This window comes from Barbus barbus (genome assembly GCF_936440315.1).
Source record: "Barbus barbus genome assembly, chromosome: 17".
Lineage (NCBI taxonomy): Eukaryota > Metazoa > Chordata > Actinopteri > Cypriniformes > Cyprinidae > Barbus > Barbus barbus.
Genome location: NC_136745.1, coordinates 13,485,802 through 14,062,517, shown reverse-complemented (window position 1 = coordinate 14,062,517; position 576,716 = coordinate 13,485,802). Strand labels below are relative to the sequence as shown.

Below are 576,716 nucleotides of genomic sequence, written 5' to 3'. Positions count from 1 at the left end.
TGAACATTGATGTTAGCCGATTGCAAAGCTCCCCTTAATCTGAAGCAGGTTATTAACTGTTAAAAACGGGATTTGTTGAGTTATCTGTATTTTATGTAACCCTGGGTTAATTTCTATTTCTGTAGAATAATATTTTATTATTATTTATTTGCATTTATTTATTTTTATTCTTCCTTGTGACTAAAGTGTTTCTATTGTGGAAAATAATGTTATTTTTATTTAATGTTATTGGTTAAAAAGTGACTTAATCCCGCCTAATGTCAAGTAGGGCAACTGCGATTGGCCAGCGAGGTTTTCAGTCAGGATACAATGAGAAACGAGTTGGGGAAAAAAAGTGCTTAGGTGATGTTGTTGGCATAAGAACAGAGAATGCGCCACTTTATTTGTGAATAACTTAAGTCAGAACGCTATTGTTTGAGTGTTACTCAGAATCTTATTCTGTTGTGAAGTCAACACGACGCCACAAAGAAGTCAACGAGACGCGATTTGGGAGAAATGCTGTTTTAACGCTTGATCGCCATTGCAGTAAACGGTACTAACGTGGATCACCGGTGAGAAACTTAAGTCAGGTTTAGTATTTAAATCAGCGCCTGTAAAAGAGTTATAGTTGATCAGAGTAATCGCCAAAGACCGTTACTGTATCGAATGAGAAGTGCCTTGAGGAAATCCAGATAGCGCTCCTAATCGCCGAGTGGTTAGGGGTAGAGGGCTGCATTGGGTTTGGGCTCCCGCGGGACCCGACGCAAATCTCGCGGGAGCGGGCGATTTTACCTTTGCTGCGGGCGGGAATGGGCGGTCAGAAAATTTTGCGGGAGACCCACGGGAATCGGTGGGATTTGGCGTGCAATAAAAATGGAGTCAACACATGAAGTTGAGAAGAAAATTAAAGCGGCTGTTTACATGACAAAAGCAAAGCAAGGCAAGTCAGACATCTGGATTAAACTTCGTTAGTTGCGATAAATGTGCAAAAGTGTTCGTTTATAACGGACATAAATCTGGCACCTCTGCCCTGAGGCGACATACCTGCACAGTTCTCTCTGGTCAAAGCAAGCTCTCATTCCCCAATACAGCACTTCCTGCTCACGTTAAGCAAGAAACTACAGAAAAATGTGTTGCACTTTGCTGTAAAGATATCAGACCGTTTGACTTTGTTGCCGGGAAAGGCTTTGTTGACATTGTTCGTGGGAGCGGGCGGTAGTGGACACAAACATTGCGGGCGCGGGCGGGAGTGGAACTCGCAGGTTGCGGGAGCGGGCGGTCCTGGTCAGAAATTCAGCGGGAGCGGGCGGGTGCAGGTTTAAGAAAACAGTCCCGCGCAGGGTTCTAAAGTACAGTTCTTGGAGAGTGGGGAGGGTTGTACCAATGAGTCGCTTAGCAGTCCGGACTACTCTCTGTAGTCTTCTGAGGTCAGATTTGGTAGCTGAGCTGAACCTGGATGGATTCAATGATGGCAGAGTAGAACTGTTTCAGCAGCTCCTGTGGCAGGTTGAACTTCCTCAGCTCCTGAAGAAAGTACAACCTCTGCTGGGCCTTTCTGACAATGGAGTCTATGTGAATATCCCACTTCAGGTCCTGGGAGATGGTGGTGCCCAGGAATTTGAATGACTCCACTGCAGTCACAGTGCTGTTCATGATGGTGAGTGGGGGGAGAGCAGGGGGGTTTCTCCTGAAGTCCACAATCATCTACACAGTTTTGAGCGTGTTAAGCTCCAGGTCGTTAAGACTGCACCAGACAGCCAGCTCCTTAACCTCCTGTCTGTAAGCAGACTCGTCACCATCCTGGATGAGGCCGATAAGTGTGGTGTCATCTGCAAACTTCAGGAGCTTGACAGTGGGGTCTTTAGAGGTGCAGTCGTTGGTGTAGAGGGAGAAGAGCAGTGGGGAGTGTACGCAGCCCTGAGGAGCTCCAGTGCTGATGGTACGAGTGTTGGATGTGAATTTACCAAGCTTTACTAACTGCTGTCTGTCTGTCAGGAAGCTGTTGATCCACTGACAGACGGAGGTGGGGACAGAGAGCTGGGTTAGTTTATTTTGAAGGGTTTCCGTGATGATGGTGTTAAAAGCGGAGCTGAAATCCACAAACAGGATCCTCACATAAGTCCCTGGTCTGTCCAGATGCTTCAGGATGAAGTGCAGTCCCATGTTGACTGCATCATCCACAGACCTGTTTGCTCTGTAGGCAAACTGCAGGGGGTCCATTAAGGGACCAATGATGTCCTTCATATAAGCCAAAACCAGTCTTTCAAATGATTTCATGGCTACAGACGTTAGGGCCACAGGTCTGTAGTCATTAAGTCCAGTAATTTGGGGTTTCTTTGGGACGGTGATGATGGTGGAGCGTTTGAAGCATGAGGGGACTTCACATAGCTCCAGTGATCTTTTGAAGATCTGTGTGAAGATGGGGGCCAGCTGGTCAGCACAGATTTTCAGACAGGCTGGTGACACACCGTCTGGGCCTGGTGCTTTCCTTCTTTTGTTCTTCCTGAAGACCTGGCACACATCTTCTTCGCTGATTTGAATTGTAGGTGTGGGGGTGAGGAGGGTTGCTGGAGGTGTTAATGGTTGTGTGGAGAGGTGTTCAGGGCGGGTGTGGGGTGATTTTTCAAAATGACAATAAAACTTGTTGAAGTAGTCTGCCATCTGTTGATTCTCCAGAGTGCTGGGGGATGGTTTCTTGTAACTGGTGATATCCTTCATTCCTTTCCACACTGAAGCAGGGTCACTGGAAGATAATTTTTTCCTTAGCTTGTCAGAATATATCCTCTTTGCCACTCTGATCTCCTTTTCCAGTGTGTATTTGGCCTGTTTGTACAAGACTTTATCCCCTTTTCTGTAAGCATCTACTTTGGCCTGACGGAGCTGTCTGAGTTTTGCAGTGAACCATGGTTTGTCATTGTTGTAGATTAGATGAGTCCTGTTAGGAATGCACATATCCTCGAAGAAACTGGTTTAAGATGTTACAGTCTCTGTGAGCTCTTCCAGATCAGTGGCAAGCCGGAGTTCTGCTCGTTCATTCTCGTGAGTGTCTACATTCCACCGCAAGCGCACGTGAGCACAGCTCTACAGAAACTCGCTGATCTGATCAAAGAGAGTGAGCAACAACACCCGGACTCTGTTTTAATCATTCTCGGGGACTTTAATAAAGCTAATCTCTCCCGTGAACTGCCAAAATACAGACAGCACATCACATGTCGCACCAGAGACAGTAATATATTGGATCACTGTAACACAACAATAAAGGATGCATATCACTTGGTTCCACGAGCATATAAATGAAGCGCTTCTATTCAGCCTTATAATGAAACTTTCCAAGTTATAAACCAGATGTCTCTTGACTTATATGCTAAGGCCTGTAGTTTTTGCCAATCTCAATGCATTATAAAATATGACAAATTACTTTTTCAGCATGCTGGAAGACTAAAATAGACTACCGTCACACTTCCCTCTGCTTTCAATTAATATGGCAACCTGCGAGCAGCTGAGGAAGCAGATGAACCCACAAGCTTTCTGAAGGAGAGAATGAAGCAAAGGACTTTAATGATTAGTTGTTTGGTCAATGAGCATCCGCTCTGATTTGAGAGTAGAAATTTGAAAGTGTTTTGGAATTCTTCCAGAATGTTCCCTGCATCAGCATTCCTCTCAATCAATGATTATCGACGCAGGTAAGTAGGTGCTTAATCATTTTTAATTAGTGATAATCAGACATCTTGTCTGTTTCGGTAAAGGGGCCGCAATCCAGGCTTGTTAGGTCAAGTTTTCTATTCAAATGGCTTAATTGTGATTCATTTTATCTGGTTTCTGGAAAAGAGGGTGAATACTTTACCATTGGCTTATGTTATTTTCTCCTACAGCCAGGATATACACCTCAGCTTACTTGAGCATTTCTTATTTACACAGTATTCTCTTCATTTGCAGATCTCACTTCAACATTTTATTTCTGTAATGTGACATATTTCCAGGTGAAATAGCTTAATACATGTAAAAATGGAGGACAATATAATTGTACCTACCTGGAACTGATTTGCATATGAAAAGTGAGCATTCCATGCCAAAATGGAGCCAAACTAAAACAATTTGGCTATTAGTTAAAGGGATGAAAAAATTTAAATGTTGTCATTTACTCACCCTCATGTCGACTTATTTTCTTCTGTGCAACACAAAAGACAATATCTAAAAATAAATGTTCACAGTTCATGCAATGAAAATCAAAGGGGTCTTCAAAATATCATCAAGAAAGGAATGCTTAGAATGCATTCAAAATCAAAAAAAAAAAAAAAAAAAAAAAATCATTTGTGGGTGAACTTGCTCTTGACATCATGAAACAGCCTGCACTGCCTAGATGACATCATCTAAAAAAAGGGATGTCGTTCCAAAGTATTAATGGGTGGATCAATCTTGAAATATTGGCATTTCAGATACAGATGTGTCATTGAGAGGACTGATCTTCACATTAAAACACTGGTGGCATTTTTAAAATGACAAAGATTTCAAATACTAATGCTTTTGATGTGAAAAAAAAACTATCAAAACTTTCTTCCGCTCATCTGCACAAAAAGAAGTGCTGAAAGCTGTCAGAGAAAGAAGTGTATATTAAAATATTTAATGTAATTAAATAATGACTAAGCTAAATGTTACATTCATTATGGCTAATATAGAATAATAATAGGATATAATTATAAGTACAGAAGTAGCTAAATGATTGATCATGTTCTATAATTGTTATTAATAAATGGGGGGGGGGATAAGTGTCTAATTTTTGTCTATTTAATTAAACTATATAATGGCTCTTTAAATGTTAAATTGTTATAACTACCTGTTTTATCCTCAGAAATTACTTTATTTGTATTAATATCAGCAGTATTAGCTTTGATAATACCTGGTATCAAAGGAAATGAAAATGATACCTCATCCCTAATTCAGAGGTAAAGCAAATTGTTAAATTTAAATGAAAGATTACAAAGACACTTTGGAAATGTGCATTAAGCAAACGAGGCAATTCTGATTGTCAGGTTGACTTTAAACTTTCTAAGCAGGTTGCGTCCTCAAGTACAACAAAGCAGGGTTAACTCTTTTAGTTTCCTCCAGATAAGGAGGTCTTGAAATTCCAGACTCCCTGCCTCCCTCCAACCTCCCACTGAACGTTCATACATCATTAATGCTCACACATCATAGCAGTGATAATTGCAGAGGACGTGAATGTCACACGAGTCACGCCTCCCAGACACCGACTGACAATTCTCCGGCCCTTGGTGCCCCGGCTGCCTGGCATCATGTGAGTGTGCAACATTCACTCCCTGTCCTCTAACACTCCCCGTCGTGAACGTGAACTCGCTTCAACCTCTGCCAGTGAAAATCGCAACCTAGATTTGGATCATTACCACAGTCAAAGCCTACATAAGCTACTCGACAAAAAGACAAGCTGTTATTATTAAAGTTTTTTGGACAGTTGCCTACAGCATATGCCTGTTTTTATTTTTTGCCTTTTTTAATCAATTTCAGCATAACTTAACCCAAGTAACACGGTATTAAACAAGCAGAGATCGATTCGGAGAGTACGCTAGCTAAGCGAGCTTCATTGATCCCTGAGCTTAAGGATCAAGCCTTTCTAAGCATCCAAGGATGATTATACCATAAACCAGAGCATGTCTACAACTTTTCACAGATAGCTCAGTATTCATTGAACTGCAAGCATCACATGGATCTGTCCCTAATTAAAGTACACCCCCACAGCTGTACTGGCAGGTAACACATCTGAACATATTTATTGCCTGATTTTCCTCCTCCAACACATCTCTATCAAGTTGCTCTGTGCGTTGTACTTTTTAACAAGCCTGGCATAGACTGTATTGTCTCTAGCAGTCATCAACTTGACAACCCGGCCCTCCCTTTGCCCCCTGAGCTCCTCTTAAAGGTGCAGCTGACATTTCCAACAAGTGCCCACGCTGCCACCTGCTGCAGAAACGCTCCCTAAAGAATTAATTTAAGGTTTTCTGAAGCAATTCAGTCTTTACTTTGTTTACTAACAGAATAAAAGGCTGCATATAGTGCTAATTTTACACAAAAACTTATTTCTGGTTTATTTCGTCATGCACTAAATTTTAGAAGTGCACCACCGTCAAATTATCAAATTTTTTCCAGGAACCCTCACAAGCACAAGCACTGTCTTCATTTGCGCAGTTATCCTCTTGAGCACAGACATAATTTGCCATGCCAGAGTCGCGGCGTGACAAAAACGATGCACAACTCAAACCACAGACTCATCTCCCCTTCATCGACCACCATTTCTTACACCCTGAGCACATCACAAATCCCTCCACTTGAGATTTCAGCTGCGGTCGAATCTGCATTATTCATCTGAGGAGCATATTTACTTGGAGTCTGCAGTGATTGAGGCCACCGGCCTCAAATTAACCTTCTCATCTCAGAACGCATCCTCCCTGTGGAGCTGCACTCCGACTGGGGGGTTCATATCGATCAGCGGACTCTCGTGAGGTGGGTGCTTGCATGTGTGTGTGTGTGTATACATACGTGCAGGTTTCTACAGAGCTCTGCGGAGGTGCTGGGCAGCAGGTGGTGCTTGGCTGACGGTGAGCCTGCTGGCTTCTCTGTTTGAGTTATGCCAGCAGTGAGTATAAGGCCCCTGCAGTCTGTCTGACGAGGCTTGTTAGACGCTGCTTAAAATAGAGAGAAACATCTCTACCTGCCACTCAGCTCCTGGCAGAAGGTTACCTGGCGCCCAAAGTACAGCGAAAAGACAGAGCAAGGGAGGATCTGGATTGTTTATCGGAGTTCTCCCTCTGCACATGTTCTTATTGGAGACAGCCTGCCGAGATTTCCCCCAGGACGTGGGGCGCTACGCTACAGGGGAGTTGGGGAGGAGAGAGGGCACCGCACCAACCTTCACTTCATCACACAACAACACCTCTGACTGGAAAGCTCCCCTGCTAGTTACCTGCTCCTTTTGTTTTGTGCCTTTCCGGCTGATTTACTCAGCCCTTTTTCTCTTCTAGCAAGCCGCCTGCAGGTAACGCAGCACAGATATGGCAGATTATTCCAAGATGTGCGAGAAAGATTTGTCCCAAAACATTCCTGTAAAAGACACCTTTGTGTTGTGCGCAAATGTGCAAAACAGATATGGCGAGCACTAATATCAATTAGCGTGCAGCATCAATTAGCATGCAATCTCACAGCACATTAAGGAGGGTAATGGCTTGACCCCAAATTCTACAAGCTCTAAAACATTCCAGAAAGTCCTTCTACAACTTGCGTGAAAGTCATTTGCGCGCTATCAGATCTTTCCATAAATGTGACGTAAAAGCAATAATTACATTCGGCCGACTATAACGTGCGCAACTCATTCCAATCATAAAAATTGTACACAATGATTTTTTTTTTTTCTGTTTCAGAACTATATTTTAAATATCTGATGTTCATTTTCAAACAGTAATTAAGTCCAAGAGGCACTCGAAACCACTTGAGATAGCTTGAGTTAACTGTCAATGGTGTGATTTATTCATTCTCCAGATGTGATTAAGGCATTCGCTTGTTATTAGACCTTTCCATAAACGTGACGTAAAAAGCAATAATTTGTCCAACTTATTTTGCCCGCCATTACTCCAGTCTGTCATTCCAATGTCACATGATCCTTCAAAAATCATTCTAATATGTTGATTCAGTGTTCAACAAATATTTATTTTTATTATTGATGTTGAAAAGAGTTGTGACTTTTAAAGATCTTATGTTAAATGTGCAATAGGTGATTGCCTTCAGAACATTTTTTGTTATTCTGGTTGAAAGTCTCTTCACATCCCGATAGCAATCATTAAGTTAAGTGGTCTAAATGTATTTATCTGTATTTATATATTGTGTGGAAGGTGTAGGACCAACCAATGTTCGTCCAATCAAAACGCTCGGTCCGACATCAACAACCCAATCTTCCTTCCTGGTATTGTAGTACTTTTACTCACTGTGCTATAAAGTTTTCTCACCGGTGAATGACACATGATGTAGCCCAGCGGTTCCCAATTCCAGCCCCCCCCCCCCGCTCTGCAAATTTTGCATGTCTCGCTTAGTTAACACACCCGATTCACATAACCAGCTCGTTAGAAGAGAGCTACGTGATTGAACTGTGTTCCGATTGACATGCTCCCTACACAGTGTTCATTGCTCCCTACTCCCTGAACAGGGGAAATCCTTTGAAGTTTATTTCACTTCGGAACATTCATTCACGGATTTGCGCTGCGCAGCGTCTTCACACACAGACGAAACTTGCTTGAGAAGTGTGAAGTGTGACATTATATACCTCTGTAAATAAATTGAATTTAAATTCACATCTCGCACACTTTAATGCCCTTTGTATAAAGCATATACGCTCGCTTTGAACTGGAATCATGGCGGAATATCTGGTGATGTCCACTTCTAGAATATCAAAATCAACTGCGGGCGGGAGAACGTTTTCCTATTTAGCGCCCAAACTCTGGAACAATCTACCTAACACTGTTCGGGAAGCAGACACACTCTGCCAGTTTAAATCTAGATTAAAGACCCATCTCTTTAACCTGGCTTACACATAATACACTATCACATTTCTATAATTCAAATCCATTAAAGGATTGTTAGGCTGCATTAATTAGGTCAACCGGAACCGGGAACACTTCCCAAAACACCCGATGTACTTGTTACATCGTTAAAAGAATGGCATCTACGCTAATATTAGTCTGTTTCTTTTTTGTTCCGAGGTCACCGTATCCACCCAGATCCAGACTGTATCCAGATCAGATGGTCACTGCAGCCACCCGGATCCAGTCCGTATCCAGATCAGATGGTGGATCAGCACCCAGAGATGACCTCTACAGCCCTGAACGTCAGCGGAGACCAGGACAAGTAGATGAGCCCCAGGGACTGATCTCCAGTGAAGACCCTGTCTCCTAGACGGCCATAGGGACAAGACCACAGGAAACAGATGAGTCCTTTGCACAATCTGAATCCGCTTTAGCCTAGATTTAAATTGCTTTTTTTGTCTGGCCAGAGGAGAATGACACTATTTTGACAAACTATTATTTCCCCATCTAAATACTGTAAAGCTGATATAAAGCCACCCAGCTTTATATCAAGCTGATGTAAAGCTACTTTGACACAATTTGCATTGTTAAAAGCGCTATACAAATAATAGTGACTTGACTTCGCAGAGCACTTATGACTTACGGTCGAATAGAACAAAAGTCAGACGTGATAAGATATACATAAGAAATGTGCCGAGTGGGGAGGGTGTGAGGACTGTAATTGGGAACTGCTGATGTAGCCTATTGTAGTAATTTAATGTTGTCTCTGGTATTCTGCTCTGTGAGCGTATGTGCGTTCAGGGGGCGTGGCTTTGGACGGCGATTGCAGGGAGGGTGGGACAGCTTTCAGTGCTATCAGGCTAAAGTTAGCATTTTCCAAGATCTCCTACTGCACCTTTAATTTTCGGTAACTGCAACAAACTCAAACACTCGTCATAACTATGAATTAACAGTGTCAATGGTGTGATTTGTTCCTTCTCCAGATGTGAAAGGCATTCGTTTGCTATCATCTATGTCCATTCATGTGACATATTAATTTAAAACTATAATTACATTTGTCTGGCTAAAGCATATGCAACTTGTTCTAAACATAAAATTAGCAATGATTTTTCACAGTTTCAAAACTGTCTTTTAAAGATTTGATGTTCATTTTCAGACTGTAATAAAATTAGAGAGGCACTTCAAACCACTTAAGATAATTATGAATAAACATGGTCAATGGCGTGACTCCTTTCTTGTCCAGATGTGATAAAAGAAGCTGCTCGCTATCAGATCTTTCCAAAATGTGACATAAAAGCAATAATTACATTTGTCCGGCTAAAGCATGTGCAACTCATTCTAAGCATAAAATTAGCAATGATTTTTCACAGTTTCAGAACTGTCTCTTAAAGATGCTATGTTCATTTCCGGACTGTTATAAAGTCAAAGAGGCATTCGAAACCACTCGAGATAACTATGAATTAACAGTGTCAATGGTGTGACTCGTTCCTTCTCCAGATGTGATAAAGGAGTGTATGAGGGTGTGAAACAGACGAAAATGCAGCGAACGCACCTCGCCTTGATTTTCATGAGTTATACTGTATTATACCATAATAACCCATCCCATTAAAGTTTATGAGAGGTTAGAGAAGAACAATTTCTTGCTGCCACCTGAATGTGATCTACAATCACATCCATTCTTGTTTCTCTGCAATATTATTGTCCATATACATATTACTCAGTCTGTGGTCATAAAGAAAGTATGCTGTTTGATATGAAACATGTTTGCTGCACTACACACTGCATTTGGAGACCAAGGATGGATTATGGACCAAGCCAATGGAGCATCTACATTCACCAGAGAGACTAGTAGTGGATGGAAACCTGGGAACAAGCCACTGCACATTTAAAATTTATATATAGACAAACATCCAGTGCCACAATGTGAAATACACAAAGAAATGACCTTATAATGTTGTATACTAGCCGTGATACATTGTCACCTCTTTTGCAGTGTATTACTCCCATGGTGGGTTCAATGTAATTTCTTGTTATTTGGACATTAATTGCGACAAGAGGAGCCTCCAGAGAACCTCGTGCCCTGGGGCCTTGCAAGACCATAATCAGTCCTTGTTAAGCGCAGCTTCAATAAAAGTTCACCACAACAGAGCAGACCACAATGCAATAATGGTGTCATCTAAAGAGCTGCAGTAATAGAGCGCAACAGGGTTCCAGAAGTAAAAATACCATTCATTTTCTGCTTAGAAAATTTGATTTTTAGAAATAATGTGTATGAACCTTTCAAGATGCACCTACTGTGAGCTTAGTTACTAAGTTACCATCTCTGAAAAGATACTATTTCAAGTTTATTGCAAAAACAATTTAATAAAATTAAAATAAAAACTAATATATATTAATATTTTAAATTGTTTGGGGTAAATGTGATTTTGTGTTTTTGAAAAAAGTTGCTTATGCTCACCAAGGCTGTTTTTATTTGATGAAAAATACAGTAAAACAGGGATATTGTGAAATATTATTACAGTTTAAAATAAGTGTTTTCGATCTGAATATATTTTTAAAAAATAATTTATTCCTGTGATGGCAAAGATGAATTTTCAGCTGCCATTACTCCAGTTTTCAGTGTCACATGATCTTTCACAAATAATTCTAAAATGTTGAATTTTCAATATCAAGCAGCAAAACAAACCGTTTTGTCCAGCTAAAAATAGCTGGACGCGGATAAGACCGGAAGCTAGACCCATAGAATTTACAAATAGCTGCACCCATTTTTACGGCAAGAAAAAGGTGGATAAATGTCTTTACTGTAACAGCAAGAACAATTTAATGTGTCCTTTTGGCCCAAATTGACAGTGACTTATTCACAATACAGCACCTCAAGTACCTACTCGAGTACCTTTTATAAAACAGTTATCACACAATACAAATACTTTTTTTTTTAAGTAAGTTCATTAAATGCTTAAACAAAAATAAATAAATAAAAACCTTCCTGATAGTGACAGTAAATAACAAGAGAATGTTTAGATGTAACATGCCTCATCTTACAGCACTCAAATAAAATAGTCTTTTTTTTTTTTTTTTCAACAATGTTATATTTTCTCACACACATACATCTGCTAATCCCTCAGCATAAGAAAGCATCCGGTCTTCCTTTTTTAGTTAAAAGCACAGTGCAAGTTTGCAAGTATCATTACGGTGTAAATGGATGGACATTCAGTACGTCACAGAACGGCCAGGCTCCAACGTCACCCTGATCACTTGCACCTGTCACTATCCAATCATCTCATTACCAACACACTACAAAACCACACACCTCACCTCAATCTGACGTCCGGTCTCGGTCGTATGAAGTGGACTCCTTCATGTTAATACTGATACCTACCTGTGCACTTAACTCTTGTTCTCTATCTGAGTGTTGTCATCCGTGTCTTGGATCCCTGTTTGTCCTTCCTGGAGTTTCACGACGCAGCGTTGAGGTGTGTGGTTCCCATTCATCCACGAGCTCATGTCAGAAAACACCACGGTTCAGTGAAAGTCTCATCCCTATCATTCTACATCTCTGCATCTGATACTTTCCATTGATATCTCCTGCCTTTGCTCATCTGTCCAATAAACCTTAGCTTTTTATATCCCGAGTGTACAGTCTGCTTCTGTAACAGTACCTTACCGAAAACAAAAAATTAAGAAATACGGTAATATTCCTTCCACACTTTGGACTGTGCTTCCACACAGATACACACACACATCAATGTATCTCCCATATGAGAAGAGTTGCTTTAACAGAAGGAAATGCCTCAAAATTAAAGGTGAAGGATGTAACATAGAGGTCACAACAGGGGTCACTCATAATTCATTACATAAATCATGAAGAAAAGTTAATTTTGCTAAAATAGATGGAACAATTTTGACGCCATATTGATCAGAATCAAGAACTGGAACTAATTGCTTTATAATATAGGTTTTGCAGTAAGCTTTTAGTATCTTAGAGAGATTGAGTTTATAAACAAACTATTTTTTATTGCATTTATTCTATGTTAAAGAAAGTGTCTTCATATATTAGTACATTTTCACAATTTCAAGATGCACAAATTAGCATTATTATAATATGAGATGAACCTAGATGAACAAATGTAAAATTCATTGTTAGTTTATGATACTAAATACATTTTGGGGAAGTCGTGGCCTAATGGTTAGAGAGTCGGACTTGTAATCCGAAGGTTGCGGGTTCGAGTCTCCGGCCGGCAGGAATTGTAGTTGGGGGGAGTGAATGTCCAGCGCTCTCTCTCCACCCTCAGTACCACGACTGAGGTACCCTTGAGCAAGGCACCGAACCCTCAACTGCTCCCCGGGCACCGCAGAATAAATGGCTGCCCACTGCTCCGGGTGTGTGTTCACGGTGTGTGTGTGTTCACTGCTGTGTGTGTGCACGTTGGATGGGTTAAATGCAGAGCACGAATTCAGAGTATGGGTCACCATACTTGGCTGAATGTCACTTCACTTCATTTCAACAAATTGAAGATGAATAAATTTGGGAAATCTATGTGGTAAAAACAAAAGAGTCAAATTATTTGTGGAAGCAAGGTGACTTAAATGTGGTCAGTCACTGTTACGTGCACATTCTGTTACTGTTTCTTTTTGGCATGCTGTTGAGAAAAACACATGGGTGATGTAGGCAGAATCGGGCCCGAGCGCAGGCCAAGGGCGAAGGATGATATATGATTGAATGTGCATCTCTCCCAGGGGAACTTCCCTCCAGTCGGCTGAAAGGAGGCTATTTACTCGGTCACAGTGCTGCAAAGGTGCGAGACAGACAGGGACTGAAAGTGCCGTTAATCCAACCCGTTTAGGCAGGCCTGTGACTCCATCTCGAGCCAAATAGCTCTGCAAGCGGCAGATATACTGCTTTTGCAGACGAGTGACAGTGACATATGAAGATTAAGGGGGGGTCTGGCATTCACTGCCTCCTTTGCGGGCTCAGACTGAAGGAATATCAGAGAAGTTCTCAGGTACGGAGATGCTTTTCCCCAACACGGCCTCCACACGCGTTACTGCGGATGGTTGATAATGCCAGCCAGCAAACAGTCATGTGCAGATTAAGACATAAGGCTGTTATAATTGGCGTCTCTCTTCGTAACGAGGTGGGAAGTGGCTCTTTGATATCCTCTTATCTATACGTGTGTCAAGTCTGCACTCGCTATTTTATGCCATATCCTGCTATCGTATTAACTGTATTCAGTAAAGATGCATTAAATTTATCAAAATTGACATTAAAGACACTGATATGTCAAAAATAATCCATTTTAAATACACATTGTTTTGAACTTTTAATTCTTCAAAGAATCCTAAAAAATGTATCATGGTTTCCACAAAAATATGCCGTTTTCAACATTGATAATAATAAGAAATGTTTCTTGAGCAGCAAATCAGCATATTAGATTGATTTCTGAAGGATCATGTGACACTGAAGACTGGAGTAATGATGCTGAAAATTCAGCTTTGCTATCACAGGAATAAATTACATTTTAAAATATATTAAAATAGAAAACAGTTATTATAACTTGTTATAATATTTCACAGTATATTTGATCAAATAAATGTAGCCTAGGTGAGCAAAATAAACGTATTTTCAAAACATTAAAAGAATCTTACTGACTCAAACTTTTTTTTTAAATCACACATGATCACTTTTAAAGTGATAAACATCTTTCAAGTACAGTATGTGAAACATACAGGAGTGCCATGCACATGTCCCCCATTTCTATGCAAGTGATTATGTTGAACCTTTACTGTAGGTGAAAAAACATCTAACACATTATGGCAGAAAATTACCATTCAGATGCACCTTTCGCAGATCATTTACTTTAACGATTTGCATCATCCATCCTCCCTTATGTAGCTCAAAACTCATAGACTGACAAATAGGGAGTTAGTGTTGTCTCAAATCTGCTGTTTTCAATACAAAAAAAAACACATGCTGATCATATTTGTTGGGTACTGAGATATGTTTGACTCTACGCCATTTTTTCATGAATGACTTTTGGGACTTCACCTTGTACATCCAACAAAGATCTTTACTGTTAGCTGCTCTCACAGCAGCAAAAAAATTGCTAGTCAACCGTTGGAATCCTCCTCACACAATGGACAGACGAACCTGGACTGTGTATTTGTTGGACATTATCTCCATGAAACTTTCAGCTTCTCGTATACATGGATCTAACGTGAAAACTGTATATTCATGGCATTCAGCTTTTAACGTCGTGTCATCTTTTGTAAAGTCTACCAGGAGGTGGGATGTGTTGGGGTGGGCTCTAAATTTCTACAGCTGCTTTTTGTTTTATACTACTGTTCCCAGAAGAAAATTCAATAAACAGTTGTTAACAGAAAAAAACAAAAAAAAAAACACATGCTGATCACTGTTCAGTGACATTTGCTTGGTTTAAAAAGAAATACATCATTTGAACATGGGTCTCCTTGTACGCTAAACAAAAATTGCACCATTGGACTGATACTTAAACCAGGAACTATTTTTCCCTTTGGTCTTTTCTTGCCAAGGGCACCAAGTGAGCCAGAACTGCCACTGGTGCCCCCTGAAGAAAAATAGGTGCATGACGCCCCTGGAAACGTAGTATATGAATCCTGATGAGGATGCGGGGTTAATTACACTCCCGGGCAGCTGGTGCATAGTTTAAAGATACCACATTACTGCCTTTGGCAATGCATTACTGTAATGAGGATGTCAAGAATGTCAAGATTATTATTTAAAGGTCAAACAATTGCTAGAAACGCTCTACGGCACTCTCTAGAGAACATCAGACGTAGGAAATACAAGATGTCACAATACTCTTACGCATTATTTTATGATGACTAAGAGGCTGGATATAAATTAATTCATATTTTAAAATAATTTTTCTAAATTTTATAAAAGGTAAAATTATATATGCAAAATGCAATACATATTTTATATTTATTTTTATATTACAATTATTATTATACTTGTATATTATATTATTATTATTATAAATATTTTATATGTATTATTATATTACAATATTTTTATATAATGTAATTTTAATAGAATACTGCTTCAACTTGTCAAATGTAACAATCAATTAAATAAAATTAAAATTTAATTATATTATAAAAAATATATATAATGTGACCTTCACTCAACAAAGTGAAAAAAGAAATCTGTAAGATATAATGAATGGAACATAAAACCACATGTACTTGAAGAAACACCTTTCTATATGATCACAATTTCAGAATTGTGTTAGAATGACAGCTGAACCCGTCTGTTCTCACAGACCATCTGAAAGACTGAGACGCACATGAAATTCAATTGTTTCCGGCCCACGTTAGCCATCATTTGTATTAGTGCGGCAGTGAAATAAGACTTAGTTATCTTTTCAGGGAATCCATTTGCTCCACTTGAGTAATGTCAAACGAAAGAGAAAATCTCGATCCGGGGCTAACGGCACCACAGCTCGTGGGACACGCATCCCTGTCATTGATTAGAAACAGTTAAAGTGAGACGTGTTTGGGTCAGGTGGGGGAGGTGGTTTGGTATGTATGTTATTTCAGCATCATCAGATTAGAGTCGCATTCAGCGGGCTGTTACTTAAGCATTTTGCCAAAAAAAAAAAAATGCTATGACGGATTGAGATGAATGGGGAGCCAAATGAGCTGACAACAAAACGCCCCAGGCAATGCTTTACTATTCAATTAGTCTTTAAAAGGGCTATGGGGAGAATGGCTTCCTTCCATCAGTCCACATGAAAGAGAACTGGTTTCATGCAGTATTCTCATTAGGGAAAGCTTTAGGGGGAATTCTCATTCATTTATCTCAACCCATCAGCCCACCCAGGTGTGCATTATCTTCAGACTTAATGAAGAAGGTCTCCCTCAACAGGTGATAAATGTGTTGAGCCATGGTGTGCATATGGACAATGCAGGTTCAAGTCTAACTAAAATCAAAACTAAAATGTACCACAAAAAAGGCTCACGTGCAGGAACTAAGTGCATAATTTATTTAAACACGTTGATTAACCACCCTGGTCTTATTGTTTATACGTAGGTATTATTACATAACATTTATTAAGCGCAGCATTAGTTCTGGCAAGTCACGTGAGTCAAGCTTGCATGAGCTGACTCTCAGCTGATCACATCTACCTATAGGGATATGACACATATCGCGGCATTCCTATATAAGCAATATTCAGTATTATTCAGCAGCTTGCTTGCTCAGGAGCAAATTACCCTCCTCCATCCCCAACTCCTCCTTTCGCCACAGTCAGGACTTGGCTTCTGACATTCCTGTTGAATCAGTTTCTCTAATCTTGAATAATGTGTTACACTAAATGTAATTAAGTACAATAATGATAGCTGCTTGGTTCTGTTCTGTTAACCCTTGGGGGGTTATTATTATTGCTGCTCTCCCTGCTCATTCATGACAGGCTGCATGGATGGGCAGGGAGTTTTTGCCCAGAACAGAACCATACCGCCAAACCAAACTGTATGCTAAGTGTCTATCATTGACGATAGTGGTCCTGATAGAAACAAGTAATTTACTGAAATGTACAGTTTGGAGGTATTACATTTAAAACGTAAAATTACTATGTATTTGCAGCTAAAACAAAGTAAGATATTTACAAATCTTTTGTATCATTAAGATTTAGGGTTGTGCCGACAGACAATAGTATCGTGTATAGACAACAGTCAGAGATATTCCTTTGATAACAAGATTATTATTAGTAGTAGTAGTATTATCATCAGGCTAATATTGTCTAATATTAGGGCTTATTTTTTCCATCATACTACTTTTTACGTGTTTTTACAGTGTTGCGTATTATAACCAATCAAACATGATTCAGTTAAGTTTATGAATGCAATAGCCAATCAGAGGCGGTCAGATGAGTCAACGCTGAAACACCGGAGTTTTGAATTCTGCTCACTCGTGAAATCTCTCATCATAAACAACAAAGTGCAGATGTATGTGCAATCTAAGTATAAGAGATTTATTCATCATACAGTGTAGACAGCTTCACTGATGATGTTCTTTGATCATGAAAATTTTCTTTGCTTTTCTGTAGCTGCTGTTTGAATAACTGAGGAAATGTAAGCATTATAAATAGTAACTTTCAATGTTTTTATTAAATTGTTATAATTTTAAATACAAATTCAGTCATACAGTATAAAAAAAATATCCATATGCTGTAATATAATATGCTGCTTGACACAAGGCTATTAGCACGATAGGACAATATGACTGTGGAGCACATCGCCCAACACTATTAAGATATGTGTATCAATGCATTTTTATTATTTTATTGAGAAACAATTTAGATTTTTAGACTTTTTAACCTATCTCCAAACCTAAATATACTCATTTGATGGCAAATACAAAACTCAATAGACCAAAATATGGAGGGAAATTACCATTTAAGTAATAATATAGCATAAAAAAATATTGAGTCTCTAATCCTACATCTAAACCTAACCAGAACCATTCCTTAAAAATATGTACAGTATAAATAAAAACTGAATTCTCATGAGATCATGTTGGATTAACATGAACCATTCAAACAAACTGGTTTACTAAAATTAATCAACCTTTCCAATGTTACCAAAATTGAGCAATTAAAGTTATTAGCATCATTAATTTTAGTCAGTTACTCTAAAAAAAAAAAAAAAAAAGAATTGGTGCACTATTATATAAATACAGTCCATATTGAGTTACAAGCATGTAAACTTTAGGGAACTGTCATAATTGATATAATGCAACAAGGATTTCTAAAGTCAATAAACGTTGCATATGACGCTGCCTTCTTCATTTTTAACCCCCTGTAATTTGACTCCAAATCTCAGGTTAAATTTGTCATTTTGAGCCTCCTATACAAAACAGTGGACTACTCAGTAAATATTCATCAATTGCTTTTAAAATTTCAGCTTTTTTCACAAGGCAAAAATGCATTTTCAGCTTAGGATCTCTGGTTGAGTTTATATTTATATTTATATTTATAAATACATTATATAGCAATGTAAAACCCTGTCAGTCTAACAGCACACCTTTACTGCCTTTATAAAGCCATTTATGAGCACACAGGGAGACAAAATCTAGTACAAATCCATCATAAAATCTGATAAACAAACAAGACCTATGCTACGTCCATAAAAATCACATTAATGCATTGTGGCATGGTTTGGCTATGTTCTGTTTTAACCTGGGGGTTATAAACGACTCGGGAGACTGATAAGGATACATGTCGCCTTGGGCCCGCATTCTCCCACCGCTAACGGCAAAGATGGGAAAAGTCAACAGCAAAAGGCCAGACTCTGAAACTAATGACAGTCAGCAGCACCTGCCGAGCACAGCACCACCTTTTCCCATTTCTACTATGAATCAATTGAGGTTTTTTTTTTTTTTTTTTTTTTTTAATTATGCCAAGATGATGATGTATGCCCCCCTAATAAGACATGAATGGGAAATGAAAGGTCGGTGTTAGCTAGATAAATGACCACCATTATTTCACCAATCGCAGAGAAGCCCTCTATATGTTCTAATTTGAATGATAATAAAATTCTGAAATGCTTTGTCCTAGCAGGCCACTTTCTCCATGATAAGCAGCTTGGCAAGGTAACCTTGTCCGGTAACCCAGGCTATTATGGGCTTCTGAGAGCCGCTGTGCTTCCAAATTAGAATACCAAAAATAAATCACAGTTCCCCACCAAGCGACAATAGTTACATGTCAATACAAACACTAGCTTTAGAGTTTATAGATCTTTAACTTCAGACTGTGCTGCTTAACCCTGGGTCTTTTTAAGCTTCAAACTAAGGCCCTTGGCAAAGCCACATTTCAAACTTGAAATTCAGTGGTGGACAAAGTACACAGATCAAGTTCTTGAGTAAAAGTACAGATACGTATAATAAAATATTACTCCAGTAAAAGTCAAAGTACTGCTTTTTAAATTTTACTCAAGTAAAAGTACAAAAGTACTATTTTTTTTATGTACTTAAGTAAAAAAGTACTGATAGATAGATTTTATGTAGACTACTTAATTTAATTTTATATTAGCACATTTTTATAATCCTACTGCCCAAAATACCTGTAATTTTCCCAAAATTACCACTATATGGAGTCAAGATATATATATTTGTTGTTGATATGGACTACGTCGATAAGAGTGATGTAGTGATGTTCACTGTGAAGCTTACACTGCGATGTACCTGAAAGAAAACAGATTTGACCGTCTAATTTTCCCCAGTAAGACAAAAAGTGTTTTAAAACTTCTTGTTTTGCAGAACGTCAGTTATATATGACATGAGAATTAGGCCTGAAGTTAGGAAGAACATTTTAAGGAAAATATAATTATATTTTCATGATTTTTTTCTTCTCAAACCTTGTCTGTGGTGTAAAAACACCCCTGGCCAAATGCCCCAAGAGGGCATCACTTCACACTTTGATAATTACTGTAGTTACTGTGTTCTGAACATCACATCCTTTCTTTTTACATCAGATGGAATCTATCTAGGTGGCTGAATAAAAATATTTGGACTTTATATCAAAACATTTCCTCAATTTAGCACCCGCAAGCTTGTTAGCTAGACAGTTAGCATTAGCTAACAATATTTACTTATTTTCAGTATGGTTATGAATAAACACTCATATCTGTCTGCTCGGCTCGATGATCTAAACAATATAAAAATTTGTACTGTTGATAAACAATATAAAAACAGACACATAGGGCTAAATGCATAGCAATTTAATAAAACTGCTAACTTTACAGCAGCGAGGAATATGAACGTGCATGAGTTATTTTATTTAATCTGTGTTATTTTAATGTTTTGTTTTTTGACCTAAAACATAGAGACACTGACATTGATCTGCATTCAAGCATTTCAGTGGGCTTAAATAGATCACCCTTTATAGCAGATTTAGTTCACAAACAACTGACAGTTTTGACTTAAATATGATTTTCAGTTACAATAATTAATCCTAAAATTCGACATTAGTAACTTACTTTTAGCAGCATCAGTTGCGCGCGCGGGCGCTCACAAGATCTCCAGTGTTTACTTTTGAGTTCAGTTCACTGGAGACTCGCTCTAAACGCATCGTTTGAATCAGTGAGTTGTCGACTCGAGAACAGCTCGTGAATGAATCGTTTGTTGCCATTTGCGAACCGATTTCACTGAAAAATTGGTTCATTGAAAAGAATATTATAGTATTATAATCATTGAAAATATTATAAGGAGTAATTAAGGAGTATATATTATAAGGAGTAACGATATGTTTTATGAAATAGTGAAGTAAAAAGTACGATTTTATGCTTTGGAATGTAGTGAAGTAAAAGTAAAAGTTACTCAAAATAATATACTCCAGTAAAGTACAGATACTTGAAAAATGTACTTAAGTACAGTAACGAAGAAGATTCACTTCGTTGCTGACCACCACTGTTGAAATTTTGAAAGAGGGTTAGCAGTAAATGGACAAAGAAAAACACGGTTAACTTGAGCATTACCTAAACTTAAAACAGCCAGAGTAAACTTCGATGGCATTATTTTTAAATATGGAAAAGCAATTCAGAAAACAGGTCACATGTTCATCAGAGCTGAATTGACAAAAAAATAATATATCGAATTCCTGAATTTTAATTAAAGCAGACAAGATGCAAAATTGCAATATGAATGTAAGGAAGTTAAATTAAAAGTGGTTGTTATTGTTAACTAAAACAATTTCATAACCATTTTGAAATAGAGCTGAAATTAAATAAAATATAAACAAATGAAATACTTAACTAAAACCTGAGGTAAAATTGGAAGTGTTGTATTCGCGACTAACTGAAATATATATATTAGCCTATATAAAACATAAATAAATTTTATATATATATATATATATATATATATATATGTGTGTGTGTGTGTGCTACAATTACTAAAAACTGAAATAAAAGCTACAGTTGAGAATTAAAAAATAAAATTATAATGAAAAAATATTACTAAATAGGCCTACTATAGATGTAAATAAAAAAAATACTAAGATACACTGAAAACAAATTGGTGTAGAAACTATTTTTCACTCAGAAACTGCAAGAAAATCTCACAATTAATTACAAAAAATAGCAAGAAATACACTGAATTATACATGATTTTTTAAAGTAGAAAGACTGAACAGCATTTTCTTGGAAAACATACTTCAATAATCTTTATTTACAACTTTAAACATTCAAACAACTTTGATCATTTTTAAAAGTGTATATAGACAGATGAAAGAGAACCAATTCTGAAAATTACCCAACCGCTGTCATGAGCTGTTTTTATCCAATCAATGCCTTGACCTCATATATATGCAAATAAGAACATTAACCCAGGGTTTTTTACAAATGTATAGTGTGAAATCTCCAAACCTGCCCACCCACTATCATAGGAAAAAGTATGAACAGCATGAAATGTGAAACAAGATAACCCAGAGGTTGCAATGGCCCTCGGTTAACAATTTCATGTGTGAAAAGCTCCAAAAAGTAAGGTCGCTATTTAAGCTATCAAGAAAGAGTTTTATCTCATATCCCTGATGTTTGATGTCTCATCTGACATTTGAAGTCTTGGCTAATGTAGATGACACACAAATCTCTGATTAACCTCTTTCACAAAAGACGTTTCGGAGAAACTTCCTCCCTCTGTGATTACATAAGAGGATTTCGCAGAGCAGATATTCCTCATTCAGCTTTATTTCACAGTGTCTAATGGCAGTTAGAACAAATGAGGTGTCTACAAGCCGTCCGGTTGGGACAGAGAACCAAAAGTGTTGCATTTCCCATGAGCACAGCTGTGCATCAATGAAAACAATCTTCAAAGCCAATTTATTTTGCACTAATGTGTTGTTTCAGCCGCATGCGAACCATCATTAGTGTTTGGGATCCTAAATAAATAGTGTATTTTAAGTCTGTTGGAAGAACGGTATAGGATGGCCATGCAAACATAAATAATAAATCACATTGTCCTTGTCTTAAAATACATCTGAAAAGCAATGAAATGTGATAAACTGTTTCATCCGGATAGCCTGATATTTGTGGCAGTCACTTTCAAGCCGATAGCACGACTATATAAGTTACTGATAGCACTGAAGACTGTGTCTCTGTGGGTCTACAGCTCAGGAAGAAAGAGGCCAAACAAGTCGATCCCGTATTGTAACTCAGCAGCAGTCCTAGCCGAAGATAAGTACACGTCTGGTGCAAGATTGTCAGGAACTGCTCCACAAAAACACAACCTTCTGACCAGCAGTATTTCCTTCCCTTATGTCCTCTTAAAACCAGCTCCATGTCCGTTCTCAGCACTGTGGTTTTTACTGTGTTTCTGAGAGCCGCCACACACATCCTGCTCAAGTTCAATCCAGTTAATTCTCTTATTAGTGGTGCTTGCTTATGCTCATTCTTGGGGTTAGGGATTTTAACAATCCTTAACCCTGAGTGTTAAGCGTTGGCATATAACTCACTGCACTCACTGAGCTACAGACATGAACAATACTTTTAAATAATACAGCTTGTTTAGGAGAGACGTGCTGTTTTTTTTTGTTTGTTTGTTTTAACTGGAAATCAAATTGACTTAAATAGTTTACCTGGCAGTCAACAAAATAGCTGAAAAAATTCCCAGAAAGTTTGTGAATGAGCATCTTTTGACTTGGAGTCTATAATAATAATTAAAAACAAATCAAATAAATATTTTATGTATGTATGTACAGTTGTGCTCATAAGTTTACATACCCCTTGCAGAATATGCAAATACGTTAATAATTTTAACAAAATAATAGAGCTCATGAAAATTGCATGTTATTTTTTTTTTTTATTTAGTAATGTTCTGAATAAGCTATTTCAAATAACAGATGTTTATATATACTCCACAAGAAAAAAATAATAGCTGAATTTAAAAAAATTACCCCGTTCAAAAGTTTACATACCCTTGAATCTTTATACTGTGTGTCGTTTCCTGGATGATCCATGACTGTTTTTCTGTTTTGTGATAGTTGTTCATGAGCCCTGCGTTGGTCCTGAGCAGTTAAACTGTCTGCTGTTCTTCAGAAAAATCCTTCAAATCCCACAAATTCTTTGGTTTTCCAGCATTTTTGTGTATTTGAACCCTTTCCAACAATGACTGTATTATTTTGAGATCTATCTTTTCACACTGAGGACAACTGAGGGACTCATTTGCAACTATTTCAGAAGGTTCAAACGCTCACTGATGCTCCAGAAGGAAAAGCCATGCATTAAGAGCCTTAAAAACTTTTGAACAGAATGAAGATGAGTACATTTTTCTTGTTTTGCCTATCATATTTTTTCATTTAGTACTGCCTTCAGAAGCAACAGAAGATACTTACATGTTTTCCAGAAGACAAATTAAGTTACATTTACCTTGATCTTCAAATTCAAAAAGTTTTGAAGTTTAATTCTCTGTGGCAGCACAAGACAAAAATACACAACGAAAAAAAACTACATTTAGGGCTGCATGATTTGGGGAAAGAATCGAAATGAATCTAACTGCAATTTAAAGTGCAGTTTTTAAAAATTACAGGCTTGCTGTACTTGTTTGTAGGGCTGCAGAATTTGGCCAAAATATTGATATATATATATAAATATGTATACACACAAAACACACATCTAATTAATTGCAGTCTTTGTGATTTACTGTTATATTAAGCCATAGTGCGATTTCGGGTTTATTTCGATTAATAGTGCATCCCTAATTTACACACTGTTACGGTCTGGTGGTTGTGGCAAAAAGGCGCACGACGAAAAGTATAAACAAAAGGAATCTTTTAATTAACAGCTTCAACGCACTTAAGACATTAAGTAAACTCAAGATCAGACAAACACAAAGGCAGAACTGAGGACTTATAAAGGGGCTGGAACAAACGAGGAAACAAGGTAATTAATTAAACACAGGTGATGACGATCATTAATTAACAAAACTATGACACAAACTAAAACAGGAAGAACCAAATAAGGACAAAAAGGAAACTAAACAAACAGTTCTGTTACAGATATCGCCCCCCTCCCGGAAGGTGCGTCCCGCACTGTAACAGTAACATCGGGGAGGGGGGGCGGGCGTCCTGGAGGCTGGAGCAGAACCAGGCTAGGACAGTGAAGCCTCCAGGACGGATCAGGAGCCTTGGGAGACCATGTCAGGACTGGAGATTCGGGAGACCATGGCGGATCTGGGGCCTTGGAAGGCCATGGCGGGTCGGGGTCCTCGGGCGGCCTTGGCGGGTCGGGGTCCTCGGGCGGCCTTGTCGGATCGGGGTCCTCGGGCGGCCTTGGCGGATCGGGATCCTCGGACGGCCATGGTGGATCGGGGTCCTCGGGAGGCCATGATGGATCGGGGTCCTTTGTGGCCTTGGCCTTTGGCCTGGCCACAAAAACTGCGGATATATGGCCCCCCCCCAAAAAATTTATTTGGGAAAGTTCCCCTCTGGGGCCCACATTGGAGGAGCGGGTTCTTGGGGGCGCCCTGGAGGAGCGGGCGCTTGGGGGCGCTCTGGAGGAGCGGACTCTTGGGGGCGCTCGGGAGGAGCGGGCACTTGAGGGCGCTCGGGAGGAGCGGACACTTGAGGGCGCTCTGGAGGAGCGGGCACTTGAGGGCGCTCTGGAGGAGCGGGCACTTGAGGGCGCTCTGGAGGCGGGGAGCTGGACGGGACCAGCGGAGACGAAGGAGAGCTGGACGGGACCAGCGTAGATGCAGGAGGGCGCTCTTGCAGCGCAGACTCGTGAGGGCGCTCTTGCGGCGCAGACACTTGAGGGCGCTCTTGCGGCACGGACATTTGAGGGCGCACGGGAGGCGCGAAGCTGGATAGAACCAGCGGAGACGAAGGAGAGCTGGACGGGACCAGCGGAGACGCAGGAGGGCGCTCTTGCAGTGCGGACACTTGGGGGCGCTCTTGCAGCGCGGATTCAAAGGGGCGCTCTTGCAGCGCGGACATTAGAGGGCGCTCTTGCAGCGCGGACATTAGAGGGCGCGCTTGCAGCGCGGACATTAGAGGGCGCACGGGAGGCGCGGGGCTGGACCGGACCAGCGGGAACTCAGGTGGGCTGGACGGGACCAGCGGGAACTCAGGTGGGCTGGACGGGACCAGCGGGAACTCAGGTGGGCTGGACGGGACCAGCGGGAACTCAGGTGGGCTGGACGGGACCAGCGGGAACTCAGGTGGGCTGGACGGGACCAGCGGGAACTCAGGTGGGCTGGACGGGACCAGCGGGAACTCAGGTGAGCACTTGCGAGGTGCAGGAATTGGTGGGCGCAGACGAGAAGCAGGCAATGGAAGGCGCTGGCGAGGAGCGGGCACTGGAGTGCGCTTGCGAGGAGCAGGCACTGGTAGGCACTGATGAGAAGACATTGGAGAAAGAACGGGAGCCGAGAACTCCTGGGGAAGAGCCTCATCCATTAGCCCCTCGTTCTGCGTTGGAGGAGCCTGAGTGTGAGTGGGCAGTGGAAATATCCCCATCTCCAACGGCGCAACGTTCATCGCCGGTTGCGGCGGATTCCTCATCGCCGGGGATGGCGGAACTTTCTCCGTTGTGGGTGGCGGAATCATCCCCATCCCCAACGGCGCAACGGATTCCTCATCACCGCTGACGGAACATACTTCGCCGTGGGTGGTGGAAACATCCTCGCCGCGGGCGGAGGAAGCAGGTGGATCGGCACCAACCCTCCGTTGCAGGGAACCAAAACCAACCGCCTCCTCATTTTCGGTTATGGTCTGAGCTTCTGTTACGGTCTGGTGGTTGTGGCAAAAAGGCACACGACGAAAAGTATAAACAAAAGGAATCTTTTAATTAACAGCTTCAACGCACTTAAGACATTAAGTAAACTCAAGATCAGACAAACACAAAGGCAGAACTGAGGACTTATAAAGGGGCTGGAACAAACGAGGAAACAAGGTAATTAATTAAACACAGGTGATGACGATCATTAATTAACAAAACTATGACACAAACTAAAACAGGAAGAACCAAATAAGGACAAAAAGGAAACTAAACAAACAGTTCTGTTACACACACCTAATGTGCATTTTTTTCTCTTTATTACTGCATTAACCTAACAACCAACTTGAACCAGAAAAGCAAATAATTGATGTATAATTATGTAGTTTATTAAATGTACAGAATAAACTACATATTGTTTATTGCGCCACAGAAATCATCCTAGTTCTGTGTGCTATATTAAACTATATTGAAATATGTGTGGTACAGAAATAGTGTTAGATAGAAAAATAATAAAAAAACTAAAGGCTTGAGAGGCAGAAAATGCATGCGTGTTGTGTGCATGCGAGCACACCTGGGAACAGTGTGAGAGATGATGGAGTGGATGAGAAAATGGAGGCTGGCGCTGAGGGCACAGTTTTAGCTCAGAAGAATAAAATTGGTGTCCGGTGAGCCAGATCTTCCCTCCAAGCACCGATCAAACCGTCAGCTAATCCCTCACAGCTAACCATCACTCGACTACAAACACATTTACCACAGAAAACAAGCACCATTCAAGAATATCCACTTCAAGTAAGCCCTATAATAATGAATAATACATTAATATTTATGCAAGTTTGAGCATCTGATGAAATTGGTTGTTTACTGTTTACCTGATAAAAAGGTTTAGGCCAGGTATAGTTCATCCAAAAATAAAAATTATGCTACGATTCACTCTACCAAAACATCTATGGTTTTCTTTCTTCAGAAGATGGTTTGCAGACGAAACATCTCAAAGTACCATGCATCTGAAACAAAAATCAGCTTAACCGCAGGAAATGTTCATCTAAAACCAGTTAAGACCATGAATGTTTATAAATGTTGCGAATGTAGCCGTGTAAGGTATAGCCCAGGTATGATTGGCTGATGTCATGCCAGCCTGTGAACCTATCAGTGTCCTTACTGCACCATTTGGCGTAGTCGGCAGGGTCAGCCATAGTTCAGGGTGAGCTTGTATGCATTTTATAAGGTTTATTTTATTTTTATTTTTTTCTTTGGAGATGTGGGCAGAGGGTTTTGGATTTATTTTGTATGGAATTGTCCTGTTTGTTTTTCTTTTCTTTTTCTTTTAGAGAAGGCAAACGTGCAGGTCAATTTTGGGGTAGGCCTCCTTGATTTGAGTTCCCTTTACAGTTGGTAAGTAGTAGTGATGGGAAAGGAGTCCCTAAAGTGTCATTGGCCTTGAGCCCTCGGGACTGTTAAACTGTTATCTCAAATTTGGAAACCGCTGGATGTGGTTTGTTTGAACTGGAGGTAGTTACTTTTCGTGTGAAGTGCTGAAACTGTTTATTACTTGCCATCTGCCGGTTTGTTGGGAACCCATACTGAGGCCCTGAGATGAAAGTGGGAGGGAATTCTGGGGGTGGGTAGAATCAAAATAGCTCCCTTAAATTCTTGTAAGGTAGTAGGGGAGACTATTGTTAGAGACCTGTGTCACCTTTTTAGAGCTGGGTGAGTAAAGGGACCTGTTGAATTTAAAGTAAGTAAATTCACAGGTCATTCCTGTGGTTGGGAGTGACCTGCCTTTTATACCATAGTTATTGGGGGAAAACTGTGCCCACCGGGCTGGGGAGTTACAGCTTGGTTGCGAATGGTGGTTCTAGTAGTTTTAGTCCCAGCATCGCATTGTCATTAGTGTCATTGTACCCTCCACTGTTGAGTGAGCCTCTTTATTGTGGGTGTTGAATTCTGTACCCCAGTTGCCCCTAATACTGCCCTGAAGTTTGTGTCCAGCCTTGCTCCTTCTGTAAGGTTCCATCAAGGTGTGCAGTTGTAGGATATGGTGGATTGTAGGTGGCATATTCCATTAGTAACTGTAAATTGGTCAGAGCGAGTTTTGCATGACTTTATGCTTTTTGAGCCTCCTAAATCTGGCCTATTAGTGAGATTGGTGGCCTCACCATCATTGGTGTAGGTAAGCTGGGGTACTTTTAATGCCAGTAAATGTGGGTTTCACTGTGGTGCAGAATTTATGCTTTTATCCAGGTCATTTAATTCGCATCCATGTAAGTTCCCTTCCAGGGCTCTAGAGGTTCAAACAGCTTGTGTGCCGCCTGGGGTTTTGGATAGGTATAACCATCCTTGTAATGTGGAGGGGTAGGCCAAGGGATGATTCTTAAGGTTTGAAATTCGTTGTCGGGGCAAAGACGCCTGATGTGGGGGTGGAATGTAGCTGGGTAAGGTATAGCCCAGGTATGATTGGCTGAAGTCATGCCAGCCTGTGAACCTATCAGTGTCCTCACTCCTTTGTGATTGGTTAACATGGTTTAAATCTTATGAACCTATCAGTGTGGTTGTTGCAGGCCCCGCCTTCAGAGACCCCGCAGGCAGATTACTGTTACCTGTAAAACAGGAATAATGTCAGAAGAACGGGAGAGTCGCATCTGCTCTTTCACAGCTCCTCTGCTGATCTATTTATTTATTTAGTGCACAACCAGTAAAATTCCAGTACAAACAATTGCTTTTAAAGCATTACTTTACATTCTTTCGTCTGTGTTGTTCTTATTACATCACTTAAGTGCCACCAACATCAAAATAAATCACATTCTGACACTCTCGTCTCCTTTCTTCATTTTACCATTTTTAGTTAACAACTAAATATTCAACAGACATTTTAATAAACCTCAATAATGATATTCATAACCACAAAGTGATTTTATATGAATTTACTCATCATATTAACTGTGAACTTGAGTATTTCAAACTACTCTTGCTTCTTAAAACCAATGTGAAATGCAATTCATTCCTTTTCTCCCCATAGGAGCACATTTATAATGCATCACACACAGATCCAGCTGCTTTCTATGCCTTCTTCAGTGAGTGGTCACATCACATGACTATAATGCACACCAAACACGACCACAGGGTGCAAGTAGGGCTTGCTGCAGTCCACAAGATCCAGGGGTTGGATCCACATCTAGGGGGTGGAGATTGGTAGGTTTAGGGGTGGAGATGGATAGGTTTAGGGGTGGAGATGGGGTGGGTTTAGGGGTGGAGATGGGGTGGGTTTAGGTAAATGTAAGGTGGGAGGAGTTGGATCTGGATCTAACCACACCCCCTGGATCTTGTGGGCTGCAGCGAGACGCTCCTCACAGAGTGAGCCTCCCAGAGATACTTAACGCTATTAATTAACTCATTAGCATGAACAAACAAACATTTTGTGACTTGAACCAAGCAATACAACTCTGTAATCAGATATAATGATCACTGGAGCATACTTAAATTTATTTTTTTCAGTTAGTGTGAACATCACATCTTACACGGACAACAAATTCTTAACCTGCATCACAATTAACACTTTACATTCGCAATACATTGTAATAATGCAACCACGGTACTATTAATATAGGTTTCTCTTTTAATCTGAGTCTTTACCTGTAAAACAGGAATAATGTCAGAAGAATGGGGGAGTCGTGCCTGCTCTTTCACTGCTGATCTGTGGACACATGCTCAGTTCCTAGTTCTATCCACGACTCTCCAATCATAATGTCAAAATAAGAGTCTCTTTTTTCTCTCCATGTAGATCAATATACAATTGTTGATTTGCACATAAACACTGCATTAGGAAATAATGCAATCAATGAACTTAAAACAATACAAATAATCAGAGTAAAATAAAGCAAACATAACACAATTGTGTAGCCTACATACTTTGTGTCTGTATCGCATTGGCATTGATAATATAAAAAGGGAAGGGTTTGATTGCTCAGGATATGCATCATTCTTGCTACTAGACCTTTGTGGAAGTACGTCATTATAAACATGGGAGAGGGCTTGGTGCATCCTCCTGTTGTGCTTTAGCAGTTATGCCTTTTTCAACATGCTAGTGACCATGGTCTTGCGTGGTGAGCGACCATGCATTTTTCTACATAGTACACCTCTCTTGGTGTAACTGCACATGATCCAGGGGTTTCCAGTAACTTGGTTGGAGACTAATGTCAATCAGTGATGTGACTGCACCGCTGCTTTGTTTTTAGTGTTTGTTTGGGGGTGACCATTTTAACTTTTGTTTTGTCTTGGTCTTATTTTGGTTAACTTTGTTTATATCTGTTTTCGTTCTTTTTTTCATTTATGAGCAGTGATTTGTCAATTTGTGTATGCGTTAACTGGGAGACAAGCTATTTGGCCTTGGTCAGCCATTTTGTTCCTCCTGTTGTGTATATGACTGCTCATTTTTATAGTTTTGGTTTTTTTCATTTGATTTAAGTAATTGTTGAATTTCTGTGTGTGTGCGCTCCTTTTGGAGTAGATTGTTCTGTTGTGGTATGAAAGTGAGAATTCTTTTATATTTTTGGATGTTTACTGTTTTGAAGTCTGTACCAGTTAACCATTTTATCATTTAGGAGTAGAAGCTTATGCGGGGGTTGCAGTCTTGTAGTGTGTCCACATGGAGTGCTGTGCTTAACTAATTGTATTGCTTTCACAACTGTGTGGTGTGGGTATGGTGTGAGGTGAAAATCCAAAAGGCCCCCGCTGTCCATTTCTCTCCTACTGGTCATTTCTGTAACTGGTAGATTTGTGTGTCTGGTTTGATTAAGATCTTGTGTACAAAAACCAATGTGTTAAATTAATGTTTCATTTTTGTGTATAAATAAATTGCTTAATTTGTCTATGTCTCCATGCTCACCCTGCCTTTGGCAACAAACCTGTGTGCCCTTGTATAGGGCTGTTATGTCCTGGTATATTCTGGGTGGCGTAGTCGACCGTTGTGTCCGTTGTTATTAGTAACATTCCCTACCTGACCACTCTGCCACACTAAGGAAAATATCTAAATTGAAACATATACCGTTTTGTGATCAAATATATCTGCATCCTAAAGATTTTCTCATTAGAAATTCTCATTAGGTAGGCTTATATGCATGATCATTTTCGTCTCAAAGTTGAGTGAAATTGTCCATGTCCTCCCTCACTTTCTTTTGAAAGTGCTTCAGTTCCCCCCACTGAACATCATTCTCAATTGAAAGGAATGAAAAGCCTTTAAAAAGCTGAAGGCAGCAGAACATAAATTGGTTCACATCATCAAGATTGATTTGTCACTCAAAAAAAGGTGCATTCCCAGCCAACAATGGTTCCTTTTGAGCACATCAAAGCTGAGTTCCCCCCAGGACACAATAGTGTGGCGCACCTGTTTTAATCTCAAAATTGCTGTTCTGATGTTTTCAAAAAGCTATCTAGCTTTGTCACAAACTTCACACTTCAATCCATACCTTCCAGTCTTTTACACCTCCTATGAACCACAAATACACTCTCAGCTTTACACAAAGCACACAGAATATTTATAACTCCACTTCTCAGCTATAATAAAATAGACTACGTCAGACAGGCAGATAAATTAATTGTTAACTAGTATCTTTTCTATTCTGGTTGCTACATAAATTTGACTACAAATGTGTAACATTGGACATTAATGTTTAACATGCCAAAAAATACTGCATTTACTTTGGGACTTCCACCATAATACAATTTCTCCCAGTCGCTTAAACAGATTTCCTGAAACCAGCGGTACATTTCTCAATATTATATTCACCAAAGCAAAACTAGAAACTCAATTGTAACCCAATTTAAGCTTAAAACAATGTGAAACTATTTAAAAGCATATTAATAATTTAATCTTACTTAAATGTTTCATTCTAATGACAAACAAATGTGATTTAGTACGGTATCCTGCACTGTATAAGTCTCCAGAAGTGATGCAATAGCTTTGTGTGAAGATCAAAATTTAAGTTGTTATTGGCACATAACAACTTAAACACTGCTCCATTGTATTACAGACAATAATAACAGCTTAAATAATGCAGCTTGTTTAGGAGAGATGTGCTGTTTTTTTTTTTTTTATATGCAATGAATTTTAGATTTTTCAACTGGCTAAAATGACTGAGAAAAAAAGAATAATACCAGATAATTTTGGGTTGGGATGGGTGTGGATGGATGGAAAATAATGTGTACTATTGGTGATAAATAGCTATAAAATTCTCAGAAATACTCATTTATGGGGAGACATTTTATTGACCAAACTTTTTATTATGCCACATAATAAACAGCCAAACTTTTAAATGTGTAAATGTACTACTACAAAAGACAGATAAATTAAGCATTAACTAGCACCATTAGTGATTTGGTTGCTACATGAAATTGACAATGTGAAACTATGGATGCGTTTCATTCTAATTGCTGAAAATATGATATATACACTGTCTCCTAAGTGATACAAAAGCTTTGTGTGAGAAACAGATTCAAATTTAAGTTGTCATTCACTCTGAAAATCAATCTAATCCGGTCCTTGAGTCAAACTCACTATAACTCTACCTGGTCACAACAGTTAACGGTTCACTGGAGGGGGAAATTATGAATATGAATTAATAAAAACTTTCAAAACTATCCTATGAATTTTGGAGACTTAACATATGGACCACTTTTATGGTACTTTTATTATGTCTTTGGGTCCTTTTTTGAACCTTGATAGCCTCAGTCCTCATTCATTTGCATGATGTTAAAAAGAGTAGCCAGCAAATTCTTTGAAGAAAAAAAAATCACCTTACGAGCTCCACAAAAGAAAGAAAGTGAGATTGAGAAAATGACAGAATTTTCATTTCTGGCTGAACCATTCCTTTAAAATATTAACCAAAAGCAGTAAGAGAAAAAACGACTTATATAGAGAAAGTGAATCAGCATCTTCAATGTCAGGCAAAAGATCCTCATCTGCAACACAGGCAATATTACAGAACTGCAGCTCTGGCCAGACAGCGGGAGGAAAAGCCTCCTGTTTGCCTCGTGAACTTCAGGCAAGACTCCAAGGTAATGTTCTCACAAGACTCCTCCACAGCCTTCAAAAGATTTTACTGCTCAGTATGCGGATTTCTGTCACATACTTTCCAGCCTTCCATAAAGAAGATCAACTAGTAGAACAGATCTCATCACAGACAAACATTATCCTTGACCTTCTTCTCACTCATCCTCCTCTTCTAATTTGAGCACTTGCTGCATTGCTTTGATTCAGAGCCAATGACCTCACTCATCTGTAAACCTTTTTATAAAGTTCTGCCTGAACAATTTTGCTTACTATAGCATTCACATGGTGAAAACTGAGTTAAGTGTACTTACGTTGTGATGGTTTTTGAATACTAGTGCTTTCTACATGAGCACCTGGTGTCAAATTGTAAATAGTTTGAAAATTAAAAAAGGTTTGCAACGTGTGAAAGAGAACAATAATGTTTGTAGTTTTGATAATGATTTATTCTTTTGGTTTGTCCGATTTTATTGCATAAGCAATTGAGAAAAATTTCACTGGACTGCAAAAGCATTATCTTGGTAAAACTCTAGCACATTACAACATCTCAAAGGTTAATGGTTAAAAAGAGCTATGCCAGCAATTCCAAAAGTATTACGAAGTATTTATGGTTGGATTAAATCATGAGAGATGATTATGTAAATTTTCCCATACTACAAAAAGGTAATAAATAAACTGGAGGCGTTCATTAGCGCTTTGGCGATGTAATGTATGGACCTCGCATCTGATAGGAGGGTTAGTTAGCCAGCTATCAGCATGATGCATCCGACCAGGCCTCCGCGCTCAGCGCTAGATTTGAAATGTGTCAGAGGTAATGGGAAATATCATCTTATGTTTTTGCTATCATGACTTGCAGTGAGTTTAACTCCATCAAAGGTGCAGTGCAGTGTGAAGAAAGAAAATGCTCTCTGTCTAAGATTCACGATGAGGCAATTCCCATCGCATTTCATATCGAATAATATTATGTTCCAGTTGCACGGAGTACATGATGCTTTATATCTTGCACTCAAGATTTAGAACACCAGCTGCATGAAAATACATTACAATGACAGTAAATATCTAAACAGGGTTTTACAGAACGTATCTATTTACAACAAAAGACTTACACATGGGACACGATTCATCCCATCATTCATGCCAGCTATATGCTGATCCACTTCATTTATTTTCATTCATTTTTAATGGAAACACAAGAACGGCTTTTCGTGTTGCAGCAAGCTGAAGCGTGTGCATCTCTCCCCAGAGGAGGCAAACAAAGTCATCTCAGCAGGGTGCTGAAATTTATTTCACCCTGTCCTTTTTCTGTGGCCCTAAACCGCAGCTCTGCACACAGCAGGGGCGTTTTTGCCGAGGATCAGAGAGAGCGCCTCCCCCAAAAATTCGGATGAGAAAATAATTGGCAATACAAATATAATGATGATGAAAACACTTGAAAGTAACACTGTTTAACAGTGACACCAGAGGATTTAAGACTCACGAGACTCATAAACCAAGACCGCAGTGCACTATATTTACTATCTTAACTTATGTAGTAATTTACGTCTAGGGACGCATCAATATTTAGATTCTGTCTAATAAGCAGATGATTATTGCCATGTTATGCCCGATAACTGAAGGGCCAACAGTAGAATTTTGTGTAATTTTGTCTAAAAATTAAGAACTAAAAATCTAAAATCAATTGTTTTAAAATGCTCCAAATTAATTTAGTCATAAAATTACAGCGAAAGAGTATGAAAATTACATTTAAAGTCGGCATGAAATGAAAATTCAATCTGTTTTCTAAATTAATTTAATTGATCTTTTTGAACAATTGTTCGAAACTGAATTATTCATCCATGCATGTTCTGTTTTGACCAATTTCAATCTCAGTCCCATGGTGATTTGGTGAAATTTCTCCAATCACTTAGTTCCTTTTTTTCCCTTTTCTTCAATAATTCATTTCACTAGGATGTACATCACAATATGGAAAAAACAGCTGTCGCTACAGTAATTCTTTCTCATCACGATTTTAAAAAGGTTATTATTGTTTTTAAATTATTAGTATTAAAGATTAAGTAAGTGTGACAGCTAAGGCAATTTAAATGTAAATAGAAAAAAGGAGCACACTTAAGGAATAGTTCAACCAAAAATAAAAAATGTGTCATCATTTACTCACCCTCATGTCATTCCAAACATGTATAAGTTTCTTTCTTATGTTGAACACATGCGCGCACACACACACACACACACACACACAATATTTTGAAGAATTTTATAGAACCAAACAATTGTTGGTTGCCATTGACTTCCAAAGTAGGGAAATAAATACTATGCAAGTCAATGGGGACCATCAACTGTTTGATTTTTTTTTTTCCGCGCAACTATATTTACATATCTGATGACTCAATATGTGCAATGCATCATTTTTTCCTAATGGTGGCACTTTTTGATACACAATGAGGACTTGGTGTTTCACTCATAATTACACAGGCATAAAACAAAACAAATATCATCAGCAAAAATGTAATTGGTTTGAATGGCTTTACTGCAGAGCATTACTATACGCAATGAAATATACAGTATCTCACAGAAGTGAGTACACCCCTCACATTTTTGTAAATATTTTATTATATATTTTCATGTGACAACACTGAAGAAATGACACTTTGCTACAATGTAAAGTAGTGAGTGTACAGCTTGTATAACAGTATAAATTTTCTGTCCCCTCAAAATAACTCAACACACAGACATTAATGTCTAAACCGCTGGCCACAAAAGTGAGTAAACCCCTAAGTGAAAATGTCCAAATTGGGCCCAATTTGCCATTTTCTCTCCCCGGTGTCATGTGACCCATTAGTGTTACAAGGTCTCAGGTGTGAATGGGGAGCAGGTGTGTTAAATTAGGTGTTATCCCTCTCACTCTCTCATACTGGTCACTGGAAGTTCAACGTGGCACCTCATGGCAAAGAACTCTCTGAGGATCTGAAAAAAAGTATTGTTGCTCTACATAAAGATGGCGTAGGCTATAAGAAGATTGCCAAGACCCTGAAGCTGAGCTGCAGCACGGTGTCCAAGACCATACAGCGGTTTAATAGGACAGGTTCCACTCAGAACAGGCCTCGCCATGGTCGACCAAGGAAGTTGAGTGCAAGTGCTCAGCGTCATATCCAGAGGTTGTGTTTGGGAAATAGACGTATGAGTGCTGCCAGCATTGCTACAGAGGTTGAAGGTGTGGGGGGTCAGCCTGTCAGTGCTCAGATCATACGCCGCACACTGCATCAAATTGGTCTGCATGGCTGTCGTCCCAGAAGGAAGCCTCTTCTAAAGATGATGCACAAGAAAGCCCGTAAACTGTTTGCTGAAGACAAGCAGACTAAGGACATTACTGGAACCATGTCCTGTGGTATGATGAGACCAAGATAAACTTATTTGGTTCAGATGGTGTCAAGCGTGTTTGGCGGCAACCAGGTGAGGAGTACAAAGACAAGTGTGTCTTGCCCACAGTCAAGCATGTTGGGGGGAGTGTCATGGTCTGGGGCTGCATGAGTGCTGCCGGCACTGGGAAGCTACAGTTCATTGAGAGAACCATGAATGCCAACATGTACTGTGACATACTGAAGCAGAGACTGGGCCACAGGGCAGTATTCCAACATGATAACGACCCCAAACACACCTCCAAGACGACCAATGCCTTGCTAAAGAAGCTGAGGGTAAAGGTAATGGACTGGCCAAGCATGTCTCCAGACTTAAACCCTATTGAGCATCTGTGGGGCATCCTCAAACGGAAGGACATCCACCAGCTCAGTGATGTTGTCATGGAGAAGTGGAAGAGGACTCCATTGGCAACCTGTGAAGCTCTGGTGAACTCCATGCCCAAGAGGGTTAAGGCAGTATTGGAAAATAATGGTGGCCACACAAAATATTGACACTTTGGGCCCAATTTGGACATTTTCACTTAGGGGTGTACTCACTTTTGTGGCCAGCGGTTTAGACATAATGGCTGTGTGTTGAGTTATTTTGAGGGGACAGCAAATTTACACTGTTATACAAGCTGTACACTCACTACTTTACATTGTAGCAAAGTGTCATTTCTTCAGTGTTGTCACATGAAAAGATATAATAAAATATTTACAAAAATGTGAGGGGTGTACTCACTTCTGTGAGATACTGTAAATATCACTGCCATATGATGCTGTCAGTGATCAAAAATTGAATATGAAGTCATTGAAAACGATCGTTTTGAGAATATCAATCAAATATCGCCAATATGAGGCAGATGCTGAATGTACTGTGGAAGTGCGCTCTGACGATGACAGCGATCGTAAAATCATCTGCTCAAATTTATCCTTTTTAAGTTTCAAAAGGTAACGAAATATGCTTTATTTTATTCTTCTGTAATTGTTCTTAAAATATCAAGAGAGTTTTTAGCTATTGCAGCAGTTAGAGATCCATCCGTGATGGATATATAGGTCCGGGTCTCTAAAGACCTGAATATGTAATAATGGTTGGCGAAGCATTAAAGCATTTAAGGGTTAAATATCCAATATAATAATAAATAACTATACATTAAAAATAACAAACTTTAAAAAGCTGATAATAGATGTATCGTAATGCTTCCCTAATAAAGATAATCGTGGAGTTCTAAAGATGCTGAACACATAGGCTAGATCTGAAAAAGATTTTTGCAGTTTCACCAGCTCTGCCAAAACAAACACCCAGTTTTGGTATAAAAGAGGAACCAGAGAGGATAACTTTACCTCCTAACTTCAGAAGTCCAGCACACAGGCTGCAGCAGTGTGCATTTACACTGTGTATGAAGAGTGACAACAGAAAGAGTGTGACTAAAGATGACCCACAGAATCAGTGCATGGCCCCATTTCTGCATCTCACTTTTAACTTTCTGTCCAGCAAATAGAAAGGGAAAGCAACCAGAGGAAGGGGTCGCGACCCCGGCTCCTCTGGTTTTGAGTGGCGTTGGTTACTCCAGTGAATATCAAGGGCAGAACTTCCTGTCCTCTCTCTCGCTGTAATATTGCCTTGCTCAGAGGTTTGTTATTGTGGGATCTTCACAAAACCTGGCACCCCAGAGGCGTTGTGTGCATTTGTGGGTGAAAGAAGATTTATAAACATAGGACAGCCAGATCACATTTACCCGCTGAATTATTGAACAGGGATTTTATGAGTTTCTCCTCTCTCTCCATCACATTTTCTGTTTGGCAATGTCATTCAGAGTTTACCGAGTTGCCAGCTGCCTAAATGATCTCAATATACTGAAAGATGATGAAATCTGTGAGGACTAAGCACTACAGTGCACAAATCACTACAAACTCAGCCCATAATCCATAGTTACTGGGTTGATGATGTCAAACATCTGAGTTTCCATTAGAGCGCTTTCAGAACTGCTTACCTTACTTGTCATTCTGTAGCCAACTGCTGCCGTGTGACGTCAGGTGTTTGTGTTGTGGAACAGCATGTGCAGGATTTTTTTCTCAGCGTCATGCCGAATCCTACACCCAGTCAGTAGCCTGATCAAAATGCCAGTCGTTTTAGGGACATATTTTATTCCAGCTTATCAAAATGTTCTTGTTAGCATTCTGCTAAATTGCATAGCAGTTTGTTAGTAGACTTACCTGGTTAACTGGTTAGCTGGCTAACTGTAAACAATATAGGTAACATTTTAATGTTTTTGAAAGAAATATCTTATGCTTATCCAATGCTCATTTATTTGACCAAAAATACAGTAAAAACTGTAATACTTTGAAATATTATTACTATTTAAAATAAATGTTTTCTACTTGAATATATTTTAAAATGCAATTTATTTATAAGAAGGCAAATCTGAATTTTCAGAATCCTTACTCCAGTCTTCAGTGTCACATGATTCTTCAAAAAACATTCTGACATGCTTCTCAAAAAACATATTTTTATTATCAAACCATGATACATTTATTTTTTCATGACTCTTTGGTGAATAGTAAGTGAACACATTTTCATACAAACTTGCCATAAATATGCAAAATAAACACAATTATTTTTGAGATGAACAAACACCACATGGTAGAAGCAAACATGCAGAGTGATGACGACAAACGTTTCACTCACTATTTTTATAACATAGTATACAGCATATACTTCAATCTAAACACTAGTCCAGCATTTCATGCTGAACATAGCCATGATTTTAATCATTTCGGACATGCAATTATAGGATGGTAAAACATATAAATAAAGAATAAATGCATTAACACACATACAGAACAAAACCAATTCCATCAACCTGACGAACAAATTACCAGGCATACTAATGACCCGGCTTCTCACCCCCCCCAGGCAGAGTTCATCAGCCCAGGTGTTTACAGCTCTTAACATACTGAGCGGAGCATGCAATTGACATTCATTTGAATAACAATAGCACCTGTGTGTTTGATTATATGGACACCAGCCTTCACTCCCGGCACTTTGAAGCCATCTAACCTCTTACAAGACCATTCCAATCCCTTATCGAAACCAAGTGATGTAGCGGCCGCTAATACGGCAGCAGCTCAGGCCTAATGGAAGATAGCTTGAAGCCTGTTGACAAAGCATTTGAGAGCAGGCCCTAATGCTGTGCCTCATTAGGATTACCCGGGGCCTGAGCCCCAGCAACATCACTCACCACGGCCGTCATGACAACAGGAGACTGCCGAGCTGTCACGGAGCCCCGGCTACAGCCAAACAAATACTTCAGGAGGAGCTAGAAAATGAAGCGTGCGACAAAGGAGAGAGAGAGAGAAGGAGGGGGGAAAAAGAGAACAAGGGTTGATATACAGTCTATCACTTTCCCCTAAATAAATTCTCACAAGGGCAGACCGGCAGTGTCTCTTACCGTGAGGCGGTCCAGATAGCTGCACAATACATAGGCAGGACTTGAACTGTCCCCAATGGCTAATAAATCTCCGCATCAAGACAACGCTGCAACATGAGCTAGTTTATCCAAGCACTGGTCAGTTCAGCAAAGACCTGGTTATCGTCTCAGGGCTTTTCATCGCACGACCCAAGGGGAATCGAGATTGCCAGATGCCGATGACAGGATGTAGTTACGGCCTGCATATCTTATTCATGTGGTCAGATTCCTCCTGGGACTTGAGGTCGTCTAGAAACATCTATTTGCCATCATTGTTTTTTTTTTAATTTACTGTGTACCTCAGGGGACGAACCAGACCAGACAACCATTACAGGAAGAGTAAATACATTTCAGCGCTATCCCAAATGATATCCCAAGCGAAAATGATCTGTACACCGTTTATACTTCGACACCGTTTAGTGTTGCTTGCTAGCGTCCATAACAATCAATTTCAGAAGTTGTCTATTTTGAAGCAAAATAATAATTATATAATTGCACGGTGCTCTATATAAAGTTGAATATACTGTTTAACTTTATCCACATGCATACAGTATACTCACGTATATGCAGCACATCTCAGCTGCTTGATTGCTTGTATTTATTGCAAAATATAACTTTATTATCGCCCAGCTCTAATCTACTAAATGCAAATATAAAGGGTTTTTCCTCTCCGTCTCCAACAAGCAACAGACCAGAAGCTATTCGTTTTGAATGAATAGTAGTATGGGAGCTGCGTGAAGCTCCAATTATATGGCAATGTGAAAATTTTGGATCTGATTTTAGCTTTGAAGATAAATTAATTTATTTATTCAAATTACTCATTAAACCATGGTGAATAAGTTGCTCCACAACCAATTTGAAAGTTCCATGCTTCTGCCACTAGGGGCAAAATTTCACAATTGTTTGGCAATGTCAGAGATGGTGGAAAGGTGGCTTGAAGCATTAAGATATTGAGATATAATAAACATTAAAATTATAATTTTCTGTAAAGCTGCCTTAAGTATATTGTGAAAAGTGATATACAAACCACGACACGAATAGCTGTGTCCCAAATGATGCACTATACACTATGTACTTATACTATGTGAACCCATGTTTTCTAACATCTAATTCTGAGGTTATTTCGTCATCCAACACTGGAGTCTGAAATTCCACACATTGTTTTTCAGCTAATTAAGAAGACTAATTAAATTGCACCTCTTCTTTTTTGGAATTTTCACACTACCTAAAATGGCATAGAATAGTGACCAAGTACACAAATTGCCAAGCACAATACATCTTTCCTCCAGGTGCACTAATCACATGATTGAGATTCAGAAATGTCTGTGTTGCTGAACACAGTTTTACATTCTCAAGCGGCAACAATAGCTAGCAGAAATCAGAAGCTGCGGTCATACACGGATTCAAGGTTGGCTTGTCAACACTTTTTGTCCACGGGACGGGAGGCACTCCAGAGAGGGCATTTGCATGACTTCATTGTTTTCCACCATGAGTCATTTGAATGGCGCAGGGGGAAGCGTTAGAACAGACACTCAACGAGAACGAGTGCCGGGGCAACAGCTGCCTTTTCTTCTCTCCATCGCTTTTTTTTTTGTGAGCAAAACCATAATGGCTGTGGCACGGTAAAGGAGATGTCATCGGAATGGAAACGAATTTGACAGTTGCGAATTAAATGAGGTGAAAAATCAAAGTCACATTCTATTTGGACTGTGTGCAGCTGTCTGGTCTAGTCTGAAATCAGACTGTGCACATATATGTGTGTGTGTGTGTGTGTGTGTGTGTGTGTGTGTGTTACCAAACACTTGTGCCCCTGCCCGTTCATATTATCGGCAACACACTAATAATTCACAACTAATCCCGGCCGTATCAAATCACAGATGAAATGCAATTTACAGCAGTAATCACTGGCGATCATTGAATTCCTGGCTTCAAAATTGATTTGCCCAATACACTCAAAACATTCCCCTTACAGGCTGGAAATGGAATTTCACACAAAATGTCTGTTCTCGGGATTAATCTGTATTTTCCAAGCCCACCATGATGTATATTCTGCAAACCGTGTTTGTATGCATGCACGTGCGTCTGCATAAACTCAAAGAATCACTGTAGTCTGTTCAAGTGGCCTGTGTTCTGCTCCGAGAACAGTCTGCATCTAAAGAGCCCTAAAAGCGGAGAGAGGCACGGCAGTTACTTCTGACATGGTGCCGGTCAGGGAAAACAAACAGGACGGATGAGTCTATTCACAAGCTGCCCATTAGTTTTCATTAGTCTGTTCTGGGAACCTGTTGATTTATTGGCCACATTTGCCTCACACTAAGTCCTGGGGGCTTCCGTCTGATTGCAGCACTGCACAAAAGAGAGATCAGCTCCCATACATTTCAGCTCAAACGCTTCATTTTTAATCCCTCCCAATTCCACGTCAGGGAGAAAAGCCTGCCAGATGAGGCCTAGCATTACCCTTGATCTGATTCATGTGATTTGGATTCAAAAAATTTGAATCACTCTACACTCTTGTAATGTGTCCTTAACTACTCAAAAGTTGCATGCTTGAGTAAGCGTCCTTGATGGGCTCCTCAAAGATTCTCCTGAGATATGAATTTTCTTTGGCTTGGGTTGAGAATCACAACTCATGGCCTGAATTGACCGGTGCGGCTAGTTGAGAATCGCTAAAGATGAATTGCTTTTATTGATTACGCAAGTATCGATATAGAGGAGGACATAAAAGAAAGTGCAATCTTGACTAATAATACCCTCCATTCATATACCCACTTTGCGCAAGCTGACAAAACCCTCATAATATTCATTTCTCGCCATGCCTGCGTTTGTTGTGACATTGAAGCATTATGTTCTTGTTTATGCCGGGTGAGGTGACAGAAAATCGGGCGTTTCATGTATCAAAGATATGATATTCTTGACCGCATCCACCCAATATTTAAAGTGCAAACAGAAATGATTAATCTGATCACCATGGAGATATTGGATTCCTCCAGCAGTCTCCAATCGATATGCTCTTTTTCTCAAAGGGGAAACTTGGAGATTTCATTAACCCACTGTGAAGCTCTTGACTGTGGTGGCTGAACCATTACATGAGGTGAGGAAGGGCAAGTTCATTCTTTTGGCCTAATCAAACATATTTCCTTCCGCATGTCTACACTACTTTTTTTGGGGCTGTACTTTGGCAAAGCAGCGACCAGGATTTATGGTGCAATAAACTGAAATGTATTCAAAAAAAATGAAGGGCCATTTTTACAGCTTCCCACTGGTGATATATACTGTTTTGCTATTTGTTTCCACATTTCTTCTTTCTCGTCAATAGTATTTTGTCATTAATATCGGTTTATGTTTGCCGACCACATGGCCTGCAAACATCTCTGCAGTATTGCATGGTTTATTCATATAGAATGTGTTGAATATGCTTGCAAGCCATGCAGATCAATTCTTAACGTACCATTGTACGCCAAACATCTGAAAGCTTTGACTTACTGTCTCCAAGGAAACCCCCAGTTTACTGAGTCACTTCAGTAATCAGTCATTAGTTATTTAATGGTCCATTCATCAACTAGCCTTGTGATTCATATAACACCCAAAGCATCGCTGTGAATGAGTGCTTTAAATCAACATTGAAACAAATTTTACAAATCTCCTTTTTCATTTGCTTTTCCATCTGTACAATCTCATGCGGGAAAATGTGTGGGCTTCTGCACTGGAGCTCATCCCAAATCCTCCTGAATTTGTATTCGGAAGGACCCCTTTTCCTCTGAAATGATCACAGCTTCCAAAGAAACTCCAAAGACAAAAGCCTCATTAGCAAAATTTGTCAAACTTGCGTCTGTCAAACAAGCTCCTCTGTTTTATTTCTTTTAATTTTACGGCTTGGGAGGCACAACTCTTAAAGCTGAAGTGTGCAGAGACTGGCTAACATGCTCAAACTTTAATCTTTGCAATGGACAGGATGGCCAAAGCGTTTTATTGTAGTTTTATAAATTGCTGTCGAGTGCTACTTAAACCCTTTCCAAATCATGCATACTACAGACAGTACAGTCCCTCACAATGTCACTGTGTTTTGGCTTAACCTTGCAGCCAGTATTTCCGTTCCTCTTGTCTTTCATTGATTGATTATACTCTGTCCTCACCACAAACCCACCAGACGGGGATAAAACATGAATTATTTTTCTGCTCTGCCACAATGAGGATCTGTTCAGCAGAACCTTGTCATTACGTTGAGCTATTTTAATCAAGAAGAATGCCCTCAAATCAATGAAATTACATTCAATTTATTCTCCATATATTCTTTAAAAAGTTCTATCAGTGCAATCTGTCAGTGTTCATTTTAAAAGCTTCATCCCAAAGGTACTGAAATGCGATAAAAACAGTGGTTTTATCTCCATGTTTATTCAGTATTCTGCTCTATATTGCATTATAAAACTGACTCTGGTACTGAATTTTCATAGGTCAATACAGCGCTCCAGCCATGCTAAAATAATTCTGGGGAAAAAAACTATATGCTGTCATTTTTTCCCTGGTGGTATACCAAAAAATAAATAAATAAATAAACAATAAAAGAAATCAATAAAAAGCAAACTCCAAAACTGACAATATAACACCATAAAAATGTTCATACAACTCAGTGTAATCTACAAGACATGCAACTGCTGAAATGTTATATATATATATATATATATATATAGACAAAGAACAAAGAGAGAGAGAGAGAATTTAGAATATATATTTAATTATAAACACTTTTAAAACTGCTTTGCTATTCTTATTTAAATTGATAGCATTACACACACAAAGAAATATCTAAAATTCCAAGCTTAAGTCACTCTACAAAGAGTTTTTAACCAGAAAAGAAACAACAAGAAATGTTCCCGCTACAGGCCACAAATGTTGTTGAAGTAATTTTGTCTCCTCTCCTAGTGGAGAGATGGAATTACCCATCCTTATATGCTCATACATCTTTTCTTCTCTAGATGACCAGTCCCCCCTTTGGGATTGACATCTACCATTTATTCTCATTTTATGCTTTCTTCAAGACGTACAGAGCTCCTTAGTGAGGTATAACCAGACTGGCCATCAGCAGACTGTGTTGTCCGAGCTATCCGGGAGCTCTGAAGCTCCCACTGTGCCAAGCCATCAGCGACGGCCAGCATCAAAAGACTGATGCTATCCCATCATGCTGTGGGAATAAGCGGCAACACATCAATCCATCCTCGGTGAGGAGGGTAGAGAGGAGCCATTTGTCATTATCAAATGCGGTTTAATTTCATCATCTGATTTATGAGTTTCATCTCTCAAAGTAAAACGTTCATTGGCAATGTTTTTCTATTCTGTGGCATTTAGTTTTCATTAATGTGCGATTCATGACCATTCTAGGACCACTGACGTTATAATTTACGTAAAAAAAGCTTTTTTGTGCTATTCAGAATTGAATTAAGAATTGTATTCAATTTTAAGTGAAGTAGTAAATCTTATGCAGAATTGTAATTCAAATTTAAATTTAACAAAGTAGAATGAAAGAAGGAAAAAAACATAAACATGGACTAGTTCCAGAATAGTATTACTCTTTACACTCAGTTTTGATGACTACATGGATTGCCTTATTTGTTTTGCAACAACATACAATAACTGCCATTTGGTTTTCAACTTAACCATATAAAAGTCTTAGGACATACTATATAAAACAACCACACTATGTCAATTCAACACAAATATGTCAACTTACAGATCATAGGTCAACTAACCACTTTAGAATTAAATCGCGCACAATGGTTTGTTTATCCAAAAGCATACAGCCATCGTGCGCAAAAAAATAACTACAGCGATCTTATTGAATGGAACGCCAACGCGTGCATCTGCGTCACCGGTACCCGCCAACTTTCCTAAGTTTTTCAGCGCTAGATTTCAATAGAGCGCCTCCTTCCCAAGCTCACAGGATGTGCATTTATTTTCACCCAAGTCTCCTCAGTTTTGAGTTTATTGAGATGGTTATTAATTTACATGGAGGCCTATATGTATGTATTTTGGCTAGTTAATACATATATTTCAACTCATGATTAAAAAAAGAGGCAAAATCTTAAACTATAACTGCCAGTTCTACTTGAATTATGTGCAGTAAAACCTCTGTTTTAAAAAGTGAATGAGATAGTAGGCATTCACAATAAATATTTTAAATAGTATGCTGCATTGTGATATGATCACACCAAGCTGCAAATAAAATAATAAAAAAAAGTTATTTAGCATTTTATTTGGGATGGTAATATACGTAATTTAGTATGCTACTCCACATATATGCTACTATTATACTCCGCATGTATGCTACTATTCACCCCGCCCCCCTCTGAAACCACATGCAATCCCCTACCTCCTGAAACATGGACCACCCCCCACCCCAAACACCCCTCCCCCCCAACTTTTTTTTGTGCAATTTGAAGTGTGCTACACACAGGTGAGTGGGCCTGTACAAACCACCTGTAGTAACACACTCTCCTCTATGTGCACTAGACACTTTACACAAACTGCTGCGTGTACACAATCCCACAAAAGACTCAGCAATATATGCATGTTTACATGCTCAGGCACTACAAATCATCCTGCTCTGTTCCCCAACCAGCTGCTTGACTCAAAATGTCTCTCTTTGCACATGTACAGTATTTGTGAAGCATTCGTATAGTTTGTATTTTTTATCCTTTATTCTTTTAGTTTGTATAGGGTAAATACTTATATATAGTATACTTATAGTTAAATCTGTCAGTAGGTTAGTTGTGTATAGGTTTATAGTGTTTTTTAGGTTTATAGTGTTTTTTTACTTCATTGTTGTATGTCTGTATTTATGTAGCACCGTGGTCCTGCGAGGCACGACATTTCGTTCCACTGTATGTCCCCACATGTAGCGGAATGACAATAAAGCTCAACTTGACTTGACTTGACTTGATATAGTCTTAAATTATGAATATTGTCCAAATATGTGCACACCCATACAACTAAGCAGTAGCGTTGATATGGTAATGTAGAATGATGATAATGTACTATTTCCTTTCATGTTTTATGTATACCTTCACAGACTTCAGCAGAGGTCTCTGCAGTTTCCAACAGGCGTAGTCTCCAAATTCTCATATCTATACAAACATGCCTTGGGCCACATTGAATATGCAAGTCGTATTAAACAGGCCCCTTTAGCTTTGTAATGCATGGCTTCACTTGCTCTTTGCTTGTCTTTGGAGACAGTGTTTTGGTTTTAAAACTTTTCTCTTTTCTGCACTCTTTTGTGCTGCTTAATTCATTATAGTGATTTACAATGGGACTCCAAACCAAAAACTAAAAAAAAAGAACACTTGTACACTTGCTCCAGCATCCTTGAATTAATCCAGCCCTTTTAATGTTGTCTTTTAATATCTTAATGAATGTATTAATTCGTTTGACATTAATATTAAATATTGGTCTTTGCTGAATTAATTAATTCCCCCAAGAAAGTAATATGCGATTCTCGCAGATGGAGGCAGCGCGTAAGTACCGCTGTTTTACAAAGTGAGCAAAACTCTTTGTTCTGTGCAAAACAAACAGGCCAGGAATCCGCTATCTTGGGCCAAGGTTATACAGAAACTTATTAGGTTTTCAATAGAACATAAGGGAAATTACAATGCACCAACAGCTGAGCAATGACCAACTACTAACCTAAAAAGCTAATTTGATTCATTTTCCAAACAGCTGAATTGAATCTCTTTCTGTGACTCATTTGTTTACCGTCCGTGACTGAAGATCCACAATCACTGGAAACCACATCTAGAATAAGAATAGGTGAAAAAAGCATCGCTGGTGAAATAGACTGTGATTCAGATTGCTCTTAAAGCCTGCTGATTGTGTAGAGAGACCTCGTCTCCACTCAGGAACAATCTCGGCAGCACAGGAGCGTTCCAGTCTGGGGGTGGCATCTAAATTGCAAACAACAGACACAATCAGCAAGGAAATGGCCATTTCCTGTGAGTCAGTCACCGTGACAATTCTCCTCTGATAGCTACTGTTACAGTACAATGAGCAGGCATTGATGGAGATGCGGGCAGGGAAAACAAACCCTCAGTAAGTCAACAAGCTCGTGCGGTTTGGGATGGTCAGTCGAGGGGAAAGGGGTCCGGATTACCTGTGGGGTTAGCAGGGCCAATGCAGGACCAATTGCGGCTCTGATTGGGCCAATTTGACGTGTTTCTAGGCAGCGGGAAGGTAAACAACCCCTGAGACACGGTCAAGGATGCAGACACACAATCCCACGTGCTATAACTCATTAAAGACTGTAGTAACTTTAAACTGTATTTTATCAATCTCTTTGATTTTCCCAATCTCGCATTCCATCGGTGTGATCGGAAGCATATGCTATTCGCATTTGCGTTCATTAAGTCAAATGGGTGAAGTTTGAGAATTCTATTGCACGAGACGCATTGATGTCGCTTTCTCGCTGATGGCTTGTTTATAGTTTAATTTGGGTTCAGCGAGAGCTCCTGCCCAAGTGCTCTAGCCCTCAGTCACAGAGCAAAACAAGCATGTCTTTTCACTGATGGCTTTAATGATCGTCTTTCGGGCTTGTTGTCCGGGTAACCATTCCTTGTTTAGACGTGTTGTCAAGGCAACAAAGATGGAAAAATCAGTGGATTGAAATTATATTTTTAGAAAATCACCAAGATGCTGCTCGAGGTTGATCTAAGGGGCTGTTAATTCTCAAGATCTGTATGTGTGAAAAACACGAGAACGTTTCATTTTCTGCCACTCTGTAACCCCGAAATGTCTTTTTGAATGGACCATTTAAATGAAACAGAGATCAAGACTTTGACTTTTGTATGAACTCTTTACAATAAATGCTCTTAAATGAACTTCTGTTCACAATTATTGATTTTTCACCTTGATTATTTATTACTCGCATGCCTGAGGCTTGGATTAATTTGTTCTTTGTTTTCAGCAGTTTTCATCGGAAAGCTTTGAGCACTGCAAAAAAAAAAAATGCGATTGGAGATTAGACAGATTTGTTGTGTTCCTATATAATTGCTCTTTCTGCATGAGAGGCTCACACTGCTGAAGTTTTACTGCTGCGGTCTTGAGAGAATAGTCAGGCAGTATGGCACTGTATAGTTCTTGCCTTAAACTAAACCTGGCCCAAATCTCTTCCCACATAGCTCTTTTGTTTTCTGTCAACACACCCACTGCATCTGTCATGTTAAGCATTCTCCTCTCACTTCACTTTTTTCTTCTTTTCTCTGCAATTCACACTCTCTGCAAAAGTGATGCATATTTGAGTTTATCACCTTGCAGTCAACATGGAACAGTTCACAACCCATTTTACTTTTGCAAAAAATGTGATATTCTGTCCTTTGTATTTTACTGTGTCTTCCAATTCAATACAATTCTTATAGTCTTAATATGACAGATGGTTTGGTGACATCAGCCAAAAAAGGAAGCAATTTATTATACATTTTGCAAAGACAAGTTGCTTTCTTCATAAAAATGAGCACTGATTAATTACAGTAATACCAAAAAAAAAGTCATTCAAGTTGACTTTTAAAAAGGTCTTTCAAGCAGCATCTTAGGTGATGACTCCCTGTATTTTGTAGAAATGCTTGTTTATATTGCGGTGAACAGTACATTTAGTATGTAATTATTTTAAAACCTTGCTTGTCATACTATTGGCACTTTCCCTCTAAGAATTTCTCTGTGCAAAAATGTTCATTTAGCTGTAAGCGATCATCTTCCTTCACGTAGCATTAGTCACAAAGATGAGAATTATGACAACTTCACAAAAACATCTCGAGGGGCCTGTCCTGGAGCTGACGGAGAGGCTTTGCAAAACTTCATTTAGAGGATAATTGGTGTGCAGACATTGTTAGATTACAACCTTTCAATGGCAGTTCACTGAAGGCAGGTGATTATAACGTCTGATGTTCGTGGTGAGGACAAAGCCGAGTGCACTGCATGACAAGAACTCCTTCTGCTGCTATTCCTTTGCCCGACCCTCCAGAAAACACCTGCCATGTGAGACAAGGTTGTCTACTTTAATGGGACGGTGGGCTGCTTATGGGGAAGGGTGCGCTGGGACCTGTAAGAACAAAAAAGAAAAGAATCGTAAATGTGATGTCTTCCAAATCTCAATTATTTCTTCTACACAGCAAAAGATTAAATGAAGAGTAACTTTTCCTTAAGTCTCCTGCTTCCTAAAAACAGACCTTAGTTATCGCACATGCGTCACCTTTATTTTCAGACGTGATCTCAGCAATGCCTTAAAATGTGCTCAGATTTGACAAGGCAAGTCTGCAATTAAAAGTTAAGAGATTTCAATAAGAATCAATGTTCATTCATTTTTTTATCCAAGTCCAAATTATATAAACCTTTAATATCCACATTCATTTTATGCCTATACTCTCCGTTTGGCAACAATTTTCTCATTTGTTTTGTCTTAAGAATTAACATCAGAACATCGGAACTTCAGAACATTTGATCAATAAATGACACATGACTGTATCTCAAGGGTCCTAAACAAAGAAAAAGCTACCAATTTTATGGAAAGCATGGGCTAATTTTACTTATTACAGGACTCCCTGGAATACTTCATTTTGTTCAGTCAACTGCAACATACAGCGGTCATATATTTCCTAATATTCATAGTTGTGGAGGGCTGTTTTCTCCATACCAAAATAAAAAAGGTAATTACGAATTTTTAGATATGAACTCAGAATTCTGACTTTTTCTTACAATTCTAAGTTTAAATCTTGCGATTCTGACTTTTTTTTTTAAAAAGATCTCGCAATTTTGGTTTTTGTTTCCGCCATGGAATTTTTATGTCACAAAAAAACTCTGGACTCTTCTTCTCACAATTGAGTTAACATTGCACAGTACTGATTTTTTTTTCTTATAATTGCAATTTTATATCTCACAGTTCAGCATATCTCACAATTCTGAGTTTATATCTTGCAATTCTGCATTTATGTCTCGCATTTCTGAGTTTATATCTCACAATCTTGCAATTAAAGTCAGAAAAAAAGGCTGAATTTTTATTTATTTGGTGAACAGCTAGCTGTGTAATAATCCAAAAAATAAATAAATAAATCTCTGGCGGACTTTACTTTATCCCTTATTTACATTAGACTTCAAACTGTTCAGACTAACTCAGCTTCAAGCGCTAGTTTCATCGGTGGGTTAAACTAAATTTCCATGTGAGCACCAATGTTCTCAATCTGATTTGTCAGTCTGCAGGGCAAGCTTTGGTATTTGCTACAATTCATCTACAGAGCCTCATTACTGAGAAGGAGGGACTTTTCTGTACTGGCTCACTCACCTTATTAGCAGTCTTTATTACTTTCCATTTTAATGAACCATAGAGCAGAGGATCAGTTTGTCTGTCTGTGTTTATTTGAGTTGCTAATGGACCAATCTAATGCAGCTCAAGGCTAGAAATTCATATCTAAGAGCTGGGAACAGGCCCTCAAGAGATGACGGAATTTTTATGAGTTTGGGGACAAAATGGAAGAAAATGGATTTGGGTGAAGTAAAGAACATTTTTATTTAGGCGAAGTCTGCTTTTGTCTATTCGTGCCTGATGCCTCAACCGATTAGACAGTTCAGCACTGTCAAAACAATTAACAAAGCTGATTTCAATTTTGCTGCATAGCGCCACAAAAAGTCAAATATATCATTACTGTTTCTTTGTTATATATAAATATATGATAATGAAATGCATAAGAATGTTTGTTTTTTTCCCTTCTTCATACAATCTGCATACAATCTGGCACCCACTAGAGGTGAAAATGACATATTCCTTGATTACTATTTTTTTATCTTTTAGATTCTTTTTAATCTCTATTTCCATCTCCTCTCTAATACCTTCTTGTAAAGGAATAGTTCAACCAAATATAAAAATTCTGCTGTTATTTACTCGCATATGTTGTATGTGTATGATTTTTATGGAGCAAAAAAGATACATTTTTAATAATGTGCCAACTGATTTTTTTTTTTATTAATGGGCATTGAAGCAGTGAGTTTAACTCTAGAACCACTTTTTTATTCAGGAATGAATCATTCAGATTAGCTCATAAACTGGATCAATTCATTTACTGAAATTATCTGACTCAAACGAAAGATTTGTTTGCAGGGAAAGGTCAGGTCAGAATTTGAGCTATTGTGTGATTTGGAATATAGTGAAATCAAAGCTTGAATGAAATTACTATTTTTTTTTTTTTTATAAAGAATTTGCTTTTTTACCTATTTTGTATAACAGTATATATATAACAGTTATATAACAGTATAACAGTTCCAGTTCACTTTTATTATATAAAGAAAAGGGTGAGTAATCGTTCAGTTTTGGGTTGTTCTTTAATACTGTATGTGTACTTTGCAAATAATAAAAAAGGAAATTTACCAGCTCACACTACCCAACAAGGTTGAGATCACGGATTATGGAACCGCATGAAAGCAAGTGTCATACAAGTGCCAAGCATGAGATATTCACTGCGCTAAAGCCCACCTTGAATGGAAAGGCACAAGGACGGGGTCTCTTTAAAGAGGAGAAATATCTACTTAGCCCTTTTCATCTACAGCCCACAGTGGGAAGGTGAAGACCAATCAAATGCATTTTCAGAAATGTCAACTCCCTGTCTTCCTCCAGCCCACTGTACTGTAAACAGAAGGGCCTCATTCACTGAAAATTGCTGCTGTTAATTATAAAGCCCATTAGGTTGGGACGCAGTCGATAGAATCCCTCTATAACAAACTAGAGCTTGTTTTTTCTGAAACTCATTCCAGCAACCCTTCACAAACAATCTCTGTCCGTGTGCTGTTAATCACCTCCACGTTGCCACGGCGACATTAGTTCTGAAGACAGTTCTGTAAATTAAACAGCATTCAACAGCAAACAAACAGCCAATCAGGGATAGTGTGCAGCGTGGCCATTATGTTTGTGGCAATAATATTAATCTAGAATATGGAGATGTCGAATGTGGAGAAAAAATGACAGAAACAGCAACTGAACGCATCCAGGTGATACATGGATCTGGTATATATATATGGAAATTAAAGGACTGGAGGCATTTCTTTATTTTTTTATATAAAAAAAAACTTTCTACAAAAGAGTCCAAGATATTATTAATGGATTATAAAATAAAGTATTCATTAGGTGATAGTGAGACTTTTATTCTGTCTTGGAAAAGTGGGAACAATGTTCATATAGATATGGGTAACAGTAAATCAAAACTAGATTTGTCAATCCATTAAAAATATATGATATGTGAATTTATTCATATAATTAATTGTAATAAAATATTAATATGTTGTTGAGATAAGAACCTAAATGAAAATAACTCAGAGTAGCAAGATTTTTTTTTTTTTTTACAATTACAAAAAGTTGCTATAAATGTCATTATATTGTATAATATAACTTTGTAATATTATATATAATATATGCTTTATTTGTCATTGCATATAGATCTATCACTGGCTTACAGTCTACAGAATTCCATTTTGCAGTTGTTTATTTGTTTTCTATTTCACCTACACTATTTAAGGGTCAGGGCATAATTAATTGTATACACTTTCTATTATTTTCTTTAAAAGTAATTCCGCTAATTTAACATGCTAAATTGTCATCTCAAATCAAAACATGTGGACTTAAAGCAACTACAGTATATGTAAGTTTTTACCTTGAAAAATCAGTTTCAAAATCATTCTGATGGTAAACTGACTTCTAATAAGACAAATGTCTTTTGTTGCTTTCCCATAGTCCAAACGTCTGTTCTGGGAGTAAGTGAGCAAGTAACAAATGCACATGTACAGCTATGTCAGTGAATTCCAACGCTATCTCACGACCAATTCGTACGTATTTTATGAGGTGGCTAAAACATACGACCTCACTCGTACGATTTTGTACGATTTGTCTAAACCCCAGTGACGGGTAGGTCTAGGGGCGGGGTTAGGTGTAGGTCATTCGTACTGTGCAACTCGTAAAATACGTATGATTTGGCAATACATTTCATACGAAGTCATGTGAATTCGTACAAATTAGCCACCTCGTAAAATATGTACGAATTGCCGTGAGATCGGGCTGTGAATTCCAGACACTTAACTCTAGAGGGCTTCAAAGTCACACAAATGCACAAAACTACAAACACTGTGGTGAGTTAAGAGTTTGCTGGATGCATCATTATCCTAACTCTATTAAAAGCATAGCATTACATTCTCTGGGATATATGTGATTTTGTGTTTTATAGTTATAGATCTGAGGTATTTAGCCCAGTTGTGTCATGAACCAGCCTCAAAAGGATTTATTGAGGTAGCACTGTAAGCCAAATTTCATGACATTAATAGTAAATCCATAATACTTGGAGACTTCCTGATGTTAAACTGAGAAACACTGAGAAACAGTAAATGTGTCTAAGGAGAGGCTGAAATCTGTTGCATAATGGCACAATTATGCCAAGGAAGAGTTCCTGGATCAATCTCATATGAACCAATAAGATTTTAGTATTAGGTTACCAGTTCAAAATATTCTTATTGTAAAACTGTAGGAATTGTTCATTGTTTGGTCAAGGTTGAGATGGTTAGCAATGCACCAGTTGGCTATTTGACTAATGTATATTTACAAAAAATATTTAGAAATTAATTAATAATTGGTTAATTTATAATTAATTTTATTATGCATAAATTAATTTATAATTAATTTTTTGAAGAAAAAAAAAGCACCTTTATAAGTATTTATTTATTTACTTGTAGTTAGTGTGATTCCATGATCAAAAGCTGCATGCATGTTGAAGTCATGTTTTCACATCCAACAGAAATTACTATGGATGTGCATCTACTCTCTTACCTTTTAAACTGATCTTAACCAGGGCCTAAAAATAGCACAGCTGTCTGTTCCAAACTAAAGCTGCCACCACAGATTCTCTCTAAAAACAGACCTGTAGGCAAAAGAACTGAAAAGATACATGATTTATAAGCACCTTTAATCTATAAGTGACTTCCTCATGAATCATTTCATTGTATTCTGTGTGTTTCCCCATTCTGTCCCAGTGGGGAGGCAGCAGTAATCAACAGAGCCATATAGAGCAGCAGTGCTCTTACCTCCCGTGTGGAAAACAAAGTGCCAATCCTAATAAGTAATGGTGCAGCTATGGCAACTGCATTTGGCTGCTGGTGCTCGGACTCCATTCCTTCAAGTGCTCACAGCAAGGAGGTACATTATGGGATGTGTTTTCTTCAATGTCTGGACCGCCTATGAATTAAAGGCTTCCACAGTGATTGCTGCACAACCGCCCAAGCCCTGTGTGTTGATGTTGCAAGCGCAGTGTAGGCAGCCAGTCACGCTGGGGACTATAGAGGTGGTCAATGTCAGGCCAGGCTGAATAATGGGCCCTGCATTAGCCTCAGCTCTCAGCATATGCCAAAAAAACACACTCCCCTTAGCTATTCCCTCTCATGTTTTTGGAGCACCTCTCGCCAGTCTGCTAACTGGACATGGATGAAAGCAGTAAGGGAAAGTAGAGACTTATATTTAGTTTTCTGGTATGAGGAAAAAGGGAAGGCTTTCTTATTCCTCAGAGATGTGTCACTGTCATCCATTCTCTCTCTCTCCATCAGTCTTGTTCCTACATTCACAAAATGTATTACACAACAGTAGTTGAAGGGATTTGATTGAAGCTGCTCTTGATGCTGAGCGTGAAGGACTGTGGATCCTGTGTATTTAGACTCTGAAGGGAAGGAAGGCACTTAGCATTTATAGTTACATACCTTAACTTACATTTCGCTAGATAAAGACCTTATTCCTCAACTGGGATTGTGTAGATTGTGGGATTATGCCCTTTGAAACTGCATTGAAACTGCAATTTGGACCTTAAACCCATTTGGTCCCTTTGAAGTCCACTATATGGAGAAAACCCCCTGAATGTTTTCCTCAGAAACCTTAATTTCTTTTCGACTGAAGAAAGAAAACATGAACATCTTGGATGACATGGGGGCGAATAAATTATCAGGAAATGTTTAATCTGGAAGGGAATTTATCTTTTAAAGGCACACATTCTAAACATTTCACATAAAGGACTTTTTTCTGATAAATGCTGTGAATGTTTTTAACATCAGGTGGAACTGAAGCATGAATTTATACTGGACAAAAAAAAACACATGCAGAGATGAAATTTAGCCTCTTCAATTCAGAAGACCAACAAACACCACTGCTTAAGCTGATGTCAGGTTTTAACAGTAGCCTCTCTCCCAACCCACAATCACAACTGCACGGAAGGGTTTTACATATGACTCAAAACACAAGCACACAGGGGTCTCTTTCTCCACTGAGCTGAGGTTTCTGAATTTGAATACTTCTCTCCCTGCAGTGATGACTGTGGCCCTATGCAAAGGCCAGACAAAATATCTTCAAAGTGGTTTCGCCGAATTTACCACAGAGCACGATCTCCGTTTACCTGCGCTCTACATTCATCAAGAAGCTTTCAGCACCTTCGGATTTCAAAAGGAGTGATTCAACAGTGCTGCGTAATATGAAATCCTGTTGAAAAACAATGCTGCATTCAGCAGGAAACATATTTATGCATGCACTGATGCAATGCTTAAAGTTGAATGAGACACACAGTGAGGCGATATGCGATATGAGGCGATAAAATGGAACAAAGAGTAATATAAAATAGAACAAAGTTATATTTGATGCTCAAACTTCTTATTGTCATGTTGAAATCTGAGAGAACTTCAAAATGATAGCAAAGACCCCTTGACTCCTGCGAAGCCTTAAATATGTATGTATCCTATTTAAGAATTTAACAGCACCATTCAAAAAAAGCCCAGACTCCTGCACTCACTGTCTCACTAACATTCCTCCTCACCCTTGACACCACTGATACACACGCAGACTTTATTCTACAAGTCCATTACCACTAAAACTTGCAGCGATGTCTCACTCCCCTAATGCGGCCCTGCTCATCCATAAAATTATGTTTTACATAAAGGACCGTAACTGAATGTGTGGCCGACCCGAAATATCCACAACAGCCACTCTCTCAAATGCTACTAGTTAACTAATGCTCCCCCTGGTTTAATTATTCTATTTAAAGCCACCGACTTTAAGGAGGACTGTTTTTTGGGGATCTTGTCTGCGTGCATGTGCGCTTGAGACAGCCAATTAATTCAGCTCGTGGAGAGCGGGTGAGGAGACATAGTGACTTCCAGGCAGTATTAGTCATGCGGCGTGGCACAGAATGCCAGTCATTGGAGAAGCTCTCATGCATTTTAAAGGTGATGGTGGAGATGTGCTCCTTCTTGTTTCTTTGCCTCCTGGCTGCGGTCCTGTCCTGTCCATGCCTCCTCTCGTAGTAACACATCAGGGCCCGGCATGCTAGCTCCTCACTGCTTAGATTTGTGCAACTGCAGTTATGTTTGAAAAGTTCCGAGAAAATTTAAGTATTTTCTTTCAACTCCACTATCAGAAGAATATATTTTGAGAAATTATAATTCACTATTTACTTATCCTCACTGTTGTTCTATTAGGGATTTGCACAATTCTGAATATAATTGACATTGCTATTTCAATTCCCGAATTTCAATTGAAATTTGAGGTAAGAAAACAGGATACAATACAATACAAGATTGCAATTCAAACCTGAAAGTAAAATTAACTGAAATTCAGATACATTCATTTAATGACAATAAGTGTAATTTCTAATTGAAAAGGTAAGGTTGTTCTATCTATCTATCTATCTATCTATCTATCTATCTATCTATCTGTCTATACACACACACATATATATATATATATATATAAATAAAAGTAGCACGGGTATATTTGTAGCAATAGCGAACAATACATTATATGGGTCAAAATTATGGATTTTTAATTTTAAGGATATAAAGTATATAAGTAAAGATCATGCTCCATGAAGATATTTTGTAAATTTACTACTGTAAATATGCAATGCTAAGAACTTCACTTGGACATCTTTAAAGGCGATTTTCTCAATATTTAGATTTTTTTGCACCCTCAGATTCCAGATTTTCAAATAGTTGCATCTCGGCCAAATATTGTCCGATCCTAACAAACCATACATCAATAGTTTGTGGTCCAGGGTCACATATACTGTACAGAATAATATATATATATATATATATATATATATATATATATATATATATATATATATATATAAATAGAGAGAGAGAGAGAGAGAGATGGATGGATGGATGGATGGATGGATGGATGGATAGAATTTTCCAAGTTTTAAGCCATATGATAGCTTTGTGTGAAAAGAGTGAAATTTAGGTAAATGTTAGATCCTTTTGTGTTCCTTAGAATAAAAACGACAAGAGGGTGGGTAAATAATTCATCAACATGTGCCATCACCGGGTAGTCATACACAATAACACATACACAAACACCGTGCAATCACAACCATGCCATGTGTAATTTCACTACTACTATGGGGAACATAAAGCAAACAGCTGAGTTAAAATAAAATTTCCAATCACTCAGGCTTGTTGTGTTTCGGCAGCAGCATGCGCTGCCCTTAAGGATGAAAACATCGCTAGTTAAATAAGACGGAAGGAGCGCTAAGAGACAACAGCTACACTGAGCTGTCTTTGGGCTTGCAGAAGTGTTATGAGTAATTAAGACTCGGTTGGAAGCGGTTTTGGACCACTAGAGGACTGTAACTGTACACTTATTGTTATCGACGTCTCTGCGGCAGCCAAAAGGTTATGCACGTTACACAATACAGAAGATGATCAAGAGCAATAAGACACTTGAAGATGAGTTCAGCATTTCTCAGCATAAGCCTCATAAATAAAGATTAATGAAAAAATGTGAGGCACCTTCTCATCATATATTCATTTTTAAGGAGGGTTTTAGAATAGGCCCATCACTTATGAATCAAATATGTCTCTCGTTTCTTACAAATATCACTGAGTGCTTCATTGTAATGCCTACGCACACTTTATTAACACACTGTGCGCTTTATGAACACAAATGAAGCAGGGTATTCACTAGGCAATCAGTTGTTGTCGGTGCTCTTAAAAGTGTTTCGTAAGCTAGTAGATTTATTGCAATTTAACACATTTAATGAGCATATAGTTGTCTTGATTTACTGGTTGTGACAAACAACAAAGTAGCAAATCATGAGTTAAAAATATTAAATATCTTTTTTCTATGTCTATATATATATATGACTATAGCCACCTTATTTTTCAAAGTTGAAGAAAGCTATTTTCTGTGAATGTGCGAGACTTCTGATTTATTAGTCACTATAAATAACTAGAAGAATAACAAAGTGCAATAAATTGTAAAAACGATTGTGCTACAAGTTTGCAAATAGTTTGCGAATATCATCCAGCATAAAGGCCAGCTTTTGTGCAGCTGGAATAATTGGAAACAGATATCACCTGAAGCCTGGCACATTTTAGTTACATATGGCCGCACCTGCCTTTACCTTAAAAATATGGTAGATAATCACATAATTGCAATATATTTAATATATTTCATTCTGAGATGTGTTCATTCCATTTTAAAATATTATTGGTGCTTTGTTGCAATTCCTGTGCTCACTTTATAAACACTCTTGTGCGCTTTATGAACACAATTGAGTTGCATATTCACCAGGCACTCAACTGCTTTGGCTCGTTTGTTTTATATTTATTTATTTTTTACTCAAATTAATTCAGTTCTCTTAACAATTAATTTCTATTTCTTTTTTTCTAAACAAAAAAGTAGCACAAAAACATTTCAAGGGGTGACATGGTAAAAAAGCTCAATAATAATAATAATCTAAACATTTTGACCAGTGCAGCTCACATAAAAATAAAGAAATAAAAAAATCTGGCACTGGGCAATTTACACAATAACTAGGTTTTGAAACAAATGTTTTTGGTGAGTTACTACCATTGCAGACATGCAACACAGTTGTGTAAAACAGTTGCACTTAAAGTTTAAAGAAAGCTAACACTGTTTTTAAAAATGAGCCAAAGCAATTGAGAAAACCTATACATTTAAGTCTGTAGTATGATCTCATCCATCGTGCACAGGGGCGGATCCTGGCACAAGCAGCATGTTTTCCCGCACACAGGTCTAAGACACCCACTCCACTTTTCTTTTGCTCATTCGCAGGAGTTTAATGGGATTGAGCCCACTCTCCGTTCCGCCTCCAACTTTCATTGGAAATGAATTGTGTCCCAGCGGGTGACATCTTCCAAACAGCACCTTGCGCTATACTATACTGCCACCTCACCCCCATTTACACTGCTATCTGTTTGCCCGCTAAACATTTTCCTTAAAGTCACATGAAACAGAAGTTGTGACTGTCTTTTCTTCCCTAATGTGCATATTCGAGTGAAACAGCTTCTCGAACAAGAACAAATGTAAGGCAGGACTTGATTTTGTCCATCAAGAAATGATTAGATTGTTGTCATTGACAATTGTGATTTCATGGTACAAATTGTGTTTTTAAGTAACTAAGTACTTTTTTATAAAAGTTTCAATTTAAAGTGCAAATAGGCTTGTTAGTTAGTCAAGTGCTCAGATTTTGCAGCTTGAGTGAAGGTTGGGAGTTCTTTCTACCATGGGACAGTGAGTTGTGGCCTTGTAGCCTTGTAGCTTACTGTGATTTCACCACCAAACAATGAGAGAACATAAATCTGTAAGGTAGGAATTGTATTGTTTCATGTTAATGTATGTTCATTTGAAAGTTAATTCTAAATAAATAAATAATAAATTGGTAGACATAGAGTTCACTCCTATCAAACCTTCTAATCATGCCATTAGCAACAATCAAGGTCATGGAAAGCTTTGTGTGAACGTCCAGGGATGCAGTCTCCTATTTACACTCATCAAATATGTACTTAACCTGGGTCAACTGATCTAAGACTCATGAGTCAAAGTCTGCAGTTGATGCATGACGGCTCCCCATAGATATAATGGCCATGTTATGATTTACAGTGTCTGTATTTAACGGGGGATATTAATTACCAGGAGCGGAGTGACAGGAACAATGGGATGAGGAGTGGGACGTCTCTGCTCTGGTGTTCTTCAACATCTCCCCCTGCAGCATGGCTGACAGCAGCTCACTGGGCTTTATATTTGCCCTTCAGAAGCCCTCTCCTAGCCAGGAGCATCTGCAGAGAGAGAGAGAGAGGAATAGAGATGGAAACAAGAGATCAGAAAGATAAAGGGGATGATCCATGAAAGCAAAAAAGAATCTGGTTAAAAACAAAAAGGCCTTTTGAGGAACTAAAGCACCAAAACAAGAGGGGAAAAAACAAAGGATAGAATTAAAGAGGGAACCCAAACAGTAAAGGCGGATTGAGTCAGTGCTCATGAAAGCCTTTATGAGTCCCCGTGATCCATTTTGCCATAACTCACATAAGCAATGGCTCAATGATCAGAGCATGGTGGCAAAATCATCTCTCTTGAACCAGAACCTTTCCCAAGGGGAGCACAGCCTGCCTTACTCTCCTTACAGCTGTTTGCAGCAAACTAAGACAGCTTAGGACAAGACCGCACTCACGGAGGATGTAAACATGGTATTGAAACAAATTGAAAAACCAAGAGCCAGTCTGAAACATTCATATCCCTACAACAACCTGCAATGTTTATTCCTGTTGATTCATGCAGCCCAAGTTTACAGGATATGAAGTTTACAGGATATTCGGGAAAGAATATACAGACATTGTGCATCCAGCTTCCTGTGTTTTCTCATCCCATCAGGACCTTGAAAGGAGTCAATCGCTGATTTAATCAGGAGCCTTTTTGTTGACTTTTTCTCAGAACAGGAGTTATTGATTGGTGATGTCACCGCGATAAGCAAAAATGCCAGATAAATGGCAGTGAAAGACATGCGGTCCGCAGACGCGTCACCTTCCTCTCAATCAAATACAGTGTGCCGTGAGAGAAGCTTTCGTGCAAACTGTGAATGTCACTTTTATTCTCATTATAGAGATTTCCCAAAGGACATGCAGGTGACAGCAGTTAATATACAATCAACAACCGCCAGTTAATAAACAATTAAAAGAATGCTTGGAATAATTAAAACCTCCTCTGATGATGTTACTGATTAGATTGTTAAATCTATTCTTATAATGTCTCAATTATGAGAAACGTATATATTGTTGCATGACTTAAATGAAATACATTCTCCCTTAAGTAAATCACTGTCAGCGAACCAAACATAGAATCAAGCTTCATTTGATATTGAATTAGTTCACATTACAGCTAATTGCACCTCCTGTGAAATTCCACAGCAGAGCAGGTGATGTAATGAGGTTACTAAATAAACCGATGGTGAACAGAAATGAAGACAAAATCAGGAAAAATTGAACAGACAGGGACATGTTTGAAACACTAAAGGGGTATGACATGGGGGCATTTTTGAGAGTCTTCACTGATCAGGAACCTAAGTTTGAAACACTAGGACGCCATGACATTTCTCTCACCATGAATTTAATTACTGGGGTTACTAAGGGCAATGGCAAAAAGGAAAAAAGACAGAAAGAAAGAAACTTGCCATACAACAACAAATTGGAGCACTACTGCCCTCTGTTGATCTGAAACATAAGCCATGTGATCTCATATTTGTCAGCACATGTATATTACACTTTGAATAGATAAAAAAAATGCAAACTGTACTTTTAAAGTTTCAAAAAAGTAAATTAAAATTATGTTTTATTTCTTTAACCTATATAGCAAAGTATAACTGTTCTACTAAAATATTTTACTGTCAATGGGAATGATGAATCGTGAATCCTTGTTGGGTTTATGTCATGTATTTATTAAATGTAGGCCTATTCTGAATGCATATTATAATATAAGTTGATTGACAGAAAGATGTCACTTTGATTTTAAGCAACTGAACAGTGTGGTGTTCTCGACTTTTCTCAGCCACAGAAGCGCGCACGCGCACAAGCCCGATTGATTGGATTGTTTTACGCATGCGTGTTGCTCAGTGTTGATGTCACTGAAGGGACAGAGTCCACTTATGCCAGATCATTTTCCTCTTCGCCGAATAACGAGTGGGCACAGTTCAATGAAATGCCAGCTGTTGGACCTGGCAAGAATTTATAATCCTCTGAATAAATGGTTGGGCCTTTTGAGTGTCTTCTGTTTGGATTATGTTGGGTCTGTTGAACTAATTAGCCTGCAGAATAAACAACTTTGGGGCAGAATGTTTTATATGGTCTTTAGTTAATCTAATAAATAAAAAAATAGAAAACAGATCATTCAGACACATTAGGACTTGAATGTTTTTTTGTTTTGTTTTTTTCTTAATGGCCCAGCTGCTTAATAAAATCAAATATGTTAAACGTCTCTGAAGCATGTTCACAATGTAAAGTTCATCATTTTTTTTTTTTTTTTTTTATGTAAAGTTCATCATGTCCAAACTAAAATTCCGATCTCTCTGCTCTGTCTAGACAGTACATTACTGCCATCTGTAGGAATGTGGAGAAAACACCATGACCGTATGAACCCTCAACACCAGAGGCGATCCATCCATATTAGGCTAGTTTAAGAAAATAAATAAATACAAATAGACAAACTCTAATTTGTTCTATTTTTTGATTGCTAATACCTAAAATGTATACCAAAAGCAAACAAAACTAAACATAAACCAATGTACTTCCTATGATAAACAGGCAGGTGTTTTCTTGTTAGTACAAGATTATCTAGGCTACTACCTGTATTCGTATTATTAGTTTTATAGTCAGTATATAGCTAATATATTTCAAGAGAACACCTGCCGTGTCTTGTTTTTAAAACAAGCCCCCCTCTGTTGTTTGCCACATGTCATATAAAAAAGACAGACTCATTGATTATATAAAACTCTTCAGGTGTGGATTGTGTGCAGACCTCTCTGACAGTCACATGACACAGAATGTGTTGTGAGAGCAAAGTTATTTGGAGTTATTAAATTATGGGTGTCACTGCTGAATTGTTTGCCCAGGGTCATGAGTGTGCCACGTGCCTCTCGTTGTCCATATGCCATCATGACACGTCATGTAAGCAACTGTACATCTTTACTGACCATCAAGCAGAATTATAGTTGACTTTCAGACTACCATAACGCTGTATAATAACTTTCAGTAATCCATCTTCAACATCTATTCCACCAAAGGGACTTTTTTTAAAGAAATAAATATTTTTATTTAAGGATGCATCAAATTGATCAAAAGTGACAGTGCAGACGTTTTACATTGTTACAAAAAATGTTCTTTTAAACAATTTTATTCATCACCAAATTCTGTAAGAGTGTATCGTGGTTTTCACAAAGATATGAAGCAGTATAACTGTTTTCAACACTGAGAAAAAAAATATTTCTTGAGCACCAAATTGATTTCTGAAGCATTACAACCGGAGTAGGCCTAATGACTGCTGAAAATTCAGCTTTGTCATCACAGGAATAAATCACATTTTAAAAATATTAAAATAAGAAACAGTTACAGTTGTAATACAGTTGTAATAATACTTCATAATATTACTGTTTTTGCTTTTTTATTAAATAAATGCTGCCTTTGTAAGCATAAGAGACTTATTTCAAAAGTTTATCATAATAATAATAACAATAAATCTTACTGACACCAAAATTTTGAAAGATTGCACCTTTATTGACAAAAATTATAGGCTAATTAATCTGCTATAAGAAAACACACATTTGTGTAATACAACTTTTGACTCGAAAGTTAAAAATATACTACCAGACAGCAAGCAGTGTCGGCCCAGATCCGGCCCACATCTGGCCCGCATGGATTTCACACGGGCCAGATGTGGGCCGGATCTGGGCCAAAACTTTGTTGCTGTCTGGTGACAATACCATTTTATGTCACCAACTATCTGTCTCCAGTTTTTATGAAAATAGCAACGTTTCAAATTGCGAAGACTATTCTTTGTTGACATCAAAGATCTGATCAATGGAACCACTGCATTGAACAAATGGTTACTGTAGCCTAATCATTGATTGCATTGATCCATCTTAATATACTGTGGATTTTAATGAGCCCTTAGGCTCAACACAATATTACTTCCCTTCCCAAAATTAATTAGGCCTCTAATTTGCTTAATTTGCGGGTAAACCCCTAAATTAGACTCAGAGTGACAAATCAGTATCTAAAGAAGCACGTCCGTACCTCGGGCTGAATTGGAATAATTACATGGGGCTGAGATCAAGGGCGGTGTAGAGATAGGCCGAGCGATTTTCACTGTTTCCCTGTGATATTGTCTATTGTGAGGAAAAGTGGAAGCGTTCGATCTCGGCAGGTCTTTAATTAACTAGAGAAAAACAGGCGATGCACGCGCACCGCTGGTCAAACGCGCTTGACTGAGCTTCGAAGAATGGATCTACGCTCTCCCACTAGCATACTCCTGGAGTTGTGTTGCCTGTACTAAGATATATGCGCCTGTGCTATATTTACAGGCTTTCAAGTTTGTCTTAGCGCATATTTTCACCGTAAAAAGATGCTCATGAACAAACATCTCATGCCTGAGGAGGAAACCAATCGCGTTGACAAAATAGCCTAGGGCTATTATATAATGCCCTTATTTAATATTTGAATTAATTATGTAGCCTACCAAAAACCAAACTTATAAAAAGTCCGTAAGCTGATGTTTGGCGATGTAGGCAACGGGGTATTCTGCGTTTGCACCTCAAAAAGTTCACTTATTCGAATTCTTATTGGAATAATGAATTTTCAACATTTAGAGGGGGGAAAAATCTGTTTTTCATTAGGCGCTCATCAAGTTTGACGTTTTTCTCCCAAAACGTGACTAAACACTGCATCAATAACCATGACACCATGGGGGCTCATAAACTGACCTTTGATATGCTCCCAACACCTTCCGCTGTCCTCCACCGCCACCCCCGTCTCAGGGCCTACAGCAGATGGGGAGTGTGTCCCTGTCTGCTCAGGGCTGCAGGCTGTTGCGCTGGCAGTAGGGTAGCGAGAATTAAATATTCATGTAAAAAATGAATGGAGAACCCCTGGACTGAGAGCGTGCCCATTTATTCAGCTCGCGCAAGCCTCATTAACCCGATGACTGGCTAGCAGGTCACGCTGATTTCCTTACCAACATTTAACATCTACCGCCTGTCTCCAAACACATACACCAACAGAGCGGCTGAGAGGAATTCCAGACCTTTCCTTTAGAGTTTCAGAAAATAATTGGCCTATTTAGATTAAACACAGTATAGTTCTACCATGTTTTACCTCTTATTGTGCATCTGTTTTGATGTTTCTTTGCTTAGCAAATGTAGGCCTACTTTTTGGTGGCCTATTTACCGTCTTCTCTCTTATAAATATTTAACCAGAATGCAATTGTTAATTATTTTCCGCCACTGTCACCAAAAAGAACAAATTACAGATATTAAACAAAATGTATCTAATTAAACTTAGAAAAAAACAGTAGCCTAGATGTTGCTATGAGGTACATTTTAGGTACAAAACAGTGCACTCGTTTAAAAAACAAAACAAAAGAGATTTCCTGCCATTGTCACCAAAAAGGACATAGGCCTAATTAAGAAACAAATAAGCTATGAAATTAAACTAAATGTAGCCTACTTATTTTCCAAATTAAACTTAGATTCTGCTACATGAGGCAGGCTATTTAGGTTAATACACAAAATATAGCCTACAGTGCACTCTTTAAAATAATAATAATAGGCTACAAGGTAAGCTATAAGGATCGTTCACACCAAGAACGAAAACTATAACATAACATTTTTCTTTTAACAAAAAAGTCTTTGCGAATAAGGAAATCCTCATCACTATATTGATAACGACATCGTTGGGATCGTAGCTTATAATTAACAGAACCATTTATTGTTGGTGTCGACTCTAATAACTAGCCTATCTTTATAGCTTTAAAGTTACGGTTCTTGCTGTGAAAGTAGCTACATTGCATTTGGAATTTTGGCAGAAACTTAATTATTGTTTCCACGCATCAAATAAGGACTGCGCGTGAGTCGGGAAGATGAGTGCTGGCCCCTGTAAATTAAAACGATGATGCTGTAGTGCTCAGTGATTAACACTGTCATGGCTGGGAGGGAAAGTGTGAAAGTTAAACTATCCCTGGACGCATCGCAGCATATGGGAGACGTTAGTGTCGGCCTCTGACTGTGAGACGGGTGCCAGGGGACAACAGCTGACTGGGCTGAAGTTTGCTACTCTATTCAACCCTCATGACGAGCAGCCTCAGAGGGGCCGCCACTGTCATCACGCGCTCTCTCTCCATCACCTCATTTGACGTTATATTTCTGTTGTTGTTGTTTGAGCAAGAAGTATAGGCTACATAGCTGTTAAAAAATAGGTTATAATAGCCTACACACATACTGCTGACAGTGTTTTTGGAAAGGCGTCTAAATGCATTTTAAATGTTTCAGTAACCACAAAATTAGATAACAAGTAGGCTATCTAAATATGCAGCCGCGAACAGAAGTCCTTCGCCTGAGGAGGTAGCAACAGAGTTGAGCAGATTCCGTTAAGTCCAAGATTAGACTTCGACAGGACGTACATGCTGCTGTGTATCACTTTTATGTAGCCTATATGTTTTGTTTTGTTTGTTATAATTTTTTTTTTTTTTGGGGGGGGGGGGGGGGGGGGTGTATTTTGTTTTGTTTTATATATATATATTTTAATATATTAGCGAATTTAAAAATAAAATAAAAAATGGTGTTTTTGTTTAAAAGTTTAGATAAGCTATAACTGTTAGCTGATGATAATATAAAGCAGCAATAATTGCATTAAATTATTTATTTTTCTATGGCCGTTTCGTTAATTGATGTGTCCAAAAATATTTGTATTTTTTTCCTTCATTGCTAAATGATTTATGATGAGTCTGAAGACACTTATCAGTTTGCCTGGACTTCTCTGACGACAGGTGCGCCTCCCGATATGCTTTGCACCTGCTCGTTTTATTGCTGCAGATTTTACAGTTTATTTGAGAAGAAATATGACGCTGCTATGCAAGTTTCTTGCTGGATTTTATTGGATGCCAATTCCGTTGCTTATCTTGAATAAAGTGGATAAGGATTTGGGTTTTATTTATAACTTTTAAAAATAAAATAATTAAAAACGCTGATGTTTTGTTCATTTAAGTGCCAAATATTTTAATTAAAAAAATAAAAATAATAATCAATCCAGACATCACAAAATATACCGACTGTTTAGGCTAAAAGTAGGCCTAAAATAAATGTATTTTTAATATATATATATATATATATATATATATATATATATATATATATATATATATATATATATATATATATATATAGCCTGTATTTAAATTCACGTATCTACAGACATTTATGTAAATAGGCTATAAAATAAATGACAATTGGGTAAATTCTAATCGGTGTTGTGATCATTCTTTGGAAAAGATCCATCACTCCACAACTGACATGTGAGGAGGAAAAATACAACTCTTTATTCTATGGAAGTTTGAGGAGCTTTTCTATTGGCTGTGTGCACTCAAGATGAGCACTGAGGGGAGGAGAGAGAGGAGGTGATGCCACTATAAGGCATCCTGTCTGAAGGTAAAGGGCCCATTCAAGACAGTCAGCTCGAGTTCAGCTTTCTCCATATTTTATTTTAGCACATTATAACAGCAATGACAGCAAAAGCCAAACTTTTGCACTGGTCAGATGAAAAATTTCGCGAACGACCAGAGGAGTTTACCCTCTCTGAACATCCGAGGTTGACCCGCAGTGACCCACGGGCTTGGATGCCCTCCGCGTCCCCTGCGTACTCACCCTCAGGTGACCACTACGCACACACGTCAGTGGATACCGCCATGGACAAGTACATGTCTGGAGCCAGCAGTCCTTTGACAGCGGAATCTGATCTGGAAGGATCTAAAGCACATGGTGGGGCCAAGCAAAATCTCCCTGGACCTCAGAGACACAGACGTGTGGCCGCTAATGCCAGAGAAAGGCGGCGGATGCATGGACTGAACCGAGCATTTGATAAACTGAGGAGCGTCATTCCTTCGTTGGAGAACGAGAAGAAACTGTCTAAATACGACACCCTTCAGATGGCGCAGATTTACATCACAGAGCTGTCCGAGTTGTTGGAAGGTGTCGTGCAGTCGGAGTGCAGAGGTCTGCGGGAGGGATGCGGCGCGTCTGGTAACCATGGTAACCTTGGACCCAGGAGTTCAGCTCAGACTTTGAGGACCAGCATCCCTTACGCAATGGACGCACCTTCTTCTAATTTTGTTCCCGAGAAAAATGATATCACGTCCAATGCGAGTGATGGCGAATCGTCCCATTTCAGTGACATGGAAGAAGGACAGACTGGAGGACGCTGATAGCTTTGCTGGATTGACTTTGAGACTGTGGCACTCTGCTTAATCAATTTATTTGTCTGTGTTTTAGTAGACACTGAAAAAACCAAATAGATATAGGCCCTGTGGATGATGGTTAGTTCTAGACAATGCTTCATTACTTGATTGACAAAACTACTGAAAACTCACAAGAAAGGGAAGAAAAAATTAAAACATCTATACAAGCCCTTTAGTTGCACTTTATGACTTCTACATATGGATTTTTCCACTTCACATGTACAAAACCTCCATCAGTAATGACAAAATGTTATTTATGTATCTTTGTGATTTTTTTATTACCTCAAAGGTTTAATAAAGAATTTTTTTCTTATATTTATTCGATTCATTTGTTCATTATAACAATCAACCGCAAGTGTTAAGTGAAGTTATGAACAACACAGATTTATTTGATCCATAATCATATTCCACTAACTAACACCACTATTATCTTTTGAAACTGTTTACCTGAAAATGATTTATATATAGTTACACAAGGTGGCGACAAAGAAAGTATATTTTTGTGTGCTGCACGAGTTATTTAAATCATACACTCAACCGATTCGAGTTCTCCACAATTGAAAACAAATTCATAATTTTTCCTCCATTTTGTATGGTATGGAAATATGTCTTTTATTGAACCTTAAAAGCAACAATAGTCCAATAAGTCACAATTCTTCGGTTGTTTTGTACTAGACTAACTCATGACTCGTTCAAACAGATCCTCACCATAGACATAATAAGTTAGGTAGTCTAACCAATGAAATGCTCATTCATGGTCCGCAATCAAATTCTATTGGCTCGTGCTGTAGTCAGGGTTTGAAGGCAGGAAAGAGCTTCAAATGGGATTGCACTGAATAAAAAAATTAAAATAAAGGAATAGTTCACCTAAAAATGAAAATTCGATCATGATTTACTCGCCCTGTTCCAAACCTGTATGAGTTATATTGTTTGAACATAAAATACGATATTTTGGAGAATGTGGGTAAGTTGCTGGTCGCCAGGGCTGCCAACTTTTGAGTTCATCTAACTGTGCATTCACACCGCCGGCGGCGAGAGCGTCAAAATTCGCCCTGGCCGCCCTGACTGAGACGCTGTAGAAAAGATTCGTGGACGCGCTGACGCTCTGACGTAGATCGTATGCTCGACTTGTATTTAAAGGAGCCGCAAAAGAAACAAGTAGGTTGAGCCAATGAAAAGCCATTTGTGTGGTGTGGATTTGTGTTCATGGTTAAGTGCTAGTCTAATATCAACATTATAGGAGACATTTACTAGCCTTGGTCTTTAATTAACATTAATTTGTGTGCAGCCTACATTACAAACTGTCCAGATTGAAGTGTAGCCTTAATGTAATTGGTCAAATCGGTGTTGTTTTGAGCAAATAAATTGCATTCCCGCTGAAAAACAAACGTTGTAGCGGGAAAATGTACCCTATAATTTTTATTTATTTATCTCCCTGTACACAAACAGGGACACGTCAAATATTATCGGGAAACCCGCCACAGCAATAACTAATCTCTCTTCCATTTTGCATGGGAACTAATGTGGTCGGAACCAAAGTTTACAGAACTGCGTTCTCTGGAACCCTCTCAAGTGGAGGACTTCTACATTCCGATTGGTTGCCGCCCAACCGCGTCATAGCTCATTACCATAAAGTTGACCTGATTTCAACTCTCCTCGACGCTCTCACCGCCCAAGACTCGCCGCGCCGCTCTCGCCGGAGCTCGCCAAGTACACCCGGCTGCAGCCTGCAGATCGAGGCGGGGCTGCACCTGGGGCGGGGCTGCACGTGTCACCCCGCCCACAATGCTTCTCATTGGTTAGTGTTAAAGTAATGACGTCGACGCCGCGGTTGAAACATAATTGCTAGAATACATAATTATATAAAACAAACCTGTGAACCCGTTAATTACTTATACCTGGTAAATTTATATAATATTAAACAATACATTGCAAATTTGTTAATCTTTGGAAAACATTTCATTATACATTTCCAAGCAAGAATCCAGCTTTTGACTTGTCACATTGCAGTCGCAATGTCAACGAATATAGTTTATTTACAACTTAAGTTTTAAGTTATTTCTATTCATGTGTATTGGTCATTTACCACTTACAAGTTATTTATGGTCGTTTTTTATTTTTTACTTTTACATGTATTATTAACATCTAAATAAAAGTTAAATATTCTCAGCAAGTGTCATGCCTTAAGATGCTATTAAAATTAATGGCAACACTTTACAATAAGGTTCATTAAACACTAATGTATTAACTAACATGAACTATAACCATGAGCAATGCAATTGTTATTGTATTTACTAATCTTTGTTTACATGTTATTGAAAATACAGTAGTTTATTGTTTGTTCATTTTAGTTAACTGTATAAGTGCAGTTCACTATTAGTTCATGTTAACTAATGAACCATATTGTTACCAAATTAATAATTTATGGATTTACTTGATAATGAAAAGCTTATGGTAAAAATAGCAGCATTGTTTGTATATGAATAACATGCCAAGACAATTATTTGCTTGTTATTTATTTAGGTATGAAACAGTTTAATTCTGATAAAGAAAGGTGAAATTTGTACATCTCTATATAACACATGTTTTTGTACATATAAATGTCTGGTTAAACATGAACATCCTTTACACACTTTCTTCCTTTATTACTTAATCTCCTTTAATCATTAAACCTTCCTTCTTTATACACTTTACTGGCCCATGAAACAGCAGTCTGGGTCCTCTATGCTGTCGTAGCATCCTCTCAGGTAACCACGCTTCCCATTACCGTAAAAACCTGAGCAGGATTTGAACAAGGTTTTACATGTGTTACACTCTTTAATTTCAAAAGGCACCCGCAATTCAGCCTTTGATGTTTCACTCCATTTTCCCCAGTTCACAACACCTGTATCCAAAAACACACGCAAAACAGAACTCTTTCATATGCACATCTAAGATTATGTTAGCCATGCCAGTGCTTTAGAAAAAGCAAGAAGCAAGATTACTTAAAGCCAACCTTAAACTCATGAGGCCTTATGCATACTTCATTGCACAAATTTAAACTTTAACACACTTACTGTCAAGCCATGCATTGTGTGCCTTCTGTCTGAACCGGGCCTTGTTTACAATTGCCCTAAAGCAACTGCAAGTAAGAGACCGATTCATGTAGGCAGCATCTCCATCCTGTAGCACTACTTCAAGGAATATCATCTCCAAGACCTCCATGGGTAACTGGAAAGTATTTATAAAATGATTAATCCATTTGCTTAAATGGAATATTACAGTATTCCAGCACAAAATAAAAAAGACTACATCCAAAAGTTGCAACTCAGCAGTCATGCTTGCCTTTTGTGCCTAAAAGTATAGCAGAGAATACAAGTCAGTCTATATATGGTAAGAGAAGAAAAAGTCTAATTAAATGTATCATACATTCTTTTCAGTATGCCTCATTTGTCTTTTTGTTGCCCGTCTTTCTCCATCAGACCTGCAGTGAAAAGTAGTACAGGACAGGTGTGTAATGCAATTATTTTATATTATGTAATAAAACATTCTCTCAAACTCAAAGGAAAAGTTAAGTAATTGATCATTGAAGCTTCAATGGATTTTATAATGCGATTGTGACAGCACACCAAAAATTAGAGTGTAAGTTCAAAAATGTAAAATAAAAAAAAAAGAAAGAAAACAAACCTCAAGGGGAAATTCTCCAAAAGCAGCAGACACCACCACCTTCTGATGCAAGGCACGTCAAGCTAAAATAAACATAAATACTCAGTTACATTTTAATATTATGGGGGTTTGCCATTGCATATTTCACTGACCTCCTGTAAAATCAAAGGCCCCTGCAGTCACAAAGTTCAGTGAATACTGAAATGGTAAACATTACAAATACATTTGCTAAGGTACATATACTGGATAAACATCTAGCAAGCAACACATCAGCTTTATAAACTTACCATCAGGATAAAGACACCACAGCTGTTGCTGAGATGTTGTAGTGGAAGGCCCTGTTGATGTTGTCATGCACACTGTCAAGCTACTTTGGAAAAGTAAAACCATTTCCAATGCTTTTACAGTTATTAATTTAAATGAATATTGGTACCGTAATATCGTTGACACAGTATGCATGCCAAGGCCCAGGAGACAAGATTTGTGCAATGTTTCTGCACTACAGCAAACAAAACAATACAAGAGAACTGAAATGTGTGGCAGAACCTGAACTTCCCATGAGTATTATATAAACATTTTCATTGACAGTTTACGAAAAGTGATCTGTAAAAATAATTTGATCCTAACTCCAAAACCACTTAAATAAAAAATTAAGTCAGATGAACAAATCCCCAGCTGATAAACCAACATGTGGTTAATAACAGCCACATTTTTATTAAAATGTGGTTAGGAACAACCACAATCTTATCAAAATGTGGTTAGGAACGACCACAATCTCTGAACTCCGAACAGTGCACTATAAAACCTGTAGATGAGCATGTATTCTTCCTGACTGAATGTTTGGCAGTGCAGAGGATCAAGGGAAAAAATGTCATGCTCTCCTGGGTTCATAATCTGTTGATATGTCACAACATATATATATACACACAAAGATGACTGCAGTTTATAGATCTAAAAGTATCTCACAATTATGCAGACATAAGTTATCGGCTAGAACCGCTAGAATCGACATAATGACTTGACGCCACTAACCAATGAGAAGCATTGTGGGCGGGGCGACACGTGCAGCCCCGCCCCAGGTGCAGCCCCGCCTCGATCTGCAGGCTGCAGCCGGCTCTCATTGAAAATGAATGACTTCCGGCCGCTTTGTGAACGCACAGTTAGAGTGAGATTTTGGGGGCGGGGCTTGGTTATGGGGGAGGGGCTTGTGGAGGGGCGTGGCTTGGTGTGGAAAAAATACAAACACAAAATCATTGCAGTAGCAGAAGTGTATTAGGTATATATTGATTGTCAAAGTATTTGGTATCTGTACAAAATTTCTTGGGAGATTTACATTACATTTAATTTTCACAAACATTTTACAGAAGTAGGATTAACATGTGATTAACATGTTCACAGATTAACATGTGCTCTATTGTAAGACTAGGCATATCCAGATATTTGTCATGTTTTTTTTATGATAAAGTTATGTAAAATAACTGCTCAGTGCTGCAAAACAAACAACTCTGCTAATGCTAACTTAATTCTATATAAACTATAACAGCATATTAGCTACTAGCCTAAACTGGACAGAGACACGGGGTGCCCTGTAACTCACTGACCTGCCTGTGTTCACAATTCACACGGTGCAGATGGGAGGGAGAACGGCTGACTACACAGTTTATGGGAATAAATTGTGTATTTCCCTCACAATTGTCACAAAAAACTCACTACACTGTCTGTCTGGGGGCTGTTCCATAAACCAAGATTAAAGTATAAGCCAGGCTTATTTCGGTTAGTCAGGCTTATTTTTGGTAGATTCGGTTTCATAAATCAAACTTAAAAAAGTTCAAACTCAGTTACCCCGGCAACTTATGCTGGCAAACTAACCTGGTCCGGAGCAGGCTAACTGTCAGGCTAAGCTGAGCTCCTCTAACACTGACCGATAGGAACGCATCCATATTACCACTGAATCTCTCACATACAGTCAGTTTTTGAAAAATACACCTTAAATAATCAAATAAATAAAAAATAGGCTACAACCAACTGTATTTAATGTATTGTGCCCAAAATGTAGGCGAATTACATTTTAACATAGTTGCTACTTGTGCATTCAGTTGATCAGAAGTTTCTAGCCATGCAGCCTTTCTCTCTGAATTTATGACAGCTGTGCCTTTTATGGTTATTAGAACATTAAAACATTACAATCTAAAATGGCTCTTTAAAGCATTAAAGCATAAAAACACAATCAAAAGTTAAAATCACTGAATTAAAAATGTAAATTTATAATAGAAATCAGAGTACATTTTAACTGATAAGAGGAACACACATTTAACTCATTTGAGCTAGTGATTAACAGTTGCTGCTATCATAAAAATACACTTATATGTAGGAAATTAAAATTCTATGTGTCACATTTAATGTGCAACAACAAATATTTTAGCAGAATGTATATTTTACTCAGAATTCTTGCGCTAGTATTCTATTCTGCGCTGTCTGTGTAGCGCGCATGCGCACCGCAGCGCTCGTTCTCTCGCATAAGCCCCGCCCACTCCTGACAGCTAAATGGATATATTTGCATGGCTTTCTGACATTTACAGATGTAAACAAATATACCTGTGACGTATCAGTTATGCACTGAGGAAATCACAATGTTTCAAATGCGTTAAACAGCACAAATATTCGCTGTTTACTACGGTGGATTGATTTGATCCATGATCGACATTAAGGGCTGCTTCAGAATAAGCGTGTACGTCACATTATCCTGACTCACTGAACCTGGATAGCATTAGTCAGATTGCGTGAACTTGAGTTGCCGTTTATGGAACCGCTTTAGTCCCGATTGATTTGTTAGATTATTTCAAGTCAGGTTTTGGACTTTAATCCCCGCTTTTCTTAGCGTCTTTTATGGAACAGCCCCCAGGTCTCTCTGCGCGTTGCTTTGAGAGATCATGCGGCGCGATTTTTTTTTTCTCACTGCTGCACGAGTCTGCGTGAGAAAAGGGGGGTGTGGCGTGAGAGCGTGAGAATTGGGTCAATTGCGTGAGTCTCACGCTGAATGCGTGAGAGTTGGCAGCCTTGCCTGGTCGCCAGTGTGTGGAGAACAAAACAAAACTATTAAATTCAGTGGGGACCATCATCTTTTGGGGTAAACTATTCCTTTACCTTAAAGGATTTGTTAAAAGACACGGTCAACAAAACAGCACTAACTTGTGTTTGAAGTTAGAGCTTGCGCTGATGTTTCATGCCAGAGACCAAGTCACAACCAAACTGTTTTAAATAACTTGTGATATAGTGCTTAAATATACACACTTTTACAATATATCTTACATCATTTCAGTCAAGATCATTTACATTCAAAACACACAATTTCCTTATATTTAATCATCTCCATATATTCTGTGCATTATTAAAAGTTTCATGTTTCAAAACCTATCGCACACTATACTATCTATAACACTATATTAACTCACATCAGTCAGGCTAGTAATGACACTGACCTCAACTGTAGACAATAAAAACCTCAATCAGTCATCTGCTCATCTATTCGATCTAACTGATCACTACTACCCCCACGTGACCTGGACGGAAATGGGGGTGGGATTTTAGACAGATCTTTAAACAGAATGCTAGAAAGGGTGTCTTTGAAGTCGACAGGGATTTCACTGGAAGCGATAACAGTAGTATGTTGTTCAGTGTTAGGCTGCTCTTGATCATCACTATCCTTAGTCTGTCTGTTTTTACGTTTAGCTGCAAAATTCACTGTGCTATATAGGTCCTCAATATTCGTCTGATCCTGCTCAGCAATGGTCTTTGCGGTCCAGTTAGTGTAGGGAGCTTCTTCATTGTTGGCCTCAGAAGGTTCTGGTGTTTTCCTCTCCTCCTCTTTATCTATGTTTACATCTGTTTCCGTGTTTGGTTGTTGAGTGGGAGGCGTTGGAACTTTTGGGAGATTAATTTTTGATCTTGGTTTTGGTTGTGAAAAAACCACTGAATACAAAACTTCATCCGGGCTATGTACAGGGCTTTTGACGCAAGGTGGTGGATTTGGTAAGGAGATGTATCTGCGTGGTACTGTTGGACAGGGTCTATTTTGATTTGTATTGGCTGGAGGAAGCTTTTTAACATTGGGCCTGCCCTGTGGTTTGGTTTTAGGCAAGGGTGGTGGTAGTGGAGGAGCTTGTTGAGGAGAAGTGGATGATGCCTTTTGGACATTCTGGTGGGTGAGAACCCCTTCAATGACCTTGTGTATTGGCTGCCCAGGTTTTTTTAGAATAGGTGGGCAAGGTCTTTCCTGATTCTTATTGCCTTGAAGTTGCTTATTGAACTTAGTTTTGTCCCTGCCCTGTGGTTTGGATTTTGGTAAAGGTGGTAGGGGTGGAATGGTTTGTGGAAGGGGTGTGGATGGTGGCAGCAGCTCTGGGAGACTCTGGTGTGCGAGTGCCTCCTCAATGGCTTTGTGTATTTGCTGGCCGTGTTTGCATTGCAATGCTCGGTGCGGTTGATCTTGATACACACTGATTGGAGGAAGATTTTTCCCCTTAGGCCTGTCCTGTGGTTTGCTTTTAGGCGAGGGAGGCGAGGGAGGCTTGGAGGCGAACTCTTGTGGAAGAGCGGTGGCTTGTGCCAGCAGTTCTTGGACACTCTGGTGCATGATGGCCTCCTCAATGGCCCTCTTTATTTGCACCCCCTGTTTTGACAAGAAAATGAACTGACCCTCCCCAGTGTGACAGCGTCGACCTGCCTCAATCATAATTCCCCCCTGAAAAAAAACAAATATTGAATAAATAGAGCAAATGTGAACTAATGTTTAAAAGAATCAAGGGGGAAAAAAATCTGTATTTTTAAAAATTAAAAATCCTACACATGCTATTTTACCACAAACATATACACACTACCATTCAAACGTTTGTGGTCAGTAAGAATCCTTTTATTCAGGAAGGACATATTTAACTTATAAGTAACAGTAAATACATTTGAACTGTTACAAAAATTTCAGTTTCAAATAAATTCTGTTCTTTTGAACTTTCTATTCATCATAAAATCCTTAAAAACAAAATGCCTCACTGTTTCCACAAAAGCAGCGCGACTGTTTTCAACACTGATACTACTACTAATAAATGTTTCTTAAGCAGCAAATCTGCATATTAGAATGATTTCTGAAGGATCATGTGACACTGAAGACTAGAGAAATTGCTGCTGAAAATTCAGCTTTGCCATCACAGGAATAAATTTTACATTTTAAAATATATTAAAATATTATTAATATATAGATTAGTGTTTTACTGTATTTTCAGCTTATTAGCATGCAACCTCGGTCATCACAAGAGACAAAAACATTTTAAAAAAACAAATCTATCCCAAACTTTTGAACAGTAGTGTGTGTATATATAGTTTAACATTAGTTGAGCAAACATGTTGAGTCAGAGGGTTGCATAAATTTTATTTCTCATGAAGCACCTTGACTTGGCCAAATCTCCTGAGGAGCCTATAGGGCCAATGGTAGATGGCCTTTCCGGTCTTAAGGTCCAGCAGACAAATATTCTCTTTCTCAGAAGACAGCAGGTATGACCCAGACATCCTGCACTTTTGAGACGCATCTGTGCTCTGCACTGTCACCTGGAACTGGCCTGTGGGATGGAATTCATAAAACATCAAACCGAAGTCTCTCTAGACAAACCCTCAATCGCTGAGGTCAGACCTCTTGAATTTAAAATAAAGACAGAACAAAATATATTTTACAGCAGTGGCCAAAAATTATGAAGCATGTGAAACTGATTACACGAATGGTTGATCTAGAAACAAGCTTGATTTAATATGAGAATATTAAAAATGTAAATAAATACATAAGGCTGTATACCCAATTTTCCCCAAAACATCTTGAAACAGAGCTTGAAAATACTTCTTTTTTTTTTTTTCATCTGGCTAAACTACTTTTTACTACTTGCATAGTATACTACTTACTTAATAAATAAGCACAGTACATAGGCATGAAATATTGATTTGAACCTAGAAATAATTTATTGTTTTATTTATAGACTAACTAAAAAGTCTATAAACAATCAGCCAGTAAATTGATCACTTCAACAATTATAAAGTATTTATTACTTTTAATCTGCATTCCAAGTTTGGTTCTAGTTACATATTTCCCACATAGATTTTAGTATTTATATATGTATGAATACCAAAGTCCTTCTAGTCTATATAGATTTTTTTTAGTTTATTCGAATAAAACTACTAAAAACTGTTTAGTAAGGTACAGTGATGTGACTGTACTAAATGTACCAAGGGTTCTTAGTTCCTAAAACCTTGCATACTTATGCACACACACATTTATTGCCTCACAGCAGTACATCTGTGTGGCTCAAAAACACATTTCAGATAAGAACAAAATTTGTTCTTACGCAGTGACCAGAATGATACAAATAATTTCCCAAGTTACTTTGTGTTATCAGTGTTACAAATCAGCTTGAGAATCATACTAAAAAAAAAGTAACTTTGCAAAAGAGCATCTGTTATTTAACACTTCTGGCTGAGCATAGTAATAATAATAATAATATTATTAAAAACTAAGTATGTGCTACCTGATAGACCCTCAAACCACTTTCTTCTAAATAAGATTAAAATACAGAAGCTGAAAAAGCAAACCTTAAGATATAATGCAACACCAAAGATGTCTGTCATATGAGTACAGAAAACCAGCAATGGAAGAAAAGAAAAAAAGACAAAAACTTAAACTAAACAAACTTGAATCTAAACACTATAAATTGAATCAATATGAAATAGTAATCTAAACTGAGAAACTAGCCTATTTACTTTCTTAATTGTAGAATGACTAAAAGCTTTCAGTATGTATATTGATATGCCATTTTTCTGAAGAATTTAATTAAATTATGTTTTAATCGATTGACAGTTGACTGATTATCGCATAATATGTTTGAGAGAGACCATTTTTGTGCACTTATTCTTTTAGATCTATGTAGATAAAGGTCCACAAACATGTCTGACCTCAATAAAACACTGAGTAGACGCACCCTCTTGCTCAACTGCAACAAACGGTTTGATAACACCTAGTTTATAACAACAGATAATCGTTATTGTAGTTCTGGATCAGCTATGCTGGTAGTGTATTTCAGAGCACATTCTCACCTGCTCCCCAGGTGGAGTAGAGTTCATTATCAGCCGGTGCCGTGTATTTATCTTTCTTGGCATCTTCGGTTCTTTGGGTCTTCTAAAAATGTAAGACAGTTGATAATATGTGCACATTAGTAATTCCTCTTTTTTTATCGCATCATTCTTTGCAAAAAAAAAAAAAAAAAAAGTCTATGAAAACACTTGTGCAATCACAGACTCAAAGGTGTTGTTATCAGCACTTCCTTTGAGACGGTTTAGCTGTTGTGTGAAGCTGTACTTTAGTAGAGGGAAAATGTCCTGCAATATGACTTGTTTCTTTTATGTTACGAGAAAGATGCAACATTATTCAATAAACTTGTTTCACCAAAACCTTTGTCTTTTGCTTTCTGCTCTTTCTTGGCAGATTGAATATGAGACAAAATATAGTGCTAACTAGTTTATGGTATCAGGCAAACTTGCTGTTGACTGGTTTTGGATATCAGAATGGATCAAAATGGACTGGCGGGATCTAGAAAAGAGTCTGGATCCAACATATTGGCAGAATTTGACAGGGACAATGCTTTCTTTACCCCCATCTTCCATGTTCCTGAATCAACATTTTTGTTTTTACCTGGCTTCGTTTCTTGAACTATTAATTTCATTCTTTTTAATTAATTTCACTTTAACACATGTAGTTCAAATGGTAGAGCAAAGTCCTAGCAATACCAAGGTCATGGGTCTGATTCCCAAGGGATGCATGCATTGATTAAATGTATTCCTTGAATGCAATGCAAGTTGATTCAAATAAAAGTCTACCAAACATGGGTTTGTCCATATCTATCTCCACCTGGATTGCTTAGTTGGGGTTTAAAAGAGACTTAATATTCAGTAATATTAATTATTTGACTGCACTTACACCACAGGGTGAGAACAAACTCAAGCTGAATAAATCTGAATGATGACATTGTTTTCTGAATTAAAGAAATTTGCAAACCCTGATACCAAATTGAATCAACATTAAACCGATTCGAGCTGAATACGGACACTACTGTCTTCTGTAGAGCTGCTTATAGTTGAATAGAACTTGTTGAATTTTACACTTATAGAACTGAACCAACACTGAACAGATTCGAGCTGAATAATGACACTATTGTCTTTGTAAAGCTGCTTTGCAGCAGAATTTGTCTCATATTTGATGAAGTATGCATCGATTCAGTTATTTCCCTGTTTAGTACTGTGAAGCTGTATTGTATAAAGCGCATTGTAAATAAAGACTTGAATTGTTTGACAGGCCATCACCCAACCTCCATACCTGAAATGCTAGCTGGCACAGAACAGTTATCCAGTCCTCCTGGGTGGGAGCAGCGATGGTGTAGGTGCATGAGGTGGTGTTTAAAAAGAAGGCAGAGCAAGCTGTGGGACAGCTTTCTCCAGGGGCTGGAGTGATGCTCAGACAGTCTGTCAGGCGGATTACCCGTTTGTCCATCTTCCTGAGCCCTGAAGGCCTCGCAGTGGCGGACCCCATCAGTCCCCATCTATCACGTATTTCATACAGCTCCATACGGCCGATACCTGCAGGGCTGGGCTCGAACAGAATCAGCCAGGATTTCCGCCATATCTTCTGCAGGGACAAGGGGAGATGTTACTTTTAATTGAGGCTATGACAGAGTAAAGAAAATGAATTATTTGGGTGCATAACTCGAAGGGTTTAACATCAAACTCTCTGGTTCAGCACTCCTCCATTGGGATCGGTTAGATATTTGGGAGAACATGCCAGAGGGAGCAAAGTTCTGAAAAGGTTCTTCATTTTATCTCCCATGCATCATTCATGGCCATTAAATGCTACCATGAAGATGGAAGCACCTCAGGTGGTTAACCAGCTGCCGCTTCCCTTCTCTATTAATAATGTACAGTTGAAGATTTCTGACCACCTATAATTCCCAAGGCTTGTTGTAAATAATTAAAGGGATGTTTTAATACTGTTATAACTGTGATTATCAATGGTATATCCCACATTGTGCCTACCAAAATATCATTACTCCACATCCTTTATAAATTCTGATTACATTACAGTGATGGTTCATATGAACATTCTGTCAGCCTCGTGTCGATCTAAATCTATGACTTTTTTCTTCTGCGGAACACAAAAGATGATACTTTGAAGAATGGTGGTAACCAAACAGCACTGGAGCCCATTGGCTTCTGTTGCATGGACATATCTCAAAATATCGTTTTTGTTCCACTGAACACTGAACGACATGCCGGTTCTGAACGACATGAAGGTAAGAGAAAATGAAAAAGTCTCATCACTTGGTGAAATTTTATCTTTAAATTCACTGACTTTTATTCCCGCACAAGTAGATCTCATGACATGACCTGGCTAATAAATTCAGCTAGTTGAGCATGAAAAAGTATAAAATATACTATTAATATAAGCAATTTAAAAAGCATAAGAACTAACACATCAAATAGCAGTACTAGAATTAAATATAGCAAATTAAAAAAAGACATAAAAATGCCCTCTTGAATTAAACGTAAAATGAGTTTTCAGTGAACAACCTCACCTTCCCAAACTTGACCCCCTGCAAAAAGAGCAGACCCTCTTTAGAGATTACATCCATTGTGTTTGTTTGCCTCGAAGTGTTCCAGTTCCTCTATTTTCTACAGAAGGTGACAAAAGAGAGAGAGAGAGAGAGAGAGAGAGAGAGACGGTGTATGATGCTAAACTTGATATTAAGCAAGCACTTCCGTGAGGTTAAGGGGCCACGTCAATCACCAGCAAGTGGTTAAAAATGGTCCCCACTCATTTCCTCCAAAGTTGAAAACTTTTACCGTGACGTGTTCATTTATTAACAATCACCCAAGCTTGGTTGCAAACAGGATATAGCAAAGAGATGTAACCAGAGCTACAATGTCAGAAGAATTTTATTGCAGTTTGCATCATAAAATAAAGAGGGGGCATAAGCTGACCATCATTTATTTACACTGGATGTGTAAAACATGCCTGAGCGGGTTTCAGATAAATACTGTAATAATTCAGCTGTTACATTATAACATGACAATGTCATTATGAAGCAAAACCTACTGAAAACTCTTGGAAAACCTAACTTTAACATGTTTTTTCCTACACAAAGCTTTTTCACTGCATTTTGCAACAAACAAGAAATAGTTTCACTGAAATGAATAAACATATACAGTTCCAAGAATAATACATTTTGCACAAAATGACGCAAGACATGACACTGGAGCCTCTCTCAAGGAAAGATTTGATGGCAAAGTAACAAACAGCATTAAAAATCCATGGAGCTGTTTGCCAGATAGTCCTTGCGGCCGATGTTGGTGACCTGTTTTGTCTGCATGGCCTCCAGTTTGGGACAGTCTGTGATCCTGTGGCCCAAACCACCACAAAATGTACAGCCTCTCTCTCCTAGGATGGAAAAATAAAATGTAAATATCTTTGGGCATGTGCTCAACTGGCTACATAAGCTTGTTTCAGCAATAAGTACATAATTTGTACCTCCAATATCCAGCATCGTCTCGTCTCCCGTTTGGAGAACCTGCAGCACAGGAGGAACCTTCTGCTTGGCTTCGACCAACAAAGCTTTCAGATCCATTAGTACAGACTCATCTATAAAAAAATAAGGATTTTGATGCTCAATTCTCAAATCTATATACTACATTCTCTGAAATAATAATTCATTGTATGTGGTAATTTAATCTTGGAAGGTATGATAAGATGACAAGAATTGAAAACGGAAAGACAAACGCCAAAGATAATCTATATATCATAAAAGAAAGAAAAAAAAAAAACACTTACCACATCCTTTGTTGATAAATGTTGTGGCTATTCCCGTCTTTCCAGATCGACCTGTTCTGCCTATTCTGTGGACTGTGAAATAAACATGTTACATACATTTCAAACATGCATATATTTAAAACAAAAAACTATGCAAACCAAGTGGCATCTGCAGTTAAATTATGCAGTTAAGTTTTTCTTAGAACTAACTTCACTTTTCGGAACCATTTTTGCAATGACGCTTAACAAGTTGGTTTAGTGGTTGTATAAACCTGTCAAATGTTTTGCCTGAAAAAAGTGCTTGTACTATCATTGCTCAAAATAAACGCCAATTTCTTTTTAAAATGCAGATACTTTTTGAACTGTCCAGCGAGTTTTTTAATTATGTAATTAATTACATGATGTGCCAATTAATTCATCTAATTTAATTAGTCATATTAATGAATAATTAATCATAAATCACATCAATTTGAGTTGAGACATCAGTGTTAAATCCACAGCCCTAACTGTGAATTCTATTCTAATGCATTTTAAAATGTGATTTATTCCTGAATCTGAATTTTCAGCATCATTACTCCAGTCTTCAGTGCCACATAATCCTTCAGAAATTATTGTAATTTGCTGCTCAAGTTTTCAACATGTCTTCCTATTAATGCTGAAAACAGTTGTATTCCTTAATGTTTTTGATGAACAGAAAGCTCAAAACAACAGCATCCATTTGAAACAGAACTCTTTTGTAGCATTATAAAGGCACTTTTTTGTGTCCTGCTGAATGAAAGTAAATAAATTCATAAATCTTACTGACCTCAAACATTTGAACGGTAGTGTATACAAATCAATAAGCTTTAACAATAAACCAGTAATGCCAAAAAACAATCGTCTGAAAACCTACCATAGTTCTCAATCTCCTCTGGCATGTCATAATTCACTACATGCTGGATAGCAGGAAAATCCAAACCCTTTGAAGCAACATCAGTAGCCACTAAAACATCTTTCTTTTCCTCTTTGAATGCCTCAATGGCTTTTGTTCTCTCCTCCTGGTCTGAAAAACACACGTAAAGTTTATTGAGGAGTGTGTGGTTGAACTGTATGTCCTGTTTACCTTGGTGCTAAACAGTCACATTCATAACTATTACATATTAGGGTAACACAAAAAACTGTTGTTAGTGCATGATCATGGTCAAGTGAAGCCACAGACACTTTGCTGCTTTGAGGTTAAGCGAGATCAAAACTTTTGACTAGTTTGAACACTTGTTTAGCATGCTCATCACACAGTGCTATAATAGGAGCAAGACCACAGCAGAAGCTGACACCCGGTGGAGAGCACATGTAGCTGCAGGAAACAGCACGCATTAAGCTGATTGATGGCGTTTGTGCTACAAGCAGATTGAGATGGATGAAGTCATACCTTTTCCTCCGTGAATAGCCACCGCCTCAACACCTTTCAGCAGAAGATACTCGTGTATGGCATCTACATCTGCTTTCTTCTCAGCAAATATTAATACCTAAAAACAATATAGGAAGTATGATTGTTAGAAGAAGAGATTATATAGGGTTCTCAGATATGGTTTAAAAAGAGCAAGAAGCTACGTACTGGCGGTGGGGTCTTCTGGAGACACTCCAGGAGATAAACCATTTTGGCCTCCTCTTTGACATATTCCACTTCCTAAAAGTGGCAGGATGCATATATAAGTGAAACGTCCTGTTCTGAATGACTAATGTACACTACTAGAACTAAACAATTCCAGATAAATTGAGATTAGAGAATAATGATTTGTTTTGTTTCAAACAGAGATCACGATTCTCCCATGATTTTGAACTAAGCAAAATAACATGTAATTTACTAGAGGCTGTGACAAAATATAAATCGCCTCATTCTATTCAAAAATGTTTTATTAATTTGAATGATTTATTTTAAAAAAGGTTTGAATTGTTCCAATTGAATGAATCAGCGTTTTTGAACGAATCTCTTGAATGAATGATTCAATGACAATTTGTTTTTTTACAGTCTCCTAGTGGCGAAACAGTGTAATCACCATTGTAAACAACAAACATTATTTGAAGCGAAAATTATTTGCTCCATTTTTATAATTTGTATCTGAACTATAACATTTGATCCCAGTACTTCTGTGATAATATGAATGATTGTAAGACACAAATGATACTGTGTGGTTGAAAAGACCTAAACATTTCACAATTCTAATATACCGGTTTAGTGCTAAAAAACATTTCTTATGATTATAAGTGTTGAAAACAGTTGTGCTGCTTAATATTTCTATGGAAACAGGGATTCATTTTTTCATGATTTTTATTTAATAGAAAGAAAAAGAACAGCACGTGTTTGAAATATAAATCTTTTGTAACATAATAAATGTCTTTACAATGGCATTTGATTTGAAATAATGCATCTTTGCTGAATAAAATTTATTCATTTCTCAAAAAAAAAAACAATCTTGCTGACCCCAAACTTTTAAAACAGTGTGTTTCACAACACTCAAAAAATAAAAAAAAATAGGCAAAGCTCACAAAACGACTAAAAGGATCGAAAGGAACATGAGGAAAAATAATGCTGGGAATAATGCATGAATCTTAATGTTTTACCTGGATGACGTCCAAGCTTGCAGCTCCAGCTCTGCCCACATTAATGGTGATAGGTTTCACTAAAGCACTTTTGGCAAAGTTCTGGATCTTCTTGGGCATAGTGGCACTGAAAAGCAGCGTTTGTCTCTGACCCTAAAGCAAATCATAATGAGCAAAAAAAATTCAAAATCACTGGTTATATATATAAAAAAAATAATAATAATAATTACTTAAAACAGTATTATTCTAGTTGTAAAACCACTACATATTCAAGAAAACACTGAAAAAGGGAGGGGAACATTGTTCTATATTTACTGACTAACTGCTATATTATTGGATGACCTAAACAGTCCCATGAGATTTGCACAAAGGTACCTTAAAGTAAGAGAAGATGGTCCTGATGTCCTCCTCAAAACCCATGTCAATCATCCTATCAGCCTCGTCCAGTGCCAGATAGCGGCAGATATCCAGACTCACCATCTTCTTGTTCAGCAGGTCCATCAGTCTGCCTGGAGTGGCCACCATCATGTGCACCCCCCTACAATCACACAATCATTCACAAGTTTATAAAGGATTTCAAAAGCAATCGGCATCCAAATAAAGAGCCAGTATGATATCCCAGTCCTTTTGACCTTTTCCTTTTTAAAAGTCATGAGGTGTAAATTTAAACTCTTTAAACAATGTGACTTAACTGTTTTACCACCTCCATCTGTTCTTTGACAGACATGCCCCCAATACACAGAGCACAGCGCAACTGAGGAGCCCCTTCATCTTCTAAGAGTTTACTGTAGTATTCAATGACACCATGTGTCTGTCTCGCCAGCTCCCTCTACAGATGGAGAGAAAGACACGCAATAAATAAATGACCATACTGTGTTGCTGTCTGGTGCCTGTACTGTCTGCCTCTTGACTTGTGATTTTGTATGACGAAATATGGTGAAATATTTTTGTTACATATAGGTAATCAGCTTCTCATTTTTCAGGCAGATCATGACACAGGATGTGCCAGAGACAGAGTGGGCTTACAGAAGGACAGATGATGAGGCCGTAGGGTCCCTCTCTCTTACAGAAGGGGAGCCGTTTCTCCTGCTCCAGACAAAACATAATGATGGGCAACGTGAAAACCAGGGTTTTCCCTGAGCCGGTGAAAGCAATGCCAATCATGTCCCTGCCAGAGAGACTAAACAAACAAAAAATTGTAATAAATATAAAATTGAAATATATATGACCACCTGATACTGATAATGGCTGAATATTGCTTCAAGCAAAATAGTTCCACATGCAACTCACATGGTTGGTATTCCCTGAATCTGAATGGGTGTCGGGTGAATGATTCCTTTTTTCTTCAGTCCTTTCAGGATGGCTGCAAAGACCATTAAAGTTGAGAGCGGGCCATTAGCGTGAAGCTGTGAGCGAGGTGCTGCATGTAAAATAGGTGAGCTAGATCTTACCCTGAGTAAACTTCATCTCTCTGAAGCTCTTAATGGGTGGTGGAATGCCTTCACCTTCAACAAGAATATGGTACTTCTTCCGTACACGTTCGTGCCGCGCTGCCGGCATACCAAGAATGTAACGGGGCGCATTCCAGCTGAAGAGAAAATCAGAAGTTAATTGCATTGTGATTATTTGCAAAAAAACTGACAAATTAATGGAGTTAAAGGCAGCTCACCTTGTTTTTATTGGGTCTTCGTACGTGATACCTTTGGCCATTTCCTTCACAGACATTAGAGCTGATAAAGATATTAAAAGATGCATGTTTATGATGATAAATACTTCTAACCAATAAATGTATTAATCTGGTAAATGATTCTGTTTTCGCTTACCTCTGCCTTCAGCTACGCTCTCCAGAATCTTTTCTTCCTCTTTCAACTGTTTCTCTTTGGCAGACTCTTTTCGAGCTAAAAAAATGTAATACAAGATTTGAGAATCAATAACAAATGGGAAAAAAAAAACATACTGAAACCACTTACGAATGATTCTTACCACCTACGAAAAAAATCTGTGTATTTACAAAACAAAAAAAAAAATTCGTATATTTTTTCTTATTTAATTAGTAGCCAAGAATCTTTGTGCAAGAATCTTTAATATTTTCTCACTTACATCATAAAATTTCTGTTGATTTTTCAAAATACTAGATCTTTATTCCAGGTTTAGATTTCATTTTGACTCCTTGATTTTCACACATAGGTTGGATAAACTATAACATCTGAATAATGTGATAACATACATTTCCAAAGAGAACTCACTAAAAATAATCAATTTACAAATATTAAAAACTGAATATCCCAACAGAAAGATTGAAATGACTCTGAGACAATAATTACTGTCCAAACTCTGTCGAGTGGATCTCAACCAAGTGGCCTTGGTAAACTTCCAAGGTGGCTGCAGCATGACTTAATTACTTAAATTATTAATCAAATTATTAACTGAATGCTAAAAAATAAACATCAAAATTATGTGAACTGAAACCTATTTCTTTCTCCCCGCAAAAACTTTTTTTTTTAAGTTTATTGAAACTTCTAGAATCCTAAATTGAATTGTGGTTGCTTAACTGGCCTATATTGACACTCTGATTGAGACCCACTGCATTAGACACTAATTAAGTAATGAAGCACAGGGGAGGGAGTAAAGACCTTCAGCTTTCTCCTTGAGGTGTTGGTGCTGGTCCAGCAGACTGACATTGGATCGGGGACCCAGACCCTCATCCTCATCTTTCTGTTCTCCACCACTGTCTTTCTGTTCCTCCTCTGTGAGCCCTTTCCCACGAAAGCGCATCACCTTCTGGAGCTTAGAGTCACATCAAATAAACAGACAATTAGGATGCTGAGACATATAACGGCAAAAGCATGAAATATCGTTCTTCCACGTTGTGACATCCAGCAACAACAAAGACAGTGAACCATAGAACCACCACAGAAGAAAAACAAAACAAAAACATTCTCACGAAAATGAATGGCCATGCTGTAATCTTAGTAGCAGTTACTTACCACCTGCTGTTTTCTGATCTTAACAGGAACATACGGCACATAGTCATCATCATCTGAGCCCTCTGATCCAGACTTCTCGGAATAGTTTCTCTAACAATTACAAGTCACAAAGCGTTACATATAATACAAACTGCATACATGTTATACAGCAGTGTTCAGAACCACATATTCTCTTCTTTTATATTAGTTACACTAAATAAATTTTATTATCTGTATAAAATGCTAAAACGTCATTTTACATCATATAACCTGCACAGAAAAAATATTTACCATATAATTAATCGCATGCTTTATACAGTGAATGCGGTTAAATATGTTGCTTGAATCTATTTAACGTTACTAATCAAGGTGCGTTTATTATAACGTTACGCATTAATAAAACTCACCTTTTTGGGTCGGTTTTCCGTTTCCATGATGCTCGATGGTACAAGCTTTAAGGCTATAATTTAGCGAAGATATTTAGTACAATAATGTGAGATAAATGTTACATTACACTCAAACAAGCATTGTTTATACTAGCTAGCATGTTACGCTGCTAATGCTCAGCGGAAGCTTGACGTACACTACGGTGGCCCAAAAGGGACTAAATGGAACCAAAGCATTTGGGAAATGTAAAAAAAAAAACTTCACCTAAACATATTGACATATTTCACCATGATGTTGTTGCAAACCTGTATGACTTCCTGTGAGACAAACTAGGAGATGCAAGGCAGTATCAATGTGCCTTCAGTCACTATCGACTTCCATTGAAAAATAAATTATAGTGAATAGTGACCAAAGCAGTCAATCATTTTTAAATTGTAACATCTCTTAAGTCACACGGTTTAACGATGGGAAATTATTCACTCACGAAGGTAAGTAAATAATGGCTGATAAAAAAAAAATTAAAAAAAGTGGTTTCTTATATTACCACATTTGCATGGTACCAAAACATAGTTTAGAAAGCAAACACAACACGTTTCTTTTCTCAAAACTGTCATGTTTTAATCTTTCGGCATGAAAGATTTTCACAGTATCAAAAGTGAATAATAATAATAATAATAATAATAATAAACAAAATAAAACAGAAAGCCAACATACACTTGGCCATTAATGGTATAGTATAAATCTACATTCCAAATGTTTAAGATAATGTCTTCTAGTTTAATATAACCTGGATAGAGTCAAAGATGTCGGAAAAATATGAAAAGAAGAGATCTCAATCCTTCAAAGGGGATTTTGTCTATCATAAACCCAGAGACCCTAATTTCACAACAAAAAAAACAATGTCATATCTGTATTTGGGATTTTACCAGAAGGGGCTCAGCTTCAGGGATACAGGTGTAAAAAAAAAACATGACGCAGACGTACAAAGCTATGGAAAGGGCCACCAGATGTTACAAGCGCCGTACCACTGAAGGGAATCTTAAAGCCCCTTTAAATCATAAAATGCAAATGTAACAAACGAAAACGGGTATGAACTTGTTACGCACCAGTGGACTGAAATTACACCAGCAGAACTACTGCAAGTGCCATTCAGGTCTGATCCCATCATGCAGCCAAAACAAGGGTGCACTGCTGGAGAACCAACTACAAACTCAAACTTACAACAACAGCATTGAGAACGTGGTCACAGCACAGAACTATATCCAAACCACCACATGGGAGGATCAGCAGGGACACTACCATAAGATTTCGGTCAGGGGATTTTGCCAACAGTCAGTTTGGAACAGCATTCCATACAGAGTTGAGGGACAAGGGAGAGATTTGTAGTTGCCTATACTTGTCAGTTTTTACGCATCATGCAAAGGAAACAGCTCATCTGCTCAACCTTAGATTTCATGTATAAAAGTGACACAGTCAACAGATACAGGTCTTTAAAATCCGTTTCTTTTTAGTGTTGATACCTTTTTTCTTTTCTCAAAAATGTCCGAAGTAATAAAACAAAACAGTTTCACACATCATACATTGTAAGCATAGGTACGGATGTTTTCATTGTTCTAAAAGACAACAAAGTCCATGTGCACGGTTCACTTTTTGTGCATATAAACGGTCACAGCTGCACTTGGCCTTACAAAGTCGACTGTGAAATGACACGGGTCTTTGTATCTCACATGGACAGTACTACAAACTAAAACATCAGTGAACACAACAGTCTTTGCTGCCTTTTTTAACCTCCATTATGACAATCAGACATGATACAGCAATTTGAATTTTGTATGATCAAAAACCCACATTTTTCTTATCTATACTAAAACTACAGTATATTTGCAGGGTGAGTGGCGTCTGCAAAAATGCATGATGCTGCAACCGTAGAAGTACCTTTTAAAACACATGAACAGCTGAAAAAAGCGTGATGGGCCAAACTGCACCATTGCTGCGAATTTAAAATATTTTTATTGTAAAACAACTGTGTACATACGACATAAAGCATGAAGATGCACTGGATCAGTACCCAAACGTGTTTTAGCGATAACAAGATGCAAGTTTTCGGACTGAGGTCAGGATGCAGTGTGATGCCCCGTGAACAACAGATCAAATGAAAACGTGTTTGATGACGGGTGGTCAAATCAAGGTCCCGTGGCATAGAGGCAGAAAGGGCTGTGAGAGGGAGAAACCTTAGGCCCATCAGGTGTTAAGTACAGTAACCAAAGGCCAAACTGGTTTTTAGTACAGTCTTGCTGGGAGGGAAGGAGGGTCTGTTTACCATCACCCATCTGTTACTGAGCTGCATTTGAGGGCATCTTTTTGAGGCTGAAGTTGGACCAGTTCACGGCCACCTTCTGTCGGGTTTGTTTAGCAGAGTCAAGGCAAAACCTAAAAAAAAAAAAAAAGAGCAAAGATTTAGATTTTCTACATTTCTATGTCATTCTTGTTCCAAGAATGACCTGTAATATGATAAAAGGACAATTAATATCTCTTTCATGTAAATCCAAGATATTCTTCTAGCGATATCTACACTTGGTAAGCCCCACAAACATGGGTCGATTTCATGGGTCAACCCAATGTTCCTGCAATACTGGAGGCTGCAGTTCTAGGACTGCATAGGACCCTGCTTTTTGGGACAGCCCCATCTATTCCAACAGAGGAGACCTGATTCAAACATCAATCAAACTGATGCAAACAAACAGCACATCAGACGTGAAGCACTGTGCGGCTAATTAAGTGAAGTCTCGCACAGACAAGTCTTCTTTCCAAGAAAACTGAATTTTAAACCAGAATATATTGAAATAAATTAGGTTAAATATTTCAAGAGGGTTACCAACGGGTATGTTTAGAGTTAGGAGTTGGTTAGGACAATAATTAAGTGTATACAATTAAATAACTACATAATTCCTTAAAAACAATAATATACAGAATTGAATAGCAAGTGCTATAAAATAGTATGAGCCACTAATATTTAGTCATTTAGCAGACACTTTTATCCAAAGCGACTTATAAATGAGGCCAATGGAAGCAATCAAAATCAACAAAACAGCAACGATATGCAAGTGCTATAACAAGTCTCATTTAGCCTAACGCACGTAGCAAGAGATTTTTTTTATTATATAATAAATAGAAAGAAAACAATAGAAATAGAATACAGCAAGTTAGTGTTAAAGGCAAGTTTGTTTGTTTTTGTTTTTTTTAAAGGGGTCATATGACGTTGCTAAAAAGAACAATATTTTGTATATTTGGTGTAATGCAATGTGTTTATGTGGTTTAAGGTTAAAAAAAACACATTATTTTCCACATACTGTACATTATTGTTGCTCCTCTAAGCCCCGCCTTTCTGAAACATGTTGATTTTTACAAAGCTCATCGTTCTGAGAAGCGAGGCATGCTCTCATTGGCCAGCTATCCAGTGCGTTGTGATTGGCCGAATACCTCAAGCGTGAGACGGAAATGTTACGCCCCTCACCAGGCTACTCTTCTGCCAGGTTCAGGAAATAGTCCTCCGTAAAATGTGCTGCACACACTCTAATATTTGCGTTGTTCTGCTCTGGAACAGTGTTGTAAATACAACTTAACCGCTAATTTCTAGTTGTGTCCTCTTTTGGAAGCCCAAACAAAGTAGTTTCACTTTCACAACAAAACACAGCGTCTCCAGGACATGGCGCCGGCGGCAGCAACAATACTACAGCCAGAATAAAAATCACGCCCTCTTTCATTGGGTATACATTTGGGCGGTGTTATGAAAATCTCCCCATATCATGACATAAATATGTGGGGGCGTGTTTGAAGGAGCCGTTTTAGGGGGGCGTGGACAAGTCTTAACTTTTATAAAGAATATCTCTTTGATTGAGACTTTAGTCTTTGCAACTTCCGGGATCTTATGCATGAACAGCTTGTAACACTCCAAAGAGAAAGGAAACTTGAAATCGCATCAAATGACCCCTTTAAGAATAGAATTAGAATAGAGAGAGGTGTGACGTTCTTCATTCTCTCTTCTTTTTGGCTCATTAAAAATTAATCTTGCTGCCACGTTCTGGATTAATTGTAAAGGTTTGATATAACTGTCTGGGAGACCTGACATAATACATACATACAAAAAATAAATAAATAAAATAAAACAATTAAAAAACAAACTATAGGGTCCTAGAAATCCAGTTCTGAAACTAAAGCCTCCAGTATTGCAGGAATGCCCTGCTCACAACAACAGCCTTATTGAACATGCACATTCATTCATGGCCATGAATACAATATGCAAACTTTCACTTGTCCTCTCATACAGCAAAACGCTTATTGTGGCATAATGGACTAAATTTAATAATAATAAAGGACTTAAGGGTATTCTGTAGTCTTTGACTAAGATGATAAAGACAATTCATTAGCCTACAAATCTTGTTGACACAAAGATACAGACCAGCAGATATGAACGTGCATTATGAAATGCATTAAGTGATATTAAAAGGACGCAATGCGTTAAATTTTCAGGTTCAGGACAATATCCCATGTTTTGCGGTATGGGAGGAAAATACTATATACATATTCATTATATTGGGAAGTCGTGGGAAGTCTTCCCAAGACTTGGGAAGTCGTGGCCTAATGGTTAGAGAGTCGGATTCGTAATCCAAAGGTTGTGGGTTCGAGTCTCAGGCCGGCAGGGATTGTAGGTGGGGGGAGTGAATGTCCAGCGCTCTCTCCACCCTCAATACCACGACTGAGGTGCCCTTGAGCAATACCTAATATGTCTGAGAGTGCAAGTACTGAGAGTGCAAGTCTGCAGCCAGACCCTTCTCGTTTCACAGCACAGCACTGGACTTGCAGCTCTCATATTTATTTATAGCCTTTTGAAGTTTAATCGTCACATTAAGCTGTATCAAGATTCTGGTCTGCACCGAAGCCCCAACTGCTCCCCGGGCGCCGCAGCATAAATGGCTGCCCACTGCTCCGGGTGTGTGTTCACAGTGTGTGTGTGTGTGTGTGTGTGTGTTCACTGCTGTGTGTGTGCACGTTGGATGGGTTAAATGCAGAGCACGAATTCCGAGTATGGGTCACTATAGTTGGCAGTTTGTCACTTCACTTCAATATTAATAAACTGTATATTGAATTTGATATTTTAATAGATTAAGCCGTATTAAGTGTTTATGGTTTTTTCTGCAGGAGGAAAATGCTTAATGAGAAACTTTGCGCATTGCGTTCATATTCTGCTGTTCTGTAGCCACGGATTTGCGGGTCTTGTCTTTTTCTGTTACAGATAGATGACTTGCAGGACCCTGTTCGTTATTGTACTAAATTAGTTTTAATCGTTTAACCACCACAGCGTCTTGTCTCCATTGGCAACGCATACGATTCATGTCGAATGCAAGTGATATCGCAGGTAGCGGAAAGAGCAAGCGGTGATTGCAAGGGACATTGTAATTTAGTTTCTTTTTTCTTGTCTTCAACTGGCTACTGTTGTAAAATGTTGAGCGATTCAAACAAAAAATAATCAATAAATAGAACTAAATAAAAAAAGACTGCAAGTGACGTCACTCGCGGAAGCACAAGTGTCTGAGAGTGCAAGTCTGCAGCCAGACCCTTCTCGTTTCAGAGCACAGCACTGGACTTTGAAACTTGCAGCTCTCATATTTATTTATAGCCTTTTGAAGTTTAATCGTCGCATTAAGCTGTATCAAGATTCTGGTCTGTACCCAAATTTAAGACCTCTTGAAATCATAATTAAGACTTTCTTGTACAATTTAAGACTTTTTATGACCTTAAATTTGATGGACCCGTGGGAACCCTGCAGAAGTAAGCTCCATGCTGCTTCACAGAAGATACACGCTTACGTGTCCTTCGATTTAAAATAATGGTTAGTGCGGTGGTTGTGATATAGGTTACACATATTTTCTTTAATGTACTATAACCTTCAAGAAACACCTCATACATGGCCGTTCTCAAGTGTAAGAGGCCTACCAACATCCGTAACCATGTCTTATCGAGAGAAGAAAAAAGTTAAGTTTTAGTCACATAACATTGGTTAATGGAAATGCCATCATTTTGCAATAGTTTTTTATCATATTTATAAAATATTGCAAATGTTTTGCGCAAATCTATAATGGAAACGTAGCTAGTGAAATCTCACAGGAACAAAATCTTATACTCATTAAAATAATACTGATATTTATTAAATTTAACTAAAAAAGTAACTACTGTAACAATAATAATAATTATAGTAGTAATGTTTGTCAAATGCCACTAATTAACAGAGCAGTTTGATTTGGACTTTACCTCTTGAAATATTCAACCTCACGATCAATCTCATCCATTTCCGTAGGGTCGACGTCTTTGGGAAGGAACACATCATCTATCAGGGAGAAAGGGGAAGAAAAAAAAGTGATGAAGAGCTGTAAATTGGTCTGATGCAACAGACCAAAAAGATCAGACCAACTGGCTTTTGCCCAAAAGTCACTTACCGATTGCGGTATTCGATTTTTCCGTCTTGTTTTTGTTCTTATTTTTAGTCTTTCCCTTCAGTTGCTGTGCTTGCTGCTGTGAACTGGGAGTGTTGGAGGTGGTTTTAGTGTCTACGTCATGCTCTGACCTGTTTGCCCGTGCCTCCGAGAGGTCGTTCTTCCCCCTCTGTATGTTTGACCCTGTATTATGGTGACCATTTGAGGCTCCATTGGATGACTGCTTGCAAGCTTTGACCTCTTCTGCTCTCTTATTTCCTGTTTTTTGTGAGTCTGCCTGCTGCTGAGTATGGTGGTTCTGTTTCGAGCCACCTTTGGTGCTTTTATCTGAATCAGCTGCCCTTGTTTCCTGCACTTTGTGCGCTTCAGTTTTTGCTGTTTTTGTACTGGTCACCTGCTCCTGAGTCACCTGCTCCTGGTGCCTCTGATTCTGCTGTTTCTTACCCTTCTTTGTCTTGGATCCGGCTCCAGTTGTGGGTTTGGTTTCAAGGACCACATCATTGGGTTTGGTCACAGATGCGGTGCCAGGCTGGATAGACTCTGAACCCGCGGCTGGGCTTCGTTCTGGTGACCGCACACGGATGAGCTTGGAAAGACTTGGCGTGGAGTGGAGCCTCTGGATGTCTTTGGCTGCAGTGGTGGTGTCCTCCCAACCATTTACTATATCCAGGTCTCTCTTGAAATTCCTCAGTGAGAGAGGTGCCAGATCCAAGTCTATCTGCTGCAAATCAGAAGATCCGTTGAGGTGAGACAGCAGATGGTTTCCTTCCAGTGTCGCCGCCTTTTTCGGGAAGTCGTTGACATCCAGGTTGAGGTCGTACATGCTGAAGGAGGCACGGATGGAGTCTTTTATGGTGTTTTTGATCTCCTCCAAACGGCTGGTCAGGAAACTGTTAACTCGCTCTAGCTCCAGCTGAGGCCACTCCAACAGTCTGTTCTCTTCCCCATCCGGAGTCGAATCTTCTATGGGGTCGGGGGGAGATGCTGAGCGGGGTTCGCTGCTGGCTGCATCGCCACTGCCCTGATGAGCCCTCTCCTTCTCCTGATCAAGATAGTTGAGAAATCAGTAACAATCATGTAAAAAAAAAATTTTAAGTTGGAAGAGTACATGCTGCATTTGCATACAGAATCCAATAGGCAAGTTGGCTTCAAAAACTATTTCTGGAAATCAAAAGGCAGCAGAGGTTCAAAAAGCTCAAATATTGAAACAGATGCCTGGTAGAAATCCTTACAACATTAAAAGAAATTCAAAATAGTATTTTAAGCACACTATTCATTTATTTATTTATTTTTTGTTGGTCATATCACCCACAGTTAGTCTCTTGTGCTAACCCAGGCTATAAATATTACTACAACATTACAAAAAACTGTTTTATATTTTAATCTATCTTAAAATGTATTTTAATATTTTCAACATTTTTGTAATTAATGATCAGCTGCCATTACTCTAGTCTCCATTGTCACCTGATCCTTTAGAAATCATTCTAATATGCTGATTTGGTGCTTATTTTATTTTTTCAGTTTTCTTATTTTTCCAGAACTTAGGATCTTTCACTTAAAATGTAACAACTGAACCAGAAATAATGGCAGCTGTAATTATCTCTTTTCCAGATATAGACGGTTTCATCTGGTTTCATTCAGACGAGTTAACTTCCGGTCTGTGTTTGTTTATCGGTCTAGCTAGTGGCGCCGACTACAAAAGCATTTCAAGTTAAAAGTGATGAGTAGACTTAAGCTGGGCTCAGATTGTTGTGCTATGGGATGTGTTTCCTACGTTTATTTATTTGTGGTGACCCGCTACAATATCAAAACGAACCATCTCAAATTGATTTTCCAAAAGGCTTTGACTTTGTTGAATAAACATGAGCACAGCACATTTCAAAATCGAAACCCGATGCGGGTGTTTTTATATCACTGTATTTCTGAAGGAAACCGACTGTCTTCAGAAAATTTTCAATGTCATTTTCATTTCATCTTGCCTGTAATGCCTGATAAAGCAGCATTTGTGAGCTCAGCGCTGCTTTGTCTACAGCCGTTACTGGGGAAACCTCTATTTCTCCCGCTCCAAAAGCACCTCCTGCTGGCAGAGAATGAATTTGCATTTTCAATAAGCTGGTCTGATTTACGCAGCAAACATATTTTGCTTGTTATAAAGATATACTCTACTTTAGAAGGACTTTGCTGTTGTTATTGATTCTTTGTGGAAGTCTACCGGAAGTTAAGTTTAGGGCCACAAAAGCGTGCATGCGCAGTAACGTTTGTTTATGTTGTTGCCGTTGAAACCATCCATACACAAAACTGAATTGGAAAACAAACACTGTACCTTTTTCTTCTGTTTGTGCCGTGCCCGTTTTGCAGCCTTGGCGCTGTTGACAGGCTTGGGCTCTGTGCTGTTGATGAAGTCTAATAGTTCATCCACATCTCGATGGTCTATGGCACTCGGTGCTGCCGGGTCTAGATCCTGCCTCGGAGGAAGCTCCTCTTTACGGCGGGTCAGCCTAGATCGAAGCTTCTCCCTGATCTCAGCATAGTTCCGACTGGTGGGGGCGGCCGGAGGCTATACAGAGGAAAACAAATAATTTTAGTCATAGCTAGGCAGACAAGACTGCAGACAACATAATGTGTTAGTACAATGATTAAACATTAAAGATGGAGCATTAGGACAGGGTTTCTGCAGGTTTAAATAAAAGAATAGTAAGAATTGAAAGGCCTTTTTAAGACCAAGTAAAGAAAAATTACGACATAATTTGCAGGGGCCACAATATGTCAATATGTTTTCAAAATGTAAATGTCTAGGGAGCACAAAATTTGTTGTATTAGCATCATTTCAAAGTTTTAAAATACATTCTCCATTACTTTTTCATTCATTTCACAAAAATAGCTTAAGGTTTGAATACCTCTGCTTCCAACCAACAGAATGATGATTTATTTATTTTTACACTGCAAATTTTATTCAGCATGTACAGGTGCTGGTCATAAAAATTAGAATATCATGAAAAAGTTGATTTATTTCAGTAATACCATTCAAAAAGTGAAACTTGTATATTAGATTCATTCATTACACACAGACTGATATATTTCAAATGTTTATTTCCTTTAATTTTGATGATTATAACTGACAACTAATGAAAGTCCCAAATTCATTATCTCAGAAAATTAGAATATTGTGAAAATGTTCAATATTGAAGACACCTGGTGCCACACTTTAATCAGCTAATCAACTCAAAACACCTGCAAAAGCCTTTAAATGGTCTCTCAGTCTAGTTCTGTAGGCTACACAATCATGGGGAAGACTGCTGACTTGACAGTTGTCCAAAAGAAACCTTGGATAACCGCACTCTGGAGAGGATTGTGAAACAAAACCCATTCAAAAATGTGGGGGAGATTCCCAAAGAGTGGACTGCAGCTGGAGTCAGTGCTTCAAGAACCACCACGCACAGACGTATGCAAGACATGGGTTTCAGCTGTCGCATTCCTTGTGTCAAGCCACTCTTGAACAAGAGACAGCGTCTTGTCTGGGCTAAAGACAAAAAGGACTGGACTGCTGCTGAGTGGTCCAAATTTATGTTATCTGATGAAAGTAAATTTTGCATTTCCTTTGGAAATCAAGGTCCCAGAGTCTGGAGGAAGAGAGGAGAGGCACATAATCCACGTTGCTTGAGGTCCAGTGTAAAGTTTCCACGGTGATTGATGGTTTGGGGTGCCATGATGTCATCTGCTGGTGTTGGTCCATTGTGTTTTCTGAGGTCCAAAGTCAACGCAGCCGTCTACCAGGAAGTTTTAGAGCACTTCATGCTTCCTGCTGCTGACCAACTTTATGGAGATGCAGATTTCATTTTCCAACAGGACTTGGCACCTGCACACACTGCCAAAGCTACCAGTACCTGGTTTAAGGACCATGGTATCCCTGTTCTTGATTGGCCAGCAAACTCGCCTGGTCTTAACCCCATAGAAAACCTATGGGGTATTGTGAAGAGGAAGATGCAATACGCCAGACCCAACAATTCAGAAGAGCTGAAGGCCACTATCAGAGTAACATGGGCTCTCATAACACCTGAGCAGTGCCACAGACTGATCGACTCCATGCCACGCCGCATTGCTGCAGTAATCCAGGCCAAAGGAGCCCCAACTAAATATTGAGTGCTGTACATGCTCATACTTTTCAGTTGGCCAACATTTCTAAAAATATTTTAAAATATTTTTGCATTGGTCTTAATTGATAATCTAATTTTCTGAGATATTGAATTTGGAACTTTAATTAGTTGTCAGTTATAATCATCAAAATTAAAGGAAATAAACATTTGAAATATATCAGTCTGTGTGTAATGAATGAATCTAATATACAAGTTTCACTTTTTGAATGGTATTACTGAAATAAATCAACTTTTTCATGATATTCTAATTTTATGACCAGCACCTGTATATTGTTTTCTAGCACAAATATATAAAGAATCTAAAAATCAAGATAAATTAGAAACAAAATGACATAAGATTAGACGTATGGTTTGGTGGGAAATTCATTCAAATGAAGTGTTTATTAAAACAAAAACATATCTTCCAGTTGTCTCAGACAAATGAAAATAATGTAAAAAGAAGAACAGTTTTCATTCCTTACTGACAGATATTTATTCTTGTTTTAAGCATAAGCTCCTTTAATTCTGTAAATTTTCTCAGAAAACAAGACTACACTTCATTTTGTATCTCAAGTAAATATATATCTTGATTTAGGGATGCCAAGATATTTGCATCGAAAAACAAGACAAAAACACTGAAGAAATTATTTATTTTTAGCAGTGCATGCAACATTTAATGTCATAACTTGAATTTAAGACTTTCTGCTCAGATTTAAGACCTTTTTAAAGGCCTTTATTTGTGAAATGGCGAACTAAGACCTTTTAAGACCCACAAAAACGTAAAAAAAAAAACATACCGCGTTGTGGCCAAAGAACTCGCAGTAACAACAGTCACAGTATTTCCCGTCCTTCTGATTGGTGGAGGAGGAAGCACAAGAGCTGCGCTCCGAGCTGCTGTCTTCATCATCTCCTTCTTCAAGCTCACATGGCGGAGCGTGACACAATGACCCGTTGGGCAACTTGTGCCCTTTACATGCCTGGTCCCTGCTCAAACGGAACACAACAACTTAACACACAGAAATATTAAGCAATAAAAACAACCGATGCTCAGTGTACATCCACCGATGCTCACCTGCATGCCCCAGACGTTAGATGGCCAGCATTGGAGGAGGCTACAGAGCTGCCATTACTGTGTCCGTTGCATGGGTGACTGCATCCTATGAGCGAGTTGCTGAGTTTGCTGTGTTGTGAGTTAACAGCGGGAATGTGGGAGTTCTTGCAGGCGCTGGGCTTGTGTAGGGCTACCGGACTGTCCGCCCCACTTGAGTGCTTGGTTGCGGGAGCGTGAATGTTTGGTACCAGCGGGGAGAAGGGAGCGTGCGAAGGCAGCCCCGAACTAGCGGATTTGACGTGAACATGCTGACTGGAGTTTTGCTTGGGAGGCAGCAGCGAGGAATGCTGGGATGAGAGACCCGTTGGACTGTTGGGCGGCACTGACAGGTCTGCAGCTTGGTGGTGGTCATTGGGGTGGAACGCCTCACCTGTAAAAAATTGCATGTTTTAAAGTTCCCCTATTATGGATTTTTGAAAATGACCTTTCATGCAGTGTGTAACACAGCTGTAAGTGAATAAAAACATCCTGCAAAGTTAACTATGAAAATGCACCGTGTATAAAGTTATTAAAACAAATTTCGATCTATTTCATGTTGACGTCAACATGAAACATTAGCATATTGCCGCCCACTTGTTGCCACTAAGAGCCCTTTTGGAGCGTTAAAAATAGCTGTTTCCCTGGTACCGGCTGTACACAAAGCAGCACTGCACACTGCTTTAAATGAAATCAACCAATCGGACCAATCACCGCAGATTAGCTTCACGCAAAGGAGGCGTTTGGAAAAATTAATCATTGAGTCATTGAGCAAAGTGTTTTTGACCTTGCATGCATGTCAACCTGTTGTTGGGGACTCCCAAAACCAAAATATGAACCTTTCATAACCCATAGGGGCACTTTAATTCTTACTTATTTATAGGTGTGTGTGATATGACGATTTTTGATCGTGGACGATAAAAATGTCTCCACGATCTGCTTTTGAAGAAATATCGTAGTATCGTGCTACAGCACACATTGTCAAATACAGTTCTGGCGCCTCCGTCTCTATATACTGTACAACACGACATACAGCAGTAGAGTTACTCTGACAGGACACTGCACTTATTCGCGATCGCAAAAGTACATTATTTGCATCCAAGCCTTGCTGGTTAAATGTTTAATTCGTGTGCTGGTCTGACGTGCGCTTTTTCTGAGCGCATACACCTGAAGCACGCGCACTTATTTTTTGCGCTAATACTGTCAAAACACACAAGGTTTACATACAGACTCAGTTGGCTATCTCTAAAATGAAAGTAAATAGTTAAGAGAGAAACGGATGCGTGTCTGTATATTAGATGCGTGCAGCTCTTAAAGGGACAGGACACTAAACATGCTGTCGACTGTCATTAAAGGGATAGTTCACCCTAAAATTTTATTTGTCATTATTTACTCATGTTCTCCCAAACCTCTATTAATTTCTTGTGCTGAACCCAAAAGAAGATATTTTGAAGAATGAGGGTAACCAAACAGTTGCTGGTCTACATTGACTTTGATAGTAGGAAAGAAAAACCCTATGGAAGTCACTGTGGACCAGCAACTGATTGGTTTTCCACCTTCTTCAAAATAGCATTTATGTTCAGCAGAAGAAAGAAACTCATTCAGGTTTAAAACAACTTTTGAGTAAATGAGGGTATAAAAATAAAACATTATGGCAGAATATTTATTTTTGGGGGAACTATTCATTTAACGTTAACAAAACGCAAGAGAAAAATCACTCACTATTCTTGACTGAAAAACTTTAATACAGGTGCTTTAGGAATCAGTCTATGTAGTGTTTTATTTATTTAATTTGTTCATACGGTTTCTTGAATGCTCTGCTAAATACACCTATTGTACCTGAAAATAAAGCACTGTTGTTTTATTTGTATGTGTATCTTTGTTCTTATTTTTTAATAAGAAAGATAAAATAATGACAAAGACTTTTATCTGCGCCCACTTTGACCGAAATATCTGCCATGTCTTTTTTTATTTTACCTTGAAAGGCTTTGTCTTTCTAGTTTGGCTGTAATGCTCAGACAACTTGTAAAACCAAAATAGTAACCAACATGACAAAGAATCGTGATATGATATTTTTTTCCCATATCACCCACCCCTACATATTTAGTAGTTAAGCGATGTCTATTTAGTTTAAAGTTTGCACATACTGTATCCTGGCCAGACACAAGTGATAAATCGTATCTCTTTCATGCTGATTTGAGTGACAGCAACAAGCAACAGGACATTTTAGCAGTCGCTTGGTTTCTATTTTTGCTGCGACCGGTGGTACTGCCCACTGAAACTTCATTGGTTCATAATATCACCTTACATAACAGTTTATTAGTCATAAAAATGTGTCACAGCAAAATTTCCTTTTTAATGTAGTCTGACACTTACTTGTCACAATGGGTATGGTTAGGGCATGGTGTAAAGTTAAAAGCTTTGCAGTTCACAAAGTAAATGGTAAAAGTATATAAATTAAAATGCATTAAAATGTCACCATTTACATTAAAGCTGTTGTGTATGCATACATATTCTCCCACATCATTTCCTTTAGTCCTTCTACTGTGACACTGCGCTAAAATTAGAACCACTTCAACCCCTTAATCTATTATCTTCTATACCTAAACACAACGTCAATGGAAGCATTAGGATTAAAAACAACTTCTGATACCGTATGTAAATATGTCTAAACCAAGAGGTAAATTACATTAGATAATGCATAAGGTATCATGAACCAACAATGAAATTTACAGTGTTTTTGTACTTTTACTCAGCAAGAATGCATTAAATTTAAAGGTGCCATAGAATGGAAAACTGTATTTACCTTGGCATAGTAGAATAATAAGAGTTCTGTACATGGAAATGACATACAGTGAGCCTCTAACACCAATGTTTCCTCCTTCTTATGTAAATCTCGTGAATAAAAAAAGACCACTGAAAAACAGGCGAATCACAACATAATGCAGACGGTGGCGTAACAGTCGGGATCACTAATAGTTACGCCCCCAACATTTGCATATACCCACCCATGTTCTAGATCAGCCGCCAGCCGAACCATCAGAAGTTCTGCAGGTATTGTGAAGAAACAAGCGAGGACAACAGCGAAAATGGGAGATCATGGAAATAAATGTATGTTCCAGGCTGTGCAGGGGATGTGAAGTGCAGGGATGGGTTGGTGTCTGTATTCAGAAAGGCACGGAAAGCAAATAACGCATTCTAATAAAATAACGCAAGCCACTAAAGGGACATGGTTAGCTCCTTGCTAGAGGTAGCTGGTTACATTACAGCATATAAGATTTCACTTACAACAGAGTACGGAGATATGACTGAGGATAATGGTGAATGATTTACAGATCCTGAGCACCACTGACGAGCATCTGATCTTGTAAAATGTGTGGTAAGTACTGCCGCTCCATAGTATAAACAGAGTACGAGCGATCGCGAATCTCGAAAGTGAAAGTAAAAACTATCATGCATTTGAAAGCAGTTTCAGTGCCCATCATATTAATAGTGGCTCCCTGATGCCCGCATTTTATATACAGTATAATTACCCGACGATATAACTGCGAGAGAAAGTATTGAAATATATATTTTGCTCCCTGTGTTTCCTTCCTGCTGTATGAGCTACTGAAATGAGCCACACTGTGAAACAGCCAATCAGAGCAGAGCTCAACATTATTATTCATGAGCCTTCCAAATAAGCCAATAACAGACCATTTCGTTCAAGGGAGAAATCCTAGGGTTGTAAATGCACATGTAAAACCGTTTCTGGAGAATTTTTGCCCTTATATAAGCCACATACCTTCTGTGTAGATATCAGAGAACAAATTTAAAATATTGTATCAATGCATTCTATGGCACCTTTATCAAATGTGGCAGTAAAGCAATATAATGTTACAAAAGACTTATTTGATAATAATAAGAAATGTTTCTTGAGCACCAAATGTGCATATTAGAATGATTTCTGAAGTATCGTGTGACACTAAAGACTGAAGTAATAAATGTAGTAAATTCAGCTATGCGTCACAGGAATAAATTACATTAAAATCATATGAAAATAAAACTTTTTTTTAATTGCAATAATATTTCACTGTATTATTGCTTTACTGTAATTTTGATCAATAAATGCAGCCTTGGTGAGCATAAGAGAAATCTTTTAAAAACTCGTAGCGACCCCAAACTTTTGAATGATAGTGTATACCAATACATTTTTCACATTTGTTATTGTATAAATAAAAATTAGTAAATGTGTTATAAAAGCACATGAATTAAAAAAATATACATTTATAAATGAATAATAAGTTCATAATGCATCTAACGCATTAACTAAAAATTTAAACCTAACAAAGTGTTACCCATATTTCATGTCGCAGCCTGAATTGTGTTCTTACCTGGAGGAGTTGGTCGTCGACACATTGTCTTGAAGTGCTTGGGGTTGGTCTTACATAGATCAGTGGAGGCAGACAGTGTCCCAGGAGAAGCCGCATTGGAATTCTGGGATGAGGGATGACTGTAGGGACAGACTTTAGTCCCAAATGTTTTGGCAGCCTTCCCAGGAGCGTCATGAGAGGATCTCTTCTCATGACAAGCTGGTCCCAACGTTCCGCCTATCAGGACAAGAAATAACAGTCAGTCTGTTTTACTTCCACAGCCAAATTTGATTAGATACGTTTTGTACATCTGTTCAAGAAAACCACTCAGCAGAATACAAGAAAAGTTTGATCGGGTCTTAGATCAACCCTGCAGGGTTTTATTTTGCCACAAATACTGTACATTATCCCACTTATTACACAGCTACACACCAAATAAATAAATAAACGAGCATGACATATTGATTCGAGCTCATAATCCGAGAAGAAAGAAGAAAATATGGAGTGATGTGAAAGCTGAAACTAGCACTGTTATGTAGGAAATCATTCAGTGGTCATCATACAAAAATATCAGGCCGCATATCATGCTGCAACTGAACAACCAGAATCAAGTGTTCCAGAGCATCGTGCAATGAAATAAAAGAGACGTACTCTGTGAAAGCGTAGGTGTGCTGTGGTTGCATTGAGATCCTCCGTTAGAATGAGCCGAATTCCACAGGCCAGACAGTTTGCGCGCGGAAAGGAAGGAGCTGGGGTCCCAATCCACTGAGCTATGCTCTGGAAAACCGTTCCCACAGCTCTGAGACTTACACGAGGACGAGTGGGACAGCGGCACCTGGATAACAACACATTCATCTTTTAAACAAATGACAGAAAACATCTCAAAACGCGTGTCTACAGAAACAGTTAGGGATCTACAGGATGCATGGGGGGTTGTTTTTTGTGTGTTGTGTACACAGGATTGTCCTCAATGACATAATAAGCTTTCCGGTCTAAAGAAAAGGACAGTTTTGGTCACAGTTGTAACACAGTGTTCTTCGTCCATAAAGAATGGAAGCAAACATAACATCAGAAAACCTGAATGAACATTAAGTCAGCTAGTGCAATCTTCCAATAAAACTAAGCCCAAAAAATGGATCACTTGACACAGTACCAACATAAAAAATAAATTACTTGGACGCACTTAATATATGAACGTCATTGCATTAGATAATAAAATATGAAAATATATATTTTTTTTTTCAATTAATATTGAAAATGCTTAACGAAAAAAAAAAATATTTTTTTGTATTTTCAATTGTTTTTTTTATATTTATAATTTTTTAACGTTATTTTACTAAAATCTATTTAATTTCAAGGAAGACAGCATAAGAAAATTATTGACAAAAAAGATTGCTAGGTATAAAATGAAGTATCTGGAAACATTCTGGATGTTATCTTAAGATTTTTTAACTCTTACAAAATGGTGTAGAAACAATTTTCACAATTACAAGTAGTAAATTTAGTAAATTTCACAATTACAAAAAATGTGAAGCAACACGTTGAATTAAATGTGATATTTTCTTGTAATACGCACCACAATATTTTTGTTTTATACACTACTTCGAAAAACATTTTTACAATATACGTTTTTGAACACTAAACAGGAACTGCGATATTGGTTGGTTAAAAGTCACAAATGGCCAAGAATGGTTCAAGCGAAGTCAGTTTTCAGAAAAGTTTGAGCATGATTTGGTTTACCACTGTTTCATATTTTGTATAAAATCCAATGAAATCTAGTATCAAAATGCTACAGCTTATAGATTACGTAGTACACCTTATTTCTTCTCACAAAATTCAACAACATTTACCATATTCTAAACTCAGAAAAATAATGCATTTTCACTGTGTCTATAAACACTAGTCCATAAAATCTGAATTCCTATGAATTACCCAGAGCTAATCTCAATTACCTGCGCAGTTTGCTCCTGAATCGTTCTCCTCTCCTCCTCTTCCACACTCTTCCTGCAGCTCTGGCAGATCCACAGCGGCACCTCACCCAACAGCGACTGGGAGAGCGAAGGCACAGCGTCTGCCAGCTTGCGGCCTGGAACCTCCCTCAGCAGGGCCTGGGAGAGCGCGGGTACAGCCTCTGCCAGTTTGGACCCGTGACTGGGGAGCCCGTTCACCTGGCCTGCCCCCCAGTCTTTAAACTCCCGATGGCACAGCAAGCAGCAGGTGTGCATGGACTGTGGGACGAGAGGAAATTAGTTAAAAATAACAACAGACTGAGTAGTTTAGCTAGCTACATCCATAACCCAGTAAATAAGAATTATTTGACAAAAAAAAAAAAAACCTACTAGGTTTTCATAAATTTTCAACTCCTGAAGATCAATAATTAAAAACAGTAGAAACCGCAGATTTAAGTGGTTCAGTGGTTGATAGAAAAACTAAAAAAGGCATCCAGGAGTAAAATTAAGTTAAATGAGCTCATGAATTACATTTTTGCTCATATTACGATTAATTTTCTACAAGGAAATGAGCACTGCAGACATTAAATATTTGCTTGCTTATGTCTAAAGCTCATTTTAATTTGTTCTAGACCATTAGAGATAATGTTATGGTGCTTTGGAGGCCTGTCTGAAACAAGTGTATAAAAAAGCCTTTACACAAAAACACTCTGTCAAGTCAATGACTGACCGGTCAGCGGGACAAGCTTTTTATAGCAGGAACTCAGTAAATAAAGCATGATTCTTTAAAAAAAAATAGCTGTTATATTGCAAAACAGACTTAAATCACATCACAAACATACATTTTCTACATAGAGCTGTTCCAACATTAAAATTATTATAGAAAACTGAAAGGGTTCAGAAAGGCTACTAGAACACATCAAAAACAAACACAAAACAGTGAAGAGGTGAGAGACAATACAATCTGTGCAAAATCATAACGTTAAATACATCAGCTCAAATATTACTCATGTTGTTGTGCATCGGAAAGTATTGTTGAAAGTATTAATGATCATATTAGCAGGTTGGTAACCATGAAAGGCTACCAGAGCTGAACCGTATGACAATAACACAACTCTTTGGCACGTAGTAAATATGCCTCCATAGTAATTTAATGTAAAGATACATGATAATTATGTTAGAATATAAAGTGAGACTCCGTGGCTGGGTTAGTAGCACCGCGTTAGCCTGATCTCTGCAGGAATAATTTAGTAGCCACAGCAGGAACGAAAGCAACATAACAGTTAGCTTTGTGCTTCACGTACTTTTGTTCAGCTTTCTTTAACCAGCTATACATAAACAATCAGTTACGTATAAGACATTCAGATGTAAAGTACTGCACTGCTTGGAGCTATTAGACTGATTTGAAGGCAGTATATTTATTTATTTATTTATATCTTTTCATAGGTGGCGAGCGAGCTAGTGCTGCTCCGCCCGTGCAGAGCAAGCGTAGTGATGGGAAATCCGACTCGGTTCATTCGAACTGTTCGTTTCAAAGAACCGGTTCAAAAACAGATTCAGAGATTCTCGTAAATACGACCTCAAATCGTCCTGACATCCCAGAGCGGCGTAATTTGCACATACTGCTGTCAAGCATTTCTTTTTTTTTTGTTAAGTTTTTAATAAGCGTGTTTAGTGTAATTCCATGTGTCTTATTTATGTTCGCTTTAAACGTGCTTTAGCGCTCTAAAATCATTTATAATGTAAATACAATCTACATTAAGGATTACAAACTTAATCTACACATTTGAGATGATGTTAACCAAACGTTGTCATTAATATAAACACTTTTCATTAGAATTAACTATTTTGTTTTGTCGTCGACATATTTACAGCACGTTTTTGTACCATATTTGCTCATAAAAAAAAATACTTTTAACTCCATCTATCAAAATGTTATCAGTCAGTTGTTTTGATTCTGACAGATTCAGTCCACTTCGCAAACAAATCCTTTAGACCGATTTGGTGAACCGATTCACATGATGATCCGAGTCGTTCATGAATCGGACATCGCTAATCAGGCGCTACAAAACGCAAAATAAGCGCGAAAACACAAATAACTGCACGTGCAGAAATAGCCCTAGACATAGCGCTCGTTAAAATAATTCAAAATCAAATCGCCAACCGCGCAAACCGGCTCAAGGAGGTGTGTTGTTGGATGTACGTGTTAGCATTAGCTACCTGATTGGTCCTGCTCGCTCCTGCATCTCCTCCACCGCCTGCCGCCGCCGCTGCTCCCGCATCGCCGGGCTTCTTCGACTGCTGCTGTCCCGACACTAAATCCTTGGCCCCCACGCCCTGCTGCTTGCTTTTTTTCTTCGCCATCGCTTTAGTCCGTATTATGCCCGTCGGCTGGTCTCCAGGTTCGGTGTAAAAACACAGTTTCGGTTCTTGTAGGCAGTCGCGTATGCTCCTGTTCTTTCTCAAGGCAAGACAACAGTGAATATGGCGGAGGGCTGGCACTCACACACACTCGAGCAGGTTCAGGGGTCACACGCACTGATGGCAAACGGCTTCAGTAGACTTGGGGAAAACAGAGGACTCCATGTTTATTGAGGGCAACATTTCCAGGTGACAGACTACAGTAGCGCAGGATTGAGAGAAATATCAACATAGTAAACACGTGCAGCTTTAATACTTAATAAATACATGCAAATACGCTGCTTGATTGGAGGCAACACTGGTAAAATTATCCATTAAAATAAAATATCCCTTTTATGCGCCTATATTGTGTGTTTTAGAATATTTTACAAACACTTGAATGATTGTTTGTTTTCACTAATATTTTCTACTGGATCTACCAAGAAAAAACTGTGCCACCCCAGAATTATCGCAGAATAAAATATAAATGTACAAATTAACAAATGACTCTCATGAACCGGTTCTTTTTGAGTCAAAAACACAAAGCGCAGCCCGTTCACTAACGAATTGTATTTACATTTGTTCGTGAATCAGATGCTGCTGCTCGGTTTATTCAGAAGCAGGGGCGGATCTAGAAAATATTTTTTAGGGTGGCATGGGGTCTATGATGGGTGGCAACACCAAAGCAAGCCCCCATGCATTTTTTTGGGGTATTTATTGTCTGAAATGCACAGTTGTGTTCACAAATATTGCATTACCATTAAGTAATACTGTTTAAAATGAAAAATAAATAACATTTCAATATCCATCATGGCACCGAGTCAATACCAAAAACTTCAACAGGTTATAAATGCTTGTATAATTAAAGACGACATGCGGTTCTATTAATATTACATAGGCTACTTAGATGGTATAAATCACATTTTAGTGCAAGTTTAAGAGTAACACTTGAATTTCAATACAATAATATCAAAGTCGTGGCCTAATGGTTAGAGAGTCGGACTTGTAATCCAAAGGTTGCGGGTTCGAGTCTCCGGCCGGCAGGAATTGTAGGTGGGGGGAGTGAATGTCCAGCGCTCTCTCCACCCTCAATACCACGACTGAGGTGCCCTTGAGCAAGGCACCGAACCCCCAACTGCTCCCTGGGCGCTGCAGCATAAAATGGCTGCCCACTGCTCCGGGTGTATGTTCACGGTGTGTGTGTGTGTTCACTGCTGTGTGTGTGCATGTTGGATGGGTTAAATGCAGAGCACGAATTCCGAGTATGGGTCACCATACTTGGCTGAATGTCACTTCACAAAGCTTTGAAAACAATGTTTGATTTTCTAATTTTCTGTTATTATCAGAGGTGGGAATGTCTGTAATCACCCAGAACACAATATCAGTAGTCTAGCAACACCCCAGCAACTGCATAGCAAGAGTCTAGCAACCACCCAGAATATCCTAGCAACACTTTAGCAAACATCTAGAATATCTAACCAAAGTCTCTTTAAGACAAGTCATGCCACTCGGCGGCCATCTTTGAAATGCCTCTCGGGCATGCAAGTGCAGCTCCTATCACTTTGTATGGGGAAACATCAAATTCTCCAAAACGGTTCACTAAGCTTACCATTAAATTTTATATTTGAAATCACCAAAGAAATCTGACAACAACTGTATCAAATGTTGTTTCTTTTGCTCAAATAGCGTTATAAAAAGCTTATTTCTCAGGCTAGATCAGCCAGTGCGCATGCGCTGACTGTTTCTATAGCAACCGGGACTTCTAACAGCAGCTGACTTTACCTATTAGCCATTGGCTCTTTTTCTTTCAGAAGGCGGGCTTCCTACGATTGAGCGGCCATATTGAGCGTTGCATTTTTCCCCATTCAAAACTATACGAGTGGCATTTATTGGGTATTCTATAGTCTTTGATCTAACTGACCAAACGATTTATGTTTCTTAAACAAGACTTTAAGACAAGCCAGCATAACATCTCGGTTATGTATGCAACCATGGTTCCCCGAGTAGGGAGCCAGATGGTGCGACGACGTCATTGCTTTGGGAACATCCTCGGTGTGATGAATGTCTGAAGCCCTAGTGATACACCATCACGCCAATTTATTGGCCAAATAGCACTTGGCAACGCCCCCCACACATACGTACCATATGCTATATCAGCATGCCACGCGCCATTTCATCAGATTTCCAAAATGACGAAGGAAGCACTATAAAGGTACAGAACGGCTCTCATCGCAGCATCTCGTTCCCTACTCGGGGAACCATGGTTATATAGGTAACCGAGATGTTCCCCTTCCTAGATTCACTTCAATGCTGCGATGACGTCATCGCTTTGGGAACGCTATACCATAACGCCTGGCATACCTTAGATAGCTGGAGACCAAGGAAAGCATCTGCTCAAGTGCAAGAAGAGGACCATCCTGCCGCCGCACAAACATCTTCCATTGACGATCCTTTCAGAAAGGCCTGAGAAGAAGCCACTGCTCTCGTGGAGTGAGCACGTAGTCCTAGAGACACTATTGCAAAGACACTATTTAAACTGAACTAAGCTGGATGACATCACTGAATTCAATAATGAAATCCCTTTAACTAACAATCTTTTTTTAATCTTTTCATTTTACATTATTGACACACCATTTTCCTTATTTGATATTGTGCAGTTGCTTTGACACAATTTACATTGTTAAAAGCGCTATATAAATAAAGGTGACTTGACTGGACTTGACTAGAGGCGAAGTCAAGCCACGCGCCTCGTAGTCTAAAGAGATAGCCTCAACTATCCAATGCGACATTTGCTGTTAGGTGACAGCGGAGCCTTTGCTCTTGCCACCAAAACACACGAACAGCTGGTCAGATCCACGCCACTGAGCTGTGCGGTCTAAATAGATTCTTAATGCCCTCACCGGACAAAGATCCATGTTACCTGATGCCGCATCAGCGTGGGAGAAAGCCTCGAAGACCACTTGCTGAAAACGAAATGGATTCGAAGCAACCTTAGAAAAATAATCCGGCCTGATTCGCAATAAGACCGTTACCAGCCCTGGGACGAAGTCCATACATGAAGGGCTGATAAATAGAGCCTGTAAGTCCCCTACTCTCTTGAGGGAGGATAAAGCCATCAAAAGAACTGTCTTGAGAGTTAACAACTTTACTGACACGGACTCCAACGGCTCAAAGGGATGGCCCGACAGACCTTCCAAAACAATTGAAAGATCCCAAGAAGGAACTCGTGTCGGGCGGAAAGGCTTAAGCGGTCTCGCACCCTGCATAAAACGTGATACCAAAAGATGACGACCCACTGAAACATCTCCTACAAGTGCATGTCCCATAGATATGGCCGCTACATACACTTTGAGAGCAGCGGGGGTCACTCCCTCAGAAAAACAACTCTGAAGAAACTCCAGCACTGAACCAATGGGGCAATGAACTAGATCCAGGCCACGTTGTCTACACCACGAAGCAAAGAGTCTCCACTTGAAAGCATATAAGCGTCTCGTGGAGAGAGCTCTAGAATTAACAATAGTGTCGTAGTCTCAGCTGAGAGACCAGAACACACTAACACATTCCGCTCAGGGGCCACACCCATAGCTTCCATAAATCTGGCCGAGGGTGCCAAATCGTGCCCCGAGCTTGAGTCAACAGATCGTGTCTGAGGGGAATCTCCCAAGGAGGGCCGACCGACAGACTGACCAGGTCCAAAAACCACAAAACCACTGTCTGATCGTATCCGGAGTAGAACAATTGGGAAGCGGCCGAATATGGGGAAAAGTGTACAGACTGGTTCTGGGCCATTCGTAGCGACGGGGGAGACAGGGAAAAGCAGAGCGGGCAGTGCGTAGTCATGCTCGAAGCAAATAGATCCACTTCCGCTCGTCTGAACCTCTGCCATATGAGATTCACCACTTGAGGGTGAAGTCTCCATTCCCCGTCCTTCAGCCTCTGCCTCGAGAGCAGGTCTGCTCCTGAGTTCAGGTGACCTGGGATATGGGCCGTTCTGACTGACAGGAATTTGGTCTGAGCCCAAAGAAGAACACTCCTCGCCAGCCTGTACAGGGGACGAGAATGTAATCCTCCTTGACGATTCAGGTATGAAACTACAGTCATGTTGTCCGTCCTGACTAACACATGACAGCCCGTCAACTGCGGTAAGATCTGCCCGAGAGCCAGGAAGACTGCTAGTAGTTCCAAATGATTTATGTGCCAACTCCGCTGCTCCTCTGACCAGATTCCCCGAACTGGGCATCCTTGATGGACCGCCCCTCAGTTCGTCATGATAGTTTTGCGACGAAGACACGCTCCCAGCTGGACTCCTTTCTGAAGGAACTGGGGTCTTTTCCACGGTTTTACAGCACGAAAACCTCTGCGTGTCACCGTAATTCTGCAAAACGGATGACAACGAGGTGAAACATTCTGGCTCTTGGTCCACCACTGAAACAGTCGCATATGGAGCAGGCCCAACTGAAGTACAGGGGACGCTGCCGCCATCAGACCCAACAACCTGAGACACAAGCCTACGTGGACTAGACGTCCTGTCTTGAACTGACTGAGACAGGCCTGTAATGACTGCACACGTGCGGGAGACAGATGTGCCCACATCGTGCAAGAATCCTTGTCTACCCCCAAAAACGTTGTTTACTGGCGAGGCAGCAGAACACTCTTTCGTGGGTACGTTCGTAGTCCCAGACTCCATAGATGATCGAGCACTAAGTCTCGATGTCTCAGTGCCTGATCCTGGGATTGAGCTAATATCAGCCAATCATCTAAGTAGTTCAAAATTCAGATGCCCTGGAGCCGTAACGGGGCCAGATCTGCGTCCATACACTTTGTAAATGTTCGGGGGACCAGAGCCAGTCCAAACGGAAGAACACAGTACTGGTAAGCTTTGCCCTTGAAAGGAAACCTGAGGAACTTCCTGTGTCTCTTGACGATCTGGATGTGAAAGTATGCATCCTTTAGATCGATGGTCACAAACCAGTCTCGGGGTTGGATCTGAGACAAAATGGACTTTACTGTTAGTATCTTGAACTTGCTCACTCTGAGCACAAGATTCAAACGACGCAAGTCCAGAATCGGACACAAACCACCATCTTTTTGGGTACAGCAAAATACCGACTGTAAAAACCCAACTCCTGAGTGGGGTGTAATTCTTCTATAGCCCCTTTCTCTAGGAGTAACACGATTTCCTGACGTAACCTGCCCAGGACGTACTGTTGTGGGAAGAATCCAGCTGAAAGGGGGTGGCCCTTTCCGAAATTGTATGGTATAACCGTGTCGAATGGTGCTCGCATGGCCCTTGGGTTTTCACTCGAACTCTGAAGGCTGTGGCCTGCCTTGAGAACCCGGTCTAAAACCACCCGAGGTGCAGTAAGCGGCGGGACAGTTAAGATCTGAGTCGGGAGGCCACATTGAGAGAGCCAGAGTTGCCACTGACCTTCCCACTGCTCAAGCTGTATGTTTGGTAGCTATAAGCACGAAATCTGTAGCTCTCCTGAGCTCCTTAACAGCCTCAGGAATGAGGCCTTCCCCTTCATCCAGCTCCTTGAGGAGCTCTGCCTGATAGGCTTGAAGCATACCCATAGAATATAGCATGGCCGCAGCCTGTCCAGCGGCCATGTAAGATTTCCCGATTAAATTGGAGGTTATCCTACATGGCTTGGACAGTAACATAGGGCGCGCCTTCCAAGACGGAGTCGAATTAGGCGCGAGGTGTGTCGCGAGGGTCTCGTCGACGGCCGGCATTACCCTATAACTGTGATCCGCCATTTTGGACACAGTGGCGAAATCAGCGGCAGCGGCGTTAGTAATCCGCACCGAAAAAGGCTGCTTGCAAGACCTTGAAACCTCTTGGTGGAGGTCTTGAAAGAAGGGAAGAGGCCTACGGGGCTGGGATGGAGTACGACTAGTGAAAAACCGGTCATCCAGTTTAGATTGGGCCTGGTTTTGCGTCGTCTCACAGTCCCATTCTAGTCCCAACTTGTTGACCACGCGCATCACAACGTCTAACAGCTCACTGTAAGAAGGGGGGTTGCGTTTCTCCTGTCCGCTCGGAGGGAGAGAACTGCAGGATTCTGTCATTAAATCCGCTGAGTCAGAGGCTGCGGTGGACAACAACTCATCGTCATACGGACCACAACAAAAGGAAACCGCGCTGCGGGCCTCCAGGGTAGGCCACAAATCGTCATTGACGAAAACAATCGGCTCGCCTTAATGCTCTTCTAACTCTTGAACATGGCCGGGCGAGAGCACGAGGAAAGGAGAATACTCCGTCATCTCGCTCTCCATAGGCTCTAACTCGCACACGTCACCCCAAGCGATCGTCTCATGCGGCGCCTCAGCAACCGCAGAAACGGATTGGCGGGTCTTAGACGCAGGGCCTTTCGAAAAGGCCACGAACCCCGAGCGTAATACTTTAAGCTGCATGCTATCGCAGTGTTGACAATTGGATAGGCCGCTAAGCGCAGCTTGGGCGTGATTATGGCATGATGCACTTCCTATGACTCATCGTGTCCGCTAAGAGGAGTAAACTGCTCTTCTTTTCTGAGGAAATAGCTGAGAACACAAAGAAATATGCTTTCCAACGGGTGACAGATGATTCGCTGATATAGCATACGTACCGTGCGTGGGGGGTGTTGCCAAGCACTATTTGGCCAATAAATTGGCATGATGGTATAAGGGCTTCAGACATTGGTCACACCGAGATTGTTCCCAAAACGTTAACATCACAGCACTGAAGTGAACCTAGGAAGGGGAACTTTGTCTTTCAAACTTTTCTTTTCAATCTAGATTACAGGTATTCTTAAATGCTTACACACAATTCAAATACACAGATGACTTTCCTGAACAGTGAACACTCATGAGATCAATAACACTTAACACAAAACTCTTAAGATTCAGGAATTATTTTTGCAGCTCAATGTCTATTACAGTATACAACATAAATTAAATTACAGATAATAATAATAATAATTCAGCAATGAACTTTTGTGAACAGATAATTTTCATTTTACTACTGTAAAGTAATCTTGCAGTAGATGGAAAAACACTAGAAAAGTTGAAATACCAAAGAACTGTATATGAACTTGGTATGCACCACAATAGAGTCCAGTAAAAAATGCAATAAAAAAAAAAGTAAATTCAGCATCCTCTGCACATTTGGTCAAATTTCATTACAGTATACAGCACTATAGCAGTTTCCTGGCCTCCTGACACAAGACTAGCTTTGTCTCTAGGCAGTCATTTCTCAGTTCTGCAAACATGCAGTACACATAAAAAATGGTTACAGATCAAATTTGACAAGTCACACGTTTGAAGGTGTACAACTTGTGCTACAGGTTACTGTACATATAGAATAGTGACATGTCCATCATCTAATGTACTGTACTTTATACTGAATGTGTAAGTATAAAACCCATGTATATTATTCGTTCAGCTCTCTCCTCTCGCCGTTGTTAGGATGCAATGATTCTGATTGGTGTCATTGGTTTTGCTACCTAATGTTTAATACTCATTGCTAAACTTTTTGAGAAATGTGTATTTGTTTTGAGAACTGAATTAATGGTTTGGAAAAATGGGCCAACTAAAATCAGTTATATTATGTTAACAATTGAGAAAACTGCAATACAATACTCTTACCTAACTCTGCTATTAGTGTTCGCGATCGTCATCTTCTTATTAATTTCATGTTATTGTTTCGTCCGATATGGCAGAAGGGCTTATCCATGATGAAAGTGGAGCAAGCGGTCGGAGAATTGGATCACCAAACAATTACAGGATCATGAATCTCAGACATATCCGGACGGGATTAGATTTCTCAGAAGACTTCTGTAGTTTATACAAAACTGTAAGTTTGTTAAAACAGTAAATGTACATGTAAATCTCTCAGATAACCATATTTTTACTTAATATCAGCTTCCATATCTTATATTTCTCTAGCTGTTTTCTTACATTATTTATTATGGGTGATTGTATGTTAATAGGTCCACCATTGTATTTTTCCATTAATTTTCCTCATTTATTAACATTATTAATACTATTGTCTGTTTATACAGATATAGAATATAATAGTGTGTTTTTTATAACCTCTTATTGACTTGTTATACACCCAAATAACTATATTTTACATAGTACTGTGTTGCCTATATTATATCCCTTATATTAGTTTGGTACCTGATCTCATATTGTCATTATTAAAATTCAATCAGCATTAATTAATTGCAGAGAGTGAATTTTAATAATGTCAATATATCATCACAAATTGTGTGACTTAATTTTTTCAATAAAAAAAATGACAAATACTTTGATTTGTCTTTTTATTTTTAGAGTGGAGAAATATAGGAATGGTTCATGGTGAATACAGTGAATATTGAAAGTGATAGATCAGACAAAGTGACAGTAGTAATACATAAAACATTTCAGTCTATCAAAACACTAGAATTGTTATCTGTTACTGTAGTATTTGGATTAGGATTTAAGGGATTGAAATACATGCAGCAGTTCACATAAAATGTATATTTTGAATTGTGGTCATATTTATTTCTTGCCATCAATACCCGAGTTCTGCACCAGTCATTGCTAAAGACATGTACTGGAAACGTATGATGTGATCAGTTCTCAAACAAGTCACCTCAATTTGTTAAACATTAATAATAATAATGTTTTTTTTTTAATGAGATATATCTATATATAGCAACATTAAAATGTGCCTATGACAAGGCCATTTTTCTGATGCATAATTTTATAAAAACAGGCCAAAAGAAAATTCTCTAAAAATTTGCATATTCTCTGTTGGTAAAACAAAAATACTGAATGCATATCAAATACATTCATTTGCCATACAATCCAAAATACTGTATTTTCAGATATCTGCTTCATGAAGAGGTTTAAAGACCTTGATGTGAAAGTGAATTATGGTTTGGAGGCACATCTTTGTTTCATTTGGTGAAATGTTTTTCAGTCATGATGATTTAAAGGCAGTGAGGTCAGGAAGACAAGGTTTTGTATGGGTTGAGCGCATGCAAGTTGGCTACAGATCACTCTGAGTTTTGAGATGTATCACACAGAGGAACACACTTCTGCCACTGACTCCCTTTAGTAGCACCAGGTTTAGTTCCAATTACATATTCTTCTGTAAGAATCACAGTCAGCATATTCATGTTCTACATCTCCACATCATACTTTCAAAATCCAAAAATTATTGTCAGTACTGAGTACCAAACAAATCCGTGGCTATAGGCTGGAATACTTCTGAAGAAACCGGTCATAGGCGTCATAAATTGCTTGCCTAGAGGTCAACAATAATGGATGGAATTGAAATATTAATGCATACATTTCAAACTGACGAACCATACAGTTCATTCACTTAATAACAAGCAATGAGCTATAATTTAACCAAATAATTAGCATTAATAATTGTGTTGGGAAGAAGTCTCTAATGCTCACCAAAACTGCATTTATTTTATCAAAAATATAGTAAAAACAATAATATGGTAAAATATTACTACAATTAGAAAAACTCTTTCCTGTTTTCTACATTTTTAAATTCAATATATTTCTGTGATGCAAAGTTGAATTTTCAGCAGCCATTACAAAACATTTCAATTTATTATCAATGAAAATAGTTGTGCTGCTTAATATTTATGTATTAATATTTCTTTTTAATGCAATTACTATGAATCTGGGGTGCGTTTCCCAAAAGCATTAGAACCAAGTTGATCGTAGCTCCATTGGTTTCAATGGATCTATGATGTACTTAAGCTTACGATGCTTTTGGGAAATGCAGCCCTGGACTAAAAAAATTTAAAAAACACCATAAAGAATGAGGTTTTTAGTGCATATTATTAGTGTATATTCAAATATTCTGAAACTTGCGAGAAGCCTTTTGTTATTCACTAATAAGCTTGACATCCCCACCAATCACATTCAAAAGAGAAGCAGAGATTCATAAATGAATCATTCTTTTGAAGAATGGACATTTTCAATAAATCTGTTGAGCTGGGCATATGACTTTAGAAGACTTGGAGTACAATGCATGAAACATGGACTACTTTTATGGTAAATTTATGATGCTTCTATGTTTTTTTTGTTTGTTGTTTTTTTAAGTCTGACTTACCGAAACAGTCCTTGTTTGAAGAGGTAGGCACTGACGTGGCCGCCATTGAGGTAGCGGACCTCACAGCCAGGCCAGATTTCCGGTAAGCTGCGAACTCCAGTGCGTGGAATATAAGCATCTTCCTTTGCCTGGACTATTATGATCAGACTGGGATCTACAGGCACTGGAGACAAAACAAAGTATGCAAGAAAGAGAAAGGATCAAACACAGGAACCCAATCCAAACCATGTTAACAAAACAAACAGATCTGTACCTGAAAAATTGGCAATGTGTGTGCATTCGTCCATAACGCCCTTCATGAAGCAGAGAGACTCCTGCTGCAGCGAATGCCGTTGAGCAGCCCCGCAGGTGATGTTTTTAACATGTAGCATGTCCAAATGAGGCCCGCTGCTGCTCACAGCGGACAGTATCTGGTCCAGCCCGTCTCTCTCTCTTCGTCCCATCAGTAGAGCCGAGTCTGAGGTGTGACCTCCAGTCCCAGGCTGAGAACAAGAGGAGCGCAGACCCATCTGGTGGTCCCTTTCTGGCGAGTGGAGGTCAAGAAGGTCATGGGTAAGATCCAGGTCAGAGAGACTGTCAAAGCTGCCTGGGGCATTTTTTACGAATTCCTGGCCCATCCGGAAAGAGTCAGTCTGAAAATCATGGGTGTGTCAGTGAGTGATTCGTCAAAAATGTTGCACCTTCAACATGAGTCATGTGATACATTACATAAGGAACAAATCGTATATTCCTCTGTGATCTTTTTTGGTGTCCTTCATATAAAACCAAGCTAAGCTACAACAAAACAGATTAAACTACCAACCCCACAATACTCCAGCATATTGATGATTTCCTCCTCATAGACTGGGTGTGCGCAATACTGCTTTTCCAGTTCTTTCCAATTCACAGCTCGACTTAAAACACCCTGCAGAAAAGCAGATCAATTTTTAACAGACTTAAAGCAAAAAAGGAGATAATTTCATGTATTTTAGGTCAACCTAAAATACCTAAAATTATTAAACTGAGAAGATGAAATACTCCAAGGCACTCATAAAAAAGCCTTTAATTAACTGAGCTAAATTGACTAGTTACCTAAGTTACCTACATTTATTACCTTTTATTTAAGGTCAATTGAATCAATCAATGAACAACTGAACATGAACAACTGTAAATGGGAGTCCGAGTGAGTGACACTTGGTGACGTCTATATTACCATGTCCTGACGGCTGACGCTGTTGATTCACTGACACAGGAATGAAGACAGAAAGGTATTCACAGCTATGAAGTTCAGTAGCTAAGTGACTAATGCTGCCTTTAAGTCCTGGGAAATTCCTGCTACATACTATCAATTTTCATTTTCTGACAAATATACTGTAAGTTCAAAGGTATAAGCTCCTCAGAGATAATGCCATAAAATGAAGGGCAAAAGCTATGCATTAGGTGTGTAATCGCTTAAATTGTTGTGCTATCACAGTGTCTTACATTTCATAAACTCGCTAAATAAGCAACAATTATAGTTATTGTTCATTAAAAGATCACAAAATATATTGGCAATAAAAACCTCCAGTCAATTTTCACATTTAAAACTCAATTTTGATAAATTAACTTGATAAATCTGAGCTAAAAAGAAGTTTGAGTTTCTCACTGGTAATTATGACTTTGTAGCATCTTATAAATATGACCAATCTGAAATGACTTGTAGGCAACATTAATACAACTTAAATCTTACTGTGGTAAAAACACTTGAAGCAGTCGTCCAGGATAAACAAGGTATGAGTGGAATTGGTTTGGGCCAGTTTGTTACAGCTAATGATGCCATCTAGGATGAAAATGAACAATAGATATTGGATATGTTACACAGGATCTGGATTCTTCAGAACACATTTGATTAGCAACAACATGAACTAATTAAGTCAAATGTAAATGAGGAACACAGAACTTACATGTCCACCCATAGAAATGCCAGTCATGCCTAGAGGCCAGAAACCCTCTCGCTCCAGCCAGTGTAACAGTGCAGCGGACTCCAGGATCAACGCTCCACCCATCACAAACAGATCTGAGACGTTCTTCAGACTGGAGCGACTGCATCAAAAACACAAATCATATGCAAGCATGCATTGTTCATTCTAAAGACATGGACAACAATAGCTGCTGCAGGTAAACAAACACTCACAGCTGGTCTTTAGGTTTCCTGTATCCGTGTACGGCGCAGTCAAGGAGGTGTCAGATAAGATCTAGTAATACTTGATACTAGGGTTTACATGGCAAACTAATGTGATCTGTAGTTTAACATTTCAAAAGGATATAATAAGGATTCTCCAACAGTAGAGATGCCATCCCTGATTCTTTAATCATTGGTCTGGCCATTAGTGTTCGTCTTCTCCAGAAAAACTGCAACATACACACACAAAAAAACAGATGCATCAAATTCAGATAAAATCCTAGATACTGACAAGCCAATAATTAACCATTTTGCACAATATTAAATATTTGTCTAAAATAAACACGAATACATCAAATAAACACAAATTAAATAAAACTCTAGGCTAAATCATTTTAAATGTGCTACAGCTGCACTTTATAATGTACAGCATAAAAACGGATGTTCATTTTGAGACTTGTTGAAATTACATTTAGCAGTGTTATTAACCTTTAAAACAGTAATAATTTAATGTAGTAAAAATAGGTCAAATAAAAATGAACTATTATTAAATAACCAATATTGACTAATATCAATAAATAAATAAAAATTATTATATCAGCTGAATCATATGATACTGATGCACAACTTTTCAAAAGTTTCAAATTGGTAAGATGTTTAAACATTTGTACAATAAAAGTGTATATTGCGCAAACAATCCCAGTTTTTGCACACTCACATGGTCTCCTGTTCCAGCCAGGTGAATACAGACTGGTCTGTGCCTTTTCCATTTCTTAGGTACAATAAACTGGAATCTAGTGGGAAAGTTGAAACAAAATGTCTTCATTTGAAAGAACTTTGAATACAAGCCACACAATAAATCAGATTAATCCTTCACATTTGCATTCAGTGTTTGTGGGCGATTTGTTTTGGTTTACCGGGCTTTGACGGACTCAGCTGGCAAGATGCCCGGGACAAAGTGCTCCAGCGGCGATATGAAATGACCATTGTGAATTTTGCAATCTGTGTGATCTTCTACCTTTGGGCACAGCGGTAACACACAGTTAATGGGTCATAATGCAATTATGCTGAATAGGTGTTTATTAAAAAAAAAACAAATGTAGATTTAAAAAAATTTGAATACAGTGTGAATATATTTTTATATGTAGATAGATAGATAGATAGATAGATAGATAGATAGATAGATAGATAGATAGATCTACCTTGTCATTAGATTTACCTTGTCAATAAATACTGGGTAGTCCCTCTGTACTAGATCCCTGCATCTCTCCCTGTTGCCAATAATCTTCCGGAACGCAAATATTCTGAAATATCCATAAAATAATTATATAATAAATAAATAAATTAACTAAACAATTAAATAAATATTATAAATAAATAATTGGGATCACTCATTGTTTTTTGCTCATGCCAAGCTGCTTGATAATGACACACCTGCCATTACTGAGATAAAAATCTTTTTATGCATATTGGTTTTACATAAATTTTCTTCAACAAATATTTCCTTTTTTCACGTCAGACTATGGATTATTTAGTATTATGTGGCCAATTGTGTAGTATGTACTCAGTACAGACATCATTTTTATTTTTACAAATCATTTGCACTTTGGGTTTTATACTGTATAGGCTATATTTGTTGGGTTTGGTCCTACATCCATATCTGTCTTCTTTGGAAGAGTCTTTTGGAACAATAATCTTTAAATGAACTATGAACATAATTCATAACACTCATGCCACCACTAATTATTATTTACTCATACCGTAAGTGAAGTCACTGAAGATTCATGGTTTAATATTTTAGTTAGTTAGTAATTTACCTTTTCATGTCCTCTGGCTTTCCCCATCCTTGAATGAAGAGTTTGGTGAGGAGAAGCCTTCTATACAAAACATCAAGCCGACTCACACCCATTGACAAAAAAACATTCTTCTGCAAACAACAAAATACACTTAATCAGAACTTGACACAAGTCATAATCCATCAGTCAGTCAGCCTTATGGCTTTACACATTCTCCAGTATTTAAGAACTGAGCAGCTGAGTGGGTTTAGGAGCACAACACACAACAAACCTGCAGAACTCCTGATAGACAGTGCAAATGACATATCATTGGTTATCACACTTTACAGGGCGCTTTAATTCCCTTAGTTTATTAATGAGAACATAACCTCTCGTTCATGATAGTAACGTTACTGAACAAGCCCTAACCGGACATTGACACTTCAATGAGTTCTTCTTCTTATTATGACCTTCAAATGATTATCTGATTTGTGGTATCGTCCCTAAAAGAAGAAATTGTCCCACACTGACCGTTTGTTGTACATCTAATGAGCTTTCAGTAGAGTTGCATATAACGTTATGGTTTGACAAACTGCTTGCTTTTCCAAGCCCACAAAAGAATTTAAAACAAACTGCGTACGAATGAACGTTAAGAAGTAAGTATATACCTCAAGCTAAAAGGACGTAGATGTGGGTGTCTTTGAAGAAACCGGATCAAAACACATGACCGAGGGCGAATTACAGCGTTCACTCCCCTCCGGAAGTAACTCTTCTTCTACGCTCATGATCGGCGGTGCTTTATTCAGTTGCACCAGTAGACGGTGGTACAGGAGAATTTAACACATTGCAGTCGAGCTCTACAAACACTCCTCTCCAGGATTTCTTTCAGACTTTACAAGTGTAATTTAAATCCAATACTGTAGGTCCTGTATTTATAGGATTCCAATATAAACTAAACATCTAAATGCTCCATTAGAACTAACTATTGGACATCCAATTATTGCCCCAGCTGCAGTTTCCCTATCCTTTTAAGTTAAGAATATCCTTAAAAATATATATATTTTAGGGATGTATTTACTTCATGGCCGATTTTATCTTTAGCATCACTGCAGAGCAGAGTTAACTTGGTTCAATAACCAGACATGTTCACGAGTCTTTTCTTCTTCTTCTTTAATTAAACACATCAAATACAAATTCAAGAAAACATATGTCAAGGAAAAGAGCCAGAGGATGGCCAAACAATAGGCTACATAGAAATTCAAATTAAAAAAAGATAGAGTGAAAGTTGTATTTTCCAAGCAAAAAAAAATTATAATAATTAATGAATAAATAATAACACTCTTCCTCAAAACATAAATGATCAAATAGAACTTAGCCTACCCAAAAACATCAAAAAGTGAGCATACATTCAAAGTTTTAGTTGCCCTTTTGTTACAGAAGCTATAAAGATTTAGATGTTAATATCTTCTTGAAAGTAAGGTGTTCACAAATCTCTGAAGTCAAGTCACACACTCGAGTTTCCATCTCTGTTAATAACATAATTAAACATTATATGCTACTTGAATTAGGGGAACTTTTCTGTCCTCTAAGATGATTTTAAAGAAAACAAATGCTCTAAAAAGTAAACAGTGTTAACGGATGTAACTTTAGCCTACTATTTATTATACACTTTAAAAACTAGTGTTGAAATGTTCAAATTGAATGAGCACATGTATAAAACACAGTTTATGTATTTTTTTCAAGTTTCAAGTAGGTAATTAATTGAAATATATTTGCTCCCAGTGTCTGTTATAGGCCCTGGCTGAATTCGTATTAGGCCTATTGTCAGTGAAATTGAAAATGAATCAAATAAATGTACATCATATACAGGCTCCGCCTATCAATAAAGGATCCAATGTTTGCAGGCTGTTCAAAACTAACGGTATGTTTGCCTGGATTGGTGTCTTGCAAAAGCTACTTTAGTGTTACTCTATCTCGTATCAGAATAACTGGATGGTTTTGATGAAGCCATTTATTCTGCTGGATGTTTTGACCGCAGGAGGCACTGGAAATAATTAACTCTTTTAATTGTTCTTATCTTTATTCTTAAAATGCAACTTTGCTTGCTGGTGTGTTGTGTTAGATTCAGTCCTGCTCCCGGGATAATCTCCAGACTGGACGTTTAAATCTCTCGCTGCTTTCTCTTCAGACTGAAACGTGTGGTCTGTAAGCATGGCAGGCATTCCCAAATCTTTCATTCATGTGTTCATAGGCTTTCTAATAACTGTAATCTCAGGATTAAGAGCCAGCTCTCTGCAGCAGGTTTTCGTGAACGATATTGTGTCTGTTTACGGAGAAAACGGTTCACTGGATCTCAATGGCATTAACAGTTTATTGGAGACAATTGTGCAAGACAAATTGGATCCGAACATTCCTTTGCATGCTCAGGTAATCTGCTCACTTTAGTTACTGGAAGTTGTTTACTAAAATATTTCTTATTTTATATAGGCATTTGACTATGTGCCACATATTACTGTATATAATTGGACTTGTTTTGTCATTCTTAGCTTTATTTCATTGACTTGACATTGTCCCTGTTTATCAGTGTGTGTCCGGAGAAGATATTCTGGTGCACTATGGGCTTCAGAACCTCTCTCATCTGACAGAGGAACATCTGGTCACTGTCTGCCCAGCTCTGCTCAACCAAGCTGTACTGCCACCCTGTTCAACTGAACCTCCAGTACACAGCAACACTGATCTGCGTGGTGAGTCTCCACTGAATATATAGTAGTCAAAGAACTTTCTCCTGATGTACAAGGATACAATTCAATTTCATATCCTCTAGTGTGAAGAATGGTAGAGAACGATGGGAAGTTTGCCATCTGAAATAAGTTCAAGTTAATAATGAAAATCTCAGAAGATACCAAAAAAAATTATGATTGAAATTTGTATTTTTTTGTATTATTACTATTTTGGAACGGCTTTTAGTAAATATTAAAATAACACTGTATAACATAATAGTAAACATACTGTATTACAGTAACGAAAATCACAGCTGAGAATAATAGCAATTACAGACCATTGTGTTTGTTACAAAGCTGTAATCTTTAAGTAAAATAAAATCTTATCAAGTTAATGCAAAACAATATCAGTAGACAAAAATATTAATAATAATATATAATTTCTATTAGTATTTTTTGTATTAGTGCTACTTTGTACTGCTTTTATGCTTATTTAATAAAAAATAACACTGTACATGTTTTACTATAATGAAAAATCACTTTATGCAAAAAAGCAAAAGCCTTCTTTTATGCAAAACACAACTTTTGTATTAGTGCTATATTTAAATAGTGTTTTTTTTATTTCAAATCAATAAAAAACCTAAACTTATTAAAACATACTATATATAATTATTTAATATATAAGAAATTATAGATGATTGTTTAATTTTCTCAATAACTCTCAGAGTTATAGTTAACTAAAATCATTAGTCACATAATTAAAAACGAGTTACTTGAAATAAACATTAACTGAAATAAAGTGAATAAAAACTCCAACTTGTTTTTTTTAGCTAGTTCGCCAAGGTGAAATGTATCATTTTCATTTAGTTTAACAATGTACTCATTTCACTAAATGTAAACTAAAAACTTTTTAAAACTACAGTACGGACATATTTATATATATATATATTAAAAATGTCAAAACCACAAAAAAAAAAAAAACTTTCAATAAAAACGAAAAATATGAAAAAACCTATTCAAACTATTTATAAAAACTATAATAGTGTCTCAATGATACTAAAATAACACTTATCTTAATGCAAAACAAAACGATCTTTTACTGTAGTAGACTAAAAATTATACTGTTTTACATTAGTGAAAATGTCACGAAGCAAAAATCTTTATGCAAAACACAATTTTCTTTATTTAAACCTAAAAGATGAAAAGACGTATTAAACTGAGATTAGGAGCAGTCCCTTTAAGACAGTGCTCCTAATCTCAGCTCCTTACCTGTATAAAAGACACCTGGGAGCCAGAAATCTTGCTGAGTGATAGGAGATCAAATACTAATTTGAAATGTGTTTTTCTGGATTTTTTTGTTGTTATTCTGTCTCTCACTGTTCAAATAAACCTACTATTAAAATTAAAGACTGATCATTTCTTTGTCAGTGGGCAAACATACAAAATCAGCAGGGGATCAAATAGTTTTTCCCCCACTGTATAATTTTAGCTGCGTGAGCTTTCCCCTCTCTTTCTGCACACAGTATGGGGATTTGGCTTCTTGGCTGTTACCATCATTAATCTGGCCTCACTGCTGGGTCTGGCTCTTATTCCCGTAACTAAAAAGCCCTACTTCCCCAAAGTGCTCACCTACTTCATTGGTCTAGCTGTTGGCACGCTCTTCTCCAATGCTGCTCTCCAACTTATACCTGAGGTGAAATGCTTTTCCATTTCTCAGTTTATCACATTCACATAGTTCAAAGTTTGCATTAGTCCCCTGGAAGCTTTCTTCAAGTCATCTAGGTCAGTTTAGGACAGTCTTCTAAGAGGTTGCTGAAGGTCACATTGGTGGCACAACAGGATTATGAACCCAGTAACCTGCACTGGTTCATTCTTGCTTCATAGAAACCCTGAAATCAACCTCCAACCGACAAGCTACCATCTTTAATTGCCTTCTTATCAGCACCATGATGCTGATGCAGATTATTTATGCTTAAAAATGATTGCATAATAAAATGCAAATGCTCTTTGAACTTGACTCATTCATTCTTATTTTCTAGAAGAGTTCAAAAGCTGCAGATGTTTCTTGATATGTGATGACATGATGGTTACATGACGTGATGCTCGTTTTGCAATGGTTACATGCTGTAATATTTATTTTGGGTTTGCAGTTTAACAAACTAATAATGTGCATGTGTACACAGGGGACTCTGTTTTAACTTGCTCAAAGACACATGATTGCTTCCTCTAATTGAACAGGCCTTTGGGTTTGACCCAAAAGCAGACGGTTACGTTTTCCAAGCTGTTGGGATCTTTGGTGGATTCTATGCACTGTACGTCACTGAAAAAATCCTGAGGATAGTCCTGAAACCAGAACATGAGGTGGGTTTATCTCAGAATTACAAAGACTGAACATTTTAATGTTATATTCATGTGATATCTTCATTAATTTTGTAAACTTTACATCATTTAAAACTAATCAACAATAGCAAAAGACATAATTGCATGGCTCTCTGGAATACTTGATTCTGATCAGTCACAGCATTCTGCTGTCAAAAAAAAAAAAAAAAGTGATATTTCACTTTGCATTATTTTTCATATGCAATAAAATATTTACACAAACTAATATACCATATTTCATAAATACAGTAGTTGCATAATAAGTAGGATAGTGCACAGTCAGCAGGTCATTATTGCTAAACCAATTCCTTCAGCGTGATAAAAAGTTAATTTTGTGATAAACTATTGACTCTATATTATCTCATACTTATAGTTCCAATTAACTACAAGCAAATAACAGAGCTTCCTTAATGGTAAATGTCAGGTATGTTTTATTTTAGCATGCATGTTCTTTAAAACCATATGCAGTAATCATATGATTCATTTTCGAACCCCAGCCGGGCCACAGTCACTTCCTGCCCTCAGAGGGCATCCAACAGAACGGCGCCATCAATACGGTGGACTCTGACTTCAACTTTGCCGGTAGCGACAAAGCAAGCATAACCTCTGATTCTCCAGTGGAGCAGGTACAACTGGTCAGATCTCACAAAAATTACACATAATGCCAAGAGATATGCAAATGCCATAAGTTACATAAACAGTATAAAAATAGCTAACAGTTTGAGAAAAAAATAATGATTTGTTCCCACATGAAATAAAGCTACAACATGAAATGGTAAATGTACTATAGTAAAACTATTTTTTTTTTCATTTTCAGTGTGAGTGGTGCTTGCGTACGATAATTGCTTACTGATCCAAGTATAATATTAAAAGTAAAGTATAATATAAAATAAATACACAACTGTTCACAAGTTTGGGGTCAGTAGGATTTTTTTTTATTTTATTTTTTAAAGAAATTAAAACTTATATTCAGCAAGGACATTTATAATGTTACTAAATATTTCCATTTTAAAAATGTTAACTTTCTTTTCATTAAACCTAAAAAAATGTGTCATTGTTTACTGAGTTTTTTTTTTTTTTTTGAGCAGCAAATCAGTTTCTGAAGGCTGGAGTAAATACTACTGAAAGTTCTGAAAGTGTACTGAAAGATTATTTTAAATAGCAATAATATTTCACAATGTCAATGTTTTAATATTTTTGGCTAAATAAATGCAGCCTTGGTAAACATGAGAGACTTCTTTCTAAAACACCTTATCAAAAAAAATTATACCAACCCCCAACTTTAGAAGGGTAGTATAAATCATAAAAATAAATATATGATATAAATATAATATTTATATAAGCCATTCCCACTTGAAATGAAGCTAATACTACTTGTGAACTACGTGGTGAATTTGTTGTAGTAAAACTAGATTTTTACATTTTCTGTGGTGCTTGTCCATACAAAAAACAGGATGCCAAGGAATTGCTTTGTGGTTGCTAAGGTGTTCTGGGTGGTTACACTCTTAAAGAGCCCACCTCCTCTCTCTATGATAGTCTGCTCTCTATAAAGGGCCCAGGAAATTCCTCGAATAGAAGTCTGCAGGATTTTAAGCTTACTTTTGTGCAGCCTTGTCTGCAGCACAAACTGTGCAGGAAAAGTTATGCACCAAATTTGAATACTAATAGTTCAATTTATCATCGTATATTGATTTATTCAAATCCCCATTATTATATTAGTGATGCTTGGATTAGCAAACACCTCTAATTTTATGATATCTATAAAGGCTGTTTGATTATCACAGCACTTTAAGATTACTTGAAAGTGTCTGTCATTATCAAACAGAGATAAATAATAATTATTTGTCATGACGACCAGGCTGTTACACTATTAAGTGTAACATCCGACTGTGGTCAATGGTTAAACCAGAATCTTGGATCATGTGATAACAGTTCTCCTTCAGCAAGACCAATAAAAGCCCCCAATCAGCTGTTTAAGTGTCATTAGCATGTAACACAACATGATTGGAGTTTTAAAAAGCAGTTTTTTGGTACAGCATTAAGAAGTTGATAGCATACAGGTCCGTGGACTTACAGTCCAGACGTTGAGGCACACACAGCTGTGTTTGCTTTCATCTGTCACAGCTGCTAGCAGAAACAAGATTGCCTTCTGCCCTTTGACCTACATCACAAGCACCATGCATTTGGGATCATCATTTCACCCCTGCAACAATACAAAAATTTAGACCTCGGGGCTAAAAGTAAATAGTATTTGTAATATGAACCTAGGGTTGAAGCGAGAGAGATGATGTTATAGTACAAAATGAAGTTTTAATTTAGATGTGATCGTCATTGCAGGGGTATTGCAGATGGCTCAGAGGAAGACGGCTGGCCAGCGTGAAGACGGTGGCATGGATGATTTCCCTCAGCGATGCTCTCCACAACTTCATTGACGGACTGGCCATCGGCGCTTCGTTCACCGTGTCTATTCTCAGCGGCTCTAGCACTTCTATCGCTATTGTCTGTGAGGAATTCCCTCATGAGCTGGGTAAGAAAATTCCTGACTCATTTGCCCAACCGGAAATGTTGTCAGCTCTGACCTTTAACCACTGTGCCAAACCCCCTCTGCGATTGCTGCCCTTTGAATGTTGACCTTCATGAAAAAAACAAAAAAACATGAAGCACATTTGCGTTCTGTCTCCCCCTGTAGGCGACTTCATTATCCTGCTGAATGCAGGGTTGAGCGTTCCACAGGCCGTCTTCTTCAACCTGCTGTCTGCTATGTCCTGCTATGTGGGCCTGGTCCTGGGCATCTTGTTGGGTAGCGCTTTTGCCCCCAGCATCATCTTTGCCTTTGCTGGTGGCATGTTCCTTTACATCGCCTTGGCTGATATGGTAAGAGCAGCGTGGGTTAGAAAGCACATTATTAAGAAATTCATATTTTTATTCTATATCGACACACTATTATGCCCCTTTTTACAAGATGTAAAATACGTTTCTGATGTCCCCAGAGCGTATATGTGAAGTTTTAGCTCAATATACCCCACAGATAAATTTTTGCAGCTTGTTAAAATTGCCACTTTTAGGGTGTGAGCCAAAACACGCTGTTTTGAGTATGTTGCTTTAAATGTGATTGAGCTGTTGCTCCCGAAGAAGAGGACGGAGCTTCAAGAGCTCCAGCTCTGCATTAGCTGTGCTAGCCTTTGCAAATAAAAATTCCCCTATTAATACAAGCCTGTTATCTTTACAGAAAACTACTCGGTTTCAAAGTCAGTCATCGGATTATAATGTGCATAATAAATTCACGTTTATGAATCACACAGACGGGGAGCACGGTGGGATAAAAATAACAACATAGCTGGTCTCATGCTATCACAAACTTTATAAGTCCCACTTCTGATTATGAGATCGACAACTTCAAGCAATCGACTCACATTGCTTTCATGTGCAACTTTTAACTACCACATTCCTATTCACGATCATTCTGGCAGCAGCAGTGAAAACAGGCAGAGACAATGATAGCTTTAGCAATTAGCCTTACAGAGTGCCAAGAAGCTCTTTCATAAAAGCAATTTCGAAAACAAACGTGTGATACTTAAGGTCTCTGCACACTGAGTCCGAAATTTTCGCATGCGTTTTTTCGCATTTGCAATCTTAAAAATTCGTCACGCACAGAGACCTTGCACACTGAGTCCGATGCGTTTTAATTAATCCGTTGCGAAAAAAATCGCAAAACTATACAAAATGTCTTCAAGCAGTGAGGATGATTTTGTTGTCCTCTCTCTTTTTAAAAAAAGAAAAAGGAAATATTGGGTCCATCCAATCCTTAGATTGCGCAGAGAGGAAGGAGAGTTCCACCTCCTTATCAAAGAGCTGCGGGATTATCCCGAGAGATTCAAAGTTTATTTCAGGATGTCAATGCCTCAGTTTGATACTTTGCTAGCGATACTGAATCCACATATTAAAAAGAAGACCACCAATTTCCGTTAACCAATTTATCCTGAACAGAGACTGTCTGGATACACCCACAGACACACACACACACACACCGAACTGCGGTATCGGAAAGGTGCGCGCCAGGCATAAAAAAATAGGCTACAGTAGTTCTTTATATTCTGTATCTTTGTATTCCGCAATTTGTTTGTCATAAAGTGCTCTGTGCTGCAAGACGAAGTGTATTAATTTGTCTGACACTATTTTGGCTTTTGGCTTTCGCTTGTACGGTGGCTCTGAATTGTCAAAACACCTTCTCAAAGCATCTCAAAATGCTTTATACGGATGCGAAAAACGCAAAACAATCGAACCCGATCCAAATTTCCTGAGACTCGAACCCAAAACCTTTGGATTACGAGTCCGACTCTCTAACCATTAGGCCACGACTTCCCACTAAAGCCTCTTTGGTGCTGATATTGTATATATCTCCAGTAATGGCGGACCACAGCTTCTCACTCAGGGCTGTGTTTATGCTAATAGGGTAGAGAGCGTCACAAATGGGCGGGACTTTTTCCCCTCGGTGACGTGAACAGAGGGAGAATCTGAAACAGCTCTTTTGCAGAGACTGTTTATGATTTATTGGTTTTATAAAAAAATTAGTTGGTGGATTTTTAACATTATAGGCTGGTTGTTTTCACACACTGTGGCCACACAACTGTGTTCAAACACCTTATAAAAGTGATTTTTGAATAATAGGTCCCCTTTAAATTGATCAAAAGTTGGCAGTAAAGACATTTAGAATGTTAGAAAAGATTTATATTTGAACACCGCAAAAATGCGTTTTTTAGTTGTCATTTTCCAGTGCACATTAAAAAAAACAAAAAACAATCTCAACTTACATTTAATTGAGAAACAAAATGATGTGAGATATTAAGTCTTATTTTCTAAAAAAGAAAAGATCAAAATTAAGTGAGATTATGACGATTATGATTATGATAAGAACAAGACTTAATATCTTCTCATTTTATTTTTTCAAGTAACTCAAAAAGTAAACAAGTAATCTTGATTTAAGATAGGAAAATAGGATTGGAAAAAAAATCTTTCTTTTTTTGCAGTGAAATAAATGTTCTTTTGAAAATAATTTTTCAAGAATACTGGAAAAAAGTATTCCATTAAAATATCATGCAGCACAACCGTTTTCAACATTCATAATCACAGGAAATGTTTCTTGAGTGGCAAATCAGTACATTAGAATGATTTTGAAAGAATCATGTGACAGTAAAGACTAGAGTAATGGTTGCTTTGCCATCACAGAAATAAATTATATTTTTTAAATCTATTAAAATAGTAAACACTTATTTGAATATTTCATTTTTACTGTATTTTTGATCAAATAAATACAGCTTTGTTGAGCATAGAAAACTTATTTTAAAAACTTTTTTTTTTAAACCTTAAAACCCTTAAATTTGTGAATGGAACAACATTTCAATAATTTTTGTTAATCGTTTTTACTAATAACAATTAGTGTTTTTTTCCCCTCATGACTTAAGCTAAATAAGAAATATGTTACCATTTTTGGCAGAATTTATTGCTGCTTTGTTACAATCCTGACCAATCATTCTGGTCCTATACTGTCACCTAGAGGTGTGGAGACAACATAAAAAAAATTATAATTTACAGATGCATTATCCACCTTATTCTTCAACGCGGAAGTAAGCGGTTTTCTGCAAATGTGCGAGATTTACAGTTCGTTAGCTGCCGTAGGGAATAACGAGAAGAATAAATTGCAGTAAAAGGTAAAACTGTTTGCACTACAACCCTGTGTGTTCATAATTAAGATAATACATTCAAATAATATGGAAAGACACCAATTTGCAATATCAAGCAGCAAAAAGAGCTGTTTTGCACAGCTAAAAATAGCTGGATGCAGATGCGACCGGAAGCCAGACACATTCAAATGGCCTCGACCACTCTAGGGGAAAAATCATATATCTATGGGGAAAAATAAGGTGGATAGAAACATTGTTTGCCGCAGTAATACATTCTGAGATAAATAACAGGAATTTAAATGGAGCATGTTTTTTGAAAATATTTTTCAAATGTATTATTCATTTATTTAGAGTTCAAATGAGGAGAAAATAACTTTGGCTCCAGTTTTAATGACTAAATGTAACATAAATCTGTGTTACGGAGCAAATACTGACTATCTTTCTCTCTCACACCTAGCTGCCTGAAATGAACATGATTGCCAGTGAACAAGTGCAGAGCACGAAGGCCGATATCATTCTTTTTGCCATCCAGAATGCAGGTATTCTGACGGGATTTGCCATGATTCTTCTTATCACATTGTATGGTGGGAACATTAGCCTGGGCTGAGCCCTCGCTTCAAACTGCCCTTAAATTGTGCCCATTCCAGATCATACTCTCATTTAAGCTATTTATTTGAGAAGAAACTACTTCATTCTATTATTAATCATTTCTACTGAGGAAACTTGAAAATCATTAGGTGTAAAATAATTAGATTTCTCAATATGTATAATTTTAGCCATTTTATACTGTTGTAAATAACCGACTGGCCTACTAATCATGTTTTGTAGAAAAGAAGGCCCAGTATGATTTATGGCTCACATTTGGCGCTATTTAAATGATCACGTTTGTTACCTTGTACAATAGGAACTTCGAAAATCATGCAAAATAAAAAAAAAGCAACTGTATTTAAAATTAATCCAAATTTATGTATTTTTTTTCCATTTGACACATCCATCTGTTATACAGTTAGTTATTTAATATTCATTAAATACAATGTACACTTAAAAGCATCTTTAAAACAGTACAGTCAGTGCAATATCTTTATAGCATCAAATTAAAAACATTTTCTCTCCAAAAATATACATCTATATAGATCTCAGAACATTAATTCTAACCCACTTTACAAGAAGTAATCAGAAAACTTCAGGAGGATCACACCAGGAGGTAAAATAACTTAAACAGTTTTGACCGAACAAAGTTATTGGGTGAATCTCACAAAAGAAGGTCATATTTCATCCTAAAATCAAAAGAAATAAGAAATTATACTTTGCTTTTTTCATAATTTTCGAGATACTGTCAAGTGTTTATATAGAATTGTAGTAACTGTTGTACTCCCTTAAATGTAAACATATATATATATATATATATATATATATATATATATATATATATATATATATATATATATATATATATATATATATATATATATATATATATATATATATATATATATATACACACATATATATATATACACATATATATATATATATATATATTTTTTTTTTTTTTTTTTTTTAATTTGTATGAAAAAAATAAATAAAATACATATGGATGCATTACTGTGTCATGAGAATTTTTGGTGAAAATGTGCTTAATTTTCATGAAAAGAATGTCAAAATTTTTTACTGTTGAATTTTTTGGGTGAAATGTGACACGTTTTCATGCAATTCACCCTATTAGGAGGCACATCAGCTCTAAAAGACCTAGAACAGCACGGTTCTACTTCAGTCACTGAACCAGCAAAACAAACAGAATGGCATGGAGTTAAACGCACACGTACGGCAATACCGCGGTAGTTCTAGAAGCACTTATATGAGGCACTAAACGCAGAGCTCGGGCCAAACCACACCACAGAACAGCACGTTAGCCTGAGGGGTTGTCCTCGCAACAGGCACGACTAATGCAGAAATCACCACTGTACACATCACTGGCAAATGATTGACACGAGAGAGGGCGAATCGGCGAGAGAAGACTGCAGCTTCATCTTGGATCTGCCACTGAGAGCTAAGCCATCAGTCATATTATGGTATATAACACTTGTCTGCATTATATTAGCTGAATGAAATTCAATACTTTTTTCTTACTAATTTAGGGCCATATGAAATCCATTAGATTTTTTTTCCAAAGTTCTGTTTTTTCCATTTTATTTTTTCTGGATTCCGTTTTTCCGTTGACATTTTTCTAGACTCTGTTTTAATGGTTAAATGAAATTTTCCTCATCAACAAGCATGTCTTATTAATTGAAATCATGAAACGTAGAATATTAAACAGCAATTTATTAAACGTTTAACTGTTTTGTTTTTTCTCAAATTCAATTGTATTTTTTCCATTCATTTTCTGGATTCCGTTTTAATAGTTTCATTAAATATTAAGAATCAAAAACATTGATTTTATAAAAATAAAGTATTATTTTATTTATTTCATTTTTCCAGAAATACTGTGTTGTGTATTTACAATTTTCTGCTAAATATTTTTTTTTTCTTGTAAATATTCCTTTAAAAATAATGTTTCAATAATTGTATTATTAATATTAGTACTGTCATTACATTAAGTAATTTTTCTGTCACAGTTTCTTCAAGTTAAACCAAACTTTTATTTTGACGGGTTTCTGTTTGTATATGATATGACGATAGCTTAAGTTTGTAAACTGTAGAGATTATATTCATGTGCTCATATATTGAGGCTGGAAACACCGCGAGCGTCACAAGCACTTCAGTATGTGTAGTAAATTAAACCGCAGATGAAGCAGGATTCATATTTAAGTGGTATTTTTGCAGCTTAATATTCACACACTAGTACATATCATGTTTAATTTCGTGTACTTGACCTATTTTTGATTTATTAATCCAAAATTTGGCAAATTCCGTGACATTCCATGATATACAGTAAATTCCGTTTTTATGACTGGATTCTGTGATCCCATTCGCATTTTCCGCATCACAGAAATCATAGGGCCCCACTAATTTTCTGGTGCTGATTCCAAAAATAGTGTCTGTTTTGCTCTAGCACGTCACACTATCTCACAAAAGGCATGCATTTTGTGGCATCTGTGTTAAATTCAATATGGCATCCAACCTGATTATGGTCGATTCCGAATATTTCTACAATCTATGAAATGCAGAATGAAAAGCAGGCACAACAAGTCTTTGGGCAAGCTTGGCAGAACTTGATTCTCAGGGGTGATGTGTGTCGGTGAGACGAGGTAGATGAAGTCAGACAGTCGTCCCGTAGGTGGCTGAGGCTGCACCCTGCATCCAGCACGTTTACTGGGCAACAGCCTGCCAATAATGCAAGCCTGATGGGGAGTGAAGTGTCTAATCGATCATACATACAATATCTAAGGCCAGCCTCATGAATCCAGGGCTGACCAGTCACTGTACAGAAACCACATATACACCAGCCAATATATTACAGCACTGCGCTCGCCTCTAGTTTTAGCTTTACAATAGGACGAGTAGCTTTACACGACTGTCTACTATGTCAGGTAACAGTAACATATTTATTTACTTACAAATCAATGCTTTCACTAGAACATGATAAAGCTATGTTGGCTTAAAGGTTCATATGCCCAGTTACTGGCACCACGTTAAATACCGCATATGCTACGTGATCTTGCATGGAATGTTTTATCAAGTATCGTACAGCATTATATTACTATTAACACCAAAAGTGGTGCATATGTACACAAACACTGTAGGGAATGTACAAACATTCATCCTTTGTAAATCAACAACTCTTTTAAGCGTTTCACAGTATTTTTCGGTACCACACACATTCAAAAAGCTATTGATATTCATCCGTCTTTCACAAAACGGCTGTGATGATGCCACATTGTGTCTCGCTCATGATTACGCCTCCAGTCTCACAGCTGAGAAAGCTACAAAATTGATATACAAAGACAATTATCTCTCCCCGATCCACTTATACAATCAAATGTGCTCTTAATGAAGAAGAACTAGAGTTGTTTGTACATTTATACTGCATTATTTGGTTTTCAGATTCAGCTTGTGGTAAGCTACTAGGGGGCTGCTATTGCAAATAAACCTCAAGTAAGACATTAATCATTATGAAAGACGAAAACTGACCAGGTAAGTCACAGTATGTGCCATAAACCAAAAAGGCCATCGTCACATACGAACTTGGCAAACTTGGCGAGGTTCACAAAATGGTATTTTTTGGCATTTGTAATGAGCGTAATGTGATTAAATACTGGTTGCTTATTAATATCTGCCGTCGCATTTCAGTGATGGACTACTTTAAGACAATATTCCCTTTGAAAAGAATAAGCAGTTTGGCAATCAAAATAAAACCAACAAAAATATCTACACCAGCATGAATCTAAGGCAAAAACAGGCCGGAAACAGGCCGAGGGCAGCTAGAGTCCTGAGAAACAGACGGCAGTGCTATCATCAGACGGGGCGTTTGGACACTACAGACTATGAGATGATCGAGATGTCTGTGTAACACATTCTAGTTCAGCTAAACTAACGTTGATACCCACCCAGAGTGGAACAAAGAACAGAGGACAGACTAAACGAAAAGTTGTCAAGGCGACAGTAAAGGGCTGTCAATGAACTGTTTGTGTGGTTTGTCACTGCCCACCATCACTGGGCGCTGGACTGTCGGAACGGCCTTCCTTCAAACTGCCTGATTGTTTCTTCTGTTTGGTCTTGGACTTCCTCAGCATGCAAACCTAAAAATGAAAACAAAGCCTTTTTAAATACACAGAACTTTATATTAGAACTGAAGGCTAACAGATGGTGAGAAAGCAAAATTCTGGAACGGAATGACCTTTGGTTCTATTAACAATTCTGGAACATCTGCATTCTTCCACCGGAGAAGAAACACTTTTGCAATTAATTGTGAAAAGACAAAAGAGACCACAATGTGAATTACAAATCAAACTGTGGGGAACACCTGTCTCATGAATGTTAATGAGACCTACTTGGTGACCTTTCTTGAGTGTTAAATTCAGATCTAGGATATTCCACCTCATAATGTTGTGTTGTCTTTATACTGCCAAGCAGCTAAAGTGAACCAACCAGGCAAAGGGGGGGGTGAATGAGTTAAAAGTATATATAAGCACCTTTGGTCCGGCAGCAGAGATGATGATATGTCCAGGTGATTGTATCCAGGGTTCTCCATCCACCTGCACTGGAATGGGTTTGTTCACAGTGATACGAATGTAGCTGCCCTGAGCGATACGAATCCCAGAACGCATCCCACCCTGAACCTGACCCTAAAAAAAATAAACAATTAAAAAATGTATTCATCAATCAGTGTGAAAACAGAATAAGCAACATAATTCAAATCCATCCCAATAAATCAATTCGGTTTAATAAACAATATACAGTAAACAATTTTTATTAAACAAATTTTGGCAATTTTGGCAATACTTAACACTTGTATTCGGCAATGACGCCTTAAATTGATCAAAAGTGACAGTAAACGTGACAGATTTCTATTTTAAATAAATGCTGTTGTTTTGAGCTGAAAGAAAAGTGTCACCGATTCCACAAGAATATTAAGCAGCACAACTGTTTACAACATAGATAATAATAATAATAAATGTTTCATAAGCACCAAATTAGTACATTAAAGTGATTTTTGAAAGATCATGTGACACAGAAGGCTGCTGAAAATTCAGCTTATGAATTCAACTTATGAATTTTATTGTAATATATTACAATAAAAAAAGTTATTATAAATTGTAATAATATTTTATATCACCACAATATTATAATTTTTTTACAGTGTTTTTAATCAAATAAACACAGAATCTTGTCAAAAACATGACAAAACCTTGCCAAACTAAAATGTTTGAACAGTTCTTAAAGGTGAAGTGTCCAAAAAAAAAAAAAAAAAAGCATCAGAATTCACCATGTGCACCACACCAGTAACTCCCACCACCTCCAGCATCCCGTCATCTATCCTTGGGCGCCCAAACCGAGACTCGCTGTCTGAGCCCCACAGGTCAGCACCAGAACCCCAGCTAGACACACATACAGCAGCTTTAGTCTTCAACAGCAAACTCAGGTGTGTGGAAGCGTCACAAAAGAAGTGACTTTACAAACATTGTGTGAAACCGATACCTGGGAATATTGAGGAATATCAGTCCCTCTATACTAGGCAGTTCCACATCCTGTTTGTCCACTTGCAGTCTGATGTCTTTATGAAGGTTTCGTGTGTGACTCAACTTCTGCAGGCCCACCTTTACATACACACCTTTATTGTGGAACCTGCAAGAACAATGACAAAATCAAATCCCCGATACACAGACCACCCTAACACTAAATGTGAGCCACATGGCCACAGTTTTGAGGTGAAATAACAACACTCACCTGCTATTAAACTTGTCTGGGTCCTCCTCACGTGCATGATGAAAGTCCAGACTCAATTCAGCATCAATTCCCAGTCCAAAATAATTATTCATGTGCACAATCTATAACACAGACAGGCACAACCCTGTTATTTATAGACAGATAGGCAGACAGACACGTGTGTGAATATATATATATATATATACACACACACACACACACACACACACACACACACACACACACATGCAATCATGGCCAAAAAATATCGGCATCCTTGGTAAATATGATCAAAGGCAGCTGTGAAAATTAATCTGCATTGTTAATCCTTTTGATCTTATATTTTGTTTTATTCAGAAAAATCTAACCTTTCATTGATAAGAATTTAAAATGGGGGGAAATGTCATTATGAAATAAATGTTTTTCTCAAATACACGGATACAATTATTGGCACCCCTAGAAATTCTTATGAGTAAAATATCTCTGAAGTATACTCCCATTCATATTCACAATTTTGAGCACTCCAGAGTGATTATGAACATGAAATTATCCAGCCATGGCTTCCTGTTTCACAGAAATATAAATAGGAGGGAAAAAAAGCCCAAATTCCCTTAATCATCCATCACAATGAGAAAAACCAAAGAATATATTTCTGATGTGCAGCAAAACATCATAGAGCTTCACAAATTAGTGAAATGGCTTTAAGTAAAGAGCAGTGAAAATGACCATTTCCACCATCAGGGCAATAATTAAGAATTTCCAATCAACAGAAAATGTTACAAATCTGCCTGGAAGAGGACGTGTGTCTATATCGTCCTAATGCATGGTGAGAAGGAGAGTTTGAGTGGCTAAAGACTCTCCAAGGACCACAGCTGAAGAACTGCAGAAAATAGAGTCTCGGGGTCAGAAAACCTTAGAAAAAAAATAAATAATAAAATTGTCAAACAGCACCTACATCACCACGTGTTGTTTGGGAGGGTTTCAAGAAAAATTCTCCTAGCTCATCCAAAAACAAACTCCAGCATACTCAATTATCAGACACGACTAGAACTTCAAATGGGACTGGCTTCTATGGTCAGATGAAACTAAAAAATTAGCTTTTTAGCAGCAAACACTCAAGATGGGTTTGGTGAGCACAGGGATAAAAAGTACCCCATGTGTACAATGAAATTTACTGCTGTATTTTTTATGTTGTGGGCCTATATTTCTGCTGGAAGTCATGGACATCTTGTTTAGACACATGGCATCATGGATTCTATCAAATACTGTTATGACCCTGAGTATCGTCTTCATCTATTGGTGGCAAATTGTGGGAGTTTTGAGTCACTTTTTCCCTCCCTCCCTCCCTCCCTCCCTCCCCCTTGTTAAGTGATAATTAGGGGAGTAGACTATAGAAGGACTGAGAGTTCTGCTGGCCATTCCAGTCCTCTGACCTGAACCCTGTAGAAAATGAGTGAGGTGAACTGAAGATAAGAAGCACCAACATGGAGCTGTGAATCTGAAGAGATTCTGGATGAAGGAATGGTCTCTGATCTCTTGTCAGGTGTTCTCTAACCTCATCAGGCATTATAGGAGAAAATTTAAAGCTGTTAAACTGGCAAATGGAGGTTTCAAAAAGTATTGAATAAAAGGGTGCCATTAATTGTGGCCAATGTGTATTAGAAAAAAACATTTATTTCATAATTATATTCTTATTCTCCAATGAAAGGATAGATTTTTGTGAATTTTTTAAATATAAAATCAGAAGGATTAACAATGCAGATTAATTTTCACAGCTGCCTTTGATCATATTTACCAAGACTGTATATACACATACATACACACATATACATATATATATATATATATATATATATATATATATATATATATATATATATATATATATATATACACATATACATACACACACATTTATTTATAGTTATATCTATATTTATAGTTATATCTATATTTATAGTTTTATATATATAAGGAGTTTTATATATATATATATATATATATATATATATATATATATATATATATATATATATATATATATATATATATATATATATATATATATATATATATATATATATATATATATATATATATATATATATATATATATATATATATATATATATATATATGTATGTGTACATACCATACCTACATATTTTAGTGCCTACATATACCTACATATTTTAGTATATATATATATATATATATATGTATGTATGTGTACATACCATACCTACATATTTTAGTGCCGTCAAACGATTAATCACATCCAAAATAAATGTTTGTTTACATAATTTATGTATGTGTATTATGTATATATATATATATATATATATATATATATATATATATATATATATATATATATATATATATATATACTTTTCTTAAATATATACATGCATGTGTTTGTATTTATATACATTATTATTATTTATTTCGATTAATAATTTCGATTAAAAACAATTATACAAAAAATAATAATAATCATATTTATTGTTATTTGGGGACTGATGATTTACCTTGGGTGGCTCTAGGAAGCCATTCTCTTTGCCATCCTCTGTCATTTCCTGTGCATCTAGAAGAATTGTCCAGCGGTCCATTCGCACTTCCTCCGCCTCATCCACAGACAGAAGGATATTGTAGGGGTCCTCGCCGCTGTATCCCGGCCCCCATCGCAACACCCGAGCCAGATCGTTTCCTGACAAACACATGCAACAGAACGGAGCACAAATAATAATGCTAACAATGCATCAACAAACACTAAAATATACAGCATTAAACACTAGAATTAAATGAGGAACATTCCCCCCCATCACTCACCGGTGCCCAATGGTATGATGCCAATCGCTGGCTCAGGACAGGCGATTTTGTGCCGAATGGACTCCAGAACCCCCAGCACCCATCCCACTGTGCCGTCTCCTCCACACACCAGGATCCGAAAGTGAGTGATGTCCCTGAACGTGTGCAGCCTGTACAACACACAAGCTCTTATATGTGAGAAGAGAAATGACAGCATTTATCCTTTTTTCAACAAATAGATAAAAAAAATAGATAGAAATCTTCTTGCTTCATGCGTGTAGAGCTCTTTACAAATGAACAGTTGCAACTGCACATTGAATTCAATACAGACTAAAAAGTCTAGCAAAACATTTTAATTATATAAACTGCATACATACTGCAAAAAGGTGCAGAGTGCAGGTGATTTAAAAGCTATTCATCCATCTGTCAAGCACAATATCCATACATCTGGCATCATTCAAAAGGAAATTTGGTCTAACCCAGGAAGTGGTCCTCCGCTGGTCAGCTCGAACACTTGGTGAGGGTTTAGAAGTTTCCGGAAACTGTATAAGATCTCTCTGCCCTTTAATCCACCACTTTTAGGGTTGACAAAGACTAGCAGGGGGCAACTTCCTTTGGCCAGCTTGCTTTGCTGTGGGGTGAGAAAATAACATTGGTTACAACCGTCGGTGAAATGACTGTTGAATTGTACTGTAGTTTCTCTGTTGGTCACTAGAGGGCAGATGCATCTAATGATTGGGCCAACATGATGAAGTGAAGTGAAGTGACATTCAGCCAAGTATGGTGACCCATACTCGGAATTCGTGCTCTGCATTTAACCCATCACGCGTGCACACACACAGCAGTGAACACACACACACCGTGAACATACACCCGGAGCAGTGGGCAGCCATTTTATGCTGCGGCGCCCGGGGAGCAGTTGGGGGTTCGGTGCCTGGCTCAAGGGCACCTCAGTCGTGGTATTGAGGGTGGAGAGAGCGCTGGACATTCACTCCCCCCACCTACAATTCCTGCCGGCCAGAGACTCGAACCCGCAACCTTTGGATCACGAGTCCAACTCTCTAACCATTAGGCCACGACTTCCCCAAACGGATGAGCTCTATTGTTGCAATGAACAGCATGTGACAAACGGATCACATTTAAATCAATACAGGTGATTATTTTGAATCAGCTGTTGCTATATCCAATATATGGACACCTAAAAGGGATAGTTCATAAAAAAATAAAGAGATAGTTCAGTCCTTTTTGTCATTTTTCAGAAGAAAGTTTTGGAATGATTTAGTAAAAAATGAAAAGGATGTTCATTTTTTATTTGTTAAAAAAGAGAGCATATAAAATAAGTCTGCTGCAACCACAGAGTGTCAAATGTACAGTATGGCTTTGCAAAAAGGTGGTGTACCATGATCTCAGGTATGACAAGTGAGTAGAGCTGTTTGCCGTTGATGCTGGTGTCTTTGGCCAGCATGTAAATCCTCTCCGCCTCCGAGAAACAGCTGATCTGCAGAACCACAGCACCTGAAAACAGCACAGCAGCTCAATTATACAAACACTCATTAACACCTGTTCACACCTGGGACACAATTATTTTTTACCACCTATCATGACATGATGGAATAAGACAAAGAGACACAAATCCAAATGCAATATCACTACTGTTCAAAGGTTGGGGTCCAGTAAGCTTTTTTTTTAAAGAAAGAAAGAAAACTTGTTTCAAATGCAGTCCTTTTGAGCTTCCTATTTAAATATGAATTTAAAAAAAATGTCATGGTTTCCACAGTGATAATAATAATAATAATGTTTCTAACATTTCTTTTGTTCATTTGTTTCTTGACTTAATCAGCATATAGAATGATTTCTGAAGTATCATGTGGCATTAACTGGACTAATGGCTGCTAAACATTCTGCTTTGCCAAGAGGATATATTTCAAAATACATTAAAATAGACTTTTAAATTGTAAAAATATTTCATAATATTACGGTTTACTCTATTTTTGATAAATAAATGCAGTCTTGGTGATCATCTTTCAAAAGCAATTATATATATATATATATATATATATATATATATATATATATATATATATATATATACACACACATACATACATATTTTACATATATACTGTAAATATTAAGTTAATATTATTATGTTAACATACCACAAAAGTAAACGAAATTGCTGTAAATATTTATAGTTGAAATGTTTTATTCTTTATTGAAATATTTATTTTTGAAACATTTATTTAGCATAATATTTACTCACAATTCATAAAAACATAACACTTCTATATGTATCAGTCAAGCACAATGGTCTGTTTTGCAAATTTAAACAGCCTTTGTTCCATTTTTCACAAGTATAGCACAGTAGCGAACGACAGGAAATCATACAGAGAAGTAAAGAGAATAATAACTCTAGGTGTCAAAGGCTGTGTGCTAACTGCTATATATGTTATGATCACCACACAAACCAACACACTGCTGCAACAACAATATGAAATTACACTGAAAGCATCAAGGCTAAAGGAGGAATGCATTTCCTGTGACGAGGAAACAGGCTGTTCTCCCACAGAACCCTCTGATTTATGAATGCAGTTTCTCTTACCTTGTTCAGAGTATACGTGAATGATGGTGACCAAATGACCTGGGTGGGGAAAAAAAATTAAAATACAAACACAAAATAAGTTTCTTTCTTCATCAAGCCAAATTTGGAGAAATTTATCATTACATCACTTGCTCACAAATGGATGCCCTGCAGTGAATGAGTGCCGTGCACCCATTCACTGCAGAGGATCTATTGGTGAGAAAATAATGTAATGCTAAATTTCTCCAAATCTATTCTGATAAAGAAACATAGTCATCTATATCTTGGATGGCCTGAGGGCAAGTACATTTCTAGCAAATTTTCATTTTTGGGTGAACTATTCCTTTAACCCTCAGATCCAATCACAATAAATTCCCAGCAGTCACTTTATCATCCGTTTTAATCTCTCCCAGCAGAGAGGAGACAGGCATATTTACGATGAGTACACAAGATGCCTTATGTCAGACTTATAGGTCAGCATTGTTTAAGGACAATTTCATGGAAAGATTAATAAAATCCTAAGATACTGACGAGATGAATGGCTACAATCCAAAGGATTTGAACCATTTAAATCGTGAGCTTACACATCATATGACTCACTTTTGACTGAGAGGTGTTCGGATAGCAGGTGTGTGTATTCCTCTTTTTCAAGCTGTGTCGGAAAGCCTCCCAAGAGCAGATTGACTTGTGCCACTCGATTCCTGCTTTCCTCAATGTAAAACCGTGTCTGGTTCATCTGTCGCAACGACGTCTGAAAGTCACAAGCTCAGAGTTTGAGACAACCAAGAAGCTCTCATCTATTCCATAACAAGCACACACACAGTAAGGTATGTGTGATGTAGCTTGAGTGTTTTCCAAATGGTAAGCAAAATCATCATGGCCCGCCTAACATACCCTCCGTATCTCCTGCAGTTTTTCCAGTAAAATCTCCTGACCGCTGAGGACTTGCCGTTGCACTGAAGACGGATAAGAAATGAAAGGTTAAGATATTATAAAACCCTTCCACATTTTTCAAAGCTTTGGGGGTTTGCAGAACAATTGTCTTTAATATCAATCAGATTTCTTAAAGATACTTGGAGACATTGACACAAAACCCAAGCAAATCATATTCATAATTACTATATCATTACTACTCTGTGCGTTACAGAGTAGCTTTTAAAATTTTACTTATTGTCTAAGTCACTAAATGGTATGTGTAACAGACGTAGGCCAGTAAGTGCTGATGCGTGTAAACCTCACTCCCCTGATCTCAAAAAGAGGCGCTCTAGCGACTGATGCTAGGGGCCGTGGCCTTTAGCCTCCTTGTCCTATAACCAGAGACTCTTGTTTATCCCCAAGACGAGGCAGAAATACGTGTTCTTAAGTGAATTAAATTTCAGCCGATTTCCCGTGTGCAGGGAGTAGAGAGCAGTGAACATTGTGTAGTAGGGTGGGCATACGTGCCATTTTTATTACCGTTTTCCTGTTGTTATACTAGCTGAAGGTAATGATCAACCAATAACGTGCAGGCATTGTACATTATCAACCAATCGTGGCGCATGAGAAGGTGGGATCTACAGAGAATGGTCAAAGCAATATTAGGTGTGTTCGGTCGTTTGTTCGACTTGAAACACCACTGCGCAGACCGATTGTTGTATGACATCAAAATACAGGCAAGAGCAATTGGAAAGCATAAGGAGCCGTCTGCTCTCTATAGCTCGCAGATTTCATACAAAGGGGTCATGAACTGAGAAACCAAAATTCCCTTGATCTTTTGACATATAAGACGTCATTGTACTATAAAAAACATCCTGTAAGTTTAAGAACTCAAAACTTTGTTGTTAGTCTAAAATCAGTTTACATTGAAGCCAGTCTGCCAAAATGACAGCTTGTGGAATGTACAACTGGCTAAACACAGCCTCCGTTGAAGAAGATCAACACCTGCTTCTACATCGCTGCCTGTTTAGCCCTGCCCACCGATTCATGTAGTGTAAATAACGAGAGGCGAACGCAACACAGGTCTACATTGAAGCCAAGCAATAAAGATGCCCCGAAGACAAGAAACTGTGCAGTGCCACGTTGCGAAAAAACAGTCATTGCAATCATAGCAGTGGCCCCAGAATTGCCTTGCACCAGAAATCTTTTCATTTAGTTTTATTTTGTAGCTTTATGGAAGGCATAGGAACACATCATTTTAACACTTTGTCAAGAAAATCTTTTTTGCTTAATATTTACATGCTTGGCAATTGATCAACCAGACTGGAACATACACAACCCATGTAAGAGATCTTACCTTGTTTGCTGCTCATGAAAACTTCTACAAGGATGAAGTCAGCAGGGTTTTCATTCTATAGACATTTGCAGAAAGCATGTGCATTAACATACAAATTGTGCATTAAGTAAAAATAACTAGATTTTTGCATTTTCTGAAAAATATATTGTGGCGTTTGCCTGTGCAAATATTTCCACTAGGATACAAGGGTGTTTCAGGTGACTGTGGTAGGCAAAAATATTTTGCTGGTTTATGATACAGATTTCCACACGATACTAATACATAGGTTAAAGGGTTTGTTTAAATAAAGTTATGCTTTTGAGAATTAAATTCCAAGTTACCTGTTTTTTTATTCGTGGGAGCACTTCCTTTAAGATTGAGTCTACTGTGCTGCTTTTCCCAGCAGTAACTGAGGTGACTTCAACCCTGAAACACAGTGAAAGAACTTTCCTCATTACGACAACATTTGAAAATGTTAAGCATTGAAAACATTCCATCCCTTGATTCACCAGTGGTCTGGCACCGTATCATACGCTGGTCTGCCACTGAAACTTCAGACAATGTTTTGATTTACTGTGGTCAAATATTGCATAAGAACATTAACGTTTGATTGTGGAGCTAAGTGGCAGCATGTGTTAAGTCTGACTCAATCCCTCCCTGACTCATAACTGTTAACAAAACACAAAATGCTTAATTAGTTCCAGACCCGCGTTAACAAAACAACACGCCTGATCTAATGGAAACATCAAGCACATGAGTGGCACTGCTATTCTTTTCATGAACTCTAAAGGTTTCCTGTTGAGTTTCTGTAGGCGACGAGGTTCCATCAGCATTTGTGATCCATTTCCTACTGGCATGGCAACAACATCTAAGGTAAACCATGGATGCTGTGTCACTTCATTTCCGTGGCAACCAGACACACAACAGAAAGCTTGTCATCAGTCAGGCCATGTGCGTTTTGATCGGTTTCATATACACTTGCCCTCGCTGAGTGGTACATGACACAGCTATTGTCTATTTCCTTGCGATGTCTGGAGATGATTTATGGTTTGTTTGGAGAAGCAAGAGGACTGATGTTCCATAAAACCCTTAGATAAGTAAACTCCAAGCTAGAACTCCCCTATTTACAAAAAGAACTGCATATCTTTACCATGTGTTAGCATCTAAAATTTATAGTATTGTATGTAAAATTAATTTTCCATTGTGTTCTGCTTTGCCATGTAAAGTAACTATTAAACAGTGGTACCGTATGTGATATGTATCGCCTACAAATAATAACGAAGTGCAAGCTGCAATACTATTAAAATGACCCCAGAATTCAAGAAATGGGGATATAAATGCTGTTCTATGTGTTTGTTTTATTTATATCATATGATACAGTTTAGCGATATCACACAAGAAACAGTGCGGTTTTCTTCGAATGCCAGCACAATTGCAAATATAATACTTATTTTATACAACAGTTCCATAAGCAAGAAGTTACTATTGTGTGTTATATTTCAGACATATTAATGTCTGTTGTTTGCTTTATTTCCCCAAAGAAAATAGTTGCAATAGTGTTTTGGAATAAATCAGGTGAGTCAGTGATTCAACGACCCATTCATAAAGACAATTGAACGAATCGTTTGAATAGATGACTCAACGAATTTAACCAGTATATTCCATATGAATCTATTTATTTAAGACAGCTGGACAACACAAAACAGAAAAGCACATATGCAGAAGTCGAGCTCACTTGTGCGAACTGGAATAAATCTTCACCACTTCCGTTTCTTTAGGTTTTGATCTGAGCACCCAGGAATCAGACACGGTATCCTTAAATATGGGCTTGTTGTCCGGTGTGCCATTACGGTTGATTATGTCGTCTGTAAACAGTCCCTGTTGGCTGTAACTCTGTAGCTCGTAATCCTGCGTTTCATCTGGGATGTAGAATGCTCTGAGCGATGCTGCCTGTCAGGACAGGAAGTACAGAAATCAGCATAACACTGACAAAAATGTTTGTGTGTTATTCAAACATGGATTTATAATAACAATTTTGAGGTATACAATGTAAAAGTTGAATTCAGGTGAAACCCGATTAGGTAAAAAACATCTCACCACTACTTCCTCATTCTTGATTATTCGAGGGATTGAAACCAAACGAAACTGATTCCGCTTAGCTGCATCGTCACCATCGAAAACTTTCAGCGTCTGTTTACCTGTAGGCCAAAAGGAAGGAGATTAATTTGGGCACGAGGGTGATTAGTATTTTCCATTTCATTTTTGGCCAGGTTTGTACTTGTGTCAGGTGATCCCGTAGACTGAGTTTCCTTAGAAGTTACTGGACTTGGAGTATCAACATCATCCAGGTTATCTGGAGAAAACACACTTCTCTATGAGCATTTACAGACATGTGATCTTGTTATTTGATAATTGGAGGTGAATATGACACTCTTAACATTTATTAAGAGGAATTAAAGGTGCAATTTCCCACCATTTCCAACCAGGCTTACACATTTTAAATCGCAAGCGAACAGTAATTAAAGCAGAACAGAATTATTGTGCCCACTGTGACTGAAGAACTGTTCCGGGTTCAATACATCTGTGACAAGCTGTCGAGTACCACAGAAAACAATTGTGACATGTCTCCCAGTTTGTAAAAACAAGAATATATATAATATATATATAAATATATATATTTGTATTTTTGTGTGTCTCTCTCGCTCTCTATATATATATTCTTGTTTTTATAAACTGGGATTAACATATATATATATATATATATCTATTATGTAGAAAATATATATATTTAATTCGTCCTTGCTGAATAAATGTATTCATTTCTTTCATAAATTGCAAACTGCAAACCTATAATTATTTGTGACCCTGGACCAACTAGTCATATGGGTCAATTTTTTTTAATTCAGATTTGTGCATCTTCTGAAAGCTGAATAAATAAGCTTTCCATTGATGTATGGTTTGTTAGGATAAGACAATATTTGGCTGACATAAAACTTTGAAAATTTGGAATCTGAGGGTGCAAAAAACATCGAAATATAGAGAAAATCACCCTTAAAGTCATCCAAATGAAGTTCTTAGCAATGCATTTTACTAATCAAAAATTAAGTTTTGATATATTAACGGTACAAAATTTAAATTTAATGGAACATGAAACATTTAATATCCTAATGATTTTTGGCATAAAAGAAAAATCAATAATTTTTACCCATACAATGTATTGTTGGCTATTGCTACAAATATACCCGTGCAATTTATGACTGGTTTTGTGGTACAGGGTCACATTTTAAATGCATTACCATAAAGTTGTTCACTCAGATTTCAGTGTCAATGTGAACGTGTACAGGCATTACCCATCTCGCTGTGGTGGGAATTTTCTGAGATTCTGTAACAGTGCATCTTGCTGAAGTTCCGCGAGCAGATCTGCACGCAGCTGGGGTGAAGAATCATGTTCTGCAACCGTCCCATGTTGCACTCTGGGGGGATGATTATGTAACATGACGCATGTGCCTGCAAACATATAAACACAGATAAGTAGTTGAGCCAAGAGATTACGAGTTACAGTACAACTTTAAGACAACTGCAGTTTGCCTAATAACGTCAACAGATTCTACAATCATTTAGCCAAAGCAATATATAGGAGGACTGTCCCTATAATAAGTGTGCTGTATTAATCAGAGGTTAGGTGGTTTGCCAAAGAGCACAATGAACTGACCTTTGCAGGGTTTCAACCAACAACCTTTTGGATACCAGTCCTAATGTTTGAACACAAGCAACTCGCCAACCCGTATCAAATAAAAGTCCAGCTACAGTGAGTGTGTGCTTGAATCCTTATGTCTTTGTTCTCAGATCCCTCTAAATCCTAGAGGTTTGTGCTTTCAAATGCATTTGCGTTGCAAATAGCCATTTCAGATATGTTCCCTGCAGTCTCTGTCCTCGAAAAACCTTTTGCTCCGGCACTAGTGCTTACATCATCTACTAACCTACATGCTGAAAAACTGGGGAGAGGATAAAATGCACGCTAGTGTTCAGAGGGACATGGTCTGATAGCAGGAGTGCAGTAGAATAGAGCTTTTAATATCACCCGGAGCTAAATAAAACAATGCAGGAAAAAGTGGGGAGTGAGTCAGTGGAACGGCATGCTATATTATGGCGCCCAAACCTGCTTCACTGCTTACATAGGGAGGTGAATTCTAAGTAAGCATTGATAGTGAAATGGAAACTTGTGAGTGATTTGCAACACAATCATTCAATTAATACCAAAAATGCAGAATGTAAATTGAATATCTTGACAACTAATTTGGAAACAGGCATCATGACGACAAACACATAAGATTATTATTATTATTATTTTTTAATAAATTAAAATTTTATTCAGCAAGGATGCAATAAATGGATCTAAAAAGTTACAGTAAATGACAATTATAATGTTACAAAATATTTCCATTTCAAATTAATGATGTTATTTTGAACTAATTTTCATAAAAGGAAGACTGTACCACAGTTTCCACAATAACAACGGTTTTCAACACTGATAATAATAAGAAATGTTTCTTGAGAAATAAACCAACACACTGTATTAGAATGATTTCTGAAATATCATGTGCCCCTGAAGACTGGAGTACTGACAACTCATAATTCAGCTTTCCATTGCATGATAAACTACATTTAAGGCATATTAACATAAAAAAACAGTTCATGTTAATTGTAATAATATAACCACAATATTACTGTTTCACTGAATTTTTGCTAAAAAAAAAAAAGCATCCCTGCATTAAGAGACTTCTTACAAAAACAAACAAACAAAAAAATGACTAACTCCACATTTTTTTATGGTATATGTACATTCACATTCAACCACCTGTCCACCTCGGAATTATTTTTCCATTTCAGGCCATAGTAATGGTTTTGGAAGTTGATATATTTAATGTAGCCACTACCTACAGTACATTGAAACCAAGAAACCAGGTCATGCAATAGAAAAAATATACACTGCCAAGATGACAAAGAAATAAAGAAACACAGCAAGCTATTCAACTTCAACAGAGTGCACTTTCGTGAGTGCTGACAGGAGCTGCATCCTACATTGCACCTGTTAAATAATAAATTGATTCATTGTGAGACATGACAGCCTGAGAGCCCACCTATAACTAAATAATGAAGCCTTTTGAGTGATGAACAACAGGCAAACTGAAAGCGCTGAATGATAAGACTAGTATGGGTTGGGTGGACTTAAAAACGCAAAAAAAATAAACACACTTACCGTAATGCCACACCATTCGCATCTCATGCCAGCCAGGACATCCGAAGAACTGCAGGTGCGACGACAGACCTCACAGCGGGCACCTGACGACATGTTCCCCTCCCGCCAGTGGTGCTGGTACGTGTCCTATTAGAGCAGGAGGGCATGATGGGTTAGGAGAAACCATGTGGCCAATAACACAATCTAGAGCAATTATAAAGCTAGGGAATGTGATTTACCCAGGACAGGCTCCTGGATCAACATCCGTGCTACGCTTTATGCTGTCGTTAAACAACATTCTTATCAACCTATCATTTCCCATCAATAGTTGGAGGATAGTTTAATCTATAATTAGAAGTTATCCAATTATATAATTATATTTATAAGTAAATCTAATTAAGACAAAATCATGTTCTAATAAGGCAAATTATTTTGAGTGCTAGGGAACATCAACAGTCTTAAAAATTGTTGACTAATCAAGTGAATTGTTTCCCTTATGCAAGGACAAAAATATTTACATTTAGAAATTAAGGACACTTGGAAATGTAGAAATTCATACTTTTACATTGCCTGTGTAAAAGTACAGTTGCATTAGTGTAATTTGTGAACAAAAAAGGCTCATTGTCCATTCTCAATAGTGTAGCAATTTATGAAGCAAAGCTCACATAGAAGTCGCTTTAAGTAAGGGATCACGTGATGCTTTCATGAGCCAAGACGCACAATAGCTGAGCTCCGTGTATATAACCCGTCTTTTACGTTTGTTCGTCTTCTTTTCTTACATTTGGGGTAGTTTTTTCGTTTGGCGGTTATCTGAAGATGTCACATAGTCGGAAACTCACTTATCTTTCACCATCATCCTCGCCAAGTAAGAAGAAAACAAAATGAGCCGCCACGGCAGGCCGAGCCGACATTGAAGACAATATGGCAATCACTCTAAAGCGATTTGAGGACATTTTGAAGGCTGAATTAGCAGCAATGAGCACTGAATTCGCCTCTCACATGACTACAATCCAGAATATATGCTCTAAAGTTGACTTTTTAATCAGGGAACAGAGAGAGCAGAAAAAAAATGATCGGCGAACACACTACGCGTTTGGATGCCCTCAAGCAGCAGGTGACTGATTTACAAGACCACAGCAGACGCAGTAATCTCCGGCTGTTGGGACTACCTGAAGGGGCCGAGAAGGATGACCCGATCGGCTTTCTGAAACGGTCACTGCCTGTAAAGTTTTATGGGGTGGGTTTTCTTTATGTTAATGGGTTTTTAAAGGCAGACTTGAGTTAATTCATTTGCAGTGGTATAACTTTCTCTCATTTGTTCAATTCACTTATTTGATAGTAATGACTGAAATTAATATACTAGGTTGTAATGTCAATGGTTTATATGGCCCCCATAAACGTTCAAGTTTTTTAGAACTATTGCGGCGAAAGAGGGTTGACATTGCTTTGGTCCAGGAGGCCCATTATTACGAGGTGGTCTCTTTTGCTGCGACTGATAGTGGAACTAGGGGTGTTTTGATAACTGTTTGAAGAGATTTGAATGTTCTCATTTTGGACAGAAATGGTGATAATGCTGACAGAATTGCCTGTACATTCCTTGTGAAAAGTAATTCTCCCCACTGATTATTCTGTTGTTTCTGCTTCAGTTGTTTGTCTCCGAACAATCATTCATACCATTGTCCATAACAACTATTTGGTCTTTTACTATCTTATTTCTTCTCTTTGATGTGTAGTTTTTGTATTTGTATTTTTTATTTTTTTATTTTTTTTTCGTGTATTTGATTTTGCCTTTAAATAAAATAAAAAAAAATTGTTCACAAAAAAAAGAAGTCACTTTAAGTAGCTTTCTGTTTTTTCAACACAATGAATTCACATAAAACTAGAACATGAGCAAAATTTACAAAAGGATCTTTTCTGCCCTCATGCAAAACTCCCAAAATGTAACACCTTTACACATCTCGAATATTATATAAGAGGATGCACTATAAATAATTATTCATCACATAGATTTTCCATTGAATTCTATCTTTTTCTGTCAGTACGATTTGTATTTGTGACATTTATAGCATAACTTCAGTGGCAAAAGCTCTTTTCGTTTAATCAGTCACTGTGCTGTGGGTGCTCGGTTATTATTCTGCTTCTTGTAATGTGAAAATGCAAAAGGAAACATGCGAACTTGCAATCTAGTCACCCATTTCAATAAACAACATCCTTGCCATGTCTGTTTTGGGTTTGGTTTCATGTTCTTGTTTTCATGTCTTTTATTTTGTAGTTTGATTAATGCTGTTAGTGTCATGCTTCCCTTGCGCTCGTGTATCTCTGCCTTGTGTCATGTTCTGATTGGTTGTCCTAGTCATGTGTCATTTTCTGATTGGTCGGTTCTTGTCATGTGAGCCTCTGTTTGCTATAAGTAGCCATGTCGTTGCCGTTGTTCCTTGTCGTGTATTGAACGTAATAATTCTGCTGTTGGTGAGTGTTTTAGTCTAGTCTGTTCAAGTCTCGTCTCGATTATGTTTGTATTTTGTATTTTACCGTTGTAAATAAACTGCACTTAGGTTCATCACGACGCTCGCCTTTAGTGGACTATTGTTCCAATCCTATGTATTATTTCACTAGAGTACACTTGGAGGTCAGTTTTATTCTCTGGTGTACGGGCTTTAAATGTCAGATTAATACATCAGTAGATGGTGCAGTCCTGGTTCTCATACTCACAATGTCTTGCCCTCCATCTTGGTGGCAAAAACGACAGTCGCTAACGCTGAACGGGGCACAGTCGCTGTGCACATGCAGCTCACACACTGAAAAACATGTGAGGACAGGTTACTGTCTTTGTGATTTATCCACCAAGCAAACATCATCTGAGGCAAAACAGTTTATAAATTAATTTTTATTTCCATAGGGCAGTGGAAATGTGATGAACTAGTACTGCCTGTGAGGTGATAGAGGTCTGATAGAGCAAAAAGCCACTTAATTCACGCTAGTGTAACAAATGTTTGAGTGGGTGTGGGAATTAAAGACAGACTTTTCTTCTGAGCTTCATTTGCGCCTTTTGTAAGCATTGAGAGAGAGGAAAAGAAATGAAAGAGAGAGTTGGAGTGCAATGTTTTTCTTTTCAGCTCGGTTCTTAGAATTCAGTCCACTGCAAAAGGCCATTCTGCCATTTCCATGGCAACAGCTGCTTTCCAAACAGGGACGATCAGCACAGACAAATGAGCAATAACTGAATTTAAAAAAAGACCAACAGGGTTTAGAGAAACAGGAAAAACAAAAAAAGGTTTTAGAGGAAACAATCTGATTCTGAATCTGATTATTAAAATAAGATGGAAAGGCTGTTGAGCAGAGAAGACAACAACTTTGTGGAATAAAAAAACAAAAAAAAACTGCTTTAATCTGCCTAGTTTCATCCATAATGCTTGTTTAAACTTGGGTTACTGACCTGGCTGAGCTGGTTTAGTTTGTCAGCCAAACTGACCAGCTGACAACTGTGCAAAACACCTCTAAAACCAGCAAAACAAACCAGCCTGAACAGCAAACAATCTTAATGTATATCAACTAGGAAGAATATCTGACCAACAGCAGCTGACAGACTTTCAATAGGCCACACCTACACCTTTCTATTTTAGTTAATTTCCCAAAAGACCACTTTGAGTCGAGACTCTAATTTAATTTAACACTGACATTTTCCACCCTTTCTCTGACCCTTGTAATTAAACTGGTTAGACTGCTTTTGCTACCACACTTTTAAAGAGACAGTTCACCCAAAAAAGGAAAATCTCTCATAATGTATTCACTCTCATGTCGTTCAAACTCTTCAAGATATTTTGAGGAATGATGGTAACCAAACAGTTTTAGTTTACTTCCATGGTATAGACAAAAAAAAAAACTGAAAAAAGTTGGTAATACAGGTTTGGAACAACAAGACTAAACCCTTAAGACTAAACGAAAATTATGCATTAATTCTGACAGAAAAATGGTCAGAATTGGTTGTTTGGTATTCTGTTTGTGGCAAAGTCAGCTCATGTCATGTGAACAATGCCCTTAAATTAAGTAATAGAAATCATTACTAGGGTGAAAACATCCTGATGCCATCATACTGTTGAAAACACACACACCTTCACAGCGCAAAGCTGAACTGCCTTCCAGATGCTTCCGACAAACACCACAGAACCTCTTCTTCTGACCGGCAGGACCAAAGCAGTGCGCTACAGGAACCTATACCACAAACAAGGAGAAGAATGATTAATAAAATAAAATCTGGGACTTGTGCTGCCTTTAAGTTCACCAGTGAAACTTGTACCTCTGAGTCAGACGTTCAGATTTAAGTCAGAATTGCATTTAAATCAGAAATATAACATGGAAGTATCTGAAAAACAAAACAAAATAATGATATTGTGAACAACATCTATTATCCACAATGACATTATTTTGTTTGTTTTCAGCTACTAATTACATCTGAATGCAAAAATAAAAATATTAATTTCTATCACTTAATACAGTACATGGCATCACAGCTGTATGTGAAGCAAACCGTGAATATTAAGTGATTAACGTCATGCGCAAAAGAGTTGGTTACCGCTAACAGATCTCTATATGGATTATAGATGCAATATCATCTATTTTATAGATCAGTGTTTCCGCCAGGTTTCAAATCGACACATCCCCTCCAACATCACAACTTGTGTAACATCTAGAATTCTGAATTTCCCATTTGCAAATACAACCTTGATTGGTCATTCATGTGTTTGAAATGACTCATCATTACAATATTTCCAACTCCACTTGAAGGACACATTGCGCTGGTCCAAATTGAAACTAACTCACAAGGTTATCTTCACATTGTCTAGGAGGTCTAATTTTTAAGAAATCATTAGATTTACAAAGAATGGGTTCAAAAATGATTCAGTGATCTGTTTGAGTCATTTCCAGGACCACAAGAAATCTACACCCTACTCGGTAGATTTGGAAAGTTTATACATGCCAAAGAATGCATCACTCTCGGCTCTTTAGTTTAACACATTGTATCATGATTTGAGATTTCATCTCAAAACCCACACAGTCAGCAGATTTCATCTGTGCCTAGTCATCTGCATACCACATAACTAAAGTTTTCAGTTTTGCAAATCAGTTTGACAGAGTCATTAAAAATAACTGGGTTATTTTAACTAGTCACAAATCAGACATGAATAACGGGCTGGTCGTGTGTCAGTGCGATCTGTATATACCTCTGTGACATCACTTCCTGTCTGAGTAGTGTGAATGGTGGGAAAGCGCGCAGATTCTCGCACTTCCTTCCTGTCTGGGGGAGGGGAGTAGAAATGCAGAGGGCATTTAGGATTTAAATAGCTGATGTCTTTTCTTTTTGATCTCATGTACCAGTAATAAACTGAAGATTCCCTATAGAAATGCATAATAGGATCTAATTATTGGCGCACTATTTTCCTATTTTGATATTGTGCAGTTGCTTTGACATCATTTGCATTGTTAAAAGCGCTATATAAATAAAGGTGACTTGACTTGACTAATTGTGTTGCAGACCATAAATAAACACCTCAGACAGGTTTATAAGAGAGGAAACGGCAATGCATGTGTAAAAATAACAGAATACAGAACGAGAAGTGCCGTATACCACATGCACCAAACATGGGCCATTCTTAGATGTCAAGTTTCAGATTACAGTAAATAATATTCAGATAACATAATACAACACTGAAACCTAATCCTTCCTCTGTTAGAGTGCATTCTTCAAGCTTTATATTTAAAAGCATTTAACCTGTTTAAAAAAAACATATGCAATTATATGCACTCAAAGAAAAGCCAAATAGTCTGAGTGGTTCTCCCTTTCCTTCCACACATTTACTTCCTATAGAGGCCCCCCTTTACATCTAACATGCAATTTTGGTTGATCGGTTCAGAATCAGGTAGGATCTGACCAATTCAAAATCTACATTTAAATGCACAGTGATCGGATCAAGGAAACCACATTTGAATCATTATTGCACACAACAAAGAATATGTAATAGTGCGGTTTTCCATTTTGCACCAATTCATCATTATTATTCATTTTCAAATGATTCTGGATGATACAGAAAATGTCAGCATTTGATTAAAAACAAAAAAAGAAAGTGTATTGACAAAATGCTATGTTTCTGGAGCTGCATGTATACTGTAAAACAATGCCTTTACACTGAAATCAAGAAAAAAATCAGATGCATTGCGAATCACGTTGGAATTGGATTGTGACGGAATGGAATCAATCATATTGATTCACAATGGAATCCAGCTAAATAACATCCAGATTCCAGAATACAACTTTTAACTTTTAATGTGAGCATAGCTTGAGCTTTCAAAGACCCAAAGCAAATTGTTCCGATATAGTGAAGAGATGCAGTGACAAATCCCAGCCGGGCTGTCTTGTTGCGTGTGCCCATCTGTAACGACTGATTTCACGGGAACACGTTCTGAATCACACAGCAGATTGTGACAGCACAGAAACAGGGGAGAAGTCAGGCTTTCTGCGCTCTCCTTCCCATTTCCTCGCTCTTGATGGGCAGCACTGTGTCTCCTCTGGATAAATATCTCCAGGTCTTTCGGCTGCTTGATGTGCAGGTTGGTAAATAATTCTACAAACACTTCAGTAGGCTGGTGAATTAGTGGTTAGAGGTGTGTTCTGTTACCAAACCAATTTGTCCAAGGCATTCTGGGTAAGTGAGACATGCTCTTGAGCTGATCTTCATTCGCCATGCTGCAAAAAAACATAATTCTCACACACTCCCTCTAATTGGCGGAAAACTCCCTTTAGGATGTCTATGCTCCTGAACATTTCCATTAAGCATTCTTAAAGGTGAAGGGTTTCATTTTTTCCCCATACCAGTTTCAGTTTTAAACCGTTCAGTTTAAAGGGATAGTTCACCCAAAAATTAAAATTCTGTCATTAATTACTCACCCTTATGTCGTTCCAAATCCATAAGACCTTTGTTCATCTTCGGAACACAAATTAAGACATTTTTGATGAAATATGAGAGCTTTCTGACTCTCCATAGACAGCAACACAACTGAAATATTCCCAGACCCAGAAATGTAGCCAGGACGTCGATAAAATAATCCATGTGGCATCAGTGGTTCAACTAATTTTATGAAGCTATGAGAATACTTTGTCCGCGCAAAGAAAACAAAAATAAATTTATTCAACAATTTCTTCTTTTCCCTGTCAGTCTTCGCGTGTTCACTATGGAAGGTCAGAAAGCTCTCAGATTTCATCATGAAGATTTTACGGGTTTGGAATGACATGAGGGTGAGCAATTAATGACAGAATTTTCATTTTTAGGTGAACTATCCCTTTAAGATACTAATATGTAATATACCAAAGGTGTCCCTTTGAGGGTACTGAGGGCCTGTGACAAGCTGCTATACCCCTAAAAGGTACCTTCTTTTTTTTTGCGCAGATTGTTCTCTGATAGTGAACATGCAAGTACTGCAAAAAGGCAAGGGATATTAACTCAGTTTCTGTGCTGCTAGGCAGAACCTGTCAACGTCAGTGAAAAAAACTAAGTGACATTTATGGGCAGACATTCTCATGACAGCACACAGCACAGTGTACGATGGGATAGATTAGGTGCCTTACTCAATATTTGGATATATGGCTTGGGAACAAAAAGAAAAATAGCTTGACATTTGCTCAGGTAAATCAGGCTATTTAGATGCTTGTGAGGGAGCCAGAAATCGAACTCTCTGATGTCTGTGAGCTCACAGACACGGAACAGCTGTTTAGAAGCCTGGACTGCCTACATTTTCATAATGCTGAGAAAATGTCATGAGCCAAAATACAGCTATTGCACAGAAAATACCTAAGCTCTAGGGACCAAAATATAATTCCATCTAATACAAAGGAAAATAAGGTGAGGTTTTGTGTTTAAGGTTGTGGAGGTACTCAAAATCTTTGATGATGAGGCCCCAAACAAACACACACACACCCTACGGCATGTGTCCTTGAGCTGTGGCCCACCTCTCCCTCCTGTAGTGGACACATCCTCACTGGCTCTTGGCCTCCCAGGGGAGCCTCTACAGTAGACTGCAGAGCATCCTACCGGACATGACCTCGTTTCCTGTCATTAGCCACCATCTCTCTGATCCTTTTTTTTTTTTTATGCAAACAAACATACTATTTACAAGTGACAAGTTAAATACATTTTAAAAATAACCAAGGTCAACAAAAAATACATGACAGCCAACATGATTTGAGTGAGTGAGCTTGTAAGTGTGACTGGAAGCATATAAACAAAGGAAAATGTAAAAAAATAAAATAAATAAAAGTACAACAGATATAATAGTAAAAAGCATAATAGTAATGATAACAGAAATAATAATAATAATAATAGCATTAATAACAAAAATGAGAAAATTAGAGGATGGAGTGTGAGGAAGATGATAAGTAATAATAGTAATAGCAGTAGCAATAATATTAATAAATAATAATAATAATAATAGTAATTAACTCAATCAGAAATGAGGGGAAAGTTGGAGGGTGAGGAGGATGACAAATATCAATAATAATAGTATTAAATAGTACCGGTAATAGTAGCAACAATAACGATAATAAACTTACAGACACAGGGGGGTGGTTGGAGGATAAGGAAGAGGACAAATAGTAATAAAAATAATAAAAATAACAAATGGTAGTAATAGTAATAGTCATGATGAAATAATAATAATAATAATAATAATAAAGCTATAAATAGTAAGATATTGTAAGGCTGCCTCTGGGCCCTCTGAGAGCAAGGCATAAATTAGGCCCACTACGAGCCATCAAGGAGAGGTGCTGGGGGCACAAGGCCCATCTCTCTGATCCTAAAGGCAGGGCTTAATTTGTGCCGGAACAAGCCGGATCCGGATCCACCGAAATCCGATCTGGCACCTCATTTTGTCGGATCCCCCTTCTCACAAGCGCCAATGAAAGACGTTTGTGCTGATCTATAATGTGCATAATATGAAAAATCCTCTGTAATGACCGCGTTTGCGGCACATCTACATTTGAAATAAAGAAACTGAGCACGCAAAAGACGCGACATGTGAACTGCTCTGCTCTCACAAGACATAATGCACGGATCCATGGCCTATACACATGCGTTTTCTTTCTCAGCTGTTCACATTTACTTAAGAAAAAACCTGGATACTGGCCAGGACGGCCATTTTTGCGTAATTGTGTGTGTATTTGGCCACTTAAACTCAACAATAAACTATGAAAAATAACTCAATATGATACTCACTAGGCGGCTTTGGATGTGACTGTGAGCGCTCAGCCTTGAAACCGCCTCTGGAGCGCGCCAGTACCAATTGGCTTAAAAAGACGTGCAAATTACACATTTTTGTGACGATGCAACAATGACTCGATTAAGCAAGTGACAATTTTGACATCTGTCCTGAAATGCGAGCACAAGCCTTGGATCAGCGACAGCGTGCAGCAGCTCGTATTGCAGAGGAGATGCGCTGATGTGAAGCCGCTTTGAGAGTGAAAGAGAGAAGACGTGCTCCAGCTGAATCAAATGACTTATTTAATCTGCTAGTTTGTGTGGATTTATTTACCCATACAGGGCTCTAGACTCATTCTTCCCACTGGTCGCACTTTTGCGACTAACTTTCACAATTTGTCGCACAAGCACATAATTTGGTTGCAATTTTTATTTTATTTTTTTTGACATTTGATTAATCAATGCATGCTGATGAACTGCAAGGTTTTCATACCCCATAGCAAACCCTATAATAAAATAACACTGGTCCCTTATTGTGAATGTTTCATCAGTGCTATAAGTTATTTTAAAGAAAATTGTTATTTCACAACTTCATAAAATTTTAAACTTGTCTATAACTGTCTATAAAATGTCAGGATAACATTTTATCCTGCCAAACTGATTTTGTTTCATATGGAAATCTGTTACATTTCAGAAGTGAAATGTGTTGCGTGATTTAAAAATGATTGAACAATTTATTTTATTTCCACTTCTTCACAAAAGGTAATACATGACTATTATAAACTTTTCCAAGTCTTAAAGGACTTATTCTTGTAAATTCTTGTAAATTTTTCAGTAATAACAGTGTCGAATGGCAGCAACTGTTCTGTTTGTATTTGCTCAGATGCGTTTCAGTGAGGTTGTTGAGTAAAGGTTAATGGTGCAGTTGGCTGGGAGACTGATTCACTCCTACACCACCCACCCACCCACATACACACACTCACACAAACACACACACACACACACACACACACACACACACACACACACACACACAGAGAGCTGAGAAAAGTCTTCAGCCAGTACAAAAAAAGAAAAAAAGTCACATCCATTTCCTTTTCAAACTGAACACATCAGTCTTACAGCTAAAGAAACTAGAAAAAGAGAATTAAAACACTGCATGCACTTTCTTGTTGTCTCTGCATGCATTATGTATGAAGGCAAACTTCCAGAAGAATCTCTGAGGGCCGTCTTTCATTCAGACCAGTGGTTTCTGTTCCACCTCATTATCTTTCGGTCTAAATTAAGTTTTGCTGCGGCATGGTGCTTGACTCGGCCTTCTGTCATGCCCTGCGGCTGCTCTGATGCGATTGACCAGTCTGTGTCACCTCTGTGCCGTTTGGCTAAAACAAGGCAGGTTTTTCTCGCTGTGAACACAGCCCTGATGCAGTGGCACATATGGCATCAGCACTTTGAGAGGATGCAGTTTCCAAGCAGCAAGCATCTCATGCGGTTACCTTATCACATGCTGTTAACCAGCAAGAAGTGTTCATTTTTTTTTATGTACATCCTGTTTTATATATAGCAGTTTTTCTTCGAGACCCAGCAACTGTTCAAAGCCTTTTTGTACATCCGATTGATATAATCAATAATGGACAGTTTACAGTCATTATTATGGGAAAAAACCCTGATAAAGCGCACTTATTACATTCCAATCCTAATTAATTAACATTTAAATGGCAAATAAATAAATAAGTGAATATGAATTCTTGACTTTAATCTAATTATTTCATTTTTGATCATCTAATTAGCAAAGTAAAAAATTGTCCATGTCAAAAACAACTGGTCTAAACAAACTAAACTGGGTGTTTAACTAAAACAAAACCAAGACAAAACCAAAAAACATTACATGAAAAAATAATGAAAATAAGAAACATTGCCTTGGGAGTTAACTGAAATAAAGTGCTAAAATGACTAAAAGTGAAATAAAAATAAATGTACGCTATATACAAATATAAAACAAAAAAACAAAATATCGAAAAATATATAATAATTAAATAAACTAAACTTATTTCTAAATATTCATAAATATAATAGTATACAAATAATACTAAAATAACACTGGAAAAAGATCGCAACTACATTACAATAAATAATATTAGTATTTGTTTTATTTCTTCTTCTATGGACTAATTAGCGACTATAAGACATTTATCCACAACGTCACATGTCAAGACCATGGATTGTTAGAAAATACATTGAAGCAGCACCAGCAAGTTAAAATGGTGAAACTAACAGTTTAGCAGCTATTATAAAAATATCTGACTCAAATGTGGCTAACCGAACAGAATCAAATATGCTAGAGCGAAGTGTAACCAACCAAATCAGCATGCCAACACAATATGTTCATATCACCAAGGCCACTGCTGAAATTTACAGGGATTGCGACAAAATTTGTATAAGTAGGCCCCTTCAGTAGGCCTGGGACAATGATGGCCCTGCATTATATCAGTACAATGAGGTTATCAACTGTAGATTGGGTTTATAATCAGTAGTGAGAGAGAAAAAACTTCCGGACAAGGCTGTTATAATAAAGCTCTTGATTGCCAGATGAGCTGCTATCAAAGGCACAAAGGCTGGCTGACACTTGGCATTCACGAAAGACCACAACACGGCAGGAAGTCATCAGTAATTCATTATGAAAGCTGGACAAAGGGACTACACTGACTGCTGTGTCACTGAGCAAAACAGCTCCAGTCAGTATGTGAGGACTAAATTATTCAATGTAGATTCAGGGCGTAATGCACTTCCTGCTTGTCATGCAACGCCACAGATGAGACAGGTAAAGCATCAACTGCTAATTATGATCTTTCTTGCATGATCATACCTTGCAATATAGCTTGATCATTCTTTATCAACAACATAATTGTTCAAGACTTTGTGTCCTTTATCATCAGAGCATCCATTCAGAGTTGTGATGCCTCAATAATGGTGTGTTAGTGAAATCAATCTGGTCTTGCCTTGTAAGTTTAATATCCAAGCTACATAAACAGACAAAAAAAATTGTATATAGGCCTATATATTTTTTCGTACAAAGACAATGAAGCACATTTTTATAAAACCATCAACAGAACCATTTTTTTCCATCCAGATGTTTGATTTTTGAAGAATAATTCTTAATTATTTCAAGTATTTATTTAGTTTTTATATTAAAAATTCTCAGATTCTCATGATTGTAATGGAGTGTTTTTACTGAAAAAGACAATAAAAAGCAACAATAATATAATATAATTTTGCAGTACAGGAATGGGAATGTGCTTAATTGTTATGAAAATGTCACATAAATGAAAAAAAAAATTGTTTTTGTTTGGCATAAAAAAAAAGATTATTTTTTTGTTTATTTTATATTTCATGAGATTTACCTATAAAACTAATGATGTTTGTCTGCCCTGTCATATGTGGCACGTTTCACTCACCCGAACATGTGTGGGAGCTATACAGGAACACACGGTCCTGACGTGCTTCAAACACTTCTCATGTGACATGAAGTTACACACTGCAAGGAAAAAAAGAGAGAGATTTAGTGTAGGCCACAGAATTATGGTGCATTATGTTGCCAAGATATGTGGGTATAGCAGCTTTAGCAAAAAGAAAACTTGCCATTCTTTCTGAGCAGTGAATATAAAGTCCGGTGTTCCATGTAGTGATTTTCACAATTTAGAACTCACTTTATAAATCAATCAATCTTTAATAGCACCAAAAGGAATAGCAGGCAACCTGATTGGGCAATATTTTATGAACAACACTTAAAAGAGAGCAATTTGCACCACAGACAAGAACACTGATCAGTTGTCTCTATGGTCGTGACCGCTGGATCGCTGTGTGCCCTATTTTCGCTGCTGTCAGAGCCCACTTTTGCCCTCAGTATAGCCTGAACTTCACTGATGCATTTGTTGCTTTTCATGCTTGCCAGAGACAGGAAGTGATCTCGCTGGTCAGGCTGAGCTCCTCTCACTATCAAAACCACAAGAGCAAGGAAAACATTTGAAAGTTTACCGTACCAAAGATGTGTTCTCACGCACACTGTATAGCCGACCACTCTTGAGAAATCGGAAACAGTTCGAAATTACATGCACACGCTGCTAAGAAAATCACAAAGACTGTTTTGTTTACACAGTCAACACAAGCCTTTGGCATATGATCCCATTAAACCATTTTAACAACATTTTTTTCAAGTCTAACATTGCAAAACACTAGTGACAGAAAGTCAGACTAGCCACGAGACTAGAAGCCAGTCAGTGGACAATGCTATGATGTACAGACATTTTGACCACTGGCAATTACAAAATAAATAAATAAATACTACTACTAATATTATATATATGACATACACTTTTACAGTAAATTGTCTAACTGCCTTACAGTAAATTTTTATTATTTTTTCTAAATTCTCTCAATTTAATTTTCAGTGAACAAAATTTATGTGAACTGTACTCTGCAACTGTTACTGTAAAGATTCATTTCTACCTGATTTAATGCATATGAATTAGTTTAGTTTATATAAATTAATGTAGATTGTTAGAGCCTATTGTAAAGCCAAAATTATTATTATATTTTTTAATCAGTGATTAAATATATTTCTGACCTGAATAAAGGGGAAGGGGGGAAGGGGGGAAGGGGGAAGTGGTGTGTGGCCAAGTATGGTGGCCCATACTCGGAATTTATGCTCTGCATTTAACCCATCCAAGTGTACACACAGTAGTGAACATACACCCGGAGCAGTGGGCAGCCAATGCTGCGGCGCCCAGGGAGCAGTTGGGGGTTCGGTGCCTTGCTCAAGGGTCTCACCTCAGTCGTGGTATTGAGGGTGGAGAGAGTGTTGGTTATTCACTCCCCCCACCTACAATCCCTGCCGGACCTGAGACTCAAACCCACGACCAAGTCCAACTCTCTATCCATTAACAAAGGGCTATAACCGTGTCTTGCATAATTTAATATGCATAAATTTGTTAGTCTGAGCCTGACATGGTAATAGTCTCTTCACAAATGCAATAAACACTAGGGCGGCAATAATTAATCGATAAAATCGGTTATTATCGATAATGAAAATCATCGACAACGATTCTCATTACCGATTAGTCGGGTCTGCCCACAGTGCACGTCCAACTTCAGCCGGCCACGTCAAATTACAGCACTGAATAACGCATTTCTATAGACAAAATGCATATAAAAATAGTGGAGGAAACAGAATCAGATGCATCGGGAGAAGTACGTGATCCAAGCTGCCCAATACATGAGAATTCTTTATTTTAAGCTTTAAGCTAACTTAATGCATTAGCGTAATGGCTTGCCCTGTCATGCGCTTTGACAGATGCGTGTGCGTCCTCAGCGCAAACACTTTCAGTTTACAGTCATACTCTTATCTGTAAATGTCTCATATTCACGCGAGCATTTCCATTTTTGCATAAAGGCCCGTCCTGACAGTCTGTGTTAAGTTTGAATTTTTACTGAATGAGCGTTGGCGCGTGCACTTGCGTCAGACGGAACATAGAGAGGGAGACGATTAATATTCAGCGCAAAAAACATTCATTGTGCTGAAATATCTGTTGTTGTACGCTAAATTAAGGTTTAAAAGTCAACATGTAGTGCACGTATTTTATGAGTAGGAACTGTAAAAGGGGTAACTGCCTGAATATAAATATCAGACGCTTCATAGGCGCCTTTTAAAGGATAAAGAAATGACAGTAAAGACGACTAAACTAGGCTATATTCACTGGATTATAAAGTGTTTAACAAATTTATTAAAACAAATTCATGTAAGGTTTTAAACAAATTATGTAAGGTTTGTCCCACTGCTGCTCTAAACTAACAGTATTGGTGATTACCAAAATCTTTTTTTTTTAGCTTTCTGTATTGGTTAGTCCTTCAATATACATAAGCTCTTTGTATTTTTATTTCTAATGCTATAATATAATTATTATTGCTGTTATCTAAGAAAGAATAGCAGAAAAAAGTTGAGCGCTTTTGTGTGTTTTTTTTTCCAGATACCCAATTACAGTCACAAAGTACATAAACAATACCAGCAAGAATTCAAGCTGTTATGAAAGACATAGGAGGCCATTTTTGTTATTATGTGAATAAATACTCTTTAGTTGTTTGTTTGTTATTTTCCCAATAAATCTTTATATTGAAATTTTTTTTTTGACAGATTCCGAAATATTTGTGTTTTCTCTTTATAATGACAGTTTGTCTAATAAATTGTTAAGCACTGTATGTTTTCATAGCATTCAGTTGGCACGTTTGTTTCAAGGACATTGGGCAGAATGTGCAAGTGTTTGTCAATAAAAGAAAAAGAAAAAAGAAAATTGGGCTTTTTTTTATCCGATTAATCGAAAAAAAAAAAAAAAACGGCCAACTAATCGATTATCGAAATAATCGTTAATTGCAGCCCTAATAAACACACAATGCTAATGACAACGTAGAGCATGTGTATATGTGTTTATGTTCTACTCTCTCTCGGTCAGTCTGGCTACAGCATAAAGCATGCCGCCTTGCTCCATTGGACTACGTGTTGCCATGCCAACCTGGAAGAGTCAATCACGACTTCACTGCAGCACATTACGTAACAGAAACATCTCATTTCTGCCCAACTCTGCCTGGTAACATCCACATTGTCAATCAACATCTGCTTTCCAGCCCTGCCAATCTCACGGCCACATAAATCCAGTCAACTTGACTCTAAAGTAATGCTGCTTGCTGCCAGAATCATTCATATAGGACCTGTAGTGAAACCCTGGTGAACAGCATAAAATAGTGGGTTAAAATCTACCTAAGCAAAAGCAACAGGCTTTAAAAGGGCAAGACCAGGCGAGATCTAGTTTACATTCACTCCATGTGCATAAGGAAAAACATCAGACATCAGATGGAAGGGGATATGGCTCCATCAATGATTATTTTGCAGTCATTTGCGGTGCATAAGTTTATACAGCTCAGCAGCATTGTGATGAATTCTCATAAAGCATCAAAAGAAATGAGTTCAGACTCAGGCTGGTCTTTAGAGTAGAGACTATCACAGATTCTGCAAGGCCAAGGGTTAATAAATCTGTACTGAATACAATGGAGATATAAACTGGTGCTTCTTCCAACATGCATTACAATAGATAAAAGCTTCACAAAAGCATCATAAATTCACAAATGACACAAAAGCATCATAGATTTGTTCATATGACTCGTGTACTACATTCCAAGTCTTCTGACGTCATACACTGTGTCGCAAGTTTAGGTTATTCACTGATAATATTGATATATGAGAGAAGAAGTGAATTATTCATTGACTAAATGGTCAATCGTCAAGTTCAATTCACCAATTCAATGATTTGTCTGCAGACATTTACAGCTCATTGGAGCAGAAGATTATCAGGGAACAAGAGATCAAATATTGATTTGCTTATTACACAAAGATACTGTTTGACTTCTGAAAACTTGAAATATACTCATATGGACCATAGCTATGGTTCTTTTGCATCTTAATTCATTGTAATCTGGGCTGTAGGCTTGAATCCAGCAAAAGGAAATCAATGAGCCATTACCACTGGGCATCACTGAGGTTTGTTCAGAAGAACTGCTTTGTCTAATCTAACATGCTGAAAAAACTACTTGCTTATTTGTTAACCAAATAAGCAGCTCTGTAAAGAAAAACATGTTTGGTAAACATCTAACTGAGTGAACTGAGAAAAGTACAGATCTTCTCACAGTCACTGGCCTCAATCAATTAGATGGATCTCATCAAAGTGTCCTCCAGCACATGACCATCCAATCACAGATTCCTGTCTAACAGAAGGAGTGTGCCGGATCGATCTGCATCTATCGGTCTTCCCCAGTTAGTAGACAAGCTATTCGATCATTCTGTCGAGAGAGAGAGAGATATGCTGGACATCCGCCATCTTTTTTAAACATTGCCGCCTTCATTCCTTTTCTTTCCAGGACGGCATGTGCACAGGTCGTAATCTGTCAATCAAAACTGTCAATCAAACTGGTTTGGGAAACTTCCATTTGAAACTAAATCAGAAACTTTCACTTTAAATGAAATCGTTAAGTGATCCAAAATGCATTAAAACTGTCAACTGGCAAATGTTTGAGAGAGTAATATTATTCCTCTATATATCTAATTACCATAGTATTGTCCTCTAATACCATCGCTTTACCATAACACCACCACCACAGCACTTTTGCGTAAAGGCATCTCTTTACACAGCTGAGTTAAGGCTGCTCTCTGCCTGTATTTGAAGCGGTGTAAATGCATTTGTCTACAGTCTGTAAAGACACATAAATGAAACTCAAGAAGCGCTTCTATGTCTCCTTTGCAGTGTAAATGTGGAATAAGAGAATTTAAAGACGATTTGTTGACATTGCTTTGCTGAATGGAATATGCCGATCAAATGAATCCATAAACCATCTTACCTTCACAAACAAACCCGACAATCCCCCATATGAAGTCGCTGCAGTGATGACAGAAGGTCGGTTTGGTCAAGGTGACTTTCCGAAAGCAGTGTCCGGGAGCGTTAACCGAGTACCGCGCCTTTGAACCGGGCGACTGCTGCGCATTTTTCCTCCCGGATTTGGGGCTCGAGCTCGGGCTGTCGTGCTTCACCCGACCGCTGTCTGCCATCTCTGTCACTTCCAATGTAAATCCAGTGCAAAACGCCGAGATAAAATTCTCCACTAGATTGGTTGTTGTGGAAGTTACATACGTGATTTAGCAGTTATGTTAAACCCAATCGGGTCATCGCTGAATTAAGTGAATGTTTCTTTTCTCCCGCTACAGCGTATCAACAAGAGTCGGAAACCCGCAGTCTGGCTACAATGTATCAATGTAACAGAATGTCTGAACGTTCCAATCAAAGCGCGCGTGTTAGTTACTGTGAGAGCTTCACTATCTGACCATCTAACCAGACATCAAACTCAATAAATATGCCAGTCTGCCTTTGCCGACGAAAACCAGCAGTCTGCCAATGCAGGAAGGGAAAATAAAGCAAACGCGTCCACATATATGATGTTAAAATCAGAAACGCCTGCTGTTTATCATTTACGCTGCTTTTCACTTTCTCACCACAGGAGATTTTCACCAACACAAGCGCCTGTAACTTCCGCCTGTAGTAGAGCTCCGGCCAGAGAGAGAAACACACATACACACGAGCTTCACAGCAGGAGCCTCAGCTATGGCAAGCCATTTTAATATGTATTCCAATGGAATAACATTGTCTATGTTACTAGTACTTGCTTTTAAAGTTAGCCTACTCTTAAACAATCCAGAAGTGACTACTTTTAAATGTCACTTTATTCATTAGATACTAGTATTTACTCCAGTAGTTAAGGGTGGGGTAAGTGATTTCTGGTAGCCAATGTTGAAATCACCAAAACAAACACGCCCCTACCCCAAAAGTGTCTCACCCCTATTTTGATAGCTCCGCCCCACACATACGAACGGGAACAATTATTTCTGTGAAACAATACAAAACCAATGTTACTCACCTATCGAGAAGAAAAGCAACCTCGGTGCCCGATCGCAGGCCTTCCCGCTCCTTGAGTTCTCTCCAGCGCTGGAAAGCTAAGCCGATATTTACACGGGTCCTTCTTCTTGCCTTATCGTAACACCGTGTCTACAGGTGTCCAGGTGGATGCGCACACTGGTGGTGGTTAAGGAGAGACCCCCCCCCCCCCCCCCCCCCCCACATGATTGTAAAGCGCTTTGGGTGTACAGCAATTCACAATAAATTCACAATTCACTCCCCTACTTAGCAGGGGAGACAGCACTGTCTAGGGTAAGGGCACATGGAGCTGTCACACAACTAATACAACACGGTTAGCCTAATAACTAGGTAAACCTTCCAGTGAAGCTGCCAGACCACATAAAGTGGACTATCTACTTAAGAACCTAGAAGGGGAGATAGCATTGTCTAGGCAAGGGCTCAAGGAGGAGACCACTACTTAAAGGCCCTAAGAAGGGGAGCAGTCACTGAGCTAGCACATAGATATTCTCAGATAGCTCTATGTGTAGGAAAGGCTACCAGAAGGGGACCGACTGAAAATACCCAGACCACAAAGAGTGGGCTGTCTACTTACAACCCAAAGAGGGGAGACAGCACTGTCTAGGTAAGGGTTCAATTAGACCGGTACTTAAAAACCCTAAGAAGGGGAGCAATCACAGAGCCATCAAACAGCTAGTCCCGCACAGCTAGCCTAAATAACCAGGTAAACCCTCCTATAAGGCTGCCCAGACCACAGAGTGGTCTATCTACTTACAACCCTAGCAAGGGAGATAGCACCGTTTAGGCGAGAGCTATCTCCCCTGCTAGGGTTGTAAGTAGATACCCTCTTAGATACCCTCCCTCTTTGGCAGACAGCACTGTCTAGGTAAGGGCTCAAGGAGACTGCTACTTAAAAAACCTAGGTAGGGGAGCAATCACTGAGCTAGCACATGGCTATCCTCAGATAGCTAGGATGTAGGAAAAGGGACCATTGCAATTGGCAAGACCACCAGCAATATCTAGGCAGGGCTCAAGGAGCTAGTACATAGTTATCCTCAGATAGCTATGTTTCCGGGAAGGCCAAGGTAAAACACAGCTAGCCTCAGATAGCCGTATTCAAGTAAGCCTGTCCTGCCATAACAATGGCTGAAATATAACCATCCTCAGATGACTATAGTAAGGAGGTCCCCAATCAGTGTCAGTCCCACAGTGGGCTAGCGAGCACTGTATATTGAGGCTCACAAGAGGGAGATCCAGACCATAGTAAATGATTTGCTAAAGAGCAAACACATAAAATACCATTAAGGCTGATTTATGATCTCAAAGCCTAATGTAAGCATGGCCATAACACTAGGTGGCTGGACACAGCTATCCTCAAATAGCATTTCCCTCAGATAAGGCTGAAGTTGCAAGGACTTCAGAGCTTACCCAAGAGAACTTGCGCTCAGTGGAAGCCAACCTAGTCATAGACGCCAGGCTAGAACATAGCTACCCTAAGACTGCTATATTTCATAGCAAAGCAAGCTTGAGCTCGAGCATAACCATCCGCAGACAGCTACACTCTGAGCAGAGTAACAGTCTACTCAGCCCAAACCTACTCACTGGGATTCAGAGGGACCGCCCACTTAAAAATGCCCAGAAGCCTGGGAAGGCAGCCACTCCTAAACCCATCCTGCTTAACACAGGAAGGAACATTCCCCATAACCACTCTAGGTCACTGAAACACCTTGGGAGAGAAGCTTGCCAACTCATTTTCAGGGGAAGTTGCTAAAGGAAGGTCGATTCGTTGCTAGAAGTTGCTAAATTGTTTTTTTTTTTTTTTAGAAGTTGCTAAATTACATTGTGAGGTCATTGTGCAATGATGTCATTGCGTAATTACGATGCAAAACTGCATCAAATCTCAGCAAAAATATATTTTATTTATGTTAATTTAGATTTGTTTGTAAAATAATATAACGTAATATAATATTAAAATTTAAATGTATTTTCAAATACATTGAATTATTGAACATTTACACATTTTATTTTATTAACAATTACAATTTAAGTTTTTTTTTTATTAGCTAGTAAACCAGTAAAACTACACATTCTGAACAGTTATAGTTATAAGCAGTGTATTAGTAGTTAGTGTGCTACACTCTAAGAAAAGTCTGTAAAAGTAGGGCACAATCTACTATGTTAATGTGAAGGAATTTTCTTTTACCTGTATTTTAAATTATGCATTGTATTTTGTGTTTTCAGGTTACAGAGTTACAACGGATAATGGATAACACATAATGTCCTGAAAAATTACTAGTACCTTTTCCATTTTTCTAGAATATTTTTTTTTTTTTTTACAGTGTACTAATTGATCAACAATCGCAGCTAAGGTGTATCATAAATGAACAATTATTCAATTATTATTATTAAATTTGAATAATTGCAAATAGCAGCTAACTTAATTCATGTGATGTGTGTACTGCTAGGCATCTTTGGTTTCCTCATTTTGTGTAATTTAGATGGAAATTGTTTGCCTTTTTATAGTTTAAATCACTTATTAAAAGTTGCCAAATAAATATTAAAAATATCTAAATTTGTTGCTAAGTGCCTTTGGAAGAAAAAGTTGCTAGGGTAGTGTGAAAAGTTGCTAAATTTAACAACAAAATTGCTAAATTGGCAACACTGGCTCCACACATGAACAAACAGAGACCACTAGGAGGCAGCGTTGAGTTCCCTAGAAGGCATTTATTATTCTAGAACAACTACAGAAGAATAAAATAAAGCATATTTCGTTACCTTTGGAAACCTAAAAAGGGTTCAATTTGAGCAGATGATTTTACCATTGCTGTCAGCATCTGGATCATATTCGCGATCTCAACCATATTCTCAAAATTATCATTTTCAATGGCTTCATAATATTCAATATTTTGACCACTGGCAGCTTATTCACCACATCCACCATCAAATGACAGTGACATTTATACATTGTGTACACTAAAGTAATTGCTCTACAGTAAAGCTATTCAAACCAGTTCAGTTTTTGCTGACAATATTCTTTTATGCATGCGGTAATTATGAGTATCAAACAGTGCCACCTCGAGGAATAAAGATGCATTGCACATATTGAGTCATCAGACATGTAAATATGGTTGCGGCAGGAAAAATATACTTGCACATTTACATACCTCGGGTCTCTAGCGACCCTATACACTTTTTACAAAAAAAAAATTAATCAGAAAACAGGAATTTTTTTTTTTGTTATATTGTTTATAATGGATAGATTGAGGAATACTAAGAAAGTTGATGTCTAACACACCATGTCCTAACTACACACGAAGCGAGTTGGACAAGCAAATTTGGGTATCCACACGGGACACGACAGGACAGAATAAATCAAATATCATAGCCAATCAGAAGCGCGTGTGGGCGGGCTCTCTCTGGAAGCCACTGCTCTCGCAACGAAATGGATACCTTTATAATCTAATTTATAAATATTAAACCTTTTTAACACCATTAAATGTATGTACTGAGTGACTGATACCATCTTTGTCATGGAACACACTTGGTTTGCAGTGAGTTCACAGTTTTAATGGTCATCTTTGCTTAAATTTAATTTCAAGATCTGAGTTAAACTAATGTTATCTGTTGTTGCTTTCAGTTTGGATATAAGGTCACGTAATAAGATATTTAAACTCATGTTAGACATGTTTAACTTTAAATAAAGCACAATCACCTGAGATTATCTACCGCCATATTGTTTGTATGTTGTTGTTCCAGCCGCGACGTCGCGGAAATAGAAACTGTTTCTAAATGAGAAATTTTGCGTGTCGCCGTCGTGGCTAGTTAAGACAAAAACTCTCATTAACATGGAAAAGGTACCTTTTATCGCATGTTGCGGCGTCGTGCCGCGTGTAGTTAGGACATGGTGTTACTTTAAAAAATGAAGGGAATGATGGCGCTAAAGACCCGAGGTATGCATTTAAGGGTTAATAGAAGTAAAAAATTATAATAATAAAATAAATAAATAAATAAAAAACAAAACCTAGTATCTCCTAATCTACTTAATGTTTAAACAGCTTGCCACACACACAAGAGCTTCAAGCAGGATCCACAGGCTGTTTTTAGAATGCGGAATTCCGTTGTGACGTCGACGTTCAGGACATTATGATGTTCTGCAGGGGCGAGAGTTCCACGCCCTCCTGGATGCTCACTTACAGTCATAAGTGTTTTTATGTCATAGAGTACAATGGAAAAAAAAAATATGAATCATTACTTTACTTGTGAGGACATCCCCAAAAAGTTTTGTCAGAATTAGCTCACTTCTGGAGGCAATTTTGTCCCCAAAGTGTAGCTAAAACAGTATCAGATAGATATAATGACCTACACACAGACTGTAAGTATATATATGCTTCCAGTGATGCTAAAACATGTCACCCAGATTGTTAAATACATTGATGACACGCCTTGGAACACACCTGGAACAATACAGGCCCAAGGATGTTACTTAAAGGAATAGTTCACTCAAAAATGAACTTAAACACCCTTAGGGTCATGCAAAATGTTGAGTTTGTTTCCTCATTCAGCTTTGGAAAATTTTAGCATTACGTCACTTGCTCACCAATGGATCCTCTTCAGTGAATGGGTGCCGTCACAACAAGAGTCTACAAGTAATCCACACAACTCTAGTCCATCAATTAACATTATGCAAAGTGAAAAGCTGCGTTTGAAATAAACAAATCCATCAAGATGTTTTAACTTTAAGCTGTTTCTAAAATATGATTCCTCTATCCATAATATTGCTTTCTTTAATCATCTTGTCTGAATCAAGAGAGAAATATGCACAGGACAACAAATGGACATTTTCACTGGAGGAAATGTTCTAATGGATTTAAAAATGCCTTGATGGATTTGTTTCAACATGCAGCGTTTTGCTTCACAATACATTAATTGGACTGGAGTCGTGTGGATTACTTGTGCATTATTGTGATGTTTTTATCAGCTGTTTGGACTCTCATTCTGACGGCACCCATTCACTGCAGAGGATCCAGTGGAGAGCAAGTGATGAAATGCTATATTTCTCCAAATCTGTTCTGATGAAGAAATAAACACTTTCGGGTGAACTATTCCATTAAATTCACAAAACCCAGGATGAAATTTGAATAGGTGGGATATATGAATCCAATGAGGATGCAATTCTATAGTGCACTGATTGTCAACCTGGACGATAAATTTGTAATTTAAAACATTTTGTGATTAATCCCATTTTTCATGTTCATTTTAATAGAAAGATAACTAACGTTTAAAATGGAAGTTGTTTTACTCTCGGTCTCAGGCACTAATGTGGATGAAAAAATGTATATATGCAAACATTAATGTATGTTTATGTGAAGCTATACTTATACTGCTAAACTGTTAACAATTGAAAGAATACTTTGAAATTAGGAAAATAAAAACGGTATATTAAATTCTATAAATGCTATTATAATAGCTATTGAAATAATTATCTTAAGAATACAATATACATGTGAAGACAGTTCAAAGAATTGGATGTTTAAAAAGGTAAGATTGGACACCATCTGCTGGTGGTTTTACAGAAGACAACACAAATATGGAACAATAAGAAATCAAAGCAGCAATACACAATGAATTGTTTTATTATAAAAGTATCATAAAACCAGTTACAAAGCACACATTTTCCCCTCTGTAGAACACTGCTTCACGGGGTACAGACATAAATACCAATTTACAGCAAAAAACACTTTATAGTGCCTGTCAAACCTTTAGTTTGGGGTTTCAGATGGTTTTGTTGCTTTTTAAACACTATTCATTATAGTATGAAAATATTACGGCAGCTAAACACATTTTGGTGACACGAGTCCCCAAGTCAATTCAAAGGTCAGAGGCCATGTTTAGAAAAATTCACAGAGCAAAAAAAACAAACAAACAAACAAAACACGCTAATCTAGGGTCAGTTCTAAATGATCCACGATCAGCATATTATCGGAGTGATATTTTGTCTTATACAGCCTGAGTTCACACACAGCAGAAGGGAATGAAATTAATTTTTCAACAGAAAGATACAAATGTAACTACAAATATTTCATAAAGGGCATTTGAGGCATCTGGTTATAAACAATCCTCATACACACATCCTGTAAAGCTCCTCAAAGTCACACACACGCACACACACAATCTAGTCAAACACACTCCAATCGCTGCACAGGACTGACCTTCCTGTTTTTTAATCAATCAAAAGTGTGGAAGAGAAGGATAATCTCTCAGAGCTTATAGATTTTTTTTTTTTAAAGGGGACATCGGTTGCCCATTTTCTACAAGTTGGTATGATTCTTTACTGTCTTTGTGAAATGTCTGTAACATATTTAAAATTCCTCAATGGTCAATCTACATAGAAACCGGCTACAAATTGAAACAGCTTACTGGATGACAGACTCAGACAGCCAATAACAAACTGGCTGTGTGTTTTCTTGTCAGCTTTTCTGCCAGAATCCTAACTAAATGCAAAAAAGGCACAAAAAAAAAAAAAAAAAAAGACAATTTCATCTGATGTCCCCTTTAACAGAACCCGTGAGCAAAAAATAGGAATTATAAGGTAGCACCACTAAATCCAAAATAAATTCTTGCGCCACCCCAAATAATTCTGTTCATCACAGCTGAAGGGGCGAGGGACAACAGTAGAATAGGTCTTTTATAAAGGGAAGAGCTTTTTCCATCATCCAACAGATCTGATTGGTCCAGAGGGTCATAAGAATCCAGTAGACCTTCTCTTCCTGTACATCATTGTATTGCCGCTCCAGATGAAAACTCTTTGTAAGCAAATGACTACAGAAGAAGGTTTGAATAATAAGTTATATAAATTGAGGGTGCTGTTGTTAAACAGGATTATTTATTAAAATATATTAACAAAAATAAAACGAATAGCTGAGGCCAGATTTATCAAACCAGACAAATTTTGTATTTATAAAAAAATGAGCAACAAACATTTTAGCAAATCAAGCTTGAGAACATAAAAATGTGAAGTCCAAGATATCATAAACCTAAATATTGAGTTTCTTAATGTAACTATAGGTGTTACATATGGGCTCTGGATGTCAACTGCTGCCTCAGATTAAGCACAATTGAAACTAGCCACTTGGAAATTAAAAATAACCAAGAAAATATAGTTCTTATAAAAAGGACAAAAAACGCTAAAATAAGTGCATTTTGTTTTTTCGTAATAAAAGCTAAAAAAAAAAAAAAAAAGAAGAAAATCCCTATGACCAGAAAGCTTAAGGACTCATCAAAGTTCCCTCATTTGCAATTATGGGTGGAGCATCCACAGTGGGCTGGTGGCCAATCAAAGAGTTTGGAGGTGTGTCCTGAGTGGTGCTGCTGCTGTAGTGAGGAGGGAGAAGCTGGTTTTTAGGGTCAGACCTCAATTTGTGAGATTGTGTTTGGAGTCGGCGAGACTGAGGCTGGGGCTCTAGAAAGAGGTCTCTACCCCGCTGTCGCATATCCCACTCTCCTCCTGATGATGGCCCAGTGTCAAAGCCTGAATGGACTTACAGAGTCCTGGACCTGAGAAATTGTTTGTTTTAAGGAAAAGAAGGGTGATTATTAATATTACCGTAAAAGCATTTCAAATATTTTTCCTAATTACATACACTCTATGGACAAAAGTATTGGGACACCCCCTTCTTTAGAACAGAAAAATGCACTCCCAAAACTGTGGCAACAAAGATGGAAACATAATTCATGTATTTAAAAACTGTATTACCATCTCTGTTGTAACAGTTTTGGAAGTGTCTAAAATGACTCTACCCATATGTACAAATCATTGGTGTTTGGTGATGAGTTTTTGGCTCAAGGTCTGCATTTAAAGTCACACCAGAGGTGTTCAGCTGAGATTAGGACATGCTTTCTGCAGACCAGTCAAGTTCTTCCACACTGACTGAATCAATCATGTCTTTTTGAACCTTGCCTTATACACAGAGGCACTGTCATGTTAGAAATAGAAAAGGGCCTGTCCAAACTGTTGCTATAAAATTAGAAGCACACAATTCCCTAAAATATCATTATATGCTTAAACATTTAAGATTTGTACTCATAGAAATGACTGAAGTTGTCAATGTTTATGAGAATAAACATTTATACAGAATAAAACTACATTTATACAGATCAAAAATGTGAATTTTCTTCATAAAAATAATATACATACACACGATGCACTAAGATTCTCTCTTTTTGATCATTGTGTTACAATTATACACTTTGTGAAAGCTGTTTAAATATAAATAAATAAATAAATATTATTTGTATGGTTTTTAATGGGAGTCTGTTCTGCTCATCAAGGCTGTATTTATTTGATCACATATACAGAAAAAACCCCCCAGTAATATTGTGAAATATTATTGCAGTTTCTAATATTGGATTCCTATTTTAATATACTTTAAAGTATAATTTATTTCTGCGACACAGCACTGAATTTTCATCAGGCATTACTCCAGTCTCAAGTGTCAAATGATCCTTCAGAAATCATTCTAATATGCTGATTTATTAAACAGTGTCGAAACTGTTGTGCTGCTTAATATTTTTTGGAAAACTGCGATAAATTTTTTCTATGAATAAAAAGTGAAAAAAGAACAGCATTTTAATAACAATATAAAACTTTACTATCATTTTGATCCATTTAACATCCTTGCTGAATAAAAGTATTAATATCTTAAAACAAAAAAGGAAAAATAATAATTTACAGATACCAAACTTTTAAAAAGTAGTGTATATTGTAACACAAAATGTATATTTTGAATAAACACTGTTATTTTTAACTTTTTATTTATCAAAGAATCCTGAGGTATCACAGGTCCCATAAAAATATTAAGCAGCACAACTGTTTCCAACATTGATTATAAATCAATATATTAGAATGATTTCTGAAGGATCATGTGACACTGAAGACTGGAGTAACGATGCTGCAAATTCAGCTTTGCTTCACAGGAATAAATTATATTTTAAAGTATATTAAAATAGTAAACTGTTATTTTAAATTGCAATAATATTTCGCAAAATTAGTTTTTTCTGTATTTATGATCAAACAGATACAGCCTTGATGATCCCAAACGTTTTACATCATAATATTTCCTAAGGTTTAAAACAGATTATGACTTTTGGATCCCACTATATTTCTAGAACATCGATGTGTTTTCATCAAACTGCTGTTATAGATGTGTATTCATCTCTAAAACATGGCACAACAATACTGATAACCACGAGAAGGAAACTGAGAAACAAAAACTGAACTTTCCCCTGGTGGCTCACACACATGCTCACCCGACCCTGAGTGTGACTATGTCAACTCAAATTAAACATCAAGGTGGAAATACTTGTTTCAAAGAAACTGCTCCAGAGTCAAAAACCAGAAGTGCCCTATCTTGCTTTCACTTCTGTTCCTGGGAATCCCCCTTTCGATTGTCCGCTTCCCCCTGAAACACGGCCATCACTGCAGAGTCTATATGTGACTCTGTGTGTGACGGGTCACCCTGAGACCGAGGGGAACTCCCTCAGAATGCAGTGGCTGTGCTGTTTTGTTGACATCATGCTCGAGTTCACATGAGGTAATGTCAGCGAGAACCACAACATCATACTATTTTTAAGGAGACTGGCAGTGATTTAATCTAGGGGTTTTACAAACCATATTGTGGGACAAAAAAAAAAAAAAAAATCCAACAGAACAGTACAGTACAATTCTCACTCATACTATGAAGTACCACAGTGATGATGTGCTCTTGGGAAAAGATAAAAAATGCTACACCAATGAGCAAAAAACATGTTTTGTGAAGATGGTTGAGGTTTACAGTGTGTTCTGGTGCTCAGAACAAAGGAAATATTAAAAACTGTCATCTAGCCTTAGAAATAAACAGCGAAAAGACACTCAAGACCATGCGTTACTGTGATTTTACCACAGTTTAATCTTTTATAAAATAGAAACTGTATTATAAAATAGTGACAACACAAATGCGATTCAAATATGATCCTAATAAAATGTAGGTCACATGTATTCCCAGGTTTAATAGCTTAACTATCATAATATGATACTAAAGACTGGAGTAATGGCTGCTGAAAATGTGCTTTTGCCATCACAGGAATAAAATACATTGCTATTTTAAATTGTATTAATATTTCTCAATATTACTGTTTTTATCATCAATTCAGTGGGCATAATTCAACTGAAGTTGTCACAGGGTTGTGTAAATGTTACAACGGCTTTGAACTCAATTGATCTAATCTGAAATAGCATTCAAATGATTTTTTAAAAACAATTTGACTACTTACTCCTTTACAGAATTTAAAGTGCACTTACTACTGGGAAAGTCCCTGTGATCAACCTGTGGTGATGTATACCAGAGCACAATGGCAATGTTTCATGGATCACTCTTTTTGGGGGGCTAGAACCAACAACTTTTTTGCTTTTGTTCAACCATCTAGGCCACATCACCCAGAAAAGCATGTATCAATTAATATTACCTGTGAGCTGAGTTGTGGTGTGGACAGCTTCAAGCTCCTTACACATGGCCTGGAGTAAACTGACAGCACTGCTGTTCCCAACATGCTTCAGTCCCTCCACCAGCTCACGCACCGTTCCTCCAGACACCTGCAGAGACAGATCATCAGCAGCTCAAACCAGAGCAACTACAGGATACACAAAACAAAATAAATGTTCAGCCTACTGATGTAGTAAATGTAATTCATCTCTTTAATGTCGTTCTGAGAAACATGGGTTGAACTAAACTAGATCCTGTAAATCTGGACATTTAAATAAAATATAATATAATACAGAATTTGTTTATTCTCTGGTGTTTATTTAAGATTCATGCAAAAATAATTTGTAGTGAAAAAGGCAGTAAATTCAGTGACCTCATAGCTGTCCAGCAGCTTTCCAGCCGGGCAGGAGCTAAGTCTGAAGGCACCGGTCAGGATGCCAAGCCCCAGAGCATGAGCCAGACTCTCCCAGCCTCCCGTCTGTCCTTCCAGTGCCTGGCACAGATCCTGCTTTGTGTCAGAGCTCAAGCTCTTCATGTCACCTGCCAACACAAGCCAAACATATTTAAATGCACACAAACACAAAATCGTTACCTGTTCTTCACACATTTATTGGTTAAAAAGTTTTATCAGGGTTTCTACACCTTTCAAAGAATTCCCATGAGTTTTCTAAGGGTTAAAAAAAGATTTATACAATGACCGGACTTATTAAGAGTAGTTCCTAGTTGATTAAATATTTAGAAAAGGGCATAACTTAAATTTATTTATTTCCAAGTTTTTCACAAAAGTGGAAACCCTGAACAATACAAAAAATGTATAATGTATAATTCAGAAGGAGGTTAAATATTACAAGAAAAAAATATTTTTTTGTAGCCTACTACATTCGTTTTGGGTCAGTAAGGTTTTTTAATGTTTTGAATTTATTGGATCAAAATGCATTAATATTGTGAAATATTATTACGATTTAAAATAACTGTTTTCTATTTTAATATATTTTAAAATGTGAACTATTTCTGTGATGCAAAGCTGAATTGTCAGCAACATTACTCCAGTCTTCAGTGTCACATGAACCTTCAGAAATCATTCTAATATGCTGATTTGTTGCTCAAGAAACTATTCTTTTTAATTATAACAACTTGAAAACATTTGTGCTGCTTAATATTTTAGTGGAAACTGAATTTATTTCAGGATTCTCTGATAAATAAAAAGTTCAAAAGAATAGCACTTATTTGAAAAATATGTATTTTTTTACATTATAAATGTCTTTGTCACGTTTCAAGTCAATATGAAGAGTTCAGATGTAAAAGCCTCAAAGTGCCATCTGAATTTTTCTTCTAAAATGTGCAATTTTCTCAGATTCTCATGTGTAGGTTCAGTCATTTCACTTTAATGTGAATGTATAGGTTCTTTTCACTGCCATTAAAGTGAAATGACTGAACCTACACATGAGAGCCTGAGAAAACTGCTCATTTTAGAAGAAAAATTCAGATGGCACTTTGAGGCTTTTACATCTGAACTCTTCATGTGTTCTTGTAAATAAAAGTATTTTTTTACTGAACCAAACTTTTGAATTGTAGTTTATATTCATCTCATTGTTCATACCTTGTGGTGGAATGACAATGGTGGTGGGTTGATACTCTTCTCCATTAAGAATATCATAAACCTGACAACACAGATAATGCATTATATACAGAACCAATCACAACCTGCGAAGCAATTACATTACATAACAATTATCCGAAGAAACGGCTCTCTATCCCTACCTCTGGGGAGGTTGCCATGTTCATAGGGGTTGTCCCAGGAATATAGCCTTCATCTTCCTCCTCTTCCTCTTCACATGTACCACATAACTCATCATCTTTGAAGAACAGTGGTTCAAAGTTTTCTTTATGAGGATCTGCTCCTAAAAGCAAATGTAAACAACACTAATTGTAACCTCAAGTCGAAGTAATTTAATCTACTACATATGGTCAGAAAAGTACTAATTATCACTTGGGAAGTAGTTAATTATCAACTCTCATTAGTGACGCCTGTAATAAACACACACTTCCTCACCTGCAGCCATCAGGAGAGCGCAAAGTTTGGTTGAGTCCCGTCCTGCAGCAATGTGCAGAGGAGTTGAACCATTATAGGTGACGCTGTCAACATATGCATTACCCTGCATAGACAAAATGTTATATAAAGTGTCATTTATCAAGAGATAATTACAATTAAGAACTTCATAAGAACATTATTTCAGCATTAAAATAAATGAATACTTTTATCCAGCAAGGATGCTTTAACCTGATCAAAAGTGATACATTTATAAATGTAAAAAAAAGTCTTTCCACAAAAATATTAATCCGCACAAACAATAATAATAAATGTTTCTTGAGCAAATCAGCATATTAGAATTATTTCTGAAGGATCATGAGACACCGAAGACTGGAATAATGAAGCTGAAAATTCAGCTTTGCATCAAAGGAAAAAATTACATTTTAAAATATATTAAAATAGAAAACAGTTATTTTAAATTGTAATAATATATGTTACAATATCACTGTTTTACTGTATTTTTGTTCAAATAAATGCAGCCTTTGTGAGCATAGAAGACAAAACAATAAGCGCAAACATGTATTCAGTACTTATCAGTTTGAAAGAGTTATTACTCGTTTCACATGAAACGTTTATCTATAGGCTAATATACAGAAGTCAACATTTGAAGTGGATCAAAAGTTCAAAGTTGTCCTAAGACAAGAACGCATTTTGTTTTAGGTTTTTAGTTTTAGGTTTAAGACGACTTTGATGAAGTTTTTGATCCACTTTAAATTTTGACTAGTGTAGTTTTTTAGCTGCAAAATCAATCAACCAACCAAGCAACCAACCAATCAATCAACCAACCCACCCCAATCGATCAATCAATCAATCAATCAATCAATCAATTTTTAATTCTCACAGTAAGAATGTGTAAAAAAAACATGAAAGATTAAATTACGATAAAAATGGTGGGCTTCATGCAAAAACAATTTAAGTAAAGGTTAAAAGCATGTGGAGCAAAACGTTACAATTTTAGTAGGGATGCACCGATACCGATATCGGGCCCGATACTGAGCTCCTGTACTCGTACTCGTTAAAATGCCCCGATACCAAACGCCGATACCACACAGCATGTGATAAGTGCCATATTCAGACAAAAAATACAGACAACAGAACAACAGACAGCAGAATGGAGTTATTAGAGATTAAGGATGTCTACGAAGTATATACATGCAATGAAATTAAAAGTTAAACATTCAGTATTGACGCCTGTATAGCTGATGTGCGCGAGCTGATGGGCTTAGCAAAGCACGCTGAGTGGATTGAGCGCGCGGCGGCGCAGATGCGCGAGCTCGTCGAGTGAATATCCCTCTCACAGACATCACTGCATAGTTTGTAGTTCGGTCAGATATGTCAAATACAAGTAAGTAAAACAATACACAAGTTACTTAACGGTAGAGAGGGAGGGAGGGAGAGAGGGGCAGAGAGAGAGAGAGAGCGCGCGCGTGTGCGCACTTCTGTTGTGTGATCTTTATTGATGTTCGCTCACTTGGCACACGCATCATTTGGCTTGAAACTAAATCATAAATATAAGACAATTTATAGGGGTATTCACTATAAACCATCATTTATTTTCAACCTTAAGCATACACGGCATTCTGGCGAAAGTGAAACTAACAGCCTATGCGCTATGTTCTGTGCTTGTCCCTCTCATTCTGCACCAGTACAGTGCTTGCTTCATGAGTGATTATGCAATATATGAGTGGCTTTGGAATATAAATTGCAGCACGTTTCAGATGAAAAAAGCTACTTTTATTTCTGAAAATATCACAGTTAGGAGATTTATAACGAGTGGTTCCCTGCATTATTACAGCAAAACGCGGAATTACAGCACTGAGCCGCTGCAATGGAGCAGCTCTTATGCTATTAAATTAAAGATGATGTACCATAGAGCAAAAAAATGAACAGTGAAAGTAACAAAAACTTGTAAAATACATTTTAATGGGCATAATTAAGTGTGAAAATAACCAAAGATATTATACAGTCAAATCAAAATAAACTGTGACATATTATAACCAAAAATTCTTCATACAGTGGACAACCAGTAAAATTGATACAAATTTGGGACAAAAAATTATTCAGACAGAGTCTGGGGGAAAAAAAAATGAAGTTCAGGTTTGCATGAACCTGGTTTACAGCATGCCCAGGAGACTACAGACTGTCATTAAGGCTAAGGGTGGCCCGACAGAGTATTGATAGTTGTGTAAATATTGTCATACTAACAGCTGTAATAATTTTTGGTTGATTGTAATCCATTATGTACCTTTCTATCAAAGTTATCTGACATTATCAAGATAAATTTGGTCAGACACAGTTTTACTCTGAGTTCTTGTCATACCATTTTCTAAACTATAGTAAATAAACTGTGATAATGTGAGAAATTTTAAAGGTGTTTGAATAAATTTTGGTTTGACTGTATTTATTTGATAAATGAATTTAACCAATTAACATTATACATACTCTTTTGGTTTCTGTGCCCAATATTTAAAAAAATGTACAAATGCAATGAATATATCAGTATCGGTACTCGGTATCGGGCAAGTACCAAAAATAAAAGTATCGTATTGGGCGAGTACTGTAAAAAGTGGTATCGGTGCATCCCTAAATTTTAGGAATATGTAATATTCACTAAAGCAACATCCTTCACACCCATCACTGTACCTCCAGCAACAGGCAGCCGGCGAGGGAAAGATTTCCCAGTTCTGTGGCCAGATGAAGTGCTGTACGGCCACATGTGAGCTCCTGGACCTCCACATCTGCCCCTCCATCCAGCAGGGCCCGCACACAACTCAAACTGTTTGCCTGAACAGCCAGGTGAAGCGGACAGAGACCTGAACACACCCACGTAAACACATCTGAGCATACAGGACAGCTTCAAATCAGCTTAAATGCATCTCACGTAGTCAGTTCGCCGTACCTGCTGTGTTGGGGATGCTGGTTAATTGCGGCACTGATTTGTGCTTCAGCAGCAATCGCAGCACGCTATCCTCTTTCTTCTGAGCCGCCAGGTGAAGTGCCGTGTTTCCATGGCGATCTGTGAGCGTGACCTCCACCTCGGCCTCCAACAAGGCCTCGACTGCCTCTTTTTGCTGCGTCAACACTGCTAGGTGCAAAGGAGTCTGGAACAGATGTATCCGTTTTTGGAAATTTCAAGTTTTGGTTGCAATGAAAAACAGAGATCACATTATAAGGTATAGTGTGAGATTGTAGTATACCTGGTAAAGATCATTCCTCATGTTAAGTAAATCCTCTCCGGGGAGAGCCGAGATGACTTGTGCTAGATTTCGCACAGCATCTGTCTGACTATGGATCACTCCCAGATGTAAACCCCTGAAAGTCAGATCCAAAACAGAACATTTAAGTAAACCTTTGATCTTTGGGAAACAAAGACAAAACATCTGAAATCGTTTATTCATACTGACGTGTTTTGGCGAGAAAAGGGAAGTTTATGAAAATGGAACTTCTACAGAAATATGAGGTTGGTTTTTCTGACTTACGTGTCTCCGTTCTCGTCTTGAGTGGTCATGAGGGGGCGCTGTGGAGCCAGAAGCATTCTAGCATCACCGCTTACTGCGTAATGAAACAGAGCTTGAGCCTGTCTTCCAGAAATCTCAGCCAAATGAGGCTCTAACACATAGCCTAAAAAGAGCAGACACACAAATACACACATTTACACAGAGATACAGTGGGGGAAAAAAGTATTTGATCCCTTGCTGATTTTGTACGTTTGCCCACCGACAAAGAAATGATCAGTCTATAATTTTAATGGTAGGTTTATTTGAACCGTGAGAGACAGAATAACAAAAAAAAAAGTACTCTTAAAGAGAGTACTCCTGATTTCAGCTTGTTACCTGTATAAAAGACAACCTGTCAACAGAAGCAATCAATCAATCAGATTCCAAACTCTCCACCATGGCCAAGACCAAAGAGCTGTCCAAGGATGTCAGGGACAAGATTGTAGACTGGAATGGGCTACAAGACCATCGCCAAGCAGCTTGGTGCGATTATTTCGCAAATGGAAGAAACACAAAATAACTGTCAATCTCCCTCGGACTGGGGCTCCATGCAAGATCTCACCTTGTGGAGATCAATAATCATGAGAACGGTGAGGAATCAGCCCAGAACTACACGGGAGGATCTTGTCAATGATCTCAAAGCAGCTGGGACCATAGTAACCAAGAAAACAATTGGTAACACACTACGCCGTGTAGGACTGAAATCCTGCAGCGCCCGCAAGGTCCCCCTGCTCAAGAAAGCACATGCACAGGCCCGTCTGAAGTTTGCCAATGATTCAGAGGAGAAAGTGGGTGAAAGTGTTGTGGTCAGATGAGACCAAAATCGAGCTCTTTGGCATCAACTCAACTCGCCGTGTTTGGAGGAGGAGGAATGCTGCCTATGACCCCAAGAACAGCATCCCCACCGTCAAACACGGAGGTGGAAACATGCTTTGGGGTGTTTTTCTGCTAAGGGGACAGGACAACCGCACTGCATCAAAGGGATAATGGACGGGGCCATGTACCGTCAGGGCCAGGGCACTGAAGCCAGCCTTGTGAATTCCAGCATGACAATGACCCAAAACACACGGCCAAGGCAACAAAGGAGTGGCTCAAGAAGAAGCACATTAAGGTCCTGGATCCCATAGAAAATCTGTGGAGGGAGCTGAAGGTTCGAGTTGCCAAATGTCAGCCTCAAAACCTTAATGACTTGGAGAGGATCTGCAAAGAGGAGTGGGACAAAATCCCTCCTGAGATGTGTGCAAACCTGCTGGTCAACTACAAGACACGTCTGACCTCTATGATTTCCAACAAGGGTTTTTCCACCAAGTACTAAGTCATGTTTTGCGAAGGGGTCAAATACTTATTTGACTCATTAAAATACAAATAAATGTATTACTTTTTTGAAATTAGTTTTTCTGGATTTTGTTTGTTGTTATTCTGTCTCTAACTGTTCAAATAAACCTACCATTAAAATTATAGACTGATCATTTCTTTGTCAGTGGGCAAACATACAAAATCAGCAAGGGATCAAATAACTTTTTTCCCCACTGTATCTACAAGCAATATGAAACTTGTCTGGGTTTTAGCCCAGCTTGACCAGAGCTGGAAAACTTTACATGAGGTCAAGTTTCAAATAAAGTCTAACCTGTGGTGTTTAACTCCAGATTTGATGTAGGATCTGTGTCCTCACTTGCCACTTCCAAACCAACAGGTTCAGGCTGGGCACAAATTCGCACCGCCCCACCTGCTGCCGGATCATCATCAGTATCATTGTCACTGTCCTCATCACTGTCTTCCACTGGTTCTTGATATGCTGTAAGATGAAGGAAAACTGAGAAACTGGCTTTACTGAAGAGGAAAATCATATTATGTTCAAGGTTCCCACAAAAAAGTAAGTGCCACATCCATTTTTAACATTTATAAAAAGAAATGCTTCTTCAACACAGAATCAGCATATTTAAATGATTTCTATTAGACCCATTTTATTACACCACAGGTCTAATAAAAAAGTACTGATGTGAAAGTGCTGACTCAAGTAATGACAGCCAAAAATTCTGGAATAAATTACCTTAATGGATAGTAATATGGATAGTAAAATAATGGTAGTATGTGTGATTATACAGTCAAAACTGCTGTAATGATAGCAGCTTGATTGACAGCTTGGAAACCCACTATGCTTGATGGTGGTCCCGCCTCCTCCCATGCCCGAGAAGTTGTATCCAGACCCGTAATTGTTATAGGTTTGATATCCCTGGAAGAAATGTCCTAGACGACAAAAGAATGTTTAACTTACATCACTGACATTTCATGCATGGTGGGATTTTCAGGCTTCTAATAAAAAAGTACTGATATGTGAAGTGTAATGCTATATTGATATACCTCCTCCTCCTCCTCCGCTGGGACCACCTCCTGCTGTAGACCCACCTCCTCCTCCTCTAAACATGCCCCCAGCTCCGCCACCTGCTCCACCGTAGTCCTGGAAGTTTGGCAGAGTCTTCTGTCTCTTTCTCTGGACTTCTTCTTTGTCTAAAAACAGTTTAAAAGAGAAATTCCATCACAAGAGTAAACACATGGTGTAGGGCTGTCACTAACGATTATTTCAGTAATTGAGTAATAGGTCAATAATTCTGGCAATGAATTTTTTGTGGTAATAAAAATAGAATTGCCTTTAAAATTACTTAAATTTATATGGGCAAAATGCAATCAAGTATTTTTTTTAAATCGAGTACTCTAAATGAATCGAGGAATCATGACAGCCTTAATATGGTATGTGGAGAGACTTTGGACCTTTCACTCAAAGGTTATGTAGTAAAAACAATATTTTAAACACACAGTAAATATACTAATATATATATATACAGTGTATATATGTGACCCTGGACCACAAAACCAGTCTTAAGTGTCAATTTTCAGAAATTGAGATTTATACATCATCTGAAAGCTGAATAAATAAACTTTCAGATGATGTATGGTTTGTTATGATAGGACAATATTTGGCCGAGATACGACTATTTGAAAATCTGGAATCTGAGGGTGCAAAAAATCTAAATATTGAGAAAATCGCCTTTAAAAGATGTCCAAGTGAAGTTCTTAGCTATGCATATTAATAATCAAAAATTAAGTTTTGATATATTTACGGTAAGAAATTTACAAAATATCTTCGTCGAACATGATCTTTATTTAATATCCTAATGATTTTTGGCATAAAATAAAAATTTATAATTTTGACCCATACAATGTGTTTTTGGCTATTGCTACAATTATACCCCAGCGACTTAAGACTGGCTTTGTGGTCCAGGGTCACATATATACACACACAGTATATATATTCTAATAAATATATATATAGTGTATATACTAATTAATAAATACATACATAAATACATATATATATATAAAAAAGTTTTCAAAATTAAACAAAAAAGTTAAAAAGGAAAGTTTATGTTGCACAGTCACAATCAAAGCTTTATGGAGTTGGTTAAAGGCTATACCTATAATCTGTGGATGGTAGGTGAAAGGCTTGGGTTCGCTTGTTTCATTGTCTGACTTTCTTTTTAGCTGCACAAACACTGAGATGGGCTTCTGGAGGTTCTGGTCCCGATATTTAGGCGTCTTGAAGACGATGGCAAACTAAAGGATGGAATTGAAAGGTGGATAATTCATTCCACCAGAACATTAAAAATATACATATAATCACAGTCAAGATGTAACAGACTTGTCTTGATGAATAAATATTTTTATTCAGCAATGATGCATTAAATTGATCAGAAGTATTAAATTGAATTATAAAAAGGCATTTATAATGTTACAAAATACTTATATTTCAAATTAATGGTAATCTTTTAAACTTTCTATTAATTTAAAAATTCTGAGAAATAAGTATTACAGTTTCCACAAAAATATTAAGAAGCACAACTATTTTCAACATTGGTAATGATAAGAAATTCTTGAAAAGCAAATCAGCATATTAGAATGATTTCTGTGGGTTCATGTGAAACTATAGACTGTAGCTTTGGCAACACAGAAGTAAATTACATTTTAAAATATATACAGATATACATAAATTATTACAAATTTGAATAATATTTCTGTTTGAACTGTATCTTAATCAAATAAATACAGCCTTGGTAAACCTAAGAGACTTCTTTAAAAATACTTAAACTTTTAAAAGGTAGCTTAAGAAGAAAGTAAATGGGGTCAGTTTTGATTTCATGTTGACTTAATAAATCCCCAGTCGCTGTGCTTTACCAACTATTTACCCAGAGAAGTTAGGATTTATCCATAAGAAAACAGACCAAAGAGATCATTCAACCACAAAGCAAGTGACAGAACATAAAGGATCATGTTTTGACCAGCAGGGTCAAATTGTGGCTGCAGAAGTACAGTGCAGGCGTATGTGGCGGCAGACAAGTTATTGTGCTGACCTGTCTGTGGACGTCAGTGGGGGAGAAATCCCCGTATGCCTCCCAGGTTAGACCTGACTCATCATCTTCATAAAACCGCACCTGGATATCATCTGTCACAACAACAAAAACAAACAATGACATGATCATATACAGTATGAAGAAAATAAGAAAATGAAATTATTGTGAACCAGTGGGGAAAGAAAGAGGAAATGACCGTCACCACACACACAAAGTACAATTTGACTATCTGTCATCAGCATGCAATACAATGTTACTTCCGCAAAAGTCATGATTTACCACAGTACAAACTTCATTTAGTGGCACAACTGATATGCACATTATGGACACATGATCTAAAAACATATCCAAACTAGGTATCAGATGGAAATACCCTGGTATTTTGATATATACCACGATACCAAATGCTTCAATAATCATGTAACACTGTATTTACAAATAATATCGTTGGCTGAGTATCGTCGCTATATGATTCCCACTATATGATTGTTAATGTGTTGCAATTTATAACAATATGATAGCTGGATCTAGGGATGTAACGATTACCGGTTTGACGATAAATCATGATAAAATTCCCCACGGTTAGTATTACCGTTTCATATTTTAATTATCATTAAAACCATATTCGATTACCGCGATCTGAACAACTCACGATAAATAAATACTGTCCAGCATAAAGCAGCGTGTAAGAGTGTCACGCGCGCACAACAGCAGAGTTTCATTCTGAGTGAAAACAGGGCGGAAAAGCTGGGAGGTTTTAAAAGGGTGCTGAGGGAATTATACAAATGAATATATCAGTGAATTAATTATATGAATGTACCTCTGAAGGAGGTGAGTGTCTTCAGAAACGATTCGATGGCATTTTGTTTTCATCTCAGCTCCATGTAATACCTAAAGGAAGTGTTCTTAAACAATACTGCTTTGTTCGCGGAGTTCAGGGGAATCAGCTGTAATTCAGCTGTTCCATATAAAGCGCCACCTGCTGTCAGAGAGTGGATTTACAGACACTTATTTACATTCAGCCTGTGTACAGTTTCTGTCTGGCCAAAAAACGGACCAAATTTGCATGGCCTGCTGTAAATTTTAACCAGTTGATGAAAAACAAGCTTATGTGGATTCTACACATTTAAACAATTCATATAAGCTATATAGAATTATTTATGGAGCAGATAACTGGATAGAGAGTTGGACTTGTAACCTGAAGGTCGTGGGTTTGAGTCTCAGGTCTGGCAGGGATTGTAGGTGGGGAGTGAATAACCAACACTCTCTCCACCCTCAATACCACGACTGAGGTGAGACCCTTGAGCAAGGCACCGAACCCCCAACTGCTCCCCGGGCGCCGCAGCATTGGCTGCCCACTGCTCCAGGTGTATGTTCACTACTGTGTGTATGTTCACTACTGTGTGTACACTTGGATGGGTTAAATGCAGAGCACAAATTTCCAGTATGGGCCACCATACATGGCCACACACCACTCCCCCCCTCCCCTTCCCCTTATTAATCAATTAACATTTTGACTTAACTCTTTTCTTTAAAGGCTGAAATGTGAGGTTTACCTTTATATGAAACTTTTTCAAAGCTTTATTTGAACATTTACATTATTTATTTGAACATGCTATTAAACTGTTGTCAGTCAAGTTGTCATTTAAAATCCAGAACTCATTGGTAATGTTATTGTTTTAGTGATTATGCAAAAAAAAAGTCATTTTATTTGCTATTTGTTGATTTTTAAGTATAAAACTTGGTGAAGTGATTTATGTATCGGTACTTTTTGAACATCTCCAGCACATTTTAACAATACCATGATAATACTGATAACCGTGATAATTTTGGTCACTATAATCGTGAAGAGAAATTTTCATACCATTACATCCCTAGCTGGATCACAAATGAAACTGTGATATGAATCTCATTCCTCATTTAAAAAAATGCTCAAGATCTTGGTGTAAATGTTTCAGAGGATTTAATGCATAGAAATGGTGAACGATGATCATTTTGTATTTCAAGATCATCTATTTATCCAACATGACTTGCCCATGAAGATCCAGTTTTCATCGTGAGCGAAGGGAGGAGAAAACAATATGATATAAGAGAAATGGCGTGCGAGTTGTTGAAAAACAGCCATATAGTGAACTTTCTTTTGCCACATAATAATTTGCATATGAAAAGGGGAATTCCCTATAGCTGGAAAACTCCAATGAAAACTTCCTTCAAGAGTGGCAATGCGTGTCCAGCACCTATCACACGAGAACAAGGTGGCTTATCAGCTGTAGGTTAAAGGGTAAACTGTTCAAAGGTGGCTTCATTCAGAAAAATGTATAACACGGCTTGTTCAAATTTTCCTGATCCCTAAATCATCTACACCAGGGGTGGCAAACTCCTGGAGAGCCGCAGCCCTGCAGAGTTCAGCTCCAACCTAATTAAAACTCACCTGCATGCAGCTTTCTAGTAACCCTTCAGACCTTTATTAGCTTGTCCAGGTGTGTTTGATTAGGGTTGAAGCAAAACTCTGCAGGGCTGCGGCTCTCCAGGACCGACGATCGCCACCCCTGATCTACACCATTATACCCTTTTCTCCTGAAATCAAGAATTCTTGTACCAAAAACAGTCACTCTTTAGTTTCAAAAGACCATTCTCCACACTCTCTTTCTGACCCTTAGCAAAGTCCTCTTTAAAACAATTCCGTTCCCTTTGGCGGCCATCTTTGTAATGCCCCCGGGCAGTTTTTTCCAGCCAAGCAGGTACAGCTCTAGCCTGCTTGAATGCTTAGAGACTGAAATCTCTGAAACTGTTGGTCAATATTATGCTTAAATACATTTACATTTAGTTATTTAGCAGACAATTTTATCCAAAGTGACTTACAAATGAGGACAGTAGAAGCAATCAAAACCAACAAAAGAGCAACAATATGCAAGCGCTATGACAAGTCTCAGTTAGCCTAAATAAAATAAATAATAATAATAATAATAATAATAAATAGCATATTTCAAATCAGAAATACAATTGGACAACAATAAGATCATAACATTACTCCTTTAATTGAAATCATGCACATTAATACCATTTTTCAAGCTGGTCCAGCTAATTTCAAGAATAAAACAAAAAGGTGACAGCTCTGTCAAAATGGGCGATTGGCCCATAAGTGGGTACCTGTTATTTACCAAAAAGGTGATTGGCTATGCAAAATCGAGCATTACAAGTTATCCAATTCACTTTTATGCATGGATTGGTAAGATTTTATAATGTTTTGAAAATAAGTCTCTTTTGCTTACCAAGACTGCATTTATTTGATTAAAAATGAGTAAAAACAGTCATATTGTAAATATTATAACAATTGAAAATATCCATTTTCTATATTAATGCATTTTAAAATGCAATTTATGCCTGTGATGGCAAAGCTGTTATTTCAAACATGTATTATTATTATTATCAATGTAAAACAGTCATGCTTTTTATTAATTTTGTGGAAACAGCAAAACTTTTTTTTATATTCTTTGAGTAGAAAGTACAAAATAACATTTCGCAACAGTTTAAAAAGTCTTTAATGCATCAATTCAATGCATCCTTTCTGGAAAAAAAATAAATAAATCTTACTGACCCCAAAATATTAAACTGTAGTGTATATGCAAATGATCTGTAAATCTAGGAATTTGTATGTTAATGTCATCATGGTTGTGACCTCACAACCATAGTAATTTCTGAATGACCCTTTAATATCTCCACTGTGAACATTATCAGACCCTTTATTTCAAAGCAGCATGGAAAATGAATGCTCTTCACTTGTGTCCTTCATTCTGTTCAGCAATAGCAGACAGGCAGAGCATGCAGTGACTGTTATGATATTGCTTTCTGACCTTTCTGGACTTTGTCACACAGCAGATAGACCTCCTCTCCTCCTGTCACACAGCCAGCAGTCCGATCCATCCGCACTATTTTCAGATTGGAGGCATTTGGGGCCTCTAAAAAGCCACAAGAGAGACAAAGGCGTTAGAAATGAAACATGTCTTTCTGTTTTTCATTTTTGTGGAGTTTCCTCATTTTTCCTTTCCTTTCTGTAGCAGTCTCGTTTTACAAACATGAACTCTGACAGTGCTAAGAAGAGAGGCAGAAATGGAAACAGATTATTAGAAAAGGGAGGGGAAATCGAAAGCGTAGGCCTAGTTTCAGAGAGGAAGCAAGACCTGATAGTTCTCTGTCAGAGAGTGAGAGTACGAGTGAGACAAATGGAAGAAGAAAATTAGAATAAAAATATCAATAATTAGCCCCAAAACTCAAAATCATGTGGAAACTCTGTTGACAAATTTCTCTTCCTCTTCTCAGTCACGGCAGTTTCTGTTGCTAAATTATACAGATTGGGCTAAAAACTATAATTTCTAAAGGCTATGAATTAGAATTGTCAAACTATAACTAAACCCATTAAATTAATCCATTTCATTACAAAAAATACAATAAAATAGTAAAAAACTATTAAAATGTTTATAAAAGCTATATTAGTATCTTAATTATACTAAAATAACACTGCTATGAATTCTTTTGATTGACATGGTTAGTACCAGGAGGATGACACTCACTGCTGTCAAAGATGGGGTCTGAAATGACCGGATCCAGTCGGCGGGAGAACCCTCCATCACTGTCGGGCAGGAAGGCTGTGAACATGAGCCGTACCACGCTCAGATCCATCTCCTTCGACTGATGAATAGATGCACTGCTAATCAGGTTCCTCTCAGCATCTAAAATACATGAACACAGAGTCACAATATGCTGAGGTTATTTATATTCAACACCTCAGGCATTCCCTTAAACCTTTCTGTTGACCAAAGCATTCTTAGGTCATCAGGAGAATTCTATACAGTACAGTTTTTATAGGGCCAGTGCCCATGGACCAAACTGTCTTGGCACAAAGTGAAAAGTGATTGCTCCTTGTATAGTTTGAACCAACAACCTATTGGTTACTATCCCAGATATTTAACTTTTAAGCTACAATGACCATAAGCTCATCAGGGCTCTACAATTAGGACGGTCACTTATAGTAATAGTAATGCATCCCATTGCATGCCATTATTTTCTTTGTGGTGAGGCAGGAAAAAATCTTGGAAGGGCAAGTAAATATCTGAACTACCATCCTGACTTGGCCAGCAGAAAAATGGATGGATATCCTGAATAGAGACACAATCTGTCAGGAAAATTTCAGGCAAGCTAAACGCACTTCTCCTACCTGTGATTTCTTTGGGCATTCGAACCTCTCCTTGTAGGGCATCTATGTCAGGATGGATAAATATACCGTTGTTATACCCCATCCTGTAGGCCTCGATCATCCTCTCTTCCAAAACTTTGCTTACGTTCTTCTTTGTCACATGCAAAATGCCCAAGTTAGGAAAACTGTAAAACATTTGCAAGTGAACATTTATTAGGAGCCTCACTGTTATCGTTGCATGTACCAAGAGTGCTGTTGCTAGAAAAAAGCATTCTGAATAACTGGAAGTTGAGGGACAAATTCAGACCTGATGCTTGAATCTTTGGGCTGCAAGTCGGCAATACAGATTCCTTTATCACACTGCTTGCCCACCAGGCTGTGAGCATGAAGATGGGGTCGGTCAGTGTTGGTCACCAGCTGAACTACCACTCGCGCTGCACCCTGGTAGTTACAGATCTGTTGCCCAAAAAACAAACACATTAAAAAAAGGCTAATACAACTTGTATATATATTATTTATTCCACAGTAAAAAAAAAAAAATACAATTCTTTATATCATTATAATAAACAATTTTATCATAATAATCATTAATAACAATCATCATCATGTATAAATAAAAAAGTATTATTTTTGAAAGATTGTCATTATTTTACAATAAATATTATATCATTAACTATTTATATAATTTACTGTTATATAATAACAACGATCATCATCTACCAATAAAAACAATTATTCTTGAAAAATTGTCTTTATAAATATATAATTTAATGTGAAAAAAATCTAAATCAAAAACAATTTATAGATTATCAATTTTATTTTGTGATAAATACTACATTAATTTATACAATTTACTGTGAAATAATAATATTTATTAACATTATTAAACATACACTTACATTTTTGTACATTGTTCAAGTAGGTAGACTATATACACAATTTGACGTATTTGTGTAGCAGTTCAGCAAATACTTTACATAAAGTCTAAAAGGCAAACCAGAAGACATTAATGGCAAAGGAATGTCACAGGTATGCTAATCTCATTTTGGTGGGGGGAAATCCCAGCATTCACAGGGAAAATGGGTGTGACTTTTCCACAACATAATTTGGCCATTCTTATCAACAACATCTTCAACACACAGAAGAGCTAAAATGAAAACAAAAAATGCCACAGTAGACTGAATTACAAGCAAATCCCAAACATTAATAAGAAAAGACTTAAAACTGTCTCTTCTTGACTCATATGACAAGGTGTGTGGTTTGACTGCTTCTATAGGTCAGCTTCAAATATGGCTCATAAGACACTTTCTCTCGGACGAAATGACTCATCCTCATAGCAATATCAACCCCCAGAAAAAAATACCCAGCGAATATATAAAGAATATGAACATGAGCTCTAGAAAAATCGTTTGATAACATGAAAGCAGTGATGCCATGCATGAAAACGCATGTGCGCCCATACGTGAATAACGATCCTCCATCTCACCCTTTCAGATCGGCTGAGAGTCAAACAACACTGCTGAACAGTTGACGTGCTGTATAGGCAACAGCTGAGCTAATTTCCTCCTACCGTGAGCAATGATATAAAAATTAATCAACCCGGAAATACCTACAATAAACCTGTATTATGTATATAGTAGAGTTATAAACAAATGCTCTTATAGTAGACCACAAGTTAAATACCAACATTAAAACATCGGGGATCCCAGCGCTTGTGTTGAAATAACCAATACTGACGATTTAAAACAATAGACTGCATTACTGATGTAAATGCAGTACAGGTTGTGGTTGCAGTGATAAATCCAAATACATCGTTGAGAAGTTTAAACAACTTTTTTTTCAATAATAGCACCACTAGCAATGGAAATTCATGAAATGTGTTATGTTTTCTCTTCCTCCATATTCAAATTAAACTGGTTTGCATTAAAGGGGATAGAAGAATTTAGGGAAACACTTTACAATAAAGGTTAATTAATATTTATTTTATGTTAATGAACAATAAACCAATTAATTAACGTTTAAATGTAAATTTATATTTGTTTATACAGTTTAATGCTGATCAAAGGGGGCATACATGTACTTACACAATTACATAATGTAAAAAGACTGCACTATATATAAATCATAACAAATTATAAACAAATTATCAAATAATAGGTGCAGCTGCAATATATATATATAAGAAAACTTCAGCAATTTCAGTGGTGATTAATATAAATGCCTCTGATTGGCCATTGCATTCAGAAGCTGAACAGAAACGGGTGTGATTGGTTATAATGCTCAACACTGCAAAGAAAAACAAACAAAATTGTAAAAAGAAATCTGATGCAACCTGAGTAGGTCTAAATTCAATGCTGCAATCAAAACTTTATTTAATTTTCACATTTAACTTTAATCGTTACAGCTTTAATAATTTTGTTTAATCGCACAGGGCCATTTTTTTCTCCTTTACCTTAAATTTGAAGAGCATTTATGCCCCAAGCCCCTGTTAATTTCTGACCCTGATCCGTTAATATTATTTGATGAAATTAAAGGTGCAGTAGGAGATCTTGAAAAATGCTAATTTTAGCCTGATAGCACTGATCACAAACGTCCCACCCTCCCTGCAAATTGCCATTCAAAGCCATGCCCCCTGAATGCATATACGCATGCAGATCAGATGATCAGAGACAACATTACTACAAAACATCATGTGTCATTAACCGGGGAGAAAACTTCATAGCACAGTTAGTAAAAGTACAACAATACCAGGAAGGAAGATCAGGTTGTTGATGTTTGCCTGCCATTTTTGCTCTGTCTGCAATAGTGTACGTGACCGCGCTGATGACGTATCCTGTCTGCACGAACCAGGTGTGCAGAGGTATGCAAATACACATGTTGACAGGCAGGTAGGCAAGTCGAACATTTCTTGGTCCTACACCTTCCATAGAATATATAAATACAGATAAATACATTTAGACCACTTAACAATGATTGCTATCGGGATGTGAAGAGACTTTCAACCAGCATAACAAAAAACGCTTCTGAAGACAATCACCTATTGCACCTTTAAGCTGACATGGACTAACAATGAACCATTGTATTTTTTTTAACTAACATTAACAAAGTTTAATAAAAATTCTAACAAATGTATTGCTCATTGTTATAGTTAATGTTAATGCATTAACTAATGCTAACAAAGAGGAGAGGAAACAACAAATAACTATAAAATCTGTAAACGAAATGGTTTTCAGCACCTTTAGTGCTTGGGGTTCTAAAGGAATACATTTTAATATAACATTGTTAGATATAATGCAACATTTACTTTTGATTAAACTCAAGTTTCAAAAATCAAGTTGAATTTTTGACCCTTTGTATTAAAAGGTTTGGGCAATTTGAGTTACACCAAATGAAAGACTCAAGAGCTTGGAGCCCTAGTAAAGCCCACACTTACTCGGAGGTGTATGTGCAATGTACACACACACATCTCTTTAATGTGTGTTTGTGTGTGCTGCATGTCAGAGTGTGTCGGTGCAAGAGGGGGCGAGCTACTGCACACTTCGTTTCCCATCTCTGACACTACATTACATAGAACGAGTCTTCCCACTAATTACCCCAGTGACACACTGAGGAAATTCCCAAACGGTCTGCAGTCATGAAGGGGAGCGTGGTAATAGAGAACAGAGTCCTTAGTTCATTTCTCTCCTTTCTTTCCTTGTTTTGTTTCACTCACTTTCTCAACCTTCAGCCACTGTGATCCTAAAATAAGTGACCTGGTACAGAACGGCAGTTGTAAGAGACAGCAGCTACTATTTTTAGTTGAGTGCTCCAGCAAATATTGCATCATTGGTATTTATCATCTGATGAAAGAGCTGCCATATCAGACAGCTCTCTCTCTAGATCTCAAAATTATCCAAACTAGTTTTCCTGAAGGAAATACCAGTGTTTGCAAGCTGGCAAAAATGTTATTTACTCATGAATGGTGACCACAGGCTAAATGAACCTTAAAAAAAAATTACAATTATTTCAAGTCTTCTGAAGCCATACAAGCTTTTTTTGTAAAACAAAAAAAGTCCAAAATGTAAGTGATTCTGAAGCTTGACAGCCTCTGGTTGACATTTACAGTCATTGTACAAAAAGTGGGAGCATGAACATTCTGCAAGACATCTTTTGTGTTCCACTTAAAGGTGCCATAGAATGCATTGATACAATATTTTAAATTGTTCTCTGATATCTACACAGAAGGTATGTGGCTTATATAAGGGCAAAAATTCTCCAGAAACGGTTTTACATGTGCATTTACAACCCTAGGATTTCTCCCTAGAATAAAATGGTTTGTTATTGGCTTAATTGGAAGGCTCATGAACAATAATATTGATCTCTGCTCTGATTGGCGGTTTCACAGTGCGGCTCATTTCAGTAGCTCACAGGAAGGAAACAGGGAAAATATATATATTTCAATACTTTCTCTCGCAGTTACATCGTCGGGTAATTATACTGTATATAAAATGCGGGCATCAGGGAGCCACTATTAATATGATGGGCTCTGAAACTGCTTTCAAATGCATGATCGTTTTTATTTTCACTTTCGAGATTCGCCATTGCACGAACTCCGTTTATACTATGGAGCGGCAGTACTTACCACACATTTTACAAGATCAGATGCTCGTCAGTGGTGCTCAGGATCTGTACATCATTCGCCATAATCCTCAGTCATCTCTCCTTACTTGGTTTATGTTGTAAGTGAAATCTTATATGCTGTAATGTAACCAGCTACCTCTAGCAAGGAGCTAACCGTGTCCCTTTAGTGGCTTGCGTTATTTTGTTAGAATGCGTTATTTGCTTTCCGTGCCTTTCTGAATACAGACACCAACCCATCCCTGCACTTCACATCCCCTGCACAGCCTGGAACATACATTTATTTCCATGATCTGCCATTTTGGCTCTTATCCTCGCTTGTTTCTTCAAAATACCTGCAGAACTTCTGATGGTTCGGCTGGCGGCTGATCTAGAACACGGGCGGTTATATGCAAATGTTGGGGGCGTAACTATTAGTGATCCCAACTGTTATGTCACAATCGGTGTTATGTTCTGATTCGCATATTTTTCAGTGGTCTTTTGTATTCATGAGATTTACATAAGGAGGAAACAATGATGTTTGAGGCTCACTGTATGTCATTTCCATGTACAGAACTCTTATTATTCTACTATGCCAAGGTAAATACAGTTTTCCATTCTATGGCACCTTTAAAGATAGATAAACAGGCTTAGAAAGCATCAAAATTAGGTAAACTATTTTTTTTAAAGCTTTAGGTTAGCATGTGTTTATACATTAGCAGACAGATCACAGTTCACTATGCTAAATATTAAAGAAAGAATTCGTAATTCAGGTTGCAAACACCATGAGAACATAATTTCTGTCAGTTACACAATGTGAAGTATCTCATGCTCACCAAGCCTGCATTTATTCGATCAAAAATACAGCAAAAACAGAAATATTTTGCAATATTATTATAATTTAAATGAACTGTTTTCTATTTTAACATATTTTAAAATGTAATTTAATCCCGTGATAGCAAAGCTGAATTTTCAGCCATCGCATGATCCTTATTATTATTTAATGCACCCTTGCTGATTATAAAAAAAAATAAAAAAAATAAAATTATATATATAAAAAATATGTACACTTTTGAATGGTAGTGTTAAGTAAAGGGGAGATTTTTAAGATTTATTTTTTAATTTCATTAAGAGGATAAAGTCTGCCAAGACCAAACAATAAATAATAGTGTTGTCACGATACTGGAATTTCTAACTTCGATACGATACCTTGAAAAATATCGATACTCGATACCATTTTCGATACCACGGAGAAAAAAACTGCCACAATATTAAGGGGGTAATTTTTTTAATTTAAAGATAAATGTAACAAGTCGAGAACATGCGGTATATTTTACATGAACAAAAAAATGCCTTGAGGTACTGCATTTGTTGATTTATTTATTAATCTTTTATTAATCTTAGTTAAATGTTAATTGAAACTAACGTTTACTAATACATGTACTAATTAAAATCCAAAGTTCTATTTGTTGATATTCTCATTTGCTTCATAACCAAAATATTTCCAGATATAGGGCCCTATGAAATCCGTTTTATTTTTCCCCAAATTCCGTAAAATATTTTTCTACATTAAATTTTTTCCATTTGAATTTTTCTGGACTGTTTTTTTTATGGTTAAATTAAATGCTATTAATCTAAAAGCATGTCTAATTCATTAAAATCATGAAAATTATACAATTTAACATTTAATTTATTAAAAGTGTAACAAAAATGACACGTTTAGGGCCGTATGAAATGTTTTATTTTTGTCTCACCTTATGTTTTATTGTTACCAAATTCTGTGTTTTAGCATGTCTATTATTTGAATGCATACAAACAATTTTTATTTATTCTTACAGTAGCCTTATGAAATGTGTTTTCCCCCTCAGAAATTCTGTGTTGTGTATTTTAAATTTTACTGGATATCAGATGAAGGCATAAAACAATTTTAATTCATTTATATTTTAATTAATGAAAATTAAACATTTACATTTTTGGCAAATGAAGGGGATTTACTATTAAAATATTTTGTGATTATTTCTTTAAAAAAAATTAACAGTAGTAGTATTATGTACATTCTACTAAATAATAGTAATATAGCCTATTTCTGGCACACGGTCTTTAATAGGCTGTTAAACCGAACTTTTATTTTGACGGGTTGCCGTGAATACTTCTAAAGTTCTGTGTGTGTATGATATGACACTAGTTTTACTCAAATTAAATGGTAAAATGCTCGTAAAGTGCCTTTCAGATCAGTTCTGGAGATATTGTTGATGTATTTATGTCCTCATTGAGACGGCAGACGCTGAAATCATCGCGAGCGCCACATTAGTAAACACAACCGCACGTGCAGCACATTCACACAGAGACGCGCAGAACATGCAGGATTCATATTTAAATTGACTTTTGCAGCTTAATATTTACAGATACTAGTCCATATCGCGATTTGATTTAAGTGTAATGACCTACTTTTGATTAATTCATCCAAACTTTGACAAATTCCGTGACATTCCGCGTTAAACTGTAAATTCCGTTTTTATGACTGGATTCCGCGATTCCGTGCGCGTTCTCTGCATCGCGGAGATCATAGATCCCTACAGATAGCGCTCCTGCTGTGTTCTTTAACAACCAGAGCAGTCATCTTTCTATTCACTTCACTTTTGCTATTTAACCAGAGCTAAGGAGACGAGTGCGGTCACGTGTGGTGCTTGTCCACGCGCCTTTGGAGAGAAGTGAAAGTGACAGCTCGGCTAGTATCGGTGTATCGATACTTCGGGAAATTAATATTGGTACCGTTCAGATATTTCAGTATCGATATTTATCGAAATATCGATATTTTTGACAACACTAATAAATAACAGCCTGTTCTGTTTGATTAGCACTTGGAAAGGAAACAGAAGAAAATATGTTTATCCTTTTAATCTAAATCTTATTGCCCAACCAGAAGCAAACTGTAAGAGAATGGTTTGTTTATCTCCAGGAATCAGCAGAGCTCTATCTGGTTGAACCTACCTTCACTTTTGGGTAAGACTTCCTGTTCTTCTCGCTGGAGGCCCCTGGGAGCCCTCCATGGGAGGGGCCTTCACATCCATAGCGGAACCTGAAGCCCCTCTGGAAATGACAATGCCAGACTTAAAGTTTGTTATTGTCGCTGCCAGAGTTACCAGTCTCTTCTGAGCCGTTGTGCTGTTACAGTGTGTTTAGCTTGGCACATTAGGGAATTTACTTGCAAAAGCAAGAGAACATTTCATTTCTGTCTTATTTAACTAGTTCAAATCATTTAACAAATATTATGTGCATTACCTGTTTTGGTTGTTCGACGATTCGTAGATAAGGTCCGTCGACTGCAAAAGAAGAGATGCAAAAAACTTGAATTCAACTGTTAAATGAATTTCCCTCGTCAGTTCTTCTGTTAATCTTCCACTCAGCAGTCTCTCTCAAGTATCAGTCACACTTCCACATCTTTACGCTTGCTAGATCATGATAGGTTTTGAAACAGAAAACCAATGACATCCAATGTCGCTTAGCATCATTTATGCCAAAATTGATCCGAAATGTTTGAATGTGTCATATTTTGAATGAAATATGAACGGCAGCGAATAACAACTCAAATCTGTTCTTCACACAAAGAAATCAAAAGGGCAGCATGAACATTGTGCCGAATATCTCCTTTTGTATTTAATGACAAAAAGGAACTTGTATGCTTAAAATGTCAGTGTCTGCATTGCAAATCGAAATAAGCAAGCATAACTAGCTGACCAGGTGTTGGAAAATCAGAAGAATTAGAATTCAATCTCTCCATGCAGACTTTCTGGCCATCAAGCATATCAGAGCATTCGCTGAGAGGCGGGTGTTCTGCAGATATTTCAGGGCCAAAGCTCTTGCTGCACCACGTGTTTCCACAGAAGCGCAAGCCTCTTCCTGTGCACTACAAGGACTGAGACCACATCCTTGGTGAAGCGCAGCTAAATCAATCAGCTGCTAAAATGGCAGAATTTAACCTCTTACAGCACAACTTCTATGGGTCCACTTCTCACATTACATGACATAATCAAAAGGTCCAGATCTATGAGCATAACAGGGACAGGTTATTTATTTTTTAAGATATAACTTGGTTGTACTTGCAACATTACTCATCGGTTCTTTACTCGATGAGGTGTCTCAGGTCTAAAGCAGATGTCAAAACCACAGGTGCAATGAAAACTCAAAATAGCAATACATTATTCAATTGTCAGATTGAACAAACCATATCAAAACACAGTAATAAGTGTATGGACTACTTGACCACAGTAGCTAACTGCATGTTTGAATAAAGATGAACTCTGTTCGAAAATTTTGTCTAACCGGTTTGGCTAACAGTGCTGTTGCTCATGTCACCTCACATTACCACCTCAAACTGAGAAAAAAAAATGATGCAAGTTGCTTTCTTGCTGCTAATGTGAAGACCCCCTACCCCATAATAATGAACAGTTCACCCAAAAATGGCACTGCTCACTGCTCAAGCTATTCAAGATGTAAATGAGTTTGTTTCTTCATCGGAACAGATTTGGAGAAATGTAGCATTACATCACATGCTGATCAGTGGATCATCTGCAGTGAATGGGTGCCGTCAGAATGAGAGTCCAAACAGCTGATAAAGCATCACAATAATCCACACGACTGCAGTCCATCGTTTAATGTCTTGTAAAGTGAAAAGCTGCATGTTTGTAATAAACAAATCCATCAAGATTTTAACTTCAAATCATTGTTTCCAGCTAAAATACAAGTCCTCTATCCATAATATTGCTTTCTTCAGAGAAAAAAAGTCATTTCGTCTGAATCAGGAGAGAAATGGACCATTCTGAACAAATACGTTAATGGATTTTGATGTGAAAGGACAACAGGGTACCTATAACAAGTGCTATTATGGACTCACATTTTAACCAGAAGGACCAATTTAATGTTCAAACACCTCATTTCTAACAAACACACAGCTGTTCACTTCACAAGATGTTGGACTGATTGATGGACTGTCATGTTGATTACTTGTGGATTATTGTGATGTATTAATCAGAGGTTTGCTCCGAGATCAATTGTTGAGAAAGTAATGTAATGCAAAAATTTTAATTAGCACAGTGACATTTTTTCAAAATATCTTCTGTGGAACACAGAAGAAAGAATGCCATACAGGTTTGGGATTTTTATTTTTGGGTGAACTATCCCTTTAAGTGTGCCCTTTTGATAGTCTTTCATTCAAAGTAGAGGCACATATTGATTTACACACTTTTACTCTGCTCAGGTAGATCAAGCACATGTGTTCAAAGATGGCAGCCCTAAAACTGCACTTATCTCAGAGAGGTTTCTCACGCAACCGCATGGCGGTGAAGAGCTGTTCATGGTTTCAGTCATGTCTCTGCAATCCAATGAGGAAGTGAAAAGTGTGGGAAAAAAATAGATCAGCTCCTGTAGTGCCTTCCCACACAATATACGAATGACTGTGTGTGACAAGGAATACAACCATGAACCAAGGAATGAGATGTTTCTGGGATTTTTTGTCTCCACTTCTTTAGTTTAGTTTATTGGATTTAGACCTCTTACTAAATCTTACTGCAGGGTGACTGTTTTCTTAAAGGAATAAAACAAGAAGAAAAAGGGAAACGAAGGCTAGTCTTACCGCATCCATTCTGCAATGTTCAGCAAGTTCTCATTGTCAAGACCTTGATTTAACGACAAATCAGAAAACTCAAAGAAGATTCTTACCTGTCCTCATAACATTATTGTTGTGGATGCCCGGAAACTGTGTCGGGTCCATGGTCATCCATATCGTGTCGTCTCTAAATGGGTCAATTTGTCCTATGTACTTCAGTGAGAGAATAAAAACAAAAACAATGAGACACAAGCAATTGCATGCAATTAAGACTATTTTGAACACTTTACATTTAACTTTAGCAACATTTAACTTTATAATCAGCTCCATGTCTTAAACACAGAGGGGTTTTTCAGTGTTGCAAAAAGACAAAGTTTGAATTTAGGAGTCCGATTACTAGCAGAGGTGTAAGATACATCACTGTAGTCAGTGTAGACAGACAGGCAGTAATATGATTTTGTGATTTATGTGGATACAAAACTGAACAAACAGTAATGTGTATAGCTTCATTTGGCGCTGTGTTAAGGGTGAATCGCAACCACAGAAGGCAGGAAAAAGGAAAACCTCCTCAGCTTTCTAAGAGACACTTCCTGTGTGATGCTGTGGTATTTACACAAATTAATATGTCCTGTTTCAAATGTAATAATTTACTATCAGGCTTATATGCCTTCAAAGGCCTACATCTGCTACAAGCAACACAAAAAAGAGCTCTGAGGTCTATGCTTATCTTGTGAAGATAATTACAAAGCATGAGCTTCAAGCTAGCTGTCTGCTATCAGCTATCACGATAATAAACATTTTCATAAATAAATTAGCAGCTAGCAACAGAAGCTCATAAATTCGATATGAAATCAAAACTGACCCGATTTACTTCATGGTCTTACAGTTGGCGCCAAAAACACTCAGAAATATGTAAAATTATTTAAGTAAAATTGGTTTCGAATGACAATTGTTACTTTAGACATTGTAGGAAACATTTCCTCACCTCTGCATGGTATGGATCCTCTCCAGCCATGATTCCTGTGGAGAATATTAAAACAAATTAAATCACATTTCATATTCATATTCTTATTCAGACAGTCTCCAAAAGTAGTCGAACACTGGAAATATAAAATATAAAATATGAAGGGAAGTGAAAAGCTAATTCGTTATTGGTTAAACAATTACTAGAGGTGTTTTTGTTCAGTTCCTTGTATGAATCAAGAAGGCGGCAAAAGCATTAAACGTGTAAATGTGAATAATGTCCATGTCTTTTTATAGCTATAAATTTTTAAAAAAAAATAATAAAAGCATCTGTTATGTTGTCATTTGTAGGGAATCGGTTGTATGAAAGATCAAGTGAATCACTCACAGCAGAACAACATCAACAACAACAAAAAATCGTATTGTCTCGCCACCTACTGGTCTTGAGACCTGCAGAAACGAATCAGTGAGCAAATTGCGTTATTGGAATGAATCAGAATCCCAACTACTTCTACACGTCTCAAACACTAAATGACAACAAACTCAGACATCTATTTAATAGATGCCCCGCTAATCTAAAATAAACTAGATGCATCACTTCGCGTTTGGAACATCAGAAATGTACTGTTCGAACAGAACTTCTATTTTAATCAACCCCGGATGTTCGAACCGAACGCGCCTTGATTCCCAATATACTGTATTTGTACATTTTGACACACAGCCAGCATAACACTTATCAGTCACTCAAACTTTCTAATGTCACATCCTAAACAAATTACACCATAAAACACAGTAATGTGCATCACGAGGTGTTAGTACTCACCCAAACCAGCTTATCAAAAGTCCTTGATTGCTGAAATGTGTATTTGGCCTCTGAGGCAGAAGTAGGAAGTTGATACAACGTATCACAACAACCTTTAGATGGCAACATGGGTAACTCACAGACAAGCATGGCTGGATCTACGAGGCTGCTTACCTTTCCTGATAGATATCCGAGATACAGAATCAACATCAAACAGCTGGGATTTGGGATTCAGAGTCAAGTTTTCTTATTCCTTACAACTTAATCCCCCATGCTGCGCTGAAGTCAACTAATGTAAGCTGATAGAAAGTCAGTTTAAGGCAGGTTCCTTATTCCGGATGATTGTTGCGTCTGCTAGACATGGATATGCAGAATATCCACTAAAGGTTATACGGCAGGAGGATCAATCGATTTTAATCGCCTGTCGCGAGTGGTCACAGTAAATCATGTCGAAATCAACGCGATCGTTTGAATAGACAGCTTGACTTCCTTACTGGAAATTCCCTGTAACGTAACATACGTTCAACATGTCTTGCTCTCAAAAACGTCCTCTTGCGCCCACTTCTGGACACCGGTGCAAGAACCCAGTACTATATTTCAACATGAAAACAGAGAGGCTAAAATGGTTTACAGGTCTGGCCAGCCGATTCTAAAGAGGCACATTTAAGATCAAGACCATCTAAGATCAGCAAATAAAAATGTATATAAAGCAGCAATGACTAGTAAATATACTCTAAAAAATATAGGATTGTGTAATCAGATTCCATAAAATATTTGTAATTAGATCATTTTAAAATACTTAAGATTACAGTTACTTTTTATGGATTACACAAACACATTTTCATGTACTACCATCAAGCCTTTTAGTATAAAGGTATACTGATAATATTATAATAGTTTTTTTAGTTTTAAAATAGTAAGGTAAAGTAAGGGAATTAAAAATATTAATAAACTGTGCTATTTGAACATAGGCACTCCTCTCTACATCTGACCACATATACATCAATGACTGCATCATTGGTAGTAGGGGGTTCAAGCTGCTATTCACCTCACAAATGGGGGTTCCTCCTTCAGAGAACTAATAAAAGTCCAGCAGTTGTTGGGAGATCTCAGCGAGATCCAGAAACATGTGTCGACCACTACCGTGTCAAATTCAGTTCATTCACTTAATGTTATGGTACCAGATTAATGTCCCAGACATTATGACATGCAATACATTTTAAGTTAAAATGGCTTGCCATAAGACGCTGAATATAGTGAACTGAATCAAGTACAATTGTGATGACAAGCAAGAACTTCTCTCAGTGGCATTGCAGAAGGAAACACCAAATGATAGTTTAGCAACTTTATTGAGCAAACAAAATGAACAGCTAGTAGAGCTATTAGTTGATCGGTCATCCATTGAGAGCTTCCAATCACATAAATTCAGTGCAATGAGAGAACAGGGTTTAGGAGGATAGACGAACTAATAGCTCCCCATTCTAAAAACATCAAAAAGAGGAGAGAAAAGGAGTAACAAAATAAGTTCTCAGACTCTAAAAGTGGACATGTATTCGCTTAACATTGTCTGCAGATATTCATTTTTGGCAGACCACAGACCAATTACTTTAATTGTTCCATTAACATGCAAAATATATATTTTTTCGTAACTGCTGATACAATGACGTGACTGATTTGGTAAGAAACAGTCAGTTATAAGCAAGAATATATTTCACAGACCATAGTTCTCATTGCTATTGTAAAAGCATATAAAAACATGAAGGCCAACCGAGCAACAGATCGACTTTGAGGTACGCTGGCACCTGCAGAATCGTTGTTTCTTTTTCTTAAGTAGCACCTCTAGCCAGTGGCGTGAGTCAGAAGCGTTCGATGGTTTCACGTTAGTTATGTTTTTTTTCTTTTTCTTATCTCAATAAAAAATGGGTGAGCTCGTAGTTAAAACATGCTTCTTTGACACGAGCATTTTTCTGAACATAAAGTTGGTGATCTTGGCAATATCGTGGTCTTTTTACAGCATGTGAATGAAGGTTGAAGGGGGTCAAAATAACCAAGCAGAACTGATATGGTCTGAATACACGGGGAATTGTCAATTCATTGAGGGGATGAGAAAAAAAGTTTTTTTTTCCAGCTATACTGCAGATTGGTCTGATGTTCTTCAGGTATCACATGGCATACTTTTGAGTCCATTCCCGAGCTATTCTGTTGTACCTGTGTGAGAGAAAGAGAATGAAAGAGAAATTAACGCTGTTGCAGAGGCAGTGTCACACATGCTGGGTAAGCGGACTGTCTGCCAACTTGGCTCACGCCAACATGAACACAGAGTGCAGAAACGGCTCAAGGTCAAACACAGTGGCATCCTCTTCATGTCTACACTGCAACTCCAAACATTACATCTGTTGTTTACTTTGGTGATAGTAAAAGCCTGAACTGTTTACCTCAACTAAACATTTGTCATTAAACCTATGATAAAACCATACAAAAAAAAAAATACATAAATGGACTATAACTGGCTGGTATGTGAGCCACAGAATTTCTATAGAACCTTTCCAGTGGACTTTTCATAGAAATGAAGTCATGGAAATGAATTAAATCACAACCAAATTAATAATGCAGAAATAAAGATTTTGCAGGAACAAAAATAATTTTTTGAGTTATGAATCACACCAGTTTATTTGCAAACATGTCCCATGCACAATATTAATTTTAGTAAACAGAAAAAATAAAATTTAAAAAATGACCAGTTATACACCACCATTCAAAAAATTTGGGGTCAGGGAGATTTTTTGTTTTGAGAGAAGTCAATTATGCTTGGTAAAACTGCATTTATTTCTGATAATACAATTTTAAAAAGCTGCATCCAGTTATGAAGACCATCAATAACAGTAGTGCATCCAGTAGTAGGAATGCCAACCAGTGACCAACAGTGCTGCAACCTGGTGACGTCTAGAGATTAGTAAACCTTTCATGCTCACACAAAGACACTCTCCCATGATACCTTGCTCACCTTAACCCCTATAACATGGCATATTTCTCTGTCCATTCCCTGGCTAGTTTATTATACCTGAGAGGAGACATAAAACTAGCAATTCACACTACTTAAAAGGTATCTCTATTATTCACACCAGCTAAAGAATAATCAGCCTAGATTAAAACTGTAAAACTGTCTTTGTTGTTTTTTAATATATCATTTTAAAGATTTTATTTATGAGGATATACTTACTTTTCATTGTCTGTTTTATAGATACGTGCTATCTCTGGCACTAATGGATCATCTGGGTTTGGATCACATAACAGTGAGCAGATGGACAATAGAACTGCAACAGAAAGAAGAGAGAGGTTGGCACATGACATAAACATTATCAGTGCACATCTTGGCGATCCCATAAAAAGACTCTTAAGAAAAAGGTACATTCAATGCTCTTGTTTTTTGTTGGCTCACCTTTAGAGATAGTTAACGCAGGAGACCACTGCGACCTTAGAATATCCAAACAGATGCTGCCATTACTGTTAATATTTGGGTGATAAATTCTTGTGGTGAATGCAACCTATAAATTAGAGGGTGAAACAGACTATCAGACCACATACATTTCAAACCTACCACTGATATTTTACAATACATCTTCAGAATATCAGCAGGTTTCGGTTGTGGCATCTGACTACAGTATGTGCAAAAAAAACTGCTGGGAATACAAAATATCATGAAACAATCTCAATCTTACAGCCATAATAACCCATAGGTTGTTTAAATAGTTAATTATTCTTGCCTTAGGTGGTTTGAAAGGGTAGTCTGTAGGAAAATGAATGGTCAAGAAAAACACCCCCCCTTGATATGGACTGTCATTCTGTAAGGAAACAACAAAACAAAATGACTTGATAGTGAATGCAGTGGTAAAACAATGCAGACATCACATGCAAATAAATGTCACAATTCATCATTAATATGTATATGCAAATAAGAACATATCCACTTACAGGTCCCATAATTGTTGCTTGCCAGTGAAACACTGCAAATAAAGAATCAGAAACGTCTCATTAAGTTGAGTTCAGTGACATGCTCTGAGGCAGGTAATGAAAACAAAGAGCAAAATAACTCACAGTCATCTCCAACCGGTCCTGCTGAGCACTGCGCTGGAGGGTCCCGGCCCAGATCAGTCAGTTCCTAAAGAGAGAAAGAAAGAGAGAGATGATGCATCAGTAGTGCACAGAATTTTTCAAAATAAATTCTGGGCATCCAATCAACTATGTTGTCTTTCATCCATCCATACAGTTTCTATACATTTCATTCTTGAAACAAAACATCAAAATGAAAAACCCTTTGCATTGCTTCTATAATCTGTTTTCTATAGGCCTATATCTTAATATATAAAAGATTTTAGTTACAGTCAAAAGACTGACATACAAATTATTGACAGCATTACATAAAGCTAGGTGACGTGAAATTACTTTTGGAATCTGATATATCCTGCATTGTGACATTTTATACTAAACTAAAACTATTTTAAAGGGAATTCTATCTTTAAAATTATCATGTGCTTTTATAATTCTTTTACATGTAGTTTCATAACCTTATATTATTTGAGAGACTACTTGGAACTTGCCAAAAAAAAAAAAAAAAGTCTAAATTGTGTGTCGCTACACTGGGCAATTGAAAACCTTGTATAACCAATTTTTCTTGAATAAATAATAAACTGCTTGGTTTTAAGAAATATATGTAAGCAATACACAAGACTATAGAAGCTTGTTTCTTGACTTAAAATAATAAAGAAAGAAATAAAAAGGTAATTGTTACCTTTTAATTGTTTTTTTAACTCCAAGTTTAAACATCACAATTCAGAATTTCAAGATTTAAAATCAGTATTGCAAAATAAAAATGCATAATTTTGAGATAAAAAGTCAAGAACTCAATTACATTTGTTACATTGTGGTGAAAAAAAAAACTGAATTGTGAGATGTAAACTCAAAATTTAGAGAAAAAAAAGAGAGATGTAAGCCTAGAATTTAGGGGAGGAAATGGACAGAACTGCAAGATACACACACACACATATATAATAAAAAAAACAGGCTTCTACAAGACATACTCAGTGCAAACATTCAGTCAAACAGCTGGTTCATAATGTTACGTAGAAAATGACTAATTTAAAAATGTAGGATTTTACAATAAGTCTTATGCCACTATTAGGGCATAAGTGAGACATGACACCAGTTATAATGCCCCAATTGTACCATACTCTGATGGATAGACTCTTTTAATTTGCTGGATGAACAATCTGATTTTGACTCAAAGTACATTATCAGTCATTGTGTCATTTAACTGGTTTTATTAAAATCCACATTTAGACACTTAAGCAGCTGAAATCTAGGATGTCTCTGTAGGAAATAGACTTGATGAGCCTTTCATTTTAATCCAGATTTTACACTGATCTCCCAGACATATAATGCAATTTATGACCTGTCACAAGATGGCTCGTCTGTCCCAGAGGCCCAAACTGTTGATTCTGGAGAACAATCAAAGTGTTGACTCATGTGTCATCAGGATTAGATGGGAACAGTGGACAGATTATCCTATAATTTCACTCACTCTCACCCTCACTGATCTGAATATTGACAGCTTTCTCCACTCTGGAAAAACCACAGGCAGGAAACGACAGTAGTGTCATCATGTTAATGCAACTTTACGAAGAACATCAGAGTTTGATTGAGCAAAATGTACTTTTGGTTTCCTCACAGTTACCTAAAAGCCACAAACATCTAGTATCCACTGAACTCAAACAGCATATGCTGTTCTGTGTCAGCCACACCACATGGATACGTTTTCTACGTTTATTTATGCTTTGATATGAATGAAAACAGCGTATCCGTGTGGTGCGGCTGACACAGAACAGCATACACTGTTTACGCTCAGTGGATACTTTCCAAAATGGCGCTACAGTGACGCGGAGGAGACGAATCGTTGAGATAAAGTCATTTTTTTGTCTTCTATGCATACAACAAGCATTCTCGTAGCTTCATAAAATTACGGTTGAACCCCTGATGTCACATGGATTATTTTACCAATCTCCTTCCTACGTTTCTGGATGTTGATCGTGTTAATTCCATTGCTGTCTATGGGAGGGTCAGACAGCTCTCAGAATGCATCAAAAATATCTTAATTTGTGTTCCGAAGATTAACAGAGGTCTTATGGGTTTGGAATGACATGAGGGCGAGTAATTAGTCATCAAGGTCTTCAGGCAGTAGTACAGGTTTCAATGTTTTTGCTTTGGCTACATATCGAGTTTGATACTTTTTAGGTACCGACCGAATTGCCTTGATACCATTGAGTATCGAAAAACGTCTTGTCGTTCTATACCAAAATTCGATACCTAAGGGGTTAATCTCGTCAACGTCAGTGTGCAAATAAGGCTGAAGCACTAGGTGTGTTCGACTATAAGCGGAGCCCTGTCATCCGCGAGAGTGATTTGAAAGAGTACGGAGCAGTCTGCTCTCTATAGCTCTCATAGTACTGTAATACACCGATCGGTCTGCACAGTCGGTCCACGTCAAGTCGAACACACCTACTAGTTTACACCGGTTACGCTCAAAGATGTGGCTCACATGTGAGGCTGTAGTGTGACAGCATCCCAACCCCCTTGCTACGTTTACACTGGTGTGTTTTTGTTTTAAAATGAAAGCAATCCTCGTCCATACTGGCGTTTCCACTGTTTCAGAAAAGATCTCCGTCTATACTACACCGAAAGCGTGCGTTACGTGACCATTCATGCACAGACACTGTAGCATCATGCTACATAAGACAATAAATAAGATTTATATCCTGCTTTTACTCAAAACTCACTTTAAACCACCATCGAGTGTTTGTAATAACTTCCGTTTGACGTCTAATGTGTGTTTTGGCCAAATAATGTTGCTGAATTATGGTATTTCCTCTGAGTCAGAACAGCCATTGCTGAAGAGAGATATATAACGAGTCATATAACGTTAGGCCTATATAGGTAGACAGCGCTAGAACGTGCTAATGTGCATCAGTAAATCAGTGGAAAATTAAATGATGAGTCTGTCTGAGGAGCTATGCGTTCTAAAACGAACACGAACTAGTGTAAACATAACAGATGTGTAAAGTGAAAACTATTTGAGCTTTATTAAAACTATTTGCACTGATTTATTGCGTTGGATATATTTTGTTCCTTTGTGCAGTGTCTCAGGAGATGAGTCTGAGTCTTTTTAAATGTCAGCAAGCTGAAAAAAATAAAAGCAAAGTTTTTTTTTTTGTAGATAATGTAATCTTGTTCAAATTGATATTAAAAAAAGTATCGTTCAGGAGCCGGTATCGAAGTCAAAGTATCGGAATCGGTATCTAAAATTTTTGAACGATACCCAGCCCTAGCTACATTTCTAGGTGAAATGGGTCTTCACAATAAGGTAAGTGCTGGTTTAGCACTGGTTTAGGTAATAATGACAAATGTTGGCATAATAAACCAGTTCTCTAATCTCTAGCCACACCTAGGCATTAAGACAACAAGGAAATAACTACCGTTCTAGAGCTTTTGGTCTCTCTTTATGAGAAAATACAGTGACTATATAAACCACTTCTGAGAAAATAGCACATTTCTGAGAATTCATGTAAGCGAAGTGCAGACAACCCTCTGGCGGCACTTGCCTGTGCATGTAAGCAGGCAGGAAATAGAGGTCAGAGGTTTCTTTGATGATGAGGGTGTCTAAGGTGGAAACATCAACACAAACACAGGTAGACTGTTTAGTTCATAATATTGTTGACTGACTGCGCATCTCTGAATATAAAACCAGTTGACACTACAAATTACTATTCTTTATAGCTGAATTGAATGTGTTGCATGATTAACATTTTGCAACATCGATTGAACTGAATTGAAACAACACTGAACTGACTCGAGCTGAAGAACAACAATATTGTCTTCTGTAGAGCTCTTATAAACAAATTAATTTTGATTAATAATAAAACACTATCATCTTGTTAGACCTGCTTTTCAAAATTAGTCATATTTGATTGTATCATTGACTGTTATTTTTTGTTTAATACTACAATCTGTATTGTATAAAGCGTTATATAAAAGTGACTTATAAGAACATCAGTTGCTCAAACCTGAGGGATTATTAAAAATTAAACCACAAATTTTTTCAGCTGATACCAGTACTGATTATTTTCCTCCAACAAAATGAAGAACCAAATGTATTTCTACTTTGTTATATTAGACTGCAAGAATAAAAACACTTTATTAAGAACAACAACAAAAAAAGATTATTGGTCTCACTCTAGTTTTAAGAAAACTGAATCTGAATTCTTCTAATTATAATAATTTAGCTTTATAAAGTGAAAAATCTGTATTAAAGTCTAAGATTCGCTTCGATCTCTGAGCTACTAATGAGGAACTAACCAAACTAGGAACTAAACAGTATCACAATCCACATAAGAACAACAGGGTTATAAAGTTAAATCAAGGCTATTCTTAATTTGTAAACATTTCAGATAATTGTTATATGGCAGAAAAAAATTAACAAAAAAATAACACACAGACATCCAAATTACAAGTGTTTCAAGGAGTACGGTTAATTTCATTCTCTGTCATCCTTAATGAGCAGCGTGGATGACGTGGAGGTGAGCCTTCTTGGGAATCAATGTACGACACCAATTCAGCTAACCAATATAGGACAGTGTGAACATCAGCACTAGTGGCAGCTATTTTTATGTCTGCATACTTCAGATGAGGGTGTGGGGAATAAACCAGCCCTGCCATCACTTTAGAGATACACGACTGGTATTTTCAACCAGACGTCTGTGTGCCCACTTGGCATAAATGCTGTCCTAAAATTCTCAGCTCAATTTTCAGTTTCTGCCATACTTCACATTTCCCTATTAAACAAGCCAAAGTCCTGAAAACTGCTTGACATGGGAGTAACAAGCCACACAAGTATTTGGCCATCAGCCCACAAACAATCTGCTGTCAGTCTAATTCATAGAAGCTCTCAAAGTCAGCGAAAAAGGGAAAAATCATCCAGTCGCCAAGCTCAAAAACTATTGTGCAACTACTTCACACTGGTATGGGCTGGATATTTCTAACTGGAGTATTGAGCGCTTGTAGTAGCTTTCCAGGAAGAACTTCTAGCAATGTCGCAAAGTTGTTGCCTTTACCAAAATGAAAAAACGTCACTAATACAAGGGATGATATTAGTAAGAACTAATAAGAATCAGTAGAAATTATAAGAAGCCAGTGTTATATGCCCATAATATTTACACTAAACCAGTTAATCCTGCAAATCCTGTCCCAACTAGTAATGTCTGTGACAGAGATGATTCATAAATTGTATTTATCTGAATCAACACCATGAGTTCAAGCATGAGAAATCACATAAGGTTTTGTTTAACTGGATGTGACTCACAGAGGAAACACATCCACATAAAATCCTCCTTATCCACCTTGTAATATCGGATTCCAGTATTTCCTCTTTCTTGATATAAGAAATGTTGTAAATAGCTATATTAGACTGAAATGCTGTAAAGCTATTTATTACAGTGTGGCACCTGTTATTACGGGGTATAAATGTAGATAGATAAGATAGATAGATAGATAGATAGATAGATAGATAGATAGATAGATAGATAGATAGATAATTGAATAACAATGTCAGCACTGAAATTAAAGAAACAATAATACAACAAACAACATTAAAACGAACAACAACAATACTAATAATAAAAACAAAAACAGCAAAGCTTCATATCAAAGCCTGCTATCCTCATAGCATTTGCTAACGTCTAAGTTATATCTTTTACACATCAAGCAAACCCCAAAACGGTTTATGTAGCGAATTTAAAACAAATAACATAAAATATAACGATTTACCTTGTGAATTCGTTTTAATGCCATTTTCTGTGTGTAATGGGCTCTTGAGGCCGAGGAAAGAGATTTATCCGGCTAGCTGCGGCTAGCTATGCTCGCTAGCCAGACACCCGACGAGTCCGAAGCGGAAACGAACGAAATAAGCCGTTAAAATGGACCAACAGAATCCCAGCTGTCCGACAGATAATAATCCTGACGAGAATGAAAGTTATATTGATAATGGACAGGAAGGCCTGCGCTCCACACTGAACACTTGTATAGGTATGTGTGTGTCTCCACCTCCTCTGATCTCTCTCTCTCTCTCTCTCTCTCTCTCGCTCGCTCGCTCTCTTTACAAAATGTCCTCTTTCTCACTCCCTCTATCCTGACGTCTATGCACAGCATCAGTTTACGGAAATGTTATGTTAAATGCTGGAAGCAGTGACTAACATTGAGGAAAAGACATTACGAAACAGTCCTACATGAGGATTTGTGCCAGGGTTACTTTCTCTTATTTTAGTAGGCGTCTCAAAACCTAGTGAGCTGCCTAGTTCCTACATAGAGAGGAAGTCAAAGTCACATGTTGTTCCAGGAACAATTTCATCTTGGGAATTTAAAATTGTTATGACCTAAATGATACGTTGTAACTCTTCTGAGCTATAAAAATATTACACATTAGGAATAGTTCACCCAAATTGTTTACCATCCAAGATGTAGGTAGACTGAGTACAGTAGAGACACTTTCTGCTTTTTTCATCACTACACAAAAACTAGATGCTGAAATGAAGTGATTTTTCACATGATATTTATTTTGTTTGTGTACTAAAATATCATAAATTGATAATAGTCATAAGTAGTTCATATTTTCCACAATTAGCTCATAAACATGAGGTGCATTTTTGTCCCATATGGTGTACAGTTGAAACAGTAGCATGGTACAGTTGAGACACCCATTCTTAATGCTCTAAAGCTGTCTAACCATTTATAGCAAATGTAATAAATGACAAAATTACAGTTTTAAATAATTACAGTTTAAAAATAAATGCATTTATTTGCTTTATTTAATTCAGATTCAGTTAAACAAAACAGGAGCAAATATTTAACACTACAAAAATATATGGCAAACAGTACAAATGTAAACATAACAGTAAAAATGACAATATACATACCTGTATATAATTTAACCCTACCCCTAAACCTACGCATCACTCGGATCTTTACACATTTTTACATTTTTCAATCATTCTGTATGATTTATAAGCTTGTTTCATCATGGGGACCTAAAAATATTCCCATAAGGTGAATTTACTGGTATTACTCTACTTGTGGGGACATTTGGTCCCCATACCAGTACACAAACACACACAGCCTCTGTATGCATTTTATTTTCTATGATTGAACTGTTACTGTATACAGTACATAGCAACCTATAAAGGGTGTCTCAACTGTACCCACTTTACCACCTTGTATATTTCTTAAATTGCTATGTTATCCTTTTAACATTCATGTTAGAAAATATGTACATTAATAATAGACATATCACAGAAATATCACAAATATAATTTTTTAACAGAATTTACATAGCATGTGTGTAAAAGTACAATACAACAATAGCACACCAATCCGGGTATAATTTATACAATGTGTCTCAACCGTACCCCACTGACATGCTCGTACATTTCTCTAGATTATGAAAAGACCTTGCATGGCACAATGTCCTAAAATATGTATATTTTTAGAGCACAAATTAATGTGTGCAATGATATATGTTGAGTTTAACAATCATGAAAGAATAATAAGCTATGCATTGTGGAAGGGACATATAGTGAAATGAAAATCCCACCTTGGAAAAAAAAACTTTTGGCAATATCTTTGGAGTGGAAAGAGGCACACATTTCAAATTTCCCACGATCAAAGAGAACACTAATACACATGTGTGGAGCATAAATCATGACTCTGGGTTCTTGTGTACACAAGTTATTTAAGGTGTTTCAACACTACACATGTCTCAAATGTACTCAGTCTACCCCTAATTGAGCTTTTGTTTCTTCACTGGAACAGATTTGGAGAAATGTGACATTACATCACTTGCTCATCAATGGATCCTCTGCAGTGAATAGGTGCCATCAGAAGTACAGTACGACTACTGTCCATCAATCAACGTATTTTAAAGCTGCGTGTTTGTTGGAAACAATCAAGACAAGTTCTAGTTCAAACTGTTGCTTGTAACTAAAATATGGGTCCTCTAATATTGCTTTCTTGTCTCGTCTGAATCAGGAGAGAAATATGCACAGATCAACCACCCTTTATAATGAAAACATTCAAAACAGTTTTAAACAAATATGTTGATGGATTTTAATGTGAAAGGACAACAAGGGATGGACTTTTCCACTGAGGAAGCGTTATTATGGATTAGTATTTTGGCCAGAAGTTGCGGTTTGAGTTAAAAATTTGTTTCAGACACGCAGCTTTTAACATCACAAGACATTAATTGATGGACTAATCATATAAATTTGATGTTTTAATCAGCCGTTTGCACTCTCATTCTGATGGCACCCATTCACAAAGAAATTGGATGTGCATCATTATAAAGGATGCAATGTCTCTTAAAGTGACCGTGCCTAATTTACTAGCTGCTGTCGGTGTCCTTAATGGTAATCCAAGAAAATGAAAGAAAGAATCACTGCTCTTGACTGAATTACTTCGTAGTTTTAATAATAATTAATTCACAGTCAAACCAAAAATTATTCAGACACCAGATCTAATTTTTTTAAATATTTTTTTTTACTAGTGGGTGCAGGACACTATAGTTAATTTATGTAAGTGAGTATAGCAAAATAAAGTAAACTGTGACATATTATACCCAAAAATTCTGCATACAGTGGACTACCAGTAAAATTGATTAAAAAAAATTGGGAGAAAAAATTATTCAGACACTTGAAAAATTATTCAGACACAGACCTGACCATGTTTTAAGTGTTTTTTCTTTAATTGCTAATGCAACCTTTTTACACCACAGACTGAACAAAATTAAGCATTGCTTGGTGGTCAACAAAGTATTGATAGTTGTGTAAATATTGTCATATCCATTTATCAAAGTTATCTGACATTATCAAGATTAATTTGTTCTGATGCAGTTTAACTCTGAATTCTTGTCTTATTTTATTACCATTTTCTAAACTATAGTGAATAAACTGATAATGTGAGAAATGCTGAAGGTGTCTGAATAAATTTTGGTTTGACTGTATATGTAATTTTTACAGTGAAGACTATGCAGTGCTATTTTACATTTGATTATTCGGTTTCTGTACCAGGACACCTACAAACTTGAAAAAACTTAAACATTGTGTAAATAGCACAAATGAATAAATAGAACGAACATACAAATTAAACAATTTCAAACAGGGCCCACTGGTACAACCTGCACCGGGGCCCCGCAAACCCCAGCTACGGCCCTGCATATTATTACCATATTATTAATATTATTATGAACCCATTAGGGGTAAAGAAGTTACAAAGGTGTTGCTTGATGGTACTTGTAAGGTAGAAATTATGCCCTTTTTTCCTTTTTTAAATAGCCTATACAGTGAAATTCAAAACCAATGGACCTGTGGTAAGGCCCCTGAAATAATCAGGCCATCACCTTAAGCTTTCATTTAGTGATGAGAGATTATTTACTAGAAAAAGAGCAAGAAAAATACCAAGCAAGTGTCTCAGAGCTGGCAAAAGCTTTGTTTATCTCACAGAGTAAGATGCATCCTGCAAAAGTGACATGCATGATTGTTGTATGTCCACACTGGAACTACCTACTGTAGCACAATAAATTAATTTAACCTTTTCCAAGGCCCGTTTTTACAAAATGTAGACTTTTGGGAATCCATACAATCCAAGTCAATCATTTCAGATCTAAAAGCATCCAATGGTGTTGCTAGAGGAGAAGTAGTGTCTGGTTCCCACAGTGAAGTTCAATGATGTATTAAAGCTCATTAGTGCTGAAGGTGTGAGGGAGTTGTGCTTTATCAGTGCTGTCATGAATTCACACACCACTGTGTGAAACAGAAGATGCTGTCCTCTCCTCATTACCTGCATTGTTGGCCATTTTTTCAACATGACAATGATGATATGCATTCTCTCAGGGTGAAAATCCTTCTGAGGACAATGTATTTCACCCAGTCTTAACACTTGAGCACCTCTTGGGGAATTGAGGAACACTCCCCATTGAAGACCAGGGCATTTAAGGAGGTCATCCTTCATGGGTTAAACAAGACAGATGTGACACTTTGTACACTCAGTGCCAAGAAGGGTCAGAGAAGTATTATGGAGGACATACTAAGTACTATGATACATCTGTTGAATTAAATGTAGGGTGTACTCATTTCTGCAATCCTTCATTTAAACTAAATTGGCTAATTTACAGATATTAATGACATATTTCTCTTTTTTAAGTGTATGTTTAATGAATTTCAATTTTGCCATCTTTCCATAAATTGTATTATTGATCATTAAGAAAATACATCTTTTGTATTCAGAGGGGGTGTTCTCATTTATGCTGTGCATTGTATGACTAAATTTGTAACTGCTTTTGAAATGTTTGAAATCCCTGTTGAACAAGCCTAAAATAAATAAATAAATACATCTACTTTAAAGATTCACAACCTTTGTTTTGACTTCCTTTCAGGTACAGACCAGACCCTCTCAAACTTGAGTCATCACGGTTTAGATAGTGAAAGAACGTCCTCTGCAGACAGCCTGTAGGCCACCTGCTGATTTATGTGCTGATTATGAAATCAAAGGTTGGAGGAAGGAGGTGTTGGGACAGACCACATCTATATTCAAACCTGTTATGCAGAGGTTTTAATCTACAGTAAAAACTATGGTTTAAATTCTTTTGGACCTAGAATTTTTTTTATTTCTAATTTGTTGGGGTTGTTATCTATTGTATTATATTATATAATTGCAGTCAATGCTGTCTTTCACTGTAAGACAGCTGTCCTTTTTTGCAATCAAAGATAAATAATTTTTAATTGATAAACAAGAAGTGTTTTTTACTGCTTGTGCTCACATATTAAAATATTTACTTGTTTTTGTTTAGTTTTTTTAGTCAAGTCTAAAAAAAGAACCAGAGACACTTGTTTAATTTTCTCTTAGGCCAAGCAGAAATATCAATATACCAAAAAAAATAAAATAATTGATTTTGGAATTAACTGAAAATATTTACAAGGCTTTTTACAATAAGAATACAATATGATTTCACTTATAATTTTTGAATGAAAAATGTATTGAAATTTTAAGAGATACATTTGACAAGGAATGTTAAAGTAAGAATACTGAATGATTTCGCTTATAATTTTTGAATGAAAAATTGATTGAAATTTGAATAGATACATTTAAAGCATAATGAACAAGTAAAGAAAGTGCAGAAATCAAGTTATTACACAAATTTGTTCTAGTATCACTTAAAACAGTTCTGTATCACTCAAGTCATCATTTTTGATATCATTATTAAGAAAATATCATGTATGGATTGCAGTTAGTTGATTATGCTTATCGGAGTAATCATATTATGGCTTATGGCTCCAACACCATAATCAAATTTGCAGATGACACCACGGTGGTAGGTCTGATCAAGGATGACGATGAGTCAGCCTACAGGGATGAGGTGCAGCACCTGGCTGTGTGGTGTGCCACCAATAATCTACAACTAAACACCCAGAAGACAAAGGAGATCATTGTGGACTTCAGGCGGACTAGGAGTCATGCACACACACCCATCTACATCAACGGAGCTGTAGTGGAGCGTGTGTCGAGTTTCAAGTTCCTTGGCATCCACATCTCTGATGACCTCACCTGGTCCCATAACACCTCCACTCTGGTCAAAAAGGCACAGCAGCGCCTTTACTTCTTAAGGAGCCTTAAGAAAGTTCACCTGAATCCCAGGATCCTTGTGGAATTCTACCGCTGTACCATTGAGAGCATACTCACGAACTGCATCTCAGTATGGTACAGCAATTGCTCCGCATCTGACCGCAAAGCACTCCAGCGGGTGGTGAAAACTGCTCAACGGATCACCGGCACCCAGTTAACTTCCATTGAGAACATTTATTATAAGCGCTGTCTGGGCAGGGCAAGAAACATCATCAAGAATGCCTCTCACCCTAACCATGGACTTTTCACCCTCCTTCCATCCGGCAGGCGTTACAGGTGCCTACGCTCTCGCACTAGTAGGCTCAGGAAGAGCTTCTTCCCCGAGGCTGTGACACTTCTGAACGCCACACCACCAATCTAACCTGCACCTGCTTATTACTGCACTGGTCACAGTACTTTACACACATGCATTTGCACTACTCATATTTTGCACAGACTGCACATTGTTAAAGTTATTACACTATAAACTGTCTAAAGTTGTTACTGTACAAGCACAGTAAACTATTTCTATAAAATATTGCACTACTGTTATTTTGCATAGAATACATTGTTCTATCAATACTTGCACATCATCCAGCTGTATTTATTTATTACCACTGTTCTAACGTTTCTGCTGTTCATAATGTGCATATATAATCCTACATTGCTCTGTTCATAATGTACATACAATCCCTACATTGCATTCCTATTTATATTCTGTATATACTCTGCTCAATACTGTATATAGCAATTCCACTGTACATTCTGTAAATCATATCTTCATTTACTCTGCACTTATATGTATATAAAACACTATATTCTTGCACTTCTGGTTAGATGCTAACTGCATTTCATTAGCTCTGTACTTGTACTCTGCATAAATGACAATAAAGTTGAATCTAATCTAATCTAATCTAATCTAATCTAATCTAATCTAATCTAATCTAATCTAATCTAATATATAAACTGGACAAAACTTCACAAACTGTGCATAAAATTGTTTGTCTTTTAATTACATATTTGCTTATGTCATGACCCAATAGACCAACACTTTATTTTTAGTTTTCAAGTGTGACATGTTAGATCTGTTTCTTTGCTCAGAGCGATTAAAACAGAACTCATTTTGATGAAACAAGTGACATCTTCACTGGTCTCAGACCTTCATTCGCAATGTTTGTGCAGACTTTATACATCACATTATTATTCTCTAGCTCTTTCTCTAGCTATTAAGCTGTTCAGAGGTGAAAATATCTGTGCGTTCATTACAGCTTAAATGAATCTTATTGACCTGTTTGTATTTATATTACTCTTATTCTGTTAACTAGGATACGGTTATTTTACAAAGTAGTATGTTTTCTTCAACAGGTGAAAATCGAAGGCAGCACTTTTTTTGACAGGAGTACATCTTTTTACTTCGGAACAGTTTGAAATATTGTTCTTATTTACAAAATGTATAAACATTTATTCTAAAACATTCAGCTAGTTTATGAATTGTATTTGTAATCAAGGAAACGTTTACAAGGTCAAAATGAACAGTAGCACAAACGTCTTCAGGTATATGCATTCTGTTTTTTTAGGAATTGCAGATGGAAACCAGACTTGCAATGAAGGACGAAGGTTTGTAACTTTCCTCTTAATGATTTCACATTCATGATCTTGCAACACATTAATTTTTTAACACTAGATGACGCAAGAACCTCATAGAAGTTCATGGCAATAAATGATTTGCCGCTGAATGTACAGCAGTAAATCAGTCCTCACGTTTAATCTGGTTTGAATGTACAGTGTAATGATTTTAATGTTTTGAAAGAGTTTACCAGCTAAACCAGTTTTGATTCCCTTGTGACCCTGGCTGTAAAAACTTTTTTTTTTACTTTCTACTGTTGCTTATAGGTAGATTTCTGTTTCTGTTTGTAAAACCCATATAAATATTAGACATTATACAGTAACCTAGTCAACATTTGAAGTGGCTCAAAAAAGTTGTCCTAAGACAAGAAGACATTTTGGTTTTAGGTTTTAGGACAACTTTGATGAAAGATTTTGATCCACTTCAAATGTTGACTAGTGTAGGCTATACTGCATAGGCTAGCTAAATAAACACAGCCAACATATCATGTTAAACTGTTGCAAGACTAAATTACAGAATATGATTTATGGGCTATACACACGCACAGAGATCAATTCATTTCCTTTTTTTTTCTTTGTATTTTAAATATATACTTTTTATTTAGTATATTGAATTCTGTCTAATTACACTAATGTCTGTTGCATAAAGAAGGTTGGATGCTTGCAAGACGCTTACATATTTACATTGTACATTACATTCTTTCATGTATTTCAGGTCAGATTTATCACCCTCATAGCAGCTGAAGACTGCCTCAGACTCTACTACGATATATTTCACTGGTTACAGGCGAATGTCTTTTTCAGTCGGTGATGAGACACAGGAAAACCAATGATGTTTCACAATTGGTTCCAGGTTTGAATGCACTCAATTTTTGAATAAACTATTTCTATTTCTATATAGTATTTCATATTTGTTTAATTTGGTTACATTAGTATATATAATATATATTTCAAACAGACTTTAAGATTTATTTTTAAACAGGTTGGTTTAGAGAAGCACAAACAGAAAATGATTAATAGTATGTAGACCTTTATTATTTTTTAAACGTCTATGATAATTAATACATACACTTAAAAACATTCTATACTTATACAATACTAACTAACACTAGCATATTTAATGTATCTCTACTTTTGATTTCAGAAAAAGCTTGCTGTGTTTACATTTACAGTCAGGAAGATAATTATGATTATGATACCTTTTATGTTATCTCAAAAGGTAAACGAGTTTTCATTCTAATTTCTTATTCAAATAATCATTTATTTTCTCCTTATTGATCTTAACTGTTGGAATTTCAAATTGTTGTGCAAACCTCTGCCTGTAAGAGTGAATAGTCATGTTACTTTTTAAAACATGTATGGTCTTACAAACATACAATGAATTATTGCAAAAAGACAGTTAAATTTTAAAAGTAAAATATTGGTAAGCTAACAGTTACAGCACAGTAATACAGTATATTGAATAATAATATGACAATAATAATATGAAAAGAGAGCGCATAAATGATGAATTTCCTGGCAATAAATATTGCTTGATTTATTTATTTTTTATTTTTTATCTCGATGGCCACTAGGTGGAAACGACCGCTTGAATCTGACGACAGAATAATGTATGGGTTGATAAATTAATTTAGAACTTCATTTAACCTGGAACTGTGAGCTTCTACTTTTTTTCCCCCCTTAAATATGTTCATTAATAGTTGCAGCCTAAATAAGAGTATACAAGAGGGTTTTTTTTGTTTTCTTTTGTGAAAATTGTAGCAAAATGATGATTGGATGTTCCCAATTTGAAAGGATGACAAAATCTTCTCGAGTGAGTGCTACAGGTGTGATGATCTATGGATTTCTAAGATATGTTGCCTCAGATATGTTGTCAGTTTTAACAGCATGTCTTCCTTAAGGTCATTGACAGACTTGCAGATCATTATTGGAACACTAGATGGAGCTCTTTACCTTGCAAACAATAGCATGACCCTGATCATGTTCAGCTGTTCTATACTTATTTTATTTACTGTTCACGTCATGAGTTCTGATACACTTTACAATCTTAATAATTTAAACCTCGTGATGATTCTGTTTGCTCAAATTATCACTTTTATTTCTGATGTCTAGTAGAGACTATGATCGCTTAGCCTGTTTCTTAAGTCAATTTTGTTTATTGTGTCAGTTTTTCCATAACAGAGTCTTGTGCATTTTATGAATGACCAGCTCATGTGGTATTGGGATCGTCTAAGACACATTTTCTGTTGTGCTTTATTTATTTAATTTATGACCCATATAAAGTGCTTGTGCAAGCCGCCTAATCTCTGATCTGAGAAAATACCAGTAATTTATATTTAAACTCTTGAGGTCCTAATTTAATATCAATCAATCATTTCACATTTAATGGTTCTGTGATCCGAAAGATTGCAGGAGACCATCTTTTGAAGGGAGTGAGATAAAAAATGAAATGGAAGAACACCAAAAAAACACCATCAAGAAAGTTATAAATGCTCAAACTAATTTCATGATTATTTGATATGATGAATTTCCTGTCAAGAAACATTGCTTGCTTTTTATTTTGATTTATTTTAATATATTTTATTTATTGATGGCCACTAGGTGGAAACAACCGCTTGAATATGACAGAAAGACTTATTATATATACTTAGAAGTTCAATTAACTTTGAAACTGTGTGCAAAGACAAGATATATACATAGTCCTATATATATCTATATATATATATATATATATATATATATTATTATTATTATCTTAAAGATAAATTTCAGTGGTAATATATTCCTTTATTAGACCTAATCCAAAATATCATTGCAGCCAACCCCCCTACCCCAAATATGTTCGGGAATATTTGATCATTTGTGTGCTCTAAACTACAATGCAAGTATATGCAAGTGTTTGTAGAAGTGTTATATTGGATCAATGAATATTATACTCCAATAGCAAGATACACGATGCTTTACAATGTTACGGCGTTCCTTTCCGCGGAATACTAAATATTATAGGGCTAAAAGAGTAAAAACAAAATACATGTTCTTGTCGCCATGGACATAAAGAACTGGCAAACAATTGAAAGTAACTGACCAAATACGGCTTTATATCGTTTTAAACATGTAGGGCTTCCGAGACATCAGACGCAGAAATATTATATCACGGTCCGGGAGAGTTGCGAAAAGCGCATCTTGAGACATTTTAGTGAATCTTTTTAGATGTTCTGGTCTTGTGTAACATAATGTGTTAGTTTGGAAGTTAACGTGATGTTGCAGATGCTGGGCTTTGGGAGTTGACCCTTCAGCCTCCTCTAAAACATATGGAAAGTATTTTAATAGGCATATGGACCTAAATTGGCTTGTATGTTTTAGTTTCAGCATGTTTCACAACGTACCAAGTTTCTAATGACTGTGACCAGTGCTCGAATTGAATCAAGTCTTATGGGGGGTCCCCACCATCAGACTTTTTTTTTTTTTTTGGTGGGGGTGGGGGTTAGTCTCGCAATATACAATTTATACAAAATAAACAATATATTTGATCATAATATGCATAACTATATACTATTTAATGTTGCACAACAAAGAGAGATAAGCTACTATTCTTCTTTTAAATGGCTTACTCCAAGTAAAAATGTCTGAGGGACCCCCCTAAGTCTATTTTTTACTTCTTATGGGGGGTCCCTAATGCCTTATGGGGGGTCCCGGATCCCCCCAGCCCCCCTTCAATTCGAGCAGTGACTGTGACTATTTACCGTCAACCTCCTCTCAAATACAGAACAAAATAGAATGTTTTATTAGTGGACTGGGGTCATGTTCCGTTTGTGTCAGTTCAGGGCAGACGGGGATCGTGTTGTTGTGGACTTGTCTTTCAAAAACACAGGCTGCTTTTGTGCCGCTTCGAGTAGTGTGAAGGGTGAACGCAAGATTTCGTTTTCAGCCTGTATAAGCAAGAAGAATATAGTGCGAATGCCTTTAAAGCAAAATAATTACAAACATAGGCCCACATCATTTATAATAATAATAAAGTAATAATGTGTGAATTTAAGAATCTGAGGGAAGCACTCTTGATAAAAAAAAATAATAATAGACGACTGCATTGTTGTTACAATAAGAGGACTGTTTGCTTTAGTCACCTCTTTTAATTTTAATATGAAATTTAGTTTTTTTTTTTTAGGTTTTTTTTCCTATCTCATGGGGTCGTTTTCACGTTCTGAAGTCTGGAGGGCTATCTGTAGCCTAATGCATGTTTAATCAGGCGTCATTGGTGGTATTCACAATAATGCCAAAGAACACTAGAAATCCCTAACAATGCGTTTGCCCAATTCAGATTTATTTGGTGGTTATATTGTGTATGAGCAATAACTCTAATTACTCGACACATTTCACTTAAATTATATAATATTTTTTTAAAAATATAATTTATTTGATGTAGCCTATTTTACATTTGTCAGGCAGGCTTTTAATAATAATAAATAATTCTTATTTATCATTTAATTATATTATCATTATTATTATCAGGTCATGCAGCTGCATATAACCCCGTGGTTTGTCAAATTTGAATATTTCTCAGTTGATCAATTGAGTATAACAGGCAACATATTCCCTAGTCAGGAGGACAACTTGATTCCTCACCGTTTAACTCAAAGAAGAGATGTTTGACAGTGTTATGGAATATTACTGCGCTTTGTCATCTATGGAAACACCATTGAGTAGCTACCAGGGAACGTATAGTATAGCACTTACTGTAAATGCTTTGGATTCGCGTTCAGTCATTGTTTAGAATCTCAAACCATACCCGGCTGAACATTTAGACAGATTTGACTTTTGGAAAACGACATGCTATAGTCGATTAGACTTTAATCACTGAAATGCATCGTGAATGTTCCTGGGTATTAATGGCATGTTTCAGGTTAAATCGGGAAAGCATGAGACGACTTCCACTGCCAGAGCGCTCAGTCCCTCTAACATAAACTGAGTTTTTGCGGCGAATTTTGAAAATGACGCAAGGGATGACCGTGACCAATCAGAGCTCAGAACGGAGATTGACATGTAAATGATTTTGCCTTTTAAGGGCAAGTCTCCGCCCTCGTCAAATCCACGCTTGTCCCCCCCGAGAGCGCTGTAGCCGCGGAACCCGAGAGAAGGTGCGCTCCGCTGGGACAGAGGAGGCATAAAGAGACGGGGAGGGAGGGAATGAGATTTCTTGCTACCCAATCCCTCTTTTCCCCAGGGACAGCAAGCCTTCCCTGGTCCATCCCTCCCTCTTGTTTGGTAATCATTTCATTTTACTCCTTTTTGAAGCAGTCGCCCGTTTTATCCCACTTTTCATTTCACAATCCCGTGCGCGTCTGTTCGCCTTCTTCTTCAGAGCAAGTTCGCGTTCTCCCCTCTTTCTCCCCGCGACGAGAAGGTCTGCTTGATCCCGGCTGATCGTTTCCTTTGAGATGCTCCACAGCTCTTGCCTTCTCTCCACCCTCTTTTAACTAGAGACCGGTTAATCTTGAGTGAACTGAACTTGGGTTTGGAATCTAAAAGAAAGAGGAACACCCAAAGGGATACGGCAGCGCGTCTTTGGATAAGGACCTCTTTCCCCTTGTTGCACTTTGGGGAAGATTTTTTCCCTTTCAGTTGGTTTTTGTTAATCCAGGTGGTGCAGGAGGATTATTCCACTCGAGCTGGTGTAGAGAGACATCCCCCAGAAGGCTATTTTCATGTTCTCCATCCAGGACGGTCTCCCACGGGGAGCCTTGACCATGAAAGAAGAGCCCCTTACGAGTGGCATGACGCCGGTGCGCTCTTGGATGCAGAGCGCGGGGATACTGGATGCCAACACAGCTGCGCAAAGGTAAACACCACCAACAAGATCCAAGCTGTTCATATTCCAAGTAGTTAGGTGCGTGAAACGAAGCGTCCGGTGCGAGTTAGAGGAAGCGCTTGGCCACAGTCAGAAGTGTTTCGAAATCAATTGTTTTGAATCTAGATGTGCTCGTACAGGGACGTCGTACGTAACACGGTCGTTTTTAAATCAGTTCGTCAGCTTTTAGTTAGTTGTAGACAGTTGTAAAACTGATTGTGCATCGTTACGCGCTGTAGAAAAAGCCACTCGCGCCGCTCCAGAAAGGCGTACTCTGGTTACACTGCCTGTCACACATAAGAAAACATTGTTCTACCTGATTTCTTTGTGGTTGAAAGAGAGATGGAGATCTTTCAGATTGTCTTGTGTGGGAATGTCCCGCTCATGCCATTTTGTTTACGCTGAAAATATTCATATTTCAAAATCTAATGATGATTCACATGCATCGCAGAGGACAGAGATGTCTAGTGAGAATCAACGACAAGCCTGAGTTTATAGTTTATGTTTGTAAATAAAACATGCAATAGCCTATTGAGCGCTTTTGCATGGTGATTCAAATTCATCGTAAATCATTTATTCTGATTAATCTCATTTATGTGATGTTAAGGCATGCTCACAGTGCAAAAGTGCAATTTGTGAGGTTATTGCGCAGTCACAGACAAAACTATTAGGCCTGTTTAAAAAAAAATAGAGAAAAGTTCAACTTACGTACCACAGCGTGTCTTTATACTTCACTATACTGTAATGCATACAAAATAAACCATTTGCGCTTGAAACAAAGTTGGACAGCGAGTTCCTCCGCATTTATTCTCCCCTAGGTTCCTAGAATGATGCTGAAACATTGAGGAAATGTGTGCTGTTCTGTCTCCCCCTTCAAATAGAGACCTGGGATTTTAAGAAATACGTGTAGGTTAGACTCAAGTTGGCTTGCAGAAGTTTTACGCAGAGGGACAAAAAATTGTTTGAGCATTTAATTTCCCCCAAACACCTCACAATTATTATTACATAGGCCGTGATATCATGTTATAATTGTTAAAAAAATATAGAAACAGAGAAAATGGGAGAGGAAAGAACAGGGAGCATCACACTAATTCTTTAAAAAGAACTGCATACTAATGGAATGATAAGTAAAGGACTTTTTTTCTTTTTCTTTTTTTAGAAAATACACGTGCTAAAATTTCCGATTTTTTGTCACATTATACACGCACAGAGAGAACTTGAGGAATATGGGATTTGCTCATTTTTAGTGTCTTTGTTTTTTGGGGATATTTGAGTTCAGTTAAAAACTGCATTTATTATATACATTTAATTTGCTACATCAAGCATTACCAAACGCGTGGTATAAAATAAATGAATAAATAATTGCGATTTTATGTTTATATGAATCCTATATATTTGTAGCCTACTAAAGTAAGCAAAAACACACTTAATGAGACGGGTTATTTTCTGCTAGTGTGTGAAAAAGGATGCCTGAAATCAAAACGTCTACAGGACATAAGCTTGCAAGGCGTTTTTTAATGTACAAATAACTTTACTCTTTATTAAAACATGTAAACGCAGCAGATCACCGTATTACATGTTTTCGCGATTCCCTTAAATACGCTCGGAGATAAATATTAATATTGCATATTGTGTAGGCTGTATAAAGGAGATGTTTCAAACTTACAGCGGAGGTCAGCTGCCATGTGCAAGTGGCCAAAATCACCTGCCCATTCGCAGCCTTTAGTATCGCTAACATTGAGCACCTTGTAGAGCACCAGTATTTGCAGACCAAACTGCTGATGTTTTATTGTGATATTAATTAGAGACAAAAATGCAAAGTCTTTGGGCATCTAATTACCCTACATGAGATAAAAACTCACATCCTGAATTATTTATTTGGTGGAGAAAAAAAGTCGCGTTGCATATAAGTTGCACTGCATAGTGCATACAAAAAGTCCCTAACATATAAGCAACGTGACAAAAAAAAAAAAAACGTGTATTTACATAATTATTAAAAAATAAAAAAATCGGTCAAAATGTCATGCGCATTTCATAGTCATTTCTCGTGCAGAAAGTTATACATGGAGTGTAATAAAGAGCAGTGTTTTTTTCATCATATGGCAGTGCTGAAAAAAAATCATTTGCAAAAGAGCTTCCCTCATAATAAATAATTTGCTCTAGCCAATTATCAGCCTCATACACAACACACAATTCTCCCGCGCTCCTTACAAACGCAAATCAAGCGAACGTGTCGTGATGCCATCTTAAACTAAGACTCAAATATTTAAAAAGGCGACTTAAATGATTAAAAAGTTTTCTTATTTATTTATATCATCATTATTATAATTTAAATTTTGCCTAACAAATAGTTGTTATAATCCTTCATTTGTTAGTATTTTGCTATATTGATTTAGTTAACTGTCAGGCAAAAACACATGCATATCTTCTGCTACCTTAAACATATCCTCTTCCTCAGTTTCCTTCTCTCCCCTTCACACTCGTTTTAATTCATCCTAGTGCATTTTTGCAACACATTTTTGCTCTATTTTAATCTCAAATATACACTGATGGCAGGATATGGGTTTTATAGGGGTGTGTTCTCTTAGAGTGAATCTGGACTAAAGAAGCAAAAGTGAGAGCTTAATTTGATTTGAAACTTTCATGTGATCCTGTAAATAATACCATGTTTTGGCTGTGGTGGTGATAGGCAGGTGTCCAGGGCTGAGCTTGGTGGAAAGTGCAACCTTTTTTTGGATTAGTGCTGTCAGTGTAGAGAAGGAAAATCATTATTCGTACACATGCATTAAATTTTAGCTCTTCAGAAATGAGGATTTGTGCATGATCCCATACTTGTTACCCAAATGATTGTAATATCTAATCACAATTCAGAAACACTGTGCATATTTGTATTAGATTTGAACTTGTTTGCATTCCTACACAAACTGGATTGATTTAGAGGGAGTTGGTTGAACAGGTTTGTGATGCTCAGGCAGCTCGGGGGTACGTTTGTGGGGTCCATCTCCCCCCGAGCATTTCTCTCTCTCTTTCGTTCTCTCCGGGCCTAGGGGTGAGTGAGAGGGCCGCACAGCTGGGGAACAGATTTCGATTGACCCTTTCACCGATTCCGTACCCCTACACTGTAAAACCTGGCAAAGTGAATTATGTCACCTCTGTTTTGTCCACTGGGGGGGAGGGGGGAGTGGTGAGAAGGGGGGGTCAGACTAATGAAGTCCAGACCCCTAAGCTTTAGGTAAAAAAATATAAATAAAAAAAATCTCTCCAAACCATCCCAAAATCCCTTGCGTGCAATGACGCGATACATTCTGTTTTTATATGTTGCAAATCTAACCAAATATGCAACGATCACATTGCACTTGGCCCCACAAAAAAGTGCAGGTTAAAAACATTTCCGCATTCGTAAATACACTAAAACACTCACCGTATCACAAAACACACCTGATTTACAGGGTCTCGCTCTGTTCTTTCTCAGTTGACGCCTGCATGCCGGAATGTAACACAGAGAAACAAGTGTTTTAGAAACAGCTGCCCCATAACATGCTAGCGATTAGCAGCCGGCTGCAGGGCCACCTCGGTAATGACCCCATTAGAAATGTACAGGTGACCAGCTAATGATTTCAGCTGTAGGCCACTAACAATTTTAGAAATTATTGTAAGTTTTTTTAGGACAGAGCGGTGAGAGTGTGAGCGAGAGAAAGGAACGAGTGCTATAATTTGGTGTGTGTGTGTGTGTGTGTGTGCAGGTCTGGCAGGTGCAGTTGGGGCTAAACCTACAGCAAACATGCACAAGTGCAATACTAATAAAACACACACAGACGCCACAGTGCAGGGGCAGCACTTCACACACACAACGCTGACTCTTATGTAGAGCTCAGCTGAGGAGAGACATGTGACCGGTGCATTGATCAAGGCGTCCAAAGGAGATCAGTTACAATGAGTCCATGACTAATTTTCACTCTCTTATGATGGAAAGCAAAACAAATATATAGCAATTTGGCAGGATGCAATAATCAAAAAGGAATTCACTGTGATGAAAGTATAAAGAATGAATGCAACCAATGTAAATATCTGTTTTGTCCACTTGATGCACTTTTGCGTTAGACAGGCTGCTCTATTCTTTGTCACATGTTCAATTAGAGTGTCCTAATCGCATGAAACATTTGCCTGTAATTTAGCCGTCCAGCTCCAGGAAATAACTTCTCACTGTGCAATGGTTTACTTGTCTCGGTGCAATTACGAACAAATTAGAAATTAGCTGGAAGCGTTTAGCACTGGCTGGTTGTACGCTTTTACGATTACTGAAGAAGTGTATTATGTTTCAGACGTGTTGCAGTGTCTGACAATGCCATCAGCTGTTTGAATTTGTTTGTGTGTGTGTGTGTGTGTGTGTGTTAATCTTCATTGTTAGTTAAAATGGCTTTATATCACGTTTACGATTGCAATCATTGTGTGAACAGTTGTTCTTTGCCATTATTTGCAAATAAGACATATTTTCTTAAAGTCAAATTCTAAGTTATAGGGACTTAAAACTAAATAATTTTTTTATCAACAACTAGGAAAACCTTATAAAACCTATATATCATGATATACATAGAACATTACTTTGCATTAAAAAAAAAGTCTGGGTTCATGAGCGTATGTGCTTTATGTGATGTGTTCTCATTTTGTCACAGCTGTGGAGCGTTCCACACTGACATCCACATAGTCAACGACAGCAAGCGATAAACACACAGGGCTGAATTTGATTAGATGTCTAATCTGTGAGTGAGCCGTGAGTCTATTGACTCAGATCCTCTCAATCAGTGAGACCCCCCTGACTACACGGGCCATTCATATATAGATATTCAGCTAAATTTAGATGGCAAACACAATGTTTTGTGTGTGTTAAAGGGAGTGTCTTTACTGTGGCTCATTGCTTTTTGTTAAAATTCAGATTTTGTTCAGTGTGTTTATCTGAAACATGTTTAAGTGCTTTTAATTGGTGTTATTTAAACCATTATTTCCATTTAGATTGAGATTATCCCAAATGAACAATGATAAAATATCTAATCGATTAAATGGATGATTAATGACATTTAAAATCCAAACAAATATCTGGTATTTTTGTATGTTTACTTATTTTTTGAGAACTAAGCGTTATACAAAAGTACATAACCAAACATGTGATGGGTGTATAGAAAAAAAAGTAAAGCAAACCATTGTATATCTTAAACAATTGCGTCGTTTTTAAGGTTTTACTTTTAAGTATTGTACTTTTACAGTTTTAAATAAAGTCAAATGTTTTTTTTTATATAATAATGAACAAATGAAGAGTTTATTTGCGAAAACAGAGATCTCAGTTGTTATTTTTTACAAATTTTCAAAAATCATGTTTTTTATTATGTTATCATGTTTTTATTGTGCGTTATTGTGTTAGTTAGCTGTATTTTTTTAGTTCTTTTTTAAACTAATCAAAATAACCCAATTGCAGTTTGATTGAGATTAATTGGAATGCACAATGAAAAAAACTTGATTTTTGAAAATTGTTAAAAACGGAGTTATCTGTTTTTGCAAATGAACACTTCAAGTATAATAATTCAAAATATAAATACGAAATTGTTATCACCATTCAACAAGAAACACCTTAACATCATTGTACTTTTAGAAATGAACACTCTGATGCATGAAGTCAAATAGCAGATTTTTTCAAAGTGTAAAGTTACGTGCAAACCAACTTAGGTATAACTTTTGACCCTTACCCATAATTCTACGTCTTCGTATGCCATTGTGTTTTTAAAAAAAAAACTTCTATTGCATTGCAAATGCATATTTCTACGAAAATGCATAATTTAGGGTTTATATATATTAATAAATAGAAGAAAATATTTTTTTAAGTAAAAAGAAACATTTATTTATTTATTTTTCTTTAATAATTCATGCACCAAAGGTTAAGGTAGCACAGTCAGGAAGAGAGAGGTATGGAAAGACACTGTCTACTTTTGGATGTCTGTAAAAGTGTTAGTATGTTTAAAGGTGTGTGTGTGTGTGTGTGTGAATAAACTGGCGAGCAGGCTGTGGCAGTGATGCAGGCAGCTGGTGATGTATGTGCCAGCTTATCGCTGGGAGACGTGACAGACAGGCCGTTTGTGTTTGTGTGGCAATAGAAATCATGGAGAAATGACAGGCCTTTCTTTATGCAAAGATCCTCTCCGACACGTTCGCTTTGACTTACGGCCACCCTTTACTGTGCAGCGGTGACAAATGCCTCTATTACACTCTGCACTCCGTCATTCCAGGAAGGTTTTCTTATGATTCCTCGTCGTAACATCCAATTAGCGATAAAGAAACAAAGATGCCGACTATCCATAAACGCAATCAGCACATCTGGCGCAGTGCTTTTACCTCAGATAACAACCATGTAAAATATGCATTTTTATACTTTAGGGGGATCTAACTGCCCATTTTGACAATTTACAATGCACAGGGCTAGTGTCGAACAATTAAATCACCACACACTTGAGTCGAGAGGGAACGAGAGCTACAGAGATGACAGACCAAGTCAACCAGAAAAAAAAAGACCTGGTTTGACCACAAGTGGGATTTGGGTTTCAAAACATCCTCATCTTCTCTCTCTCTTCCTCTTCTCGTTCTGTTTCTTCTCTCCACTAATCCCAATATGCTGCCCGTGCTCCTACAGCACTTTAGTCCTCAACTCATTAAATCTTATTACACAGCTAATAAGCGCTAACCAAACATACTGCTGCCATGCTGACTGCCCGATACCGCCCCCAACACCACACAGCACACACACACACACACATACACACACTCGTAAGCATGAGCAAATGTATGCCACAGTAATTGTATCTTTCTGCATAAATTACTCCCCACGTAAACATAGAGTATGTGCATATCTTAGTATCCGCCGTCTTCAAAATAGTTGAGCACAGGAAGGCAAGCATGCTCTGTTTCTCCCCTCCTCTGCTCTCATATGGTCATTTATTAGAGTAAAGGTCACATTAAATATGATTCCCTTATGATGGTTAATTTAGAGAATGATCTGCTATTGCAGATCTCTGATGAAAGCAGTTGCATTATCGACCAAATCTCAGCTGATACCATCCAGCCTTGTAACCTTTGTTTTCGACGAGACCTTTCTGAGAGGGAAACTGTCAGGATGGATGCAACAAATGAGAACAAGAAACTCTTAAAAAAGTGAAAATGAGGAAGGAAGAGCGTTAGAGAGAAAGAGAAAGGAGATTTACATTTACTTGTTGGATCAGCACGTTGGCTCTCAGCCAGGGCAGAGATGATTTTTCCGCATCACATTTGTATAAACAGAGCGCTGCTGTACGGCTCATTAGTTCGACAGTGAGAGAGAGAGACGAGCTGTAGTTAAAGACTTCCCTCTGTCACAGTCCATCACAGGCGTGATTAATGTCACGGAGATGTGGGGCTCGGTCCGTGATGCCATCCATATGCCACACACACACACTGCTTGTGTCATATATCTTTGTTTCGCAGGCATTTTAACAGACACCTCATGGAAAACTAGTTAGAATACTGGGTAATACAGTTAATAAAAAATTCATACACTGCTGTTTTTGAAAGAAATCAATGCTTTTATTCAGCAAGGATGTATTCAAGTGATCAAAAGTGACAGTAAAGTCATTTATAATGCTACAAAAGATTTCCATTTCATATAATTGTTGTTATTTGGAACTTTCTGTTGATCAGAGAATACTGAAAAAATATATATATTTCATGGTTGACACAAATATATTAAGCAGCACAACTGTTTTCAACATTGATAATAATGAGAAGTGTTTCTTGAACACCAAATCAGCATATTAAAATGATTTATGAAGGGTTGTGTAACTGAAGACTGGCGCAGTGATGCTGAAAATTCAGCTTTGCATCACAAGAATAAATAAATTTAAAAAATTTTAAATATTAAAATAGAAACAATTTTTAAATTATTATAATAATGATTTTTTTTTGTTGCATAAGAAAATACTTTTGAGAAAAAATTCTTGAAACGCCAGTGTACTTCAAGGATATTATGAAATCAGAATGACCCTATTCATTTTCTTTACTCTCATTGATGTCATTTTGGGGGCGGCAGAGACTCATAATTTATATTATATAAATAATAATATAAATTATTTTTTTTTATAAATCTTAATCTTATTCTTTTTATTTATTTAATACTGTCTCCTGACCTAATCAAAATCTATTTGACAGGTATTCAATTTGTATTATTATATTTTTCAACAACGCATTGAGAAGAGTTTCTTGTCCAGTACATTGTAGAAAAATGTAATAAAACATATTTAAAACATCAGTTTGCAAGAGTGAGTGTGGAAAATCCTAGTAATATCTGTGAAAATTAATTATCTTTTATAGCTTGGATTCGTCAGAGCTCAAAGTATTATGACATTTTTCATGCAAGACTTGCATTATAAACCTGATACTTCGATGTTAAGTATGCATCTTTTAATGATGGTTAATAACTTCATTGAGCTCTGAAACATTTTCTCGTTTTGCTGACGTAACCTAGGCCAGGTGGGTGGGAAACAATTGTTGTAATTAATAGTAATAAACAAATCCTGACAGCTGATATGAATTTTTTTGAAGACTAAATATTCTGTTTTACTCAAGTATGTCACGTTATGGGAGTTAAATGTGTTGTAAATGACATGTTTGCAATGCTTTCTGTAAAATGTCCAGATTTAACATTTTAATCAATCATTATGATCGATCATTATTTTTCACTGCGAGATGATTGTTTTATTGAGATGTACACGTGAAGGCATCTCTCACCTCACTTTTTTACTCACACACACGTCAGCTAACTCCCCAATATCTCAGCAGATCCTGCTGTGTCCTGTGTATTGGCAGTTCGTCTCCTCTGCATGTTCATTAGCAGATGATTTCAGAGTTTGAGTCTCTGTGCTTAGTATCTATTTCCCTCAAGTGTTCAGGCCCTTGAGCTGTGAGGATTTTAGCCTGGGGTTACTTTTTTCATTTAACATAATTAGACTTTGCTGTATCGCATTAGACCTGCAGTGTGCAAAGGGCCGCAGACTGAGCCACCGACTGGTGCTGCATAGAAAGACGGCGCTCTCGTATTCGGAAATGTCATCATTACAAACCCTTCAGCTCCTGCTACGAGTGGTTTATTGTTAAAGCAGTTCTGTGAGACTGTATTTATTGATTTAAATAAAAGTGGAGGGTGTTTTTACGTCCAGAATTGTGTCAGAACTAGGGTTGTTTCTGGCTTGCATGCTTTTTTCCTTTTATTTCTCTCCTCTCTGTGACGAGAACATGTCAAACAGTGTGTTTAAGAGAGACCGTTGTGAGACCGTGTGCTGTAGCTGTCCGTTAGCGACTGATTTACACAGCTCTTCTGTCTGTCTGTGTGTGTGTGTGTTTGTCACCTCGATAGCAGTTATTTCAATACAGAGCGAGTGAGAGCCGTCCAATCGTGCCTCTGCCTCTGACTCATAACTGCTGGAGTGGATATGGCAGCAATCAACATAATTAAAATAATAACACTAACAAGCTTTCCGAGTCGATCGTTTCCTGCACGTAAAGATCCGTGCCTTTGCGAGAGCGTGCGGGAACGCTGTCTCTCTCCCTCACCCCATCAGAAACATGACACCTGGCTTTGTAACCGAGCTGATGGGGTAATGGAGAGGAGCTCATGATGCAATACGTGTCTGTTTAAGTGTGATACTGTGTTTTTTTCCTCTTGCTCCCCCACAAATGTGTAATTTTGTAATTCTGTCTTCCTAAGCGAAGGTGATAATTTGTGTTTACATGTGCTTGTGCATTTCATGCAGTGCATACACAAGATTTGGGCCCAGACTGTTGATGTATCCTGCTGTATGGCATACTATATTTAATATGAAATTATTATATATGTAAAATTAGCTAAAATTGGCTTTTTTTTTTAAATATAATTTTTTGTAGTGCAATGCAATAATAGTAATATATATATATAAAAAATCTGAAAGTATATGAAAAATTTATTTTACATATATATATATATATATATATATATATATATATATATATGTATGTGTGTGTACAGTATATGTATGTATGTGTAATTTTTTTTAAAAATTATTTTGTAATTATTATGCTTGGTGCTAATTGTAAGGCTGTTTAAAAAACATCTGTAAATTTTACCCTGAAATCTTGATCTCTGTTTTAATATCTTATTTTGAATGCTTTTTTCTTATCACATTTAGAGGGCATCTGTCAGACTTAGCACCGCCCTGACCGGTCAGACTGCTAAAGATCTTCACTGCGAATCAATTACTACAGATGAAGAAGATCATATTTCCCATTTACGTTGAAGTCATCCGCTTTAAAAGTGCTCCTCCCTGAATCCCCCTCCCACAGCCTCTTCTGTGAAAGCTGTTTTTGCCTTCAGTGTAGTAACCTCAACTTCACAAATGAGATTTCACCAGGCTCGGATACAAATGAAGCATTAAGCCCTGGTAATAGTACTGGGGAGGGGTCAGGCTTTATTAATGTCCTATCAGGGGAATATCTCAACGAGCAGAGACAGAGAGCAGGCCGCTTTCCAAAACACTGGCTCCCCACCCCGAGCTCAGCAGATGAACAAATATTTATGTATGAGCATATTTTTGAGATTCAAATGCATTTCGGCCCACCTCATCAGAGTAACGAGTAAATAATGAACAGACTTAACAATGACAGCTGCAATTTATGTATGTGAACGTTACACACTTTTTCATTTAATGATTTAGGGAATTATAAGGGAATTATAAATATTACTGGCCACTTGATTTGACTGATGTCGTCATTTATTATTATTTTTCTATTAATTATTATTATTAATTATTATTAACTTTCTCCTGTCCCAGCCTAGTATGAAGAAACATACATACAGACCACTGCCGTCAAGTTTGGGGTTGGAATGATGTTTTAGTGATTTTGAAAGAAGTCTGTTATTCTTAATAAGGCTGTATTTATTTGAACAAAAAAATGTGAAATATTTTTACAATTTAAAACAGCTGTTTCTATATTAATATATTTTATTTTTAAGATGTTATTTATTCCATTGATGGCAAATCTGAGTTTTCAGCAGCCTTTATTCCAGTCTTTAGTGCTCAAGAAACATTTCTGATTATTATCAATGTTGAATACAGTTGTGCCGTTTAATATTTTTGTGGAGTCATGCTACCTTTTTTAAGTATTATAAAAGTAAAAAAAAGCATTTATTTGAAAAAGAAATCTTTTGTAACATTACAAGTATATTTACTGTCACTTTTGATCAATTTGCATCCGTGCAGAATAAAAGTACAAAATAAAAATAAACAAATAAATATTACTGGCCCCAAACTGTTGAATATTATTGCACATGAACCATTTGTAGGTTGATTTTATTTTTTTATTATATATATATATTATTATTTTATTATATATATATATATATATATATATATATATATATATATATATATATATATATATATATATATCTCAACATTGACTTGTTTGGGGCGGGACTATCTGTTTGGCATCCAATGGCAAATGTGTTCAAGAAACCTGTTTGAAAGTGTTATTTTTGGTGATTCTTGAACAACACCTTTAAATACATAAATATTTATTTAAAAATTACATTATATTAATATTATTATCATTTTATTTTTAAAAGTATTCCTTAAAATAAAGTGTCAGATTAAGTGCTTGACATGGGGTTTCTGCTCGAGGAAAGGGATGCATGAATTACCACCCTATTAAAAATAGACCACCTGCATTTTAATCTTCCTTCCCTTACTTCAGGCCTTCATCTCTCTCTGAGGCCCCTGCGTCCACTGATCCAGGTATGGAAAGATGATCGAGCGTTTGCGTCAGTGAGCCAGGGCTGACGGTTTGATTGATAGGTGGATGTGTAGGGTTGGCGTGGAGGTGCGGGCCTCCTCCTCTCGGGCTGCGTGAAGCTCCTCGGTCTCTGTCAGTCTGTCGTTTGCCACGCGCTCTAATCGATGCTCAAGTGTGAGAGTCAGGATGGAGGCTTCTATCGGATGAACCCTGGGGAGGCCCGAGCCGGTTTGACTGACAGGTCAGGGAAAGAGGAACGCAGCAGTTGCCAAGGCGAGCCGTACCCAGTAGCAATTGGCAGCTGCAAAAGCAGACGGTGACTTCTGGGGTCCCCCCCTCCGTGCCAGATTCCAATTGTTGAGGTGGCAGAGCAGAGAGGGGCAGACAATAGAGTTCATGGCACACACAGGGCATGAGAAAACAAGCCAAATATCTCTCTTCTAACACCTCTCTGTTATTGCCCCTTATCAGTCTTTGTAACAGCTCGAATTTCCTGATTGTATTTCCTGTAGTCTTTATAATTTAAAGTGTTTTATTTGGAATTATTATACTCTGTTTGTAGAAAAATGTTGTGATTCACATGCCGAACGTATAAAATTAGACACTGCGGTGACTTGTCAATGTTATGTATTTATATGCAATGTGATAAGTTCATGTGAAACTGCCATTTCATCTTTCTGCAAGCTCATATTTTTAATGATTATTTAGGTTACAGTACATTAATCTCTCCGTCTCTCTCTCTCTCTCTTTTTCTCTCTCTCTCTCTCTCTCTCTCTCTCTCTCTCTCTCTTCTCTCTCTCTCTCTCGTAGTGGTGTGGGTTTGGCAAGAGCCCATTATGAGAAACAGCCTCCCTCGAACCTGCGCAAGTCAAACTTCTTTCACTTTGTTCTGGCCCTGTATGACCGGCAGGGACAGCCTGTCGAGATCGAGAGAACCTCCTACGTGGACTTTGTGGAAAAAGACAAAGTAAGCACTCTGTCACTAATAGACGCCACTACACAACGCAACAGGGTTTGTGATATGCTGGGGTGTTGCATATTGAACTTAGAGAACATGCTAAGAATGTACCGTATAATGGTATAATTGTTTTTAGATGCATGTTTAGTAAATAAAAAAAATCATGCTGTGTTAGAATTAAGCTTAGAAATAATTCTGATGTAGCAGAAAAGTTTCCATAGGTCTTTCATTTAAAAAAACAAAAAGAGGGACATACAATTTTACTCCCAAGATTTTACCTCATCTCACATTTTGATTAGTTTTATTATTGTTGCACAGGTCAAATTTATTCTTTAGATATATTTTAAATGTGTATCTGATTCAAGTTTTGTAGGTTACAAAAGTAAAAAAAAAAAAAGATATATATATAATATTTTTTTATTAATACTCATTGATCACGCATACTGATTATTTGGGGGGAAAAAAATTTTTCAAACCCTCTGCAACAATGTTTAATGTTTACATTCAGATACATTTAAGATAAATTTAACAATATATCCGAATGTAGGTTTTTTTTTTAGGTTCAAAAAGTTGTTAAAAAAAAGAATTTTTGATCATACACACATTCTTTATTCTAAATATTTCTTAAAATAAATGATCCAAACCCTCTGCAACAGTTTTTAATGTGTGTGTGTGTGTTTTATTTCATCAATAAAAAAAAATGATGGTTAGAAATATTGGTAAGATATTCTATATTTTAAATCTGTTCTATATTACAATATATTTTGCCGTCTTTATGCAGATGCTTTGTGTATATGTGAGGTCTAGTTCAGGGTATCAAACTCGCATTGTCACACAGAGTTGTGATTCTCAGTAGTAGCAGTACCAAGTAATACATCTAGGGGGCACCGATGATGTAATAATTTGTTTAAATTTTTTTTTATTAAATATATTATAAAATACCCAACGTTTCTAACAGAGGATTGTTGTTTGGCTTATTTTTGCCCCACGTTATTTTATTCTTTGTTTATCCTTTGAGTGTGATTCTCAGGATCAGCATCATGGGAATAAATCTCGCTCTTTCCCAAAGTATTCCTCTAAAAATTGCCTTTTCACAGTACCATTCCATTCTGGAGTGTAGTCATGTGTTTGTACCTGCTAGCCCTGCGGTGTGTGTCGGAGGGTAGTCCTGCTCACCCTGCGGTGTGTGTGTCGGGGGGTTGTTCTCAGTAAAAGGTTACAGAGAACAGCTCCGCCCACGGTCATACGGAACGGGGTCCAGCTGGCATGGTCAGCGGTCTGTCCTCACTGTCCGCTCACCTCCGCCATACCCCCCCCCCCCACACACACACACTCCTCCACTCTACCCTGGGTCGCTGCCAAGACACTACCACTAAACTTGGCAGTGAGGAGATAGAGAAAGACTGACGACATGTGTGGGTGTGTCGTGTTCCTGCGTCTCATTGGATTGATGTCACATCAGGGTAAAATAACTCACCTGAAGCCTGGATGTGATGATGAAATGTAAACCTCACACTTAGTCCAAAGAGTGAAACCAAACTGGGTTCACATTTGGATGCAGTGCAGTTCTTTTACTGTGATTATTAGAAAGTGAATGATTTTGAATTTCTCACAGAAATTAGCTATTCAAATTTGTAAAAATTCAAATACTAATTGGATTTATAAGCACCCCTTTGGTAGCTATATATCAATTTACACTATTGTTCAAAAGTTAGGTGTCAGTTACATTTAAAAAAAATAAATTATTACTTTTATTCAGCAAGGATGCATTAAATTGATCAAATTGACAGTAAAGACATTTATAATGTCAGAAAATATTTTTATTTCAAATAAACGCTGTTCCCAAAGAATCCTAAAAATGTAACATGGTTTCCACAAAATATTAAGCAGCATATTTTATTCAACAATGATAATATGAAATGTTTCTTGAGCACCAAATCAGTGAATAAGAATGATTTCTGAAAGATCATGTAACACTAAAGACTTGAGTTATGATGCTGAAAATTCAGCTTTGCTGTCACAGGAATAAATTACATTTGAAAATATTTTAAGATAGAAAACAACTATTTTAATTTGTAATAATATTTCACAATATTACTGTTTTACTTTTCAAATTTACCATATTTTTGATCAAATAAGAGAAAAATATTACCAACCCCAAACTGTTGACCAGTCGTATATAGATGACGTATAGAAAAAGTATATAGAAAAATGGATAGTCAAACCTGAATAAATAAAACACATAGTTGTGAATGTCTTTAGTTGTAGTTTTTGCTAATATTGTCATCATTGTTGCCACAGGACACTGGTTCCATAATTAGAGTCATTATCAATAGTGAGTCACAATTCAGATCTGAAGGTCAACATGCTGAGATTACCTGTTTTGATGGTCAGTGTTTTAATAGATGACCATTTCTTTTTCATTCTCATGAATTGTCATACTTGCTTGTGCATTTTTTTAGGAGTACAATGGCGAGAAGACCAACAATGGCATCCACTACAGGTTACAGCTTCTCTACAGCAACGGTGAGACACATACTGCTCCTGCAAATCCTTTCCATATCCCATCAATAACAAAGACATATTGCGAGGCAGAGCAGGGCCAACTGTAAACGATATGTAACCACAATCATGCAACATGTCTCATCACATCTGGGAGAGTATTTGAGAGCTCCATCTGTTTATCCTGAGAGGAGTTCATGCTGTTGAACACATTTGCCATCCTTTCACAGTTTACGCTCATGTCTAATGTCATTCCCCGCTACTCATCCACACAGACACGTTAAACAAGGCCTCATTTGAGATCTTAGTTCTTAGTAAAGTACACATACACTGGCTACATTTAGAGCAGGTATGATGTTACACTCATCAATATTTGTGATTTAAATTGCTTATATATAAATTGTTTATAAACTGTTTATATATATATATATGTGTGTGTGTGTGTGTGTGAGTGTGCGTGTGTGTATGTGTGAGTATATATATATATATATATATATATATATATATGTGCCATTAATGAGAGACAATAAGTTGGATAACAAGAGTTGGAACCAAAGTCTCAGTACAAGACTGTTCTCTTCTCCTGCTCTAATGATAACAGCTAGTGGTGAGTGATTTGTCTGTAGATGTGGATTCTCTGTCATCCAACAGACAGCAGAGCAGGAGAAAAGTGAGCTCTCACACTTTAAGGCGGGAAAATCATAAATAATAGAAAAACTCTGAAGCTGAGCCGAGTTTGTTTTTGCTAAGAAGCGTTAACGGAATAGCTCAGTCAGCATGACAAGCATAACAGAATGTGCATAAACGTGCTGTAGGGAAAATAATAATAAAACAAATTAATTTCCAAGACTTTCCATAAGAAATGAGTCCCTTTATGTAGACTTTTCCAAACAATTGGGCTCTGCCTTTGGGACCAGCTTTCTGTTCTGTTTGCTCAAAGAGCCTTTTAATTTGAACACACACTTGATTCTACAAGTATTTGTGTTGAAATATGGCACATTAGATTTTTTTTTTATTATTATTATGCAACTGAGCAGGATTTTATTATACACAGAGCCTAAGAAAACATTTTGTTTACGAGATGCATGTTTTTGTGTCTAATATGTATTTATTCCATTTTAAACCTGCAGGAATCAGGACAGAACAGGATCTGTTTGTTCGATTAATAGACTCCATGACTAAACAGGTGAGTACACTTTGAGTTTTTTGTTCTTTTCATTGAAAATCATTCACTCAGAAAGCATGTAAAGTGGAAATATCACCACACAACATGTATAACTCGAATTAATTAACAAATTAATTAATAAAGTTTTATACACCTAATGTAGTATGTATATCTATACTATAATTATATACAGCATTACAAATCTCAACTGCTTGATTGTTATATTGTCAAAAATGAAAACTATATTATTGTCTAGCGATGTATTAATTTTTCTATATATTTATTTTGTCACAAAATGTAACTGTTGCCCTGCTATTTATATCAATTTGATATGCATGTACAACTTCATCCACATACACACATACAGTATACTCACATAAAACGAAATATAGATATAGCAAGTCTCAAATGCTTGTTTTTTTTTTTTGGTCGCAAAATGTAACTATATTGTCACCCAGCTCTTTATATTAAGGTGAATATATAGTACATCCTACTTAACTGCATGCTTACAGTATATTCATCTAAAGCAATGTATACTATATAGCAAATCTAAACTGCTTGATTGCTTGGATCATCTCGAAATGTAAAATATATAATCATCCAGCTCTAATCTGCTAAAAGGTATGAAGATATTAAGATGTTATATCTGTTAAAGGTGGTATACAAATAAATTTGACTTGACTAAAAGTGCATGTGATAAACCCTGCATGCAAATAAAAGTCCCATTAGAGATGCCTCTCATACTCTCAACTCAGTCTTGCTGCGTTCTTCGTTCCGTCATCAAATGGACCAGATTTCAACCCCCCCCGGTCTTCGTATGGCCTATCCTTTCCTCAGCCCAGCAGGTCCCACTGTCACTGTGTGTTAGCCTGTCTCAGATCAATATGGCAACCAGTTCCTCGACAAAGCATCAACCCCGGAGACCAATCAATAGGCCTTAATGTAGCTGCAGAGCCGACACGCTGGAGACAATAATCCGCCCGATGACAAAAAAAAGAGCTGTAGCTGTGTGCGCCCGTAAAATCCTTCCCCCCTACCCACGCATGCAGGCTTTACATACCGTATGTGCATCAACAGCGAAGCTGCGAATATCGATCAAGAACAACCCATTTTTTCTTCTAATTGAGAATACGAGAGAGAAGGATCTTGGTTGAGTTATGCCGCCTCCAATTTGAACGTTTACCCAAAATTTATTTAGCTAAATAGTTACTGTACTGCTAATCGAAATATTTCTTGTAAGGTGAGATGAATTAATTAAGGTACCAGGAAAGAGCGTGTTTGGAGTTCATGGAAGACTTGTAATACTATTCCATATTGCTGGAGTCAGACGCGCTTGAAGAACCAGGGTGGGGCCACTACTTTGGCGCCAGCGATGTGAATCAAGAACGATGATATATAAATATCGACCAGATCCACCTCCTGACCCCCTCCGATCCCAAATCCCCTCCCCCTTCTACAAAAATGGAGGATGGTGATGAAGAGGAAGAGACTTTCATAGGCAGTGAAGAGAAAGATCAATAATGTAGAAGTGGTCGTTATACTAAAAGTATTGTTCCCTAGGGTGTTGGGTCAACCCTGTCTGGCCGACTGACCAGAGTCGAGTAAGATGGAGCATAGTTTGAGGTGGATTGTGTTGTGCATTCCTTATGTGTGTGTGTTTATGATGGATTCGTCTTCACTGGTGATGGGGATTAGGTCTGGTAGGAAGGGGGGTGAGTCCTTTAACTTCCTTGATATGCACCGATCATCCGTCATTCAGGCCAGGCATGACAGCCCGATGACGGATGCCTGGGTGGAGGCCTGTCTTACGGGGCCTGGCTGACCATCTGGCTGCTCGGAGTGGATGCTGATGGGGAGAACGGGAAGATTGTTACTCCACATGAGCCCCAGCATAGTCTGGATCCCCCTCGGATCGCCGCATACGTCCAGCCACCGATGACCAGATTTAGCTTTTAGCATATGTTAAAGTTGTCAGCATGCTTCGAACCAAAAACATGACTAATGACCAGGTGTCAGCATCTTGAACATCTTGAGCAATCACTGGTTTCAGAATGAGCTAGAGGAGGAGTTCAGCCAAGTCACAAGACAAGAGGACTAAATAGCAAGGACTGAATAAACTGATCAAATGTGACAATAAAGACATTTATAAGGTTACAAATGATTTCCATTTCAAATAAATGTTCTCGCTATGAAATTTCTGCTCATCACCGTATCTGAAATGTAATAATTTCACCGTATATGAAATGATTTCCACAAAAATATTAAGCAGCACAACTATTTTAAACATTGATATGTTTCTTGATCACCAAATCAGCATATTAGAATGATTACTGAAGGATCATGTGACACTGGAGACTGGAGTTATGATGAAGAAAATTCAGCTTTGCCATCACATGAATAAATTACATTTTAAAATATATTTACATAGAAAACAATTGTTTTAATTTATTTATTTACAAATGTTTTTAATGTATTTTTAATCAAATAAATGCGGTCTTGGTGAAACTTCTTTTAAAAACATAAAAAAAAACATTTTGAGGTAAACCAGTAAACACATTTAAAGCACTACTTTTTACCCCCTAAACAATAATTGTGGAAGGTTTCATTAGTTTTGTTGTAGCCAACACACACACACACACATAACATGAATTTCTCTCTCTTTCTTCCTTTAGGCAATCCTTTATGAAGGCCAAGACAAAAACCCAGAGATGTGTCGTGTTCTCCTCACCCATGAGATCATGTGCAGGTCAGTTCATATTTACCTCTAATTTCTTATATAAAAACAACCTGAGACTTCTATAACAAACACAGCTCTGCTCATAACAGAAGCACTAACTTATTGAAGACAAAATAACATGCAGTTTTTGCAGTATCTTTTAATGCCTTATTAATTGCCTTTTTTATTATTTAACATGAAAAATTTTTATTACGCCTCGTATTACTGATCATGATTCAGTATCACTGTGTGAGAAAGGCTTTAGAAGAATATTACCATATGGTTTGGGAGTTCAGCTCACGGGTGTCCCGCAGGGCTGCATAGGTGGGCCTACACGATTCTTCCCGCTCCACTGTGAAGTCCTACAGGGCTTTCCTCATTACATTGACCTTAATGCAGTGTAATTATGGGTTCACAGTGGGCTCGTGTGGCTGTAGGCCTGGATAGAGGTGTACTGTCCATGAATTTTTGCCTGATGGCCATTGAAGGGTGGTAAGGATCTGTAGGGAAGCAGGGCTGGGGGGTCGAGGAAGTTAAAGGGGCTCAGATGCTGGTGTCTTGGGTAACGGGGGGAAAACTTAGAGTTAATAATGTAGTGAGGGGAAATGATGGGGCTTCGTTGGGCACCCGAGGGCCGGTGGGAGACGCAAATCCTCCAATAGAGTGCTGCAGTGATTATGCATTTTTTTAGGCCAACCCAAAAGGTATAGCATCACCCCATTCTTACATGTTTTGTTCATCATTATAATCTTCACAAATGAACACAACTTTTATGAATTTTTGAAGCCTAAATGCAGTTGCCTGAAGTACAAAGCCAAACATTGACTGAAAATGGGCTAGTCCATAGATGAGTTTTCTTGTTCGGTGTGATGGCGTTTATTGTCCCCAACAACCCATTTAGCCGCTTGCTAGCATCCACATTTTTTAACAAAAGTAAAATCACAAGGGGGGTAATACTGATATATTTCATCCTTGTAGAATAAAATGAGAAAATATCTTGAGCTTGTGTTAAACACAGACCTTATTTAAGGTATTTAACCAAAAATACATTCAAAAACCCATTGACTTTAGGACAGTGGACCTGGAAGTGTTAAAATGCCAACTCTTTTCTAGATTTGGCTTACGAAAATACATCATCCTTGCAGCACTCTGTCTGGAGAGAAGGAAAAAAAAAAAAAGACTACTGATGCACTTCACGTCTGATTTTTTTTTTATACATGTTCAATGCTAATGTTTTTTGCTTTGCTCTGACAGAGATTTGCCAAGAAAAGACACAGTCAATTATTATGGGGAGCCTGTCGAGTTATTAAAATGTTGATGGGAATTTCAACACATTCCGAATCATTAAGATGGACTTTGCTAATTATGTTCATTACAGAAGTGATTCCATCTGGCTGCTACCAGCACTACATAAATCTCACAAATGCTTCACCCTATAAAGTGGACATCATGACTTCTAGAAAATTCACCTGTTTTACACCACACAGCACTGGATGCTGGGTATTCTGTGCTATTTTCTCCCTCAAGGAACTGGACTTTCTCGGAGATGATTTCAACACAGGTTCCATTTCCATAATGATGGCTCAGTTTGAGTCGGTCATTATGTGATTGAGTGTGATTATTAACTGCCTCCCCTGATGAATGGTGTGTTTCCATTCGCTAATGAGAGCGAGATGAGAGATATTTCCCCTGTCTCTCACTCCCAGGTGATAGAACTCTTTATCAGGGCCCTGACTGAGTCTGCCTTACCTGCAACACCCATCAACAGACTGAAAGCACAGCAGCTGTTCATGGCAAACTTGATGTTATTGTCCCAGATGTGAGGATGAGTGTCCTATGGTCCCTTTCAGTTGTAATAAATAGCGCTTGTTTTGGAGATCATTTCCTTTGTGTGGTAAATGATCTCAGAAAACGACTGTGATAGATTAATTGGCATCTCTTGTAAGCAGAGTTACAATATTGCCACGTGAACATCATACTCGCAGTCACCAGGAACTTTAAGGAGAATTGTTTTCAGATTTAGCTGGTTAGCATGCCTTGTTTTGCCCCTGCTGGTAGACATTGTAACTACACTATCAGCTAACAGGCACCTCTATTGGAAATCATTAAATTTATACTATATTCAGGCAAAATGATATATATATATATATTACCAGTTTCTGATTATTTTGAGAGAATCTTAAATGGATTTATATTAATATTACAATTATTATTTATTACAATTTTCTTTTCAGCTGCTTTTGGCATCATATGTAAATTAAATCAATAAACAATAGATCGATAAATAAAATAAATTATAAATAATAATTATATCCAATGTGCCTGCTTATTTTTAATAGAGATTTATATAGATATATATATATTTTTTTTTAATAATTTTTATAGTTATTATCATTATTATTATTTTTTATTATATCTAGCTATACAGTCTATATTTATGTTATGTGTATATATACGTATATATATATATATATATATATATATATTTATATATACATACACATAAATACATAAATATAGATTTTGAAGATATGTTATAATGTTAAAGGATTAATTAAATATAATTTTTTAACATACAAATAGCAGTGTTCTCTTTCTTTCTTTCTTTCTTTCTTTCTTTTAGAAAAAAAAAAAATCAGGGTAGAATTTTGCCCCTGAATTAAAAAGTTTTGACTGTATAATGCATGTTCTCTATAATGTACTGAAGACATTTGTCATGGGAAAGGACTTGGTCTGCGTTTAACCATTCAAGGTCCTTCCTGCTCATCCCAATGACTTGAAACTGGCACTTCAGAGTCTCCAAATGAGGCATCGCAGCAGTTAGTTGGCATGGCGCATCTACAAAATCATGGCGCGCGGTGCACAGTGGGCACGCAATGGTCTCTGTCCGCCAGTCTGGATGAGGATGCTGAGTTGGAGAGCTCTGCCACCGGCACTCACCCTCCAGTCAGGCAGCCTGGTGCACATGATTAGCCCTGGCCCATCCTCTCTGTGCCTGGCTGGGTAATTACAACACTTGCCCTTTGAAAACAAGACCTCTATTGACATCCATTCTCTCCGTCCTTCTCTATCGTTTCATGTCTTATCTTACTCGTTCAGCATGTTCCACTCTATCTGATGTTAGTCTTAAGATTCCCCAGAGAAGCTTTGAAGGCTGTTTTTTTATTAGCTCCACTCTGATATTGTGCCCTCGTCTGATAAACCCACCTTTCTAGTTTTCAAGTGAATCTACTTCAGGATGCCGGTGGTCCGTCTGGTAGACTAGTGAGGGCTACGGAGGAGATAGCAAGCTGAGTAGGTAGCTCTTAAAGCATCTGTTCCTCAATCTATGACTAATCAGTAGAAGCGACCAGAGCTGGTGCCTCTTTACAGCAGCACAGCTTGTTCTGTGCTCATTTTAGGGGTTTGAGGTTGGAGGAGCCACATTTGTTTTCGTGGTTCTGGCCCTTCGTCATTAGCCAAGCCAGGGCTAGCCTGTTCAGACCCTGGAGGGAACACCATTAAGGCCACGTTACGGACGCTCCGCCAAGGTTTGTTTTTGCGAACGGGGGCCCGGGCCTCCCTCCGGACCTGGCTGTGCTCCTGGGGTCCAGTTTGTTTATAACACTTCTTTCGCAGTTTGAGGAGCTTGTCACCACAGCCTCACCATTGGGTTTCCAATGCTAATTGGTCTCCTGGAAGTTTGCTAATGGTTCCAAGTAGCTGGGGGAATAAATTATGGTGGCGTGCTCTATGGCAACAGTCACACACACACAGAGAACTGGAAAACAACGAACAGTTCATGTTTTTTCAGGTTCTTAAAGACCAAACAATGTGATAAATGATTCATAAAGTCAGATCGTTTTGCATTCAGTGGCTCTGAGTGAGGATTATTTGTCAAATGGCAATCTAATGCATGACAGCATGAAGCAAGTAGGATGAATATATTAGGAGTCTTAGTGGTCGGAAAAATCCATACAATATCATTTGAAGTTATTGCTTAGCTAATCTTAATCGAGGGTAATGATTTTTTGTTTCAGCATCTACTTCATCATTTCATCAAACTGTTTTAATTTAGAGAAAAATGGAGTAGATACCGCAACTCGGTGTCTCATTCTCTGAGCAGCACTGCTTCATGATTAATTTTGATTATGCTTAGTCATTATGCATAAAAATAATTTATTTTTTCTTTAAATATTATTATATTATACTGCATTATATAATATTATATTAATATAAACTATATATGTTTAAGAATATAAATGTAAAGATTATATATATATATAAATAAATAAATAAATATATATATATATATATATATATATATATATATATATATATATATATAAATAAAATAAATATGACATATTGATATTTCAGTAAAATAAATTACATTCACATTCTTAAAAAACAATTATAATTTAAATCCCTAAAATATAATATAATATAATATAATATAATATAATATAATATAATATAATATAATATCACAGTATATTTTTAGTAATAATATATTAGGGGAATATATTCTAATATATTATTACAAAAAAGTACACTGTGAATGTGATTATATTATATTATATTATATTAAGGGCTAAAAAAATTATATATGTTTTTAAGAATATAAATGTAAAGATTTTTTATTTAAATTTATATTATAAAAAAAGACATTGTGATTGTTTTTCTTATATTGATAGTCTGTGTCTCTTGCTGTTATAACTGTTATAATATTTCTCTTCTAACTGATGATCTCAAGCTGATGAGATTAAACTTAATTGGAACCATTTTCACAAAGCAGGCGGCACCAGTGGTCTCACCAGTTTGGTTGGCAAGGGGTGAATGGGCTAGGCGGGATGTATTTAGGGGGACCACATGCCACCAGATGAGGTGCCAGCCTGGGGCGAGGGCATGGGCAAGGGCAGAGGTGATGACAGTGTTGGAGAGGAGCATTTGGGAGAGAGCCGCTGCACCAGGACTTCTCTGGGTGCTGTCCAAACTGTCAGAGGCTGGCTGAGTGACCTTGGCGGGGGCCCAGCCCAGCTGGAGCACAGGGCGAGAGGAGAAAGAGGGCAACCTGTCAGGCAGCCACCAGCTTGAGAAAGACTTGCCGGTCACCACATAGCTCTATCCCTATCTCTAAAAGAACGCCGCAGAGCATTTCTTCTAAGCATGAAAGTGTTTTGTACACTCATACATAATTCTGTGGTCATTGAGCAGTTTTTTGTCCTTTTTCTTTGGTTCCAATTCAAGTCACTGCTCTAAAATACTGCATTTACAAAATATAACTGAACATCAAGCAGCTTGACTAAAGATACAGTCACTGTTGTATGTTGCTCTCTAAAACAATAGTAAATATTGATATCAGTGCTGAGGTAGAAATTCCTAACACATTCCACTATCGATCCAACCCTATTATCTAGACATGTAACTTATGTCTATTATCCATTTCAGCCGGTGTTGTGACAAGAAGAGCTGTGGGAACCGAAACGAGACGCCATCTGATCCTGTCATCATCGACAGGTAAGAGCATCTTTTGTCTTCCTCTTGCCCTCCAAAATGAAAAGACTCCTGCATCTACGGTCATCTGGATATTTTATTAATGTGCATTTTGGGGGGCAAATCCTGCATCCCACAGCAGGACACAGCCGCCAAGTGAGCGAAAGAGAGTTTGTGTAGACATGCTCCTCTTGACAAACGCATCTCTCGCAGCAACCACATTTGGGATTCTGAAACATTTAGAGATATTGAATATGATTCCAAACAATTTAGCTTTTTTTCCCAATGGGTTAATGTTTTTAGTTTTAGGTTTGCTAACTGCTTATTCTGTTCTGAATACCTTCTCTCAAACTCTTTACCCTGTTTACTGGACTTCTACCCTCTAAAAGCGTCTGTAGGGAGGTTCTGTAATGACTGGAATGGAGTGGATGCGATTGTGTGAGAGAGTGTGCACTTCCGAACAGGACAGCAGTGAGAGTGTCCTCCTAGGGCACAGGGGTCATTACCAAATCCATGTTGGCTCGTTAGACTGGCCTTGGAGCGTATCCAGCGGACAGAAGTGAAGGGAGCCGGAAATCAGTGACCCTCCCTCTTTCTCAACACACACACACACACTTACAAAAGCTCGTACGCGCAACCACACACAAAATCTTCTCACCTCTAGCTGCCATGGAGTGCATCTGATTGGTGTAAGGTCCGAACCTGCAGAGATGATGTCACCTTTTCATGCTCTCGGTGTCGTTTATGGAATGTACCATTATTTAGCCGCTCAGTAAATGACAAAATCCTGCAGCCATTATTGCGGCCGCACCAACAAACAAACTACCAATAATGCCAATTTACTAACAACCGACGGGGCGAGAGAACCATCAAAGGCGTGACAAAATACGACAAAAGTGTGCGCGAGAGCGTTTGAATTTTTCATCTCTCTACAATGAGGCTGATATTGCCATCTGAAATGTTTCCTCTGGGAGTAGTCGGAATGAATGGCACTATGTGGGGGCTGAATCGCTGACGTCTAGCGCGCGTGTGTGTGTGCCAGCCACATCCCAACTCCTCATTACGCTGACCAAAACCCATTCTAAAGTGTTTACGGGTGACAGTGGATGCGTGTGATTTAAGACAGACCGGTCCATACGACTGCATTTTAGCGCCCTATTAAGATGGGCAGTATTTATAGGAGCGCTGCCCTGAGCTCCTTAAACCAACAGATAAATCAGTTCAGCGCGAGGGACGGCTGCCGGCCCACCATGCAAATCAGCTGTAGCGCCCGTCACTGTAAAAGGCTTAATGATGGCCATTCATCCTGCCCTCCACAGTCTCTACCTTTGTTTCAAGCACAGATCTGCTCTGTAAATCAAGACCTGCTGCGCACGACTGTGTGGCCCCATGCATCACAAATAAGAGCCCTCGCATGTGCACGCTTGCATTAACACAACCAGACCTGGTGGCGTTCAAAGGAATCATTTTTCACGCCTGTCTCTCCGTTAGTTTGGTCTCATCAATTTTGCCCCATTGATCGTGATGTTTACTGCTAATGGGGGCAATAAACAACAACAAACAAAGAGCTTCACTTGATTCTTTTTGATTTCGGTCCATTATTGGCTGTCATGGGAAATAAGGCAATTACGGTGACACTGTCACTTCCTGTCCTGTTCCAGCTTCGTGAGTCTATTCTCGAGTCCACTTAGTTAGGGGTTAAGTATGGGTCAGAAAGGTCAGGGGTCGTATCTCACGACCCCTTTACTTACACAAACCGGGAAGCACTTGCATTACATGCCATTTGCAGATCAAGAAGTGCTCAAGCAATGATGGGCTGGGTGAAATATCGCTCTGCGAGCTTTAAAACAGGTGTTAGTACAAGCTAATATTGCAATTAGATCGTCCAGAGAGTTCTCTTAGTTGGACAATAAATTGTGCGGTGCTGTCAGTGCTTAGAGCAGGATGGGAAAGTTTCAGTTTTTGCTCTAATTACCTCCTTTTGCTTCCCACCTGTCCAGCCTTGAATGTGGTGGGCATAATTCGCTTCTATGCTTTTCATTTTGAGTCATGCACAAGGAGTGAAGCATTGAAATCAGACCATAGATAAGGGTTAACTTTCATTTTCTTGTGACCTTACTGACCTTTGCTCCATATCTGTGTTTACAAAGTGTCTCTCCTCTTGTCTTTATCAGGAAAGTTTTCATGAAGGTCCTGTATGGCACAGATTAGTAGATGTGTGAAAGTGAAGACAAAGACGATTCTTGAGACATGCGTGTTAAGTGTTATTTTTTTTTAAATATGCAGTCAGGCCCAAAAGTCTGGGACAGCATTGGAAATATTGGAGTAGAAAATACTTTTATGCATGTATCGGGTTTTAAATGTAAGCGTATTGATAAAATATTTTTGATATTGACCATATTAACTCTTTTGTACAGGTCAGTCTCTTTTACAGTTTAATGTTTACACAAATTGTTGAATTGATAATATGATTTGTTAAAAAATATATATATATATATATATTTTATTTACACCTTTTTAAAAATATACAGTATTAAATATATTTATTTTTATATTAAATACATATATAAATAAAAAAAAGAAAAGAAAAAGAAAATGTGTATGTGTGTGCCAGAACTTAACCCTATGTATGTTTGTCTGTACAGGATTGTGTCAACATGTACAGTCATGGCCAAAAATATCAGCACCCTTGGTAAATATGATCAAAGAAGGCTTTGAAAATTAGCCTGCATTGTTAATCCTTTTGATATTTTATTAAAAAAATTCTCAAAAATCTAACCTTTCATTGGAAAGGTATTCATTGAATTTAAAATGGGGGAAATATCATTATGAAATTAATATTTTTTTTATCAAATACAAGTTAGACATAACTATTGGCACCCCTAGAAATTCTTATGAGTAAAATATCTCTGAAGTATATTCCCATTCATATTCACAATTTTGAGCACTCCAGAGTGATTATGAACATGAAATTATACAGCCATGGCTTCCTGTTTCACAGAAATATAAATAGGAGGGAAAAAAGCCCAAATTCCCTTAATCATCCATCACAATGAGAAAAACCAAATAATATATTTCTGATGTGCAGCAAAAGATCATTGAGCTTCACAAATTAGTGAAGTGGCTTTAAGAAAAGAGCTAGAGCAGTGAAAATTCCCATTTCCACCATAATTTCCAATCAACAGAAAATGTTATGAAAGTTCCTGGAAGAGGACGTGTGTCTATATCGTCGTAATGCACGGTGAGAAGGAGCGTTTGAGTGGCTAAAGACTCTCCAAGGACCACAGTTGGAGAATTGCAGAAAATAGTTGAGTCTCAGGGTCAGAAAACCTTAGAAAAAAATTGTCAAACAGCCCCTACACCACCACGTGTTGTTCGGGAGGGTTTCAAGAAAAATTCTTCTAACTCATCCAAAAACAAACTCCAGCATATTCAGTTATCAGACACGACTGGAACTTCAAATGGGACTGGCTTTTATGGTCAGATGAAATTAAAAAAATTAGCCTTTTAGAAGCAAACACTAAAGATGGGTTTGGTGAACACATGGATAAAAAGTACCCCATGTGTACAATGAAATATACTGCTGTATTTTCAATGTTGTGGGCCTATATTTCTGCTGGAGGTCCTGGACATCTTGTTTAGACACATGGCATCATGTATTCTATCAAATACCAACAGATAAAAAATCAATAAGTGACTGACTCTGTTAGAAATCTTATAATGGGCCATGTCTGGATCTTCCAACCATACAATAATCCAAACACAAACCTCAAAAACAACACAAAAATGGGTCACTGAGCACAAAACCAAGATTCTGCTATGGCCATTCCAGTCCTCTGACCTGAACCCTGTAGAAAATGAGTGAGGTGAACTGAAGAGAAGAAGCACCGTCATGGAGCTGGGAATATAAAGGGTCTGGAGAGATTCTGGATGAAGGAATGGTCTCTGATCTCTTGTCAGGTGTTCTCTAACCTCATCAGGCATTATAGGAGAAAATTTAAAGCTGTTAAACTGGCAAATGGGAAAAAGTATTGAATAAAAGGGTGCCGTTAATTGTGGCCAATGTGTATTAGAGAAAAACAATTATTTCATAATGATATTTCCCCCATATTAAATTCTTATTATCCAATGAAAGGTTTGATTTTTGTGAATTTTTTAAATAAAAGATCAAAAGGATTAACAATGCAGATTAATTTTCACAGCCTTCTTTGATCATATTTACCAAGGGTATATATACTGTATATACAAATGTGCATGTGTGCAATTTAATATTAACCCTTAGTTTGACTGTTTGTATGCGTTAGAGCTGTGTGTGGTCTATGTCAGAACTTAACCCTGTGGGGGTGGCTGCTGGTTTTTGGTTATCAGCCTCTCTGGACTCTTCCCAGCAATCGCGTTCTATTGATCGAGCTGCGCGCCCATCGGTGCCGGCCAGATTAAGAGTATAGATTTGCAATAAAAGAAGGACATTACTGGGCAGCCTGGGTAAAATTGAAAAAAATGATGAGCTCTTGGAAGTGGAGATGAGTCAGAGGCAGAAGAGAAGGGTGTTAAAGAGGCATTTTATGTACGTTCGTGTTAGAGACACATTACAGGCGGATACTGTACATGTATGACATTATACACTCAGGACTGGGAAGTCTTTAATGTGCTTTAATGTGGAATATCAGAGGAGTGATGCAACTGTTTTATTGATTAATCATTTTTAGAGTAATAATTTGCAGTCACTTTTAGCCATCACAAAAGCATAATTTTATTATGACATTAAATGCTTCGTAAAGGCATAGTTCACCCAAAAATGTAAATTCTGTCATCAATTACTCACCCTCCACTTGTTCCAAACCTGTACGAGTTTCTTTCTTCCGTGGAATACAAAAGAAGATATTTTGAAGAATTTCAGCTGACGGTAGCCATTGACTTCCATAATATTTTTTTTCCATACTATGTAAGTCAATGGCTACCGTCAACTGCTTATAAAGAAACTCATCCAGGTTTGAAACAACTTTGTGGTGAGTAAATGATGACAGAATTTTCATTTTGAATAATTTTTAAGAGGTTTGCCATACTGTATATTGTTTTAGTTTGAATTCATATTAGGTCTGTCCATCATGCAGGTATGTTTTAGTGTTTTTGTATGTGTGTGTTTTATGTGTGAAATATGAATGATCATGGTGTGTTGTAGGGGCAGGTGACCCGTTTGGTTGGTTCAATAATTCAGTATATCCTGTCCCTCACATGGGGATCTGTCTTGCTCCCCATTCCGCTCTCATACACACTTCTGTGGAATAGAGAAGAAACCAGAGAATGAATAGAAAGCGAGATTGATTTTTGAGCATTCTGCAGTGGCACGGCTGTAGCCCTGGTGGTGGCACTCTGATAAAAACAGTGACAGATGTAGGTGAAATGAGGCCAGTCGCATGACGATGTGGAGCGTAAAGTTCCCATTGCGATTCTAGAACGGTCATCTCTCATTAACCCTGAGTCTATTGAGCCATTTTTACCCAAAGTACCCCTATCAACTGAACACAATCATTCCTGCGCTTTTAGCCTACACTCTAAAAGATATTATGTTTTTATGCAGTATGTCTTTTTTCGTATAGTAAATGTAGAAAGATGAAAGGATAATGGGATAATGACGTGTGCAGGCCTGATTCAAACCTATACCGCCACAGAAGCACCACAGCTGAGTGTGTCTTGGGAAATGACTCTGATACATATCATATGTGACCATTTCAACACTAATCTCGCAGCCACAACCTAATGTAAATGTGTGTTTTTATCTTAGCCGTAACGCGATGATGACCTTGAGTGGCCGACTGAGAGGATTGAAGGGAAATACGGCAGGTGCTGTTTGTGCTGTAGACCTCTCCTCTTTCATGCGGGCTATCTGTTTCAACTCTCGCTACACCAGCTACACAGCCAGGCCTGCAAATAGAAAGCCACACAACCACAAGCACCTTCCCTCTCGGTTCTGTTGTTACAGTCTCACCCTTTGCTGCACAGAAGCCTCCAACAGAAGGTTAACTCACTGTAACTTATCTGTAGCAACAACATCCTCATCGACTTGGATGTTTACTGGCTTGTTGTTGCAGTATCATCCATGTGTGCCGCATATGAAGACTAGCCTTTAAAGCTGCAGAATTGTTAGTTTGTTCAATCCTAAATGCATCCTATATTCATACCACCCTTATGTGTGAGCACCTTTTTAAAACATTTGTAGTTTGGCCAGACCATGACCTGCATATACAGCCATGCTTATCATGTCCTCTATGGGAAAACAAGACCCTTTTGTCACACTTTAATGTTTCAGATCAAACAAATTTAAATATTAATCAAAGATAACACAAGTAAACATAAACATGCAGTTTTTGAATGAAGTTTTTTATTATGAAGGGAAAACAAAATCCAAACCCACATGGCCCTGTGTGAAAAAGTGCTTGCCCCCTAAACCTAATAACTGGTTGGGCCACCCTTAGCAGCAACAACTGCAATCAAGCGTTTGCGATAACTTGCAATGAGCCTGCTACAGCGCTGTGGAGGAATTTTGGCCCACTCATCTTGGCAGAATTGCTGTAATTCAGCCACATTGGAGGTTTTTCGAGCATGAACTGCCTTTTAAGGTCATGCCACAGCATCTCAATAGGATTCAGGTCAGGACTTTGACTAGGCTACTCCAAAGTCTTCATTTTGTTTTCCTTCAGCTATTCAGAGGTGGATTTGCTGGTGTGTTTTGGATCATTGTCCTGCTGCAGAACCCAAGTTGGCTTCAGCTTGAGGTCACGAACAGATGGCCGGACATTGTCCTTCAGGATTTTTTGGTAGACAGCTGAATTCATGGTTCCATTTATCACAGCAAGTCTTCCAGGTCCTGAAGCAGCAAAACAGCTCCAGACCATCACACTACCACCACCATATTTTACTGTTGGTATGATGTTCTTTTTCTGAAATGCTGTGTTACTTTTACGCCAGATGTAATGGGACACACACCTTCCAAAAAGTTAAACTTTTGTCTCGTCAGTCCACACAGTATTTTCCCAAACGTCTTGGGGATCATCAAGATGTTTTCTGGCAAAACTGAGATGAGCCTTTATGTTCTTTTTGCTCAGCAGCGCTTCCCCGGCCATTCCTGGGAAGGTTCACCACTGTTCCATGTTTTTGCCATTTGTGGATAATGGCTCTCACTGTGGTTTTCTGGAGTCCCAAAGCTTTAGAAATGGCTTTATAACCTTTTCCAGGCTGATAGATCTCAATTACTTTCTTTCTCATTTGTTCCTGAATTTCTTTGGATCTCAACATGATGTGTAGCTTTTGAGGATCTGTTGGTCTACTTCACTTTGTCAGGCAGGTCCTAATTAAGTGATTTCTTGATTGTGAACAGGTGTGGCAGTAATCAGACCTCGGTGTGGCTAAAGAAACTGAACTCAGGTGTGATAAACCACAGTTATGTTTTAACAGTGGGGGGGGGGGGGGGGGGGGGAGCAAACACTTTTTCACACAGGGCCATGTGGGTTTGGATTTTGTTTTCCCTTCATAAAAAAACCCTTCATTTAAAAACTGCATGTTGTGTTTACTTGTGTTATCTTTGCTTAATATTTAAATTAGTTTGATGATCTGAAACATTAAAGTGTAAAAAACAAACAAAAAATCAGGAAGGGGAAACACTTTTTCACACCACTGTATAATAAAAAACAAGTATATATGTGACCCTGGACCTCAAAACCAGTCATAAGGGTACATTTTTTTAAAATAAATAAGCTTTCCATTGATGTATGGTTTCCTAGGATAGGATAATATTTGGCAGAGATACAACCATTTGAAAATCTGATATCTGAGGGTGCAAAAAAAAACAAATCATAATATTGAGAAAATTGCTCTTAAAGCTGTTCAAATTAAGTCCTTAGCATTGCATATTAATAATCAAAAATGAAGTTTTAATATATTAATATTTTAATATATTAAACATAATATTTAATATAATACTATATATATTAATCAATTAATTTATTTAAAATATTTTAAAACGTTTTAATTTTATGAAGTTTTGTAAGTAAATTTATTCGACTGAATCAGGTGTGTAGAAATTTTCTGAAAGCTGGAGAAAATATAAACCATATAATTCTGGTTAATACATGGCTCATGAATATTACCTTTAACAGCACTTTTAATTTGACAAAGCATCTTAAAATTATGGCTATCATGGCTTAAGCCAATGCCTAAAAAAGCCTTGAAGAAAGTTCCACCTCCTTGCTTATAAAGTTGTCATTTTGTACATCCAGATACAATTTTTTCTTCACACCGTGGTCACCTGAATTTAAACTATTCACTACATTAAATTACACCAACTAAAGTCATTTTAATGGTCAGATCATGTATAAATAGATAACAAGTGTTTATTTTTCAGTGTGCTTTTTTTGTAGTGAAACATACCTATATATGTTCTTCGTTGCTGCTATAACACACAAAAAGCTTTGTGCAAAAGGTCTGCAATTCTACTCAACTTAAAAACAGATGAAGCAGTCGGTGAGGCTGGCAGGAGTTACAGCAGAGCGAGGGGCATCTGTAGTGCCTGTTTACAGCTCTCTATGGGGAAAGTGTTGTGTTTGCATCCAGAGCCTGAGGTGAGATGTGTCTGAGAGCCTGTGGGGCCGACAACATTAGGCTCAGGCTTAGTCACAGCCTGCATAATGGCCCCGGGCCCTGCAGGGATGGATGTGCTCCTGAGGGCCCGCTCTGATGGAGAAAGAGAGAAGCAGAAAGGCAAGAATAGGGGGAGGAAAAACTCAAACAAAACAACAACTACGCATCTGTCAGTTCTTACACCATTATGTGGGGTTTTGTGCAACTTCTTTAGGGATGCTGATAGATGCTCGGAGCCAGATTCTCCAAACAGCCAGGTGAGTATCGCCTCCTTCCACTGAACGGCAGAGTGGATTTGGCGTCATGGGAATCTGATCGCCCCCCCTCCAGCAAGCGTGGAAGTGTTGCAGCTAAATCCACCCCTCCAGTGCCTGTCACTAATGCTAGCATTATCCCTCGCTACCCCTCTGCGAGGGAAAAGCTATCGATCGCTTCTTCCTCATCCCTCTGTCGACATATCGCTGCCTCCTGCGGGTCTCAAAGAAGGAACGGTGGGTGCTGTGTAATCTGGGAAAGTAAACACAGTCAGGGGCCCTCTTAGCCACGCCCCAGTATTGACTAAGATCATGTCGTCTTGTCTGGGATATTGCTGAACTGGGCCTGAACTCAGAATCTAACCCATATCCTGATGCCAGAGGAGTACGGTATATTATTTCAGACTAAAATCTGATAATTATGCTTTGTATTTTGCCTAAAACTGCCCCGTTACTGTGGTAAAATCACTGTAATGACTCATATAACATCTCTAGCAACAAATAGTTGATCAAATGTGAAAGATTTATTATCCAATATCTCCGGCCTGCTTTCTGTCTACTGTCTGATAAATTTACCCAAATGTATTTACTGTACTTATTTTTTATAAAGTTTTAGTTTTGTTCTCATTGAATGTCCAGATATTTTTGAATTGTCCGATGTCTTAAGCAACAAAAAAAAAATCGATAACATTTGTAAATTTTAATATCTATGTCCAGCTTTATATCTATTTTCTGATAGCTTTACCCAAATTTTTGTTCCAGTTTTTCTCACAGAATGTCTGTTTATTTATTTATACTAAAATAATGCAATGAACATAAGTTAACAACAGAAGATGCAACAAATAACTGATTAAAGAAACTCAGAAGGAACATAATTATTCAATTAAAAAAAAAAAAAAAACATCAAATGTGAAGTGTTACACAGGCAATTCTGGAAACAATAATTTATGGTTAATTTCCGAAAGTTTTCAGTTTAACAGTATTTTACAGTAAAATTAAGTGGAACACTATTAAATATTTAAGAGTTTTTTTTCCATTCTCTTTTTTCAGTAAAAAAAAAAAAAAAAACTATTATTGAATGTACAGTAATTATTTATTTTAGTAGCTAAATATATTCTTTTATTTTTTTTCTTACTGATTTTGTTTAGTAGTTTTTAATGATTAAAAATATTTTATTGTTTTTGCATTCCTTATTTAATCAGTTAATTTATTTAAAATATTTTAATAAAACTTTTGAAAAAATTTATAAATATTTTAAATTTCAGTATCTTATACATCCAGCTTTATATCTGCTTATGTCTTTATATCTACTCTCTGATTTTTACAAAATATAATAAGCAAACTGTTAACCAATTAACAGATGTTTTACCGTAGAATTTTTACAATCTTTTACTGTTAAAATTCAGATTTACATTTTTTTTTACAGTGTAACATCTCCAGCATCAAATAATCAAATTTGTTAATTTGAATATCCCATACGTCCACACCACTTTCTATCTACTCTCTGATAACTTTACCCCCCCTCTTACCTTAGTTACACGAACGTCTGTCCAATTAAAAATAGTCCTAACGAGGCCCTGCTGTTTTGCATCAGAGGGTACGGTGCCATGCTTCATTAAGGTGGCTCTATCCATGGTGCTGATTCTTGCTAGCATATGTGAAGGGGGTTTGCTTGCTCCTCCTTAAGCTGCTGAAAGTGTAGAGCAGTCATGTCGCCCCATGGAGATCCAGATCAGCGTGGGGCTTTGTGCAGGTCATGGTCTGTGCAGGTCAAACTGCAGATGTTCTCGAGAGGTTCTCACATATAAGAGTGGTTTTGAATACAGAATGCATATGCGGTTAAACATATCAAATTTAGTTCTGACTTAAATCTAAATCATAGTATATATATTCTATTAAGGTCTTGTCATTTTAGTAAGCATTTAGTGTATGTCATGCCCTGACCAGATGTAAAGTTTCTAGTACTGTAGTTTCTTTTTTTTTTGTCCAAACTAATCATTTTTCTGAATATTTTCCCCCTAATTTCACATTGAATGTTTGAATATATTAGCATTTAATAGTAAAATAGTATTTTAACCTCATTCAACATTCAATTATTTTCTCTCTCCTATTTTCATTTTTCTCAACGAATTTCTGTTTTTGCATTTTTTTTTAATCTTTTAATATTTACATCTTTTTCCCTCATTGAATATCTTTTTTTTTTCCTCTGTATTTTTTTTTTTCAAGTAAATAACTGGATATTTTGTTCTCTTTCCCTTTTTTGGCATTTTTTTTCTCGTTAAATAACTGAATATTTTAATTTCATTGAATCGTTTCATTGGATATCTGAATATTTTCTAATTTATTTGTTTATAATATGTATTCAGTATTCAGTTTTTTTCTTTCTTTTTTGCATTTTTCATCTTTCAATATTTACATCTTTTTTTCCTCATTTAATATCTGACTTTTTCTTTGTATTTGTTTTTTCGTTTTCAGTGATTAACTGTATGTTTTGTATTTAATTAAATATTTTCTTAATTTTAACAGTTAATTTGATAAAAAAAATGTAGTTTAATGGAAATATAATTATGTATTTTTTATTTTATATTATTTATTTCTATCATTATATATCTGAATATTTTTCTGATTTTTAGAATTTCCAGTTTCACTCTAAAATGTCACATTGTGAAAATACCATGTCTTGTGAACTTAGTTTAATGCTAATATAGAACTGTGTGCAGTGGGATTTTAGACCATTGAGAATATACTATAACCTAGCCAGAACAATGGGACAAAAAAAACCAATGGACTGACAGAACATATAATCCCTTGTTTTTTGGACAAAAACTTCAATTAACGTTGATGGGATTCACTATTCATCACTTTTTGTTTTGTCAGGTTGTCTATGATTAGGAAACAATGCTATGCAGTCGAACACAATAAACATACAGTAAACAGTAACGAAAGCAGAAGAAAGGTCATTCCACCTTTAGAGTTCCCAACTGGATCAGGGAGTGATTTGTGAGCTGAACTCTACAGGTCCAAATCTAGTCAACCTCACTTCTGAAATCCCACACAACTGAACAGCAGGAAAACACAGTGGTATAGAACGTCCTTGATGTGGTTTTGAATGAGTGCGATTTATCTTCCACCACTCCATCTATGCTTTCTTTTTCCTTTCCTCCCTACGTCCTATGGGTCTCTCACTGTCTCAGGGTGCAATCTGGCCTTGACATGCCCAGACCAGCATATAAACAGAGAAAGAAGCACAGACCAAGGGAGAGGGGTGTGGAGGACAGAAGTGATGGTGTGGATGAGGGTAGAGGTGGGGTGGAGAGCAAACGAGAGGGAAAGGCAGGGGCTGGATGGAGGCAGGTGGAGAAATGGAAACTGAGTGTGAATGGAAGAGCGGGAGGGATGGAGGCCAGAGGAGATTGGAGAGAGAAAGAGGAGCAGATTAAGAGGGTATTGATTTCTAAATAAATATCCATAAATCTGATGTAGGCGACCGTGGCAGCATAGCAGCCGGCCACTGGAGACTGCTTTAGGGAGTGACCGTTACATAATCACAAACATACAGACAAACACACACAGATCCTTCCATTGAGATGTTATATTGTTTCAATGAACTGCTGATTGACTTCTAATGTAATTCGAAACAGTCATGTTAAAATCAGCCAACTACAATGAAATTACAACACAAAAACACAGTTTCAGTACCATTCAAACGTTTGGGATATTTCAATAAGATATTTTTTTATGTTTTTGATAGAAGTTTCTTATGTTCCTCAAAGCTGCATTTATTTGATGAAAAAATACAGTAAAACAGTGATATGGTGAAATATTATTACAATTTAAATATAAAATAGAAATTTCAAAAGATAGAATGTAATAGAAGTAGGAATAGGAATATAAATATTTCCAAAAGAAAAGATAGAATAGAAGTAGGAATAGGAATAGACATATTTTGTAACAATTCAAAACTCTTTACTGTTACTTTTGATCAATGTAGTGCACCTTTGCTAAATAAAAAGTGTTAATAAATAAAAATAATGACATTAAAACAAAATTATAATAAAATAATCATTATAAAAAATGTCTTACTAGCTCAAACTTTTAAACAGTAGTGTTTAATATTTTATTGACAATAATTTACATGTGATGTTTTAAGGATTCAGTGAGTGATTCATGGTCGTTAAACTCCACAGTGTTTTATTTTTTAGTCTGCCTTGTGAAAACCCTAAATCTAAATGTTTTGAAAAATAAATAGCACACTCGTCCTCAAAAAAACCGCACATGATTTAAAGTGTTTATTGCACAAACACTACATTTAATACTTGGTTAGAAGTATTAAACCCTAAGTATGAGCAATTGTAATAGTGCTGTTTGATTAAGTGCCTTAGTAAACACCACTAATTAGTGTCCACCATTACATAGAGTGATGAAGCCTGGCTTGTGTCTGAGTTGTGGCGGTGGAGTTTATTGTGTTGGTGTTTGTCTGGTTTGGACTTTGTGTTATGTGCAACTGACATAGATCTCTAGAGCCGGAGGATCATGTATATTTGATGCTTTGTTGTTGTTAGTAAGACCCCATAGTTTAAACCTCACACACATGTACAGTATGTATGTGCACACTCACAAATGCACCTACTTATGTTTATAGTATTATATACAGACATTCTTGCATAGGCATGTCAATTCTTATTCATACTCACACACAAATCTGTGCACACACTCGTTTGCCCACCTGAAGCTATATACACCTCTTGTTAGAATTTTATCGGCCCCGTAAAAACACACCATCTCTCGCTTTCCAAACGAATACTGCCTCTACACGCAATTACACACACACTTTCCCTGTCTGTCTTTCTTACACACACACACCGTTTCTATATTTCTCAGTCTCTCCAACAACACACACACACACACACACACACACACACACACACACACACACACACACTCACACAAAACACAACACAAATCAATACCAATTTATAATTCAGGATTGCTGGAGTTTGGGTTTTAGGGCAGGCCAGCATCCAGCCTTCATAAATATTACAGTGTTATTGACTGGATCCGAATGAATTGGAGATTTTTTTTTCTTTCCCTCTCCCTCTCTCCTTGCCCCCTTTCTTGTTTCAGGGTGCTGAGCAGTAAAGCTTGCTTTTATTTATTCCCTTTGAGTTGGAGATGAGAGGCCTAACTGGACAACAAATTTGATCCCAGGAATGAAATAAAGTGGCTAATGGTGGGCAGAAGGGGATGCCCCCCCAAATCTGCGGAGAGTAATGTAGCGTGTGCTGGGATTGGGATAAGTGGGGCGATTTGTCTGAGCCGTGTCCCCTCTGGTAGCTAGAACCGGGTGCACTTTCACATAGATTTATGCCTTAAGTAAAAACACATTGTCTTGTAATACATTGATCATTCGGATCGGAGCCAGGGATGCAGTCTCCACCACCAGAACGGAACGAGTTAGTGGCCAGTCAGATTGGCTTTTGATAACTTCAGTTAACTGTAATTTATTTTTACAACTTTTTTACTTAAAAAAAATTCAACATATTAAAATTAAATTACATTTGAAAAGAAAAATCTTTTTTAATAAAATTGTTTTTAATAAAATTATGGTGCCACATTCTTTACCACTTTGAAAACTGTTTTTTAGAACTATTTTTTTTTTTTTTAGAAATTTTAGAAATGATTGTGACAAGGATTAAAAAAAAGTTATTCTGTAATGATGAAAACAATGTTTACAGTAAAATTCTACTTTAAAATCTGATTGGACATGCCATGTTCAAAGATGATGTAAAGTAGTACCATAATAAATATAAAACCATATGTGGCCTACAGTTATGCAAATGAGTTATACTGGTGGACAAAAATCCAGCAGTCATTTTCAACAGTCATTTTCAACAGTCTAACCCTCTTCTGCTAGTGTTCCCTGGCATGTTGAAGTGAAGTGACATTCAGCCAAGTATGGTGACCCATACTCGGAATTCGTGCTCTGCATTTAACCCATCCAACGTGCACACACACACCGTGAACATACACCCAGAGCAGTGGGCAGCCATTTTATGCTGCGGCGCCCGGGGAGCAGTTGAGCCTTGCTCAAGGGCACCTCAGTCGTGGTATTGAGGGTGGAGAGAGCGCTGGACATTCACTCCCCCCACCTACAATCCCTGCCGGCCCGAGACTCGAACCCGCAACCTTTGGGTTACAAGTCCGACTCTCTAACCGTTAGGCCACGACTTCCCACATGTTGTATCCAGACACAGTGTGAAGCACACAAGTTGTCCAACATACACGGAAAGAGCTGGTTGGTTAAGTCCGGTGAAAATGCACACACACACACACACACACACACACACACACACACATATACGCATCAGTTTTCCCTGACCTACCCCTCCACCCACCCCCACCTTGCACCTCCTGGGGAGTCTCGGCCGATGAAAGAAAATCAATCATGTCATAAAACAGGGAGCAAAAAAAAGAAAAGAAAAAGAAAAACCTGTTTTCACCTCTGCAAGTAAAACCAGCAGCAGCTATAAACTTTCCTGATAAAACCCCAATGCCACACGACACACATACACACACACAGTACAAATAAAGCACACGCAAATTTAAGTCAATGTGACTTAACCCTGTTTGCAACCCAGTTTACTTCTATAATTTGATTGATTTCAGAGAAAAAAATTAGGGCAGGAAATTTGTCCAATGGGAATTGATTGAATGTTAAAAGCCAAGCAGGTTTTAACATTTTGATTAGCGATTACAGGGTCAAATTATTTCTTTTTTTCTTTGAAATAACATGCACTAATGCATAGTTCACAATGAGACTGGGAATGGTATTTTGTTTTTCATATTATGTATATAAAATGTTTTTGATATTATAGAACCATTTTGATATATGTAATAAAATAATTTAATGCTTTTTCCCGTATGAAGCTTACACAGCTTTGAAACAACGTAAGTAAATGATCAATTTCCATTTTTCAATGAACTTTCTGTTTAAGACTTTAACACAAAACTTGCAGATTTGCATATTTTCACTTGCACGCATTCAGAAGCATGCATCTTCCACATACACACACACTCTCACACTAGTCCAGAGGCCAGGTTGCAGGGCTAGTGGCTCCAGAGAGATGGTGGGATTTAGGTTTGCTCGTTCTCTTCTAGCAGTCAACACCAAGCTCATCAACCGGCCCGTTTTAATCCCTTAATCAACCACAGCGACTGGCGCTTAATTGGGCCAGGAGTCCAGTAAAGATCCCTTCCTGCACCTCTGATCCTGTCAACACTTTACATAAGGGCCACCGCTCACCCCTCACGCATCTTAACCGTGCTGTGGATTCTACCGGTAAGACCTGTAGTCAGCTGAGAATAAGAGTTTCTCGATCAGGGCTTTACCGTCTGTGTGATTGACTGGAGTTTTAGACATTGGTGCAATACTAACAAGCTTAGTTAGAGATCTCCACATGAGTTAAGCTAGACCTTAGAGACATTTAAGCCAGGCTTGGTAAATGTACCTGCTGTTTTGTATCCCTCATTTAAGGGCAGGTTTTCTCAAAGTTCCTTAATGATAACGGATACATGTAGAAGCCCAAGTAAAAACATCTGTTTTTCACACACCATGGCTTGAGCTGTGAGGTACCATCTATGGCGCCTCCAGCACACATCCATACTGTACTCTTGCAAACTGCCCAACAAAAAATGAATTTATTGATTTCTTTCTGACCACACGCATGATTTTTCCTATTTTTCCCCCTCACCTGAGCCGAGTGATCTATATGTCCCCTGACGTGGGGTAATGGCCAGGCTGACCATACATACTGGCTCAGAAAATACCACCAGACAGGTTGCAGTTGCTGCTATTGATCATTCTATCTACAGTCAAACCAAAATTTAAATTTCTCACATTATCACAGTTTATTCCCTATAGTTTAGAAAATGGTAATAAAATATGACAAGAACTGTGTCAGAACAAATTCATCTTGATAATGTCAGAAAACTTTGATAGAAAGGTATGTAATGAATTAGGTTGATTAGCTGTTAGCTGTTAAATTTAAGTACACAATTAGATAACACCAATTTAGGTCAACCAATTACCAAGCAATGCAAAATTTTGTTCAGTCTGTGGTGTAAAAAGGTTGCATTAGCAATTAAAGCAAAACATGGTTAGGTCAAAGTGTCTGAATAATTTTTGGACCCACATTTTTATCAGCTTTACTGGTAGTCCACTGTATGAAGAATTTTTGGGTTTAATATGTCACAATTTACGTATTTTTCTATCCTCACTTATATAAATGAACTATTGTGTCCTGCACCCACTAATAAAAAAAAATATAAAAAATTATTTCTGGTGTCTGAATAATTTTTGGTTTGACTGTATCTATTGCTCTATATTTAAAACTAAAAGACTTTTAAAAACATTTTTAGTACATGAAAACACGTTTCTTTGTTCGGTCTAACTGTTCAAGTTAATGAGCCAAACCTTGACCCTGGAACATGCAGCTAAAAGCCATTCAAGCTAGCATTAGGTACCGATGCACTTTGGGAGATTTTTCATGTTTTAGAGATTGGCTTGATTTTGTCAGATGTTTTTGCTTATTTTCATTCTTCACCCCATTATACCTAATCATTTAAATGTGATCGCTTTGATAAGTTACGTTGGAGGGCCAGTAACACTTTTTAGCTTCGCCATGTGGGCCAACTGTGACCGACCATAAGCCATTGTGGGAAAACAAATCCAGTGCTTTATCAAGCAAATTCAGGGGTTGGTTCTCATCAGGCGCAGTCTGTAGGCAGTTAACAGCAGCTTTATGATGGGAGCAGAGAGATCAGTCTCTGTAGACGAGTCTGAGTAATGAAAGGCAGGCCGTTTGTCTCTCTCTTTTTCGTCTTTACGCTAAAGGCTCTGGCTGCATGGAGCTGTTCAGCAGGCCCTGGTGGATGCTAAAGGATTGTTTGTTGCCTGCTAATCATGACCGCCGTGTCTGCTGAAGGAGCATTTGGCAGTGGCAAACGAGGAAGAGAGAGAGAGAGTGGGCACTGCTGCTGCCCAGGCGTCTTTAGCGGCAGTAAAACCCTCTTAGTGGGTAGTGCCATCTGGCCGAGCCCCTTGTGGGGGCGTAATGTGCCCGAATCGCAGGGTCGAGATGCTTTACTACCCAAGCCTGCCGGCTGCAGATGGCACGGGCAGAGCCACTAGAAAACGCCAAGGTCGGGCACGCGCTGTGGTGTGGGATTCACGGCGCTAAATGGCATGGAAAGTATTTGATGGTGCGCTGGACAGACAGCGAGGCATCTGAGGGCCCAGAATGCATCTCCCAGCATCCATCAGCAGCATCTCCCAGCATCCATCAGCACAGAAGCTCAACGCCTCGGTGCGCAAAAGCAGACCTAAATGAACATCAGGGCCACTGCTGCTTTATTAGACAAAAATGAAGCACTGAAGTGTTGTTTAAATGCCGCTGATCGAGTGCAACACAGAAGTTTCAGGTCAGAAATTCTTAAAGATTTTAAAGTTATTTATGTCTGTTCTTTCTGGTTTATTAGACAGAATTTAAGCACAGAAGTGTTGTTTCTGAAATAAATCTGTCATGACAGCAACAGTTACTCACAATCAGAGTATGTGAGCAGAGCGGAGCGCTCTTGGAGCGGTGTGATTTTGAATGGAGCGAGGAGCGGAATTTTTAAAAGTCGGAGTGCCGTGGTTGTCACTCGCTCCAAGAGCGCTACATCACTGCTCCATCACGAGTACAATTCATGCCAACGACCCGTAATATAACTGCATATTTAGCAAGAATTCACATGTTAAACATATTTAGCTAGCTAGATAGAAAAGGATCACTCAAATCAGAAAGAATGTGAAGGCTATGATGACTGCAGTGGACATGAGCGGGAAGTTATATTTCTCAATGAATTTATTTGTTCCTTCTGAGTATTTTCAGCTGACAGCTGACTTTTTTTTCTCAGAATTGCGTGATATAAACTCGCACTTGCAAGTTAAAAAGTTATAATTCTGAGATATAAACTCACAATTCTGAGAACATATCAGTCTTCCCCCCCCCCTAAAAACTGGACTTTACCTCGCAATTCTGACTTTATAACTCGCAATTGCGAGTTTATATCTCACAATTCTGTGGAATAAATAGTCAGAATTGTAAGATAAAAAGTCGCAATATTTTTATTTTTTTTATTCAGAGGCGGAAACGGTCTTCCATAGAACTGTTATCAGGAAAAAATGCAAGTGATCGTTCAAGTTGCAGTTTTGGTACTTCTGTAATTTTTCAGTTAATGTTAAATTCCTGAAAGAACTGAGTTTCACTTTGTAGTGTATTTTTTAGGTTTGATCACTTGAAAAGTAAAGTAAATTTGAAAGTAACTGAAAGTAAATTAAGTTGTAATCTGATAACTTTTCAAATGCAGTAATCAGTAATGTAATCAAATTACAATTTTAAAGAAGTAATTAGTCATTTGTAGTGGATTACTTTTTTGGAGTAACTTACCCAGCACTGTTCAAATGCTGACTGATGAATGCAGCATGTAGATTTTAGGCCGCAGTGTGTCTTTGCCATAAAAATGTGATATATTGGCTGTGTGCATAAGTGTGTGTATTTAGGTATTTTTGCATGTGTGAGTGGGTTCTGGGCCCACTCCAGAAATCCCACGTCACCCGTGAGGTTCTTAGGGACTCTTTATGTTCTAGTGGGTGGCAGCTGGCAAAATGAATAGCCATTTTAAGAGCAGTGAGACAAGAACGGGCACAACGCACAAAGGAATTTAATAACTATGCAGTCACTATCAAACAGAAATGAAATACAGAGAAGAAAAGGTATTAGGAGGAATTATGTTTTTATTTATATGAGCCCTTTTTCCCTTCACCCTCCATCCAGACCTCCACAAATGGGCCGGGGGTCCCAGAACTCACTCTGCTCCCGGCCAGAGATGAGACTGAAAATTAATTTTGGGCAGGGTGGGGGTTTCATTAAATTCTTTTTTTGGCTCATTTCCCTGAGTGGTCCCTGAGCTGAACACCCTGGCATCAGTGGCGTCTGTACCAAACCAGCCCCCAACGCCCAGCACCCATAAGAGAATAACCAGGCCCACGGTGCACAACAAAGACAAGATGGAAAGTTGACGCTTAGATGTCCAGACACAAGTCTTAAAATGTTCCATTGAACAGTTTACACTGTTTATTAATACTAATTTAACATCAGTCTCTGTGTAGTATTTGGTACATATTATATAAACAGCATGATGTGGCTAATTCAAAGTTTAGAATAGTGTCTTTTGCCACTTTCCAGCACACTTGACTATTTCCTTTTATATTTTTATATTATGAAATGTAGCAGTATAAATTGACTGATTTTTGATATTTTATATCTTTATTACATTTTTAATATTTGCTCAGTGAGATACTTCTAAATATGTTTGACGTTTTGTTTTAATTCTTTCAAATTGTAATTGATTAATTACCCTTTTAAATAATAAAAAAAAAAAATTCAGTAATTTAATTTTTATATTTTAAACTTTAAAACAGTATTTTTGTTTACTTTTAGCTGATCAACAGGATATTGCTTATATCAGTTTGGAAATATTTTTCTTTAGTTAATGTTCTGTTATTCCAATAAATATGCTGTAGCAATAAATCATATTTTTGTGAATTTGTCTGAGAAAACAAATATTTACATCTCTCTAATAATGGCTAATTAGGTCATTTTAGTAAATAGATACTTCCGTGGCCTCTTGTGTGCGCGTTTGGTGTGTGAAGCCTCTTTTGTGCGCTTTATACTGTCACTTTCCGAAAAGCTATCAGAAACCATCTAGCCATGCTTTTGTTATATTTTGCAATATATTTTAGAGCAAATTCCTACCTTTTCTCTCAGTCGGACTCAGGAAAATTGAGTTTTCAAGGTGAACATCCCATTACTGGAGAAGGTTGACAAATTAATTTGGTGTGCGCCTTGTTGCAGTGTGGGTAGTGATAGAGACCAGCCTGTCAATTTGAGAAATGAGGGCCTGTTCAGGCAGCCAGATGGGAGTGAAATTGAACAGCACATTAGCTAATTACTTATGCAAATCACCCGGTCTTGCACCTTAACTTAAGCACGGTGGATGATACTCAGGGCGGCTGGAGAGTTTTAGATAATACTAATCCTACTCCCATCACCCACACGAGCACATCTTTACCTGCTGAGAAAGCTCTATGAGGAATTGCTCACAAATAGCTGAATGCACAAACATACGCACACACGCAGCATTCCCACTCTCGTGAGCGCACGTGCGCACACACATACACGCAAAAACAAAGAAACACTTGTGAACCCGAGAGAAAACAAAGAGCTTCTGGCATAAGGGGGAGAGAGTTTATTAAAACTGTTGAACTGGTCATATCTGCCCCGCTTGCCAACAATTACTGTTTGTGCAAGTGCTGTCTTTTGCTTTTTTAAGTGTTAAGGCTCTTTCAAGGCCCTATGTCAGCGTTGTCCAATGCATTGAACTCTATGGAGTGAAGCGTCAGCTCCGGCGATTATATGCAACTCATAAGCAATTTCATAAAAATTCTACTCATATTTGTCTTTGAAATGACTGGTCAAACTTTGCTTGAGAACAAAGCAGCAGGCCATAATGAAAGAATGATTTTTTTTAAAAATAATTTCATTTATCCTTTTTTTATTTAATACTTTCTCATCTTGGTTTTGCTGTTTGGTTTTTATGCTTTTATGTCAGTAACTTTTTTCATTCAGTAGCATTCAGTGGTACATTGAGTCACAATAAAGGGCCTTTAAGAAATAGTTCAGGTTCAGTACAAGCTCAGTTGACAGTTTTTATTATGGCATAATGTTGATTACCACAAAAATCATTTCTGCTTGTCCCTCCTTTTCTTTAAAAAAAGCAAACATCTGGATGTTATCGTGAGGCAATAACAATGGAAGTAAATGGGTCACTGTACAATCCTAAACCATATAAAAAATTGTTACCTGAACTAAAATAAAATAAAAAATATTTTTTTATATTTGATTTTACTTCAATTAACATTTATAATGTCCAAGGCAACATTTCTTGATGTACTAAAATAACTAAAACTAAACTGAAATAAAAATGAGTAAAAGTTAAGTACAACATACATGTAAAAAAATAAAAGTGATAGCAAAAATGTAAAATAAAACAGAAAATCTGATTAAAACTATAAATGCCAGCACCATTATGTGAATGATAATATATATACTGTATATATATATATATATATATATATGTATATATATATATATGCACGCACACAGACAAAGACACACACACACACACACATTTTCACTGTTTCAAAAGTTTAGCCACTACTGGAGCATGCGCTAGCCAAATAGTATGTGTGTTAATATGCTTTTAGTGCGGGAAAAAAATGCCTATTAACCTTTTTTCTGGAGTAAGGTTCCGTTTTTCAACTTTGTTGACACAAAATGATTATTCTTATTTTTATTACAGCTTTATAGCTTAAATAGCTGAATACATGCCAATTAATGTAAGTGCTTTTAGAAGATTGCATAAGCTTCACATTTCTGTTTTTACATTGTTCAAGGTCATGCCCTATTCACCTTCATTATACGTTTTTGCATTTTCTTAGTTAAAATTGTTTTGTTGTAATAAACATAATGCCAGAAAAACTGTTTATTGAGCTTAACTTGTACTAAGGCCAGAATATTCTTTTAAAAGTCCAAGAAGGCTGTTTAAAGTCAGGTGTTTCCCTAACACCTCTCATGACAACATTCAGACGGGACAGGTTGCAGAAGGGGCGAAATCTCAGCTTTTCAAGGTGTCAATCACAAATCACCCACCCCCTCCTCCTTCTCAAAACCAGCAGTGGGTTTTCAGGGGTCTGCATGCATTGCATCGCTCCTCGTGTCGGGATGGGCTTACGGAGGGCTTAACCGCTTCGCCGTGCCCTCTCCCCTAATCACAGTTTGCTAAGCCCACCTGTCAAAACACGCTGCCACACCAGCTACAGATCTGCCTCTGTCCCCCGTAATTAGCTAATCTAGCTTGGGCTGCGCACTGGGAAAACGGACTCGGAGGGAGAGAAAGAGACTGGCAGCAGTCGGAGACGTCCAGCCCAGTTCAGCCAGAACTCTCTCTAATGCCAAGCTGCATGTGTGTGTGTATGTTTAAATGGACGTCGACTTATTCTGTACAGTGGAAACTGTCGATCTATTGATTTGTGTGCGGCTGACAGGCCCAAGGCACAAGCTTAAGTATTATTAGCGATTTTGCAGTTTGGCAGCTGGTCATTAATTAATGCTCGATTTCTCTGACAAACAGACACTTTCTCAGGCCATTATTACTGTAGACCTTCTTCATCAGACCTCTGGGTTCTCTGAAATTCAAATACCGTCAAGTCTACAGTTATTCACATTTCTCTGATGTATCAGTACGTTTTGTTTTTCCAAAAGAAATGGAAGCGATAGCCTTTGTGACTCTTGGCTCCAGAGCTGGAAGTTTTGCGTCAGGGGTTCGTCCGCCCACAATCTTTGTTACTCGTGAGCCATATCCTGTTTGATTGAAAAAAATAAGAGTTTCTTTCAAAATTCATTTCAGTTTGATAGTGTTAACCACCCTAATGCTTTCCATGTTGCCATTGTAGATTGTTAGTACAAATCGTGGGTGTGTTTTGCTCATCTTTGCATAAGATTGCATGTCCAGATGTTTCAGGCTCTAGACTTGTGTCTTGTGTCTGTGCTAAATTGTAGGTTATGTTTTTGATTTAAACGTTGAGAGTTGTGCATTTATGTATGTGTTTCACCTTCACCTTTGGTGGAAGTCATAAAGCTGCAGTGTAGAAAAAGGATACATATAGTGCTAATTGTATTTCTTTGTGTTCTTTGTGTCGCAAATGTCATTTATATAATATAATATAATATTTTGTCAATATTTTGTAATTTATTAATTTTAGTCTATTTGATTGTTATATAATTGTAGTCAATGAATTATTCTTGATAATGTACAAACAGATAAAACTTTCCAACAAAAAAAATTCAAAAATATATTTTACATTTCTGTAAATCTTCATGCTTTATTAGATATTGTTATTAATTTAGATTTTTTTTTCATTGATTTTCATTGACAAGATTTATGGTACTTACATACATTTTCAGCCATTCTCAGAACTAGTAACATCCTTGTTTTATGTAGTTGGAAAAGTTTTTATGTGTAACTGTTACTGACGAGAGACACTCCCATTCCCAGAGGAAATACAAACAGAGAAATAGAAGAAGGAAGTGGCTGTTTTAGTGGAGTTTCATGGACACCCTGACGTTCACACAGTCAGAGCCAAGGCTGCTGTCTGATTCAGCAGTGATTTTCATCCCGGTACACTCAGCTAACCTCTGACCCCTTCTCTGTGCACTTTAACTCTCTCATGCCTGACAGACACTCGCCTCTTAAGAATCAGCCCTGAGAAACTCACTATAACTTCCTCCCCCAAACAAAACGTCTAAATTCCCATGCGTTTCACAATCATGACGAATCGAGAGCCTTAATTAAAAGCAGTTGTGTGAACAAATTTCAATCGTAAGTACAATAATAAGTTTGTAAATTTGACGTACAGAATATTCCCAGAGAGTGGTCATCAGTAACAGATACCAAGATGCTGGCAAAGTGTGGTGTTTCTTTTTTTCAGACTTTTCAACATGAAACAGACATTAGGAGAGAACGGCAGAAATATGAGGAGGGCAGCATCTGTGGCGCGCTGTCTAAAGCTTTAAAGACCATTTTGCTTGAAGTGAACTCCAACATAAATAATCCAAATGTGTGAGAAATAGGAGTGTGGAATAGGTGTGCAGATCCTGGGGGAAAACAAATCATTATTCAGAACGAAAGAAAACCATGATCAGTTTACAGCTCGGAGATCTGCTGTTGAGATTATCTTTTTTATTTCAAAGAAATTGTGTTTACTTTGAGAAATGTATGAGTGCGTCATACTAGAGTTTTGGTGCAGACCCAAATCATTTCTATGTTGTGAAAGTTGCACTTGAAAAGGAAGTTTATTCAATATATGTGAACGCTGGTCCGGTACTATTTTGCATCCACAACAAATGAACATGTGAATGCGATCTGTCCTAAGTCGTTGATAATGATCAGTTCCAACATGATATGGTTATTTTTTAATTTTTTAATTTTAATATTATTATTAATAATAATAATAATTATATATAATTGTTATTATTATTGTTATTGTTATTATTATTATTAATATTGTGCTTTTATGTGTGTGGAAGTAAAATATTTATAATTAATTAATTTATAATCAAAACATAATTCTGTATGTTAAAAATGGGGGTTAAAAACACTAAATTGACAAAAACATTAATTAATGCAGCGTGCGGATACTAATAATAACAACAACAAAATAATAACAATAATAATAATAATAATAACAGTTAATAAAGCAGTGACTGTCAGTGGTACTGATGATGCAATAATGCAAATATACAGTTCGGACCCAAAAGTGAAATGTGAAAATGTGAAAATGTGAAAAGAGACCAGTCGGGGAAGAGGGAATCTGATGAAATCGAGCTTGAATGCTGACCCAGCTTTTCAACCAAAATAATAGTGTTTCATTTGGATAAGAAGTGTTTCAGTCTCAGTTGATACAGAAATTCAGCCTATTAAATGTAAAACCTTATTATTCAGTGGAGGAGATCAGATTCTGATCAGTCTGTTTATGAATGTTGTCATATACCTATTAAGTATATTTATGGTGCAAACAAGCATAACATTGTCATTGGAAGTTGGCAGAAATGGAAATGGCAGTGAGCGAATGAGAAAATGCTTTTGGCAGAGCAGCGCAGCGACTGGGCAGCACACAAGAGCCTTGGCAGCGTTCTGTGTTTTCCTTCAGTGGTGAAGTTGCAGTGCCACCAGGGAGGGAAAGGAGTTTTACTGGCACTGAGTGCTCAGGTGCATCCACAACACAAACACACACCAACATCCATCTGGGCATCATTAGATATCATACCGGCACAGAGTATTATGTGTTGCATGCGGTGATATATGATTATTATTAAAATCCATACACACAACTGAGGGAAAACCGTGAAAAGAGAGCGGCTGTAAAGTGGAATGTCTTTATTTGAAATAACCATCAAAAGGGATTTTGATTAAATCTACAGGCTTGTACTATACTGATATTTTCCATTCTCAAGCGTTAGCAGCAAACGTACTGATAGAGACATCTATTTTTTTCATCCTGAGCTGCTTCACTTGCTCATAATTAGAATGGCATGTTTTATTGACTGTAATAAGGGATCATATTTGAGCACTAATTCAGAGCTGCTCTTATGGGAGGAAATAACTGTCATTAAGCAGGCTGAGAGCTGCCTCTAAATCACCCGGTCAGGCTACACGTACAGAAAAATGCCAAACAAATGGGTGTCGGGTAAACATCGGTAGCTTAACGACAATAAAGCAAAGCTGTTATGTGCTGCGCGCGCATTTGAATTAATATTTACTTGTTTTGAATGTCGAATGAACTACATGCGAGGGCTTTTTAGAAATGAGCAATATATGTCAAGTGTCCTCAGTTATAACTGACTAGAAAGTGAGCATAATGTTACCGTTGGCAAACAGTGAGCAATTCTGGCCTGACATCAGTGGTTAGTGTACACTTCTGAGATCCAGCCGCCCATCTGTCCAGGGTCCTTCTCCAGGAGCAATGTGTCCTTGGACGGACCCCCCGTCCTGGGCATGCTGCGGTAGTGGACTCCAGTATTCACAGACTAGCGGAGCCAAAGCTTCTCTCGGGCCTGCCAGCTCACACTTACCCATGGCTGGGCTTGAGTACGCTGCTGGCGGCCATGACGGTGGCGCCCTGAGGGACTGCTGGCTTTAATAGAGGAGAGATAGAAATTATTCCTGTGATGAAATGATTTCAAATGCAATATAGAGGATTTATGTATTCTTTGATTTAGGTTCAACATGTATACCTTTTTTTTTAGCTAAAGACAGGAAATGATGCCAGACTCAGCCTTGTGTTGCTAACTCTTTACTAAGTAAAAGTTTACATTTAGGCATTTAGCAGGTGCTTTTATTTAAAGTTAGCTGCATTTCCAAGTAGCAATGACAACACCAATATTTTTTTCCAGCAATAAACTACTTTATCCAACAAGTAACTGTTTTTATGTTATATTGTTTAGCTGATCAACGATTCAAGTAAATCAAATGGATCACAACATTGATTCTGTTTGTTCTTGTGCATGCAGTTTTAGGTTTTGTGCTGCATTTTTTGTCTTCTATGTAGCAAAATGTTTTATATTTCCTTTAATAGCTTCAGTGTAGTTATCGCTTTTAGTTTGCAAGCATTGTAATATACACTAGATTTTATTTTATTATTTTATTTATAATTTTTTTGAGAGAGAATTGAATACTTTCAGCGTGGAATCATTAAATTGATCAAAATGGGCAGTAAAGACTTTTACATTGTTACAAAAAATGTCTATTTCATATCAATTCTGTCCTCTTTAAGTTTCTATTTTTAAAGGAGTCTTGAAAAATTATAATTATTTCCAAAAATGCAAAACTGTTTTCAACATTTTAAATGTTCATCAGCTTATTAGAATGATTTTTGAAGGATCATGTGACACTGAAAACAGAAAACAGTAATAAGTAACATTTCACAATATTACTGTTCTAACTATTTGGTCAAATAACTGCATCTTTGATGAACAAGAGAACTTTCAAAAACATTAAAAAATCTAACCGACCCTGAAATTTTACACAGTAGTGTAGCTAAGTTTGACTTTAGATGGTAACTTTTAAAATGATCATAAGCTTTAAAGGGATAGTTCACCCAAAAATGAAAATTCTGTCATTAATTACTCACCCTCATGTCGTTCCAAACCAGACCTTTGTTCATCTTTGGAACACAAATTAAGATATTTTTGATGAATTCTGAGAGCTCTCTAACCCTCCATAGACAGCAAGGATATTACCACGATCAAGGTCCAGAAATGTAGCAAGGACAACGGTAAAATAGTCCATGTGACATCAGTGGTTCAATTGTAATTTTTACGAAGCTACGAGAATACTTTTTGTGCTCAAAGAAAACAATAATAATTGTTGAATAAATTATGTTATTATTGTTTTCTTTGCGCACAAAAAGTATTCTCGTAGCATCGTAAAATTACAATTGAACCACTGATGTCATATGGGCTATTTTACCGATGTCCTTGCTACGTTTCTGGACCTGGGAACATTACAGTTGCGTTGCTGTCTATGGAGGGTCAGAGAGCTCTCAGAAATCATCAAAAATATCTTAATTTGTGATCCGAAGATGAACAAAGGTCTTTTCCGCGTTTGGAACGACATGTTTCATTTTTAAGTGAACTATCCCTTTAAGCTTATGTAGCTACAGTTTTATGTACTTTCTCTAACACAACTCACCCTGGGAAGTCTTCCATTATTGTTCTAAACTTTAATACTTCAAGACTTGTCTTTATTTGTTGATGTCTTCTTTTGTTTGCGTGTTTAATTTATGTATGCAATCTGTTCTTCAGATTGAGGGTGTATCTGAATTGATAGATCAGCCTGATTTCTTAAAGCAGCATGTGCACTGTGTTGGACAGGTGAATATGCGCTGGTGTGAACATGTTTAAAGCCTGTGACAGCATAGTGTACGGCGCTTAATAAAGGCCGTCCTGTATAACGGAGATGGAATGCTGGGAACTGTGATCTCAGCTCATTAAGAGTGCTGTCATCATTCCTCACGCAGACACACACACGCGCTGTTCGTCACCTCACCTCAGCCTGTAATTAATCTTTACCTTTAAAGGGTCTTACCAGCCCCTCCTCTGCCAGTCCAAGGTGCATTAACACCTTCGCAACAGCTCTAAAGAACATGTCAGTTTGTGCCAAACTGTTTTAAAAGGTAAAAAACAGCTTGATGATGATAACACTTCAGAAAAATCAATAAGCGTTATACAAAAGACTTCAGACTGACACTTCGAATGGGGTCCGAGCCTATATCTCGTCTGTCTGTGAGTGTTGGTGTGTGTTCTCAGTGAAAGGAGAATGAAACTTGTACCTGAAACTACAGGGATGTAGTTTGTGATTCTCACAAATGCAATTCGGCTGAGTCTCCCTGTACGTGCAACTGGGTACTGTTGCGTCAAGTTCAAACAGCATAGAGTAATTTTAAATAAATGAAGTTCAATTTCCCGAACCACATCATTGTTCTGCTTTCTCCACGGCAAAAAAACGTTCCTTTCATCTCCTTTTGAAGAATCAGTCCTTTTTTCGTCAGAAAACTGACTTGGGACCGGGCCAGGTGGAAACACAGAAGCTGATACCCATTTACACGTCTATCTTGTTTTAAACTGATTCCAATAAAACAGCTTGCAAATTTAATGACAGTTGAGATGCAGCTTGGGCTCCTGGAGTCTTTGTATTCTGGTTCAACTGGAGCATCAGTTTTCACTCCTGCCTGTACCTGGATCCCCCACCTGAATCAGTTACACACTGTGGTTAGCAGTGGAGGGAAATGCTGTTTTTTTTTTAAGTTTTTTGAGTTACGTTGCATTACCCATTATAACTAAATTACCAATTATAACTGTAATTAAAATACCAGTAACTTTTGTAGTACTTCTTCCTCATCACGGTTTATTTTTTACTCTGAACGTTATATTTTTTTCAAAAATTGGAAGAGCATAACATAGGCTGTTAACCACACTAGAGTTAATAGTGTATTGTCCATATCACCAAGAAAAATGAACTTGAGAAGCAACATTAGATTTTAAGACTTGCTTTCAGAGTATGCATTTTTATTACCAGTATTATTATTATTTATTTTTATTTTATTTTTTTACTGCACTGGCAGATTTTTTACTTATAAATAAGTGGAAAAACAAGTGAAAAAATAAAAATAAAAATAGTAAGCCGAAACACGTATATTCAAGAAACAATCTATCTAAACAAATCTTAATATCTTATGCCATGTTGCTTCTCAAGTAAAGTTAGTATATTTCTTATGCAAATGTATTGTATTACATTGTATTGTATTTTACATCTTTATATGCTTTTTTATATAGATTTTTACTGGAAAAAATTAGTGTCAGTATGATTTAAAAAAAAAAATTAATACTTTTATTCCACAAGGGTGCATTAAATCGACCAAAACTGACAGTGAAGACCTTTACAGTGTATAAATGAATAAATATATAAATAAATGCTGTTCTTTTAATCTTTCTATAAATGAAAAAAAAAAAAAAAAAACGTATCAAGGTTTCCACAAACATATTCATGCTTTTATCATTGACAATAATAGGAAATGTGTCTTGAGCACCTAATCAGTATATTAGAAAAATTGCATTAATGTATTAAAATATAAAACAGTTATCTTAAATTGTAATAATATTTAAAACAAAAATATGTATATTGTTTTTGCTGTATCTTTGTTCAAATAAATGCAGGCTAGGTAAACATGAGTCTTTGTTTAAAAAAAAAAAAAGTACCAACCCCAAGACATTTGAACGCTATTGTATGTAGAGTTGCAGTGTTAAATATGACCCAGCATGAGGTTTCTAATTGTATTTTTAGTCAATAGAGTTATTTATTTGAGAACGTAACGCCTGTTACTCTCACTGTGAGAATTTAGTTTTGAAGTGTAGCTCATTATGGCTAGACTTGATCTGAAGAACTCTAAGCCGTTATAGTGGGTAATGCAATATTCTCTGAGCGCGTGGTTTGTGTCTGGCTCAGATTTTGCGTACGCTGCTCATTGTCTGGGATAATGCATACTGCCACGATGGCCACATGACAGGAGACGTCCACCCCTGGCAGGGCAGAACTGCTGACGGGGTGGCTCTAATATAGCCTAGAAGAGATGAATCGGACCCAGCAATAACAAAAGCCAAATGACACGAGAAGAGTCGGACGCATGGGAATTCCTGTTTCCTGTACGGGCGCATGTCGGAGTTTGTTTACCGGTGGCGGCGCTGCCGGCTGTAATCAAAAGAAGGGTCGGGAAAACAGAAAAAAAAACAAAGATTGACACCGACCATACAGCCCTTGACAAGCCGCCTCGACGCGTTTGTTCAGCAAAATTAAACACTCTGGACTTTTTTCACCTGCTCTGGCAAGCAGCGGCGCATATGGCCTGCAAGTTAAAAATAAAGACAATGCGCATATATTATCATACATAATGCAGAACGACCCCCATTTAATATGCAAATTCCCTGAAATATTACTGAACACCTTCTGTTCAGAGCGAATACATTTGAATTTGCAATTAGAATTATCCTGTATAATTAATGAAAAGCGTCAATTTTTGGCTGCTTACTAATTTGATTAAACATGTTGATGAGGCATTTAGCAGGCCGACTGAATGGAGACTGAAACCGGACTAAAGCGGAGGAGAGAGAAATCCAGAATCGGTCCAGTTCCCCCGCGACCTTTCTGACCTGGCTGCCTGGCTCGAATGTGCATGCATTTGCATGTGTGTTTGTTTATGTGTGTGAGGTGGCTTTGGAAAAGGGTGGGGGTTACAGGCAGAGCAATTAGTAGGGCTGCGTTTCGTCTGGCCATGTGTCGTAGATGGCAAAGAACAAATTGCTTCAATTGCGCCATGGCTTCCCCTACAAATCAGGGCTGTGTAAGTGTGTGTGTGCACTTCCCTCTCTCTCTTTCTGCTCACTTCACATGTTTCCTTTCTCTGCGAGAACATGGTGACATCATAAAACGCTGCGATAAGGAGAAACAGGCTACTTGAACAACAGCAACTCTGCTCTGAAAAAGGCCCGGTGACGTGTTTACAACAGAACGAGGGGTGCAGCTAAAACTTTAGCTTTCTACTTTAGATTGTATTCACAGTAAGCACAAATCGCAACTTTGAAAAGCATTCCACAGCGTTCCTAAAATATCATTGTCTATTTTTGCTGCTGAATAAAGTGTTTTATTTCTCTTTCAGGTAAATGTTTCCAACAATGGAAGATTATTTCCGCCATTATTCTGTATATAAAAAAATAGAATAAAAAAAAACAACAACTTTTTATCGCACAATTCTTTTTTCTTTTTTTTTTTTGCAAGTGTAAGTTTGCAATTAACAAGCTTGTTTTAGCCAACTATGATTTTTTTTTCTTTTGCAATTGTGAGTTTATGTTTATATCACACAATTCTGATTTACGAGATATAAGTCAAAATTGTGAGATAAAAAGTCACAATTCTTTTTTTAATTTTTAATTTCCTGGCAAAACCAAGCTTGTTAATTGTGACTTTTTAATCTCACAATTCTGACTTTTTTTACTTGAAACTGCGAGTTTAAAAGTTTTCTTTTCAGATTTGTGAGTTTATATCTTGTAAATCTGTGATTATGTCTCACAATTCTAAGTTTATATCTCAGAATTTGCGATTTTATTTAATATAATTTTTTCAAAAATCAGAACTCTGAATTGCGAGAAAAAAGTCAGAATTGTAAGATAAGTCGCAATTCCTTTTTTTTTATTTTTTATCCCATGTCGGAAGCTTCCATAGCCGGCAGTCCCTGATGAGTCACTTATTCCATTCGGAAGACCAAGAAATCTTAAAAACAAACAAAACTCTCTTATAATGCCATGGCAGTAAAATGACATTTACTCTCTGAAAGGCTCCAGAATTCCGAGATGTATAATTTCTCATGCGCTCTACTGCTTTTCAACCATCACATTCATCCAATATCCAAAATTCAGTCAATCAGATCGGGCGATAAGCCTGTTCCCAGGGAATTCTGATGTTGTGCGTGCGAGCGTGCGCGTGTTTGTTTATGCTGACCCTTTTGATCTCGACTCAGCCTCCTGTTGCTATTTGTTATGGCTCTGTTTGTTTTGCGCTGTATACAGTATCCGTATTATACATACACAAACTCAGTTGCTAAGATGACACTGGACTGGCTGAAGATCTTGAGAATGAGAGAATGAGAGAATGCGAGTGAGCACGCCCAGCAGCTGATGCTGAGATAATTCCTTTGTCATGAGAGGTATTTGGCGAGATCAGTGCAGTGGAGGGTGTGTTGGTTTGTGACCTGCGTGATTGAGTGCGTATGCACGAATGGAGTGTGTGGGGCTGGGACGCGTCCAAGCTTCACACCTGCACCGCTCTCTTTGGGCCCCTTCTTCCTGTTCTTTTTTGCTCTCCATCCCTCTCTGTCCCTCGGCACGCTGCCACGCTGAAATATCGGCTGTTTTTATAGCAGTTTGGTTATACTTACGCAGAACTTTTCCCTCCTTAGAGTTTCATTGATTATTTGAATATTGAAATGTAGGGCGTTTTCCCTCCTCAGCTGTTCTTTTAGGAAAGGAAAATCACAAATGCGAACTTAATATCTCAATAGTTTCTCATAGACAACAGTCAGGAGGGAAACTTTGTAGTGTCCTGCTTCTCAGATTTTTCTCCTGTGAAAAAAATATTTTCTAGAGTGAGTGGTTTTTGTGACATGAAAATTAGTTGCAGGTCTTTCAGCAATTTAAGTATGGAGCTTTTTCTTCAAATTAGCTGTGCAATTCACAATAAAAAAATTTAAAACTATTATTTATTTTTAATTTAATAAAAAAAAGTAATTTAAATTAATTGAATTTTACTTTTTAAATTAATGTTATGAGTACATTTATCTTTTACGGTTTTAAATATTATCTTAATTTGAGACACAATTGTATATATTTTAATCATTATTATTCTTTACATTTAATTCACAAAAAAAATTACATTTGAAATTCTAAACATTTAAATTTATTTATATATTTTTATTTAGATTTTTTAAAATATTTTTCATTTAATTAAGACTATTATAATTATTCTTTAGCTTTCTTACCATGTGTCAAAAACATGGTGCATCATAAAATGATTATATATATATACATACAATTTAATTCAAACTTTCTATAATTATTTTGTAATTTAATTTAATTTAAATTGCTTTCATTTAAATAGTTATTTAATTGCTTTTTTTTTTACCTTGTATGTTTTTTGTCTCTTTTAATTATTATTTTATTTTTGGAGATACAAAGTTTTAATGAAACATTAATGAGATCTACAATATGTCTCTTGAGCTTTGTAAGAGCAACGTCAGAGCAGTACAATTTTTCCTCTGGGTGATGAAGTCCTCCACAGGCATGTGGGCTCTGTTAGCTCCTCTCAGACTGTTGAGGAGGTGCTGTCACACCATAGGGCCTCGGGCCTCCTCGTCATTTTCCTCAGCTCCTCACTCTGTGTTATTAGTGCCAGAGAGACCAGCTGCTCCCACAGCTGTAAGGGAGGAGGTGATTTATTAATTGAGTGGCAGCTTTTTTTAATCTCACACATTCTGACGGGACGTGACAGGAGCTGTTCTCTCTGTTTGTCCTCCTTGGAAAGTGGCACCGTCCCCATGCTGCTCTTTTGTGATATTGGAACTTGTGTGGAACAGTCCTGAAAAGGAGATCCCAGCCGTTGTCCTCTTAATAACGCAATACATCACGCATGACGGGACGAAAGTCTAATAGACTATATAGGAGAGTGTAAATCTCACAGGACACCGCTAACATCACTTATCAGATCTTCCACAACTTATCAACACATCCGCTCAAATGAAATACGCTACAACCTGAATCCAGTGCCGCACCAGGATCAATATGTCGACTCGTGGCAATAACGGTCTGATCAAATTCATTCTCTGAGATCTTTTTATTTTCTATTTCCTCTCTAAATTACTCTGGCCACTTTTATCACACCAGATAAAAGAAAAAGTTTTGCTTGTGCCACAGTGATGAGAGTATGTACTCCTGACACATCTGATGGAAATTCATGTTTAAATCCTACGCATTCTCAGTATATTTCATTATAAAATAACCTATATTGTCTATTATTCATCAATTAATTCTTTGGATTTATTCATTCTATCTCATATAGATTTAGATTTTTTTTACTAATACAATTCAGTTTATTTAGTGTATTTGGGCAAGAAATAATATGCAGATTGCATTGATTTATTGGAGACCGGTTGCTTGGGATTGTAGATTAACTGATAAAATATTATATAAATATTATTAAATAATATAATAATAATAATAATAATTATTATTATTATTATCATCATGTTTAATAAATGCAAATTATTGTTTTTAAAAATTATATTTTGCTTCTGATAAGAATATGATCATTCAGCCAGTTTAAAATAATTACTTTTTATTAAATAACAATAATCACACAACAAATTAAAGTTAACACAGTTCTCCTTGGTGTCCTTTGCAAAATTTCATTGATTTTTTTTAATATGCACGATGAATTATTAACACCGTGAAAGCGTGACATCCTAAAATAATCATCTAATTTAGACTGAAACAAATTTTCCTGAAAAGCAGAGTTTTCCTGTTATTTCTTACTGTACATATAGTGGCTTCACCCTCTGACAGCATGTTTTCTTCTATAACCACTAATAAACACACAGCACCCATATGCCAGCACAGAGCAAAGGGTCTACTTCAGTCACGCTGGATTTAATGGCGTACAAATCACATGACCCCGAACCCCACAGCGCGCTACAGTTTAAATCTAGGATCCCAAGTGACCGGCCTCCGATAAATCAATACGCTATCTGAGCGTAACCGCCCGGCCGAGTACATAGAGTAAATCCATTCTGCTGTTTAACAAACAAGAACGTTTGTGTTCAGCAGGTGTAGGTTTGCAATCTGGAGGCAGCCGTGGATAAACGCTTGACCTCTCTCTTTCCCAGCATTGGCAGCTTTCTATCATTGTCACACTGATACTCATTCACGTCTGAGCTCACTCATCACTCAAGGCTTTTCTGGCAACTTTGAGCCTCACCAGACGAGATGCTGATTTGAGAACATGGGGAAAAAAGAGCGGCATTCATCAAATTTCCACAGAATGTAAATCAAAACATAAAGTCTTCACCTGCAGGCCTGGATTCTGAGCGGCACTGTTGAACAGATTCTCATTAAGTCAAACTCACCCCAGCTGTGTACACTCATAGTCCGCCTGAGCGAACAAGAACCCCAACTTTCCTCTCGCACACGTGCTTTCGAACCCTCTCCGGGGACGGAACCAACGACCTGTTTCTGATTGGCAAGCCGTACCCTGGTACGATGTGCTCCTCCAAACAAAGCCCCATCAGGAAGAAAAGAGGAAACTTGCGTACAATTACGAAAATATTCAGAGAAGATGTTGGCGACTGTGTGTGTGTGTGTTTCTCTGGAGTGTGTTACTGACCTCAGTTCTGTCCAGGCCAGCACACAGCCAGATGGTGATGCTGGGTTCACCTTGTCCATGACCGTCTCCTCAATGCAGCAGAGAATGAGGTGTGCCAAACAGATGGATAATATCTGCTCTGTGATTTTAAAACCTGCATCTGGATTTTTTTCTCTCTCTAACTCTTTCTCACTCGCACTCTTTTCACCCTGAATGAAGAGCGAACTTTCATCTTTTCTGGCAGCCCGGCCCTGTTCGTGGTAATTTGATTTTGTTTTCGGTGGTGTTCGCGTTCAGAATAAGTTCTCTCCCTCCATTATTTGTGTTCCCATCGTGTTTAATTAAACCCAGTGTCTGATGCTCCCCAAAATGGCTGCTGCTCTCAAAGCACTTCAAAGCTCGTGCAAATTACATTTACTATGTAAGCATTGCATCATGTGTGCATTTCAAATCAACGTACTGTATCTAGGGCTGATACATCGGGTCTTCTTCGTTTTGACTTTGGCTTTTCTTCTGCCCCACTTCAAAAACAAAGCAAAACACAGTCGAAAAACAGCCCGACTAACCTGGAGGTGTTTGTGTTCCTTGTTTACATGGTTGCGAATATATACAGTTTAGTAAAGCTGTTTGAGAACGGCTCAAGTTGCACGTGCATATGTGTTTGTGCGGATTTTTTTCGATTGACAAACAAATGACGGACGTGGTGCTTGAAAAGGTTAAAGTGGCATGAGTGATATTAAAATGAGGCGGATGAGAGGCAAGCCCTAGGCGTTATTCAAATGGAGGAGTTATTTTTAATTTTGGTTCAATAAAGCAAGACGTTCAGCCATCCCTACCCAGATACTTAATTAAATACTTCACACACTATATTAGTTTTGTGTTGCCTGCCACCGGTTTGGAATGGTAATAGCCATAAAGAGAAACATTTGTCTGACAGATAAAGTGAGGTATAAATCACTTTTCCCCCCGAAGAACGATTTTGGAATAATAAAATACTCCTGTTTGCTGGCGTGAGAGAAATTATATTAGTTTCTACTTAAAGAGGCAGAGGCTATTTCACTGGCTGACTCTTTTATTCTCCCGGTCTTAAAGGACTGTCACATGTATTGTGGTACACTCACTTAGCCCTCTGATTTACCTCGTGTTTGGCTTCGGTTCAAACGCTGGAACATCTGACAGTGGAACTGGATTTCAATCCAGCATATTTACGTTTTCACTGAACGTTAAAGGGGTCATATGATGCTTTTTTAAAGATCATTATTTTGTGTATTTGGTGTAACAGAATATGTTGTCAAAAAACACATTATTTTTCAAATACTGTACATTATTGTAGGTCCTCTATGAATGAGGCGTTTTAGGGGGGCGTGGCGGAGTTTTAACTTTGATAAAGAATATCTCTTTGGTTTTGAGACTTTATTCTTTGCAAATTCAGGGATCTTATCGATGCACAATCAGCTTGTAACACTCCAAAGAGAAAGGAAAACTTGAAATCCCATCATATGACCCCTTTAAGATTTTTGTGATTGTTTTAAAAGGGATGGGAATACTGACATCATTGGCTTTTTCATGTTGTTCCACACCCATGTGAATTTAGTTCTTTTGTGGATCACATAAGCTGATGTAGGGGCTTCATACTTCTTGGAATTTATTTATTTACTGTATTTGGAATCCTGTTTTTCTTTTTGGGCTTAATTTTGACAGTGAATTATCATCATTTACCCTTTATTATGATAGGATAGATCAGAGCTGACAGGAAGTGAAGGGAGAGAGAGGAGGGTGGGATTGGGAAAGGCCCTCGAGTCAGGATTCAAACTCGGGATGCCCGTAGCACAACGGTGCTGTATGTCGGCTCACTGCCTTTTTAACATGCATGCAATTATGAAATACATAAGTAGTATTTTATTTTATTTTTTATATTTTTATTTTATTTTATTTTATTTTCAAAAAGAGTGACTGGAGACAGAGACTGTCTAGAATCTAGATAAAAAATTATAAAAAGGCACCATAAAGTCCATTCATATGTCCTAGAACTTTGTTTTAAGAAATAATGCTAACACTTAGGTATAGGGACCAATTGTTACTAATAACTAGTAGCTTATTAGCATGCCTATTTTTTTTTTTTTTTAAATATTGGCTGTTTATTAGTACTTATAAAGCATGTATACTGCATGACAATATTCTACATCCCTAATCCTACCCAATACCTAAACGTAACAACTACCTTACTAACTATTAATAAGGAGCAAATTAGGAGCTTATTGAGCAAGAGTTGTAGTGTTAAGAGTGAGAATTGGACCTTGAAATAAAGTGTGACACAAATAATAAAAATGTGTTATGCTTTAAAATTCTTTCTTAATAGTTCTTATAGTTCTGTTATATTTAATCTAAATTATATAAAGAAATACTTTAATACTCTCTGCATTTGATCACTTATGGCCTATGATTAACGATTTTTTTTCAGCAAACACTGAGGATTTGATCTAACAGCTAGCAGTGAAAGCACTGACAGTCGTTGTAGTGTGCAGTGACCTCACAGCTTCATTCACTCCCTCCCCTGAGTAAGATATCTCCCCACGGACGGCTTCCACTAGCCGAGCGGTGTCAGATGTCCATATTTCTCACTCATTCTCCCATTCGGAGGGTTTTAACTGGTGGCATCTGGTTCACCGTTTCTCCCTCTGTTCCCCAATATGCTCCCAATCTGTCCACAGGGCCTTCTCGCACTCTAATCTACAACTTCATCTTCAGTGAATATATCTGTTCGCTCGCTAGGCTTTGAAAGGGCCGCTGCCGAGGATTAGTGCTGTCTGACAGTGCGGGATGTTCCGGATCCCTTGGACTTTAAAGGAGTAGTTCAGCCCAAAATGAAAATTCTGTCATTATTTACATATGATCTGTATGAATTTCTTTCTTATGTTTTTGAATAATATAACACTTTTCAATATAATAAAGGTGCATGAGGAAGCTCCAAAATGACCAAAACACACCATAAAAGTTTAATAAAATTGGCCTACAAAAAAAAAAAAAAGAAACAGTAAATAAAGACTATTGGAGCATGTTTTAATGCTTCAAAATTTAATGTTTAATTTAATGTGTTATTTGCTGTTCCTTTGTAATAGTTTGTGAAATATACTAGCAATTTCTGAAGATAAAAAAGTTTTATGCCTTCATTAAAGAAGTTGCTTAACAAATAATTCTTGCTTTGTTTGATCCAGTTCACACAATTTTTCTGAATGATTCATTCATGAATCAGACTTGTCCAGTGCTCATGTTCAAATCACTGACTCAATGATTCAGTCACTGGTTAACCCACTGAAAAAAAAGTGGAAAGACGTGGGTGAGTAAATAATGACAGAATTTTGGGTGAGCTAATTTTTTAGAACAATCTTTTTACATTATGCTGTTTATTTTCCCTCAGTCGTAATGATGCATGGGAAAGAATGCCACTAAGAAACCGCTCAGCATGCTGTACGCTGGTGTTTTGGCAGTGAGAGAGAGACTTACTGTAGGCTTCCAGGGAATATCTGTTTCTGTTGTGCTTTAATGAGGGAATATTCCCGAAATTAATACTGCATGACAAAAACTCTTTTTTAGTCTTTATGGCTCTTCCTGAGATTAAGTGGCCTCAGAAAACACCTACCATTTCTCCTCGTCTTTCCACCCACAAAAAATCCTTCCACGCTTCCTCCCGCTCTCCCTCCCCATCCATAGTGGTTCCCTCTGTCTGAGTAGAAAAATCCAGCAGGCCTGTGGGTGAAAAATGGGGCCATTTGGGCTTGTTTGTAAGTTCTGTCAAGAAGCAGCACCCCTGGCCTGGCCCGGTTAACAAATTGGATGTTTAATCTGGTGACATTCCTATCTGGGCCAAGGGCTAATGTATGTGTCTAAGAATAACTGGCCAGCAGGCCTGATAGATGGGAAGCTATTATAGGCGGTATTTAAATCTGAGCGCACAATTCTTCTGTTTCCATGGTGGAAGAGTGACAGCTTCATTTCAACACCGGGGGGCTTGGATAGAGCTGTCAGCCTACACACATCAAGGAGGGATTTTCTTTGTTTTCTTTTCTTTTCCTCCATCGTCTCTTCCTTCTTCAGCTTGATTGACTGGACAGGCTGTTAACCGTGATGGTTGAGATGGAAGACAGTGTTGTAACGGGATTCGGGAAGTAGATATACTGCTTACAGGCCTTCCACTTCAGTTCTTGACTCGTGGAAGGATGAGGAGATGGTCAATTGGATCAGAGATTCTGTTTCCATAGTTATTTTATGTGTGTGTGTGTGTGTATATATATATATATATATATATATAAATATGTGTGTGTGTGTGTGTGTGTGTGTGTGTGTATATATATATATATATATATATATATATATATATAAATATGTGTGTGTGTGTGTGTATGTATTAATGAAACACTATATTTATGAAATCTGATTTACCTTATTAACATACAGTATATTTGGCTGATTTGCCTTTTTTTTTTTTTATTATATGTTACAGATAATAATATTAATTAATAATTACATTTAGATATAAATATACAAAATACATATAAATATAATGCACGTATTACACACACACACACACACACACACACGTTCATGAGGAGATATGCTTATATAATACAATAAATGAATAAAGTCCATTAGTATTAAATCCATTATTATATTAATATAAATATTTTATACATCATATATGTTTATATAGTTATGTTATTTACATTTATTTATAAAATAAAAGTAATAACCTCTCCTCATAAATAAATAAATACAAAAAAAAAATATATATATATATATACATATATATATATATTTACAGTATCTCACAGAAGTGAGTACACCCCTCACATTTTTGTAAATATTTTATTATATCTTTTCATGTGACAACACTGAAGAAATGACACTTTGCTACAATGTAAAGTAGTGAGTGTACAGCTTGTATAACAGTGTAAATTTGCTGTCCCCTCAAAATAACTCAACACACAGCCATTATGTCTAAACCGCTGGCCACAAAAGTGAGTACACCCCTAAGTGAAAATGTCCAAATTGGGCCCAAAGTGTCAATATTTTGTGTGTGTGAGCGTAATACAAGTAATATTAATATGTAATTTAAAGAAATAGTTTAATTTAGCTCAAAGGGAATCATTTATGATTTTATAGGGATTTGAACAGAATCAGTGTTACGGCGATTCACTGAACGAGCCGTATAACAAACTCTGTACTGGATATTAAAATACAAAATATAGTGAAAACACTATTAAACAACATTGTAACTAGATCGGCAGATTAAGACATTAACTTGTGAGCAGAAAACACAAGATACCTCTCTTTCAATATAAATCAGATTTTATTTATATAAACCTAAGACATAAACTAATCTAACACATGAACACAAGCATTCACACATTCACACGTTGCAGAAAGAGAGAAAGTGAGGAAAGGATGAGTTTAAGAGAATGGAAATGTGAAATCCCAAGTTTACAGCAATATGTTCAATTGCATAGACCTGAACCAACATCAATCACTTATTTAACCCTCGCTTTGAGTTTCTCAATGAGGCTAAAATTTATATTAACTGCACCTGATTCAGTTAGAATCTGGAGGTACTTGCTTGCATTGCCTGTGTTACGGGTTTCCTTTGTGTCGTCATTGCAGACAGGGGGTTCCCCGAAGTGTCTGATTGGCTGGAAGTTCAATAGTCTTTGAAGTGAGGTCTTGGGCGTTGGCTGAGGATGCGGAGTTGGTCTGGTCGAAGTTTGAAGCGAGTGCAGTCGGAGCTGGACTTTGTAGCAAACTTACATTAGAACACGAAACTCCACGGAAAGAAAAGAAACTAAAGTAAAAGAATAAAAATAAAAGGATGTAACGAGACTAAGTTGGTTTTCTTTCCATCGCGGTAGCAGCTGGCATGTGGGCCAGAGCACACTCAAAGAGCAGCACGCGGTGGCAAAAGAGAAGAACAAAAGAGTTTTGAAAAGAGCATTTTTATGAAGAAGAGTGAGAGTGACAAGAGAGATAAAAGATGGTGTCCTGAGCTTTTAAACTCGGCTTTCAGACCGTCCCATCTGGATGTCTTGACCAATTAGATGCGGTCCTTTCTTGGGGAGTTGCTTTGTGTCTCTACCAAATCATAAATCAACTTGTTATCGGTTTAGTCAGAGGTCCGAACTTTACAAGCTCTTGCAAAGTATACTTTTGAACATGATTTCGATAACAAGACTATGATGCATTTGACAAAGAATTGATTGGAAGAAACATTTAAAGCATGATTTTACAAACTCATACATACTAAACATGAATTTGAATCCTTCAGCTATTCAATAATGATTAAAAAGACATACATATTATTTGATTAAAACATGATATGTGGGTACAACATAATATGGGGTTCTGCATAGAAATGTCCTTTTAGGATGATTTTATGTGCATATGAAAAAGAAAGTCTTTGTATAGTTCTATGGTGAACGAAGGCGTGTTCTTTAGAGAAAGGAATTCAAGTCTGTTTTGTCTTGTATGGGGGAAGTCTGTAGCTCGTGATTTTCTATCACAGGTTTACATGTGAACATCAGTCTTGATTACTTGCTTAATTTGACAGTCTCCTTCTTGAATTGGAATTATCAATAAGTGTTCTTTTGTCTCAATGTTGCAAGCTGTTTTGTGAAAGAGGCTTGCTGGTTAGATTGCTTGCTTCAAACTAGATTTATGACGTCCTGTTTCCTTAAGGCCTCTCTGCATTCCAGCTCCTCAGGTTTCAATGTTCTGATGCATCTTTAAATTGTCTGATTCAGTCTCTGATATCCTACATGTGGCCACCATTATTTTCCAGCACTGCCTTAACCCTCTTGGGCATGGAGTTCACCAGAGCTTCGCAGGTTGCCAATGGAGTCCTCTTCCACTCCTCCATGACAACATCACGGATCTCGTGGATGTCCTTCCGTTTGAGGATGCCCCACAGATGCTCAAGAGGGTTTAGGTCTGGAGACATGCTTGGCCAGTCCATCACCTTTACCCTCAGCTTCTTTAGCAAGGCAGTGGTCGTCTTGGAGGTGTGTTTGGGGTCATTATCATGTTGGAATACTGCCCTGCGGCCCAGTCTCCACTTCAGTATGTCAAAGTATATGTTGGCATTCATGGTTCCCTCAATGAACTGTAGCTTCCCAGTGCCGGCAGCACTCATGCAGCCCCAGACCATGACACTCCCACCACCATGCTTGACTGTAGGCAAGACACACTTGTCTTTGTACTCCTCACCTGGTTGCCGCCAAACACGCTTGACACCATCTGAACCAAATAAGTTTATCTTGGTGTCATCAGACCACAGGACATGGTTCCAGTAATCCATGTCCTTTGTCTGCTTGTCTTCAGCAAACTGTTTGCGGGCTTTCTTGTGCATCATCTTTAGAAGAGGCTTCCTTCTGGGACGACAGCCATGCAGACCAATTTGATGCAGTGTGCGGCGAATGGTCTGAGCACTGACAGGCTGACCCCCCACCACTTCAACCTCTGCAGCAATGCTGGCAGCACTCATACATCTATTTCCCAAACACAACCTCTGGATATGATGCTGAGCACGTGCACTCAACTTCTTTGGTCGACCATGGCGAGGCCTGTTCTGAATGGAACCTGTCCTGTTAAACCACTGTATGGTCTTGGCCACCGTGCTGCAGCTCAGCTTCAGGGTCTTGGCAATCTTCTTATAGCCTACGCCATCTTTATGTAGAGGAACAATTCTTTTTTTCAGATCCTCAGAGAGTCCTTTGCCATGAGGAGCCATGTTAAACTTCCAGTGACCAGTATGAGAGAGTGAGAGCGATAACACCAAATTTAACACACCTGATCCCCATTCACTCCTAAGACCCTGTAACACTAACAAGTCACATGACACCGGGGAGAGCAAATGGCTAATTGGGCCCAATTTGGGGTGTACTCACTTTTGTGGCCAGCGGTTTTTATTGTTCAGTGCTATTTATTGTTTGAATAATCAATTAATAGGACACACCCGGTAAACAAAACACAGCTGTCAGTCACATGTTCCAATACTTTTGGTAACATGAAAAATGGGTGAGTTTAAAACAAAAGGTGCTATCTTCTAAGTTGTGTATCAGATCCAGATGAAAATACCTGTAAATAAAAGCTGAAATGTTAATCTCTCATCTCATATTCATATTTTGATGTCAAACCCAAATGTTTTCAGTCTACAGCAGAAATAAAGGAATTGGCCTTAATGTTCCAATACTTTTGGAATATATATATATATATATTAGTGCTGTCAAACGATTAATCACATTTTGTTTACATAATAAATATGTGTATACTGTGTATATTTATTATGTATATATAAATACAAACACATGCATGTATAGGTTTAAGAAAAATGTAATATGTTTATATATTAAATAAATTTATATATAATATAACATATAAGAATATAAATATATAAATGTATATACATGTCAATATTTTCAAAATATATACTGTATGTGTGTGTCTTTACATATACCTGTACATAATAATATACAAATATATTATGTAAACAAAAACTTTTTTATTTTAGATGCGATTAATCTTGATTAATCGTTTGGCAGCACTATATATATATATAAAATTCGAATTAATTGTAATTATTATTATTCTAATTTTATATATATACTAATAATTTTATTATTATTTTATAGAAGATCAGACCAGATGAATGATGTTTACCTGGTGGTCAAGTTTTCATTATATATGAAAGTTCTTTCTTGGGAAACACAGGTTGGATCCCCTTTCTCACCAATAGTTTCCTTTTTCCTCTTCACTTGTTATTTGAAAAAGTGTTTACAAATTGTAAAAAGCATTTTACCCAAAATTAGAGTTTAGAGAATCTCTTTAACCAATTAGTAGCTTGATTTCTCAGTGTAAATCGGGTCTCAGACTCTCACACATGACACATTGTTCTCAGAGCACAACACACTGTGTCGTCTCCCCTGCTGATCTACTGTCAAATCTAATGTTTTGATGTAGAGCAAAATATTATCGTAACACATTCACCCAGTCCTTCCCACAAGGCTGACTGGGGCATCAGATGGTGACCAAATCATCTGTAAGATCTACTTCTGGTTCCCTGGAGTCTGTACAAAGTCGCTTTTGACATTTGACAGTCAATTAAGGAGTATGTTGTTTCATAAAATATATATTTATTGGGCTGAGTATAATGATTCAGACTTTACAAGGAAATGTGGTTTCTGTTCACATAATGGGCCATGTGAAAGTGTGGCAGGTTTCTGGGGTTTCGTTTATGAGCGTAATAAGTGACTGTGCTCTGTTCAGGAAGTGCAGCTTGCAGTAATTTCAGATCCATTCCTCTGTTGTGAGGTCAGCTGCACTCACGTGTTTTACGCGCTCTCTCTTTACTGCATTATGTCATGGATTGATTTCGATTGGAGGTACAAATTTGTGCTTTGCCATGGCAACAGAGGCCAAAATAATGCTTAGGAGGGTCTTGAGGAAATATGATCGCAAAGGAGGAGCGATTGTGTGAGTGTGATTTGAGTTGCATCATCTTCTGTCTCTGCCGTTAAGTACAAACAGACACAAGGACACTGTTCACTGATCCAAACAAACATCCCACCATCAGGGTTTTTGCAGGATCTTCTCATTTCTTATCTCTCTGTCTGTACCTCCTTCTTTCCCAGTTTCCCAGAGTGCAGATGGTGAAGTCATGGATTCATTTTCCCATCCTTGTCTCTAGCAATTCAGCATTTTTTTTATGAGATAGTTATGAGACAGTTGTGCTACGTACTTAATATTTTTGAGGGAAACGGTGATGCATGTTTTTCTAGTAGTCTTTAATGAATACAAAGTTCAAAAGAACAGCATTTATTTAACTTTTTTTTTTTTACTTTTGATCAAATGGTTCCATGCTAAATAAAATAATTAATTTCTTTAAAAAATCTTTCTGACTACAAACTTTTAAATGGTAATTTGAATTTTTTTGAATAGATTTAAAATATTATTTAAGGGGATATTTGAATTTCACACAGAAATTACCTGCATGACTTCTGTGGAACACAAAATATTATTTTTATTGTTCAGTGTTTGTTTGGTTTTGTCCATACAATGAAAGTCAGTGAGGTTCAAATTTAATACTGATCCCATTGACCTTCATTAAATATACAAAACAAGTTCTTCAGAATGTCTTCTTTGTGTTACACAGAAAAAAAAAAAAAAAAAATTTTATTCTGGGTGAACTATCTCTTTAATCTGCCTTTTAACAGACAGATGATTTTCCTATTCTTAAAAATCCACATAAATTCCCTAATGTTCCCTTCATGTTTTACAAACTCCCCAGATGCATAGAATATATATATTTCCTATTCATTCAAATGAAATGCAGAGGAGATGCTCATCTCTAATACATGCAGGAGTCTGTGAGCTGTATAAACTGTTTTTGTACTCATAATAAAGGTAAGAGGCCAGGGGAGCGGACGGTAGATGCAGTGTAAAGGATGAGACTGAGGAGAGAGAGACAAAGATCCGTTCTAGAGACTGTTTGAGTGCCTTATTAAATATTTAGTCTGATTGTACACGGTCCTGTAATTGCCATCTTCGCTAGTGAATAATTGATGACGTGTAGGAGAGCAAAGGAGGGCCCCAGTCTCTCTCACTCTCTCTCTTACGCACATATCCACACCTTGCCTTTTTTGTACACCTTTATTGTTAATATAATCCTGTCCTCATTAACTAAAATGATTCTGAATTCAGGACAAAGTCAGTAAAATGATATTATAACCTCTGGTTCGCTTCCGCAATGTTCTCTTTGCTATTATACAAAATAAATTCTTGGACTGCACTAAATTATTGCCAGAAATTCTATTACATGGCTTTAAAATAATTACACACGCCGTTAGCTACAACCAGGCCGTTCAGAGGGCTAGACAGAGCAAGCGCAGTCAAATGGTTGTGCTTTGATTCCACCTTTTCTGATACAGTGAGTTAAATGGATATCAGTCAGTGTGTTGTGAGAACCGAACATTGTGAATGGGACAAAAAGCAGCATGCTAATCTAATGCAGAGGCTACAAGAGCAATCGCCTCCCGTCTTAAGCATCCCAAAGAAAGAGCATCTTTTCATAGAAAGCAACGAGTGCTCGCAACAAACGGTGGCCGAGAATTGGAGCCATGGCAGCTTTTAAAAATACCTCTGCTGAAATATTGATTTTTTTTCTTCTTCTTCTTCTTGCCTAACGTAATAAGTGAGAGACTCCAGGGATGTGCGTATGTATGTGTGTGAGATGATGGGTGAGCAGACAGAGATGCTCTTTTTCACACATCACGTGAGGATTTTTGTGTGTATGTGTGTAAGACTGTTTCAACAAGATGTATTCTGAACTACAATTATAGACACTTACTCTTGGAAAGTGTGTCTGCACTGTAAAATGTTTTTTGTTTTGTTTTTTGAAGTTATAAATAAAATAGTTTATTGGAGTATGTTTTACTATAAAGCAAAACTTCTGTCTTTCTACTTCAAAATTTCATGTTTAATTCTATGTGTTACTTGTCGTTTCCTTGTAATTGTTTGTGAAAGTTACTGGCAGTTTCTGGGTGAAAATTGTTTCAAAGTGAATCCTATACCAAATGTTTTTCAGTGTGGAGAAAAAGTTATTTAAGGGGATATTTCACCTCCAAAACATTTACTTATCCCCTTATCATTTGAAACTCGTTTGACTTTTTTTTCTTCTGTGGAACACAAAAGAAGGTATTTTGAAAGATATGTTTTTTGTGTATACTGTTAGTGGGGTCCAATGTCATTTTGGACCCCTATAGCTTAAAACAGTTGAAACATTCTTCAAAATAATTATATACATTTCATTTTTGAATGCACTATCCTTTTAATATCTCAGTTTTTTCTCTTAGATACAAAGGATTTTGAATGGTAATCTGTATTTTATTAGATTTTTCTCCAGTGGCACTAATAATCGCCCACGTGTCTCCTCTAGAGTTTTGGAAAAGATCTCAACAATATCTCAAACTGTGCTCAGATTTGCTAAGACACCAAAGTCTGCAGTAAAAAGTTTGAAATCTCCATCTGAACTCATCAAATACTTGAGAGACCAAATTATCTGAGCTGTACTACCCACAATAATTGTATACCTCTATACTCATACTGTGCCTCATTTCTTTGTATTTTTTATTTCTCTTATGGAGTTTTAGGAGATACAAAGTTGGGACTGTCGGGAAACACAAATGCAAACCCCATTAGGTGTCCTGAGCTTTGAAAGAGTAGCAGTTTTCCTCTGGGACTTCTAAGTCCATAATAATTTTGCTCAGATTTTACACTTTGCTCTTTTTTATTCACAAGCTCTAAGGTTTTGTCCATCAGAGCAACTAAAACATGCCAAACATATCATTTGTTCACCAGAATCACCCATAAAACAACCCAAACTCCCTTTCTGCGTGTATTGAAGACTTGTAAATAGTCAGGTGTTCTCACACAGCTAAGGTCAAGTCTAGATGAGGGGCTTTTCTCAGAGCTACAGGTGAGAGACCCTGGCCTTCAGAGCCCGATGCCTACTCGACCAGCCCTTCTGGTCCCTTTTCGGCCCCAGAGCCCCTTCCTCGCCAGTCCCTCGAGTTAGAGACAGAGGGATAGAGAGAGAGAAATGGAGAGGGTGCTGTAGACCAGCAGTAATTCCTGACTCGGAGTTGGAGGCACATTAGGGACTGACAGGGCCACACATCCCCCTGTAATTGATTGCAGGCCAGCATAATGAGGTGACGGCTTACAACAGAGACGCCAACTCCCTCATTATCTTTACCCACTTTTTTAAGAGCAGAAAGAGAGAGAGATACAGCAAAAGACAGAAAGAGAGACAGAGAGAAAGATGGAGAAAAAGAAACACTGAGACTAATAACCGAGCCCTGGCTCTAGAAGGTCATTAATTATTTATGTTGTTTTAATAAGTTTTAGATGGGGAGGGAAAGGTTCAGCGTGAGAGTTAGTCTTTCCCTTCTCTCTCTGTCTTTCTCTGTCCACACCTCAATTTCACCTGTTCTGTCATTCTGTCTTTTCCTATAGCCGTCTGTCCATTTCATACTGGGGTCTTTGTATCACAGGTACAATATCAGTCATGGCAAAGGCCTCGAGGGGACTTCAGGATGACATGTATCCACACTTGGAAATGAAAACGCTCTCTATTTCTGAAAGTGACAATGATATGATACGATTATTGTATATACGATTCTTTTTGCTTTTATTCTGTCATTCTGTGCTAATTAGCATGGATAATGTATTTTAATTATTTATTTTCAATAGTCCAATTGCTGCTATATTGCTGATATGTTTTATACATGTATATATGATAGAATTTCTCAAATATAGTTATAAATATACATAAACATAAATATACCATATAATTTTTGTATATAATTGTAATATTTACTTTTTTGTTAATTACACAGTATAATGACATTTACTTTTATCGTTGCAATATATTTGAGATTTGCAACATCTCTAGGGTGAGCATAGAAAAATTGCCCCATAAACATGCATTTTTGTGCATTTCTTGATTTTAGTCTAAATATTTTATGTGGTTATGAACAGCAGGTCAAACTTGCTGTTGATACAGCTTAAATTGCATTTAACCCAGAATATTCCTTTAAAGTCTGCTGGTTACACTGGACTATTTCAGAATCTGCCCTGCTCGTGTCTTTCCACTCGCCCCCGTTTTCCTGTCTGAGATCTCCATTCCACCCCGAGCCTTGTCATCTAAAAGCAGCTCTTCCCCCTTCATCCCGCACACATCCAAACACTGGGCTAGTCCTGCCCTGATCCGAAGGGAGCCGACCTGCTTTGAAGTGTTGCCGCTTTTCCAGGATGAGACCTGGAATCTCACATTCCCTGTCAACTCCTGCCCAGTGGCAGATGGAGAAGTCTAGACCTACGAGACTCTCTCCAGTCACGTGTTTCTCTCTCCCCCTCCACGCCCTCATCTCTCTCTCTCCCCCTCTTCTCTTCTGTGTTTCGCCACTCTGTTCCAGAACCGCCAAAGCGGGACGGGTTTCAGCCCACGATTCAGAAAGGATTCGCTACTTTCAGATGGTGACTGGGGCGGTGTATAAACACAGTACTCCTCTAATATCTGAGAAGAGCTTCACTTACAGCCCTTGTCTCCTGCTGTGTTTTAATTCAATCCTTATTGATCCATATCTCTCCTTCCAAGGACTCCAATATCATATGAATGGAGCTCAGGGATGGGTTCCCCATATTATTGTATTCCATGGCCATAAAGGGCATTAGCAGCCAACAGAGCAACCCAGATCAAGTATCAGTCGATACCAGCTAAAGAGAGCAGGCTTTTTCCCTTTCTCTCCGTCTTTCTCGCCGGATTTCTCTCTTTCCTATCTCTCCGTAAGAGCGCTGATGGGGTTAAAGTATATATGGTGATTATGTCATGCGGTAAAGTGTGGTTCTAAAAAATCGCTTGAGTTAGCACCGTGTGTTTTTAAAGATATTGTTACTGTCTTATTAGGGAGAAATCAATGGCGTCTGCAGATGCCGTCCATTTATATAGCAGACGGGGCTTCTCTCGTTGCTTTTTCTCCCAGCATCCTTCTCTCCGTGCGCTCCGTGGGGCGGCAGCGGCGGAGGTTATCCTGTGGTTAATGTGACATGGCTGTCTGCGACCTTGCTGGTTGTTAACTGCCCGGATTATTATTGTGATAATGTGGCAATTAAAAGGAAAGCACTCCATCAAAATAGTGGGGCTTATGGTCCTGGAGATGAATGCATAGAGATTACCAGCCAGGGGAAATGCATTAAGACTGCAATCCATTTCGTACTGTAGCCCACCTCCAGCAGTGGAGGCTATTACGGCTCATCTTCATTGATATCCATTCCCGATCAATAGCGCCAGGCTGAGGTAAAAATACGAGTAAATCAACAAAGCTAGAGTTGATCTTTGATATAAAGGAAGAAAAATCAAACTTCGACTCTAATTGCATATCTTACGTCTACACAGAGTGTCTTCAAAAGTGGGCTGAATCACTCATTGGTGGCTGTTTACAAATGGACGCTGTTGTCCTTGAGTGTTTTCATTGTGTTTTAGTCGCTTAAAAGTGTTTCTGTCTTTCTTTTGCAGATTTTTCCTGAAATTCTTTCTCAAGTGTAATCAGAACTGTTTGAAAAATGCAGGGAATCCCAGAGACATGAGGCGATTTCAGGTGAGAATGCACATGAACAGACAAAATATATGGTTTTACATGCACACAAACAGGTTGTAAAGACGCTTTGGTGTCTCCATAGGTGGTAGTGTCCACCACAGTGAATGTGGATGGCCATGTCCTGGCCGTGTCAGATAACATGTTCGTGCACAACAACTCCAAACATGGGCGGAGGGCGCGACGGCTGGACCCTTCTGAAGGTAAGACGTGAACTTCACCAAAATACACACATTTTGCTTCGTGTGATGTTAATTGTGTTAAATCCATCGCATAATATACTCTGTGCCTTATATACACTTCTGTTCAAAAGTTTGGGGTCAGTAAGATTTTTTGAAAGAAATGAATACTTTTATTAAGCAAGGATGCAATAAAATGATCAAAAGTAACCGTAAAGACATTATAGTGATTTCTATTTCAAATAAATGTCAGTCTTTTAAACTTTGCTTATCAAAGAATCCACAATGTATAATGGTTTCTCCAAAAAAAAATTTAACATAAGATGTGTTTTTTGAGCAGAAAATCAGCATATTAGAATGATTTCTGAAGGATCATGTGACACTGAAGACTGGAGTAATGATGCTGAAAATTCAGCTTTGCTAACAGAAAAAAAAATCATTTTAAAATATGTTAAAATAGAAAATGGTTATTTTGAATTGTAATAATGTTTTTATGTGTGTTTTTGATTAAATAATTGCAGCCTTGGTGAGCATTTTGACTTTTTTTGAATACATCAGAAAATTGTGTCCCCAGACGTTTGAACGTTAGTATGATTTTGATATTCAAACCACATTTACTATAATGAAGAAAAAGTCAAACTTGTTAGTGCTAGGATCCTCACCTAGTTCTCAGAGTACAGGTAACCTCACATCTGACTATCTCAAGGGGCTGCACTGGGTAATGTCGCTTTGATATGAAATGCTGAAAGTGTGTGTAGAAATTCACCTCCCAGCTGAACTCAGAACAGTCCCTGTATGTGGGAAATTGTGTGATTAGCTCTGTGACTGTTTTGTGTAAAAACCGTCACTGTGGAATCTCCGGCACTCCTGTGTCCCAATCGAGGAAAAGGAAAGTCGCTGCTCTACTTTTAGTAAGACTCTTCTGTAATTCTCCAAAGACCAACACATGAAGAGGAAGTCACTGATGGCAGTGCATTGTGGGAGATGGGCAGGCTTTCATCTTAAACACACTAGAATACCCATGCAGATATTGTAAAAGAGAACAGCTGTTCCATTACACCCCAACAGGTGAATGCAAATCACGCCCAACGCTTGTTTACTTTCATCTATTCATTTTCAAAGGTATCAAAATTTCCAGAGATGTTCACTTGATCAACAAAGAGAACATTCAAAAGCAATCAGAAGTGATTTTGAGTCAAAAGTTTGGGAACTTTGCATTCCCGTGTTAATGTAGGAGGAAAGTGGCCACTGGTGTACAGCACTGTATGCAGTAATTTGGTCTGAAGTTGCACCAAGCTGCGACCAATCAATTCCCGTCCATAGCCAGTGGAGACTGGGCCAGTTGTTTAGTCAGCCTGTCTGTCTCCACACCGCCTGCTCAAAGACGGATTTACGATAAAAGACCAAAAAAAAAAAAAAAAAACTTAATGGTTTTATTGAGCTGAGTGATGCACAGACACCAAAGAAAAAAAATCAAATGAGCTCTTACAGTCATCAGACTTCCTGTTTTTCAGTTTTTTTCATTTGCATTTGGGGTATGTGGAGAGTAGAGTAAAACACTGGTAAATGCTAATTAATTTAATGATAACATTTCCCAAAAGTTGTGTGAATGTTGACACTGACCCGCTCTAACTCTGTGCTTCTGTTGTGATCTTGTTTTCCGAAGCAGCAACTCCATGCATTAAGGCCATCAGTCCCAGTGAAGGATGGACGACTGGGGGGGCCACCGTCATCATCATTGGGGACAACTTCTTTGACGGTTTACAAGTGGTCTTCGGCACAATGCTAGTTTGGAGTGAAGTAGGTTTTTTTAAAGAATATTTTGTATTATTATATATATAGAGCCAATTTATTTTACTAATATAAATGAAATTATTAATAATAAAATAATTCTTATTAAATATTATCCTTAACATATATTACTTTAAACCTTTTTTATTTTTATTTTATTTTATTTATTTTAATAAAATCGTAAAAAAATATTATTGTTTAAATATTTATTATCTTTAAAATATTTCTTTAAAATATATTATCTCTTTGCTTTGGATAAATCTAATTATTTCAAATAACTTGAAAGCTCTATTGTTTAATGCTACCAAAAAAGAGAGACATTTTTAGAGACAAACAAGACATTATAACATTACAGATCCTATTACAGTATATGGCTAAAATCTATAACTGTGTCCTTTGAGTAATGAATCACTCTTTAGCTTCAGCATTAACTGTGTTTACATTGGAGACAGTGCTTGTGTATTGAGTACTGACCACTGAACGTGTGCTCTGATGGCTTCTAGCTCATCACACCTCACGCTATCCGGGTGCAGACGCCCCCTAGACACATCCCTGGGGTCGTGGAAGTCACACTCTCCTACAAGTCCAAGCAGTTCTGCAAAGGAGCTCCGGGACGTTTTGTCTACACAGGTATATAACACTTTGCAACTGTCTGGAGCCCTTGCCACCATCTTCAGCATCAGAATACATTTCTGTCATCTTTCTCAGAGGTCGAGCTTTGCATGTCTTCTTTGTCCATTTTTATCAATTTTTAAGTGCCTGCCTTTGTTAGCTTAAAATATTATTTGCAGTCCATAAAGACGCTTTCCCAAGTTGGCATACTGTTAGCAGGTCATTTTTGACTCCACACTAGCGGTCATGTCTTTACTTTTGGCTGATGTCTGTTCTCTTGTGTCCAACGGGCAGGACGAGTGTCATTTAGTCAAATCGATGCTTTTCATACACCGATTATTCCATCAGAATAATCCAGATGCCAGTCAAAGTAGGCAAAAGGTCAGATCTAGGACCGTTTGGTGTGATAAGAAAATGTCACAGCGATGGTCATAAAAGAGAAAGAAAAAGAAGCCTGTGTTCAGGCTTTCTGTTATACATCAGCTTTATCTCAGTGTATTTCCCACGTTCTTTGTTCAAAGCACCTCTCATTCAGATGCATTTGCCATGTAAGCAGCAAAAGGAGACAACTTTACAATGGACAGGAAGGCCCTGTCTTACCTTCGACCGTTCCTTTGCAATGCTAATGTCTGCTCGGACCGACAAGATGATTTGACTGACAGCTGTACGCTGCGACGCTTTTATGAATCCTGCATTGTGAATAGCTTGAATTTTTCTTAAAGTTCAAAAGAATGTTCTCAGCGCAAAGGAAGCGTGTTGCAAATTGTAAGGATGAATGAAACAGGACCTGTAGAATATCTCTGAATCAGAACACAGACAAAAATGAACATAAGGTCATAGAAGATGGAGGATAAAGAGAATATATTCATACAAAATTTATTATATTTTATAAAATATATTTACTTTATAATAATATAGCAGTTTCTATAAGAATACAGTTTGGAGACTGTGTGCATACTCTTGCTGTTTCTCAAAATCATTTTCATTGTAAGCTGCAAATTAGATTCACGCATTCATATTTTATTTTGTGGATTCACTGACGTACATCCAGCAACTTATTTACTGTGCCAGAGATGTGTGATATTCATGAATGTGAAATGAAGCGGGCTTTTAAATACTGAATAGGCCGACTGTGTATAATTGAAGAGGAATGAGAGTGCATCTAACCTCAGTGATGTCTTTCCCACCAGAGACTTCCCATAAGCCCCAGTGAGCTCAACTTTACACTGCTTTCCAGCTCGAAAAAAAGCTCACTCCTTATCGTCAGACACTTCCAGATGAACACAAGCCAGTTTGAATATTTTGAAAGAGATACATTTAGGTCATCAGAAATTAAGCGTTCGGGCCGTAGGGAATGGGAGGGGGATACGTATATTGGCAAAGGAAACTGGCATCTCTGTGCAGACACAAATTATTTTTATCATATTCCTTTTATCTGCCTTTCATTAGCAGTAATGGACCCCAGAAATGCATCAAAGACAGTCAATGTGCCCATTCCACTGATTATATGTTGACTTTCTTATCTGTGCTGGAGTGGAAAGCCAGAGCAGCAGTGTTCAAAGCATGTCTTCTCCGATATCACCGTTAACACTGCCATCACAGGAAGTGATCTCACAGTCTTCAAACTGAAGCATCTAGGGTTAGAGAGATATTCCACCATGGCTTAGTAAAATTCAGAATTCAATAAAATTTTTCAGTAAAAATTTTGTTGGAATTTTAATTTAACAATAATTACCCTTGCACACCTGTAGGTAATCAATAGGTGTGTAGGAAAAATTATCAATAAACAGATATAACTAAATCAAAATAAAAATGTGTTCACTCACAACGTTTTGGTCCATGAAGGCCTGATGAAGATCATGGATTGAAACGTTGTGAGTGAATAAACATATTTTGATACATTTGCAAGTGCGGATAGTGTGCAGGATTTATTCTTTTTTGTTTCGATGGAATTTTTATTTAAATTTGATAATTTTTGACCATTCAAAAAAATCCATACACTTTTAATTAAAAAATTATATTAAATTTTTTTAAATGAAAAAATCTATTAAATATTTACTATTATTCATATATTGATTATATGAAAATAAAAAATAACTATATATATATATTTTTAAATTACAGCTTTATAATGTCATATTTCAACTGAAATTCTGTTATTGAATTGTAAATTAAAAGTCTAAATATCACACAAGTCTGCTCTGCACCTGCTGGCTATGGCTTTCACCTAGCACTACAGGGAAATGTCAAAGACTGGCTCTGTCCAAATTCCCTGAAAGCATTTCACGTGTGACATGGGCTAGTTAGGACATCTTGTTAGATTAGCAGAATGTTAAGTCCATTCTCACTTTCAGTGTTGCAGCTGGTACCTGATAACTATTACTGCTCTGTTGCTTTCTCACATTTACTCTGTTTTCTGCCGTTCTCCCTTTGGAGAGATTTTCACTCTTATTCTGTTAGTTCTCCCTTCTGCCTGCATGCATCATTAAGTCCTTCAGTCCACCAGCTCTTGTCTCTCTCTCTCTCTCTATCGGTCTCTCAGGGGGTTAAGACTCCCCAGGTGTTGGGTTAGAGGAAGGAGGGCGAGATGAGTGTGAAGAGCCTAAGGGTATTGACTTTCCTGGGAAAACACAGCTCTCTAAAATCAGTAGCCAAATACTGCAATAACTCAACAGCCATTGATCCTCTTTCCCCTACGGCCACATTGATCTATACATTACAAGCTCTGAGACTGGCAGCATGGATCCAGCCTACGCTAACACAACCCTCCCAATCGCCTGTAACTTACTGCCTCTGTCATTATAATCATAATAATAATACATGTGACCAGAAGTAATGTATTCAGTACGATACAGCTAAACGACAGCAAATCATGCCTCTGGTTTGCAAGCATTCAAGCTGTATTTGGGGCATCAAAAAGTCAGCATTTGACTTGGCCTTTTGGGTATAGAGTTTTATTTGATTGCCTCAGTCAAGAAGATCCTGCAGAAATAAAACTTGTATCTGAAACATCCTCTTCACTTCCTGAAAGGGGAGGGCTTATATTCCCTTAGCGGTGCTGCATGCATTCCAGGCAATTGCACAATATCCTAGAAACAGAGGCTGAGAGGATACTGGTGGTGCGGGACTGTTAATATGAAGAGCACTGTTCTCCTGGGCACCAATGTGCCTGTCAGAACATGCCTGATGCCTTCCAGGCTGACAGCCTTTGGCATTGCAAACAAGAGCTGTAGCATCTTTGCTGGGTGAGACCTTTTGTTTAAAAGGCTCAGGGTTGCTTAAAGGGTGCTGGGTAACAAAATGGGCTGGGGCAGGATGAACTTCCTCCCTGACCACCTGCTCAACCCATTTCCAGCACCTTATTTTGGTTTGTTTAAGTATAAATTGTAGAAAAGGGGTTGTTTTGTGACGTTAATGGCTGTCATGGGGTTGTAGAGCAGGCTGGTGCAGTCCCAAAGGGTTAGGAAGGTAGGGTGTTTATGTTTTGGTCGCTCTAAGCGCACAAGTATATAGATTATACAATTGCCAGAACCGAATGTACTGTGAAACTGGAATTCTTGGAAACTGAAAATTATTATTTAAATTTTTTTTGTTTTTTAGTTAATTCGTTTTTTCAAATGATTTAGTACATTTTTCTAATTATTTTTAATAATATAACAATTTAAAGTATTGGATAATGTTCTTAAATATTACTGTATAACTCTGTAGGCACAAAAACAGAATTCTGGGTAATATAAACACATTTTTATTAGTGCTGTCAAACGATTAATTGCGGTTAGTCACATCCAAAATAAAAGTTTTTGTTTACATAATATATGTGTGTGTACTGTGTATATTTATTATGTATATATGAATACACACACATAGAGTATATATTTTGAAAATATTTACATGTATTTACATGTATATATTTATATTCATATAATTTATCCCTGGGCGCCGCAGCATAAATGGCTGCCCACTGCTCCGGGTGTGTGTTCACGGTGTGTGTGTGTTCACGGTGTGTGTGTGTTCACTGCTGTGTGTGTGCACGTTGGATGGGTTAAATGCAGAGCACGAATTCCGAGTATGGGTCACCATACTTGGCCGTATGTCACTTCACTTCACTTCACTCTTTATATTATATATAAATATATTTAATATATAAACAACATTTTTCAAAAATATATACATGCAGGTGTGTGTATTTATATATACATAACACATATACACAGTACACACATACATTATGTAAACAAGAACTTTTATTTTGGATGCGATTAATCACGATTACATCTTATAAAATTATTATTTTAATGACTTTTAAAGTAACAGTTTCTGATAAAAATTTTCAACTTTTTTAAGTTTTGGTCAAAAAAACGGAAATTGTATTTTGTGTAATTTTTGGTGGCCGAAATTTTGGTTCATCCTTAATATTTGTATTTATTTTTGCATTCCTACCAATGCAAGTCAATAGGATCCAGTGTTGTTGTTTTTGACCCCATTGATTTTCATGTACAGACAAAAACAGTTGAAACATTCTTCAGAATATCTTTAGGTTCATAACAATGTGAGGAAGGGACTAAGAGATTTCTGGAAATGCAGGAACGTAGGGCTGGAACAACAAAGATTTTCTCAATCTAGCTATGAAATTGCTGCAGCCTGAGGCCCGGGGAGTTGATTGGAAAACCATGGAGCACCCAGCTGGTATGCAACTTAAAATCATGGGCTGGTCTTGGAACCTGCTTGGTGTGTTCTCACATCAGCCAGAGGTTCTGGCGCCATCCACTACATAAGCTCTTTAAAACTGGCACTAAAGCTTAATGGCACAGGCTCTGTGGACGCGGTGGCTGAAGTTTCTCAAAGACCGTTCCCATAGCCGGAGCTCGGAGAGGGACCAGGAGCAGTGCACTTGTTGCCCAGGCCGTGGAACAATGGGCCACTTTGTTACCTTTTCATCCTCAGTGTAGGCAGATGGAACACATTAGTGGAACGTTCCACTGGTTGAGCTCTGCGGGGCTGCCGAGCACGTAGAACAGGACCAGGCATGATGTCATCATTTCGTTCAGTTGTTTCACAGCTTGGACGCCGATGTGTTTGAGAGTCTCGCACTAGGAGGTGGTTTGTCAGCAGTATCCTGTCTGTGGCGTATATTGGTGAGATACTTTCACAGTAGCTCCAGTACAGCCTTTTAGTAGAATCCATAACCTATCTGCTTACATAATATCAAATTTCAAATGTTAGAGAAGCAGACATCATAACTTTTCTCTTTCCTGCAAGCCAAGAGTTTGTCAAGAGTATTTACTAATTGATGTTTTTGTATTTGCATAAATCTTAGGGGTGTGCTGAAACATATAAATATATATATAGTATTATGTGATTGTTTCAGTGTGTGGGTGACAATATTTGTTGGCTAGGAACCAAAATAAAAATTCTTGGCCAGAACAGCAAAATTATTATTTTAAATTATAATTCTTAATAATAATCTTAAAAATTCATTTGATTATTTAATAATAATAATTTTAAATACTTTAAATAATTTAAAATATATATTTTTTAATTTTAAAAATATATATTTTTTTCTATAACTCTATAAATGCATGAATTTTAAACTATACCGTTTCAGATCAAATTTTCCACTTCTGTTTGTACACTTTTTTTTTCTTTTGGTCAAAAACTGTAGATGGTATTTCATGGAATTTTCGCTGGCCATAATTTTTCTTCATCTGTCTATGAGGCTCTATAAGGTATTAAAACCATACTGATGTATTGAATAATGATATATGTATTCCAATTATATCGTGAGGTAGTTGGCGATTCCCAGCCCTATAATAACTACACAGCACCAACTCTCTGATATATGGAAATGTGTGCAGTGACTTGAATGCAGCGAACATTTCCAGTGTGGAAAGACTGAAGTGGAAGTGACATTAACACACCGAGCTCCTTCCGTTACTCCTCTCTCTATCTTTCTCTCTCCTCAGAGACTGAGCAGTGACGCAGCCATGCTGATTACCACTTGCATCCGTTTGCCTTACCGGCTAGATATGTTAATCATCTGCTGGGTAATTGCCTCTGTAGTGCCTTGATTAAGTTGAGTGACACGTCAAGGAAGTGTGCCTCAAAGCTATACTTCCCCCACCTGAGGAGCCTGTTATTATTTTGGAGTCACAGCCTAAAGTGTCCCCCCATGAAACGACTAATTATCCAACATTGGTTCCACAGGTCTCCTCTTTAAGAGAAAAGTGACTCCTTTGATAATGATATGAATCTCGGCTCTGTAGAGGAACGACACATTCCCCTGGTGGAGAAAATCCCCCAGCAGCTCATCAAATACTCAGCCTCCTCTTTTATTCCACTGATCTTACCTCCCGCATACAAAATGACAGACACCCGTGAAGTGATATAGCATGCAAGCTTTCCGAACATCTTGCTTCCTTAATGTGACGGCTGACCAAAAGTGAGAATCATTTGTTGATTATTATCTATCCCTAAAAAGCCAGACAGTTTTCCATAGCGTGGTGTCACACAGGGGTAAACCAAGGTTAGCTCAGCTTTCCTAATTGCTGCCATAACAGCGAAGCACGTTCAAGCTGTAATTAAAAGTGTGTGTTTTTTTTTAGTGCAAGAGAGTCTGTGTTGTCTGCGTGTTTGAAGAGGCTGGGGTGGGTTTCTCTTCATCTTCCCTGGTGGCTCTCCACTTTAAAGCAGCCTGCGCGCCCTGCCTCTACTGTCAATCACAGTTTAAAGTTCATGAAATTTCTATGAGGATCGATCCAGGGAGGAGGAGGAGGTAGGAGTGTTTGGGGGTTGCAGGGGTTAGGGATGGGGGAGTCGGGCCGTAATGATTGATCAGAACTTGCACTTTGAATCTGACTTCTTGTTTTATTCCTTCAGAGTGGTGCGAAGAAGCGCAATCTGATTTTTCCATCAGTTGCGGAGCAATGCGTTTCCACGTGGCGCGACCTTTTTGACGCGAGGACAAAGAGGAGATGGATGGGTTGAAATCGATGGCACGCAACAGGGGGTCTTCAGACGTTTGTCAACAAGCCAGAACGGCGACCTCGCGGCGACAGAGTAGAACAAGAAAACAAATCGCTTCCTCTCACGTCGCCCATTGCGCGTCTGTAAATGTCTTCCCCCTAAAGAGTAGCGGGGCAATCTAAGTGCGAGATTCCCATCTGCAGGTGAAAGAGCCGCTCGGAGCCATTCTCTCCCATATCAATCATGTAGCACATGAAAATGAGAAATTGAGGCATGTTGCGTCGGAATCCAAACCCGCATCAAATTCCCCATTCTATCAATGCGCCTCCCACGGACAGAGCATGGCTTGATCAAGTGTTTTAGATGGGCCAAGGGCTCCATCTGAAATCGTTCAGTCTGCGTTAGAGGGAGACCGCTGAAATAGCCTCTCTCTGAATGGTGCAGACACGCAGTTGCGAGTGTGGCCTAGGGGGGCATGACTACGCTTACGATCGCTGCATCACAGGGGCTAAGGAGGAGAGAACGGGAATGGATATGGCACCTAAAAAGCCCCGTGTTGTAAAGACAGATGCCATCAGGGAGAGGGGAAACATGATCAGCCGGGGGGGCGGTTGGAAAGTGGGAACAAGAGAATGTAAATAGAAAAACAGAGGAGGGTAAATAGATGTAAGCCCATTGGAGAGCATGGATGTAAACAAGCAGAGACTGAACGTATATACAGTTGGCAGGAGACAAGTTATTGGGGCTGGGCTGGGAATTAGGCGCTGTAATAGCTTGTGGAGCAGGGTTGTGTGCCATTCAGAATAGTTTTTAAGTCCCAATTACAGTCCTGAATTGGAATTTGAATTGAGGTAGCAAACAGGATACAGCACTGCAATTCGAATTTGAATGTAAGGCAGTGAAATTAAATAAGGAAATTCAAAGAAAAAAAGGAAAATTTTAAGTATAAAAGCAAAGCTTGAGACTAACTTTAAAATGTTGCTTGACAAAGCCTTCAAGTTTAGAAAGATGTTTATAAAGCATTGAAGCTATAAATATGATGGATGGATGGACAAACAAATGAACGAACAAACAATGGATGGATGGAACAAAAGATTGAACATGGATGGATGGATGGAATGAACAAATGAACAAACAGTTTAGAAATATGTTTAAAAATCATTGAAGCTTTAAATATGATGGATGGATAGACAAACAAATTAAATAATAAACAAGGACTGGATGGAAGGACCAAAATATAGACATAGAGATATCTAGATAAAGATAGATATCCATCCAAAATGAATACAGTAGATGGATGGATGGACTGAGAAGATATGTATATGCATAGATAGAATAATGGATGCATGGAACAAACATAATAAATTAATATATTTATAATAAACTTATTAAATTTAACTGAATAAATTAACAATTGTGGACAAGGGATTACATGTTGAATTATTTTGAATTGCAGTTCCTTTTCTTGTCCTCTCCTATTTATTTCCCTCCTTCTTTTATTAGTAACCATTGTCCTCATTAGATCTTGCTATCATGAGTTGGTGTGTGTTGAGTGGGTTCCCAGTCAGCCCTATTTGACCTCTGACCTTTGCAGAGCGTGTAATAAGAACAGAGAGGTATGCTGGGATTGATTTTAGAGTTTCACGCACTACCTCTAATTTGCTAGATAGATAGTGCTCCGGCAAGCTCATATGTGAGGACAAACGCAGGTGTGCTGTGCAGGTTAACTGCATGTCAGAGGTCAATGCTCAACGGTTTTGCTGATGTGCGTCGATGATGATGGGGGACATGATTCAGGCTCGACCCTGCAGTGCTGATGATCAAAATCTTGACAGTAATAGATGTTGTTATGCAAGCATATGAGGAAATGCTTTTTTGTGTGTCTCTTATATGGCGGCTCATTGTGTTGTCCCGTCACGCTGGACATCTGAAAGAGGAAATCATATTAATCTTTCGCTGTTACCTCACACTCCAAAGCAACCTTCTATTTAGCATCAGTAGATCTCAGTGGAGAGTGTGATAACCTTCAAACGAGAACGAGAGAGAGAGAGAAAAGAGATGTGCAGCCCCACAGCGCCTGGAATAAGGAGATGATTAAATTAATAATAAATATACATCCCTCTATTCGTCTCCTCCGACACACACACACACTTACACCCGCCACCTCTTCAGCGAACTGCATTATCTTTCCCTTTTCGCAATTGCACGTCAGGCACAGCAAAGACGCGTGGATGGCTTAGAGGAAAGGAGAAAAAAATCAATACAAATTACGACGGAGAAAGTGGCACTGATGGCTAGAATTGCAGCATATGTTTACACTAAATCAGGCAATCTATCTTCATATGGGCTGTGTAATGCAGGCGGGGTCAGGGTTCGGCCCGCGCACACACACTCTCCAATTACTCCCACTTCTCCGCGGGAGGCAGCCGTATCGATTGGCTGAGAGGACAGAGGCCCTGCAGGCAGCCAATGGGGCGCTGGGGTCAAAGGTCAGAGGGATTTTAATAAGAGAAGTAATGGGCTTAATTTCTTGGGGGTGTGATAGAGAGACAAAGCCCTCCCTCTCATGTCCCCTGTCCGACGGTTCATTAAAGTGCAAGTTTTATGGGATTGCTTTGTGAAATTGCTCTCATGGATGCACTTCTTCTGATATTACTGCATCTCGTTCCTTTTCTCTCTTCACATTCTTTCTTTCTTTCCTTTCTCTTCTCTTTCCTCTTTTGTTCTTTCAAGGTTTTTTTTTTTGCCTATTCATTTGTTTGCTTGTTCATGTCTTCATTCATTCATTATTCATTCATGTTTGTTCATTTGTTCGTTCACTCCTTCCTTCTTTTTTTTTCTTTCTTTCTGTTTTGCTTGCTTTTTTTTTCGCTTGTTCATTAATTCGTTCATGTGTTTGTTTACTCCTTCCTTACGTCTTTTGTTTTAATTTTTCTTTCTTTCTTTGTTTCTTGCATCTCTCCTTCTGTCTTACTTTCTTTTTTCCTGATACCTTATATCCAGATGGTGGTGATTAGCGCATAGCAGAAACGTCCAAAAACGACACAACAAAACAACAGCACGTAGATCGCTTACTGAGTCTAATCACACTGCCGTTTGATCAAACCGCAGTTCTCCCGACTTGGAAAAGGAACGTGATCATTTCCAAAGAGCCTTTCTCAGAGCATCCAGAGAGACTGTTCCCTCACTTTCACGGGGGCATTGTGTCACAAAGACCCCCACACACCCCCTCCTCAGCTACCGCTGTCACTCCACGAGTTCTTTTCTCCTCCTCGCCGTGAAACTGGCTCAAACAAATTTGATTTAGCAGGTCGCTGAGACCCATTCCCGAGGAAAGAAAACAAATATTGTTATAATGGTAATAACATCTATTTGCCGCACACGACAAATGGCACCGGGCCCTTTGAAAAGAGGCCCCTGCTCCTGCACAGCCACCTTATTCTTATTCATGAAAGCACCGCCTATACATATTAGTGCATACTAGGTATTCTACTCGCTAGCATTTGGACTGTCAATCATCCTTACGGAATACAAGAGGCAACGGTGACCAAAGTGGACCGGGCAAGTCAAATTTGACAGCCTTTTATGATTAATGGGCTTGATTATGGAGAAATATTTACGGGTGTTTCCTTCTGCCGTCGTATCGCGACAGAGATGGGAAAGAGGGGATAAGCGGAGGTGCTGTTTGCGGCGAGAGAATTAAATAAATATGAGCAGGGTTGAGTGAGAAGAAAAGAATTGAATTAGGCAGGAAAGGTAAGAGTTTGGGAATAAAGAACTGTAAAAAGGGACAGGAAGGCCATAGGGCCTCACTATAAACACTTAATAAAACAAATTCACACGGGGGGGTTTGGCTGGATTGAAGCCACAAGGACAAACGTAAACAAATATACAGGGAGAAACCTACAAAGATACACGCTGATATTTAACCCCATGGCAAAGAACTCTGGGAAATGGACAAGATGACATAACGGCCTGTTTCTGAGAGAATTGCAGTCTATTAAATCAAATAAACATCTTATTTTTGTTTTTTTTCCGCAGCTCTGAACGAACCCACCATAGACTATGGCTTCCAGAGGCTACAAAAGGTCATCCCTCGTCACCCTGGGGACCCGGAGAGGTTACCTAAGGTAAGTGTGGTCGCCAGAAAATGCTTTCGCTGCTTTCAAAATCATCCATTTTGTTTTCCCTGGCCGTGCTTTGGATTTACACAGGCTCTTCTGCATTTGAAAGTAACACTTGACATAAATTTGAAAATAGGTGTAAAGCATTCGCTAGATGGGAGTTGAATATTTCAGTCTCAGATTTGGCATTGCATCTCCGTTCTTGCTGAAAAGGACGCGTGTTTTCTTATGTCTGTGAAGCAAACCTTGTTTCTGAAAGCCTGAGGGTCTTCTGTTTGATAGCGTAGAAGAGCAGCTCGTACTGGCTTGTGAATGAAAAAACAACTGTTTGTGTGATGCTGGCTTTGAGAGGGTGAGATGGAGGTTAGATCGGCACTGTTATGCATGCTGGTGGCACATTGCAGCTTTGGGGCAGCAACAATCAACAAATCAAAGAACAAAGCTGATATGCAATGGGTGCAGAATGTGTGTGTGTGTATATATATATATATATTATATATATATATATATATATATATATATATATATACAAAACACACGTGTGCGCACATACATCGAGTCAAGCGCAAAAACTCAATATGCCGTCAGGTGCCCTGGGCGGTTTGCCGCCTGGTTAGTATGAAAAGATTATTTTCCCCTAAAAAGGCAGGAAGCTAAGTGAGAGAGATTCTTTTGGGCAGGGCGCTGGTGTAGGAGGGGATCAGATCTGATGCGGACTGACACTTTAAAACAGCTGCCAAATTGAAACCATTTATCAAAATCTGACATCTGAGATCCAGTCACCAAAAAAACAGTTTATTTGTAAATTGATACTAATAGTGAGCATACATTGTCTGGCCTCTTTGATGCTGCGATATGTGGCAAGGGGAGACCGCCAGCTATCACCTCTTATATACTTATGCATTCAAGAGGAAAACTCAATAAGAATGTAGACAGATTTTTTCTTTTTTCTGTTTCTGGTGCCTTGGTTTTTTGACACAGTCCTATAAATAAATAACCAAGTAAATACATAAAGCAGTAAGTAGTTAAATAAATAACTAAGTGAATGAATAAGTAATTGAGCATGCAAATAAGTAAATAAATAAACAAATAAAGTTTGGTAAATAACTATTCCAAGCTGTGCATGAACAACCTTGTTTGTCCGTTTATCACTGTTATGTCTTTGTGTATCAGATGTGTACATATGTGATATTAATGACATGTGCAAAATGTATTATGATACATATACACATATATTTCTTTTTGCATAACAGATGCGTTTGACTGTGTTTTAGCATATACTTGACTCCTTCCAAATCCTTGATCAGATCCGCAGTGTGTGCCAGTGATGGCCACAGCATTTAGAAACCCAGCTGTGTTTGTCTGACGACCTTTGCTGGGGCCAGGCGTGTATCAGGTTTATCTATAATTTCATTTCCAGTCCCGGGTTTGGCCGTGAGCACACACCTCTCTGTCCAGATAGATCAGGAATATGGATGTGATTCAGGACACTGCTCTGTCCCGCAGGCAGCTGTGTTACCCGCTGGCATTCGGGACACACATTCACAGGCAGTCCCAGGTTAGCGTAAATTTAACGACCTGTGAGATCCACTCTAACGGACACCTGGATTATGGCATGTCTTATAAACTCAGAAGGGGGGGGGGGGGGGGGGGGGGGGGGAGGGGCAACCGTTCTAAATTCAATTCTAAATTCAAATTAAAGAGTGTTTTACATGTTTGAAACCAACATAAAAATCTACTGATTAAGAAAATATACATTTGCGCAGTTGTATTTTTCACTCAAAACCTTATGCAGAAGTTATTCAGATATCATCCTTGTGACAACTAGCCCCATCCTGTTCATGTACTATGTGCCCTCTTTAAGGAGGAAGTAGATTATTGACTTTCTCTGCCTTGTCATGTTGGCACATTTTGCTTGATCAGTTGCTCTTTACTAGCACGATAAGCTTATATGTGTGTGTGTGTGTGTGTGTGTGCAAGTGGCAGGTTGCTGTTGTAATGTTGTATATGTATGTATGTGTGTGTGTGTGTTGTGGACCTCTGTTCACCAGGCTCAGTGTGTGTATGTGATTTATCATTGTTAGGGGACCTGTCGGATGGCTTGCTCTCCCAGGTCAGCTGATCTGCTCTCGCCGGGCGCTTGAGAACCATCCTCCCATAATTGAGCCCCTGGAAAGAAAGCAAGGGGAAAACAGGAGGAACAAAATATAGGAGGAAAATAGAAACAGTCTTGTCGGGAGACAGCCTTCAGGGCTAGAGAGCCGATAGCCGGGCCAATCTAGAGTCAAACAGACTCACCTTGTTACCTGTGCTGAATGAACTATAGAGCGACTCCTTGTGACCCATTCACCCACATACACTTCACACACACACACAGACAGCGGGGGGCCGGGAGTGTTGAGATGGTTTCATGCTGTGAAGCTGTGCTGTGGAGGTCTGTGAAAAGGAAAAGGAGAGGAACACAGCATCTCGATGCGCCGTAACACATGCTCTCTGCCTTTTGGCAGGTAGAGTGAAGAGATTAACATGCAGACATGAATCCAGCTCATCCAGAACACCTCTCAGGGGAGAAAGCCGCTCACATGCCTCCCCGAGTGAATCTCTCGCAGAGTCCAAACCCTTTCCGGCCTGTCTCTTAAAAATAAAGGTTCCAATTAGAACCAAAGAGTTTTACTGAATGGTGTTCCACAAATAACTTTTTTATATTTCATAGTTGTCAGATGATGCTAATGGTAAAAACAGTGCTAAATGCAAATAATAAAATGCAACTGCGCATATAATTGCACAAAGTTAGTATAATAAAAAGGCCTTTTTTTAAAGTGAGGGAGATATCTTTTGTTTTTGACATTAGGAATACATCGAAAAACAAACTTTATGATACGTTAGTGCACATTTTACACATCACTTGGTAATATGGCCAATACTAATACAATATTTGCCCAAGTGTTTGTTCCAGTGTTATTTTAAAATGATCTATGTACTATTATAGTTTTATTAAACATTTTATTTGATATATTTTTTAGTTTTCATTATTAATTTTGTATGTGTTTTTGTCATTTTTATTTTGTGAATATGACTAACTAAGGATATTTTTATTTCAGTTTCCGTTTTAGTTTAATTTTAGTTTACTTCCAGTTAGTGATTTTAGTGCTTCAGCATAAACATATTTCTGTTAGTTTCCAAGGCATTTGCAATTTTCAGTTAGTTTTAAAGTGTTATTTTATTTTAGCTTTGTTTAAATTAACAAAAAAGTTTTAGTAGTCATATTTCTGCTGTTTATGAATTTTGCAAGTTTTCAATTGAATAATTTTGCAAGATGTCGTACGTGTTAATTTTTGACTAACTGTCCAGAGGTTATTTGAGTTGCAAGACCAAAGAAAGTTGTGTACATGGGAAATTACCTTTATTGTGTAAATGTGAAATTACCAATATATATATATATATATATATTATTTTGCTGACCACTGAAAGTCATTAAATTTGCATCCTGATCTGAAAAACATCATTAATTAAAATAATATTTATTAATTGTTAATACTGTAAGTACTATTTAGTGTCCCAAGAGCTAAATAGACAACTACTTTGATACTTTGAAAAATAATTTATCCTATCAAGAGGGTCTTAAGCAGCTGCAAAGAAGAGTATATGGAGGAATCAGAGATCACAAAGTGGGCGGATTCCTCCAATCGCTGACCCTGCAGAGGATCCCTCATGGTCCTCTTGGTAGCACAAGAGGGACGCCTGCCTCGTCCTTAACCTGTGACGCAAGGGACCCTCTGCAAGATCCCATAACCTGATCCCCAACATTGCCTGGGGCTCCCGGGTGAGGAAGAGAGGGTGTCAAATTGGGGCTTTGCTAAGAAAGACCACCACCCTAGAGTAATAAAGATCACAGGATGACTAATTGTATGCCTGGCAGGCGGCAGATCTTTACACCTCGACAGTCAGCTAATAAGACAAAAGGCCCAGCGCCTGTCTCTCCCAGGGCCAGGTGGCACACCTCTGGAGCCCAGAGCGGGGTCAGGTGCTCGAGCCGACCGGCTGTAATCATCAGCGGGTCTACTTCAGGGCAACTGCCACCTTATCAATCATTGATTGAGCCTCGAAGTGATATTGAGGTTATAGTGCAGCTTGACTACAGGGAACGCTGTGCTGACTTGTGCTGGCAGACTTAATTTGAGAGGGAATGTGCCAGACTTTTTGTTTGGGCCGAGAAAGTGTGATGTGAAGTAGTTTGTAGAGATGTGAGGGGTGCGTGTGTAAAGTAGCCGCAGGTCGTTTTGTAGACACCACATAAATAATGAAGTAAAGCTAAGTCCACCGAGCAGAACTGTGCAGTTTATTCACCTCGTGGCTGTTTGAAGTCATTTTATACCTCTCTCATTTGCTTTTTAGTTTTTCTACATACCTCTCTTTCTTATATTTCTCAAATAATGCATTTCTTTTTTATATTTTACACTTATACAGTTATATTTATTCATTTATTTATTTTTATCCAGTGACTTTTAAATGAGAAATACACAGCTTGTGAAACAAAATTAAATAGATTTTGTTACTATTAATATTATTTAATTGTATTGATTTTAATTAAAATAAAAATATTCAAAGCACTTTTTACTAATACGACTTTGCATTATTATTAATAATAATTTTATCTGCTGCAGTATACTAAAATCAACAATACAATACATAAAAATACTACATTTTTAAATTTCTCATAGAAATGTGTGCAATGGAGAGTGTTCTGGGTTGTTGCTCAAGTCTATGGGACTTTTTACTTTTACTTTTACTTTTAGTCATTTAGCTGACTTACAAATAAGAAAAAGTAACTCAAACTAAAAGTTAACACTCTGTAAATACTCTATACACACATTTAAGAAAATACAGAAATTAAATAAAATTGACAAATGCATACAACAACAACATTTCAATAGTAAACATATAAAGGAAAAAAATAAATAAAATAAAAATAAAAAGCGATACTTATATCCTTTGCCGGTGTCCTAGCCCGGTGGAGTCTCACGGTAGAGTCGATGGTCTTTACACTCTTTGGTCTTCACACTAAGAGGGCTTCACACGAGGGCTGCCGCGGTATAATAACCTTTTTTATACCTATCTAACCAATCACTACTACAATTCAGCTGAACCCACTTTCCTATTAATCACTAAAAATGGCCAAGCAAGTGCACACACTGACAAGATACACGATACAGTATTAGACCAAACGCGATTTCATCCTCTTTTTTTATTTAACTTTTGTTATCCACCAGGCAAATATTGTTAAATCTGGTCACTTGCAAGCCTCAAAAGGACTTAAATTTATACTTAGGGTTAGTGGTTTGATCAGATCTCTAACCTGAATTAAGAAATAATTTTTTTCACCAAACCAATAAATTATACTTGACCTTTAATAATTTCTTTATCAAAATGAAGTTAATATTGCAGACTCAGAACATACAGACTAGCAACTATGTTGTATTTGTCAGCGTGTGTGAAGATGTGAATAGCTAAGCACGAGTGAATGTGTGTGTGTTTTCACGTAAGTGCTTGTGTGTGCGTTCATGTTGTGCCAAAGGGCCCGTGGCAGGGTGTCGTAGCCAGCGAGCATCAGAGACATTAACTAACTTCTGTTTTATAATGGAGATTAATGAACTGAGCCGTGGCCAGGGGGAAGACAGGACAGGAGAGGAGAGCAAAGGAGAAAGAGGGTATGAAAAAGAAAGAGAGAGAGAGGGGTGTGCTGCCAGTGCCAAGGCTGTGTTGGTGACAGATTGCCCACTGGGTGTGGATGGCAGAGTGCTGTTGAACCAGGGACAGGTTGGGCGACTGGGGCCGGACACAGGGAACTGCAGCGGGGAGGCAGCCTGGAACAAGAGCCCCATACCTGGACAGCATCAGGCACGAGAGCAGGGGAGAACCAAACCATGGAGACACGTACAGATGGGCAGAGAGAGGGAGGGAGTACTGGCGCGTATAATAAAGAAATACCCACAGGAGCACCATAAGAGAGAGAGACGACCAGACGTAAGAAATACTTTATGAACAGGTGCACACATACACACACACACTTAAAACAAAGCACTCATAAACACACATTGTACACTGATTGATGCATAAAACTGGGTGCAATAATCATACAAAAAATTAATACATAATAAGAAGCATTAATACTGTTTTTCTATAACCTAATATAAACAGGTAGATTTTATCATTTGAAATAATATTTTTGAGTTTAATTTTTTTTTAACAGTGCAATAAAAATATATATAAAAAATTATATTTTCCATTTTCAAGTAATTTTAAAGTTTCTTATATATATATATATATATATATATATATATATATATGTATATATATATATATATATATATATATATATATATATATATATATATATATGTATATATATATATATATATATATATGTATATATATATATATATATATATATATATACATATATATATATAGTTCTTGTATCAATTGTTCTATATGTTATTTGATTTCAGTTAATGTTTATTTTATTTCAAGTAACATTTTTTTTTCTTTCCACTGTAGTTTTTTTTTTTTTTTTATTGTTTTAGTTAATAATAACCAAGGATTAAAGTGAGTAAATGCTTCACAGGATGTGTCTTTATTATAGAAAATGGTACAGTAATAAGAAGTCTTGCTTTATTTGTGTTTCAAGGTGCTCTCTTGTTTTTGTTCTATTCTAATCATTTCATTTTTCTTTTATTCATTTTTTTTTTGTTGACAAAATTAGTCCCTTCTCATCGCACTGTAACAAATGTAAAGGTTGAATATATACATTAGACTGAATAATGCAACAACAACAGAGCACAAGGTCTCAGCTGTAACAGGGACTCTCTCTCTCTCTCTCGCCCCATGTTTGTCATTGACTTGAGCCATCTGTGAGGATCGTTACTGCTCGTTGTTGATTGGCTGGGGGAGGACTGTTAGTTCTAAGGTCATATTTTGTCGTGGGAAATGCAAGTAAATGAGGATGACGAGGAGGAAGCTTAGTGCCCCCATCTCCATTTGCCCCCCAATCCTCTCTTGCGTGCATGTTGTGCACTACCACGCAAACACAGTCCCAGATGAGCCTCTCATCTCGCCGCCTGATCTGAAGGCCACTGTTGTTCTTCCTCGTAAATGTAACAGTTTCCACACAGTGTGTTCAGAAACTCAGCCAGAAAGTGTTCAGTTTCAGGGCCTCGTGGCCTGGCATAAAACAGTCACTAAGAGCTGCACTTCACAGATGCAGGCCCTGCTAATGTTTGCATGGCATAGATGTGAGAAACCCGAGAGCTTATGTTCCAGCATGAGCTCTGTATTTTTGCATGTATTAAGGTATATTTGTGTATTTTAGGTCCATTTGTGTGTGTGTGTGTGTGTGTGTGTTTGCGGCCTAGATACAGTTTTGGGGGACAAAATGTCTAAAAGTGCCCATGAATTTTTTTTTTTTCTATCTTTCTATCAGAAGGTGAAATGTTTGTACAGAAATTAAATAATGTCTTTATTCAGTTGAAAATTTAAAATAAAAAGCTTATAAAATAAAGCTCTAAAATAAAAACTTAATTTTAATGTTAGTGTAAATTATAGGTTATATTATTAATAAAATAGTTTATTATTTATATTATAAAATTATTTCAAAATTTATATAAAATTTATATTAAATCATATTTTTTACTTAAATGTATTTATGTATTACTTATTTGAGAGCTAATATTCTTTATTCACTTCTAAAAATCTTTTATTTTAAAGTTATGAATAGATTAGAGATAACAACAGTGCACAAAAAATAAGATTTACTTACTTTTACTTCATTTTATTTACTTATTTAAAGCATGCTGTATTTAGTTTAATATTAATTTTTTCACACTTCTTTGTGAAGTCTGTAGCTTAATTTAAAAACAATACCCTGAAAAGTGAGATTTACTTTAAGATTTTATTTATTTTCTTAAAATGATTAATATTTTTTTTTACCAACAATACACTGAAAAGTGAGATTTTCTTAAAGATTTTAATTATTTTCTTAAAATTATTTATAATTTATTTAAAGTGTCTTATTTAGTTTAAAATAACTTTTACAATTTACTGTATATAAACTAACAATTTACTAAATGTCAACAATAACACTGGTGTAAATAAAACAGGTAAGCATTGAAAATGCACAACCTCATTAATTATTCATGTCCTTGTGCATGCTGGGAACACCAGCATTGTAAAGCTAAGTGTATTTTACTTGATTTTACACCTTATATAAATATGTACTGCTATAATATACTGATATTTGTCAAAAAAAATATTAGCAGGGTTTTCTCTGGGATCGATACAGTACTTGAGGATTGTAAATATAACAAACAAATTTACCTGGATTAGAGCTTGTATTTAAACATGCATAATGTAGAATTAGTGCAATATTTCCAATGTGTGTGCGTGAGTGTGTGTACAGACACAGGCTGTTGTTCTCACAGTACAGTAATGATAGGTTTTCCAGCAGCCCCAGCTGCCTCTTACCTGGCAACTCTTGAGGGAGAAAAACAACTAGAACTTCCCCTCTTCATCTCTCTCTCTTTCTCTCTCTCCTCCTAACATACTCACTCACTCACTCGTTTCCACTTTATTTGTGCACATTTCCCTCACTTTGTCTTCTTCTGTCTTCTCTCCGTCCCTCGAGTCTTTTTTCCTTTGTTTTCTTCCAACCCTTTCCCCCTTTGCTCATCTTTCAGCGCTGCTTTCTGTCTGGATCTCTCTCTTTCACCTCTCGTCATGAGATTTATAATTACTCTGCCGTCTTGCTCTCTGTAGCCAAACTGGGGTGGGGTGTTTCTGTCGTTTTATCCTGATTTCATGAACTGCATCTGTAGTTCTTTGGGTCAATCTTTTCTCTCTTTGTCTGTGTTTACTCTATACTTTCATCTGTCTCTCTCTTTGTTTTCTGTTCTCTCCTCATACAGTCATGTGAAGTGTGTGTGTGTGTGTGTGTGTGTGTGTGGTAGGTTTCAATGTAATACCCCAGGGAGCTCCAGTAGAGGTTGCCATAATACCAGCTCTGGCTTCCTCTGTATCACCTCCCCACCTCTCTGTCTGTCTCTGAACACTGTGTGTATGAGAGAAAGAGGATTGATCATACAGGCTCAAATCTAAAGTTATCTATATACTAGCCTTGTCATTATAAACATTTATGACTTTCTTTCTTTTGTGGGACACAAAAAGAGATGTTTCATAGAATGTTTGAGCTGCTCTCTTCTTTTCAGTAGAAGTAGATGGTGACCAGAGTCTCTCAAGCTTCAAAATCAGAAAAACACGAAGCATGGTCCATATGTGCTATATTAAAAGATTGTTCAGACAATTGTTCCTTTGTAAAAGAAACACTTTGTAAATAAACTCATTATTCACAGAACAACCTTGCATTAATAACTGTGGTCACTTTCAACATTTTTCACATTTCAAATTTTCTTTTTATTTTATTTTGATTGAATTAGAGTCAGCAAGGTTATTTTTATTGATTAAATGGATCAAAAGTGACAGACATCTTTTGCAACAATATAAATATCATCATTATAAATTAAAATAATTATCTTATTTAAAAATTTCTATAAATCCAAAAATTCCTTAAATTTTTTATTTTTTTCACAAATATACTAAGCAGCTGTGTATATACTAAGAAGTGTTTGTCTGAGCAACAAATCAACATATTAGAATGATTTCTAAAGGATCATGTGACACTGAAGACTGGAGTAATGACGCTGAAAATTTAGCTTCGTCGTCATAAGAATAAATAGCAATTTAAAATAAATTTTAATAGAAAACAGCTATTTTAAATTACAATTAAATTAACGTTACTGTTTAATACTGTATGTTATATAACAATAAATGCAGCCACAGTGAACTAGATTTTTTTCAAAATCCAAACTTTTTAATAGGTGTGTTTTTTTGAGCAACAACAATTTTTCTGCGGGACAACATATAGTATTAAAGATCCCATGATTAGAAATATATATATTCATTATTTCTTTGCAATAATGTGAACTGATGAGCTCATAAAAACCTTACAAAATGATTGAAAAAAGTTAAATGGATAGAAACAATGCATTGGGCAAGAGTGATGATTTGATGCTTCCACCTATGAAGGGGAAAGGAGATGCCCTGGAGGTGAAGACAGGAGATAAAATGATGAAAAATGATACTTGAATTCAGTTCATAAAATTATTATGCATAAGAAGCTGTTGTAAGATGCTCATGTCCCGTCTTGGTTTTGGTACTCTTAGTGAGACCAGAATGAGTCTGTGGGCCACACTGTAAAAATAATTCTGTAGTTTTTACAAAATCATTTTGGCAGCTGTGGTTGCCAGAATAATTTTGTAAAAAATACAGAAAAACTGTAAACACATTTACAGAACAAAACTGTAAAATTTACAGTAATTTACAAGCAAGGAAATTTGAATGTAAACCACTAAATTCAACAACACACACTGCTATTAAAATCTGTTTTGTACCTTTAACATACTGACAACCACCATAATAATGCAGGTGGTAAAAGAGAAAGCCACATGAAGAATCAAAGCTCATCACAAGTAGCTTCGCCACAAGCAGAAGTATATACTAATATATAGAAGGTGCACAGAGTCATTCATGCAAACACAAAACACCATCATGGTAACACACATGATACTTAAATAATGCAATAAACTTTCATTAAACAACAGAAGATGTAACATAAAGCCCAAAACAAAAACTATTAAAAAACATGATTATTTAAACAAAATACTTTCAAATGTGGAGTGTCATGCAGGGAATTCTGGGAATATCAGTTTACAGTTTTTGACTGTAAATTATACATTGATTTGTTATTTTTACTTCTAAAAACTGTACAATTAGCAGCATTTTACTGTAAAATTATGTGAAATGTCTGGTTAGATCTTTTACAGTTTTTCCCTGTATATAGAACAGGAACTTACTGTTAACCTATTAACAGTTTTTTTTCAGTAGCGTTTTTACAAAATTTTACAGTTAAAATCACACTTATTTTTTACAGTGCAGAGGAGATGTGTGACTTGCACAGGAACACTACAGGATAACACGCACAAACACACACACAGTCACACACGCCGTGTGAAGAATGACAGTGGAGCATATGTGTACAGTCTGAAAGGATCGCAGCCCTGGATCACTGCTTGTGTGATTTGGCACAGGTTGAGTGTGTGTTCTGTGTGTATTTGTGTGTGTGTGTCTGTGTGTGTGACAAGTTGGTGTAAATGAGATTCCAACAGCTTCTTTTTCTGTCCGCCTCATCACATGTTTGGTTTCTCTTTTTTGAACACAACTTGCTTATATATAGTAAATAACTGGTTAAATTTAAAGCATGAAGATAATTTATTTATTTATTACAATTATACTTTTTTTATGGTGCTCTACTTTGCTGTTTATGGATTTACTGTGCTGTTTATGGATGCAAACCATGCTGATTTACAGTACCAGAGGTAGAGATTGGACTAAACTTTGTGTGTGTGTGTGTGTGTGTGTGTGTGTGTGTTATTAGGAGGTTCTTCTGAAAAGAGCCGCAGACCTGGTGGAGGCGCTGTATGGAATGCCTCATAACAATCAGGTATGAAAATCACTACAATGAAGCTAATGGTTTTATATGCAGCCAGCTGATTTATAACATTTCTTTCATTATATATATAATGCACACACACAGTCAATAATATAATATGTAAATCAAATGATAATAATGTAACATAATAAGAACATGATGTTTATTTAACAACTTTATAACTGATTTTAAATAATTGTATATTTATATAAGGTAAATCAATAATTTTTTTAATTATTATAATTTAAATAAGATTATAATAATGATTAAAAAGAATCCTTAAATTACTTACAATGTTAAAATATTCTGGATTAATGAGTAATAATTAATTATATTAATAATTAAATATATTTCAGGGTCTTATTGTTTTTTTTTCATGTAATGTAATATCTTGAATCAGAACCCAATGAGAAGCACTGTGCATCATTTTAACACCTTTCTCTCTCTCTCTCTCTCTCTCTCTCTCTCTGTTCTCTGGATTGGCCAGGAGATTATTTTAAAGCGTGCTGCAGACCTGACGGAGGCGCTGTACAGCGTTCCACGGAGCCATAACCAGTTGCCCTCGCTGACAGGCTCCGGCGCTCACTCGGGCATGATGGGAGTTAACTCTTTCAGCAGCCAGCTCGCCATCAACATCTCTGAGGCCTCACAGGGAGACCAAGGTCAGTGTGTGCTGTGAATCCCAAATCACACATTCAAACACATGCATGTACGGCTGCCAAGCAATTAAAAAAATGTATTGCATATATCAGTATTTGAAAGACAGTATATTGTTTGTTTTATATCGCTTGACACGAAGCCTAGCACTGCAAACAATTTTACAGTCAAGATCATTTACATACAGATCAAGGTACACGATTAATTGTGTTAATTTTTTATCACACTATATTCTTTCAAACTAATCACACTAATGTGTTGCGTTGACAGCCCTTCAAAGTGTTTGACTGGGTTTGATTGAGACATGACTTCACGAAACTCAAAGCTACTCGACAACCTCAACACTTAAATTCAGTCACACGGTCCGTCAGTCCTTGTCTGAATCTGTTCATCTGTCGTTTGTGAGCTTCACACCCACCTGCAGCCCTGGACCAGCAGCACTGTACATGACGATCGCATGGCTGTGTTTTGGCAGGCCTGTCACCCACAGCGCTCAGAACTGCCACTCACACTCACCTGTCCATGGAAACGACACGTTCATCAGAGTGTGTCTGTGTGTGTACACACTCCCTGTCACTTCTGAGAGAAGTGTGAGCGGCACAGGCTGTGAACAAGCTGAGAGACTCAGGATGACAGCGCTACAAGAATGAAACACGTTATTTGCAAATGCAAACGCAGTTTATGAGCACAGCATGCACACATTTTTGGAATATTGGTGTATTAAAATCAAGATGCAATCGTTGGTTTACAATTCTGAGAGTTGGCAAACATTTAGCATTCATTAGCTGACTTCTAAAGCAGGTTACAAGAAACATCATAAAGCATTTAAACAACTATGTTACAAAACATATCTCAAATAAATGCTGTTCTTTTCTATTCATCAAAGAATACTGAAAATATTTTCCACATAAATATTAAGTGGCACAACTGTTTTAAATATTAATTATAATAAGAAATATTTCTTGAGAACCAAATCAGCATATCAGAATGATTGCAAAAGTATCACGTGACATTGAAGACTAGAGTAATTCAGCTTTACATTACAGGAATAACTTGCATTTTAAAATATATTCAAATTGAAAACGTTACATTAAATTGTAATAATATTTTATCATAAGCTGACTGCTAAAGCTCATCGATTCTACATAGAAGGATACAATGTACACCTTGAATTCTTAAAGTTGCTTAAAATGCAGCTAAACTCTGCACTTAAAATGTCTTATGTATTTTCCACACCGTTAGCGTCACTAAACAGAAAAACCATTTCCTTTGGATTTGCGTATATGTATTTCATGATCCTGTGTGTGAGCATTTCCATGCACAAGTGTGTTTTCAATATAACAGCGTCGGGCCATGTTTCTCTTCACCCACCAGCTCTGACACTCACAGACAGGAAGTGGGAATGGATGTGAGATGAACAGATCACTCTCCTTATATCAGAGAGAGAGAGAGAGAGTGAGACACACAGGGAGACAGAGGAACTCTCTCTCCCTTGACACCCTCTGCTTTCTCTCCTGCTAGCACTCATCCCCTTTTCCTCTCGTCTGTTTTCTTCATTCACGCAGGAAAGGAACACCTACAGGAATCCATGAGGTCATGGGAAAGGGCCGTTAGCCATTATAAAAATATTGCATTTCATACTTCATGCTTGTATGCAGTGAAACTTCAGCAGGATTTAATTCGGTTAGCCTGCTGCTCCGCTCATTCATCCATCAAACTAATTATTGTTTCAAGTTCTAATTAAGTTGCAAACTGATTTACAGAAAACACTACCTCTTTCCTGCAGCTTATCAAACCACATAGGAGCACAGTTTATTTAGGGAAGGTCTCGGATTAACCAGCATCGACTCTGCTGACGAGTGATATTTGTAGCTTATAATGGCAGTCATGTTGCCGCACATGTGACTCTGACATAGTAAAAGGATGTTGAGTTAGTAAAACAATTTTTTTTTCATAGTCTGAATTGCTTAGTAAAACATTTAAAACAAGATTAATTTGCTTTTTTTTCTTACTAGTGAGCTTTATACATTAAAAAATATTTAACAGTTTGGATCAGTAAAAAAGAATGACAGTAAAAATGACAGTAAAGACCTTTGCATTGTTACAAAAATATTATTCTATTGAAGTTTCTATTGATAAATGGTCATGAAATTATAAAGAAATTCAGCTTTGCCATCACAAGAATAAATTACATAAAAATATTGTTTTAAAATTATTTTAAATTGTAATAATATTTGATAATATAAAAAATGTCAGACCTCCCAACTCCAAATTTTCTAGTGACTGATTACATCTAAATTTTTCCATTGGCTCAACATATTATTACTCATTGAGCCAATGTTAACAGACTGTTGCCACAAATGATAAAAATAATAAAATTATAATAATATAATAATAAAATTCAGTTAGCAGAAATTCAATTGGGCCAATGGAAAAATTTTGATGTAATAAGTCACTAGAAAATTTTGAGTTGGGAGGTTTGAAATGTTTTACAGTGTAGAATTAAAAAAATATATATAAACTGACCCCAAACTTCTGAATGGTAGTATGTATATGTGTGTATGTGTGTGTGTGTGTGTGTGTGGGGGGGGGGGGGGGGGGGGTGTATGACCTCAGAAATTTTGATTAATGCTTAAATTAATTTTTGCAGTGCACTATTTAAAATATTTTTATTTTACTTTTATTTACTTTTTTTTAATTATTATTATTTTATTTATTTATTTTTTGCTTAAATTCATATTTTCTCTTCTTCCTCTTACTCTCTCTCCCTTTCTATCTCAACTGTTCTGTATGAGAATTAGGCTTAAGGCCCAGAGAGTGGACATAGATGGATGCCAAGTGGTATTCAAAACTCTCTCTTTCTTCACTTCCTGTTTAGTTTTGGCTGACTATGAATTGTACAGGAGGAAAAAAGAAAAAGAAAAACAAGAATATGATGTTTCCTTAAGAAATGTCTGTTCAAAACTTACCACCATGCTTGCAAGTATGTTGTGATGACTAACAGGCCATTGTTATGCAGGGCTATTGCTGGGGTGTTTTTGGTGGTTCCTATGGTTGTTTCTTACTGGCTTAATTCAACTCTCAAGTCTCTGTGATATCAATGTTTCTCAGTATGTCTCGAGTTCTGTCTATCTTATTGTCTGCCAGGCGAAAAGAGCCCAAAACACTCAATACACACACACACACTGCTTTTATGGGAACATAGACAAAGTTTTGTTTGACTGCTGTACTGAGGGCTTTCTTAACAGCATCCGGACATCTTTAAAATCTCACACTTACTGAGGGATCCCACCCACTAGAAACACAAACCCAGCATGTCATAGACACACATTAGTCCAACCGCAACATCTACAAATCACATCAAGCATCTTAATGAGCAAACTCATAATAAATCTCAGCGCTGACATGGTTTATATTTGAACTTCAGTCTACAGGAGCGTCCTCCTTAACCTGTCGCCATCTCTTACATTCCAGGTTACTCTCGTAACTCGAACAGCGTGTCTCCTCGTGGGTATGTGCCGAGCTCCACACCCCAGCAGTCCAACTACAACACCATCACCTCCACCATGAACGGATACGGAGCCGCTGGGATGACCAACCTGGGGGTCCCTGGATCCCCGAGTTTCCTCAACGGATCCGCCGCCAACTCTCCTTACGCAAGTGAGTGTTCTGTTGTTCAGCTAACAGATCTTGACATTTCTGCTGAAAAGACCAACATATTGGCCTTCTTGTCAAGTTTAACCGGCAATGCTTTTTACTTTCAGCTAGTCTCAAGCCTTTACCAACTAAGGGAGTTTTTACAGCAATGCCATATATACTCTTAAAGAAATGGTCTTTTAAGAACTGTTCACTGAAAGTTTCTTTGGGGAACCAGAATTGGTTTCACCGTACTCTTAGAAATAAAGGTTCTTCATTGGCAATGGTTCCATGAAGAACCTTTAACATCCATGGAAACTTGCACTTTATAGTGTTCCTTGTAGTTCAAATGGGTTCTTTAGATTAAAATGTTCCTCACACTAAGAAAAACATGGTTCTTTTAAGAACTGTTCACAGAAAGGCCCTTTGGGAAACCAAAAATGGTTCTTCTATGGCATCACTGTGAAAACCCCCTTTTGGAACCCATTTTTTTTTAGAGTGTAGAACTACTATTTTGGGTTGAACAGTTATTTTCTTAGTGTTAAAAATAATAATCTGATTTTAATAATCTGAAGAACATTTTCCCACTATTAAGAACCTTTTCATGGAACCATCGATGCCAATAAAGAACCTTTATGTAGACCGATTCACCAGCTATAACCCAGCCTGTAAATGTTAGATACTACATGCTAGTCATTTCAGCAGGGTTGTTAACTCTTCACTGCATGTTTTGGATTCTGATTTGTTGGATTTAACCAGCTAATATTGTGAGTCTAAAAAGCTTGCATTTTGTGATTTTGGTGATCACAACAGGCATATTTGGTCGCAACTCAGTCAGCGTCTTAATGCTAATCTGAAATACTAAGGTTGTTTGTTTGTCTGTTCGTGTTCTTTGAGGGAAAGGTTGTTGTCTGTCTGCTGTTCCATGCACTGTGAACGTCTCCATCAGAACTAAATCCACAAACACTCATATTTTTTCATCTCCTTTCATGTCTAACATTTTAACGACTCCTCCATGCATCTCACTCCGTCACACGCTCGCTTTCTTGCTGCGGTCAGGATAGTGAGCTTTCTGTCTGCAGTTTCCTGTAGATACGTCTGCTGCTACTGTTATTGGGGGAAAAAAAATCACAATGCTGGAGGCCTGACAATTACAAATGAGGTTTATATACTCAATATTGGTCATATATTCGATATATAGCAGCTGTATTTTGTGTGATTGGCACTTGTTTGGCAGGCCGAGCTTTGTGCAAAGCTGTTTCATTGCAGGTTTGCTTTCCATTCATTATAAAAATGGGAAACAAGTTGGCAAGAGTTTTCAATTGGAATTTCATTGAAGAAAATTCATTGTGGGTTTTGCTCCAATTTGGTGAGAAAGCTCTAGCTTTCTTCTCAAGATTCAGCGCCAAGATTGTTGGCTAGCGTACGGTGGTTTTTATTACCTTTCTTTCTCTCAAAGCATGCAGATGACCGCATATTAGATGTCCTGATAATATTATCTTCTGGCATGCTTTACGTATACGTGTGTCAATACAAGAGCGGTTTTTATGTTGATGCTTCTGCAAAAGTGTGATTTGGCAGTCAAACGTGGACTATATTGACATCAATCCTCCTCAAGAGTTCTAAGTTATGGATCAACTTTGCCATGCAGGTAGCACATGGTTTCATTCCCATAATGCCTCACTCTGCCATAGCCCTTCCCCTTCAATTAACCCTCTAACAATCGGCATGACCCACCTCATAACTCTCATCTTTGTGTGTGTGCGGGTGTGTGTGTGTGTTTCTTTGTGTGTGTGTCTGTTTCAGTCACCCCCTCCAGTCCTCTGTTGGAGCCTCATGCCTCCTCTTCCTCCTCTACTTCATGCATCCCTACTTCCATCTCTCTATCTGCGGGCCCTTTCTCATTCTCTCCTGTCCATATGATCTCTGCAGTCAAACAGAAGAGCGCCTTCGCGCCTGTCGTCCGGCCACAGACCTCCCCGCCCCCCACCTGCACCAGCACCAATGGGAGCAGTCTACAGGGTGAGCACCCCGCCCCTCTCCTGCCTCTGAGCCAATCAGGAAACAAGACCCTATTTTAGAACGATTCACAAAAAAAGGGCACTACATTTTTGAGGACAAAGTTGATCCATAACTTTCTGCTTACAAGATTGGTTGCTTTTACAGCAAAAAAGAAAATACAATGTAAATAAATAAATAATGAAAATGCTGGTTTGTTTTTTTTCACACCGGTGGTGATGTCTGTTGGGACAAATTAGTGTAAAATAGTATCAAAATTACTTCAGATTTGCATGGAGTCAAAAACTTGAAAGAAAAAAAAGATGTATCTCAGTTTTAACAAAAATGCTAAGCACCACAGCTGTTTTCAACATCGATAGTAATAAGAAATGTCTATTGAACAGCAAATCAGTATATTAAAATGATTTCTGAAGGATCATGTGACACTGACATTATAGTAGGCTACATTTCTGAGGGTGAAGTTGATCCATAAATTTCTACTTGTATGATTGGTTGCTTTTACAACAAAGAAAATTACATTTCAATAAATAAATAATGAATAAAAATGCTTTTGATTTGCATGCAGGTGTTGATGTCTGTCGCAAATTAGTGTAAAGTAGTATAAAATGTCCCGATTTGCATGGAGTCAAAAACTTATTCGTAAAAGATGATCGTTTCCCATGTTACTTGCATGTTATGAACCCAAAATCAGTTTCAAGATGCTACATTTCTGACTGCAGATTTATTTCTAGAAGGAAACTCTTAAGTTTAAAGCACTAAACTGTAGAAGCGTTTGCTTAACAACAGCTATTTGCTAAAAATATTCCTCCATCCAGACTGACTGTGGAATGAGCTGCAGTATTGACCTTTAATAACCATAAACCAGCCATTTTATGGTTCATATAGATCATGTGTTATTTGACCCGTCTCTTTTATTGTCGACTGACCTCTTGTTGTCTCTTGCAGCTATGGCCGGTCTGATTGTCCCTCCCATGTGAAGAGGAACCTGATCTTCCTCTAAGGCTTCATTGAGCCCACAACAAACTCACTGGCTCACCAAATCTGACACTCTCTTATCGAACATCACCAGTCCTATGAGGAGCTGCCCGAAAAGAACATCTACACCTGGATCGCTAAAAGAAAAAAAAAGAAAAGTGTACCTGGCCTGAAAATGTCCCATGTCCTGAAATGTCAATAGATGTGTTTGTTTTGCCCTCTATGACTTCATCCTTGGAGACTCGCCATAGCGGGTGGCATTTCGAACAGGAAGCATAAAAGCTGGATATTATCGCAATGTGAATGAGAAGCCGAGGTTTTGATACGTCCACGGCCGTAGGGGCTTCTTTGCATGGCTGATGTTGTCTGTAGACTGTCCGTTTCATACTGTATGTCTGTCCTTTTTCCACTGTGAGAAGAGAAACACCACTCATCCAGATGGGACTGCGACGGCTCAAAACGCCATTCGGAAACCATTCATTCCTAATTACGAAACGCAGTGTCTTTGGTTTTCAACATCAAGCTGATTTTATTTCCTTTCGCTTTTGTTTTAAACCATCAAATGAGAACACAAACAAACACGAAATGGTCCCAGACTGAAGAGCGTGATATTTAGTAATGGATGTCAGTCATTTTTACTCATACTGTTTCTGTAGTTCCAGTATAGTTCCAGGTGTGTGGATAGGTAGATTTAAGCCAGGAATGCTTTCTGCAGTTTTAATCACATTTAGGTACCAGACTTATTGTTGAACTTCTTATTGTGCTTTTTTTGTATGTATTTATAAAGTTTGTTTCGGGATTTCTTTTGGTGAGTTAGGCCTGAATAATAGTATAAAATATCTGTCAACACATTTGATGTCTTAATACCTTTTAGATATTGTAAAAAGAGTGAAAATAAAAGGGATCACACTTTTTTTGTAAAAACAAAAATGACAATGACAAAAAAAAAAAGGTCAGGACATGACCAGGGCACCTGTTTTTTGAAAGCAGGGTACAAAGCTCCACCACTTTTGTAAAAAAAAAAAAAAAAAAAAAAAAAAATTTCAATCGTATATTTAATGTTTTCTTTTTGCAAAAAAAAAAAGCATTTGTGTTCTTGTCCCCCTCCTCTTGTCTCGTGTGTTCTCGTGAAACGTGTATGATCATAGTTATTTCCTAATGCACTATTTTTGTTGGGGCACTTACAAAAGCTATGTATGTTAGCAAGCAGATGAAAATAATAATAATAAAAAAAGAACAAAAAAATTGAAAACCTATACAAATATGCACCAGTATGTTTTCAGACGATTTTTTGAATCGATTACTCTTTGCTTTGGTCATGATAACTGAAATGGCTAATCGTTCATCATGTGATTTTGTTAATGTTTCTAAAATGTTTCCATAATACTTCTCTGTCCTTGTTAAGGTTTATTTTACATTAGATATGCATTGTTTCGACTGGTAAAAAGACAACATTTCTATCTAATGTGCTGATAAATATGCCACGTGTTTAATGTATCACATGTCCAGAAATTGATCACATAAGAGAAGTCCAAACCTGTTGAAACGGAGCACATTTTGACGTGGAACCATTCATTGACGTCAGTGTTGCTGGTGATATTGTTAGTTGTTGCACACACATGCACAAGTTATGCAATTTGTATTTAAATGCAACTCACAATCCACATTTCGGTGGATTAGCTGTGAAATTAATCAATGGAAGGAGATATAATGATGCCTTAAAATAGGATGTGCTCCAGGACAGTATATCTCAAATCACAAATAAAAAGAAATACGATGCATTTAAATACTTATGAAACGGCAATGTTTTAGGTCTTAGTAGGGAAAATGGAAAAATTACTTCCGGTAATCATTGTATTGCAGGTTGTCATCTTCACGAAGGAGGTTTCTTAGTTTGGTTTTGTTTCTGTTTGTGATTAAATATCACAGACTGACCGCTTGGAAACATTTGTCATTTTAATATTCCAGTCATGATTTTTCTCTATTTTCATGAAGTGAGTGAAGGTGTGTTTGCTAAGATGAAATGTGAAAGAAATTGTGGTTTCTGAAGACCTCTTTTAATTTCACAGGTGACCTAATTACTTCACATTCATCCTTTTGGGGTTTAGACATAAATGGGGTAAAGAAAATACAATTTGACAGTGCCCTATTATATTAAAACAGCTGAATTCAATCTCAAAGTTCACTTGAAAACATCTCAGAGATCCAGCTTGGCTGGAAACACACACACACACACACACACACACATACGTCCATCCATTTCACCCATGCATTCAGTTTCCTAATAGCTTGTGAAAGGTTTTTTTGTCATAGATGTAGAGAGCTGGCTTCTGCTTTCTTTTTCAAAACCTGTTTTCTTTGGAAATGTTAAACTCGAGGTGAAATGGAGAAAGGTACTGCATCTTTGTGAAATATGAAATATTATATCAAAATATATCAAAGCACAATGTTTAATTAATGTCTTTAGAATTCAGATAGGGAGATGTATTCTACTTTCCTTTTTTTTCTCTGACCATGCTGTAAATAATTGCATGTTTTTCCTTTGTTTTTATTTCTTCTTTTTTTCCTGTGATCCCGTGCTTTTTGTACAGAAACAGAAAATAAAGATTACATTTGGCTTGAAAATATTTTGTCATGCATCTTTATTGTGTAAAAGCACAGTCTCTTTTTCACTTTCACAACATTTTAAAACATCAACAGTCCATCGAGTTATAAAAGTCACATTTTATGCTGTGCTTCTCAGCATGGGGTGAACCATCTCAGGCCAGAAATCTCCAGCTCCGCTCCAAACTTCACAGCGAGGCTCATCCTTCCAAGGTTTCGACCTTTTGGTCTGCTGCGCCTGCCAGCACTGCTCAGTTGATGAGATATATTTTTGAAACCTTATCCAAAGACCACATTCAATTTTTTAGAGTTTTGGCCCTCAAACCCAACGCGCTGAACCTGCGTAAAGACACAGTGACCCATGCAGATCAGAATCAATCATTCCTGAAATCACTCCAGCACAGTAATTTTCCTGAGCTTTCTGCTTGGATAAGACAGAATGAGGGAGATATTCCGAACGTAATTTGTGCTCATGTCAAAAGAAACATTTAAGGAAGGGGAAATATTTGAGGCATGAAGCTGGTGGCCTTTTGATTACCTCTAACATTTGACAGTCTCACAAATTGCACAGTCGACACTGGCTAGTTTACACTTGAAATCACTGTTACTATCTATCAGCTATACCTCAAAGCAGAATTTCAATGGAAAAGTTTGAAGAGTGCACATAGCAAAAAGGAAAAAAGGAAAAAAAAATACACATTTTATACTAATAATTAGAGCGAGAGTTTAAAAATTTTACATCCTTAATACTTTTTCCCAAAAAAATATTACTAATTGAGAAAAAAACTTTTTTGCAACCTTGAAAATCCACATTTTGTGCAAAAAAATGACTAATTAAAAAAATAATAATTGATATTAGTGGAAAAAAAGTAAAATTAGTATCAGTATAAATATATGAATATGTTATATAACTGAAAGACTAGAGAGAGAACAGCAAATAAATAAGTAAATAAAATTTATTAATTAATTAATTAAAAGAAAATTAGCAAAAAGGAAAATACTGATTTATATTTAGAGTATTATACATACATATTTTTGGTAAAGCCAATTTGTTCTGAGAAAATATATTTATTCATGTGGCACTAAATAATATTACAAAAAAAAAAAATTTAGGGTTTTAATGCATGCGTTAAAATGCATGTGTACTTAAACAGACACGTTGATGTGAGAATGCTCACCACCGTGTGTTTTTGCACATTTACAGCATAAAAACATCAGTGGGTCATTTGAAGTCTTGTATCTTTATCTTGTTGGTCTTCACTGAGCCTTTGATGCCATTGGGCAGCAGAGCTTGTATCAAAGCTTCAGCGCATGAACAGGAAATCTGCCTGCTATCTCCAAAACGTGTGGGAGTATCAGAGCTCCGTCTATATCTCAGTCCATGAGACCAGACACACGCCGCTTCCAGACTCCACAGCCCTGAATGAGCATGTCTCATCAAGAACCACGACCCTCCAATTGTTGCTCAATGAATATCCACTTGTCTGTGAGTGGGAGAGTGTCTTTCTTCACAGATGCAAAGCTGCTATCAGTGTCTATCTGTGTCTGAGTTTTCCCATGGAGAGTTTTGCGTGTTAGACTGCCATCCATATGTCAGCCCTATGATAACAGATCCACGCTTCCAATACCTTCACTAACAAACCACAGCAAAATGACAGACATCTAGAGTAAAGGGAGAACATTTACAGCTGGTTTGTCAAAGCTTAAAGCCACCAGACATTTATAGAAAGACTTGATATTTCATGTTTTCAATGAAGCAACCCAACATTCCTTCATTACTAGTTCTAAAGTGACCTTTTTGAATTAGAAAACAGAGGCTTGGGCTCAGCTTTTAAACTGTCAACTTGAGATTTGTATTCATTTGTATCCATATATATATATATATATATATATATATATATATATATATATAGTCGTGGTCAGAATTATTGGCACCCTTGGCAAATATGACCAAAGAAGGTTCTGAAAATAAACCTGCATTATTAATCCTTTTTATCTTTTATTTAAAAACAAAATAACAAAAATCTAACCTTTCATTGAACTAAAACAATTGAAAATGGGGAAAAATCTCATTATGAAATAAATATATTTCTCAAATACACGTTGGACACAATTTTTGGTACCCATAGAAATTCTTATGAGTAAAATATCTCTGAAGTATATTCCCATTCATAATCACAATTTTGAGCACTCAAGGGTGATTATGAACATGAAATTATCCAGCCATGGCTTTCTGTTTCACAGAAATATAAATAGGAGGGAAAACAAAGTCCAAATTCCATTAATCATCCATCACAATGAGAAAAACCAAAGAATATATTTCTGATGTGCAGCAAAAGATAATTGAGCTTCACAAATTAGTGAAGTGGCTTTAAGAAAAGAGCTAGAGCAGTGAAAATTCCCATTTCCACCATCAGAGCAATAATTAAGAATTTCCAATCAACATAAAATGTTATGAATCTGCCTGGAAAAGGACGTGTGTCTATATCGTCCTAATGCACGGTGAGGAGGAGAATTTGAGTGGCCAAAGACTCTTCAAGGACCACAGTTGGAGAATTTAAAAAAAAAATTAAAAAAAAAATTGTCAAACAGCCCCTACATCACCACGTGTTGTTCGGGAGGGTTTCAAGAAAAAATCTCCTCACTCATCCAAAAACAAACTCCAGCATACTCAATTATCAGACATGACTAGAACTTCAAATGGGACTGGCTTTTATGGTCAGATGAAACAAAAAAAAATAGCTTTTTAGCAGCAAACACTCAAGATGGGTTTGGTGAACACAGGAATAAAAAAGTAACTCATGTGTACAATGAAATATACTGCTGTATTTTTGATGTTGTGGGCCTATATTTCTGCTGGAGGTCCTGGACATCTTGTTTAGACACATGGTGTCATGGATTCTATCAAATACCAGCAGATAAAAAATCAATAAGTGACTGACTCTGTTACAAATCTTATAATGGGCCATGTCTGGATCTTCCAACAGTACAATAATCCAAACACAAACCTCAAAAACAACACAAAAATGGGTCACTGGGCACAAAACCAAGCTTCTGCTATGGCCATTCCAGTCCTCTGACCTGAACCCTGTAGAAAATGAGTGAGGTGAACTGACAGGTGAGCTGGGAATCTGAAGGATATGGAGAGATTTTGGATGAAGGAATGGTCTCTGATCTCTTGTCAGGTGTTCTCCAACCTCATCTTTCAAAAATTTCAAGTTTAAAGCTGTTAAACTGGCAAATGGAGGTTTCAAAAAGTATTGAATAAAAGGGTGCCGTCAATTGCGGGCCAATGTGTATTAGAGACATTTTTTTATTTCATACTGATATTTCCTCCCATTTTAAATTCTTATTCTCCAATGAAAGGTTAGGTTTTTGTGATTTCTTTAAATAAAAGATCAAAAGGATTAACAATGCCGATTAATTTTCACAGCCTTCTTTGGTCATATTTACCAAGGGTGCCAATAATTCTGACCACGACTGTATCTGTACACACACACACACACACACACACACACACACACATATTGACTGGATAACCCCTGGAAGCGCCGTGGGCCAAAGGAGGACGAAGCCGCTAAATGAAGCCGCCGCCCCTCGCGCCCTGGACCCGAGAGGGGAGCGCGTGTGGCCGCCAGACTCCGCCCCTTACCTGGACCCTTTCTTTCAGAACACTGCCCTCCTTCACAAACCCCGCAGACACCAGATCCCGTTTAATTTAGACACTTTAACCCCTTTTGGGCACTTTATTTTATGGTTTCTGTTTAATAAAAGCCTCTCTGAGGCCTGACGCCACACCCACTGTGTCTGTTGTTTGCTCTTATCGCCACAATATATATATATATATATATATATATATATATATATATATATAATATATCACATGCACACTTATTTAGAAATTAAATAATTCGTACAAATACAAATTATGATTAAATGTATTATAATACAAATGATAATGATATGATAACTGAAATCTAAATTTTTACTGTTTTTTACTATACACACACACACACACACACACACACATTTTTGTTTAAACAGCAACGATTTACCATTATTCTAAGAAATACAAATAGGTCTGTCCAAATTTTTTTTCTTTTTCATTTTTATATGATTGTTGATCACTGATATGCCCATAATATCTACAAATAATTAACAGTTCTCAAAGACTTCCTTTCCAGGTGTGTGGGTGAGTCAGAGAACTTGATGCCGGGATGTCACTCCTCGAGTACATCTGTGTATATGTCGAGTAAGAAATGAGCAGACTTCCTGTGTGCTGATGATGTCATATTGACAGTCCAGGCCCGGTGCTGCTTCTGCAAGGGGCTGGGCGGCAATAAAACGGGCCCAGAGGACTGACAGAGAATGGTAAGTCATCTTAAACAGGAAGTGCCTGAGGCCTCAGGCTACGATGACATAGGAGCCCTCCACCAACTCTGCACAGTTCAGAAGGTGCATAAATCACCCGTGCAAAAGTTCACCTCCAGCCAGGGAATCCACAATCACTGAAGCAGCTCTGGAAATATCACATCGGCCCATCAAAACCATGTGTTGCACTACAGACCGATGGAGCACATGTTTAGGAGTATCTCCCGCTGTAGGTTGCAGTTCCCTCCTGGATTTGACGATTGTGTTTCAGTGTGGCACTAGCAAATGGCCTCTGCAGGTGTGAGTTATTGAGAAGTGATCCATCATTCTTGTCAAAGCCAATCTCGGTTTTGATCGTGAGCTACGATTAAATGTCTGTTAGAGCAACTAGCAAATTCCATACAAAGCAGGAATGGGAAAGATCTCAGTGACATTGGTGGGTCATACGGTGATCTAAAGTAAGAGGAATTGACGTTGTTTGATGTGCGTTTGGTTATGAAGTGAGACATGCATTGCTGAACACTTGTTACTTGCTTTTCCTCTACCTGTCATTGAGTATGACAAGTGTTACCGGATGGCTCTCGATGAATACTGCTTTAAAGATGCATGTCTTTCACAGCCTAGGTGGAGGCAAAAATCACCTGTCAGAATAACTGTTTAAACCAAATCAGTTTGTAGCCGGAGAAACTCTCACTTTAATTACAAGGCTTAGAAAATGTGTGTGACCGCAGCGGCTTTTCTTCCCGGTTAGTCCCTCCTTCCTGTCATCACCTCCACCTACAACCACACCTCATTCTCTCACTACGATTGCTCCATCTTGAAAGCGCTTGCGGTATCAGCTGAAGAAATATTATCATTTCCGTTGCCAATTGGGCCTTGTGTGGCCCTGAAACGAGAGGGGTGTGTGGAGCGTGTGACCGGGTCACCGAGACGAAGTGTCGCTGGATACGGTCGCGAGATCTGGTCGTAGAAGTGCTGTCACACCCCCCTTGGTGGGAAACTTGATCCTAGCGGCTAAGAGGCGAGCTGGAGAAAGCCCCATCACTCCTCCTGCAACATCCCAGAGAGCTCATGTCCCGGGAACCCTGTTTGTGTTGAAGGAAGAATAACATCCCTTGTTTTGTTTTGCTATGTGTTTTTTCTTTTTTAGACGGGCTTCATTTCATTCGAAGACAACCTCGGCGTAAAACTCCTCCTTGAGAAAACAAAGAAAAAAGTACACTTTACACCTGTTTCCTTTTTTCATCTGTCTTCATTATTCTGTAGGAGGCAGGATGTTTGGTTTGGCTGCGACCTGTCTCATGACTTAATCCCTGGGTGCTATTGTTACATTTTCGAGAAAAAGAATGAAAACCAAATGTGGTGTGGGACCAAGGATTGAGTTTCAAGCCTGCGCTTTAACAATGTTATATTTCCAGCCGTTCAAGCCAAATAATTCACTTATGTTTCCCTTGTAATATTACGCCAAACATGAGATCTTTACTTTGTAAAATCTGGTAAATATCAAACCCACAGTATCAATACGAAAACAGTTTTAATAAGCATTCCCAGAAGAGGTCGGAGGAACACCTCTCACCTGGAAGCGATTAAACGGGACAGGACATGGAGGCAGGGAGTGAGTGCTTCCCAATAACGCCAACCCCTGAAGAACAAAAATATGCAGATTCATCATAAACCATTATCTGAGAGGAGATAAAATTGCTCCAGATATCTGGGGCACAAGATATAGCCAAACAAATAATTTATACAATAAATATATTTTCAATATATCTTTATAAGTTGCAAACATGCAGCGCTTCTTTCGTTGCAGACAAAATCATATTAGGATAGCACAAATAAATAAGCTTATCACCTTTTATAAGGAAAGAAAAACACTGCTCATAATGTTGTTGTTTATGTCAAAGGCTGTACGCCTAATAAAACTCATGACATCCTCATTCTCAAAAACATGTAAAAATACAGAAAAAATATATGAACTATAATAAATTTAATAACACAATTTTACAGTGATTTTATAAAATAAAATATATTTTTGTACCAGTGGTGTTATTGTTGACTAAGTCTGTTAAAATATTTTTTTGTAATTGAATTAAAGCTGAAATAGTATAAAATATAAATATTAGATTAAATAAATAAATAAATAAAATAAACATTTTCAAACGTTGCCTTGGCAGCTAACTGAAATAAGTTGAAGTAATAAAATGATTAAAACACATAACAAAAATGTATAAAACTAACTAAAAAGCTAATTAAAATATTAATTAATACTATAATAGCATATAAATAATTATAAAATAAGAGGTTTGTATATAAAAATGGTCATTTTATTATTTACTGTGAAAAATAGTTCCGCTGCAATTATATATTGAGTATATTACATTTCTTCTTATTTTGTTATCATTTATGTACATTGGAGTAAGTTACCTAACATTTTGTTTTTAAATTGCTTGCATTAGTTTATTGTATTTTATCTCCATGATGGACTTTCATCTTTGAGTGTGATTTTAAAGTACAGAGAAATAGTTCAAGTAAGATGATATATTATGGCACCATTACATCCAGTAACAGTAAAACAGTAAAATATATAGGGTCCAAGTTGCCATCCCACATTTGACAGTAAATGTAACAGGAAATGTATTAAAACTAAATTCAATTTTGTTATGTTGAGTCACCCCACGTCCAATGTAAAATCCGGGTCCTGTAGCAAAACGGGTCAGGAAAAGTTTTTTAGAAGATTCTCGGTGAGCAGGGAATCCCTTCCCGATTGAAATTCAAACAGCAGAGACACTGTGATCATCTCCCAGGTACAAATCAGAGTTAATAAATCAATCTGCAGCCTGGGTGTGCTCACAGTCACTCCCTCCGCTGCTCGCTAAACAAATGGATTCTGCATGCTTAATGAGAACACAGGGAGGAGGTGGAGGTAAAGTAACTTTTAACTCTGATGGAATCAGCAGACGTGAGCTACAGACACCTGCCAAAAAAGCAAACAGCGCTGGCCAAGTCAGGGATTTGGCCAGCGAGGCCGTGGCAGCATCAGCGTAGGAGAGCTTCTCGTTCCGTGGCAGATTTACAGCGGACCATGAGACTTTTCTTGGAGAGACAATGGACTGTCAGAGCACCCAAAGGCACGCTGAGGATAACTACAATAGCAGATCGTAAAGAAAGTCTGATGATGATTCTAATCCAGGTCTTTCTATAGATGTCAGACTTATTTAGTTAATGCAAGGTGATGAAATGAACAGATGAGCAGCAATCAGCACTGCAGCTGCAAAACACATCCTCTCACATATGTTTCAAACTTGCGTTCACTCACTTCAGGTGCTGGCTGGATCATTGCTGCATGTCTGCTGCAAGTTTTTGGTCTATAGGATCATGCTGTCCGAAGCAAATAGTTCAGGCAGTTTCTTGGGGAGATTTGCGATGTCTTTCTTGAGCACTGAAACAATTTCTTAGAATTCAATCACAATATTTAGCATGACATTTTTAATGTATTATTTCTGGCTCTCAAAGAGGTTCACGTAAGGAAATGCAAAAATAAAGCTGAGCAGTGACAGCCCACTTTTTCAGCGGATTTGATTCCGGAAGTATTTTCCCCACTCATTATCTCCTTAAGGATTTCAAATAATATGTCAATAACTAGTTATGAGCCTTGAACCAACTCAACCAGCTACAAGATTAATCACAATGTGATTAGAAGCAAAAAGCATTTGAGAATCAGAGTGGGAAAAGAGTACTTAAATCGATTGTTCACCCACAAAAGAAAATTATTTTACTCACTCTCAAGTTTTTCCAAACCTGTATGAGTTTCTTTCTTCCGCTAAACAGAAAAGAAGATATCTTATGGAGAGAGAGAGAGAGAGAGAGAGAGAGAGAAAAGTCAATGGGGATCAGCAACTGTTTGGTTACCCACATTCTTCAAAATATCTTATTTTGTATTCAGCAGAAGAAAGAACTCAAACAAGTTTGAAATGACATGAAGGTGAGAAAATGATGAGAATTTTTTTTATTTTTAGGTGAACAATCCCTTTGAAGAAGCAATAAAATACACATCCTGTGAAGCACTGATGCTGTAACTGAAAAAAAATAGTATAAAAAATAAGTTGATTATAAAGGTAAAGGTTTACTGAAGTTTTCTTAAAAAAAAAAAAAAAGGCAAACAAGCACTGTAGGGATCCAGCAGATTGATAGACCTAAGAATGTCTGTCTTGATACATTATTAAATATAATAGATTGTATATAAATTCAAATATATACATTTCTCTATGGAAAATGAATGGGATTTCTCCTGTAACCTGCACTCCATACCAAACACTCACACACACTGCTCTGCCAAGGCCGGCATTTCTGATAATTGCTCAAAAATATCCTACCATACTATATGTAAACCAGCATTCTCTCCAAGCATCATCTCTTGCTCCATCCATGAATATTTATCTATTTGACACTGTTCCAGGTGCCTTCTGGGTAAAAGCATTTGCAAATGTTGGTGACAGACTAAATAAAAGCGTGTTTGTGTCTAAGCAGAAATCCAGTAATTGAAATTAGACCATCTGCAAGAACATTAAAAGGATTCCCCGGGAATGCATGAACCGATAAAATGTATACCTTGCAATGCAAATCTCTTTAGATAAAAGCGTCTTGCCAAATGTGTCATTGTGAATGAAAAACTCTACAATCACCAATTATCTTAAAAATCTATGATCTTTTAGAAGTTTTCACCTGGTCATATCATGGCTCGATGCACAATAAATTTGATAGACAGACTAAAGGTATATATTTAACTCGTGAATTTTTCTACCGTAATAAAATACATATGTGGAAAATGGTAGCAATATGCATCTATGTTGCAATAGCACATACATATGCATGAATGGCTGTTTCTATATAGAAAATATCCCATACAGTGCTGTGTCCCATGAGAGCTTTCATGGGTCATTGTGCATGTTTACACAGCAGCCCAAACTCTCAGCGAAGCACTGTCGTCGAAGCCGGTTCTCCGGTAACTATGTGAGGTAGCTTGTGGCGAGCAGCGCACTCATATATATTTCAGCTCAAGCAGATTGTTGAAGGACTTTTGAAACAGGAGATTTGAGATGACTCAACTTTCACTGCAGCCGTATAAACATTCACTGCCGCTCTGCCAGAGATCCATCAGTCTGCCCTTCGTGAAAGCGGCCATAAAAAAATCCCCTCCGGGAACAGTGAGAACGTATGAGAGTTCCAGCCTGGCAAGGACTAATATTAAAACAACGAAGCCCCATAATTATCATAGAATTCCAAAGAAGGCCGGCCCTTAATTAGGCCACACAGGATCCTCTTTATAAAGTATGGAAGTAATAAATAAGCCATTAGCTGGGCACTAAAGGCGCAAGAAATAAAACCCAGTGTAGGAGAAGGCAGAGATTGGCCTGAACTCAAAGACTGATGGTGAATGATATACTAAAGCCCCTGGGTCACAGATCTTCATCACTATTCTGAAACACAGCTCAGAGCTCGACTGGTTTCTTACAGCACTGTGATTTATGGGTCATGTGACCAGCTGAGGATTGGAGGCTCCGCCCACACCTGTTAGCTGATGTATGGCAAAATGAAAGTAGTATGTAATACAAGCCATTGTATCGTTATTTACTGTTAGTCGTAACGCACCGCTGGTTTACTCGATAACTTCGGGATTATTTTTCACTAATAACTCTCTCGTATCCAGCATGCGGTCAAGCACGGTCTTGTCAGGGCTGCTTTGGAGGTTGAGAAAAATCTCATATCTATGAAATTATGAAACCTCTCCTTGAGGAACCGTACAGTTTTATTAGTTTTACAACTACTGCCGTTAACGAATGGCCGCCTTCACATAGCAAGTAAAAAACAGCAAAGTTAATGGCTAACAAAGGAAGTCAGGAGCAACGCTAGGCTGATTATGGCAATAACTCTCACAGATACTAATTACAAATGGCTGTAAAATAAGTCAAACTGGTCATCCTAATGAGCACACCAGAGACCTATTGCTAAATTCCATTAAAAAGATCTATTCTTTCTCCTTTTTCTTTCCATTTTTTTCTGCGGCATCAGTGTCATGTTATTAGACGTAACACAACAAATACTGCATATCTCTTAAAGGTCATTATGCAGTAAAAAGTTTCCTTAGGTAAATTATTAATGTAATTATCCAATTTAAAATTAAAACAAATATAAAAGAGAGGAAGAAGGAACCACATAGTGTCAACATATATAAAAGCACGGCCACATATTTCAACATTTCAATATATTTTTGGGCTGTCTTAAGCTTTGGCTAATTAAATATGTTTTAGACTGGATCAGAGACATAGTTCCACTAGCTCTACAAAAAGGGAGAGATGAATGCATATGCACACAATAACATTCAAATGTTTGGTGTTAGTTGGGGTTAGTTTTTTTTTTTTTAAGAAATTAATACGTTTATTCAGCAAGTATACATTAAATTGATCAAAAGTGACAGTAAATTATATTTCAAATAAACACTGTTCCATTGAACTTTCTATTAATCTAAGGAGCCTAAAAAATGTTTCATGGTTTCCACAAACAAATTAAGTGACACAACTATTATCAACATTGATAATAATAATAAATGAGCACCAAATCAGCAAATTATAGTGATTTCTGAAGGATCATGTGATATTGAAAAAATTAAATTGGCAGATGAAAATTCAGCTTTTTCACTACAGGAACAAATTACATGGGAAAATATAATAGAAACTGTAATCACCTTTCACAAAATTAGTTTTGATGTGAATATAAATTACGACAGGTGACCTAGCAGAGTATATATATATATATAATAAAATAAATGCTTCTTGGTTTACTTTTTTGTTGTTCTTTTTGGTAATGTAAGCAATAATCATCATACATTTTTAATTGTCCAAATACTTCTAGGGGCCAATTTATGTCATATTAACTCATTTGCATTCAGAGTTCAAATGCTACACAATAAATTTCCCTTGTTGAGTGAAAATACAAATCCATTCTCCATATTTTCAGTGCACGGCTACAGAGAACAGAGCAGCTCCTCGCCACCTCCACTAATGTGGGTCACGCAGCAAATGAGTGATTGCCTTTGCCATCGCAGCACCAAAACCACGAACAATCCTTTCTGTAAAGCTCCAAGAGGCTCCGAGCGTTAAAGTAAACTGCTCTAGGGAGACGTGCTACAGGCTGGCGAAGAATAGGAGGATAGGTGGTAGATTAAATTTATCTGAGGATGAGCCAAATCGGCTGTTCTCCTCCAGCTGAAACTCTGACGGAACCCTTTTGCCGTGCCATCCTTCGACTGCCTGCAGTGGACTCTAGAGGACTCTGAGCTCCACAGGGTGGGCAGATTCTAATAAAAAGTAGTTGACATTTTAATTGCATTTTTCTCATCAAGGACTAATATGCAAGATGGGTCTGGCATCTCTTTGGAGAGCAATGTGGGTGATGTTATGATCAGTAATTTCTTTGATAAACACTCAGAACCCCCATTGATACAATCTCACTGCGAGCTGTTTTGTGTGGAAGCATGTCTCAGCTGCATTTGTTGCCAAGCCCAACTAATAGAGACATTTGATTGGAGCACAGTGCATGCAGAACATTTTAGCTATTTTAACAAAGACATTACAGTATGCAGATGCACAAACTAATGTGGAAAAGTTTTCATATTCATATTGTTGTGCTAAAAGGATTTATAATATTAATCAAGGCCAAGGAGAGGGAGGTCAAAGACTCAATTTAGTTGTTTAGTATTATGCACTAAAGCTTGCCACACTAAATGAAACCATGTCCAAATCATGTAGCGCTGTAAAAATGAAGTGCTCTTAGCGTAAATAATACCTTTATTGGATTATTTTGTTACACTAATCTGTGAAAAATATAAAGTCAGATTAGTTAGCTGCCCCCCGGTGTGACATGCACCAAAGACTTCTAAGATTGTCTGTATTAGCGTTTCCCAGAAGGCCACACAGTGCCGTTTAAAGACATAATGACTTTCAATTAAGAGTTTTATAAACATTGTAAACTAAATGTCTTTTTCCACTCGTACATTTTAGGCATTTTATTTTAGACGGAGAGAATGTCATTGCTGCGTTTGAGAAACAAGCAGCAAGCTTTTTCTCATGACAACTATCCAAGAAGCCACCTGGATTAGCTCTGTTTTCCGTTGGGCACAAGCACACTCATACACTCAAACTTCAACATTACCAAGTTGAAATGAATTGAGTAATTTACCATCTGGTTGATGCCATCATTTCCTGCAAGGTTGTTAATTGTTTCTCATTACACGCCTGCTCATATCCACTCGTATCCGATTTGAAATATCAGTTTTCATTTAATCATTTGCATTTTTGCATCAATATATCCTTTTGAAAGAAGACATGAACTTTTTTGTTGTTTAACAGAGCGCAGCTCCTCTACGAAATCGCTTTCCGAGGGGCTCCCAAACGGATTAAACGGCGGTAAAAAAGAGAAGTAATTGGAACTAGTCGGAATAGCTACAAACAAGAACTTCTTCCCTCAGAAGTTTTAAATTTACTGTTTGAATGGCAGAAAACTCAAAGATTTTTCAATTACCAATTTTCTGCGTACTTCTCTTTTCTTTTTCTCTTATGCATTTAAATTGGATATGATCTCGGAGGAAATAGTTATCATTTTAATGACACTCTCCATTCATTAAAGGCTCCAGATCTCCAGCCTTCGCACTCTCAGGGGGAACCGCAGAATAAGAGCCAGACTCAGAGAAAGAGAGAGAGATGCTCCGTTCAATTACCTCTGTGTTGGCCCTTCCTCACGGGGCCCTGCTGTGTGGCCCTTAATCCTATCCTAAGGAGTCAGACCCAGGTGTGAAAAGAACCAGAAGGAAACAAAAGATTTTAAGTGCTTTTTGAGTTCACTTTTTCAACAGGACAAGCACATAAGAATGAGATATGTTTGTTTTGTTTTCAGTAAATGTATCTAAACATCCTTAAGATCAATTCACTTGAAAACCAAAACTGCAAAGGAAACGTATTTAAAAATAATTGTTTTTATTAAAAAACTATTGTATTAATAGTTCTTTTCCACAATCAAATTTGTGTTTATGCTTAAAACAAGGAAAAAAAAAATCTATTTTAAAAGTAAATTTATCTTGTTAAATATGTTTTGTTTGTTTTTTTTACTTGAAAATACAGACAATAATACTTTTATTGGCAATGTTTTTTATACTGTTATAACTGTGTGAAATGGGAGGTATGATCATTTTGATAAAAATTAAATAATTGACTGAGTTACCTCATTGAGAGAAATGAGAATCATTTGGCTTTAGTCTTTGTGGGCCTCATTAATTGGGTTTAATCAGAGGATTTCAAAGAGAATATAAGATCAAATATCAAACATGTTCAGCTGTCGTGATACACACAAAACGCGTTCATTCGTTTGTTCCTCTAAATTTCCTCCTAACACAAGCTGAATTACATCAATGCAAAAAAACACACGGCCGATCTTTGTAATTTGCATTTTAAGGCATGTCTTTAAGTCTGAAAATGTGTTCTTTTTGTAAATAAACCTACACGCCAGATTTCCAACTCACCTCAGGGGCAACAAAGCAACGTGTTTTAAATGGGGAGAAGAAACAACATTTGATCAGGGACTAATCACAAATTTCACTCTACGATGCTTTTAATATTTCAAGTTCCCAAGCAATATGCAAATAAGAACCGCATTAATCGTCGGGCGCATTAGTAAGTCAAGGCACACAACGCTGCTTCGGAGATCAGCTTTATTCATTGTGTAATTAGGACCCAAATGTTAATGAATTATGCTAATTCGGTACAATTAGCATATAATATTGAAGACAATCAACAATTAGCATATGCTATTGGAAACAATCAAAAGGGCTGCATTCCCATATGGATCTCGCACCCTACATATAGGAAGAGACCGTTATGGGTGACGCGGAGGGGGTATGTGAATTATAGCAGTTTCTTCCTCTCATTCTCTCTCTCGCCCCCCGCGTGGCAGACATGACCTCTATAACACAGTGAATAGTGCTGTGTGTGAGACAGCTAGCGGCTATGTCTGTTTGTGTTTGTGCACATACAGTGGGGCCTAAAATTTGAGTGAAAATCATTATTTTTCAAATTTTTCAGTGCAATTTATATTATCGGCATTGAGTGAAAAGGTCTGAAAACTGAAACATTAATATACACTGCCATTTAGGTTTGAGGTTTCTTAATGTCTTTGAAAGAAGTCTCTTATGCTGACCAAGGTTGCATTTATTTGATCAAAGATATACTAAAAACTGTGATATTGGAAAATATTATTTCAGTTTAAAATAACTGTTTTCTATTTGGATATATTTAAAAATGTAATTTATTCCTACGATGACAAAGTTGAACTTTTTAGTATCTTTACACCAGTCTTTTGTCACATGATCCTTCAGAAATAAATTATAATGTGCTGATTTGGTGCTCGAGAAACGTTTCTTATTATCATCAATGTTGAAATCTGTTGAAATAAAATATTTTTTTTCTTTCTTTCTGACCCCAAAGTTTTGAACAGTTGTGTAGGTTGTAGAGTGTCTTAATATTTGGTTCTTAAAACTTAACACTTTTGATTTAATGACATCTGCATGAACTTCACAAATTTGTGTGAACCCTAATGATCATATTTTCCAATATGATCTGTGAATGATCCAAATACTAAAATATACTACAAATACTAAGGAACTCTGAAATTTAAATCAAACATTTCTCACTCAATGCTGATAATGTCAACTACACTGAAAAAATGTATGCAAAATACAGTTCACATGATCATCCACAAATTTGTTTATTTGACCTAGAAATAGTACATTCATTTTCCGTCATGTTAAATTATTTAGCATTTAAAATAATATATAAAATGTCCTAATACTTTCTAGATTTGAATGTATGATTTCACTGTATGCTTCTTTCACAAGAAGCCGATTTATTGTTTTTTTTAATTTTACCTGTCTTTTGAAAAAATTGCGACATAAAAAATGGCCAATTAAACACTTTCTTTCCACAGAATTTCCTAGTTATGTTTTAGCAGATAAGTCAACCCTCAATGAATTTTCACCTACACTAGTGTGTTTCACAGCTTGACCTGAGCCATAAAATTGACATAATATATCCATCATACGCTGCTCCAGTATGTTCCAGTTTAAGCCATTACAGCAATCAAGACTCACTCCCATTAGAAAGCTCTGGTATTTCCTCTCTCACTGAGATTTCTCCAGTGACCTTGGGCAGGTTGCTCCAGGTGCGCCAGCAAGCCTGTAGTCAGTGGACCCTGCCGAGGCCCCAGCGCTCTCGTGCTCTGGGTGCGAAGGCGGCGAACAGCCTCCGAGATAGAGGTGGAGGGGCGGTGAGCCGATCAGAAATGCTGCAGCCAGGTCGCCCATTTGGAACTTATTAAAACGGCGAGGCGGGGCGAGGCCCAGGTTTGGCTTGCCCCCAAGGGGCCCCGCACTGTCTGAGCTCATTTGCAGAGTATCCTTTCCCACTGACAGCCTTCTAATTCGCATTTGAATTTAGGTCACATTGATCTGGGCCTGTGTCCAAAGCCGGCGCTCCCAAAGGAACCTCCTCACACAGGCAGGACTTTTCTGTCCAGAGAGAGAGAGAGAGAGAGAGAGAGAAACTGCCTGCAGCGCTACGGGTGTGATATCTGTGGGTGAGTGTTCCTTTCTCTGGACACAAGTAGGGACTGAGCAAAGGAAGCGGAGATGGATGGATCTATAGAGATGGAGAAAGGGTGTGTGTTAAACCAGCGACAAACTGTAGAGGGTCTACAGAGAGTAAGAGAGAAATTCTCAATAAAGAAGTGCTCTCTGAACTACTCCAGATGTTTAACAGGTCATTGGCTATAAGGGTTATATATGGAGACATGTGTTATGATATAAAGCTGACTTCATACATAAAGAATATATCTAGCATCTTGTCATCTTTAGTTGAAACATAAGGCAAGATGCAGAATCTGAGCTCTTGCTGAACACACGCGTCTGTGCTTGTAAAGGCCACATTCATGAAAAAAATATCTAGCAAAAAATATTCATAAAAACATTAAACGATCTCATTTAGAACTAAAACTATTTTATGTTTACATTGTGTCCTATTCATGCACAATGCAACAGCCAATCAGAACACTAGTTCTCAGCAAAACAAATACATTATGACTTATATTACACTTATGCAGACTGCATTCTTTTTATGATTTATTTAATGATCTTTCTTGAGAATGATCCTGACAAGAAATGTATCATGGGTTTTACAAAAATATTAAGCAGCACAACTGTTTTCATTACTAATAATAATAATAAGAAAAGTTTCTTGAGCAGCGAATCAGCATATTAGCATGAATTTTAATAGAAAGATTTTATATTAAATTGTAATCAGTATTACTGCTTTTAACATATTTGATCAAATAAAACTTATGAGCATAAGTCTTTTAAAAACATTTTTATCTATCTATCCATCCATCCATCCATCCATCCATCCATCCATCCATCCACCCTCTCAATTAAAACTCTGCCCTGACAATTTATTTACAAAGCAGTGTTTCAGACTGGCAAAAAAAACACTCTCCTAAGTCTTTTGTGCTGTTTACAGAGCCTAGGGCTGTCACAAAGACAGCTGTGATTTCTCAAGGCACCTATTTCACTGATATCTGTCAGGTATTAGGAACATTTTATGCATTCACTAAAAAAGTAAATTGCTTATAGCACCTTTAATTTAAAACAGTAGAATTCAATAAAAGCTTTCAAACTGGGGGCTAGAGGAAGACTTTACACAGCATATGAAAGCACCAGAGCTTGAGAATTCTTGAGAAAAATACTTTGTCACTTATGCAACTGCATATACCAAAAAAAATAACCCCCAGCAATCTCCTAATCGGTTCTAACTACCTCACTCATATAAGCAATGAAATAGTCTCCTTATACAGTACAGATCGACAAAGTCTGGTTCTGGTGTCTAAAGGATGAATGAAGGTGATTGTCAAATACAAGGCTGTATGGAGTGAGATCCTTACGGCAAGCGTGAATCTGACTCTCCCCTTCTTTCTGCTGGGCTCCCCCTGGATAATTCACTGCACAGACTGTGCTGGGAGTTTTTTCCTTTGTATCCATTACCATTTTTTTGCTTTTCTCATGAAATTCGCAGATACGGAGGAGGCTCTGACCTCTGCAGCGCGGATGTCTCGCATTCCTCAAGAACTCAATTAATCACAGCATTTAAAATAAATAAATTAAGGCCGTCGTGTAGCAGTGCAGAAGCAGCTGCATCCTTACAAGTGCTCCTGAGAGACCAAATTAAGCCACAGAAATGTATATCTAATACACCGGCCCACTAATGATGCCCGTTAAAAGAGCGGGTATGTAGGCACAGCTTAAAAATTACACGGGTCATTACGGCAAATTGAAACCAAGATTTATCTGCTGCCAGAGGAGCGCATAATTTGTTTTACCTGGTAATCACAGAAGCCATATAATTAAACATGAAAACAAAAAGCACGAGAGCTGTGGAATGAGACAGTATGGAGTGATCCTGTATGACAGCATGTCAAATGCAAACAAATTCTAGGTTACAGCAAGTCACTGAGAATGGACTGAGCGTTAACTTACAGTACATGGAGTGTGAAAATATAATTGTAGTATCAAGAAGTTGCGGATACCTGAAACGAAAAGAGGCATGGTTGTTAATGTTTAGGGGATTGTTTGGGAATTTTCTGGCTCCAAATGCGGGATTGAAAACCTGAGACATAGATCCTGAGAAATAGATTCTGTAAAAAATTATGAACAGAGCAAATATTTCAGCTGTAAATCTGAAAGAAACCTTATCATGGAAAACATGATATAGAGTTTGTCATAGAATTTGATACAGTAAATTCCTTTACATGCCTATTACTTATTTAGGAAACTTTGCCCATCCAGTCACTGCCAAGTAATAATGAGAAAGTGGGACAAATACTATTAGGGACAGGTTTGGTGGTATGGGTACAGTAGGTTTAAGGGTGGGTTAAGGTGTAAGGGATGGGTCAACAGCGTAAATATAAATGTAATTACTGAAATTAATTACAGATGTAATTACGTGCTGGCATTTTTTTTTTTAAATATAAGTACAATTATATAACAACATGTATATACACAATAAGTTCATTGTATGAACTGATTAATTTAAACATACACTGAACAAAATTATAAACGCAACACTTTTGTTTTTGCCCCCATGTTTCATGAGCTGAACTCAAAGATCTAAGACTTTTTCTATGTACACAAAAGGCCTATTTCTCTCAAATATTGTTCACAAATTTGTCTAAATCTGTGTTAGTGAGCACTTCTCCTTTGCCAAGATAATCCATCCACCTCACAGGTGTGGCATATCAAGATACTGATTAGACAGAATGATTATTGCACAGATGGGCCTTAGGCTTGCCACAATAAAAGGCCACTCTAAAATGTGCAGTTTTACTGTATTGGGGGGGTCCGAAAACCAGTCAGTATCTGGTGTGACCACCATTTTCCTCACGCAGTGTAACACATCTCCTTCGCATAGAGTTGATCAGGTTGTCCACTCCTCTTCAATGGCTGTGCGAAGTTGCTGGATATTGGCAGGAACTGGAACACGCTGTCGTATACGCCGATCCAGAGCATCCCAAACATGCTCAATGGGTGACATGTCCGGTGATTATGCTGGCCATGCAAGAACTGGGATGTTTTCAGCTTCCAGGAATTGTGTACAGATCCTTGCAACATGGGGTTGTGCATTATCATGCTGCAACATGAGGTGATGGTCGTGGATGAATGGCACATCAATGGGCCTCAGGATCTCGTCACGGTATCTCTGTGCATTCAAAATGCCATCAATAAAATGCACCTGTGTTTGTTGTCCATAACATACGCCTGCCCATACCATAACCCCACCGCCACCATGGGCCACTCAATCCACAACGTTGACATCAGCAAACCGCTCACCCACACAACGCCATACACGCTGTCTGCTATCTGCCCTGTACTGTGAAAACCGGGATTCATCCATGAAGAGAACACCTCTCCAAAGTGCCAGATGCCATTGAATGTGAGCATTTGCCCACTCAAGTCGGTTGTGACGACGAACTGCAGTCAGGTCGAGACCCCGATGAGGATGACGAGCATGCAAATGAGCTTCCCTGAGACGGTTTCTCACAGTTTGTGCAGAAATTCTTTGGTTATGCAAATCGATTGTTGCAGCAGCTGTCCGGGTGGCTGGTCTCAGACAATCTTGGAGGTGAAGATGCTGGATGTGGAGGTCCTGGGCTGGTGTGGTTACACGTGGTCTGCAGTTGTGAGGCCGGTTTGGATGTACTGCCAAATTCTCTGAAACGCCTTTGGAGACGGCTTATGGTAGAGAAATTAACATTCAATTCACGGGCAACAGCTCTGGTGGACATTCCTGCAGTCAGCATGCCAATTGCACACTCCCTCAAAGCTTGCGACATCTGTGGCATTGTGCTGTGTGATAAAACTGCACATTTTAGAGTGGCCTTTTATTGTGGCCAGCCTAAGGCACACCTGTGCAATAATCATGCTGTCTAATCAGCAACTTGATATGCCACACCTGTGAGGTGGATGGATTATCTCAGCAAAGGAGAAGTGCTCACTAACACAGATTTAGAAAGATTTGTGAACAATATTTGAGAGAAATAGGCCTTTTGTGTACATAGAAAAAGTCTTAGATCTTTGAGTTCAGCTCATGAAAAATGGGGCAAAAACAAAAGTGTTGCGTTTATAATTTTGTTCAATGTAAGTACATAGTAGTTATGGCCACCTAATATAAAGTGGGACCAATACTGCCGTTATATATTTATAAATATACCAAAAAAGTTTTCAGATTCTTAAATTACAGCTCTGTGTGCTGTCTACTCTGGTTCACCCCAGTGTGAGCATGAAAAGTTCATTTATAAAGGGTAAGAAAATGTATTCATTCATTTTGAGAATGAAATCATGATAGGAACATGCAGTACTTCTATTGCAATGAACAATGGAATTACACTAAACAAATTATTGAGTAATCTCAATTTCGGTATAGGGAATAAATCTACATCTATGACTTATAAATCACAAAGACAATCAGAACAGATAACCTGAGGTTAATCCAAATGTAAAAGCCAATGTTTCTCTGCTGCATTATTGGGTGTCATGCCTATAGTGTCACACAATCCCTGGGAAAAGAAGGAAACATCTGCATTTTAATAGATTTTTTTCACCCATGTCTTTCAACATCATTAACTTTATTACGCCGGACACTCCTGTTGCAAAAACAATTCAGCATAATCATTTGCGGTGCATCTCCCCTGTGAGGGCATATATCCTCCTCCTCCTCCTCCTCCTTCTCTCTGCCTGGCAATTACCGCCGAGCCACAGATGCATATCTCAGGCAGCACAAACTAGATGCAGCAGATAATGTGATTACTCAGTCATTACATATTGGAGTGCATTCATTACGGGCAAAGACCAAAAATCTGGGCATTGTTGACAAAGCCTGGGCAATGCCCAAGATGTACAAGGTTGCAGAAAACATAATGTCCATAATTTCATGTCGGCAGTTCAAGATGATCAGGCCGAATTGCTGAGGAGATTCAAATGCATGCGATTAATTCATTATGCAAACCGAATTCTTATGGGATGTGAGGTTGTCGTTAAAAAACACAGGAGAGAGAGATGTTTGTTTTTTAGATGAAATGGTAATGTATGAATGCAGACAATGACAAGGGGTCCCTTCGGTGGAGATGGGAGGATTGTGGGTAAACAGGTTACAAAGATGGTAAATGGTTTTAGCAGCCACCTGCAGAACGTTCATTAAAGCGACCGAGCTTCTCCGAATCATTTTCGGCTTAACGCTAATATCGCAAAAAGTTGTTAACAGAATCATGATCATAATCTAGGACATTATAATCCTATAATGGGGTTTACCAGTGAAGAACACACTACAGCCAAATCACTCTACAGAGAATCCCGGCTCCCCAAGACTGTCATAAAAAAGCAGTTGATGAAATCCTGCCAAATCGTCTCATTTAAGCGAGATAAAAAAGTTGGTCAATCCATAAATCATTAAAGCTGTAGTGTTATTTACGCACAAACTTCAAAGCCCGAAATAATTTATTGTACAGTACATTATTGAGTGTGCGGTGTCGTATTTGTGTATGTTGAAACCAGGGCAGTGCTCTGCAGAGCGAAACAGAGCAGATGTTGATTATTTAAGCCCAACTGATACGATCTGCACACATTAAAATGGGAACGCCCGACTGTAAGGAGCAATTTCATTCAGCAATTTACTGCAATATGTTAATGTGGAAAGAAAGGGGGATTAATACCTAAATGTATTCAGTCAAATGAAATGAAATAACATATATTTGAAAGTGTAATTTTTACACACCTTATTATTTCAATCCCGGTAATTGAAACTGCAATCCCGGCAACTTGTGTTAAATTAATGTGTGGCAAACGGCACCTTTCGTTTGCCAAGCCTGAGTGAGTTCCTGCATGAATTGAATTTAATTATTCCTGTGGCCCAATATATTATTAATCATCTATATTGATTTCTGAACTCCCTTGCTGCTTGTGGATATGCAAATCGGACCATGGCAATATTGGGGTGGGATCATTTGCATGGAAGCCCATCATTATTTTATAAGTAAATTTTAATGTGGACTCAATTAAAACTCAGTGAGTGGAACAGTTAAATTGGCCCAAGGTATAGGTTCCTCGCGTACAGGAGCAGGACTAGGATGTATCAATTAGTGCAGATCAAACTTATACTCATCTGCAGAGAGATAGAGGGGGGAGCTGCAATCTAATCAGACCGGCTCTCAATGAAGGAGCCCTTTTAGTGATTTTCTCCACAGAGCACGCCTAGGTTGCAATGAAATGAAATAGTATCTGTTGGTCATTTGGACTTACTCAAATAAGTCTTTGAAGTAAACTATAATTGAGATGTGATTAAATGTTGTAGCACATTTAATTTATTGATCACAAGGATCGTTAAGATGAAGGCTGGCAAGATATTTGCAAACCTGTCCGTGCCTCAAATTAGAAAAGGCTGTGATTGTCAATATTATGTGAGGAATAGAAGAAGAATATGAAAGAACCAATGCAAGAATAACTGTGAAGACAATCTAATTGGTTAAAAAGTTATCAAACCATGTTATTGTTTACATTAAGGGAATAGTTCACATAAAAATGTAAATTTGCTGAAAAATTTACTCGCTCTCTGACCATTGAAGATGATTCAAGAAGTAGATGAGGTTGTTTCATCTGAACAGATTTGGAGAAATTTTGCATTGCATCAATTGCTTATAAATCGATCCTCTGCAGTGAATGGGTGCTGTTGGAATGAGAGTCCAAACAGCTGATAAAAACATCAAAATAATCCATGCTCCAGTCCATCAATTAAATGTCTTGTGAAGCGAAAAGCTACATTTGTTATAAACAAATTCATCATTAAAAGGATTTATTTTTCAAAGCAAAGGATATTTCAGGGTTTCTTTTGTGAACATCGTTCTTCATCTCTGGCTTGCACTTGCTAACAAATCATAGCCAAGATGTTATTTATGATAAGAGGCCTATTCAAATCCCTTAGCCAAATTAATAGTGATTGCCTTAGCAATTAAATGACACCTATATGTCTGATTCTGAGGGACCTGAGCATATCTGCACAAATCAAATGATTTTAATAGTGCAAACGTGACCTTTGAAAAAGCACTCGGGACATTAAACGAGCTCTTCACCTCTTAGTGTAGTTTCGTCACACACAGCCCAGGCTGGGAATAGAGGTGGACGGCTCTGCTACAGCGCTAATTGTACACAGAAGAGAAAATAGATTAAAACACTGTTCAGGCTGATCTTTATCTGAGAGGCCAATGTGTGCACAAAGCTTTATTTTCCTTTTCCTGACCCCTCCTCAGAGGCTCGTTCATTTTTTCTTTCTTTTTTTTCTCTGTCACATTATAGCAAGGTCTCTCACTTTCTCTCTCACATCTTGCACATTATTACTAAGCATTCAGTCCATCAGGATATCATTTTCACTTTTATTTTTTTTACATTCAAGAAAAAATAATGACTAAAACAACAGAGTTGCCTGCAGCGGGGTTAAAGCCCCCTCTTATGGAAAAATGGCCTTTTCTGGTCCCAAAGTGTTTGAATGAATGAATGAATAAAGGTTAGGGTTAAGGATTATTATTATTATTAATAATGATAATAATAAATATAAATGGAGCAAAACAATATGTTAAATTACAAAAATATATAGTGCTTCACACACCTGAATCATTTGTAGGTGTGTTGGATCAAAGTCTAATATAAACATGAAAAATATATTAAAAATGTATTAAAAGTGTACAAAAACTATAAATCCAAAAAGAAATGGTTGATTGACCAAAACACTGCGAAACAAAAATTTGTAACCATGTAAGTTTGAGTAGCATGCAGGATTTCTAAAAGTTTGTGTGAAATTGTGAAATAAATTTTATTAAAAATTACAAAGACAGCAAGGGGTGGGGGTTGTTTTATCCCACACTCGGGGTAAAAAGTCCCCCATGGAACAAACAAAAAAAAAGTGTAGCTATAATGACAATAGTAATTACATTCAATTCCAATATTGCAAATAGGTTTCTTATAGGAAGATAATTTTAAACATTTAAGTAAATAGTACAAATAACTTTTTTTCCCCCAAAGGGTATAGCACTACCGATTTATTTCAAAAACTTGTGGAATTTAAAAAAAATCAAGTACTTCTGTATTGTTTAGTTACATCCATATTAAAGGGGCTTTTTTATCCAAATTTTATCCTATCGCTCATTCAACACTAATTTGAAAGTTTAGTCATACTCATTAAAACTGAAAATCATAGTCTTCAAATTCAGAATATGTGATAATTTCTGCGATTTCTCAGTAGCTATGTGCAAACACATGTTAGATCAAATTACTCCAAAATCAACAAACGCATTTCTCACAACAAGCTTATGTATCAGGAAAAAATTCTCAGCAATTTTTTAAGTAAATGCTGCAGTGGTGCTAATGAATAAAGAATATAAAAGGACTTAAATCTTAAGGGAACACTGGATCCCAGGTCAAGACTGATCATGTAAGAGGAAGTGATGTCATTGTTACCAATGAACACAGCTCCTGGCATAGGAGAAAACAGAGATAAGGGCTGCAGTATCAGCTGGCAACATTAAAGAACATTTTGTCCTTTGTCAGTGAGGACCAGTGAAGGCGGAGCGATCTGTGGCAGTGTATTCGTGTTTGATTCAGTCGTCTGTGCACATCTTAGGTGGTGAGAGCAACAAAGACTTATCTGCAGCATAAAACCTCACTATCAAGTTCTTAGTACACTTGTGTGCAGCAGGCTAACTACACAATTAGTCAAAACAATGTTCTGCAAGACATGATGTGCTCCTGCTGATGCAATGCACATTAATTCATTACATAATTGTGCATACATTCTTAATTTAGTAGAAGGAATTGTGCGTTCTGTGCAAAGAAAACAACTCTGAAAAAGCATTTTGAAATTTAGACTAGAGTTCAGAACACACACTAGCACACACACACACGCGCACATATTAAAATAGCTACTGGCGCTGTCTTGAAAGAGCAAAGTATGTTATTTTTCAAACGAAGTCAGCTGCACAACAAGTTCGCCAGTGATATTGACAACATTAAACCTAATTGCTGAGCTTACTCAAGTGGTTTATGGCCGATTACTGCCCTAAGTCATTTAACTTTCCTAATTTAATTTTCGTGCACGTCTCCTGCTGTGTGTTCTGTTACGAGTGAAAGGTGCATGAGAAAATCACATCAGCTCTGAGCAAACAAGTTCATCATTTCCGATAAATCAGCAGTGTAACATCAACCGGTCAAGTTTTATAGAGATGCAGCAAATGCCTAAGCACTAAGCCAGAAATATCACAGAACAATAAATGGAAAACGCTTCAGTTATGGACTCGGTTGGGGATGTACTGAAATCTTTCATAGACAAAAGAATGTGAAAGTGATTCTAGATAGCATTATTTAACTTAAGGGTCAATATAGAATGTTCTGTGCTGAAATATCATGCATTCACGTTGCCTTCTAATTCACTATATTATGTATGTGGGCCAAACACTAAAAGCATCAAAACAATAAAAGTTTAATACAGCCTGTTTGATTTTATTTTTCTCTAAGCAAAAAAATCACTATCATACATTTTTAAGAAGACACCCACTAAAATGTGTACAATAGTTCATATAACAAAAATCTGATGACATTAAAAGACCAATCTTTAATAATTTAAAATATAATAATATTTAGTATGATCATTTTTTCTTTTGTATATTTTAAAACATGTCAGAATAAGTATGTTGTTTAATTTTTACATAAAGTTACACTGAATGATGATGGAACATCATTTCACCCATATTTTGAGATATTTCACCCACATTTTTTGTCACATTTTTTATTTTTTTTATTTTAATTAAGGCAAGATGCTACATGTGTTTTAAAACATTATACATTTGAAATGTTTATTTTTAACCATATTTGTTAGCCAGCAAATGTTGCCTTTTATATTTGAGCTTTTTTATTAAATGTTTGTGATTCCTAAAATATTTTGCTGAGAGACCTAGGCTGTCTAATGGCAGATTCCACTGTGACAACATCCCTCACAATTGGGGTCAAAAGGTCAACAGACGCTGAATAAACGGCATAATTTTTCTGGGAAATAACTGTGGAAATATTCAATAAAAATATTTCAAACAGACTTTTTTTGGAGACGAGACTTTAAAAATAGGCAAACTGATTTTCTATTCACTGAGAAATATTACATTTAACTGCCAAACATTTTTAAAAGTTAAAATAAATAAATAAAAAACCTTAGTCTCTTCTAAAGACATAAGGATCAAACCAAATGTCACGCCATGTGGTATAATGCACTGCAATGTCTTACACGTTTGGTGTAACCATATACATAATATTAAGTGAAATAACTATAACTGCGTTCAGAATTATTGCAACAGACACATTACTGTGGATAAACTTCCTAAATGTCTCTCCTTCTATCTAATGCAACCACACACAAAGCAGTATGTACCATTTTCTGACAGGCCGTAAAAAATCTTGCGTGTATTTGTCATCAGTACCGAACATATTGGAAATCCACATGGAAATGCAAGCTTGCTGATATGATAGCGGAGTAATATATGACCCTTCTACTCAAGCCTTGGGGACCGTCTGTCATTGCAAATCAAAATACAGGACCTGCTCTCGGCTTTCTGAATATCCCACAATGCCATTGGGCATTTCCCCCTCCTGCCCCTAAGGACTCAGGGAATTTCAGCCAGACCATCATTCCCACATCATTTGGAGCCGTAACGCTCAGATGGAGCCAGAAGTGTGTGGAGACCCCGTTACAATAAACCAGGAGCATCAGTGATACTCTGACCATCCCGGTCCCTCGACTCCAAGCCAGTGATTTAAAACTTATACATGAATGCCCTCTAGCTCACATAAGCCCAGAAGGTCATTCATCCAGGACAGAGGTCAGTGAACCAGGACAAAAACAAATCCCTCACTCGGCTCAAGCTGTCCTGCTAAGGAGAGGGAGTGTGCACATATGAAAGGAGGGAAAGAGAGAAAAGACGGGAGTACAGTAAAGTGCATGGGTGGGATTGTTCCTCATGCAATGCTGGAATTCTGAGGCTCAATAAAGAAGTATATCCTAACGTGTTCCAGATGTGAGAAACCCGTTCCCAGGTCTGGATGCTCACTGCTGTCCTTTCCCCTAGTATAGCTCTTGCTGTCGGAATATCGGAGGAATGGTTCTTGGCAGCAAGAGCAGGTTACATTACCCCTCTGGCTTTATTCTCTCATTTCTCAACCTCTGTCATAACACATCCAGTCAAATCAAATCTGCTCAGATCAGACAGCATTATTTTTTTATGGGCATGTAATATGTTTTTTTGTTAATTTGTGTAACTGAATTTACCATCCAAAATATTTTATGTTGAATATCTTGGAGAGAAACGGACAGGTCCTTGATTCGTTTTTGCTGTGCATTTCCAAAACAAATATATTCTTCATGTTGATTGATTGTGTATACAAAACTCTGGTGCCTAATTCATACAGAGCCCACCCTGCCTTTAACAAAGCAATGAAGCTATTTTTTTAGACATCCAGATCAGGATGTGGAAGTTTAGTGTGTAGTGTGTGTGTGTGTACAGCTTTTCTTTCCGGACACAAGTCTGAACATTGCATAATAGTACCTATTGCTGTAACCAGCTGATTGAAAACAGATATTTAATCTTGAATATAGAAGTGATATTGCTGACAAAATCAGTTTTGTACGCTATAAAATGTAAATTTAAAAAACTACAGTAAAACAGTCGTCTCGTTGAGTCGACACATCTTGCCAGGATTTTATACAACAGTTGGATAAACTTGGTATTGAGCAACTTACATTTTGTCACAAAACTGCCAGCTTCTTTGTCTGTTTTCGTGCGGCCAAAGAAAATAATTTGAAACAAAGTCACAACAGAACCTTTTCGCTTCTTTGAGAATTATGCAGTATTTGCCGTTTCATAGCTGAATGAATTACTGGTTTTGAACGAATCGTTTGAGCGAAAAATTCAATGATTAACTCATTAAGACAGTTACTTGTTTTGTTCCTGAATGACACAGTAGTTTGAAATAAATAAATGGTTAAGTGAAGGGTTGAATAAATAACTTATACAGACAGTCATTTGTTTGGTTGAATGAATCTGTGGTTTTAAACGAATCATTTGAATGAATGGTTCAATGGGTCACTTATTGCGACAGTCATTTGTTTATTTTTCTTTCTTTCTTTCTTTTTTTTAATAATTGAATCAGTGGTTTTTAAGAATCATTTGGGTAAATAATTAAATTAACTGCTTTTACAGCCAGTCACTTAAAACATTCCTTAATGAATCAGTGTTGATGAATCAGCTGACAAATAATTTAATGATTCACTCATAAAGACGTGTGCCACCTTCTGGCATAACTGTGTAACAGCAGAAAGAGCATCTGAAAAATCCCAACCACTAATGCACAGTCTGAGGGACTGTCTGAAGCTTGATGTTGCCCTAATGCAGGTCATAAAAAAATGGCTCAAGAGTCATGTTGAGTATAGCGCTGAGGTAAGCAATTGGGTTTTTAAATTGCACTTCATGTCAAAAAAGTTGCTCACCCCTTGTTTAGAAATTATCACGTTAGTGTTTGTCATTCCGGGGGTAGTTTATGTGAACAGAGAGGTGTTTGTTGTCCAGCAGTTACAGCGCATTTACAGTGCAAGTATAGATCTCTCAATTAGCATTAACACAAACCAACTGCTTCTCTCAGACCTGTTGCTGTTCTACTGACCTTTTACGGGTGCGACCCCTCACCTCTCAATCTCCCTGCTTAACAGCCTCATTTCAAATCACAATCACTCTGAAGTGAATGTGCAATTTTCACTGGCCAAATGGCAATCCCAGAACACCTCTCCAAAAAAAGGAAAGCAGAAAAAATAAAACAGTCAGTGTTCTTGGAACTTAGCGATTGAGTTTCACTGGACGCTTGCACACAGAGGACTGTCCCTGGCCCCTGTGGATACGCTTGGAAGTCAAAGCTCGTGCACGAACAATACGGAAAAGCCCAGGCATAGTCCATTAATTTCACTATTTTTTTCAATAAGTAAACTTTAAGTATTCGTGAAATGAGTACTAAAGCCTCTTTAATGGTGTTTTCACAGCTGGCTGGAGCCCTCCTCCTGCTCTGCAATAAAGGTCCTTCCTGAATGAACATTAACATGGGAAGCCAGTAAGATCATACTTGGCTGACATGCCTCACCACTAAACACCTTGTGAACCCAGCACTTATCCTGCACAGCCAGAGCAGAAATCTGCAAGCCATTCACGATCCGGGCCTGCGTTTGCACTAGTAGCCTCCAATCTTTAACTGGTGACATATGGGCTTTTAATCATGTTCCTCTCTTCCTTTTTCTTGTTCTCTATTTTTCTCAATCCCTTCAAAATCCCTGATTTTTCAGTGTCATTTTTGCTAATGCATAAAGGGGGGATTTACTCAGTTCAGTCATTTAGCACCCAGCTTACCAAAGGAATAGGGTAAGTCCAAACAGACTTTTAAGAATATGATGTAATCTACTGTATAATAAGCCAACTTTACTCAAAAATTAGTCACTAATTTGACTTAATTTAAATACTACCTGATTGAAATGGAAGACAGGTGATTAGTGAATAAGACTGAACTACAGTGTGCAAAAATGTAATGTATTTTAAGGAAAGGAAAGTAAATTCACCCCATAGTCTGTAGACGTCTTCCGTTTCTTACCCATTTTCTCTCTCTCTCTGTGTGAAATGGTGGGACATTTGGACGCATTATCTGCTCCTAGATTGATGGTTTGGACAGTTAACAGGCATGTTAAACATGTCTGGGGATCACATCACTTCAGGCAGGCTATTCAAGTTCTCTGTGAAACCCTCATACACACACACACATAAATATATAGACAAATGCAAGAAAAATACTTTTAGTTATTGTCTAATTAGATCAGTCAAGCTTTGTGAGAAAAGGCTTTAAAAGTGATCAGGGCTGAGCTGAATATCTTCAGCATTAGAGTGACATTAACCATGAGAAATATCTGACAGGCTGAACAACTCAAAACCTCCATTAACAAAATGTTTTGTCTAATGAAATCTGCAAAGAAAGCAGAAAACGATCCCAAATCCCCCAAAAATATCACTCACGGAATGACATCATAATAAACAAAGTGATCGAGGCTGGGGATAAACTTTATTTTTCTACACAGAATGACGTTATCTGATCTGAGCACAATTATGACATTAGAAAGGTGTGCTATGGGGAAACATTTGCCTTTTCAAATATGTAATGTTTTTTCCTCTCTCTGTTTTTAGTGTTTTTAGATGGCAGTAGTGATTATACCTAGTATCTTCTGCAATATGTGTTTGTACATCCTTTACATGTTACATAAATGTTATGTACATGTTTTTAAGGAACGGTTCATTCAAAATTGGCCATTTTCTTGTAGAGTTTGAAGAGTCTAATCTGTGAAAGTAGTTCCATTACAGTAACAAGCTACTTTTTATCACAACAAAATTCTGCATCATTGCTTTGTCATACTGTACTGAATACCTCAGAGATATCCAAGACAGTAATCTATTAATAAAACCTTAACTGTCATCTCACATTGAGAAGTGGCATTCATTTTAGGAAATCAGTTTGTTCATTTGATTAAAAAAATGCAAGTCCATGCATAGCTAAGTATTTCATTACATGTTGCTGTTCGTTATGGTTTTATTATTGAATCAAATAAAATAACTTAAGTTTACATCTGAAAAAAAATATTCTAAGGATGGATGTAGAGAGAAAGAATTCAAACTCCTTGGGTTTAAAACGGCATAAATGTGGGAAAATGATGACAATCTTTTGAAATAACTGTGCCTTGGCTTTAACTCCTATATCACTAAAGTATTCAAGTTCTTTTTGTTTTGTTAGTTTAGTTTTTGTTTGATTGGTGAACATATAAAAGTATTTTAAGGGTTTCGTTGTTACACATTCTCTCTCACACACACACCAGACACGTCATTATGTGCATAGTTGTTCTTCTCACCAACACAAACAGACACCGGAAATGACTTTAGCTGTGTAAAAAGTTTGCTGTTCACCACTCTGTCATTTAAAATGAAACATGAGTGTTCTGGACTGGACTGCAGTTCTGAGAGAGCAGCCGGGATCCAGCACCACAGTTTGGGCCTTGTTCAAAAAGAACAAGATAAACACTAGATTTAGACTTCTGTGGAACAAACGTCACCACATTTACGATGATGAGGTCTGACTTTATATGGAGGGAGAAAACAAGAAAGGGACGGGTGCTGTTAAACTGAAAACATTATGATAAGCCTGACAGCTGTTGGTGGTAACTCTGTGAAGGACACAGAATGACACCCAGCCGATGATGTAATATCAGCTGTGCCACTGTGACATCAAGGACTGGACGTCATGGAAATGCTGGCTGTGATGCAGCTCATCTGATATGGTTTTGCTGGAGTTGTAAATCAAGTCAATGTGGAAACATTTGTGAACCCAGAGCTGGGGAACACCTCAGGTGCTCCGTAAAATCACAGAGGCCACCACACACATACATTCTCTAAATGAAGTGTCATTTTAAATGTGACAGTCTCGTTATAAAACATTTTAAAGGAATAGTTCACCCAAAAATGAACATTTCCTCACCCTCGGGCTATCCAAGATATTTCTTCATCTGAACAGATTTGGAGAAATTTAGCATTGCTTGCTCACCAATGGATCCTCTGCAATGAATGGGTGCCGTCAGAATGAGAGTACAAACTGCTGATAAAATCAGGCACACTCCACTCCATCAATTAATGGAGTGTGAAGTTAAAAGCTGCATGTTTGTAAGAAACAAATCCATCATATGTCAATATGTTTTAACTTAAAAACATCACTTCTGGACAAAATGTACAAGCCCATGATACACTTCCTTCCATCCCCTGTTGTCCTCTCACATCAAAAAACAGATTTGTTTAGAATGGTTTACACTTAAACAGTGATTGATTTAAAAACATATTAATGATGTATTTCATTAAAATTGTCATTTTTTAGTGAATTAATCCTTTAAACGTTATTGTATACTTACTTTCAGGGGGAAAAAGTAAAAAACAAAATCTAAAAGTTAAATATAAATAAGAGTTAAAATATGAGTCAAAATATAAATAAGAGCAACACATCAAACAAACAAAAAAAAAACTTAAACATGTTTGGTTAAACATCATAACATTCAATTAACATTTAATTTAAAACAAATAAAACAGCTCCATAAAATCACTAGTTACAAAGCATTATTGTTCAATAATTCAGGCTATTTTTCAGTGATTTTACCCATGATGCAAGCCGTTCAAGTAATGACATACTGTGGTCCCACTTTGTTGGACTTTTTTTTACTACAGCTACAGTTAGAAAGTGAAAAAGGGAGCTTAAAAAGACATCATTAAAGTGGACTGTTTTTAAAAGAAAACATAACATTTAATGAATATGCTGTCAAGTCTTTTTAAAATATTCCTGTTGTAACAATTTTTATTGCACAGAATTAATTAGACCGAAGTTTAAGTGCTTTATTCGACGAGTCTTTCAAGTACATTTCCCTGCATTTGTCTTTAACCACTGTAAATAATACCATTCTCTCACTAAATAATAAAACCTCTAAGAGCTGTGTAGCTGTAATTTTTCATTTTAATTCTTTTTGGATGTGTCCTCAGACTAAGAAGTAAGAAGTCTTTCCTGAGCCAGGTTCTGGGCATGAATCAAGGTGCAACCCTTTTCCTTAAACCAAATCTCATTATCTGTTCCTGGACTCCAAATGCATATCCAGTTCTGTCCTCACACTCATTAGCATGTCTGTTTACTTTGGATAACCATCATTCACATGACTTAGGCTTTTGGACTTTTTTTCTAAACCAGAGTAAAAACATTTCAGGGAAAGTCATCTGCTGTGGTCACTGAAAAATAAACAGTAAAGGCTGATGAGAATGGGAAGTCCTCAACCTTCCTTTAGTTTGAAAATCAGTCAGATTATGTAAGGATTGAGTTTTATTTCCTTCCTTAAAGTTCAAATTCCTAATTTCTCATCTAATTATAACATCATGCATCAGCATAATTAATAATTGCCATTAATCACCTGTTACAAAAACAATAAATTATGGTTCAGATATGCGGATGTGGGATTAAATGAAACTGCAGTTAATACTTAAATCAAAAATGATTTAGTGTGTATAATAAGATTTTACACCATGACGCTAGTGAAGATTCAACAGGCGTGCTTCCAAAACTCCTTAATCATTCTAGAAGACTGCTAACTCTGTGTGTTGAAAACTGAACCCAGGTAATAATGTAGAATCTTTTAAAATCATAGAGTTGTGAGGACATTTGTATACATTCCGTTAGTGAGTTCATTTGGCAGCACATGCACTAGTCATAGTTTGAGAGGATTAGATTCTTTGTAACAGATTTTAGCTGGAGCTCTGCCATGTCGTATGTGACATTATTAAATGAAAACCTATAAAATTACATCATTAAAAAAAATCACTGACATTCCATTATAGGGGATTAGTGTTTTTCCTAGTATCCAAAACAGTGTCCTTAAAATTAAAGTCAATTACAATTACATAGAAGCCAGCCACACAGAAAACACGTTATTGTAACTTAATCACATTTAATGTTGTCTTTTCGAACTTTGTATTAATGCTTGTTAGTAGTGACAAGTGACTTTATGAGTTAGTCATAATTAAATCAATCACTCAGCCGATTTGTTCAAAAGCACAGATTCATTCAGTAACCAAAAAAGTGACTTTATGTGTCTCTGAATAATTAATTCAATCGATTTGTTCAAAACAAAAAAACTAAAAAAAAAAAAAAAACCTGGAATGATGTGCACAACAATCAGTCTGTTAAAAACAGTGAATCCTAAACCATACATACAACCAATTTGTACAAAGATGCTCATTCATTCAGGAATGAAGAAATGGGATGTGTTCATGAATGTGCCATACAATCATTCAGTGGCGTGCACAGGCCTCTGGAGGGGCAGGGGCGAAATGGCGAGGGCACAATCACGGACCGGGGGTGGGGGTTGGGTTACGATTTTATCATGATTCTTTGTCAAAATTTTTCTATTTTGCAAGCTGTTTGACCATTACAGCCAAACTCATTTTTATTTTCAGGTACAATAGGTGTATTTAGTAGGAGCATTCAAGAAACTGAATAAACAAATATAAAAATAAAACGCTATGCAGATTGATTCCTATTAAACAAACTGTATTAAAGTTTTTCAGTCAAGAGTAGTCAGTGATTTTTCTATTTGTGTTTGGTGTTTTATTAACATTAAAGGAATAATTCACCCAAGAATTAAAATAGGCTAGTGTTAATACCCTGTTGTTAAAACCAATAAATCCTAATGGAATATGTCCCAAAACACACTACATGAAACCATTTTTAATGGTTTTGATGGTTAAAAGTTGATGGTTTGTAATGACATTTGTGATCTATATATATATATATATATATATATATATAATTATCTTAATACTTCTTTGATTACGAATGTAGCCTACAAGTGACGTGCGGGCTTTGTTTTCGTCTTTTTTTTTTTTTTTTTTTTTTCTTTGCGCCGGATTGCTGATGTCTTTTTATGGGAATAGTTGTCCATCAATTATGATAGTCTGAATTCAGCCATGAGGTGTGAGCGGTCGCGGATGCGGAAATGGCACGTCACGGGGGTTTTTTTTGTTTGTTTTTTTGAGCAACCGGGATAGTTTCTTTTGCATCTAACTGTTACAAAATATGGCTGTCAAAGTAAAAAATAAAAACAATTAATGTTACGATTTTTTGACTTTCTTTAGAAAACAGAATAAATCAGCAATAATGTAAAATTCAATAAATGTTAACTTTCTTAACTTTTCCAATTTATGTGTCACAAGCAACAACAACCACTAGCAAAGTAAAAAACAAACAAACAAAAAAACTATCTTCACAGAGAAAAAAAGTGCTGACCTTAAAACTAAAAAGAACGTTCTAAACACTAATTAAAGGACCACCAAGTTCCTACACATCGACAGCGAACATTTGGTCGCAAATAAACGCCTTTAAGCCTTTGGCAATGTCCTGCTCCCGCTGTAAAAATAAAACATCAGCAAGGTGTTAAAATGGTTAAATGTTTTTGTAATAACCATTTCAACGTCAATTCGTTTGACTGAGGCATTTGTTATACTTGCGGCTCTCTCTGCACGTTTTCTAGTGACATGGGAATTGTAATTCAAACATGGCCTTCCTGTGCATTTCTCAGGTTGAAATGAAGGCATGTTTTTCTGTGGTCAATGAACTCAGCCTCAGAATCTCACTGCGCTCTGAATGGGGCAGGTTATGGCAGAGCTTTCATGTGTCAGCAATCCCGGGGTCGGTGATGTTATTGTGCTGGAGGGAGGTTGGCACGCCCTTACAGTAGAAATGGGTTTGGAAATATGCCCAGTGACACGAAACTTCAAACATATTAAGAAATCTGGGCTTTTCACTTTCCTCTTGTTGAGAAATAGGCTTTATTTCGCCAAATTTCATGCTCAATATGCAAGCTTGGAGTATCTTGGGTCACAAAATTAAAACGTTCCTGTCTTTGTGGATAAAGAAAGGGGTGTAGCTAGCAATTTAGATTCTACAAACCAATAGATTCTACAAACCAGAATCTGCAGTTCATTTTTTTCCAAATACACTTAATGTCCTATCCAGAATATTTGATTTAAACCAACACAGAATTGGTGGAAAAAGTCTGACATTGTCAAAACATCAATTTATATTAATTTGCTCTCCCTCTCCCTCTGTTTTTCTTGCTCTTATTTATCAGCCTCAGCATTCAGATGTTTCACCAAACGCCAACAAGGTGAAGAGAAAAAGAAATCTGTCTAATCCGTATGTCAGTCTCCCAGTTGACGCTTATGGGATTTCTCCCCAGGATTGTCTAACCTCCATTCAGTGAAATAACCATTGGACACACTAATTTGTCTCCAGCTCTCCCGATTTAGGCCACGTTCAGAGAGTTACTCCTCCTAGTCCATTATTGACACATTGCCAATCAAACAGACTGACATCAAAGACTCACTCAGGCAGGTTCACGCAAAATAAATCAACACTGTTACCTTGGGACGACAATACGCTGTGGAAACCCTGACGTCTGCATCTGCTCTGTTATCGAAAATATGCTCTTTTCAACACACCTGGGCTATATGGATCCTCTGGACAAGTACTGCTGAGCAGTTGTTTATCCAGTTTGTGTTTTACAGTTCAGGAAAGGTGATCAGTTTCTCACAGCAGGACAACTGCCCTTTATTAATCTTTCCTTTCTGACAGCCATTCAAAAGTCACCATGTATTTAAATTGATGTGGGGAAGTCGTGGCCTAATGTTTAGAGAGTCGGACTCATAATGTGAGTGGATTTTTTAGAAGTCGGAGCGTCGTGGTTTTCACTCGCTCCAAGAGCGCTCCACCACCATCACAAGTACAATTCATGCCAACGACCCGTAATATAACTGCATATTTAGCAAGAATTCACGTTAAACATATTTAGCTAGCTAGATAGAAAAGGATCACACAAAGAATGTGAAGGCTATGATGACTGCAGTGGACATGAGCGGGATTTATTTAATTTATTTGTTCCTTCTGAATATTTTCAGCTGACAGCTGACTTTTTTTTTTCTCAGAATTGTGTGATATAAACTCGCAATTGCGAGTTAAAAAAAAATCATAATTCTGAGATATAAACTCGCAATTCTGAGAACATATCAGTCCCCTACCCTCAAAACTCGCAATTCTGACTTTATACCTCACAGTTGCGAATTTATATCTTACAATTCTGAGAAAAAAAGTCAATTGCGAGAAAAAAAAAGTCAGAATTGCGAGAAAAAAAAGTCAGAATTGCAAGTTTCTCACAATTCTGTAAAAAAATAAATAAAAAAGCCAGAATTGTGAGATAAAAAGTCGCAATAACCTTTTTTTATTTTTTATTCAGTGGCAAAAATGGGCTTCCATAGAACTGTGTTATTTCAAACATACTGAAATATTTTAGACACAGAGCGGTGTTTCTGATACCAGAGAGCGTGGAGTAAAGCAGAAGTGGAGGGATTATTAAATGTTCGGAGTGCGGAGGGGAAATTGTTGACGCTCCACTCCGCGCACATACTCTGTTTGGACACCGATAATGACTGTCGCAGGATTTTACACAGAGTAAAAACTCACTACCATTTACAAAATACATTGTAACAGTCAGTCACAGGTAAGTCTGTTTGCATTTTTCATCAATTAATATCTTAAATTATCCTTTGACTATGTGGTGAAATTTTTCCCCTGATGTATGGTTTGTCAGGATAGGTGTAACGGAACCGACGAGACGAGAGACATGCGGATCCATTTGCAAGCTTTTATTAATAAACATATTCAAATAACAGGCAGGGTCAAAACACCAGCAAACAGGTATGGCACAGGCAAGACACAAGAGTAATCCTAGGGCATGCGTGGGTCCTCGATCGGTGAACGATATCCAGAGGGCTTGAGAAAAGGGGTAGTCCTATAACCTGAGCAATAATCCAAACGAGGTAAACACAGAGTCCAAAACGGTGAGACAAGGGTAAATTCACCATACAAGGGCGGGAAACAGGAAACAAGACTATAAACAAAATAAACTAAACTTCGAGAACACAGAATGGCTCGGTAAGGCAGCTAACACTAGGGGAGTGCTATACGCAGAACAATACTCGGCAGAGAGGAAGAGGAAGCCCATGGTTTAAGTAGGGTGTGTGATTGTGTGATAATTCTCAGGTGTGAGCGTGTGATTGAGACAGCTGTGTGTACTTAGTGCAATGAATGATGGGAAATGTAGTCCAGGGTAATATGTAACAGTCTGTGTGGTGTGAAAGTCAATGTGATGGAGGAGTGACCTCTGGTGGCGAGCGAACAGAAGTTCATAGACCAGATTCGGGACAATAGGACAAAATTTGGCCAAGATGCAACTATTTGAAAATGTCTGAGGGTGAAAAAAAAAATAAAAAATAAAAAAATCGCCTTTAAATCGGTCCAAAATTAAGTTCTTAGCAATGCATATTACCAATCAAAAATTAAGTTTTAAAATATTTACGGTAGGAAATTTACAAAAATATCTTCATGGAACATGATCTTTATTTAACATCCTAATGATTTTTGGCATTAAAGAAAAAACAATAATTTTGACCCATACAATGTATTTTTGGCTATTGCTACAAATATACCCGTGAGACTTGTGAGGTTTTGTGGTCCAGCGTCACATATTAAAAAAATGTCCTGGCTCTTTCAAGCTTTAGAAAGGAATTGAATGGTGTTCAAGATTTTGAAACAAAATAAAGTGCATCCATCCATCACAAAAAGTGCTCCACACAGCTCCGGGGGGTTAATAAAGGCCTTCTGAAGTGAACTGATGCGTTTGTGTAAGAAAACTATCCATATTTAACACTTCATAAAAAAAATTTCTAGCTTCCACTAACAGCTGTACACACGTTAATAAAAGAGAGGTATTCCAGCGGATGGAGTGGGATGTAGCATGAGCTCTGGGGAAGCGCAGAGGAGCGAGCAAAGCAAAACACCGGTCACAAATTAAAAGCACAAAACGAGGATTTGTAAAGACTAATGTTGGAGGGTTTTGATATAAGCCAAGAGGAGATTGGTTTTAATTTGTTGTAAACAAAACTTGGTTCTCGCGAGACTAGCATAATCTCACCGGGGCTTCCTCTACGCCTGCGTCATACGCTGGAATGCCACTCTCATGAACTTGTATATGATAGTTAGCGGAAGCTAGATATTACACATTGCTTCGCTTCAAACGCAGTGCTTTACTTCAGAAGGCCTTCATTAACCCCGCGGAGCCATGTGGGGTACTTTTCATGATGGATTCATGCACTTTATTTTGCTTCAAAATCTCGAACACCATTCACTGGCATTATAAAGCTTGGAAGAGCCCACAAATTTTTAAATGTAACTCTGATTGTATTCGTCTGAAAGAAGAAAGCCATATACACTATGGTGATTAAATCATGAGGTCATTTTCATTTTTGGGTGAACTATCTCTTTAATTCAAATTCTGAAATTAAAAAGTACTGTTTTCGGACAACATACTGTATATGTAGCTAATATTCTATATGTTACTTGAAAAAGTAAGAAACTTTTGTGTATATATATATATATATATATATATATATATATATATATATACACACACACACACACACACACCAATCACAAACAAACACTAAGTTAACATAGAAATATAACATTAATACCGTAAATGTAAAACACTCTGGTGCTTCTATGACAAATGTCTAAAAATAGAATCATGGTAGAACCATTGCTCTTTTAATTAAATTTCTTTAAGTGTAGTAATCTATACTCAAAATCACAATAAATTTACCATCCAGTTAGGCACATCAACCATAACTCCTTCAAAAACAGACAGAAACCTTGGAGTTATGATTGACGATCAGCTGACTTTCTCAAACCACATTGCTAAAACTGCCCGGTCCTGGAGATTTGCTTTATTCAACATCAAGAAGATCAGGCCCTTTCCTTCGGAACATGCTTCACAACTCCTTGTTCAAGCTCTTGTTCTGTCCAGGCTGGACTATTGCAATGTTCTCTTGGCAGGTCTTCCAGCCAGTTCTATCAAACTGTTACAATTAATCCAGAACGCAGAAGCAAGACTGATTTTTAATGAGCTGAAAAGAATGCACGTCACACCTCTGTTTATCAATTTGCACTGGATACCAATAGCTGCTCGCATAAAATTCAAGACATTAATGTTTGCCTACAAAACCACCACTGGCTCTGCACCCCTTTACCTAAATTCAGTACTTCAGATTTACGTACCCTCTAGAAGCTTGCGTTCTGCAAGTGAATGTTGCTTTATTGTGCCATCCCAAAGAGGCACAAAATCACTTTCTCTGACTCTTAAATTAAATGTTCCCTCCTGATGGAATGACCTAAAAAGACATCCATTTAATCTTTATTTGACCCTCTAACTCTAGCACTCTCTATTCTAATTCTATTCTTAAAAAAAGAAAAAAAATGTCCTTTTTAGCACTCTATTCATTTACTGCTTGTTTTCTTTTAAAAAAACTAGCTTGCTCTATTCTTTTTCTATTCTATCTTTTCTTTTTATTTATTATAAAATAATAAGAATAATAAAAAACTTGCTATGTGTACTGTGTTCAGATAACTGAGACTTGTTATAGCACTTGCATATCATTGCTCTTTTGTTGATTTTGATTGCTTCCATTATCCTAATTTGTAAATTGCTTTGGATTAAAGCATCTGCTAAATGACTAAATCTAAATGTAAATTTAAGTTTGGATCTCTTCACGATGCTGAGCTACCATGCCAGATTGCATGGTCTCCATTGTGCTCGCATGAGCCATTCCAATACAGTTCAGCGGTTTCAGTGCACAGATTTAAAGGCCTGCAGTGAGGGACAAACTTTATGGAAGTTACAAGCCTGGACAGAGACAAACCCAGAGGCGAAGTGGCCTGCAATGAGAGGACTGCTGGGGGTCGTTCAGGGCGGTGGGGCTGCTCCCAGCTGCCCCCGAGATGTAAATGAGGCAGAATGTGGAGGTAGAATGAAAGCATCTCCCCTCCACTCTGTCCACCAGTGGAGCATACCAGGGGAGAGAGATGGATGCAGTGTCAGCCATTTGCAGATTCACCCTCATGATCAGAGCGAATGCTTCCAAGCCCAGGGGTCTGCACTGAGAGAGTGTTAATGTGATATACGAGTGCAGTGAGACGTCCACAGCCGACCCCTGATTGCCACTGTGGGTGTGTGGAGTGTCGTCAGGTGTTTATTTAAGCTTTCTTGGCATACCGTGCTCTCCCGCAAAACACATCTCCTGCGAGTTCACTCTCTCGGCAGCTTGTTTCTGCTGTTCTCTTGGCCGGAGGAGTAACTCGCCCTCTGTATCAGGTGGCTCTGTTCGGGTTGACAGAAACTAGATGGACCTGTGAGAGAAATATGGAAATAAAAGTTCCGTTCCAGATACTAGTAAACTGCTCTGCATTGCTACTGCCTGCTGTGGAAGCTTGTTTCCACCAGGGGATTAAAAATGAAACGGGTAATTGCAACGTTTTATCTCATAGACTTTTTTCTTGTAATTCTACGAAGAAAAAAAGTCAGAAGTCAGAATCGTGGGATATAAACTCTGAGAAGATTCTGAGAAGTCGAAATTTTGAGGTATAAACTTGCAATTGAGGAGAAAAAATCTGAAGTGTGACAATTTTTTATTTCAACAAAAAAGACAGAATTGCAAGTTGTAGATGTCAGAATTCTAAAATCATCACGTAAATATTTAGTGTGATAAAATAAAAACAAAATATTACATATAAAATCAGATTTTATTAATCAATACTTTTCAACGATAGCATAGTGCTAAGCTTACTACACAATACTATAATAACCTTACAAATGCATATAACAAAAAAACATACATATCAATAAAACATTTTAAATAGTTTAATTTGTTGATTATTTTTAGTGAAATAAACATATATTTCGTTGACAGCAATATAGTTAGTAATTGAGTAGTCAAGTTTCTTGCAATGCACCCAATGTACTATCATCATAATCTGAATTGATTTTACATTGGCTAATTAGTGGCTAATTCATGTGAATTCATACAATCTCACTTGCACATTTTCATAAGATCTGGTTACTGATGGTTAGATTTAGGGGTGGACCTTCATGTATACTTTTTTCACCAAAAATTGTGCATTTCCATACATTTCATGTTGTATGAATTGATACGAAATCACCAACTTGTAAAATAGCAAAAAATAGAATGTGGACTAAACAAGGTGTTGATAATAAAGACGTTAAAATACCTGAACAGATAATATGGTTGTAATTTAAAGTAGAATCCAGAGAGAGGAATTTAAAAAAAATGTCTAAACAGTTAAATAAATCCCTAACCTTCTCTCAAATCTAGGGCCAAAACATTTCAAGTGTGAGTGTGTTTAAAATGGCTTACAACGGTTCACAGAACAAAGAGAAAATCTGCAGTAGGATGTCATTTAGTAGGAATGATGGGGGATAGGAGCTTTGTTCCTATATGTCATGCTGTAAATACTGGCTGGATTGTGACAAGCCCCTCCACATAGAAAAACAAGGCATGGTGCACATCTGTTTCAGTGGTGACCAAGTTCACATACACACACAAATCACTCTGTGTGACTGTGAGCTTAGAGATACAGAAGCAACCTTTATATTTGTACACAATGGATGAAATGTCCCGATGCAACAGCCTATACATTTTGTCAGAGATCTGGAGTGAAATTGAATTTATATAAAAATGTTTACATTTTCTATAGAGTTCAGTTTTGCTAGAAGATGCAAACATGCACTGCCATACAAATTCAAATACATTTTTAAATATATTTATATATAAAAAAAAGAATTGCCAAAAACAATTGCTAAAATATATTTCAAAATATATTTACATAAATATATATATTTTTTTACTTTTTTGTGCATATGAATATTTGTTTAAAATGTAAAAATATAAATCTATATTTTTAAAAGCATTTTAAAAAGTTGCACAGTTGAAGTTTTTTTTTTTTTTGCTGAATGGGTTAAAATATGTATTATGTCACAGTACCAAATAAAGCTTTTTATAATTTTGATTTACTCAGCAAAGTCAATTTTAGTTACATTTGGCCTTGTCGGTACAAAACAGACAAAAACTTCAGGAGAAAGCTACACTCTTCACGCAAACACGAACACATATGCACTCAGAAAACAGTCACAATCCCTCAGCATTGGTGGTGGAACAATTAGCGACACATTTCCACAGCCAGAATATTTGCAAGGACTGCCAATTCCCAAGTCCGTTTTACATTCAGCGTCTTTTCCTCCTCAAGGTAACATGGTGCGTTAAAACGAGGAAACAATGATCAAGTGCCCATTGGGTCAGAACCAGATTGAGATGGTGGAGTTCTACCAAAACTCCTATTAAAATGTCAAGCCGCAGAAAAGAGAGAGCACGTCTGCCTCCCTCTTAAACCACAGAGGAGAAATTAACTGTGACCTCTTTGTAAGCCATAAATTACAGGTTTTAAACAACAGGGAGTCAAGGAAACTCTCCATCACTGTTGTAATTGCTCCGTGAGTGCCACGCTCTTGTAAAGAAATTAACCTCGGATTTGCAGCGGTGCATGAAAGAATGAGAAAAAGAATGAGAGGGAGTGTAAAGAGGAAGAAGGAAACGTCTTAACTCCAGTGCATCTAAATTGTCTGGACTGAAGGAACCACTTCATACATAAATATTAGTGTCCGTTTTCATGTTTCTCAAAGATACAGGATACCCTCATGCATTAAACTTTAAGTTTCTTCTGAAAGAGTCAAACCACAAGAGATGCCTGTGCATTTATTTATTCTTAAAGAGCTTTGAGTCTCTTTACGCCTGTCTAGAGTGCACAATTGGTCATAAATAAAATAATAATAACACACAGCTATGCATTCTGATTGAATCACTTGGAGGCTCTCTTATCGCTCACCAACATTACAGTTTAGATGACCAAGTTGAAAAGTTTTGTTGAATCTTCTCTGGATATTTCTGGGTGGATGTGTACTTCTCTCAGGCTCTCGCTGCTCATACTGACAGCAGATGTGTCTGAGCTTTCCTGGGGATCCTTGGACCCACAGTTAGGGTCCAACCCAAAATAACATCAGCTGGAACATGTTTCCTCTGGTCCACAGCCGAGAATCGCATTTTCCCATGTCGGAAGTCTCGATCTATGTATCTAACACTAGTGCAAAGACCGGACTACACAAAAAGAAGTCTATCGACTCTCTGTCAGAGTCTCTCGGGAGAAAAAGACATCTGATTTGATGCCAAATCCACAGTGATGACAGAGTAAATGTTAAAAAAGTTTGAAAGATTGAAAGTTTCTTAGAAGGTGCTTTGAAAGAATGCCGAAATGTCTGAGAAAATAGCTGTAGTGGAGTATTAATGAAATGTTAAATTCTAAAATTGTTCCTCATCACACATGAACTATATAGAAGCAGTGGATGTAAAGTGTTTAACCCAAAGGGTTAAGTATCCTGACATGATAAGTATTTTTGATGTGTAATAACTGGATTATTACTCAGCATATCATGCAATTCATCTGAATAAAAATATCTATATTTAATAAAATAAAATAAAATAAAAGATTGCACTGATTGCTCTAATTTTGAATTATGAATTGTGACAAAAGATAAACTTTGCAGTTCACTGAATGCAACATGTATTTATTTAATAATATCAAAATCTAAAAGACCTTATAAAATATCTAAAATAATCTTCAGTTTGTCAGAGATCTGGAATAAGTAAATAAAAAAAAAAGAAAACATAATGAATGAATGGACGTTTTTTGTAGTTAAATGTCTTTAGAAGGTGCAAAAGTCACACATCAAAAAAGTCACACATTTGCCATAAATTTGGTTTAGACTTAGCAAATCTATATATTATGTCACAGTATACTAAATTGTAAATTGGAAAAAAAAAATTATAATAAATAAATTAAAAATTAAAATGAAACCTTGCAATTCACCTTGCAATGCTTCACTAATTGAAAAATATATTACACAAATAACATCTAATTAGTGACTAAAACTGTTATGCCAGAAATGTTTTAAATTATTTTTCAAATTATTTTTACAATAATTTCTCCTCTACAGTCTTCTGCAGGTGAGGACAATCGATGAGTCCCACCAGCATGTACTATCACAGCTGCGCTGTAAGATCTACTGTATTAACACATACATATTAAACTGTCTCGTGCTCTCTGCTCTGTGCTGGGTCTCTAGAGTTATACAGGACTCTGTTGTAAGAATTTCAGACACCACAGGGACAAATCAGCTTTAACACTCCACCAAAGTCAAGAGAAGCACTGACCCAAACACACACTCGTACACCATCAAGCACTCTCTATGTGTCTTACACACACGTTCACAAATTATGCAGGAGCACCGTGAGATATAGAGACAGAGGGGTCCTCTAAAACAAGCTCTGAGGGACTCTAGCCTGTTTGCTGCAGGTACCATTAAGAATCAGAGAGAGGAAAACAATCTGAGAGAGAGGAAACGGGACATGGAGGGAAATCAAAGCCACCAATGTGACGACTCCATTCAAGGTGGGTGCATGTGAGAATGTCATTATCACTATTACCTGATTCTATGGAAATTCAAAATCCTTTTGTTGAAACAGTTAAGTAATACATTTGCAATATAAATGAATAGTTGTACTGATATTAGTACATTTATTTTAAAATTATTTTATAAGTATATTGTTTAATATAGTATAAATATATTATTTTTAAAATATTATATTAATTATAATTATTATTGTAAATTATATCCACTCACATAATCGTTATACATGTAATTAAAAATAATAAAAATACTAAATTCACATTTAAAATTTATTAAAATAATATATATACTGTATATATACTGTGTGTGTGTGTGTGTGTGTGTGTGTATACTGTATATATATATATATATATATATTTGTGTCTCACTTATTTCAAGATAAAAATAAAAGTGAGAAAAGGAATGTCCTCTTCAAAAACGCAGCAATTAGCAGCTCTTTGTAAAAGCAAGACCAACAAGTAAACAAATAGCGTTTGAGTGACGATGGTTTCAGCAGTCTCAGTGTTCGGCGTCAGAAGCGCCATCGCCGTGCCAAACATGTGTTAGAGTGGAGAGAGAAAAATAATTATCTCCACACACGCTTCTCACCGGATACAAAGACACAGATACAGTTTCTCCTCAGTGGAAGAAAATCAGTAACATTTTCTATTGCAGTGAAAAGGCCTCTGAACTGCAGAAATTAGAATCAAAATACAGTACAAGTGTGATATTATGCAACTTTGCTAAAATGTATTTGTGTTGTGATTTAAGAAGATGGCCATATTCATCACACAAGCAAAATACATTTCTGTGTCGCCTAATTTGTTTAGAAATTAATTCGGTAACACTTTAGTGTAGGGACCAATTCTCACTATTAACTACTTGCTTATTAGCATGCCTATTATTAACATATTGGCTGTTTATTAGTACTTATAAAGCACATATTGCATGACCATATAACTTAATGTGATAATATATGTATACAATGATTTATAAATGATTTGTACAATTCAACCTCCTCGTGTCTGATGAATAAGTCCCAGTGTATTTACATTTTTATGTTAAAAAACTTTCTCCTAACCCCATTTAAATAAACCATTCAAAGCTTGATTTCCTCAACTAGTTTGGCTCAACAAAAGTTGGATGGACCAAACAATATAAAAGATGGGAAAGTTGGACTGTCAGAAGTTAAGACATAATACAAAATTGGGTTAAAAATGCAACACAGCAGTTTTAGTTTTCAAAATGATAAGCACAGAACCAAGGCATCAAGTTTTGGCTGCATGACCTTGTTAGCCCATGCTGGTCGATCTCATAACTACACAAAAAAACAAACAAAAAAACAAACGGTTACACTTTATTTTAAGGTCTCCTTGTTACAGTGTAATTATACATTTAAGTACTGAGTAATATTAATTAACTACATGTACGTACTATATGGTTAGGTTTAGAATTAGGATTTGACTTAGGGTTACTTGCGTGTAATGATGCATAATTTATTGTTATTATAATAGTAAGTATATGTAACGTGTAACAAGGACACCTTAAAATGAAGTGTTACCAAAAAACTTATAAATTTGACAAAATCTAATTTTTATCAATTCACACACACACACACATATAATTCAATTAAATTCAATTCAAGTCTATTTGTATAGCACTTTTCACAATGCAAATCATTGCAAAGCAGCTTTACAGAACATTTTAAGTTTTAAGTATATTTAGGAGTAGGTTATTAGTTGTGACTATAGCAGAAATGTACAGTATGAATCATGCAGTTAGTTACAAATTACACGTAATCAAACAGACGGTGAACATTATTAACTGCAATGATTATATGATTATGTATTTTATATATACGGTATATATATATATATATATATACACACACACACAAACACACACACACATAGAGAGAGAGAGAGAGAGAGAGAGAGAGAGAGAGAGAGAGAGAGAAAGAGAGATAATAATGCGGCAGCTCTTATTCAGAAGAAATTTGCCGATTTCACAGTACTCAGTAAGTAGCAAACTATTATTTTTGCAGTTACATTTGGTAACATTAGTGGCATAAAAATTACACCTCACTTTGAAAGATTGATATTACAGTGAAGATATAACTTAAAATTTCTGAATCAGTAACTTGACATGGGAAAATAAGTAAGTAGCAAGCTATTATTTTTTTTGCAGTTGCTTTTGCAATATTAGTGGTGCAGAAATTACTTTGAAAGGTTGACGTTACAGTGAAACTATAACTCAAAATCTCTGAATTGCTAACGTGACATGGTAAACCCCAAATTGCTTCCAATCAGATGAGTTCATGAAGTTAATCCTCCCAAGAACAGATCAATTTTCCCAGACTTTGTGATGTTGTGAAAGACATGAATTGAAACCGGAGATCTGCCATTAGCTGTCTCCAGCGGCTCGACAGCCGTCCCAGAGAGATGAGGAAACCTCAGTGTGGAATCTGACGTCAGCGCGACACACAGCTGAGCTCACACCAGGGTGAAAGAGAGGCTTGAGTATGTAGCGCTTTTTCCTGCGTCCTCAGTGACGTGTTTTAGAAAAGCTGCAAAGGGGGCAATTCTTTAATACATGTGGTCTGCCCTTCTGATCTAATGCCTGTTTTTCTGTTTGATGCACATGTGTCATAGCACCAGCAATGGGCCTGCGCCAGTCACAGCAGGGCTTTAGGACTACAGCTTGCTTGTGTGTGCGCACGTGTGTAAAGGTTACAATGTGAGTCCTCTCTTTTTCTCAGCTGCATGGCCCTGTACGGCATGGAGAGTGCCGCTAAATGTCAGCTCGTCCATATGGCCCCCTGGCCGGCAGATGCCACTTCATAAACCGACCAATCACGTCGTGGCATGGGCAGGGTCTCCTGGGCCTCCGTCGTCACGGTAGCAAGCCAGTTACACCCACACACACATGCCACCCGCAGCAAGCCCTCACTACAGGGCCGAGCGCTGGACACCTGCTCAGGAGAGAGAGAAAGAGAAGGAGGTTCAGTGCACATCTGCTCCTGTGGGCACCTCAGACCTGCAGCCTGCAGTCCTGTACTGCTCTGATTAATGAGGCAGAGCGAAGGTGAAGGGCCCCAAACAACAGGGGCACCACGACTGCACCGCAGCACACACATGCACACTCTCCCTGCACCGGCTGCATGATTTATTCAAACAGAACGCTGATATTGTGCTATTATACTGCTTTCATGAAAATACAAGAATATAATTTTTTTGTATACCGGTTTAGTCAGTAACATGCATAAATGTGATATAATTTATTAATATTTAATATTTCATTAAAATAATAATATAATATGATTAAAATTAAAAAATAAATGAATGAAAATGAATTTAGTGAAAAAAAGCCTTTGAATAGTTCAGAAACTTAACTAATACCATCTATCACCATCTAACGGTCTATTTATCTATCTAGAAAGTAAATATTGAGGAATTTTTCATGAAAATATAATATTTTTTTTTTTTTGCTTACTGGTTTAGTGGTTTTACAGCACAATAATTTATAAAATAATGAAATATTTCTGTTGTTGCATTTCTGCAATGTAAACAGTATATGAATTCTTTAAAGTCAACATAGAATTAAAATTTGCAAATATAAAAAAAATCATTCTAAAAATGTTTTTGGTTTTATTGTGCATGATTCATCTATTTGATGTTATAAAATGTTTATCCCTGTAATTTCTTATTTAAAATATTCTAAAATGACTTTTCATCAAGCCCTCTTATATTTAAAACCCTCCCGTCCAACCACCTGTCAAATCTGGATCCAATCAATTCCCCATAGGATAAAATCAAGTTCAGCTCTACTTTTCTTCTGGATATCCCATTTCACTTGGAAATATGTCATATTACAGAAGTAACGAGTTGAAAATGTAATTTTTGTTGACTTGAAACATAAGTAAATATGTTTTATATTCACTGTGCTGAAACTTATTGAACATGCATGCAACTAAATGTTTGTAACCACACTGCTGATAAATAGTTACAAAAATGTGTTTTGTTTAACTAATTGTGTGTGTGTGTGTGTGTCTGTGTGTCTTCATGTCAGGGGAAGTGGCCTTGCATTAACCCTTTTGCAAGGGGTCACAGGTCAGCCGGGGGAGATTGAAGAACACTTCCACCTCCAGGCAGTGCAGGGGAACGTTTAGAGCGCACGGCAGTGTTATGTTAAAATGGATGTGTGGGAAGAGGTCAGCTGGTCAAAACTATCAGAACAAGCCGTCCAGGCAATGAAAACCTAAAAAATAAAATCACCTCCCTTTCCTGTATTATAACAGCCTCAGATTTCCCATAATATCCAATATCTCTCTTTTTAAACAACCCAGCCATTCATCAATGCCAGTTTCAGTTTATCCACAATAAAAACGTATGAATATATATATAAAAACAGGTTGTGGGCTGTGGTGTTTTCGCTGACGCACACAAGAATACACTGCAGCGAACATGTCAGAACAACAGTCTTAGAGGAATTATGAGGGCTTTTTTATATTTCACAATTTCTGTATGCAGGTCAGTTTGGTATTTTTTAAATGATCACTTTTATACTGTAACGGCACTGGTCAGACACAGAAGGCAATTGAAATCACAAGGTGTTTATTTACAGGGTGAACAGCAAACAGCAATCGTGCGGATTCTTTGGACTTGGTGAGTGTCAATTCGTGAGGTTAAAGGAATAGGAATGTCAATCACAATCAGTCTCTCTGTCTTGACAGATCCTGGAGTTTGGCAGCGTCAGAGAGGCAGAGACATCCGAGGATTCGACAAAGCCACCGGGGACAGACGAGGAGGAGGACTGGAAGAGGACAAGGCAGAAGGTAAGTAAAGACAGGTAAGTATTCGCAGGTAGATATACTCAGCTTATAGGAAGCAGAGACGGTCCATGTAGTAATCCGGCTTTGCAGTGTGGTAACTTCACTTCAAGATCGGACAATCTAGTGAGCTGAGGGAAGTGCTTTTATGTGGCTGGTGATAATGAGGTGCAGGTGCCGGTGAGGATTGGAAATAAACAGGTGATAGTGATGAGTGACGGGGAAGACGGGCCATTCTGTGACATATACTTAAGTGAAATCAAATATATTGCAACTTTTCATGCAACTACTAGCCATAAAACATTGTTGTGTCAATAGTTTTCAGTAATTGTTTAATTAATAAAAATTTTTATTAAAAACAAAATCAAAAGGGCACTTCTGATGATTATAAGCACGTCATAAAAATTTGCCATTTAAAATTTGGTTCAGTTTAATTAAAGTAATAAATAATAAATAATCATTTTAATTTGATAAACTGACCTGTTAAAAGACATGGACCTGTAAAATATACTATATAATTAAAATATAACATACCTTTGCATTTCAAATGAATATTAATTATACATATACCACATGTAACATATATATAATTATAATTTTAAAAGAACTAAACCAAATATGTTTTCATTTCCTGGGCTGCTTGCTGTTTTTCTGACCAGAAACAAATGCACACAAATCAAGCAAGCAAACAAGAAAGAGAATACAAAACAAAATTGATCAGAAGCATCTCTTTCAGGCTGTTAATACGACATGCTTGATTGCATCTATCGAACTCTTCATTACGTAAGACTTTTGAGATACTTCAACCACTTCTTACCATCTTCCTAACTGAGCACAAGAGAGACATGTTGTCCCCAGAGGCCCCCGCCTCCAGGGCTCCCGCCCCAAACACAGCATTTTATATGTAAATGAATACCTTTCTCTAAAAAAGCTCCACTTTGAGTGGAAAAGATTGTTCTCTTTTGATCCACCATTGCTGGATTATTCATTCTAATTGCCTGCCAGGGTATCAGATATTTGCCCATATCACAGGAGACTCTGTGTGCTGGGGCAAATCCACAGCAGTGGGACATGAAAACACGGTCCTTCATGACAAATTAAAGGACAATAAAGTGAGAGTTATTAGAAAGACAAAAGATCTAAAGATGTTACAAAGTTTCTACGACTCAAGGAATATTCCCCAGTCTCTGAATTTGCCCGAGCTCCCTTAAAGATTGAAAACTTCTAACTAATTAAAGTTTAATGAAACATTTTTGATGTTGCGATCACAAATTAAGTTGTGTATGGAAGAAGCAAAATGTTTAGTTAACAGCACATAGCAACAGAGACGCTGACGAACATTAAACCAGAACATACAGACAAAGAATATATTTTTGGGCACAAATAGCGCTCAAAATTATGTTTTTTAAAATAAAAATATGATTTAAATTATATATATATATATATATATATATATGTATTATCGCGATTAATCGTTTGACAGCACTAATATATATATATATATATATATATATATTAGTGCTGTCAAAAGATTAATCGCGATATATATTCGCGATTTAATATATACACATAACATATTTTTCTTAAATATATACATGCATGTGTTTGCATTTATATATAAATAATAAATATACACAGTATACACACATATATTATGTAAACAAATTTTTTTATTTTGGATGCGATTAATCGCGATTAATCGTTTGACAGCACTAATATATATATATACATATATATATATATATATATATATATATACATATACATATATATATATATATATATATATATATATATATCAGATTTACAATTAAATATTACAGTATTTACTGATTTTTTTTTTGTGATCAAAAAGCATCACATGGTATCCACGCTTTGCTTCAATGGTGGTCCAACAGCGTTCATACCTTTGTGACAGCTTTAGCTGCAAGGTCAGGATTTCAATAATTCATTCACACTCTGCAGCAGGTAAGAGACAGCCATGCTGACAAAAAGGTGATTACTTTGTGGTCTGGAAAAGTCCCAAGCATGCCTAGAAAATATTGTGGAAAATTAAAAGCAAATAATTTTGTCTCTCAAAAGGTAACATTAAGATGATATTAATTGTAATAAATTGCCCTTAGCAGCTGCTGCTGAAACATGTATTTCTGTAAGGCTCGTTTCGATTTCATTTTTCACCCGCATCTCTGAAATCACAACCAGATGTTGTCATCAGCTCCCCTTCCTGTTTCCTCTGCCCAATTCCCACAAAGCGCTGGAACGTGACACTTTCCCTGGAAAATACAATAAAACAGAAAAGTAATGTACGGCTATTTCCTTTCATAAATTCTTTGGCCCTCTTGCCATGCTAGTACAAGTCTCATGTACATATATTTTAATGGAAAGCAAAGCAGTGGATGGCTGTAAATCGGAGGCTGACAGCTACCACTGGGCTTTCACGGCGTACTTGGGCGGCAGTGATTTATGAGGGGCCGTCGTGCTCGTGCGTGTAATTCCTCCTCCCAACCTGTCGGCGGACCACATCCTTCAGATAGATGTGGGCTTTACGTTAGTTGTGTTTGCCTCAGATCCATCAATCCTCCTCATAAACGTGTGGATTACCTGTTGACAAACTCATCAGCCTTCGATCACAGATGGAAAGGAAGAAATTGGGAAGGATTTTAAATCTCCCTAATTGCTGGTACGAGGTTAAAACTGACCCAGTTTGCGCTTGACGTACCTCGGCTAATTTTGACTAAAATATATTATCAGCTAAGTGCCGCCTCAGTGGCCGGCAGTAAATTTTTATGTATTTTCCCTTCTTTTCCATTCGCTAAACACTGAAAGCACATCATTTAGCAGCGTTAAACATCGTTCAATGGCTTTTTGGATTGTAATTTCATATAAAGTTCAGTTCTTCCTCAAGGGTTGGACTCAAGCAGGCATTACAGCATTTGACCCCTCATAAATGCACACCTCTTCAAACAGCGCTGCGGACCATGACATCATTTCCCTGTGTGGAGATCAGAGATGTGTGAGGCAGGATTGCTCCCCAGCGTCGAGCGGGCTCTGTTCTTTTTGCGCTCTGAGCTAATTGTGTCTCTTGTCTGTGAAGTTGCTTGCGGTTTCAAAGTCAAGTTAAAGCACCCTCGCAAATCGCACTCGACCCACAAGATGCAGAGGACAGCGAGCATGCTGGGAGGTGGGCTGGGTGTTTGACGTCAAGGTGTTAAAAAGCTCACAGGGATGAAGAATGTCTAAGAACTTTGGCTTTAGCATTCTATAGTAACTGTTTGCTATGTAATCAAAGCAACATTTTTTTTATGTGAGAGGTACATTTGATCAGAATGATCAGGTTTGAACAGAATGAAACATTAATTTATTTTTTCAATGGTGCTGCTGATGCTCGGTTGGAAGACCTGTCAAACTTTTCAAAGTGGTATAAATGAAGATGCACATGAGCATTACTACATAACCTATGCACAAACCACCACTGCACATCATGGTTTTTGTTTAAATAAGTTTTAGACTATATTTTTATTTCACTATATTTTGAATACAAATATTTGATTCATCATCGTTATGCCATCACAAGCAGACTAATGTTGCAGTCATATTTAATATATGAATGAATTAAATATGAAATAAATAGATAAATAGTAGGAAAAATAAATTAAATGTAAATATGAGACATATAAATACATTATTTAATTGCAGAAAATAAAAATACAATTAAGAAAATAAATAAAAATACATCATGAATATAAGATAAAAATAATTAATTGTACAAAAATTTAATAAAAAAAGAAAATGTAATAGAGGGACAGAAATAAAAATAATAATAATGATTTAATAGAAAATACAATTTATAAAAAAATTGAAGAAAGAACTAAAAAAAATTGAAATGAAAGGATTGCAAATTGAATGAGCTAAAAATAATTAACTAATTGTAGGGAATTTTTAATATAAATAAATAAAATAGAAAGTCAATCAACTGAATCCATGTTTCGTCTCATCACTGAATCGGGCATTTCCAGTGTAGACAGTTTCATTGATTATAATAATTGAGTTGCAATAGTTTTAGGGGCCAGTGCAGGGCCAAGGTTTGCAAACCAAAATTGGATTTTCAGTAGTGAAAAGATGTTCCAGCACCAAACCCCAGCACCCTCTCTGTGAAACGTGAAGTAAAACAAAGTGCCGTAAGCAGGTCCAGGTTTAGCTGAACCCCGTACGACCATCTGCAGTCCTAAATTGGGCAGTTAGAACAGCAGAGTGTTTTCTTAGTTGGTAATGCTTGGTGATGAGTTCAACAGTGCAAATCCGTGGAGAGCCCACCCCTCCGGCTGACACCCCCACCCCAAAACAAGAGAAAACACACAACTCTCTACACCTCTCTATCAATCACCTCTTCCTGTCACTGTCTAATCTCTCCTGCTCCCCGACTCCATCATCCCTCTCTCCTTCTACATTCCTTCATTTCATTGACCGGATCCCTAAAGCTGAAAGCAGGTTTGGTAAATCCCCCCTCCCTCCACCTCTTCTAATTAAGATTTCTCTCACCCCTCTAACATGTATTTTTTTTCTTCTGCTTTTCTCCCCATCTCCCTTACCAACCCCAGGCTCTCAACACAAGCTGAAAACTTCTGTGGCTGACAAGAAATCAATGGCGTCTGGGCGTGGGGGCTCAGGTATCGGATTTCAGGTGGGCCCAGAGGTGCCCGAGCCCCACAACACTGTCCACGGCCGTTAGCCTCCCGCACCAGAGACGCAGAGTCTTTGGCTGCCGGATAAAAATGTCAAGCGCTAATAGGTTCCATTGTGATTAGCCGAGATAGAGTTCGTAAATCCTCAGCAGAAAACGTGTTAGAAACAATCTTTACAAGGTCTTACGGCCCCCCAACCACCACCAGCACCTCCATCTCTCCATCCTTGCTCTTCCGATATACCGCTAAGCCTCTCGGCACCAGGATGATTGTGGTTAATAAATAAATAAACGATGAACGGGAAAAGAGAATCAATTAAATGAACGAGAGTTAGAGTGACAAGAGATGTCCGAAAGACGCAGGAATATGCATGAAGAGAGAAGGATGCTCGTTACCTGAGGATGTGCCCATCTGCATCTCTCTCTGGCCTCTGCCTCACTGTGGGCAACGAGAGTAAGTTACACACTCTTATTCTTCAGCTTCTCTTTCATCTGTTCCACTACCAACCTCCACTTCAGCCGCCTGACCATCAGAAGGAATACAATCGGCTTTTCATGAATATCTGTTCCAGCGCCCTTGTCTACAATCCGCTGTACACACGAGTCGCTCTCCAAAGGAAACAAGTTTGAGTTTTGGGTGAAATGTTGCATGTTGAAATAATGCAGAGTCAATTATTCTGAGAACTGGAAAGATTAAGAAAAGTTTGATAGTTTGGTAACACTTTAGAATAGGGAACACTTATTAACTATTAACTACGACTTTTCCCTCAATAAACTCCTAATTTGCTGCTTATTAATAGTTAGTAAGGTAGTTGTTAATTTAGGTATTGGGTAGGATTAGGCATGTAGAATAAGGTCATGTAGAATAAGGCATTAATATGTGCTTAATTACTACTAATAAATGGCTAATATTCTATTAATATGCATGCTAATTAGCAACTAGTTGAGAGACCCTAAAATAAAGTGTTACCAAAACGGGAGATGATAGATAGATAGATAGATAGATAGATAGATAGATAGATAGATAGATAGATAGATAGATAGATAGATAGATAGATAGATAGATAGATAGATAGATAGATAGATAGATAGATAGATAGATAGATAGATAGATAGATAGATGGCTAAAATTTTACCCGAGTGTTTGTTTTTTAATTTATATCTGTGTATGCTGAAGTGAAACATCCTTAAAATTTTCAGAAAAAATATTTATACTTATCTATCTAGTAGAATCAGAATGGGCTTTATTGCCAGGTATGTTTACACATACAAGGAATTTGTTTTCATGACAGAAGCTTCCACAGTGTAACAGTGACAAGACAAAACGAAGATAATAAAAGAATAAAAATAGAATAGGTAAATAGGGAATAACAATATGCAAATTGTTGTTCCCTATTTGCTTATTCTATTTTTATTTTATAGTAGTTCATTAGTGATTGGATTGATAAAGGTCAGCCACATGCTGTAAAATCAAAATAAATTTTGCCATTGTATTCTGCTTTTGTAAATAAATATATTCAAGCCGCTACTATTTAATATCCATGTATTGATTAATGAATCAGTGGTGCATTCAAATAGTATTAGAAACCCTAATTACTGTTTCATGGGATATACAAAATCTGCAACAAGTATAATTGCCTGCTAATTATTTATATCATAATAGCACAGAGTGAGCCCCTTGATCATGCAGTTATTAGTTTAATGTAAAGGTAATAAAGAGGGCTGGGTATTAAATTGAACTAAGTTATTAAACAGCTGGCCCTTGTGTACGCAACTGTCACTTAAAATTATTTGCGCTTTCTTAAATGCTTCCCATTATCCCTCAAAAGCCCAGAAGTCCTCTCTGTTCCTGCCCGACCCAAATCAACCCACAGTGGACAGTATAAAGTCATCTTATTAGAGTGGATGGGATGATTTGGAAACATGTTAACGGTCGTACAGCTGGGACTGACAGGAACATCACAGTGTTTTTGTCAGTGCTGTCGAGGGTGGGGAACGCAGATGATGGCGTGTGAAGTTGACTGTTCAGCAGGGAATGAGAGAGTTTCAGAAGGCTTGAGAAGCTCATTAAAGCTGAGTAGCACTGGATCCCGATTCTACAGTTTTCTGTTAATGCAAACGCCACCGGGCCGGACAACAAGCTACTGCCGCAACATCCACACACTCAGCATTTAATTGGATAAATACAAATATAACTACTGCCTCACTGGAGTAAAAATATGAAATCTAGCCTACTAAATAATTAAAAAAATTACTAAATACTTTTAAATATACTTTTAAAATAAATTAGTTCAAATTAATAATAAATCTAAATTGTATTCAAATTAGTATTAGAAAAATTACAAACCACACACTCCATAATTACAAGTAAAATGATAAAAAAATTAAAAATAAAAATAAAATTAATAAGATTAAATGTACATGATATCTTGAGGTAAAATTACATTTGAATGTAAAAATTTTACATTAATGCATATTTGTATTCCACAGCTTGTTATTTTTTATTTTATTTTTTTTACAAAATGACCTATATTAAATAATAAATATAATACATTTTAGAATTCTCTTCGCCAGTTTACTTTGGTTTTCCATTATCCACTGAGACTGAACACACTCAGCATATACATACATCATTTAATCTGCACATTATTCTATATGGTTTTAAAAATATGAAGATTTTCCCTCATACTTTCTCATATAGTAATAAGAAACAACCGTAGCACCTCATCTGTATGTCTGTCATTCTCCCCAGTAATCAAATCACTATAACTTTTACAGCAAATTGCAAAATCAGGGCACTTCAATTAATGTCAGAAGCTGCGGCGAACCCTGAATAACATTTTCATCTTTACACTCACCTCTCAACCTCCGCCGTCATCCTTTTCGTGATCACCCATTTCCTTAAACAGCAGCCCGCTATCCTTCCCAAGCTGCTCTGCTTCTAATGAATTTCCTGTCATGTAGCCTCAAAAATGTCAACACTCAATCACACAGTAATTGAATCCTAAACCTGTCCAAATATCTTTTTTCATATACTGTAAGCTGCTGCCATTAGAACATTCTTTTGTTTGCGGCCTTAGAACTTTAAGCCATTCTTTATTGTTCATATGCTTCGTAATGTATCTAACATCTGTGCGGGGAAGACGGGGGCCGTGAGTAAAGTGAAACCATGTAAAAGTTGTTGAACATCCAGAGCTCGTTTCTAAGGGGGGGCCATTTTGGACTTATCATATAGCACGGACAACTCCCAGAGCGATTGGCCCGTACAGAAAGGTCTGAGAGAGGGCAAGAAAGAGCTGAGCTTTTATAGATTCACACACGACATGCTACAAAACCGAAACATGGTCCAAATGATCGCATCATCTGGAAATGTGAGGAATAATGTAGTATCCTACTAGTTCTGAATAATGCTATCAAATTGTATTCTGAAGTTCTCTTTCTCTCATTTTAATATAATTTCCACTTCAAATAAATTAGAAAAATTTAAAATTAGTCATTTATTTTACTATTAATTTATTTGTTTGTTTATTATTTTTGTGAAACTGAGATCAATTATGTGGAATAGAATAAAAAAGTAAAATCAAGAAAAGGTTAATGAAATTGATAGAATTGACAATGAAACTGACTAATTGTAGTACAATATAAATAAATAAAAAATAGGCCAACCAAAATTTATTCAGACACCTTCTCACATTATCACAGTTTATTATAGTTTAGAAAATGGTAATAAAATATGACAAGAACTCAGAGTTAAACTGTGTCAGCACAAATTCATCTTGATAATGTCAATTTTGATAGAAAGGTATGTAATGAGTTAGGTTGAATAGCTGCAGCTGTTAAAGTTAAGTGCAAAATTAGATAATACCAATTTAGGTCAACCAATGCTCAATTTTGTTCAGTCTGTGGTGTAAAAAGGTTGCATTAGCAATTAAATAAAAAATACTTGGTCAAAACATGGTCAGGTCAAAGTGTCTCAATAATTTTGGGTCCCAAAATTGATCCATTTTACCACTAGTCCACTGTATGAAGAATTTTTGGGTGCAATATGTCACAGTTTACTTTATTTTGCTATCCTTCCTTACATAAATGAACAATAGTGTCCTGCACCCACTAGTAAAAAAAATATCAAATAGTATATCTGGTGTCTGAATCATTTTTGGTTTGACCGTATACACCTGAAAGGATACTCAACAAGATGATCTCCATTTAATCCAAAGCTTCTGAAACAATATAAAGGCTAAAAAGTGTTAGAACATAATTTTATAACTAGAACATATGGCTTGATGTACATTATCTCTGTGAAATACGTTTTGATTTATATTTTTTTCTCTAATTGGCATGGTCCTGCCCTGTACTTTTTCAAGGTGTGGTGGTTGTTTTCATCACCCGGGGGCTATTTCGCTGTATGGCTGTGCTCCCTCCCAGCTTCCCGGGAGACGTCTGAAGAATGGACCTGTTTGTGGACAGGCTCATAAAGGCCTATCCGGACCTCCTTTTTTATTTGGAGCATGTGCGGCTGTCTGTGAAACCAGGCCTGGTCCTCGGTGAGCACTTAGCACCTGTAATGAACAGTTGTGAGTCCTCACCCAGCAAGCGTGACCCTGTAGCGGCTCTACTACAGCCCTGCGGCGGGACCCCCGTCTATGGGTCACACGCTTTCTATTTTCCTTGGCCTCGGCTGTTCATATCAGCTCAAGCTTTCAAGGAGAATCAATCACAGAGGGTGCACACAAGCTATTCAATATGAACTAATTTGATTTGCTGTTATAAGGCAATAAATAACTGCCATAAAACAACACTCTAACATTCGCCGAGACAAAAAGTACATTGTACATCCTTAATTGACTTCAGATTTTTTTTTTCCTTTTCTTCTTTCTCCCCAGAACAATGTAGGCCATCTGCAGTCACTATTAACATTCCTCAACATTTTATTTCTGAACGATACACGACCAACTTTGAGTCAAAGAGGGAGGTGAAAGTGAAAGATAAAGAGAAGAAAAGGGTCAAGCAGAGACCAATGTGACAATAGAAGGAAAGGAAACCCCATTGATTTCCAGTTTTATGAAATGTGGCACCACGATTGTGTTTTTGCCAAGCTGTGTCAGGTGTTTGGACAGCGGAGTAGATTAGGAAGGAGGAGATTTATTGTGCTGCTCACCAGGGGTCAGGTCAGCATGCGTAATATGATGTAATCGCAGGTGTTAGAAGGACAGGGGTCTGGACAGTCTCTTTCTTTTTGAAGCATATGAAAGCAGATAAGTTGAAGGAGAGTAACACTGACTGTGTTGTTACAGTAATGAAGGAAATGAATCATCCCACAGTTTGAGAGTCAATGGATTACTAAAGAGCTGTGAGGAGAGATACTAAAGAACTTCTGATTAGTCCATGTCTATCATCCATATGATGAAGTTTATGCTATTAAAAGTTTGACCAAACAAACATTTAGCACATACATTTTTTTTTCCTTCCATTTACTGTATACACACACACACATATATATATATATATATATATATATATATATATATTGCACAATATTTCTGTTTGATCAAATAAATGAAGCCTTGGTGAGCATAAGATAATTTTTTCAAAATGTAAATTGAATGGAATATACAGACATGTGTGTATATTCCATTCAATTTACATTTTGACTTTCAAAAAAAGTGTCTATTTTGCATTATGTATTTATATAGTTCAATATTTTCCTTTTTTAAACATTTTTTAAATGTTTTTGAAAAAACATTATCTTATGCTCACCAAGGCTTCATTTATTTGATCAAACAGAAATATTGTGCAATATTAGTACAATTAAAAATAATGGTTTTCTAGTTTAATATTTTACTCCAGTAATAGTCATTACTTCAGTCCTAAATGTCACATGATTCTTCAGAAATCATTTTAATATGTTGATTTGCTGCTGAAGAAACATTTCTCATTATTATCAATGTCAAAAAACAGTTAATATTTTTGGGGAAACTGTGACATTTTTAGGACTTTTTGATAACTAGAAAGTTCAAATGAATAGCATTTGAAAAATAAATGTTACGTAACATTTTTTCTTTACAGTAATTTTGATATATTTAATGCATCCTTGCTGAAAAATATATATAAAATATACATGTCCCACTTCATATTAAGTGGCCTTAACTACTATGTAATTACATTTAGTACATCAATTAGTACAATGCACTTATTGTGTACATACATGTTTTTCGTACTTTTATTTGTAAAAATTCCTGCATGTAATTACATCTGTAATTAATTTCTGTAATTATATTTATAAGTACCCTGTTGACCCATCCCTTACATCTTAACCCACTCTTAAACCTATCCATACCACCAAACCTGTCCCTAACATTACCCGTTTCCCACCTCAATAACAGCAGAAGTGCTTTGCAATACAATATTTTGTAAGTATTTTGATGTAAGTACATAGTAGTTAAGGCCACAAAAATGGATAAATAAAGAAATTGGGAAGTATGTTCTGGACTAAAACATGGGACAACTAGGCCTCACCTCTAAATTCTATTGCAATAAATATATATATTTTATGTTTAAGCATATGTCTTCAGTACCAAGTGCAATAACATCAGATAAAGAAGAATAACAACTTCAGAGATGTTTCCTTCATACCCTTGGAGAATCCTCAAGACACTGATGCGCTGGAAAAATTTATCAAACCTGAGTGTTTCTAAATCCTTTAAGATCCCTGCCGTGTTGTACCGCAGTGTGTGATCCTGATGAGAAATCCACTGTGTGGTTTTGGCTCGTTCAGGGAGAAGGGACACAACCGCGTCTCAGGCAGTCCTGATGAAACACTGAAGAGATTACTCCAACTAACACAGGGAGCATCGCTCATAGCACAGACACTGATGATCATTAAATGGAGATCAAACACTGCCTCTATCCTCCCTGCCTGCTTGTCTTCCCCTTCTTGCTGGTCAAAGGGGAAAGGTAATGCATGTGGCCACGCTTCATTTATGGCTAAACCATTTTACAGGTCCGTCCCGGACCCCTGGGGTCTTTAGCATACATTTGCGAACATGAATATAGATTGATTAGCCCACTTAAAGCCATATTTTACTCAAACAGGAAATGGAATCTGAAATCATAAACATCACAGCTACATTTTTCTTGTCGTCTGAACCAAATTGCATCTTTTGACGGGAAGAATGATTTGATGATTCATAGGTGAGTCAAATCCAAGTCAAAGTTGAGCACATTCGCTTGTGTGTTTTTTTTCCGTACGCACAATGGAAACATTGTTCAAGCGCAAGGCGCGGTTATGGGACGCTTCCCGCTGCCTGCAAGCTCATCTAAGCAGGGCATTGTTTTTGACACATCACAAACATCTTGGTGACATTATCCTACTTGTGTTTTCAATTACTGGCAATCGGCGGAAGCCTGGAACTCTGTCCAGGCCTCGTTTCATGGAGGTCAATGACAGAGCTACAGCACAGGATGATTGTGTGCCGCTAACATCTGAGCGCTGATGTGGTTTGTGAGGTCGTCTTCTTCCGTGGGAAGAATAGATTTGGAATATCGTTCCTTTGAACCGGTCACCGAATAAGTGCCAAGAGGTGTCTCTTTCAGTCAAAGAAAGTAATCTGTTTACATTTTCTACACAAAATAAATACATACTGAAGGCATGCAGGTGTTTACTATAAATACATTTAGTGTAATGCAAGATTCAGTTCCCCAAAGCCTTAAATACCAGTGGGAAACTCATTAATTTATTTAAGCCAACTTTATGAGTTGGGAGTATGTCAGTTAAGGATTTATGGTGAAAGCATTTGGTTATTGATCATAATAAATTGTAATGTTTACAATATAGTTTAATTTGTAAGCATTGTGTGTATTGATGATAAAAATAGAAATACAGCTAGCCAGAGGAAGAACAAAAATAATAATAATAATAATAGCTTGTTTATGTGACAGTCTTTTGGCTGATAACAACATTTCTAATAATTCTTTGAAGCAGCAAAAGAATTAAAAAGCTTCCTGTCTTTGACTTTCACTCCATCCCAATTCTAATTTGCTACCAAGGTTTAATGTTTTTTGTTTTTGTTTTTTTGTTTTGTAGATGTTAATAAATATTGCTGATTATGTGCTGTAGCTTATGGATAATCAGTTGGTGCTATGCTACACTAGTAGACTAACATCTGAAAGCTGAGTGCTTAATTTGATGACCTATAGCTTCAGTTATTTGTGAAATACAATACCAAATTTAAATAAAAATTATTTCAAGATGGCATATATTAAGAAACCATTAATCATTTTCAGGCATACAATTCTTCCAGCCAATGAAATCAGGGCCAGTTTTTGTCCCCCTTTCTTACCAAGCACAACACCTGAGATACTACATTTATGAGGAACTGACAACAATTGCAAACATTTATTTAAAAAAAATAATTGAATTATGTTTTTGTACATATCACAGCAGTTCAGAAATTAAATGTCTGATGAGTGGTGCTGAAATGTTAAAGCTCTATCGCATATCGAAAATAACGCACCACCTTATCTAAACTCTATGCTAAACCTAACTAATATTGTTAATAAAAGAAAATATGAGACAAAAAATGCATTTGCTAAAGCAACCATGCTATATTTTCTTGCTTCTACAAGGCTTATCATGACTTGTGTTTCACAGGACTCCACATTGCCAGTGCAATGCTGTACCAGGTGAGCAACCAAGCAAGTTTACTGTGAAAGAAAAGCCATACATATGGAGCTGGTTATGTAATGCAAAAGTCCAAATCTATTAGTTCATAAATCATGAAATATGGTAAAAGTGTTGTGAGGTCATAGTCTTTATTAATCGATCTTCCCTGTAATCATTATTTGAGCACAAAAGAATAAAGGCTGTGGTCATAAACCTAGAGCTATCTTAAGCTGGAAGCTGCAGTAAATTGTATGTAGGCTGTAGTGGCGTTTTTGGAGTTGTTCAAAAACAAATTGGGAAATACAGAAATTCAGACAAAGGAAAAAAGTCACTGAACTGCACCAGAAAGATCTCCTGACAATAATACATTTAGATCAGTGTCTCCTCCTGCCATTTCCTGCCCTAATCCACTATATTCCATCGATCCCACCACCATACTGAATGCAAAAAAGGCCCTCCCAGTGGAAGGATGTATTTTAGGTCAACTACATACATCGCCATCTGTTCTCCTCCATGACTCAAAACAAGATTGATAGAATGAGATGGGGGAAAAGCAAATGGTGGAGAGGAGAAAGGTATAAGATGGAGGGAGGAGGCGCTGTGTATTAGGATTACAGGGCAGGTGGTGGTGAGAGAGAAGCAAGCGAGAGAGGCCGGTGTGGAGTTGTAACTCGGTAGGGGAATTCTCCGTCATGACTCGGAGGAAGGCATTTATCATCCTCCAGACCCTCTGCCTGCCTTTTGAGTGAAACCTAATTGACACAAAGGACAGCAAAAATCCCACAACATACTCCCGAGCATGTTGCCGAAACGGTTCAGGGATTGAGGTGGGGGACGTGTGCTGTGTAAAACCGTGGTAAACGGAGCCGTTATGCAGTTAGTGATACAAAACACCTCTAGTCGAGGCCTGGATTTGCTTAAAGCAGATGCAAAGTAAAAGCACATGAGAAGACACAAAAGTCTCGTCGGAGATGCCAAGCAGCTCAAATGTAGATGAGGATAGACGGTTGCAGTTAGGGAAGGAAAAAAAAAGTCAAATCAAATAATTCTCACATATGCAAAAGCAAACAATAGCACTCACATTCATTGCAGCTAAAATGGATGCAATTAATATTCTGCTATTTTTACATGAAGATCAATGAGTAATCCAATGCACCTTTTATTAATAAATCTTTTTAATGCAATTTTTGTTTAAAATCACACAAATTTCAGAAATTTGATTAAAGCTGTTCACTCATTATATTTACATGCACTTTAAAAGCAAAATTTCAGCCTGACTACATTACATTTTAAATAATTTATCTATATAAAAATAATTCATCTTTTTAAAATGCAAGCGTAAAGTGTAAATAAGTGTAGAGAATAAAGAAAAAAAATCATATAGTTGTTGTTCTAGCCCAGGGTTCCTCAAATCTTGCACCAATGCGCTGCACATTTTAGCTCAAACCCTGATAAAATTCACCTACATGTGATTTTCTAATGATTCTGAAGACACTGATTAGCATGCTCAGGTGTGTTTGATTAGGGTTAGAGCTAAACTCTGCAGGAAAGTGGATCTCGTGCGCCAGATTTGAGGATCCCTGTTCTAGCCAATTAGTAAGCTGTTACTGGTAATGTTGCAGTCACATTAGCAACATTTCTGTGAAATTTCACAAGCTATTGCATTCTGCTGTCTATTGTCAATAGTGTAACAATGACTGAAGCACAGCTCTCACAGAAGTCACTTTCAAACTTTCAAAGCTTTCTGTTGGTCATCAGTAAATTTGTGTTAACAAACTATAAAATTTCAATGAATAACATTAAGTGTGACCACACCTTAAGTCATATCCCATCACGCTTATAGGGACTTCCTTCACAGCAAGTTGAATAGCATTTCTAACCAGCATGCACCTGGCAGTGATCAATAATAATGTAGTTTACTAATCTCAAACAAGCCCATTTTCAGGTCCATCTCATGTACAATGACTGCCATGAGCACAGCAGGACAAACTCCACTCCCAGAGCCCGTTCTCGGATCAACAACATTCTCAGGGTCACACAGAGCAGGAAAACCAGAAACTGAGAAGTTTACGGATGATTTGAGTGAAGAGACAAACAAAAGGACATAGAGAGAGAGCAAGAGAGAGGGAGAAAGATCATTAGAGCTTCTGGAAACATTTCAAGTCATTCTCATGTACGAGAGGCGTCCAGAGGGACTATTGTGTGGGCCTTGGCAACAGCGGTTCCCCCGGATCTGCAGGTGGGTTTTACTTCAGTCTCTATCAGTCTCCATGGGTAATGCATTCAAAAACCATATTGTTTTCTCGTCTTTTCGAGGGTGCGTTGCAGAAGAAGTTTCAAATTCGAAGGCCGCTTCATTCATGATTTATGTCACATTTGATGCTAGTTTAATATCAAATACAAATACATCTTGCACTAGTACAGTGTAAAACCATCTCTAGCCGAAAAGGAAATGTGGAGCAATGGTTGGTAGGGGTCACATGCCTGGGGAATTGAGGGCCTGCGGCCTAGTTGACAGGGGAAAATATTTTGTAATCTCCAGGGTGCAGCTCGTTCAAATTCAGCACTGGTTTTGCTTTACTCCCAGGACAAGAATTTGGCTTCGATTTCAATAGCTTTTCCAGATGTGCATTTTCCAATTTATGTTTTTACTCTTTTCCCCTTTTTTTCCAATGCAGTCCATTTTGAATTTTTGAATACCAAAATTAACATTCATAAATCACGTCAGGGACACTTCCCCTTCAATCACAGGGGAATATTATGGGAAGGTACGATAACTCATAGCAAAGTGAATGCTTATGAAAAATCTTATGAAAAAGTGCCTTGATTTGGCCAAACAATACATTACAGATAAGAATTATTATTGATTGGTTAACTTGGAAAGACAAACCCATGTTAATCATTCAAAAACACTTTGAACTCAAAACAAATACAAACCACAGAAACACCTCGACGTCAACGTGAAAAAGTTGATTTCTGATTAAAACTCATAAGGAAGGAAATTAAACAGAACATTGACATATATCCAACGCACTTTGTTTCAATATTTGTCTCAACACAAGCGCTGTCACGCATGGATGGAGGCAGAGGAACAGGAGGGGAACATGAGACCTTGGGGAGCGAGGCACACGACCCTGAGATGACCCTGACATAACCGTGGTGAGTGAGAGACAGAACGCAGAGTCTCAGAACACACTTACAGGTCAGCCGCTAACACAGCATAAACAATCATTCAACCCACGGCTTTCTCTGCGACTTTTCTCTCTCGCTCTCCCTCCCCGTGTTTTCCTCCATTTCTTTTTTGCTGCTGTCTTCTGGGGCTCCATGTTGTCAGCACCAGCAGTTTCTACCAGGTAATTGATGGGTGTAGAAAAATACGTTCTAACTTCACCCCATCAGCTCCTCCATGTTTCTGTTGACAATAACTCATATGCATGCTACATTCATACTCACAACAATTAGACATCCGTCTTGTCCCTTCTTTCTTTCTTTCGTTTATTTCTTTAATTCTACGAGTGTGAAAAAAGGCAACATTGTAAATAGAGACAAAAAACAGCTGCCGAAACAAATCTGTTTATATTAATAAACATATGTGAACAAGCATGTTAAACACTAATAGGCCTATATTTAGATTTTTAATACAAATATTTTTATTGTCAGAAATGAAACTATTAATTTGAAACACTGCATGAAAATATGACTGTATACATTAACATTAGTTAATGAATTCGGTATCGTTAGACTCATGTTTGCAGCATTTAAAAATTTAACACGGTTTGGAAGTACTGATCATTTTTAATATTGTTTTAACATTACTGTAGTAATTGCTATCAAAATGGCATTGATCTTTCAGTGTTCTTGATATTTAATGCAGCTGCTTTACTCAAGTATCAAAAAAATGAACTTTAAAATGTGGATTTTTATACCTCGGATGTTTTGGTCTTCAAAGACGATGATGAGAAAAAGATGAGTTCATGTTGAAATCTGCAGTTTTTGACTGCAGACTTTGGCATATCGGTAATTTTGCGCACAGTTTTAGACATTGCTGAGATATCTTTGTGAAACTCTAGAGGAAACATCTGTGGGATTACCAGGGTCTTTTTCTGAAAGGGAAAATTGGCCCAAAAAAATTCTCATTGGTGTCTCATAGAATGAATTAAATAAAATCAAATACTTATTTTCAGGTGTCTTTTCTTTCAAGTGGGTAAATAATAATATTTTGTCATTTATAAATGGTAATTTATGTAATTAACTGTGGTAGTTCCTGACAAAACTCAAAGTACAACAGTAAATTAACTTCTTTTGTGGGTGACAATGGTGGATTATTGCAGAAACCACTGTACATTTTCATATCCTTTTAAGGGTGGATAAACAAGCTCAAATAGTGATGATGTTCCTGATGACATTTTTTATTTTCTTGATCATCTGTGAAGACCTCGACATAAAACTAAGGAACCTCCTGAATCCCTCGCACGGAGAATTGACAACAATCCTTTCAGCCAAACTCACAACAGATTAAATAATGCATGACAGACACTGTATTCATGCTCTCTCTCAGTTCTATCACTCTGACCTGTCGGATTGTCTCAGGACACTTACCAGAGGCTGAAAGAGAGCCAAGGCTCTTTATGAAGTCAGTTTGGAGTGAATTACATGCAGAATGGCAAAGAGGTGATTATTTTTTAGCTGTTGGCCTTCGAGGTGAGCAGGGAGAACTTGCTGATAGCCAAACAACTTCATCTGCTTACATGATTATAATTGCTGCATGTGGGACCGCGAACGGTAATGCAGATTCCCCCTCCTCTGCAATGCCCTGGGTAATACACACCGCTGGCAAATGATTGGAGAGAGCGAGAGCGAAATGTTATCATTAACAGCTCATGTTGCATGTAAAGACAGGAAATATTAAAATAAATAAAAAGTAGAATGCATAATCTACATAGAGATTTTAATCAAAATAATTAGCCTGGCCACTACAGGGACCTGTTTTGACCTTTGTTCATTAGAGCGATTAAAACCTCACCTGTGCGCTGAATCTGAACCAGTACGCCTGCAGATACAAGTCCAGGGAATAAAATACCACTATGACTTTTGTACAACAGTGATTGCTTTTGACAGAGAGACATGGCTAGCATATCAGAGTGGTGCACGCTTAGTGACATAGCTAATCTGTAAATGACCACCATTTAAATTTAAGCGTTGCACTATGGGCATTGTGTTAATGCTGCAGTCTGCAAGTGTATAAGTGTGTGTTCTGCTAGGGTTTTGCTCACAAGCAGTACATCAATTCTGTCTTTGTCAGTATCACTGACAATTGTGTATGTGTAAGTGTGCGTTTCAGCTATACATCGCATATACATTACAGCCAGTTCAGCTTTATAACTTTACACATCTGTTTAATCAGCACCTATTTCAAGGCTAAAACAGTTAAACCTGCAGTGAGATTCATTTAACTCTGACAGTAAAGAATAAATAACCAAAAATTTCCTATGCTGAATGATGATGATGTCTGAAATTGTTTTCTTTTTTGGTCCCTTTTTTGATATTTGGATTTAAAACGAGAGCAAAACAACTTTTATAAATCATACACTTTATCTGAAAATGCTTTTTGTTTTTATATGAGTATATTTTTCTTTTGTATCTGCCATTATACTGTTGATTTTGAATTTAACTTTTAGATTAAAATTGCAGTCATTTAAAGGAACAGTTCCAAACATATAAGCGTCATTATTTGTTCCATGGAACACAAATGGAGAATTTTTTTTAAATTGTGAATGGGATTTTAAATTTTTCAGACTGACCTAAATTTGAGGTCTTTTCCTTATATTAAAGTATTATAGGACTTTAGAAGTCTTGGAATATTCTGATAAAAGTCTTCTATTCTATAAAAGTCTTACAGACTAGTTTATAGTGCTTCGCCTGTTGATTTTCATCCGTTTAAGGCTTGAAAAAGCTTCTCTGTTATTATATGGACTATAGCTAAAGATCCTTAATTTCTCCTTTTGTTTTTCAAGGGAAAAATAACAGCATTCCTGTTGGGAACAACATTAGGGTGAGCAAATAATGACAGAATTAGAATTTTAAAATTTTGAAGTACTCCTTTAAATGTCTAACTGCAATTTGAAAAGTTAAAGGAACACTCCGCTTTTTTTGAAAACTCCCCTAGGGTTAAACAGTTGAGTTTTACCGTTTTTGAATCCATTCAGCCAATCTCCGGGTCTGGCGGTAGCATTTTTAGCTTAGCTTAGCATAGATCATTGAATCGGATTAGACCATTAGCATCTCACTCAAAAATGACGAAAGAGTTTTGATAATTTTCCTATTTAAAACTTGACCCTTCTGTAGTTACATCGTGTACTAAGACTGACAAAAAATTAAAAGTTGTGATTTTCTAGGCCGATATGGCTAGGAACTATACTCTCATTCTGGCGTAATAATCAAAGAACTTTGCTGCCGTACCATGGGTGCAGCAGGCGCAATGATATTACGCAGCACCTGAAAGTAGTCCCCAGCTATATCATAACTAGTTACCTAGCTGGATGCGAGATGCTAATTGTCTAATCCGATTCAATGATCTATGCTAAGCTAAGCTAAAAGTGCTACCCCCAAACCCAGAGATCAGATGAATGGATTCGAAAATGGTAAAACTCAACTGTTTAACCCTTGGGGAGTTGTAAAATGAGCCTATTTTTTAAAAAGTGGAGTGTTCCTTTAAGCCCAAACCTAAAACTAAATCAGCAAATAGAGATAACGAAATAGAAGTGGATAAAGTGTGGGATTGTGAAAAGTTCTATGGTTTTACTCCTAAACTGTGAGCAGATATCAAAAAAGAGATTTTCCAACACACCATCAATCAATGTCTAGGACAAAGTCATGATCCTACTGGTGGGAAGAAATGAACCACCCAAAGGCACAAAGAAAACAGTTACACACTGAGAGTACTTCAACATACACAATTGTGCTTAAGAAAATCATTTCACCACCAGTTTATTCAATTCTTTGTCATTATATTAAATAGAAATGTGTAAAACAGCAAGGGAGTTGTGGTAGCCTTGTTTAAAGGAATAGTTCACCCAAAAATGTTTCCATCATCATTTATTCAACCCTCATGTTGTTCCAAACCCACATAACTATCTTTCTTCTTTGTCAGATCTCTGAATTGTTATTTCTAAGGCTGTGGGTTCAACCTCAAACACTGGTGACCCTAAAGTTGTGCCTCTGTGTTTAATGACTAGTTGCTCCAGGACACAATCCTCAACAAGGGAGATGTACTGACCTAAAGGTAAAGGACTTGGATTACAGCCACAAAGACTGCAAGTTCAATCCCAAATACGGTTGGCCCAGATATTGCTTTAGAAAGAGTCATTTAACCATTGGTCGCTCCAGGGCAATGTCCCTTCCAAAAAAAAAAAAAAGTACGAGCTGTCGTAACTTAATTGTTAAGGATCTAGGCTGACACCACAAAAGTTTCATTGTCAATCTCAGGTAAAGATGACCTAGAAACTTCAAGTTATGTGGCTAAATTTAACATTTTCCTCCATCACTATTTTGAGCTGACATCATTACATTGCAGGTGAGCGTGTGTGCTGATACAATGGGTTACCTGATCTGGGGGTGGGAAAAAATGGCGTTTTAATCTCAGATTAAGATGACCCCAAAGCACTTAAAGGGGTCTCTCTCTCTCTCTCTCTCTCTCTCTCTCTTTTTCTCTCTCTCTCTCACACACTCACACTCACATTTGGTTTATGGGGACTCTCCATAGGCGTAATGGTTTTTATACTGAACAAACTGTGTGTGCTATTGCCCTACACCTAAACTTAGCCCTCACAGGAGACTTTGTGCATTTTTTCGATTTTCAAAAAAACACCATTTAGTATGTTTTTTAAGACTTTTGAATTACGGGGACATAGGCAGTGTCCTCATAAACCACCTTCATATTGTAATACCTCTGTCATACCCATGTCATTATACAAATTTGTGTCCTCATAAACCACATAAACATGCGCACACACACACACACACACACACACACACACATACACACACACACACATATGCAGTATATATATTTAAGATGAAGATAATTATCTCAGATTAAGATGACCCCAAAGCACTTAATAGGGTCACACACACACACACACACACTACAATACACTCACCTAAAGGATTATTAGGAACACCATACTAATACTGTGTTTGACCCCCTTTCGCCTTCAGAACTGCCTTAATTCTACGTGGCATTGATTCAACAAGGTGCTGAAAGCATTCTTTAGAAATGTTGGCCCATATTGATAGGATAGCATCTTGCAGTTGATGGAGATTTGTGGGATGCACATCCAGGGCACGAAGCTCCCGTTCCACCACATCCCAAAGATGCTCTATTGGGTTGAGATCTGGTGACTGTGGGGGCCATTTTAGTACAGTGAACTCATTGTCATGTTCAAGAAACCAATTTGAAATGATTCGAGCTTTGTGACATGGTGCATTATCCTGCTGGAAGTAGCCATCAGAGGATGGGTACATGGTGGTCATAAAGGGATGGACATGGTCAGAAACAATGCTCAGGTAGGCCGTGGCATTTAAACGATGCCCAATTGGCACTAAGGGGCCTAAATTGTGCCAAGAAAACATCCCCCACACCATTACACCACCACCACCAGCCTGCACAGTGGTAACAAGGCATGATGGATCCATGTTCTCATTCTGTTTACGCCAAATTCTGACTCTACCATCTGAATGTCTCAACAGAAATCGAGACTCATCAGACCAGGCAACATTTTTCCAGTCTTCAACCGTCCAATTTTGGTGAGCTCGTGCAAATTGTCTTCTGCTGTTGTAGCCCATCCGCCTCAAGGTTGTGCGTGTTGTGGCTTCACAAATGCTTTGCTGCATACCTCGGTTGTAACGAGTGGTTATTTCAGTCAAAGTTGCTCTTCTATCAGCTTGAATCAGTCGGCCCATTCTCCTCTGACCTCTAGCATCAACAAGGCATTTTCGCCCACAGGACTGCCGCATACTGGATGTTTTTCCCTTTTCACACCATTCTTTGTAAACCCTAGAAATGGTTGTGCGTGAAAATCCCAGTAACTGAGCAGATTGTGAAATACTCAGACCGGCCCGTCTGGCACCAACAACCATGCCACGCTCAAAATTGCTTAAATCACCTTTCTTTCCCATTCTGACATTCAGTTTGGAGTTCAGGAGATTGTCCTGACCAGGACCACACCCCTAAATGCATTGAAGCAACTGCCATTTGATTGGTTGATTAGATAATTGCATTAATGAGAAATTGAACAGGTGTTCCTAAAAATCCTTTAGGTGAGTGTAAATACACTAAAATAATTTGTAAAAATTGCACAAAGAGTCCATCCTCTCTTTGACCTGGTGTGGGTTTACTGACAAGTGCAATATAGTTTTTATCTACACATTAGTCAATAACAGTCTCTTTGCAAAACCTGAATAATATTGAAAAAGGTTCACAAAACAATCAACGCTGAAATGTGCTGCTGAAACCATCAAGGTCGGACTGAAATGATATGGGATCTAGCTAAAAATAAACTTCAGCCACTCAATGTTAGGCTTCTTCAAGAACAGCACAACTATAATAATTTCTTGTGTTGCTTAGGAATAATAGTATCCTGCTTGTCATCTCTGATACGAAAAAATGGACTTTGGAGTATATATGACACTCGTGTGTTTGGCATGCATATAATACGCAATTTTCGCATGCAAATTATATGAAATTTGTTGGCGTTGATATGATACGCAGTTTTCGCGTACATATGATACGCATCTACCCCACAACCCTAACCCTACCCATCACGAAGCATATACACGCCAAAGTCCATTTTTGCGTATCAATACCACGGGTTTTTGTTTTTATTTGGCATACTATTTATACGCACATTCATGAGATCGGATTGGTGAGTTTGGTTTTAGTGTTTATCAAGTATTTTTGTCTTTTCCATAAATCTTGTTTGTTTTGGAAAGTTGCACCAGAATGGCACCATAGAAGAACAAGCCATTTTTACAGGTACTGTTTAACTTAATATGTCTACTAGAAAAGGTATTGTCAGATCACTGATTCACTAAAAGCTTTTTCAAGATGGAAGCAGCATGAGTGTCCCATCCTCTCCTCCCTAATCACCATGTGGGCTTTGATTAGCTGTGGCAGAGGAATCATGGGTGGTATTTTCCAGCCCTGTTGGGTGTCTCAGTAAAATGATTTACTGCTCTTTCAGCTCCTTCCTTCTTCTTTTTTTCTTTTTCCTCCTCTCATTCCCAGTGGTTTTGATCTATTTTTTGCTGCTGCCTGCCAGTCGTTTATCACAGGAAGAATGGCTAGGAAAGTAATCTGGCATTAGCGACCAGTGACTAATACCTCAGGATTAAAACAGAGAGCTAAAGTTTGTTATTTGAATAAATCATGGCAACATGTCACCATTAAAAATGAAAAAAAAAGATAATCTTAGTAACGCACACAGATTGAAGGCAGATAAGAATGGGATAGTGTACAGGTTGCTGCATTGTAAAAGGTTTAACCATAACAACTGGTTTTACAATGAATACACCAAGAGCCAAAATACACTAAAAGCCTCATATGAGATAGCACATAAAGTCCTTGTCACACAAAGTCTAAAAAGTATGCACAAAACAATGCATTTCTTAAAATGTATTCAGACTGAAATATCGTATTGTGATGATCTATTGTTTATTTGTATTATTCTGATAACATTTTTAAAAGTTCAGATGCAAAAAGTCATTCAAGTACATATTATTTTTTTTCAAAAATGATTTTGTATGAAACAGTGTAAGTAGTGTTCATTAAAGTACTTTATACTTTTATGTGGTTCAGTGGAATCTGTCTTGGTGTAAACAGAATATTGACCGAGCACAACTTCCAGTCTCTGTTTCTATAATCAGACATGAGGATATATGAAATACAGTAATACTTTCCTCAATCTCAAACCCTGCACAAAAACTCTCTGCCACAGGCCACTGGTCAAACTCCCATCCTGTATTATTCATGACACACATTCTGCTCTGAGAGTTTGCGGCCTCGGTGTGTGTGTGTGTGTGCTGAACCAGAGAAACAAGAGGTGAATGAATGGAGCAACTGAATAGGGCACATTTGAACTGAAATGAAAGAAAAATAAAAAACAAAAGCATGTTCATCACTTATCATGGTTTTACCATGGTAGTTACTATATGGTACTTTGTTGAGAATGTAGTAATGCTGAATGTCCATATAAAAATGTATATTAAAAAGGTAAGGTTTTTCAAAATTTAAGTCAATAAACTTTGTGGTTTTCACAATAATTTTCACTCACAAGATTCACAATTCACAATCATTTAATTGTATAATGTAATGTTTTTCCAAATTAAAAGGATTTGCAGTGAGACACTATATCTAGGGACTTGATTTATCAGTTGGCAATCATTGGATCATGAAAAGTGGTTTCCATGTTTTATCATTTTTGATGGATTTATTTATTTAATCAAGGGATTTTTATTTATTTATTTTTAAATCACAGGTGGTTAGGGAAGGTTAGGGGAAAAATTGTCACATCAACCAAAAAAGGTTTTAATGAAAGATTACAATTTTTTGTCGGACCAGAAATATATATTGATCTACTGAAAATTAATCTGATTTCATGCAGGCTTTAAGCTAAAATTTTCTATAGCAATGCAGCAGTTTAGTTTATTCACAGTATAGACCACCACAACAAATAACACATTTACTAAGCAAGAATGGCATTTTTGTGCTTACCACTTTAATTATCATCTTTAGATTAAATTATCCCAAACTCCTTCTCTCTATGTTTGTTCATACTCATAGATTTTTCTCTTTGTGAAGTCCCATATGCTTTCCCATGTGGTTAGTTGCTGCGCTAGTCCTGGAATGCTACATTGATATACTGTACACTTAGCCATCTAGCCGAGCTTTACATTCACACTCAACTGAACGTGTGCGAAAGAAACATTAGGGACCATTTAAAAAGAACTTTGAGGAGCAAATCCCTCTTGGCAACATAAAGTTCAATTAAGCAAACAACCTCTTTGCTCGTTAACCCTGCCCCACGCCTCACAATTGATCAATAAGGTCATAAAACGTGTGCTAAAAACTAGCATGCGGTGTAGCACCTCTCCTGTAGTTCCTGTATTGTTAGACCTAAAATAACAAATTAAAGTGCGAAAGAGAGGAATAAAGTGAAGCCCTGAACCTGCGAGATGAGGATGGTGCCTCTAGTCCTCCTGGTGCCTTTACTTTTAATGTGAGCATTAGAGCATGGTGTCTCTCTGGACCGCTGCACTTCTCTAGCTTAATTATTAAGAGTGCCGGCTAATGAACTGCAGGATTACTGAGGTGATAATCGCTGTCTTGGTAGGTGCATTAAGTCTTGTTCTATGTCATTGTGCTCTGAGGACAAGAAGAGAGAATGGCAAATGGAGGAGGGGAAGAACAGAAAAGAGAAGAACAGTGATAGAAAAGCGTAAGAGATACAAAGAAATAAAAGAAAAAGACTATCCGCTCTCTGCTGCATCTTCTGGGACACGACACTGTGCAGCTCACGCTCCCAGTGTGAAGGCTGTAACCTGTTAATATGGGCTCCGAAATGAACATGCGATGCTCACGCCCCACTCACAGAGCATGTGTTAAACAGGCCTAACTTGCTAAGATTTGTCTGAAGTTTAAGTTACTCAATATTAACTTCTTGTTTATAGAACTTTTGTATAAGAGCAAAGCAGGGCCCTTGGGCTACGGCAGAATCGCAGACATATTCAGCAAAGCAGCAACCATGTTACATCGCTTATCTGTAAAAAGGATATGTATTTATTATTAATTTTTTTAAATTATTTATTTATTTATATTTTTACTTTAATTTAATTTAATTAATGAATGCCATGTCAGCAGCTTAATGGCAAGAGCAAAGTAAATAACTAAAGTCATACAATTAAAAAGACATAAGACAAAAAATTGAAAATGCATTAAATATTTTAGTTAAACATCGTTGTCTATTAACATTAAAAAAGTGCAATGCAGTAAAACATGTTTGACAGTTATTGGAGATTACGACTTTAAATCCTTAATAGATGAGCCATGTTCAAACACAACGTAAATATTCCTTGGTGGAAGAATTGGTAAATACTTTACAATAAGGATCAAAATCAATTCAATGCATTAGATATTACAAACTAACAATTTTTACAGCATTTATTAATATTAGGTCATTAAAAATATATATTATTGTTCATTATTAATTCAAGTTTGTTCTTAATTAAATGCTAATTTTCTTAGCTTCAAATGTTAAAAATTTAAATAAAAAAATTATCTAGAATAAAAAAATGCTGTAAAATGATTGTTTATTCTTGTTACCTGTATGTGTCCGTTTAGTTCCTGTTTGCCCTTATTTGGTTTGTTTCCTGACATTTGTTTTTCTATTCATCTCGTTTGTTCCTTTGTTCCCTGTTTTTATAAACCTTCAGTTTCTGTCTTTGTCTCGGTTTAATGTTATCCAATGAAAATTTGTGTTGATGCTCAGTAAAGATTCCTTTCATCTACTCTTTTGCCGTGAGTTACATACACTAAGGGGCCGCTGAATGCTTGAATCTGATTGGCTGATGAACGTTCTAAGGTGTGCAATTATTTTCAGGTAAACGCACAGCGAACAGTTCCAGACACCGCATTACATGACCATATCACTTCGCCAAATGATTTGCGTTATTTCAAAGATCCTTACAGCCTAAAACAGCAAAAGAACCAAAACCCACAACAACACTGGCCAAACAAATAAATATAGTAAACATAAGGATACAAACGACACATTCTATTCATGTTTTTGCCACAAAATTACGTTTTATGTTCGGAAAGCATGTACGCTCTCTCTCCCTCACAGACAGTTTGCACACATATTAACATATGCGCTAGTGTTGTTAGCACTACTCTGACGATTTTATCAGTAACATAGTTTAACAACTTAAAAACTACATGACTTCTCACAAGCGAGGTAACAACAACGGCACTGTTCATGAAGAAAGTTAACTTTAAGTTTCATTATAACTAGAGGCATTGCTGCCGAACACTTTTGAGAGATGCACAGACTCACAGAAGTAATCTCTCTCTCTCTCTCTCTCATAACTTAGTTATTAACTGTAATAACTGCATTAGTCTGCTATAAACGACTCAAGCCTCCATTACGGTTTAAAATGGCGTTTTGGAATTAGCAAGGGAGGCGTTGGATGAGATGCGGTGGAAATAATCCTACTCACAGTAGCGATTTAAGTAGAAAAACCGGACGAATGTCTTGAAATATATCATCTGTGTCACGTCCGGGACTTGAAACCAGAGTGTATTGTTGAAAGATCAAAGCACTAACCACTGTACTATGGAGCGTTGTGGACCCAAGTTTTCAGAGAACTACAAGAGGCAGGATTTGAGGAAAGTAAACAGTCTTTACTTAAAGTCCTTCTTGAATAAACACAACAAATCAAGCATCAAAAGCTGAGCTGAGGAAAGTACAGATCCAAAATGACTTGTAGGCGAAATGTCCAAATACAAAGAACAGTTCCCAAATATGCAGGTCAAAAAGATCTGGGAAAAAGTCCTACTAAATAATCCAAGCATGGATCTCAAGAGAACATGCATTAACCAAGATTTGCCTAGACAGAAGAATTTCAAGACTGAGCAAAGTTACAAGCAAATGCAGGTCTCATATACACTCACTCTAACAAGCCAGGCACAGGTGATATCATTGAACCAATAATGAACAGGAAATCAGGAGGATGTTGTAGAAAGCCTTGTGCTCCCTGTTGCCCTCTGCTGGACTGACCGTGGTGTGACAATCTGATAGATGTCTTGAGGTGTGGCAACCATAGTATAATGCTGGGTACACACTAAACGATTTTTAAAATCTGCTCCTATAGTGTGTGGTGTGCCGCGATGTGACAAAGACAGCACACCACACACCAACAGATTTTCATCCAGAGTCCCGACTGTGAACACGGGAAATCTCGCAAAATCGTACTCGGTTACTATCGTAACCTCGGTTCCCTGAGATACGGAACGAGTACTGCGTCTTGCTAAAGACGCTATGGGAAAAAACCTTTTTTCTCCTTTACTGAAGCCTTATTCAATCACGCAGTGAAACTGCACGATCATTGGTTCGTGCAGTGTGTTAAAAACGAACCAATGTGTCGGCAGCGGAGCTGCATGAGCCTATGGCGACGGAGCCCGCCAGAATGGGCGGGGTTATCTGGCTATATAATCAGCCGTCTCGCCATAGGATCCTCAGGTTTACTTCGACTGAAGCGACGACTGAGTCGTGCAGCTACCTGGCACGGCAAAGTACGCAGTACTCGTTCCGTATCTCAGGGAACCGAGGTTACGATAGTAACCGAGTACGTTCCCTATCGATACTCCACTCGTACTGCGTCTTGCTAAAGACGCTATGGGAACACAATTCAATCACGCCGTGCTATGGTAGAGGAACGACTGTGTAAAATACCTCCATAAGCATTCCATGCTCAGAGGGAAGTATAATAGTATACTCGGGCTAAAGCGAGCTGAGCTCATAGAGGTCACGCTCGGCCCGGGTCATTCCATGTATTCCTCGCATACTCAGCACTTTCAGGGCTGAGATATGTAAGGAACCCATCAGAGAGCTTGAGTGCCCATGCAGTCAAGAGATCTCCGTTAGGGTTGTTCCCACAAGATAAGTCATACTCATCTAAGCAGATAGGACCCTGGCCTGTAAGGTCGGTACATTCAACTTATAAAACTTTGTAAATGTGGACGGCGAGGCCCAGCCGGCCGCCACACAAATGTCTGTAATGGACACACCGCTAGACCAGGCCCACGACGAGGCAATGCCTCTAGTCGAATGGGCTCGTACTCCAATGGGGCATTGAAGGCCCAAGGAAGAGTAAGCCAGCGTAACGGCATCCACTATCCACTTAGAGAGTCTCTGCTTCGTGACCGGAAGCCCTTTGGCGCGGTTACCGAAGCTAACAAAGAGCTGTTCCGTGCGCCTGAAGGAGGCGGAACGCTCAAAGTAGATCCGTAGGGCTCTAACAGAGCATAACAGAATGAACTCCCGGTCCTCCTCGGAGGGAGGAAGCGCGGAGAGTGTGATGACCTGAGCTCTGAACGGAGTGGAAAGTACCTTAGGTACGTATCCATGCCTTGGTTTTAGGACGACCTTGGAGTCGTTTGGCCCAAATTCCAGGCAGGCAGGGCTCACAGAGAGCGCCTGCAGGTCTCCTACTCGCTTGACTGACGCTAGTGCTAGTAGCAAAGCAGTCTTCAGCGACAGCGACCGAAGGTTCGTAGACTGGAGCGGCTCAAAAGGAGGGCCCCTCAGGGCCCTCAGCACAGTGGGTAAGTCCCACGTAGGGACAGTAAGGGGCCGAGGCGGATTCAGCCTCTTGGCACCCCTTAGAAAGCGGACGATAACATTGTCCCTGCCCACTGATTGGCCCGCGATAGGGGTGTGGAAGGCCGCTATAGCCGATACGAACACCCTGAGTGTGGAGGGAGAGCGTCCTTTATCCAGCAGTTCCTGCAGGAAGGACAGAATCACCGCCAACTCAGATGTAGGGGGGTCCTCACCGCGGTTTAGACACCATTCGGAGCAAAACCGCCCATTTAAGGGCATAGAGGCGTCTCGTAGACGGGGCTCTAGCCTCAGAAATGGTATTTAGCACTCGCTCTGGGAGGCTGGTAGGCTCCCGTTGAGCGGCCAGAGGTGAAGCGCCCACAGTTCGGGACGAGGGTGCCACAATAAACCGTTCGCCTGAGAGAGGAGGTCTCGTCTCAGGGGCACGGGCCAGGGGGCTGCGAATAGCAGCTGGGTCAGCTCTGACATCCAAGGCTGGTTCTCCCACAGGGGGGCCACCAACAAGACCTTGTGTCGTTGTTCCCTGATTCGCCTGATGACCTGAGGAATCAGAGCGATCGGAGGGAATGCATAGAGGAGGAGGTTGGGCCAGTCGTGGGCCAACGCGTCCTTGACCTTCGAATAATAGGCTCGGCAGTGAGAGTTGTCTTTGGAGGCGAAAAGGTCTACCTCGGCCTTGCCAAAGATTCTCCAGATCATTCGAACCGTCTGCGGGTGGAGCATCCACTCTTCTGAGGGGACGTTGCTCCGTGATAACATATCCGCTCCTCGGTTCAATCTGCCCGGCAAATGTGCTGCTCTCAGTGAGCGCAAGTTGAGCTGAGCCCACTCCAGAAGTCGCTCTACCATAAGGAAGAGGCGCTTCGAGGAGAGACCTCCCTGGTGATTTACGTAGGACACCACTGACATGTTGTCTGAGCGGATCAGCACATGTCGTCCCCTTAGCTCTGGCAGGAAAAACTGGCAGGCTCGACACACTGCTAGCATCTCTAAGCAGTTGATGTGGAGGTTCTGCTCCGCCTTCGACCAAAGGCCAAAGGTCGGTTTGCCTTCGCACAGCGCCCCCCAACCCATGTTGGAGGCGTCTGTCGTGACAACTTTCCTGCTGCAGACCATCCCTATGGTCACACCCTTTCTGAACCATTGTGGGTTCTTCCAGGGGGCTAGGGCTGTTACACAGGCCTGGCTCACCCTGATATGTAAGCGACCGTGTCGCCATGCGTGGGGCGGAACCCGTGGTTTCAACCAGCGCTGAAGTGGCCGCATGCGAAGCAGGCCCAGCTGTAGCACCGGCGATGCTGCGGCCATGAGGCCCAGCATCCTCTGAAACGCTTTGACGGGGCGAGCGGTGCCGCTCTGGAAGGAGGCTGCGAGCTATTGAATGGCCAGAGCGCGTTCCGGTGCTAGCACAGCTCTCATCTGAGTCCAAAACTGTTCCCAGAAACGACACCCGTCGGCTGGGAAACAGTGCGCTCTTGGCAAAATTGACCCTGAGCCCCAGGCATTCTAAGTGGCTGAGGAGGAGGGCTCTGTGTGAGAGTAGTTGTACCTCTGACTGGGCCAGAATGAGCCAGTCGTCGAGGTAATTGAGAATGCGGATTCCCATCTGCCTGAGAGGGGAAAGAGCCGCGTCCATGCACTTCGTAAAAGTGCGTGGAGCCAGGGACAGTCCAAAGGGAAGGACCGTGTACTGATAAGCCACTCCCTCGAAGGCGAATCTCAAGAATCGTCTGTGATGGGGGGCTATCTGGACGTGAAAGTATTTTCAGGTCCAGGGAACAGAACCAGTCCTCTGAGCGAATTTGCGAGAGGATCTGCTTCAGTGTGATCATCCTGAACGACCTCCTCATGAGGGCGCGATTCAGGCGTCTGAGATCGAGGATGGGCCGGAGGCCGCCATCCTTCTTGGGAACGAGGAAGTAACGGCTGTAAAAGCCTGATTCGCTCTGAGCTGGAGGAACCATTTCTATGGCTCCCTTTTCCAGCAGCGTCATCACTTCTGAACGTAGAACGTGAGCGTTCTTGCCGTCTACAGAAGTGGAGACCACGCCGCTGAAGCGCGGGGGTCTGCGAGCGAATTGGAGTGAGTAACCTCGTTCTATTATCCGTACAACCCATTCTGACACTCCGGGGATGGCCCTCCAGGCCTCGGCCCGCGTGGCAAGGGGCTGGATAAACTCGAGCGACCGACTGCACGGAGGCAGGACGCTCGTGATGGAAGGAAGAGGAAATTTGCTCTCTCTTTGAGAATGTTTGTGTTTTATTTTGCCGGTTATAACAACGGACGGTTGCAAGGACGCTTGTACGGGCCCTGTGTTTGCAACAGACACAATGTGCTCTGCACCCGGCGATGAGCGGAGTGACAAGAGGTTTTTTAAGAGAGGCTGCTTGGTGGGCGGTCCGGCCGCGGCGGGACTCGGCCCTCTCCTCTTCCTGGCCTGCAGATCAGGAAGACGCTGGAGGCGCAGGGTCCAACACAATCCTGGGTCGGGGCCCCTGGCGCTGCGGATGGGGGTAGCGTCTGGCCGATCGAAAATGCCCTCGCGTCTGCGGAGCCTTGGCAGGCTGAGAGGCGGAGGCAGGAGGCGGGGGCTTCGCAGGCTGCTTAGTCGGCACAGGCTTGGGGCGACTAGCGGCAGCAGAAGAGCTTGATCGCTTGGGCAGGAAGTGTCGCATGGCTTGCGACGCCTTCTGTGCTTCCGTGAAGCGTTCAGCAAAACCCTCCACCGCAGGTCCAAAGAAGCCGCTAGGCGAAATCGGTGCATCAAGGAAGGAGACCTTGTCTGCGTCCTTGATCTCCGTCAGCGTGAGCCACAGGTGGCGCTCGAGCACCACTAGGCTGGCCATGGACCGTCCAATCGCCTGGGCGGTGGTCTTGGTGGCGTGCAGGGCCAGGTCTGTTGCACTTCTCAGCTCCCTGAGAGTTGCAGGATCAGGTTCAGACTCGTCCATAGCAGCGAGGAGTTTGGCCTGATAGACCTGTAGAACCGCCATAGAGTGAAGCGCCGACGCCGCCTGTCCAGCTGAAGCATAGGAGCGTCCAGCGAGTGCTGAAGTGGTCCTGCATGGCTTGGACGGATGGGCGGCTTTAGCCTTCCAGCCGATGGCAGTGGGTGGGCAGAGATGGAGGTCTCTGGCTCAGCTGCGAGGCGTGTCAACGGCGATGGCGGCTTCTTGGGATCAGCGAAGGCGAGATGTCGTCGCTGAAGGAGAAGAAATCTGAGGATCCTATGGCGAGACGGCTGATTATATAGCCAGATAACCCCGCCCATTCTGGCGGGATCTGGCGGGCTCCGTCGCCATAGGCTCGTGCAGCTCCGCTGCCGACACATTGGTTCGTTTTTAACACACTGCACGAACCAATGATCGTGCAGTTTCACTGCGTGATTGAATAAGGCTGCAGTAAAGGAGAAAAAAGGCTTTTTCCCATAGCGTCTTTAGCAAGACGCAGTACGAGTGGAGTATCGATAGGGAACTCTAGGCACTTGAGAATAAACTAGATTTTTTATTTTTTTTTAATTGCAATTTTAGAACAAAGAACATACAAGGACAATAACATATAAATTACATCAAATACAATAATAAACTAAAAACAATAAAAAATATATATATAAATAAAATAAAATAAAAAAAGGAAAAGCAATAAGAAAATTACATTTCCTTAAACAAGTATAAATAATTACAGATTCAGTCACTCTTAACACACCTCACACCACAGGAAAATCTGATAACATAATCTTTAGATCCACCAAGATAATCGGGACATTACCTAGGATTGTAGGAAGGGAAGAAATCAGCCCAAAATCAGCCCGATTATCTTGTGGTGTGTACCCAGCATAAGCGGAATAATTGACTTCGGTCTGTTGAATTATTAATGGACGCTTCGCGTCGTGGCCGCATCACCACCTCGGTGTGCATTAGTTTTCTAATAATTCAACGCCCGTCGTCAATTATTCCTTACTTATTTACTACAACCAAGTCCCGTGACAGAAACCGAGACCTAAAACAAGACCGTAAGTGGCGCCTCTTTTCCCCGTTTGTTTTTTCCCCATTTTTTGAAAAGTTTTTTTCATGGGCTGCCACCCATTTCACCACCCTAGCCCGTCTTGATTTCCTGTTCTATGAGTACGCCGGTAACGGCGGGGGATGAGGCCATTCTTAATAAGCTGTTCTGGCTCGGGGCCAACTACCTCCCAGACACCACCGGACTGAGTTGGAGGGAAGCTGTCTTCCGGTGTCTGGGGAGTGTCCGGACCGATCCAGAACTGGCCCACCGCTGTTCGCGGGGAAAACAATGCAGTTGGCCGCCCCTGACTCAAGCCCAGTGCCAGCCCCTCGAAAGCGCTATGCTGTGCCCGCTCCTCCATTCACCTGTTTTGTAATCATCTCGTTTGTTCCTTTGTTCCCTGTCTTTATAAGCCTTCAGTTTCTGTCTAGTCTTTGTCTCGGTTTAATGTTATCCAATGGAAATTTCTGTGTATACACCCTCTGTTAACACCAGGTATTGTGCATGAGAGAACTTGAAAATACACGTATGTGACCCAGTTCTGTCCACAGCCTTTCACATTTGCCTTTAATCTATGTAGTGTGTGTGTCTGTGTAAAGGCCAGTGTTTGCCGTGTGTTTTACACACCGTGTGCCCTGTCAGAAAAAGGGGCCCCTCTGTGTAGGCTTGATATTTCAGCAGCCTGCCGTTGGCCCCTCCTGCGATCTTTGCACACACATGTGCTCGCAACTTCCCACGATGCCTCTCTTCGTTCCCGCCCACCAGGGACGCGCTCCGGTCTCATTTACCCATGAACCCCGGCGTTTCTTCTCCCACCCCGCCACGTCTTGCCACGGACGATTGTATTTTTGATGTCCAGAGGGGCAGTGCTCCGATTTATCATCTTTTAATGTGACATCTCACATTTATCACTCGGGTGTTAGAACACGCAACAGCCATCGAAAATGAGCTTCATTAGCTGGATATTGTGGCTGTAAGTACACCGGCTAATTAAATTCAAACAGACTCCACCGACCAGAGAGGCAATTATATTATATGCACACAACATGATGAAGTATTCCTTGCTCTGTTAAAGAGGCAGCGCAGCATGCAAATATTTGTGTGTCGCTGACCCCTCTAGCGGTCTGACGGAGCCGGCCCAGGCATCGCGCTCTGTTTGATTGTGTTAATTTGGCTTTTTGAATAATGTATCAGGCCTATATCACAGACTACTTGTGCAATTAAGTACTGCCTGAGCCCTGACAATTACAGCCTGTGACGACAACACCTTACTGTGCATTGTTTTTTTTTTAAAGTCTCATTGTTTAATCTCATCTTCAATACACTTTGGGGATGGTAAGTGGAATTATAGCTATTCACTTTGAGGTAATAAATTGTTAACCTGCTAAATTCCTGCCCATTGTGAGGTCAGATTGTCCGTAGGTCACATTCTGAAATCTATCTAGGTAATCTTAGCTACAATCAGAATTGTGCACCATTCAGAACTAAATTGAGATTGTCTTTAAAATTTAAATTTAGTTTCTAAATGTGAATTGAATTTGAAATGTGCGGGGGGGGGGGGGGACTAGAAAAGTTTGTCAAGACCAAATTTTAAAAGTTCATTATAGACAGAGAGAACGATAAAACGATAGAATTATACAACGACAGATAGAACGATAGATAGACAGATAGATAGAACGATAGATGGATGGGTGGATGGATGGATGGATAGATGGATAGATAGACATAAAGAGATGCATTACATTAAATATCTATCTATCTATCTATCTATCTATCTATCTATCTATCTATCTATCTATCTATCTATCTATCTATCTATCTATCTATCTAGCTATCTAGCTATCTATTAATCACCTATAACATCTGTCATTCAGTCTATCTAGATAGACAAAATAATGTTTACAGTATGTTTGTATTTAGTTAATACATTTTATCATATTTGAAAAATAATAACTCTTCTTAATTTCCTAGAATGCGTTACCTGTTTAAATTTCAGATTTCAGTAAATTCCGCTTCCTTTCATTCTAATTGAACTTCCTGTGCGGTAGCAAATTTAATGCAAATTCACACTCACAAAATGAGTTCTTCAATTATGAATTTGGCATAACCATTGTTTAAATAGTGTGAACAAAAGTGTGACGATCTCATAAAGGACTGAAATAAACAGTACCTCACAGAATCAACAGTCACATAAAAAAGTAGAGCAAATAAGAGCTCCTCTCTGCTTTCTTTTCTCCTCGTACAGCAGTTTAGACAGGTGCTTAATGGCTTAATGGAATGTGCAGGCTGGGCTCCAGGTAAAGGAGCAGCGCAGGACCGGGATGGCCACAGATGTCACACCGCAGCCTCTCTGTCTCTTTTTCCACTCCAATGAGCTTGTTACAGCCGCTCTCCATACACACTCTGCCTCCACATCCTCTTCCGAACACGGCCCTCTCCGCGTGAGGCGGGAGCATGGGAGACCGCTGGAAATGGGTTGTGAAAAAGGGCTCCCAGGGGTCATGTGAAGAGTGAAGGGAGAGAAAGAGAGGAGAGAACGACCCAGCACACCTGCAGGACGACCGGGCGCTTCGCCGTGCTCAAGCCCATCCAGTGGACCGGTGGTCCTCTTGTCATGCCTTTTGCCCTCACCCCCTTCCGGCCACCCACCTGTCTCCCAATTTTACATCTCTGCCGGGCACCCCCCAAAATCAACAGCACCTCTTGGGCACAGCCTCCCTTTAAAGACATCTGTGCAAAGGCGATGAGCAGATAAATCATTTTTGCAGAACAATTTTGATAAATGAGCTGTTCGCTTTGGAGTGCCTGTGCTTCTGCACTCCTTTACCCCAGTGGTCCACGGTCTCTGTTTCCAACATGCTGCAGGCTTATTTTAAACCCATGTATACACACACACATACACACATGCCAAAACCACCTCCTGCCAACAGCAAAGGTAGAGGAAGTTGGAAAGAGCTTTAAATAAGGAAATGTTTTGAGGCAAGTATTGCATTATTTGGCAAGTAATACTTCCAGTTAACATTAACAACCTAATTTAGACATAAATTAACACATTGGGGAGACTGGGGCTAGTTGCCACACTAGGAAGTGATCACCAGGGCTATATCTCAACTATAAGGAGTCAAAAGTCTGCCCAACTGTGTGTTTTCTTTAACAGCAAAATGTTGGCTTTACCCGCTTATTACAATATCATCATATTTTTTATGGGTAAACAAAGAACATAGTGAAACCACTTTGGGATACATTACCTCTGTAATGTATAACAAAGATAGACTCATCAGGTTGGAATTTGTTTTACATGTTGGGGATACTCATAAAAGCATAATTTTAGAGAATGTTTCAAATGTGAATGTTTTATTCAGTGTGCATTTGTACCAGTGTCAGAAATGAAAATTTTTCTTAACTGGCTGGAAATGTTTTATGCAGTTATGATGAGTGCAGATCTTTTCTAAAATGTAACACGCAGTATGTCTCCACTTCTGTTAAATCAACTTTATTATTTATTTTGCAATTACACCTGTACTTAACTACTGTAGACATTTTATATATGTAATATTTTATATTATATATAAAATATAAAATATATATATATCATTATATTTTATATTATATATAAAATATAATGAAATATCACAAATATTTGATAACAAATAAGGGGCATTTTTGTAACTCTCAGTCCTGGTTAAGTTTTGACACTGTGCTCTGTAACTTTTGTGCATAGTACAAAGAAATATATGAGAAAGGCTGACAGTGATAACTCACCTTTCATTATTCATTCAATTGACAACCCCATTAAACATTAAATCACAGTCATAAACATCTGAAAATGCAATTCAGTACACATTCATTATTTCAATCATCTTCTAAAACCTTAAGAAGAAGATATTAGCCAACAAAGCAAACTAAAAACATTAAGAAAATGCATTTTTCCTAAAAGATTGTCTAAAAAGTTTTTCAGGCCTTTGGAGGAAGGAAGCAGCCAGCACGGTGATTTAATGAAGTTGATGGCACACTTATGTATTTTAAATTACTGCTTTTCTTCACCAGTTCAATTATCCGGCACAATATAACAATCATAAAATAAATTAGGCTTCGCGCTTGAGGGAATTAATGAGGTATCTTTGATGTAATAAAATCAAACAAATATCTAATTAACCATAACCATTACATTATGGTTTACAATTTTTATTAGTCATTGTTAATGGAATAAATCATTAAGGACTGTGCTTAAAGTCGAGAAGCACTGTAGGCTACCTGTCATAGTCACCACAGTCTCCACCAACGACACTCACGAGATCCCAATCCCCTGATTTCTGATCACCGCCACCTGACAGCACTAATCAGCAGCACTATATCCCTGCACTCCTCCCGTTCACTCACTGTCTGGTCTCAAACTTTCCATGTTGACTAACCTGACCCACATACCTTTTGTCTACTTACCAGTTGCTCCAGTGTTCCTATCCCTGTTCTCCACTGCTCCAGTTCTCCACCGTCACCACGCTCCACTGTTACCTCTGGATCCCCTGGAAAAGAAAAAAAGGACATTCACGCTCAGATAAGCCCCTAGAGACATTCCCATTCCCTGCCTGCTTACCTGGACATTCTGCTCATCTCATTCCCCTCTGCTAATACTCAATAAACCTGTTAATTGTAATGCACTTACCTCTCTGTACTGTGTCTATCTGCTGACAGAAGACCAGACCAGAACCGACGACCGGAGATGAAGTTCCTGAACCCCGCCGCTGCGGCTCCCCTCAAAGACCTGGTCAGAGCTCTTCGAACAGCTCTCTCTCCGGTCACACACCCTCAGTCTGTATCTGCCAGTCCCATGGCCATCCCTGCTAACTATTCGGGTGAGCCAGTTGAATGTAGTGGTTTTTTACTCCAAGTTTCACTCTACATAGAGATGCAATCCCATAAATTTTCCAGCGAACGGGCTAAAGTTGCCTTCCTGATCTCCCTGCTAACCGGACAGGCATTGCTCTGGGCACCAGCCATCTGGAACTCACAGACCAATATAATTAACTCTTTCGATGCTTTCTCTTCCCACTTCAAGGAGGTCTTCGGCCTATCCACCGGCACGCTCTACATTGCCGACCAACTCATCCACCTCCGTCAGGGAGATTCTTCGGCCAGTGACTACACTCTGCAGTTCTGGACTCTGGCGGCCTCCCAATCACGTGATGCAGGTCCTACGCCAACTCCGGAAACACCATCTCTACCTGAAGCTCTAGAAGTGAGATCCATCGCCCCACAGTCCAGTTCCTCGGCTACATCCTCAGTGCAGATGGGATCCAGATGGACCAGGGGAAGGTCCAAGCCATCCGGCACTCAACGATTCCTCGGCTTCGCAAATTTCTTCAGTCTCCTCTCAGCCCCCCTCACTTCCATGCTCCGTCAGAAACCCAAGTCTCTGTCCTGGAAGTCCGAAGCTCGAGCCTTCAAGAAGCTCCAGGAGGCCTTCTGCACTGTTCCCCTCCTCTCACATCCCGAACCCCAACTCCCATTCATCGTGGAAGTGGATACCTCCACCACCGGCGTGGGAGCAGTGTGTCCTGTGTCTATCTGCTGACAATACCACAAATTAAACAAGATTTTTTTTGTGATGTAAAAGGTGTTATATATTTGGTGTCTGTGTGGAAGGTTGATTTCATGGCCTGTAGTGTTTGATATGGTCAACATGCCACTTATTTGTCCCGTGCAGGGCACTACAAACAAATAATGCAGCTTAGGCTTCATTCGGTGATATTTAGAACATTCAGTCATACTTTAAAGCATTTCAAGCAATTCAGTTGGATTATTAAAAAAAAAAAAACTCAGGTCAGATTTTAAAAGTCTGTATTAGGTAGTCATAAGTCTCAATGTACCTTAGCTGCTATGTATAGCATAAATCAATTAAGATTCCAAGACTGGGATTAGTTGTAAATTTTCTTATTCCTGAGAATTATTCCCAGCATATGTTTACTTTTGAAAATCAATGTCCATATTCTTGGCTGTGAAAAATGCATAACTTCCATCATTACTTGCCAGGAAGAAAAAAATGATACCCTATGGTATAGGTAGAATGGGAATCATTAGATATCGTATTTAAATATTAAAACAATTCATGAAACAGCAAAAAAGCAGAGAGTATAATTGCGTGTAGTTTTAACAAAGTTAATTTGTCAATTTGCCTAATCCTGTAATTTATTTAAAAGAAAACAAAAAAACTTTCATTATATAGCTGACAGCTGGCTTAATATATTCCAGTCTGATTTTATTATGGTAACTTATTTTTCCAGCCATGTTACAAAATTATGATAGTTTGGAGGACAGGAATCTGTAATTTCACCGTGTTTAACTAAATGTTTGAAACCAAATCAATCAAAAACTGGACTTTTAAAAACATTATAACATTATAGTCACTGAGATAATGCATGCTGAAAACTAAAAATCCACTGCCCATTTTCAATTATTGCTACAAAATTTATAGTTTCAACTAAAATTAAGTAAACTTCAGTTTTGCATATTTAAGTAGGCTGGACACAATTAAATTCAACAGAAGTGAAACGTTCAGCAAATTTGCTTCTTTAACTTATTTTAATTAAGTAAATTTAACAAACATCAAAACCATTTTTTACAATGTATATCCCGCAAATAGGTAATTCGCACATGACAGACTTCATCAGAGACATTAAAGTGGTATGGTCACTTTAAGAGCTCACATCACTGAGACACACCAACACACCTGGACGTACACACACACACATCATCATCATCATCGTCATCATCACAAATACTCATTTACTACTACCTTGCTAAGATTTTCGAAACAAATCCAGAAGTAAACCATAATCATTCAAGGAAATGCCATATAATTTTTCATAACTACTGTCAGATGTATAATTTCTCCCAGATATGAGAATGGAATTATCTCTTATGTTCTCAATTCAAGAAACAAAACTCTGTCAAAAGCTTAATTTTAGAAAAAATTGTGTCTGCTCAATTGTGTCCCTATTTGCAATAAAAATGATCACTGAAGAATTTCAGTCAGGTTTCAGGCCTCACCATAGCACAGAAACTGCACTTGTTAAAATTACAAATGACTTGCTTCTTGCTTCAGACCAAGGCTGCATCTCATTGCTAGTATTACTTGATCTTAGTGCTGCGTTCGACACTATAGACTATGACACACTCATAGATCGATTACAAAACTATACTGGTATTCAAGGGCAGGCTTTAAGATGGTTTAGATCCTACCTGTCCGATCGCTACCACTTTGTTCATTTAAATGGGGAGTCATCTCAGTAATCACCAGTAAAGTATGGAGTACCACAAGGATCTGTCCTAGGTCCTCTGCTATTTTCAATATACATGTTGCCCCTTGGTAATATTATTAGAAAATACGGAATTAGTTTTCATTGTTATGCTGATGGCACTCAACTATATATCTCAACAAGACCAGATGAAACTTCTCAACCATCCAAGCTAATAGATTGTGTAAAAAATGTAAAAGATTGGATGACCAATAATTTCCTCCTATTAAATTCAGATAAGACAGAGATATTACTTATTGGACCAAAAAACAGTACACAGAATCTCTTGGATTACAATTTGCAACTAGACGGATGTACTGTTACGTCCTCTAAAGTCAAAAATCTGGGTGTTATATTAGACAGCAACTTGTCCTTTGAAAATCATATTTCCCATGTTACAAAAACAGCATTCTTCCATCTTAGAAACATTGCCAAGCTTCGAAACATGCTACCTGTTTCTGATGCAGAAAAGCTAGTTCATGCATTCATGACCTCTAGACTGGACTATTGTAATGCACTGCTAGGTGGTTGTCCTGCATCTTCAATAAACAAGCTACAGATAGTCCAAAATGCAGCGGCTAGAGTTCTTACCAGGTCAAGAAAATATGATCATATTGCCCCAATTTTACAGTCTCTGCACTGGCTACCTATTAAGTTCCGTATCATTTACAAAATATTATTACTTGCCTATAAGGCCCTAAATGGTTTAGCTCCTGCGTACCTAACTCGTCTTCTACCACGCTACAATCCAACCCGCTCCCTAAGGTCGCAAAACTCTGGACTTTTGGTAGTACCTAGGATAGCAAAGTCCACTAAAGGAGGTAGAGCTTTTTCACATTTGGCTCCCAAACTCTGGAATAGCCTTCCTGATAATGTTCGAGGTTCAGACACACTCTCTCTGTTTAAATCTAGATAAAAGACACATATCTTTAGCCAACCATTCACATAATGCATCTTATAATCTTGTACTGCAGTTATATCTGATCAAATGTACATTATTATTATTCTTTAGCTTGGGTTGAACAAATCATTTTTGCTTAGATGGAACAGCAGCTACGCTAATCATGTCTCTATTAGTTTCTCTGTTTCTGTCACGGGTTGGTCTGTGACAGTGAGCATACTTGTATTGGAGTGAAGAGTGAGCAGTCTGTGTAAACTGCCTCCACCAGAGGCCTGTGGTTTGTTGTCCTACACTATATGCTAATGGCATCGTAATGTTATTTAGATCAATCAATCCTCCTGAGCCCGCTGCATGACTGGATCTGTGGCGCTAAGGTCAAGAGCAGCAGGGGGGAGTTGAATTTGCACAACATCGCTACAACACTAAGCAGCCCCCAAGAGGAGCAGACTTTCTCAGTTTGACTCTCTCTTTATCTGTCTGTCTTTCTCGCTCTCGCTCACTCTGTCTGTGTCTCTTTGCAAGACTGGCCTTTACCCCTCTGTCTCCCCGCATCAAATCAGAAGGCAATGTCAGCTCTCCCACAGACCCTGCTGGGATCACAGTGACCACTGATACACTCGACCAAAGCAAGGCCTGATGGGAGCTCAGAGTGTCCAGATCACATTCACTGACTTACACCAGCCATTATGTCTGTGTGTCATCAAGTGGGGTCGAATGTAAATATAACTACAAATAAACATTTGAAGGGATATTTCACATATACAATGGCCCACAAAATAACATGGGCAGTTTTTTTTTGTTTATGTTTATACAAGTATAAAAGGGTATTTTTATAAATTCATAAAACAAACTAGTCTTATTATTATTATTATTATTATTATTAGCTTTTAACTAACTTGTAATGAAACTAATTACCAAATAATTATATAATAGTAACTGTGTGTGTGTGTGCATGTTTATGTGGTTTATGAGGACACAAATTTGTATAATGACATGGGTATGACAGAGGTATTACAATATGAAGGTGGTTTATGAGGACACTGCCTATGTCCCCGTAATTCAAAAGGCTTAAAAAACATACTAAATGGTGTTTTTTTGAAAATCTAAAAATGCAGAAAGTCTCCTGTGAGGGCTAAGTTTAGGTGTAGGGTTGGTGTAGGGCAATAGCACACACAGTTTGTTCAGTATAAAAACCATTACGCCTATGGAGAGTCCCCATAAACCACAAAAACCAACATGTGTGTGTGTGTGTGTGTGTGTGTGTGTGTGTGTGTGTTTAATAGACATCATGTACATGTCGTATATACATGTTGTATATACATGTTTATTGTATACATATTATACAGCTACTTTACAAATAAATAAAAAAGATAACATTTTTATTTGTGAGTGACACAACTGCCATAAACTATCACACTTATATAAGACATTGGATGACAAAATCATATTAATTATTGTTTATATTATTAGTATAGATACTCTGTGAAATTAACTGAAAATAATTTATTATAATATGTCTAAATAAGAAAGTAAACATTTTCAAGAAAAACTGTTTACTAAGCTCTGGGTTTAACACTACCTGCTCTAGGTAAAATACTCTATTACAGTGTTAAAGAATAATTAGCAACTTGGAGACTCACCTATAATGACTCTCCACATAAGAATGGATCTGCGTTATAGTATTACAATCGATATTCATTAGGTGTGAAGTACTCTAGTATCCTCTGCTAACATTAGCATAGTATGATAAATAATTTGTGTGGAAAAAACAACTTTTTTATTATTAACTTCAATTTGTCATATGCACTAAAAGCCTCCAGTTTCTCACAAAAGCCACACATAGGAATTGGTAGCTAATGGTGTTAGAATTACAGGCATTAATACACAACACGTAACATATGGACCTGGTCACTTAGACAGGTGTCAGCAATTTAGAACAGCTAGACCCTATTTTTCATGCTCTACGGGGCTGAAACCGGGACAGCGAGAAGAACGCTCCACATTTTCTAATGAAAGCGTAATGAGTCGATGCGCGCACATCATGGACGCACGGCGATGAGACGTCAGCCGTCCAGGCTCCATCTTCCACTCACAAATCATAAAGCGCGTCCAAATGCAAGCACACAAACATCCACGCACTTACACACACACACAAAACACACAAAAACTCCATCAGTCTCCCAGGAGGCCCATAGGAGTTCTCAGTACTATCCTGTCTCCCCTGACGATTCAGTTCACCAGGTGTTGTCTGCAACAGGCAATTAGTAGAATAGGTGTACCTGTCAATCACTGGGGCTGGAAGATTAGCTGCTTGCCTGTAATTAGCGGGTTAGAGGCTTCTTGGCCCAAAGGATAAAGGCTTTGCCAATAATGGGCCCTGGGGTATTAATTACTGAAGGTCGAAGCTGCAGTAAAGGCCAGGATCTTAGCAGCAAAGCACGTAAGATGATTGTTTAAATTTCAAAAATAATACTGGTCTGACAGTTGTTAGTGTCCCAGGGGGTTGTGGGTACAAGGTAGCCGAGGTAATTAGTTTGAAGAGGAAAGGGCATGGTTGCAGGCGTGTTTGTGAAGAGCGAGAGAAAGAGAGAGAGTGAATGAGATAGAGAGCAGTCAGAAAAATGAAATAAGACAACGGCGAGGGAAAGCGCCAGGATGAAATGAAAGTCGACGCGGTGCATTTTTCCACCCCTACTTTAAACTGGCTCCCCACCCCTGTAGTCTCACTTACCGGCTCTCTCACGTGCGTCATAGCCATGACTGCCGACCTACGGTGTGGCACGGGAGTGTGCGTACACCTTATATGTGTGTGTGTGTGTGTGGGTAGGCGGACAGGCAGGCAGGGGGTAAGGGGTCTTATTAAAGTCCTAAAGATGGACTGACAGATGCTGAGAGGCGATGAAAACAAAAGAAGCCACTCACCTCATGTCGGCGGCCGTGGAGCGGCAGATGCCAGCAAAAATAACCACGGAGGAGGGGTTCAGCCAGAGTTCATTCGGAGGAGAGGTGATGAAGTGGACCTGCCACCGGCTTACTGGACTCTGGAGGCCCCGGGGGCGGCCCTGTTTCTGCCTCCTCGTAACGGCATTAAAGCCACCGAGAACCACGGCTACATTTCACGGGCCTCCTGTGGTGGCCAGCGTCACAGCTGATAGGCGGTCGCACCTCGGTACACACGTAAGCGGGCCGCGAATGAAGAGCTGTTCTAGATTAATGTGCTGTCCCGTACTTGATAATGTTTGTGAGCGTAATTTACGATGGCTCTAAAATGAAGACCCAAAAAGAATGGAGGGGAAATCCCTGACCTGACTCCAGATTTCAATATCCCACTCTGTTTCTCGCCAGGTCACAACAGGACGCTTCGACTCACACTCGTGCACTGGCAGGGAAAATGACGGCCGTTACAGTGTGACTGCCATCAGATTTATTCACTCGAAGACATTTATTCACTCGTTTGGTGAACGAATGAGAACATTATCTGCGGAGGCTGAGGAAAGAAAGCAGAGAACATAAAACTTGAATAGAGGCAAATTTTATCCACAATGGTCTTTGCCAAAATTCCCTTCTCCCCAGCCTTCCTGAGAATCACTTGTCAAAGGAAAATTTGGCAAGGTGAACCTTTTGAGGCTGGTTCTCCATCCAGAACCTGCACAGAGTTGGTCAAGAAGGCCAACAGCTCAGACTTGGAAAGCTAAACCCGTATCGATGACCAGAAGAGGGCAGCGCAGTTTCCACAGGTTTAGCCAGCAGGTTAATAATAAATCTGTGCTCATGTAAAACTCTGCACCTGTGACTGGCCACGGGGTCTGATCTGAAACGAGCCATCCGGTGCACAGTAAACATGTCACTGGCCCTGCTCCTCACAGCGCAGTTTATCTATACAATTAGACTGCAGCCGTAAATAAACATGAGGCAGATTTTTGTGCACTTTACCAGCAGGACCCTGACAAAACCTTATCCTCTCCTCCTTAGGGGAGAATGTAGAATCAGGTAAAGCATTCTGCAACTGCATCTTTTTTACTAACCAAAATCAGATCTCCTTACTACGGTGCCCGGGAGGGGTCATCTTCGGTTCACTTAGTTTTGTCGTGGCCACGAGATCGTTTTGTCGAGGTAAAGACATCCTTATGTCGTGGCCTCGAGATGTTATGTTGAGGGAACTACATATTTTTCATTTACAAATTAAACTACATGAACGATTCAACACTAGGCATTAAGCTATAATATTAATAAAATAATTAGTAATTTGCAGAAAAAAGAAAGAAAGAAATATATGTTAAATTCAACCTTTAAACTGCATTTCCAATAGGCTATAAATTCCAGTCAGCATAATCAAAGCTTTATGAGCATTTACAGTAGGCTTATTTACAAAACTGGTCAGAACTTTATGTAAAGAGATCTAAATGAAGGGAAAAAACATATATAAAAATATAGGCTAATAATAATAATGTAATAATATGATAATAATAATATACAAATATTACAGAAAAAGACGATCAGTTAATGGACACACACACAGCTAGAAAGACTGTGGGATGGATAAAAATGTTTTCTTGTAGGTCTATTTTATTTTATGTAACATTTAGCCTATTCATTATTAACTTGCTGGTTACATTGCGTGCAATTGCCTACAGTCCGGTAGCCTATGGTCAATATAATAATTTAATTATGTAATAATTAAAATAACAATTTCTTAATTCAAAATAAAATATTAGTGAATCCCCGATAATCCCAGGTAGCTATTGTCACGTAGGTTTGTTTTCACATTAAACTCGTGGCCACGAGAAAAATATGTAGTTCCCTCAACATAACATCTCGAGGCCACGACATATTATCACGTTCCCACGACTAAATATGTCCTTGGCCACGACAAAACTAAGTGAACCGAAGACGACCCCTCCCGGGCACCGTACCTTACTATTCCTTAACATCAAAGTCCAATCACATTTAGATCACATTTCAATCCTAAAATTAATAATATATAGAGTTAGAGAGAGAGAGAGAGAGAGAGAGAGAGAGAGAGAGAGAGAGAGAGAGAGAGTTTTTAGCCACAATTTTTTACATTATTAATATAATTATTTGTATTTATTTGGGGGTAATTATCATTTCAATACTGTGAATAATCATATTATAGTAAGGCAATGATTTTAATCAGTATACATTTAGGTATAAGGTACAATAACACACAATAATATGATTTATACATTTTATAAATATTAATGTTTTCTTGAATTGCAGTAATGCCAATGAGATTTTTTTACAGTCTATTTGAATTATTATTATTATTATTATTATTATTTAGTCATTTAGTAGACGCTTTTATCCAAAGTAATAATCCAAATGAGGACAACAGAAGCAATCAATTGTAGTATTAAAACAACAAAAACAGATCCAAAACTAAAAGTTAAAACTTTATAAATATTACCTATGCACATTTAAAAAATAAAGAAATTAAATAAAAATGACAAATGCATACAACAGATTTCAAAACTTAACATTTAAATGAAAAACAAAAAATAAAGCTAAAAACAATTCAAAATATTAAAGAACAAAAGGTATGAGTATAATAATGATTCTAACATAAAACTAAGCCAAACATAAAAAACAACAACTATATATATGTATATGTACAACCACACACACACATACATATATATACATACACATTTATAAATTCAATATATATATATATATATATATAATTTCCATTTACTTTGTTGAAGTATTAAAATAACTCAAATTAAATAAATCTAAAACTAAATAAAAGACCTATACAGACATAATTTAACTAAAATTAAAATAGATAACAAATACAAATCACGACAGTTTATCAGTAATCCTAAGAAATAACAAACACACATGCTAAAAACAGCAACATACTTACACGTTATTATTAGAATTATGTATTCTAATGTAAAGCTGGGTTTGCTTAAATGACATGAAAATAATATAAAAAATGAAATGGCAAAAATATAGTTATAAAAATGAAAGTTTTTTTTGTCTTTTGACGTTACGGTAGAATATTACCTGGGTTTCAGAGATTCAACTGACTTCTAACATTTTTCTTGACATTTTCTGGATGGGGTAAAATTGTAAACACTTGCAGCATATTAGAAAGTTCACTAAATGATATCGAATTTGTATAAAAGCAAAAATGAATTTGCCTTTTTCAGAGGTTATTGAGTTTAGAGAAAGAAAAACAGCTCAAGTGAATAAAAGAAACTGAGACACGTGTTGCGTAAACAGGGTTTATAGAGACAGAAAAGACTATGATAAAATTTAACATCAAGTAGTACTCATTAAAATGTCCTTTATGGCAATAAATATAGCAGCCGGTAAGGTTGAAAATTACCTGACATTCGATATCTTTAACCTAATGTTCTCCACAGGGAACATCATAGTGTACCAGTGAATGTTACCCAGCATTCCCAGCAGTCCTCTGTGACAGAGATTAAAGAAGAGTAAACAAAATGCTCTGCTGATCTCTCCTTTTCTCTCTGACACACGTTATTACACTGACACCTGTGCGTAACATGTGGAACTTAATGTCTTTTCATTTGCCATTTGTTTCCTCCTAAACAAGGCAGGGCTGTGGGTGCCGTGTGCCTGGTGTAAAAGACGCCTGGGGAACGCCAGCTGTGGATTTACAGTCAGGCACGCAGTCGTCCAGAAACCCGTTGTAAAGGCCCACCAGCTGATAAGAGAAAATCAGTTTGTTGCCTCGATTCTTGTGATGCTGCAGTGTGTTGAACAGATTTTTACGGGCAAGACTGAACAGGTGCTGGGACGAGAAGGCGTTGTTGCAGAGACAGAGCCCATTCCTGTCTGTGTACAAGAATGCGTTTATTTTTGGACATCTAACAAGTAATAATTATTTTCTTTTTTATGCAGTCATTTAAATTTAATTTTAAAAAGGAACACAGAAAAAGAGCTGTATAACAATTAAAATTCGTATTAATGAACTATTTATTTTTCTCATACATAACAATAAATAATTATCGCACCTGTTTTAAAACATCTGTGCCTAGTAAACTTGTCACTGGTCCTGATCAGTAAATGATCAAAATAAAATCTAAAATAAATAGAGAAAAGTTTATTTCTAAATATATTTTAGCTATTTATTTAATAATAAATATATTATACATAATATATATATAAAAATGTGCATGCCTAAACTGTGAGGTGCTATATATAATGTCAATATAACATTTTATTTTAATATATAATATATAATTACATATAATAAAATATAATATATAATTAGTAGTTATAAATTTATAGAGGTACACACTTATTTATTTTGATATAATATAATTTTTCCATATTTTTTAACAAAAACATGAATAAATTATTTCAAAATGAAATTATTCTTTTAAATTAAATTGTTTTAAATATTCAGTTATATTTAAATAATTCTAAAATTTAAAAATTCATAAAAAGTTATTGCTATGCGCTGATGTAATTGCTCCTCTCACATTTAATACAAAGTGCAGTTTGAGGATCTCAGTAGGTCAGAGCCATGGGGCCGATTCTCTCCGCCTCCTCGTGTGGTTGTTGTGGCAGCCGGTCGCCAAGGGGAAGCCCAACCCTCAGCACACCCTGAAGCTCTGACTCTGGTTTTGATTCAGTCACCTGGCCAGCTTTAGTCATAGCAAGCCCACACTAATCGCTAGCAGAGGCATTTCTTCCTGCAGCTTACTGGTTTTTCACATGCTGATTGCATTCCTACTCCCCCTCTTGTTCCGTTCTGGGAAAATCTGGACTGGCGGATGTATGCGACTGCTTCCACCAAGTTTCCCACGTTGATCCAATACGACTCGTATGTTTCCTCTAATTAAGAGGGATTTAATTCGCCTTTCCTGAATAAAAAGAGAAACCTTAGTTTTTTCGTTCACGCTCGCATCCCACCCCGTGTTTATTTTTTCTTCGTTTCAAAGCCCAAGTTGATTCTGAATCCAGCTCGGGACTGAGAAAGCAAAAAGACATTAGAGATAATGAGGGTAAACTTGGAGTTCGTCCACTTCAAATTTCGAGGTAACGCTGGAAAAAATCTGTGAAACTTAGTGAGATAGAATGAAATGTCGTAAAAGTGCTAAATCTTTCTCTCTCCCTTTCCGCCCATGCCCAGTTGGAAGGGACCCAGAGCCATTAGTAGGCATCAGCTCTGGCTGGTGTTGGCTGGAGTTAATAGTGTGTCTCCAGTCCATCAGGCCAGTTTGCCGGGTGGCACAGGGCTAACTCCTCCTCGGTGGCCCCTAACGGTTTATGTGGAGTCGCCTGCGCTAAGCACTGCTCCTCTATGGTTCTGCAGTCTTCCATTATCCCACGCTTCCAACATCCTTCCTGGATCAATGACACAATAGGGCTCTCAGTGCTAGAGTTTTCCATATTCATCAATGATTAGAGAAACTAAAATAGCCCAAGTCGCCAATCCCTATGGCTTTTCTTTGACTTCACCAAATCAGAATTCTGGCAATAAATGTACTGAAGTGACCCTTAATTTTCATGTAATATTTCTCATATTTGTAAAAAAAATAATAATTTTGGAAGCCATACTAGTACAGTAAGTAGTCATTCAGCAGACACTTTTATTCAAAGCGACATACAGTAAACTTATTACAGGGTCAATCCCACTGGAGCAACCTGAGGTTAAGTGCCTTCCTCAATGGTGCATGACTAGGTCAAAGTGGAATCTGGACTTTTTCACATGGTGTTTTCTGCGTTGATTGTTAGAGAAAATGTATGGAATATATTTAGAAAGAAGGGAAAATTGGAGCTGAGAGTACTATGCTCTGATTGAGAGCTGAAAGCAGACCCTGCTAGAAAATCCAGCTTAAACTGAAAAGGTGGGTTTTGAAATTTGGTAGCTGGTTTACAGATGATTGTTAGCTAGTCTAAGCTGATTATTGGCTGGTTGACCAGCTAGTATGTTGCAAACACCATCTTGACCACCTTAAACTGGATTGGAGCAAATGTTATTTATCACCAAATAAAAAAAAACTAAATGAAAACAACTCGGGAACATTGAAACTAAACCAAAATACATTTTGAGGACTCCAAGACTAACTGAAATAAAAATAAATATGGGCCACAAATTATATCCCACAACATTTTTTAAATTATACCAGTTGGTAAATTAACTGGCACTAAAACTCAAATAAATAAAAAAAACATACAAAAAAAAAGGAAAATCCCTGCTAATGACCAGCTTGGACTAGCTAAAGATCTGCTAGAGCCAAGCTACCATGTTCCAAAGGTCTCATAAATTTTTAAGATGGATGTTCAACCAGGGATTAGCCATTTGTAAAACTTTATAAAGTGATGGTTGTTTTAATCTCTAAACAGATTTTATGCAGTCCTGTGAATGATTTACCTTCTGTAAACTCCCTGTTACCCACTCTTAAAGGGATAGTTCACCCAAAAATCTAAATTCTGTCATTAAAGGGTAACTAAACCCCTGGTCAGAGCCTAACTCCACCCATTGGCAATATTTGAAAAATGCTGGAAAAGTGGGCAGAGTCCAGCGGAGACAGAGGGCACATGGTGAGCTCCTGCAGGGGCGTGGTTAGTAAGTGCCATCATACGTCACAGGGGTATGCAACGTCCAATAGAAAAATTCAACTGCAGTAACCACCGTTCAACCTGAAGAGGGCAGGACTCAAAACATTCACTCGAATCAATGCACAGCACTAATAAAGACAGTCTTACAGATCATTAACTCAAAAAAGTTGTTTTAGGGTTTAGTTACCCTTTAATTACTCACCCTCATGTTGTTCCAAACGCATAAGACCTCCTTTCATCTTCACAACACAAATTAAGATATTTTTGATGAAATTCGTGAGCTTTCTCACCCTGAATAGATAACAACACAACTACCATGTTCAAGGCCCACACATGTAGCAAAGACTGACACAGAAGACAAATAAATTGTTGAATAAAGTAATTATTTTTGTTTTCTTTGTGCACAAAAAGTATTCTCGTAGCTTCATAAAATTAAGCTTGAACCACTGATGTCAGAATATTTTAACGATGTCCTTACTACGTTTCTGGGCCTTGAACATAGCAGTTCTGTTGCTGTCTTTGCAGGGTCCGAAAGCTCTCAGATTTCATCAAAAATATCTTAATTTGTGTTCCAAAGATGACGAAGGTCTTACGGGTTTGGAATGACATGAGAGTGAATAATTAATGACAGAATTTTCATTTTTGTGAGAACTATCCCTTTAAGCACAGCAATACCCTGCCCTGCACAGCTATACTGTATGTACAGTGTACACACTGTATGTGCACAAAACAAGTGTCTTTTAAGAACATAATCCAATGGGAAACCATCCAAATTTCCTTAATGGAATTATTACCTGAGTCTAGCATGGATCATCATTTGTGGTAAAGCAGTACGCAGTGCAGCATAAAGCCAAAGGCCCCCTGGAGTTCTTATTCCATAATTTTGATTTAGTATTCCGGGAATCCGCAGAGAGGACTGCGGGATTATTACTATGGCCTTGAGTATTTTAGAGAGGCTCGGGTGACTGTCAAACTTTCCACACGGTCCCTGAAAACACTACGCAGGCAGTATATAGCACAGCAAGTGCATTAATGCGCTGATTGGTCCATGGGAATACGTACTGAAGAAACAGATGTACTCCTGCAGTCGGCAGGATTTCTCATCGATGGACAAGGACACCACGGTTTCATAAGGGTGCATGACCTGGGATGTACATAACCTAGCTTTGACGCTTAGCCAGCTGCATTTTTGAACGTACTTCTCTCCAAATCATATATGACCACTGTCCTTATTCTTTATCCAGAGAGAGAGGGGGGAATCAAGGGACAGTGTTGTTTTCATTAATGAAAGCTAAAACAAAGACTAAATTAAAAAAATTTTGTTAACTAAAAAAATTAAAATAATCTGGAAAAAATTACAGTAAAAAAAATCATTTTCATCAACAACTACTAACAACAACTAAACATAATTTTTTTTTTTTTTTTGCTTTTCATACATGGTATATAATACAATGTTTAACATGAAAATGCCACTAAGACAGCAATTAACACTAAACTGTGCTCAAATGTAACATTATGCAAACCTTGCTAAATCAAGAACTTCTTAGTTTTTTATTTTTAATTAAAAAAAAGCTTTTATGGACATTTTATTTTCTATCTAGTTTTCAGTGGGTTTGTAAATTATTTTGGTTTTCAGTAGGATTTGAGTTTTTTTTGTTAGTTTTTTTTTAGATTTAGTTTTTAATTTAGTTATTTAAGTATTTCAGGGCTGCCAAATAAAAATGTAAAATAACATGTATACATATTTAACTAGAAAACAAAAAAAAACAAAAAAAAACAAATCATATGACTAAATTTAATATAAAAAAAGAAATAAACTAAATTAAACCCTCAGAAAAAGGTTTGGTCAGTTTTGGTCCTCTAGCATGTGATATCCTCTCTAGACAATTAAGACAAGAGAGTGTCAGTCACCTTGCTGGCCAGGGATTTAATTAAGACATCGGTGAAGCTCTGTTTGGATTTACTCTCTCACACACACACTTTTCCACTCACACTGGAGAATACAGATTGTGAAGCAGCAGTGAAAAGCTCAAACAAAACAAACACACCACAGACCCTGACTCGCTCTGACATACCCCTTATGCATAAGTAAGGCTATTCGCTTCTATTGTCTTTGACAAGTGATATTCTGAATATTCAACATACAGCTCTTTGTTTTTCTGGCCTCTAGTCCCAGATATGAATGTTAATATTGACAAAGGCCGAGGCATTTTCCAACACCTCAATTCTGCCACAGGTTTTTCTGGGACGTTGCTGAAAAAAAAGCACAACCTCTCAGAGAAAAGCAAGCAAACGCTGTTACCTGGGCCCCTGAGCACAGAACGCAACAGTCGGGCCCCTTCTCTTTCACACAACGTCCCACGGGGGAAGTTTTTTACTGGTTATAGCAGTGAGAGAATGAGGCCTTGGGCAGTGCAACCGACATGAGTGTTGCACAGAAAACATGTAACTGCAAGAAGCTGATGAAATCTTACATGCTTGAGAGTTTTGAAGCTGCATATGCACTAAGTCTGCTGATTATGAATAGAGTCTTTTCATTAATTCGATTGCATACAAACATGGGACATGAAATCTGCATGAGAGAGAGAGAGAGAGAGAGAGAGAGAGAGAGAAAGAGAGGTGGATTAGCTCCAAAACACCCCAAAGGAAGTGGGGTGTACTGAACTGGAACAAACCAGTCTCCAGCCTGAGGGAGAGGAGCATGTGTAACAAAGCAAATGCAAAGCTGCCCATAGGCCTCCGAGCGCCCCCTCGTCTTGAAACACTCCACCATATCACCTGTGCATGAAGCAGTCTGAACTCAGGAGGTTGGAGCGTGTTTGATTAATCTGAAACGACTGATATGTATCATTGGTGCAAATAAGAAGATTATAATTTGGTGTTGTTTACGGCTTTATTTCAAGGATAGAAGCATAGTGAAAATCATCCAAACCGAGATTCAAATCCATTTTGATGGAACAATCATTCTGTGTTTTATTGCATAGCACTGGCGAATGGCCTCGGAGAGGTTCCCATCACAGGAAGTGACATGCAATATTATCTCTGGGCATGACAGCAGCATAAAGTATTAGAGGATGGCTAGCATCTGGATATGAAATTTAGCTTTTATTGCTGGTCCATAGTGGCGGGGAATACAGTATTTCAAGAGACTGTATGGGACAAGGGATTGCTTTCAGAGATATCTGCCTTTTTAGAGATGCACAACCTGATTTGTCAATTCCTGCATGGGCTGATAGTCAATTCAATATATTGTAAAATACCATTAATGCCTTAGATTTCCTCTAGGATGACCAACAACAGAATGCACTACCAAAAAAACTGAGAGAATTATGTATGATTATTGTGATAAATGGTATAAAATACTGTATGCAGAACAAACACAGATTTTCAATCCAAGCATACATCAGTGGCATTGAATAAGACACTTGACTTCAGGTCACTCCAGGGGAAATGGCACTGTATTCACAGCACTGGAAGTCACTTTAGATGAAGACAAATCAACTAAATGACTAATTATCAGATTCACACTGAATCTGGACTCACAGAATTGACACTCTGTTAAACCTTGTCTGTCACTGACCAGTTGTAAATTGGCAACTGTTGCCATTCAGCCTTTGTTTTCCAAACGAATACCTGCATCTGCTCCAGGAAAAATTAATGTTACTAGATACTGTACAACCTTTCATACACATATTGATTACTGTAATAGTAACTCCACAGTTCATACAGAGTGTGTTGTAGAAATGTTACTCTGGTTTGACGTTTAAATCACTTTTTTGCACAATGTACCATTTTTTTCAAGTTGAACCAGGTACAAAGTGAAGATGTTGATTAACTTCAAATGGTTTGCGATGTCAATAAATGTGTCTGACTTGGCAACAGTAGCTGATCATGCTTTCAGATACCAAAAATATGTGTATTACATTATTAAATATGTGTATTATGCTTAATTTAACACATTTTACCTTATTTTAAATCAATTACTCAAGAAAATCAACAAGAATGCAAAAAAAAAAACTGATTTAATCTGGGCTGACGAATTAGTTCATATTAATTTGATTTGGTGTTGATGTATAAGATATTGTATATTCCATCGACATCATGATCATGCACCACCTGACCTACACTTTTGAAGATATATAGACAGAATTTAGTTACTAAGCTTGTAAATATACAGTATGAATAGCATGTGAAATTGTTGCATCATTGTTACAGATAAAAAGTCAGTAAATAAGCAAGGTGGTATGAAGTGTGCCAAAAGAGGGATATTACATAAGGGACTAAGTGATATAGTCTGCTAGAATAACATATTAATGTGCTGCTGGTTGGAATTAGCTGTGAAAAAAAGAAAGAAAGAAAGAAATGTGCCCTCTGTACAGGGCCATGTTGTAATTTGCATTCAACCGGCAAAACTTTGGGAGTGAGCACGAAGGAGCCCCTGTTTACTTTGCTGATCTGTATGAATGATATAGTGTAGTCCAGGGGAGGTGCGGATGAATCATGTTGATGGCCCGACTGCTGTTATGAAAGAGAGCCCGGAAAGCCTTTACTTCCTGTATGACACACTCTCCATTTCCTGCCTACACACATTTCTCACACAGAGGGTGGCAGAGCCGTGCTGCACTGGGACACTTACGGAGCTAAAACAACATCCTGAAGGAGGAGGTTACCGGGCCTTAAAGCCAGCGGGGTTTGCCGTCTGGGGCCGCCTGTCAAGGCAGCGTTAATAAGAACAGATGGAAGGACCACGGGTGAAACGCCCCTCCTGACGGCCGCTGACTTTTAAATAATCCTGCAAACTTCCAAAATCAACCAAAAGAAGGTTAATGATGCCCACCCAGGTAGAAGTCATTATGCCGGTTTCAAAAAGTAGATTATTGTGGCCCTAGGTATCGTGTAATATGTACTAACAATTTGTAATTTTGTTCTCATAACGGCTGTGATGAGGGATAGCAAAGCTTCACGGCCCAAATTGGTTTATGGCAGAACTTTTAATTGAAACAGATCTGTTTGCTTTGTATATCACTCTTTAAGCTATAGTTTCATCTCTCCCATCTCACTGAGGGACTTCAATTCACTCTTACACTCTACTGTTTTACTAGTTTGAGGTCAAGTCTCGCCGGCGCGCTGTAATCATTAGCATCCTCCTCGTAAACTCCCTAATTTGTGCTTTGTAATCGCTCCTCATATCCAAATAAAGCAATACCCTCCCTGCCTGTCATAAGGGTGGGCATCTTCGTCTAGCCCTCAGCGCTACAACATTAGGAGGGGTTAATCTACACAAGATCTGCCACATGCACTGCTTATACTCAGAGTTAATAAGACTAAAGCATTATTAGCCCGGCTCCATAACATTCCCCTGTAATAACGCCGCCGGCTGTCAATCATCGGCACAATTAAATTGTTTAATGAATAAATTTGCATAGATAATAGTGTGGCTGTAGGAAACATCTGGTTCCAGTAGTTTAATGACATACCTTGCATCAGGCCCCCATATGGAATGATAAAGAAAATGCTGTTTTGATGCTAACTAAATGAAAAGTATCACTCAGATTAATCTGGGCTTTTTGACAGAGATGAAATCACTTAGTGAGAGTGATTCTGGCAAGTTACAAGCCTCACAGTTAATTGCTTCAGGAGGAGTCGGCCTCGTGTCTCGCTATTGCCACCAAACGGAGCCGCCTGCCCGAGAAGTCACAGTTTTTTCCTCGCTGCATTTCAATATTGCACAGGCATCAGGAATTTCGAGACAGCGCCAAATTAAATGCAAATTGGCTCGCCGGTGCTATCACATCTGGCTGAACTATTTCTTAAAATCTTTATGTGCTGTTTTTACAATTAAGATGAACAATTGCCACTACATTGCTAATTTCTTCTGCATGAACATGCAACGCTGCCAAGATATACATTTGAAACTTATGGGCTGAGAATGGGATGTGCTTATAATCATGCTGGAGGAGCTGCAGAAACACAGACATCAGTGTCATTACCGCAAATCATGCCGTACTCAGCATCGCCATCATTACAGCACAATCGCTTGCCATTTATATATGCACGTGCATTTGAGTAACAGATTTAAACAAAACGTCTGCGTCTACATATTCTTTCCCTTCCCTACTCTGAATGAGAATTAAAATTTTCAACTGCTTGGAGGTATAATGAATTTTAAAAAGTTTCATGGTCATACGAAACTGATAAAATTGCCTTGAACCACAAACTGTAAATCAATACACCTGTCAAATTGGAATTATTTTTGTATCTAAGATATTGGGATACACTGTTCATGCAAACTGAGATTGTACTCTACATATATAATTTTATCCACTCATAATTTGATCCTGTAACGTGGGGTTTTGGGGTTCTGTGTCTTGTTCTTGTTTTCATGTCTTTTATTTTGAAGTTTAGTTATAGTTCCTGTTTATGTCATGCTTCCCTTGCCCTCATGTCTCTTTGCTATTGGTTCCCTTGTTCTTTGTGTCATGTTCTCATTGGTTTGTTCTTGTCATGTGGTCCTCTTTGTTTGCTATAAGTAGCCATGTCTTTGCCTTTGTTCCTTGTCGTGTATTGATGTTGTAATCAGAATCAGAATCAGAATCAGAATCAGAAAGAGCTTTATTGCCAAGTGTGTTTGCACACACAAGGAATTTGTCTTGGTGTTATGAGCTTCCAGTACAGAAAGTACAAACATAGTGCAGACAACATATAATTAAGGTGATAAAGAACACTAATGAAGAGAATATACAATAATTAAGGATAACAATAGTAATAAAAATAAAAATATACAGAAAAGAGACATGACCATAGACAGAACTGTGAATGTGCATGTGTCCTATGTACAGATGACGGTTTGATGGGTTATTTACAGATGTACAGTACCGGGGTGTGTTATGTGTTGTTCAGGTGGGATACGGCCTGGGGGAAAAAACTGTTCTTGTGTCTGGCTGTTCTGGTGCTCAGTGATCTGTAGCGCCGGCCAGAGGGCAACAGTACAAAGAGAGAGTGAGCTGGGTGTGAGGGGTCCAGAGTGACTTTCTTAGCCCTTTTCCTCACTCTGGAGGTGTAAAGTTCTTGGAGGCTGGGCAGAGGGGCACCGATAATCCTCTCAGCAGTCCTAACTGTCCGTTGTAGTCTTCTGATGTCTGTTTTGGTAGCTGAACCAAACCAAACAGTTATAGAAGAACATAGGACAGACTCGATGATTGCAGAGTAGAACTGTTTCAGCAGCTCCTGAGGCAGGTTGAACTTCCTTAGCTGGCGGAGGAAATACAGCCTCTGCTGGGCCTTTTTCGCAATAGAGTCAATGTGATTGTCCCACTTCAGGTCCTGAGAGATGGTGGTGCCCAGGAATCTGAATGACTCTACTGAAGTCACAGTGCTGTTCATGATGGTGAGTGGGGGGAGAGCAGGGGGGTTTCTCCTGAAGTCCACTATCATCTCCACAGTTTTGAGCGTGTTCAGCTCCAGGTTGTTAAGACTGCACCAGACAGCCAGCTGCTCAACTTCCTGTCTGTAAGCAGACTCGTCACCGTCCTTGATGAGGCCTATGACTGTAGTGTCGTCCGCAAACTTCAGGAGCTTGACAGAGGGGTCCTTTGATGTGCAGTCATTCGTGTAGAGCGAGAAGAGCAGTGGGGAGAGAACGCAACCCTGAGGGGCGCCAGTGCTGATGGTGAGAGTCCTGGATGTGAGTTTGCCCAGCCTCACTAGCTGCTGCCTGTCTGTCAGGAAGCTGGTGATCCACTGACAGATGGAGGAGGGCACAGAGAGCTGTCTCAGTTTGTCTGAGAGAAGGTCAGGTATGATGGTATTGAAGGCCGAGCTGAAGTCCACAAATAAGATCCTTGCATAATTCCCAGGTTTGTCGAGGTGTTGCAGGATGTAATGCAGTCCCATATTGACAGCGTCATCCACAGACCTGTTTGCTCTGTAGGCAAACTGAAGAGGATCCAGCAAGGGTCACTGTTGGTGAGTTTAGTCTGTTCATGCTAAGTCTGTTCTAAGTCAAGTCAAGGCAAGTCTGTTCAAGTCGAATCTCTGTTTGGATTTCACGTTTGTAAATAAACTGCACTTGGGTTCTCACTATGCTCGCCTTCAGTGGACTCATTACAAAATACATGACCAGACCATGAACCCAGCAGTATCTCTCCTTTGCCTTCGATAAGGTAACCAGGTCATTGAGAACTGTTGAAAAACTTTGAACTTTGCTTTCAAGAGGATTTTAATGACATTGCTCTAAAGGGTATTTTCCGGAATGGACTTAATGACTTTCTGAACTAAAGTCATTAGGCAGGGGTTATTCACTCCCCCACCAACAATCCCTGCCGGACCCCATGTCTACCAAGTCACATGTCTACCCCAGGGCCTGCTCGCGTCATGCTGGCTACTCAAGAGATTCTTCACAACATGGCTGCCGTTCAAGAGCTTCGTTGCAAGATGGCTGGCACACAGGAGTCTCTTTGGAAAATGGCTGTCGTTCTAGAGTCTCATCACTTCTCAGCTGATCTTCCAGAGTCTCATCATAACATGGCCACCATTTCAGAGTCTGCTCGCGCCATGCCTGTCAAGCCAGAGTCTGCTCACGTCATTCCTACGGGGTCTACGGGGCCTGCCCATGTCATGGCCGCCATTCCAGAACCTCATTGCAAGATGGCCGCCACGCCTGAGTCCCCAGCCAAAATGGCCGCTACGCCTGAGCCTTGCCAAGTTACGGCTGTCGCCAAGATTTCCCCAAGGGATTTCCTCTTGCGGATGCAGAGCTAGTGTGATGGACCCACCACTGATGTCGGTGCGAGCGGCTGACATCCCAGTGGTCTCTTCGCTCTCAAGCCCAGCAGGCATCCCACTGTCTGCTGCACTTCCTGTAATGGCGGCCCCATTTTGAGAGTGTGGGCTGCACACTGCGCTCCTGAGGCCTCTCCTGTCCATGAGTCTACTCCTAAGGCCTCTCCTGTCCATGTATTCACTCCAGTGCCTCCAGAGGTGGTGGCTTCTGCTGCAGAACCTCCAGAGGTGGTGGCGCCCACTCATGATCTCACAGTCTGCCCTGTCATGGCCACGGAGGTTGTTCATTAATTCGCTGTCTGTCCTGTCACGGCCACGGAGGCCATCCATGAATTGTATGCTCTGCCATAGCTCCCTGCTCTGCCTGTTCCGCCATGGCTCCCTGCTCCGCCATTGCTCCATGCTCCAGGACCTGTTCCCCTTCACGGGCCTGGCCCTCCATCCCGCCCCCTGGACTACTTCTCTTCCGCCTCCGCTCCACCACCCTCCTGGACTTTTGGGGTTCTGTGTCTTGTTAGGGCGTCTGGAGCCGACCTTAGAGGGGGGGACAAGTCAAAATTAAGTGAGTTTTTGCTTAGAACAAGCAAAAAAATCTGCCAATGGGGTAAGAAAAATCTTATTTCAAACAGAAAAGATAATTTTGCTTACCCGATTGGCAGATTATTTTGCTTGTTCTAAGCAAACACTCACTTAATTTTTACGTTTCTTCTGAAAACAAGACCATTTTTGCTTATATAGAAAATCCTTCTTGATTTAAGATGTTCTAGATATTTTGGCTGGAAACAAGACGGAATCTAAGTAAGAAAAGCCCTTTTTGCAGTGTGCTATTGGTTCCCTTGTTCTTTGTGTCATGTTCTGATTGGTTGGTTCTTGTCACGTGGTCCTCTTTGTTTGCTGTAAGTAGCCATGTCTTTGCCTTTGTTCCTTGTCGTGTATTGATGTTGTAACCCGCTGTTGGTGAGTCAAGTCTGTTCAAGTCGAGTCTGTTTGGATTTCACGTTCGTAAATAAACTGCACTTGGGTTCTCACTACGCTCGCCTTCAGTGGACTCATTACAGATCCCTTCAGCTTCTAAATACATCTGCACAGTAAAAGATCTTTCAAAACAAAATGAAAAATCTTCTTTGAAAGAACTGACTTCGCATCAACACTTCACTTCAATCTACTATTTTTCATTATGAATCCACAATTATTTATGATCATTCAATAGCTGACAGGTATACTTTCTCCATCTAAATATAATTCTGAGTTTAAGCTCTGTTTAAACTAAATGCTTTCTATTTGTTTTACACTTCTGGGGAATTATATTCTTAATGGATATAACTTATATAAAATAAATAATGAATAAAAAGCAAAACTAAAGTGGTCAAAATATACACAATGAGCTCACAAGGCTATTAAACTGATCTATTAAATGTTTCACATCATTTCAAATTGCATTACAGTATGTCTGTGTTTTTGGTTTTACTTTTTTTTTTTTTTTTTTTTTCAATATCAGAGCTGCTACTGTACCTAGACTTAACAAAAAATGTAGTTGTATATTTCAGTTGCATGATGGTATAAAAATTTACATTTTTATGTTGCCAGAAAACAATGAAAATCATGAAAGATTTCTCATGTATAGAGGGCTTAGTGATTACAAAGATCCTACACTGTAAAAAAAAAAAAGTTGTTTCAACTTAAAATAATTTGTTACGACGCTGACTTACATTTTTTTACTTTAGTCAACTAAAATATTCCAGTTGTCTCTTAAATTAACATTGAGAAACTTAACATTTTAAGTTTACTAAACTAAAAATTTTAAGTCAGCGGGGTAAAAAATTATTTTAGTTGTATTTTAGTTTAGTTGAGAACTTTTTGAAACAATACTACAGTGTAAGGCCAATGCAGAATGTAAAATATTCTTACAATATAAAAGCATTAATTCACTTTGACGCAGCAACTAAGACAGACATCCAGTAAACCTAATTTCTACCTAAAAGCATCATTCTAATCCAGTTTACAACATGCTAAACCTGACCAGGCTACTATGAGAACTACAAAATTAACAGTTAAATCCAGATCCAGTAATCTATGTACGAAGAACGGGAAGAAATTTTTGACAGCACAACAATGTTTACAACTATCTGTGAATATTAAACTGATCCCAGAGTATAATATATATATATATAGAACAGTGACTGCCATGTAGCACCATACGTATCCCTTCTAGAGTTGCGCACTTGAAAACAAAGCCCCCTAGACGATGACCATGTGCTGATTCTAAATGCGTCTCTCACATAGACTGACAAAGGAGTATACTTTAAAGGCTTGCGCACTCAACTGTTTGCAAAATTGGGCTTTGTGCTTGTGTATCCTACTGCTCTCATTCGTCACAAATCCAAATATTCCATAATATTTCCATATTTGCGATGTAATGTATCTGAATGCTAAACTATTATTATGTAAATGATAGGCTTTTTGTACTTCAGTCGCGTTCCAGTGTTTGGCTCACTGTATTTTATTTTGATAAAGTACCAACTGCGCTGTCAAGTTAGCAATGCTGGAACATATGTGTTTTTTTGTTCGTTTTTTTGTGCGTGTGTGTGTGCGCTCCGGCGCAATTACTTCAACTGTTTCCTTATACCAGCAGAATCAACTATAAACACTTATTGTCTTATTAATAATCACAAGTATAAAGGTGTAATAATATGTAGTAATATTTAGTATTTTCACATCTAGGTGGAAATTTTTTTTATTTGCACTACTGTCTGTTCAAAATAAATGAAAAGAAACTGAGCATAGTAGATTTGTTGTTTATTTCCTGTTGTACCGAAATCGTATCGAACCGTGACCCCCAAACGGACTGTGACATCTGTGTACCATGCCACCCCTAATATATATATAATGAGCTTCCTTAGTCCCTAAACATTCAGGCCATGCCTTACATGGGAAACAGTCCTAAAGTAATGCCTGCATCCTTATTTATTCCAAAGAATGCAAGCTATAGCTGTTCCTTGAACATCTGACATTCAACTCAGAAGTTATTTCAAAACTTCCAAGAGGAGGCCACATGAGACTGCAAAGCAATTTACTAATCAGTAGCGTTTCTGTAACAACCTTTCATGTCCCTGCAGTCCGAGACCCACAGTCCGGGTGCAGTTAAAGGTCTCCTCGTGAAGATTTTGGAGGAGCGCAAATATTTTTTCCCTGAGGAGCATGTTTTGAAAATACATGACGAGATGGCCATTGTAATGAGAAAGACGTCTTCAGCCCAGCGATTCTGACAGAACCAGGAACGAAGGTTCCTGATTAAAACACACTGTAAGAAAAAATACGAGAGGAGAAAAGGCAGCTAGAGCTCATGCACTTAATTGTATTTATTTTAAAACACATTAAGTTTGCCGGCTCAGCAGAGAGGCTTGGGAAATGGGGAGCTGGATTAGGTGCTGCGAGGGAGGGGGGCTCATTAATGTTGTTATTATGTTTGGTACATGTTTGTTTGAAGATCCTGGTGCGCTCTGTGTTGACATATTGAGAAGGCTGCCTTGAGGGACCCTTTACACGCAGCCGGCCGCTCTCACACTCAAAGACTTATTGTTGCAGCCCACGTTCAGGGCGACAGAGGTCAGTGGCTTTCTCGTGAAGTCCGAGTCCGAGACCCTGAGGAGAGAGGTTTTATTTAACAAAATTACAGTACGTGAGTCAGTGGATTCGTATTGTCATTGTTAAACGGCAACCGCAATCTGCTGAGAGGAAACTCCTAATGACCTGAACTCAATTACCGATATGTACCTGTCCTCGCGGCTATATCCGGTACTCCATCACGAGTCTCTAAATTAACAGAAATCATTGATTCTCGCAGGTCCCAATTCCCGATTCTGATCAGTAGTTACCCAAGTCATTGAGTCGTTACCCAAAAACCCTGAGGACACATTAGGGCTATATTTAAAGAGCAATTCTCACGGTGCAACTTATCAGAAAAAGGAAAGCGCTCCCGGCCTGGGTAGCTGTGTCCTCATGCCAGAGGTTTTAAGGGCTTAAAAATTAGTTTATGGTTTCGGAAATATGTTTTGAACAAGAAAGGGTCTCCAAAATAGACAAAGGCATATCTGCCAAGAGCAAGGAGTGGCTGGAATGTCCTTGTTTTTTTTAGCATGGGTTGAATGAGGAGAGGTTTGTCTGGCAATTGTTCACCAAACCCACACATGCTCCTTTGAGTGCATTTGCGCTCAACAAACACACACACACACAAATAAACATACAGGTCTGTATTGTCTGTTCAAGTGCACTCCCCACGCTAAGACACACCACAATACCACCGACCCAACCTCAGTCCAGCGAATCCATCAAAAACACATTACGTCAACAGCTGTTGAGTCTCTCAGAAAACCCCCTCTTTAGTATTTTCATCATATTATTTCTAAATGCTTGTGCTTTATACCCAAGGGGTCAATATTACTTGGAGAAAGATGTACGTTAGCATTATTAATTTCAATGGCACTTGCTTGGCTGGAGCAGGACAGGACTTGTTCTTCTGCCATGTTGTTCTGAGACAATGACCTGAATTTAATCATGTGACTCATGACTCTAAATGACTACAATATTCAGGCACTTATCAAATTTAAACGTTTGCATTAAAAAACATGTCAGTTCATTTCACAAAAATAATAAAAAATACAATAAAATCAGGAACTGTTGTTTGCATAAATAAAAAAATTGTAATGTGTCAGTCTATTTCACAAAAACTGAATAAAAAAATAAAAATCAGGGGGGGAAAATCTAATAAAAAACTGTTGTTGAAAATAACTTTCACTCAGTTGAGTTTCAATAAATTTAACAAACAATTACTAAAAAACAAGTTATTCACTGAATTTAAAAAATACATTTTTAAGTAGAAAGACTGAAATAGAATTTTATCATAAAAAGTACTCCAGTAAAATTTGTCTGTAATTATATATTTGTAATGTAAATTATGTTTTCCAAAAAAAAAAAAACAATTCAGTCAATTTCACCAAAATAAAAGTAAATTACTGTTTTTGGGGGAATAAAAATGTGTTCATTTCACAAAAATAAATAAATATATAAATAAAAATCTGCTAAAGCATCTACCACACTTAAAGAAATCTGGTGAAGGAAAAAAATGGTGTAGGTTTTTATTCAGAAATTGCTACTGAATTTCGCAGTTACAAAGAAACAGCAAGTAAAATATTGTATTAAACATTAAATTTTAAAGACAAATATTTAATAGTATTTTCTTGTAAACATGCTCTAATAATCTTTGTTTTATTTTGCTCCAAAAGTTGTTTGTTTAATATTTGCCGTTTGAATGTTGTTGGCAAAAAAAAAACAAAAAAAAGTTAGATAAACATTTGTTTTGAATGACTGTCAAAATGGCCATGCTAACCAGCGAAACCTGGACCATTTGATTTGAACAAACCAATAATCCCACCTTAAACTAACTCCATTGTTTGAACCAATGTTGTCATGTCGGGCCACAAACAAAAGCACCACAAAATCAATCAACAAATATCAAACACAAAGTTGTCTTTGCACAATATACTGAGATTATGATTATTTTGACAAATTAGCATACAAAGTATGTGCGTAAAAAACATTTCTGCCATAAATTAAACACATAGCAATCAACTTTTCAAACTTTCACTGCTTTTCTGGAGTGTGTAGCCACAAGGACACACACTGGTGGTATAGGGCCACTGTGAGGTGCCACCTTGGCACATCGAGCACCTTCGGCGGCAGACGAATTCTGCAAAAGACAGGATGGAGCAGCACACGAGATGACGCTTCCTCTGCTCTAAAACAAGGGGGCTGAGCGTTTTCGCACTCCATGAATGCATTGCAGCGCGGCTCGGCGGGCTGTTAATCTGTTTGCACATTTGTGGCGCTAACAATGTGTTGACAACACGCTGACATCACACAGATGTCAGACGCATCTGCCTCTTCTGGTCCATGAATATTAATGCAAAGCGCTTTGTCTCCTCTCGTTTACAGCAGGCCCTCGCTTTCTGTCTGCACTCATTTACACCAGCTCGCACTTGTTTTCTTTACCTCTACACTGCTCTTTTCTTTATTCGCGTTCTCTCGCCCCTTTTCATCTTATTGTTTGATCAAGTGATATGCTTCTTTTCCCTCTGTGCTGGAAACACTTGCTCTAATTGGGAAATGTTTCACTTCTGCTTTAGCAAAGGTGTCATTTTTGTTGGTTTGTGTATTCTCTTTCATAAAATGTGAAGGAAAGCATGCAAACCCTCTGCAGTGCAATAAAGAAGAGGATTTGGCTTTAAACCATCAGTTTTTCATCTTTTAAGGCTAGAGTGGCAGTGATGCACCCAACCAAAGCGGCTAGAAAATACTGCATATTCAATGGCCAACAACAAATACAGTAAAGCTATTTTCGCAAAAAAAAATTTGATTTGTTAGAGAAAAACAAATTATAAATGTAATAAAATAAACACTTAAATGTGTATTTTGGATGTTTTCCTTCCACTAGTCTTAAAAAAGACATGTTATTGAAGCAACCCAAAAAATCGAAAAAAAGTAACCAATGCATGAAAAGCAATCTTTTTGCCTGCAATGACATGACAGGCCATAAAATCACGTACATTATCATCTGATGTAAGTCAACACAGCATTTGCCTTTTCACCAACTGGGATAAAACTCAGAGAAAAAAAAAGTATGTAATCATATCTTACATCAATATTCATATTTATGCCATATTTCTGTAAAAAAATTACTGTGGTGCATTGAAACTGCAGACCAGCAACTTTCTGCATCTTAGGTATTCATTAAAACATTAACTTTCCATTCAATCTCCTCCACATGCCCCTGTTTTCCCAGTGCATTGTGGGAGCAATAAGGAATCCGTGGTTAAAGGAAGTATATTCTGCTCTGTGCTTGGATTATACGCTAAGTGTGGGAGATAATTGCCCTAATCAAGAGAGGTTAATTAGCCTGACTGTGTCTGCAACCAAGCAAGAGTGTTATCAAAGCGGCGCCGCTGGTGTGGTGGGGTGACACAGGCCTCACCTCTTTTGCAATTAGGGCATCTCTACAGAGGCGATAACGCAGGGTTAAATATTCACTGCGAGCACTGCTGTGGAGCTGAGAGCAGATGAGGTGTTGTGTCAGACTCCATGCCCCCGGGAAGAGGCAAGCACTGCAGAGGAGTGTAACGGCATGTCATGTGACTGCTGGACAAGGAGCCTGATTGGCTGATGCCAGATAAGATGTAATCAAACACACTACCACAAGGAAACATCACCCTAGCTAGGTTTTTGTCAGTTCTTTTAAAAAAAGGCGGCAACGCTGCAATATAAAGTATAATTATGAATACTATTTACTATTATGAATGACACTGAGTGACAAGATATATTTACAATAAACTAAAGGTTTCTATTCTACATGTAATATAAAATCTGCATTTTAAATTAGTGCTTTATCATGAACGAGTGTTTTGAGGAAATCTGCTGCGAGTGAATGAGTCAGACTCACTCAGAATACTCAGAAAGATGAAACAAAATCAAAACATTCAAATTTTTGGAGTGAATCAAAATGCCTGCTTCCGAGTCGATTTCCGTTTGGTGTAGTCGATTCCAATCCAACCCCTCAAGTCATGCCTTGGAATCGAAGAGTCGATTGTTTTTATGACTTACAACTAGGGGTGCACGCTTTGAGGGTAAAAATCTCTAATTGTTATTATTTTCGGATAAAAATTGTGATTGCAATTTGAAATGTGATTGCCATGCTTGTAGGGTTTAACAATTTGGCCAAACTTTTGTGATTATATATTAATATAACTATAATATAATATTGAGTATGAATATTATTAAATAATGATAATATAAATACTTAATTAAAATGAAATAAGAAATATTACAATTGGAATACTTCAATATTACTATTTTATTAATATTATTATTATGTTAACTATATTAACTGCAGTATAGTATTATAACTATATTACTATATACAGTATATATATATATATATATATATATATATGTAATAGTAATTTTATTTTACATTTCAACTTTAAGTATTCAAATATGAAATATTAAAGTATTAATTATTAAATATAAACTGCAATCACATTTGCTTTAAGTAGGTCACTTTCGAAATTATGTGAAAATGTCACAGTGAGGTGTGGATTTGTTGTTGTTGTTTGTTTGTTTGTTTTTGTTTTTTGATGCATAAGTTGCTAGAATGATGTTTCCCTTATGACACTGAGATTTTATACCAGAAGAATTGTGGAGGAAATCAGAATGTGAAGGAAGATTCCACAGGGCAAAGGGGAGCCATGCCTGAACGACGCACTGCGGTGGATTGTTTGAAATAGTCCACACTGATGCAGCCTGCTGAACATGCCCACAGGCTATTGTCCATTTCCAAATGGCAAGCCTTCCCAATTAGCAGAACTGCACAGCCGTGAATAGATAAACACATCTGTGCCTTCACCCCTTCATTTCTAATGCGTCGTGAGAATCCGCCACCTTCTAAGCCCAGCAATTATGAAGACAGGTGTGTCTTTGGCCTCTAAAGCCTCTACCCTACCCCTATCAAGACGAATCTTTGAGATGGAAGAGGCGCAGATGCAGATAGTGACAGAGAGAGATGTTTGTTCGAAAGTAAATGGTGTCATCTCTGGCCCCCCTGTGGAGGCACGTTGCCATCACAAACAGTCTCTTAGTAAATATCACTCCAGGAAAACACACCGTCACAGTCCATTTCAGCCCGAATATTTCACGCTGATTCATGGCTAATCTTAAATAAAGTTTTAGCAAAAGATATCCAAGAGCTACATTCCATCCAAGAGCCATGTCAGTAATAATTTTTATAGTCCTTGATGATGAATTGCATCTCAGCATTTCGAACAAAGCCAGAAAAATACGACACTGTACTTACACAATAAAACTAAATCCTCAGACAGTTTGCAACACACTGTATGTTCATGGAGACGGTATATGCTGTGAGCGAGACAATGTTGATGGTGTGTTTAGGTAGAGGTGCTGCATGGGGGAGCCAAAAGCAGGTCTGATCTATAGAGCTGTAAGTCAGAATCGATCAGGTCCAGCACATTATGGCTCTGGGGAGATCCTGGATGGATGTCTAGGTTTCCCACAGGCTCTGAGCGCAGAGGCCCGGGACTGGAAACTGAGGTTAATAAAGACAAAGGAGAGGAATCTTTCTCTGCATTAGCTGTGGGCTGTGAATTTGAAATGGTTTGTGTTGCACCCCTTTTTTCCTTGCTAGTTAATTCAAAGTTTTTGGTTATAAACTGAAGACTTGTTCATTTATTGTCAATTTGTGGACATGATCTGTTCAGTTGTTCATTTTATTTTTCTCTACAGTAAATAGTAAAAAACTAAAAAACTAAAAAATATGATATGATATGATATGATATGATATGATAGGACCATTAAGAATATATATATATATATATTCTGATTCTTAGTGATGTGGGCATGTTTTTGACAGTTGATATTCACCCAAAGGATGTCAAAAAGGTACGCAGTAAATTTCTCATTTAATATATGTACTGATTTTTATTACTTTTTATGTTTCTGTTGGTGTATACGAAAGTTTATTTTATAAAGAGGATAATCAGGCTTTTAATATGCAGTGTAGACTCAAGTAATTATTTTTCGCTTCTAACCAAATGTAGATTCTGACATTTTGTCATTTCAAAAGTTGCTTAAATTGTTTCTCTTTCTGGGCCCTGCACCTGCAGTGCCTCCAAGTATCTGACATCAATAAATCATGTCAAAGGTAAATGCAGAATAAATAAAAGATTTCTACATGTATGGCTGATGAATTATGCAGACTCTGTTTTTCTTAACTTTTTCTTTGTCCTTCTGAAACATATTTTGCAGCGAAACCCAAAAGGCATTTCAAATTAAACAACATGGTTCTCGGATGAAACAATAACCATAACACATTTCGTCTCAGCTTTGTTATTAACATGAAAAGATCTGCTTTGTGTCGACACTCCCTCGTGGGAGCGAGGTAGAGATGTGAGGGAGAGACGAGAGAAAATGCTCTGGGTGATTTGAATCCCTTGAGAAGTGGCAGACAAAAAAAACAACCCTGTGACAGACTCCGTTCTGACTGGGAGCTACTAAAATCACTGTGTTGATACAAGAGTCCAACATGATTTTTTCCCCCATCTTCTTCAGAACAACAACAAAGAGTGAGCTGAAATTTAATAAGACCCTGTTCTTGACACATTTCAAGTTTCTGTTCTACACTCAAAGGTAGAAAAGCACCAGTTGAAGGCAGATGTTGAACACGGTCCAAACGCCACAGGCTTACAGAAACCTGGATTCATATTTTTTTAACCTGAGGACAAGAACATGTGCTGGTGCTTCTGTGTCCCTCGTGATTTACCACGTTCGGTGAAATCTTCTCTATCCTTATAAACACTGTCGTTCCTTCTCTCTGGTACCTGATGGGCCTCCTGTCAGCAAAGAAAGCAGTGCTCAGACAGGCAAATAATGGAAAGCCTGGTTTCAAGGGCCGAACAGTGTTGCAATTATCATTATCTTCTAGGAGGCCTGAGGCGCTGCTCTGACTGACGCCATCTAATCTAACAACAAAACTTCATCACGTACCTTATCACTGCACAACTACTGTATGTTTACATAGTAAAAAAGACCTCCTGCTCTGAATTAAAAGTCCTATGTTACATGAATCAAACCATTTTAACAATGACCCCATTTTACTCTGACCTTTCAGAGTAAACCAATCATTTCTGGATGATTCGTATGACACAAGCAATAGATTTGCAATGATTTGAACATGCTTTTGCCAAATAAACAATTGAAAACTGAATTGCAGATAATTAAAATATTGAATTCCTCTTTTCTTTTCATTTATATTTTCCAAATTTTATTCAGCAAACATTCTGACGCAGTAATTTTGTGAATCAGTGTTTTCTCTTTCTGCAATATTTTAACCCTATAAAGCCTGCTGCATCATAATTGATACACAAATATGATATAAAAAAAACTTTGCTGAAAAACCTGTTGCACACAATGTACTACATGCCTTCTGTCATTTCATTTTTTAGCAAGTAAAAGACTTTTTGCTGTGAAATCTTCGCTGATTTTTAAACAAGTAAACACAAGAATAAGTTTTCATGTTAATAATAGTTCAAGATGAACACTTACTGGACTGACAAAACTTAGATTTACTTGATTTTCCTTTTTTCCATTTTTTCAACATTTATTTGTCTCTCAAATTGATCTCTCATTCATCATTGTATTGCATTATATGTTTTTCTGTTTTTCGTTTGATCAGAAATCTAAGCATTTAGATATCATCTTAAGACATACTTGGAAGATATGTATATGCATTTACATAACAAGCTTTCATCTCAACTTCATTTTACTTTTTGGCCATATAAACATCCCTAAGCGCACCAAATTGCATATTTTTGCTCAGTTTGGGCCTCTGAATATGAGTATGAATTCCAAATTCTCTTCTCCTATATTATACTATATGAGCCATAGAAGCCTGATGTACCAAATACTATAATTTTATATGTCGGGCTTTAGGGTTAAAACAATTGTTAAAACATTTTGCTGTTAAAATCACCAATGCATGGTTTTCCTTTTTACTGTGCACATGAAAGACATAAAGTTGTCACATTAAGCTGTCACAAGTATTTTAACATCCAGAAAATTGCAAGCTTCTGCTTTAAAGTTGCATTCCTTAAAAAAAAAAAAAAAATGCATTAAAGACTGTATGTTATATATACTACAGGTCTATTTTTTGTTAAGATATTTTAAAAAATGATCTTTCTTGCAACATCGTTGAGAGAAAGATGACTAAAGCACCAGAGGGGAAGATATACAAATCACAACAGTTTTCCATATATTCATTTCTCTTCCTCACATTCTTTCTGTCCCGCTGTGTTTGCAGGTGTACGTCTGTACGTACATGTAATCCATGAGTCCTGTACAGTGCTGAGGTCCTGGGTGAGGAATGCTGGGAGAGTTCACATCACACTGAAGCCAGCCTGGACAGAAGGAGCCCAGCCTCGCCTCACTGCAGATCTGCAATGAGTTATAACCCGACTCTGGACAACACTGTGTTTCCTGGGTTCATGCAAATGACAAAAACATGTTCTCCGATCTCTCACTCTCTCTCTTTCTGTCTATTTTCCCCTCAAACAGGCATCAGGGATTTCAGAAAGAAGCTTGTCTCTGAGTACGAATATGATTTTTGGCATAGACTCGTGGAAAATTGTCAAATGCCTAATGAAAAAGACCCCCTTACTCAGGAAGTTCATCATGTTTAATGACAGACTGACAATGAGCAATGCAGGAAGCAGGGCTTATTTAACCCTTCTCACACTTAAAATAGAGATTTACCTTTAACATCATTTCATATACCATATATAACTAAATATCCACACAAAAAACAACAGAAAAAAAAATGCTGTTGTGCCATACATTCTTAAAAATAAAGGTACTTTATTGGCATTGATAGTTCCATAAAAAAAAAAACTTTTATCATCTATGGAACATTTCAAAATCCACTAAAAAATATAATGGAAAAGGTTCTTACGATTATTAAAATGTTGACACATTAAGGAAAACAAATTTTTATTTTTCTTTATTATTTGGAGGGTTCTTTGGGGAACCCAAAATGGTTCTTCTGTAACATTTCTTCAAAAACCTTCTTATTATTGCAGAATCGAAATGCAACACAATGTTTGCATTTACAGCATACTGTATGAATAACATGACAAACTCTCTGAGATGTTCACACAGTGACATCCGGATGCATCTGGTGATGGATTGAATTCAAAGCGTTGCCTAGTGAGTAAATCAAACAACATTCACAACAACAAGTAAATACACTAAACTTGAATTTCTCATAACTCAACGCACAGTGCTTTTGACAGACGATACCACAGTTATTTCATTCAAACTTTATTCCCAACTGTGACAGTGAGCTCAGATCCTTCTGCAAGTAGTTTCATGCGTGCAGTATTAATATGGCTATTGTAATATTTCTCATTTGTTGATTTTAGAGAAAGCTAACTGAAAGTGACAGTGTGCAGCCTTCAATCTCAATTGAATAATAATGGTAATGTGCTGTCTATATACATTACTCCATTAACACACTCCAACTCAAGTGGCCCAATTCAAAAGGACAGAGAGACGTAGATATTTATAATGCATTTTACCTTTAATAAACCTCTCATAGACCCTGAGCACTCATAGATGTAATGCAGTTCCTTTCGCAGTTAACGTTACGTTGTAATGTAAGATGAGATCTAATCCAACTCAATTGTGTTCTTGTATCGAAAGTTCATCTGCTTCCCACTGAAAGCGTTATTGCTAAAAGATCTAAATATAATTTTATAATGGGAATCAAGAGGGAATATCCACAATTTGACTTTGGCTGCAGCAAGGTCATGGGCAGGATTTCAAGAACAAAACTGCCTGCTTAATGTTTATTTAAGCATTTCAAATGGAACATAATTGAGAGGAACAATTATGAGAAAATACAGATACAGAGTTTAATGTGGGACTTTTTATATCTGATCTTAAGAATAAATAAGATTAAATAAGCAAATGGGAAGGATTTATCTGGATATAATTCAATAGTATCAAAAAATATAAAGAACTGAAAAGATTTTGGCATCATATGTTAAACCGTTGCATTTAACATGAGAATGATATGAATTTGAGATTAAGGCTTCACTCTAATTCACTTCATTATAAATGAAAGATCTGCTTGTTCTCCTTCCAGCTGGCTTATTCAGATTTATGCACACAAAATGGCAAAACACACACCTGCACACACATCCATACATATCAGTTTTAGTCTTTAGCCAGCAGAGGTTGCTGTGTTGCCCTATGTCGGACACACACTCACAAACACTCCATTTGCAGCAGAAATAAGACACATGCAGTTTGAATGAGCAACTACCCAGGCTTTTTGTCAGAGCAAAGGCACTAAAATTGAAAAGAAAGCCTGTTTCAGTATCACAAAGACAAAATAACACCCCTGAATGAAAATAAATAAAATGGCTTTTATGAAAATAAAAGCATTAAAATAATCATTATTATACATGCAAACTCAAATGTTTTAATATTTACACATTACATTCCAGTTTTACTAATGCATTTTAATGTGAAGGTGAAATATATAGCTGAACTTTAGCTTGGTAAAGTTAATATTGAATTTGTATTCAAAACATTTTCTTTTCTTTTTAAACTTTGTTGTCACATTAATTTATATAGAGCTGTATACAAGACAGATTGCTTCAAAGCAGCTTCACAATAAGTAAACAGGGAAAAAAAATTGTTAATGTTGTAAAATTCATTAAACAAAATTTCACAATTTCAGGTATAAAACAGCTCCACAGAATATACAGTATAGCATCATTTTTGGTTCAGTGTCGTTTTAAATCAGTTCAATAACTGTCAGCACTAAAAAAGATTTAAGTTTCTGCCAGGACATTATTCATTAATTTTACTGACATTTCCATTAACTCTAAAACAACACGCAATGCAGTGCGAAATTCACCTGTAATTTTAAAACACCTATAAAAAAAAAAAAAAAAAAAAAAAAAAATTCATATTAATACAGAACTTTATTTGCAAATTTTACAGATGTCTATGAGCGTGAATATTGCAAAATTCAGCAATTATGAGCTCAATTCAGTTTTAAGCAGCTCTACAGAAGATAACAGTGTTGTTAATCATCTCAAGTCTGCCAAGTGTTGATTCAATTCAATATCGTGTAGATGTTGCCATGTTAGTGTTATTATCCAGCTCAATTCAGTTCATTCAGTTCTCATTTGATAGTCTAAATGCAGTTAAATCAATAATATTACTAAATATAAATTGTCTTTTAATCAGTTAACAGCAAACAATAATTCCCTGCAGTACTGCTGCAGACCCCTTGTTGAAGACCCTAGCTTCAAACTAAATAAAAAACGCATCCCATATATCTTTTGAGTGAATTATGAGTCTTCTTTCTTCAATCACATTACCTAAACAAAATTACAAAATCCACTCAGCCTGTCTTTTTTTCTGTATTACAGAGGTTATTTTGATACAAGCCTATTCACCCTAATGAAGAGCTATGGATTAGTTCTCTACCACATTCTCAAGGTTTTGTAGCCTGGCGCTCGCAGGCTGGCAGGTGGCTGGTTGGTTCTGACAGGCCCCACAAGCATCCAGCAGTAAGCTCGGCTGTGCGTCTCATGGGCCGAGCGTCTGTATCTCTCCCGCTCATCGCTCCTCCATTCTGCAGCCATAATGCGAAGCGTGCCAGGCATTCCATCAGAACGAAGGACAAGAAGAGGCGGGGCGGTGGCCGCGGTGGTACATTTTGGCAGGGCTCAGCCTCTCCCCCGAGCCCTTGTCTCTTTATTAGATGCTAACACAGCCACATAAACTTTCCTTTTGTTTAGTTCTTTGCTTGTTTTGTTCGTTTTGTTGTTTAGACAGAATTTAATTGCCCTCAGAGTAAGCTTGGGACAATTCTTTAAAGACCTGGGTATATTTTTCTCATACGTTAGTGCCTCTGTCACTGTATATCTTTGGATGTTGGGCTGGTTTACCCACAGTGTACATATTAGAGGAGTATAATACGAGGATGCCATCAGAATTATAGTAGCCTATATGACAATGTGCTCGCCAAGACCTCTTTTAATCATGTTGATTTGGGCGTTCAATTACTTTAGGTTAAACACACTCCAAACATACCAGAAAAGAAGAGAAAAATAATTGTCTGGTCAAAAGCAAAATTGCAGTAGTTGTAGTTGTAGGTGTTCTTCATGAATATTCTACATGGTATAAACTTGTGGGAAATAAAAATGCTTAGCATATGGCTTTCTGGAATACTTGATTCTGATTGGTCAATTTTTATGACTGGTGACCTGCCAAGTAACTGCTGATGAAAAATATATATGTGTATATGTATAGGCTATGTATGTTTTTCAAAACATTATTTTTTTTCTCACAGACAAATATTTATTTTCTTCCTTAAAATATAGATTTCTTCACGATTCCACTACCAATTATTTTAACATTTTTAAAGAATAACTATTTGGAAAATGATATTAGGGGTGCACCGATTGACTACCGATCACTATCGGCCGATAATCGCTTAGGGATGTTTGATCGGCGGTCTCTAAAAAGGCCTTTAGCTGATGACACGCCTGCTGTGAGAGATTTGGCACGACATGCAGCAGCACCGTCTCAGTCTTTGTCCGGCGGGGTGAAATAATTATAATACTGAAGGTGAGGTACAATTCATATTTATTCATTACATAACTTATAAAGTAATTTGAAAACCTAATGTGAGACGTAATTTCACAAACAGCGTGAGTGAATCACCGCGCGCGCTCTCTCTTTCTCTCTCAAAATGCGCAAATGGCTTCAAATCAAATCGCGTCTGCACTGCAAGCTGCACACTGAACAGTTGACAGGAACTGTCACTTGCACAATCGAGGCAGGGTCACGTCGTCACTATAGTTTATAAATTGCATTTATTTTTCATTCTTGCCAACTATTCAGCGCTCATGCACACTGGCAGCGTGAGCGCGCACACACACACACACACACACATAACGCCAGGTTCACATCCGTTTGCAGTGCATATGCAGTGCGTATTTTTCCACGCTCATCATAACGGATTAGAGCGTTCACGCTGCACACGGCTGCGGTCCGGCGGTGCGTTCCAGGAGCGGAGCGTCTGCAGCAGTACAGAGATCGTTTCCACTGCACGCGCTGAATTAAAGTAACAGCTCATTGTTTGCAGTAAATATGAACATGGATTGACACGACAGTGTAGTAATAACACCATAAATGCATATAATTAAAGTCTACTGTGTTTCACAGTCAACACATAGGGCTTTTTGGCTAGGTTTAAAGGGAAAGAGCACTTTTAGATAAACAAGGCAATAATAAATGGTGCTTGTGGAGGTAGAAAAACAAATTGCAAATTGCTTGTAATAAAGATTTAAATGCAAATGGAAAGGCAGTAAAGCTAACGGTTTCTGTCAATGGTAAGTTTTTGATAACGTAAGAAAAGTAGTTTAACGCCCGTTTTCACAGACAGAGCTTAGACTAAGCCAGAATTAGGCCATAGTTCAATTAGGACATTTGAGTAATTTTTATAAACTTGCTTAGAACAAAAAACAAAACAAATATTTATTGTGTTTAAACACATCTACGAAAGATGGTATTACTGTAGCCTACTGTGTAAAAAAATAATCACAATGCTGAAAAAGCATTTTCAGTGATAATGTTTGGATTTGAAAAAATAATGGATAAATGTTGTGTTTGTGGTAAACAGATACAGATCAGTTACAGACTCCTGTGTGAAAGCACAGTCAGTGCTGCTTCTGCACCACTTACGTACCGCACATGGACTGCATACACACTGCAAACGGAGTAGTATGTGTGAGCCTGGCATAAAAGGCCACCTCATATACCGCTCACAAAATCAGTCTTGTGCTGTGTGTAAGCTATTGCAAAAATAAAAATGCACTGCATGATAAAACCTTTAGGTGAGATAAATATACATTTTTGAAAATATATGTGACACAAGAGTCACATAAGGGGGGAATTCATTCTCAAAAATGAAATTCAGGCCCTGAATAAATGTCTAAAAATCCTGATTGGAGTATCACTATAGATAATTCTACATAATAAAAAGAAGGCTTTAAAAAGATCGGTATCAGTGATCGGATCGGCAGATACTGCTTTCTCTGTTCGGCAAGCGGTGATCGGCCTCAAAAATCCTGATCGGAGCACCCCTAAATACTATATAGGCCTATTAAACAACAATACTAAACAGACAAATAATATGGTAACAAACTTCTTTCATTTATTTTTCCAGTATACTTCCAACAAACTAATAAATGTGTATCTTTGATTACATGTTCTCAAATTAACGAACTATAAGTTGTTAATTTGATAATAAGTTGGCAATCGGTTCCGTGTGTTTGATTCACTAAAAAGAACCGGCTCATTCATTCATTTGGGAATCAAACTAAACTGGTAGCACTGTATGTTATAATGTTTCTGTCACTAAAAAGCACCGACACATAAGGGTCATTATTTTTGGGAATCAATCTATACTGGTATGATTTGGATTCACTAAAAGAAACCGGTTCATTTGGAATTGAGCTACCTTTGTTGCGTCGTCTGTTTTCCACTGTAGATTCAATAGCACTGTTGCAGTGGTTAATGAACATTTATCGCATCAAACATTTTCAGGAAGTGTATAGAGTTTTCAATGTTAGAGTACTTCAATAGTGTTCCATCCAGAAGAATGCTCATGCGAGTCCTGTTAACGAAGCAAACATTATTCTGTTTAGTTATTTATTTATTTCAGATTAATCTCAGATCCCATTCTAATATGTTCCTTTATAGAGTGTCAATCTAGTTTCTTTTCTAAAGATTGTTATGATTGATAAGTACTTGAGACTAGTGCAGAGACTACTTTGCCTCCAAAGTTTAGTCCCAAACAAACTGGAGGTGTCAAGGCATCTCATTTGAGTTCCAGTGAATATGTAACTAACTCTGATCTCTTGTGTTCTGCCCACCCAGGCTTGAACGACAGCCAGAGTACTGAACAGCCGTATTAAGCAAAGGTCACAGAACCAGCCTCGGCGTCTGTCTAACACACACATCTCTAATTCACTGAGGAAAATGCAAAATCTGTCAAATCTGACAGACGTGTGCTTTGAGCTTCTCAACTCTCTCTGTTTCGTTTTCCTCACGGTGACACCTGTTTGAATAGATTCCTACACTCGAACGCACATGCATGCGACCACCACGAAGAGAAGTAGTACCAGAAAACACAAACTTGGGTCGATCCTATCAATTAATACCAATAAAGACCTTAAGTGACAACACAGAGACACATTAGGCCCAACAAAGCACGGCAGCTTTGTTACAGCGAGGCGCCAGCTGCCGGCCACGGGCCCGGAGGAGCCAGCGGGGAGCCGGCGGTTCTGCACCAGCGGGCTGCGGGGCCGGGAGGAGTGCGGGAGGGGGCGGCGGTGGATGGCGGGTGCAGGCCAGCCCCGTTCCCTGTGCGAGTGCAGTATTAATGAGGCGACAGCACGGCCCTGCTTCCGTATTCATTAGGCATCTGGGCCAGCAGATGTGAAGTGCTGCCTCAAGACGAATAAAAAATGACTTCCCATCTGGACTCCCTAAACTGGAAAAGACAAGAGCGCGTGGTTCTCTTTTTCGCTCTCGCTAACTCGCTCGCTCGCTCACTCCCTCGTCCCTGGCACTCTGTCTTTCAGTGCCGAGGCCTTCAGAGGTATGGCTTTTGTTGAAGTTGGGGGAACTGAGATCAGACACTGATCACGGTTTATAAACTGGAATAAAGGTCATTGTTTGACTAATGCACGCGGGCATTCTCGCTGCCAGATTAACGTGGGTGAACTTCAGAATATCACAGTTGATATTAAAACTCTCTGTGGATGCATAAGAATCCACACATGGCAATGTGCTTTTATTAAGTTTATAGAAAAGGGCTCATACTGTATGCAAAATACAGCACATTCAGCTGGCCGTGTTAGATCATTTACATAAAATCATGAAAACATCTTTCACATATCCAGTCACCTATCCATAAGAATGATGAATATGACAGATGATGGATTTCATTAGCCTGTTTTAGCACACTCTGTGACACTTTCAAAGCTATTAAAAACACCCAGCACATTAAATTAAATTATGCAGATTTAAAATAAATGTTTGTAAAACTTTCCAGGTTCTTAATTTTATGCTAATTAATCAAGGACACTAAACATGATTTATTTTATGGTAACACTTTACTATAAGCATTAACTACAAAATGAGCAGTACATTAAAATATGTATTCATGTTAGCTGAGGTCCATAAAATAACATTAACTGATACAACTTTGGATTTTAATTTCAGCATTTACTACCACATTATTACCATTAACTAAAATTAAGAAATGCTTTTTAAATATTGTTATTGTTAGTTCATGTTAACTAATGTGAACAAATGAAACCGTATTGTAAAATGTTTACCTGTGTTTAAATAGTGTTTATTATATACATAAGCAACAAAGTATGAAAAAAATGAAAGTTAAAAATAAAAATACTTTATTGACCAATCAGAATCCTGGATCTGAAACCTCAATTTAAAAAAAAATTGCATATTCATTCTCTTCCATAACTTTATGTTTATAACAGACAAACTGCAATTCAGCTCTGCTACAAACTGTATTTCACACTTCTAATTTAAGCCACAGGCGGGGTTTGAAATCCCACTAAACTCATCTAAATAAGACTTTGAGTGATTGAGTTTCTATCACATTTTTTTCCTGTTTTATAAGGCTCTCTATTAAAGGGCTCATTTCCCCTCATCTGCTTGCTGTGTGTTTTTATCTGCTGAGTCTAAATGGACATGGTTCAAGCTCCCAGGCCGTATTGAGGGTTAGTGGCTGGAGTGTCTGTGACTGTGAAGGTCAATGACAGATGGCAACAAATGTTCACAGAAATTTGCCCGCACTGTCTCTCATCTGTTTTTCTCTTACACATACATGTATAAACATATATAATATGTTTTCAACAATGATAATAGAATTATCTCTTGAGATACTTTTCTCTTGAAAAATATTTCTTGAGCACTAAATCAGCATTAGAATTATTTCTAAAGGATCATGTGACACTGAAGACTGGAGTAACGATGCTGAAAATTCAGCTTTGCATCACAGGAATAAATTAAATTTTTTTAAATATTATATTAGAAAATAGTTATTTTAAAACGTAATAATATTTCACAATATTACTATTTTTACTGTATTTTTTATCAAATAAGTGCCAACAAATCTTACCAACCCCAATAAATTGAATAAGTTAGCATGATAAGTATGTCACATAAACTAAAAATGTAATTTTGGGGGAAAAAAAATACTAACTGACAAACCAAAAATATTAATTTTGTTAACACTTCAATCTTATACATCTTGAAAATATTTGCATGTAAGCACTATAACAGACCTCAACACTTCAAATACAAATCATAATAATCCTGACAACCAACGAGTTTTCAAAGCTCTAGCAAAGAAGTAACTGTATAATTTATTGATGCTGCAATGCTTGCTGGGAGCTTAACAGATTGCAACATTTCTCAATAGCTCAAATGAACTATTTGTTCAACTCTGTTAGGCTAGTTTAGACACATTTGGGTGATATTTTGTTGGTATGACTTGGTTTTTAGTTTATCTTTGACTCAGAAAGCTGGATAAAATGTAATTCCTTGTTTTATATTAAAGCAAGAACCATACAGCTGAAGGGGCAAGGAGTCCCAATACACGAAACCTCACCACATAATAAAAAATATTGTACAGGGTTATGTATCTTTTTCTGAAGAGATTTTGTTTCACACACACACCAAAAAAACCTTTCAAAGAAGTGTTTGCAAAATGCACTAGATATACACTGACAAATCCCTTCAGTTTACAATAGCAGTCAGTCCTATTCAGCTATTCTGCTCAACATCCATCATCGCTCCATCCCCAGGAGGTGCAATTAAAGATGGAGGCCTGGCGATGGCTGAACAAAAGCGTAATAATACAGCAAATAAAAACAGACATCAGGGCTAATAATCGGCGTGGGTTGATTTGGGGTGTGTGCGTGGGGTTATCTGCACAGGGGCTTTACAGCAGGTGTGAGATGGTCTGATTGGTAAGGACCCACGAAAACAATTTGTTTCACTCAGACACCCAGTGCTGCATCTCCCCAGGCCGGACGAAACCTCAGGCACTGCGGCAGGCCTCCCAGCCGCTGTCATGCTCTTTATATAAAGAATAATGGAGGAATGTGGTGGCCAAGCCCTACAGACAAGGGCCAAACCAAGATGGAGACATTGGCGTTATCTGCTGTGTGAAGATTTATCCTATCAAAAGTGCCAAGTTATTGCATGGAGAAAGCTGATTCAGCATAATGGAGTCACATGAGAAACTCGAGGAACATGTGTACTGTTAATATATGCTTATATTTAATTGCGGTGAGCAGCTGCAGAAGTCATTTAAGTAAAACAATTGCCAGGCGAGGAAATAAAATTGCTTAATTAATTACTTAAATTGCAAATACACACTGCCACATGTAAGCAATGTTTATTTTTTTCAATTTTTTTTTATAATATTTTATTCATATGTATTTAATATTTCATCATGTCATGTTCATTAACTTTTTCAGTTTTACTAGCTTCTAATTTTAATTTTAAAAATGGTTGTGGAAAAAAATTAAACCAAATATTTAAACACTTTACAAACATTACGATTATATACAAAAATACAATTATAATATTTTCTTCATTAGTATGGTTAAATCAGAATCGTTCAATTATTGTCATTATGTGCATTTTTTGATTTGATAGCACATGAAAATCAAAACACAATATTAAAAACATTTTTGTCAATTATTTAACTGCAAAATTAACACTGCTTGTAATGTGATATTTAAAATAATATATAGAAAAAGATATATGGATGAATGGATGGATAAACAAACAAACAAATTGGTTTAATGAAATGAATCACATTGCTACACACTGCTACCAATTAACAAAAATGTGTGTGTGTGTGTGTGTGTGTGTGTGTGTGTGTGTGTGTTTATGTGGTTTATGAGGACACAAATTTGTATAATGACATGGGTATGACAGAGATATTACAATATGAAGGTGGTTTATGAGGACACTGCCTATGTCCCCGTAATTCAAAAGGCTTAAAAAACATACTAAATGGTGTTTTTTTGAAAATCTAAAAATGCACAAAGTCTCCTGTGAGGGCTAAGTTTAGGTGTAGGGTTGGTGTAGGGCAATAGCACACACAGTTTGTTCAGTATAAAAACCATTACGCCTATGGAGAGTCCCCATAAACCACAAAAACCAATGTATGTGTGTGTGTGTGTGTGTGTGTGTGTGTGTGTGTGTGTGTGTGTGTGTGTGTGTGTGTGTGTGTACGTGTTTAGCTATACTTGTGAGGACCAGATGTCCCCACAAGGATAGTAAAGCCTGAGATTTTTGACTTTGTGAGGACATTTGGCCGGTCCTCACAAGGAAAATAAATTATTAAAAATACTAAATGAAGTTTATCTTAAAATGTAAAAATGCAAAAAGTCTCCTGTGAGGGCTAAGTTTAGGTGTAGGGTAGGTGTAGGGCAATAGCACACACAGTTTGTACAGTATAAAAACCATTACGCCTATGAGAGTCCTCTCAAGTATAGCAAAACCAACATGTGTGTGTGTGTGTGTGTGTGTGTGTGTGTGTGTGTGTGTGTGTGTGTGTGTGTGTGTGTGTGTGTGTTTTAAATTGGTTATGCAAACAGTGAGGGAATTCCTTTTCTGTCGTTTTGTAAACATTATGAAAATGTTACTTTTGAATGTTCTCAAAACATTCTGAAACAAGTAGCTAACATTTAGAAAATGTTAAATCCAACTAAGCATCCAACTAAAACGTTCCATGAACAATTCATAAATAATGTTTTTGTGCTACCTTTTTGAGAACATTATTAATGACCAAATAACTCTGAACGAACATTCTATTAGCGTTACTTGAAGAACGTTTGTTCATAACATTGAGAGAATCTTGCCAAAACGTTATTGAGGCTTGGTCATTAAGTGATACAGAAAAAAATAATTTTTGAAGGACAATCACTGCAAAAGGGCAAAGTGTGGGCAGCTCAAAGTTAGAGATTAAACACATAGTGTACAGATGGACGGGAGCAAATTTTCCATAATCTATAACAAATCGCTGATCAAGAGGCGCTGGGTTAATAGAGGACTGACAGCGCCTGCAGTCACCACCTCTCATTAACCAGCAGGAGTTAAAGAACCCAAAGCCACATAAATCGGTGCGATATACAGTTTCGCAGGGCAGATAAAGGGACAGACAGAGGGGGAGAGAAGCCCTTTCACCGGGAACATCTGGAACTTTCCAGCCTCTCCAGATAGAGACACACACCATTTTGAGGATATGAGAGCTGTCACATCTTTTATATGGTGGCACTCTCATTAAAGACTGAGAGGGCGTGCGCCACGGTAATTGCTTTAATTTATTTGTTTATGGCAAAGACAGAGGGGGGCGGGCACATGGCACTCAGTTTTTTTTTTTCCGTTTTTTTCGTTTTTTTTTTTTTTTTTTATTGGGAACATATGGAACGCATTTATCACCATTTGCAGCGATCGGCCTAAATGATTTTATTAACTAATTTGTAACTTTACACTTTTTTAATCAAACACATGCTGCGCACCGTAATGTTTTGATAATGCTCCCGGGCTTTGTAAAGGGAGCCGCGGCAGAAGCCAAAGGGAAATAAAACGTGAGAGAGAGTGAGACGAAATGAAAATGCGGCGAAAGGCGAGGGCTGCCGGGGATGGGAGAGGCCTCTGTCTCGCAGGCATTAGAAGGCGGCCTCGGTAATATATGGCGGTGATGATGAAGATTATTATGGCGTTCTGCATCGAGGGGAAGTCGCAGAGGGCTCGAAGGTATTTAGGATGTCATAGAGCACGATTGTTTACCTAAACTAAGTGAAGCAATACAGGCGCTGTGACAGAAAAAGCAGGTATTGTTCTCTAGTGAAGTGCAAAAGGCGCGACGCCGCTTCATTGCCTGGGTAATACGCGCTCCGTGGGGAGCCACGGCTACTGTGGGAAGTTATGTTGGGAGTTGAGATAATGTTATTTGGGACTACACTCCGAGGGCATGGGTAATGCTAACCGATTGCGGGGTCCTTCTATGAAGTGTGCAGGGGTCTCTAGAGATGTTAATAAGGCTGACGGCACAACTAAACAACTGCAATGCATTAACGGGCTTCTGTCATAGTAGAGAGAGAAAAGACATTGCCAGACATAAAAATAAGTAGGCTAAGAAACAAAAAAGTCTCACCCCATTAACAAATTGATTGTTCTGTTTCTAAGCATATACGTAACAAAATATTGTGAGATTAATGTTTAAAAAAAACTTACACTAGCTACCTCTTTGTCTAGCCTACAGTAAGAAATGAATCCTTTATTCAGCAAGGACACATACAATTGATGAAAGCGACAAAGACATTTATAATGTTACAAAAGATTTCTATTTCATATAAATGCTGTTCTTTTAAACGGTCTTTTATTCAAAGAACTGTTGTCAACATTGATAATAATAAGAAATGTTTCTTAAGGACACAATCAGCAATGGCGTCTGAAGGATCATGTGACATTGAAGAAAATTCATGTCTGATGAAAATTAATATCTTCTGTCACAGAAATAAACTGTGTATTAAAATACATTTAATAAGCCGTTATTTTCACAATATTAATGTTTTACCATATTTTTATATCAAATGATTGCAGTCTTAATTAGAGACTTCTTTCAAATACATTTAAAAAAAAAACATACCAACCCCAAACGTTCGAACGGTAGTGTAATTCAAGATATAATCTCTAAAACAAGTCCTATTATTTTACACACATTTTCTTCTCAATTTATCTTGTTTTAAGGATGTTTGACTATTTTCACCTGGAAGCAAGACAAAGATAGGCTACAAAGTTGCTGTTTTTGCCAAATGTATCTGCTCAAGCCATCACAGAAATTAATTTAGTCTGCCGATGATCATAATCTGATGAATTCTGGGACTGCAAAGCCTAAATGTTCCCAAAGGGCCCTGTAGTGTGATACTGTAACTCTTACATCAACTATGAACTTCACTCAATTTTAATAAATGAAACTGTTTTATGAAGAGCCATTTCAAAAGAGATATTTCAAAGAAAACTAATTTTTGAAATTTGATCCAAACTTACTACATGTACAGCCTGTTAGAAAACTTACTACATACAAGTTAACTGCTGTTAGAAAACAATATCATATTATTTGAATGGATGCATGCAAATGATCATATTTAATAACAAAATCATCATGTTTTTTTGATTAAATCAAAATTAATTATGCCACTAAAAAGCATAGCAGCTATCGCTTGGCGATAGCAACACGCAGGAAGCGTAACGCAGATGCCGTAACCCCAATCATTAAAAAAGCATGCTCAAACTGGCTCGTAAAGGACCGGCGTGTTGTGTGGCACAAGCGTCACGTGCCAACAGCTCCATTATGAAGGTGGCAAAGTCAATTTTGCAGTTTCGCTATGTTAGGATCCAACGCTTCCCAGCGTTTAGACACAGAAGCGCAGAGGGTTGCTGAAGTGGGGGGCCAAGAAAACAATGTCAGCCTGGATGATGTCACCTGTCACCCACATGGAAGCTTGACCAAAGGCGACTCAAACTACTCTGTCTCACTTTGTTCAACAATTAGAGCCAGGAGTCTGGCAGAGCGAGGAGAGAGACGGCGCTACAGCTAGTGCCTGGGTAATTGAGCCCCATTTGTAGATCGACAGCTGGACAGAATTCACTATTGCAATTTGGACACAAGACAACAGCAAAGAAGCCACATGTTCTATTAAAATATGATGATGTGTGGCTCTCCCGAGGTTGTGTCTGCTCCCCAGATTGTTTGATGTCCTCCTCTTTAGGGTTCTAATGGGAAGTGCTCCGTCCTGCCACTCCGCGGGCCACGGCTCTTTGAGGGCACGACACGTAATGGAGAGTGTCAGTTGGCACGCTCCGGCAAGCCGTTGGGTAGGTTTTGATGTACTTGTTTGGGGCCAGATGCTGGTGGAATTGAGAACTTCGACGACAGCTTCACTTCCGAGGTCTGCAGGAACGAAGGGCACTTGACATGACATTACAGAGAAAATGTGAAGTGAAAGTATGTTTAGTTGCAAAGGATCAAAAGTAATTCACTTCAAGACATTTAGTGGTCCCAAAAGGAACTTTGACACTTTATGCTTAAAATATGAAATTGCATTACAAAACAACAAACCAACTTGCATTTGCAAGTGAATGATGCTAAACTTTCTCTGAGCCATTTTAGCCACTTTTTTTTAGTTGAAGTTCTCCTAAAGTTCACACTCGTGTTATATACGTGTAACCAAAGATGTATAATATTTGTCAACCAGAAAGTGTCAGAATACTTTCTGGCTTAATTTTGAATATAATATTAATTTTATTTTAATTTAAATATCTGGCAAACATAATTCTATGAAATCTATAGCCTGAATATGTTCATTTTGCAAAATGATTCTGTTCTTAACAAAAAAAAAATGCCACTTTGTTTGATATTGAGTTGGTGTGATACAGATTATTAAAATGAAATAAAATAAATACAATTTTATATGGAAATACAAAGTGTGCAGTTAAAATAATAATAATTATAATAATCAACTATTATTTAAAATAAATATTTATTTATTCAATTATTAAAAATATTTTAAATAATACAATTTTAAAATTATTTAAAATAATTATTTGTTTCATGGAAATACAAGTGTATATGTCTGCAGTTAAATGTTTTATATATAGTGTAATTATTATTATTCTTTACATTTAAAATGTGTACCTTTAATGCAATGTCACTTTGGTTAAATGCATAAAAATGTAAATGTTAAAAAAATCAGTTGCATAGAAATAAAAATTAAGTTAATATAAGTGTGCAGTTAAAATTTAATAATAATTCTTTAAATCAATAAAAATAATGAGAGGATAAATACAATAAAAGAAGATTTTGTTTATCATATTTTGTAGTTTAATTTTGAATCTTAGTTTCCTACCTTTACTCTAATCACGTCTATTAATTGTGAAGGCTGTGTTATGTTGAAGACTAAGTGTGTAGTCTGCGTGTTATTTGGCTGCTCCTCCTCTCCCTGAGCACAGGTCCCAGGCGCCTGGTCCTGAGACGGTTTCCTGGGCGACACCTGGCCGTGGTGTTGTGATGAGAGAGCCCATGTGTTAATTAAAGCCCCATCTGTGAGGGGAGTCCATCTTCACAGACTAAGACACAAGGGACAAGAGCACACACACACAACACAACACAACACTATACACATCACTCACACTCTCTGATACCTGAGGTGCCATGAGTGAAACACACACGCACACACAGCCCCGAGCCCTCTGTGTTTTGCCCATTACATATAACGAGTGAGTGGATGGTGAGAAAGAGAGGAAGGATCCGTCTCTGTTTGTTTTCTCATCAGTCTGATGTGTGAGAAATTGTGGTCACCAGATAAAAACAGCCCGATGGACATGATGGCAAAACAAACAGAGTCACCCTCACTGTGACCACAGCAACACCCTGCCATTCATCCACATCAAAGTTAAATTCATAATTGTAAAAATACAAAGAGCTATTTAACTTATTCTAAAATATTTGTATTGTATTTCAGATTTTTTTTATTAACGATTTTGGTTTTTTGAAAGAAATTCTCTGGATTTATTACAAATAAATTAGGTACTATTGAAAACATGTCTAGCACTGTGCTGATTACCGCAGAAAATCATTTAATAAAAAATAAAAATAAAAAAACATTTAAAAAATAAAGAAAACATTTAAATACCACAGAAAAAAGTAATAAATAAAAATAAATAATAAAATTAAAAATGGTTACAGTAACATAAAATGAAACTAAGCTATAGTCTCATAACTTTTTTATTATTAACAATTTTGGTTTTCTTACAGAAATTCTCTGGACCCATTACAATAAATTAACTACTATTAACAAACAGTAATAAAACCTATAATTTTATTAATAAAGAAAATAATAAAATTTGAATAAGAAATAGAAAATTCAAATAAATAATAAAAAAAATAATAATGTTACAGTATACATACAATAAAATAAAACAGGGAAATAACGGATTTATATGAGCTGTAAAATAATCTTTTCACAAATGTATACATTTTTAAGCCTATGTTATCAATATTATCAATATAAATATATTAGACACCTAAGATAACATGCACAAGTTATGTCCACTGTCCACATCAAACAACTTTTGTGCAGTACACTCTTAAAAAAAATCTGTAAAAATAGGACACAATATACTGTATAATTTGAATGAATTTTTAAGTTTTTACTTTTTTACAGGTGTTTTACCAGTATTTTGAATTTCACACTTTGCATTGTGTTTTACAGTTAACAGAAATGTCCGTAAAATGAATGGATAATGTTGTGTGTAATGAGCTGCCAGTACTTTTTCTGTTATTTTACGAATGTATTTTTTACAGTGTAATGTTAAAATGGCTATTGATGTTTGTAATAGGGATGTTTGTAAAAATCCCTGATTTTTTCACAAAAAATTTGATTTACGATTTAAATCGATTTTTTTCCCCCTACTTAAAATCAATCTGCAGATGTCAATGAAATAGTTCAAAACAAGTTTCAACTTTATTTTCCCTTCTGAGATTTGATCTGGATTTCCCCCTTGGAGTTAAAGTGCAATCAGAAACAAGAAGCTAAAAAGACAAGATGGCAGGCCCTGCAATTGTAAACAGTGAAAATGTAACATAACATAACGATGATCATGATTTCCAGATCCTGAGCACCACTGACAAACATCTTATCTTGTAAAATGTGTCATAAGTACTGCCCTCCATAGTATAAACAGAGTATGTGCAATCGCTAATCTCGAAAGTGAAAGTGAAACTAAAAAGCGATAGATTAAAAAGCAAGAAATTGTTATGATGCTGGCTTAACATCGTTATGTCTATCAACCACGGCAATGGACGGTAGCATCGTCTATCGGCCCAACCTATATGGCAAACGTGCGGGGAGAGGGCTGAGGCTGAGCCCATTCGGAACTACGGGAGCCCAGAGGGGAGTTTAAATACTCTTTCCAAACACCTGCCTACCTTAATGGATAAACAGCAGGTTTTCCACATTACTCAAATACATAACATTTCAGAATTAAGAGTGCTTTAAATCCATCTCATAGCAGCGGTAACAGCCTGAGTACATGAAAATATGATTATCTGACAGGAGGCCAAACAAACATTTCTATACAGGCTTTGGCAGGAAACAGACAGAACACCTCTCTCTCCAGCCTGGCAGAAACTCCAGCGCTGAGTAATTGGAGTTTCTCCTGTAATGAATGGCTCTCTGCAGGAGAACGGCTGTGACTCGCTTTAAAACTCTCCTACATGTTCTTGGACGAGGCCTCTGCGTCTTTTGACAGCTTGCTATTGTGCTGCACGAGTTATGCCTCTAAACATATGACGGTTCATTTGGTCCCAGTTGATTGTGCAATCAAATCTAATTACATGTGAGAGCACTGGTGCAGTGCCAGCGGTGGGTAATATGTTAGTTTTTAATAGTGCACGTCAAAAGAACTATATATGAACGGTCCTAAAAGTCACCATATGGAGTAAGGTGCACCAATTTATTTCCTTATTTCAAGAACAATGGAGCAACTCATTTCCTCATGGAGAGTCTTTCAACGAGAACTCGGTCTCAGGGTTTCCCAAGAAATTTGACATTAGGGATTCTCGTTCAGGGGTTTCGTACAGCTATTTTTTTTATTAAATTTTTTTGAGGGGGAACTAGTGACACAACATTAACCAAAGGAAAAACCTTTTAACAACTAATAGGCTATGTAATAATTATTAAATAATAAATTTATATTTATTTATAATAGTAGTAATAATAAAATATTTAATGATTATATTTATTTATTAATAATAATATAATTATTTAATAATAAAGTTTGAATAATATATATACTGTATATATATATATATATATATATATATATATATATATATATATATATATATATATACACACAAACACAGTTATGTCCATATATATTTGGACATTGACACAATTTTCATAATTTCGGCTCTGTATGCCACCAGAATACAATTAAAATTAAACAATCAAGATTAAACTTTAGTGCAGACTTTAAGCTTAAATTCAAGGGGTTGAACAAAAATATAACATAAAAATGCATGCTCTGATGGGTTGAGATCAGGAGATTGACTTGGCCATTGCAAAATATTCCACTTTTCAAAAACTCCAGTGTTGCTTTTGCTGTATGTTTCGGGTCATCGTCCATTTGTATTATATAGTGCCGCCCAATCAACTTTGCTGCATTTGACTGAATCTGGGCAGAGAATATATCCCTATACACTTCAAAATTATTCCGGCTGCTTCTGTCCTCTGTCACATCTTCAATACCAGTAACCCAGTGCCACTGGAAGCCATACATGCTCATGCCATCACACTGCTAAACCATGTTTCATTGATGATTTGGATCATGAGCTGTTCCAGGCCTTCTCCATATTTTTTTCTTCCCGTCATTCTGGTACAGGTTGGTCTTAATTTCAGCCATCCAAATAATGCTTTTCCAGAAGTGGTCTGGCTTTTTTTTAATGTTTTTTGGCAGTCTCAGGCCTGGTTTGCACCTTGTGGTGAACCCTCGGTATTTGCTCTCATGAAGTCTTCTCTTGATTGTAGACTTGACAGTGACAACTTACCTCCTGGAGAGTGTTCGTCACTTGGCTGAATGTTGTGAAAGGGTTTTTCTTTACCATGGAGAGGATTCTCCGATCATCCACCACTGTTGTCCTCCGTGGACGTCCAGGCCTTTTTATGTTGCTGAGCTCACTAGTGCTTTCTTTTTTCTCAGAATGAACCAAACTGTCTGTTTCACTTGTATGGAGAGATCCTTTGACTGCATGATGTGGGTTCATAGCAACAGCTTCCAAATGCAAATGGCACACTTAGAATCAACTCAAGAACTTTTTCCTGCTTAATTGATGTAGAAATAACGAAAGAATACTCCACGCCTGTCATTGAAACAGCTTTTGAGTCAATTGTCAAATTACTTATGGTCCCTTGAAAAAGGGGCGAGATACATATTAAAGAGCTGTAATTCCTAACCTTTCCTCCAATTTTGATGAGAATATGCTCAAGTTAAAGTCCAGAGTGTGTACTTTAAGTCCTTATTCATTATATAACTGTAACTTTAATATGTTTTGGTCAGCAGCTAAAATAATAAAAATTGTGCCTGTGTCCAAATATATATGGACCTGACTGTATGTATGTATAAATGTATGTATGCATAAACAACTATGTCAATATATGTATATGGTATTGAATGGATAGGCTGTGACCTCTAGGTGTGGAAAGGTTGACCTGTTGTCTTAACCATCTGTTTCCTTTTATCATTCTTGCTACTTTCTCTTCTGTCTATCCTTGTTTTAAATGGAAGAGTTAATCGTTGTTCATATGGTATTCGTTTGAGAAGCCACAAAATGAGTGAATGGTTGCTATGGATGCTGGTCCTGTGGGATTGTGCCAGGAGTTGAAGCAAGTGTCAGACTCTCGTTGGGCCCAGATGGAGGGCTGAAACACTTCCTCTCCTTCTCACTCTTCCTCTCCATTTCTCTCTCCCGTCTTTCTAGGACTTACGGTCCACTCCCACACTCGTCTGACAGACGGGAGATTCACCCCAGGGACTGGCCATTACAAGTTTTAACATCTGAGGTTTGGGTTTTCATTAGTGCACTTGTCTGTGTGTGTTTCTACTTAGCAAAGCATGCTTGTATGCATATGTTTATTAGCCAAAAAAAAATTTGAATTCTGAAATAGTTGTTACCTAAATGATAGAAAAAAATGCTATAATATATAATATATTTTAAGTACCATAAGTTACAAAAATCACAGTTATAAAGATATAAAGTCACATTTTGAGATACAATGTTGAAACTTTAAGAGATAATGCCACTTTGTGAGATACACAAAGTCACAATTATGAGAAATAAAGTTGCAATTATGAGATATAATTGCAATTGAGATATTAAGTCATGTTGTGAGATGGAATCATAATTACAGGGAAAAAAAGTCACAATTACGAAAAATAAAGTCAGTTTGTAAGATATAAAGTAACAATTACGAGAAATTAAGTCACAATTAAGAGAAATAAAGCTGCAATTGTTAGATATGTGCAATATAAAGTCATAATTATGAGAAACAGTCACCATCATAATTGGAAATAAAGTCACAACTTTGAATTGTAAAATTTCTAAAAATACAGAATAATTGTGAAATACAAGCATAATTGTTATATATAAGAATGTTTTTTTAAAGAAAATTTGAGAGTATATGTGGAATTTCTGGTAACACTTTATTTTATGGTGTCCTTGTAACATGTTACATATACTCACTATTATTGTAACAATTATGCATAATTACATGCAAGTAACCCTAATCCTAACCATATAGTAAGTACATGTATTTCTTTAATGTTACTCAGTGCTTAAATGTATAATTACACTGTAATAATACTCATAGTCACATGCTTATTGATTTATGATCTTCATCATGTTTTTTCTCACACTGATTGTAGGCACTCTTGGAGGCGCCTTTTTATCAGTCATTTTGGGGCTTGTAAAGAATCGGTTGTGATGTGCTATCATTAAAAAGATAAACAGAGCACTCGCAGATATAAAATGCTAGCATACTTGTTCTCCTAATTTAGTTGTCCATCACCTTGAACAGACAACATGATTACTTCAACAGGAGAATTAGTTTAATATTATATTCCTCTCCTCTGGGGAAATGACAGCTAATCGCTACTCTGCTATCATTTGCTTTGCCACGCGGCAGTTACGGTTGCATCTAGACGCCCCCAACACAAACTAATCACGGCGAAATAATGCGAGATGTCACTAATTCTGTGAAAACCACGTGTGGCGATGACAGAGGAAATAATGTGCATGCATTAGCGCCATGATTACGTTGAGCATGATTCTGCTGCTTTCGCTCGTGGTCATTCACCATGCAAGCTTCATTTCGACGGTCTAACAAGATTTTTCAAAATAGTTCTCGTGAGATTTAGGTGTAACAAAACATGATGAAAAATAAAGGCCTTTTAGTAGAACTGCGCACGTTCCACACATTCAAGCCGCCATGTGTGTTTACACATCAATGTATTGATTCGTTTTTAATATGTTACTGTTTACACTGCTTCAAAGATATTTCCCGCGCATAAGAGCGACTTGAGAAGGTTTTTTTTGTTTGTTTTTGGGGTCATTTCCTCATATTGATCATTTGTGTCACCAGCACTGGGAGCCACCTGACTAATTTCTATTCAGCAGAGCTGCCGAGCTCCATAACAGCGTGTTTGGTCCGATACGGCATCCGCAATCCCTATATCTCATAAAACAAGCACATATAACAAGCATGCATGGACTCTAGGACAAAAAAAAAACTGCATTGTGGGGCACAGGTTCAGACTTTCAAGGGCTTCGGGGAGTTAAAATGAAAACAAATGTGTGACGGGGAATCAGGCTAATTATTTTTGAACAATGCCAGCGACTGGCTGACCTGCACTTGTAATAAGTGGCTACATTTCAGTGTAGCACAGCTATGCAAATGGAAACTCGTTCTTCTCTCCTTTCCTCTATGCACCTACCCTTCTCGCCACGATATCAAAAAACAATGACCCCGGGCTAATTATTAGCAAGCAAGTGCCAGGCGCTTTGTTTGTGGCTTGATTTGGACATTAATGATGGACTGGAGAACAAACAGAGAGTATGTGTGTGTATGTGTGCATGTGTAAATGAGTGACTCGCTGTGGTGATACGGGACACGGCCTCTAACCACCAGTCTAGCAGAAATAAACACGTTCAGCCTTGACTGAACAAACAGGCAAACAAGTATATTGTTAAAAGTCAAATATAGGCAATACAGCTGTCATATGAATAGGCTTAAGTCTACAATGTGTTGCCCATAAGGAAATTGGGATATATAATAACAACAGTATTTAATTGTATGTAAAACAGGTTTTTTTAAAAGTAATACTTTTATTTGCAAGGACGCATTAAATTGAACAAAATTGATAGTCAAGACATTTATAATGTCACAAAATGCTTTTCTTTTTAATGTTATATTTATCGAAGAATCTTAAAAGAACTATCAAGGTTTGCACAAAAATATTAAGTGGCACAACTGTTTCTTGGCCATCAAATCAGCATATTAGAATGATTTCTAAGGATCATGTGACACTGAAGACTGAAGTACCGATGCTGAAAATTCAGCTTTGCATCACAGGAAAAAATTACATTTTAAAATTTATTCAAATAGAAAATAGCTTTTATAAAGTTTAATAATATTTCCTCAATGTTACTGTTTTTTAATACTGTTTTAAAAATCTTACCAAATCCATGTGTTTGAATGGTACAGTGTATTTTCTTTTTCTTACAGCAGTACACTATTAAAAAAAGGGTTCTTAAATGGTTCTTTGGGAGGGTGTATGGTTCCATGAAGAACCTTTAATATCCAAAGAATCTTTCCATTGCACAAAAGCACAGAAAGTGACTAACCATGTTCCGTACAAAACGATGTTCCGTACAGATGCCGTTTTAGCGCCGATTGCTGAATAAATACTTCCAGGTCGTACATAAACTATATATCTGTGTAATCGTCATTTTTCCATCTTTCACCTCCAATCAAGACAGAAACCCACCCGCGGTTTGTTTCAGTGAGATTTGAGTAAGTTTGCTAGGTGCGCCCACTGCGCTTGAAAATGGACGGTGGGCAAGTTACACTTCAAAACTGCAGCTTGGGAGGGAGACAACTAGAGCAGCGAAAATGTACATTTCTATTTAATTTATGTTTCTCACAGTACTAAAGTCTGTATGAAATGAATATCATGTTATCACAAATGGTTAAATGTTCCCTTTTATTGAATAAATGTTTTGAAATTTTAATTTTTAAACGTCGATTGCGGATGATGACCACTTAGCGCCACTCTCACACGCATCTTGATCATTATGTTTAGAAGTTTTCACATTGGTTAATCTTTTTTTTTATTTTAAAATCAGTGCAAATTGTTTGCCCTTCTTGTCTTCAGAGATATGGAAATGTTATTCACTAATGTTTCACATGGTTGATGCTTAACTCACATGCCATAATTAATATCATGACACAATCATGCCTAACTCGCATGGTCCTTTATTAAAGCAGCAATTAACTTACATTTTACATTTTTAATGATGTTTGAGCTCTTGTTTATGAGAGTTTGGGCTTTTAATCACATCTTTATGTAAGATGAGCGGTTTTGATAGCTTTAGGTAAAGGGTTTGCAGTCAGTTTGTCAATCGTTTATTTAAAGTTGTCTAACTTATTATTTATCCTAAAATATGCGCTGCACTGTTAATCGGTGACGTCACTGACAAGGAGCGCGAATTAACTGAATCTAACATTAGTTCAAATGTGTTTTTATCTTTCATGGTAAACAAATATTGATTAAAAAATTGGTTTCAGGAGTGATAATAATCTCTCTACAACAGAAGATAAGCTCCAAAATGTCAAAGTTTCTGAAGGGAGCTGCTGTCACAGGTAAACTGAGAAAGCTCTTTAAATACATTTGCATATGCATTTTCTCACAACATATTTTCATATGTCACCATGCATCTGGTATAGAGTGGGGGAACTATGACGTCACTATAGGCGGATCGGCTGTTAGCATGAAACTGGTTCCCTCGACAAAAACCCAATAGGATTTTCCCATAGGCTTTTGGATAATCTCAAAAAATAAGCTCTGTGTTCAATCATAGTTCATGAAACTTACACGTTTTGACCATTGAGATAATCTTTACAAAGTAATAAAAATTTTATGAATTTTGAAGCCTAAATACAAGCGCCAGAACTAAAAAGCTAACATTAAGCTATAAACGAACTACAGCACCACGGTAGCTCTCCTTCAACGTCACCACCACCATGTTTCCGACCACTTTTAAACTTATTTTTAGAAACATTTTCCATGATTATTATTTACTCTGGATGAATTTTAATCCAAAAGAGCACGAGACTGTAAAAGCGGGTTAGAATGAGTTCCTGTTCGGCGTGATGACGTTGAATGTCACCGACAGCGCCTGTAGTCCCATTTAGCAACTTGTTAGCAACCGTCTTTTTAAAGAAACATAACAGCTTTAAAAAATCACGAGTGGGGTGTAACTGGTGTGTTTTATGTCGTAGAATAAAACGTGAAAGTATCTTGAGCCTGCGTAAACCATGGACCTTATTTAAGGGATTTAACCAAAATCCCATTCAAAAAACCCATTGACTCTGGGATGATGGAGTGCTAAAATGCTAACTCGCTTCCGGGTTTTCGCCTACAAAGTGACATCATAGTTCCACCACTCTATATTTCAGTTATTTTAAGAAACTGGTTTGTGTGTGTGTGTGTGTGTGTGTGTGTGTGTGTGTGTTATATATATATATATATCAACTATTTTATACTAAATAGTGTTGGCTCTGTGATAAATGGCATATTATGTTTCTAGATTCTTCTATGCTGATTGCCGTGCAGCAGAGTTGAAGCAGACCAGTTTCATGCGAAGTCGTGGCCTAATGGTTAGAGAGTCGGACTCGTAATCCAAAGGTTGCGGGTTCGAGTCTCGGGCCGGCAGGGATTGTAGGTGGGGGGAGTGAATGTCCAGCGCTCTCTCCACCCTCAATACCACGACTGAGGTGCCCTTGAGCAAGGCACCGAACCCCCAACTGCTCCCCGGGCGCCGCAGCATAAATGGCTGCCCACTGCTCCGGGTGGTGTGTGTGTGTGTTCACTGCTGTGTGTGTGCACGTTGGATGGGTTAAATGCAGAGCACGAATTCCGAGTATGGGTCACCATACTTGGCAGTATGTCACTTCACCTCCTGTCGGACATCTCTAATGGTGCGTTCACACCAGACACGAATGAAGCGTTAAGCGCGAGTGATTTACATGTTAAATCAATGCAAAGACGCAAAAAGACATCCTGCAGCGTGATTCGCGCGAATGACGCTGCGCGAATTGAACGTTTCGGGCGTTTGACACGCGTAAGGCGTGATTCGTGCGAATCGCGCAAGTTTAAAAATCTGAACTTTGGCGGATATTCGCGCCGCGTTAACCAATCAGGAGCTTGCTCTAGTAGTGGCGTGATTACTAGCTGAAGCAGAAATCCGAAACAACAATAGAGGACAAAATCATCATCGCTGTGTGGATACCCGAAGCTGTACCATAGACCAAAGATTGCCTGTTAGATTTACCCAAAACGAATTGTATCTTATGTTTATCCACTACAGAGACATCAGAGCCAGCGGCAAATGTCAGAAGGACTAGCCGAGGTTATGCTCCTCTCTTCGGGATACATGAGCACAAGAAATCGGCGAAGCACATTTTCAAAAAGGCGCTGTTTTTATAAATAAACTGCAGATTTGAGTTTTAAACAACTACATTCTCGGCTGAAATACACACGTCCAGTGTTTCCATAGAACATAAAGGGCTGATTTTATTTGCCAAATTCTATACATATGCTCTCTGTGGCAGTCATACCTGTGCCGCCTGGCAGAAGCCCCGCCCATAACGCGAATTCTCGTCTGTTGTGAAGTGAATTTCATGCGCGAATGAAGCGAGTAAACTCAAAATGTTGAAGCGTCCAACTACGCGCGAATAGCGCGATTTATTCGCGCAAGTCGCGTCCGGTGTGAATGCCCAGTAATGGTGCGTTCACACCAGACGCCAATGAAGCGTTAAGCGCAAGTGATTTACATGTTAAGTCAATGCAAAGACGCGAATGAGGCGGCGCGAATGACACGATTCGCTCGAATGACGCGGCCTGAATTGAGTGTTTCGGGTGTTTGGCGCACGTAACGCGTGATTCGCGCGAATCGCGCAAATTAAAAATTCTGAACTTTGGCGGATATTCGCGCCGCGTTAACCAACCAGGAGCTTGCTCTAGTAGTGACGTGATTACGAACGGAGGCAGAAAACCAAAACAACAATGGAGGACAAAATCAAAATGTTTTTTGAACATGTTTTTTTTTTTATGTAAGTCATCTGCTCACTGCATTTATTTGATTAAAAAGTACAGTAAAAACAGAAATATTGTAAAATATTATTACAATTTAAAATACCTCTTCTATGAGAATATATTTTAAAATGTAGTAGATTGCTGTGATCATAGCTGAATTTTCAGCATCATTACTCCAGTCTTCAGTGTCACATGATCCTTCAAAAATCATTCTAATATGCTGATTTGCTGTTCAAGAAACATTTCTGATTATTACCTATGTTTTTTTTTTTGCTGCTTAACATTTTTATGGAAACAATACCATTCAAACATTTGTGATAAGAAAAGAGAGAAATTAATACATTTGTGGTGAGAAAAAAAAAAAAGAGAAATTAATAATTTTATTAATCAAGGGTGCATTACATTTATCAGAAGTAACAGTGAAGACATGTATAATGTTGGAAAAGATTTCTATTTACTAAATTGTTTAATAAATTTAATAAATGCTGTTCATTGTTCTATTCATCAATGAATCCTGAAAAAGGTATCACCATTTCCACAAAAAAATTTAAAAAGCAAAAACGGTTTTCAACTGTTTTAAGAATAAGAAATGTAAAATTCTTTTAATAGAAAACAAAACAGCAAATCAGCATATTAAAATGATTTCTGAAGGATCATGTGACACTGAAGACTGGAGTAATGATGCTGAAAATTCAGTTTTTTATCACAGGAATAAATTACAATTTACAGTATATTAAAATAGACAACAGTTCTTTTAATTTGTAATGATATTTTATACTATACAATATTTCTATTTTCTCTGTATTCTTAAATGCAGACTTAATCCAGACTTAAACTGGGGACACACTACACAACTAGCGGAAACATTCTAAGACTGACCTCAACACACATAAAGACCGTTACCATCGACCGGAGCAGATTATAGTCTTTGACGGTCAGAGAGGAGCACAAACCTAATGACTGAGTCAGTCTGCAACACAACACACTTAACGACTGCAGGTCAATTCTGCCGAACCAAAAAAAAAGCACTCACAAAAACCGCAGCGTCTACCCGCTTTCCCGCAGCCGCTCCCGCCCCGCCACAGACAACACTGCAGAAAACACCGGTGCTTTTCCCTATTGAGACGTTAAGGTTTGTTTGACTTTTCTAAGTTTGTGCTTAATATAACAGAAAATATTAGCTTTCCTGATATGTTGGTTTTTCAAATAAACGCTATAGCAATGTGTCTTGAATATGTTTTGCATTATAAGTCCGATGCCTCTTTCTTTTTGGAATTATTGCTTGAGTAGACGCATTTGTCTTTTCAGTTCCCTTAATTATAACATCTCTAGTGCTATTTTTAAATGTTTAGTCAAGCAATAATATGTTAATTATTTAATGTATGTCTAAAATCAGGGATTAAAAATTCATTGGTTCTAAATAAAAACAGTAGGCTACTTTTCCCGAGGTTAGACTGAAATAAAACATTAGGCTACTTAGGCTATTAAATTCATGGCAATGTAATTTCCTCATCCATGTGACACAAAACTATTATATATAATTAATATATAATAATTTAATTTCGTCATATGGATTTGTAACTTCGTTTTGAAGAATAGAAGAAATAGGCTATTCGTTGTTCCTATATTGGTTATGAAGAAAATTTGTTAGCCTAGCATATTTGTTATTAAGTTGATTTAAAAATCTTCATAACAAAATTTAAGAAGTTCAAAGTTAAGTAACTTTTATTGGACTGCAGATCGAAATTAAAAATTCTTGATATTCTTTCAAATGAGAGAAATCACTGACATAATTTAGGCTAGGCTACTTTCATCGACTGCAAAAAAAAACATTTAATTTGCAGTGTTAACTTATGAATAAAAAGAATGACAAGAAATAAATCACAACAAGAACAAACTATTTTTTTTCTTGTAATCTTTTTTTTTTTACTAAATTACAAAATGAATGCTGAATGATGTTTGACAGTGAACACATCACTGTATAACCACATACAATCGCGGGGGTCAGTCGCAAATATTAAACATGTTGAAAAAAATCTTTGTGAAAACGACTGGTTCTTGAATTCTAAGATTATAATCTTTAGACACCACACACTATGTGATTTTTCTGCCAACTGCAAACAGCGGCTGAGCCCAAGTGGAACAGACCCGGTCCGACTGAGCACGATCAGCTGCCAGTAATAAATTCTATTCATAATCGGCCTCATAATCGTGTAGTGTGTTCTCGGCTTTAGCAAGCAGAAGAGATTTTTATTTATTTGTTTGTTTGTTTGTTTTTTCAAAAACATTGTAATGTTTCTAAAATTTTGACAGGTACTATATAACATTGTTACCTAGTGCTTATATTGCTTAAATACCATTAATTGGATGCATTTGTGGCTAAAGATGCTGGATAGGCTTCAGCCCCCACGACCCTAGAGAGGATAAGTGGTTTGGAGAGAGAATAGATGGATGGATGAACTTCCAAAATTCTTTGACTTGCTTTGATTTTGTTTCTATTCTTACTGCTGTTCAGCTTAAAAATACCTTTCCATTATCTTTGTTTGTCATTTTACATTATACCTGTGCTAAACCTATAAAAATTAAGGAACTAATGAAAGTGTCTTATTTTTTTTTTTGTTACAGGATCCTATATACCCAGCGTCAACCATTCATCAAAAGGACTGTGAAAGAGGGAACTCTTTGACCCACCAGTGGCAGTTTCCACGGGATGAAAAAGGGCATACTAGTGGATGATGGGGGTACTGACATTAACCTGCTGTATTCACTGTATTACACACTAGGGATGGGCATTTTTGATTTTGTCTGGATGGCATGCTGTCCTAACACTAACTAGTCAGAGCTCAGGTACCACCCAAAATGCTGCCATAACCAATCAGAAAAAGAGAAATATATCAAATCAGGTGATCATCGAGTACTCAGACTTGACAGTGATGATTGATCATGAAAACGATGATTGCAGTGACTTTAAAAAATTATCAATCATTGCTGTCAAGTCTGAGTACTCTAGTACTTGTGCACATCCCTATTAAACACATATACACAGTATTGAGGTATGATGTATAATGTAAATGCAATAAACATTTTAATCATACATCTTATACGTCTTGTTACTTCTGGATTATTATTATTATTTTATGAACAATCCTATTAAAGAAAATGTATAGTATGATAAATGTAAGGATTGATCTGGAAGAAATGGGGCCATAAAGAACCTATTCATCAGTGGTTCTTTGAAGAACCTTTAAAAATGGTTCTTTGTAGTACCAGAAAAGGTGCTTTATGGCACCAAGAAAAACACCGGTTCTTTAAAGAACCTTTCACAAAATGGTTCTTCTATGGCATCGCCGCGAAACCCTCTTTTTGGTTCTTCCTGGCACTTTTTTTTTAAAGAGTAGCCTAATGTACAAAATATACCAATATTATATACAGTATTTTTTATTTGTTAAGTGAACAATGGAATCATGTTGCATAATGGAATGAATGGAATGAAATGAAAAAATGTTTACTGTATATAATATAAATGCACATTGTTTCATAATTGTTTTATAGGCAGATGCCATTCTGACAACATTCCCCGCTATTAATCACTAATAGTGGAAATGTTCAAAAAGTTGTTGTTACTTAGTCATTTGGGTATGAAATTAACTTTTTTAATAATAAAACTTGCCTGAGAAATATTCCCTGGAGTAAAATTGTGGCAACTAAATGCAAGCAGATATAATAGCGCTTGTTAAAAGCAATTTTTAAATCACAGGACCTTACATATTTCAATCGCTATCACAAATTGACTTTCCATCGAGAAGTGATCATATTTTAATGTCAATTAACTGTATAGTTTCTAATAAGTTACTAGAATGATTCAAGTGATTCACAAATTTGTGAATCAGTTCAAGTGAATGTTTTAAAAGAACGTCTCCCAAAAACAAACCATTTGTGAAATAGACATCACAAGTAAGAAAGTGAGAGAAAAAGCATAAAAAGTGACCCAAAGAAGGTTGCGAGGAGGAACAGAGGAAAATAAATTGAAGTTTGAAGGTCAGCAATACTCCAGCAGGTTACGGCAGAAAGGCAGAGAGCATGAAATCATATGTTATGCTGATAGGGCTCAGATTCTCTCTCAGGCCAGGCCACACAGCTCAGCTGGGACACTAGAGGAAAAAACACAATCAAAATAATTGAGCCTGAGACCTCAGGTCGGCAAAAGATTATTTACATGCTCATTAATAATAAATAGGATAGACTGGCATGAAATATGGAGCTGTGTGAGGAGGTGTGTGGTGTTTGAAATCATACTGATGATATGTGTGTTAACCTCTAAGCCCCACTTATGTGTGTGTGTTTGTTAACAGCAGGTGTTTACTCAGACTGATAGACAAGTGTGTGTTAAAGGTGTGCGTAATACAGTCATTTCTATATCAACATGTGAATCTTTATCCTCGTGTCTCCCCATACAAATAACATTCATGGAGCTTCATCTAAATATATAAAGGTTTTTGCAGATTGTCAGACACAAAAGCTGATTTCTCGTTACTGTATGTAGAAATCTCATTTGCATAGGCAATTCTCACTCGTTGATACTTTTAAATAATAAAATATGCTGCTGAAACATTTGTTGAAAATTTCCAAGCTTAATTAATAAATAAATATACAAGAGTGTTTCTTCAACTATGGACGTTTTCTGAACTCTTATATACACTATAAATGTATCATAGAAATCTGTTTTTTGTATCGTATTGTGTAGTTTCATGATTTTAAATGTAATTAATATTTTAAAGCAAAAATAAATTATGAATGCATGGTGAAAGTTTTCAATTTGACCTTCATTTAACAAAAAAAATATATATAAATATACATATTAAAAACATACCACGTCAACATACGAAACAACAAATAATCATTGAAAATGGCCATATTTCAATAGCTTATTGTATCTTGTTACTCAGCAATATGTTTTGTCAGAGTTATTCTCTATCACTTTAAAACCTAACGTAATTATGGACGTATGATCTAATAAAAAAACCCTGGACTCATTTAAGTTGTCTGATGCAAATTCTGTTTAGCCCTGCTCCTCCCCTAATTTAGTTGGACATCATGGGCAAACACCGACAGGGTATTTTTAGATCCTGTCTGGACCCTTTTGACAGATTAAGAAGGAAAAGCTGCCCTGATGTTTATCTGATGGAGAAACATATCCCAGCGACGTTAGTGTGAAACTGGCAAAGCCGTCTGGGCGGCGTTCAGAGGAACCCTTTGGTTAGCGGTAGGGCAGCCCTCTCTCAATCTCTCCTTGACCCAATAAAGCAGCTTTATCAGACATCAGCGGTGACCGTGTGAAAGTTGGCCTGGATAAAGCAAAGGAACGAAACCCTGGAGCCCCTGATTGATGGACTGGACGCTTGTCAACGCTTGAGATTATAGAAACCCTGGCTCTCATCACGGGACGCCCCTTTTGGGCCGCAAACAGAAACATCTAGAAGCCTCCATGCCAATCCTCTTTCTCCTGTGAATTCCCCCCCGCTCCACACAGGACTTCCAGACTGTGGGGAAATTAATGTTCGTATCTGGCGTAGAGGAGGGTAAGGCAAAGCGCTGCCAAGTCATCTGAGATCTGCCTTTTTTTTTTTTTTTGCTCCGTCCGTGAAATGCGGCTGATTCCCAGCTCCGCGTTTTCGGCTCCCAGTCAAATCCCAGCCGTCTTTATGGATTCTCCAGATCTCATTACAGTCAATGAGCCTGCAAAGACTTTCAGATCAAAGTGAAAGACTTTTAGCACTGGTGAGAGAGAGCGAGAGTAAGCCAAATCAAGTAATTATAACCAAGGAAAAGCATATCAGGAATACCTGATAAATAAATACTGGTCAAAAAAGTTTAGCCAAGGGAAAAAACAGCGCCATGCAAACAATTTCAGGGTCCTAAATCTATAGAGGCTTCATCTGAACAACATTTATTATTCACAGCCAGACACAAATTTCCAAGTTGCAGAAGCCTGCGAGCCATTATGCGATAAGACAAACGAACATGCGGGCCTGACCTTGAATAAATCGGTAGGGCTGGAGGAGCTTAGGGTGAGCGTTCGCCGCACGAGTGTCACATCTTGGTATCGGAATTGAAATGAGGGTTTGTTTATAGACTGAAGCTGTCGGGGTTACAGATGAACCCGAGGAGTCATCCGTCAGATCGCGTGTGCAAGGCCGAGCAGGAAGAACTGTAGCTTTTTACTGATTCATTGCGCTTTACCATGGGCTTAATCCTCTGATCTAAAATGTATGGCTCGTATCTGTTGGAGATTAGCCCGACGGGACGTGTTTCGAGATGCAAAACAGAGCGGAGGTCAGGAGGGATCTTGTAAAGCAGAGGGCACAGTCAAACACACAGATACGTCGAGCACCTGAAAGAAAAAAAAAGAGCCAAATCTACCTTGTTTATCTCAACAGCCTGATAAAATGTACTTACATGGATCTGCTGGCGTTGTTCCTGAGAGCAGAGATGTTAGTCAGCATCAAAACCCAGACCTTCCGCCGTGTTGCCGTCAAATATTTGGATGCGACAATGAAAAGCATTCTCTCATTACGCGTCAAGCACCTTGTAAATTTGTTTAAAAAGGTCTGCCAGACTGTTCTAGTGATTTTACTGAGCCAAGACAAACTAAATGTTCTGTGTAGACTGTTGAGTGATCGCTGAAAATAATAGACGTTTGGCTCGAAGGTCCAGAGATATATTTTCCTTAAGCTATAGAGCATTTCCTCCTTTCGAAACAGATGAGTTAACGTTATGTGTCGAAGTGTGTATTTTAGTGCTATTAAAGTTGGATCTCTACCTTTGGATTCGAGATGCACTTTAGGGTCACAACACAGTGCTGTCATTCCTGTTATGCAGTACTGGATAAAAGTTTTATTTTAAATTATTTTACTAATTTGGTTTGAGCAAACATTAACTTGATAAAAATGCCAATTTATTTGGAAATTGTACAAGTATTTCTTAATTTTGTAATCTTAAAGGTGTCATTTGATGCGATTTCTAGTTTTCCTTTCTCTTTGGAGTGTTACAAGCTGTTTGTGCATAGATAAGATCCCTGAAGTTGCAAAGACTGAAGTCTCAAAACCAAAGAGATGTTCTTTATAAAATTTAAGACTCGACCACGCACACCTAAAATGGCTCATTTTAGGTGTGGCTCAACACGCCCCCACATGTCTATGTCATGGTGTCTGAAGATTTGCAAAACAGCCCAAATGTATACGTAATGAAAGAAGGTGGAACTATTATTCTCGCTGTAGTTTTGTTACTGCCGCTGGCGCCATGTCCTGGAGATGCTGTTTCGTTGTGAAAGCGAAAGTATTTGTTTGGGCTTCCAAAAGAGGACACAACTAGAAATTAGTGGTTAAGTTGTATTTACAACACTGTTCCAGATATTAATATCAACCCAAATATTAGAGTGTGTGCAGCGCATTTTACGGAGGACTGTTTCCGGAACCTTGGAGTAGCCGCCTAGCTGTGCACAAAGGCTGTTTCTATCAGGGCTCTGAACCGGTTCAAGGAACGAAAACTAAAACCGGACACAAACTAAATTTTGACTGGAACAGAAACAGGAACGAAATCAAATTTTATAGTTCCGAACAGAATCGAAAATTTGAAATGGCCATTGACCGGTTAATAACGTTATTTTGTCGTTCCATTTAATATTTGAAATTTGCTGTCAACCAATCAGGAAATCAAGTAGTACAGCCTATGCAAATGTGACACTGATGCATCCAATGAGTGAAATGCTCAGCTGTGAACTCTTCATTGGTAAATCGCAATGCATTAGACAAAGACTTTATCCGAGGATAGTGTAAGATGGATTCAACAGATCAAACGCACCTGCAACGCTTCTGTGAATGGAGAAATCAGAATAAAACTATAGGCTTACACAAAAAGGAATATGTATGACTAGGCTATACACTAAATATATTTCACTTAAATAATTGACAGATTAACGGAACGAAAGAAAAAAATGTGCTGCGTTAGGCCTATGGTTCATTGTGATGCATTCCAAAGTTCTAGGAAAGGAAAACAAGATGGCAGAAAGTAGTTTTCGTTCTTTTACAAAAGCTTGATAGTTTTGAATGATGTCTTGCATCTGTATAACCAACCAATGTTGGTATGGCCATGTCGCGCCGGTTGCGACATTGCAGCTTGTTCATTATCAAAATAAAATACAGCTAAAGAAACGTATAAAAAGTTACAGTGCTCCGTTGTCCAATCTGTTGCGTTCAGCGTGACCACCGCCTCATGTGCTGATATTGCCGATGTGAAGGATGATGTTTTATGGCGATGAAAGTACAAAGCCTATAATAAATATTATTTTAGCATCCAGATACGTTGCGAATATGGAAACATTTGGAAGCATCAAAAAGTGATAGTCTGTCAGTGGAGGGACAGAAATATCTCAGATTTCATTAAAAGTATCTTCATTTGTATTCAGAAGTTGAACGAATGTCTTACAGCTTTGGAATTACATGAGAGTAAGTAAATTACCATTTTTGGGTGAACTGTTCCTTTAAATTATAACCAATCTCAACCTCACCTACTAACTCAAACTTAACGGGAATGACCTTGCAACAGTCCTGGAAAGAGTCTTGTCAACTAAGCATGGGTAGTAAAGCCCATAGGTGACCAATCACATAACCTCACGGGCAGACTTACTGTACTGCACCAGCTCGTCTCATTGCTTTGTTTGGGCCTTTTCTTGCAGAGAAAAAAAATAAAACAAAATTTCTGCACCAGCACACTAATAACAACCCACACACATACTGCAGTCCTCTCCCTCACTGCCTTCATCTCTCAGATCCCCTTGCTTGCTTCATCTCCAAGTCCCTCCATCCAAACCCCCAATGCACTCAGCATCTGCTTGCAGGATGAATAAATCAGTGCTTCTTCCCGGCTGCGGTCCCCTGACTGACAGAGGCCCGTCTTAATTGTAGCTGAAAGCCGGCTTTCTCTGTGCTAATTAGCAGAATGCGCTGCTAAATGATTTAAAAACTCGGGGCTTATACGAGCCCTGCCGATCATCACTTATTCACATGGAGCGCGGCACTTTGTGAGAACATGGCGCCCGAGGTAAATTAATTTACTCCAATTAGCAGGCCCTGTCAGCGCGCATCACTGTCTCATACTAGACATGCCTCTGAAAAAATAATGCACTTGTTTTGTCCTCTGCTTTGGTTACATCTGGTGTGCAGTGGAGGGGAATCGGGTGAAGCAACCACAGGAAAACAGACAGCCCTCGTCTTGGACGACTAAATACCTCCATGCTGCTGTCCTAGATGAAGCGGAACAGGAAGTGGTCACTCTAGAGGTGGGACGTTCAATCACATGCCTGAGGAAAACAGAAACATTTGGTAAAAATGGACAGAAAGCAAAATGAGTCTTTGAGAGCTCATTCAAAATTAGTTCAGTTAGGGGGCGTTCACACAGGATGGGCTCTTGCATAGATGGGGTGCAATAGAACTGAAAGCAGAGGTGTCAAGATGCAAATCAGAAAACCTGAACTACTTTTGAAAATATCGGAGGAGAGGAAAATTAACAAACATACACAGCTACAGCAACTAGTACCCTCCACCTATTATTATTTTTCTGATTATGATTGTATTGTGTTTGGGCACGTACACAACTTATATTTGCGGTAACACTTCAGTAGTGACCATCTCTCACTATTAACTAGTTGCTTATTAGCATGCCTATTATTAACCTAATGGCTGTTTATTAATACTTACAATGCATATCTTCTTCATGACCATATTCTACATCCCTAATCCTACCCATATTAATAAGCAGCTAATTAGGAGTTTGAGGCAAATGTTGTAGTTAATGGCTTGTTAAGTTAAGTAAGAATTGGACCTTAAAATAAAGTGTGGCCACATTTTCATATATAATCATTCTGAAAAATTCTCAAGTTTATATATAAAAATTCTAAAAATAAAAATTAGATGATATAAAATTGATAGAAAGTAACAGGATATATTTAATATATAATGTGTATATTCGTAATATTATTAGTAATAACAAAATTTTCTCTGGACTTTCTATTTATCAAAGATCCTGGATAAAACAAATCATGGTTTCAACAAAAATATTAAGCAGCACAACCAGTTTTTTAACAGAAAATAATTAGAAATGTTTTGAGCATCAAATCAGCATAGTAGAATGTTTTCTGAAGGATAATTTGACACTGAAGACTGGAGTAACATGCTGAAAATTCAGATTTGCATCACAGGAATAAATTACATTTTATATTACATTCAAATAGAAAATATTATTTTAAATTGTAATAATATTACTGTTTTTACTGTATTTTTCATTCTTGGTGACCATAAGCGTCTTCTTTCAAAAACGGGTAAATAAAAAAACGAATAAAAAAAAATGTTTTGACCCTAAACTTATGAACAGTAGTGTACATATATACAGCAACCCTAAATAAGATGTGCAGTTTTGAAAATGGATGGATATATTAAAATGTTTTAATTGGAATTCAATAGATTCAAAATATTATGTCTGTGTACAAGAAATTGAGAATAAATCAAATGTAATAATAATTGCACTGAACTGGAAAACAAAAAACAATTAAGCATGATGTAACAGCCCCCCCCCCCCCTCCACACACACACACACAAAAAAAGTAAAAAATAGCACAGACGAAAAGTCCTGTGTGATTGCCCCCTTTGCCAACAGTTGTAGAGATACAAAAAGTATTGCCACACAGAATTTGTACTAACCTATTGCTGTTATTACATAAAATACTCAAAAGGCAACAAAAAACTTTCCCTAACCATTTATCATGAGGAAAAGAATAAGATTTGTTCCTTTTCTTTTTCTTTTTTTTTTGCCTGGCAGCATACAATCCTTATATCTCAGTTACAGTCTAGACTATAAAACTGCTCACTTCCTGTACCTATTTTAATTTCTGCAAATGCATTGCGGAGGGCAAATTCCTCTTCCTTACACAGGGATTTGATATGTCACTGACAGCTGAAGCAGCAGAGATTAATCTAGAACGAGCAGACTCATGCAAGCTGCCTTTGCCTGCTAATGATTGAACCGACTACAGGTAAGGAGAAGGAGATGGAAAACACTACAAGGGCTCACCTTTCTCTCGTCCTCCACTACTACTGAACGAAACTTGATGTTCTGATCCATCTTCTGCTCTTAAGAGAGAAGCCAGCGCGCAACGCAGAGGCAAGAGCCAAAAAACGGCTTCATCAGGCAAGATTCAGACAAATGCAACGACACGGGACAGGTTTGCTTGGAATGCTTTCCAGATGATGTCAGACTTGAGCACAGGCAAACGAACAAATCCAGCTCAGGCGTTTTAGAGTTATTTATGATTTCGCTTCGATGAATCTTGCAAGTGTTGATTCTTTACGTGGCCCCAGGGATCTCAAAGCATTGTGGGAAGCCCACATTATATATTACATCCTTGTTTTACGTGAAAATGATGTTTCAACAAATGTGGCGCTTGATTATGGCCCTACCCGTGATACATAAAGACCTAGTTGCTTAGGCACAATGTGTCTCAAATTCTTTTTCTACAGTAAAGTACAGAAGTAGTAAGAACACAGCAGTCAGAAGAACACTGCTGAAGGAGATATAAGGGAGAAATCACTTTTATAGGCTGATATTTCACACCCCATAGCTTCCTGATCCTGCTGCTAGTTGCGGATGGTGTGAATAAAACTGACATTGATAATATGTTCTCTTCAAATAGGTTTAGCTGCATCTTTAAGTCTGTATGTAAGTCATAATGATTCTGAAAAAAAAAACATTTTATTTCCCAAAATGCTCTAATTTACCGTAAATGTTGATGATGATACAACTATTATTGATATGATATATGATACTATTACTGAAATGTTGATATGATATTACTGAGATACAACTATTTGAAAATATGGAATCTGAGGGTGCAAAAAAACATCTAAATATTGAGAAAATCACCAAGTTATCCAAATGAAGTTCTTAGCAATGCATATTGCTAATCAAAAACAAAGTTTTGATATATTACGGTAGGAAATGTACAAAATATCTTCATGGAACATGATCTTTACTTAATATCCTAATGATTTTTGGCATGAAAGACAAATCAATCATTTTGACCCATACAATGTATTGTTGGCTATTGCTACAAATATATCACACATATAATGTTTCTGGAAATGGCGTCTGATGCATTCTGAAAACTGTACTTAAAACTGAAATTTGAATTACAATTCTACATGCTAGTTCAACTGTACATCAAATTCAGGAGCTCAACTGAAACGTAAAATGCATTCTCAACTGAATTTTGAATGTGGCTCAACTCTGATGTGTCCAGCATAAGCATCACTCACGGCCTTCATCAAAGCTGCAGTGGTTTCAAGAGCTCTCCAAGGTGCTGAAAAAGTCACTTCCTTTTACCTGTGAGGCCCACTGACTCCATGTCAGGCCGTCACAGCACTGCAGAACTTTGAACTGCCTCTTTTGCACTCACTCCTCCATCCTGAGCAGAGGACGAGGACGAGCGGAGGGAGTCGCAGAAGACTCCAGGGTGTCTTTGTTTAGATTAATGACTTTTGAAAATGCAGCAGTCTCACGGATTCATGGCCAGTGCCCCACGTTGAGCTGTTAAGGGGCTGCTGCAGGAAGAGACGGACTGACAGTTGGGCTGTCAGCATCATTATCTGGCTTGAGTCCTGCCATTAAGGTGGCAAAGAGCTGAAGGGTGTCACCCTCCGGAGCAGAGATTTAGCCTAAAGCTCTCATCTGTGCAGACAGCAGGCGAAGAGGACCCTCCCAGGTGAGAGCGCCGAGGTGAACCCTGTTTCATTACCTTTCTGCACTAGTACATCGACCTGTTAGTAACCTTACCGTGACAGGGAAAGAGACTCTGTTAATGCCTCTCAGCTGTTTTGTCTCTGTCTGACAGGTTAAACTGAATTGAATATAGGAACGTAGCGACAGTCTGTTCACAAGTGTCCAAACTCTTAAATTATGATTTCTAGCTAAAGGGAAACTTTTCATGGCAACGGACAAATAGTTATAAATGAAGAGACGTTTCCCTTATAACATGCATTTTAAAATATACTCTGCTCAGATCATCCAGCTGCAATCTGATTGTATCTAAAACATCAAAATTTGTGAATCAGCCTTTAGTCACCATTTCCATGCTGTCGATCTCTTCATTGATTATTTATTTCAAATAGCACATATCTTTCAATATTTGATCACTTTATTCTGGCAATTTAATTTATTTACTCATTACTTAGTTTTGTATTTTACTATTACTTTACACAACCATTCAATAGTTTGGAGTTAATAAGATAAAAAAAATGACTTGGGGCTTTTTTTTTAAGAAATTAAAGAAATTATAAAAAAAAAAAAAATTCCATTTCAAATAAATTGTTCATTGAACCTTTCCATGGTATCATGCTTCAAAATAAATATTAAGCAGCCTAACTGTTTTGATCATTGATAATAAGAAACATTTCTTGAGCAACAAATCAAAGCATACTAGTTAGATTTCTGAAGGAATAAATTACATTTGAAAAAAAATCACAATATATAGAGATGATATTTTAATAAAGACTATTACAGTTTTTATTGTATTTTGATTAAATAAATGAGGCCTTTGTCAGTACAAATGACACAAAACAGTAAATAACAGTAGTTTATGCACTCATTTATAAATTTCCATCTCAAATTAAAAAAATTATACAGATCAATTTAATAAAATACCCAGACAGTTACATAAAAAAATTGAAGATATAAAGAAGTTGCATCTGTGAGAAATAAATTCACAACTATGAAACATTAAATATTGTGAGCTATGAAGCCAACATTTATTATGGCATTATAACATATGCAGTCACAACTCTGAGACAATTGTAATTGTAAACTATGAAGTCAGATTATTAAATATCATGTTGCAATTACTGGTTTAATGTATGTATATATATATATATATATATATATATATATATATATGAATCTTTATGTACGTCTTTTTTGTATAACACATTGTAAACATTGTTAAAATGTGTTTAAAATACAGAGGACCACAATGGAAATATGCCTATGGCTTTTTTGTGTATTTCATCCTCGAGAGTGTTGGAACATTGTAAGCCTACTATGGTCATAAATTCCTTGTTAGTATGAGATGTGGACTTGAGTAGATAATGCTTTTGAACAAAATAAGCAAGCTGAAATGCAGTGCATTTTGTATCTTTAAATCAATATCAAGGATGGGCAACTCTGATTCCAACCTCAAACCTTAACCACGTGAACTGTATATCAGTCAGACAGTGTCTTATTCTGGGTGGTTCTTGGCCAGAACAAGATGCAATATGGATTAGAAATGTGTATGGATTAGGCTTATGAGCTTTTTTGTATTTTGTTTTAAATTTAGTCAAATAAACCAAACAAAATTTCCAGACCCACTTCTCACTTCTAAGCATAATTTCTAGTCAACTCATCTGTTGATTAAAAAGAGGAAGCGATGTGAAATGTTTAGGTTGTGGAGAAAACTACTTTCCAATCTCATTGACAAACACAAACTCATCCCTGCTTGAATTAAACAACACTCAAATGTATCAATGTTTTTAATTTGACAATTAAAATGAGTTCAGATAAGCCACAAGAGCAGCCAAACCATAATTTCAGTCCATTCTCGTAAATGATCTTTCCAACTTGCACAGTCCTCTTGTCAGAGAAAAGCAGCGCTGATGTTTGCCACATGTCACAACCGTGTTGAAAATCAACACATTGTCATACACTCCATAAACAAGTCATTTCTGATTAATCATCTCCCTGTAACACACGAACATATTTATGGTAAGACTTTAAACGGTTCGGCTCAGCTCTACAGCCCAAAGCAGTTTGAGGTGGTTGGTAGTGGGAGTCACAGCTATGTAAATCAGTGGCTCTGTGGTTTATTTTTTTTGGCGAGACCTCAGGGAGGAATGGCATATCCGAGTGGGGCTTTACGGTTGGAAGCGGTCTCGATGAATGCCTCTGTGAAAACCTACTCACCAGGAGTGGTCAGAATTAAGTGAAGAAAATGACACAAGCCAGTTAGCTTTTCCACAGCCACATATGGCAGCTGTTCAGATGCGAGACCGCCGCCACCACTGCTCAGGAACGGCCGATCCAGAGCAGCTGGGCCGCACTGTTTAGATTAATAAGCTCAACGTGGAAGACATTAAGCGCTAAGCGCTGACCATGCCAACTACGGAGAGGACCGTAATGGCTTCAATATTACTGGGGCATGTATGAAAGAAACCTTACATTAATTAATTTAAACGGCCATTTACATCCTGTGGAGAGGGAGGCGGGTGCGAGTGCAGGCCACGAGAGGGATCTAGTCTCGCTGTCATTGTAACAGGGTCACTTTGACGCATTGGGCCAGGTTCTCTGATAACAGTCACAGGATGAAAGCATTGAGCGGACTGCGTCTGGAAAACTTAACAACAATCAAAAGTGACATAAGTGCGAGTAGCACCAACTAAAAGGCATTTTTCATAAAACCACACCTTCTGAATATTCAGTAGCACCTGCTTTCCTTGCACAGAAGAACTTTAGAAGGCAAAAATCTGGCTGCGTGAGACGCCAACAAGAAAGCAGTGGCGAAAGTAACAGGTTGCAAGACTAAACAGAAATGTTCTTTGTAGCCGCCCCCAAAAAACACGCAAGATCCTCATTGTGTCGCAGTCGGCTTTGAACCGTTCTCTTGAAGGCGTCCCTTGCGTAATTGTCAAGATGTCCTTCAGCAGCGATCAATGGGGCACCCAGGCATAAATGGAAGGCAGTTTCGGAGTTTTGCGATGATATGAATTCTCCTCAACGTCCCATCTATCAAGATAAAACAAATGGTGCTCATTACTGGGAAAAAATACACCAGCGTTCCAGCAAGGGCAATTTTGCCTCCCCAAAAACGTGTGGGAGTTTTTAATATTGTGGAGTGGAGCATGTGTCACCCAGGGACCCACTTCAGCTCTTCATCAATCTGCCGTTTCCCCCCATCCCTTTTCCTCCCACCCCCACGGACCTCGCCGGAGATCTACAGACGAATCTGTGCCTTATCGTTTTAGAACAATGCTCCTTACTGCTCACCAGAGAAATGTCCTATTTGATTTCAGGAGAAGTAAATGATCTTTCATCTGCGGTATAAAATTGGAAAGTTTTAGTGCCAATTGACTACTCTTGAAGAAAGAGAAAAAGAACATCTCAGATTTTTAAAAGACTACGATTTTGAGAGTTTGATTGATGTTTCCATCAAACAAAACCCACCGTTTTCATTTTAGATGCGTAGGGTGTTACTGTATTTATCAAAGGTAGCACAAAATGCAAAGTGGGTAACCAAAAAATGAGCATGTGAGAGCATGAAAATGGATAATTTCACCTCTTATATTACCCTAGACAGCCACAACACAGTAAATTAACCACCATTGAAACAGAAATGTCTTTGGAGTATTTTGATTGTATACAGTTGCTCTTTCTGTTTTGATATTTTCATTATCTTCATTTTCTCAGAATCTGAGCATAGTTGAGCAAAACCCTTTTGTCAAGATCACAGACTAAAACGGGTTTTCAAGAGCATCCACAAGAGGTGCTAGAGAGGCTGTATAAAAGTTCAGAAAATAGTTATATATAAATTAAATTTATATATCATATATATAAAAATTATATATACATACAAAACTTTTATAATAATAGTAATGTTTTTCTATTACTGTTTTATATAAAATTGTATTGTATAAAAAAAAATTAAATGTACTGAATTTACATTATCGCTGTTCATTTAGTTTTCAAACACTGGTCAGAAATCATGAAAAATAATAAAATAATGAAAAAAAAACTATTTAAAAAAATGATTAGTAATAAAACATTTATTTTATTAGTGCATATAAAATCAAAGTGTCACCTCAATAGAAAGTAAAAACAAAAGTAAACAGAAAAAAATAACATTTTACACATTTATAAGAATCAGCGTTTTTTAACAGTATAAAAAGGATCTTTATAAATGCCTTTATATTGTAGACAGGGATGCCTCACAAAAGAAGGATCATATTTTGGAGTCTGTGATGTCATCAGAAAGTTTGAAAATCCCTTGTCTTAGAAACCTGATTTCAGTCATTGCTCAAAAGGTGCTAGTTACTGCATTTCAGAGTACTTGAACTCAATTTGATTCATTCAAATTCATTCTCTTAACCACACCAATCCCTTATTATTTTGCACAGACAGTTTCCTTATTACGTGTATCTGCTGTTGAAGTCTAGGTACACTGATTTAGCTTAGTCCGGAACTATGCCTCGCTCCCCAGGGGTTTTGGGATCTAAGCCATCTGGTTAGCGTTCTCACAGTCCATTTCCCCGTGCTGTGCTCTCCACAACACTGGCTGAGAGGAACTAATGTGAAAGTGAGGGAGAACCATTGAGCACAAAAGCTCATTATATATCTACACCAGGCCGAGTGGCTTTCGATGGGTCACACACCATGCCAAAAAAAAGATGCACGTAGGTTTTATTTAACAACCAGAGGAAGGGATTGTTTCCTGATGACAAGACTTGGCCTTAACCCTGTGCCTTTCTCTTCGGCTCGTCGTAAGTTTTCTATCACAATGCAGTGGAAAATAACCCAGGAAAGAAAGGGATTAGAAACCCTTACAAAAAATAATAATAATTTCCATCTGGACAAAGAGAGGTTGGGGGGCGGTGGGAGGGAGGCATTGGGAGGGGTGGGGGATTTCTTCCCAAAAAAACATCTGGAGAAGCAATCTGGTGTAAATAAGGAGACAGCAACTCACTGCCCACCCAATAAATAACACACTGGGAAGGAGCTAGTTCACAATCTGGGCTTCCCCGGAACATGACACTGAATTAGACTCAGCCAGCAAGTAGGGAAAGCTGGGAACGGGGTGGATGCAAGTGCGCATAGGGGGTTTGCTTGCATGCGTCTGATTTGCCCCATCCTGGTTTCGTCTTTTGGCTGCGTGACAGTCACTGGCAGGTAACGCATGTTCTCCTGTCGTCCACACGGAAAAGTATCCCGCCTTCTTGGGTGACTGTGTTTGCCAACGCTCTAGAGCAGAGGTAGGTGCAGAGGTACGGTGCTGAAGAGAACACAGCTCCAGTCTACCCCCGTGGGACTTTCAGCGCCTCTCTCAACTAGAAATATTTGTTTTCTCTGCTCAAATAGTGGTTTAGGTAAACAGCATATTGCCTGCTCAAGTTGGCACAAACATGGTTTGTTAATTACATTTTCCATGCCAAACATTCAAAGGCGCACATTTTGTGTATGATTTGTGAACAAAAACAAATATTGTTGTATCACAACAGCCATTTTTAATCATTTATTACTGCTAAATGTTAGAATACTTCTTATTGTCCTAGTTTAACTGTCAGCCCCCCTTTTTGAAAACAGACTTGAAAGTGCTCTATTTAAAATTAAATTGTTATAATTCATGAATGCTTTTGAATATAGACCTAAGGTTGGTCTCTTTTTAAAGAAGATAATCAGCAGATTATTGCAGAAGTGAAATAATTTCAAAAAGTGAAAGTTAAAAAAAGTTATAAAAATTTAAATTTGCTGTAAATAACATGTACGGTACTATTATTACTATATATTATATAAAATAAATATTTTACAAAATATGTTTTAATTCAAATGTGGCATAAAATCAAAGCTATATGTCTAAATAAGTTGTGTTCAAAATTTGAAGTTGATATAAAAACAATTGAGGTTACTATGTAATTTTGTTTAGGCGTTATACCACAAACAGCCAGCGGGTGCCATTCAAACCCCATTGAATTTTTTTATGCACTTTTCTGTCACAAATGTATCAATTTCTCTCTCACTATTACTCCTACCACCAAATATGGAATCTTGAGACTCAGACCTTTCCGATGATATGTATTTTGTCAAGATTATAAAAAGTTTTGATTCTATAAGACTGTAATATATTTGGAATATGACACCTCCCACTAAGTACCATTTCTATGGTGACGCAATATCCAATTTCAAAACGGTTTTCACAGGATGAATTTTGAGATTTTAAGCTTTCAAATGATATATAATATATGATGATTACTAAAACATGTGCTAGGAAAAAAAGGAAATCAATAGAATTTTTGTGTCAAAGGTCAGAGCTCCTGTTATGGTGTATAAGTTTTGAGGTGCGCTCTTGTCATAAATTAATCTGTTACTGCTCCTACATAATTTTTAACAACAAACAGTGGTAAAATATCTATTTAGGAGTCTTGGACCTTTCCAACGATATATAGTTTGTCATTAGATTAGGATTTAATGGTAATATATTGAAGTAAAGTTAGGCGTCCCGTATACGGGACGGTGACAGTTAAGGGTTAATATGCAAGACGACTATACATAAGCCATCTGTAGGTTGTTTTGCCTGAAAAGTATTTGTGGTGCAGTTAAAACATGTTTGCTTTCCGACCAGCACAACAAAGCATCACTGGCTCAACCAATGGTGCGGGTTTGGGGCGTGGCTATTTGTTCATCCAACCCAAATGGTAGATTTTGTTTAGAAAGCCTGGGGAAATTCAGCTTTGCATTGTTCATTTTCACATATTAAAATAATTTATATATATATAAATTTTATATAAATAAAAATTTAGGGGCAGAATGATATTTTAATGTTTTTGAAAACCTGCATTTATTTTATGAAAAATACAGTAGAACAGTAATATTATGAAATATTTCAAATAACTTTTTTTGTACATTAACATATTAAAATGTATGTTAAACAACAACTTATGGACTGAAGAAACATGGAACGCTTTATTCCTTCACTGTCAATTCTGGAATGTTCTTTGACTCAAGATTATATGGCATATACAGTAGTTGTTTGTTTGTTTTGTTTTGTGGGTTTTTTTAATGCAGTGTTTTCTTTTTGTGGGGGGGGGGGGGGTTGTAGGCTACTGATTATAATCGCTCAATCATCGCTCATCGCTGAATAAAAGTATTATTTTTTATTATTTTTTATTTAAAAACATCTTGCAGACTCCAACCTTTTAAATGATAGTAGCAAATGAAACAATCACAGAACAGAACAAAAAATTCACAATACAGTATATGGACTAAACTGCACAAAAATACATACCAAAGAGACAAAAAAAATAAATGAAATACATGCCTCTCCTGTTTAAACTTAATATTGTTTAATAAAACTTTGTCACCTAAAAGTAAACTTCCAGTATACCTTCCGGCTGAAAAGCTGCAGCAGCCACAGCGTGTGTTGATTTCTTGCAGCAGACGAGGGCTGCCTCATGCACACTGACTCCCAGTGCCCAGCGGTGGCAGTGACAGAGGCAGATGGCACAGGCCCGGGTCTAAGGAGAGGAGCACAGGGTGCCAGGGCTGCACGGGACACCCAGGAGAGCCTCTCAAGGAGCAGTAGGCCATTTCTCTACATCTATCAGGGCCAGGGTGTTAATGAGAACGACGGAAGGAGGAACGCAAGGGAGGAAGGAGAAGAAGGACGCATTGATAAAAATGACAAAAGAACAGATGCAGGTGAACAGGTAGAGGGAGAGTAGAAGGAGGAGGAGAAGAAAAGTTGAATGGCGTTAATGATGGTTGTGAGATTACTCAAAGTGCAGGGACGGGGAACGTCAGGTGTACAATGGAGGTAAACATTTCCAGACTTGGAACTGAAATCAGGGAAAACCTGTGTTGTTTTTTAAGCTTAGAAAACTCAGAGCTGGTTTTACCACAGGAGATCATGCTTATAGATCCCATCATTCTTTGCTCCTGTAGCTAGGTGTGTGTTTTTGTGTGAGCAGCCCAGCAGAACATCACACATGCATTATGGGATGCTGAGGGGGCGGGTGCAGGAAGGGGACAAGGATCATGAATATTTTATAGAACATGAGAGGGACCAAACTGGGGTCGTCAGGAGATCATCAGCTGAGCCCATCAATATTACATGACATTTCCACATTTATTGTTCATGGAAGAGGGAATGTCTTGGGAGGGGGTTTCATCCATGTATTCTTTTCGGATGAATCAGTGGAAGTCAAGGGAAGAAAGTTTTATGGAATGATAAACTTTTTTCTTGTGGATTTTTACACATACATAGCTGACATTTAGCAGAAAAGCTCTGCTAGATATAAGAATACAACTTTTTAATTCTCAAAGCTGAAACTGCAGCATGTTGATGCTATAACGGGATGTCTTGGGAAGCTTTTGCCACCTGCTGATCACAGTTTCCGTTTCACTAAAACACACCAGATGTATTTCCCCTATTAATCTCCATTATGCAATACAAAATCTAGCAAGATTCAAATGCTTTACATGGAAATTACACCAAATATCAAATTAGCATAAATACACACATCCTGCAATATTTTATCTGAGAAATATCTATCTATCTATCTATAAATCAATATATAAAACCGCATTAAAATTTTTAATTAAAATATTAGATTATTAATATTATAGAATTGTTATACTAAAAACATTTTAAATAACCAATGTAAATTATGGAATGTAATTCATAATGAATAAACATATTGTAATTAAAATACAAGACACTTTATAGAATTTACTCACCAGTTGTTCTCCAAATTCTTCTGAACAATCCAGAGTTGGAAATCAATAATTGAGCAGTAAGGTATAGCATGCTGTTAGATTTTCGGGCGAGGGGAAGAATGAATATTTATAATTCTGAAGTCCTGTAGTGTTCAGGTAGTACACCGTGGTAATGAGAGGACACGCCGAGCAGAGCTCGAAAAAAATAATCAAGCTGTACAAGAACATGAAAGAAAACTCTGAAGGCACTTTACTCACCGAGTATATCCTGTGTTTTATTTGCTGTTGTTCACATCTCTGGTTTTAGGTCAGGACATTGCGGTTTTCATCGGGAGGTTAAATTTCTCATGCTGTGGAGGTCTACGATGGACTCCTGTGAATTAATGCAGCTCACCTGCTGTATGAACGATATTGTGGTTTATTTGATTGAGCTTAAAACAAGGGCACAAAGTCAGTGTGTTACCTTAAAATATCACTCTCTTTATTTGCAGTGTGTAGTTTTATTAGACAAAAGACATAATTTTCCATTCACACGTAACTATGTTTAGATACATTAAGCACACAGAAATTGATAGGACTACTTTGGGAAACACACCCACATATAGTGAATAATAAAATGTACAAGAACTGATCAGAGAGTAGCATACCAAGCTATCAATAATTCAAACAACAATCGTGCCATAAAACTCCCCATACACACACACACTCAAAGTCTTGTCCCCAGCTCTCTCTCTCTCTCTCTCTCTCTCTCTCTGTCTTGCAGAAGTGTGGGCCCCTCACCTGGCTTAGATCAACAGAAGTTGCTCAGCAGGTTCTCAGGTTCCCCGTGTATGGCCTGGGTCCACAGCTCTCATAGGTCATTAAAGGAGCGGCATGCTGCTAGCTCTCATAGCACTGCTGCTGGGTCACTGTACAGGACAAACACACACACACACACACACTACTTAAACCTGCTCCTAATGAAACTCTCATGACTTCAGAACTTACAAAACAGACCAGCTGAAGAATGCAGGGAACCAGACATCATTTTGAAAAAGTATGTGCACCTCTGTCTATAATAATAACACATGCACAAAGGAGCCACATGTTCGACCTTTTCAATGAACTTAATTGCAATGCTTTAAGTAATAGAAAGTAATAAAACCCCATCAAACAGTAATGCCAACAGAGCAGAAACAAATAAGATGAATGTAATTTTACTAAGTTAACAGTGCATCATCTTTTCATGTCTTTTTATAAATTCTTCAATAATAAATAATTTTAACACCTGATGTCTTTTTCCTTGCCATATATACATTTGTAAGAATATATGTATATGAATATAATATTTTACAATTTGTTTATATACAGAGAGGGTGCTCTGAATAATTGCTTAGAACCCTAAACTTGTTTACAATCTGATATAGAAATCAGGAGGCTATATTTAATTGATCTGTACAATCGAAGTCTAATTAGTAACTCAATTTATAGAGCTATAATCATAACAACTATTATGCCCAAGCAGACCGCTGGGAGCAATAAGTATGTTTTCTTCTAGTTTCATTGCAGTTCCTAGCACCAGTCCCACAAATTTCATATGCTACATGACAGCATCAGCCGCCTGCCAAATGATTCACTTATGGTTTGACATGCATTGTTAGTAGTCACTTAGTACTCTAGTAAAGATGACCCCAGACAGCATACAATAAAGAGATATTAACAACACCTATACAGACAACATAACAGCATAACAGTCTCTATATAGCACATAAGTAGAGCAGGTTATGAATATTTTGCAGTGTTAAGCGTTGACATTTTACTCCTCACTGTAGGTGGTACTGGGAGAAACTGACAGGTTGAAGAAAGGAATTTCCATGCAAACTCCATGTTTTTTCTCGCATCCAGTGTGTGTATGTGTTAGAGAGAGAAGGAGAGGGGGGAGAGAGGAAGGAGTAAATTGAATTTTTCAGGAAACTACACCCTCCAGCACAAAGATCTCAAATATTAAGTTTACTTCGCTTAGATTTGTTCTTATACAGACACTAATAAATGCGTTCAAAATTAAAAAGACTTACAAGCACCAAATATCATATAAATAATCAAATAATACATACATTTCCATCACCTGAGGTTTACCTGCATTAACATTCAGTGCATATTGGCACTAAACTAATTTATGATGTCAAAAGACACTCTGAAATATTTATATGAGAACAAGAAACTAGACCAAGCATTACTTAAGAACGCCACTCATTCAGTAATTGATAGAACATACAATCACAAACCGATTTAAATGCTCAGAATTGTTTGTCTGTTTTTCACATTTCTGAAATGGTTGTATGAAGTTTATTGAAGCGCGTAATGCATTAATAATTGATGGTGATGTGGTCTCTAACCTCGTTACTATAGTAAAGCTCAGCAGGAGCTCAGATTGGACATGAAAGACAGCCAGCAGTGCAAATAACCAACATTTCAAGTCCATCTTTCCACGCATAAACGATATCTTATTTATTTGATCAGAACTGAGCGTTTTATTTAGTTTTGCCCAAAAAACTACTTCTAATAATAATAAACTCATCCACATATGAGTCCTCGTGTTTTAAACGCTCAAACTTCTATATGCTATCAAATTATGTCACATTAAAAAATACACAGTGTTTTGTCACCATCTAGTGGAATGTTCTTATTAACTAATGATAAGTGTGGATTCAACGTTGGATTTGGATTTGCTTCTCATTGCTTTTATACTCATGATAAACACACATACACACACACACACACGACGAAGACACTGTTCTCATTCCTGACTAAGAATTTTCTACATGGATGTTTTCATATGGGGGTTTGCAGCAAAATATCAAAATTAAATGTATAGGCTATTAAAATAATTGAATTCCCTCCAGTGTTGTTGCTTCTTTGATGTCACGAATGTTTTAAAATGATGTAAAATCATTCTTTAACAAGGTGGCATGCAAAATGTTGGACGCAGCCACATACTGTGTTGTTGGTAATGAAAACTAGCTGATTCAAAATAATTACTAGAATAAACTAAATATTAATTCAACGGATTATGTCATTCATTTTTTCAATGTGATTTTGTTGAATACAGCCAAGAAAGTCAGAAGGTTGGTAAGACCAACTTACAACAATAACTGAGAAATAATCAACTAACTACAATCATCTAGCCCTCTTATTAAACATTAAAAAAAAATATTTCATCATACCTTTAGCTTACTCAGTAGAGCTGCATTCTTGTGCGGTAAGTTTGTGTGTCACCGTCAAATGTAACAATTAAAATGTGACTTTGTGAAAAGGACTGTCCTAAATTGTTGCTATAGAAGCATAATATTAATACTAAAAAGCCTATGCACTTGACACCGGCCCTGGAGTTAGGACAGGCCAAACCGACCATTTAAGCAGGATTTCAGCAGACATTTAAACAGACATATGTTGTACCTTAAATATACTAGATTCATATTATGTTAGATAATAGCACTTAATATATACCTAACAGGTCTTAATCAACCAATCACATGAGTTTTGCCCATTGCTAATCAACTAATTTCAGTCAAGTTATTTAAAAAAGTTTGGCCTGTAATTGCCACTAGATGGCGCACTAATCCTATTAATTGGGACTATAAATATTAAACTTTTTTTGTGACGAAAAATAATTCGAAAGGTACAAGTAATACCGTAAAAATAATATATATTATCATAATGCTCAAAATATTATATTTTTTAACGAAGACACAGGAACAGAAAACCCAAGAAGAAAAAATGAGAAATGTGCAAAGAAAAGTGTATGGCACACATTTTCCCCTCAAACTCTGTCTCCATCTATTCACAGTAATATGGTTTCACATTTGCTTTGCAACACTAGTGGCGCGTGATTTTGCAACATTACGGGACGGGGTTTATGTGTTCAGATAGAGCAACATATCTGGGCTGAGATTTACAGTAGGCACTAAATAGGGAACCATGGCACCAACCATTATACTTTTATCTTTGCTAACTTTTATTGTTGTTTTAGTTGGAGGAGTAACTACTTCACCTTCTCTTAAAAAATCAGCTACAACTGCATCATATAATTTAAAATACACTCAAGCATCATCTGCAACTGGAAGCAGGAGAGCCCGTATAAAACACAGGACCACCAGCGCCTCTGAAAACATCTCACCTACTAAGGTAAGCAGATCCTCCAAGACGGTCAAACCCACTGAGGCGACCATCGGAGCTCTGGAACCCACTGAAGGAAGCACCAAACCTCAGAGAGCCACGACATTTAAACCCACTCCGGCCACCAGAGCTCCCAAACGCACAACAGTGAAGCCATTCGAGTCAACTAAGGGAACCACAAAAACTCTGAAGCCCACTGTGAAATGGCCTGAGGCGAGCACGAAAGCCTTGAAACCAACGGCAGTAAAGCCAACACTACCAGCCACAAAAACGACGACCACTCCAGTGCGCTTCAATACAGAGGACCTGAATGAGAACATTGATAAAAACGTGGAACGGAGAGTTTGGAACACAAAAGAAAGTGAAGAACCACCGGAATTTGGTAAGTGAATGTGACACTCTTGTTTCCACTTTTGGAAATTAATGTTTAAATTATACTTTTAAATAAAATATTATAAAATAGAAACTATTACTTTATAATAATAATATTTATACAATTACAACTGCATTACATTGTTAATGCATCTGCATTTTTTTATTACTGCAATAAAATGGACAATTAGAATTCTAACAATATACAAATACATCATTTTTAAAAGTGGAATGAAGAGTTTAGAAGTGAAGAACCACAGGTTGTGGTAATAATGCTATTAAATGTAACATATAATTGTACTAATATAATATAACATCTGTATATACATACGTGTATACATACTTCCATCCATCAATATATTTTTGCATGCATCATCTGTCCATCCATCCATCCATGCTAAAAAAAAAAAAAAAACAGATTATCAGTTCATAAATATGCAAGCAAGCATGGTTACATAATTCCAGCCATATTCAAACACTGCACTAATAGTCCTCTTCCTGTTTCAAATGCCAATTGGGTCACAGGTCAGTGAACTAGTTTTCTCCACTAACCAAACAAACCACAGAACATGATTTTCCATAGATTCAACTGCAGGAATTCTATGGTCAGAATTATGGGAATTTTTTTTTTTTGGTTTCCGTCATGTATTTTGTAACAAGTGAACTAAAATAAGAACATTTGCTAGGATTATAAAGCTAGTTGAAGTCTTCATTATGATGAGGACAGAGACAAAGAACCCATGCAAGAAACCACTTTAAAAAAAGCAGTCGTCGGAATGAAACTTCACAAGCAACAGCTCTTGTTCTCTTCAACTTCTTTGTTAATCTCAGCAATTGGGGTGTTTTAGCAGATTTATAGTGGGTGGTGGTTACACAACAAGCCCAATTACATCTAGACCTCTCCAAATACCTCTTAAAGACAAGCCCAGCGGCATCTCAGCCCTGCTGTCTATCAACTTAGGACAACAAGACAATAGTCTTGGTCAAAGTAATTAGGTCATCTAAACATCAGCAGTGCCAGGAAATCTCCCCATTTTCAGATGAATTGGTGAGGAATGCTGACTCCACAAACCATCAGACTGACTCACCCACAAGAACCAGATGTGCTCATCTCTCACTGATAGCCTTTTTCCACCAACGCAGTTTGAGTGCTGGTTGAGAGTCTCATCACTTTTGCATGATGTCCATTTACAAAAGTTCAAAAGCAACAAGCTCAATCAGCTACAATAATACTAACCAGTAACAAGACATTTCTGCATAAATATTAAGCAAGCTATTTGCTCATTAAGAAGTTCACAAGTTTAACTGGGAGGTAGTAAAGTAAGTAAGTAAAGCAAAACCTAAAACCTTTACTTATACTTGCCCAAAGAGAGCATGAAGCCCCCACCAGCAGCAGTTAATGCATATGGAAAATATTTACATACAAAGTGAGCAGGATTTGGAGCATGAAAGATTATACCATGCATACTGTAACTGATTTTATCTCTGTGTTAAGGCACTTGTATACTCAAGTATATTTATAATAAATATTAACTAATCATTCTGGCAGGATGTGGTGCATCACATGCAATGAGTCAGTACTGCTTTTGAACAGGGTTTTGTTTACAAGACCGTTATTATGAACCAATGAAAGTCCGCAAATGGTGTTACTCACTCAACTTTAACAGTTTGCTTTACATGGAGTTGTGATATTATGTATAAGTTACAGAAATATTTTTCATCATTTTGAATTCATATGTAGTTATTTAGGTTTATTGTTCATAATACAATATATAATATATTTTATTTAGGCTACTTCCATGCTATTTTACCAACTTAAATGTGTGACATTCATGTTGGTATAATGTACTCCCAACTCAGAGGTACGAGTTTCCCCAATTGTGCAGGTTTTATGAAACTGGGGTTTGCTAGTTTGTGAGGGAAATGCAATGAATAGCTTAGCTGATGAAAAGCTAAATTATATTAAAAAAAAAAAAAAAATTAAAGACAAATCAAAATTAAATTAAATGAAAGATGAAATATTTTGTTTATCTGCATATCAGGCTACCATTAACTGACATCAGAAAAATGTGAATATGTGAACGTGTTGTTAAATTATTGAAATATTCACTTCAAGTAACTATTTTAGGTCAAATGGGTTCAGCTGACAGAAAACGTTTGGGTGTTCCTGCAATAGTGAATAGGAGTTTTTCCACATAGTGGTATCTGTGTTTCCAGAATGGATCCTAAAGTCTTCAAAAACAGATAGGAACACTACAAAACAGCCTGGTAGAGAAGGGAGAAAGTATTTGAAAAGCGGATGGGCCACGCTGGACTCCTCAAACAACAGTTTCCTGTCCTGCAGCTGCACTGAATGTGAAATCTTATGCACTGATTACTAAACAGTTCTTTTAGAAATAACATTCAAAATCCACTTGGCTCAAAACTCTAAGGAGCACACAATGTTTCTTTATCTCTGTTTCCCTCTTCCACTTTAAATCATCTCTTTTGCTTTCTCAGAGTGTCCTCCTTTGGGTCTGGAATCTCTGAAAGTTAAAGACTCGCAGATTCAGGCCTCTTCTTACAAGCGTATGGGCTTGGGGCCACACAGGGGCCGACTCAACATACAGGTGGGCCACACTACAGAATAAACCTTAAATATATGCATACACACTAACGTCCTATAAAGTTTAGGGTCAGGAAGTCAGTATTTTTTAAAAGAAATTAATCATTTTATTTAGCAATGAGTCAAGTACACATTAAATTGATCAAAAGTGACAAGTTTATAATGTTAAGATTTCTATTTCAAATCAATTCTGTTGTTTTCAATGTTTCAATGTATATGTCTCCATAAATATGGTATCCATTATCATCAGCATATTTGCCAATTTGTGGTTTTCAGATTAACATAAACCACTGTTTCATTGTTTTTGTTTTGTTTCTGCAGTCTGGTGTGGAGGATGGCGATATCTATGATGGAGCTTGGTGCGCCCAGTATGAAGACCAGAACCAGTGGTTATGGATAGATGCCAAGAAGCTCACACGGTTCACAGCAGTTATACTACAGGGTCGCAGCTCTATATGGAGGTACTTCATATCATAATATATTTCTTTACCATAATGCCATAATTAAAACAAATAGTAAATTCCAATTAATAACAATATGCCCCTTTTATTCTGCAGCCTGGACTTTGTAGAAACCTTCAAGGTTCAAGTTAGCAATGACACCATTAAATGGAAGCCATGCATGAATGGAACAGAAGAGGTGGTATGTTGGTCTCTGTGATCAAGTGTAAAAAGAAATTGTCTTGTTCATATTTTCTACACTACCAGTAAAAAGTAATAAAGGTGAAATAATAAAGATTTTTTAATGTTTTTGAAAGAGATCTCACCAATGCTTTATTTGATGAAAAATACAGTAAAACAGTAATATTGTGAAATATTATTCCAATTTAGTCATATTTAACTGTTTTTTTATTTTAACATATTTTAAAATGTCATTTATTCCTGTGATACAAAGTTGAAATCTTCTAACTTAACTGTTACTTAATATTTTTTTTTAACCAGTAGTATATTCTGTATACCCAAGTGAAAACATTTACCATTTTTGCTACTTGATTTCAATAAAAATAAATAAATAAAAAATTCCACCTAAACATTTTGAGTTCTGAGACTACAGTATTTCATACAGTGAAATATAGTAACATCTAAATTAACTAGTTGTATTCTAGTGAAAATGTTATTTAATATCACTGAGTCAACCTAAATGCACACAAAATTAATTTTTATAAGTAAAATCGTGTAGAAATCACTTTTTAAGGTACCAATTGCAGGTTTCCAAGTTCTTTTGTCAAACAAAAAGAATCATGAACAACAGTATTTCTCATTATATGACTCTATTAAGCATCATTTTGAGGCTGAATTGCAGTTTTCCTTTCATTTAACAGAGATAATGTAAAATAAGCCCTGTTTTCCAGACAGTAGGTTGTGCCATTGACTGCTGCTGGTGTATATTAGCCTCAGTATCTTTGTGACATCATTATATCCATTCAGCGTTTCCAGCTGGCACAGGGTGGTTTGTACTAACAGAGGTTGGAGGCAGGCGCTGGCAGTAGTTGGCAGGGTTAAGCGGCTCTTTTGAAAAGAATAGCCTGCCCACTGCGGACTGCACTGTGCCAGCCTCTCGTGTGCCCTCCTTGGGCATAGACTAGAATGTGGTGCAGTGCCAGTTGCCACTGGCAAATGTCATTTGGATTGTATCAATAGGATCACTCACCAGAAGTGATCTTGTATGCCAACAGGTGTTTGAGGGGAACAAGGACAGCGAAACGCCGGTCTTGGCTATTTTGCCCGAGCCGGCGGTGGCACAATACATCCGCATTAACCCTCAGACCTGGTTTAAGAATGGAACCATCTGTCTGAGAGCTGAAATTATGGGCTGTGAGCTGCCAGGTATGCTAAACACAAACTTTTCATTCATCTCACATATGGAAGATCTTTCTTTGACATATCATGGAGATCACAGGTCTAAGGAAAAGAAGGCATTATTCAAATGTATCAAATTGATAAGAATATAAGTAACAATATACTATTGTGAATTAAATGTGGGCACAGTAATATTCATGAACTGTACATTGTGTTTTAAGATCCAAACAATATCTACCCATGGCAAGCTGAGGAAGGCACCAAGGACAAACTGGACTTCAGACATCATAATTACAAAGAGATGAGAAAGGTGAGAAAGACAGAATATTTTCTTACCTTGTTTTGTTGTTGCTTAGTCAATACATTTACATTTATTCATTTAGCTGACGCTTTTATCCAAAGCGACTTACAATTGCTATATATGTCAGAGGTCGCACGCCTCTGGAGCAACTAGGGGTTAAGTGTCTTGCTCAGGGACACATTGGTGTCTCACAGTGGATTCGAACCCGGGTCTCTCACACCAAAGGCATGTGTCTTATCCACTGTGCCATCACCACCCACTACCAATATGAAATGGTGAAACCCACTGACGTATTGCAGATTAAAAATGATAAATCAGGCTCTATAGAATTCCTACACATGTATAATGGAGTATATTGTTTTGCTTACTGAAGATAAATAAATACTGTGAATCATAAAAAAAACAATTGCTACTTAAAGCCAGCAGCCCTACATGCTAGTACAATGCACTTCAGATTGATAGATATAGTCTTTCAGTCAGGCCGCATGATCTAATAACCATCCCTGGCAAGAAAACAAACATTTTCCCAGATTGTCACGTCAGGATGTGAGCACTGCCTTGCGGATCACTTGTGGTCAGTCTGACCACTATTATGCAACAGTGTCTACATTAACATAACCCTGCGGGCAGGTAATAAAAACCATATTTATATACACACACAGAAAGATAAATGCAAGGAATGTTTTAGTATATTCTCCAATCATGGATTCTTAATTTATTTAATACATAACTGATCTGAAGGAAAATATGGGCTTTGTCATACACTACTGTCCAAAAGTTTGGGTCAGTATAATTTTTAAAGTGTTTTAAATAAATGTCTTATGCTCACCAAGGCTGCTTTTATTTAATCAAAAATACAGTGAAAACAGTGATATTGTGGGAAACTATTTCAATTTAAAGTAAGAATTTTCTATTTTGATATCGTTCGAAATGTAAATTATTCATATGATATGCTGCTCAAGAAACATTTCTTATTATTATCATCTCATTACTATAAAACAGTTGTGTTGCTTCATTTTTTTTTAAGGAAACCATGTTAGATCAATTCATTTTTGTCACTTTTACTGTCACTTTAATGTGATGTGTCCTTAGAATACATTAACAATAAGCTGTAAAAAAAAAAAAAAAACATAATCATTTGTCTTTCAGCTCATGAAGTCTGTGAACGAGATGTGTCCTGATATCACCCGCATTTACAGCATTGGCAAAAGCTACATAGGCCTTAAACTGTACGTGATGGAAATCTCAGACGATCCAGGCAAACATGAGCTGGGTGAGTTTGAGTCCCAAAACAAGTTAATCTACCACTAACTATTCTGTGTCATCATGTATAAACCTGGCTAATATAAATTTATGCAAACACAATTTTAGCCCAAAAAGTGTTTCTTTAGCTCGCTTTCAACATCTGTTTGAATTATACGCCAAGTCTTACTGATATATAAACACTCAGTAAATTTGTTAGTCAATTTAAGGCCAAGCTATAGGCCTTAATGTGGCAAATCTCTGTGCCTAAGGATAACAGGCAGAATATGCAGACCTTTGAATTTTCAATGCAAAGTTTGGAGAGAAAATGTTTGGAACTTCAAAATTCAAACAGGGTAAATTGTGTTAATCTAAAGAAACATATGGACCAAGGGTATGTAGAATTCCAAAATTCCATGTGAGTGCAGTTTTTATGCTGGAATGAGAACAATTGGAACGTAGCCCAAAAACCCTCTGCCCCTCTCTCTCACTCGCTCTCATTCACTTTGATTTGACCTGTCCATTTAGACTGGGCAACTCTTGTGTTTACATTGGCCTGTGGGTTAGAGATTGGTTTCTCGGTGAGAGAGGTTGCCAGCTCTGGCAGTGGTTTTCTCATCTCCTGCCAGCTCTCATAATGCAAGCTGGAGCCAGGGAAATCGCAGAAAGCCATGGCGGCAGACCTCAGAAAGTGTCTAGAGAATGAAAGTGGGAAGAAATAACCTCACCCGGTGTGTTAGAAAATCATAGAGCATTTCACAAGTGGATCAAAGCATGTGGCAATTCTGTTTAGGAGGAAATGTGACCCAATTAATGTGAGAAATACCAGTCACAGTGGAGAAATGCCAGACTCCACAAGTTATGACCTCTTTGTAAATAGATTAGCTTTATGTCAGCTGTGTTCATGAAATGAAAAGAGTATGAAAGTACATTTATGTGTTCTAGTATTACAAGTCACATGCATCATGTCTGAGGCCAAATAGCATACCTAAACATCATTATTGGCTAAACTGCTTTTTCTCACACATAATCAGTCCTTTCATATTCATTTTTTACTTCCAGAACACTGGTTATAAAAATCCCACACTGCTGCGCTCTATACAAGAGAGTATTTCCTTGCCTGTCTGATGTGTATATCGTAGGGGTATAACAGTACACGTATTCATACTGACAATTTTCGGTACAGGTCTTTCAGTTTGGTATGCATGTGTACCGAACAAATACAGCATTGTTTTAACCACTGAGTGGAACTTAATTGGAAACTTCCAGTTTTATATATTGTTACTTTTGATCAGAAACAAAGTCTCTTCTTTCAAATTATGTCCATTTTATCAGGAAATTCAAACAATAAATGATCGCTGTATAAACACCTCAGTTCAAACGGCAGTGCAGAGAGCAAGTGTATATGTTATATTTGTCATCAGTGTCCACAGCTCATTAGTTCGCAAGATAAATTAAGTCTAGAGAAGAGCATTTTGTGAAATATTAGCCTATATATTTATTATATTTTACTTTACCTGTTAGTGATGTCTTATTTAATGTATGTTTAAATAAATCTGTTATGAAACAAGTTATGGCAGCCGCTGTGTACAGTGGGGAAAAAATTATTTGATCCCTTGCTGATTTTGTACGGTTGCCCACTGACAAAGAAATGATCAGTCTATAATTTTAATGGTAGGTTTATTTTAACAGTGAGAGACAGAATAGCAACAAAAAAATCCAGAAAAACGTGTTTCAAAAAAGTTATAAATTGATTTGCATTTGAATGTGTGAAATAATTATTTGACCCCTTCGCAAAACATGACTTAGTACTTGGTGGAAAACCCCTTGTTGGCAATCTCAGAGGTCAGACGTTTCTTGTAGTTGGCCACCAGGTTTGCACACATCTCAGGAGGGATTTTGTCCCACTCCTCTTTGCAGATCCTCTCCAAGTCGTTAAGGTTTCAAGGCTGACATTTGGCAACTCGAACCTTCAGATACCCTCCACAGATTTTCTATGGGATTAGGGTCTGGAGACTAGCTAGGCCACTCCAGAACCTTAAAGTTCCCCTATTATGCCATTTTTAAGGTTGCTAATATTGTTTTACGAGTCTCCTAAAACAGGTTTGCATGCATCCAAGGTCAAAAAACACTTTAGTTTTCTCAAAAATTTTTAACTCATTTCTAAATGATTCTTAAACGACTCGTGCGAAGCAGTTCAAAGAATCAGTCTCTCTAAACCCCTCCTTTCTGTGAGCCCTCGCTGCTGTAATTGGTCAGATGGCGCAGTCCTTTGTGATTGGTTTACCGGGCGTACATTATGCAAATGTGTTACTTCGTGACGTACAGCCGTAACAGAATAAGATTCGAATTCCTAATGACTCATTTAGGCGATTGCGAGCCGACTCTTTTTTTTGCTTGACAATAACTTTATATATTGTGCACTTTCGGCTTCACAACTTTGCAGAAAGTTTATATTCACATACTGCTACGTGACACACTGCATGAAAGGTAATACTCGAAAAGGCATAATGGGGCACTTTAATGTGCTTCTTCTTGAGCCACTCCTTTGTTGCCTTGGCCGTGTGTTTTGGGTCATTGTCATGCTGGAATTCACAAGGCTGGTTTCAATGCCCTGGCGGTACATGGCCCCGTCCATCGTCCCTTTGATGCGGTGCAGTTGTCCTGTCCCCTTAGGAGAAAAACACCCCGAAAGCATAATGTTTCCACCTCCATATTTGACGGTGGGGATGGTGTTCTTGGGGTCAGAGGCAGCATTCCTCCTCCTCCAAACACGGTGAGTTGAGTTGATGCCAAAGAACTCGATTTTGGTCTCATCTGACCACAACACTTTCACCCAGTTCTCCTGTGAATCATTGGCAAACTTCAACAGGCCTGTACATGTGCTTTCTTGAGTAGGGGGACCTTGCGGGCGCTGCAGGATTTCAGTTCTTCACGGCGTGGTGTGTTCTTGGTGACTATGGTCCCAGCTGCTTTGAGATCATTGACAAGATTCTCCCGTGTAGTTCTGGGCTGATTCCTCACCGCGTTCTCATGATCATTGAAACTCCACAAGGTGAGATCTTGCATGGAGCCCCAGAACGAGGGAGATTGACAAGTATTTTGTGTTTCTTCCATTTGCGAATAATCGCACCAACTATTGTCACCTTCTCACCAAGCTGCTTGGCGATGGTCTTGTAGCCCATTCCAGCCTTGTGTAGGTCTACAATCTTGTCCCTGACATCCTTGGACAGCTCTTTGGTCTTGGCCATAGTGGAGAGTTTGGAATCTGATTGATTGATTGCTTCTGTGGACAGGTGTCTTTTATACAGGGAACAAACTGAGATTAGGAGCACTCTCTTAAAGGGAGTGCTCCTAATCTCAGCTCCTTACCTGTATAAAAAACTCCTGGGAGCCAGAAATCTTGCTGATTGATAGGGGATCAAATATTTTTTTCACTCATTAAAATGCAAATCAATTTATAACTTTTTTGAAATGCATTTTTCTGGATTTTTTTGTTGTTCTGTCTCTCACTGTTCAAATAAACCTACCATTAAAATTATAGACTGATCATTTCTTTGTCAGTGGGCAAACGTACAAAATCAGCAGGGGATCAAATATTTTTTTCCCCCACTGTATTTCAACAACAAACAGAAATGTTTTCATTTTTAAATGTTAATTTAAAAACTGCATTATGTGCAATTTACATGTTTGCATAAAAAAATTGAGTGTTGATTATTATACTCAAATAATAATTTTAAGTTTGGACTCTCTTGTTAATTGTAACCTTATAGTAATATAAAAGGGCTCACTATAGTTTAGAGCATAAGTTGAGGTAGATTTGTATCCCTAAGAAAATTGTAATTATAATTGAATGTATATAAAGAAAGAGCAATTTCTTCAGTAAACCACTGTTTCCCTCTGCTGTAACAAAACCATAGCGAACCGTCATGTTTGTGTGCCATTACACCCCTAGTATATCATCCTTTTTGATTTGTACGCTTCATGCAAATCAGATCCTTCTCTCTTTAAAATAAATTCTATTTTGGCTTCTATGGTTCCACGAATAACCTTTAACATCCACAGCACCTTTCTATTGCACAAAAGGTTCTTTATAATGAAAAAAAAATGATATTTTAGATCATTAAATAGTCTTCACACTAAAAAAAGTGTCTCTTTTAAGAACTGTTTACTGAAAGGTTCTATGGGGAACCAAAAATGGTTAATCGCTGCAAAAACCACCTTTTGGAACCTTAATTTTTAAGAGCGTTGTTGTTTCAGGGGTTTTCCAGACTCATGCATTTCCTGTCTGCATTTAAATCAATAGCATATCAATGATGTGATCTGCCTGTGGGGGTCAAAGTTCAGTTAGTTACTCCTCTGGAAATTCCTCCTCTCTGGCGGGGTGGATGATGTTTTCTCAGCAAGGCTAACGAGAGCCAGATTGCTGAGACTGAATGGGTCAACTGTTAGTCAAATAGTGCAGAAAGAGAGGAGGAGGAATTTAACCTTGCAGAGTACCTGAACCTAAAGACGCCCAGTTTCACTGTCAAAACAGACACAACTTGGCTGATAAAGACGCAGCAAGCTGCAAGCCGAATCAATATTTATAGAAATAAATCAGCCAAGCTTGGTCAGATATGCACAAATGCAGCTCAGTTGCACATGTTTCCTGTTTTTGCTTAAAAATGTTGAGATCACATGAATTAATACTATTATACCACATGAATTAATACTACTACAGTTGCAACAAGGGTATTTCTACAATATGGTCTGAAACTGTAAACATCCCTACCAATTGGACAAAAGTCCAAGACAACTACCAATAAAGAAAATACAAAAGTGCACCTGCAATAACAAGCTAAAAGAGTAAAATTGCATGTCTATTGGTTGCACTTATGTAAAGGGCAATATTTAAATCTTGACACTTTCCTAACATTTAGGAATTTCTTCATTGTGCCTATTTTGTTCTTCCCACCAGAGAGCACTGATTAAAAAAAAATCTTGGTCACACACATTAGGCCTGACAAATTATGATAAATTTGAACTTCAAAACAAAACAGACAAGCAGCTTTCTGAACTGCTAGAGAGAGGGTGCCAGATTTCAGACTTCACTGTTAGCACACTCTATAGGGGAGGTGGAGAGGCATCTGTGCAAAGCATGGAGTTACTTCTCAAAACTGAGCCCCCAATCTGTACATCTGTATACCATAACACTTCTAAAAGCTGCACACACTTAATCTATTTTCTGTGAAGGAGCATGACAATCTAAAGGCATTTTGGCTCCCCCTGCAGGTGAACCTGAGTTTCGCTATGTGGCCGGTATGCATGGAAACGAAGTGCTTGGGAGGGAACTACTGCTCAATCTGATGGAGTACATATGCCAGGAGTACAAACGTGGAAATCAGCGCATTGTTCACCTAGTCAAAGAGACACGCATCCATCTACTGCCCTCAATGAACCCTGATGGCTATGAAATGGCTTACAAGAAGGTAGAGTGGGGAAAGCCAAGAATATTCAGCTGTTTCCAAAATTATTCTCCATTATCACATTACCGTTTAAAGGGTTTTTTTTTTATGTTTTTGAAGGAAGTCTCTTATGCTCACCGAGGCTGCATTTATTTGATCTTAATCTTTTTACATTTTATACCAAGCACAGACAAGCTCATTTAGTCAGTGACTTCATAACGCCTGTGTTTTGTGAACATGCTGTGTTTTACAGGGTTCAGAGCTGTCCGGGTGGGCACTGGGTCGCTATAGTTATGAGGGCATTGACATGAATCACAACTTTGCAGATCTGAACACAGTGATGTGGGATGCCATCGAGCTGGAAATGGACAAATCTAAACTAATCAATCACTACTTTCCCATTCCAGAACACTATACTTCAAAAGATGCAATGGTATGAGGTCTCACTGATTAAAACAAGCACCCCTCTCATCTTTAAAGGACTTCAAATGATCATTCTCCTAAGATTTTAAATAAACCATTATTTTGGTCTTATATTTAAGGTGGCTCCAGAAACGAGAGCCGTCATCAGTTGGATGCAAACTATACCTTTTGTTCTCAGCGCTAACCTCCATGGAGGAGAGCTGGTTGTCACATACCCATTTGATATGACCAAAGACTGGGCTCCCAAAGAGCACACTCCCACCCCCGATGAAAGCTTCTTCCGCTGGCTGGCCACGGTTTATGCAAGCACCAACCATGTGATGTCCAACCCAGACCGAAGGCCCTGTCACAATGAGGACTTCCTTCGTTACAATAACATTATCAACGGAGCAAACTGGCATACGGTGCCAGGCAGTAAGTGCTGCTGCTTTTGAGATCTTAAAGGAACTCAGACTTTGCTGTTAAAATATATATAAAATATGCAAAACAATAGGCCTGTCTTAAAGGTCTTAAACTCTCTCCTATATATATATATATATATATATATATATATATATATTAGTGCTGTCAAATGATTAATCGTGATTAATCGCATCCAAAATAAAAGATTTGTTTACATAATATATGTGTGTGTACTGTGTATATTTATTATGTACAATATATAAAAATACACACACATGCATGGATATATTTAAGAAAAATATGTTATATTTGTATATTAAATGTATTTATAATATAAATTATATAAATATATACATGTAAATATTTTCTATATATATATATATATATATACGTATATACGTAAAAAAAATTGGCAGCACTAATATATATATATATATATTATATACAAGTTATTGCAGAATGTATGTAAGTATTATTATACTGTATTATCTACTCTAGCAACCTGAATTCCCTCATTTTCTCTCACCAGGAAAAAATAGAAATATCACTTTTTCACCTCGTAAATTTCTTTTTAATATTTACCATTACATTCGGGCCAGGGTTCAAAATGTACTTTTCACCAATACACACTACCAAACGTTTAGGGTCAGTGAGGTTTCTTAAAATGCACCAAAAGTGACAGTAAAGACATTAATGTTACAAAATAATTTGGTTTCAGATAAATGTTGTTCTTTTGAACATTCTAACAATCTTGAAAAAAAATTGTTTAAAAAAATATTAAGCAGCAAACCTTTTTTCAACATTGATAAAAATAAGAAATGTTTCTTGAGGACTACATCAGCATATTAGAAAGATTTCTGAAGGATCATATGTCACTAAAGACTGGAGTAATGCTGAAAATTCAGCTTTGCATCACAGGAATAAATCACATTTTAAAATATAATAAAACAGAAAACAGTTACTTCCATTTGTAATGCTAGTTCACAATATTACTGTTTTCACTGTGTTAATATAAATGCAGCACAGATCACAGAGACTTCTTTGAAACATTTAAAAATCTTACCGACTCCAAACTTTTGAACGGTAGTATCTGAGAATATTAACCCTGATTGCATCACTCTGCCTGTGTCTTCATCTGTAGGTATGAATGACTTTAGTTACCTGCACACCAACTGTTTTGAGGTGACGGTGGAGCTGTCCTGTGATAAGTTCCCTCATGCCAGTGAACTGCCCATGGAATGGGAGAACAATAAAGAATCTCTCCTTGTCTATATGGAGCAGGTACAACATCTTACATACAAAATGTCAGCAACCACGTCTAAACACCTGAATATGTCCGATGCAATGCAAACATTGATTAGTCCATATGACAGGTGCACAGAGGAATCAAAGGAGTGGTTAAAGACAAAGACACCGAAGCCGGCATTGCTGATGCCATCATCAAAGTAGATGACATCGACCATCACATAAGATCAGGTAACGCTATTCAGAATGATTAAAACAATCATTCAAATACTTTCAGGCAGCTACAAAATAAGCTAAAAATGCTCTCCTATCCTATTTCAGCTTTTGATGGGGACTTCTGGCGTCTGTTGAACCCAGGCGACTATGATATCACAGTGACCGCAGAGGGATACTTCCCAGCTACACGAAGTTGCAGGGTCGAGTACGAGCATTACCCAACTATATGTGACTTCCACCTCACCAAGACACCAAAACAGCGTCTGAGAGAGATCCTGGCAAAGGGAGGCAAGATTCCCAAAGACATACAGCTCCGACTGCGGCAGCTGCGCATACGGAATCTGCGTCCCAGCACTAAGCTTATTAATCAACGCAGGGCATCACAGCAGCGCAGGGCTAGGGGGGCCCACAACTAGACTGACCTTTAACCTTTGACCTGTTTTGCCGGCCAAGTACAGGATGTCACCAGCAAATGCAGTTTAGAGGGCCTGTAAATTGCTCTTTCCTGTGGTAACATACATTGTGTATTATACATTTAGAGCAGTGTACTGTAAATTTTACACAAAAATGTTTCAAACTGAACGGTTATTGATAAAACGGACAATTAAAAATAACCCCATCGTTGCAAAGTTTGATTTTCGTGCTAATATGTGCTCATAATTGTGCATAGAAGAGCAAATACAACATCTCAGTCTGGAACTGATGTTTTGTCAAATGGTCTGCTATATTTCAAACTGTTTAATCCTGAAAAGAGCTGATATCAGATGAAATATTTGCTTTAGAGTTATTTATAACGCTAGCAATTCCCTGAAATGAAGACATTGAAAAGGATACATATACTGGGAAAAATAAAATGTTTCAATACATATTCAACGCAAAAATAATGTGATAAACAACTTGCTTATCTTAAGTTTGGAACCGCAAACAAAGGTAAAGATTTTGTACGTTTCTTCCAGTTCACTTCACTGTAACAGTCTGACCAGGTTAAAGGTGTTATCTTTGACTGATTTTTTTATTTGTATTTTATTTTTTATTACTATTGATTAGTGTTCGATTTTAAATTGATCATTTCGAACAATAATAGCCATGTTTGTGTTTTATTATAATACGAATAGTTTGTTTTAGTAAAATATTATTTTAAAGAGATTTGCAAGGTCTCGTCTTTACTATATCCAGAACATAAAATATGAAATGTATCGTAAATGGCATTTAATTTGTGTGTCAAGAACAAAAGAGAGGTAAAGTGTTTGAAACATAGCAGGGTATGATGTATGTCATCCAATAAAAATAATAAAAGACAAAATCTTTAATCTTAAACAACCAATGAGCAATGAATACTTACATGTTAATATCATTATGCCATGTTGTGTATATGCCATACTTACAACAATTGCTTTAGTTCTAGACGTGCAAAAACAAAAGCAGGATGTTTTATGAGAAAAACAAAACAAAACAGGATGTGTGGTTTAGAATAGCTGGATCACTAATGTCTGCAAAACTGGAAAAAAGGATTTTTGTGTGCAGACTTTGCTGAGACACTTCCTTGATCCTTCACTATTGTTGTTGTTTTTTTCTTCAAAGGTTCACCCATAATGACATGGATGAAGTTTACCAGGTCGATGACCTTTGTGACTCTACGGATATGTCACTATGGAAGCCTAGCAAAACTGAGGCCTCACATCAGAAGCGTATCTCAGGGCTCCTCCTATCTGGACTCCAGGACACACAGCATCCAGCTTCTCTGCTGCAGGTCACCCCTCTTAGCTGGCCATGCCTCCATCACACGGACCGTGGGGCTTCAGCCCAGAAGAACTGTAACCACAGACCGACCGAGCTGGTATGAGAGTGTTGCAGACTCTACCCCCGTATACCTCACGGAGCAGCTCCTCGTGTCCGCTCAACAGATGACAGGACTGCCGTGGTGGGCCAGCATCATGTGCACGACGCTGGCCCTTCGTACTGTTATCGCTCTCCCCCTGGGAATCTATCAGTCCATCATCATTACAAAGGTCTTGCTAGAAACTGTAATTATTGTACATGTATGGCTATTTGGTTGTGTAAAATCATGTTAGCTTTGGGGTTGTTGTTTTTTTGTAGCTATATACAACCATTCAGAAGTTTGGGGTCAGTAAGATTTTTCAATGTTTTTGAAAGAAGTCTCTTATGCTCACCAAAGCATTTATTTAATCAGAAATACAGTGAAACATTAATATTGTTAAATATAATTACAATTTAAAAAACTTTTTCTAGCTGAATATATTTTGAAAATGTAATTTATTCCTATGATGGCGAAGCTAAATTTACAGCAGCCATTACTCCAGTCTTCAGTGTCACATGATCCTTCTGAAATCTTTCTAATATCTTTATTTGCTGCTCAAGAAACATTGCTTAATATTATCAAAAGTTGGCATTTTTATGAAAAAAATTTTTCAAGGTTCTTTGATAAATTAAAAGTTCCAAAGAACAGCATTTATTTCTAATATAAATCTTTAAATATTACAAGTTTTCACTGACAGTTTTAATCAATTTAATCCATTGTTTCTGGATTAAAGTATTAATTTACGCCCACAGACTTATGAACGGTAGTCGATGTTGTGATGATTGTATAACTGTACTTTTTGCTTATTTCTGCTAATTCACAGGCCAATTTTTGTCTTTTCTTGAAAAGGATATATTCCTTTTAGAATATCATTATTTCCCTGTTTGTTTTCATTTTTCATTTCCCATTATTCCTACAATTGGCATCTCTTCAGTGTAATTTGAGTTCCAGCTTTGGAAATGAATGGCACATCAGAATTACTGGCACATCAAAGTCAGGTTTCAAAAGTACAAGAAGTTTTTTTTCCACGATTTATCCGTTTCAATAAGGTTGCAACATGAGAGTGTTGGTTTCTGACTAGGTTTAATGTGAATCGTTGAGTAAACAGCCCTTTCTCGTGTGAATTTATTTGTTTGTTTATCTGCACATAGTACAGTATGTAAGGCACATCTTGGAGGTCAACAGATATCACAGAGTAAACACTGGAGATTGTGTGCCTTATTAAGTGTCTCTCTTTCTCTCCCACTGTCTCCCAGCTGTGGTATGTTGCTCTTGCCAAGAAGGAGGAATGAAACAGAAAAAGAATGTGCCTCCCCTCCTTTTTCCTCCCCTACTGATGTCCCACAGTGTGAGAACATTAGCTGTAGTGTGTCAGACCATCTCTTTAAACTGATGTTTTGATATCTAAACGCAAGCAGAGATGCCAAATCAGTTGTCCTTTTAATATATGAAATGCTTTCCTATAGCTCAAATGGTAGAGCATGGCGCTAGCAACGCCAAGATCATGGGTTCGATTCCCAAGGAAAGCAAGAGCTGATAAAATGTAAAACTGTAACTTGAATGCAATGTAAGTCGCTTTGGATAAAAGCGTCTGCTAAATGTAAATGTGAAATGCAAATGCACATGAAAGTAAGCATGTGGCTGTCTGTATCTGAAGAATTTAGTAATTTGTTAAACTGAGTCAAAACACTGGTCCATCCAGGCTGTATTTAGGTTTTGAGTCCCAGAGGCAGTGGCCAGTGAAGTAATGCTTTCATAGGCCAGGGACTATTGTATCTATTGGAAAGACTTCTGGCTGGAAAAGAGTAACCCTTGTGCCCTTTTGCCCCAGCTAGGTTGAAGCTCTGCAGAAGGAGATTGCTGTGTTGGCCCGCCAGTTATGCTTTGAGATCTCCGTAAAAGCCAAAGAGAAGGTATGGTCAGAGAATGTGCAAGTAGGAAAGAATTATTTTAATGTAATTTGCTGTGTCTTGAAAAGCCCATACTAACAGCCTCAGAAAATGAGGAATCCAATTTATCTGCAAAAAAATAGTTCTACAAGTAATCAAGATTTTTTTTATTAAAACAAAAATGTATTTATCATTGGGTAAGAACATTTTAAATATTAGTAAATATATTTTTTTTATATTAAATATATATTGTAAAACTTATATGCAATATTAAAAACGGTTCTAATATCTAATGCAATTGTGCTTCTCTAGTAATTTTTTTTAATACGTTTAGATATTTTTACTGAACAAGATTTATTTTCTCATGGTCTGACAAAAACAGTATAATATACAGCTTGTCAGTTACACCAAAACTTAGTTAGCCACTGAATTATTACTATAATTGCATCCACAGGTTTCATTTCAAGAAGTATCTGAAACGAATCGTGTCTGAGCTTTATGTTCGAGATAACTGCCACCCATTCAAGGCCAGTTTGCTGATCTGGGTCCAGCTGCGCATGTGGTTTTGTCTGTCTCTGGCCTTGCGTAATCTCAGCCTGGGAATGGGACATGTTCCCCTTGGTGAGTCGCATCAATCAGTCAGTTGTTGTTTGAATTTAGCAATGCATCCCTATAATCACCTGTAGGGAGCTTTTAATATACTAACATATATATTTCTGTACATTCATCAGCATCAGAAGCAGGTTTGGCAACAGGTGGCACTCACTCTCACTCTCCCAGACTCTACCTGGATCATGCCAGTTTCTCTTGGCCTCATCAACTTGCTCATCACAGAGGTGAGGCGGTTCTCCAGATTAGGACTTGCTACATCATATTAATGTAATTTAAAATCAATCTAACATGCACTCTTTATTGTCAAAAAATTTATATACAGTGGGGTTCAGATATCTGAGACCACAAAAATTATTATTTATTTTTTATTAATTAATAACAAGTAATATTCTCAGCATACCATTTAGGTCAAATTTATAATAATTTCATAATTTATTGTATTTATTTATTTGTTAGTGTTTGTTTATTTTTGTTAATTGCTAAATATCAATTATAAAATCCATAATAATATAATATCTATCACATTTACATGTATATTTGGCAGACTCTTTATCTAAAGCAACTTACATTGCATTCCATGTAAACATTTCATCCGTTCTAACATTCCTTGGGAATTGAACCCATGGCCTTAGCATTGCTAGTGTCTACTGTTTGAGCAAAATTATTAATATAATATCAAATGATTTGTCTAACTCTAATCTATTATAATGTTATGTTTATTTATTTTTATTTTAAAATTGGGGGGAAAATATTACTTGCTCTTGATAGGTTTTATGAGAGTCTGTTATTCACCAATGAATGTTTTTCTTTTCTTTTCTTTTCCAGATATTCGCCCTCAGACAGCTAGAGCCTTCAAAGTTCCAAAAGTATACGACTAACTTAATCAGAGGAATATCTCTGGTGATGATTCCTATAGCTGCCACAGTCCTGTCAGTAAGTGTCCCGGCCCTCAGCAACTCCATTCAAACATTATCTGCTGTGTCTGTGTACTTCACGTTAAGCGAGGGTCTGGACAGGTTCAACTTGTATGATATGAATAAATATCACTCACATTTTCAAGTGTTGTTTTTTCAAAAGAAAAGACAGCAGTGGTGCATGATGTCTTTTGTCCCTGCACAGATATGCCCAGAGCTCTGAGGTTTTTGATCTTGTGACAAAAGGGGGCATACGGAGGGTTGTGTTTTTGAAGCCCACATGAGAATAGTTACAAAGGGCTGAGACGTTGTACAACTTTGCTGTGATATCTTCAGTAGATGTACAAATCGATGACGGCACAAGACATAGACACATTTGTGTTGTGTCTCCAGTGCTTCTTACGTAGGAGCAGTAGATGGGAAGTTTCTCAAGTTGAGAATGCTTTGCAAAAACAGCTCTCTGAATTCAAAAAGTCAAATAAATTCGAAATTTAAATGACTCCTGATGATTTTTATTCTTTCTTTTTCCTTAATTCGCAGTCCATGTCTCTGTACTGGCTCAGCTCCAGCTTGTGTTGGCCTGGCACATAACCTGCTTCTGAGATCCCCTCGTTTCCGGGCCGTCTGTCGGATCCCTCCAACACGTTCAGACTCTGAAACACCATACAAGGACATTGCAGCTGCATTTGTAGCCAGATACATCAAATAGATGGATGTGGATGTTGTACATTAGAGCATCAGCTACTGAAAATGTGAACTGAACATGTAGATGCCTGTGTATGTATTGGTGGATTCATCCATCAGATATGTTAATAAAAAACAGCTTTAGGAAAGAGACTCTTGAGTTGTACAATTTTAAGCTGATTTTATTTTTAATCAAAATGTATTTAATCAAATAAATAAACTGCATTTATTTAATCAAAGTACAGTGAAAACAGTAATATTTTGAAAAATTATTGCAATTTAAAATGTTTCCTAATAAAATTTCCTTTAGATGTAATTCATTCCTGCAATGCAAAGCTAAATTTTCAGCATCATTACTCCAGTCTTCAGTGTCACATGATCCTTCATAAATCATTCTAATGTTGATTTGGTGCTCAAAAATCATTTTAGCAATATTATTATCAATGTTGAAGACAGATGTGCTGCTTAATGTTATTGTGGAAATCATAATACACATTTTTTAGGTTTCTTTAATAAGTGGAAAGTTCAAAAGAACAGCATTTATTTGAAAACTAAAATGTAAAAAAAGGCTTTATTGTCACTTTTGCTAAATTAATGCATCCTTACTGAATAAAAGTATAAAAAATATATATAAAATCTGTAAATGCCAAACTTTTGAATGGTTGTGTACATATGCTCAAAAAATTGTATTTATACAAACAAATGATTCTCTTCATGTTTCTACATCTAATATTCTACTCTAACAGCATAAGAGAAAATATCAAATAAATATTTTCCATATGATATTTGAACCACTTTTGAAGCCAAAAATAGTGACGTTGTTTAATTTTGCAAACAGTATGTTGTCTATTTAATATAACACAGTGTAAATGTGTCTCTGCCCTTATAAATTATGAAAGGGGATCATCAAATTTGGAAATCCTTGGCATAAAAACGTTTGGGAATCCCGGTCACATGAGACTTGGCTTTTTGAACTAGGACACCCTTGCAACCATTCAGAATACTCTTGTAACCACAAAAACTTCTAATCCATCAGTGAACACGTTTGGTAGCCTATTCCATGGTATTATAAATAATACCAATAACAGAACTATGCCAAGAAAGGAGGATATGTTTACTTGTGCTGTTGTAGCCTAAGTTTATGCTTGTGCTGGGCGGGGTTTAGTCCCTCCATCCCAAAGCAGAAAGAAGTAGCAGACTCTGAACCAAACTAAAACCTTCACACCTCACCATGATCTGCGTTCTGCTATTAACACTGTTCGCTGTGGTGTCAGCGGACCGGCTGCCCCGCAGCTGCGGCACCTGCGACCCGAGTAAGTGCGCTCCGCTGCCGGCCGAGGGATGCTCCTCCGGGACGCTGCTGGACGCGTGTGGCTGCTGCGAGCTCTGCGCGTCGGGGGCTGGAGAGCCGTGCGGGGGACGCGGAGCTTCAGCCAAGCGCTGCGCGTCCGGACTCGAGTGCGTCAAGAGCGACAAAGACAAGAAGAGTAAATCAGGGGTCTGCGTCTGCAAGAGCAACTATCCCGTGTGCGGCACTGACGGCGTGAACTACAACAGCGGCTGTGAGCTGAAAGCAGCAAGTGTGAAAGCAGTGAAGGACAAAAAACCCGAGATTAAGATTCGGAACAAGGGCAAATGCGCACAAGGTGAGATGTCCCAACACAATAAGAACCTATCTGTAATTTAGCAGTGAACACTTTAATAACTTTAATAAGTAAAATGTTGAAGCTAAATAATGCTGATTAATAGTGAATGTGGGCTACAATATTTCATAAACGTTTGATTTATATATTATCAATATATATATATAGAGAGAGAGAGAGAGAGAGAGAGAGAGAGAGAGAGAGAGAGTTTTGTTTTTGTATAGGCATATAGACAGGCAACATAACTTTAACATTTTCAAATCACCTAGAAAAAAAATGTTAAAATGTTTTGTGGCAACATGCCCCAATAGCTGTCATACTAAGGGATACATTTGTCACCTTGGAGCCTAGGAATTTAAGGCATTATGTATTTGCATAATCCAATGGAATTCATACATTTTTGAGTGTGATTTAAGTGTTCAAAAACGTTTTGAGGCCAATGTATTAATATTGTAAGTACAATATGTTAGTTCATCTTTGACCAATTAAAAGCTTAGGCCTAATTATAGTTCTGTACCTAAAGGGATCCAAGCCAGGAGAAAAACATCATGTGCCTGCAGTTTTAATATTTATATGGTTCATTGACTATTTGTGTTGCAAGAACTTTTAGGCCTAGTGTTTTGAAGTATTCCTAACCACCCACAGTTATTTAAAGGTCAGTTTTTTATTTCATCCAGTGTAGAATTTGACCGTGAGGATCACATGGATCAGAAATCAAACGCTGGCTTTTATTCACAGCTGCGTCAACAACTACTTTTCTACTTTAGATTATATTTTGCTTTGTTAATGATCCAATCACTCAGCTGTCTTGTGCTTGTGTTCGAGTTTCTTTTCTCCCATGAGCGCTTAACCCGTCCTGTACTTTGTCCCTGGGACAAATGAACTGTACACACACACACAGATACATTGACAGTGTATTAAGGCAACAACAGAACAGGCCAGAGGCCATTGTTTTCATACAGGGTGGTAATGTTCCGCTATCCCTGAACAGACATGTCTGAAATTCCAGCCTCTCGGGTAGATTTTCAATTCTGAAAAGAGAGATCAGGCCTGATCAAATAGCAATGTCTCGTTTAGCAAAACACACAGGCATACGGTTGTTTTAAAGCAAAGTCAGACCGCTTGAATCAGTGAACCTGCGTATAATTCATTATAACAGCATTCTGGCGTGGGATTAAAAGAGCCAGAGGATTCTGTATATGGAAAAGCCCCTCCAGCAGAGCTTTCTCTGACCTCTGCCTTCTCCTAATCAACCCAACAAGCTGACAATATAACAGAACTCAGAAGGAGTGCACAGTGATTTGTTTTACCTTGTTTGAAATACTCCTCAACTACAAGGTATCAGTTCTCAGGTTGTAAAAACATATTTTCTTACCTTTAAAATAACCTAAGTGCAAGTGAGTTTCAACATTAGGGATCAATTCAGGTAAACTGGGATACTTTTTGCCACTGAGATGACTAGAAAGAAATGTCCCAATTAACCTGAATAAACATCTAGATATGTGAGTCGTGTACCATACTTGGAGAATTTGCATTTTAGTTTTGATGGTACATAAATATACATGTGATTAGATAAGGAATTCTGTCCCAGAATTCCTTACTCAACCAGGCACGAGGAAAAGCCATATATATGCTGATAACATCAGCATGGCATGCTCATAATATGCAACTAGAATGCAACTTCTAAATCATTTTGTTTCTTTTGTGTCCTCTGCAGCACCAGTTATTGTAACAGCTCCAGGAGAGGTCTGGAACGTGACTGGCTCGCAGGTCTTCCTGAGCTGTGAAGCCACTGGGATACCAACACCTGTGCTCACCTGGAGAAAAGTAAAAAAACTGATTATTTAAAAAAAAAAAATTAAATCACTTAATCTATGGATATTGCTTTTGCAAGTAGGTAACATCTGAGCTGATACGTTTTCATGTATCAGATTCTACAGCACAAACACATATGGAAAAGAGGAAGGATGTGTTTGTGCGTACACTACGACTCCAGCTATGTCAAAGGATGTCCACTTCTATGAATAACACCACAAAAACAATAGCACCACAAACAAGGGAGGGATCAGAGGCAGGAAGCACTTTATCAAGCGTGTCATCAGCTATCACATTTTTCCAGTTTAGAACTAAAGGAGACGGGCTTTCTCCTTAAAGATAGGATCAAAGATTTCCATGGCACTGGGCATTGCTTTGTACTGGCTTTAAAGAAGGTCACTAATATAAAAAGCCACAGTGGATGACCAGATACAAAAATGACTAATGGTGATTTCCCATGACAAAAAAACCCCTCTTTATTAACCTCTCTCAGGAAATCTGAAACCCTGGGAAATATTGGTCTTTATAAATATGTTTGTGCTCTAACACAGTTTTCTACCTGTGAATTAGTTTAAGACTTATTTGACCATGAGGTAATATGGGTTTTATTTTCATATGCAGTTTCTGTTGATCAGGTTAGTCATGCTTCATAAATGGTGGAAACTAGATTATGTCCTGGTTGCAGAATTTCACCCTTGCCTCAGTTTGAGGGGCCCTGCGGGATATTTTTATTACAGAGATGCAAAGCCAGAGTCGCTCAATAATTACTTTTAGCATCTCTTGAGATCAGATGAGGAGATTAAAAAGTTTAAGCAATAAAATTAAAGTCTGGAAGATGGGCTTGAGAAACAGTGAGGAGAGTATTTTGAAAAGTCAGAGAAATTTCCATTTAATACGTACCATTACATGAAATAATAATAATAATAACAGTAACAACAATAAAAAATAATAAGAAATGTATAAATATCATTAATAAATTAAAAAATAATTAAATAAAATTAAAATATTATTGTTGTTCATATAATTGGTTATTTTTTTTATTGATTAAAATAAAAAAAGTTTCACTCAAATTGATACTCAGCTCTAGAAAAAAGTGCAACACTCACTCTAAAAACATAAATATAACAAAAACAGTGATATTTCTGCCAAATTCAAAGCCTTCATCAGACATTAAGTGTTTCTCAAATTGATATGCAGATATAATTTCCAATGAAAATGTGTATTTCCTTAGAAAAATGCAAAATAGAAGCACTTTCATAGCCTTACTGTAACTTCAGTAATATGCTTATGTTTATCTCACCGTTCACCTCACACTTTAAAAAACACACACAGACAAACTGGTAGTACTGGTCATTTTCTGCCAGGACATTTTATGGCCATTTCTTTTAACCCTAAAACACAGAATAAATTCAAAATACAGGGAAATACCTGATTTTAAAAAAAAAATCACTACAGAAAATTCCTTCATACTACAAACGATTTTTAGTTAAACATTTCCAAACCTAAATGCTCATAAACCCGAAGGACTTCAGATGGCTGTTTATCAAACTGCATACAAAAATGCAATACATTATTTATAGTTTAAGATCTATTGTGTCCGGTTCCACATGTGGTTATAATAGTTTAGAGAAAAACTCAACAAAAACAAAAAATATTTGCTGATCTCTGTGAATGAAACGGTCTGGTGAAACTTAATCATGCATAACCAAAATCACCACAGAACAAACAAGCTGTAGTGTGCTGCAATATCACGTGCTTAGTAATTTATATGTTGAAATTTGTTTTGAATTAACCCATAGAGTGCTAAAATGAAATATCTTTATGGCTGGTGTGATTCTCGTAGGTATCTAATAGCAAAGTCAAGACTCTTCCACTCCCTGGAGACAAAGACAACCTGGCCGTCCAGACCCGCGGAGGCCCGGAGAAGCATGAGGTTACTGGCTGGGTGCTAGTAAGTGTGTTTTAACTAAATATAAACTTTTTTTTTTGTGCATAACAAAATGCGTTACCGCATTTTTTGTTGGCAGCGTTGCTCTAAAAGCACTCTAGGCCCATCTCAGGTTACATTTGTTTAGAGTTCTCTGCACTTATCGAAACATTGAGAACAGATTGGGTGAAAACTACAGCTGATGGCCATCTGTTGCAGATATCTCCACTTACCAAGGATGAGGACGGCTCCTATGAGTGTCACGCCAGCAACATCCAGGGCGAAGCATCGGCCGTGGGCACCATTCACGTGGTGGATTCCATTAATGACATTCCTCCCAAGAAGGGTGAGTGAGTGCAGTTGAACGGTGGTTGAGTGATGTACAATAAATCAGTCCATTTGCACCTACTTCATGCTTCAGGATACATAAAAGACATGCACTAGCAGAGAATGGAGTAGAAACTTATGGGTGCAGCACATGATGTATAGAACATGTCCCATCATGCCAAGCTGTTTTATTGGCCCACATGACCGTGAGCAAGATGGTTGCAGTGACAAGAGTTTCTACTGTTGCATGTTGACAGCCCATAAAACAACCTTGTGAGGAACATACCCTAGTTTCAATCAATTCACTAAGGCATGCTCTAAAATTCCAGATTAGATTGAATGATTTCTAAAACAAGCCTGCTAGCTAATCATGATTTACTCACAATCGTTGTTTCAAACCTGTATGACTTTCTTTTTTCTACGTATAGCACAATGTCCACGCTGCTGTTTTCCAAACATTGGAATCATTTTGTGATGACAGTGCTTCCAGAATTGCAAAAAAGTATCATATGACTGAGGCCATAAAATAAGCATGGATTTGATTGTTGAACAAATGCCTTTTTGAATGGAGAAGCGAATTACATTTTAAAGCTTTAAAGTGTAAAATAATTCAAGTCCAGTGTTGTTAACTAAAGTTTCAATTATTGAAAATGACTCATTTCATTAATTGAAATGAAGCTGACATAAAATAAAATAAACATTCTATGAAAGATGAAAAATTAAATAAAATATAAACAAAAATTAGAAATGTTTCCTTGGGAACTAGCTAAAATAAAACAAGGTAAGGTTGTAATAAGATTCAAAAACTAGTACTGAAAAAAAGCCTTTAAAAAGTCAGTTCTTTTAGGGACAGAAAAAGGCTAAACAGAAGTAATAAAATAATGACAAATGTTTATTTGGGGACTAGCTGAAATAAAATAAGTTTAAGTGATGATATGACTAAAACTAAAAGAAAAAAGCAAAAGAAAATGCCAGTTCTTCTAAAAAATTAAAATGATAAAAGCACAGACATCTCAAATTAAAATTATATCTAATTCTAATTATTAATACTATATTACAAAAATAATACTAAATTAACACTGTTTAAAGGGAGAGTTTACCCACAAATAAAAATGGTCATTTACTCACCCTTAAGTTGTTCCAAACCTGTATCTTTCAACAGAAATCTATCTTTCATCAAACATTTGATGGTAGATATTGACTTCCATTAAAAAAAATAAAAAAAATGGAATTGAATGGCTACCATTACCTGTTTGGTTACCAACGTTATTCCAAATATCTTCTTTTGTGCTCTACAACTTGATAGTGAGTAAATGATGACAATATTAATTATTGGGTGAACTATCCCTTTAAATCTCAATCTGTTCCTCACACATAAGATTTGGAATACCGTAAACGCAAAGTTATTTGAACTGCTTTTATTGTGATCTTGAAGCAGAATTTTAGTTTTTAAGTTATATATGTAATGCCAAATACTTACCTCTGTTTGGGTGTATAACACAGTATTCCCTTTTTTCAGCCAACTAGAAAACTATAAGACTTCATTATCGTTGGTGCCTCGTCTGTTTGTATGCAGGGAAGGATGATGAGCTGTAAGAGGATGTGGCCTCTGACGGAGATGTTGAAACACTACGCCTGTGCACCGACGACAAGCATCTAGCTCAATCACTGCTCACGCACTCGGCCTGAACCACAAACAGCAGCTCGCACATGGACACTTATTCTATGAAGTTGTTCAGAGACACTCACAAAAACCCAGACCCCAACATTTCTCCATTCCTACACTTCACCTCACTCTACAATGTGTCTGCCAGCAGAACAACTTCGATACTATAAAGCGCCAACCGAGACAGCCATCATATTGATTTTTGAAGAGATACACGTACTCGTATCCGAGAACACAAATATTCAGGCACGCATACTTCATACGGCACATCATATCATTCACACTCGCATGCATGTGAAGGCACTCAAATATCTCATCTCCACTTATATGCATGTTTTGCTTCTCTTTGTTATGTTTCAAGATGTTTTTGATGATACAAATTGTACTCATTCCTTTAGTTTTCTATGGTGCTGAAAACAAATATTTTAAGCGTCAACTATTTGTGCACAATCTCTAAGACTTTTAGATGCTGTTCCTCCAAGGTTCAGTTAAAACTAAGACTACTTCATCTAAATCAAGGTTTCTCAAATGTTTTAGTATGATGGACCAAAAATCGCATTTAATTGAGAACCATGGGCCATGAGTAAATGTTACATTATATCCAACTAGATTTTATTAATTTATAATATAAAAAAATTAATCAGATTTTAACCTTTTTATTAAAAAGATAGATTGTTTTTTTTTCAACTTTGCCTTTCAGGCCATATGTACTGATGTGAAATCAAGCCAACAAAAATACTTTTTTTAGTTTTTTTTAGTTAATGCCATGACAAGTCACAACTACTGTAGTTCAGAGGAGGTTTAGTTGAATTTTCTGGGTGTTAAGAATTAATGCCTTTCCGCTGGTTCCCACATTACAGTAGAATTAAGTGTTGTCCTCAAAGTCTGAGCATCTAATGCATCTGTTTATATGTTTTGATATTTGTATAACACTAATGAATAAAGATGTACTTGAAGAGGCATGTAGTGTTTTGTCTATGCAGAAAAACTAACCAATCATGTCTTCATGATCACATTTTTTATTTAATTTTTTAAAAAGAAACTTTATTTTATTCTAGGTTGAACAGCCAAAACATCTGTTTCAGAACAATAACACATGAAAAACAACAAAAAATGTAGAAGTTCACAAGCCCAACAGTTACCGCAGGAAGTGCTGTTGGGATCCTTTCAAAATAATTTTCCCTATGATTTTTTCCATTATTCTGTATATCCTGTTTTCCGTCATTCATCTGGGTGTTGTTTAGCTGGTCATCATCCGTGGAGCAATGCTCATAGACATCAGCTCCTGGAATAAGAGCTTACAGGCATACGGCATCCTCACCAAAGAGATCTGAAAGAACAGAGCAGAGGATGGAAAGAGTCATGAAAGAGCCCATTTTATCATCTTAAATAATCAACAACAAGTTCTATAATATGCTCACTAGACCCTTTAAGGTTATAGGTCATTGCTTGCTCCTTGTTGGAACTGAACCAACAACCATCCCCTACTGCATCCATGCACTGGATGAATCGATCATAAGATCAATAACATGCATTTAGAAAACCGATAGTGTGAAATTTCATGTCATGCTGTCTTTAATGACCACCTGATCCAGTCAGGATATCAGCGCTCGCTCACCTGTGTCTTGTTGCGGCAGCCCCTGCACTCATAGGTGTGTGTGCGGGTGTTTGCGATGGCCATGAGGCCACATAGATTGCAGACGTGGACCTGGTATGGGTCAGAGGCCTCAAAAAGCCTCTCTTTTAGGAACTGAGCGGCACCGTGAGCGATCTGACAGTCACGTTCCATCTCTCCAAAACGCAGCCCACCATCACTGAAGGAAAATAAATTAAAATAAAAACAGAATTAAAATCTGACAGGTGATTTTATATATTATGCACGAAAAAACTGCAAGTATAATAGTGCTGTCTCACCGTGATCTACCCTCCATGGGCTGTCTGTTGAGGATCTGGACCGGACCACGGGCTCTGGAGTGGATCTTATCATCCACCATGTGCTTCAGACGCTGGTAGTATGTGGGTCCGATGAAGATCTGAGAGGTGAGTTTACGGCCGGTGAAGCCATTATACAGAACCTGCAAAAAAACACTATCATTAGAAACATGTTTCAACATATTTAAATGCATTCTTAAAGGGACAGTCCACTCAAAAATGAAAATTGTTATTTACTCATCCTCACATTGCTTCAAACCTGTATGACTCTCTTCTGCAGAACACTAAAAATATTTTGAAGATTTTTGATAACCAAACTATTTTGCTCTCATTTGGCATCTACTGGATTTTTGTCAATAGATGCATTTCCATTACCCATCAAACTGCGCAAATTAAAAACTGTGAATTGAAAATTCGGCCAATGGAAACGTCAATTTTTCAAAAACTCCCATATATTGCAAAAACTTATTTGTGCTTGCATAAGGTGGTTTTTCAGGCAATTTGAAAAATAATATTTCACAAAAGTTTTGCGCAAATCTGTAATGGAAACGCAGCTAGTGGGATCCACACCTGTTTGGTTACCATCATTCTTCAAAATATATTATTTTATGTTACACAGAAGATAGAAACGAATACAGGTTTGGAACATGCATAAATTATAACAATTTTCATTTTTGGCTGGCCTATCCCTTTAATAGTGCTGCCACATTGGCAGGTAGAAGCTCTTCACCTCATTGCCTCTCAGATGGTAACCGTATTCTGACAGCAGGTTGGAGACTTTTTGTACGTTCACAGCATCATTGAATGGCGTAGCATCACCAATCTCCCCTTTGTTAGCAGACACCTCAACGGAAGATAAAATAAAAAGAAGAATTCAGAACTGCTGTATAGTCCCTGGAAGCAGAATCATTCAATTCTGTAAAATATCCTTCGTTACAAAGTACCAAACATGCCAACATGACTTAGCTGGAGAATCTTTGTGGTGCACGTGTGCAAAGTCATGTTCCCAGAACAAACATCTGTTGCTAATGTAGACAACGAGTTGAAAGACAAGCATGATATGCAGGATTAGGAGCAGAGAACCAAATTACCTTCCCCTGCAGGCACTCGATCAAATGGCCGACTGTCATTCTGGAGGGGATGGCGTGAGGGTTGATTATGATATCTGGAGTGATTCCTTCACATGTGAATGGCATGTCCTAATGAGAGAAATTCACAGCTCAGGTCAGCTGTGTCACTTTATCTGCATTTGAGTTTTTGGGTGACTGTTTACAAGGCCTTCAGCTGTGAGTCTCTCTGCTATCAGGAACTGCTTAAGAGCCACATCCTGTATACAGACCTTCAACTACTAGTCTAAACAAAGCTGGCACAACTACTAGTCTAAACAAAGCTGGCATACACATTTAGTCACACTAAGATTAAAAATGAGCACTACAACATTAAAGCCTCCATTCTACACTTCCGTTCACAAGTTTGATGTCAGTAAAGTTGTTTTTTCTATTAAATTAATACTTCTATTCAACAAAGATCCATTACTCTGATTAAAAGGTGACAGTAAAGAAATCACAAGATTTTTTTTTTTAAATAAACACTGTTCTTTTTAAATTTATTGATCAAAGTCCTGAAAAAAAATCTTGTTTCTTAATTAGCACAACTATTTTCTATGCTGATAAGAAACGTTTTTTTAAGCAGCAAATCAGCTTACTAGAATGATTTCTGAAGGATCATATCATGTGACACTGAAGGTTGGAGTAATGATGCTGAAAATTCAGCTTTCCCATAGCAGAAATAAATGACATTTTAAAATGTATTAAAATTTAAAAGAGTTATTTTAAATTGTACTATATTATTTCAAAATACTACCATCTTTACTATTTTTTCCTAAATAAATGCAGCCTTGATGAGCATAAGAGACTACTTTCAAAAACATAAAATAATTGTACCGGCCTCCAAACTTTTGTACACACTTACCTCTTGTCTGTACTGGATACCGCAGGTACCCTTCTGACCGTGACGACTGGCAAACTTGTCTCCAATTTGTGGTATACGAACTGAACGGACCTGCATAAAGTTTGCAAAATTCAAAATTTACATTTATGCATTTGGCACTAACAGTGTTTAAAGATTGGGAAAATAAACCTCAGAGTCAAAGCAATACATACCCTAATTTTGCAGAACTTGTAGCCCTCTTGGTTTAGCGTGACCATGACTTGGTCAACAATTCCGGTTTCGCTGGTGCGCAGGAATGTGCTGCAGTCTCTCTTAGTGTAGCGACGGTTGGTGCTATCCAGCTCATCGTCATTCTCGGGAAGCGTTACGGTTTTACCAATGATAACATCCTCACCAGACACACGTACACCAGGAGCAATCAAACCATCGTCATCCAACTTGTCATAGATGGCATGTCGCATGCCTTTAGAAAAAAAAAAAAACCCAGCAATGATAAAGCGTCAAGTAACGCATCCCTATCTCCAAGTTTAGCTTAAGGTTTACTGTGAATCTCAATAACAATATTCAAACTAAAAATGCATTGGACCACACGTAGACAAATAAATAAATATTTTCTGACTTTTTTTTTTTTTCAGTAATGCATATGAATGAATTTCACTAAGGTTTATCAATGTTTTTCATTTCACTAGTGTTTGTAAGAGACTTTTCAATAATTATGGCCTATCCAGCCCCTCATATTTTTTTTGCTCCATGCCATTGTAAAGGACAGAATAATTATATAATACTGCAAACGTGCTGTTTTGTGACTGGTTACGATAAAAAGAAGAGTAGAAACACTAGAATTGCACCTTGACAGGTCTCTCTGGTGGGTTTCTCAAAGATCTCTTCCTGGTCAAAGCCTTTCTTAGATTCCTGTTCCTTGTATGAGCGGTAGAACACAGACCTGAGATCATAGACATTTTAATCAAAACAGGAACTTTGTGAATAGGGAGAATTTTAACTAATGTTTCACATTACAATTTCACCAGCTAAAACCTAGAATCCAATACCTGAAGAATCCACGATCCACAGCCGAACGGTTCATGATGACAGAATCTTCCTGGTTGTATCCAGTATATGATGCAATAGCCACAATGGAATTGATACCTTTTAAGAAAAATAGATTACAGTTTTAAAATTAAAATTATGTCTAATCATTTACACACCAATGTTCAAAAGTTTGAGTTCTGTGAGATTTTGTTTGTTTATGCTCACCAGGACAGCATTTATTTGATGAAAAATACAGTAAATAGTAACATTATGAAAAACTACCATTTTAAATAAGCATTTTCCATTTTATTATATTTTAAAAGCAATTTATTTCTGTGATGCATAGATTCATTTTCAGCAGCAATTAATCCAGTCTTCAGTGTCATATGAGCCTTCAGAAATCATTCTAATATGATGATTTAATACACAAAAAACATTTATTATCATCAGTGTTGAAAACAGTTTAATATTGTAAAAACAGTGTCACTTTTTTTCTGTATTTTTTGATGAATAGAAAAAATAAGTTTTTTTCTTTTTGTAACATTTTAAATGTCTTTACTGACACTTTTGATCAATTTAACGAATCCTTCTTGAATAATTAATTTCTTAAAAAAACAAAAAAAAAACACTCACTGACCCCAAACCTTTGAACGGTAGTGTAGAAACAGATGCAGTACTACTGTTCAATGTAAGAAATTGATTACCTGCCGGCAGCTCTCTAAAGCGCAGGTACTCCATTGAACGAGTTGTGACTAGGGGTTTCTGGGGGTAGTAGAGCACATGTGCCAGGGTATCCATACGCACATGGAAGTTGGTGATGTAAACTCCCATGGCTTGTTTACCCATAGCAGACTGGTACGTGTTTCTGGGAGACTGTAGACAGGAGAGTGTATAATTTACACGCTATATTATGAAAGTTCTTCAGTTACAAATGGTTATACTAGAGAACTGTCAAATTAAATATCATATTTGGATTTGCAGATGTTAAAATAATCTAAAATGTTAACAAAATCCACAATAGCATACAGGTATTATGTAGGTACCTGGTTGTGATCAGGGAAGGGAATGATAGATGCACAGACGCCCAAAATCATGGACGGATGGATCTCACAATGTGTGTAGGTGGAGCAATAAGCCACTCCCTTCTCCTGAAGGTCATCTGGGGTCATGGCCAACATCACAGTCTCCTCCTCTAGTGTGTCAATATATTCAACCACACCACTGGCTACCAGGTCCTGCCAACTGCACAAGAGACAGATGCTCTGTCATTGAGGAACATGCAGATTCTGAGACCTGATATTTTTCACAACGGTATGTACCTGTAGTTGTTGTACTCTCTCTCTTTGAGCTGGTCAATATGCCGTCTCTTCAAAAGAAGTTTCTGTTTTTCTACAATAAGCAGCGGACGGCAGATCCTGCCAGCGTCTGTGTAGATCCTGATCTCCCTCTCACGAATATCTCTGATCATTGACACCTGGACCACGATGAAAACAAGATCACAGTTAGGTGCTTTACACTGAATAAAACGTGAAACTGGAGTGGTGCACAAGTGATGTCACACCTCAGACACAATGATGTCCATCTGTCTCCTCAGTTTCCGCAGTGTGTTCATCAGTTGCTCTGGATCTTTATGAATACCCACCCAGCAACCATTCACAAAAATCTTAGTTGCACTGAAGGAAGAAACACAATTATACAGTATTATTATATAAAAATTCTATTGAATAACTGACTATGATTTTACAAACAAATAAGTCAATTAAAACACTAGGAGCATCATTGTGAAATCAAAATGTTTCGCTTGTGAAGCTTGTCGATTTCAGCGGTGTGCTGCTGCCCCCTATAAAATAGGATGACACTCACTCTGCAATGGCAGCAGGTGAGATTTCCTCCAGGTTCTCCATGCTCCACTCTTCCAAGAATTCCAGGATGGGAGATGGCTGAGATCCCACAGAAATGTAGGCCATGAGCGCTAGATTCTTCACCAAACCTACAGCATGGCCCTGCAACAAAATTTCACTCCATCTTAGTCACTTCATTGAATTCTTAGGTTAGGGTTGAAGGTCACATACATACTAGTGTTACAGTATCCTACCTCTGGGGTCTCAGCAGGGCACACCATACCCCACAGTGTGTTATGAAGCTGCCTGGGTTTGGCCAGCTTGCCATCTCGTCCTATAGGCGAGTTTACACGGCGCAAGTGGGAAAGAGTGGAAGCGAAGGTCAACCTGTTCAACACCTTTGCATATAAAAAGTCAAGGAAACAAATGAGCACCTTGAACTTCTATTAACTGTGAGTGAACTGTTAGTAAAAATGATGCAGCAATGGAAGAAACATTTGTAAACAGAAAAGAAAGCATATCTGAGCTCACCTGCGATACTCCAGCTCTGGCCTGATGTGCTTTTTTTACATCCCCCCAGTTTCCCGTGGCCAGAGAGTACTTGAGTCCATCAGAAATGATGCGAGTCTTAATGGCCAGCTCGAGATTAAAGTCTTTCCCTCTGTCAATAAACTTCTGTGCGTAGATCCTGATTTCCTTCAGCAAATTCTTGAACATTCTGGAAAAAACAGACAGAGATTTCAATACTGGATGTCATTTCCATCTTGAACTATACACAAGCATTATTTAATTAATGCATCTTGAATGCTTAATGAATGTTTGATTCGTACCCTCTGAAAAGGAACGCAAGCAAGGGTCCAGCGAGGTCAAGCCTCTTGTTGCCATAATGATCTCTGTCATCCAGTTCTCGTCTGCCCAGAGCGGCCAACAATAGTCTGTGAACCATGTAACTAAACAGAGAAAGCACACAGTATTTAATTATATATTACACGATTTCAGAAGGATTATATGACACAGAGTAATGGCTGGTGAAATTTCAGCTTTGTCATCAGATGAATAAACTACATTTTAAAATACAGGTCCTTCTCAAAAAATTAGCATATTGTGATAAAGTTAATTATTTTCTGTAATGTACTGATAAACATTAGACTTTCATATATTTTAGATTCATTACACACAACTGAAGTAGTTCAAGCCTTTTATTGTTTTAATATTGATGATTTTGGCATACAGCTCATGAAAACCCAAAATTCCTATCTCAAAAAATTAGCATATTTCATCCGACCAATAAAAGAAAAGTGTTTTTAATACAAAAAAAAGTCAACCTTCAAATAATTATGTTCAGTTATGCACTCAATACTTGGTCGGGAATCCTTTTGCAGAAATGACTGCTTCAATGCGGCGTGGCATGGAGGCAATCAGCCTGTGGCACTGCTGAGGTGTTATGGAGGCCCAGGATGCTTCGATAGCGGCCTTAAGCTCATCCAGAGTGTTGGGTCTTGCGTCTCTCAACTTTCTCTTCACAATATCCCACAGATTCTCTATGGGGTTCAGGTCAGGAGAGTTGGCAGGCCAATTGAGCACAGTAATACCATGGTCAGTAAACCATTTACCAGTGGTTTTGGCACTGTGAGCAGGTGCCAGGTCGTGCTGAAAAATGAAATCATCTCCATAAAGCTTTTCAGCAGATGGAAGCATGAAGTGCTCCAAAATCTCCTGATAGCTAGCTGCATTGACCCTGCCCTTGATAAAACACAGTGGACCAACACCAGCATCACTGACTGTGGGTACTTGACACTGGACTTCAGGCATTTTGGCATTTTCCTCTCCCCAGTCTTCCTCCAGACTCTGGCACCTTGATTTCCGAATGACATGCAAAATTTGCTTTCATCCGAAAAAAGTACTTTGGACCACTGAGCAACAGTCCAGTGCCGCTTCTCTGTAGCCCAGGTCAGGCGCTTCTGCCGCTGTTTCTGGTTCAAAAGTGGCTTGACCTGGGGAATGCGGCACCTGTAGCCCATTTCCTGCACACGCCTGTACACGGTGGCTCTGGATGTTTCTACTCCAGACTCAGTCCACTGCTTCCGCAGGTCCCCCAAGGTCTGGAATCGGTCCTTCTCCACAATCTTCCTCAGGGTCCGGTCACCTCTTCTCGTTGGGCTGCGTTTTCTGCCACACTTTTTCCTTCCCACAGACTTCCCACTGAGGTGCCTTGATACAGCACTCTGGGAACAGCCTATTCGTTCAGAAATTTCTTTCTGTGTCTTACCCTCTTGCTTGAGGGTGTCAATGATGGCCTTCTGGACAGCAGTCAGGTCGGCAGTCTTACCCATGATTGCGGTTTTGAGTAATGAACCAGGCTGGGAGTTTTTAAAAGCCTCAGGAATCTTTTGCAGGTGTTTAGAGTTAATTAGTTGATTCAGATGATTAGGTTAATAGCTCGTTTAGAGAACCTTTTCATGATATGCTAATTTTTTTAGATGTTTTGAGATGAGCTGTATGCCAAAATCATCAATATTAAAACAATAAAAGGCTTGAACTACTTCAGTTGTTTGTAATGAATCTAAAATATATGAAAGTCTAATGTTTATCAGTACATTACAGAAAATAATGAACTTTATCACAATATGCTAATTGTTTGAGAAGGACCTGTAGTTTAAAACAGTTCAATTGTAAAAATTAAACTAATAATATTTAACAATATTACAATTTTTTTTTAATCAAAAAGCTACAGCCAACAGGATAAATTCAAATTCAAAATGCTATTTTACCCAAGAAAATATGCTTTCTTGGTCTCGCAGAAATCTGATACACCAACATGTGGCAGCACCTCCTTCTGTAAAACCTCTTTAGCATATTTGATTCTCCTCTCTTTGGTGACACCAGGTTTGGCCCCTCTGGAGCCAATGAAGTTCAGAGCCACATTCTGTTCTTGAATCACAAAGGCCTCATCCAAAGACGGCTTCACCTGTGGAAAAAAAGCAGAGAATGCTATTATCAGTCTGGAGCTGAATCACAAATGAAATGGTGCTTAATGGTGCTTTTGAAATGGGACATACCATTTCCATCATCTCAGGATCATCAAAGTCATAGATGATGTGTTCCAGAATGTCTCTATCAGACACAAATCCCAAAGCACGGAATACAATGATGATGGGTACTTCCTGCCGGATATACGGCAAAGTGGAAACAATCCTCTGGCCGATGGCACTTTTCTTTACTCCCTGGATGCAGAAGAAATATTTGCATAAGATTGTTTGCCAAAAAACTAATGAATCCAAAAACCACTCAATTTGGCTCAATCTGCAAGCAGAATACTTGCTTACAGTCTACAGATACTGACCTGTCCTCCACGGGCCATCATGCTGACCCAGATGGTGCTGGTGGGTCTGGAGGAGTTCTCCAGACATGACCTGCACTCTCCTGTGTAAGCATACTTGGAGTCTTTCTTGGAAAACACATACACTGTGTTAGTGGCCATCTTCTCTTGAGCAATCAGAACCTGGAGAAATAACAGAACACATTACATGTAATTTAAAGCAGACTTATGAAACAAAATTCAATTGATGTAAAATGTCAACAAACTACATCACACAATTTCACTAACAAAATATTTATATGATGTCTTTAATACTGTATTATGCAGAAAAAAAACGAACCTTCTCTGAACCATTGATGATGAAGTAGCCTCCAGGGTCCAGTGGGCACTCGTTCAACTCACAAAGATCACGATCCGTCAGGCCGCTCAGGAGACAGTACGTGGAACGGAGCATGATGGGAATTTTGCCGATGAAGGTTTTCTGATGCTGTGTCTGCTGTTGCTCTTCCCCATCTTTTATGATGGTCTTTGTGATATCCACATACAGAGGGGCAGAATACCTGCAAGTCACAGCACGCATTCAGATACAACATGTGATAAAAGCTCTGCCTGTCTCTGTCAAATATGTAGGACAAATATGAGGTTCACACAAAATCATGCAACTTAATTCTCTTTAACCTTTGACACACATTTCTAAGGTCTGTAAATTATCAACATGATCAAAACTTTGCTGAAAACTCTGTCATCTGTTTGATAGTTTATACTTTTTTAGCATGTAAAAGGCCTTTTAGAATTATTCTAAAAACTGTGAAATCCACTGTATACTGATTTTTTTTAAATAACTTTTACATCGTTAGTAACATTTCAAGATGAATACATACTAGACTAAAACAACTTAGGTTTACTTGATTATTCTTACAACATTTAAAAAAATAAAAAAGTTAAAATGGGAGTATCAAATATCATCAGCCTTTCAAGAAACATTTATTTCTTCATCTCTCAATCATCATTGTATTGCATGGCATTGTATGTTTTGCCCACAGTCCCACATAATAAAACCTGCAGAGCTTTGATCACAACACTAAGCGGTTAAATATTAAGTGCAAGTAAACAACTTGGTAAGACATTGCAACACACATTTTTTGGAGATATAGAGTGACAAATGATATTTATATGCATTTTATGTAGGTTGTCTATTATACTGTTATAAAAGGTCTCAATGATTCACACTACAAGCTATTAGAATTTCATCTTATACGTCTGTATATTTTTGCTCAGTTTGGGCCTCTAAATAAAATTTAGGTTTTTTTTTGTCCTCCTCAAATAAGAGTTCTATATTCTCCTATATCATACTATATGAGCCGTAAAAGCCTGATGTATTAAACACAATAATCAAAAACAAATACACAAACTTTTTGAAAATGTTCTTTTTTAATATTTTGTCTAAAGGTTCAAAACTCACGTGAGATTTCGGAGTCTAGCTTCGTTTGGCATCATAGGTGACGGAGCGCCATCTCTTTCCCAGTGAGTAGGTTTGGACAGATAGATTTGCTCAAACTTCAGGAGGTACCGAGGCTGCAGAAAAAAAAAATCAAATGAGAAACAGTCAATTTATTTTAGAAAGGACCATAACCACACATGATAAAAGGGCCACTTACCGGTTCCTCCACCTCTCCAGATGTGTGCTGGGCCTCAGCCTGCAGGTCAATGGGTGGAGCATCCTCCACAATCCTCTGCACAGACATTTGGATGAATTCATCGAATGAGTCCAGCTGCTGTCGTACCAAACCTTTTTCATCAAAGTATGAGCTGGAAAGAGCAGTGAGACATGAAACAAGCAAAGCTATGTCAATAATGTTTAAGATTCCTCTTATTAATTAGTTGCATCATAGTTATATATATATATACACACAGACAGTTACAGTAATGAAAGTTACAGAAACTCCAGTACAAATGCAATGACGATTTACTTATTTATTGTTATGTATTTATTTAGCAGGATTACCTGATAACAATCCAACAGGCCTCCTGCCACAGATCAGGGGTGATTTCATCATCATCTTCATCATACTGGATATCTACAATAATGACAAAACTTGTACTTATACATACACTTGATCTTCTAGAGCAAAGAGTGTAACAACAACACTGCAGCTTACTAACAAACTCATTACTTTAGACTTCTTTCTATCTATTTTAAAACGGAAGACACATATTAAATACTTGAATTATATATAAACACTAAACTTATAATAGTGAAAGTTAGCTGGTTTTGCTTAACTTGCCTATTTGCGATAAAGCTAATTTTAGCCTGTTAGCCAGTTACGTTGTTAACGCTTGAAATAACAGTATCTAACTATACATTTCACTGCAATAAAACATAAAGAAACACATGACACGATTATATTTCCTCTCACATACCCTCGTCTTGATCGTACATGATATTTGCTGATAAATAACTTTATTTCTGATCAAATTAAAAAGCGGCTCTATGCGCGCCTCACTCCACGGCGCTTTATGTCTTGCTTCACTATATGAACCATACAAACGGCTGCAGAATTATACGTCACTTCCGAAGCATTATGATATTTATTTACATTTATTTAAGGATTTATTATTTATTCATTCATGGTATGAATGTTAAATAACATACGTTAAAATAAAAACTAATAGGTTTTTAAATTGTATTCTTTGTCCAAATAATGTTTCCGGTGACGTAACGTACATCATATCAGTGATATGGCGGGCGGCTCTCTCTATTCACTCACGTGGTTTCGTTGTTTTTCAAGGTTGTATAAACTGTAGGGATGTCACTGTTCTTTTAACATATTTAACGGTTTGCTGTAATAATGTACAAGTTTTTAGGAGCATCGGCATTCCAATTCTACACTCGTATGTGCTTAAAACATGTTTTAAGACCGCAGCTGTCAAGGGAACATGAGGAGGTGTTGCTGCTTCGACGGTCATTTGTTTCCAGCTTAATATCAAAGGACTACGCAACCCAACTGGTCACAAATCAGAGGTGCAGATCATCCAGAAGTGTGAGATATTACAGCACTCAAAAAGGAGCTAGAGAACCAGCATCAAATCCACGTCAGGAATTATACACTTTAGTGGAGCCACAGAAACAAGAACAATTTGTGTTCCCGGACTTAGATGACCCAGTGGACAATAACGATGATGAACTGCCAGATCATCTTCTTTTGCATGATCTCACAAGTAATGCAGATGCAAAGCCAGTGCATGAAAAGCATGGCAATTACATGCACCATAGAGGACTGGAAATGCAAATGAAACATTTAAAGGGCTCTGCAATGTCTGAAGTGGAGGAAAACTCATTGATTGATTTCCACGATGAAGGATTCCCACTGGACAGACGCACCAAATCAAAGAAGGTTAAAATACAACAAAAGATCTATGGCACTCCTGATGTGGACGTGGCAGTCAGTGATACCTGTTGCTCCGGCTGCGGGGCCTTCATGCACTGTACGGACCCTGAAATCCCAGGTTACCTGCCAAGTGAGAAATTCAAAACGTTAGTTGAAAAGGACCAACTGAAGAGGGCAATATGTCAGAGATGCTTTTTAATCAATCACCACCAGAAAGCTTTGAACATCACCATGTCCAAAGAGGAGTACAGGGCGATTGTCAAGAGAATTAAATCAGAGAAGGCCTTGGTGCTGCTGATAGTGGATCTTCTGGATCTCCCTGACTCCATCATCCCAGATCTTCCAGAGATTGTTGGAAAGAATAAGCACATTGTGATTTTAGGAAATAAAATAGACTTGCTGCCCGGAGATGCTGAGAATTACCTGCAGCGTATCAAACGTCAACTTAAGGCATACTGTGAAAGCTTTGGCATTTCTACCATTGATAACAAAGACATCCACCTCATCAGTGCCAAAACAGGATATGGTATAGAAAACCTTATAACGAGACTGCAGTCGACCTGGAAATACAAGGGAGATGTGTATTTGGTCGGGACGGCCAATGCTGGGAAATCCACGCTGTTTAATACTCTACTGGAATCTGATTATTGCAAATCCAGAGCTTCAGATGTGATTCACAAAGCTACTATATCTCCATGGCCTGGTGAGATATTTCATGCAAGATGAATAAAGCTAAATATTGGCCTTAATTAGTAAATATGATATATAAATGATATGCATTATCTAGATTAATTGCATTTTTGCAATCCTGTTTCACAAATACATTTCTGGTCAAAAGTTTGGAATAGAGGTTTTTTTCCAGAAAATCATTTATAATATGCTGTTTTGAGGCTCAAGAAACATTTCTTATTAGTAAAGTTGAAAACAATTTTTGATCATTAATATTCTTGTAAAAACCATGATACACGACCATTCAGAATTTGGGGTAAATAGATTTTAAAAAATAATACAATAAATAAACAATACTTTAATTTAGAAAGGATGCATTATTTGTCAAAAATGACAGCAAAAAAATTTATGAAAAAAGTGTCACATTGTTCACACTTTTAACCAGTAGTGTGTATAAGAGAGGAATATTTCAAGTACTAAAACAAAAACAAAGAGCTTTTTATTTAGCATGCTTGACCCTTTTAGTCATTTAGGAGTGTGTTGTTCATTCCTGAATAATTAAGCTGTTAAGATATGATATTGATGTCCAAGTTATTTAAACTGTTAAGAACACATTTATCTGTCCACTGTAAATCTAGGAACAACATTAAACCTGCTGAAGTTTCCCATCATCAACCCGACCCCCTACCGGATGTTCAGACGGGCAGAGAGACTGAAGCAGGCATCTCATTTGACAGAGGATGAAATGAATCCTGACGAGCTGAAGAGAATCAGACAGTTCAGCAAGCAGGGATACTTGGTTGGTGAGTTTGCTGGTTTAGTTTTTTTTAGGAATCCACAATATATTTGTTCCATATGGTTATTAGGTGATATTAGAGCTTTTTAATTTATCTGTATCAGCAGATATTGACTATTTAACTGTGCATGCTCATTCCATTTTTACATTTAGATTTTAGAAAGACCAGTCAATTGTTTGCAATAATTGTTTTTTTTTATGTTGTTGAAAGGAGTCTCTTATGCTCACAAAGGCTGCATTAATGTGATCAATAACACAACAAAAACAGTAGTGCAATATAAGATAACTGTTTTCTATTTTAATATATTTTCAAATGTAATTTATGTCTGTGATGGCAAAGCTGAATTTTCAACAGCCATTTCCCATGATCTTTCACAAATTATTTATAATATTTGTTAATAATAATAATAATTAATTATTAATCATCAGTATGTTACAATTTTACTGAAATGTTCCTTTTTTTAAATTGGAGGCAACATTCTAAATTTTGATTATTATTATTTAATTAATTAGGCTAATTTCTTTTTTTAGGTCACATTGGGAGGACATTCCTAGCAAATCAGCCACCCAAGAAAACTCTTGTGGAATTTGATCCAGACAGTCTGAGCTTTGGAGAAGACCTGGAGGAAGATGTTAAAAAGGATGCATCCTTGGACTCCTCCACAGATGCAGAGCTCAGCTACAATGAGATCAAAGATGCACACTGGTTCTATGACACCCCAGGCATCATGAAAGAATATGACGTAAGTCTCCCTATTCAAACTGTACTCGCATAATGTGATATAATTGTTCAGAATTACAATCGTTTCTGTATACTCATATTTCAAAAAGTCCATCATTATGAATCATGCTTCACAAAGGATTTTGATCAAAATGTAACATCTCAGGTTCTCAGCTTGTTGAATGAGCAGGAAGTGAAGCTGCTGGTTCCTACACAGGCCATTACGCCAAGAACGTTTATAATGAAGCCTGGTATGGTTTTATTTTTGGGGGCTTTGGCTCGCATTGATTATTTGGAGGTAAGATTCTATTTTACATATGAAAACTGAATCTTTTGCTGTATCTGCCCCACACCATGGCTCTTTTACTCTCTCTAGGGGAAAAGCTCATGCTGGTTAACAGTTGTTGCTTCTAATCTCATCCCGGTTCATATCACCAGTATGGACAAGGCTGATGCAATCTATCAGAAACATGCTGGGAATACCCTTCTTGCAGTATGTATAAATAAATACACTTGTATTTTTAACAGCAGTTATTACTATAGTCTTCAGTATCACCTGGTCGTTCAGAAAACAGACTAATATGTTAATTTGGTGCTCAAGAAACATTTCTGATTATTATCACTGTTGAAACAGTTGTTCTAAATTGTTTTGTGGCAAGGTCCCATCTGGTGGTGAGGAGCGCATGAAAACTTTTCCACCACTTGTTGCTCAAGACTTTGAACTCCAGGGGCAGGGCTGTAACGCCGCGATCACTGACATCAAGATCTCATCAGCAGGTAATTTTTTGGGTGCCTTTCCAGGTTTTTCCAGTTGTCTACCTTTAATTAGCTGTTTAGATTGTGTAAGGTTTTATAGTAAATCTCATGATCAAGTCTTAAAAGCTCAAGTCTTAAAAATGTGGCCAGCCAAAGCTCATTATATAAAAATGTTAAATATATTTAAAGAAACTTAAATTTATGATGACTTTTCTTGATTTTCAGGCTGGGTTGCTGTGACCGCAGCCGAAGGAGATCAGCTGTTGTTAAGGACTCACGCCCCCGAAGCAGCAGGACTGTGTTTGCGCAGCCCGCCTTTACTGCCCCACGTCGTAAATCTGAAAGGACAGAGAATCAACAAAACTCCCGCCTACAAGACAAGAAAGCCACAGGCGCTGGTAGACACCGGTCTGTCTGTGAAAGCTGCTGAGAGACTCAAAGTGAGAAGGAAAAATTGAAGTGTTGTGGCTGCTTCTATTGATACCTCTTAAGCTTTTGGTCTTCAAAATGTTGTTCTGATTCAACTGAATGTACTGCTTGTATGCTGCAAGTACAGTTGCTATTAATGTATTGTTTTTTTCATACTAAAATGTCTAAATGATTAAGAATTTACCTGATAAATGTTTATATATTCTAACATTTTAAATGCCTTTCAAATAAAAAATAAAATCTGTGGCAAGATTTTTTTATTGAAACATCTAGAGCTAAACATACAGGTCACGTAGTAAACCATTTTTCTGATAATTCATAAAAAGTCATATCAAGGGGACAACATTATAACATTTCAACTGATATAATTTGACTACTTTTACTAGGAAATGGAAAGGACAGTCACACACTTGATTACAAAGATGGATAAATGGCACAATCTGAGTTGTGAATTGGCAACATTCTATTCTAAAGAAGAAAAGCAAAAAAGCAGTGCTTAACACAAAAAAAAGTGATAAAGGACAAATTTACAGTGATAAAGTATCCAACCGACTAAGAGTGCAGTTTTTCAGGTGCACTGGAGTACCTGTGGATAGTACATTTTCTAGTTTTTCATCTAAGGCCTGTGGTTTTGCTCCTACAAATTTTACCAACTACATCTTGCTTTGGTAATAAACACAAAAATTCAATATTGCACTTAATGCAAATTATTAACATTTCTCTTACAGTATTTTTTTCTTTCTTTTTAGACAGAATAACATGGCAAATTTACTGATATACAAGGGTTGTGGCTGCAACACATTCACACTCATACAAAAAAAAGGTCAATTCAATATGATTAGATAAACTTTGGATAAACAGATTTTCAATGCAGATAATCAATTTGATATGTGTAAGGGAATGTTGCTTGGGTAAAATACACAAAAAAGACAAGCCATTCTTTCAGTTGAAGGTAAAACAGTTCTAAATATCTGAGACATTGATTAAAATGCTTAAATTGATTGTCTGAGGCACTGAAGAGCAAATAAGAAAGAAAAATATGTACAGTTTATATACAGAGAAAAGCAACAAAATCTTTGGACTGAGCATGAAATTGAAGTATTACAAGAAAATTGACAAAATAATCTACAAACTCAAGAAGTGAGAGTTACAAAGTGAAGTGTAAAAAAAAGAAAAGTAAATTTACACAAATAAAAAAACTACTATTCCACAAACATTACAAACTACATGTTACTTTCCTTGAAAGGCAAAGCAAGTGTAATCAAAGAAAGACCTCTAGGAAGTGTACATGAATCTTTTTGTGTTAAAATTAAATGTTTAGCTTATGTGAAACAGCGCCTCAAAGGTATGATTATGGTTAGTTGTCAAGTGCTCTCTAAACTGTAAAAGGGAACAAAGAAACAGTTGAATACAATGACATTAGCCAGCTTTAAACACACACTCCGTCTCTTGCTGACCAGAGATGGAGGCGCTTCAGTTGAGTGGAACAGCACAAAGACACTGAAAGCCCCATTATCTTCAGGGCTATTCAGCGCTGGACCACCTGGGTGTGGCTAATCTGAGCTCTCTGCAGGGACCGAGGGAGAAAGTGTACTTGCTTTCAGAGCAGTTCTCTTTCTTGTTGCTTCCGAGTAGTGTAACAATAAACACATGAAAACCCCAAAGATCATTTCGTCATGGAGCACATGACTAAGCAAAGATTCCGTTAGTTTGGGTTGAACAATAGGATTCTACCACAAACTGACAATGGATTTAATTTCTGAACTGAAAGAATACTGTATTATTTTAATGTATCATTTTGCCTCATTGCAAACTAAAAACAGGCATAGATGCGGTCATCTGTCATGAGCTGTAAAGCCATCAAGAACAACAAGAGCCTTATTTTATTACAACTTTAACAAGTTTTGTTCAGTCCGAAGTCTAGGAGAACCTCATTAACCGTTTTGGACACAAAAATGCTGCCCTTTTCCATACGAGATACCCCTCACTTGTCACCCTGAGCCGCCCCTTTTAGGTAATATACATTTACTAAATGCCGGTTCAAGTGGCGACGGTAGTCCATCTCCAAAGAGAAGGTACGGTCACAGAAGATACATGTGTGACTGAGCAGTTTGGTTGGAGAAGGAAGCTCTTCTGTTGGAGTCTCTGGAAGTTTCTCTCCACCTTCGGTGGCAGCAGCTAGTCCGTTAAGACCAGAGTCGTAGCTTCCTTCAGAGGCACTATCGCTGATGTCACTTCCCCCATCGTTACTGTGGATACCTTCATCATCCTCTGCGTCGGTAGATTTGTGACCAGGCGGACCAGGAAATTCGAGAGTTGGGCTGAACCCAGGAGAGGTCTCGCTGTCAGTAGGTGATGGCATCTCACTTCCGCGGTGTACATCTGGAATTTCTTTTGGTTCATGTGAGACCTTGTTCTCAGTTTCTTTAGGCTGTTCAGAGTCTGGAACTTGGGGTTGGCATGGAACTGAGAGTTCCTCCACAACAGAATCAGTCTCCTTGTGATTTCTCTCATCTTGGCCGGTCACTACTCTAGGTGTCTGCTCATCTGGTTGGTCAAGTAACTTCACTGTTTCTGAGGTGGACTGTTTTTCAGCTTCTAGAGTGTTTAGCTTCTCTGGGACTTCGTTAGTCTTCTCAGGTTCAATGTCACAAGTCTCAGGTTTGTTCACATTTGCCTCAGCATTCTTGGTTCTGCTCCTCATAGCCTGTAGAACCTCAGGTATGGTGCGATTTTTCTCTGGAGCAGCAGAACTTGTTGATGGCTTGGCTGTTTCTTTCGTTGTGCGCTTGACCCTCTTTGAAGGACAATTAGTTTCAGTCGCTGGTACTTTCATGTTCTCTGCTTTTCTTTTGACTGGTTTAGTCCTGACTTCTTGCGTGGCTTCTGTACTCTGGGTATCTTTTTCACTGTTGACCTCTGACAATTTTTTCTGCCTCTTGCATGGTTTCTTGGGTTGAGATTTCTTGCAATCTTTTGCACTTACTTTCTCTTCAGTCTCCTTCGCTTTCACATTAAGCAAACTGTTTTCCTTTTCTAGCCGCTCTCTTTTCTCTTTCTCATTTTGCTGCTGCTGTTTATCTAGAAGGTCTTTCTCTTGTCTTTCTTTAACCAAATCTAATCTTTGCTCCTCAACAATGGGCAGATGTTTCGCAATAACTTCATTGGCGGTCTCCTTCAACTGCTTCTCTTTCTTAGAACGACCTTTTGTTACTTTCTCCACAGATTTGGAGGATTTCTCTACCTTCTTAATTTCTTTTTTATTAGCTTGTTTATCATTGCAGCCCTCTGTTTGTGCCATGGCAATGTCCACAGCTTTTACCAAAGTCTTTCCTTTAACCTTCTTACTGTTTTTCTCTTTCCCCTCATTTTTAGGCATGGTCTTTTTCTCTGCAGTTTTTTCATTGAGTTGTTGGGTTGGCTTTCCAGATTTTTCTTTCACAATGATATCTGGGTTTTTCTTTGCGGTCTTGTCAGTCAGCTCAGTCTCCAAAACAAGGGTGGTTTTAGTGGGTTTCTTAATAGAGAGGTTGATGGGACCCAATTCAACATCATCCAATTCTTCCAACTCCTCGTCCTCACTTCGCCTTGATCCAGACTGGTCTGTCGCAAGCTTATTTGGCGAAATGTCGTCGGTGTCAGTTCTCTTCACACGAAGCCTTACCTTTGATACATCCATTGAGATATCAGTGCATCCTGGGTGTCTGGACTTGATGTGATACTGCAAGTTGCACTTCTTGGATGCAGCGTATTTGCAAACCGGGCAAAGAAACTGGCGAGGGTTGACATGGAGTTCAACATGCTTTTTAAAGTTGCTGCGGTCGGCTGTCTTGTATTGGCAGTAGGGGCAGCTTAGGGGCTTGGGTCCATTGTGGACCTGTCTAGCATGGCGGGTCACCTCGTGCTGGTTGGCTGCCAAGTAGCTGCAGTTGTCACATTTGAAAGGCCTCTCACCTATTCCGGACAGACCATAAGGAGAAGGTCAAGGCTGAACAATGAATCTTTTATTTCAACATTTTGAGAGAAACACAGGCGCAAGTCTCATGCGGGGGATACAGATAAAAGACACATACAATACAGAATCACATTCTAATTCACTCTGTATACCACAAACCGTGTACCATTTTATCCAAAGCCATCTGGCTCCACGGAGTGCAACAAAAGAGAGAAACATCATTGACAAGATGAAAACAGAGGTCTTGAGCACATTTGCTCTGTCCCAAAACCCAAAGAGCTCACTTACAGAGTCAAATATTTGCCTTGAAAAATGAGCATTCACTTTATAAACTTGTATAACTTTTAGATTGAATTAATTCCTATGACTTATCCCAAACTTCGAACAAACTACTTTCAAGGAATAGTTCACCCAAAAATTTAAATTCTGTCCTTAATTACTCGACCTCATTTCGTTCCAAACCCGTCAGACCTTCATTCATCTTTGGAACACAAATTAAGATATTTTTGATGAAATCCAAGAGCTTTCTAACCCTACATAGACAATATTGCTGTGCGATTTGGGGAAAATATCTAATTGCGATTTTTTTGACAGATATTGCGATGGAGATTCGATTTGCGATTTTAAATTTGCAAAGTCAAGCTTCAGCTCAATATTGTCAATAATGTGCAGCACAGTATGAGTATCATTATCCTGCTAAAAAAAAAAAACAATCGAAACCATCACAGAAATTCTTATAGTTTCCATAAAAACCATTACAAAATTCCTTTTTGTTTTGGGCATTATTCCAATAGGAATTACTGTTGTTCTATTGGTTGCCATCTGCTAGGTTACATCCCACCAATAGAATGCATTAAATACCAATAGACACCATTATAGTTTATATTATAACCAATACAATTCCCATTATAACCCTTACATCCATTAAATTTCCTATTTCTACTCGTCGTCAGGGGTTCTACTGTTTGTTTGTTTTGTGTGTGTGTTTTTTTCTGCAGGGAAGATTATAATGGTATTACTACTTTAACAGAATTACTGAATTTCACAGGAAAGATTTGTTTATTTTTATAAATAAAGAACTGTATTTCTTTAGTCAATTATTAAAATATCACGTTACACGGTCTGATTTATTCATTTTTAAGTATTTGGGATTTTAAGAACAAGTGGGAAATGTGCTGAATGTTTCATTTCATCCAAGTGAAATTGGCAAGCAGTTAGACTTAATTTACATTCGCTTTAAACGCAGAGCCAGGCGCGAGTTGACACAGGTTGCGCGCGTGCGTCAGGCCATATTGGCAGATGCGCTCGCTCATGAGAATACATTGTGTGTGCAAAAAAACAAAAATAACTTTATTCAACAATTTCTTCTCTTCCGTGTCAGTACAATACGCATGAATTAAGTCAATGTTTTTGTTTACTTTGCACACAAAAAGCATTCTTGTAGCTTCATAATATTATGGTTAAACCACTGATGTCACATGGACTATTTTAATGATTTTCTTACTACCTTTCTGGGCCATGAAACATTTCATTTGCATTGCTGTCTATACAGGGTCACAAAGCTCTAGGATTTCATCAAAAATATCTTTATTTGTGTTCTGAAAATGAACAAAGTTCTTACGGGTTTTGGAATGACATAAGGGTGAGTAATTAATAATAATTTTCATTTTTGGGTGAACTATATCTTTAAACCTGATGCATCATCACAGGTATTTTACAAAGAATATATCCCAGAGTACACTGCAACAGGTTTAACAAAAAAATAAATAAATAATTCCTTACATGCTATGTATTTTTATTCTTTATAAAATATCATATAATTTTTTGTTATTTAGCTAAATCTATTAAAGTTTTGCAAGTTTTAGAACAAGGCAGCTCAGTAGGTTTTGGAACAGATTTATTAAATCAAAATTATAACTATATATACTAATCAATTCCAGCATAAGAATATTTCAACAGATGGACAAGAGACTCACCTGAATGGGTTCGCATGTGTCTGGTGAGATGAGTTTTTTGGGAACTGGAGTAGTCACAATATATGCACTGGAACGGACGCTCACCTAAAGGAAGTATCAAATAAAATTGTTTTAATTTTCACATATAATTCTGATCATATAAAAGTAAACTTAAATCAATGTGATTTTATAACGAACTGAGACTTAATGGAAAATTTTAGATGTACCAGTGTGGGTCCGGATGTGCTGTATGTAGTTATTTTTGCGGTCAGAAAAATACGAACACTGGTTGCAAGTAAAAAGCTTGCTGGGATAATGATTCCTTAGATGTTTCTTCCAGTGATACTGACTGATGGTGGTATAAGCACAAATGGTGCACTTGAAAACTCTCTGGTCTTCACCCTCCTTAGTATGATGTTTAAGGTGCGCCATGTAGTGGTCGTAGCGATTGGTGTTGTATCCACAGCGCTCACAGCGGATCACGCCTTTGGAGTTACTCAGACTTTCACTATTCTCTGGGTTTGGCGTCTGAGATTGGCCTGACTCACTGGCCAGATCGTCGTCAGAGTCAACCATGCCATTTACCACCGTCATTTTCTTGGCACCGTGAATGCGGATATGGTGAATAAAATCCTCCTCGTTTTCAGCCTGGTACTGGCAGGGTTTACAAAAGAAAGGCTTCTTCTTCTTTTTGCTGGATTCGAAGAGAACAACCGGGGTGCGTTTACGTTTTTCCGCTGGTGAGGATTCAGATAGGGTCTTTTCAGATGGGTTTGAGAGGTCTTCTGCTCGCTCCATTTCAACCTGCTCTATCACTCTTTCTGTCACCTCTGGCTCAATCCGAGTGGCATGTTCAGCGTACGTGCTCTCAGACATCTCCGAACTGTCAAGGCTGTATCTGATAACACCCTCTTCCTCGCTGTCAGAGTAGTTGTTGCATCCAACGGTCTTGAGTTCGACCATTTGTTTCTCTTCTGCATTATAGTCTGAGGAAGACGCCTCTGATGATACCACCACATTAGCAAGCATCACTAGCTGAGGGGCCACCACATCATTGTGAGGCAGCTCGGGAAGGTCATGGCCCACCTCTGGTAGAGGGATGCCTACAGGCATGAAGATACCAGCAGCAGCTGGATACATAGTTTGAGCAGACATGCTCAACCAGCTGAAATGCAAAATGAAACATTGGTTTTAGTGCCACTGAAAATATAACTGGCAGTTTAAGTTGTAAACTGTATTAAAGTTTATAAAAATGTGTCTGTGAAATGAAAGCAGAAGACTGAAAGGATGTGAGAACTGAGACATCTTCTCAGAGCAAGTCATCTGACTGTGACAAAACAAACAGTTCCATGTAAATGATTGATTAAATCGAAACTCATCATTTTCTGAGATAAGGAGTCTTTGCTGAACAAAACTCTGATTGATTAACACTACAAGGATAAAGCAGATTTCAAATTCCCACTCTCAAACACATTTTAAATAAAAAAACAAACAAAGCCTAAACCAACACATCTTTACAGAGCCAATAAATTACCCTGTTCTTTCTTGTATGAATTCCATTAAAGCAATCAGCAGCTTATTTTAGGTTATTTTAGGGAATTACAGCAAACAAGCATCTATATTCATGATTCAGTTCTTAAGGCATGACTTATTTAAGATGCAATCTAACCAAGAAAAGCATGAAATATATTCAGAGCAACAATAACAAAACATAGTCCATGTATATTGAGTTGCACTATTTCAACCAGAACTTTGTGGAGCACTTTGTTTCCTGTGCACTGAGAAAACAATCATCATTTCCTCCCTAAAAAACTTTACTTTGTATGTACTCATTAAAGGAAACAACATGATTTATTAAAATCATTCAGATTAAACCTTTTGGCATTTCAGCTCAAAATACTTTACTACAAATACTAGGCCTATATGTACTATCCATATTCCTTAAAGTTTTATATTATTTCTGAATATTATGATAATATTTAGAGACACTAAAACTTTAGTTTAAAATACTACCGGTATATATATATAACTAAAAATGCATCATACAATAGTATATTTCTAAATACTATATAGGATACTAATAAAATAAATGGGTCTTTTTTTGTATTTTGCTTGTACTGAGAAAAAGTCACAAAGTTGAATTAAATCTGTTCTAGTGTAAGAAGTACGATCATGGCAAACAGAACCATGCATGTGTGTGTGATGAGGGTATAAGGCCTAAGAGTTTGCATGCTCTGAAGTGTGTGTTCGGCCATTTTAAAACAGCACCACCAACTTCTCCCAGTGGAGGAAAAAAAATATAGCCGATGTGTGAACTCAAGCAGCATGACATGAACTCTTTCGACCAGCAAAGCACTAACATTTTGTGCTAAAAAACTCAAACAGGCTTTATGTGAAAATATGACTGCGTTAAATCAAAGTTGTCCAAATAAGGAGTGAAAAACTTTGACCTTGTTGGACAGCTCCTAACACGACCCATCCGAATCAGACGAAGAGCGAGCTACACATTGCACGAAATATTAAAAGACATAACAATAAAAAAAACACTCCTTTTAATTTCACTACATGGGAGTTTAACGTGACTAAAAACATGAATGCGTCCAACTGGCATATCACAGATCTGACTGATTTCCGAATAAACAAAAGCTCAAAAGACACCAAAAAAAGGATGCGATTTATTCTAATTGCCCAGCTTGAATAATCGTATAAAACCCCCAATTCTAATGAATATGACAGCAAAAGCTGCCTTACGAACCTTCACCAAGATGAAAAAACTACTTTTCCGGAAACTCCATGCATGCAACAACACACTACGCACGACAACCCCACAAAGTTACACTTTTTATTCAACACAGTCGATCGAAGATCATGGTGAGGATTTCATGTTTAATTTCTCATCAATTTTATGCACTTTTAATTTGGTCATCGTGTGTGTGTTAGCCGTGGTCCTGATCTGATCTCTCTCCGTGCTGAAATCAGCCCTGGACAGCGCCTCTCCCTTTCAATGCAACCCTCCATTTTCACTCCACTTACTCAAACTTAGTTGGGCTCGTGCGCAACACAAAACAACACAAAACCACACCCTACTCAGCTCCAAACCCCACGCAATAAAACCCACGAACTCACCAGCGGTGTTCGCTCGTTGTTTGGCGATGTTGCTGTAGAAACAAGTTTCGGAAGAAGTTATTTCCAAACTATCAAATCGGTCGAGGAAGTACGCGAGACTCAAGCATTCCAACACATAGCTCTCGCGCAGCCAGGGAGGCGTGACGTCAGCGCGCACGCTCTCGAAGTTTTGTTTTAGTGAGGAGAGTGACACAGTCTGATATTAACAAACAAACGAAAATATCTCGACGATATTTTGAATGGGCGCTGTTAGTTTAGTAGTAGCCTGGTTTGCACAAGTTGTTCTCATTGTGTTGTGTTTGTTAACTACTAAAGCTACACGTGGCAAACAGGCAACAGTAGTTAAGCTGTGGAAAGGAATATTTTTACGGGGCGATATTGGGCAGCTGAACTCACAGGATCAACACGAGGCAAACAACTAGTGAAGATTTATTTTCCATTACATGGTGTCTGTTTCCCCCCATTTTTTTTTCTTTTAATCATCCATTTTTTCCTAAGAAAAGGCATCTGGTGCAAACTTGAAAACCCACACTGGCCTTATAGAAAAGTGTTTTAATCAGGTCCTAAAGTTACGATAGAAAAAAATGTTCCAAAAAAAGAAAATTTTAGTAAAAATCTTACTGTAAAAAGGAGGATAACATAATAGTAATAATAACAACAAAAATAAAAAATAAATAAAAGGTGAACTTTTTCTTGTTCGGTTATTTCGCAATTTATAATATATTTATCTTTAATAGCCTATATGTATTTTATCAAATTTACAGTTAGTTGAACAATATCTTACAGCTATGCAATTTTATTTTCATTTTACACCCTGTGTAGTCTACAGTCAGATCTTAATATGTATGAGAGACTAAATCTTTGAAAATATGAAATATTTAGCATCAATTTTGATATATAGCTTTACAAAAAGGATCACTTATTAATAAATAGAAATTAGCTTTTTTTTTAAGGTTAATAGAAGGTGCACTTTTTATGGTGCTTGCAGATTTTTTTTTTTTTTTTTTTTTTTTAAGGTTGTGATGGTGCGTTACAGGCGACTTGAGTTCGAACAAAGAACGTATACTCTGGTTCAAATCTCAGCTGGAGGATCTTTCCTGATCCTGCCCCCTCTCTCTCCCACTTCACTTCCTGTCTACTCTCTTCTATAAAGGCAAAATGCCAAAAATAATCCTTTAAAAAAAAAAAAAAAAACTTTATGACTTTTTTTTAGTGGAGTTGAGCATTATTGCACTAAGCAAATGATCTACCAAGTCAATAATGATGTTCTGTTTTGCCTTTTAACATGCTACAGTAAATCTCACTTAAGTAAACATGCTCAGCAGGGGTGTATAGCAACGTTTTGTTTGTCATTCTTTAAGAAAAGACACTCTTTTCATGGCCTGATGTTCACATAGTTTAAATGATGGATGCTTCAGAGGTGTGTTTAAACAGAAGGGAACCTGACAAGGTAATATAAGAAAATGTCCGTTCTGTATTTTGCTCATTTAAGTTCTTTCTACACTAAGATATAAAGAACTCATAACATGAAGTTAGTCAAGTTCATTTACAGTGGAACAGGGTTTAAATTTCTAAAGTTAGACCCTTGATGCTAAAACCCTCTGGAATTTTGAGGACATGCATGTTGGAGTCAATGTGAACTTGTGAAAATTATCCTGCTTTGCAGCATATTGATATTATAATGATATTATGAGGATAATTATTTCATGAGGATTTGAAAAGCAATGTTTCTTAAATATAAAAATCTGCTTTATTCCCCTTCTGAAACCACCAAGACAGCTTCGCTCCATTTAAGAATAGCCGCTTTATTTTACAAACATTGTCATAATTCTTTGTGGCCACAAGGCAGCACTGAACTTCTACGGGAGAAGAGAAGGCCATTCTGTATGAAAGGAAGAAAGAATGAATCTGGGAAGTAACAAACTTTAAGAGTGTATTTCTAACTCAAACATGAGCAACCCATCTATACACCATTTTGTCATTTTCGTTCTTTTTAAATTTTGTTTTATTTATTAGATCTATTAGTTTTTTTGTTTGTTTGTTTGTTTTTAATAGCCAATTTAATCCCACTGGTAATATTTGTGACCAAATTTTACTTTCGAGTTTGAAGATGTTTTCCAGACAGTTACGTTTTATGTTCAGAGTGAACATTTTATTTTCAATTTACTTTTTTGTGGCTGGCGTTAATAGTGAGGTGGACATCGTACACAACTCCATTACTCGAGTAAAAGTACAGAGACTGCTGGCCAAATATTACTCAATAACAAGTAAAAGTTGTAAAGACAGATTTTTACTTAAGTACCAAAAGTCAATTTCCTTTTTTATTTCAATGCACTGTTTATTATTGTTGGACGTAATACTTGCAATACCTCTGAAGCAACTCACAATACATTACACCTACTGAATTTTGAATAAAGAGCTTTTAGAATGTTAAAAACCTACGGGGGAAAAACAAACTCAAAATTTAACACCCCTACCCACTCCCACAAAAGCAGGATGGTAGTGATCTCACACATCAGACAGTTTGTGCACACATCTATGTGTAGCCATTCATCCACATTTGAACAGAGTGGACAGTGAAATCCTAAATACAGAGTGATAAGGAAGAAAAAAAATAAAATCTGCTTTAAAACCTAGCAACACAACTGTAGCTGTATAACTTTACAACAGCAACACTGCTTTAACAAAAAAGCAAAACAGCAAGACTTATTTGACATCAAAACAAAAAAATAAATAAAAATGCTCTCACAGTATTTTGATGTCACATACAGAACGGTATGTACAGTGCTGCTTCAAGACCTATTGTGTTTTATTAGGAGATGCACTTCTGTGGCTTTATAGGTAATATTTTCACGTACAAAATTTAACAAAATCAGACAATATTGTGTCTAATATATATTACCTTCTTATTATTGAATTGTTGTAAATAAATAGCACTGGTCATTGTTCAAAAAATGCTGGGAAATCACTTCATGTAGCCCTACAAGAGTGATTACCGATAAACTGTCTGAAAAAAGAAAGTCACATTTTGTAGAAAAAAAATTACCCACTGACTTTCAAAGCTGCTACATAGTAACGACTTTCTACTTCCAGGACCTTGATAGAAATGTAGTGGAGTGAAAAGTACAATATTTGTCTTTCAAATAGTGAAGTTAAAGTAATAAGTTTCCCGGAAAAAAAACAATACTCAAGTAAATGTACTTAGTTACTGTCCGCCTCTGAAATAGTCACATGACCAGAGTTGTTAAATACAAGTTGGTCTTTCTGAAAGATAATGTCTGTGTCCATTAAATGAAGCATACTGTAGTCTATATGTAAAATATAAAGGGTCTATTAATCAATTATGATAATTGTCTCATATTATAAATTGTGATCCCAGCAGCCTATATGTGCAGTGGGCAGGGCTATTATAGTTGGCAGCGGCTATTTGCACTAAGTGTAAATAGCAATGGATCTATTTACACTATGTTAAAAAAGCAATATGTTCTGCTATGTATACTACTTACTGCAAATAGTGACAATTATCTGCACCTCAGTATTGTAGTACATTATAAAACAGTACACAATAATATCGTATTGGCTGTAAATTATAGTTTTAATT

General features: G+C 37.6%; 15 protein-coding genes and 1 pseudogene across 24 annotated transcripts; 7 read left to right on the top strand and 9 right to left on the bottom strand.

Annotated features, from left to right (window-relative positions):
* Positions 1 to 68,816: 68,816 nt before the first annotated feature.
* LOC306883340 (uncharacterized protein) lies at positions 68,817 to 69,515 on the top strand (the record flags this gene model as incomplete). The annotated part of the gene is made up of 1 exon (XM_079438524.1): positions 68,817 to 69,515. One exon carries the CDS (start codon positions 68,817 to 68,819, stop codon positions 69,513 to 69,515), a length of 699 nt encoding a protein of 232 aa, XP_079294650.1.
* A 4,933-nt stretch (positions 69,516 to 74,448) lies between these two features.
* Positions 74,449 to 82,931, bottom strand: LOC306883514 (uncharacterized protein). Its single transcript, XM_079438817.1, has 5 exons — positions 82,850 to 82,931; positions 81,598 to 81,906; positions 80,322 to 80,403; positions 78,633 to 78,802; positions 74,449 to 77,934 (listed from the first exon to the last, which is right to left on the bottom strand). Exons 1-5 carry the CDS (start codon positions 82,904 to 82,906, stop codon positions 76,696 to 76,698), a joined length of 1,857 nt encoding a protein of 618 aa, XP_079294943.1. The 5' UTR covers positions 82,907 to 82,931; the 3' UTR covers positions 74,449 to 76,695.
* On the bottom strand, positions 82,601 to 90,218 carry LOC306883515 (putative ATP-dependent RNA helicase DDX41). Its single transcript, XM_079438818.1, has 17 exons — positions 90,035 to 90,218; positions 89,649 to 89,738; positions 89,295 to 89,448; positions 88,485 to 88,559; positions 88,331 to 88,391; positions 88,113 to 88,249; positions 87,952 to 88,024; positions 87,688 to 87,841; positions 87,354 to 87,490; positions 87,037 to 87,199; positions 86,683 to 86,814; positions 85,676 to 85,747; positions 85,490 to 85,586; positions 84,974 to 85,123; positions 84,103 to 84,174; positions 83,803 to 83,913; positions 82,601 to 83,712 (listed from the first exon to the last, which is right to left on the bottom strand). Exons 1-17 carry the CDS (start codon positions 90,059 to 90,061, stop codon positions 83,576 to 83,578), a joined length of 1,842 nt encoding a protein of 613 aa, XP_079294944.1. The 5' UTR covers positions 90,062 to 90,218; the 3' UTR covers positions 82,601 to 83,575.
* Positions 90,219 to 90,614: 396 nt separating this feature from the next.
* Positions 90,615 to 110,563, bottom strand: LOC306883512 (protein FAM193B-like). Its single transcript, XM_079438815.1, has 10 exons — positions 110,247 to 110,563; positions 108,030 to 108,305; positions 106,729 to 106,912; positions 106,099 to 106,314; positions 101,711 to 102,119; positions 101,436 to 101,622; positions 98,829 to 99,062; positions 96,509 to 97,547; positions 96,324 to 96,399; positions 90,615 to 92,444 (listed from the first exon to the last, which is right to left on the bottom strand). The coding sequence occupies exons 1-10, from the start codon at positions 110,388 to 110,390 to the stop codon at positions 92,348 to 92,350; spliced, it is 2,862 nt and encodes a 953-aa protein (XP_079294941.1). The 5' UTR covers positions 110,391 to 110,563; the 3' UTR covers positions 90,615 to 92,347.
* A 6,746-nt stretch (positions 110,564 to 117,309) lies between these two features.
* On the bottom strand, positions 117,310 to 125,220 carry LOC306883770 (protein ABHD18-like). Of its 2 annotated transcripts, none has more exons than XM_079439246.1 (13): positions 125,115 to 125,220; positions 124,489 to 124,598; positions 123,891 to 123,975; positions 123,589 to 123,689; positions 123,390 to 123,465; positions 122,817 to 122,901; positions 122,684 to 122,711; positions 122,454 to 122,592; positions 122,240 to 122,329; positions 121,334 to 121,435; positions 120,785 to 121,163; positions 120,532 to 120,694; positions 117,310 to 119,703 (listed from the first exon to the last, which is right to left on the bottom strand). In XM_079439246.1, the coding sequence occupies exons 2-13, from the start codon at positions 124,578 to 124,580 to the stop codon at positions 119,649 to 119,651; spliced, it is 1,395 nt and encodes a 464-aa protein (XP_079295372.1). In that variant the 5' UTR covers positions 124,581 to 124,598; positions 125,115 to 125,220; the 3' UTR covers positions 117,310 to 119,648. The 2 variants fall into 2 exon arrangements, with proteins under 2 accessions (XP_079295372.1, XP_079295373.1); XM_079439247.1 differs by having other exon boundaries at positions 124,978 to 125,199.
* Positions 125,221 to 126,657: 1,437 nt separating this feature from the next.
* On the top strand, positions 126,658 to 135,833 carry LOC306883598 (metal cation symporter ZIP8-like; the record flags this gene model as incomplete). The annotated part of the gene is made up of 8 exons (XM_079438967.1): positions 126,658 to 126,873; positions 127,031 to 127,190; positions 128,690 to 128,859; positions 129,405 to 129,527; positions 130,043 to 130,171; positions 131,883 to 132,072; positions 132,235 to 132,419; positions 135,684 to 135,833. The coding sequence occupies 8 exons, from the start codon at positions 126,658 to 126,660 to the stop codon at positions 135,831 to 135,833; spliced, it is 1,323 nt and encodes a 440-aa protein (XP_079295093.1).
* A 1,922-nt stretch (positions 135,834 to 137,755) lies between these two features.
* On the bottom strand, positions 137,756 to 172,855 carry LOC306883259 (diacylglycerol kinase theta-like). Its single transcript, XM_079438390.1, has 23 exons — positions 172,159 to 172,855; positions 167,175 to 167,254; positions 158,587 to 158,686; positions 157,187 to 157,272; positions 154,496 to 154,621; positions 152,586 to 152,742; positions 151,514 to 151,588; positions 151,333 to 151,433; positions 150,971 to 151,185; positions 149,577 to 149,661; positions 149,257 to 149,311; positions 147,879 to 147,940; positions 147,585 to 147,735; positions 147,006 to 147,044; positions 145,803 to 145,918; positions 144,883 to 145,034; positions 144,425 to 144,573; positions 144,124 to 144,302; positions 141,614 to 141,714; positions 141,365 to 141,511; positions 141,153 to 141,264; positions 140,359 to 140,511; positions 137,756 to 139,965 (listed from the first exon to the last, which is right to left on the bottom strand). The coding sequence occupies exons 1-23, from the start codon at positions 172,364 to 172,366 to the stop codon at positions 139,864 to 139,866; spliced, it is 2,751 nt and encodes a 916-aa protein (XP_079294516.1). The 5' UTR covers positions 172,367 to 172,855; the 3' UTR covers positions 137,756 to 139,863.
* A 5,981-nt stretch (positions 172,856 to 178,836) lies between these two features.
* Positions 178,837 to 211,457, bottom strand: LOC306882987 (nuclear factor NF-kappa-B p105 subunit-like). Of its 3 annotated transcripts, none has more exons than XM_079438027.1 (24): positions 211,072 to 211,457; positions 210,118 to 210,152; positions 209,246 to 209,345; positions 206,810 to 206,850; positions 206,519 to 206,617; positions 199,239 to 199,387; positions 198,953 to 199,116; positions 198,309 to 198,467; positions 197,592 to 197,696; positions 193,738 to 193,829; positions 192,805 to 192,943; positions 191,693 to 191,839; positions 191,486 to 191,578; positions 190,959 to 191,126; positions 189,314 to 189,455; positions 189,032 to 189,146; positions 188,734 to 188,935; positions 188,478 to 188,647; positions 185,796 to 185,898; positions 185,504 to 185,643; positions 185,343 to 185,403; positions 184,116 to 184,282; positions 183,726 to 183,852; positions 178,837 to 180,779 (listed from the first exon to the last, which is right to left on the bottom strand). In XM_079438027.1, exons 2-24 carry the CDS (start codon positions 210,145 to 210,147, stop codon positions 180,685 to 180,687), a joined length of 2,808 nt encoding a protein of 935 aa, XP_079294153.1. In that variant the 5' UTR covers positions 210,148 to 210,152; positions 211,072 to 211,457; the 3' UTR covers positions 178,837 to 180,684. The 3 variants fall into 3 exon arrangements, 2 of the variants coding, with proteins under 2 accessions (XP_079294153.1, XP_079294154.1); XM_079438028.1 differs by having other exon boundaries at positions 210,919 to 211,405; XR_013785310.1 differs by having other exon boundaries at positions 178,842 to 180,779; positions 183,726 to 183,890.
* A 733-nt stretch (positions 211,458 to 212,190) lies between these two features.
* On the bottom strand, positions 212,191 to 221,304 carry LOC306883580 (ubiquitin-conjugating enzyme E2 D2-like). Of its 3 annotated transcripts, none has more exons than XM_079438948.1 (8): positions 220,771 to 221,100; positions 214,993 to 215,056; positions 214,870 to 214,901; positions 214,662 to 214,739; positions 214,337 to 214,442; positions 214,118 to 214,211; positions 213,902 to 213,958; positions 212,229 to 213,105 (listed from the first exon to the last, which is right to left on the bottom strand). In XM_079438948.1, the coding sequence occupies exons 1-7, from the start codon at positions 220,792 to 220,794 to the stop codon at positions 213,910 to 213,912; spliced, it is 447 nt and encodes a 148-aa protein (XP_079295074.1). In that variant the 5' UTR covers positions 220,795 to 221,100; the 3' UTR covers positions 212,229 to 213,105; positions 213,902 to 213,909. The 3 variants fall into 3 exon arrangements, with proteins under 3 accessions (XP_079295075.1, XP_079295074.1, XP_079295076.1); XM_079438950.1 differs by lacking the exon at positions 213,902 to 213,958 and adding an exon at positions 218,550 to 218,607 and having other exon boundaries at positions 220,771 to 221,073; XM_079438949.1 differs by lacking the exon at positions 213,902 to 213,958 and having other exon boundaries at positions 212,191 to 213,105; positions 220,771 to 221,304.
* Positions 221,305 to 233,424: 12,120 nt separating this feature from the next.
* On the top strand, positions 233,425 to 343,814 carry LOC306883074 (transcription factor COE3-like). Of its 3 annotated transcripts, none has more exons than XM_079438155.1 (16): positions 233,425 to 234,112; positions 246,770 to 246,926; positions 249,380 to 249,443; positions 250,550 to 250,605; positions 253,257 to 253,330; positions 258,731 to 258,799; positions 309,968 to 310,049; positions 310,132 to 310,249; positions 311,895 to 312,025; positions 312,520 to 312,646; positions 323,633 to 323,721; positions 335,261 to 335,326; positions 335,802 to 335,976; positions 339,446 to 339,631; positions 341,540 to 341,629; positions 342,572 to 343,814. In XM_079438155.1, the coding sequence occupies exons 1-16, from the start codon at positions 233,979 to 233,981 to the stop codon at positions 342,601 to 342,603; spliced, it is 1,650 nt and encodes a 549-aa protein (XP_079294281.1). In that variant the 5' UTR covers positions 233,425 to 233,978; the 3' UTR covers positions 342,604 to 343,814. The 3 variants fall into 3 exon arrangements, with proteins under 3 accessions (XP_079294281.1, XP_079294280.1, XP_079294282.1); XM_079438154.1 differs by having other exon boundaries at positions 311,892 to 312,025; XM_079438156.1 differs by lacking the exon at positions 341,540 to 341,629 and having other exon boundaries at positions 311,892 to 312,025; positions 342,572 to 343,614.
* A 175,788-nt stretch (positions 343,815 to 519,602) lies between these two features.
* LOC306883575 (putative carboxypeptidase X1) lies at positions 519,603 to 535,274 on the top strand. Its single transcript, XM_079438943.1, has 13 exons — positions 519,603 to 520,282; positions 522,772 to 522,881; positions 523,199 to 523,338; positions 523,435 to 523,519; positions 524,553 to 524,703; positions 524,898 to 524,986; positions 526,127 to 526,250; positions 531,494 to 531,690; positions 531,920 to 532,099; positions 532,209 to 532,503; positions 533,633 to 533,772; positions 533,865 to 533,967; positions 534,058 to 535,274. The coding sequence occupies exons 1-13, from the start codon at positions 519,703 to 519,705 to the stop codon at positions 534,366 to 534,368; spliced, it is 2,505 nt and encodes an 834-aa protein (XP_079295069.1). The 5' UTR covers positions 519,603 to 519,702; the 3' UTR covers positions 534,369 to 535,274.
* On the top strand, positions 534,382 to 539,895 carry LOC306883576 (cytochrome c oxidase assembly protein COX18, mitochondrial-like; annotated as a pseudogene). The gene is made up of 7 exons (XR_013785920.1): positions 534,382 to 534,462; positions 535,534 to 535,961; positions 537,607 to 537,705; positions 538,115 to 538,281; positions 538,392 to 538,496; positions 539,098 to 539,205; positions 539,727 to 539,895. The product of XR_013785920.1 is annotated as a cytochrome c oxidase assembly protein COX18, mitochondrial-like (transcript).
* A 956-nt stretch (positions 539,896 to 540,851) lies between these two features.
* Positions 540,852 to 548,204, top strand: LOC306883370 (insulin-like growth factor-binding protein 7). Of its 2 annotated transcripts, none has more exons than XM_079438570.1 (5): positions 540,852 to 541,516; positions 543,231 to 543,340; positions 545,172 to 545,279; positions 545,475 to 545,601; positions 547,159 to 548,204. In XM_079438570.1, the coding sequence occupies exons 1-5, from the start codon at positions 541,102 to 541,104 to the stop codon at positions 547,176 to 547,178; spliced, it is 780 nt and encodes a 259-aa protein (XP_079294696.1). In that variant the 5' UTR covers positions 540,852 to 541,101; the 3' UTR covers positions 547,179 to 548,204. The 2 variants fall into 2 exon arrangements, with proteins under 2 accessions (XP_079294696.1, XP_079294697.1); XM_079438571.1 differs by having other exon boundaries at positions 540,868 to 541,516; positions 547,102 to 548,204.
* A 41-nt stretch (positions 548,205 to 548,245) lies between these two features.
* LOC306883369 (DNA-directed RNA polymerase II subunit RPB2) lies at positions 548,246 to 559,861 on the bottom strand. Its single transcript, XM_079438569.1, has 25 exons — positions 559,741 to 559,861; positions 559,325 to 559,397; positions 558,978 to 559,128; positions 558,782 to 558,894; positions 557,660 to 557,879; positions 557,344 to 557,502; positions 557,060 to 557,224; positions 556,772 to 556,968; positions 554,831 to 554,950; positions 554,532 to 554,718; positions 554,255 to 554,398; positions 554,023 to 554,162; positions 553,721 to 553,832; positions 553,479 to 553,633; positions 553,203 to 553,401; positions 552,864 to 553,032; positions 552,180 to 552,276; positions 551,979 to 552,073; positions 551,343 to 551,593; positions 551,152 to 551,241; positions 550,272 to 550,379; positions 549,911 to 550,024; positions 549,163 to 549,323; positions 548,867 to 549,062; positions 548,246 to 548,578 (listed from the first exon to the last, which is right to left on the bottom strand). The coding sequence occupies exons 1-25, from the start codon at positions 559,757 to 559,759 to the stop codon at positions 548,489 to 548,491; spliced, it is 3,525 nt and encodes a 1,174-aa protein (XP_079294695.1). The 5' UTR covers positions 559,760 to 559,861; the 3' UTR covers positions 548,246 to 548,488.
* A 181-nt stretch (positions 559,862 to 560,042) lies between these two features.
* Positions 560,043 to 564,304, top strand: noa1 (nitric oxide associated 1). The gene is made up of 7 exons (XM_079439249.1): positions 560,043 to 561,411; positions 562,016 to 562,180; positions 562,705 to 562,916; positions 563,061 to 563,192; positions 563,271 to 563,387; positions 563,554 to 563,671; positions 563,876 to 564,304. Exons 1-7 carry the CDS (start codon positions 560,169 to 560,171, stop codon positions 564,106 to 564,108), a joined length of 2,220 nt encoding a protein of 739 aa, XP_079295375.1. The 5' UTR covers positions 560,043 to 560,168; the 3' UTR covers positions 564,109 to 564,304.
* LOC306883771 (RE1-silencing transcription factor-like) lies at positions 564,237 to 573,257 on the bottom strand. Its single transcript, XM_079439248.1, has 4 exons — positions 573,116 to 573,257; positions 570,217 to 571,154; positions 570,011 to 570,094; positions 564,237 to 568,033 (listed from the first exon to the last, which is right to left on the bottom strand). The coding sequence occupies exons 2-4, from the start codon at positions 571,142 to 571,144 to the stop codon at positions 566,064 to 566,066; spliced, it is 2,982 nt and encodes a 993-aa protein (XP_079295374.1). The 5' UTR covers positions 571,145 to 571,154; positions 573,116 to 573,257; the 3' UTR covers positions 564,237 to 566,063.
* Positions 573,258 to 576,716: the final 3,459 nt, after the last annotated feature.

Excerpts from the sequence above, each read along its gene's own strand:
- LOC306883259 (XM_079438390.1), bottom strand. The coding sequence starts at position 172,366 with ATGGCAGACAGCGGTCGGGTGAAGCACGACAGCCCGAGCTCGAGCCCC. Across the intron at positions 167,255-172,158 it reads TGTCGGGTTTGTTTGTGAAG|TGTGTAACTTCATGTCACAT; the intron begins GTAAGATGGTTT and ends TTTTCCTTGCAG. Across the intron at positions 151,434-151,513 it reads TACGGGATCACCTGACACAA|GTAAACAGACGCTGAAAGTT; the intron begins GTACAAACCTGG and ends TTTGGCCTACAG.
- LOC306883515 (XM_079438818.1), bottom strand. The coding sequence starts at position 90,061 with ATGGAAACGGAAAACCGACCCAAAAAG. Across the intron at positions 85,124-85,489 it reads GGCTATTCACGGAGGAAAAG|ACCAGGAGGAGAGAACAAAA; the intron begins GTATGACTTCAT and ends TGTGTTTTTCAG. Across the intron at positions 83,713-83,802 it reads GACGATGCTGGATATTGGAG|GAGAGAGAGGCTGTACATTT; the intron begins GTACAAATTATG and ends TTTCCATCCTAG.
- LOC306883771 (XM_079439248.1), bottom strand. The coding sequence starts at position 571,144 with ATGTCTGCTCAAACTATGTATCCAGCTGCTGCTGGTATCTTCATGCCT. Across the intron at positions 570,095-570,216 it reads GCACATCCGGACCCACACTG|GTGAGCGTCCGTTCCAGTGC; the intron begins GTACATCTAAAA and ends TACTTCCTTTAG. Across the intron at positions 568,034-570,010 it reads ACACATGCGAACCCATTCAG|GTGAGAGGCCTTTCAAATGT; the intron begins GTGAGTCTCTTG and ends TGTCCGGAATAG.
- LOC306883074 (XM_079438154.1), top strand. The coding sequence starts at position 233,979 with ATGTTCTCCATCCAGGACGGTCTCCCACGGGGAGCCTTGACCATGAAA. Across the intron at positions 323,722-335,260 it reads ACCCGGAGAGGTTACCTAAG|GAGGTTCTTCTGAAAAGAGC; the intron begins GTAAGTGTGGTC and ends GTGTGTTATTAG. Across the intron at positions 335,977-339,445 it reads GGCCTCACAGGGAGACCAAG|GTTACTCTCGTAACTCGAAC; the intron begins GTCAGTGTGTGC and ends CTTACATTCCAG.
- LOC306883370 (XM_079438570.1), top strand. The coding sequence starts at position 541,102 with ATGATCTGCGTTCTGCTATTAACACTGTTCGCTGTGGTGTCAGCGGAC. Across the intron at positions 541,517-543,230 it reads CAAGGGCAAATGCGCACAAG|CACCAGTTATTGTAACAGCT; the intron begins GTGAGATGTCCC and ends TGTCCTCTGCAG. Across the intron at positions 545,602-547,158 it reads TGACATTCCTCCCAAGAAGG|GGAAGGATGATGAGCTGTAA; the intron begins GTGAGTGAGTGC and ends GTTTGTATGCAG.
- LOC306882987 (XM_079438027.1), bottom strand. The coding sequence starts at position 210,147 with ATGGCTGGAGAGGATCCATACCATGCAGAG. Across the intron at positions 209,346-210,117 it reads AGGATCCATACCATGCAGAG|TACATAGGACAAATTGACCC; the intron begins GTGAGGAAATGT and ends CTCTCACTGAAG. Across the intron at positions 199,117-199,238 it reads CCCAAAGATTCAAGCATCAG|TTTTCCTAACTTGGGCATTT; the intron begins GTCTGAATTTGT and ends AATGTTTTACAG.
- LOC306883580 (XM_079438948.1), bottom strand. The coding sequence starts at position 220,794 with ATGGCATTAAAACGAATTCACAAG. Across the intron at positions 215,057-220,770 it reads CATTAAAACGAATTCACAAG|GAACTGACTGATCTGGGCCG; the intron begins GTAAATCGTTAT and ends TTCTCTCTTTAG. Across the intron at positions 214,740-214,869 it reads AAGCAACAATTATGGGACCT|AATGACAGTCCATATCAAGG; the intron begins GTAAGTGGATAT and ends GTTTCCTTACAG.
- LOC306883770 (XM_079439246.1), bottom strand. The coding sequence starts at position 124,580 with ATGGGTGTGAGTCGGCTTGATGTTTTGTATAGAAGGCTTCTCCTCACC. Across the intron at positions 123,690-123,890 it reads ACCCAGTATTTATTGACAAG|GTAGAAGATCACACAGATTG; the intron begins GTAAATCTAATG and ends CTGTGCCCAAAG. Across the intron at positions 123,466-123,588 it reads GCTGAGTCCGTCAAAGCCCG|ATTCCAGTTTATTGTACCTA; the intron begins GTAAACCAAAAC and ends CTTTCCCACTAG.
- noa1 (XM_079439249.1), top strand. The coding sequence starts at position 560,169 with ATGTACAAGTTTTTAGGAGCATCGGCATTCCAATTCTACACTCGTATG. Across the intron at positions 561,412-562,015 it reads TACTATATCTCCATGGCCTG|GAACAACATTAAACCTGCTG; the intron begins GTGAGATATTTC and ends CTGTAAATCTAG. Across the intron at positions 563,672-563,875 it reads CATCAAGATCTCATCAGCAG|GCTGGGTTGCTGTGACCGCA; the intron begins GTAATTTTTTGG and ends CTTGATTTTCAG.
- LOC306883514 (XM_079438817.1), bottom strand. The coding sequence starts at position 82,906 with ATGGATGTAATCTCTAAAGAGGGTCTGCTCTTTTTGCAGGGGGTCAAG. Across the intron at positions 78,803-80,321 it reads CTACTCCACCTGGGGAGCAG|GCCAGTTCCAGGTGACAGTG; the intron begins GTGAGAATGTGC and ends TCCATCCCACAG. Across the intron at positions 77,935-78,632 it reads GGAGATTTGGCCAAGTCAAG|GGGGGAATTATGATTGAGGC; the intron begins GTGCTTCATGAG and ends GTTTTTTTTCAG.
- LOC306883369 (XM_079438569.1), bottom strand. Across the intron at positions 559,129-559,324 it reads GCCTGTTGGATTGTTATCAG|CTCATACTTTGATGAAAAAG; the intron begins GTAATCCTGCTA and ends TGCTCTTTCCAG. Across the intron at positions 554,163-554,254 it reads GCCCTGCTGAGACCCCAGAG|GGCCATGCTGTAGGTTTGGT; the intron begins GTAGGATACTGT and ends ATTTTGTTGCAG.
- LOC306883512 (XM_079438815.1), bottom strand. The coding sequence starts at position 110,390 with ATGGCGAAGAAAAAAAGCAAGCAGCAGGGCGTGGGGGCCAAGGATTTA. Across the intron at positions 102,120-106,098 it reads TCGACGACCAACTCCTCCAG|GTGAGGCGTTCCACCCCAAT; the intron begins GTAAGAACACAA and ends AATTTTTTACAG. Across the intron at positions 99,063-101,435 it reads AGTTCTTTGGCCACAACGCG|CCTCCGGCCGCCCCCACCAG; the intron begins GTATGTTTTTTT and ends TCCTCTGTATAG.
- LOC306883575 (XM_079438943.1), top strand. The coding sequence starts at position 519,703 with ATGGCACCAACCATTATACTTTTATCTTTGCTAACTTTTATTGTTGTT. Across the intron at positions 522,882-523,198 it reads GGGGCCGACTCAACATACAG|TCTGGTGTGGAGGATGGCGA; the intron begins GTGGGCCACACT and ends TTGTTTCTGCAG. Across the intron at positions 532,504-533,632 it reads CTGGCATACGGTGCCAGGCA|GTATGAATGACTTTAGTTAC; the intron begins GTAAGTGCTGCT and ends CTTCATCTGTAG.